Raw genomic sequence first — 576716 nt, forward strand, 5'->3', positions numbered from 1 at the left:
TTTGTCTGTGCATATAAAATGGAGGAGGAAGAAATTAGCTGTCAGACTTAAGTCAAATATCCTTCATGTTCTTCTGGTGCTACTCGTAAAAGTCCTTTCAAAAAGGACTTTTTCCTTTCAAAACAGGGGGGAAGAGAGGATTTCACTAAAACTCTAACAAGCCAAGAAACCCCACAAACCCAATGCTTTAATATTTAAGTTCTTTTAATTGTTACTTATGGGGCAGTCTTAGGTCAAATTGAGTGAATGTTAAAATAAGTAAGTCATTGCCCCGAGAAAGGCACCTGTTTCACCAATGATCCTTTCTTAGGGAGTTTTCAGCCACAAGCTTGAAAGAAAAATCTCATTATAAAGAAAGTGGGTACATAATGTAGCGACAACAACCAAATAAATTCCTGTAGATGGCAATGCAAGTGTTGCAGAGTTAAGGTCCCCTTAGGATTGTGTGTAGCATGACTGAGAGTAATTCTCACTGCTTTCAACAGCAGAAAAACCACAGCGCAAAACACTGCAAGTAATACAGACTGTTGGTACAGTACATTTCATATGCACTGAAGGACAAAGTCTCACCCTTCAAACAGAACAGATACTTGAGGACTGGGAAAAACATTGAATCTCCTGCCTACTCAGTCAAATTCCCAATGACATTACTGATGCCACTGATGTGACTGAGAGCAGCCTGACTTGACTTACAAAATGTGACCTTAGAAATGTTATAACATTAGCATTAGAAATGCTATAGTATCTCAGATTATTCACACATTTCTGATGCTACTACACTTAGTATGTGATACATTTTACACATTCATTCAGCATGATTCAGAATCAGACACAGTTTTAAGCTGCTTTATACATCAAATTTGGATGATCTGAATCATCTTGCCAATGGCGGCATGGACATCTTAGCACAAGGACTGAGGAACACTGACAGTGTTCAGCATCACCATCACATCCATCAGGGACATTTAGAAACTTTAGGAACTAAATAGAGTTGCTGCTTGTATTGTGCCTAAGAGACTTAGGTGGCTCTCAAAAACCCTGACTTCTGCTGCAGACACCTAAAGACTTCCGTGGCATACTGGAAACATCTCCCTAAGGCTTACTACTTTTATATAAATATGCAAGCATGCATACTATGCATCACTATAGCTTAAGTGACATATCCCATGTAAACTGAGATGCAATAATAAAAATGCAATACCCAACAACTTGGGAGAATGACGACCTGAAACAACTGAAGAGCAAGACAGTCTAAAAGCATCTATATTATGAAGACAGAAGAAGGGAGGAAAGAAGCTTGGAATTCTTCTCCCCAAGAGATACTGAAGAATGTGTCTTAACTTTCAACTGAACAAACCTGAAGATGCAAATATTTATTGCCCTTCTTGTCCATTGAAAAGTGATTTTTCAGTATCAAAGATTAGGTATGTTGCTAAATAAGCTACCAGATTCACAGGTCATTGAGATAATTTACTTTCTTTTAGATACTAGTTCTTTGCTCACTTTCACTTTTTTTTCCTGATTTTCTAGTCCAACACATTTTAAAGATGTTCTGAATATCCACTAGTCTTGAAATAAAAAAAAAAAAAAAAAAAAAAAAAAAAAAAAAAAAAAAAGTATATTTTAATTGCCTTATCATGTATGCAACACTTACCTGTTTGAAATTGTAGATTTCTCCATTGTAACACAGCCAGAGGTATGGGAATTTCTTCACCCGGATAGGCTGCATGCCATACAGCTGATCAACAACTGCCAGGCGGTGGAAACCAAAACAACAGTTGGTGAAACCATTGACGTTCTCAAATCGAAATGCATCAGGACCTCTGTGTGCTATCTTCATGGCACTTAGACACTGCACAGAAAGGCACTCATCGCTCCCAAACAGGGCCCAGATACCACACATTGTGAGGCTCTTGCTCTGCCTGCACGTGGAGAACCTGTCCAATAGAGACATGAACACTGTAAGCAAGCGCTGACACTTTGCACTGGGCCTGGCTGAGAGGGAATTCATTCTCCCCTCAGCAGCCCTCACAGTGCTGGGTTTTATTGCTGTTGGTATCACAGCAATATTTTGGCTACTGCCGACCAGTGCTCATACAGCATCAATGCAAGCCAACATTTCTTCCTAACCAGAAGGCTGGGAACAGGCAAGATCCTGGAAGGCAATGTACCCAGGACAGCTGACCTAAATTATCCAAAAGGATTCTCCATATCTGACATCCACCCAGATAAAAAAATGTAAGGGGATAAAGGAGGATAAAGGCAGAGCAACTAGTATGTGTGCTGAAGCCCTGCTCCTCAGGAAGTGGCTGGACATTGCTTGCCGATGGGAATGAGAGAATAACACCTTTGTTTTTTCCTTTTGCTTGTGCATGATCTTCACTCTTCCTTAAAAGTAAACTGCCTTTATCTCAACCCACAATGTTTTTTTATTTTTCATCATATTTTCTTGCCCTTCACTCCATCCTGCTGAAGAGGAATGACAGAGTGCCTGGGTGAGCACCTGACATCTAGCCAAGGTCAACCCACCATTCACCTAAAAAACAGAGATAATAGATGAAGGCAGTTAATGACTTAACTGTCAGGAGGCCTAATATAAAGAATAGCAGACTTCACTTACATGAAGTAAAACCCGGCTTGCTCAAAGTATGATAAGCAAATTTTAGCCAGCAAGAAATTAGGTTTAAGTTTTACCTTTAGATACAGCAAGGCTGTCTATGATTCTTTTTTATATAGAGCACAGATAGAACAAATCATTATTGATAATAGAGTATGATATGTTGAGCACCTGAGCAGAAACGTTAAAGATCCTTTCAGTTTGTTGCCTTTACTTTCAAAGGGGGGTTATAACAAAGAGGGAGACTCTTTAGCAAGACCTGTAGTGACAGGACAAGGGGGAAGTGTTTCGAACCCAAGGAGCACAGATTAGACTGGAGTTCCCCAGCAGCAGGCCCAGAGGCAAAGGTGTGGCGGGAGCAGTGCTGTTGCCATGCTCCCCGCAGCAGCCCCGGTGTCTCCGGAGTGGCACACGGGCCTTGCAGCTCTCTGAACCCCAACCCCAACAGTGCAGAGCCTGAGGACCCCCAGAACAAGTGATGTCGCTGGAGACATCAGCCCAACGCAGCCATTAGGGTTAAGGTTCAGAGAGCCACAAATCCTACAGCTGAGGGGACGCTGGCGATGCAAGAGGCGTGCCAAGGGGAGCAGGGCAGGACAACAACACTGCTCCCCCTCCAACATCTGTCCCAGCTGGACATGCGATGGCGTTGCGGACCTCAGCCCCAGCACATGGAGCCGGGCTTTCCCACCATCTGGAGCGTCCTCCCGGTAACCCGCGGTCCTTGGGCGCCCGCGGGCAGCCGGGGCAGTTCCCTCCGCGCCCCTCGGGCCCTTCCACATGGCCGCCCCTTGCTCCGGCGGCTGCCGCACACCCCGGGGCCGCCGCTCCCTCACCGCCCGGCGGCAGGAGGCCGAGTCCCGCGGCAGCTCCTCCGGCCGACAGCCCCTCCGGCCGACAGCCCCTCCGGCCGGCCCTGCTCGGCCCTGCTCGGCCCTGCCCGGCCCTGCCCGGCTCGGCCCCGGCCGCCGCCGCCCCGCCGCCTTACCCGGTGCCTCACCCGGTGCCGCCGGCGCACGGAAACCCGCCGTCCGCGCCGCGCCGGGGGATGGAGCAGGCCCCGCCCCTGCCGCCGGCTGCTGTTGAAACACGCCGCGAAGTTTCATCATGCGCCTCCCCATCCTGCCCTGCCTTTCCCTGCCTTTCCCTGCCCGCCGGCGGGGCGGCGGAAGGTGTGGACTGGGCCCGCGGCCATAGCCGCATCTCCGTCCGCAGCAGGCGCCGGCTGCCCCGCGGCCGGGCAGGAGCTCGCAGGCCGGGCAGCTCCAGTCCTGCACCTCCCCGCGGCTGGGCAGGAGCTCGCAGGCCGGGCAGGAGCTCGCAGGCCGGGCAGGAGCTCGCAGGCCGGGCAGCTCCAGTCCTGCACCTCCCCGGGCCGCTGTGCGGGAAAGCGAGCTCCGGCAGGCACCGCTGGCCGCGCTGGGTGTCGTGGGCTCAGGCGGGCGATTTGTTACTATCAGAAGTTCAGTCCCTGCAGGTCTGCTCCGAGCCATGCCTTGCGTGGTGTCCGGGGAAAAGAGCTAGAGGCATTGCCCTAAAGCTGCTTTACTTGGTTTGGGAGCCGAGCGCATGCGGAGCTCACACCTTTGGAAGCATTTGCCGAGGACTTACGATTTTTCTGTGCAAAACTAAGTTCTGAAAATCATAGACACGATGGGTAAAACAGGATTTTGGTGCTTACCTGAATAAACTTCGTTACTGGACAGTTATGCCTATTTGTCTTTGAGAGTGCTAAAGTAAATGAAAATCAACTCTGAATATTAGGACGTGAAGTCCTAAATATAAACCCTAATTCTCCAGGAATACTTCAAGAGAGCAGTTAGTAATTCACATGCAGTGTGCTTTCATAGCCAGCTTTAGTTGAGCTACTGTAAAACTACTGTGCATAAAGTTCTTCAGGTCATGCAGTTCGTCAGCAGTAAGTGTGGTCTCAGTGCAGAATTTTAAAAGGACCTTAGGGAAGCCACTAAAAGGATATATTTAGGCTTCAGAAAGAAAAATGTGTTGAAGCATCCTGTGCACGAGAAGTAGACTCCAGTGCTGATTAGAAATAGATGTAGGATGTTTCTGTTCAGCAGAGCTTCACCTGGACACAGGCAGCCTGCATGTGCCATGTGTGCAGTTCCCAGAGCTGTGCACTGCTTGGAAGGGCAGGGTGTAAGTATGGCACATGGAGTCACTGCTCACAGAACAGAAATGGTTGTGGTGAGGAACACCTTATCTCTTGAGGTTTTTTCCAGAGATCTAAATGCACTCTGCATTTTGGAAAGCTACAAGAAATAGTAGACTAACCTAGTACTAGCTTAGGTGGTTTTGGGGGGTTGATTGTTTGTCAGAAGCTTTTGTAGCCTTTTTGTAGCTTTTGTAGCAGCCTTTCTTTACATTTCCTTCCTCCATGCAGAAGAGATTTTTTTGATGGGTCTGTTTATGCTCAAATTGTTGTCTGGGCACTTTAGTGGTTCCTAACTATTGAAGTCCTGGTTGATAACTAGGTCTCATACAGTGCTTTATGATAGTCTCAAACCACTTGGTACAATAAAAGTATTTTAATGGAGAAACTGAGGCAGGGAGACTGAGAAGTGACTTGCAGAAAGTCTTGGTAAGGCTGGATAGGCACAGCCAGGGTAGAACAAAACCTCTCAAGTTCTGATTAAAGCCTGAATTCTTGGGGTGCATTGGGTAATATATCCTACCCTGTACTATCACTTCTGAAAACTAGGGGTAACTGCTGCATTTAACTGTCTCTTGCATGTTTAATGTCCAATTTTAATGAAGCTGATGGTGTTATATATGGGACTATTTGCGGAAATACTACCCACAGTCTCTTTCTTAATATTGGCAATGTTATTGTTTGGTAGTTGTAAAAGCACAAGAAAAAAAATTATACGTCCCTGGCCTTTTCTCTACTATTGTCAAGTAGCCCATTTTTGTCTGTTTCTATCAAGTCTCATTCTTCAATATCCAGTATTTTCTTTCAGCATATCTGCAGACAGCACTGGATGTAATTGCAACTGTTTCTCACCTGTGTTCTTCTCAAGTCACATCTTCCCTCTCAGTTTTCTCATTCCTGCACACATCATGTGTAATAGTTTCTCCAAAGCATTGTCTTCTCCACTCTACTCCTCTAAGGTTGATTTTTCCTTACGTTTTTGTTGAAAGAAATTTATCTTGCTTCTAGCTGGGTCAAGAGAACAGGTTTGCATGTAAATATTGGGTGCCATTAGTAGCTAGGAGACTTTCTGCTTTGTGATATGTACCTGAGAATTAGCGCTTGGCCACTGAATAAAACCATTTAATAATGTCTGAAAACCCCTGTAAGAAAGTTCCTGATTAATTAATTAGGAAGTGCTTGCACTAGTTTTGTTCTAATCAGCTGAGATGAAAGGCTAAGAGGTTTCTCTGAAGGCAAGAGATAAATGAGTGAATAAAAGGTCAAAGTTAACAGTTAAACCAAAGCTAATAGGTAAATGAATACAATGTAGAATGAACTGGTGCAGCTTCATGACTCACTCTAAGCTGATCACTGTTAGCTCAGCTCTCATTTGGGCCTTGCTCATAATTGAGGTCTGTGTTCCTTATTTTGTCCCATTAAAGATGAGTACCTTTGGTGCATCTGTTGCATGTGGTGCCACCAGCATGTTTGGAAGACTGGAAATATCTGAGTTCTGTGAGATTAATGAAATGTGTTTGGACAGGAGAGAGAACTGAGGGGAAGGGGAGAAGTTGAGGCTGTGATTAACAAAGGGAGGTGGTGAAGGCTTTTTGCTTTCACAGCAATGACTAACAAATTAACAATCTGTGGTACAGGGGGTTTTAGAGGGCATAGTCTCCTGAAGATAGCCCTCATGAGAGAGCTTTTTCACAAGAGGACGCATTTCAGCTGATTTTGTGATAATGGCTCTTCCAGCTCTCTAGTCCCATCTTTTACTCTCACTGGAGCTGTGCAAGAAAACAAGATCTGAAATGGAAGACAATGGCAAGACTCTAGTATTAGAGAAGGACTTGCCCTTTTCTGCCAGCATCCAATGCACATTCTCTGGAGTTTCTCAGGCAAGAATTCAACACCCTTTGCTGATGATGAAAGTTGCCACAAGTGGATTCATGGACTGAGTCATTAGTATGGGCAGGACTGCAAAAAACTAGAAATTCTGTTTGTGTGTCTCAGCACAGCCTTACAGCAGCCCTTTACACAGAAATTACTAGGGAAGAGGTATTCTGCACCCTACCAGGCCACCTACATAGTCATGGACTGTTTTAAACACTTCATCACCAACAATTTAAAGAATAATAAAGATAATGCTGGTTTTAAAAAATTGAAGGTTTTGGCTGTCAGAAGGAGAAGTATGTATCTTGTCTATGCTTTCAGGACTCCCTTTGCAACCAGTATCCATTTTTAGCTTGGGCCAACTGCTCTTGATCTGGCCTTGAAAACATTCCAAATTGTAATAGGAAAACTTGTCTTTTCCTTCTCCTAACTTGTGTAGTAATGGAGGTGTGGGAATAGGCAATTCCAAGTTTCCAGATGCCTCAAACTGTCGTTTCCTCAGCATTCAGTGACTAAATGTTTTCTAGGGCAGGGGCTTAGCTTGAAAGCAGAACATTGTTCTTCCTAATGGAGCTACACAGAAAGATCCATACACCATGATGGCATGGCAGCCCATTATACTGAGAGAGATCAGTGGTGGGCAGGGCTCAGGGAAAGGCAGAAATCAGTTCCTCCTCCCCAGTCACACAGGTTGACATGAACAGTGTTTCTCATACCTGGCTATCTTTTAAGTATAGAGGCTTGTTGGATACGGGTACATCCACCCCACAGTAGTTGTAATGACAGGTGTTCTGCTAACACATCTGACATCTGAAATGCATGTTTGTATGTCAAGGATATGCACATGCAAAGAGCAAAGGCCTTTGTCTGTATTGGCTTTCCTTCCCCAAGTGATAGTAACACTGTGTGCTCTTAAAGTCTGAATGCTTGCACTCAAAATCTCAGGCAGAACCATACTTTAATTCCTGAGTAGAGGGAAAAAAAATGAAAAGAGAAACTGTCAAATTCAAAAGCTGTTTGAAGATCCATAGCTTGAAATAAGGTAGGTTCCCATTTGTATTATTTAGTGTGGCTTTTACCCGGAGGGACTGTATCACATGCCAGCAAGCTTGCAGCTTTTAAATAACTTATCAACCTAACAGAACTCTTTGTTCCTGTAATTTTGAATTAATTTATTTTTCTTTCTTTTCTTCTCTGTTTCTTTCCTTTAGAAGACATGTAAAGGACATACAGTCTACTTGTCTCTCCTCCAGACAAAATCTTTTTTCTCATAGTATAAAAAGTAGCTGTCTCTCCCACTGGGAGTTCTTATTGCTATAGTCTCTCTTATTTAATTCTTTTTCTTTTTTTCTGCTTAATTATGTTAAGCTTCAAAACAAATAAGACTTGCTCTGACCTCAGACTTTGAGGTCACAGCACTGCTGAGTTTTGAAAGAAAATCTTCTCTAGAGCCCGGGCATTCAGGACTTCAATAAAGTACTAGGAAGGCATGGCTAGTGCAGCAGCAAGGGAGAACACAAAGTGAGGTGATTTGTTATTGCCTGCACAAAAGACTAAGCATTTTTCACTACTGCTGCATCCTTTTTGTAACATCTCAGCCCTTCCATCATCCCCTGTGTTTCTTAGCACAGACAAGAAAGGGTTGTTGTAAGAGCTGTTGGCCATACAGTGCACATGGCAGGCATGGCATATGGCACACCAATGGCTCTATTGTCCAGGCCAGGACCACAGAGGAATGAAACATTGCTGACTTTAACTCAATAGTGGTCTTGCCTAATGAGAAAGAACCCAGTGTAATTTATTCTCTTCCTGGGGAGGGAGAGACTTGAACAAATCACAAAACCAAAGTGTAATATACATACACACACACACACATATATATATATATATATACACACACTATGTATGTATGTGTACTTTTTTAACCACTTAAAGAATAAGAAAGAAAAAAGTATCTGTCTCATATTGACTGTGCAACATAAACCAGCTTAATTCTCTAGAGTTCATAGAACCATAATGGTAGAACTAATTTAAATTCTGATTCTTTTTCATATAGTAGTAAAGATTAGGTGTCAGCTGAATTAGCATTTAAACTAACTCTTGTAGTCAATACAGGAGGATTAACTGCAAATTACAATCTTCAGTTCACTTTTTCATTGTAATTTGCCTATTGTGAAATTTTGCCCTGTTCAATAGATGTTTTCTTTAATACAAACGAGATTTCTTTTCACCTAGAAAACAGCTAAATTCAGCTGCAAGAGAGATGGTTAGCTGTTATAAAACTGTGGCAGCTAAATTCATACTTGAACATATATAATTGAGTTTTAAAATACACTGATAAATATTTTTCAGCTGCAATAAATGGGCATAATTTTATTAGAAAGTTATGTTGACACTCTCCATTGTGTTGCTTTAGTCTTTTTAAGTGTATTTAATGTTGTGATTTGTTTCTGGAAGACAAAATGCAAGGGCTCAGTAAAATGTGCTAAAAAAGCACAATTATATTCTCCTAAGTACAGTTAAGAACAATGAAGGAAGAATGATAACAATTATTGGAAACTGCATGAGAATTTTTTTTAAAGAAAGTTAGATGGTCTTTGGTTTATAAAAGATTGAGAAACTATTCTAAAATCTATGACTGTAGGAGCTCTTTCTCATCACTAGGTCGAGCTATTACCTCAAAATGAGAAGCCATTGCCATGCTAGTACTATTACCAGAAACAGAGGTGTAGAAAAATACAACAAAGGTCTGCAGTGGAATAATTAGACTGGCTAATGTAACCTTTGCAATGTGGAAAATAAACATTTGCACTGACACATACACTATGTAAAGTATTTCTGTAAAAAAAAAAAAAGTAATAATGAAAGCAATTTCCTCCCATTTTCTCATAAAAGCACACACTAAAATAGAGTTCACAGTTTATCTTACTAATTGTCTTAAATCACCAGCACTGAACTCTTCAGAGGTTATATGGTTATTATATATGGTTATTACTCTCATTTTTTACTAGGAATTGATTCTGAATTCTGTACAGAAGTAAACTTAAGTTGTTGTTACTACTATCATATAAACAGTAAAATCTAGTGTCTCTCCTCCCAGTTCTCCCCTAGCTAGAAACTAACAACAGACTTCATAAAAATAGCTTTGTCTTTTTACATATAAAGAGAAGAAAGAGAAGTCTTCCTGATTCAAAACCAAAGAAAACCAGTTCTAAAGGAACTCAAATGCAGTATCCATTCAAAAGGATTAAAAGAATTAAATAATGAATGACTGCAAAGAAGAGTTAGTTCTGCATTCTAATTCTTACTAAACAATATCTCATCTCTTATTGTGGATGTCAGATAAGAATGCATTTCCTAGTATTAATGCCAACATTGTTATTAAGCTTTTTTCCCAAAGAAACCTGAATCAAGTAAAGTCTTCTGTCAATTCTCATAGAAATACACTTATATAAGAATTTTACTTTATAGCAGTATGACTTTGAATCTTGTTTTAGTTGACAGCAGCCCTTAGAATCTCTGCTTTTGCCAGGTACCAGATGGGCAAATGAAAGGATCTATCTGCAAGAGTTGGCTGCTCCTCAATCTGTCTGAAATTTATCTCTTATTAGAGTTTTTATTATCAGAGAATGTATTATTTTACTTATGTCGTAGGATTTGACAGATAAAATATCTGCACTTGTCCTGGCTAACTTTTAAGTTGTGTGCATATGTAAAATAAATGGAAAAACATTTATCTATACAGAAATATATCAACAACAAGAATAAAGAGAGACTCACATTTTTCTTAAGTGCTTAAAGGTTTACGAGGCTATTTCTACATAGAAATCAGGGCTAGAAAATAAAGTATGGGAGGCTAATTATTAACAAGCTCATTGGCATGACTTATGTCCCTGCCAGGTAGTATTTCCTTGAGAAAATGTCTGGGCATGGTAATAAAGTAATGCTTGCCAAGAGTTATTTCTGAAGACCAATATGGACAAAGCTGAGGTTTGGGTCCATCCAGGGGAATCCCAGCAGACTTCCTAACCAGTCAGTGCTCCCTCATGCCTGGCCTGCCCAGCATGTTCCACGGCACCGAAAATGAGTGTCATTTTCTCAGTTTCATGATATGGACATCATTCTGATGGGCTACAAGACAGCTTTCACTTTACTTCGAACTGAAAAATTGTGAAATATCTCTGTCAAAGGATGGTCCCTGGTGCTGTTTCACCTATAGAAACACAGATGTAGCCCAGAAGTCGGCTTTGGGGCAGGTCAGTAAGCGGGATAGAAACATTGTGACAAGTGCTTTTCTTGCAGAGTCTCCAGAATGAGAGCCCGTTACATTTTGTCTGGTATTTCCAATGAAAATACAAAGATACTTTATTATTGTTATTATTATTATGAAGAATAAATTCCCTTTACTTCAAACTTTTTAGAAGCGTTCTTTTGAATTTCACATTTTTATCAAGATCCAGTGATTAATTCCTTATTCCTCCACTTGAAATGTACAACCTGAGTTTTTGGCACATGCTGAATACTAATCTACACTGAATACTAATCTGGAAGTTCACAATGGCTTGCTTTAAGTCAGTTATTTGTTGCAAGGAGATCTGGTTAGCAGGAACAGAAATGTAGAGATTGTTTAAATGAAGACAGTACTTCTAACTTCACTGATCAGTAATGTGTATTATTCCACTCCTGGTGGTTGTACTATTATTAGTTGTGCAAGAAACACGGTGAGTAAATTTCCGTATCATAACAGGATGTCAGACTTTCAGCCAGCTGGTGTTCTTACTTGTAAAAAGAAGGTGGGGTGATACACTCGTACTTCTTTGTTGTATTAAAATACACTTTATGTCACATAGCAATCTTACCATAGTAAATAATTTACTTTTACAGCTCCATATATGGTTCTGACTGTTCAGGACACCCCAGCACCAAATTAGTGCGTCCTGCCCCAAGTTAAGTGGGCAAAGGTGTGGTGGTAAATTGAAACTCCATTCATTTTTCTATAGGCCTTTGTTCTGTTCTAGGAATTAGGGTTGGTATGTGTAATTCTCAAACTTGATCTGGTTCAGTGTGCTTGCAACTACAATTTGTGTGTTCATAAATGGGCACAGAATGGATAATAGTTTTTTTAGAGAATAATGGCCTTGCTAAATCTGAATGGTCAACTTAGTGAGATCTTTTATAAATAATATTAAACAAGTAGGGCATTCAATTTAATCTGGCTGCCAGAGCAAATAGGAGTGAAAAGAAAACACAAAAGTAGCTTTCAATCAAAAAACATGGAAATTACTTATATAATATATATATATATTCATGGTCTTGCCAATGACCTACAAAAGCAATGGCATAAATGGACTCAATATAAGATCATTTAAAATTAAACAAAATGTGAAGAAGACATCATTCCTTAACAGCCATTAGCTTGCAGAAAGCTATCTACAGAAGACAATCAGTTTCACCCCAGATATTTATTGGATACCAATTACATATTGAAATGATATGTCTGTAATCAGTGACTTGCCAAACTGCAGAGCCTCACAGCTGTTGTTGCATTTTGCCTTCTGCCTTAACTTTGTGTGAGATTTCCTATGTAAAAACCTGTGTTTCCAGACTCCTGCGGATGGAAATGGAGGGACTTGAGAGCAGTAGCTGATCCCTGAATGGGCTTTTATGAAAGATCTGTACTCCAGAGTGCTCTGCAGAGGGTGTAAGCATTGAAATGCCCAGACAATTATCTCACAGAGGCCTCCAAAGTGATGAGCAGAGGGATTAAGGGCTTGCTACTCTGCTTTTGCTCTGCTCAAAACAGTCTTTATGTTGAACATGGCTGGCCCTCCTGGGTAGGGAAAGATCTCATTCTTTGTATTTACCAATATGAAGACCAAAGTGATTGATTCCTTTTTAAATTAAAATACTAGAAATTTAATTTCCCTTTCACATTTGTTCCCAGCCACATGTGCCAGAAGGTAATTGATGTGAACCTCCTTGCCATATTACTGTGATATCACTGTGTCCTCCAACACTGTTGGGCTTTCTCAGCAGCTGAGGAGAATTTCCCATAGTAGTGGTACATCTATATAGAAAGAGACTGTGGTCAAGCTGATCTGCACATTGTGGAAGCAAGACAGAGCACCAGGCTGCTCCCTTTTCTGCCTCTGGCTTTCCCTTGACCACCCACCCAGAGGCAGGGTGTTGAGCAAAGCAGTGCTGCACAGAAGCTGTGGAAGTGTTTGCTACCATTACATATTACTGTGTAGCAGTATCCCTGGAGAGGCCTGTTTCCTTACCCTGAGCTGTAAGAGATTGCTGCTAGAGAGGTGTAAGAGAGATGGCTCGTCTATCCCTGAGTGAAAAAAAGAGAAATAAACCAAAAAACCCTGTTTTTATGTGTAGTATGTAACTATTTCCATAAAATATTAAACAGCCATTACAACATGGCCAAACCAGTCACATTTGTTAAAGCAAACTTTTTGTACCAATATTAATAGGCAAGATGTGGCTTTTGTTAAGTTACAGAACATTCTACCTTCTCTCTGAAATTTCCTTTTCAAACTACTCTAACAGAGTGAAACAGCTCAATGAACATGTCAGTATGAAAAAAAGTGTAGCAGTTCATGCATAAATTTATGGATGTGTAATATACGCGGCCACAGTCCTTGATAGAAGAACTCCTGTGATGCCAGGCCCGGCTTCAAAGTTCACCAGACAAAATTGAAGTCTTGTATTCAATTCAGATGTGCTGCATTATCTATAATATAAAACAGTTTGAAAATTTTATTTAATGTATTCTGGATATTTAAAGCATGCACTGGAACATGGGATAGACAGTAATTCTATCCAAATTTTGTGCGAGTGGAAAAAAGGGAAACAAGAAGATAGACACATATTGTTTTGTTTGGTTTACAGCCTTTGCAATTTCCATTGTCTTTGTTATTGTTTATTGTAGATTTTCTTAATGCAAATCAAACTCCTGCCCCACAAGAAGCCTGATGAAACTCAAGAAGATACTGATGAAAGTTCAAGAAGATACTATTTGCCAAGTTTCTTGTAATCTTCGTTTAAAGAGGGTAGCAGAGTGGGATGGGGCAGAAATGAGAAACTATGGCCCAGAGTAATGTGGGACACAGGGGTTTCCTAAATTGGTACATTCAGCATCTCCTGAATTACTCAAGGCCACACTTCAAGTCCTGTGTCCAGCTGTGGGTCCTTTTACTTCAGGAAAAACATTGAGGTGCTAGAGCATGTCCAGAAAACAGCAACAGAGCTGATGAACAGCCTGGAGAAAATCATATGAGGAGCAGCAGAGAGCTGGGGGTGTTTAGCCTGGAGAAAAAAAGGCTCAGGGGAGACCTTAGCACTCTCTACAGCTGCCTGAAAGGTTGAAGCCAGGGGTGGGCCATGCTCTTCACCCAGGCAACCAGAGATAGGACAAGAGGAAGTGGCCTCAAGCTGCACACGGGGAGGTTGAGATTGCACTTCAGGCAGAATTTCTTCATGGAAAGAGTTGTTAAATATTGGAATGGGCTGCCCAGGGAGGTATGGAGTTACTGTCACTGGAAGTGTTCAAGAAATGACTGAATGTGGCACTTAGTGCCATGGTCTAGTTGACAAGGTGATGTTTGGTCATAGGTCAGACTCAGTGATCTTGGAGGTTTTTTCTAACCAACATAGTTCTGTGATTCTATGTGACCCAATGTCCAGAGAAAAAGAAGTAAAAACAGACATGAAAATGGAAATGAAAGGGCACACCTCTGAGTTAATTGTTTTGGGGAGAGAGGAGACAGAAAGAAAATACACAGATCTATGGCTATGATGAGGGAAATCTATAGTTTGGACTGAACCCAAGGACAGGCTAGAGGAAGGATGGAGAAGGAGAAAAAGAACAGTGTGTGCAGTGACCTCCATTTACAGAAACACTAGTGGCCCTCAGCATGGACCAGCTCTTCTCTGTACGTACGTACCCCCAGTACTTAAAAAAACAACACACATAAAACCTCCCCTTCCCAAACACACCACAACACAAACCCTCTATTAACTGCAGAGCTCCATTATCTACCCAGTGCTAGCAAAATGTTTTTTTCAGATACAGTGTAATGAAAAACACCTTCCAAATCTACAATATCTCATTTAATATGTTTTTTTCCTAAGGAAGTCACCGGCAGATAAACGTCAAGAGCTGTTGGAAAGGTAGGCAGCGTTAGCACGGGGAGATGAGAAGCGATTGCAGAGGGCTCGGTATCCTAGCAACATCCCTTGCCGTTGCCTAATGGTATTTTGGAAGAGCAGCGCTCCAGACCGGCTGAAGTGAGGGAAATGAGGGGCTGGAGCGCAGCGGAGCTCCGCAGCCCGGCCTGAGCTCCCGGCACTGCCGCTTCCCGGCAGGACCAGGCAGGCGAGAGCGAGGTAACGCGGTGGAAGGGCGGGTGGACAGCGCTGCCCGGGGCATTTCCCCGTTAGCCGTGCCCGGGAGGCACCGCCGGAGCGCCGAGCCTCTTACCGACTGCTGGGAGCTCCGGGGAGCTGCCGCTCTGCGCCTCTCAGTCCCTCCCGCGCCCTCCCCTTCCCCCCGGGACATCTTTCCCCCCGAAGTCCGGCCGAGCCACCGCGCGCGGCAGACAGCCCGGCCGCCGCTCTCGCGCTGCGGCTGCGGCCTGGGGCGCCCGCCCTCGCCCACCGCCGCGCGCCGGGAGGCGCGGGCGCCACTCGCGGCCTGGCCCGGCGACGTGGCCGCGCTGCCAGCGGATGGAGAGGAAGGGGCGGGCTCCCGTGACCGCGCAGAGCGGAGCGGAGCGGCGCGGCGCGGCGCGGACGAGAGCGCCGCGCTTCTCCCGCGTCGGGAGCGCAGCGGCCGCGCGCGCTGCCACGCGGCGGAGCCGCCGCCGCGGCGGGAGCAGGGTTAACCCCGCGCGTGCCGGAAGGGCCCCGCCCCCGGGCCGCTCGCCGGCCAATGAGCGGGCGGAGGGGCGGGGCGATGCGGCTCCCGGCCCGCCCGGGGGTGGCGCGCGGCGCGGCGCGGGGCGGCCGCGCGATGGGGCCGGCGGCGGCGCGGGGCGGCGGGGCCGGCGGGGGCCGGGGCCTGCCCTGCGCGCGCCCAGCGGGTGCCCGCGCGCTGTCGCGCGGCTGAGCGCGCGCCGGGGCCCCGCCGGCCCGAGAGGTGAGGGGCGGCCGGGCCGGGGGCGGCGGGCCTCGGGGGGACGGCGGGAGACGGCGCCGACGGTGCCTCCTCTCCGCGGGGACGGGGCCGAAGGAGGCGGCCGGGGCGCTGCGTGTCACCCCGGCGGCGAGAAGGGTGCCCGCGGCTCCAGGGACAGCATGTGCCCGGCTGCACGCCTGGGAAGGAGAGGCGCCGGAGCACGGGGCTCCTTGGAAAAGCGCGAGTCCCTGGGAGCCCAGCGGAGGGAGCAAGGTGCCCGGGGAGCCGGGAGCCGCCGCTCCCGCCCCCGCAGCGGGGACTTCCTGGGCGGACGGCGGCAGCGGGCGCCGGCTGGGGAGAGGGCTGGCGGGCCGCGCTGCTGGCACGGGCACTTGTTGCCCAACCACGGTGTCAGCTTTTGGAATGAGGAAGGAGGAGCCAAATCTCCCTTCCAGCTCACCGGTGCTGTGGATTGTTACACGTCTCGTTTCAGTGCAGTTGTTGGCCTGTACCGAAGTACCTTGCTTTGATGGTTTGTATTTTCTGGTAGAACAAGCAGGAATTATTTTGAAAGAAATGCTTACAGCATTAGATATTTAAAGTGGAAAGATACGATCTGTGCTTAGTCGATAGGAAACTGCAGGCGCTCTCAGAAAACCTAGATGCAGTCCACATTAGCAAATGTGCATATATGCACAACTTGTGCATATAGCTGCATTTCAGAAGCATATAAATATACAGAACAACTAGCAATAAATATGACTTAAGGAGCAGAAGGCCTGTTTGCAGAGATAAGTGCGTTTTTTCTACATTCTGGTCGAATAATTCTGATGTGTTGCTTGACTGTTTAGGACATGGTGGTACAGATCAATTTCATTGCTAATTATGCAGCTCTCAAAGGACATTTACACTGTTTCATCGTGGGGCCTCAGAGCTTCCCCCTTGATTCCTAAGTAAGGGATACAAGAAAGAATCAGCTCTGTATGTGGGTATAACTTAATCGAATCATAAAGTGATTATGCAATGATTGTGGGATAAACATGTTTAAAATTAGAGTTATATTCTGCATTCTGTAAATTTTTAAAATCTAGATTTGATGGTTGCAGGAGGTTTTTTTTGTTTTTGTTGTTGTTATGTTGTTTTGAGGTTGGAGTATTTCTGTTTGCTTGGTATTTTGTTTAATGTGTTTCTGTACATGGTCCAAGTTTGCCCGAGTTTCTGTAAAAGTATTAATTTTAAAAGTGGTTGGGTCATTTTCTTTTGGCAGTGAGGCCAAACTCTTGCCATATATTCGTATTGCATCATTTTTTTCTTAAATTTCCATTGGCTGTGAAGGTGACTTTAAAGTCCTTATTGGAGCAGCAGAGTAAGAGCAGTAATTTAGATTATCACGTTCACACAGAGAATCACAGACAGAATGACTGGATTGGAAGAGACCTTCAAGATTATCGAGTCCAACCTAGCCCTAACACCTCAACTAAACCATGGCACTGAGTGCCACATCCAGGTTTTTTTAAAACATGTCCAGGGATGGTGACTCCACACCACCCCAGGCAGACAATTCCAGTACTGTATGACTGTTTCTGTAGAAAAACCTCTTCCTAATATCCAACCTGTATTTCCCTTGGCACAGGCTGAGAGTGTGTCCTCTCCTTCTGTCAGTTGCTGCCTGGAGAGAGACCAACCCGCACCTAAACACAGCCACCTTCCAGGGAGTCATAGAGAGTGATAAGGTCACCTCTGAGTCTCCTTTTCTCCAGGCTGAACAACCCCAGCTCCCTCAGTCATTCCTCACAGGGCTTGTGTTCCAAGCCCCTCACCAAAAGGGGCTTCAAAGGCTCACCAGCAGGATGCACAGAGGCACAGTCTCATCAGAGGAGTCAGTCTGTCACTGGTTCTGTCACTGGGGAGCCACCAGCCTCATTGCCCAGGTGTGACATGCAGCAAGAGAAGTCTCCAGCAGGGCTGTCTGGAACAGCTCACAAGATCGAGGGAGCTAACTGCCTAGAAAATATGGGTCATATGGGATGCAAGAAAAAAGCATCTTGTGACTGTACAAAATTATGGGGTGCTCCTAGGAGGGACTAAAGGAAGGTGGTTTGAGGAGGAGCAAGTATGAGAAAACAAAAGGATGAGATAAAGGACCTGATCAGCTAGAAACAAGTGGCTGGTCAGTCTGACTGTGTCCTGGGCCAGATTGCTGCCACAGCCTGTCCTCTTTTCTCATTAAGGTGCCTTTCTACCTGTTTTGCTGGGCAAGAGGACTCTGTGCCCTATTCTCATGTGCATACTGAGTGCCAGTGACTGGAGATGCACAGTAAGTTGTAGGGACCTCTGTGTCTGGTGTGCCAGCAGCTGGAGGGACTGGAGTGAGTGAGGGCCTAAATTTTCAGCTGCTGGAGTGAGGCCTGTGAGGTGCAGAGGTTTGCATGTCTGCAGTGCCCATAACTGGGCAGAGTGGAGTGCGTGAGTACAGTCTTGGCAAGGATGCCAGTGTATGGTTGCTCATGAGTATCACACAGGGTTAGCCAGTGAGTAGGATTAAGAGGCTTGGGAGCCAGGCTTTGAGGCAGCTGTAAGTGTGGGACAGGTACTAGTGAGATCAGAGGGTCATCAGTTTGATAGCGGAGCAGGGCTCTGGGGAGTCTGAGGATCCAGGGTTGGCTCCTGGACAGGTGGAGGGTCTGAGACCAGTTACAGGGGGACCCACGTTGTGTGTATGTGTATATTCTCCAGTAGCAGATCCTTGTCCTGGGCAGCTATGGGGAGGAGCAGCATAAAGCCAGGCCGTGTTTGTGTCTGCATGAGCACTTGTTTTTATCTGTGTATGTGCATCTTTGCATGCACTGCTGTAGGAATACATCCTCAGCCTGGCTGGATCTGGGCACATGGAGTTGCAGCAGCCTTGTTGTCAGTGGGCTGCCAGGTTCAGCAGCCCTTAACACAGGAAAATTAATTTTTCTGTTAGCTTGAAGATGTAGAAATTGTTGACTCATGAAACCTAAATTTAGAACCAAATCTTCAATGACTTTTATATTGTGATAGAATTTGAAAACATTTGTTGGTTTGATTGATGTGAATAGGGCTACCTACATGAATATGTTTGAGCTTCCATGATAGAGCAGTGGAGCATAAACTTCAAATCTAGCCTTTCATTGTAGGTGTTTTTTTAAATAGTATGTTTTTAATTCAAGAAGTAAAAATAGAGATGTGAATAAAAGCGGGGATGTTTTAGTGACCTGGTAGGTTTTGTGCTTACCTTTTCCTTGTCTGAATGTCATAGACTTGTAGCATCACAAAATCATTTGAGTTGGAAGGGATCTTTAAAGATCATCCAACCCCTTTTAAAGTCCAACCCCCTGCCATGAGCAGGGACAACTTTCATTAGATCAGGTTGCACAAAGCCTCATACAACCTGGCCTTAAATGTTTTGCGTGTCTTCCCCCTGAATAAATCTGGATGTAGAAAAGAATATCAGCAAGGAGTGGGGATGTTTATCTTCTGACAACTGACCTTCCTTTTAGGCATTTTCTGGTTCTTGCAGTGTAATACTGTAGTGTTCAGTTATTTTTTCTGTCAAGTTAAAAGACTCAATTTATGTTATATCAAGATACCATTAAAAAATGAAAATTTCTATCCTGTTAGTGTTGGAGTGTAGAAACATGTGGATATACAGCCACACATTTATAGTGACCTGTTCTGTTGGTATAAAATTGATAGAACGATAAGCAGATTATTTTAGATTGAAAACTGTAACTAGGGGTATTTTGTATCAAATATGAAGTACAGCAGCTACAACCTGAGAAATCCTCTTTGTGTGTGAAGTACTGCCAAATCAGCTTCTGATTTCCAATGTGACGAATGCACTTTTTTCATTTTCAGCATTTCCAGCACATTTCATTTTTTTTCTATATAATTCAGTTGTATATAGTTTCATAGTTAAATGAGCAGGAATTATTTTCAAGTTATTTTCATTTTTTTCTCTCTAAGCAAGAGTAATTTTAACAGCTGTTAGAGCAGATAACTGAAATTGTATGGTAGAGAGACACCTAATATTGAAAAGTAGAACAGTGGAGACCTTTTCTTCTAGAAGGTGGTGTAGCTACGCTGTGGGCATGCATGGGTTTGTGTATTTCCCCACTTTAAATATACCAAAAGAAAGCATTGTTTTATTTTGGCCATCTCCCTATGTGTATTGCAAGTTTTGAGGAGACTTCTTTGTGATGATAGATGGGGAAAGCAAAAACAAAAAATAATAGTACAGCAGATCCTTTGCATTGTCATAGGCTGCTTTTATGCATGGGCTTTTTGACTAAGATTTAGGGAATTTTGCCTTCTTTTTTTTTTCTTTTTTTTTTTTTTTTTTTTTTTTTTTTTTTTTTTTTCCCCTGGCACTTGATCAAAATACTCGTGTTTTCCTCTCAATTCAGAGATGTAAAAGGCAATAGAAATAAAGGTGGAAACCAATTAATTTTTTCAAGGCCTGGGTCACAAATGATAATATTCTGTTTTTACTTTTTAATGTGATGTCTAATGGTAATCACTTGTCTCTACCAAGATGTAGTAGTGAATTGAGGGAAGACAATGTGCAATTTAAAAAATTATATCATGTGCTTGTTCATATTAAAGAACTACAGCTCCTTATCAACCACAGTTATAATCATTTAAGTTTTATATACCCTTTACATTTCTTGATTTTTATTTTGTGCTTTGAGTTATGTTTTCAATTTTCTTTTCTTTTTCCAGCAGTGTGGAAAGAAAAGCATTACCTCATGTGAGAGATGCTTCACTTTTAAATGGTCTCGATCTACATGTGTACACTAAATCTGGTGGATTTTTGAAAATGCCAACCTTACAACATGCACACATGGGTTCATCCTTTGCTTTCCCTTCAGGGGAGCGTAAGAAGAGACAGAAAGCTGGAATTTGGAGTGTGTGTTGCTGCACAGTGGTTCATGCAGCTTGCCTGGGGACAGCCTGTTTCCAATACACTTCCCAGGCAGTGAGAGGAGGGGGTGCAGGCGTAATGAGTTGTTTTGGTGGCTGCAGCTCTTCCCTGATCGATGGTTTTCATCGATGCTCTGTGCAGTCCATAATTTTCTTTTTTGGGCTCCCTCATGATCTAAATTGGCTTCTGCCCACTGTCATTAATAATGATCCTAATGGAGGGAACATCATTGACTTGTTTGTAAGGCTCTGGCTTGAATTCAGTGTGTATTTAATAGTCAATGTTTTTGTAGTTCAGTCATGAGTTATTAGAAAATAGCTCAACTCTTTCCTAAGATGAAAAACCCTCCACAACCTGAAATTGGTTTTCAAGTGTTTAATAAATTAAAATTCACACTCGGTTTTGATGCATTAAAAAAATCCCTTTATGCAGGCATAGCTGCTGATCTGGTTTAATGAAAATGGTCAGCCAAGTCCTTTAAATTTTGTGGAGCAAGGGTGTGGTTCATATGAAGGGATGTTTTTATTACTGGAATACAAAATTTTTGAAGTGTAGAGGAGGCTTCAAGGCTGATGTCCTTTTTTCTTCTCTTCCTTTGAAAAATGAGTGTTTCTATATGAGAATTCAGATGTTGTCTTACTCTTTCTTCTGAAAGTCAAGCCTCAGTAATTCCTAACAGTGTAAGGACAACTGCCCTACTTTGGGAGTAGATTTGCTTTTAAAACTCTTCCAAATCTGCTTGTGATTGACATATGCTAAGAATTCCTGTAATATACATTTGGCTGGAGTTTTAAGAACATCTTGTGACCATGTTGTGTCTTGACTTGTAGATTGCCACTGATCATCTTTTAGCTTCATTGCAGACTTAGGTATTACATTTTAAAGTGCAGTTTTGTAGGCTGAAAAGAATAAAAAAGTGTACGTCTATTACAGTTTATAAAGCTACTGCAATTCAGTGTGTACATTCTTGTTTAAATGTTGTATAAATATAATTAATAGGGTTTTTTATGCACAGTCACTATCAATGGATGTGCAATTTTATATTGATATTTGCATTGCTCTTGTACTTAAATTTCTGTGCAAGCCTAAGGGAGCTGAAACAGCTAGAAATGAGTTCTACTTTCAGAGATTTAGTCCTTGTTTTTTTACTATCGTTTTGGATTTGATTTCTATGTTTAGTCTAATGTATTTTTCACTTGGTTTTGGCAGTGTCTCATCTTCAGGAGATGGCCTCTTCTAAGTCTTTGATGAACCTTTTAACCTTCACTTTTGGCTCAGCAATAGGATTTTTCGTCTGCTATCTTCTGTTTAGCATTATACTAGAAGAACAGGTTAAGATCCAGCCTCATGTTCTTCACAATGATCCACATGGTCAACACTCAGCAGATACTGACAACAGTCAGCTGCAAGGACAAATGAATTTCAATGCAGATGCTGGACAGCATAAAGGTATTTTGTTACACCTGGCTGATTAGCAAATGTCCTCCCTTTTCAAGCATTGCAAAACATTGCTTCTTCACTGCCAAGAATTTATATGAATAATTTTCATTCAGTTTCCCCATGTTCAGGTTGCATCTAAATAACTTTTTTCTCCTAAGATCTACTGAATGGTGGTTTTCTTTGTATACATTTTTATTACAGTATTGATTACAGTATTGATTTTATTACAGTATTGATTATTGATTTTGTTGCAGTCTTTTTTTTTTTACAGTAGTGATTTTTTTTTTCCTTAGAGTCCAACTGTTTGTCCAACTTCTATATACAGACTTGTTTGGAGCAGGAACTTCTCAAATGAACTATTGACACCAAATGGCAGTTTTGCTAAGCAGATATCTTTGCTAGCATTGTAGATGTGGCTGGATTGCTTTTTAGCCTTAAGAAGCTACTTTTGGACATTAACTTTTGATCTAGCATCTAAGATAAAGCTAAAATAAAATTTTAAAGAAACTGCTTTTTGGTACAATTAGTAAAACACAGAATTGGAGCAGGGGGGCAAAGGGAGTCACTGTGGGCATGATTTGCCAAGCTGATTATGCAGCAGTCCAGGCACAGATTGCTGTTTGCAGTTAAATCCAGAGAAATTCTCTTGCACTCTGATTATTTTTCCAGAGAAGGTAGACACTTCAGATACTTCAGGAATACTTTTATACTCGATATATTTTATTAAATTAGGTAATTTCAAATCCCAAATACAGAAAGTGTTTGAGTAGGGACAGCTTGGATGAGAAAAATTGCGCTGCAATGCATTGGCTGAAGATGTTATTAAGTAATTTGTTATTTAGACATATTTAAACTCCAAACTTAGTAAGATGAATGTGTGTTTCACTTGTAATTGTAGAACATTGTTACAGAAAAATCTAATCTATAATTGCATAAAGTGTAAGCAAGAATATTTTAGTACCGGTTATGCAGATTTCAGTGTCCATGAAACATTCTTTTACATGGGTTAGAATCTTTCTGTATGTATCAAGTGAAAATGTTTCTTTGAGAGCAGTGAATACTTTGGTAGCTTGAAAAACATTGTTTCACACCTCAGATAACTGTCTTTATTCTGCTGGATTGTTGGGAATAAAAACATGTTATCAACAATAACATTTCAACAGTTTCATAGTATCCTAAATTACTTAATTTGTTAAATTATTTCTGGTTTACTATTGGCTTTATCCTTAAAACGTACTTTGCTGTTTAAGAAATACTCGTTAGGTTTTGTTAGCTAACATGAGAACTTACTAGCTTTTATAAGCTTAGCTTTTATATAAAAAAGCTTAGCTTTTTTGCCTTTCTTGTTGTAATGATTTAGTTGTATTCATTGTGAATGGCAAAAAATACTGTTTTTAAATTTTCATTAGTATTCCAGGACCATAAAGAGGTTGGCTCTGAGCAGTTTTTATGTACAAATCAAGGTTTGCTAAAGCCACACTTCCCTGAACAGACATGCATTTTGATGTGACCTTTACACTCTTCTTTATCTTGTGAAATTGAAATAGCTTTAGCAATTTTAATTTTTGAGAGCCCTGTTTGTTTCCTTCCAGAATCTAACATGGCATTTATTAACTGGTACATTTGGAAGCAAAAGCCTTTTCTCTGTCTGCATGTTTTTTCTGATCTAGAAACAGAATATTTGAGGGGGGGAGATTGCTGTTAGTTCGTCTGGTAATCATGTCTAATACAGTTTTCCAACTTTCCTCTTTTTTAGATGAGGATAAAAATATTGCAGAAGGACTCTATCACAAGGTGAAAATACTCTGTTGGGTCATGACTGGACCTCAAAATCTGGAAAAGAAAGCCAAGCATGTTAAGGCCACTTGGGCCCAACGCTGTAATAAAGTACTTTTTATGAGCTCTGAGGAAAATAAAGACTTCCCAACTGTGGGCCTAGAAACCAAAGAAGGCAGGGACCAACTGTACTGGAAGACTATTAAAGCTTTTCAATATGTACATGACCATTATTTTGATGATGCTGATTGGTTTATGAAAGCAGATGATGATACATATGTTATATTGGACAATTTGAGATGGCTTCTTTCAAAATACAGTCCTGAACAACCAATATACTTTGGAAGAAGGTTTAAGCCTTATGTGAAGCAGGGCTACATGAGTGGAGGAGCAGGGTATGTTCTGAGCAAAGAAGCTCTGAAGAGATTTGTTGCTGCATTTAAAACGAACAAATGCACTCACAGTTCCTCTATTGAAGATCTGGCACTAGGAAAATGCATGGAGATCCTCAGTGTGGAAGCAGGAGATTCTAGGGATACAAGTGGTAGGGAAACCTTTCATCCATTTGTTCCAGAACATCACTTAATCAGAGGATACCTACCAAAAACATTCTGGTACTGGAATTACAATTACTATCCTGCTGTTGAGGTAAGTCCTGAGGAACCTGGTATCCATTTTGTCAAGTGCATCTTATGATGTGTGTGAGCATGTGATGTGTAAATTAGCATTAGGCGGAGGAATTCAAGAACAGGATTTGGAATTTTTTTACATATTAAAGCTGAATAAAAGAGTCTGGTTCTTCAGTAGATTTTTTTCATTGTAAAGCAGCAATCTATTTTTATACTTGTATTCAGCAGCTAAAGCATTTCTGAAGCTTAAACCAGCTGTATGATACTGTATTTAGTGTGTCAGGAGGCAGCAGCTTTAGCTAAGGCTGCAGTGCATGTGTGGCTGAGCTGTGGACAGTTCCATCTGTAACCAGTTCATAATGGAAATTGCCTGTGTGATGCTGTCCTGTCATACCTGTGCTTGGATGGAGACTACTTCATTTGGTATCAAAATCAAGCTATATTGATGAAACTGATTAAGTATTGAAAGAACAACAGTTACATAACAATTGTTCTCTTTGGTGCTTTAAATATTTAATCTTAGTTCCAGTTGGATTCGAAATATTAGTAGTTCTGCAATCAAAGCTGCTGAAAAAAGAAACCCCAAAACTATGCTCCAGGAAAGTGTTCTCAAATTTGAGCTATAAAATATAAGTTGTGACCAATGTGTTGACAACGATCCTATAGCTCTTAATAATGTCAATGAAATCAAGACATTTAAAACAAAATTCTGCAATTACTTGTTTCTACTTTTTTATCAGTAGGAAGTTAGATACTGACAATACTGCCAAACTGTATTTGTCAGCACACACAAGTGCAGGTACACACAATTTGCTTATAGATTCTGTCTGGATGCTGACGTAAGTAACAGTCGTGTATTTTTTCGTATATAAATGTAATTCGTTTAGGCCTGCTTTGTGCTTCTTGGTGTTGTTTAAACACCACCATCAAAAATTAAGTATGGAAAAGCAGAAAACCTCTGACATTAATGAGGGTAGCTAGTTCTTCACTGCCTTGATCACAGAAGCAAAAGACTTTGTCAGCTTTATTTTGAAAAGATGCCTTGGCAGATATGTCTGGTACATTTTGCTTGCCTAACATTAACTTTTGAAGTATATGTATGACTGATGGTAGTGAATTTCTTACCATTAAATCGAGTATTTCTTTGAATTATCCCTGGCTTTTTAATCCAGGACATGCTTTGCAATTCTTGCTGATTGTTTTGCTTTGTGTTTCAGGGTCCTGGATGCTGCTCCGATCTAGCAATTTCGTTCCACTATGTTGACTCTGTGACTATGTATCATTTGGAATATTTGATTTATCATCTTCGTCCATATGGATATTTGTATAGGTACAATCCTGATTTGTCAAAGAATCCAGAAGAGCAGAGCAAAAATGAAGCACTGGAGGATAATCAAAGAATAAAGCAAAAAATTTCTGAGAGTTAATTGGGCTTTGGAAAAAAACCCAAAAAGAAGCCAGTACAATGAGTAAGAGTCTCCTCAAACTTGTGCATGAAGCTTGTGGACTGAAATTACTTCTGGAGATTCTTATTTCAAAAATCAAGTTGGCAGCACTTCTTGTCACCCTGTGTACAACAGAGTGGTGCTGCCTCTGACTGCTTGGGATAGTGTGACCTTGCAGCCCTGCTCACGAAGATTTGGGGCCCTAAAGCTGTGAAATTGGAGGTTTGTCTGTCCAGTAGTATCTGGAAGAATTTGTATAAAAACCATAGTGGACAGGTTCACAGATGATCGTACCGTATTTCTTTTCCTTTTTCAGTTCTGTTCCTCTATTTCCTTTCCATTAAGTCAATTCTAATATTAGAAATTGGATGCTGCCCAGTCAAACTCTTCACGATGGCTTTCTGAAATATTGTTAACATCTTGAAGTTACTTTGTGTACCTTGCTCTAAAAGTAAGGTAGAGACACAGAATTAGTGTCTCCAGTCTGCTTTGCCTTAACAACAGAGTGGCAGGATTTCACCCACAAGATTAATCTGAATTGTTTCAGAAACAGAATTCACTGCTATGAATTACTTAGAAAGCTTTAAATTCTGTTGTGCAAAACAATGAAGTTTTTGGGGAGGAATACACTTCTGGAGAGAAACTGAGAAACAGTTACTGTTGTTTAAATTGCTGAGGTGATGCAAGCTGCTTACATATTTGCCTGTGGCTTTTTTTCCCACCCCTTTTATTAACTTATCCTTTTGGTTAAATGGATATAAACATTTGTCTTAGCATTTCTCAGTATAAAGTAGATGCTTTTGAAAACAGAAATCTGTCTTCCATCCCACCTGCCACATAAACCAGGAAAAATAGTATCTTAGTGAAGCATTGTAATAACTTGGTTTCAGCCCCTATTTTAATTAGTTTGTTTCCTTTTTAATTTTTCACTAGAGGTTAAAATTTTCAGATACAGAAATGTCCTATTTTAAAACTGCACCAAAGCCAGTTTATTTAGTTGAAGTAATTAATTTCCCATTTCTGAACTTTTTTTTCCTTCCACTTAAAAAAAAATTCTGTATCTGCTTCTTGTTACCTTTTTCAGTACAAAGTGTTAATTATCCTTTTTTCACTGTTTTTGAAGCTGAAGTACGTAGTTATTCAGGTAAACATGCCTGAATGCAGGAATCTTTCAAAGTGCATTAACTTTCTCCACTACTTCATAAGTATCTCTGCCTTTTAACTGGAAACACTTTCTTGGATGGGACAAAGTAGGTGTTTTAATTACTGGTTTTGTTTTTTTCAGAGGCCAAATGTATGTTTTATAGAGTTAATATAAAACTTTCTGCTTTTCTCCTGTTCAAATTGAGTGAATGGCAGTATGGGGAATGGGATTAAGCGTGACATGTAGTGGTTTTATTCCACACTTGAACAAGAGTTTCTTCATCTTTTTGTTATTTTTCACCTTCATCATATTGATGAATTTGGACATAACCTAATTACCTCCAGTCATTGTTTTGAAAAGGGCATATAGTGGTAGCAGACAGCCTTATTTACTACTGCTGGTCCTTCAGGATTTTCCTGGAAGATGATGTTACCATAAAGTACTGGAATTTTTTTTTTTTTCCAAAGATAGTTCTAGTGAAGATTGGAGTTCTTTCTGTTGTCCAGCAGTAAAGTCATGGCTTTTTTTTCTGACCATTGCTCTGCAGCACAATAGTAATTACTGAAATAGCTCATGATGTTGAAATGCTGCATACATCTTCTCTGCCTGAATGTAGGCTGAGTTCATCTATCAAGTATTGGTTGAATAGTTCCTGCTGGGTTAAATCTCTTGGTCTTTATGAGCAGCATTGCTTCTGAAGTACTGATAGGGACACAAGCTTTATTTTACTTTAATTGTCTTAAGTAGAACATTATAACTGCATTGGTTCAAGAAAGGAAAAAGTCTCCAGTTTGCTGTAGTCAGAGGGATGCTTGTCCAGAGGACAGTGGATGTTAACATGCTGAAAGGTGCTTCCTTCTGTGAGCTAAATATTTATCCCACATGCAGCACAAACCAATCATATTGTGAAATCCATATGGAATTGATAACTCCAATGGCATTATTCAAACAAGCAGTTAAAATATTCAGGAATACTTGAGGAAGTTATAAAATGAAATCGAGATCCCAACCTAATCTCTTCGTAAATTCAGCCCATGCAGAAGATCTGTTGAACTACTGTATGGTTCCTTTATTTCTGCTTTCTTCGATTCATCCATGGGGATTTAAAGATTTTCTACCACAACAGGCAGAACTAATCCTGCATGTTTTCTGCAGATTTGTGTCATATGTTTGCCCTGTGCTGTCCTGTGAAGCAAAATCATTTCGTCTTCATCTTCCTTACTGTCCTGACTATTCTGTCTCTGGCTTTCAGTTTCATCCAGCATAAGTTTCAAGTGGACAGGAGGAAGCAGGATGTTTAAGCTCCACACAGGTTGTTTGCTGGGCTAACAAGGTAAACCAACCACTCCTGAGCTCAGGATGAAGCCTTTTCTCAGCAGCAAGTTCTAGTTCTTATTTGCTGCCCAGCTGAGGCTTGTGGGGTTGGCAGAGTAGGGCAGGAATATCCCTTTTCCACAAAATGTGCAGGACCTCAGAGAGACTGGAAAAGAAAAGGAGCAAGTTCCCTTTCTGAAGGGAATAAGGCTAAGGACATAATACCTTGTGATAAATGGTTGGCCTGTCCAGAGAAATAAGTAGCCTTTTCTTCAAATGTCCATTGTTTGTTTTGAAGTGTCCTTGTGCATAGGCCTCTGAATCTATTTCTTTTGCCTTTATGACAGCACTGCAAAGAAATTTTTTTTCTTTCCAGACAAGCTAGAAAAGTATCAGGTTTTACATTCTGTGATTATAACAGAGACCTGTTGTTCTCTGTTGAATTGTATTGCCATAACCATGAGCTGATACCTCTGGAATAATTAGTTTCTCACTGCCATCAGAAGCCTCAGTGGACGAGGCTGGAATGTGAGTGGTTGGTATAATTTTCATATACAATATTACACTAATATTAGTAGTCTGCTATTTCACTCTCAGGTCTTTGTGCTTTGAGAAAGTATTTATTGAGTTTGAGAACTTTTGCAGCCCAAGGAGACTGCATTTCAGATGCAGAGACTTCCTGAAGCACAGCAACATGGGCATACCTAGGCCGTGCAGATTATTGCTCTGTGGTTTGGTTTCTTAATTTTATAAAACCTAAAAGCTTTCATTGGCACCACAGTGATTTAAATTACCCATATAAAAATTTTGAACTATTTTCTTGAAGTTACTAGGCAGTGGATGTGAGAATGTCCCCATGTGTGACAGAGTAACATTTTAACGTTGTGTTAAGTGGTTTCACATCAGAAAGATTGAGAGTGGCAAGAAGTTACTTTCTGATCACTGGACTTAATCGGCGGAGAGTATTAATCCTTGTTTGCAGAAATAGACCAATTGTAATCTTCTTTCACTCCCAATTCATTTTTGCAGTCTGTATTTGTGTTATTTAAGAGGTTACACACTGGTGATATTTATACCATCTCCCATTTTGTGGAAGCTCTTTTCACAGTACTTTTGCCTTTAAGGACACTTTCTTTGTTTTGCTTTGGTGGGGGTGTATATTAAAAATCACTTTTTCTTCAGCTGTTGCCATTGTTCTGTTGTGCTTGCAGAAGTGTAAATTTCAGTGAGTAGCTGATAGACCTCATAAATGCTGTGTTATGTGAGCAGGATGTTTTGTCTTTGTATGACAGAAAAGTGTGGGTTATTGCTCTGCTGTGCCTGCTACTGATGCTGATAATGCACGCACAGGTAAAAACAGACCCCTCAATACAGGACCACTGGGAAAGGCAGTTTTGTTCTTTTTCTGTCAAGAAATCTGTGGAACTTCGAAAGTGTAATTTGCTTTGTTTTACCATATTGTATTTAAAATACTCCACAAATGTTATTAATAGTCCAAAATAATTGAATATTGCTGCTGGACAGTATGCTCCACTTAAAACCTGTGAATGTTTCACTTTGCAGTTATAGGTAGTTGTGTTCCTCATGGCAGATAAAAGTTGGTGATGTGTCTGGAATGGTCACCATAATGATTTGTTTCTTAAATACCTTCTTTGAAGTGCCTTTGACCAATTTCTAGCATCAAAATTAAGTTGAGAATTGAATAAATAAAATAAGTTATCTCATACACAGTTCATGTCTGTCTTTATTTACCCCTCCTGCACGCTAGTGGTGTTGCATGGCAGCACAGATTAGTCTAATAAAACTCTTCTTACTTTTTCTCCAGGGTGGGTACAGGAAATTCAAAAAGCTTTTCTCATTTGTTTTGATTCTGTGGTTCTATTTTTATGCTATTAACAAAATACCAAGCTATCCAGGAAACAAAGGTAGTAGATTTTTAAAGGGGAAAATAAGTGCTAGTACCAGATTCACATAAGCAGGCAGCTGTTTCTGCATCGTCCTGATTCTTCAGTGTCTCCATGTTATTACAGATTCCTGAGTGAAATGACTATAACTGATACCTCAGAAATAAAGCAAAACTGTGTAAAATTAACAACCTTTTTTTTTTTACAGAATTAATTCTTTCAGTGAACCTCTTATTAATGGGGGAAAAAAAAAAGACCTGTTAGTATTTAAAAATTGTGCTTTCTAACCTAAATGTTTGTGCAGAACAGCATTCAGCAGTGCAAGTGCTGGTGCTTAGGCAGCTGGGAGCTGTCTACATCTGGAACTCTGGTTGTTGGACAAGGTGTTGGCACAAGCACAGTACAGCTGTGTGTTATTACCTTAAGTACTGTAATAGACCCTGCTAATACTATTAACCTGGATTAATTAACTGTTTAATTTCAAAGTACAGGAAATGGGTGGCAACCAGTTTAACTGAGCTCAAAAGCTGAGATATTTAAGGGAACAAGAGCCAACTGAACAGACCATAAAAGCTCCTCTCAAGTTGCAGGCGAAGGTTATGCTTTTATGTGGTAGTGCTGTTGTAACTTTCAAATTGTCAGGATCAGACTACATCCAGCACATGGCAGTGCAACTGCTGGAGCAAAGCAAAAGCTACGCCTGCTACTCCGGAGAAAAGCTGTTTCATAAGTGTGGGTTTGCTTTGCTTGCTTTTTTATGGTCTATCTGTTTTTAAAATATATCACAGACTCACCCATTTGATTACCAGAAGTTGCAGGCACAGTGAAATGTCCATAAATGACGGTAAGCTCTCATTGCCAGCTCACAGAAAGCTTCACTGGCTCAAGGGAATTTTCCTAGAGTTCTTCCCTGTGCACTACAGCCAACAAAAAGTAAGTAAACATTTTACACCCAGGAACTGCTAAGTTTGTCCTAAGCTGCAGGAAAGATAAGCCTCTGTACTGCTCATTTCAGCTCTTCCTCCTGAATGTTTAGAAATGTCTTTCTTCCTTTCTGACAATGTTTCACCTTAATTAAACCCTTCCATAGGTTCCTGAAATTTGGTGGTGAGGAGCTTTTTCTGACAATATGAAAAGTAAGTGAGAAAATCAGAGCTCAGCAGTGAACATTTTCATTGTTCCACATGTAAAGATATTTAAGACAGACTTGGGAAAACAGATGGATCGTGGGATCTCACTTCTAGGTTAGGGTGATATTTGACATTTTTAAAGGGAACATGGTTATTTAATTCAGACATGTAGCCTGAGGTCTTCATTTTTTTCAGCTTATATATAGTCCTTTAAGACTTCTTAAAATGCAAAAAAAAATCCAAAAACCTGTAAAGATGTTATTGTCATTGGTTAGTAAAAAGAATGTTGCAGGGAGGATTAATCATTACTTCATTTAAACTCTGCTTTACTTGAGTAGGTATGTACATTTGCAGTACTGTTCTTCAGTTGTACAACACCAAACTGTGATGTCTGTGAATCCATCACTCTGGCATCATAAAGTCAAAAAGGCTGGTTTGCTTCTTTGATTTTCTAACCTGGCTTCCAGCAACTCCTCAGCACCTTCTCATTCCTTTTGCCTCCTAGGATAAAATTCTAAGTGACTGCAAGGAAAGGAGCTTTGTCAATAGCTTCAATCACCTAAAGAACCATATCAGCCTTCTGGTGCTGCTACTTCCCAGTTCCACCCTGTGCTTTCCAGCTCTCCCCAACAGAGTTGGATCCAGCATGGTTTCAGGGAGTGAAGGTTTTGACTCTTACTCCTCAGTCAAAGAACTGATAAAAAAGGCTTAGGAATTAATGTGCATTAGTACCCTGCACCTTTAAAACCTTGGTTTTAAAGTTATGATTTTTGTTGGATTTTTTTTTTCACTGTCCCACATGAGTTCTTAACCGGAAATCACTCAAATGTTGTGCTATTAAGTGCTGCCTTCCTGCTTCCTGCCTCTGGAGATGGAAAGCATAAGATTTAACATAAATGTTAACTTAAGGCCAAGTGAATACTTGGCAGAAATCAAAACAAATAGATATGTCTCTAATTAATTTTTTAAATGAACATTTTATCTTGTTACTCTAAATGTGGGAGTACTGTTAAATGTCTGTTCTCTGACTATTTCTCAAGTGGAAGATGTGGCTGTAAACTGGAGCCTATATCTTTCCTAGATTTATAATCCAGATGAATACTCGCCAGGGATTAATCCTAAATCAAATGAAAGTCACACCTGAGGGTCTGAAATTTTTCCCTGCACAGGAGAGTGCTTCACCAGCATTTGACCATTTACCATTGAAAACAGCAAGTTTTGCATATTCCACTGTAGGTTCTGTTGAAATCATTGCTGAAATATGGTTAGTTTTTCAAGGACAGGTAGGGTAATCATGTCTAAACCAAATTTTCAAACATAATTTAGAAAAGCAAACTGCTGTTCAGAAGCTGGCAATGCTTCTCTGGGGACAATGAAGCCTTTGTTCCTATTCCTGTTCAATGTTACTCAGGGTTTTTTTGCAGAGAATAGGCGGTGTCTGTTTACCCAGATTAAAACGTCACTCTAATCAACAGCATCCTGCTTTTAAACTATTTTCCTGTCAGCCAGCTTGGGCTCTATGCACTTTTTCTTTGCCAGCTTCCAAAGCTGCATTTCTTATATCTTGTTTAGACTCATTCAAGGAAATATTTCCCAAAAGGCACTGGACATGTCCTGGTTTGGGGTAAGCTTCATGATGTCTAAATGCAGAAAATGTCTTATCAAACATAGAAGTTGTCTTATCAAATGTAGATCTGAATATTCACAAATTCGTACTGTTCCCAGTGGGAGAAGTCTCATGCATCAGCTCTATCTTCTTGCTCTTAAACTATACAAAAGTAGCATTTGAGTCTCATAAGTAATTGTACAACTACTTGTACTTTCTCCAGGAGAATAAGTTTGGAGCCTTGATTATTTCATAAAAAAACTATTATAATTGCACAAAATTCCCAGTTATGCCAGTCCAGTGTCAGCAATAGCAACTTGGAACCAGAGCCTTACAGATGTGTGGTGGCTCTCTCATTTGATCTTATCTTTGCAGGAAACAGTTTCAGTGTTGCTGAATTATTTTCTGCTTATTTGTTTCATTTTGTGAGTCAGACTTGTAGACTTTATGCATATTATAAAAGCAAAAGCTTTCTAAAAGATCCATAGGTACTGGATGGTGAGCTGCCACCCTGAACCTTGTGAGCCTCAAAGAAGTGGAGGGAGCATGAGTTTCTCTTACATGTAGCATCTAGGAATTTTATTCCTCACATCAGGGCAAAATGAGGAAACTATTACAAATGTTTAACATTATGGAAAAAAAATCATGAAAGCATGGTTGGAAAAAATTTGCTGTGTCTTATTAACCATGCATATTTGTGGGCTAGATATCTGGGCCCAGGAGAGACTGAGAAAGCTGTTGCAACGTAAGTGAATCAAAAACATTAGCAGGTTTCCTATGGCTTTTGCAGTTAAACAAAGGTTAATTACACATGTTCAGCTGGACCACCTAGTCTTTTGACTTTTAAATATATAACTGTATGTGGGAGTATTGTTTCCAAGATGAGCATAAGGTAAGAAAACACTGGTATGAGGAATGTACATGTGCCATGCTAGGAAGCAGTCAGTAGTGGAGAGATTCTAAAATGACTGAAGAGAGGACAATCCCTTTTGATTTTACACTTCTACAATGTGCCTGGGTGGCTGAACTCCAAAATGTTTCAGCAGGAACACCTCATCAAGGGAACACCTTCACAGTGGGTTTTCTGTAGAGCTGCAGTGCTTCTTACTTCCTGCTGCCAGTCAGCACATTCTGTATTTAATTCCTGCCTGACCTCTCACCCTGACTGCCCTCAGGAGCTTTGGACTGTTCAAGAGGGTCAGGTTTGACGATGAGACTCTCTTCCCTAGGATATTTGCCTGTATGCAGGAGTACAGAAGCTTGAGTAATGCAACCTGACCTTGTATTTGACTCTCCTTTGAGAGGGAATCCTGAAAGGACTGGATGATTTCTGTGGTCTTTTCCTACCTGAATTATCCTACAATCCTAAAAATGTCTTGTCAGCTTTGCACATGTTTTGCATCTCCCTTAGCTTCCCCATGTCTTCTTGTCTTGTTAGTCCCTGCTGCTGCTTTACATTCAGCTCCCTTCTACAGCCCCCAGAGCCCCTGCCTGACCATCAGCATTGCTGGATCATGCCCATCTCACCCTTTATGAGCCTTCATGTTCTCCCTTTCCTTCCACAGGAACAGTGGTATTGTGAAAGTTCAGCTTACCATTCTGAGTAGCACTACACAAAGCATCTCTTTATTGTCCCACATTATAGAAGTGTGGTTAAACTATCTTTTGTGTCTGTGCCATTTCCATCATGTGGGAAAAGAATGTTTGCATGACTAACTACAGGATGACTTTGCCCTCCTTTCAGTGTTGTGTCCTGGTTAATGCACACTGGGGTTTATGGGTCTAAAGGTCCCTTTCTCTGTCCCTGTACAATCGCCATGCCCATTGCTTGCTGAATGATAAGTTTGCATTTCCTTGGTTAACCCTGGTATTGGCTCAGTCCTTCTTCTGTAACAAAAGCTTCTAATCTGACGGCCAGGAGGTAGCTGCTATTAAAAAAGACGATTATCGGCAATGTGAGAACAGGATCCAAAATGTTTTTTCCTACTTGGAAGTAATAAAGTGGGGCCTGTGTTGCTTGTAACACCTGTGCATAACTTAAGCCCATTTCTTACTAATTACTTGTAATTCTTAAAAAGCACATGCATAAAGAACAGGAAATAAATGCAACAAGGCAGGAAACACTTTCCCTTGATGTTCAGTTCAGCATTATACTGATATTTAGCATTTCACTGCTGTTTCACAAATACATCTGCTCAGTATTAGAGCAGGAAGCAAGCTGGTTAAAGAAAGCACAGTTGAGGAAACACAGCTAGTATCCAAAAGATGTATGTTGAGATCCACAGAAGGAAATGTCTAAACGAATGCTTGCTATCCTGTGGTAACCAGCTGGCAAGTAGAGCGCCTGAGAGAAGGTGAAAATTGTGAATTCATAGAATACCCTGAGTTGGCAGGGATCTACAAGGATCAAAGTCCAACTCCTGATCCTGCACAGAACCAGCTCCAAGAGTCACACCAAGCGCCTGAGAGCATTGTCCAAACACTTCTTGAGCTGTCAGGCTTGGTGCTGTGACACTTACCTGGGGAGCCTGTTCCAGTGCCCAACCCCCTCTGGATGAAGAACCTTTTCCTAATATCAAACGTGAACCTCCCCTGACCAACTTCAGGCCACTGCCTTGAGTCTTGTCACTGCTCATCACAGAGAAGATCAGTGTCTACTGCACCTCATGTAGAAGTTGGAGATCAAGGAATGCTACTAGCATGTCATGAGTGTGAAAAGCCAATATACACCTGAGGGTGAGAATGACCTGATGCGACTGTTTGAATGAATTTTATATCACAAATATTAATGCTGCCCTCTCCCATTGTAGCTATGTGAGAAATTGGCAGTGCTGGAATGGGCTCCCATTACATATAGAACAGGGTGATACAGAAAAAAAGGTCTAAGATAAATAAAAGTAAAAATATTTCCCCGTGCAAAATATACCAATTAAAAAGAAAGAGGAGTTTAGTGAAATGATGTTCTGAATGAAACCTTGTTCTCAGGGCTGTAGGGTCAGAAGGCTTTGCAGAGAATGGGTGTGTTGAGACTTGGCTAGTTTGAGCTGACTGGAGGGGCAGGTTCAGCCTGTGTCCCAGGCTGTATCCAGGACGCTCATGCTGGGTGTATCCAGGCACCATCCAAAAGCAGAGAGGGAAATCTTTACTCCTGTCTCAGACCCCCTTGGACACCAGAGCTCATGAGCTCTGGAGCTCTCCACTTTTTATTTATTTATTGATTGATAGACTTTCTGGATTTGCTAGATTCAGCAGTACCGCAATGCTTATAGGTGAAATGGGGTTCTGCAAGGGGATTCACAGTGTGATTACGGGATATGTTGCTCTTTGGCTTTCATACTATGGTACATAGTGCATACAAGACCTTTTTACAGCTGTGCTCCTGCTTGATGTAAACGCCTTGACCCAGCAATGCTCAGAATCTGGTTTGTGGAACATCCTGTTTACACAATGTTCAGGTTAAGCCGGTTGTATGACAACTTATGAATTTCCCAAAGGGACCAAGGAGCAGCTACAGTGGCCAGTAGAAAATGTAAGCTGTGACATGAATTAAGAGGCAATTTAAGCAGCTTCTGCTGCTGAGCTGAATTTTGGAAGTCATTACTTCGATATTCCTTCTAAAAACCTGTTGATGTCTCACTGTTTGTTTTAAAGAGGCATTTTGTTGTTTTCCTCCTGGTGGCACTGCAGGATAACACTGTGTTCCTTGGGGCCCTGTACTGCAGCTGTATCATTTAAGATGCTGAGATATCTTCCTGTTGACACAATAAATTCTGTTATGCTTGACTTGAGGATGAGTACAACACCCTTACTCCAGGAAAATGTATAATGTATTTGATGAGACCTATGTTGGATGATTTTATCCTCTTAAAAAGGAAAGAGCTTCAACCAGCTTATGAACTGTAAACAGATCAGACACATCACTGAGAGTGTAAAAAAGCTCAAAAAAGCCTGACATGACCGCTAAATTCTCAACAGCTCTGCTCAAAGGATGGTTTTCACTCAGACACGTTCACTTGTGTCCTCTAGAATGTCCAGCAAGTACTGTGAGTTTTGATTGACTGTATTCTATGGTTCATAAAGAAAAAGAATGGAAGATTTCTACTTGGAAACACGATTGTTCCCTTCAGGAAGAACGTAGTGCTGCCTCCAGCACTGCCCTCATCAGTATACTTTCCAGCTATTACAGATACTGTGTATTTTGGCAGCCTTTGCCTCAAGTCACTTATGATCTGTTCCGTTATGCGGATGTGCAGACTAAAAACATCCAGTCATAGTTCTCTGAGGGACCTTGAAATGAAAATACGAATCTTCAAACCCAGATTTTATATGTGAGTCTCATTATGTGTTAATTAATTTGAAAATACTGCCTCTCTGGTCAGCAGAAATATATTTTACCTATTAATTTACAATGTAGTTAAGACTGATAGAAAGTATCCTTTGAGAAAACATGATGCACTAGGGAGTTGCCCTGAATGAAGTAAGAAGTAGCTGAAATTGCCAATTATGTCATGAATGTAATTCAGAAAGAATACTTGCTATTTGCTTTCCATGGAAAAATCTGTCCCCACCCTCAATCTTCACACCCATGTCTGTGTGCTCAGCCAGCCCAAGGCACCCCAAGGGTGGGAGGCAGCAACCAGGTCCCCAAATCCCTGAAATTCTTCTCTGAATTCATGCTCTCCAGTGCTGAGCATCTCTCTCCCCTGCAGCCCCTCTTCCCAACCCCTGCTATTGAAGGCACATCCTGGGGGCCTTTTTGATTTGTTGATCATTTATTTATTGCTGTGGCAGGTTTTTTTGAGTGTCCTGAAAGCTTTAAGCTGCTGAGACAGGAGCACCAGTCAAAATAATTCCAGCAGCATTTGGGATTAGCTGAGATATTTTAAAGCTAATCCAAAACTCTTTGGGAGTTTTACTCACATGCTGAACTTGTGCTTGCCAGATTTATTCTTGTCAAAGCACTTATTGAGCACTCCTTTTATAATAAGAAATGGTTTCTTTGTTTCCCAGGGTTAACCGTGCCAGATGTTGGTGATCCCTTTTGCTAAACCAATAAAATGCAAAGAATCTCCCTTCTCCCTGTCCACATGTAGGGAGATTACAGCTGCTAAAATCAGAGGCAGTGGGACAATGGGTTCTACTACTTTTGTCTTACAAATTGCTCTAAAATAGGTCTTACATTAGAATGCCAAAATAGAAAATCCTTATGGATTATGTTTTAGAGCCTTACCCATTTGGATGAATTTCTACATATTCCTGGTTGGGAAAAAAAAGTCACACTTCAGGAGCATTTGGCTCAAAATTTGAGTTTCACTTATCCCTGAAACATAGAACTGATTTTATCTCATGAAAAGATATAATACTACTCCTGGAAGTAAAGGCCTTATATATAAGGCAGTCTCAAGCAAAAAATCTAGTAACTAAATATAATTTATAATTCATATTTTGTTGTCTATCTACCAAGTATGGTAGCTTAGATGTCTGCTTACATTTGCCTGTGGAATTTCAAAATTGAATTTGATCTGCTGCAGATTGGCTTCAGCAGCACCTGGAAGAGTTCTACAACTGGGAAGATAAAAGGTCAGCCTGGGGAGACAAAAATGAGTCTAAAGAATGGTAAGAAGCAGCAGGAGGAAAAACAGTAATGTCTAAGATCTCAGTGCTGAACCACCAGTTTCTCATATGTCAGCAAAAAAAATTGCTCTACTTGCTGGTGGAGCTGGGGTGTCCCAGGCCACACACCTGCCCAGGAATGCTTTGGGCCTTTCACCGAGGGGTGGAGAAGGAGGAGGAGTTATTTGTTCTTATAATAAAAAAGAATCATCAGGCTACCTGTGAGAACGTGCTTGTAACTCTGTGCAGTGATACCCTTGCAAGTTTGAGAAGGGTGTTCTATATGTACAGATGGTATCAAAAGAGTTCAGGCAGCAATCAAGGAAAAAAAGTGTGAGAAAGTGGCACTAAACCTGGACTGTCCATAAAATGTTTCTTTACAAATGTAGATATTTGTCTTAGCCATGCTATTAATAGCATAATTTTTAATTCATCTTTTTCTTCTTTCTTTTTCTTTTTCTTTCCATTTTTTCCCTCCAAGGAATGTCTTGGATGGCAACTTCCAAATGAGGAAACATCTTAATCAGCTTTCCAAGGATGTTCAAAACTGCACTGCAGGAAATGTTGCATATTTTCAGTCAATTTAGGGTAACAGAGAGGAAATTTGACGATATAAAAGAAACAGAGGAGTGCAGACAGCAGGATGGTCAATGCAGAGGCAGTTTAATCAATGTCTGAATGTCCTAGGGACAGACAGTGAGCGAACTGAGTTAAGGCAACAGATGAATTCTGTTTGATAGTTCTGAACAAGAGACTGGTAGAGCTTCTCAAAGTGAAAAGATGCTGCTGTGCTATGCTGAGCAAATGGAGCACTATTTTCCTATTAATTTTCTGAGTATTTATCTGAACTCAGAAACAAGGATGCCAGAAAAAGAACTTATCGTATAATGATCAGGTCTATAGAAAAGAAAACTCTTAGCTTTTATGGTTGGCCTGGTCTAGCAGAAGATTTAAGGATTAAACTATTATTCCTTTTACAATTTGCCTGTGAAAAAAATAAAGGGTTTGTTTTCCAGTGAAAACTGCAATGCTCTCAGGAATGATCCTGTACGATTTTACACTAGTCAGGAATAAAACAGTGGATGTTTGGCAAGCAGGGCCCTCTCCTGGTTTAGTGCCCCATAACACCCTCGAGAAGGCAGAGCTGGGTGAGGAGGCACGGGAGCCAATGCTTCCTGTCACCGCTGATGCAGATTTAGAGAAGAGTCCTTTCAGGAGAGACTTAAGTGCTTCTCCCTGGTTTACCAAATATTAGAGCAGACATTCAGAGTTTGCAGTCTGGAGATAACAGAAAGATCTGAACAGAAAAGGATGCTCATTTCAGGATAATCTGATTTCAACTGCACACAACTTTTAAGAACCTTTATAGCCTTCACTTTTCCCTTTTAGCTACAAAAGGTTTAGTCAACTCTACACAAAAGTGGAAATAAAGCAGTGGTCTTTTGTACAACACTAGTTTAACTGCATCAAAACGAGTCCCTGTATATGTTACAGAATAACTGCTTGTTTTATAGCCTTGTTAAGTAACAAATGATGTCACTATTTGTACTTACTAAAGCTTGTCAGCTTTACCAGAAATGTTTTCACTAAATATTTATAGGAGATATTGCAAAAACCTACATCTTCATATTTATTCCTAAACTCATTATCCCCAGTATTTCTTAGACAGATGTATCTCTTTGTCTGGAGATCTGGAGCTGAACACACAACTAGTCCCATCCCTGAAGCAACTGTCCAAGCACACAAGTTTAGAGTAGATTCGAAAGATCTTGAAGATTCCTAGTCTCTCTTGCAATTTCAGTGGGCATTGCTGCTGTGAGTTTCCAGGTGCAGCTAAATGTAAAATGTTCCTGGTAAGATTAAGGGGATCTTCAGTACAAGGTAATATCTTTCAGTTTTACTGTTCTGTGTCACACAAAAATTAATTGTGCCCACAGAGGTTTTTCAAATTATCATCATGTTATAATAGAGTATATTATCATCATTTTAGTTCTGAGTGTAAGAACAGGATGTTTTTTGGGGCAGCTCTCAGTTTTTTTTAATTTCTAACTTGAAACTTATTTTAAAAGGCCAGATTTTGGGGGAAAAAATTAAAACCTTTACACTCTACTTAAAGAACAGCTTTCCACAAAATTAGGTGTGCATCCTATTTGCTGCAAACAAGTTCATTTTGCAAAGTACATCCTGTCATTTATTTACAAATTGTGCAAGGAATTGTTTGGACATATGGAGAGTTGTCTATACTGCCTGTGTAGATTCTACTTGTTTGTTTACAAAGAAATAATGATGCTTGACTCTTTATCAGGTATTACTTCCCATTTTAATCATGTTCATAATTTTCAGTTTTAACTATGTGCTCACATAGGTTATGTCTAAAAGTAGAAAGGATATAAGTAAACATTAGTATACATCTTTCAGTGCTTTCCCCCTTTTTAGTTTAGTAGCATATATTAGAGTATTAGAGAGAAATAAGTCTTTTTTTTAAACCAAAGGCCCTGAGAAATTGAAATGTACTGACTGGTCTAAAGGACATGAAGAACCCTGTTTTTAACACAATTCTAAATGAAAGTCCAACCTTTATAACTGAAATTATTATACTGATGTTAATCCAAGTGTGCTTTAATAATGGACAAAACCCCCCTCTCATTACCCCTACCTGTGTTACTGACATTCAAAAGAAGAACTCCAATCAATGGAAATCTTTATGTCTCTAAATGCTGTATTAAGAGTGCTAATTTCAGGAACTACTTACTATTGTTTAATACTAGAGCATATTTTATTCCTCCATGAGACTAACAGACCTTGGTCATTAAAAACTAAGTGTAAGCACTTTTGACATTTTAATCCTAAAAATAGAATCTCATTATTGCCATGTGCAGTACCATCAAGTTACTGTAAATCTGGAGGGGAAAGGTATCTCCCTGTCTTTGTGTATGTGTGATTGCAAGTTATTGCTATGGTGTTGCAGATAACATACATTATAGAGGAATCTGGTTAATGTGCAGACCATAGTGGGGAAAGCAATAAAGCACAGTAGTAATAATTTCAAGCTAACATCATGTTGGATTCTTCTCAACCAGTTCTTCCTCAGTACACATGAACTTCCAGCTTCAAAAGTTCCCATCAGAAGTTAATTTCTAGAATAAATAAGAAGTTGTTTAATTTTCCTGAAAAGTTATGGAAAACACAATCTGCAGTTCAATAAAATTCTCCTGTACTGAACATGAAAATAGAGTATTTAATGCAAGCTTTTTGGGATGAGTATATGCCTTTTGTAAAGGCAGTTAGGCACTACTGATGAGAAACCTCTCTGAAGGCCATGCCTTGCTCACTAAGCATATGGATCTAAGATAGCCAGTATAGTTCAACTGGACTTCCAAATTGTAAGGTCACTCCCCAAAGGAAAGTTGTGCTGATTTGAGAGGGACAGTCTCATAAGTTGTGAAAAGAATAAAACAAAAAAATGGGATAAAGAGTCAGTGGAGAGACGTCACTGAAGGATGGATGCCAAGGTCTGTCCTACTCAAGATAAAAAGTGATCTAGAGAAGGGAGAAAATAGAAAGATGATGAAGTTGGAGTTGGTGACAATATTGTGTTCCTCTAGTAGTTAAGTAGCAGTAGTAAAGAAAAGGACGGAGTGCAAAAAATTGCAGAAGGACTTTGTGATATTAACTGTGTAGTCTGTGAGTTGAAAAGAAAAATTGAATTTTGATTAATGTAAAATAAAACATAAGGGGGAAAAGAGTGAGGACCTGAAGCAGAAAACTTACTTTTTCATCAATCGACACAGGTTTCTCGACATTCTTTTTCTGTTTCAAATCTATTGTTGGTACCATTACAACCTCCATACCAGAACTGGCCACAAGAATTGCCATTCTTGTCATAATACCATCTCATCACGTAGTCCCAACAGTCCCCTGGTTTCATAGGTTCCAAGCACCTTGGATCTGAAAGTGCATCATTAAAGTTAGCTTGGATTCTGGGAATAAGTTATGTTATCTTAGAAGTGCCTCTTTCACTAAGAAAAGCATCCTTTTTTTTTTCTTTCTTGTAGTGCCTGGCCAAGTTCCACTTCCATTAATGAACTATCTGAACAGGCCTAAAAAAATACAGGATCACTTGGAAACAAGACTGCCTAAATCCTGATGCAAGAATCAAGCTGCTATTTAAATAGCTAAGCAAGCAGTTGGTACACAAGGGTATCACCTGAGTCTGAAAATCTGGCTCTGACTGTGTGTGATGCCTGTAGGCAGAGTACCCAGAAATACACAAATTTAGAACATCTAAATTATATTGGAAGAGGGAGTGGGGTTTTCTGCTTTGTTGTGGGGTTTTTTGGGGTTGTTGTTGTTTTTCCACAGACTTGCTACCTGGTATCTGCAGCCAGTATTTATTACTCACTTTTTTTGATTGTTGCTTCCTGTGTTTGCCACACAGCTGGCTGGGGATCTTCAGCAGCAGTTCCACCAAAGAAAGGATTGACAACTGGACTCAGGGGTCTGCTTTCAGACACGTTAGACACTGGGGGAAGTACCGATTCTCTGTGAGCAGAGGTGGTCACTGTGTGGTCCTGAGCAGATGGCAGAGGCTCAGCGTAACTGGATGGTGATGGACTGTGCTGCAAAAGGAGTCAAAATCTTAAAATTCTGTCTGGGCATAGACAGTATGACAAAAAAACTGATAGAATTATGCAGGAAATTTTTGCTAAGAAATGTGTGAAAAAATAGTATTACCAGCTTGTTGGTTACTATGATTACTCAGTATGGAGCCATAATTTTCTGACAATGAGAGCATAATGAAAAGGCAATGTAATGCCTTTGATTTAGCTACTAAGCTGAATTCATTCAATTTAAGCTGAATTCCAGCCATTACTTAGTCTGCAATACAAATAAAAAATGGGAGGAATTTTTGGGTAAATCACTGCTGCTTAACATCCAGTACACTCATTGGTCATGATCTGGCATCTTCAATCTGTCCTTCAATCTGTCCTTCAATCTAGCCTATCTGGCTAATAGCCAGTTGCTAATCATTAAAATTTTAGAATTTACCTTGATAGAAGTGTTAAGCAATCAACCCTGCTCTTCAAATTGCAACTATTATATAAAGATTTGCCTAATATTTTAGTATATTCAAGAAGATTTGCAAGGTCCTTAGTACAGTATAGTACAAATAACTGCCTTCATCAGACATTGATTACCTACTGAGAACAGAAAGGAATTTGACACTATTCAATATCTTCCCATTTACAGGCCACCACTGTCTGAAACTGAAAAAGTCAGTTTAAGAAAACCCCTCAGAGTGATTGGAACTCAGTTTAGGTGAAATGTAAAGGTGTAGACAATTCATCCAGTCCTTTGAATTTTGCATTTCTTCTCTAGGTCTACAAAAAGATAGGGTTTATTTATGATAATAATTCAACAGTTTGAAGATTTAACCATAACAACAGCCAGCCAGAACCAAGTGTGTGAGCATCTAATCCTATCTGATGTATCTAAGAACCTACCTAGGAACCATTTCTGATTCTTATCACATGTTTCATAAAATCAACATCTATCTAGTTTTACATTTTTTTTCTTAATAGTAAAGTATGTCAAAACTGACCCTCAGATCTGTCTAGATGTATTATAAGCCCAAAACTTAAATCAATCACTCCTACCAAATGAGCTCTCATTCTTGGAAATTAACCTAGATTCTGGAAGTGAACTATTTAATTATGAATGATATTATATAAACAATACTACAAAGATTAATAGTGGATAATCCATTGGCTCCTCAACAGTAATTCAGTAATATTTAATTAGCTCTAATCTGTATTAAATTAATATTTGAATACCAGTATAATGTTCTGCTATATTCATTCCATGCAGCTACAGAGGTTTGTACATCATATATTTCAACCAGTTTATCCATCTGGTTATAAGGGCAAGCAAAGCTCATTTTGTAAAGCTCAAAATTTTTATCATTGACCATTTTAGGTAAAGCAATAAAAATGCCCTAAAGAGTTGAGAAATATCCTAATCCGATGCTCCAACAGTGGCTGAACAATACCAGAGACGTAATAAGGGAGCTGAGGAGATACACACCTGCAGGAAATATTATCTATTGCATTAAAGCTCCCCCTGTCCTGTCTATCTGTGCAGCAGCACTGCTTTGGAGGGCAGAACCTCGGTGCAGGTCAGGAGAAATTTAAAGCTGGAGAACAAAGAGTAACAAATAAGGAGTCCTAGAAGTACAGCCCAATGTGGAAAGTGAAACAACAGCAAAGGCTCAATAACTTGGAAGTATGGCTGGGAACAACCTGGAAAGTGCATGACCATGACAAGAAGCATTGTACTAACAATCAGCTTGCACATAAATAAATGTCTTATCCACTATGCACCTGCCACAATAGAAATTTAAGAGTTTTAACTCCCTTCTAAGATGAATAAGACCTACAAAAAGCATGAGGACTATCAGCAGCTATTGCAACCGAGAAGCAGTATTGCCCTATTTCTTTTGTAAATATTTGTTTTCAACAAATAAGTTTACTCTAACTAAATTTTTTTCCAAACACTTTGGTCTAGTTAAATGACATTATTTGCATATTGAAAGGTGAATGGTGACATAAAGAAGGTAAAATATTTGAATTCAAATAAAGACATTTTAAAAACATTTCACAACTGTCAGTTCTTAACTCACTGGGTAGCTAATTCCTCCTGTAGGAAGCATATCAATCTCTGAAGTTGTCATTTTAGGTAATTGGCTATTAGCATCTTTCCTGGCAATTTCAGATTCCAGACTTGAAGATGGAGATGGAGATGGAGATAAAATATTGTATTTTCTGGTATACAGTGCAGACTCCTTCTCACAGATTTTTGTGATCAGTTTATTTTCAAGAGCTGCAAAGATAAATGGAATAATGACATTTTAAGAGGGTAATGAAAAGAAGTCACAATGATTCAGAAAAAGCTTTTAGTGCAGTATTAGCCCTAAACATTTAATCACAGTGACTTGTGAAAGACCATCCTCTGTAATTATGTCAAAATGCAAATGATTAATAATAAAGTAACACAGTCTCTGAATTATTTTATTTTAGTGTCATGTTATTATTTTAAAAAGAAACAGGTAAAAATAACAAGTCCCTCTAGGAAGTAGAAGTCATAGCAGAGAAGAAAAAAACAGTCTAAAAAATGAGGGTGAAGGAAAGAGTTTACATGTATGAAAGAAAAAGAAAAACTGGGGAAGAGTTTTTTTACTTATTTATATAAACAAAAACCACCAGGGACTGGGAATATTTTTATGAATGCTGGAGTCTGAGTCAAAGCCTTAAATTTAATCCCAGTGGGAACCAGACCTTAGCTTGGATTCCCCTTAATGCCTTCGATCCAGACTTAATTTCATTCCCAATCTCACCACAGCAAAATAAGTTTATGCTCAGGAAAAATATAGGCTGGTCTACAGTTAGTCTAGATCAATGTACCTTTTTTTAAATGCATCACTATAGATTTCCTCTGGATTTTCTCCTGATTTTACCCACAGCCACATATTTTTTTCAAGCCACATACTTTGAAATATAGCATCTTTACAATATCTCATTCCCTTGTTTGTGGCTCCAACATTTTTTTCCTGGAATCAGGGTGTAAGCATAAGTTTCCTTATGGTTTTCAGAAAAAAAACCCCAAAAATCCAAAAACAGACCCAACAAAAACAAAAAGATGGAAGAGCGCATGTAAGAGAGAGCAGAAGGATTCCAAGACTGACAAGACCCAAAAGAAAGAGACTTCGAGATGTTATGTCAAAGTGGAAGGAAATTTGCATCTCTCTAGGATCAAACTATATCCAAGCACAAAAGGACTGTGAAGGAAGGCTAATGCAATCTCTCACAAAAAGAGAAGTATCCCAAAGAAGACCTGGGTTAGAAAACTGATGTTCATTGTGGTTCATTGTTTTTGCAAGAGGTAAAAATCTGGCAACGGTTTCATTTGGACAAAGATGATGTGAAAATAGAGCGAGCTTTATCCAAAAGAGAAGTAAATGCTGCCACTCAGCAGGCTGGCTTGCCTGGCCATGGGAGAGGCCAGATTTCCTGACATGCTTATTTCCAGTTTCCTTTTACTGAAATAGTTCCTTTTACCTGAAAGTGTTATGAAGTCATCTATCTGGTAAACATGTTCTTCATCAGGGTCTGTTGCAATGAGCTGCATTTCTTTTAGGAAATCATCAAAATGAGGATTAGTCCTTTTTACAATCCCAATGACAAATATCTCAACATTTGCAGCATGGGCTTCTCTTACTACAGAGTCCAGTTGTACTTCTTCACGAGTGTCCGCCTGTCCATCCGTTATTACAACAGCCACCTTCCTTACTCCTGGGCGTGCTGCCTGGAATAGGCGAATGGCTTCTTGGATAGCAGAAGCTGTGCATGTGCCTTCCCCTAAGTAGGGCATCTTGTCAAGAGCTGACTTCAGGTACTCTTTGCCCATGTATTGCTTCAGAGAAGACACCAGGTCCACTCTGTGGCTGAAGTTGATAATGCCAATGCGGGTTGTAGTGTGGTCGGCCGAAACCTTGTCAATGAATGTTTTCATGAAGGTTTTGATTATATCGAAGTTAACTGGTCCAACACTTTCTGAGCTGTCAATGACGAATACTAGTTCCAGTGGTGTTACTCTACATTTGATACCACAACCTAGAAGAATAACCATTTCAGACATTTTATGAGAAACTACGTTCAAAAAATTAATTGAACTCATACATCAGATTTACAGTCAATTAAAACTCAATTAATTAATTTCTAGTTACTGGTACTGATCACAGAAACAGAGCTGGACTGAATTATTTTGGGTATAGCTCTGGTAACATAGTGAGCATTGTTTTCATATCAGTGTTATACCGACGCAATAACATGCAGGGGAAAAATCCACTCAGTCAATATAAATTCACTGTGTTTTATCAGAACTACTTTTTTTCCATACTAGAATGCTTACCACATATTTCATTGATAAGTCTGATAACATCTTCTCTCTGAAAAAGAGTAGTAATATGCTGTATGTTCTAGTGTTAAGAATGCTGAAATATTTATTTACAAAAATGCAGGCAATGAAATATCTCACCAACAGCCTTGTGTAAGATCATATAACCTTTCAATATTTTCCCCAGATAAACTACTATGGCTTCAAATAATTTATTTACCTACTTACCGAAAGACCAGGTTCACCTTTTCTTCCCCCAGTTCCCTGAAAACACGTAGAGTGAGATAAGTAACAAAAGCCAAATTTTTCTAGTTTCTACTGTGTAAATTTACGTAATATTAAAACGTGTTTTACCTTTGGCCCTGGAGATCCTGGGTCTCCAATCTCTCCTTTGGCACCTTTGGTCCCTGGATCACCTTTATCTCCAGAGTCTCCCTAATTTAAAACAACTGTATTAAATACAGTCATAGCTCCAGTTTTGTTGATTGTCAGAGTTGAAAGTAAGCTTCACTGAGCTTTAAAGATAAATTTTCTGGTTCTTTTGGTTTTTTATTAATGGTTTCTCTTGTATGTATTTTAAGTACAATATCTGAAAGCAAGCTCAGAGGAAGCAAAATAGGCAGTAAAAGCATCTTTAAGAAATTTCTATGAAAAATTACCTTAGCTCCAGTGGGGGAGTAAAGACATCTGTATGCAAATGTCAAGAATATATAATATTTTCTGTTCTTTGATTTTCTTGAACTCTAAAACAATGTTTATACTGGACTTATGGTAATTTAGAATTAAGGAGAACTATAACTGCCTCAGATCAGCCACTGTGCTGAAACTCACATCAGCTCTGCATTAAAGCCAAATGAAAGCCTGTGAGCTTTCAAAGGACAAATGAAGAGGCATGCTTAGTCTGTTAAATTCATTGGAAAATAAGTTTCACATTCAGAAGCAATTTTGCACTTTTCCCTCAACTGACTAGACCTTTTGACTTCCAAAAAGAGAGAGGGTTCAACATTATGAGACAGTTTTCACATAATGCAGGTACAAAACATTTTAAATAAGATTCAGGTTCTAAATGAGACATTTTTTTCAAGAAGATGATTATGCCGGACAGTTTTTTTACTTCTCTCTGGAAATTACTAACCAGCTTACATTTCATTTGAAATTTTAAAGCTTATGAATTTATCTAGATTACTGTCCATTATGATATTATTCCTCCTTATTACCCAGCCAACAGAATCACACAGTCACTTCACTGTGGTGATTGGTGCTACTTTTAAAGAACCCTTTTGACTTCCTCAGTCTGATTCTGATCTTATTCAAACTGGTGTAAATCTGAAAACTGTAAATAGCTCCTCCACAGCATTAAGAATCAGTTTCAACTAAGTAAGGTCTTGGAAGACCTCTTCTTCTATTTCACAAAATCCTAATACCCAGCAAAGGATATTACTTTCCATTACCTGTCCATGAATTGAATCTAACATCATCGAGACTAATGTCAGCATTAAAAATAATGGGAAAGCAAATACAATTTGATGACTGTGGTGGTGTTGCTACTTTCTTACACTTAAATATACTAAAACCTGATCTTTTTGGTACATATACAAAATTCCTGCTAAACTAAACAATTCTTTTTCATGTGTGAGAAGTCTGCTATAGTAATAGCAAACAGAAAAGTGAGTATTTGGAGAGATTTAGATTGGATCACAAATATTAGTCAACATACAAGATGAATATAAAGATCAGTGAAAATATTACTAGTTATTATTATAGTATGTGGCATTTGGAATGTGAGTGACAATAGAACTAGGAGACAGAAATTTGAATCTGTGTCTCAGCTTGATATTCACATAAAAACTCCCAAGCTGTTAGATGTGAATAGCTGAGTGTAGGAAATTCTCACAATTTTTGTAACAACTGAGAAGTTATTCAACTTTGGGCTGGAAAGATTCAACCGTGGGCTTCAATCATCATAGAAAATAACAAGTCAAATAAAACAAATCCCTGAAATTACATTTATCATAAAGAAATTCCTTTCTTGGTCAAAGCCTGGCAAATAAAAGGACATTTTGTAATACCTGAAGAATATAAAAAATAACTGAATACATAGTTTTAATAAGTTAGAATTATTCTCCTGCTAACAGGCATGACCTCATTCTAGATTCTACTTTGTAATCTGATCCTTAATGACCATTAGGATTTTCACAGACTTCAAAGCTGACAATGAGTAGTAAGTACTTACCTTGCTAGCTGTATAATGCAATGTCTTTGACTTCTGTTTCTCTTCAAAGATCTGTCACACCAAATAACCAATAAAGGAAGAAACCCTCCTTTTTCTACTTTGCTGTAAACCTAGGATTTACCTTTTGTCCAGGAAGGCCAGTTCCTACCGATCCCTTTGGTCCAGGAAAACCTTTATTTCCTTTTTCTCCCTGAACAGAATATGAAACTTACATTTAACTGAAAATTAATGTAAAATCTATGCTGTCTCTATTCACTTTAGAACACTCTGCATCACAGAGAAAACCAGATATTTGTACTATGGGATGAAGCACACAATTTTCAAGAAAAAAAATGGTCTGGTGAAATAAGAGATTGGCTATGATTCAGAACATGCATGAGAACCTTATAAAGTATGTTATGAAGAATTTATTCCTGATTAATTAAATGAAAATTGTCTTTCCACTGAAAGAGATAAACAACAAAATAACCTCTCAGAGGCTCAGATAGTTATTCATCCTATCTGCAAGCAGTAAAGTGAGGTCCAACCCAAAATTTCTCTAGAAATACATATTCATGACCTATTCAGGGCAGACTTTTTTTCCCTGATCATAGGTAAATAAGATGACACCTCTACTCTTCACAGTGTGGTAAGCAGAACACCTTTCCACTGATACTTCAAAAGATAGCATCAGTCCACTTACAAAGCTCAAAATTGTTTATAAAGATTGCTACACATGCCCTGCTGGATATATGTACTCAGACTTCAAAAGCACATCCGTGCTACCAGTGTGAGCACACAACACTATAAAGCACAGCTGTTATATAAACACAGAAAATTCTTCATAGCTTCTGGCTTCCAGAAACTTTTTTGCTTTATTTAATAAGGTAACACAAATATTTTTTAAAGATCAACTGTAGTATGTATTTTAAACCCAGCTAGAAGTGATTATATTTCTTGGTACATAAATGCTTTACCAAAATTCACATTACATACAGAATTCACATAACAGTAGTGCCTGATGCAGATACCAAAACCAGCTCCAGAGAATGTCATTGAGATCAGCAGTTATCACGGGTATCAAACCTCACTATGTACAAGTACAGGGTTAGTCAGTTCTATTTTTCAGCCAAGAGCTCTCACTGTCCCACTAAAGCATCTTTTTTTAATGCTTGTATTGGTGCTCACAAATGGGTCTAAAGGGGTCATTTTGCTTATAATGGACAGAAAAATACAAATTTCCAGCTTTATCCAGCCTTCACGTCAGGTGCAGCAGGATTGATCACTGACTAGTCCTCCTGTGCTGGATAGGGGTTTATGGATTTCTGCAGGCAAAGAAACAGCTACACACTGCACACCTAAGCCAACCTTCTCTTCCTTGTACCAAGGGCTCCTGGCTTCCATGAGGTGGGAATTCACCAGGAGTTAGGTAATGAGATGCAGCTCCTCGAAGACACAGTGTACAGGTCATGTCCATGGATGGTTTTGCCCGTCCAAATTCCAGATCTGACTGAGATCCTGCTGAGAGGACAGCTTCTGCTTGCACATGGGTGCAGTGTGGTCGTGCCCTGTGCTAGGGAAAGGTATCCAAAGGCACCCCACTATCCACATCTCCAATGGAGCACTGCTTTCCCAGCCTTGTCCTGTGAATACTTCTTGGTCCACTAGCCCCAGCTTGGGGAATTAAATGCTATCTATCCCTGACCTGGTAACCTGTAGTCTCTTGCCTCTGTAAGCAGAATTTCCTCTCTCCCCAGTTTCTTACAGCAGCAGCAATTCAGACACTATTATGTAGATGCTGGAAACTGAAAAACAGTGGATGTATCAAATTCCATAGCTGATCCACTAGGAGGGGGATTTCCTGTAAATAAGAAATACTCCTAAGCTGATGGGATACACAAGGCAATTTATTTTGCAGTTTTATAGGAGCTCACAGTGGCTATTTAATCTAATTTCCTTTAAGTCACTTTTTAGCTGGATGGTACTTCTTGGGGTCCTCATTTAGGTATTAATGCAAATGGCTTCTAAACACAGTGAAACAGTGTGCTAGTTTGTTTCAAGGCTTGCTGTTCAGCACTGGGATAGACTTTCCTTCCCAATCGGGTCATCACACAGCTTCTGGTTAACACCTCTGCAGACCTGCAGAGCACATACATACAAACCAGAATGAGGACATGCTGTGTATTCCAGTGGTCCTTCACTAGTAATAAATGTCAGACCTAACAAAATGGTAGATTTATTGCTGCCATTTTTTACTGCTCATTTGACATTGTTAGAATGCTGTTCAGGCAATGAAAACTGAATGAGGTTTTTACTATTCTAAGTAAATTCATACCCATATAGCTGACATTTCTCACAAGCACACATGTGAGTTTCATCCTTTAAAACATCAACTGCAGAACCAAATCCTGCTTCCTCTACTTGTGCAATAAGTATCAATCAATATTAGAAGGGTTTATCTAAGATTCCATAACAGTACATTTAGCAAAACCCAAGAAATGTGCTGTATTAATTTAAAAATATTTATGGCTTTGACAGTTCAATCCATGTATGTAATTAAATTCAAACTTGACTACCAGTATTACCAAAATGAACTAAGTGCAGATCTGAGAATGTCTAGACTGTGGTTTTGAAAGGGAACCAAGCACAAAAAAAGGAGATCATGAATTTAGCTATCAACATAAAGTAACTGGAAAACCAACTCATTTTTGGCATTCCATTCTTACCATAGCAGACCAACATCTCTCTCTGTATATAAAAAAAAATATTTGGAGTAATATTGATAGCTCAAATGCAGGAGTAAAGTAGCTTTAATCTGATGAAAAGCGGCCAAAAAGAATGATGTTTGATGTGTGAAGAGATGGAAGGAAAAAAATAGAAGACCAACAAGCATTAGTGGGTGGAAGAAACTGGCACTACCAGAGCAAGTATCAAAAAGTTGCTCAGAAATAAAATGTTCCTAAGAATTATATAAAAATTGTCATAATTTTAGAGAGAAATTTTTAAGGAAAGAAAATAGAAATGGCAAGACCAATCACACCTACACAACTCATGGAATGCTACAGAAACAACAGCAGCTGAGTTTGATCCAACATATCACTATAGTTTTGTTTTCAAACCCAAAGACTTTTCATAACCAGGACACATTACTTTCCAACATCCCTAAATTCCATGCCCTTGCATTAGAAACATGCCTTTGTTTGACAGTGTGCCAGTGAACTGTGTTCTTCCACAGGAAAGCTTCATAATGAAACTGAGTTGTCTACACTAGTAAAACATGCTTTAGATATTTATTCACAGCAATGCCATCATAACATCTAGATATACATCTGTGTGTATCTAAATATATAGTGAGACACAGAGACAAGGGGAGAGAGAGGTGTATATGTGCACACTGAGCATATTTTGGATAACCCTTATCTTCTCACAGGTACAGAAAAATATTGTGAAATCTATATATTTTTTAATGCATCATCAAAAGCATTTGATTGCAGAAATACTTTTGTCCAGAATGGCAATTGTGCTTTTACACATACCCATAGAATTAACAAATATATATCCCAAATATTAGATTCTGAAAACACAGCACGAATTGTTATTAAAGGCAGACAGGAAAGAGTTTTCCTATACCATAAAGTGATACAGAGATGGCAAAAATTTTTCTGGTTTGCACAAGAATAGAGCAAAGATATATGGACATATTTTTATGTACATATTAAACTATGTATTAGCTTTGTGATTACTCATAACAATTAATACAGAGCCAAATTGCAAACAGGTCAGAAACAAAGGTCTAAGCAATCTAGAGACCTCTGTCTAAGAAAGTCTGGGAACAGGATAGGTCAGAATCCATAAAAGGGAGTTATACAATAAGGAAATGAGAAAGAACATAATAAAGTATGTCTTTATGCTATGAAAGACCTCAGTGAAATAAAGGAAAGAGCCATCTGCAGAATAAAACCAGAAATGATGGAACACAAATATAAAAATGGAAGACATTGAAGATGTAATCAAAGTAAATCCTGACCAAAATAAATTCTGAAGGAATCTGTGCTTTTCTGGCAAAGCTTGTATGAAATAATTCCACAATGGACCAAAGAAAGATTTGCCTCTCCATCATTTTGCAAACAACATGCATTTTCATAAATTTGTTTGTTTCAGAATATCACTGTTTTCCAATGAAGACCTTTTTGCCAGTGAATTCCCTGATGGTTTTAGTATCTACAGCTGAAATCATAGTATGGATTTTTCTAACCAACCTAGAACATTGCCCCTTTTACTGAATCACTGGTGGTTGACCATTTAGAGTTGGAGACCTGAGCTCAATACTCTTGATCCTGGGAAATATTCAATCATATGCTCAATTTTAAGTACACTGATTTAAGGAAAACAGGAGAAACTTGGGCTGTTCTCCACCGGAGCTCCTAGTTTTAATACATTTTTCCATGCATATATGACAAGGCAATTTAACAACTGAATGCTCAGAATGCGTTGTCATGTTTGTGTTTCCCCGTTTAAGGGGAGAAGTTGTGGCTGGAACTGGGTGAGTAAAAACCCAGTTAAGAGTATGTGGGAGACTGCCTAATTTCATTTATATTCCTGCATATCTGGTTAACTTGTTTTGCCACAGTAGATCTCTGTTACTTGCCTTTTACAAGTGCAAGGATGAGGCACAAGTGCAAGCCCAGAGGAAACTACAGATCTAAGCAAATCAATAAGATGTGGCAGAGATAAGCCTTTTTTCTCCAGATTAAATGTATTTTTAATGATAAGAACAATAGGAGAGTAATTGTTTGCAAAAATACTGAAACTGCTGCTAATACAGTAAATATTGCATATCTTATGAACATGAAAATTAAGTGTAAAATTAATATTTGCAGTAGTCCACTGATCTAATAGCAAAAAATTGGAAAGAATAAAATTAATCTCTCTAAGAAGCAGTTTTAGAAGAAACTGAACAGATATTACATTACCCTGGATTACCTTGTCTCCTTGTATGCTGATGCCAGGGGGGCCAGGAGGACCAGGCAAGCCTTCACGTCCCATAATACCCTGTAACAGTCAGTGAGGCAAAAAACCAAAGGATTAGAAGGTAAACTTCTGCTAACACTGTGGAAATAATCCCACAGTCACTGCAAGCAAAAAAAGTAAAACCATGTCAAAGACTAGTTCTGACTCTTCTCTAGTTTATGGTTTCTCACTGTGGCTCTTAGTATATTACCCTTGGCAAATTCTCAGGAAAGCAAAGGAACAATTAACCTGAAAATAATTAAAGAATTAAATCTACTCATGACACAGAGTCATGAGAGAGATATTTTCCTCATTTTTCCCCACATAGAAGACAACAGAAACCATGTTTACAGAACAGCTCTGTGCAATTACATAAGGAAGACACAACAGCAGAGGCACAAAGGACCAGAGCCATAAAACCTCGTGTAAGTAAATCTGCCAGGCATTTTTGCTAGTTCTTGGGCACTATGGGCATATGCCAAGCCCCTGTGGCATAGTCTCTAGGAGAACTATCTCTTCAGAAAATCCTAAGTGGGCAAGACGAGAGAAAAGCCAAAGCAGCACATGCTGATTTGTATCGATACAGTCAAACTCAGGTAGAGACTTTGTGTTTGCAGGCAGGCTAATTTAACATTTCAAAGTGACAAAGTGAAGAATATACTTTTGATTACATAAAGACTAAATTATTTTCCTTTTAAAAAATTTATTTTTAATTGAAAAAGTTTTGAAATTTGATCAAGCTTCATAAAAGTTTCTGTTAAGCTCAGGCCGGACTTTCAGTTACTGTCTTAAATAATCCCTGTGCTCAGTACAGTAAGTGGAAATTATTCAGTGGAATGTATATTACCTAGATTTTGTATATGTTGAATATTTAGGCAGAAGTACAAGAAAACTTTGTCATCATGAAATACAAATTTATAGTTCTAAATATTTAACTTTTAGACATTAGTGTTTGAAAAGTCATCATTATCATCTCTGCAGACAAAAAAAAATTTTCACAAGTTTTCACAAAATCTCTTGTGAAAAATATTTTTTATATATATAAATAAAAGGTGGGTCATCTCAACCATAAAGCCTTCTCTTTGCCAGGCTGAACAATCCCAGTTCTCTCAGCCTTTCCTCACAGGAGAGGGACCACATACAGGTCCTCACGCTTGAAAACAAAATATTGTTTCCTCACAGAGAACACATTGTTCAGTCTCAAAGGCTTTGTGGAAAGAGCACAGAGTGTCACACAGTTGTAGGATTTTGACACTCAGTCCAAACTTATTCTTTTCAAACAAGCTGTGTCAGTATGATTTACCAAGGTACTAAAAGTGTTGCAGCTTTCAGAAAGCAAAGTAAAATCAGACACATCCTGAAAAAGTACTCATGCCGTGTTGTTTATTGCATATCTGGAGTTGGTAACAGCAATGTTTCTTCATCGAGATACTAGTTTATACAAAATGGCATTGGAGAGTTCTGCTACTCGCTGCTATTATGCAAAAAAGTTATAAAGATGTATCTATCTTTAAACTAAGGGAAAGTGGAGAAATATACACAATGTTTCTCCTCTTTGACTTTGTAAAATTAATTGATGGATAAACATTTAATAAAGAAATCCAGACAAGTACTGGATTTCTTTTCTTATCAGTATGCCTTTTTTGTAATTATAAATCACTTTAGTGGAGGGAGACAAAATTGCCCAGATGTTGTATGCTGGTTGCTTATAGAATTAACTTTTTTTTTTTTTTCATATTTCTTTCCTAATGGTTTTAATAACAAAATCAAATTGATTTAAGTTGATTGAGCAAAAATTGCAAACATAAAATTCACATTTAATGTATTTTCCAGCACAAAAGAATATCTTGGAAACAGGACAGATACAAGCAGAAGAAATGCATCATTTAACTAATTTACCAGCCTGATAGCTCTGCTCAGTCTCCAGATGTAATCTCATAAATTTTAGCTGCAAATGCAATTTTCATCCCATTAGTATTCTTCCTAATCCAGTTGGTAGAAGTGTATGGTTAGTGACCATGTTTACATGCTTGATTTGTCCTGAAGCTGCACCAATGTAAATCAATAACTGATGAAGATCGTTTGGCATCTGAGAGATCAGGGTCTGGCCCCCACCATCACAAAAGAGCACAAAAAACTTCAACAAGGCATCATACCAACCTTGGGACCCATGCTTCCCCGTCCTCGAAGCCCTGGCAGCCCAGGGGGGCCTGTAATTCCACGGTCTCCCTGAAAATAGCCACAGAAATGCCAGTCATCACCTAGTAAATGTTACATCTTCCATTCACTTACAAAGCAGTCAAACTACTGAGTTTAGAAAACAAACCAAACAAATGCTACATAAATAAACACCTGTTTTATAGATCTGTGTTAAGGGGAAAAAAAAAAAAAAAAAAAAAAAAAAAAAAAAAAGCCCAAAATACAGGCACCCACATCATTTAAGCTCTAGGTGAAGAACATTATTTCCCAAGCAAACATCCATGTAATCAAAATCACCAACAGAGTTAGGACTCTACTTTGCAGGCTTATCAGCTACCAAAAAAGAAAAAAAGAAAAAAGAAAAATAAAATAAAGGCGAACCCATTTGGAAAAAACACCCTTTTCCCATTGCATTTTGCAGGGGTTTACCAGGATGGACAGGGAACTTACTAGTGGAACTGTGATCATGATGCTCTTTACTGGTCCTATGCCTGTTCTGACACTGGAGACACTTAATTTCCAGAATGGTCAAATTTAGGCATTTATGAAAACTAAATAAATTTTAATAGCATGAATGAAAAGAACAGCACCCATTTTTTTAAAAAAGCCTAAAGTACATACATTTACCATGATTTCAGAAGGAAATGAAGCTTAAGCTGTATACTCAGCACAGTATATTGTTGCTTGTTGGTTCTCTTTTTCCTTTCCAGTATATTTTGAACACACCAGTTGATTTCAGCCAAATTTATCAGAAATGTACAGGCTTTGACCATATTAATTTTCAGTTTTGGTGGTAGTTGGAGGTTAGGTAACGGAGAGACATTCCATTTTTACTTTTACTGAAGAACTAAGAAAACCCAGAGGGTACTCATCCCTTAACCACCAGGTGGAGAAAAGGCAGCAACTGTCTGGTCAGGGGAAAATGAGTGTAACAGAGCCTGGTGCTGCCCCTCGTGCTGCAGAGAAACCCAGCAGAGGAGATGGAGTGTCAGGGGATATTACTGATAGAGAAAATGCCCAGGGACAGACGAGGCAGTTTTATTTTCCTCACACCTGATTGTACAAATGAGGGAATAGGCACACAGCACATGATTACTAGAAAAGTCTTTGAAAAGAAAAATTCCATTCCTTGAAAAGAAAAAAGAAGTCTGTAACCGATAAGTTAGAGATGCAGAATATTCTGAATTGTGTTTAGCTTAATATTCTTAAACCTATTCCTGTGCAGGTAAGCATAAATAAAGAAATACATGGAGAAGCTGTTGATCATACAATATGTTAAAAGCAGAGCAGAAAAAAAAAGGTGTTTCTTGACAAAATTAAAAAGAAATCATCATAAAAACTCTTAATTGTGGTTATTTTTGCACTTGGAAGAGCTGTAGAAAGGGCTGTGCCTGCAGAGGGAGCGTTCGATCTAGGAGAGAGGTGCAAAATCACATCATAGATCACAAATGTCACTGAGCTGGGGTAGGTGAAATGAAACAACATATCAAACAGATTAAAAAGAAAAAAACAATCAGAATCTTCTACTGATTTTCTTTACATTCTGGGAAGAATGTGTGCAGTCATTATAGTGACTGCTTTTAGGTGAAATTCCTGAGGTTCCGACATCACTTCAATTTGGGTTTTTTAATCTATGGCTATGATACTCTCATGCTAAGTCCCAACATATGTGTTAGCTATGCAAACATACTAAGGTACAAACTATGCTCAAGTTTGAGGAATTTGGAGAGGTGGGAACTCTGATTGCAAAGGCTAAGGGTTAGTCTAAAGTTTATAATACTCTCCTTCCTGATGTAACATTTATCTTTTGAATTTCATTTCCTGTGTCATCCAAAGCACTGGAGACTGGCCACTTTGAGTCAGGACACAGACATGGTATATGGATGCTCTTAGCCCTAAATTGCTGTCAGGGTGATTGGGTAAAACTAAGTGCCATGTTCAGTCAGCAGGAAATTTTTCCTTTGGATGACCTAAGGCTTTTATATCAGACCTTCCTTGCCAGTGCAGAGCCAAGACATTGGCAATGTATCCATCTTCGTATCTAGTACCTTCTATTATCAAAGGAATATTTATTTGTTCTCAATGTCACAACCCCAATACAATCTTAAGCTGTTTGTAGGGCAACTCTTCATCAGCAGAAGTTGTGCAGAGCAGCCAAACTTCCCCTGCTCAAGCCTCCCTCTGAAATCTGCCAGAGATGCCAGAGTAAAGAGATAGAGATATTGCATTAAAAGACACTTTTTTAATGAGATCCTGGAATTCTGTGGCCTGTGAAACAGCCTGTGAGCTGCTGTGATGGAAACTGAATGGGAGATTACCAAGCATAAGTGATTCCTTATGGCCCAGTACCCAGTACACCTACAACCTGCTCCTGGACCAGCCCTGACCAAAAACAGCCTAAGGGTGACCTGAAGTCATCTGCCTCTTCCTCCCATGGGTAACACAGTGTTCCACTGGGTCGTTGCAGGTGAAAGATTGAATTTTAGCCTCACATGCTTAGTTAATACCAGATGTCTCATTGAAAAGCTCTTTTGTAGAGCTTTATAGTAATCCTCACAGTTTCTGTATTTCTTGGGAAAAGACTTTTATTTTGCTTTATGAGTTGTGAAGTGGAGCAGTTCTTTTTCCTAAGGTGTCACACTAAACTGTCCTTCAGGGAATTCATTTCAAAAACGATTAATACTGTTCTTTGATGAGGTCTAATTTATTTCCTGTATTGTGCTTATAGACAAGCTTGACATGATCAGCAAAACAGTGAACTAGAAAAACACCACTGAAGCAAGAAATAAAAAGCTGAGTCAAGACACAGTAAAGTATGGTGTTTCAATGTCTATTCTGTACCTTTTATTCAAGGAAAAAAAAAAAAAACAAAAAAACAAAAAAAAACAAAAAAAACCAAAAAAACCCCCAAAACATTAAATGACCTAAGGGTCAACTGAAAAGTAAATCTTGGATTTCCCTATATATATACACCTCATTTTCCATGAAGTATGTGTATTTGATACTGAAACATACAGCAGACACTGCAATAATCTCTTTAGTGAGAATTAATGGATATAACAGTATTTGTAAGAACAACATAATATTAAAAAAAGATATTACGCCTCTACTTTCCACATTTTAGTTCAAACAGGCAAGCCCCAAGCTGCAAAAGCTGTTTACATTGCAACTGGATCTGGCCCAAATGTTCGTGCACTAGGGACTGCGCTAAGGATTTTAATAATCTTTCTGCTCTCTAGTTACTTGCTTTATGTCTAGTGCTGTGCTCTTGCTCTTGAATGTCTGTAACTCACCTCCTTGTTGGCAACAGTGCTTTTAAATCAAATTTTTTATTATATTGTGACATTATGTGCTTCTGTTTTAATGCTACAGAAAATAGGGTTCTGCCAGGACTGAATGCATCCCACATGTTCCAATTTTGTTTTCATGTGAATTTGACCTCTGATACATAAAATTCCTGTCTAGCAGTGTGCACATATGTGAGCCATTTCTGAAAGCAGAGAGAACAGAGCTTTGATTCAGATGAGTGGAACATTCCTATATAATGATCCTCAAAGGAATTTCAAATTAACTAGTGTGTAAATTTATGAGCCTCTTTTATCAAATAAATGTTCTTTTTTTATATGCAGAGATCGTCAATGTTCTTACTTTCTTTTGGTGGTGGGGGGAAGGTACAACAGGTAGCCAATGCATTTACATTTCATTTGAAAAAACCAGAATATTTTCCATTTTATTAACTAAGTTCTGGGGGAATTCTTGCAGTTCAAGTAAATTCTTTTTCCTTGTGTCACCTTTACCACCAAGACATTGCGCAAAGATTAAAAAATCAGAATGTAATATGGGCAAACAGAAGAAAAAAAATCAGGGAATGAGAAGAGATGTTTATATATTTAGTTTCTTTTTTTCCAGTGCACTCTTTACTATGTCTGGTGTGGATAAAGAGAAGTAAATCAGACATGTTGTATCTTGTTAGATAATGCTTGCTTTGGTGCACCACTCATACACTGCAAAAGCTACAGCTGCTCACTCTGCATAAAACAACACACATTTCACTCAACATGACTAACACACCAATCTAGGGGCATCATCAAAAAGAAGCCCACCTATTTTAAAGTAAAAAAATACAAATTAAATTTTTATCAGATGTTTTTAACTCTTGCATTTTTTATTACCCTGACAGAGTGTTAGATAAGCATTACTGGGAGAACGCAAGTTTGGTGGGCAATATCACAAAGTAACACAAATAAAACATGTAGATCCATGAACAATTTTCACACAAAATTTGGTGTAAGCATGATTTGCCCTAATTGTGTTGTGTTACTTTCAAAGACAGCTATTCTTCAGGGTTCTGGTTTTCAGCAACTTGGACCTTAGATTCAAACTACCTAATTCTGACAGTTTTTGTGACAATGGAGATGACATGATGGAAATAAGATACTTCTAATCTACATGGCAACCCTGATCTGAGCTGGAATTGTAAGGAAACACAAGAATAGTGAGAACTATTTATCAGTTTGGTTTTGCCTAAGATAAGGATAAGAGAATCTATCCCCAGACATTCCACTGTAGTAGTAGTAATTTTAAATTATAATGAAATTATTAGAACCTCACATCCTGGTCTCAGTTATTTCACCTTGGCTTAGTCAAAGCTGGGTCACAGTAACAGGCATTTTGCCAAATTTATTATTAATTGATAATTTCCACTAACACAACACAGATCATATCCCCTCATAAAAAGATGCTACCAATAAACGCTTTACTAGCACCATGAATATAATTCACACACATTTTGAGGAATGGTGATACTTCTTATGCTGTTCATGCGTGGAGAAGGGACCAATAAACAAGGATTTGATGTCTTTAAAAAAGAATATTAATAACTCTCTTCAACTGGCAGTGATTAACATTACTTAGAGCCAAAAGGGGAAACTCTAAAGTACTACAGAATCATAGAATCACCAAGGCGGGAAGAGATCTTTAAGTTCATCAGGTCTGAATGCCAACCTTTAGTTCTTGCATTACTTTATGTGAAATGCCTTGTATTGATAGGCAGCAATTCAGAATAGAAACATAAAGGCAAGTTCCCCAGATCCCAATGCCATTCTGTGGTAATTCTAAAATCAAGGCATTCTAAGAATTAATGTCCTTCAATTTTTCCTTTATTGTGGATGTTTTTGAGAGGTGATTGAAGTTTATTTTAAACATGAATTCTCCTGTTCAGAGAACTGAAGCTGAAAGTTCTTTCTGTTTGGGAAAAAAAACTTATTTGGGCAATATTTCTTTTGCTTCCTCCTGCAACAGGTCTGTTTCTTATTTGACATATGCAATGAGGAAATAATTAATAAAACCACTCTGGGATATTTTAAAGTGTTTTTTTTTTTTTTTTTTTTTTTTTTTTGTATGATTCTAGTCTTAAATCTCTATTTCTGACTTTTTATAATGTAACAATTACTATGTCACTTTTTAGGTGAGTTACATACTGCTTATAGTTTCATAAGACTTTAGCTATTCTTTGTTTCATGAAAAACCCTGGAAGTGTTTCAGTGTTTCTAATCCCTTTATTAGTTTTTTTTTTTTTTGTTAGTTTGGGGTTTTTTTGTCGGTTTTGCCTCTAAACAAATACTAATTTAAGAAAAAGGTTTATACTCTTCTCTTAGGAATCCAACTTAAAGGTATCTCAGTAGTTCCATGTAACTACTGAACCCATCTCAGTAGTTCCATGTAACCCTTAACTCAATTTTTGTGGTCACCCTCACACTTCTGCCAAAGAAAGGAAGGGCATAATTATTAAGCAATACTGTGCTTGTGTTGGATCCTGACTTCTACCAGCATCTAGAAACATCCTGGGCTTTTTCTGCATGGAAAACCTGCAGATTTGCATCCAGTCTGAGGTTAAAGTGAGATCTAGTCTCTGTCACATCAGCAAAGTCTATCACAAGCTTCTCTCCTAACAGAAATGAAAAGTAGGAGATGACAATGTAGCATTTTGTTACATATTTGCCATTCTTATCCAATATATTTTTGGAAGGCATCTACCTTGCTTACAAGTCAGGTGCATTGGTCTACCATTGGACAAATACCTTTGGTCCAGCATCTCCCACGCCTTTTGCTCCTGGTGGTCCTTGAGGGCCTGCTTGTCCTGGAGGTCCCTGGTACAGCAAAGGAATAAAACATGTCAGTAGTTGTCCTAAAGTACTTGTGTTCTTCAACAAAGAAGAGAACTTCTTCACATTTCTGATGTGTCCTGAGCAACAGCCATCCTCAGGTGGAACCCTCAGTCCCAGGTAGAAGCCTAAAAAGATTCAGATTGGTGGAAAGAAGTACAACTCTTGACTTAAGAACATTGTTCTCAGCTCAGAGAAAACAGTGAGAAAGCAGACATTGCTCCATGCTTCATATGCTGCAAGCATTAGGCAACTGAAATACAAGCACTAACCCATCTAAATTTAGGGGTTAGGTGACCTTAACACACCTGTGTGTATTTGTGCTTGGTAGACTATTCTCCTGAACTCCCTGCTCAATTCATCTGCCCCTTCAGCTGCCTGTCATACTGTCGGAGGCATTCCCAGGCTCCCTCTCAGCATTCCTAGGGCAGATGGCTTTGACCCATCCTGCTACCTACTCAGCCACATAAATCTTGTTATGACATGTCTGACAGTCCTTTATTAAGTTGGTCTTTCCAGCTCATGGGGCATGGAATAGCAGGGGAAAGATGTTACCATGAGACAGCACAACAGAACCTTTGCACATTACACAACATGAAATGTGTCAGGTATATGGCACTACACCAGGAATTCTGAGTGAATGCCCTATGTAATAATTGCATTCCCAAAGGGTCTTCTCAGCATCAGTTTGAATGATAGGAAATTGGAGCTGAGCAGGAATTTGGAAGCACTCAGGTCCCACCTCAGTGCATTTGGGAGTGCTTGCAGGGTTGTAGTATGAAATAAAGCTGCATTAGACGCATAAAGAAAGTATGGCTAGTGGAAATTTGACATGCGGTGGTTGAAGGATGGCAACAGTATTTCCAATTCCCAGTGGACAAGAGGGAGGCTGGTCAAACATGTCTGTGTGGTTTTGGGTGACTGAAATTTAGGACAATATGTCCTTGTAATGGGATATGTCACCAAGAACACTCAGGTATTAATTCCCTCTGAATCCAACCATTAGAACAGCAAGAGGTGAAAAATCTCTAAACAAGAAGATTTAACTGCCCAATATGAAAAACAGCTGAAAATCCAAGGAACTGAACCTACAAAATTTGGTCAAGCAGATGGTATTAGAAAACTTGATCAGAGAAGAGCAAAGAAAAGGGAGGGAGAAAAATAATTCAAAGCAGTGATTATATTTAAACACGTGTGAGCAGCCATAAAGATTTTTACGGAGTTATATGGTATCCCTTTCATGACAATGAAATGAGAACCATTTATATCCAATTCCAACTGCTTGTATAACTGGTGCTGTATCTAAGAAAGTGCTTCAAAATATCCATGAACCATTTGCCTAAGGGTGATTAACTGTACTTAGTTAAGTAACTAAATCTAAGCAACTAAACACTGAGTTACCACATAGTAATTTTTGGTGCTGGTGGTGTGTTTGGTTTTGTGGTTTTGTTTTTTTGTTTGGGGGTCTTTCTGTTGTTGTTGAACACTAAGTACAGAATTAAAATTTTACTTACAGCTTCACCTTTGCCACCTTTGTCACCTTTTGCTCCATGGGGTCCAGGTGGTCCAGGTAGTCCTCGGTCCCCCTAAACACAAAATAGGATGTCAGAAAGCATGCCACTACCTGGACTATCACAGTGTAAAGAATATTAAGAAATACGTAAGGAAGCGATTTAAAACATTTTTGAAAATATAGAACAGCAGTTACCAGCTCTTGATATTTGTTCACTAAATTCAGGAATTTCTGTGCTTTTTTTATTGTGGTTTCAATTGAATTAATTAAGATTTTAGAAGAATAAGAATTCCTATTAGGAAATTGTTAATTTCTGGATTTGTAGTTCCACAGAGAAATCTTCAAAGCCTTGACTTTATATTCAGCCCATACAAAATTATATTTATTTTCAAAAACAAACTTTTATCAGTTTGGGGTATGTTTGAGCAATGAGAACTGAAATTAGACTACTGAAACATCATAAGACATCCTTGAGTTACATGTTGCACATTTTGCACCTCCAGGTAATCACACTGGTTCTCTCATACAGTAAAGCAAAACTTCATTCTACACGGAAAAGTAGGAAAAGAAAGAAATACAACAGTTATAAGAAAAAGATCAGCCTAAAATACCCTTATCAAGAGACAACCTCTCCTTCTGTTGACCATTCCACTGAGTCCCACTAAAGGTGTGTGCATCTGCAAAACCTCAGTGCTTCCTTTCATGGCCAGATGAGAAGCAAATAGCAAACTTCTCCTCTTCCCTCACTCCAGTGAGAGTTTTCCTGACATTTTATGAGAAAATTAACTGAGCTTGCAATGGACTGTTCTCAGAACCCAGAAAGAAAACACACTGCTTTGAGGCATCTCTCAGGGTATGTTGTTGCGCTCTACTGTAGATGCTCACATGACAGGACGGAATGGGAAATCCTCATGGATGAGTGTAGGTCACACATCCACCTCCCTCCCAAGCATGGTATGGATGTTGTGGCTATACAGAGAGAACTGCAAGCCCTTCACTCCGTCCCATGGAGCCAAGAAATGTTAATACACTCTATGAAAGAGTGTAGTAGAGTGCAGTCAACAATTCCTTGAGTGTTGTTAATGTACATAGGTACAACATATCCTCAAGAATAATCACATACAAATACACAAATATTTCCCTGTCAACTCTGGTAAAAGGAAATAACAAGGAAAATGAAACTACAAGGGACAGAAAACTGCTGTTTCACTGTGCATTGTGCCTGTAAATTTCTACAATAATACACTACTTCAAGAAACCAGAAAGAGAGTCCAGTTAGCAGCTCAGACTTCAGCATGTGGTCTGTCTGAATACAATGTCCATGTCTAGAAAACAAATTATCTTGTACTCTAGCTGGATATACAACTAAAACAAACTTTCGGCCAAAATCTCCTGTCCCACGAATATCTCTGCCATAGATAAAAATAATCTATTCTTATAAATCGATTTAGTCCGATCAGAAAAATGGAAGAAATGCTTTGGGTCTCCTAAAGATATACATCATAGGTTTAGGCTAGCAGGTAGGTAAATGAAGAAATACAAGGTAGACTCAATGTTCTGGTTAAGATGAAACCCTGAAATTACTTTAGATGAAATGTGGATAGTGATGCAAGCACGCCTTATGCCTAAGTAAATTTTATATAGTGGGTCATTCCATATGAATTGCATCCATTCTTTAATTCAATGGGACAGTTTCACTGAGAGACTTTAAACAGACCCTGACCACCAGATTCAAACTGTGCCAGCTCTCGAAGATGTCTCTTCATGTCTCCTGATTTTCAAATTGTGGAATTCTGATCCACCTCTGTAAAAATTTAAACAACCAGTATGCTTCTAGATCATAAATAACTTTGTAATGGAAAGTCAATTTTAGCACTTCCTGATTCTTAATACTCATAATTCTTAAACTGTGGATAAAATGAGAAATGTTTAATAACATTTTTATTTACCAAGAAAGGAAAACATGGATTATGGGTCCATATCTGTTTTTACTTCTGATCTTGCTACAGTAAAAACAGCCAAACAGATGTTTTTATTTAATCCTAGCCGAATACATATTACCAAATACATGTTAACATATTCTCTTCTGTGAGAACTGGGATTTTGTCAAGTGTCCGGGTTGCTATTAGCAGCATAACTATAAATGCTATAAATCTACTTAGGTCAAACCTACAGCCAAATCTTATATAAGAAACAGTTCTCTAGTCCAGATTATTTTGTTGGGGCTTTTTAAACAGTCACACAGGACATGGCTCAGGAACAATTCTGAGATTACTGCTTCCCACAGTTTTTTGGTGCCTGGAAGAGAAAATCACAGTGACTCACTCTAAGTCAGTGCACTGGTAAGAAAGCAAATGCCCCTGATGCCAAAGATAGTCTGCTAAATGAATTAATCTGCTTTTCCAGCCTTCCCAGGGCAGTTTCTAAAGTAATTTCGCAAAGCAGTAATACAAAACCAGTTGCTTCTACACACTTGCAAAATGACAACAAAAAAATGTATATAAACAAAAATCTTGCATCCATAATCATTATAAAGAAAATTAAACAGCTGTCATAATCAAAACCTAATTGATTAAAGATACAACTGGACAATTAAGCCATGTTCACCACTTCTTTTTATAAGAATAATAGAGTGAAGTAATTTCTAGATTATAGAAAAAGGAAATTTAGAATTTTCAAAAATCAGAAATAAAAGTTACTGAATAGTTCAATGTGCTATTCAGCATCCTCTGGTAGGGGTACTGGTAGAACTGCGTCATGCCACTACCATTACTGGTGTTCCTAAAATGTTATCATGCAAATGCTATTAAATTTAGTAGCTATATTTTGAGCTACATTGCATTAGGTAAACATAAACTAATTGGTTTCTGAATTTGGGTCTATTGTCTATATTTCCACAAAGTGAAGTGATGGAATTGAGTGGAATATTTTATGTGAAGACATGGTAAAGTGGAAAGAGAGAGAGAAAAAAAAAAAAGTTTCTGAAGAAGTTTACCGATTTCAATCTGGAAAAGAAATCGTAAGAATGGTACATTTTCCTGAAATACTCTCTTATCAGAAGTGGCAGAAGTCTTAAAGAAAGTTGCAACTCACATCACAAGTGACAGATGTACAATATGATGTAAAGTGTGTTAGAGAGGAACAGGTGAATCTGAAGAACTGCCTTTCTAATGAAGACTTCCTATGGGAAGTTTGCAGGGTGAGGTACACTGGACTAGTTATTTACACAATTTTGTGTTTATCTTTGTAAAGATAATAAGTTTATTTTAAAAATAGACATAACCTGGAATGATGGAAAAGTTAAAGAATTGGTGAATTTCTTTACTTAAAAGGTTCAAGTGGTATCTATATTTTCACTGGAGTTTTGCATGTGTCTCATGCTTATTAATTTCTGTCTTTTGTCTAAAAACTCCTACCGTTGGTCCCATTATTGAATTGCCAGGAAGTCCAGCATCTCCTGGGGGTCCCTTGTCTCCTGGTTGCCCCTAGGCAAAAAGAAACAAATTCAGAATAATATTAACTATATTCAGTTTTAACTTAGAAATTTTACAGAACAAATATTCAGTTCTTTCTTACAGCTACAATTTTTGAGCTAGGTAACATGAAATCATTATTCCTAGAGGAAGATTTTACTTTTTGGATTCTGATATCTCTTACACTTCTGCTTCTTCCGAGCCATGTAAAAGAGTTTGTTTCTACTTTGACAAATAACTTGATGGTTTTAGTTTTCGGATAAAGGTTGAATGTCATTATTCACTTTGACAGGTGAGATGCACCTGGGGCTGCTGCCTGCTTTTGCCCATAAGCAGGCTGCAGAGCACATAGAGAACAGCAAGGAAATTCAAAGACAAGTGCTGAGACAGAGTATGTTTAGAAAGCCTGTAGAAGCAATGGCACAGCATTTCAAATTCTCAAGTTCCATAGTCTGAAGTCTCTGGGAGAAACTCGAGTTTTCCATAAATATGACACAGCACAACTCTTTGGTAACAGCTCTGTTGGTGGCTTTCTGGAAAGCAATAAGGCTTAGACTTCATGTTTCTTATGATAACCCTTCACAGAGCAAAATTCGGCTCCTTCTAGTGCTTAAGCTTTGGCAACAGACGTACCATTATGAAAGCATCTTTCATAACAACTTTACATTATGAAATTTAAATCTAAATTTGCAATGAAACATTTTCAGTTTCTCAGGAGGACATGCTGTATTTCAGGAAACATTCACTAGGGAATGCAAATAAATGCTCTATCAAAACCACAGAGCAGCTGTAACTATGATAAAGAAATATTGGAAAAAACAGCTTTCTAACAGCTTTTTCATGTTACTGTCTCCATATTACTAACAGCATAATGATTGTTAAGGGAATAAAACTCCTGTCCCCAAACATGGGTGTAGCTTAAAATAAATAAACTCCCAGTGGACACAACCATGGCTGCCCATCAGCAGAGGACTTAATACCTCTAGCAATCACCCATCACCATCTCAGACACTTAGAGATGTCCCCAAAAGACCTCAGACTCACAGACATCAGTCCAAGCTTTGAGAAACATTCTCTGCATTAGAAATTGATCACATCTGTCTTCTCAACTGCAGACACCAGGATGTTTTAGGAACAAAATTAATACTTAGCATTGTACTTTCCACAGCCAATAGAGAAAACAGACCTGTGTAGCCTGTCACATCATTGATCAACTGCCCAAAACATAGTAGATATTTGTTTAAACAAAGAAGTTATGATGGAGCTTAAGAGAAAAAGTTTGTATATTTTCTAAAAATCAACTTGCATTTTATAATTACCCCAAATAATTGTGGTTTTTTTTTTCATCAGCTACTGCCCATCTAAGCCCTGCTCTAAAATTTAGTAAAAAATTTCAAAAGACTCCTACAGACTTTATTGGGTTTTGGATAACAGCCCATCTGCTATGAAAGTTGTATGAACTGTACTGAACAGAACAAATCATAGTGAAAAAGGCAAGGAAGTCTATGAAGGTATTTTTCAGCATGAATTTATTAATGAACAATCTTGACTCCCTTACCTGTCTATTTAAAAATGTCACAGTAACTACTGTACTTGTGGGGTGGGGCATATATATTTTTAAGGAAGAAGAAAAATGGGGATGACATTGCTTCAGAATGATACGGTACACATTAGTGATTCCCTCACTCTAAAAACTAACAGCAAAGGTGAAAAATGTCAATTAAAGTTGAAGTTACCTGACATATTACAACAAGAATAATTTAAGTAACAGGACTACTTTATTATTTAAATATCATTGAATTTTCAAATGTTTTTAAAACCTCCAAAGTTAGCTTTATTTTTGCTGAATCCACCTCTTTTACTCAGCAGGACAAGTCCCATTTATTTCAGGTACATTTTTCCTGTAGAGAAAATGAGATGGATGTAGCCCTAGCTATCTTATATATGACATTTCATTTCAAGTAGTACCTACAGAGCAGCTGTTCACTTGAAAGTGACATAAAACACTTATCTCTAAAAAAAAATCAGCATATAACACCCTAGAACTATACATAAACATATTCTTGCAGGGGTTTAATGCTATATTTTAAGAAGCAAAGCCATAGTAAATTTGGAAAAAACAATTTCAAACTGATTACTTTCATAGGAAGGATGAAACCAAACCAGAAATCTAATAAATTTTTGGGATTTTTTTTAAACAAATGGCTTCAGGAGGAAGTAACTATGTACCAAGTTTCAGTATGCTATTAAAGGGCCTGGTGTCCAACACTGTCTGTTAATTTTAAAAATTTTTATTCCTTATTTCTGAAATTCAGTAGTTTTGTTCCTACAACAAGGAATTTTAAGTTCTTTAAATCAGTTTATTTTAATTTTGACAGAAATGTAGACTAGACATTTCCAGTCTCTGATCTCTAGGAAATATGTGTCAGACAGATAGTCACCTTTGGTCCAGGAGGTCCCCAAACAGATGATCCAGGTACACCAGGGGGTCCTTTCTCTCCGGGATCACCCTGTTACAAAATTGTATAATGTAGACTGAAACAGACAGTTTGCCTTTCTGAACTAAAAATATCTACAACATAGATCAACCTGCACAACAAGCAGTACTGTGAAAAATACTTAAATCAACACATTGTTCTTACAAAAGTTGGTCTAAGCTTTATGTTTTAAATAACTGTTGCCTGAACTGTGTACTTGATTTTCTTAGCTTTAATTAATTTTTTGTGTGTGGCTTACAATCCAATGGAATAACAAGAACACCTATATTATTTCAATTTCCTTAGAACTTATTCAGAACAACAGTTACAAATATTATAACGGAAAGTTAATGATTTAAAGTAAAAATTTGCAAAATACTCATGGTTAGAATCACTTGAGAACTTTAGTTTAGCATATCAGTGCTCATGCATAACTACAACATACGTAATTATATCTTTAACTATTCTTTTTCTTCTTGACACTTCTATGTCATTTAGGACAGATGATGGAAATATTTCTGCTTTCCTTTTGTTCTGTTAAGTCTCCAAGCATCATATGCTTGAGAAATGTTTACACCGCATAAACTCCATAGATTTTTTAAATAAAATAGAAAGAGCAGGGTTACCATGGATGAGCAAGCTTACTCTTGGTCCAGCTGGGCCTACTGGTCCTCTAGGACCAGTCATTCCTGGGGATCCATTCTGTCCAGGGTCACCCTGAAGAAAACAAACTTTTTTTTTTTCAATCACAGCCAAGATTCATTCACAGCTGCAGCTACACAAATAACCAAAAACACATTAGCAATTATTAACCTATAATTAGAGAGATGTTTAGATGTTTCACTCCAACTGAAATCCTGCTCATTTCTAGAATATGCTCCAAATGTCCTAAATCATATGAAATGGGAGATAAAAGGTGTCTGTCTACTAATACATCTTTCCAGGCTTTTAATATCATATTAAGATATCAACTCTTCTAATTCCTCTTAGCTTCTCTCTCTCTATCAACATACTGAGCTAGTCTGTCACCTCTGAACCTTAATGAAAATTTTGTACTGAATTTTTAGGAAATCTCTGCTGCCCTATTAACTTTAGGTTGTGTTTAGAGTCTGATTTTGCTGCACTTGTTCAGGGTACAGACCACATTGCTCTCTCTCTTAAACCCTTTTAAATCATCAGCTAAAATAGAGTTGATACTTATGATACAATGAATGAAAAAGTAGGTCAAAACCCAAACTCTTATAAAAGTCTGTAGTATTTCCCCAGTGTGCATGTCAAGGCATACCTTTTGACCCATGTCTCCTTTTCCAGGGAGTCCTTTTGGGCCTTCTGGACCTTGATCTCCCTTTTCCCCCTAACAGAGATTAAATGCAACAGAGATTATTGACTTTTCCTGTAGTTAATTTTACTGATAGACTTATGAGAAACAATGCTTGCATAAATACTTTCCCCAAAAATGTCAGCAAATATCTGGTTAATTTTTTTTCCTACAAAAAATAAAGTGTTCTGTCTCTTAAAGCCCTTGCAATCTCCTGCATTCATATTCCTTATATTCACAGACATTTGTAATAGTGCCATTTGTAACTGTATCAATCTTTTGTATGAAGGGTTCCATGTATATACTTATAAGAGGAAGAGAAATGCTTGCAAAGTTATCAGAAAATGTCTTGATGGACCAATTCTGAGAAGCAATTTTAGACAAGTCTGTAGCAAATGGCCAAGCCAGGCTGAAAGTATTTGCCACATTAAATAACTCACAAATAGCCCACACAAAAATATTCTATTAAGGAACATTACCTACAAAATATTTATGCATAATACAAGCTAGATTAGCGTATCAGGATAGCTGTAAGCAATTTAGAGAGTGAAAGAGAGATCAAAATTAGGTCGAAATCCATTTCTGATTTGAACTGTTGATGAAAATGATATTACGGAGAGTAGGTATCAGTCTGGAGCCCACTTTGGTGAGCCATTGTCACACTTGCAGGTAACTGCTGTAATATCACCATGCTACTACTCCCTGCCGCTATTCAGCTGTTTCTTGCACTGCCCTGAATGCCCAGGGTAGCTGCTCAGTATTACTATTTTTACCTTCAATGGGTTACAACAGGGAAGGTGACAGCACAGAATTAATCATCAAAGGAAAGGCAATGTGCAAGAGAAAAAAACAAAAACCCAGAATGACCATCTGTAACTTTAACCCAGCATTTACTCTTAATTCTGATGCACTTCTGATACACTGGAATCTTACTTTCTAAGCAGTGGATGACACAAGTTTTAAAAATATAATTAGGTAGCAACAGAAATGCTACAAATTTTCTCACAGTGGAAGGCTTACTGCCTCAGGCTGCAGTTTATCTGACTGGTATTTGCACTTTTAGGTGACAAAAATGTGAAGTAGTATTCTTAATAGATATTTATTATAGCTATTCAAATATTTTCTGATTTAAAGCCCACAGTCAAAAATGCTGATTTGCTTACTCCAAATTATGTTTAGTTTAGCAATTCTACATGTCAGCCAGCTGCTACTGCCATATAAGAGCTGCATAGTAGTGGTCTGGAGACACCTGGATTCTCAGCAGCAGTTAAAAATCATGCAAAGCACTGGCTTTTGCTTACTCAGCAGCTCATTCATTTTGGAAAGAGAACAATTAAATACCTTCATTTAATTTGCTCTAAATTTTCTGTTTTGGGCTCTCTGCTTTGCGCCCCTCTAAATTACTGCATATCATTTTGAATTTATGCTTCTTCTTCCAAATTTGGTAGAGTTTTTCCTAAACCCTCAGAGTTTCCCCTAAAGAAAAACAGTGCTGAGTCCAGCTGTTTGTGTGGGTTCCTGTCCCACGGCCGACAGGTTTCAAGCACAGTTCACCACCCTGTGAGATGCCCTGAGTTACACTGATGGAACATTACTTCTTGCTGTCAGGAAAGATCTCAACAGGCCTCAAGGAACATGGCTACAGACATGAGCTATCTGCTCTCCAAGAAGATTGTGAAATTTAACACTAGTCATTTGTCCACAAAAGGCAGGACTGCCTGCCCTGCAGCTCAGTTCCCATTCAGATGGCAACCACTGAGTAGAGTTTGCTGGGCACATTTCACCCAGTTCCTTAACCCGGGCAAAAGTATTGGCATATGCTTTCCTCAAGGCTGAACTCCTTACCACTGGAAACCTGCAAATAATCTGTTCTTCCTTCATCACCATTTTTGTACACCTTTTACATGGGGTAAAATACATTTCCTTACCTTTTTCCCTGTCAACCCGTTCTCTCCCTTCACCCCCTTCTCTCCTGCAGGTCCTGGTAGGCCTGTATCTCCCTTAAAGAAGAAAAAATTGTTATGTCTGCATATTTAAATAAATCATTTATTCTGTAGAATGGATCCAACAGTTTGTGAAAATATAAATTAAAGATAAGCAATACTTTTCCTCAAATAAAGGTTGCTATTTCAAGTAAGTTAAATATTCTCTGGAGACAGTAATTTTAACACCCATTAAATAAGTATTTGAAATTTCTCTCCAAGTTCCCCAACCTACATCTTAAATCTTGGACTAGTATTTAAAAAATTATATTTATTCAGTGAATAAAACCGTGACTGAATGCTGTTAGTTATTCTGTGCACAAGAACAATATTACATGAATGTAATGTACTTGCTAAGTCGAACAACTGAGACTTAAAGGATGGTCAGCCAAAAATGTTCAAATGGTGTTATTGACGGGACACTAATCCCTCACCACTTGTACAAACTGACAAAGGCATTACTTTTAACATTTACCAGAAAGAGTTGAGAGAAGGCAGTCCTGCCAAGCACATCCTTCATGATCCAAGAAACAAATCATTAAAAACGAGGTGTCTGTGTCACCTCACCTGATTTTGGGAGCCCTACTTAAGTGATTAAAGATATGGTTTACAATCTTCAAAATGGCAAATCTTCTGAAGCCAAAGCTTTAAGTGCTTAATGTCTCTTCCAACACATCGGCAGTATGACCACCACTGTCACACAGACTGGCTTTTTGTTTCCAATCAGAAAATACAGTGGGACAGAGTCAGCAACCTTTCTAACAAGTCCTGGAAAGACCTCACTAGTTTAGAAAAGATTAAGGAAAAACTTTGTTCCAGTTGTGGTAGTGGCAATGCTTTTATGACTGTCACTGAAATTCCTTCTTATTTTGACCACAGTTAATTTATACCAAAAAATCTTCTATTTGGTTTATCAGCAATTAGTAGAAGAATTAAAAGGCCATGTAAAGAACAGTTAAAAAATAAAAGGAGGCTCACTTTAAGTCCTGGCGAGCTAGTTCCTGGAAGTCCTGGTTCTCCTTTTTGTCCAGTTTCACCTGGTTCACCCTAGCAACAAAAAGTTTTTAGTTTAATAAGAAACACAATTTAGCTTTATTCACTACTTCCACTATTTAATTAGCTGCTTACACATAGAGCTGGATGTGATGCTATTCTACAATTCTATGATCCTAAGTGGTCAAGTTTTCAGATAAGCAGTTTTCAAATGGAAAATTCTGTTCTTTAAAACCCCCTGTAACTTGTAGGGATGCATCTATAATATTTAACCCTGCAAGTGGGCAGAAAATCGAAGTGAATCACTCCAACTTTCTTCCTTATGCTTTAATGCATTTCACTTTTTAATTTACAGGACTATATCAAAACCTCCTTGGTCACTGAATAAAAAGTGAGTCCAAATAAAGAAAAACTAGAAGTCTTGCTTAAGAGAAAGTATCAGCCTTTCTTTCTGTAGTTTTAAAACAGCTAAAGAGATAGGAATTCCATTTTTCAATTTTGCTTCCTCACCCTAAGAGAATTGGCCTATCACATAACATGTTTTACAAGTTCCTATTTTTCTGTACATTAATATTAAATATTGCTGCTATAACTGCTGCTCACACATCAAAGCTATACCTAGAAGGAAATTACTGGTTCTCTTCCTACTTTTGCTACAGTGATTAATATCTTCTCTTCTTAAATCAAGGTGATTACTAAGCACACTTCTGATTTACAGTTCATTCCACTTGCTTTTGGTATATTTCAGCAATTCCTCTTTGCTCCTCTGACAGTGCTCACCTGACACTGTACCACTAGAGGCCTGGGCCTTGACAGCAGTAACTGTTTTCCTCACTTTTGTGCTCTCCTCCTACTTTCCCTCCCTATGTGGTGCAGGATCAGCTAAGTACACTTCAGCTCTTTTTCCTCTCCTAGTGTTTTCATCTTTGGTTTTGGTTCTTTCTCATAGTGACCACCGAAGGCTGAAGGCAGGTGTGGTGGGATTAGCCTGAAGTTTCAAAACTGAACTTAAGCTAAACTGTTTGGTAAAATGATTTACTTGAACACAGCATACATGTGGCACCAAACTCATTGGACACAAAGATGTCTGAGAGGCTCTCTGTTTATAAATATGTGTTCCTTTAGAACCAAAAGTTCACATTCACAAAGATTAAGGGCTGATGCTAAGCAGGCAGAAGCCATATGCTCCATTTGAGGAAGATCTTGATAACATGGATGGCTTTCTCTCTAAGATTCAAAAGGAACTGTTATCTTCAATGAAGTTACATTTTTATCTCATCAAACACACTTTCGAAAAGCCAGGCAAAGACACTTAAAATTTTGTGACAGTGCTTCTTTTAAAAACCAATGTCTGAACCATTACCTTTGGCCCTGGTCGACCAGAACCTTGAGAGCCTTTTCCCCCAGGAATTCCTTGTGGACCCTGTATACCCTACAAAGCCAAATAAATGAGTTTTAGTGCATTAAACTCTTCCACATCTGAAAATCAGCACACATCGATCTTTCAGTTAATAACAATCTTATCTTACCTATTTTATCTATCTCATCTTACCTTATCTTACCTTCATAAGAAATCGTCTTTCCAAAATTAACAGAACCCAGAAGATATTTTGGAATATTTCAGTTTTTCTTTATCCAACTGCTAAAGGGTGTGTTCGAGTTTCAAAGGGCTTGACATTCAGAATTGGTAGGTACTTAGCCTTGTAAAATTCTTGCTTATAATATATCACCATCAAAGCAATGCTATCAGATTTACCTTCTATGAAAATTATTATGCAGATTAGAACAAATTTACATTTGCTTGATTCTAAGACCATTCAAATCAGTCAAAATCAGTTATATTTACAAGCTTTGCTTAAAAACTAGTTGGATACTTTTAAAAATGAAAAATACTATGAGATTTTTCATTTCTTTACAACAAAATCACAGCTCCGATAAAATATAAAATGAAAACAGCATGCAAATGTTCATCACATGTCCAAAATGTAGACTTACCCGGCTTCCTGGATTGCCTATTCCTGGTGGTCCTGGTGGGCCCTGTGGCCCTGGTTGGCCTTGTTCACCCTATAGAAAAAGTATTTCCAAGAACTAAATTGCAACAGTTCATGCTATTTGATTAACATACTTAAACTGAACACAGAGTAGCAATCCTCAAGCTGTATTATCTTGAAATCTGCTGCTTCTATTTGAATTAAATAGAAATCTGGAAATCTGTGTATGACAACAGATCTAATAAAAATAATACCCCTTCTTCCCTACAAACTCTATCTTGTTTATAACATTAGATGATCACAGCTATAATTTTATTATTAGAAGGACCCATAACTCATCTTTACATACTGAGATTAATTTTAAAGATTTTCTTGTACAGACATATACAGTTTCTTGCACAACACTCAGAAGTAAACACAGCAGCTACAGAGTCTACCAAAAACCTAAAAATTTCTGAGTGTTCCTTTGCTTGTTCCAGGTCCATTAGATTAGATGACTTGGAGATTTTTACATTTTAATATTTATTTTAAAATTAAATTATTTTAAATAGAATAGCTAGGAAATTATTTTAGGAGAAAAAAAGTACATTTCTTCCATCATACTCCCAGCTGAACACAGTCCCTAGTGCTCTAAGTTAACATTAACATGCCCAGCTGCTTGTATTGATGAATGCAGCCCATGGAGCTGCATGGAACAGTATAACATAACTCCTCAGATCCAGGTAAAACATACCGTTGTAAAGCTGTGATACAGTGTAAAAAATCAATCCTAATTTAACTGTGAATCCAATTAAGTATAGATACAATTAGAAAAATACTCTGTGCCTCACCTTGTCACCTTTGATTTGTTCGCCTTTCAGTCCAGGAGGACCTGCTACGCCTTCAGAGCCTTTTTCACCCTAGAAATAGACAACAGTTTTGAAACTTCTATTTTTCAAACTTATAAAGAACACCATCTTAGATTAACTTGTCACAATGTGGATAATGTGCAAAAAAAGCATTCCTTCACAAACAAACTACAAAAATAATCAATGGAATTACCAATATTAGAGAAAAGAAAATAAATTGATAACAATTCATAACATACTGCATCTGCATTCATTGTGTTTTTGAACATAAAACTTCAAAAGGAGAAAATTAAGTACTAGGAGGAAGGAAGTTGCATTTTGAAAACATGACAATATGTTCACTAGTTGGAGATATCAGTTCAGAACTGAGTGCAAGGACATGACTGATGCCTTTTCCATAAAAGGGAGAAAAATCTGCTTAATAGTTCAAGCCTCTAGAGAATCCTGAAGCCACTAAAAGAGAAGGATATATTTTGATGGGAAACCCAGTTATCATTTATTCGTAAATTTTTGATTGTTTGTACTATTTTTAAGAAAAGGAAAGTTGACATATATTAATTTAGCAAACGCCCTAAATGACACAATTGTCCACAGAGACTCATCCAACCCATCTTTCAGTTTCCCAAAATGGCAAGGCAAAATGAAAACAGTTGCTGAATATTTTCTTCCAATACAGAACATAAATAGCTTAATAGTTTCTTGGAAGACAATTTATGTCACTAATGATATCGAAATAAGTTATCTTTATTAAACAGATAAATAAGAGAATTGTTAAATTACTACTGATAGAGGGACTGTAATTTTTTTTTTTTTTGTAATTACCTGGTTAGAGTATCTGAAATCAGTGGGATATTCAGAGAGCCTAGTGATTCAGAAATTCAAGATCCATCATCCAGCATTTTATACCAATGGAATTATGAGTGGCCTTAAATAAATTAGACACTACCACAAGTTTGGTCCACAATTTTAAAGAAAGTAATTTCCATGAAGCTACCTTTTGGCCTTGAATGCCCTCTCCTGGCGGACCTCTCTCACCTGGTAAACCATCAAGGCCAGGCAGTCCCTGAAAGAGAAAAAAAATTCAAACTATATCAGCAATTCAATTTTTTATAGAAATTTTGTCTAATTTGCTAGTACAGAATTTTGCAACACTTATGACACTGGTGAGTCAAAATGCTTCCGCAGTATTTGACTGAGCCTAGGCAATGAAAATGAACTGTGGCAACCATTAGTTGGGTCATTTAGAATAGAATAAGCCAATGCTGAATTGATGTGAATTACATAATTAGTGTATAAAGACTGTACTCTTAAAACTCAAGTGAATCTGTAGATTTATTTATAAAAGAATTAGTATTATAGTAAAACAGGTTCCCTATAACTTCATATAATTTCATGATTTTCATAATAAAAATCATCACTTTAACATGTTTTTTATACATAATGTCAGGTTAAATGTGCAACACTAGAGAGTGTTAATTTTGATCACTGACTTACAGGTAATCCTGGCTCACCAATTCCAGGAGGTCCTGGCAATCCAATTTTACCTTCTCGACCTTCAGCACCCTTGCAGAAAAGAAAATTAGAAAGTTCAGTCCTAATCCAACTTGGTACTTTTGACAAGCTTTACATGCAATAAAGCTAAATACATTACAATAAAGATGATTTTACATATAGATGATTTAATGGCATCACCAAAAAGGCTTGAAATCTAATATGCAACTTCTCCTAAAAGAATAAAAAAACCCATGCACGACGTTTTAGAAACATTTGAAAGTACCTTTCAATTAATACTTGAAACACTAGGTTGCATTCCAATCCTCAAGACATAGGGGTAACTGCTTAAAATAGCAACACCTAAGAGATGACAGGGACGAGGGAGTTAACTCAGACTATATTTGGCTGCAGTATCAAAGCAGGAATGCTCAGGTGTGAGGGATGCTCACTGTAGCCTCTATGTAGGTACTGCAAGTGAAGCCTGCTTCAGTGGAGTATGGGATTGCATGGGAACTCCAGGAGCTGTATAGTTTCTCCATCTTCTACTTACAAGGTGCCATAATCTTCACAATTTCTCCAGTTTACTGAGGACTGTGTGCTTCAAGGACAAGGACACAGAGGATTTTTATCTTTCTACAGAGTAGTAAAGAGATGGGGGTGACATTTCTTTTACATAAACTATTTTCCCTTCTGGAAGGACCCAGCATTGCTCCTGTTACATGGCAAAATACTGGTTTTGGAGCTCATAAACCTTCTATGTTCTGCCCCACTGCACAGGAAATATGTGGGAATTCAATGAATGTACAAATTAGAGCACTAAAAGCCAAAAACTGTGTAAATGTATTAGATGGTGGCATCTGGCTCCAAAACACAGGGAAAAGAAGGCATAAAACTACACCAGAGACTTGGCACCAGAACTAGAATGAGGTCTAGTTCTGCCCAATTTACATTTCTTGTCTGACTCTTGAGTTGTAGGTCTCTGACAAAACTCTCATAAACTAAAGAGTCACGTTCCCTATGCAGAAGCTTTCACAGTTTTCTGAAAGGAGATCTGGCTGGCCAGCATAGACAGACATGACTTTTCCAAGACTAGATTCCACCTTCTAGTCTTTTCCAATAAAATGAGATGGAGGAATTAAATGCTGCATGAGAGAATCTTATAATCATTAAGAATATCTGTTCCCTGGTGAATGACAAGGCAAATCTCACACTTTACCATACATCACAGTGGCTGAGATGTATTTCTATCCCTAGAAGTGTGGTTTATTCATTACTGCAAGCTGCTGCTAGAGCTTGAAAATTATCTCATATGCGTAACCCTCATTTAAATGGCATTATTTCTGACTTCTATCAGGAGGATCATCATAAAAATTCAAGAGTTGCTGGAAAAGCAAGTCTTTTATTGCCATCTTATGTGAACACAAAAACCTGTCAATCAATTCTACATTTAGGTGATAAGAGTTTGACTTTGATAAAACTGTAGGTGAGAAATTTCATTCAAAAAAATGACTGCCCACAGCTATCACTTTAACAAACATCTTTCTGAGAGTTACCTTGGGTCCTGGCTCTCCAATGCCAGAGGGTCCTGCAGGACCATAGGGACCTGGAGGGCCTTGTTCTCCCTAAAGAGGAAAAATGGAAAGAAACTATTAATGTGAATAGAAGTTTAACCAAATTCTGACAGTGTCTTTCCAAAGCCTCATTTAGGGCTAGAGAAAGACTTTTTTAAAGTAAAAAACAAATAAACAAAACAAAACAATCTAAACCTGTCTTGAAGAAATATGTTTAGATTAGAAGCAAGGCCAACATCCTGGCCATACAAGATACAATAATTTTATAAAGCCACTCTCGTATGCACCATGAAAGATTAAAAAAATAATTTTCTTGTCCTATCTCTGATCCTGATTTCATCCAATATTTTGGTGCTTCCACAGACTTTTCTTGATAGAAAGATGGGTATTTGGAAATGAAGCAGTGCTTAAGCTTCCAACATTTCACTCAAGGTTCTAGCTGTCACAACAAATGCACACATAGCATTGACTGTTGTTGCTACTGCTGTCTTTAACTGCAGCTCATTACTTTCATCCTCTCTTCTGTATACTGTGTTTCTAACAAAGCCAATACAGACACAGAATTATTAATTTTTTTATCAAAATGCATTTATTTTGTGGGAAGGTGTTAATTTTGGGGGGACTGAAACTTCTATTTACTTAGAAATTTTATATGCCGATTTCTGCAACCTTTCAATGAGAATTTTGCACTTTAGAAGTCAATAGAATTGTAAAAAATTTAATTTCCTCACAAATCAATCAGGTTTTAATCAGCCAAAGAATGAAGCTAAGATGCAGAAATGGGAAGATACAACAGTGGTAAATAAACAGACTATTCTTGAAGCCTAATATCTGATAACTATGCACTTGTAGTGCTACTGCTGCAGCTTTAAATTTAGAATAATATGGAACTTGATGCTCAGACTTAAATTTGTTCCATTACAGAACAGTATAATAATTTGGAAATAGCTATGAAATTTTAAACTTGTTTAAAATACAAGACTTGCAGGCACATCTTCATAATCTAATAAACTAATACAGCACCAGGAGAAGTTATGTCTTAAAAGAAACAAATCAGACAAAACTGCTATCACTCAGCAGAACAGTGTATCTCCACATAGGACACAGACAGGTCATTAACAATATTGCTATTGTGTTAATGTGAATTCTGTGCATGTAACTATTACAAAAAATGCAGAACATCAACCTGTAAGGTTGACTGTCTTCCTAGGCAGAATTTATTGTTTGGGTTTCCTAACAGTATTTTCATGAAACCTTTGGACCAGAGTCATCATTCAGTTTATCTGTACACAGATTATTGTAAACAGCACAATTTTTACTGATACAAAGGAAATTGCAAATTTACCAGTTTTCCTCATACCTGTGTTTTTCCTAAGAAATAGATCAAACAACAACAACAAAAATTCCTCAAACAAACCATCTTCTATGCTTCTGGTGCCCATGAAATTTTGACTTTCAGCCCATAGTCTCCCTTATATCAGCACCAAGTCTGGCTTCAGTACCTTTCCATTTGACAAGCCACATTAACAGGTTTAGCCCCGTGCAGCTTCAGGGCCTGAAGACAGTCTAGGATGGACAGGGATGAATATACCCACTGCAAGAGGTGCCAGAGAGAGAAAGGAACAGGCACAAGCTGGTATAAGGCAAGGCAATACACTAAGTATTAGCTGCTCCAATTCACAATCCTTGTTTCTTTAATAGAGAAGGCAGACTGCAATTTCTGTCACACCTGAATGTATGAGCATGCTCCACAGAATGAATCCAAAAAAACATGCAAAGCTCAAAATATATTTAAAAAAATGTATTAGGTAAAAAAAAATTCAGTTGTATACAGCACCATTATGCCCCAGGCAGGCATAGCAAATGCCACTCAGCACATTGCCTCCAGTGGATAAAACTAAACCTCTGAAATGGTATAGGAACTTGTTGCATGCTGAAAAATGGTATTTGATAAATACAGGCTCATGTCTCAGCTGAAAAAATTAGCCAACCCCCTTATTGTAGTTCGAAAGTACTCTCCAATTTTTTTCTGTCACCCAAATAGACATTGTGATTCCTGTCGATATTGACAGTTCCTGATAGAATTTTCCAAGGACAGTAACTCTGAGGGATGCTTCCTATCACAAATAATTCATCTCACATGATAGAGCCATGCCTTGAATGCAGATGGGAGTCCTGCTGAAGTTAGTATTTTTCTAAAAGCTCTATTTTTTAATTGTGATAAAAACATTACACAGTTTTCCTTCCAATAACTGGTGTCATGCACCTTGCAGGGGCTGTTGCTGCAGGTATTGTACTGGCAGGTGCTGGGGTAAAGACTGTAAGAAGCCCTTGTGATAAAAGTCATGTAGGGTAGTATGAAAATGTTCTCTGAAACACTTTTTTCTAGATAGAAGAGGATGCCTGAATATCAATAGAGAAAGAAACTCAACCTTCTACCAGACAACATACAAAACTAGAAAACTGAAATGATTCAGTTTATTTTAAAGACTGAATGTTTCAAACTTCACATGGCTATTAACAAATCTGGGTTTTATCTTCTGTGGTCTTGGTGCTACAGGTAATGTGGAATTTATGAAAACCATGAAGTTCTGACAATATTATCACGTTGTCTACATGTAAAGAGAAAAGTCTGCTTTTCCAAAAAGCTTTTTGGCAATAACTTTCTTAATTTAACACTTTGATCGCGTTCTTTTTTCTCTCCTTACTGGGATTTTCCTTCAGGTGGCATGTAATACCATCTAGAGCAACGGGAAGGAAAATTACACTTGAGCTGAGCCTAATGTTTTTATGTATTGAAATCGTACCATTTTAAGCCTGGAACACACCTAACAGTCTAACCCAAAGAACCCACCATCTGCCCCCTCCAAATTGTTATTTTTGTTAGGATGAGTTCCAGTTAGTGCCAATATAAATTCTTTCCTTTTCAGAAAGCTCATATATATATATAAGAAACAAAAACACTCTGTATTTCAGTCTATAATGTGATAGTGATTAAATTACAGTAAAAAAAAAGTCTTTCAAATGTAATGATTTTATTTTTAAAGTAAACATTGGCAACAACAATGTAAATAGATTTAGATATTTTAACAGATATTATTGATATTTTTGTATTTCTAAGTAAGTTGAGATATCTAGGAACTAAACTTGTTTATAGGAAAATCAGATTTTTTCAGTCTCCTGGGAAAGTTGTAACTCACCACATGAGTGAGGAAAGAATTCATAAGTCATCAGAGAAGAAGCAGATCCCTTAGCAGTTTGGTTTGGGACATGTATTCAGGAAAATATGCAGCAATAAAATTTTAACAGAATTGTCCCAGGATGACTTTCTGGGAATAACTGCTTTAAATATCCTTATTCAAACTTAACCTTTTCCTTAGGAGTTTGAATACATGTTTGTTAATAGAACTTTAGCCTTTAATTGCAAATCCTACAACACAACTCAAATTTTCCAGAGAGGCTCCTTATTACAGCAGTGGATCTTAAGAACATCATTCTCAGCCTTTCTATGAATATATTGTGATTCCTAGAAATATGCACTTTATATCGAGTAGTTGGTTCAGGAGGTTAAATAAATCCCTGAAATGATAACCGTAAGTACTCCCTGCTCATCACTTTTTTATGAGTGGAACACAGGTCATACCCAGATTTCATGCCTCACTTTTATACTCTGTAACCATATAATTCAGTTTGTAAGCTATTCACTGAAATTTGTGAATAATCACTATCATTGTCGTCACTAAAAACACATTTTCAAAAATTACCTTTAATACACTCTTATGGAACCTTACTGGTGCTATAGCATAGAATGCATTGTTGTTGGTTTGGGTTTTTTAAAATAAATACTAGTTAAGCATATGAAAATAAATTAAAATCAGACAAAATAATGCAAACTAGTCTGAGTAAATCAATAGATATATGCATGCTTAAAATACCTTTTTATCCAACACTAAGAATACTAGGGACCCCAATTTAACTTTGCAAGAGTGCTATATTCATTAGTAGAAGTCTGTTTTCCAGAAAAATCTTGGTGATTCTGTTTCCTTCCTCTCCAGGAAGGAACCAAGATGAACTAAGCCCTTTTGTGTTACAATGTTGGATTTTTCTGGGGTTGTATTGCTACTGAAGGGCAAAGCTGTCTTCTAATGAAAACACAACAACACAGTATGTTGGTAAGTCGAGCAAAAGACATGAAGTAACTAGTTCAGATGCTTTTTAATTGTATTAACCAACTGAGTTCAGAGATATGTAGAACCTAAGTAGGAGAATTAAAGAAATTAGATTACTGGGAAAATCAGACAATAGATGGGATTCTCACTGGATAATGTTTATGGACATTATTGCTTATAGACTATATTACATTTACAGAGCAAAACCAAGTGTGGCTTTTCTCTTTGCCAACTTTCTGTTTCTTGTACTTTTAGTAAAAGTAAAGCAAAATTGTATCATGGGCCACCCTTAAATTCTTAGTGAGACAAGGAACACAAAATCTGAGTTCCTTGCTCCTATAAGCTGCAGTATGACAAGAGTTGAGTGCCTCTACCTTAGACCCAGGGCTATAAATTTGTGTTCTGCAAATTCGATTAATTAAATCTGTGTGATTTTTTCCTATTGGTTTTCTTAGTAATTTTCTTTATGCTTTATGCTGAATGAGGTGCACTTTGATCCAAGTTTTTATTTTATGTTACAATATAGATAGATAATATGTGATGGCTAACGAGGTCAAAGAGTGCCTTAAAGTGAAGCAAGTGTCTAACAAAATAAAAAGCACAGGTGTGAATAGTATTTCTTTTGGTATTTCAAGTTAGTGAAAGAGACAAAACAGCTCATGTACTGTTTTGAAAAACAGTAGAAAAAAATAGAAAAAAATAGTTTTCTTTGAAAAATTTAACACCTTTGCATGAAACTTGTCAATGACTAATAGAAAGTCAGCAAACCAGGAAACAAGCAGAAGAATCTTTGTTCTCTGCTCAGGATTTGCTCTGGAAACAGGAACAAGTTGTCTAGTTCAGAAGGCAGGAGATAACACATTGAAAATTGCCAATTCCCTACTCCTAATTCTGTTTGAGTGAAGTGCCCTGTAACCCTCTAATGTTTTTCTCTTAAAGTCATTATATACTGTGTTGTAAGTTCACTGTTAGAATGTTAACTGTGAACAGTTTAGTATTTGGTTAAATGAAAATATATTTACTCAGGTAAATTAATAATAATAATAACAACAACAATAATAATAATAATAAACATGCTTTATGGCTTTTAAAATAAAAAGGGAGCTAAAATGTCCCATTTTAAATGACTTTGCTTCTTTACAGAGGTTTAAATATATGGTAATTATGTTATTTAGGTGTTTTTGAGATGTTATAACTTCACAGAATTGCAAATAAGAGAAAACATTTAAAAATTTGAATAATGACAAAACCTGGTTCTGGGCAGGATACAGGTTGTTTAACATATTCATACATGGTTTGAAAAGAGGTTGGAAGTAAAGTGATGAAATCTGCTTGTAATGTAAGAGGTTATTAAAGATAAGGACTGATAATGAAGTGCATTAGAAAGACTAAAGTTAAGGATGAGATTCAGCTCCATATGATCACTCCTGAACTTTCATGTCTACATGGAAACAGGTTGGCTGAGCTCCCGTCTGTGGAAGGCTGTTCAGTGCAGGCAGTGCGACTTAGAGAGCTTCAGCTCACTACTGGCAACACAATAAAGCAGTTATCATCAGACAGAAAGAAAGCATTGTGCAATCAGTAAAACTTCACACGGAGAGATTAGCCAGCAGCTTGAGAATAAGAAAATGCCTATGAATAATAAGTAAAGAATGAAAAGTTCCTTTAAGTAATTTCTTGGCTAATATTTCTGGACACCATGGTGCCTTGCTTCAGACAAGTCAAATTGAATTAGCTGAAGGGGCAATGCCACCAAGCCTCTCCTGCTGGTGGCTTCCAGAGCCAGTGGCACCCAGACAACACCCAGATGACGCTGTCCTCACCCGTGTCTGCCAACTGGCACTTCAAAGTGAGAGGATGCATCCGTACCCATAACCTGCATTACAGAGGGGTGGGATGCACTGAGCCAGCTGGATACATGAGTGGACTGTACACTTCACAACTGAGACCCAAACCATCTGTAGGCAGAGCTTGATCTGGAGTTTGTATTTTGAGGAACTGAATCTACTCCTTGAAACCTCAGCATGGCCCAGTAACAAAGAATGAAAGTCCAGCAGTTGTGTTCTGTGTTACGTCACACCAGTACCAATGCCACCAAGATGAAGTGACCAATTCAAAAAGCAGAAAGGATTAGAATGGAAACGCCAAGGAACTGCACTAAGAATAGACTTATTTATTTTATCCAAGGCTATTACAAATAACTACCACTTTTCAGAGATATTGTATTGTGTATCATGAAAACTAATTTTAAAAGAGCAATTTAATAATCCTTCTGTGAGGACAAAAGATTTTGGAAAAACTGCTATGTGTCTGAACCAAAAAAGGCCTTGACCTTTACTAGTTGAATGGCTGTTTATTAATCTGAAAACAACCACTGATTATCTGTACTAATCATTAAAAAATTTTTCACTCATCTCAAATAAGCTCCAAAATGCCAAAGGTTAGCTTTGGCATTAGGCATGGACAAGAGATAACCTTTAAACATACCTATGTTTCTTCTACACTCTTTAAGTATAATTATCTAAGTGTATTAGCTAAATTTGTCTGACTAAATTTTTATTATTATAGATGTTTGAGTATGGAAAAATCTTGACTATAGACTTTAAACAGCAGGCTGGGGAGTTGAAAGCTGATAAAAGAGGGAAGTTTCTTATTCTTACAGAAAATCTGCAGCTAAAGCCCAACAACAGACCATAAACATTGTATCCATGTAGACAGATTCTAAAGAAAGATGTTTGTATTTTACAGCCATGAAAACATGTGAAGAGACTGACAGGAGGACATACAAGATTCAACAAATATGGTTTTGTATATAACAGAAGTATCTGGTTCTACTGTCCTGGAGTCATCAGTGTGAAATGACAGACAAAAAATTACTATCATTTACTGTGCTGAAGTTAAAGAGAGACATGATTTTTCCATCACATGTATGAATAGCTTCTTTCAAACTCATCATCCTATTTCTTTTTCCACTTCTGAAGTACTCTGCAGCAGCTTTCCCAATCAAGCATTTTGTTGAGAAGATGAAGAAATGAGAAGTATGAAAAAGCACTTTTCAGGAGGAGGAAAATCATGATGGATGGCAATATTCAAAACTTTTTATAATAAACCTTTCCCATATCTAAATTTATTTCTGTGAATTTTCTAATTAAATTGTTGCCTGAGAAACAAAACATGAGTGTTTATATAGTGCATCTTTTACAAAGCAGCTTTGTATGAATTTGTCTTGTATAACTTAGATTTTTAGCCAGGCTATCAATGATCCTGCCGTAGAAAGTCTTTGTATCAAACTGAGAAACGAAAGATCCTTCTGTACTGAACACTGATGTTAATAACTCTCCCATGGGGAAGACAACCATATTCACATAAAGCAATTTCAAAGCTTTGCAAATTAGAAGACTTCCTAAATTAGTGACACACTTTATTCAACTGATTTTGCTTGTGAAGGTGTAATCATTAACTCTAAATTATGTATTTTAAATATTACTAAGGCATTAATTGTCATAAAATCTCATACCTCAACCAATTTCAAAGTTGTGGGGACATTATTGCTGTGCAAATAACACCACTAATAAAAAAACTACTGAGAAAAAAGGAAAGTAGAGAGTTCTACAGAGTTTCCGCATCCTCTCTCCCTATATAAATAAAATGAAATATTCAACTACACATGTACAACTACATCTTACCTTTTTTCCTTGAGTGCCTTTCGGGCCTTGCTGACCTGGATCTCCCCTGATACCCTACAAAAAAGTCAAAGCAAAGAATGAGCTGCCTTTGAAGGCATGTATAAATTTTGGGGTTTTGTTTCCCCTGAATGGGGTACAGTAGGACAATTCTATAGGACAATTCTAAGCTCTAAAGGACAAGAGTTTTCTGCCTCATACCCTGTGAAGTGCTCAACACATTTAATATTGTTAGTATTCAAAAACCAATGCCGGCAGAAAAGTGTGACTGTTTTTTCACAGAATTGACAGGTTGTGTACAGAAGAAACTTACAGAATGTAATATTCCTTTTTATTGGGTAGCTTTTAGTTCCCTTACCTGAGGTCCCCGAGGTCCTGTAGGGCCCACAGAGCCCTGCAAACCCTGAGGAAAGATTAGATTCAATTATCAGATTAAAAGGAAATTTCAATCTGCTTTCAAATGCCAAGCACTTAACACATACATGTAATGGCTCAAATCTCTGTTCAAGCACTTTCTAGAGACTATTCTCTCACCAGAGTACTGCTGGTCTCATACTGTATTCAGTAATTACCTGTTACATTTCACCCTCAATATTCAGTTAGAACACTTTTCATATACAACGAGCATAAAGAATGTCTACTTAATATCTTAGATATTTGATAAAGAAGTTTTTATTTGCTACAGGGTTTTAAATTTAATTCCTAGAAGGATATTAGATACAGAATTCTTAATAAAAATGCTGCAGTGTCTATACCAGAATAACTTCAGGTAACTTTGTCTCATTAACTCAAACTGCTGATCAGCAGCCTGACAGAATCACATTAATAGTTCACAAAAGCCATTAAAAATGCATCAAAAAAATTAAAAATGCCATGCTTTTTTATTACACAGGCTGTGATTTCTCCATTTAATGAGTTCTTACCAATCACCACCAGTGCAGATTATTCAAGAATCTTTCTGCTTCACTGTTTTTTGTTTAGTCACCATAATGCATATTCTATAGAATTTCACTTCCACTTGAGTCAATACTAAGTTATAATTTATTTCTAAAGCAAAAGTAGTTTTGAGCAAATTTACTGATTTTTTTTATTTCTCTTACTTCTCTTTTAATTAGTAAAATCTCTACAGACAAAGGCACTGGAAGACTGCTGCATTTTTCAAGATATGTGTAACATTTAGAACTTCTAATAGCCTTGACAAATTTAGCAGTGATACCTATGCAGACATTCCATCAGCTTCCCCCCCTACAGATTCAGAGTCAGAAATTTTAAACAGTTCTCTGCTCCCTGGCATTTGCTCCCAGGCCAAGCATCAGCCACCAGAGAGAGAGAGAGAACTCTACTGAGTTCCAGCCCATTTCCAGCCCAACTACAAAAGCAATGGATGGTAGAAACAGTGATCTGCTGACACAATGATGGCCACTTTTGGTAGCATACAAATGTATGACTTGAGCCATTTCTCATTTTAAAGCCAAGCAGAAACTGTCTGAATTTCAAGCCTGAACAGTATTTGAAAAATCTCTGATATATAGCACCAAAACTACTGGATAAATGCAACATTTTGAAATTGGACTCCTAATCATGCTTCAGTATAGATCACCCCAGTTACATATTGAATATGGAATTTGCTTCTCATACATTTGGCTATATGTGTTCCGTGTCTGATTCTGTCTAGCCTGGAATGCTTTTTTTAAAAAATAAAGCCATAACTTTGTTCTGTCTTCAGGATTTGTGAATGTGAAGGTGGGAATTCTGGAACTGACTGGTCCCCTGTGGAAAACAAAAGTTTTTTTCATCACTGTCCTCAACAGAAATGAAGCAAGCAGATTTCTGGCAGCCGTGGCATGTTTTCTATATCCAGATTTCTCGGCTGCTTTGATTATGTTTTTTTGCCAGCTTTTGAAAAGCTTCCTTTTAGCTTAATAGACATTCACATCACATATGTGATGTTTCAAGCTGTGTTTATGAATATGCTACATGATTTGCTAGTATCTCCGTCAACATGAAACAGTTAAAATAAAAATTATACTTACTATTTCTCCTTTTGTTCCTTGGGGTCCACATTCTCCTCTTTCACCCTTTATAAGAAATCAAAGGGTTCACAGCTAAACAAGATTATTTGATTACACTACATGCATTGATTATTTGATTACACTACATGCATTAAAGAGTCTGCAAGCAGTAGCACAAGAGGTTTAGTTGACTCTGAGGACCTGGAAGTGGCATCATTATATATGGCCTGTAGAAGATAAGATCTGCTCTACTCAAGATCGGTTATTTCTGAAAATGCCTGCAAAATATCTAACTTATATCAGAGGATAATACATTTAATATCAAATAAGTTTTGCCATAGTTTTCCACCTTGCTGCACTGTCTCCAGAGATCCTTTCCATGCCCTGATTTCATTACTGTGATGTCTGAGATTTTCCTGAGTAACATTTGTGAGATTGCACACATGGAATGAAGAAAGAATTAAGTTCCACTGATGATTTAACATCTCAAGAGACACATGAAAATTAGACCTATGAGTCTACTGTTCCCATTTGCATGAAATCTTACTACAAAATTGACTGAAGAATTTTACTAATGAGTACAAAGATTCATAGAGGCACTGCTTTTATTAACAATATAGAGACATAAGTATCAAACCAAGAAAAATCAAAATGGTATTGTCTCTGTTCCATTTCTGACTATGATGATCCACTTTGCAATTTATCTCTAGAATCCTGTAAGTCACTGAAATGCATAGTTTATTTATCTTCTTGGATAGACAATGTTGAAAATTTTCTTGATCAAGCATTAGCCCTTGCAAGTTATAAATAGGTTAAAAGTAAACCTCATTACGGTAAGTTTTTCAAAAGCTAATGATTGCCACATTGTGTTTGTAGTAAACATTTTCTCTTTCTTTCCACTTAACCTTTTATTCAACCCCCAACTTTCTTTTCCTTCCAAAAACTGTATTTCTGGTCATTGACACTTTTCTTTTTTACATTTAGATTACATTCTCTGATTTTGTGCGGTTTTTTGTTTTATTTCCGGCAATCCAGTCAGTAAACATTTACATAAATTTTGAATTTACCTCTAGGGATTGCACTAGGAGCTTTTATGACAAAAAGACAAGGTCTTTTTTCCATTCTTTCACATTCACTGTCAGCAAGTGACAATTTATTTTCAGACTACTTCTATTCTACAAAAAACTTACCTTGTCTCCCTTGTAGCCAGGAGCTCCCTAGTCAAAAATTGAGAAAAGGAAAACATCATAAAAGAGAAAGTGAAGACCTAACATACTGCTAATTAAAGTGGAAAAAGTTCCAACCCTCCCAGTAAAGAACTATGTTTCAGAAGTTTAACTATTCACAACAATACAATATCTTTCTGAAATTGTTTAACATATTGCAAAGCTCTGCAAAGCCAGATGTGTATTTTTTACTCTTATATTAGCTGTGAATATGCCACTCAGTTTGCCAACCTCCTAGTAGATACATGCTGCCATTTAAATGTAACTTTTAGACTGAGTTTCTCTTACACAGTGGGTAGTGTTAATCTTTCTCCAGTTAATCAACAAGAATTCTGAGAATTATCAGTTGTTAGAAGCCACCAAAAGACTATGTAGTGCTTTTATCAGGTCTGTCTTTGGGCTAAGTCTAATGCAAGTCAATTCAAAATCACAGAGCTTCAGAAGTTCCTCTTCTCAGTAGCATCTCATCTCTGTATTTAATCACATGGTTAGACTCAGTATACATGCTCTGTAAACGAGGCCTTAGTGTAGGTGCTTTAAATCATTGAATAAAGTAGACACATAAAAAATGAAAATAGCATTTTTAGTTCAGAAAATGTGAAAATACAGAATTTGAGTTAGCACTGTAGTAGTCACATACCTCTTCACCTTTCTCTCCAGGATCTCCTTTTTGAGCATCACCCTATTGGAAGCAAAGGAATACAACTGGAATGTATAATGCACTTTCATTTATCCCTATTGCACTAAAACCAAGAACACTGTTCTAAAGAACTGTATTTTCCTACTTATTAACATTTACACTTTCTCCTTCAACAATAAAGGATACACACTTCGTGATTATGAACATAGAAAACTCAACTATTGTCATTAGATGACTGAAATCTTAGTTACTAGAGTGAAGCAGTCTGACCAAGGGATTGGTGTATTGTTAGAAAGCTCTGTGGAACCTAAAGATCCTTCAGCTATATTCAGAGACCTCTGCTGCCAGAGAAAAACTGGAATGATAGGCAGTTTCAGCTTGATAGCCATTTAGTTTTAAATTTTTGTCTCACATGTCTAGAGCAGCTAACTATAAACTAGCAACTCTCAACATTTAGAATTTTTTTAACGCACTTTTCCTTTGCTATATTCACATCTATGGTTTCAATAACTAGATAGAAATTTCCTTCATTTCTTTTAAATTCACATCACCTTGTTTCCTTTTGGTCCTGGGTTACCTTTCTCCCCTTTGCTGCCAGCACTGCCCTGAAACAAAGCAGGAAAAAGTCATTATCATTGTGAGGATAAAATTCTCCAGCTTGTCTAAGATTATATTTTAGTCCAAAATCATTCTGGAATATGCTTTGGTAGAAATCCCCACTGATTCAAATATGGTATGTGTGACACAATATTAATTTAGCTAAATTCACTCTGGTATTATAAGGTATCTACAATTTTTTTTAAACAATATTCACTGATAAATAAATTTTCTACAGAGCATCTGAAAAATCTAATCAGGAGGGCATTACAGAAAACAAACACAGTTTTTTCTTCCAATTTCTCAATTAACCTCCACTGTCTCATCTTCTCTGCTTGGAAAAAAACTGCACAGAACAGTTTAAGGTCAATATTCAGCGGCCCTAAGGAAAAAATTACTGCACCATTTTGTATTACTCTTTGGAGGATCATAATGGTGGAGACTAGAAAGTCTAGTGTATGCACATCTGTATAACTGGCTACATCTAATAATTTTGGATAAAATAACTTTAAAATTCTTGGATTCAAAATTTCAAATTGCAAACAGAAGTTCTGGTGCACATTATCCGGATCCACATTATCCACAAGGATTGAATGATAGACCCTGATGTTATAACCTGCTAATGGTATGGTTGACCCATTAGAGTCTAGGGAGAAAGACAAAAACCTCTGAATGTACCTCGCTTGTCTATGGGGGAATTATTAAAGACAGAAAAATGATCAGAGAGGTCACCCACTGTCTGAACTCACACTTTCCTGTTCCTTACTAGAGCCGAGAAATATGTACTGAAGTGTCAGAAGAAAAAAAGAGTGTTGGAGGCAGAGTTTTATGCCTTTGCTCATATATCCGTTACTCTCAGACTTTTGAATCTTTCCCCCTTCGAAAAATAGAAGTCAGTGATGGGTGAAAACCTTTGTCTAATGGCCCTTTCCTTCCCCATTGCAGGATTCAAGAATAACTTTTTTTTATTTGGGCTCCAAAATAATCTATTTATCCACAGTGTTTTATTACCCAATAATAGAAACACAGTTTCAAGATAGTGCCTGACTGTTGATAGATCTTTTTCTGAGCTCTTTTAACAGTGGCTCTTCACCACCATGATATGCCACAATAAATCAATCTTTTTGTAGTACATGCACAGCTAATGTCTTATTTTTTTCACAGCTCACATAGTAACCAATTAAAGTACTGTGCAGTATTGATCTTGATTAAAATTCAAAATCTTGAGCCTACTCAAATAAATGCATACTTACTGAATCACCTTTGTCTCCTTTTACTCCCTTTTCACACTCGCAGGTCTTCCGCACACACTACAAGGTTAATAGAAAGATAAAGGAGAATGTTTTTCAAATATATTATTTTAAATGTTTAAAGGAAAAAAAATTGATTTTGCCTAGCCACAGATTAAATAACATAATAGTGAAATAATATGAAATTAATGATGTTCTATTATTTTTTTCATATAATAAACATTAAACTTCCATACAGAGCAACCAAAATCTGTTACTTGATTTATTTATAACAAAAATAAATGTCTTACCATAGTGACTGCAGTAATCACTGTAAGTAATCACAGTAATAATAAATGTTTAAGATAGCATGTATATAATACACAGTATTGTAAAACCTTACATAAATTTTGAACCATTTAAAAATTGTTATGGTTTTCAAATAAGCCCACAAATGAATTTGCAATTCTTGCATTACACCTATTCCACTCTTGTAGGAAGAATTCTTTACATTAGTGAGTGTTGATTCTACTCATTAATGAATGAGCTAACAGCATAGATTTCTCAGTAGAAAGGACAGAAGAAATGCAGAGAAGTAAAAATAAAAGTAATCGTGCTCAGAATATTTAACCAGAGATGGAAGGTTGATTAATCCTCAAGTACTGTTGCATTATAGAAGAAGCAGACTTTGGGAAGTCTAGTGCCAGTAAGAGTAATCAAACACAAAGCTCAAAAACCATACCTGCTTCTGTAGCAAGGCTTCCTGAAAATAAAACAAAAATATCACTTTCATATAGATATTATTTAATTTAACAGAGTACTAATTTTTTCTCTCTAGTTTATAGAATCTCCAAGGTGAATGGTAGAGATGACAAATACCTTCATCCTTCATTCCTTCCTCAAAAGGAAAGAACCAATCTGTGGAACTACTCATACAGAAATGAGTTCTTGGTAGGAAGAGAGGGCTATTCCACATGATATGAAGTGATCAGACAACACATGAGAATTAATGGGAGAGCTAAACAGACAGTGTTAAGGCATAGTCCTAACAACAGGGACTGTGAAAAGACTTACTAATCAGTAAGCAGGGCCTCCTTTGGAAGGCCCTAGAATCAGAATATATAGGAGAAGACTCAATGATTATGCATGAGATCAAGCTAGCCTCTAAAGTATTTTCATACGTTCAAAGGCACCCTGTGTGCTGGGAAATGTGATCGGTTCAGCTCAACTACTATTATCCAAGCACACAACTCCTTGAAGAGCTACTGGCAGAAGGAGGTTCCATCTGCCCTGACGCCTGCTGTGGCAGAAAAGGCACCACAAAACCCTCTGCACTGTCTTCAGGGCTCACCTAATCAAAATTAAATTAAATCTGCCAAGGATAGACACGTGACAAGATTAACATCAGCATAACTTACCAGTTCCAATGCTGTATCAACTACCAGGTTCTGATCATCCAAGCACAGGATGTGTTTAGAGAACGAATCGCCAGATATCATGCGTAATTTTTTTTCTTGGACTGTTTTTTCAGAAAGGCCAATGGTAATAAAATGTATTCCAAGACTTCTTGCTGTTGAGGCTATACCCTGGACATCAGGGCTGTTTGGATGATCCACACCATCAGTCATCAAAAAAGCCACTTTCACACTTCTCTTACGACTTTCAGTTTTAAACAGCTGAGTGGCATTTGAAACCGCATAATACAAATAAGTGCCATGGCCAATAAAGTCCAGAGAACTGATTGTCTCCTTAAAATTCTGGACATTTTTCCAGGCTGTAAAGGGATGCTCAATGCTGACTGTGCTGCTGAACTGCATACTTGCTAGTTTGACACTATACATGTTAGACTTAACTGGCTTCATCTGGAAAATGCTGTCAGTTATGTTTTGAACAAAATTCTTCTGTAAATCAAACAAACGATTTTTGGCACTTTCTGAACTGTCCAAGATAAAGAGTATATCAATGAGACACGTATCACCTGTAAGGGAACAAGAAAGTTAAATCTATGAATGATGGGAACACCTGCACAACAGATTTCAGATAATTCTCTCCAAAAATAATTTTCCCAACTGTCTTCCCACTGTAAAATTCTAAGGATAAATTTCACTGTAAAAATCCAAGAAATTCTAATGAAAACAGTTGAGTTAGGGTCTTGATGGGATTGTCTTAGTATTTTAGTTGATTTTGTATAGAAAATTTACTGCATGCAATTTCAAACAAAAAATCAGGCTTCTTATACTTTCTCTTAAGAGATATGCATATCGATTAAAATCATTGACCAAACTGGAATCCATGTCTAAGTAGTCAAAAAGTATTTTCCAGACCTCATAATCGAAACAAATCACATTTTACATATTTACATGCAAGTTATTAATTACTAAAAAATTATGCTAAAATGCATGGATCCATGCAACACAGTCAATCAGAAAGTTTAAGAAAATGGTTTTACCTTCATCTTTTGGCATAGGAGTGTAAATATTCTTTCCTTTCCTTCTGTTTTGCCCATATACTATCTGATTTGTTAACATAGACAGAAGTACAAAGCAAAAGAAAAAAAAAATTTTCCTCATAGTGACTTTCATCCCAAAAATAGACTTTTCCTTCCTGTTAAAAGTAAAAAGCCACCTGTGAATACCTCATTAATAGAAGCAAATAAACAAATACAGACACTTTAAATACATATTTATGGGAAGCTTAGTTCTAGAGAAAATATATATTATAAAAAGTCACTGCGTAGGTAATTTAAACACAGTAACCAGCCCTACCTCAGCTGAAGCTCACATGGATAGTAGAACCTGTTTATTACAGAAGAAATATGAGTATAACACTGCCTTTTCTTTCTTAACAAAAAGTCTGGAGCATCAGTATTAACAACTCATTCTTCTAAGAAACAGTGGCTTACTAATGAAATTCAATACATGAATTTATGATTAATATCACATGGATGTTACAGAATATGTGCAGTATTTTTCATAAAGATATTCTATTATAATGACAATATACTGATAAAATGAAAATTAAAATGTTTAAATGAGCTATTCAACATATTTTTAGAGAATACTGAACTAAATTAAATACTGAACTAAAACTGATTTACACAAAAAAGCCTGTGATTTAAAAAGTTAGTTTTAAATATCAATAACAATGAAGACAATATAAATATAAATATAAATATATTGAAATATATTTCAAATATAAAATAATTTCTAAATCTTCTTTTCAAGTCCATCAAGCAATTACATATACAGAAACTGTAAATGCAGTCCTCTAAAGCTAGAGAGGAAATAACAAAGTCCCTTACCTTTGAAGGCATCCAGAAAGCAAACTGTGGATTAAAGAAGTTTTCAGTGTAGAAAATATGTTCTGTAGGTCATAATGGAAAATATGTTTTGCTTACCAAAATAAAGCAATCTACAAATTATTAGCCTATTCACTTGTAAATGGCTCTACCTTGCATATAGATATTTTATCTTTTATTGCTGCTGTTCAGTTGGCCAAAGTTTAAATGAAGACAACTGGGCACTTGGCCAGGGCTGAGCAAGAGACCAAGCCATTTTATTAAAGGGACAGTGTCTGGGAGCACAAGTGTTTTCCCGCTTAAAGTAACTGTATTTTTCCATTAAAAAACTCCACTTTACCCTTTACATCTTTACCCTTCACTCTGCCAATCACATGTCTTCAGCTTGTCTGTGTGAATGTTGTAGCACTGGCTAGATCATAAATGTGAGAACAGTACAACATCACTTGCAGGCTAGAACTGAAGTCTGACCTGATGGTTTGAGAGTCTGCAAGAACTGCAGGACTCAAAGGTGGCAACTGCATTAGCAATTACAATAATAAAAGACAATCTGAAAAAAAAAATTATTCTTGAGCTGGTTTCCTCAGAAATTCTTCCTGCTTTTTAAATTCTCTGAGGGGTCAGACACAGACAGGGTATCTAAAAGGTGGACATGCAGGCAGCTTCCAGAATGTTGAATGGAAATTATATTTGCTCTATCTACCGGTAGACTTCAGAGTAAAATTGTGTTATCACAGTGTTAAGTAAAAAATGGGGTGAGAGAAGCATGCCAGTGATAAGCCTCAAGGAACTGTAACATCCCCTGAGGGAGTTAAGTGCAAATGCTCAGCAGAAGGTAGCAGACATACTCTATACAGGCACTGCCCCTGACATCCCTCAGCATCTTGGTCACAGGGCAGAATCACAGAATATCCTGAGTTGTTGGGGACCCACAAGAATGTAGTCCAACTCCTAGCCCTGCCTAGGCTGACATCGAAAATCAGACCATGTGCTGAAGGAGTTGTCCAAATGTTTCTTAAACTCTTGCTTGGGTGTGACCACTTTCCTGGACACTCTGTTCCAGTGCCTGCTGCTGGCTGCCAGGACACAGTCAACTCATGTTCACCTTGCCATCAACCAGGACCTCTAAGAGCCCTTTCCAGCCTCTTGTTTCCCAGTCTGTCCTTATATCCAAGGTTATCCCGTCCAAGTGCTGAATCTGGGACTTGCCCATGTTAAACTTTATACAAATGGGGATTGCTGAGCCCTCTAATTTGTCAAGGTCTCTCTGCAGAGCCTCAGAGTCAACAGCTCCTCCCAATTTAGTATCATCAGCAAATTTACAGAGTATACCTTATAGACCAGTGTCCCTATAATTTTTGAAAATGTTGAAGAGCACAGGGCCAAAGATAGAGCCTGCATAACCCCATTAGTGACAGGCCACCAGTCTGATGTCAACCCATTCACTATAACCCTGTGACTGACCCCTGAGCCTGCTGTTCACCCATCACATGATGTGTTTATCCAGCTGTGTGATTGGCATTTTTCCAAAAAGATCCTGTGAGAGACAGTATAAAAAACTTTACTGAAATATAAAAAGATAGTATCAACTGGCTTCCGTTGATCAACTAGGTGGGTTACCTTGTCATAAAAGGAAATTACCTTTGACAAGCAAGAGATTTCCCTCATGAAGTCATGCTGGCTGTGCCCAATGAAGACTGTATTGTCCTTCAGGAGTTTTTCACTACTTCCCAGAATAATCTTATCCATAATTTTACAAGGCACTGATGTGAGACTGACAGATCTGTAGTTACCAGTCATCATCTAGCCCTTCTTGAAAATTTGGCCAACAATTTTCCAGACAACATAAACCTCTCCAGATTCCTAGGATCACTGAAAAATCATTGAGTGAGGTCTCACAATGAGTATCCCTTTGAGTATCCTGGGATTAATCCCACCAGGCCCTACAGAATCCAGTTGCAGCAGCAAATACCACACTAGTTCAGGGTTGGCTGGGATATGTTGACTAGGAGCTTCTAAGTGAGCCAAGTACATTAAGCTTTTAAGTAAGTAGAGGACATTTCCTGCTGATTTCATTAAAATGTTGGTGAAAGGGAAAGAATAGGGAGGAAAAGAATAAGGCATAACCGACCAATAAACATAAAGTATCTGTCTTCATTAAGGTCAGTAGAAACATCCTTCATGTAGCCTGGGTGCAAGGTCTCTCTATAGATAGATTAAACACTTCCTCCTAGCACTCACTTTCTGCTTCTCCAAGGTATATCCCTTCATAAAGAACACTGAGCTAGAAATACACCTTTGCAAACACCATTATCTATTTGTGTGTGTTGTGAGCCATGAGTACGATACCATATGTAACTTTAAATAAATTAAAGGGTGAGACAAATACTAAGGAACTCAAAAAGATCTTAGCTCTTAGCAAAGATGGATATAACAGTAAACTGTTTCTGTTGCTGGTTTTGGCTGGGAGTTGATTTTCTACACAGTAGCTGGTATGGGGCTGTTTTGGATTTGTGCTGGAAACAGCACTGATAATTCAGGTATATTTCAGCTGCTGCTGAGTGGTGCTTACACAGGGTCAAGGCCTTTTCTGCTCCTCATCTCACCCCAGCAGGGAGTAGGCTGTGTATGCACAAGGAGTTGGCAGCAGACACAGCCAGGACAGCTGACCCCAGCTGACCCAAGGGATATCTCAGACCACATGCTATCGCTATTAGGATATAAAACTGGAGAAAGCTTGTTTAGGGGGGCCACAGCTCAGGGACAGGCTGGACATAGGCCAGCTGGTGGTGAGCAACTGTTTTAATTTGCAACACTTATTTTTCTTGGGTTTTATTTCTCTTTGCTATTTTACTTTTCACTACAATATTATTGTAGTTGGTTTAAAAAATTAATAGGTTAATTGGTTGAAAAAAATTAATAAACTGTTCTTATCTCAAGCCATGTGTTTTCTTATTTTTACCCTTCCAATTCCGTTCCTCCCATCCTGATGAGGGTGCAGAGTAGGCAAGAGGCTGTGCAGTGCTTAGTTCCTGGCTGGGGTTAAGCCATGACAGTTCGCATATGAGAACTATACCTTTGCCCTACCAGACAGTACCATTCCCACACAGATTTTTCAGTATGTTCATGCTCTGTCAACATGAAATGTATTGAAGGAACATGCTGCTAACAGGAAAAAATCCTACCCACCACCACTGCTCACACTCTTCATCCAGTTCAGGTGAGGAAGGATTTGCTGGCCCAGCAGCTGCAGCCTAATCCTAAAGGACTTCCTTCCTAGAAACCTCTACATCATCTCCTCTCAAATATGTGTCATCTTTATTGAGGCTAATTGTCCTCATTAAATAAATGTTGTCTTCAGTACACACATGGAAAGCAAAGAATTGCAACAGAACACAATATTTTACACTAAATATCTGTTAGTGCTACAAATGATAATTTTTGTTAGCACCCAGCATCTGCTGAATTAGAGACACTGATGATGATCAAACATTTCATTAGCAACAAATTAGTCACACAGATCACTCATACTGTTTACATACTTCTTAGCCTTGTGCATGCTCAGGTCAAGACTGCAAACAGCCTATCAACACCCTATCGCATCAACAGCTATGGGAAAAAAAAGCTTTTTCCAGCAGTTGGCAAGTTTTATCTGCACTATGTGCCAAAACAGAATTGAATGAATGGATTTCCAGATGTGTTCAAATATTTCTCACTTATTTTGAGGATCTGCAAACATTCCTCTCATCTGGCAGAGATTTGAAAATGTTAATACTTATGATTTTTAGACATAACAATTTGACTAGTCAAATATATATGCACCCTGGTAGTTCTTATGCACATGTTGTATTAGGACAGTAATGGGGTCAAGTTCGGTAGTATTTCTCTGACTAGAACATCTGTAAATCTCTTACATGTTGGTCTGTAACTGGTCTCTGGAAACAGCCTAAGCTCTTCTTCACTTCAAGTAAGAATCTTGACAGTTCCACAACAGGATTGTTGATTTACAATTCAGAGCTTTATTTTTCCCCCCTAGTTTTCTTAGTATATATCTTCAAAGCTTTGAATTCACTTAGAAATCAGATTTTGAATGGAAGTAATGACTCCAGATTTACAGCGATGTTTTAACATAAATACTTCCTACAAAGACTTTCAGTGGTCCAATGGCTGCCCTGAACCACATGCTCTGAACCAGTTGCTCAACATATTCAGCTGCAGGACTACTGAATCTGTGTAAATGCACCCATTACATGACCATACTAAAGCTCTAGACTGCAACACAAAGTTTTATCTGTATATCTTATGTTGCTAGTGAATTTCAAGCTAAACAGCCTTTAGTTCCTGCATACATTCTTAGTCATCTCTTTTACTGGAAAAAACAATGTATAGGTTTTGTTCCTAGTACATACCTATTCTCCTTGAATACTTCCTGTTATTCTCATTACTGAAATTTAAAGATGGTAAAGAATAAATAAAAAGAGAGAGTTGACAAAGATGAGAGAGCTTCTGCATGAAGACTGACAAAGTAAATTAAGATTCTGTTCTTGAAAAGTCACAACTGAATGCCAGAGTACATGAATGTAAAATATCAGAGGATTTGAAATATGGCTCGGTTTGTTTAATGGGATCAGTCAAAACTCACTGCCTTAAATTTGTATTTTTTCCCTGGTGTGCTCTTCACTGAATAAGAATGACAATTATTTCTATAAAGAACAGTAGATATTTTGTTCTCTGGCTAGGAGACATCACTAGTAGGAGCAATTTGAAATAAATATTTTAAAATCAGTGTTCCTAGTACTAGATATATCTTGACTCTGTGCTACTGTTGCTCATACACTGTGCAACCTAAGTTGTGACTACATGCCTTCTTAAAACCTGATTGCAGTAAGTGTATGAAAAGGAACACTTAGTTGCTAAATATTTAAGCTATGAAGATATTTATGCTATTTAAATCCTGCCCTCTGGTGTATCTACATGATAATGCATAATGATAGTAATGATAGTACTTCATACTGGGTGACTCATTCAGCATTTAATCATTTATACACACCCGGTAAGGGAGGCAAATGTCTGGGCAAAACATTTGTGCCCTTGTAATAGAAGGTGGAAGCTAAAGACCAAGACACCAAAAGACTAAGATACAACACTTTGAGGAGGGAGGATATGTCCTGGAAGAACCGGGTTTACTCCTTAGCTCCTACCTTGATCCTGAGATTCTAAATACCCATTTCACATATTCCTCTCTTTTAGATACCCAGATTAAGAGCTCCAGTACATCACATGGACCTTCTGAGTACTGCAAAGTTAATGACAGCTTAAAGTGAATGTATTGGCAAAGCAGTATGAACTGTTGAAGTAGAGTTTTAGTTATCAGAGAAGTGAAATTACAGTCTTGTGTCACTTATGTAGCACTGGCCTCAGAAGTGTTTTGCATTAGTAATAAGGCAAAATATCACTTACAAGAAAACAGAGCAGGGATTCACTTTACTTCCTGGCAGTCCCATTCCTGAAATTCCACAGTTTCCATTTGGACCAGGTCACTTTGTTTCCCTAAAAAAGACAAACACATACCCCCCACCCTGCAAAGAGGAAAAAAGAAGAAAAAAAACCCCAAACCAAAAAACAACAATACCTCAACACCAAAACAAAACCCACAAAAACCACAACAGCAGAAAACATACAAAATTCCAATTTAGAATTTTTTGTGTAAATGTTTTACTTCACTAACAGCTTAAAGCAAAGATGGCCAAAAATTTTGCCATTACAGCATCCATTGTGTAGCCATTTTGTGGCTACAAAAAAATTGTCAGTTTGAATGAGGGGTTTGGTCAGGCTGAGCAATGTGGAATATTGTTTAAAACCAGTGTATTTAATTTTCAAATTCTTTAAACAACCCTTTGTAAATTCTCTGTGTTTCTGCTTACAACATACATAGAGATCAAGAGGAATTCTCTCTCTAACAGCCTACAGTGATCAAAACTGAAGAGTTACCTTTTATTTAATGAATTTTCCTAGAAGAATACTAGCTCTAATTTATAAAAAGCCTTGTCCTCTGTCACATATATCCCCTGCTCTACCCTTCTAAAATCAAGGCATTTTCATGGGTTAGCTTTGGACTTTGAACACTCAAACTTTGCGATCCAGGTATTCTCTTAAGGAGCCTGGATACGCTAAGAAGATTAGCTAGGACACTAATTTCTAACCTTCCATGGGTCAGTTTTTCAATCATTAAAATGCAGTAGTATCTTCAAAAGAAAACAAATGTACCTGTGAAATTCTTGCTGTATTTATTTCAATTCCTGTTGCTCACATTTCTAGGCATCCCACTGAATAGTAAGTACAGCAACCACCACAAATGTTAATGGAGTAAGTTTTTCACTCTTATCCAAGCCTATGCAGTTGACAAAGGCCATTCTGCCATCAAAAGAAGAGTCACCTTCCTTACTTAAAAGGCTTTTTTTTGAAATCCTCAATTAATGAATGACCAAGGTGAAAGACCTGGTGGGCCAACTGGACCTATTGGATCCTCTGAACCTTTTTCAGCCTGAAAATATATGGTATTTGAATAAAGTAACTTGCATTATGTTCTTAACATGAAATTGTATAAAATTAAGTGATAATCCCAACATACATAAAGAACAAAAGTATGATCTGTGCAAACAGAAGAATTTTCAGTAGAACACTAAAGCCTGGAGGAAATAGTCTGCAATCCATGCCTACGACTTTGGCAATCATGCTGCTGAATCTGTATAATTTGGAATCTTTTTATAAAGAGATACACATTTTACATAGACTGAGAGGTCTGAATTCCAGCTTCAAACTCCCTGTGCAATGAATACTTTCTTCTCTTAACAAAAATCAGATAAAGCAATACTACCAGGTATGTATCATGGCATGGAGAAGTACAACACTACACCTGAAACAGGCTGCTAGGCTCCATCAAGCTTCTGCAAGTTTAAGTAGTCATAACCCAAACCAGTAGTAATGTTAAAAATAGCAATGACAGAATATATACTTTTTCTTTTTCTGTAAAGGGAGGAGCAGCAGTAGACTTAGGTAACTAAATTAATAATTGACATGTCTTTAAACCCAGTGTTAACATCGCATTGCAATATACAGAGCTCCAGCAGTATTTAGGTGTTTCTGTATTCCTGAAAGGATTTAGCTATTTTCGCTAGTTCCCCTTGGCCAGACAAGCACAACAAATCTCAGAGATTAATATAAACTAAACAAAAAGCCAGCCTTCCAAGAATCAAATATGAAAAAGCATAAGAAAGTTGTAGGGAAAAAAGAGCTTCTAGTAAATATCTTAAAAGATATTAACTAACCTTGGTATACCTTGATCTCTTATGAATTTTAATTTATCTTTTGTTGCAGGCCTCACCAGAGCCATAGCTCTGAAGTCTGTGTACAAGAGAATGCCTTAGTGTGCAGATCTAAAGGTCAGTTTGACCTTGTCATGCTTCATAGAGAAAAACAAGACGATAAATTTTACTTGTATGTGGACAAGAACAAAAGACATAGAACATCTGGAGATGCAAGATCATGAGAAACAGGATGTATGTATACTCGGATATGCTAAATAAATATTGTCCTATCATGAAGTTCCTTACATAAGTAGAGAACTTGTGTATCCAATCAATATGTATGAGACATATATCTTGATCATGTAGAAATGTATAAAAACGATGCTTTTAATAATAAAGTTGAACTAGCCTGCTCGCACTCTGTTCGAGTGTTTGTCAGCTGTTCCTGTTCTCCAGCGTGGGGACTACCTCAATCTTTAAAGAAGAAAATAAGTTCAAAATGGAGCTTTCACTGTATGAAGTCTCCAAATGATTAAAAATTCTTAAAGAACTCATAGATTTGTATGTAGAGCAAACCTGGAATACTCTGCAGAGGAAAGAAAAAATTTATACATCATCCACGAAGAGAAATTGCTGAAAATAGTTTGAGATACAATGACATGAAAGAAATTACTACATGTAAATTTGCATTAGAAATAAGCAGGTCTTACAAAGAATATAACAGGGACTGATCACAGGTGTGGACAATGTCTGAGAGGCAAAAAAAAAGTAGGATTAAAATGAGACTTGATGAAGGTCAAGCTGAATTAGATCCTTAATGATTTGGGGGTTTAAATGTGTAAGTTTATTTAATCAATCTGTTGGGAAAGATGGGACAGGAAGGGCTTATGGATATGATTGTCTGGTAAGAAATACTGGAGATATAGAATCTGTGAGTGAAATAGAGATGAAGGCCAGCTTTGAGATGTAGGCATGTCAGGCAGGAAGATGGTGATTAACTGGAGATAGGTTGAAGGACAGACAACAAAAGGACCCAAGAATGCAGTCCCTCTCCACTCTGCCAAGGCATCAAGGAAAAAGTAGATAAGAAGAGTAGTCTTTAGAGTTTAGAATATAGGGTGATATGATAATTTAGTAGTTCTCATAGGTTGCATGCAAAGTTTGTAGGTTTTTTCATCTTGCATCGGTTGGTCACTGTAAATTAGAACATACAACACAAAAGGAGATATAATGTATTCTAACAAGGTCCTCACTCTCTTACCTCTCCTCTCCTCTCCTCTCCTCTCCTCTCCTCTCCTCTCCTCTCCTCTCCTCTCCTCTCCTCTCCTCTCCTCTCCTCTCCTCTCCTCTCCTCTCCTCTCCTCTCCTCTCCCTGCGCTCTTGCCTCTTCGCTCCTTCTCTTGCCCGCTCTTTCCCTCTGCTTCTTCTACCTCCCTCTCTCCTACCACTCTGACCCCGGCACTCTTCTTACCTCTCTTACCCCTCCTAACTTTTTTACCTCCCTTACCTCATACCCCCCCCTCTCTCTCCCTCTCTCTTTAAGGGCTTCCCTTCAGCCGCGGCAGGTGGCTGAAAGCAGGCCTTCTTTACCCACGACCCTTGCAATAAAACCACGTGTTTCTAGATTATCTCAGGTCTGCAGAGTACCTTGTCCCTGCCGTCCACAGATGTCCCTACACATATCAATTACAAGAAACAATGAAATATAAACCCACTTGCTATGCGATAGTGATTAAGAGATTAATAATCAACTAGGTACCGCTTCAAAACTAAGCAAATATTCTGCATTATTTGTAAATAAAGATGCTGCTATTGGACAAAGATGCAAATATGGAGACAGCTACATGCAAACTGAAAGGGTAAATCAGAGTACGGCAAACAGAAGGAAAGATCCAAAAGTTTAAAAGGTTCAGAAACATTAGAGGAAAGCAGAACCTCACTAATGAAATACTGCTGCAGTATTTTTTTTAAGATCAACATAGGAAATATAATTTCTCTGTGTGTGGTAGAATGCTCAAATATGAAACATCTATGTCCCAACAGTTTGTGTAACACTTCTAGTAAATGTGACACTGTGGTCTCTTGGGTGGCAACATTCTTTTGCACCCTGAACCCCCAAACAGCTCTTATGTTCCTATTTACTTTGTACCTGTCATTGTAGTAACAGCATCTGTTGCTTCAAAATACCATCTTTCATTTTTAAATTTCTCTGAATCTCTCTTGTGCCAAAGACACAGGAAACACCTCTTCTGCAGCTTGTGCATTTGTTAGTACTGTATTTGAACCATCATTAGGACTCCAGAAATAAGTAAGATGTCAGATAGTTAAGGTGCTGATTCCCTGGTACCTGAAAAACTTACTCTTAGAATTGAAGTTAGTTGGTGTGATTATTGTAAGTATTACATACTTTTATAAAAGAAACTCCCATACTTTCCCATGGAAAAATGTTAGGAATACACAAACTGAATTTCATCTTTGTCACAAAAAGAACCACCAGGTGATTATTTGAAACAGATGTTAAAAAGTCACTATGTTGCAATTCAATAGCAGCAGAGGAAATAGAATGATGAAAATGAAACAGATAAGCATGAAAATCCAGGCTGCCAATTTTGCCTTTGATATATGATAGACTAGTTAATCTGAATTATTATTTTTTATTATTCCACATGCTTCGGTCTATTTTATTTATCAAAACTTCTGCTATTAAGGAAAAAAAATCTGGTTTTGTAAGGAAAAATGCTTTTCAAATGAAAGGAATATTACACAAAATCTAAGGCAACTAGTTGTTGCAACACTAAATGACATTTATGGCTTAAATTAATGAACTCTATGAAAATTTAACACACATTCTGCCCTATGCTTAGAGAAAAGAAAAAAGACAACAGACATTAACACAACTGATGTTCAAAGCCACTCCATATACACTTCTAAAACAAAGGCTCTGAATACATGCAGATTATTGAAAAGACAGATTAATGACTTATACATTTTCTTAAAAATATTTTGCTACGTTATATAAACATTGGAGAGGTCATTAAAAATCATGTGCTGTAATTCAAACGAGAAAGTTGGAAAATATTTACTAAGGAAGCCAAAGTATATGCATTTCTTTTCTTTTATGAAAAATGAAGTAAGGGATGCAGTTAAAGTAAGGAACTAATGTTGTGACTCTAACAGGGATGAAGAAAACTTTAAAAATGTAATATTTAAATATTTCCAGGCCAAATACCACTGTTTCTCTATGAAGGAAGTTATTCTGAGAGAATCTGAAATTGTCCAATTAGTACTTCAGTTCATGATTTTTATTACAGGCTATTTTAATGAACATTGAAAACAAAAGGAAAAAGGGAAAAGCCCATATCTTCATGGCATTGCAGAAAAACATGTTGTAAAATCCTAATCACGTAGGAGTGAGGAAATATGTGTATTTTGGTTTCTTTTAGGTAATTTACATGAAAGAAAACTTTCACCATATGCCATCAAAAAATGAGAAAAGTTGCCCAGAGATGGTACGTAGTCCCAAACCCCTGTGATTTGCCTGTTTGAGTAGGTCTCCAGAAAGAGGGGGTAGAGTTAAATTGGATAAGAGGGATAAGTTCTTGACTGAGGGTGGTGAGGCACAGGCACAGGCTGCCCAAAAAAGCTGTGATATCCCATCCCTGGAGGCGTTCAAGGCCAGGCTGGACGGGGCTCTGAGTGACGTGGTACACTGGGAGGTGTCCTTGGCAGGGGTGTTGGAATTGATACCTTAGAATTTTAGCTTTTATATTTTCCATGTATTTGTAATCCTGCAATTCTTTAGTGTATAACTCTAAACTCCATATAGAGTGTGAGCAACAGGTTTACGATTTTGGTCAGACAGAACAATTCATCTCTAGGTCTGGGAATCAAGGACACCTTACTGTTTCAGGCCCTGATAGACGTAAACAAAAGCGAGCTGGGCAGGGGGGAAACAAACTTGGGTAATGACTTCATTACCTGAAGTCGTAATTGGAAGATTAACCCCCAATATGCAAAGGGACCAAACTTAGGAAAGTATGAAAACCCGTGACCCGAGGTACATTTTTGGCGGGGAGGGGGGGGGGGGGCTTCGTCTGCCCTAAATATACTTGAGAGGCCCTTCAAAAAAATATAACCGCTTTTTATTCTGTTAATTTTGTCTGGCCTCTGTTTTCAGGTAGTCCCAAAAGGCATCAGAAGCAGATGCTCTCTGTGGCCACAGGCTGTTTCAGGCTGTAAGGGGCCGCAGTGCCCGGAGCGCACCCTCACAGCTCCCGCCTGTCTCCAGCCCGGGCCTCACCCCGCCCCGCTCGAGGACGCGGAGGCGGCGGGGCGCGCGGGGCGGGGAGGCACGTGACCCCCCACGCGACACGCGCGGGAGGAGCGAGGCCGGGACCGGAAGTGCGCGCGCGGCCTCGCCCGGCGGAAGCGCCCCCCGCGAGCGGTACTTCCGCTTCCCCGGCGGGCCGGAAGCGCCGCCGGAGCCCGGAGCCCTCGTGCGCTTCCCGTTCTCCTGCCCTGGCCGCGGCGCCGCTGGCAGCGGCCGGGCTGGAGCCTCCCGCGGGCTGGGTGAGCGGCTGCCGCGCCCGGGAACGGAGAGAGGGAGGGTGGCGGTCTCCCGGCTCTGGTCGCCTCTTGCGGCCGCCTCCGCGCTCCGCGTCTTCTCCCGGGAACGGGCTGCGGCCGGGAGCCCTGCGTCCCTCCGGAGGCGGGCGGAGGGCGGGGTGACCGGCAGGCAGACGGAGGCGGCCCAGGTGGAATAAATAATGCTGTTTTTTCATACTTCCGGATCTTGCATGTCCTTTTCCTCAGTAATAGCAGAAGTGTATAGGATCTGTGGGGTCTGTTTGCATGTAGACGCGCGTAGTGATTTTAATCATGCACCTACCGAAAGTGTAAAGGGAATTTTGGCAGTAATGTGCCTATTTGAATATTGCTGGACCAGATACGAACGGAGACAAGGTAGCGCTGGGGCAGGTGGTGGGATTAGGAGCGGTACACTAAGATGACAAATCGAATTTCTGTTGAAATCTTCCAAGAGAGGAAGCCTTTATAGCCTGTGGAGCGGGCTTTAGACAAAATTTACAGACGCTAATTTTTGTCACTTAATGCCTTTTAATTAGGTAGAGAAATTCTCTTCTAGGTATTTGAGGGAGTGGCTCTTTCCCAGCGGCACACCCACGTATTCTGCCACAGAGCATCTCGGGTAATGTCTTCTTGCTTAATACTGGTGTGGAGTTTGTAAACACAGCAAATCCTGTTGTCATCACTTTGTAGGTGGCCGTGTTGATTCTGTCTCAGTACATACATACCAGCAGAAACAACATGTGCTGTGAGGAGAATGCTTAATGATTTGGCCCGCAATGTGTTAAACTTTTGGGCTAAAATCATTTGGTTTTGTTTGTTTAATGATGATTTCAGATTGAAAAGGAACTTGGGCTTTGATAATGTTCCTTCAAATTATTTTCTCAACAGTTTCCGTATGCATGGATATCACCTGAATCTTCTTAGCAGAGCTTAAATTTTGTGTCAACCCTAGCCATGAGTGGCTCCAAACCTGATATCCTGTGGGCCCCACACCACGTTGACAGATTTGTTGTGTGCGATTCAGAGCTGAGCCTTTATCACATTGACTCTGCTGTAAGTTCAGAACTCAAGGCAGGGTCCTTGCGGCTGTCGGAGGAAACTACAGCTACACTGCTGTCAATAAACTCGGATACACCGTACATGAAATGTGTGGCTTGGTATCCCAAGTTTGATCCTGAGTGTCTCCTTGCTGTTGGACAGGCCAATGGCCGAGTGGTACTCACCAGCCTCGGGCAAGATCACAACTCAAAATCTAAAGATTTGATCGGCAAAGAGTTTGTTCCCAAACACGCTCGGCAGTGCAATACCCTGGCATGGAACCCACTGGATAGCAATTGGCTTGCTGCTGGGTTGGATAAACATCGGGCTGATTTCTCAGTACTGATCTGGGATATCAGCAGCAAATATGCCCCAGAGACTGCAGTTGCTACAGAGAAAGTAAGGCTTTCAGCAGGAGATGTGGAAGCAGGCCTGGTAGTAACAAAACCACTGTATGAATTAGGACAGAATGATGCTTGTCTCTCTCTCTGTTGGCTTCCGCGGGATCAGAAGCTGCTGTTAGCTGGAATGCATCGAAATCTGGCTATCTTTGATCTTAGGAACACAAGCCAAAAAATATTTGTAAACACCAAGGCTGTCCAAGGAGTGACTGTTGATCCCTATTTCCACGATCGTGTTGCTTCCTTCTATGAAGGTCAGGTTGCCATATGGGATTTAAGAAAGTTTGAAAAGCCTGTTTTGACCCTGACAGAGCAACCAAAACCCTTAACAAAAGTTGCATGGTGTCCAACAAGGACTGGACTGTTAGCTACTTTAACAAGGGATAGTAACATCATTAGGCTGTATGACATGCAGCATACTCCCACCCCTATTGGAGATGAAACTGAGCCGACAATAATTGAAAGAAGTGTCCAACCATGTGAAAATTACATTGCTTCATTTGCCTGGCATCCCACAAGCCAAAATCGAATGGTAGTAGTGACTCCCAACAGGACTATGTCTGACTTCACAGTTTTTGAAAGAATTTCTCTTGCGTGGAGCCCCGTGACATCCTTAATGTGGGCTTGTGGGCGACATTTGTATGAGTGTACAGAAGAAGGAAAGGCTAGTTCCTTGGAAAAAGACATAGCAACCAAAATGCGCCTCAGAGCTCTGTCAAGGTATGGTCTTGATACTGAACAAGTTTGGAGAAATCACCTCCTAGCTGGAAATGAAGATCCTCAGCTGAAATCGCTTTGGTACACTCTGCATTATATCCTTTATTTTATTGCCCTAAGGAAGTAGTATACCTTTATATGACAACCACTTATATAAAATGCATTGAAATATTTAAATACCATGCAACATCCTGTAAATACTTTGTATATGTTAACAGGATGTGACTTTAAATTTTTAAAACCATTTTTTTGGAAAAATTAAGCTTCCTATACATGAAAATACTTATGAAGCAGTATACTGAAGATATGGATCAAAAGCTTACAGGAAACAAAGGTCCCTTAGTTTACGCTGGCATTAAATCAATTGTGAAGTCATCTTTGGGTAAGAATGTTACAACTTTGCTAAGTATTGTTGTAGTATGTTTGCAAAATGATGCACTCATGGATTTGTCTTTGGCAATTGTTCAAAGAGGCTATTTAAAATATCAAAACAAAGTATTTCTGTTTGTGTTTTAATAATGTAAGTTAGCAGTAATTCTCAGAGTTTTCAGCATTCTTGGAAGGTCAGTAATTGTAGAAGCATAGTATCCTCAGAAGTAAATCTTTGAACTATTTCAAACATTTGAATTTTAACTATGGCACTAAGAATTCTTGTTCCCTGCATAACTATTATGTTTTTCAAAGCTCCACATCAGGGTGTACTTCTTAGAAAGGTCACTTTGCTGCAGTCACTGCTAGTATGTTAAGTACATTTGTACAGCTATGTTTAAGCTGACCTGTTCTGAAGTGACGAGTGCTCCTGGTTCATCACATTCTGCCTCTCATGCTCGCTGCAATTTTTCTTAGTATAATTTATTATTTGAATATTTCTTTCTTTCTTCCATATATGTCTTATTAATTACTATGCTTCTTGGAGAAAAAACAAGTCTTCAGTGGTGAGAAACCTTCTAACACTTTGGTGCTGGCTGAAAACTGGTAGAGCAGGTGCTTGTGTATTTTCAATTTGAACAAACTGAGAGCTGTCAAATGTAACAAGTGGTAGAAGAAAGAAAAAGTACTGAGAGTATGTGTCGAGCTTAGGTCTGTAATTTTTAGCAGATCAAAATAATTTTGTGCATGCTGCTCCTTACCTTGGAGTTGTAAGCAATGTTAAAAGACTAAAATGTGATACTCAGCTTTTGTACCCTGCTTAATGATTGAAGTCAAAGCCTTGTGTTGTGATTAAATTAAAACTGTGATTTAAGCATAATTTATTTCCCATTTCTAGGAACAACAGAGAACCTCAGGCAGAGCAGGAGTGGATCTGATAGACAGGCAGATATTATTCAGTATCTGAGTGAGGAGAGATCTTTGGCTTTGCAACTCTGTGGGTGGATAAAGAAGGGAACAGACTTAGATGTGGAACCTTTCCTGAATTCATTGGAACAGGAAGGAGACTGGGAACGAGCTGCTGCTGTAGCACTTTTCAACTTGGACATACGTCGAGCAATACAAATTCTGAATAAAGGGGCTTCCTCAGGAAAAGGTGTGTCTTGTGTTTACTCTTTTATTTTAGCACTGTATCATGTCAGTAGATTTTTTCTGTTAACAGAATTATGGAAGATAGTATGGAAGAGATGCCTGTTGTATTGTAAAATAGTTTCTTGAAACACTTGTGTTGGAGCTTGACGAATCCTGATATTTCAATCATCAGACTGCCATATGCCATACTGTCTATTTAAAATAGACCATATGTTTCAGAATTTCCTACTGATAAAAACCCCAGAAAGACATATGTTCAGAACTAGTGGGATTCTTTTTACTTTAATGGAATTGCTGCGGGAAAGAGTGTCTGTCTGTGCTTTCCACAGGGAGGGTTCAGAGTGAAGATGTCCTATTTTCAAATTCAAGAATAAAATTGAACTTTCTGACAGAATGAATATTTAGATGAAATAGTTTTTGCATTTTTAGGAAACTTCTTAGCTTGAAACTTCTGTATAATATTGTCATCCTCTGGCTAGGTCTGTTAAACAGAAATCCTATCTTCTCAGTACTTGTGGATATGAATTATGATAATGACAATCTTTTATGATAGCTATTTCAAAATGCTACAAGTAATGTGGTCTTTAAAGAGGCTGTCATGCATGTAGGTGCTAACTTACTTGAACAGGTGCATTTAAAGCAAAATCTATTATACATGATAGTGTCTGCACATTAATGTAGGTAGTGTTAATTTCTACTGCATTTTGTGTTGCACCCTGACAAATCATTGTGTTTCAAATGGATACTTTATTTATGGTTTTAACTAGGGTTTTTTTTAAGTCCTTAACTTGAATAATCTTGTTTCACTGGTTGATTTTCATAAACCAGGTGATCTGAACCTGAACGTAGTAGCAATGGCTCTCTCAGGCTACACAGATGAGAAGAACTCACTTTGGAGAGAAATGTGCAGTACTCTAAGACTGCAGTTGAACAATCCCTACCTGTGTGCTATGTTTGCTTTCCTCACGAGTGAGTCTGGTTCATATGATGGTGTTTTGGTGAGTAAATTTCTGTGTTAGGTTAAAATTTCTTTATGCAATAGGAACACATAGACACATGCACATATGTAGAGAGAGTCCTATATACTTCAGGAATTAATAAAATTAAAACCTATTCTTTTATCCTGGTGCTGGCAAAGAGCATTTCTTTCTGCAAAGGAGACATATCAGTGAATGTTATGTTAGTGAATAAGTCATGCATAAACAACCAAAATATCAATTATAGTTAACACCTTCTTTTAGAGGAATTTTATCTTTAGCATGGAGTTATTAAAGCTCTAGAAATCCATTATCAAAATAATGTTTGCAGTGGGAAGAAACGGAAGAGAGATTAATAATGGAATTACAAAAAGCAGACTAAATGCAGGGGAGTTTACAGAACCTTCATCAAGCTACATTTGCATTGAATTGTATTTTATTTTCCCTTGCTTACTTGTTAAAATAATTTCATTTTGTTGAAACAGTAAATAGAATAGTTCCAGGGCTTTTGAAACTGATACAGAAATGCCATTTAAAGGGCAAACTAAATCTTTAATCATGAAATACTTTGAGCCTTTGGAGGAGTTTCTACTTAGAGAACAGTAGAAATACTTGATTCAATAGGAATTCTTTTGCCTAGGAGATGACTCCCATAGTGCAGCAGAGTAAATGATCCAAAGCTGTTGAAAGTGAAGCTGGCATAATTTGATGCTCTTAGGGTAAGGAAAAATAAAAAAGTTCAGAATCCCAGAGGGGAGAAACCTGAATATTTTTTTTTTTTGGTCTGTCTTTGAGAGAGAGTATTGTGGTTCTCTGGGTGTTGGGTAGTAATTTTATAGATTTTTTTATTGATGAACTGGCAACTTGCACATGATAAGGTGCTGTTTGTTTGGTTTTAATTTTAAGTTTTGCTTCAGTGAAACCTGTTGAAGTCTGCATGAAAGGTTTTGCCAAGCACATCTTGTTTTGGCAATGTCAGTCACAGTTTCTAATCTGAGAATATCAGAGGGAAAAATATGGGCACAGCTAAGTATGAGAATTAATATAGAGAAGTGCTTTTTTTTCTTCAAGGTCTTCAATGGTTAAAAAGCAGAAAGTAGGTATAGATACACTGCTGGACCTCAAGTGTTAATACACTTTTGAGAAATTACTTCTGGATGTTTAGTTTTTCTTTGCTTGGGGTGTTTTGTTTGCTTTGTTAACTTTCATTTGCAATTTAAGGAAGGAACGGAGTGGTTAGGCTAGTTATTTTGTAAATACAGTAAACAGAAATAGTTTTTCTTCTGCATATGACTTGGTGGGACTCCTGGCTATGCATGCTGAAAGCCTTAAGTCCTCAACAGCACTTGCAAAGTTTATTTTTGTGGAGTTTCATAAATCATGTAGGATGTGTTGTACCAGGCTTTCCTGGTAGGTTGTTCCCATATCTGCAGTCTTCCTCTGATACCTATATCTGAGTACAAACAAGTAAGCTGATTTTTAGAGTTAGCCTTCTCCACATGTCATATTTTCTTTGTACACAATCAATTTCATTATATCAGTTAGACAGTAGTGCAAGTGTTCTGGATTTTACAAAGTGTTGGAAAAATGGAAATGTGTATCTGATGTTAGTATTCCCATTTTTCTCTCTACAGTATGAAAGTAACGTAGCTGTACGAGACAGAGTGGCATTTGCTTGCAAGTTCCTCAACGATGCTCAGGTAAGTTTGTGGCTGCACATTTAAACAAACTTTTAAACTGGGCTTTATTCAGAGGCAAAAGAAACTCTGGGGTGGAGGAGTGAGCAGTGGAAATGATGAGTCATTAGTGATTTGTTTTTTCTTCTCGTAGTATATAAGGTATGGTATAATTTGTTTTTTAGTTTGTACTTTCAGCTTATTTTTTTATTCAATTTTTGGTTGGTTGGTTTGGGGTATTTATTTGTTTTGTTGTGGTTTTGTAGGTTTTTGTTAGTATTCATCACATGGTAGTTCAAATGCAGTTAACTGTACACCTGTTTTACTGGAGAGTGTTTCTATTTATTCAGTATTTATTTCCAGCTGTTAATGTTTTCTCAAATTATGGTTTGGTCTTGCAGCAGAAATGTTCTATTTTAAATTCACCAAAGTATTCTAAGAATACATAACCTCTCTCCTTTTATTTTCTATCAGGAAGCTTAAAGTTTGTTTGTAAACACTCGATTTCATGCAGTGTCATACTATATAGTAATTTAACTTTTTCTGCATAACATTCAGCAAGCAACACATTCTGTTAGCAGCAGATGCTGGTTTTGCATATATTTATGTATTTCTTCATTTATATTTTTTATAGCTCAACAGGTTTATTGAGAAGCTGACAAATGAAATGAAAGAGGCTGGGAATTTGGAGGGAATACTGTTAACAGGGCTGACAAAAGATGGAGTTGACTTGATGGAAAGTTATGTTGACAGAACTGGAGATGTCCAGACAGCAAGCTATTGCATGCTACAGGTTAGTGTGTCACTCCACAATAAATTTATGGAGGAAAACTAAATGTAGTTTCTTTATCAGGGTAGCATTGAATCTTGTGAACTGAAAAGTACTTTCCGTATTAAATTGGGACAATTAGTTGGTGGGTTTTTTGGTTTTTTTGTGTAATCATCTGAAACTCAGTGTTATTTGGTAATTATGTGTCTTCACACTCCCTGGCTGAGGTAGCTTGAGGAGATAGTAGGGGAAAGAGACTAAAGAAAATCATAGTCCTTTTCGCTAGCTGAACTGGGAATAGCCATTTATCTGTTTATTGCTGGTGTGTTTCTTGACCTTTTTTTTTTTTTTTTTTTTTTTTTTTTTTGTGTGTGTGCTTTCAGGATTTTGGTAGAGAACAAAAGTGAGGGGTTTTGTTTGTTTGTAGGCTTTGGGTTTGGTTTTTTCTAATAATGGACTTATCTTGGCCCTTACACAGTAGCAGCTATTGCCAACGATGTGTTTAACTGCATATGCAATCATGACAGTGATACAGATTGTGATACATGACAGAACTTTCAAATCCTTCATCTCACAGGCATGAGTTCTTAGGAGGACATGGCAGCACAAGTATTTTCAACCAGAGAGGAACTGAAGAAAACATTTATCAAACTCACATTACAATTTAATAGAAATTTCCTCTTCTTCAGGATAAATAACACTGTATTATTTCTTATATCTTATAGTACACTTTGTAAAGCCTTTTGAAAAAGTGATTAATATGTACTGTGTGTCTTTAATGTGTGTCTGACACTTTTTCCTGCCTACTTTAGGGTTCTCCATCAGACGTACTTAAGGATGAAAGGGTTCAGTACTGGATTGAGAACTACAGGAATCTTTTAGATGCTTGGAGGTTTTGGCATAAACGTGCAGAATTCGATATCCATAGGAGTAAGCTGGATCCCAGCTCAAAGCCTTTAGCCCAGGTAAATATAAATCTTATATGAAATATAAACAGTCCAGAAAGAAATGTGGCATGGTAATTTTGTAAAAAAAAACAAAAAAAAACCAACAAAAACCTTGCTGGCCATATCTTGGTTTTCATGAAGATTTATGTGCATAAGAAAGATTTCAACTTAGCCTGCCCTAAAAAACAAAAAAAAGGAGATATCACTTTTTTTTTCAAATAACAGGTCTTTCATAAACTTTAACCTGTCAACAGTTTTCTTCTGGGGAAACTGGAAACTCATATGATTTTTTTTCTCTTACATGCTGAAAAATGAAATCAGAGATGTATCACCTGGCTGAATTCAGTGTCAGGGTGAGAGTGATTCTGAAACAATGGAACTAGTTCAGATTGCTTTTGTTTTAATTGAAAAAAAACCTCAAAGCTATTTTGAAGCCCTTAAACCTGAAACTAAAGTGAACAGCAGCAACTGTCATTATCAGTTCTGAGCATACACTGATCCAAAAACTAGTGCCCTGCCCAAATGCTATCTCCTTAACATCTGGTGGTTGTTTCAGCCAGCATGCTCTTACCATGGCACCTTTTACTCTCTCATCTGCTAAGTATGTTCATTACGAGCTTTAGGGCCTGCCAGCTTTCTCAGGACAACTGGTTTTGAATTCATTTATCAGTCACAGCTATTTAAGCAGAGCTGTTCCAAGTGGGAGGGAATTGAGTTTACTGCTCCTTCCTTATGTCGTTAACATAAATAGCCCCAAAGAATTTAAAATATGTGCTCCTTGGTGTTAAGTCACAACTTGTGACCTGAGGGATGCAGATAAATAATATTAGGATAATCCTTATATTGGGGATTGTAGTGTGAGTCATCTGAGTATAAAGAGGGAAAGATGAGACTTTATATAGTAAGCTGAATAAACCTAATTTCTTCCATTACTGGAGATAAAGCTTTTGTTATCTTAAATAATATCTTCCAAAGTGTTAGTAATTGTGCATGTTTCTCTGTGCTTTGTGCTTTTGAAGTTAGTGAGCATCATTCTCAGGGCTGTATGCCTCATCTGTAAGCCAAGATATTAAGAATTCCTTCACAAGTAGCCCTGGCTTTCCAGGCTACTCTCTAGTGTATCTTCTAAACAAATGTTAATTAGCTGGAGTGGATTCACTCACTGGTGTTGCAAAAGTGGAACAGTACCAAAAAATTAATGGGCATTTGTTCTCTTTAGGTGTTTGTGAGTTGCAATTTCTGTGGAAAATCAATCTCTTACAGCTGCTCAGCTATTCCTCATCAGGGGCGAGGTTTTAGCCAATACGGAGTCAGCGGTTCACCGACCAAGTCAAAAGTTACGAGCTGTCCTGGCTGCCGTAAGCCCCTGCCCCGCTGTGCACTTTGCTTGATAAATATGGGAACACCAGTTTCCAGCTGTCCAGGTATGACACACTGGGTTTTAGTGATTCAGCTACAGTACTAGTTAGAGGCCAAATTAGCAGTTCCTATTGAAAGATCTGCTGTTGCACTTATTTTTTTCTATTTGTGCTTACACTGTAAATATTCATACTCATTATTTCGAAGAGAGAAGAACCATAATTGAGAACTTGCTTACATCCCATCTAATTTTGTGATGAAACCTTTGCTTCAATTCTTAAGGGTCAGACAGTATGCATAGTTGCTTGGTTCCAGCAGTTTTCTGTGAGATTGTCAGTGAAATTCCATGGTTAGACTGATGTAAAGATCCAAGTATTGTGGGGATCAGTATTGTGAGCTTTATGACTGAAAGAAATGGGGAGTGTGTTTTCTTGAGATTAATTTTAAGCATGCTGCACCAGTCTTTGAATGTAAATGAATAAATTTTTAGCTGGAAGAGGAAGAAGGGTGTGGTGTACTTTCTGTTACTAAGTATGAAAGAAAGCATGAGTCATGCTGTCACAGCTAAAGAGGTATTATGACTAGAATCATGGTTCTAAATGCCTTTGGCTTGGCATTATACAATGTCTAAATGAAAAGGATTTCGACCATATTTTTAAGTCAGTTCTATTACAGAGCCATGAGCAGCTGTACAGTTTTCATGTTTATTTACCTCTTCTCATTCTTTCACTGATCTTTTTTATGACTTCTATATTGTACTTGTTCCAATTCATAACTTAGATCTTGTTGAAATTTTTTTTTTTTAAAGCAGAAGATTTCATGTGCAGCAGAACAGGTCCATAATTCCCTGGAATATAAATCAATAAGTCTCCTTGCCACCATTGAAGGAGATTCTGTCTGTAAAACTTGTTTAATAGGCAAGTTCAGGATATTGACAAGATATGAAGCAACAGCTTAGCAGTCGTAATTCTTTTTTGGCATTCTTCCAGGTCTTAATATTTTAAAATCAGGATGCTTTTTCATATAATGTTCTTAATTTCAAAACTATTTTAATAGTGTTGCAGGGACTGAAATACAAATGAAGTGTAATGATTTATAGCCATATTTGTGGGGGTGGGTTTGCCTCTGGACAGGAGGATCCAAGTCAGATGAAAAAGTGGATCTTAGCAAAGACAAGAAGTTAGCCCAGTTCAACAACTGGTTTACTTGGTGTCACAACTGTAGACATGGTGGACATGCTGGTCATATGCTCAGCTGGTTCAGGTAAGTTGATGTTAAAATTTTGTTATTTCACATGTGTGTTCTGCACTGAGTAGAACGTGTCTCCTTCCCTGTATCTATTATTATAAAGTTTAAATAATAAAACTGAACTATGATACTGAGTTTGTCTGAGATACTACACCTCTGCACATAGTTACATGTATAATTGCAAAATTATTTAACCTGTTTTTTCTTTTTTTGGCTGTTGGTATTTAGGGACCATACTGAGTGCCCAGTTTCTGCCTGCTCTTGTAAGTGTATGCAGCTGGATACAACAGGGAATCTTGTTCCAGCGGAGACCGTCCAGGCATAAATACTGTTAGAAAATGTGTAGCTCTCTAATGGATGTCCAAGCAGATATTTTAGACGAAGGTAATTTGTGACTTACTGTGAAAAAATAAATTGCTATCAAAGTAGTAAAATGATGTGTGTATGACTGTGCTGGGTAGAAACAGGTATTCCTGAAGTGAGCCTCTAGGTACAGTGCATGGCCCTTATTCAGAAGACTGAAGAAGAGCACTCCTGGGATTGTGGACTCCTTGGATTTGCTAAAATCCAAAGAAGACCTTTATTTAAAAAGTTTTCAGGATAATGCTAATTAGTCCCAAAGCTGAGTTTATATGCTGTGAAAGCAGACCTTCAAAATAAACACTTGAAAAGAAGATGGCAAAGTGATGCTTTGGATTCCTCTGTTCATTGTATGCAAATGATCATTTGTTTCCTTGTAAGTTTATTCAAAGTGCCACTGCTAACTGTATTGTAGTAATTTTTATTTTGAAGAAAAATCCCTTTCTTTCTGTTCCCAGGTTTTGTTGATAGTAAAGCAATGTCTTTGCAATTCAGGTTCTTACTTCATTAGGCTACATATCTAGCTGATGCAGATTTTAGTGCTAAAGAGTTTGGGGTTTTCTCTCCTAGTGGGGTTTTCTCTCCTAGAAGAGCTCCCCAAGAACTCACGTGACTATTTCCATGCAGAGTGCAGGTAAACTATAGGAGGTTGTGTCTGATCTATTTTTAACTTAGTACTGTGAAGATCTGGAATCTCAAGGACTGGAGATTTGTAAATACGTAAGTTTTAAACTAAGTGCAGAGTTTTGACTACAAAAATATTTGAAGACTTTGAGATAATCATTTCCCTGTACTGAAATATACTGGGAAGTGTGGAATCAACCTGTATAAATCCTGCTTCTGGTCACTAGTGGACACCCATCTGGTTCCAATTTTAAGTAATTGATCAGAGTACTTCTAGATGTGTTACCAGCTGGAATTATTTATTAACTTGAGAGAGCATCAATGATATTTTGCTAATACTGTGCTAGGAGCTAATTGGTATTGTTGTCCTTGACTTTGTAGGCAACAAAATTCACACAAATTAGGGAAAAAAAAACCCAAACCTGTTTTAAGGTATGTGATAATAACATCAGTTTACTTGGTGTGTGTTTATTTACAGTATGTGATTTAATCAACACTTGTGTGCTATGAAATACTAAATGGAATGCTAGCAATAAACTGGTACTGTTTCCAGGACTGTGAAAATTGGTGTTTTAAAGAGAATATATTGTAATATACCACTAGTTCTTTGTGCTCTAGTGTAGTTTCAAGAAGATAAAATGTGGAAATGTTTTCTGTGGATGTACAAGATTACATTCAGGACTTTGGGTTACATTTTCTGAGTTATCATTAATGTTATAATACATTGCTGCATTTATTTTGATCTAAAATTGGCAAAGATCATCTTTTAAGTTAAAAATCTAAGAGGTACTTGATATTTCTAGGCATGGGAGAGCAGTTCCTTTTTTTTTCTTTCTAGAATATTTATTTCTCTTTCTAGTATTTTTGCACACTTCATATTGCTGTTGAAGAGCTTTTCAAAATGCTCTCCATTTATAAGTGTAAATTGGGGCTTACTGTATTATACCCTATTTATATAAATACAGGCAATAAAGGTTTTGGTTTATGTAAATGAGGATTGGTAAGTGTAAAGTGTTTGTTTTTTATTCTTGTGTGGTAACATTTAGTAAATTTTCCTGATAATTTCCATGTTGAGGTGAATGCAACTACCACCATCCAGTGTCTCATTTTCTCATGTAAAGAAAATTCATCTCTTAACATTTTCACCTCAACCATAACTCTGTGTGTAAAATTCTATCACTAAGTTAAATTACATGCTCACTTTAATACTCATATCTTTGCAATGCTGTGGATTATAAATGTGCATATTCTGGCCCTGTGAGTTTTGGCTGTTGCAATTAGTAATCAGACTTTCAGGTCAGTTGTTATACTATTTGCAAAATTTACAAAGCAAGAGCTGTAGGTTTTTTAGTGACTAGATTTTTTTTTTCCTTGTTTTATTTTATTAATTAATAAAACTGTCATTTTGGGGGTGACTTCTTGTTTTCTAACAAAAATTATAGCTAAACCCATTTTATTAGCTGCAGTTATTTTTTGTTTACTATTGCCTGGTAAATCTCAGCTCAACTCTGCTGATGGTCTCCTTGCGTGTTTTGATCCTGTGGCTCACACCGATTACATTTTATTGCTGTCATTTCCTTAGATGCTCCAGCATTGCAGCCCTTCTTTGATTTAACACAAGCACTTTATCAATCACACACACAGGTTCTTTGCTCATGAGCACCACACAGGTTGTGCACAAGTCTATGCCCAAGCCAGGACAGCAGAGCAGGCAGGCAGGGTCAGCAAAAAGGTACCAAGTCTCAAAAGTTAGTCATGAGTCTAATGGCAACAGTCCTGTTCCAAATAGCATGAACTTCTAGAAGCCTGCTCCAATGATGGCATTGACTTCATATTCACCCCTTTTCCTCTCCCAGGTTCCTGCCATTCACCAGTCCTCCCAAAGAAGCCACCAGCTCTTCTTCATGCCTTCCATTGCTGCCTTTGTAGACATTCCCTCTGGTGTTTATGATTCAGTTGCCCTGGTGCCTCCCCTTTGGTCAGTGTCTCACGAAGCCCCTACTTCCCATTTCATTATCTGTGAGGGCTGGCAGTTTGTCACCTTTCCCTCTGTCTGTGGTGCTTGGGTCCTCCCAACCATCAGGCCTAGCAGCAGGCCCTGGCTGTGCCTTTCCCTTGGTATCTGTAATGGCTGGCAGTTTTCTGCATGGTAATGTAGGAAATGATGCTGATAAATGCATATATGACCTGAGTACTGCTCTAGTACCAAGAATGTTTTACAGCTCTTTGTATTGCTGTCTGGTTTGTACAGCTGTGTAGCCAGGGTAGGCCATTTATTCACACAGCCTGATAGTCTGTAGAGAAGCAGACAAATGAAAAGCAGGTAAGGGAATTTTTTACTTGTGTACAGCTTGCCCAGCCACCTTTCACTGCTGGAGGACTACATGAACAAGAAGATCTTGACTGACAAAGGGAAACCGGCATTTCCCACTTAGTGTGTTCAAACCATCCCTCACAAGACCTCGTACTCCAGGCTGGTCTCTGAAGTGCTAAAGCCATCTAGTGGCAGGCTGCTCCACTGGGCCTGGGTGCTCTGTTTAACTGTACATAACATTTTACAGACTATATGTACACACATAAAATACCAATTTCCTAAAGCAGGATAGAACAAAAAGCTTTAAATGCTAGGAAAACATGCATGCAGTTATTAAGAATTACATTTGGTTCTACTGAGCAGTTTATAAGAGTGGTGAATGGGCATGGACCTTGTGTCATTTGTTGTACAAGACTGCTTCCTACTTTAGAATACCTCCTTCCCAGTGAGAGTAACTGTGTCACTGTCTTCTAGGTGGAGAGGGAGAAAGAAACAGATCCTCTGTTAACTTGATCATCCCTCCAGTTTATAATGAGTTCAAAGTGTAAGTTTTTGAAACATTTTCCTTAACTGAAAAAGAGATGTCTATAAATAAGCACAGCAGTCATAATGAGGCACTAAATCTAACCACTAAACTTAAAACCTGTTTGTACAAAAGTTTAATGAACATGGCTACAGTTTATTTTAAATACTGTGAAATACTTTATTAATTCCCAGAGACTATTTTCAAAGTTCAGTTTTACTTTATCTGTGTTACCTCAAGTGATGCAAAAATTTTGCTAAGTGTTATAAGTAACCTGGACAGTAACAAAACTGGGGATTGTTGGAAGTTCCTATGGTCAGTCCCATGACAAGCTGGCTGAATCCTGGTACTGCTGCTTAGACTCCAACCAAGAAAGAAGGCTGTGATGGGACTTCAGCTGTTCTTGAAGTCCCCATACCTAGTAAGATATCTTCCAAGTGTTTCATATCAGTGCAAAGGCCAGAACCTTGTATTCCACTTCATTAAATTTAACTGTCAGGTAAAATAGAACAGGAGTTGCTACCTATCACTGAAAACAGAATTCCAACATTTAATGCTGACACAAATGTTTAAATGCAGAGAATCATTTTTATTTGAGTAGATACCATTTTCTAGATGCAAAATACCATTCAATAAATTTATATCAAAGCAGATTAAATCAAAAATCTTTATATTGAAACCCTACTCAATTTCTTCCGTACAAGTTTCCTGTAATGTATCCTAGAACCTCTACTAACTAGAAAAGGATGCTTACAAAATTTCAGTTTCTGACAAGTCTGATCTTGCAAGAGAACACTCCTCATAGATGCAAAAGGGTTAAATATATACCATGAGTGAGACATTCACATTTGTTCTCCTTGCTGAATAAATACATTTTCAAAGAAAATACTCTTCATAGGCAATACTTAGCACAGGTAACAGTGTCCTTTCAGTGTATTTGTTGAAAATAAATCTAACTGTTACCATGCTATCAGGCAAGAAACCACAGTACCGCTGTTCCCTCTGAAGCTCTAAAGAGATGGTAATAAAAAATCAAGTGTTCATCCCAGTACCAAATGGGAAGTATTCGCGGAATTCATGAATAATTTTTAGTGCTTCATTGTAGAGTTCCAGATCTGCAAAAGGGCAAAGGAAATGGTTATTTTTAAAATGGTTAATTTATTACTGCTTATTTTAAAGCAGTACTGCTGAGTGATCTCAGTCTCCCTCAAGCTCCCATTTTCCCCTGGCAGGAACACTCATTGCTTGTTTTCTGGAGGGTTACTTTTAGGCCTGCTAACTGCACAGCCACAAAAGGTCCAAAAGGTGAGAACCACGTGGTCAGGAGTGGGAGAACAATTAGGCCACAGCAATGATCTAGACTGGCTCCAGCACTGAGTCACTTCCTACAGTTCAACCATAAACCACTATATTTGGTACAGAACTTTGCTCCTGACACTCTTTTTCTACACCATGCTCTGTATCTGGCAGCTTGAAGAAAGACCTTGTCTCTAAACAAAGGTAACTAGGCTTTCCCTTCTCATTTACTGAAGAGAAGTCCAGAACTCAAAATCAATTTGCCATAATGTATATTCTTACTTACCAAATGCACTTTTATCTTCTCTGAACTGGACAAATGAGGCACACATGATGGTTGCCTGATTTGTTACTCTTCCCACCACTTCAATAACTCCTGAAATCTCCTCATCCAACTAGAAAACACACCAAAGATGAAATTACTAACACTGTATTAGCTGCTGTCTCTAGTGCACAGCTAGGAACTCTCCACAACTGATGGTTTGTTCATGACAGATTCTGTTCCACGTCAAAAAATACAGTACTTCTGAACAGCCCTGTCACACCCCCCCACCCCCCGCACAAAAACCTTGATCCACTTGGAAATTTACAGGTTTTGTAATCGCCAATTCAATACCAACAACAACAAAAAAATGAAGACACATCCAAGGAAAGATACTGGTTCATAAGTATACAAAACTGTGTCATTTAATCACTGAACTAATCTAGGACACAGAGAGAGAACAATTCTGATTTTAATGCACTGCGTTCAAAGCTGTGTCCATTATAGAACTCTCTAAGAGTTAAGGAGGTATCACACATTCCAGAGTGCAGTTTCAGTGTTCCACATTCAGGAGGTATATCTGGAAATAATTTCTTAAGTAATCTGTCAGTAAGTGTTCAGAATACAAAATTGTCACTAATAAGCCTTTGGTTGAACAAAGAAAAAAAGGCGAAAAATTATATATTAAGCCAAAATAATACTGCTTGAATGTTTTGTTTTTTAAGATTCAAATTTTAACAGTGCAGTACTATTTTGGTAGTGCTCTTCCAATATCTAAGTCTTACTTTTACTTTCTATTAAATCTTCTAGAATAATTCCCTCCCCATAATTTTGGCGTCCTCTGTTGAAAGAGGGAACTACACATGCACAGTGTAAAAAGTTAGAGAGCATTTTGATTAGCAAATCTATTAGTTTCCTCACTAACACTGAGTAAATTAGAGAGATGAAACAGAAGATAATGCTGAATTGTTATTCCTTCAGTGGTAGGTGATAACAAAGGAAGCAGTATTTTTGTTCAGTAGTTCTAATTACATATGTTATACCCATTGCATTAATTGCTTGGGTTTTTTTTAAGAAAGAATGCTTCAAGCTAACTATGGAGTTTACTGAAACACTGTGACAAGTGTTCTAAGAGGATGTAGCAATATTAACTTAAAAAACTCTTGAAAACGCCATGTTCTTTTTGATCATAGAAGCGATAAGAAAATGAAAGGAAAGACTGAAATAAAAATAAATCTAATAAACGCAGTGGAATATATTAGACTGCGAACAACTAATAGAGTAAGACAAAATAGCCAGACAGGGATGTGTCTGACAAGGAATGGGTTCTGTCTCTTAACACCAGCTGAAAATTGATGAAGACCAAAGCAGCTCATGGGCAAGAAGACTACAGGTTAGCTGAAAGATGCAAGAAAGAGAGATAATGAAATATAAGTGGAAAAACTCCAAACATGGAAGGCAGGTACAGGTTTCAGAAGAGACAAAACCTCCGGAACCCACAAGAGGCGACATCAAGTATTTCCAAACCACTCCGTAACTTACAGGCTCGGTCAGCTCCACAGTCGTATGCTTTCCGAGTCCATCCGTAAGCACGATAAGCTTCCCGCTAGGATGAATCTACAAAAGAACACCTAGGTCTAAAAAAGATATTAGGCCTGTGCGCGCCAAAGGCACCTGGAAGCGCCACAGCTTTGGCCGCCTCAGCCGGTTCTTTCCCGCAATATCCGTCCACCTCCCGCCCCGCTCCCGGGCCGCCTGCAGCTGCCGCAGGGACGGACCAGCCTCTCCACACAGAGAGAGAGCGCCGGGGCGGCCCCATCGCCGCTGCCAGAGCCCGCCGAGCGCCCCGCGGACCTTCTCGACGCGCCCCACGAAGCAGACGGGCTGCCCGATGTGCTGCGCCAGCTGGCCCGTGGCGATGCGCGGCCGCGGCACCTCGTGGATGTCACCCATCGCCGGGCCGCTTCCCGCCTTCCGCCGAGGGAGGGACGGCGGCCCGGGAGCGGCGCGGCCGAGGCGGGACTTCCCCTCCGCCCGAGGCCACCCGGAAGCGGAGGCGGAGGCTGGTGAGAGCGGCGGCGGCGGCGGGAGGGTGGGCGATGGAGGGGCGGCTGTCGCTGGTGCCGCGGCGGGGAAGGCGGCGGGGCCGAGCCCCGGGGAGGTCGGGGGAGCCGGCCGTCAGCTTGTCCTGTCATTTAATCGTTTAAAATCGCTCCGTATTTCCCGCCCCCATGGCGTTTTCCCTCTCGCTTCAGATATTGGTTCCGCTCAGGTGTAATTTGGCAGCGCGCCCTGGCAACCAGGAGGGCAAAAGGCCTCTTGGGGTGCGTCATGCACAGTGCAAACAGAGGTGATTATCCCGCTGTAGCCAGCGCTGGTGTGGCCTCACCTGCAGTATTGTGTCGGTTTGGGCTGTACAGCTACATCCAGAGGAGAGAATCAAAGCTTGTGAAGGCAGTGTCCTGTGAGAAACAGCTAAGGGCTTCGGGTTTGCCTGGTTTGGAGAAAAGGAGGCAGAGGGTTGTCCTCATCCACTCTACGGCTTCCTGAGGAGGGGAGGTGGAGGCGAGATCCTGATCTCCCTGGTATTCAGTGGATATCCCAGGGTACACGGGAATGATTCAAAACTGCACCAGAAGAGTTTTAGACTGAACATTAGGGAGCATTTATTTTCTGAGAGGCTAGTCAAACACTGGAACAGGCTTTCTAGAGAGGTGGTCGAAGCCCCAAGCCTGTCAGCGTTTAAGAGGCATTTGGACAGTGCCCTAAATAATCTGCTTTAGCTTCTGATCCTCTCTGAAGTGGTCAGGCAGTTGGACCAGATGATCATTGTAATTATTTTATTCCACTGTAGATTCCTTCTGAGCTATTCTGTTCTGTTCTATTAACTTTATTTATTTCGTGGTTGAAATTGAGCTGGTGCTTAGTCTCCAGGTTTAGAACAACTGATGGGAGTAAGACAGATACAGCATCTGGATGGACATGGCACTTGCCACGCATCCTGCCTTTTCCCATGTGTTTTCCCAATTGATCCCTGGCATGGAGAGGTTCCTCCCAATTGCTCTTGTGGCAAAGGGAACTCACGTATCTCATTCTGCATTTGACATGGTGTTGCCAGCAGGCTGAGGGAGCTGCTGCTTCCCCTCTACCATGCACTGGTGGGGCGCCTGGAGTGCCGGGTGTGAGGGCACATGTGACATATTGGCGAAGGGCCAAAGAAGGGTCACAGTGATTATGGGACTGGACCATCTTATATATGAGGAAAGACAGGGAGAGCTGCAACAGTTTAGTCTAGAGAAGAGAAAGCTCAGAGTGCTTTTATTAATGGATATAAATACCTGAAGGAAGGATGCAAAGAGGACAGTCAGGCTCTATTCAGACGTGCCCAGTGAAAGGAACAGAGGCAAAAGGTACAAACTGAAACACAGGAGGTTTCTAAGGGAGCATCAGGGAACACTTTTGCCACCATGAGAGTGGCCAAGCACTGGTACAGGTTGCCCGCAGAGGTTCTCCATCCTTGGAGATAGTCAAAAACCACCTGGATACGGTCCTGAACAACCAGGTCTAAGATGTTCTCCTTAAGCAGGGGGTTGGACAAGGTATCCTCTCAAGGATACTGGATTTCCAACTGTGGCCATTCAGTGGCTGTGATTTCCTTTTCCAGGACTGGAGTTTCTGGAAATGCTTGGGAAAATCTAACTCTGCTCTGGCTTAAAAGGGCAATAGCAAAAATGCCCATGTGGCGAGTGTCTCTTCTAACCAGCCACGGGCAAATTCAGCTTGCTAACCAGTACCAAGTGGGGTTTTTTTGTTAGTTGGCTGGGGTAGTAGTGTTATACAGCAGTAGCTTGTGTCAGCTTGCCAAGCAAACAAGCTACTGCCAGAAGCTGTGCAGAACCAGCACGTGACCAGGGAGAGCTCTGGAGTTAAATCTTCCATGAGATTTAGCTGCTTGTCATCCCCTCGGTGTCACTGTGACATTCACCTGGTCAGTATTTTATTTGCAAGAGAATTTCCTCATCTCCATAGCATATCTTCAGAGGTTTGAAAGGAGACTGTACGTCACTGTAGCTGCTGGAGCAAGGTGCAGCAGGCTGCTGCAGTGGCCCTTCCAGGGCTGAAGAGTTTGAAGGGTCAGCGGCTAGAAAAGCACGTTGTACAAGTTCTTACAAATGCGTGTCTGTATCACACTTAGGAGCTGTTGAAGGTTTGCATTCAAAAGAAAATTGTTTGAGGGGAAAACAGTAGGCTTCAGCCTATCGAGTATTGTGTTTCATTAACACCTAGCTTTCTCTTTTTGCATTTTTTGTCTTCAGGGTTTTGAATGTTTACATCAGTTTAAGTGCTGTTATTTCACTCCTGGCTTTGTTTTTGTCACCTGTGCTTTTATTGTCTGACTTGGTTGTGGCTGATGTTTTTAGGATTCAGGCTCTTCAAGTGTTTTTATACTATGGTAATATGGGTTAAATAGTTCTTGTATTTCTGCTTTCCTTAAATTTTATAAAAACATTAAAAATAAACACTAGCATTTTATGTAATACAGAAAAAAAAAACCTTTGTTAATGTTACATTATAAATATATCCGTTTTTTTAGGAATATGGGTTTCTTGGGATACTTTCCATTCTTCTGTTTTCAAGAAATAAAAAACTAAAGAACCATGACTAATGTTAATGCCAGGGAAGAGAAATTATATGCCTTTTTTCTCCTTCTTCATGTAGTAACTTAGACTAGGCCAAAAGCTTTTAAACTGTTCTTTTGGTGTCACAGAGAAATATTTTTAACACGCTTATTCTTGACTCTTAAATTGATTCTTTTCATGATAAGAAGGATTCTTCAGGGCTGTAAACATCTTGCTCTTTTTCTGATTGCTGCTTTATTGGTGAATCACAGCAGATGGTAGTATGGAAGTGAGAATTGCTCTGATGCTCTCTGTTTTCTTTTTCCATAGATTGTATATCTTAAGCTGCTAGTTGTGAAATTATTCCAGTTCTTTCTTTAAGGTCAGTTTTGTGTCTTCTTCTGTCCTCATTTCATCATTTATGTCATTACTGGCAGTGGCCACTACAATTCTGCTTTGCTGTATTACTGGGCATTGTCTCTTCATCTTTTTCTTCATCTTTGGTGTTTTTAACATTAAATTATGATTCTCCTCAAGTATTGTGAAACATTCAGAATAGGCTGAAAAGTAAGGGTAAATATACTAAGATCTTTGTTGTATCGAAGAATTTTATTGGATTTAACATATTGGTTTGGCTCAAAGGTCACCCATAGTTCTTGTCAAAGGAGACTGACAAAATGCAGGAGGAATAAATTAACCCCTTTGTGCAGCTCTGTAACTCATCTTTGTCCAGTGCCACGTATGTTCTCAGAGCCTCACAGAAAGACAAAATATTTTTTGCAGCCTCACAGAATTGCTGTAGCTCAGAGCTTATTATTTGCTAATGACTGAAGCCATGCCAAAAGCATTATTCTTAACTATCAGCGATTGTGTTCACTTTTTTTTTTGTGGGAGAGAAACATGAGGAGGAAGGGAATTGCATATTCCTACCAAGGGAGATTTTTATCTTTAGGCAGTGAATTCAATTTCAGGACTCCTATAGAAATAAAATTAATCCCATCTGGAAGGGAAAAGTGCTGTGTTATATAGGAGAAATGACTGCAGGAATGTGGTACTATCTCTGAATGGTGGATGTATTTTCTGTAATTTTGTGCTGACAGCTTTAAAAAAAAAAACACAACTAAGTGCTTTTTTTCTCAAGTCTGTGTGACCATACATCCAGGTCTCAAACCTTCAAATTTAATTTTCCCTCTAAAATGAAACTTGTATGAAACTGGTTGTTCTGAGCTTTCATTACCTGAAACCTCATCTTATCTACAAGTAGTAAAATTGCAGCCTGATTCTGCAAGTGCTTAAACTGTGTCCTTATCTTCAAGAGCACGAGTGTTTCCATTCAGCTCTGTGTTTCTTTGTTGGAAAGGGGCTTTGTTCTGTTTTTAACATGTGATTCAAGAAATTTAGTGGTTGCTTTTCCCGTTGCTGGGGAGATTTATGTTTACTTTTGAAGTAGCACTGTTGATAGGATTCTTAAAAGAGCATCACAAATGCATTGCCTCTCTACAGTCTTTCCCTTACCCATGCTATACTGTATGTAGCTCTATTTTTTTGTTTCTGTGCCCCCCTCTGTTTTTTTTTTTAGTGATCCTTTGTTTTTTAGTTTATACTTAACAGTGTGTTCAACAAAGCTACCGATATGCTGAAAGTAGTAGTTGTTGAACCCTTCCTTCTGCATACCTTACAAAGACCCAAGATCTGCTAGCACAACTTTTGTTTCTAAGAGGTTCATAGAGAAGGAAACACTAAACATGTTAGTCCTTTTAGTATATGGTTTTTATACCACCTCCCCACATTCACAGTCACAAAATATGGCAAGTACTATTTTCTTAGGGCTAGGCTGGTGATTTTAACACCATAAGGACTTGAGGCCTGAGCTTAGGACGTACTTTTGTTAATTTTGTTTGGTTTTCTGCTTCAAGAAAACCTTTATGTTGGGTTTGATTTTGATTTGGTTTTTTGTTTTGTTTTCTGTTAGAGAAATACTGCTGGCAGTGGAATTAAACTACTTCAAAAACAGAAAATTCCAAAATAAAGATCAACACTTATGTATGTGAATAAGATGAATTCTGTGGGTTTTAAAAAAATATGGGATACTATCAACAAAAGTAAAAAATCTAGTATGTGAAAGTGCTTGCAACATTAATTTAGCTAGACTAAATTGTCCTGATTGCTAATTTACCCTGAATTTAAATGCCTATTGTCTTTTAAGCAGTGAAATTTAGGTATGTTAAGTATGCAGTATTTAAAAAACTAAAAGTGCATGGTTCCCTATACAAGCCTTTTGTGCCATATATATACTGATTAAGATGCTTTTCTTTGTGCAAGAAAGAAGGGAAGGGGGACATTGTGTGATAGAGCTGAAAACTATACAATAATGCAGATCAAAAGAGAAAAAAGTGTGATTGGAGCAACTGCAGCTCTGGTACCTCAAGTGACTGGCTGGAATCTGAGCCTTTACCAAAGCTATCTTTAAGATTTTGCACATCAAGTTGATTTTGCTTCTTGTTGTTGCACACTTAGGATGAAGGTAAAATTGCATTTTAAACTGTTCCACAACTGCCTCTCCTTCATACATCATTGGAGCAGAAACCTGACTCTCGAGCATTACAGCACAGGTTTTTACCACTTGAGCTATGGGACTGACAACCCTAATTGGTAGCAGGAGAAGACTTATTCCCTGAGGGCTGAAAAAGGAATATGCTGCTGGCGCCATGTGTTGAGCCTGGGTGTGGGGGGAGGTAAGGAATAAATGAGATAATTAGGAGTTTCTACTGTGTAATCTCCATGGAACTGAAAATACCAGAATTTCTTTTGCTAAGGTAAGAAAACAAGCAAAAAGGAATGAAGTGCTGTTAAGTAACATTTTTTAAAAATAACTGTATTCCTGGGATTGGATCACAGAATTGTTTGTTCTGTTCTTGTGCACATTAATGTACTTTATTTGGTGGCTAGAAGTTGCACTGTGTCAGCATAAGCAAGCAGTAGCTGGCCAGGCTGTGGGATATTCAGTCTTCAAGTCTCAGGTATCAGGCCACAGTTTGAATAGTTGCTGCTTTTGCCATGGTCTATTTATACACTGTTCCAAGCCAGTGCTTACACTTCATACACAACTTTCTGGAGTGTGTGATCGCTTGTAACAGCAGAAGTTTAGGCAGTTTATATGAATAGTCAATACTGAGTTGCCACAGGTCCCTAGCCAGGGCAAAAGAAAAGTCTTGTTTATTGTATCATGGATATTCAGGTGGGGAATGAAGAATTCCAGCAAATAGTTAATCCAGGATTTTAATTTCTTTTTTAATCTGCACATTTCACAGTAGCACTCTTCACTCTTTCCCACATTCTAAAGATTCTTCATTGTTAAATTTAGTGTAGAATAATGTTACTGAAACTTGACCCTGTATACCTCTTTAATTCTTTACGCTGGAGTCCTTTCCTCTGTTGGAGGTGTATATTAGATGTTGCTTTTGGTTTGTCAGTCCCTTCTCTGTAACATGTTGATGTCTGCAAAATAAATCAGAATTCTGCTCCTCAAACTCTCCTTCAAAGTTGAAATAACATTATTCCACTTTTCTCAATTTTATATGGCTATTTTAGTACAGGAGATATTTGAATGCCTTTATTTAAGCCTTCCTCTTTGTGTCCAGGATAAAATGTGTTTCAGCCAGACCACAGGCTGCTCCATAGGTTGGTGTCCAGGGGTCCAAATTCAGCCTTAGAGGGACCCTCATGGGTCCCTTCACGGGTTTTTAGTATGACTTTGTCCTATTTAAGCTACTCAGAATTGCTTCTATGTGATCTTCCAGTCCTGAGAGAGGGGATAACTGAGCATTTTCTTTTGCAGGCCATGTTTTTATCTCAGTTGTTTCCTTGTTTTGTTCTAGCAGGGGAGTTCTTAGCTATCTTGGAAGATTCTTTCAATGAATTATTGTTGCAAAAAAAATTGCTACAAATGATTTTGCTGCTTTTTCTTTTAGGGAACCGTTAATCAAATACACTCAACCTTTAGGCTGTCTTTAAGATTGGGAGCTGGGAAACTTAAAATAGTTACCATTGTCTTTGATGAGAAAGCCTGTCTAATAACAATACAAATTAGCAGAAAATATGAAAACATGCTGGATAAATGCTGAAAGGAGTTTCCATCTTTAATTTTCATAGAGAAAGTTGAAGTTTTGTCTATTGGTGTTTTTTGTTGTTGGTTTGGTTTTTTATGATTCCACTCCATTCAGAACTTTGTATAAAAGCCTTTTGTACTTCACTCTCCTCTTGCCTGTTGAAGTAAATTTTTACATCAGCAAGGTAATGTCTGACACACAAATGCCTGATATTTCAAATTGGATAATAAAGATTAGGTATGTGGCCTTACTACATACCTATGGTCTGTCATGTGAACTTATTGTAAGTTCTGTTATCATATGTTTATTTGACATGTTTTGTCTTCATTTTAGATAATACCTTAGAAGACGAAAAGAACAGAAAGACGCTATGTTCAGCTTCTTCCGAAAAAGTCAAGATTCAAAGAAGATTACAGCTCCAGAGAGAGAAGCAGATGGATTTGTTATTGTGGGTGAGTGGTGCTTCAGTATAAAGTGATTCTTTCATCTTTGAAATTTTGATCTTGGAGTTTCTTTGAGATGCTTAGACTAAATGAAATGTTAAGAGAAGTCATGATGAAAATTGTTCATTATTCTTACTTTTCCTGACAAAGTTAATTTTCCTAGTCTGCTCATTTGGACTAAATAGCTGAAGTTTTATTTACATAGGTTTGAACTCATATTCAGAGCACTGATAATGTAGTTTCTTGTTTTCCTTTCATGCTGTGAGTGGGAAGAAGTTACACCATTACAACAGGAAAGGTCAAAGTTTAGGCTTCCAGCTTTATGACTGGAGTTGTGGGAAGGGAATATCTTACTCCAGTTGTTAAAGGACTGGCTTTTATTCAGGTTCCTTCCTTTACATTTTACCTCCAGACTTTTTTATATTAGAAGCCAAGAAGTGCCTATGCATTTCCGGTCATAGTGAAAGTAGATGCTCTGTCTCAGAACCTGACTCTTAGTTTGATAAAAATTAAGCAGTTTATGGTTTTCAAAATCTTGTTATTCAAAAGCTAATCTGAAGTATACATGCCTGTGATTGGCTAAATTTGGAGCTTTGATCAAGCTCTTTCACGGTTTTGCAGGTTGGTTTAAGTGTGTGGAAGAGAAAAAAATTATTGCTGTTATGCTGAAACTGATCCTTTTCTTTTTTCTCTTTTGAATTTTTTTTCCTCCCTGTGAATCTGTTATCAACAACATTCAGCTTCTGCTGCTGTGATTTACTGACTTGTCTTTATCAGGAATCTTACAGTGTTTCTCGTTTTAAGTGTTACTTCTTCTTGAACATTTTCAAGTCACAAAAGCCTCTAGAATATGGAAGTTTAGTAGTATGAGAGACTATTGGAATCCTTTCTGAGAGCTTAGGTTTTTGGTGAAAGTTCTCCATGAAAACAAATCTGTTTCACATTTGTGTCTGTGTTGTCATGCTTAATGTCTGCCTTCCACTAGATTTTATTCACCTGCAGCAGTTTTGATGGCTACATGGAGTCACTCCTGCATTTGGACTGTGGAAGGGTCAAAGGAGACATCATCATCATCCCCAAAAAGTCTGGAGACCATTTAGCATTTCAGTTTCTGTAATAGGCAGAATTCTGCACCCAAATGTTGCTATGTCCCACGGTTGCTGGTCCTGATTTTGTATTCAATTTAGCTTCATTCCTTTTCTCTGAAATGCTGTCAGTGACTATTTAAACTTTGTTCACATAAATTCACATAAAATTAATCTGTTAAATATAAACTTAAGAATGATCAATTTTATTTGATTCTTCTCTCTCTCTCTTTTTTTTTTTCTTTCTTTTTTTTTCTTTTTTTTTTTTTCCTGAGAAGTTAATTTTGCTGTCTGCACTGGCACTGGCCAGAAGAGCTGCCATCAGCCTTATCAGTGAAGCATATCGCTGTCTTGCAAGACAAATGTAGCTGCAAAATTATGGGTCAGGACTTAAGTAGATATTTATCTGGAAAGGGTGTTTTTGTCTAGGAGTTGTGGCAATGGAAAAGAAAAAGCCCAAACCATAACACGTAACCATTCTGTTAGTTATTATTTTGTTGCTCAGGTGGAATGTTCTGAAGCTTTTCTAAACTGCTGTAAAATATTCTGGAAATCCAATAGTAAATATCTTTAACACATCTCAGTAGCAGATTTCTAGGATCATTAGTGTGAAAACTACTGTAGGCAGTGAGCACTCTCGGAGGGATTGAAATTTAATTTCTTACATTTTAAGTTGGTTCTTGAAGCCAATCTTTCATTCAGAGCATGAACAAAAAGCCTAGTTCACCAATATCCTGTGGACATGAGGGGAATCTTTTTGTGTTGGTTGATATCTGAAAAGGGAGAGATATTTGAGAAAAAAATTCAGTGCTTTACTGAGAAAGCTCCATCACAGCTATTGCCTGTCAAATCCTGAGGATGATTTTTTCTTTTCTTTTCATAACTTCTCCAAGTCCTGTTATAAATTGTTATGTTTGAAATCTACCTTTCCTTGTAAAGTATCAATGCATTTGAGAATTCAATGTATGACGAGAAAAGTGACTCATAAAAACAGCAGAATCAAGAAAATCAACTTTACAGGTTAGCAGCTGAAAGAAATTCTCTTTTTTAGCTTTTGGGGTAAATATTGTGTGTGTGGGAGTCAAGCAAAAATAACTTGTAATTCCCTCCCTACAAAATAAATATAAAATGTCATTTCCTACCAGAGACTAAAACATTTTTGTGTCTAACTACCGGTTCACTTATATTCTGGATACTGGTCATCTTATCTCTTCATGAAGCTGTAAAAACGGTGCTTTTTCTGTAGCAAGCAGAACTATTACTCTGAAAAGGGAAAAGAGGCTTATGAAATAGGCATAACACATGCAGTTGGTTTTGATTGAGTGAATCAAATGCAGAGACGTGAAGAAACGTTTCAGAGGCTTTCCTGATCATCACAAATTGTTTTTAGTGTTAACATTCTGAAAGCCATATTTAAGAAAACAAGTAATTTTCGGTTAGCTTGGGAATCTTGGAGAGTAGTAGTTCTTTAGGAGTTTTTCATGTTTTGTGGCTTTCATAATATAAAATAAATTCCAACCTACCATTCATTCCTACTGTTGCTAGCCATAGGGAAAAATACAGGTTTAATGCTAGCATTTTGGTTTGGCATGCAGCTAAAAATCTCCCATCAGTCTCAAAGATCCAAGTGTCTTGTAGTCCTAATGTCAGTCTGAAATCAGGAATGGAAAAATTGAGACAGCAATGCTGCTTCTCATGTGTGTTGGGCAAGACAGTCAGGAACTCTGGAAAATCCCCATGGTGCTGATGGTGCAACTGGGGTGGGTGGTGAGTGTTTTTGCTTGAAGCAACTGAAAGATCATGGAATCACAGAATGATTTGGGTTGGAAGGCAGATCATTTAGTCCAACCTGACTCCATGGGCATGAACATCTTTCAATAAATCTTGTTCAAAGCTCTGACTTTGGCAGAGCTCTGACAAAGGCAGCCTGACTTTGAACATGACTTTTCTGGGCAGCCTGTTCCAGTGTCTCATCACCCTCATCATTAAAAAATCATATCAGTATCTAAAATCAATTAGAATATTGTTCTGTATGTCCTCTTTCAAAAGTTAATTTTGTTAATTTAATTTTATTTTCAGGTTTAGTTTAAGAGCCTGATGGTGCAGAGTCTTGTTTGCATTTTCCAGACAAAATTGCAGTAAACCAGAGTGAGGGAGCAGCAATGCTAGTGGTTTCACCAGGCAGGTGAACTTGCAGCTGAGTGAGGGTGCCAAGAGTGCAGGGGCTTGGGCAGAGACCTTGCTGAGGAGCAGTGCAGTCCCACAGTCCCTAAACGGGGACAGCACAGCTCTAGGGACAGTGACCAGGGCCAGCTGAGACCGTGGCTGCTGGACACGCCTGCAGGGATTAGGCATCTGAGGCCAGGCCAGGAAGTCAGGTCGGAGGGTTGTGGTCACCCAGGTTTCCAGGCATCCCTGCAGGGTGCTTTGGGCAAAGACCAAGAAATGAGGCTTCTCCCACAGCTCTTTGCCTGGCCTTGATGGAAGTGCTGAAGCTGCACCATGTCTGTGCTGGCCTTGGGCAGAGAGCCAAAGCCCTGCTGCTGGCAAGGGGCTGCTGAGCCTGGTGGTGTTCTCAGGGCTGGACAACCAGGAGGGTTATGTTGTCTCTCACTGTGTCTGGAGGTAAGACAGTTCTCTGAGGAACTCTTGATCTGATCCTTTGACTATGCCCGAGTTCAAGGCCTTGTTTACTTTTGACTTGGGATTTAAAGGGAAATCTGTTCCATGGATTTAAGAGTTGTTGGGTTTTGTTTGGTTTTCTCTCAGGGATATTTTTATGTTGTGTGTTGGAACGGAGTAAATGGTGTGGAGAAGCAGCTCAGTTGCAGGTGGTGAAAAAGTTGATTTTTAAACATATTAAACTTCTGTTTCTTTCCTGAACTTAGAACAGCTTTCTCTTTCATTTTTAAAGTGTAAATTAACATGGGTTTTCAATACTGGCCAATGGCTGTCATTTCAGAGCTCTACTGTCAGCCTCAGAAGCAGACCTCTTGAGAAGTTACAGGGAGTATTGGTACTTATAGGGAGCACTATAGTGTCACCTGAAGGTTATTTTCTGAGATTCAGCAATTTTGTTATAAAGCTTTTCAACAAGTACGTAAGGAAAAGTGAAGAGGCACAGGATTCTCATCAGAGTAGAGTGGCTGTCACAGCCACAGGGAGGCTGTGGCCATGAAAATAGTTTGGCAGGAATTTTGTACTGAATATACACTTCTGCACTGTGAACCTGCATTCTTCCTACCGTGCTTTCCTAGATCCATCTAGGGAGGCCGTCTAGAATTTATGAGCAAATTTTGGATTAATGCTTTTTTTAAAATACTTATCACTATTGGATTTGCCTATCAAATTTCCTCTCAATAGAAAATAGTCATAGACAAAAGAAATTAAGTGTTTCAAAATCACTTCCAAATAAATAGAAGGATCGGTGGTATTTACATGAGTCTTGGATTTGTTGAATTAACCAGTGTCCCCTCGGCTTCAATGATGATGTCTGAAGAGAAGAAACTCTACAGAGCAAATGTGTTCAGCCTTGCAACAGCATCTAAAACATCACAGAAAAGGAGGTGGGAACTACTGTTTTTCAACCTGTGAGATGAAATATAGTATAAGGCAATTATTTCTTCCTTATTAAAAATAGAGAAAAGTACTAATACCTGTTGACGGGCAGAAATTTGGGAACTTTTTGTGAGAAGTGGGATATTGTTGATGTCATCATTACAACCTGCTGTGACAAAGTCAAGAAAATAATCGGCTGCAAAAAGAATACACAGGGTGGATGATAGCAGATATTATTATCTTAAAATTCTGGTGGGCAGGTATGACTTACTCTTTTATGTTAATCTCAGTGAGGCATTTGAACTTTGGCTTATTTCAAATGAGGTACTTGAACCTTCCTCTGCTGTATTCAGTATCTATATTGTTGAGTTAAATCAGTATTATAGTTCCTTGCGATGGGATCATCCTCATCTGTAGGCAGGAGTATCCTCACTCATCTGTGAAACTGTGAAAAGTACTATTTACATCCAGATGAAAGCTTTCCTTTGTCAACCGCAGTTATACTGCAGAAGATCATCCTTAACAAATGGGAAATCTTCTGTACTGAAGATATAAAAAAGTAACATAACCAACCCAAGTCAGCCTTTAGCTCTGAAAATCTGGACTGTTTTTCCAAAGAACAGTTTTACATATACTTGTTCCTCTCCAAATTGCAGTTTCTGTTTTGCCATGAATTCATTCTGCGTGCAGATAGTTTCTTGGGGTACTTTGGATAAAGTGCATATTTGAATTAAGGGACACTCTCACTGTTACCCAACATGTAAAAAAGCCTTTACAATAGGATCTTTACTGTTTCTATATTGATCTTAGTAGAACAGATCTGCTTGTATTTTTAAGAACTCCTTAAATGTTTGCCTCTGAGAGAAGTATATATACGTATAAATTTTCTGAAGTGAATCTGTTATGAAAGGGAAGTTTAATATACTGATGCTCCTGAAACAAAGGACTACCCCCATACTAGTTCATTATTGCAAATCAAATACTTTTCTGCTTTCTTCCCTCTGTATACATACCTCAAAGATTAAATGCATCAAGAGATTTGTAAAATCTTGGTGTTATTGCTGCTGTTTGTTTTCTAGGAGTTAGTGGTAATGTGTAGTAAGTCCCTGAAAATATCTACATTGCTTTTTCATTAATATTTTAGTGGTGCTTTAGTGGAGCTTTTAGTGGTGCTAGTAAGGAAGGTTGAGCTGCTGCAGTGTTTTAAAATATACTATTACATTAAAGAAATGAACAAGGCATTGTGCCAGTTAGAAAAAAGCAGTGTCTCAATGTCCTTTCATTTTCTGTATCAATGGACTTACATTACCTATTTTTTATATAACAGGAAGTGCTGGTGTAGTTATTTCCAACCTCGCAGTTTTTGAATAACCAAGATACTAGGTTTTTATGGGTTTTGAGGCTAAAATACTTAATACTAACTTTATAGTAATCTGAGATTTGGGGCTATCAATTAATATTTTTATCTGAAGAATATTTTATACATATCAGCCTGTGCCACTCTAAGTGAGCACTTTTGATAGACACTAAGAAGTTACACTATTTAAAGTAACCTCTTTCCTGAAGTGCTGCTTTATGCTTTTTATACTTAAAAACCACGGTAGCTCATCTGGACTTTGAATTTTGCAGCGAGAGTTGATTGAAAAGGGAGGAGGAGGCATTCAGAAGAAAGAGTCCTCTCCTGTTACCGATCCTTAGTTGCATAAGGAGGTGATGTCTCCCCTTCTTTCAGTGATGAAGTCAAACTAATCCTCTTCGGGACTAATTTTGCACAAAAACAACCTGCGGTTTTCAGTGGTGCCGCTAGATGGGGATTTCCCTTGGATTCAGGGCTCGGAGGGCTTTGCTCTCCCCCTTTCACACACAAAAGTGCGGTAGTAGTAATTATCAGTGCACCATTTGATTAGACTGTAGGTTTTCAAGAGATTTATAAAAAGCTTTTTAAAGCCTAATATCAAATCTATAATGACATTCCAACCTAATAAAAACAATGAAGCTTGAAATGTTGACAGCATGTATCTAGATGTTGGCTTGTAATTCGTTCCAAACAGATCTGTTGAGGCCCATGTGGGACCTAAATAACACAAAGAAGTAAATTTGCATATTTTACAGCAGGGGGAAAAAACAGAATGCAAAAAACATGAATAATTAGGAGCACAAGCTTCATGCTATATTAATACTGTTGAAAAGCATGTGTTGATTGTATTCTGAAAGCCAGTAGTGATTTGGTTGAGTGAACTCAGTCAGCATCTCTTATGCAGATTAAAGGATCTGGGTTACAGAACAACTGAAATTCATTGTTTTGCTGTATAAGGAGGTATATTTCTTAAAGGAAATGCTTTTTTTCCCTCTTGGATTCTATATAGCAGAAGGAATCTTTTTCTTTAATGCATTATCAAGGAATGTTTTTGTTGACAAATGACTGTGCATTTATTTCTTCATTTACTTGTACACCTCTAGATTTTAAAAACAGTTCTCTCAGCCACAAATCAGATGTTAGTATATTTAGCACTTTAGTATACATGACCTACTTAGTTTTCATTCCACTAATTTCTCTTCCTTTTGCTTTCTAGGGCTTGAGCCCCTGGAACATACTCATGATGCTTGCCTGCTATGAATTTATTATTTTTAAATTTGCAGAAAATGCACATCTTGAAATATTAGCATACCAACCAGTTTTAAATCTGAATATTGTGAATGGTTGTGTTGGCTTCTGTTGATTGTAACATAAGATGCATAGCATACTGTTTATGAAAGAAAAGGTTATTTACTTAAAAATGGTAAACAGTATCAAAAGTGATTTATTGTTTGCTTTGGCTGTATATTGTCTTGGCCCCTTAACTAACAACCATCTTTAAAAGTTACCTGGTTTTGACCATGGACTCAGGAGAAAAGAAAGAAGATGAAGACTTCTTGTTTAACTTGTTTTAATGCTGGCTAGAAAGAATTATGTGCTTCTGTATCAAACAGCTTTATTTTGGGGCTTTAAGAGACAAAAGCACAGAACTAAACACTTCCATTCTGTCTATTAAGTACATCTTCTTAATTTGCATAATCAAAGGAAGAAAATGGTAAAATGTAGCAGTCTTTTTAGAAGTTGATGTAATTGTAAGAGGTTAAAGAGGCATCTGGCAAAAGGTTGTTTTGAGGTCACACATGCATCTGGCAGTTTGCTGCCAGCCCTCTAAGAAAATATTGGTTGGAGTTGCACTCCTGTTTTTCATATTAACTGCCTTCAGACTTGATGTATAATAGTCACTTTCTACAATCCAGGTCTCCAAAGTGCTCCTCAGAGGTTTGGTCCTACTGATTTTAATTTTTGCAAATACTGATGGAAGTAGAATATGCTTACGTGAGAAAATCGGGGTTTTTTTGCTAGGAATTTTTTCTTAGAAAAAATGAAGATTTTTTTTGGACATGACTGGTCTACAATGATGCCTTTACATAGTTGAGATTGTGTTCTTTAAGCTTTCTTATGGTAGGTTGATCACTTTTGTCACCTGGCTTCTGACAGTTTTGCTCCCATATGTAGAATTCCACTCTCCAGTAGCAGTGCCATAGTCTATTTGCCTATATAGCATTCTTAAAGCAATTTAAAGTTGAAATATACGAAAGGAAAATACCCATTGCTTATTGTAAAACAGAGTAAAACCAGTAAAATACAGTATAAAAGTATGGATTTTCAAATGTTGCTTGTAAACTTTGTTTCCCAGAACATGCTGGTCATTAAATCACTTTTAGAATTAGAAGTTTCTTTGCTTTATGATGCAAAGAAAATATTTCAGGGTATGAGAACATATTTTTAGGCCAAGTCTGATTTGTATACATATAGTGGATTTACAGGTAGAGCTAACTGAAAAACAGGAGGTGAAAAACATGTTACAGGAGCACAAGTTCGTGCTCTGGCAAGTGATAAATTCAGGTTGAAGTCCCTCTTTTAGCAATTTACAGCATAGTTAGATGATCATTCCTTGCAAAGAGAGCCCTCGTCATTAGTACATCCAATCACTGCCTGTCTGGTTGGAGTCATTCAGACTTCTACAGATATTAATCAGTGTTAATTTTCTCGGAAGGAAATGTTAGGTTGAAGTGATTTTACACACACCCCTCGCTATCTCTGATAAATAAATGTTTTTGTTCCTTTTTTTTTTTTCAGTGGAAGAAGAAAAATTACTTCTTCAAAGATACACTGTCTTGTTTATTTTAAATTAAATATTATAAACAAACTCAAGAAGATTTTGTTCTGTTTTACAAGTGCTACAAATCAGTCATGTCATAGGCCTCAATGTGAAGTAGTAACATAAGTGTAAGGCTTTTCCTTTTAAGATGAATGGTGGCTTGTCACCTTGTCCATAAAGACGTGTTTTTCTTTAGCTGCTCCTTCTTCATGTACTAGTTGAGTAGATTTCTGTCAGGACAAAAAAAATTAAAGGGTATAAGGGATTTATCCATTCAGTTGTAGTTACCTATCTACACTACAGGATATAATCCCAGCCTTAATTCTGTATATTCTTTCTTAGGGCAAAAATTTTAATGGACAGAAAATCATTCAGAGGCTTAAGTTGATTTAATTCATAATATTGGTACAATGTCTTTCTCTCTCTTTCCTCTTCCCAGCAGCTGAGATGAATGTAGGACTTCAGATTCATTCAGCAGATGAATACCGTCTCTTCATTTCCTTCTTGGTTTTGCCAGGGTGTCTAGGTGAAGTTAGGTAACATGGATTAGGTGGATATATATTTGGTATTTTGTCTGTAAGAATAAAAGTACAAACTGTAGGGAAATCTCACAATTGGGAGTATTGAGTTGTCAGTGGTGAGTCTCATTTGTTTTGGTGCTTTGGTTTGTTGTGGGTTTTTTTGTGGTTTTTGTTTGTTTTTCTCTTTCAATTACCCCTAGATTAAAGATGAGGTTTTTAGCATGAAACTGTCATGTGCAATATACGGGGTTTTTTTTCAGTTCAGTTGAGCAAGGTTCTTTAAAATGATCCAAAGTTACAGACCTTTCCTGGAATAAAACAAAGCAAACCAGAAAAGATTTATGCTGTTAGACTGTATAATTTAAAATCTCATTTTGCTGAGATCTGTCTGGACCATGACTATACTGTTCAAGATCTAAGCTCATAGTTTTCATACTCCTGGGTGAATAAGGGAGAGCAACAATTTAAAACCCATGAGAATATTCTTTGTCCTTATTGCAGTTAGTATGAAACTTCAGGGTTTTTTAAGAGGGACAGGGTGGAACTTTATGGCTATTTCTTTGCCATTTTATTTTTCAATGGGGACTTGCCTACCTGATTTCTTCTGAATTATTTCATCCATAGGTCTTGCAGAAGGGCAGGCGTAGAGAAGATTCAATTTACAAAAACATTAGAAAAGCTATTGTAGCAGAAAGCAGCCAATATTATCTTTAAAAGATATTAAATAGACATACCAGTGCACCCTTCATTAGGAGGCAAACTTGTGGAGAGGATTTTTTTTTGGTTGGAACTGTTTTCTTTTATTAACCCACAAGTTATGTCAACACATAAAAAAAAGATGCACAATGAGCTCTCATTAGGTCTAAATACTGACTCCAGTTGAATATAAACTTCAGTTGAATATACCAGCTCTTATGAAAATATACTTCTACTTTACCACTGAGTAACTCAAAGGTGAGACGCAGTAAAGAACAAGTAGTAGTTTTCAACTCATGTATTGTGTTTTTAAAAAATAGGAAAGAGCGAACCAAGAAATAGAATTAAGCATCTCTGAAATTTAGTTTACAAAATCTGTTTAGAACATATTTGTCCAAAATGGCCAACTGGAAAAAGGCAGAGACCAGCAATAAGCTTGAATTCTTGGTGTGCTCTGGAGCTGAAGTGTCTGAATCAAAGCACCATACCTCAAGCACATCTGTCCACTTGATTCAAAACTAAAAGCTGAAGTTACACCATGTTCTTCTTGAAATACGTTTGGTGTGTATTTGTGCTTATTCAAGCATTCATCTGAGAAGCAGGAGACCTCAACTCGAGTTCTGCATAGCCTTAGTGCTGTCAGATGCACATCTTCCAGCATCAAAGTGTAAAAGTCCAGTGAGAGGACTCCCAGTGTTTATACTGGGTGCACAGTGGTTCTACTTCAATAATGCAAGACACAGGAGCTTCTCTGATACTGCATGAGTCATTGAACTTCAGTGGCCTGTGAGTAAGAAAATTGGAATACTGATCTCTGCTCCCTGGCCCATGTGCGTGGTGGATTTGTGCTTTTTTATTTCTTAAGATGAAATTACTAAAGCTTTTAAAAAACGAAACAGTACTAAGAGACAGAATGTGTTGCCATCTTCTAGGTATCAGGCTCAGACTTGTTCTGATTTGTTTTAATTCTGTCCCAGGCAACCTTTCCTTTTTGGGTGAAGCGGGTCCAGCTTCAAAAAGGAAGGGGAGAAAGGTTCCCAAGCAAAGTGTTGCTGGCAGAGAGAGCTCCCTGTGGGAGCCAGGAATCTGAATATTGTCAGACTACAGGGACCAGATTTCAGATCCATTGTTTCTTGAATGGGCTGGTTTAAAGAGTGAGGGTAAAAGCAGGATCTGCTCTCCTTTTCCCTGGAAATTAAAACAAGGGGAATGTGCCCATTATGCCTGAAACATGCAGTGGGAAATGTGAGGGGAGACACGAGTTAAGCTGCTTCTCAATCAGATCCAGGACAGTGGTGCAGAAGTGACAGCTAATGAATTTAGATTCCTAATGCATTTTGTGGATTCTAGGACAGCTGCTTTCTCAGATTATTGTTTCAAGTATTCCTTTGTAGGCTCCTACCAATTATAATATTGTTGATAGCAAAATATGCATACTGTGTGAAGATAATGAGTCGTGCTTTGTTATAATACACTTTTCATTTAAAGTAGCATAAACAGCAGTCAAATTCTATACTTGCAGATCCTTGCTATTGCACTAAAGTTCCTTTTTAGGAGCATTAAGAAACTTTTAAAACCAAGAAGGGAGCAAAATAATTGAGCATTGTACTTTTAGGTGATACTCAACTTGTCATGGCCATGAATACATTCATTAGCTGTCAAAATCCGATTTTAAAAAGCCCTACTTTGTTGCTGGATAGTGTGGCAGGCACAGCTGTTTGGCGGAAGAGGGTGCGTTTTGTTAGTGCATATTCCTTCTGCCGGCTTTGTGATCCCGTGGGCAGGGGCTCCTGGCCCTCCCGGGGGGCTGACAGTGCTGGCTGGTAGAAGAAATGGAATCTTGTTCTGTGTAAAACAATAGTATCACAGATAGGCTGAGTTGGAAGAGAGCCTCAGAGATCAACTCCAACTCCTGGTCCTGCACAGAGTTGCACCGTGTGCCTGAGAGCGTTGTCCAAACACTTCTTGAACTCTATAAGCCGTGGTACTGTGACCACTTCCCTGGGGAGCCTGTTCCAGAGCCCAGCTACCCTGTGGGTGAAGAATCTTTGTCTAATATCCAACCTAAACCTCCTCTGACTAGTTCAGGCCATTCCCTCCAGTTCTGGCACTGGTCACCCAAAGAAGAGATTAGTATCTGCCCCTTCTTTTCCCCTCATGATGAAGTTGTAACTGCAGTGAGGTCTCCCCTCAGTCTCCTCCAGGCTGAACAGACCAAGTGACCTCAGGCACTCCTCACACAGCTTCCCCTCCAGGCCCTTCACCCTCTTTGTTGCTCTCCTTTGCACATTCTCTAACAGTTTAATGTCTTTTCTATATTGTGGCACCCAAACCTGCACACACCATTCAATGTGAGGCCGCCCCAGTGCAGAGCAGAGCAGGACAATCCCCTCCCTTGCCCAGCTGGCCATGCTGTGCCTGATGTCCCCAGGACATGGCTGGCCCTCCTGGCTGCCAGGGCACTGCTGACTCATTTTTAACTTTCTGTCAACCAGGACCCCCCAGGTGCCTTTCTGTGGCACTGCATTTCAGCCTCTCATTCCCCAGTCTGTCTGTACATCCAGAGTTGCCCCACCCCAGGTGCAGAATCTGACACTTTTCCTTGTTAAATTTCATGCAGTTGGTGATTGCCCTTTTGTGTAATTTATTGAAGTCTTTCTGCAGGGCCTCCCTGCCTTCAAGGGGTCAACAGTTACTCCCAGTTTCGTATCATCTGTGAACTTGCTTACTATCCTTTCAAGTCTTGTGTCCATGTCTGTAATAAAGATGTTGAAGAGCACAGGGCCGAGGATGGAGCCTGCAGAATCCCACCAGTGCCAGGTCACCAGTCTGTTGTCACTATGTTCACTGTCACCCTTTGTGCCTGGTCACTGAGCCAGCTGCTCACACATTTCATGATATGTTTTTCCAGCTTATGCTGGACATTTTCTCCAGAAGGACCCTCTGAAAGACAGTATTAAAAGCTTTTCTGAAATCGAGAAAGATTACATCAACTGGCTTCCCTTGATCAACTAGGTAAAGTAAAACTTTATAGGAAAAAAGTAAAACTTTATAGTATGGTAAAAGCTGTCCAGGACATTCTGATTTCAAGTTTGATTATAAGAAGTTATTAAGAACTTCAGATTAAATGTTCTTAAAATTTTATTTACCTGCATCTCGCTTTTTTTAAAAACCTGTACTCAGTACTGATGTGGAAGTTGCTTTGAATTTGTTCAGGGCCATAGTACAATAGTGTTTGTCTTGTCTTTATCCTTACACTCCTGAGCTAATTTGTCTTGCAATATTTGGGGGTTTTTGCAGCCTTCTGTTAAACAGTCTTCTGTTAAAAAAGTCTTTTTTAAAGACTCCCATCCCTCCCCCAGTTTTTCATTATATCTTTTACTGGTTGAGCAGTACAGGCTCATACCTGCTTAATGTCAGCAAGTATCTTTAAGCTGCACATCTTGCATACTGACCTTTGTAACAGATACTCTTGAGCAAGAAATGCTTTCTATTTGATGAATCAGATGTAAATCGAAGGATGTCTGTGTTATTCTTTTGTGTTCTTATTTCAGAAGGTGTGATATCTCTAAGTGGTCTTGTCCACTGCTTCCTTTCTCTCTTTTATCCTACCCTTTCCCTTGGGTCTGATGAAACTTCTGAATCCTCTGGGTTTATATTTCTTTAAGTCTTCAGCACATTCCTGGCAGCATAAGCCATCTGTTTACTTACATTCTGTAGCTAAAGTCAATGAACTTCTTGTGCAGGGAATGAATTATGAAGTTAAGACATTTCTGGTGAGAACATGTCTAGGCACTTTTGATCTTGACTCTGGAGATCCGGCTTAACACGGGGTACAAATGAACAAACTGTAAGAGGCTCTTGTTTTAAACCTTCTATTTCCATTTTATTCCTCCTAATTCTATACTACTACTGATGACTTTCTTCTTGTAGACCCTCTGTTACCTTTGCCAACTGGACAGTGACCAACACTTAATTTTGTTATCTATCTGTGTGACTTTAAGTGGCGTAAGTGCTCTGATGTGATACCTGCAGTGTTAAGGACCAGCTCGTTGATGTAGTGCTTCAGGAGTTCTGTCTATTCTGCCCTTTTGAGAGGACTGAACCATGTACTACCCTGACATGCTGCAAGCAGATGGTGATAGCTGATGTAGTGTGGGGATATTCTTTGACTTTTGCTTTTGCTTTTACTTTATGCCTGGTAGGCTTTTTATTACCATGAAATCACCCAAAAGAACAGAGCCAGTGTTGAAAAAAGCTGACATTTTCTGAGGTCAGGATTTTAAGTGTACTATTTAAGATAACTAAATAGATAAATGCTATATAAATTGCCTCCAGAAATAATTTGAAGGTCAAAACAAAATGTTACAGGATCTTTGTCCTTCATTCTTTCCTTCAAAACAACAGCTTCCAACTAGAACTCATATTCTGAATTATAAATTAAATGATGTGTATGAAACCTAGTTATGAAGTACAACGTGCAGGTAAACAGGATAAGTAATGTGACCTCACTTGCTTTAGAAACATGCTGAAATGCTAGTCAAGCAGAAGCAGAAATACCCTGAAGTGTATTTACTTTGGCCATTTGTTAAAATCCTGTCTACCTTTAGATATTCCTTCCTTCTGACATGCTTACTATCAAATGACAGAAGAGTTTCAGCTTGTACACTTGATGGACAAAGAGGTATCCAAAAGCTTTCTCTATTTTTACACGCCCCATATTCTAGTAAAAAATTATTTTAGTTCTTGAATGAAAATGTCTTATTTGTACACATTACTACATACCCTGAAGATAACCAGGAGTGCTGGAGTCTTTCTAAGAGATGTAGTGAAGCAGCTTAGGAACAGTTTGTAGATTCCCATTAAACTTTTAGGATGAGTTTATTTGGAGCTGTGTCTGGGGCCTTCCTACTTTTACAAGGTGGATTTATGTACAGTTATTTTTGTTGCTAAACCTGAAGTTCTCTTGCTAGTGAGCATAATTCATGCTACAGTTAGGGTGGAAGTGTTTGGATGTTTTAGATGTAAATTTTGTAGATAGATCAAATTAATACAGTATGAAGGAACAGCATTGCAGATGGAGGGGGCTTTGTTATATTTCACTTTGTTGTAAGCTGAATGTCTGGTTACCATTTTTTCCCTTATAAGTTCCATCTATATTTTAGCATGGGAGGGTCATCTATTGGCTTTTTCTTCTCTGCTTACACAATGAAGCATAAACACTAGGCAGTGAAATTGATTTTTATGGAACACTACTAAAACTTTACTGCATGTACACCACTTGCTTCTGAACAAAATATTTCTAGTAATCCATATTTATATTCTTTTCTGTTGCAAATTAATTGCTTTCTAAACAGTGAACTGAAAGAATAGATTCAATTAAAATAAGTGCTTGCAGTGGAAATAAATTCAGTGTAATATTAAAGTGGAAAATATTCAAACATAAATGTGGATTTAATAAATGGAGCAGAGCTCCACAGTTCTTGACTTTCTCCTGTGATATCTTCTGGGTGGAGGATTCTCAACCAGTCAAATAACAGGAAAATGGTGAAAAAAAGACTGAAAAACTGGTTTGGTCTCATAGCACCATTTAGCTCTTGTATCCTGTTGCTCTTCTTCAGTGGGAGAATACCAAGATAGAGTCAAGTGTGTCAGCATCTTCCATGATCATGCTCTCTTGACAGAGGGGAAGTGCAGTATGTTAAACATAGCATATGATGGAACCATTGCAACTAAATCTGCTGTTAATGGCTTAGAACATGAGAGGAAATGGGAGAGGCACCAAATATGTCTTTGATTTACCTTTGGGCTAACTGATTTCAGGTGGCCTGTCTAGTAGGTTCGTTTGTTCATGTAAATTAGAGTGCCCTTTTGGCCCCAGAGGTAACAAATTTTAAAATGAAGAGGTAGATACATAGAAAAAGTCTATCTTATCAAGACAGGGTAGAAAGTATTAGCTATCCCTGTTCAAAATTCAACTTCTGTTGTTCATAAGAGTTACATCTCATGGAAACCAATAGCTTTTGGCCAGATTCCAGACACGTGGGAGAAACTTCAGGTTATAATTATGCTTTACTGCTTCTTTTAATTAAAAAAAATTAGAAGCAACTTGATGTTGACCACAATTTACTTGTGTCTAAGCGTTTTCATGAAAACAAATATTGTACCAATGTGAAAATTTAGTTCTTAAAGTGAGCCTAATCTTTAGGAGTTCTTTTATGTGAATGCATTTCACAGAGATATATGATTATCTGTTCAAATTCTTGATTTCGAGATTTGACCACAGTAAAGTTTTCTTTCTGTGTTTAAACTGAAAGCAATGATAGTCTGCTTAGGAGTATGTTTACCTGTTTTTTTTTTTTCATTGGATGAAAGCTGAAAGTTGATGACATGTATTTTATATGCAGCTGTCTGTGCATTTTCTATATAGGAGGAAATACAATCAGTTCAGCATGACTGGATTACTATAAATAGTTCTAGAAAATACTTTCATTTCCTCTCCACATTTATTTTTGTCATATGCCTTACTGACTGTAACACATGATATAACCAAAAGTGGAGTGTTATGTTTTTATTTTTAAAATGCAACATTAAAACACTGAGTGATGTCTGTATTTGAGAAACAGAACTGTAAAATAGAGCCTACCTTAGGAAAATATTTTGGGTATGTTTTGCTCTTTTGTTTTAGGGAGGTAAGGAATTTAATAATTGCAGATAACAGTGATGAAAGCAAGAATGCAATCTATTTTTGTGCTAAAACCATAAAAAGTTATTTTGGGAACTAAGCAGTAGATTTCTGCATTAATAGGAAAAAAAAAAGATTTCAGTCCTCATTTTTGTCCTTCTAGTGGAAGCTAAGTAGGTAGAAATTATTTTACAGTAGTTCTAACTTAATATTCTTTTTTTTGGGTGAAAAGTGGAAGCTTTAAATAGTGTGGTTATGCTTTCTATGTATCATCATCTGCTAAACTAGTGTGATTTTCTCTCTTCTAACTAGGTATGAAAATGATGCATTTTATTAGTCAGATAAGCACAGGCTGCAGTAACACACCATGCATAACATGTCTGAAAGGAAAAGCACCTTCCAAAAGTACTCGTTCTATTATGAGCAAACCTCACAGAGCCTGCTCTCCCATGGCTTTACTGCTCACTAGCCTTAGACCTTACCTCCTTCAGTCCCATCCCTTTTCTCACAAATCTCTCCTTTCATGGTTTGGCAAGGAATGGCATTTCCAGGACTAGCTGGTCTGCTGGTCCACCCCTAGATAAACCTAATGCAGCACTTGGCTCTGGCTCTGATGGATAGCAGCTGACTCCAGAGGCTGCTCACAGCCCTCTAACCCTTGGTTGAGCTGATCTGGCTTAGTTAGCAGCTCTGGTTTAGGAACCTGGTTGAAGCTTAATTGGCACAGGCCAGTGATCACAAAAGTTATTAATGGATATCAAAGGGAAACACATAGGCCATCTAACCAAAAAGCCTTCTAAAAAAAAAAAAATTTTAGTTGTGTACTGCTTGGTTTTATTAAGAGTAGTCAAGTCTATAATTGTGTCTGTGTTTCTAAGAAAGTAACTTTCAGGAGAGCTGCGAAAAGGTTATTTTTCTGGAAAACATTAGCAGTGATTGTTCCCAGGGACTTGATTCTCGGTGTTCTACATGGCAAGTAAGTTTTCCATCATTTGTGCTTGTGCCAGGGGAAGATGACAAGCCATCTAGCCATAAAAAAGCTGCATGTTAAGGGGTGTGCCTTCCTGTTGTGAAGCTTGCTGCAATCCTGAAATTCAGAGTAGATGAGAATGTGTGCAAGACATTGAGAACAATGGAACAAGAGGGTAGGCACTGAAATAAATATGCTGGAATGTAGATTGATCAGGTTGACTTTCTGCTGAAGTAAAGCTGGGAACTTTGCTGTCACTAAAACACGTTATTAGGTGAGTTCAAAGCCTGTCACAAGTGAGCTTACTACTTGAGTAGAAACAATATAGTAGACCTGATTGAGAGCAACCATATTCCAGAGGCTGATCTATGAGTATGATGAACCAATGATGTTTCATGAATACATCTTTCCATAAAAAACAAACCAAACACAAAACCAAACCAAAACAAAAACAACAACAAAACCCCCACAAAACTAAGAAAAACCCCAAACCCACGCACCCAAAACAAAGACAAAACAAAGCAAAAAAACCCACCACACACAGGAAATCTAAAAAAAAAAAAAAAAAAAAAAAAGTTTGCTTTTGTAAATATTTATGCTACCTAGATACCTGAATGGTTTGATAGCTCAAATGGAGTCCTTTCAACAGGAGGAAAGGCAAGTATACAAGATAAACATTTTTTAAAAATCTCAAAACTAAACCAAAAAGAATGGTTTTTAAAAAATCCTGTAAATTATGAGGAGGATGTCACTGCATTGTTCCCGAGAACAGAAGTTCCCACCTAGGACTGTAGTGAAGGTGTTTGAGAATGGATGGATGAAGTGCAATACATAGAAGAAAGAAGTCATAACTGCAGAGGTATTGTTTCATAGCTTCATAGCCATCAAACTTTAAAGCTAAGTGTTATCTAAAGAAAGTAGATCCCATAGTTCATGGGCATTGTTGGAGAAAATACTGACATGATGCCTTTAAATATAAAGATGCATTTTTCCACAGTTAATTTAGTACTGCATCTCGCAGTGAATTCAGGTTGGGGGAAGTTGGAAAACTTACTCCAGTGCTAGCATGAAAAATGTCTGGTTATCAGATGACTCAGGTGAAGTTAGAATGCTTTTTAAGTCTACAAAAAAACCCCATTAGTCTCCAAAAAGAGCAGTCATCATCTCTAGTCCTACTCCATGACTCCGCAGACTCATCTTTTTTCTACCTCTTCCCTGTTGAACAAGATAGCTTTCACTAAGGCTTGCAAAGTCTCAATATGATTAAATGGTTTTTAGAATGTGAAACAATTTCGTATACTTGACACATTGAGATAAGCTGGTTAGTATTTTCAATACACAGTACCTTCAAATTTATTTTTAGTAAAATGTAAGTATTTAAAAATTTCCAAGTGGTGAACAAAGCAGTTGTCACCCTGAATTTTTACAGTGGCAAGTTTTAGCTTGTACAAACTGACTGGTAAGAAGACCTTCCTTTCAGTTTCTGTTCATAAGAGTGACTTGTGAGAATGAAACAGTGTAGTTAGTAGAACTGGTTTGATATTGAAATAGTTAATCCATATACTTTGTCTATATTGCTGTATTTCTTTTACTGTGTGTACTGTGCTAAATTTGCGAGGACTTAGAAAATAATAGAATAGAATAGTTGAGTAAGGGCAGACCAGATGCCGGACAATTGCCCATTTCCTGAAATCTTTGTACAGGATTTGGAAGCAGAGCAATTCAAGGAAATGCTCAGTAAAAAATGAGGGAGCTGCAATAATTCATGAGATGGATTGTGTTGAGTAGGTGTAGAAGGTTGAGTGTAGGTCTAGCATTGACAGTTTCTGTTGGCTCTGCTGACTGAAGCTTAATTTTAGTGTCAGCTGAGAAAAGGTTGATTGACTTGTCTTTCCCTTTGGTTTTGCACTTCAGTTGATTTGGACAATGGTGATAGTATGGTGTTTGGCATCTTTCAAGAATGTAAGAAAGTCTCTTGGGCATTCTGGGTCTCTACACTCTCATGTGTTATGGAGCTGGATTGCACATTATAGGTCTCTAATAATTACAGATAGTCTTTCATCCCATTTCATTTCTCGAAATGTTCCATTTCACCCTGTCTGAGTACAAAATGAACTCCCATTCTGTTTTCTATTGCACAGCGGGTAAGTAGAAGACATCTGTATCTATAGAGTAAAATAATTGGGGTTTTTTAAGTGTTCAGCAACTTGCAGAGCAAGAAAGTGACACTTTGCTGTTTGGCACATGCTGCCACACTGGTGTCTCGGAACCCACTCTTAGCCATCATGCTGGTTTTGCCTGCTGGTGCATCTCAGGTGAGGATGTCCTTATAACTGGAAGGCAAATGGAGTTGTGTTGGTATCCTAGAGGGTGTAGTTCTGGGTGGAGCTATTCTAGGTGGAGCAGTTTCCCTTCTGTGTATACAGTCCACCAGAGGGAGATGAACACCAGAGTTTGCAGGAAGAGGAGCGGTTTGTGCCAGCAGAGGTTTGCTTAGGCCAGCCTTTTGCACCTAGAGAATACAACCTTGTGTCAACACCTTTGTGTGTCAGAATCAAGACTGAAGTGGTGGGTGGTTTCTTGTACTCCTGAGTGGAGATCAAGGCCATCACTGTATTTTTAACTTTCTGCTGCTATACCACTGTCTTAGTAAAACCTTGTAGGAAAAGCTATGGTAGTGATATTCCTATGGGTTTTCTTAAACTTTTCTGCCTGGCTAGCCTTTGGACTTTGCAATTGATTTAACTTTAGGTATATCCTCAGTTTGGATATACCTCAGTGGTCTGTATGTGTGAGTTCAGACAAATTCCTGGTTCATTTTGCCTGAATTTGATAGGCTGTCTGGACTTGGGACTTTTGTACTTTTTAACATGCAACAGTGTTGAGCTATGCCTGAGCTGCTGAGCGAGCTGAGAGGAAAGGTCTGGTTGCCTTGATGTGAGTGACACGGTAATGGAGCTTCATTGTCTGGGCTGGAGCTGCCACGACTCCTGCCAGTGCACAAGGATTGGCACAGGAGTTTGTTTGTCAGCACGGAGCTATATCAGCACATCCTCAGTCTCAAGGGCAAGTGTGTTACTCATTCCTGTCTGGAAACTGATTGATTTAAAAGACTCTTGAGATGAGGTGGTTCTTTAGGTTCAAGAGCCAAATGGAAGTGAAAAAAAATATTTTTGAGTAGTGTCTGCTGCAGATATTGTACTGTAATTTTCTTTACAGTGTCAGTCCAGTAAAATGTAACACAGAGAGGCTGTATTTCAACTAAGATCATATGTCTTAAGTCCTTTGAGCATGTTCATGAAAAGGAAGTCTTATTAAATGTCTTTTTGGGCATTGATCTTGTTCTAAACCTGTTAGCTTAGTAAGTTCTCTTAAATCTCTTATCCATTGGTAAAATTTTCACAAAAATTATAACTTTTAGTCAATCCTTTTTATTGAAATTGGGAGTTTTCCTTAAAGTTTAGGATCTAATTCAAACAATTTTAAGAGTTCATCTTTCTTAAGTGGTGCATGTCATGACAAACTTCCTTTCTTCAGTTATGTGTTCCATCTTTAGAATCTGAAAGCCGAGTTGTGCTTTTTGAGCGGTTTTTAAATTATTTTATTGCACCTTATAATTAATCAAATGACTAGAACACAGAATTTAAGTTTTAGAATTTACCATTTCTTCCTATACATTAATAAACAGAAGGAATGGAAAAAAACTACCTAGATGTAGACTCCAGCTCATTATAGATCTCTGTTTTTAATGGCAGATCCTGCTCATTATCCAGGCACACCACAGTGTCTTGAACCGCAGAGTATCTATGTGTCTTTCCCCATTTTTATTCATTTACCTGGAATCTTCTAGTTTTATATTAACAGTGTCAACAGTTCTGGCCCAGTCTTTGTCCAGAAAAGGACAGAAATTAACATCTGATGATGTACAGACTTCTCAGTGAAATAAATTGTTGATTTTTCTTTGAGGATATGTTCAGCACTTCCTTAAAAAAAAAAAAAAGAAAAGAAAAAAATCACAGGTTTTTATAGCTGAATATACTGGATATGGAGACTGCCTTGACTGAGAGAATTGGAAAAGACTGGGCTTCTCCTGCTGTATGATTCTGATACCAGGGTACACCTATGTTCAATTTAGACAGATGTGACCATGGTGTTCAAAATAGGAATATTTTGCCATAGATGCCATGTCATGTTCTCTAACATTTATTTTACACTGTTAACATTAAGACAAAGTAATTTCCATTTTATCTTGGTCTAAAGATGTTTAATATTAATAACTAACAGGAAAAGATCCTGTTTAACATGATTGTGTTTTACATAGCACAGCAAAATTAGCCAGGTTGGCAGGGTTTGATGAAGAAGTCTTATGAGAAGTTTTCCATTAACTGGAAAGTCCTATGGATACCAACTTTAAGGGTAAAATAATTAGGTTGTATACAACATGTTGTAAATAGTTGTCAGGTGTATTTACATTTGATTTTTGCCATAGCATTTCTGGTCAGCTGCTGACCTTAGGAGAACCACTAAAATTGCAGATGTGGAGTATTTTGAAAGACTTATTTGGGGTTTGAATTTTTTTCTTAGTTTGCCCAAGAAATATGTTCTTTAACAAATAGCATGGATCTGCTCTAGTTTTATCTGTAATTGTGAAACTTGGGTGTGCTAAATATCTTGATTCTTTACTATTTATTTGATATCAAGGACCACATTTATTAGTTTGGAAGGTATTGGGGAATCCAGGCTCTCACCATTGTATCTCTCTTAGACTTATATCCCAATTAGTGAGTTTTATGTTTGGGTGTTTTTTTTTTTAAATTATAAATTTATATGGTAAACCACATTAGTTTTTATATCTTGTGATAAGTACATTTAGCTAGCAAAGATCCTCATCCTAGATCTTTCTCTTTCGCTTTTGTGTTCAGCTGCTCCTGAATAACACACTAAAAATAAACTAACTTTACTGAGGTTGTCTGTTGACATTTACATGCAATGAGTCACTGTAGTGTGTTGCTATATGATTAGGATCTATTTTGGCTTTTAATCATACATCCATGTGGTATACTCTTGAAAACAAGTAATTGAATGTTGAAAATTCTGATTTCTTTTATAGCAATTTAATGAAGTCCAAATCTCTGTAAAATACTAAACTCAGTATCTGTCTGTTGTCTGAAGATATCAGGAGTCATCTACAGTGCATTTTTATTGCAGTAGGAGTTCAACGCTTATATTAGCAATAACACAGATAGCTTAAGTGACCCAATACAGACTCTGTAGTAGCCTAAATAGGAATTTTCACTGTTGTGTGGTAATAAGGGATGCTTTAGGTACTTTATGAGAATAGGGCATCTCGAATCTAGACTTCAGCTAATTAACTACAAATGAAGCAAATGAGACACCTGTCATAAGATGTGTCAGGTTAAATCAGTGAGGAGGTAGAGATTTCAGAAGTTGTAGTAGGTGCAAAATTCTGTCCTGGCATGGGTTAAGGCAAATATGAACCCTGGTTTCTTACTAAGGAACATATTTTAAGCAGCTGCAAAATTCTTGGTAGGAAACCAGAAGTTTTTCTTCCGTAAAAAAATCATACCAACTGAAATGTCCAGAGTCGTTAATTTATGATTCACTTTGCCAATTTATGGATGCTTAAGTAATGATGTTTTTCCTGCAGTATCTTTTCTTGGGTGTTTTTTTTCCCTCTGTGTGTGTGTGTATGTGGGTTTTGTTTGTTTCTGTTGTTTTTGGTTTGGTTTTTAAATCTTTCTTTAGTGTTGCAGTGAGGTATCACCAAACTGGGTAAAGATTAGTACATTCTTGTCCTTCAGAACTGTTTTTCTTCCTATGCTGGTTAACTGTGAAGATTTCAAGCAGTTACATAGAACAGTTTAGAACAAGGCCAATACTGCCTCATGGTAAGTCTTGCAAAATTAAGGATATATGTGTATATATATATATACACACACACATTATATATGTATGTATGTATATATATGTAGGAAGGCCCTAATTAAAACTACCTGCTTGCTTACACCATGCTTCAGTGGTGTACAGCATATTTCAAGGTAATCAAACATAGTGCAGGTATAGCATTTATGTACACTTCCCTGTCTGCATGCAGGAGGGTCATCCCCATCTCAACTGTAAGAGCTGCTGCTCTGTGGTACTAGTGGAGTGATTGAATTGTTTTTTTAATTTTCTACTTTTAAAATTCACTGCATTAAATCACATTTGTGCACATTTCTTAATCATGTATTTGTGCTTCTCAGCTTTGTTTAGTATCACAAAAGTGGAGTAGATTCTTAAATGTCAATGAATATGTATGTACTGATACACTTGTTATATGCATGTTAGTATATATTTGTTTACAGTGACAGTAGGGACGTTTTGAAGACTGTAAAATAAATATTTTAGGATTTTTTTAAACTGAAAAATACTGTCTCACTTATCTAGTTAGTTGATTGCAACTTCCTGCTAAATGGCAGATTGTTTCCAAATCTGTTTTTACCAAAAAGTTCTTTTAACACAACAAAAATAATTTAGTCCTTAAAACTGAAAAAAGCAGATTTTTTTCCTAGCTATTTGACATATATAGAATGTAGAGTTTTAATATAACAATGTAAAGATTTAGGCTTTGATCTAGCCTAACATATGAAATGTCAGCATTCACAAAGCTCTGATCAGAGTGCAGGGGACTAGGTGCATGGCAGATAGCATTTCTCACTTGTCACTGCTCACCAACCTAAAGAAACCATGCAGATATGGAGACTGTAATTTTAATCTTGTGCAGACATGCCTTTAAAAACTGTACCAGTTTGTCAAGAATGAAATTTCACTTCAAGAAATACATGTACATTAGACGTCTCTAGCTACTTTCAAGCAGTGTTCAAGTACCAAATGAAGGAAACTGCAGAACGGAAGAAAAATCACCTCCACTTTACTGGGTAAACAATGTTCTCATAGAGCATTGCTCAAGTCATAAATCTTTGTATTTACCAAACTTTCTTGTAGTAGAAATAGATGTCCAGCTGATAAGAGTTTGTTTTTTATAGCTCCATTTATGGCCCTATCACTATCCACAGGACTTGGAATGTAATAAATGACTCCCAGAAGTAGATCAACTAAATTACAGTTTAATGCAATATTGCTGGTTATAGTGGAGGAGTGATTACACCGTGCCTGAGCACTCCTGGCTAGTCATCAGAGGAAGGGACATTGGATTATTTTTTGTGCATCTAGTTTTGAAGTCCCTGCTGAAGCAAAATGCTTTTTTTTTTTTTAGGTGGGAGGGGGATGAGGGTTTGCACAGGGACTAAAACTAAAGCTTGAAAAGAAACATTCCATTACAGGGAAATACAAGGCAATAAACTGGCGTAATTCCTCCTTTAGACATGAACATGTTGAAGGCCAAAGCAAGACATTTTTCACTTTAGGAATGAAATAAAATTAGTTGTACATGGCCTTCAGAAAATTGCAGCTGCAGTTACTTAATCTTCTTTTTCATCCCATGCCTTTAGTCTTTGTAATAAAATTTCACCTCTGATTTAAACAATATCATTGCACAGTAGTAATTCCTGTTTGGTAGTAACTTTATTTTGTCAGGTAGCCAACTTTACGATGAAGTCATTATGGAAAGTGTCCCTGTGCCAATATTTGTCATCTGACAAGTTAAGAATTGCACAAATCAAGAAAAATACTAAAGATTTTGGAGGCTTTTTCTTTTCTAAAAATAAAATTTGTGTGATTGTTGCCAAATGGCAGCCTGGCATACATGTTCCAGAGAGCAGAATTATGGGAATTGCCTTGAAAATCCTAAAGAATTTTTTAATAATTTTTTTCCCCACACATGACTAATTATTACTAATTTTCCTGCAAGTCATAGTCACAGTATTTTCTAGTGCAAATAGGCATAACTTTTTGCTTTGAAAGGAGATGCACATCAGTAGGGTCTCTTCTGCTGGCTCTTCCTTAGGGTTGATGACCAGCAGAAGTAGGGAAAATGTGCTGGTGTCACATACCCTTACTGCAATAATATGCAGGAGTCTATTTGAGGTTTTGACCAGATGGTGTCAGTTATGGAAATACCTCAAGAAATACAGAAGTTAAAGCCTGATTACACTGTGCTAACTGTTTATCCATACACATTGTATTAACAGCTGTAATTAATGACAACAGCCTTTTTTAAAATAGGAATGTCCAAGATGTGACTGTACTTTCTTTTCTGTGCTTAAAAATTATCTTTGCCTTATGCTATGGATTCTTTGCTTAAATGTCTTTGAACTTTAAATTGCAGAAATTTAATTGAATTTGCCTAGTGTTTCAAAAGCAGAATAGTCTTTGAATTTTTAGTTCAGATTTCTGTTGCTAAACAGCATATGAGAACATACATATTATATTGAAAGCTTCTGTATTCTTTCTCTGCTTCTCAAAGGAAATGTTGTAACTCTGAAGTAATTTGATCTTAGTAATTGGTATAGAGTTTGTCTTTCAGAATTTTTTTATTTTATTCATATATGTTTTGTTTTATGTACTTTGTATGCCTGTTTGGTAAAATGCCTTTAGGCAGAACAACTTTTATAGGCAGAGGTAATACATCCTACTAAACATGAGTATCATTAGACAAACTAGACTATTCTGGTACTTATCTGACAATATACTGGGAATATTAAGAAGGCACCTTGGCTATTTCCTCCTTTACTCTTTCCTAATCACCATTTTACATTTAACACAATCTACTATTTGGGTTCTCCAGCAAGTTAGGCTCCTTATTTTTGTGAGATAAATAGAAATAATTGTTATTATCCTGAAGATGGGTCCATTGTAGTACTGGCTCCAAAGCAAAACGTGCCCTTACGCTGGCAAGTTGAGCTTATTTAAAGTGCCAGCCCAATTTAACTTTTCTTGCACTCACAGTAAATGCAGCACTTGTATTTCTGTGTTGCTTCCAGGCCAATTATTTGCATACGTTTAAAAAGCAATCAGATCTGGTCTGTTAGGTCAAGATAATATGAACATAAATGCACATTCTTACAAATAAGCTGCCCTAAAATATAAAGTGGAAAAACAAATGTAGTGTGAAATGCTAGGGAAAATGCAGGCAAGGCATAATTAGCAAAGGACAGTAGAAATGCTGTTTTGTTAGGACTTGAATAGTAACAGTCAATTAAGTTCTCACAACAGGAAACAGCAAAGCATTTAACAAAGAAACATCATCTCTCTCTCTACAGCATAAACTCTCTACAAAGAATCACAAAACTGAGGCAATTAATAGATCAAAGGTCGTAAGTTAAAGAACCAGAGGGGACTGACTTTGTATTTATTTGCAAAGAAATCTACCTCTCTATATTTCAATAATTAATAGACCTAATTTTTTATATAGAATATCAATGATGATATTTTATATAAAACAAGCACATATGCAAAGCATGGCTGAGGATGTATTTTGTGGTAAATAATATGTTGGATGTAACTGTAGGCTTGATAACTGAGGCATAGCCAGCATTACTCAAACTAAGTGTAAAAAACTCAGATTATCAGTTCAAAGTTAGCTAGTAAGGATATGATTAATGTTTCTTCCCTTCCTTTTCCTCAGTACCAGAATAATGGAAGTGATCTAAGATGGATAAACAGAGAGGCACAGCAGCATTGTGTTAGATGAAAAGAGAAAGTAGATATAAGCAAATCAAGAGCTCAAACTCCTGTAATAACATTGAAACTTATACTGAAAAATTTAGCATTTCTACTTAAATACCTTGAATTGCCCCCAGAAAGCTTTGGTGACCATGTGAATGCACCAGGCTCCAGTTCAGGTCCTTGCACTGAATTTCTTGTATTACATCATGTGGATGTCTGTAATAAGCTGATTTTCAGTATATAAACAGTAGAAGCTTTCTCCTCCTATAGTAGGATCTTGCATACGAAAGGTAATTACTTCTCTTAGGACCAGAATCAAGCCCCGTGAGAGGATGCAAGGATATTTCAAGGGTAACACAATTAAGGGAAGAAATAACATTATCTGGAAATGTTCTGTTATCTGGAATTTCTGGCTTACTTCTCTGAAGCTTTTCCAAACATCACGTGTCAGGGCAGTTGAGAAAGGTATAATTTTTCATTTGGTTCCCCAGAGCATGCAGGGATCTGCTTAGCAATTTTTTGAATTGGGGTTATTTTGAGATGCCAAATAGATATCCAGTAGATTTTTTAATAGCTGTGGTAAGTTGGCTTTGATGCCATGGGTTTTGATTGTGCTGCTTTTACTCTCTTGTTTACTTAGTATTTTGAATGCCTTGTTGCAAAGCATATGTAACCTGGTATCTCTCCCCTGCTTATTTGGAAAAAAACCCTCAATTCCTTCCCTCTACTCTCTTCTCACCCACCAAAAAAAAAAAAAAAAAAAAAAAAAGAAAAACCGGGGAGGGAAGGAAGGAAAATATTTAACCTCATTTGAAACAGAGAGAAGAAGGCTAATGTAAATCAATTCCAGAAACAGTGGATAAGGAGGGAACAGGGAGAGGGGGAACACAACTTGACTCTGCTTTGCCTCTTTTACCCACAGAGGAATGTTGCCAACAGGAATATGGACTTGTTGGAAAACAAATAAAGTGATCCTACTCAGAGCACAAAAAAAGTAAAATAAATCTGTCTGAGTAGGTGTTTTTTTGTTCAATGGTTTTTATATTTGCTTCTGGGTCAGTGCAGCAACACAGTGTTCATTTGACACAGCAATGCAGTCCAGCAGTCATACACAGAGGGTAATGTGCTTGATGTGGTGCTACTGCAGCCCAATACGTGCATACAGATGTTGTCCAACAGTTAATGTTTAACTTCACTGCTTTGCCTTTGGTTTGCATGTTTCCGAGTGTTTGTTCTTCTACAGTGTTCTAAGACGTTTGTCCACTGTAGGAGTACTTTAAATGTAATAAAGAGAAGCAGTGGCAATATCTTGGAAATTGTGAATGCCCCAAAACACTTGGTAATAAAAGGCTGAAAAGCACTGGTATCTTGAGACACTATAGAGTCAAAGGCAAATGAAAGTTAGGGTGTACACAATGTGACATTTTGTACTAAATTGCAGACTGCAATTTGGAAAAGTAATTTGGATTCCATTGGACATGAATAAAGTGTTTGGATTTTTTTTTAAATTTCCCTACTTTCAGCAGAGCTCTAATAGTTGGGGTTTTTGTTTTTGTTTTCTTACTCTGCCATGGCAGCTTTAAAATGCCAATAGATTCTACTGCAGGGAATTTTAAAGAAACACTCTACCTGTGGATAATTTCAAAACCAGAGGAAAAATTTTAAAGCAAACCTTCATATATGCCCCTGGAGATAACCATCACAAATATTTAATATAGAATAGCTGACTTCAACTGCCAAAGATATGGTGCTTCTTGATTGGTATGTTTGCATATTAAAACTTAGGCAATAAACAGTACTGCATTCTGTGTGATAAGTGATGAAATTTTAGAGCTCAGTGAATTGCTGATTTTTAGCTGATCTGCAATAAATGTCCATCAGTGTTCACACACCCCCGCCCTGAGGCACAGTCTAGGACTGGCTTGAAGGGCCATTCTTATAAGAGCCTTCTGTTTAAAAGAAACCAGGAGAGTTAATTTATGTTTAATAGGAGAATAATCTCATGGGGCTTTGCCCAAGAGGCTTCCACTTAAGGTGCAGATAGGACTGACAAGTTCATTTAACATATCGCTGCCACTGCAAGGGGCTGGCTGCTTCTCTCCTGCACCTGACTCAGTCTAGCCATTTGCCTGATTTCTTGGTGACTTGATTCATTTTGCTAAGCTGGTGAAAAACAAGTCACCCACCCACACATGTGCTTTGGGGTTTCCTGCCTGCTTAATAATCTGAACTGTCTCACTGAAGTGTCAAATGAACAGCACAGGCAGTTTGAAGGACCAGCTCCCTTAGTGAAATGTGGCATAGCTGTCTTAAAACTACAGGCTACAAATGACTGCATGGTACATAATTTATAAGAAACTGAATTATGTTACTTCAGGTATATACTCTGTAAAACCAGCTGGAGATACTATTCAGACATCATATGCGTTGAGTTGCAGTAAAAACACCAAGATTTTCTACTGCTGTTGAACAAATATTTGAGCAAAGATGGAAAGTACTAATGAGAGCGCAAAAGAGAAATGGCATAACTGGAAAAATGCATAGAAGGGATCAGTTAAGAGCAAAAGAAGACAGAAGGCATTGAATGAAAGGGTGGCTTTTTTTTGGTCATACTAAAAATAGCCATCAAAGACAAATATTATCATCAAGAGAAGACAAATATTATCATCAAGCCTGTTTAGGCTGTATCTCGTAATCCAAAGGAACATGGTCTTCCCAAATGTTGATTCCCGTTGGCCTGACCTTTTTTATGTGACCAAGCAGAAATATTGTACATTCTTCTGCTGTACCATAAATATAGAAGCATTTTTAAAAAGCATTTAGCCTTTTCAAATATGTCAGCCAAATTTGCACTACCTCATTTGACTAGGGAGACTTAAAACATAAATTGATCACTGAGCAAATGTTTTATTAGTTCAATGGGAGCTTGCAGGCAGTACTTTGCTGATTCTATGGACTAGTTACTTCACTTCTCTGATCTTTAAAACATATGTGTGGTAAGACCAGCCCTTGCCAGTTCTGTGAAATGCTGCAGATTTTGTGACAAATACAAATGAAAGTGTGCAGAAGCCACTTGGCCACCAATCTAATGCTTGAGAAGGGAGGTGACTGTGCAAACCAGGTGATGAGTGTCTGTGAAATTTGGAAGTGAAAACCTGTCCAGGATGGTGACTCACATAACACAGATGAAGTCTTCACATGCAAGCTGTCTTGCAAAGGCACTATGCTTTTGCTTTCCTCTGCTTCCCTGGTATGTCAGTGAGTACAGCCTCTCAGCCTTGTTTTCCAGCTCTTTAGTTTGCCACTTGCAGGGCATATTTCTAGACTTACTCACCTATTCAGAACAAATGTGTGTAAATACTGTGTGGAAAAAAACCACCCAACTCTATCATCTTACCATTAAGCAATGTGGAAAATGTTCCATTGCAATAAGAAGAAACTGGTGATCCTTTGTTACGTATATCCACTCATTGATAATATTAGTGTTATACTACTGAAGCTTATCTAGTGCCTCTTGAAATTACCTCTCTCTTTCCGTTGTCCACACTGAAAAAGGCTTTTTTGTAAGAAGTTTGTAATGGAAAACCATGTTGTAGCCTTTGAATCTGGTGGGATTATACTCTTTCAAATATCAGTATCAGTGCTGCCACTTTCAAATTAATGGAAGTGTAGATGACTGAGAACAAAGGGCTCATGTGATTTCAGAGGTTTTAATCCTGGATTATTCAGTCAGAACTAGACCTTAAAATATAGTAATACCAAGTCGGAGGAAAATGCTTGGAATTTTACTGCATTTCATAGTAAATGATAATGTATCTAACTTTTAAAAAATGTTTATCTAGATTTACTTCTTAACTAAGGTTATGATAGTATCCAGTTGATTCTATTAATACCAGGGTATTTTATCAAAATGGAATTTGGATCCAGATATTTCTATTTACCTCTGGAAATACTGTTTGCCTCTTGAGATACTGCTAAGACTGTATTTCTGATCTTATTTTTGATTCAGACTTTGCAGGTTCTGCCTTGCACTTTGTCACAAAATCCCTGTCAATCCTGAATAGTTGAGATTTCAAAGCAGGTATTTTATCTCCTTGTGCTGCCCAGTACAACCTTTCAGACTTGCTAAATGCCTAACAATGACTGCTGTATGTGGAGAATGCATTTTGATGTTTCTGAAGGTATATTGACTGAGATTAGTTTTTATTTTGCACATCTAAATGTCTATGTTTGCTTCCTTTTAAGCAACTATTATGAAGAATATATATTTGACAATGTTGCTTCAAAAGGGTTTTGAGGTTTCACTGATTTTTTACTTTAGTTTACAAGCTCCCAACTAGCTTTCTTTTGAGCTCTTAAAGAATGTCACCTGATCTATCTTACTAACATTGCTGCAGTAGCAAGTCTTCCATATGAAGAGTTTTTCATTAAAAATTTGTAATGGTTTACTCCCCCACAGTCTTTTTCCTGGTGAATTAATGTGAGTCTTTTTCATGCCCACACAAGGTCTAGGCCCTTACTTGATTGAAAAAAGGGATTCAAAACAGGGGAACAGCCAGCAAATAAGTAACTTTGTCTCTGTAAAATTACTGGAGGGCTTGGAGGAGGCAAAGATCCTAGAACTTTTTCAAGTAGGCATTATTAAGAGATGTAATGCAGTAAGAAATTATTAAGAAACTTAAAAAAATATATAGGCTCAATATATTCCCTCCTTACACCCCTCTGTTTCCTTGGATGTTAGTTGTTCTTAAAAATGGACACACATAAAAGTTACTGAGAGTAGGAACTACCCAGCTGTTTCTGAGAGGGCTAGAATTATTGTAGCCCTGACTCCTAGGAACTTTTCTTACAATTTATTGCAAAATCTGGCTGAAAGTTTTTCTTTAGTCAGCCCATTAATTCTTGTCAGCACCATTGCCTTGTTCATGAGGTCTGTGAAGATGTAATAATATTTCAGACTTCTATCCTTGTATCGTTTGTTGGTTGCTCTTCTTAGAAGACCACCCTGAAAGAGGGGCTGTTGTGTATTGAACCTGGTTTGGTTCACTTTTCTCATTCTTAATCTGGCCTGTAAATTGCAGGAAACTGAGAGAAGTTCTAAATACTATCTCTTAACTGGGCTAGTGTTTAAAGAAGTGCATATAACTACAAACACCTGAATTCCAGAAACATTTTCATGTTGGAATAAGGACTGGGCAGCACCAGTGCATCACATCCATTGACCTGGATTTGATGGGTGCAGTAAAAAATTGCAGACTTTTCCTTGTTATTTTGTGGGTCTTTCAGACAGCCTGTGACTTCTCTGTTCTTAAGTAGCAAAATTGAAAGCTGGAAGCACGGCAAAAATCAAATGTAGATTCAAGCTGTGAACTTTTGCTCCTAGAAGTATGAATTTTCAATACTTATGCTGTCTTATATGCAATCTTACCAAAGGTAACATAACCTGGTCAGGTACTAAGGAGTAATCTACAAAATGAAACAAATCGTTTTGCTTCAAGAAGCTGGAAAGTTGTGCTGAATTCAACTGCCTCGAAGACTTGAAAAAAAGGAAACAAAACAAACCCAAAAGCCAAACAGCTTGGAAGCAACACAATAACTTTGTGAGAGGAACCAGGCCTTGTCTCAAGAAAAACAAAACAAAACCAAATAAACAAAACAAGCAAACCCACAAACAATCAAAAAAGCCCCAAACAAATCGTTCTGTACTGTGAAGTATAAGGTTTTGAAAGTGAAAGTAGTATTCCCATTAAAATCAGTAGCTATAATTTGCAGATAAAAAAATTACTTGGTCTCGTCTTTAAGGGTGCCTTTTTTTTGTTTGTTTGTTTACAGAACCAACTTAAAAAAAACCCTGTAAAAATAATTTACAAATCTGTTAAGCATTTCATATAGAGTGTCTTGACTTGTAAAGTCAAATCTATGAGGTTCTTAAAATGCTGAGATATTTTTAAAGATATACTCAAAAGTTATTCAGTCTTGTTAGATAGTTACTCTGAGTTACTACTTTCAGACTTCATTAAAAAAATCCAACAAATGTGTAAAATTTACTTGCAATCATTCTAAAAATGTTGCAGTGATATGTGTAGCATAAAACACTCATTACCTTAAAGCTCTCATTAGTTTGCAACACAAAATCAAATCTTTTCCAGCTTCTAGAAGTAGAATGAATAGATAGACTAAGTTTTGGGGTTTTATTCTTTTTATATGCTAAAAATTGTAATATAGTGAAGCCTTGAGTATTTTCTGGTGTGTCCTTAGCCTGGTGTTTCTAATCTGGCTCAAGTACAATATGGATAAAGGCAAAATAAATGAAATAGTCATAGGAAAGCAATGGACAATATTTTAAAGAAAAATTCTTAAAGCAACTCAGATTTTTTTCCATTACTGGGAAATGAGTGAATTTAAACAATTTGAAGGAGTTGGTTCTCATTTTTGCAACAGTCAGTCAACATTAGCTTGAGGAAAACTACCAAATATTTTCATTTTAATAAAATGGGAGCTCTTTTTAGCTACATCAAATTTATTTCTGGCCAGGACATCAAATAACTTTAATGCGGCCAAGTAACTAAACTCCTAAAAATCTGACTAAACATTCACTATCCCTGAAGTATAAAATTTAACTCAAGTGCAAAATGTTTCCTGGCCTTACCACCAAGAAAGTGTTATTAGGAAATTGTAGAAAACATATGTAATGGTTTTGGTTCTGATATTTTCAATGGAGTGGTTTCAATACAGAAGAAAAAAAATCTATTTCAGCATATGTGTAAATATGTTTTGGGTGTCTTATTGGTTTTTTTGTTATCAACACTTATATTTTGTTGTGGTTACCTAAGAAATGAGGTGACACATACCGAGGTTGTGCATCATAAGTTATACTAAACATGGCTTTTATTCAAAAGACATATTGCAACTTCATTTGCTGCACCTTCACTGGAATAAGATTGGTTTATTTCATATTTTGTAGAGAATATATATTCTTGGAGAGGAAGTGATCAGGAGTTGATGGATACTTTGTCTTGATGAAAGAAATTACAATTTTTTATAATTGTGGTAATGTGTATCAAACATAATCATTGTTGTTGTTGTTATTATTGTTACTATTATTTCTATTCCTTATCCTATCACTGAATATGATATTTTACAGCATGAGCAGCATGAGTAGTGATCAATCAGTGAGCAGTAACTTGGGTTGTTGGGGGCTTTTTGAAGTTAAGCATTGCAATTTCTATTTAATACATCTGCAGACTTGCTGTAGATGGTCATTAAAAGCATCTCCAGGAAGCCGTTTGCTGTGTGCATGCCTGGGGGAGGGGTTGGCTTTAGTTTTGGTTTTTTATTCTTAGACGAACATTGATGTAGAAATCAAAAGCTCTAAGTAAAAAGAAAACACTTGTTTCCAGAATAGTGAAGACTTTTTTTTTTTTTTTTTTCCCCTCCAGTCTTTTAAAATTTGGAAGTAGTGTGGTTTGTTTTTATTGTGAAAACTCTCAGGAAGAACAATTCAGAGTCGGTGCCATTCTTCCCAGCTGAATGGCGCCTGGTTTGTGAAATGGAGCAGCTGCGGTAGTTTTAGCTTGGCTCACAAAACCATTTGCTTTTTAATCAAGAACTTCAGATTCTGTGGTGGTTGTTCATGATGGAGATGGCCAGCTCTCTCTGCCCTGAGAGACAGCTGTAGTATAATTGAGACAGACTATGTGAAGCAAATATAAATGCTGGATGGATGTCTTAAAAGCAGCATATTCACTAAACTGTAACTGAATTTTTAGAAGGAGGAGAAGCTTTTATACAGGCCAGAATTTACTACACGATGAAACATTTTATGTGTAGTGATATTCTTGCATATGTTGCATAAACCGGGGTTTAAATCTTCAGCATTAGCATTCAAGTTATACACTACAGTAATCCAAGTTTTGGTGAAGTGTGTATATAACTGCATAATGAGAAATGCCACAATTTTCCAAAAACATCATTGCAAATGTAGTTGAGGTCTTTTTCTTAAATTTGTCTAGGACGTGGTTTTTTTGTCAGAATGCAGCTATGCATATGACGCATTCATACAGATGCTTATTATAATAAGAAATAAAGACGCTTGTATTTTATCAACTGGAATGGGAGGCCACTGGAGGCACAGAAAGGAGTCATTAATCTTAGGTGGCAGTTACACATTTAGAAAAACTTGTTCAAGCAGGTAAATATTGTGAAAATAAGTGTTCCATCTTGTATAATGTAAAACCTCAGACAGACTGTTTTAAGAGGGATTTTTCTAAACAGCAGTTTGATTAAGTCAAAAATATCTTGTTTAGCATCACATATCTAAAAGTGCTGTCCATATGTTAAAAAAAAAGTTTTAACATTTTGTAGTAATTTTATAGTCACAGTTAATAACTGTTTTGAACTTGGAGCGGGTAGTTGTATGTTTCATGCTGAATTACACACTTTTCATTTACATGAGAAGTTTGTTATGGATTTATTATACATATCAGAATGTTTCACTTTCTTCAGACAGGCTATTTCATTTCCTTGCTGCTTTTAAAATAAAGCTTAGCTTAACTTTTAAAAAAGACCCTATTCCCAAGTAATATGAAAATGAGAGGCCTTGAGGCAGAATATGATGTTACTCCTAGATGTTCTCCTTTGTTTTCAAACACTTTGTCCTATTTTATGTTTCCAGTGTGTGCAGTCTCAGACCTCTTTGATGCTGACTAATTGGGGGGGGTGGGAAGACAATGTAAAAGGGTTAATCCGTTACACTGGTATTAATGAGTCAGCTGGATCCCTGCCATTCTCTCATTTCTGGTTCACTTAGCACCGATTAGCACAAATGACACTTAGTTTTGTGGGAAGCAAGCTATAAGGATTGTAGGTAATGCAGACCCTCAGAGAAGAACAGCCTGGTCTCAGGTTAGTACAGGTAGATAAATCCATGCCATGTGGGCTGAGATCAGAAATAATCCTGTTTTCCTACTGGACCCCTGAGAACACTGGAGAGCAGTGGTAAGGATGTTTTAAGCTCACATGTGATAGATCAAAAGGTGGTCAGGTTTTCTGAACACCATTCTCTGGTGTGCTGCTGGGGATTTGAGCTTTGGATATACTCACCTGACACCCAAGCATTAGAACTGAGATGGTGAAAGAAAGTAATTACAGGCATGTCTTTGCAACTGAGAGCCCCTTTCTTAAATGCCAGAACTCTTGTGACAAAGTTTTGAAAAGGTTTGATTGACTATTTATACAGTGGTAATGTTTACGTGGTCTGTCCTGAGCTTTTAATTTGGCATTCTGGGACAGTAATGATACACTAATTCAAAGATGTATTGTATTTTCATTACTTTTCATTATAACAGCATCTATAAATTGATTATAGAAGCAGGTAGGGAAAAGGATATTATCCTTCAGGATACACTTGTAGTCCAGTTACTTTTTACAATGTTTTTTATTAATTTAGAAACAAATTCCAGCAAGGCAAACTCAGAATACTTCTCTTAGACCTTCTTTCAACAGGTGCCAGAGCTTTTTCTTCCTTCCGAAATCTCTGCAGTTGCTGGAGTGATCTTAGGGGCATGCTCACATCCCATATCTGAAACTTCGTATTGTAGCAGAGCTTTGCTTCTGATGGCAACCTTTCAGAACAGCTGCCTAGGTCTAGTGTACCCTTTATGTTGGAGGATGGTGTAGAAATCATAGATTAGGTTGTTTATAGGAGTGTTTGACTTCAAATGTCTTCATCTGAGAGCAATTTTTCCAATTTACTCACTGGATGGAAAGATGCTTCCCTGCATACAAAGCAGGTGTTTAACGTAGGTGCCTCCTGGGCACGCACCTTTTGGAAAAGCCTGTTAGCAATACCTTTGTGGGGAACCTGATCTCCTAAATTAGAGATCTACATTGCAGCTATTCCCCTTTCACAGTAAGTTATCCCCAAAACATTCTCCACATTTGTACGCTACACCTGCATTTTGACAAACAACAGACAGTCTTTTAACTTCCAAGTTGCTTAGAAAGTTTGAGACTGGTTGTTTTTCAGGCCTTTGTTCCTATTTAATCCCTTTGGGGCAGAACAGTAATGCAAAGGAGTTTTTTCTAACTATGAAGTTTTAAAGGTATGAAGTGTGGGATATCTCAAAGGCAAAAATCCTGTATACTGTCTTCTCCCATTTCTGATCTTACTCATTTAAGAGTTTTTTGGCCAGTAGTGGTTTTGCAAGTGAGGATAATCTAGATTTTATCAGCTCACCACCACCCAAAAGCGAAGGTGCTACTTTCCTCCACTTCTGTGAATCTTACTTTGCTCCAGCTCTGGTGTTTGCTGAACTTTGTCAATTGGCTCAATTTCACAGAAGAAGATGGGTTAATAAGCTGAAAGTTCATGTTTTTTGTCAGAATCAGTGCAAGGGAAGTGCACTCCTTTGAGTGAGGGGAACAGAAATTCCCTTTCTTAGCAGTGGTGAGTGATTAGATGAGCTCTCGTGGTCTCGCTCAACACCACCTTTATTCAGGCACAATTAAACGTGACTGATCATATTGCATGCAAAAATAGTTGCTCTGTTGAGAAAATCACTCTGTCTTAGGCTAGCTCTGTATGTAGCTGGGCTGATCTTTTGTCACCCTGAAGGAGGGCCATTCCCCTTGTCCTGCTTCAGACTCTACTCTTTTGCTGTTTAATTTTCCTGCATTTTTGTGAACTTTTTTCTAGGTTAGTGGTATGCTGTTCTAGTAAGGTGAATTGGTTTGAAGGGCTTCAGTGATGGAGCAGGTATGCCAAGAGGGAAGACAGAAATGGGAGGTATGAATGGAAATGCATCCTTGGTCATTGGTGCTCCTCAGTTGGCTCTGAGCATATCGTCTCCAGATACATGATAGGGAGCCGGGTCTAGAACCAGGACTAAGGTTCCAGCAAATTCAACCAGCAAATTCAACCAGAAGCTATGGTTCTTGTGGTTTAGAGAGAGGAATGGACACACTAAGGAACCAGATTACCTGCAGAATGGATGAGGGGAACAGCAGGAGCAAACAGCTCAGAGTGGAGAGGAAAGACAGATCACAAGTTTTGAAAGCATCTGGCATCCATATACATTTTCTGCCCTGCTGCAATGTTTGTGTGTGTAAAACTCCAGGCACTAAATCTGTTGTCCTCACCTTAAAGGAGGCATGAAGGAGATAGGAAAGCAGATATGAAATCAGTTGTCTTCCAGACAGGAGCTGTGTCTTTGGGGAAGAAAAGGGTGCCATGTTGTTTATAGCCCTGGATTTTTTTTTTCCTTCTAGTTTTTTCTACATATCAGGCTGCATGATGATTGTGGGCAAATTACAGTGTGATCTGAATATAGGAATGTTCCTGAGTAGAGCACACATAAAGCCATAACTGCATAATGGAAACTTAATTCTCTCTTGTTTTGCGAAAAATCATTAATGTACCATAGCGGCTGCCTGTCAGATACAGGAGCACAGGTCTTTGTGACCTAGAATTTCATGTGCCAATTTGCAGCCAGTTGAATCAGTGTGTGGTAACATAGCCCTTTGTGCATAGGATGGGTTGGTTCATTGGCTTGTTTTGTAGGGCGACATCAGGGTGACATTGTTGGTCTGTGGTTTTCTCTAACTACTGAGTTCAAGCAGGAGATAATAAGGAGCATGTCTAGGAATGGGAAAGAACATCAGTGTGACTGTTTCAGGTCTCATCTTCACAAAATTCCTTGTGTTCAGGGTTCAGGTCGGTGCATCTTAAACAGAATTTGCAAAAATTGTATGACCATACCTACATTTTAATACCTGCAAGGAATTAAAATATTTGGATGGATTCTTTGCATTGACCAAGCCAGATTTTAGATTTTTGATAAAATTACTGGATCCATGGTATTTTTTCGAGCCAGTCTATGGAAATCCCAGAAGACCTGTCATCCGCACTAATGCTGTCTGCATCCACAGAGGACTCCTTCAACACAGCAGTGCAGCACTGTATAGCAGGTGCTTACTTGTCTGATTTCCTCAGGCTGATGGAATGAAAATGAATGCAACCTTCTCATGAGGAAAAAGCAAAAGACAGAAAGTTGCACTGTTGAACCCTTAGGAAGAAAAGAAGGAAAACTAGGAATATGCATGAATAGTGAGTTTCCTAGAGCCTACTGGTAATAACAAAAATGAGCATTTCCTAGTGTAATAACTTGTTTGGTTGGGGTTTTTGTCTACGTTTAAGAACTTCATGTTTTTGATGCGTGAGGTCTAGCACACCTTTGAAACTTTCCATGATGATTTGTCTCATGTCTGGAGAGAAGAGTACATTTAGATCTGAAATATTACCTCTTGCTTTTCCATGATGGAGAGCAAGCCCGACTGTACAATAGGGTATGGCTCTGCAGAACAGCTTAACTGTCTGGAGGAAGGGTCACCGTGCTTCTTGCTCATGGAAGCAGGATCTTTCCATCACCTGTGTGCCAGCTCTGCCAGCTCATTTGGCATCTCTGAGTTAGCTCACAAAACTAGCAGAAAACTAACCCAGCAACATAGGCAGTATGTATTTATCTTCTTGTTAGCCAGTTCAGTGAGCTCAGGTGGCTCACAAGCACTTGGGAGAATTTGGGAGCCAGCACAAAGGAAAGAGCAGGAGCACCCATGCTGAGAGGAGAGGCAGGACTGCTCCTTTTGGCAGCACCGAGTTGTTAGCCTGACTCAGCCATGTTGTGAAAGCTCACCCTTAGGTAATAATGTTCTCACTACAGTTTGACTGACAGTTCTTCAAATAGTAGCCAGAAGGGAGTTACCAGCTGTACGCAGTTTGTTTTTGTAGGGTGGCCTTGTCTGTTTTCAGTGTGCTGTGTTTTGAAACAGATACTTATTCTATTCTAATCGTGTTATTGCATGAAAAAGTTCTGCAGAAAAATTTTATGTGCAGGGCGGACCTGTCTGGGAACTTGATGTTGAGCAAGTGGATAAGGAGCCACAGAACCTGGAAAGCTTTGTACTTGAGTTTCTGGCCTGTTGCATTTGGAGGGACTCAGAAACCCTTGTGCTTCTAAGTCTGTTATGGAGTGTTACAAGCTTGAAAGCTGGAGCCAAAGTGTGGACCTTCATCTCTGAACACTGTGAAGTTTTAATCAGAAGATCTGGTAGCTCGTGTTAATGTAGTTTACACATCACCATGGGTCTTAAGTACCCCTAAGCCTGGAGTTCCACTTGGCTTCAGAGTTTGAAATCCACGGTGGCTCACCCCTTCAGCTCCTCAGGGCCTCTGCAGAAGTGGGTGGGTGCTTGCTGTCTCAGGAGAAAAGAAACGCTCTTTTTTGAAAACTGCCCATCTCCCTTTGAGCTCTTGAAGCTGGCATGAGGCTATATGGGTTTTAACTTTTCATTTTTTTACAAATTGAAATGTTTAATATTCAGCTGGAAAATTCCATTTCAATGCAGGGTTTAGGGAAGGCACTGATTTACAGTGTAGGCATAACAACGTAAGCGTTTGTAGCCCCCAGTTTCCTACTATGAACAGCTAATGATAAAACTTACAGCTGCTCTGACCTTCCTTCATTTTCTCCACAAGTAAAAAGAATATGGTACAAAGTCCTGGCAGATTTTTCTTTAAAATGAATTATTCAAGTACTGCACAATTATGTTTTTTTCTCTTCTCTTTGAGGGCAGTGTTAATGTCCTTTTTTGGTGTACATGCAAACATTTGGGCATTTCACTGAATGATACAGCCAAAAACTTATCAGCTGGACTTTTACATCTGTTGCTCTTGTATCTTTGTAAATGGATATTTTAATGTGGTGGGGCTTTTTTAGACTTTGTAAAGCAAATTCCTCTGTTCAGGAATTTTTATTCATCTCTGCTTCTCCTCCCCAAAATGACTTCCGCCCTGCTCTTTGGATGCTTTTAAAGAAGTATTCTAGCTCTTTTTTATGCTGATAATTAATTTTTTTCTAACAGATCTATACTACTGTGTTTGTGTAATGCAAAAATGCAGTTGAATAGTTAGAAACGTTTTTAAGTAATGAAGCCAGACATGCTAAAAATCTGTGAATATTTAATACTATTTATGTTGTGTCATTTAAAACCAAGGAATCTACTGGTAGTATGTTGAAATGAACATTTCCATTTTGTTTACACACGAGTCAGAGTAATCCAGAAGTTCCGTGGTGTAGTTTCTTCTGCAAAGCTGGCTTTAGAATAAAGTTCCTGGAAATACTAAACCCGCTTAAAGCACAAAAATAATCAGAAAATAACACTTTAATCCTAGTTAATCCACATTATTGACCCATGTGCTCTAAATAAATAAAATTAGGTAGTCCTTTAATCATCAATGTGGAGCCGGTTATTCATGACAGAGGTATGATCCAAAATTCAGCTTCCACGCAGGTTTTTGTCTTTTCTGAGGACACGTTCAATGGATTTATGTTTTGGTTTGTGAGGAGACTTTGTTGATTAGTTTTAGATCCCTTTGTAAGTCTGAGATCAGAAGATAGTACTAATATAATGGAATTAACAGTGTAAGTCAAAAGGGGTTTTTCAAGGAGTTATAGAAGCAGAGATAGTTTGTTATTGAATAATTTGTTGAGATTGCTTTTGGATGTAGGTTTTCCTTTAAAAAAATACTCAAAGCCTCTTTGTACCAATTTTAGGTATGTTTATAAAGTTATGCTTGTCACTCGAAAGAATACAGTGAATTTATACTTTTTAGAGAAAAAAAACCCCATGCTGTTCAGAAATAGTCTGCAAGCATGTTTCAGAAATGCAGAAGCAGCAGTGAATATACCGTAAGGTTTCCGGCTCAAAATTGATATTGTATAGTCAGTGACATAAGATTTCCAGGCTGCTGCCAAAAAAAAATAACTTAAAAAAAAAAAAAAGTAGGGAGGGAATATTTTTTGAGCCACAGTATTTGTAAGCCTTCTAATGGAATCTTAGGTGCTGTGATTTAACTTTCTGCATCAGTTGTATTGTGTCTGTATGCCATGCAGACATAAGTGTGTTTCAGTGTGTCTGTATAACTTTGTGTGTGGTCTTTATGTTTTAAATTAATTCTGCTTAACTTTGTTTCAGAAGTAGTGGGATTTCCATGCCTCTCAGAGGATAGTAGCACTTGGGTATGAAATGATTATTACTTTGGAGATTTCTCATAACAATGCTACATAAAAGTTACCTTAAATGAGTGTTCTGTTATATTATCAATTCTTCTCCCACAAAGTATTAACTTAGCTTTTTGGTGCTTTCAGGGTTTGTAGAAGACATGACAAAAAGTTCATAACTAACATGAGTGTTGTAAGCAGCTGCTCACTTGAAGGCTGGTTATTGGGATGAGGCTGTATGTGATCATGGATTCATCTCAGTGGGACAAAGATATCAGTGGCCCTAATATGAGCCGACTGAATGATCAATTTGCAAATTTTTAGGTGGGATTTTTCCCCTCTTCCTCTTTATGAAAAAAGTATTTCTTGTTTCAAATACCTGAAATGTTATCAAGAGAATAAAACACAGAGTTCCCTGGAATAGTTTATCAAGGATCACTTTGAGGATTTTCTAGTCCTTCTACCCTGCTAGAACAGCCCTGAGCATTTCCCTGCATTAGTGCAGTGGCCTGCCTTGTCTTCCCTTCATTCCCAGTGACCAACTACAGCAGTATTTACCAATTGAACAAGCAGGTCAAGGATAATAACAGAGCAATGGGCTTTTCCTTCAGCTGGGGTGTTGCTCCTAGTCTCTTTTTACTACCCAGCTGCAAATGGTTATATTCTGTAAATTCTAAATATCTCCAAATCTTCTATGTCTGTGCCAGTTTCAAACACATTTGACAACATTTTCCTATGTTATCAAGGACAGAAGATTGGTCATGTAAATCTAATCCAATAGGAAACCATCTTAAATTTGCATTGTTTGTTTTCTAACATAATTTGCATTTATGTAGCAAGCTTTATATGCAAATATCAGGCAATCAGCACCTCAGTTTTTGACAGGCAAATAATTTTAATGCATGTTGAACCTACTGAAATGCAAGTTGCACAGTAACCAAGACACTGAACAGGCAGACCATGCAGCAGGTTTTTAAGTGCTAGGAAAATCTCTGTCCTCATCAAAATATGCTCCAGTGTGTGCTGTTTGCTTTCTGGACAGGATTGCCTTTGGAACCACATCATGAATGAAACAGGAGGAAGGGAGTTCTAATGTCCTAGTTAAGTGAGGATACTGAAATAATGTTAATTTCATAGTGGAAAGTGGAATATTATAATATATATTTACCTTTGAAAAACAACTGAATAATCTGAGATAGGTTTTATAGGTTGGATTAAGTAATGACAAGGAAATGATGCTGCTAAAACATGTTAAAGGGGAGGTTGCTTGCCACACTACTCTGTGTGAGCTGTACTGTTGTCTTCCTCTGAGTTTGTTTTTATTACTGATGTTTCCCCAGAACCTTTTACTCTTCATCAGGAATTGAAGAGATAAAGACTTTTATTGTTTTGAGATTAAACCTTTTATCGTGCTCACAAGCAAAATAAGAAAACTCAGGAAGGATTGTGAAGATCGTGACTGTCACATTCTCTCACAGGTAAACAAGAGAAAGTTAGGCAAGAGAAACAGAACAAATAAAGGAAAACAATGCTGTTTTTATCTCCCTCCCTTGGAAAAGCAAATAGGATGTAGTGGGAGATCGTAATCCTGGAAGAAAATTAAGCTTGCAAACTGAGGCTTCTTTTGCACTTGTTGCATACCAGCCTATTGATACAGCAGAGTTGGATTATATGAAGTGTAGACATCTTCCACTTCCAGGAGGCAGAGCAAAGTAGGGATTATATTAATTAACATTAAACTGTTCTAAGTATCTAAAAATTTAAGGGACTTTCTGATTTATTCCTAGTCTTAGAAGAACGTATTTGTACTGTGGGTTGATTGAGCTGGTCTAGATGACTGCGACAATCCGGTATCACTGAGTGATTATGTCTAAAATAAAAACAGAGCAAATCAATTTATAAAACTTTTTTTTTCAAGAAGGTAGATTAAACGGTTTGCTTTCCCAGAAAATTGGGATTCACTTGGCCTTGGAAGGTTACATTTGTTTTGGTGTGAAGAGGAGTAGATTAACTAACAGATGAACTGGATAGCAGGAAAATTTAGAGGTTCTCTAGGAATGTCAAAAACCATGACTGAAGCATGAAGAGACTGGCCTGTGGCATCTGATCTATGCCTTCTAGGCAGATTTGCTGAATTTTTTTTAGGGCCAATGTTCATGATAAATACCAAGATACAGTAGATATGCTGGGGGCTTATCCACACAGTATCAGTTGAACATCGGAAGAGCAGTGAATAGTTTGGAGCTTTCCCTGAGGCACTGGCACACACACACACAGATAAGCACAAACCTTGGGTCAGAAGACTTAGAGGATATACATTGCTCGTTTAGCTTTTAGCTTTTTCTTTCAACTTTTTCCTTATAAAATGACTGAACATGTCATAAATCCTTACTTGGATCTATATTGTTGAATATAGATCAGTCCTAAGGTTGTGTTGAATAGCTGTTAAGTCACATCACTTGCTCACTCTGATAACATAACTTGATAAGGAAGGTGTGGCAGCATCTAATGAACTCTAGAACAGAATTTCCAAATAGCAAAATGGAAAAATGAGATCTCTGGAAAGATATGCTGTGGTAGGGAGTTCAGTGTTGTGGTGGACTACTGAGAAAGGCTGGCATGCACATAAAAGAGATGAAAAGTATTGCATGGATGCATCTCATGAGAAATTCAGAGTGAGATTAATTCAATTCCTGGCATTTCTTTATGCTTGACATGAAAGTCTCATAACTTAAAATCAAAGTAAAATAACATTTCATCATGGGGATTTTGGCTCATGGACACATTCATTCTACAGCTTGCTTTGAATGTGACTGTGAACCTGGAGGTAACAAGCAGTAGAAAGATAGATATAACTTAGAGATGAGAGATGCTGAGGAATCTCCTTCTTTGGAGCCTCAAAATTCAGCTGAACAACCTGAGGTACACAGAAGTTAGCGCTGTGCTTAACTGGAGGTTGACTGGGGTGATCTCTAGGATTCCTTCCAAGCAAAATCTTGCTACGAAACTTTGACTTGGATTTATCAGCTTTCTAAAAGAGTTGGACACCTCTTAAAAGAAAGCTTTTTCAGTGGAGGTCAGAGGAATTGAAATGATTTAACATCCATGAAGTGGCTGGAGATTGAGTTAGATCTAAATTCTAAGGGTCCTCTGTTTTAGCATTCAGGGAAGCTTTGAAAGAAGTGAAACTTTTAAGAAATTGGACATACAGAAAAGCACAGAAATAAAGCACTTTTTGCAAACTTAAAAATATGTAGATCTGAGATGTGGAAACTCTACAGGACCCTCTAATCCTCTCATATTGTTTTCCTATGGCTATCTTCTGAAAAGTTTTTGTTTTGGGAAACAAAGTTTTCATAGGGAAGTTTTTAATCTATGGTTTCACTGTGATCTTGATAGTGGGATGCAGGCTGAGAAGATCCTGACAAAATTATTAAGGAAAATGGAAACTCTACATTAAGGTTGCCTGCAGAAGGATGGGATACCAAAATTTGACTGAGAGGCAACATGGAGTGCCGCTCCCATAATCTTCAATGGCATGTGCTGTAGCTGGATTTGCTATTCTTCTTAATTGGGAAAGGGCTGAACCTTGTTGCTTCATGTCTGCAAATGCAAAACCATTCAGGGTAATGTTTACTGCCTTTTACAAGTGTGAAGAAATCAGTTTCAGGATTCTCATTGTGGGGTTTCTGTAGATTTTTCTCATGGTTCATCAGGAGAATTAGAAAAGATACTGTTTTAAGTTCTACTCCCAATCAAAGATCTATTTGTAGGACCTCTTAATACACTATTGAAACTCAATGTAAGGTTGCCAGACACTTACCAGACCTCTGTCTTAGCATGGACTTACACAGACTTCCTTCTCACTCACCCTTTATGCAGCATAAACTCTTAAACTCTTGTTTTGCTAGAAGTTGCAGCTATGGAGAATCTTTCTGCTGATATATTGGGTTTTTTAGGGGATATTATTAGCTTGTTGAAATGAAACTGCTGTTGATATGAAAAGCTTTAATATGAAACCAGGATGAGGTGATCTGAAACTAGAATGACTTCATTGTTTTGCCAACTATAGATATTCTTATAAGGCTATTATGTCTTGGCCATGTACATGTGGAAGATAATGAAGATTAATATGTAGTTTTATGGCACTAATACTAGACAGAGTGATAGTCCCACTTTTCAGAAAATGGAGGAACCAGCTATTTATGCATTAATTCATTATTCATCTGTGCCATTGAAGAGGACAGAACTGGTCAGTGCCTTACTTGATTTAGATGGATCACTGAGTGATCTATTGATCACCAGTGGAAACAGTTAAATTACTTACAGTTTATTGTGTACAATCCATTCAGGGCATGTGGAATAGAAGATTTTTAAAGTTCCTTTGCAGCCCAAACCATTCAGTTTGCTTCTATGCTCATTAGCAAAAATTTCTAAGGGTCTTCCCTCGGTCTTCTCTGTCTTCTATTAGTTGCCTTGGTGCCATAAAATCAGCACAATTCTGTGTTTGGGGTACTGCCATCAACGTTCCCTGGGACCGCCCCAGTGCAGTCCCCAGCTCACTCACTGGGTAGAAACTAGCTGGTAAGTGGAAGCTGTGAGACCCTTGAAGTGAGTGCTGGAGAAGCAAGCAGGGCTGGAAGAGACTGAGCAGAAACACATTTCATCCCTGCTGAAAGACTTGGAGGCTGAGAGGAGAGCAGGACTTGAAAAAGTGGTGCTATCAAACCCCTTTGCCTGGAAGTGCGATCACAGGAACTCCCAAGATGCAGATGTTCAGAGGGAATTCCAACACTTCTCAAATACCTCCTGAGATTGAAAACACTGTCAGTATTGATGGACTGAAGCCTGAAGTTCTGCTAGTTCATCCTGGAGCAGGGTAACTTAAAATTGCTGTGTCTGACCTTTCTTCCTTATCTCAGGGAGAGAGGGGAAGATTTATGAGTAAGAAAGAGGGAAAAGAAACTGTATTAAAACCTTGATGCTTTCACAGAGTCAATCTCTCCTGTTTTCAGATCTTACTAATCCTCTCTTAAAACTGTTTGTCTTCTTGCTGCCAAGTAGAAGCCAGAATATTCTTTGTTCTAGCCATCTCTGTGCAGGATATAGAAAATAATCATAGGTGACAAAGAGTTAAGAAACTAACTAAAGTATAATGGAAAATAGCTGTCTTCCTTTTGAAGCTGAAGGTGACATTTGAAAATCCATGTATCCAGTAGCTAGTTACTGCTTGCTGTGTTGTTCGTGCTTCAGCGTCTCACAGGAATTTTTCACAGACCAGGACAAATGGCAGTCTACATTATAGAAGACTCTAAAATACATTTACAGTTGACTTTAATTTATTAAACTGAGGGTGGGCTAGGCTTTTAAATGCTGTCTGTTGATCAAGAGACTACACAGCTTGAGGTTAACAAAATGCTGGAAGAGGAAAGAGTATAAATAGAAACACCACTTCCTTGTTGAGTAGAAGCCAGACTTGTGGGTGAACCTTTCTATATGAGAGTTCGCTGAGGTCCAGATAGGCAGCTGAATGCAGATTCCTGAATACATCAAAAACTCTGAGTTCTGAGGGAGGATATAGATAGTACATACTGAGGACTGGACTAGGTATTTCTTTCCTGTGGAACACCTGGCTGCAGTTCTTGGAAAAAGATACCAGTGGAACTTGGAGAATGTTGGTGTAAATCCAGCATCAGCTTAGTGAAAGGAGAAATGTATGTCTGACCTTTCCGTGCAACACCGATTATTTGGGCCTGGAAAAGGCTTAATATAACTTAAAAACAACCTCCCAAGACTAAGGATCTGAAATACAAGCTTATCTGGACAGTAGTATAAATATACCTACTACTTCCTATTCAAACTTTAAATATTTTTCCATTGGTAAAGAAGGTAATATTTTTCAGCAATGAGCATGATTATTTTTTTCCTGATAAATTTTCCCAGTAATATACTGCATATTACAGATTATGCTGCTGATATTTAAACCATATTACATTGCATAAAGTGTCCTTCTTTTCTAATTCTTATAGACTTTAAACAGTATACGTCATCTTTTTGATATATGACTCAGATTTATTTTTAGGAGGAGTTTTATGACTGAAATTTGCACAGTACTTAAACCAAGTAATATATAAGCCAGAATCTAAGTGTTTTTTTTAAATAAATAATTTTGTCTTTTATCTCCTGATTAAAATACAGCTTTAAAGTTGTTTTAGTTCAAACAAATTAATTCAAGAAATCTTATGGCCTATATTTTTACAGGAGTTTAGGCTAGGTGATTGCCATTGTCCTGCCTTCATCTATGAACATATTTGCAGTTCTGATGAGTTTCAATTCTGATGAAAGACTTTATGGGAGCCCTTTCCACTAAGGTTATGTATTGGTGATCTTTCTTCAGAGCCAGATTTCAGTTGCTTAGTTTGGCAAAAATATGACTGTTTGCCTATTTACATCAAGATTGTGTAAGAGAACTTGTTTGGGTTTGTTTGGGGTCTTTTCTCCTAGTGTTTGGAGGGGAAGGGTGGTTTGGTTATTTGGGTTTTTTCCTCAGTCAAAAGCTATCAACCAGAATGTTTGAAGTATTCAAAAGAACCCACACAGTTCCTGCACCCAAAAGTCTGTGCTCTCATGTCTATTTGGTGTTTGGCATCATCCCCCTTCCTCACATGGTGGTTGATGGGTAAGAAGAGAAGATCACAGAGTTGCAGAGAAGAAGAGAACCCAGACCAGAGGGAAGCATTTTAAAGGCTGAGCCTGAAGAGGAAAGACAAACTATGACTTCCAGTTAAGAAAAGAGATTGGACTGTAGGTCAATGGGAAACCAAGGCAAGCTGAAAAGAAAAAAAAAAAATTGAGAGTGGCTAAATATGGTAAGTCAGCTGTGGCAAGCCAGATAGGGTTTGGAATTGATAGAGCTGAGGACGTATGTCACAATTAATTATTTGGGCTAGTAGAAATAAGGATGACTAATCTGTTTGAATATTTGAGATAGGAACCAGTGGAAAAGTACACTGAAATTACCAATTTATGTGGAAAACTATTCCATCCTGCTGGATGTCTTAGACAGTTTGGTGTCTTTGGCAGCTGCCTATCACTGTTTTAACTCCATTAACTCAAATCATAAAAGTCTATACAAAGGGTCATGGCTTATCCGTGCAGGACCATATGCCTGAAAATTTGGCAAGATGTTGAGGTTTCTTAATTTTTAATTTTTTTTTAACAAATAAAAATTCTGCATTGAAGTGCAGTTTCACAAAGGCAATTTGAATTGTGAAACAGTACAGGTATTCCTATATTTGGGTTCCTTAAGAACTTGTAAATTTTGGGAGCTGGATGACAAAGTTCTAAGTAAAAAATTTAATTTCTCTCTAAATGAGTTATTCTTATTCTTCCTTTCTTGTGATCATTTTTGACATTTTGGTCCTGATTACAAACCAAGACTCTTTTCATCTTAAGGAAAACTAATCACAGGGGAAAAGTATATTCTAGATAGCATTGACACACATGAATTTTGTTTTCTTAGGTTTTTTTTTTCATATAAAAACTTCTGAATGCTTTCTCAGGAATAATTTGTAAAGACAACGAGTGGAACATTGGTTCCTGTCTTTATTGAATCCCTGCTGTAACTTTTTCAGTATGTTTATGCAAACGTTCAACTTCACCCAGTGTTGTCCTGTTGGTACGAACTGCCCACACAGCTCTGCCCTTACACACTTGGTGAGTCATTTTCCAACTCACTGCAATCTCCTAGCACCTTCACAAGTCCTCATCAGACAGCTAAGCTCCCTGATGTTGGGAAAGGGTATCCTGCACTGATCATGGAATGTAGGACTAGAGCGGAACACAAAAAGGTCATTCATCTTCCTTGACTTGGCATGATTGAAACCATTCACAACAGATGTTTCTTTAGCCTATCTCTGAAGTCCTTTGGAGATTAACCACTGTTAAGAGAAACCACTTTATTCGATTGTTCAAAGTGCTTTAGTAGCCTTACTCCTGGAGAAACTGCTCTGGCCTAAAGTTGGTACAATTTAAATCTGTTTGAAGTCTCATCCACAGCTAGTGTACCAATAATATGCCTTAGTGCCCTCTTCTTGTATCTGTTAGCCATTTTTACACCTCCCTGAGGCAGGATGCATTTACAAGACTTTTAATAATTTTTGTTTGCAGGCCTCTACTTCATTACAAATGTAAACTAATCATTTAACATCCATGATTTTCATGACATTATATACCTCGTTATCTTATAGGTGCTTACAAATTGTGTGTTTCAAGGTATTGGGAGTGAAATGGAAGATTAATTGAATCTCCATTTCCTTTGTTCTCCCACACACTTTTTTTTTAATGCTCTTGTGAATACAAGTGCTTTGGAGTATTTTATGTAGATAATTACTGGTTTACTGAGAAGCATCTTTCAACTCCAGAAAATATCTTGGAAAGTGTAGACATTAATGAAATTAATAGGCATCAAAGACCTGTGACAAAGATGATGATTCTCTGCATACAATGTTAGGAAGAATACTTGGGTATTAAAAACAGACACAAACCCTAGATATTAGTGCGTGTTTTCATTAAAAAACTTTACCAGATATTGCATTGTACTTGAGGGATCTGACCAGTCAGATCTGAGGGGCCATGACCGTATGGAGCAAACATGCATGGACCTGGATGCCATTGGCTTTTCAGCCTAACTGGGCACAGGCAGAAGCTGGCCACTGTTTCCAAAGGCTTCTGCCTGGTGCACTGGCTCTAAGAAAACCTCTGGAGAAAATGGAACAGGGAGCCAGAAACACTGGTTTAGCAAAGAAGTTAAACTACTGTAACTTGAACGCTTTCATTTTGAATTGTTGCTGCAGGACTTTCTAAAGATGCGGACTTCCAAAATATGCCATTACAGAAAACAATATTAATTCAAATAAAAATAAAACCAAAATTATGTAACTAAATCTTTAATCTTTTTCAGTTTTCTGCTCTTACAAACTATTTACTGACTAACAGGAGAAGGTGATAGTCTGCAAAATCTTTACAACTTTTGGTACAGTTTTCCCTTGACAAAGATGATTGGAGAAGACAGGATAGGTGGATATTTGTTTTGCAACATCTGAGAAACAAATTCAGATTTCGGGGGATTTTTTTACTACTTCTACCTTTTTAATAAAATTGCTAATGTACCTTCTTAAAAATAAATGTGAAAATAATCTTGTCTCTTAGTTTATTGCTGTGATCTGCCCATCTTTGGATAAGTACCAGCAGCAGCTTTTGGGATAAGCTGAATTGTATCTTCTCAGTAAAATCCTGGGCAGAGGTAGCCCCGTGTATGTAATGAGAGGAGATTAGTGCCCAGCCTGCCAAGCAGCCTTTGTCCTCATACAGTCAAAACCAGGCCATTTCTCAGAATGCTTTGTCTCTCTTTCTGCACTCATGCACAGATACCAACTGTGTGGAAATGAGGCTACGAATGAGGATAGAGTAACAGTGCTTCTAGCCTGACACTGGATTGGGATGGATGTGCACCTGGTATCTCCTTTGCATACACAGTCATACTGCTATGTACCCCTGCTAATTATTAGTACTTAATGGTCCCAAAGTATGCAAAAATAGGGGCCCTGCTTTTTTCTTTTCTTCCCTTTTTCCCCAAGAATTTTTTTTTGTTAAATAACTGATACAGATTTGGTCCTGGGTTTTGCAGATCACTTCTCAACATTTTTCTCTCTATATTAAAAATTTCTCAGTTCTCTCATTTCCTGTTATATTCAAAATTGTAAATATAAATGTGGCAATAGAATCCCCCTTTCTCAGGGTATAATTTAATTTTAGGAAAACTGAAGAGATTTTCTTACGTGATTTAAAAGGTTGTTTTTTTTTTTTTTTACTCTGGTAGGTGATACAGCTGATGATCAAAGTAGAAACTCAAAGGATAAAACTTCATTTCCAGAGACCAGACCGATGTACAGTCAACCTCCACAGGTAGGAGACTTTATGCACACATGATGAAACTTCCATAGCAGCTCATTTAAGAAGCGTGAATGTCCTGCGGAAGATGGTTTCACCACATTCACATCTTCCATTGGCTGTATGACTCTCAGCCTTCCTTGTCATCTATCATAAAAGCAGCCCTGCTATTAATTAGACGGCAATAATACCAAGCCCATTGCTGTGGATTTGAAAAGGAAATAGTAGAAGGCTGGGCTATATGGTATTGCATAATATCCTATTTTTATACTTGAGTTTTGCAAGCATGAAACTGTAGGTAGAATGTTAATGAATTGCATAGAAGCATTGGTGTGGTGAGTAGTGACGGCAAATGTCACACATTTACATAAGTCATCTGTTTCCACAGCTACCATTATGGGTAACATGTAAATGTGTGAGTATAATAGATTGTATTTATTGTATGTTCCCTTTCTGTTTCTCTACTGCGGGGCTGTAAATCTGAACAACTTCCTCTTTTGTTTATTTGATACTTAATACATGTTTAAGGTGAGGGATTTTCAGAATATTTCTGCATATGATGTACATATATCATCTTCTCCACATACTCTGAAAATGTTTCTGTACCAAGTATGAGCCTATTTTCCATTGCCATATAGTTTTAGACATTTGCAAGGTGACTGAAGATGTTTGGCTTGGAGTTTTTATGCTTCTGTGGTGGTTAGTTTTTTTTGCTTATCCTATCCTGTCTCTTTTTCCCATATGTCACCTTGGTACTAACAGTGTCTGTCCCTCTGTCTCTTTTCAATGCCATTTCATTATTTATTATTGCTAAGTCCCTTGGTATAGTAGAGTTGTGTGTGGCAATTTTTCCATCTCTAAGAGTGGTCTGTGTGTATGTGTGGCCTGTAGTCTTCTTTTTTAATTTAAAATTTAGATTTTCAAACTGTGTCCTATACAGAAATCTCTAATTCATCGTAAGTAATGAGTAGTTTACCTTCTGATAATGTGAAAGTATGAATTAGTTCCAACCAGTTGCCAAGTTTTATTCTGACTTTTAGATCCATGCACATCTGAGCCAGGGTGTTTTGCAACTGAAGCCCTGCATATCTGGGCAGTATCGAATTGATGTTGTAGTTACCTACCGAACAAAATTAGTTTCCCTTAATGTGATGTTCTTGCTGGGGATGGTGAACTGCCAGTTACTGCAGCTTCAGTGGTTTGTTCCATTTTGTGGAATTTCAGGAAAAGAGGAACTTGTATAGATCTTAAGTTTTATGAGTTTGAGAGAAGCACCAAACTTTTCAAAATAAAATAGCAGATATTACCGTGAAAATGAAACAAATATTTTCACCCTTCTATTAAAATAGTTATATGTCACAAAAATACTCCTATGAACTGGGTTGTGACAGAATCAGTTAAATTAAGATCCAGCACTAGGTAGTATTTAGGCAATTCATTCCAGTCTGGATTTTAGTATTTGGACTTCACATTTACTCAGAGGAATTCTCAGGTTCTCAAATGAAGTAAAATAATTGTGAGTCATGGAAATGAAATGGATAATTCTGGCCATTAAGAAAGTAGTATTCCTCCTTGCAGTGGTGAGTGTATTTTTGTAAATTTGTGAGAGAACTTTACCAATTTAGAGAAACTGGAAAAGCATTGTATTACATATTCAATATGTCACAGAGACATAAAAAATCAATTGAAATAATGAACTTGATAGTATAAAAACACAAATTCTTGATAAACATAGAACAGTATGCTAAAATACAGTTGTTACTGGAAAGTGGCATCTGATATTTGTCATGCAGAACTGAACAAAAGAGCATTTAGTTCATCCACCAGTTCATCATTTCAGTTACTGGAAATGTGCTTTTCTTTTTAAATATAAACTTTTTCACTACTTATTAGATATCAACCTTGCGGAACATGAAAAGTGCTTTTGAAAACGTGGTTTAAAGAAGAACGAAGTAATACTTTGTTCATGGGTTTTCAAAGGGGAAATGAAGTTGAGTTTGATTTTTTGAAGAAATTATCTTCTGGGGTACTTTTTCGTAATGGCCATCATCTGTGGAATTTCCTATTTTCTTAGGTACTATTGGATTGGTTTGCTGTACAACCACTGAATTGTCAAGTGTGTATATTTGTATAATCTTGTATAAATTATTTAAACTAATACACAAATAAAAGTTTACATCAAGATCATCTTGCTATAGCCAGGAACGTGTAACAGAACCTCCTTCAACCCCTGCCACGCCTCAGTCGATGTTGTTTTCAGCTGTTTGGATATTGCATGCACGGTAGGGGAATTGCAGGTAATTACTCAAAGGTTGACTTAAGCCCAAACATTTTGTCTTCTGCTTCAGACAGAAGCTCCTGCTTTGAACAATCTCATATGGAGTGTCCTCTCCATCTCCACGAGTATGGACAGTGGTTTGGGAGGGTCATCTCCTGATGCTGGTCAGTCCTAGGGGGACGTGTTGTCCAGCAGGGATTATGAGTGCTCTGGGCCTAATCAGGCATGTCTGATCCCTCTGAAGTTGCTTCAGGCTCATGAACTAAAAGTCACACACACACATTTAAGTGCTTTTCTGGATTGGGTCCAAAATGGTTAGTGCTCTGCAGGGCTGAGAACTTAGATTAGTCTTATTAGTGACTAAATTAGTAAATTAGTGACCATGAAATACAAAGCTAATTTTAACTGCAACACAATCATAACAGAAAGAGACACTGTGGTTTTATTTTTTTATGCTTGTGATTTTTCCATTATTACCGTACAATTTCCAGATAATTCAATTTTTATCTGCTTTCATTGGGAATTTGAGGTTATAGAAAATAGCAGAATGGAAAGGTTAGTTTTGATATATGAAGAGTGCTAGAAACCCCAGTAATGTGTTGGGGGTATTTTTGATAATGAGCTATTCCATTGGTAAAGCAAATTAGTACAACCATGTATTTTTGCCCTACTGTGAGAGCAATTATGTAGCATATCTATTAGGAGACATAAAAAATATTTTTGACAGATGGTATGGCTTTGAATTAGGATTTATGAAGATTATTGTATGTCTGGTGTCCAGGACACCTGGGATTATTACATTGACGTAAGAAACAACAACAAAAAAATTACATTTCTGGTAATCATTGCAGTGTTTTGTATCTCCCTACTGTCACCTTAAGAAGCAGTTCGTGTTTATTTGATCTTGCACTTCTGGATAATCTGACATGCGCTCTTTAGCCAACAGATGTCAGCAGATTTAATGGGGGAAAACTCGATCAGTAAGTGTATTAAAATAAGCTACCAAAAATGAAAGCCATCTTTAGATTTCAAATTAGGATTTTTATCTTGCTGTGTCTTCTTTTTTTTTGTTTTTTCTTATAGTCCTACTTTTCCCTCAAACACTTAATAGTTATTGCCTTCTATCTAAGGAGCTTGTTATACGTTTTCTAGGGCAAGAGAGAATCCCCCAAGGGATTGCTTAATCCATAATTATCTAATTTATATGTTGTTGTTACAGCCACTCTAATTATATACCTTGCTGTGATTCTTATCATCTTCGGACTTAGTTTCCTTCATGAATTGTAATAGTTCTGCTATGATTCTTGTGCCCTTTCTTTTCATAATTTGCTGTTAAAATCTAAGAACACAGCAGATAGAAAGCTCATGGTTCCTGAATTAAATTTTAGATTATCTATGATTTTATGCATATAGAAAGAGGTATGCATCATTTTAGGCAAGTACCTAAATAAATTAGGAAAAAAATTTTTATGTCTGAATTGGCATTAACTCATTAAAGTCATGCTTTATACAGCTTCTATGTAAGGATTCTGAATGGATGTAAATAACAGTTTCCTAGACATCTGGTATGGGGACATATGAGTCAATTGAAAAGACAGAAATACTATGAGGTATAAAGTATCAAGGAAGAGATAATGAGAGTTAAGAATCCACAGAATAGGGAGAAAATAATGTAATTTTTTACCCTTCTAGTGAAATTAACAAATATTGCTGAAGTTGATAGACTTTTAGGATATCCTGTAGAGCAGGTCAGCTGATATAATTCCAAGGCATGAATGATATTACTGTTACCTTGTTTTCCTTTTAACAAACATTATTTGCTTCTATCAGACCTATTATTGGCTGGTTGTTTTTTTTTGTTGTTTTTGGTTTTGTCTTTGTTTTTTCTTTGTTTTTTTTGTTTTTTTGTGGTTTTTGTTTTGTTTTTTTTTGTTTTTGTTTTTGTTTTTGTTTTTTTTGTTGTTGTTGTTTTGTTTTGTTTTTTGTTTTGTTTTGTTTTGTTTCCCTTAAGTTTGTCTGGATTATTTTTACAAGTTACTGTAAAAGGAGTTTCTAGTCTGATCATGTCTCTGTTTACTTATTGACTTATCGCCTCTTGGTTCAGAGGGTCCCATATTTAAAATCTCAGGGTGTTCTGGGCTAGATTTGTTGCATCAATTTAAATTCCCTACATTTACTTTAGAGAAAGTGGTTTAAATCTCAAAATTATTGTGATCACATTATTTGTGATTAGTTTGCTATCTTTTGACAAAATCCAGTATCTATTGTTGCTTAAAATGTCATTGCTTAGCTTGGTGCTTTTTTGCCTTTTTTTTTTAAGCTCTCATAAGGCAGAATTCTAGTTATGGCCTGGTTAGACTAATTGCTTGTCATATGTCATATTAACTCTAAGATCTTCTTTTTCATATATAAAAACCTTAAAGCAAGTTGGTCCTTATTTTCTCTCTTCTTAATTGCGTATGTCGGCAATAATCACTTAATGAAATTATCCACTCTTAGAAGGGACTGGAGTAAGACTGTCTGCAGCAAGTCATCAAGCATGTACCATCAGAAGAAAGATCTTATGTTTTACTCAAGTATAAGAAGCTGTAGGAAGTGAAGTTTTAACATTACCTTTAAATAAGAATGACCCATGTTCAGCCTTGGCAGCTGCAATGGACATCACCTTTCTTAGCTTCCTTCATCCTCTGTGTGTAGTAAATAGCTGGGACTTCATTGGGGAATCCATGTGCAGCCACAGATGGAAAGTACATATGAAGTAGAGCTGGCATATGATAAGAAAGGCACAGTATATGCTTGTGATCTTACTGAGCACAGAGGTAAATAGCCCATTCAGCTAAAAAAAAATCAAACAGTGGGTATTACATCTATTACATGTTATAACTATTATGTGTTACAACTATTACATGTTACAGCTGTTAGTTTGCAATAACATATTTACTTTGTAAAGCATCTGTTTATCTAATCTATCTGTTAGATAGTTTACCAAAATATTTAGGAGGTCTTTTCATTCTAGGAAGATCTCCAGAACATGTAGATGAGTTGGCTTCTATCTGCCCTTGCTGGACAACAATGGGACAACTCAGGGGAGGGTTTATATACATGTTATGTATAAATGTATTAGGTATATATATGTATGGGAAAATCTGCTTCTCATGTCATAAAGGATTAGTTGTAGTGGCTTCACAAACAACATTTAATAAACTGCAGTTTGTGCAAGCTGTTGACCCAGGGTCAACCAGTAAGACCCAGGGTGTCTTGCAAGACTATCACCTTGTAGGGCTTTTCTCAATTCTAAAGTGAATAGCTGGACTTGTTTGTGTAACATGATACACAGCTGGGGTTATTCAGATACTTAATAATCACAGTAGCATCATTAATACTATGTCCATTGTCTTTTTTTAAAAGGAAAGGATTATATTTTTAGGTACAGGGAACTTGAGTGGGAATTGGGAGATGCGAATTGACGTGGTTGTCACCAACTTCCCCTCTGAACTTAAAAAACAGTTCATTTAAAAAAAACGTAATGCAGTGTTGTCTTACACTTTTCTATAGCACTTTACAAGTGTGAAATACTGTTAAACCCTTTGTGTAATTTCAGCTGAGATTTCAGTATAAGAACTGAGGAAGCCTTACAGCCTTCCAAGGTGGGACATGAATGTTCTGTCTGGCCAGCAAATACATGTAAACACAACAAATGGGTTGGAGCAGCCTCCTCTCCCACAGCCCTGCCTCTGGAGTCAGTGCTGCAGTCAGATTGCACAATTTGTGGTGTTTGAGCAACAGAAGACAAAATGACATCCTGTAGGGAAAGAATGACACACAGGCATGGTATATTTTCATAATTCTGTGCCTATAGATAGCTAAGTATGTACCCACATGTAAAAAGTTCATAAAATAGTGTATTTCACCTGATTTTCAGCCTCTTCACTTTAAGAATGAGGCATTACTGAAAGCAATGCACCAAATGGTGATCTCGGCACATGTATACAGAAGCACACTTTGCATACCTCCCTATGTAGTTTGGGCAAAGACTCACTGTATGTTTAATTGCTTGCTTATTCAGCTATATTGATTGGTTATTTGTAGCAAGAGATGCTCAAATTAGGTGCTCAGATGTTCCCATCACGTTTTCAGCCTTTCTCTAATTTTGGGATCTTCTGACTAGCTTAATCCCAGATAAAACTACTGATTATCCTATATCTCTTGCCTAAATACATGTGGTTTGACTAAAAGCCAGTAATACTGGTTCACTTAGCTGCTGTCAACAAATTGATCATTTAGTCATCCTGCCTCTCAGAGCAAACCTTCTGGGCTTTCCCAATATTAAAATTGATCTAAAATGCAATGTAGATCATACATCACTTGATGAGACTGTGCATGAATGTGGTACAGTGATATTTACAACATGATGCAGTAGCACAAAATGGTGGGTGAACGAAGTCCTGTAGCACAGGGCAGCTTGTTAACAATTACTCTAAACAGCAAGTAAGGAAAAAAACAATGTCTTTACTTAGTTGCACTGCTACTTTCAGAGGGAAAAAAATAACATAAAACTCAACCCTCAACCAACTCAATGGCAGGGGCCATTTTAATGGAAAGATAACATGACATGAAAATTGTCCCTTTTCAGCCCAGAATGCTAGTATTAGTAAGACAGGAATATGTTTCTCTGTACCTTCCATCATTGTTGTTTGATTCTTTTGCTGCAATGTACTTCTGCTGTAATTTTTGCCTTAAAACAAACCAGAACTTCACAGCTCCTGTCCTTCTTGTGAGAGATTGTGCACTGGGAAGCATATACTGAAATTTTGTTCTAAAGCACTTTATAAAAATACAGAATGAAATGTAAGTTACTTGCTTACAATTTTCTTCTCTTTGCTTCCATAGTACCACTGATTTTAAGAATGTGTTTCTACTGTTTTAATGTGACTAGCAGTACTGCTAGATAAAAACAGATCTTAAAAAAAATGTACCCATATTCCTTTTCATTGCACTCCAGTTATTTTCCATCCATAAAGAGCAAGGAGGGTCAAAGAGGCTACCTTTTTTAAAAGAAGTGGACCAGTATTCGTTCCTTTTTATTTAAATAATTAATTATTCTTCCTTTTGCTGCTTTAAGAGTCATGACACTTTTATTCCTGAATCTCAAAAGCCTGATCAATACGTGCTGAGGACAACTCAGTCTTGTTGCTGTTTGTAGAGTGAAGCTTTTACAAACTCTGGCTCCTGGTAACCTGTTTACTGAAGGTGGTGTTGACAAGTGCTCCAGTTACAGACTGTTTATGGAGGAAATTAAAGTCAAATACCCATCCTTCCTTTCTCTGACTGGCCCAAATCTCTATGGAGAGAGAAGTGGAAAGTTGTGTGAGAAGATACTTGCTTAGTTCTTTTTTTTTTTTTTTTTTTTGGCATTAAAATATTTTAAGTTGTTAAACAGGACATATTGCCAGTCTTGCCACATGCTTGGAATTTAGGCAGCATGATAAAATCCTCAGAACATAGCACTTAGTACAGCAATTTTTATTCATGCATCTGTGTGAGAATCCTTTTAAGATCCAGGGCTTTAGTTACTTAACAAAACTCTTGAGAGCGCGGCTGGGGATGTTGTTCCTAGGTATTGCTGGAGGAAGGCTGACCTGAGTTCAGGCTAGTAATTCTTTTCTGTTCTCTCTACTTATCTTCTTTTCTGAAAACCAAATCCAAGATAATTTTCTTTTCCTTTCCTCTGATAGAAATTGTTACCCCTCTGTCTTTTTTCTCTCATTGATATTGACATTCTAAGGAGATATTTCATTGATGTTGCTGACTTCCTTAGTTACTCCAGGAGAGATTTCCTTTTCTTCTTAAAAAAAAACCCAAACCAGCAACAAAACAACCTTCTGATCTACACTTTCCACAGTTGCTCTGATTTGCTGGAAAATGTACTGGCTTTATTTTTGTATGCAGCTATGTTTGCTAAATGTTTTCTTACTGTTTTTTATGTTTGATTGTCAGAGTTCCTTTGTTTTTGGTAGACAGTTTTTTTTGCATTCAAATCCTTGGATTTTCACACACAGTAATGAGAGAATGAAATATTAGCCCTCATTTCAGAGGTTCTGCTCCATGGGCATCTACCATCTCAGAGGAGTTGTCATCTTCTTCCTACCACAGCAGGTTACCCTGTTGGAACTTCTACAGTAGCAGGGGCTGGGAACAAGAGGTAGAGAGACATGAATGCAGAGACCCAGTTAGTCTAAGCTTCTGCTATTCAGCAGGTCAACCTCCCAAAAGTCTTTATGATATTTTTTTGCTTGAAGCAGTAGAGAAAATACATCTTGTTGTGACTAAGTACAGATTATTACTGCTAGATTAAAACAGATTATTTAAGTACCGTTTTTAATTTTTAAATTTTTTAAAAATATGCTGGTAAACTTTTATATTAAATTAATGTCTTAGTATATTCCCAGCTATGTTTAAAGTCAGTTACCTGAGTTTTGAATTACATCATGAATGAAGGTAACGTCAAAATAAATGTAAAGGCTTTGTGCTTCCAGATGATACTGAAGTTACAAAACAAATCCATTATCAGCATTTATCAGACTTGCCTGTTCATTTTGCAATATATTGACTTGTCCTTCACTTCTGATTTGTGGTTGTGGAATGCAGTGCTGGATGTCTAGAGCTGTGTGCATTTTCAGTTACAGTTCTGGCTTGCAGTTCACTTGCTATAGTAATTTTTATTAATTTTTTAATCTTCTAGCATACGTGCTACAGAAAAAAAGGGGAAAAAAAAACCTGGCCTAGTTAGTACCATTTCCTGGCAGTGGCAGAAGCACAATATGTTAAATATTGTTCATGTTGCTTTTATTTTGAGATCTTTGCTATGAATAGCTTGCATAGTACTTTGAAGGAACAGAGGATCTATATAAACTGTTCCTTGTTGAGCCCACACCCCTGTCATTCTTCTAAGATAATTTTTATTACAATAATCATGTTGCAGAGGGGAACTGCACTGTAAAGATGGTGCCCTAAAACTCAGGAGCCTCCAGAGAGGAATGGGGAGGCAGCAAGGAAAGGAATCCTGCTATTGAGGGGGCATAAGTGTTGATACAGGTCTTCAATTAGCAGACCCAAGAGTGGTGAAATTGGTTGGGACTGAAGGAAAGATAAGAACATAATTACTTTACTTAATGGTGGAAAATTAAGCCTTATAATTTTTAATAAAACTTTAGAACATTTTCTGCTTCCTTCTTATTTCTCCTTTCATTTAGGTTTGCAGTCTTCTTTTCATGTTGTATGTTATCCCTGTTGGTTCACAATTTCATAGTTTCTCATTGTAGATGCCCACATTTGCACTGTTTTGGTTCTCTGTCTTCAAACAATCGCTAAATGAAATAAATAACAGGAGGTAGGAATAAAGGAATAAAAGTAGGAATTAGAAATAAAAATATCATTATACAATTTTAGTTATATTAAATTCAATATATTTGATACATTTATCACTAATCACCTCAAAAGATTTCCCATGATGTATTATGGGGGATTGAGTGAAAACAGAACCTTCATCTTGTACTGGTTTGAGTTTGCAAAATTGGTAACAAAGAATTTTTTTTTTCTTCTAGGTTGACAAAACATGCTAGTTGGTTTAGACGCTAGATTTGAAATCTTTTGTGGTACTTTAGAATACTTTTCAAGGTAGAATTACATTCTATAAGTATCTCAGAAATAAAACTCACAGGCATCTCTAGTATTTACTAGGATAATTAAGAAAAATAGGTCTGTTTCTGGAAAAAAGTCCTCTTTTTTACAGAAAGTTTTTTTTTTTTTTTAAAATTAACACACTTTAACCGTGGAACATTCAGAGTATCCAGAGTTCAAATGGCAAACTCGGAGTTCTCCCCCTCTGCAGAGATTATCACTTTTATGGCTGTTTAAGAGGACAAGAATGGCATCTAATTACAGCAAGTTTATTCTGCATTTACCCTATGGAATTGTTCTAGTAATTATAATTTTCCAGTTGTTTTAATGCCTGTAAGGATTCAGAAATGTACATCACTATTGATACTGAAAGTGTGGTTTAGCAAAGATTTCCCTGCTGTTCTTTGCAGACCAAGATACTCCGTGAGGAGCTTTGCAGTAATAAAGAAAAACTATATTTCAGAACCTCTTTTCATTGTTTCTTTAGGATTTTTTCTTTAAGATTTCAGTAGCATTAACCTGACCTTGATTCCATTCTAGTTTAGAAACGGCTGAAAAGCATGCTTTAGAGGAGAAACAAAAATGCCTAAAATGTATGTAAAAAATATTTAAAATGTTCTTAAACTCTTATTTTAAAAAATTGGTTCTATTTTACTCTGAATAGCAATATAGATAAACTTGTACCGGTAGCAGGAGCTCTGTAAGAAAGACAAATTACTGCCGTATTACAAAATTAAAGTCATAAGAAGCTTGGAAACAAGAGCCCAAAGCAAACGGGAAAGCTGATTTCCACTGAGAACCATTCTTGCTTTTAAAAGCCTCCCCAAGGACTCAGTGTTAACCCAAACCTTTCAGCCTGTAGGTCTGCCCTACTGCAACCCCTGAGAACATCAATCCTTGGTCACTGCTACAGTCCCAGACACTGCATTTCTGCTAAGAAAGCACGCAAGCAACCAGAAGAAATTTGGATATAGCAAGAAGCTACTGCAGGGTCTCCAGCACTTCTTATATCTAATTTTGCTCTCCCAGAAAATTGCCTCTATCAGACCTATTATTGGTCTTATTTTGAGTGAACCTTGAAAGAATAGCAGCTCTGATTATTCACATGTGGTTTTCTGAGACTACAGGGCATCTGTATTGTGCTTGTCCAGGTGGGTTCGTTCCTTTCTTATAGTTTTGCAAGGATGCAGGTCACATACTTACTGCTATGTTGGGGTGATTGCTTGTTAATGTTTTGTTATACTTGAAAATTATCACGTTGTGCACTTTCCCCACTGCCGGCAAGGTTCTACTGATCCTGTTTGGAATCAGAAGAAATTTTGGGCATCAAAAGGAATTTCTTCACAGAAAGGGTTGTTAAAATTGGAATGGACTGCACAGGGAGTCACGATCCCTGGAGGTGTTTAAGGAAAGCCTGGACATGGCACTCCATGCCATGGTGCAGTTGATATGGTGGTGTTTGGCCATAGGTTGGACTCACTGATCCCAAAGGTCTTTTCCAAGCTAATTGATTCTGTGATTCTCTCCTCCTAGGTTAAAATTCTGAATGCAAACCTTTTTCTTTCCTCCTCTGTTCATCTTTGTGGTTGCCATTTTTATTTGAAAAGTTAATTGTTGTTATCAATGGAGATACTCATTCTAGAATTCCTACAAATTTTCTAAGGAGGTCCAGTGAGTACCCTAAAGCATCAACCAAAACATATTGGAGGAACATTCCCATATGATAATTTCCATTTCTAGATACATCAGTAACTACTGCATAGTGCTAAATAAATTCTAGATACATTATGATTCACTGTTTCCTGTAATACCACAAAGTTGCCTGAAATAAAGATAATTCTTTACCAGCAGTCACATAGCAGGTGTCTGTTATAAGTATTATATTGCTGGATATTTACTAAATATTCTGGAAGACTGAAGATCCTGTTTGTTTCTCAAGTCTGTTTTTAAAAGAAAAATAGGTCTGTTTCTGGAAAAAAAAAAACCCTCTTTTTTACAGAAAGTGTAAAATTTTTTAAATGAATCACTTTTGATAGAAAACCTTGTTTAAGGGTTTGACGATAATAATGCTGGCACTAATCTTTGGTTCTCCTTCAGAGCACTGTAAATCCAGCTTCTGCACATTGTAAAATGTGCATTTTTCTTCCTTATGAGACTCTTGGCAAACTTTATGGTTAACACAAAGACATGCAGCAAGTAAGATGTTTTTTAAAAACTTTATGGTTAACTTTATGGTTAACACAAAGACATGCAGCAAGTAAGATGTTTTTTAAAACAGCTGAGAAACATCTTTTAACAAAGTGAGAAAAGGAATAATTTACTTTATAGGCTAGTTTTATAATTTGTTAGTCTCAAAATAAGATATTGTTTTCAGAGCACAATAAGTATCTGGTGGCCAGCTAATATATATATTTACATAGTGTTTCTTCTATTCTTTTGGATTGCAAACCAAGAATACAGAAGACACCTTGCTTATTTGAATTAAATTTTATTTCCATACCTTATGTAAGTTTTACTAATTTTTTGACTCCTTGGTGCATGGTGAAATGTAAATCAGTTATCTTTTCGATCCATTCAATTAATATTTCTCATAACAGGATTGTGTGTCATAGCATTTGGCAGTGCTTAGTTTAGCTAATGTCCAAATAATATGCTCTGAATGGATTGTATTCTGGCTAAGTAAGTTAGGCATTTAAGTAGAAACCAGTGTGACTAATGTGCAATATCAAATTCTCTAGGACTTGCAGTTCTATATATGCTTGAAGAATGCATGCATAAAGCAGAAGCCATTTCATAACCTTGACCTCAGTGGCATCACATCATTTTGTGCTGAGGTTTGCACTGGAAACAGTGCTGGTGACCTCAGCACTGATGGGTGATGGATGTTCTCTACCAGAGTGTCCAGTTCTTCATCACACTACCTGAAAGCCTGCTGGGGAGGTTGCCTTCAGCAAGGCCTTTTCACTCATGTGGGTTCTCCAGCATAGGAATGAAATACATCTTGGCCCATTTAGAGGATATCTTCATGTTTTGGAAGCACAGAAACATGTCTCATTTGAAAGGGACTTGCACAGAAGGCCAATATCTAAATATCACTACAGGACTGCTCAGAAACAGCTCTGCATAGCAAAGGGCAATGAGTGCCTGTGATGACTGCTCTAGGCAGAACTGAAAAATTTCTTGTTACCTGAATTCTTCAGGACAGGAACTTTTTCTTCATCTAGATAAGCAATATAAAATATGACATTTTATAAACAGAAAAGTGAATGCGAACCTTTAAATATAATTAAAAATAACTGCTTTCATGGGAGGAACAGTAGTGGATTAAATGTGAAACTGAAATACAAAATCTAAGACTCCTTTTACGTTTTTGTTGTGAACTCATCTTGTCATATTAGGCCCAAGACCTTCTCCTGAGGGGTTGAGTAAACTGAGATCCAAAGACCACTGGAATTAATATAAGATCATGGCATTTGTTAAACTGACCTGACACTTTCCTTTGTTTCTGACCCACCAGTGCTGTGTTTATGTCAGCCATTTCAGGCTTTCTTTATGCTACTGTTTTGACTAGTCAAATAATATCATAACCTATTAAGACTATTAAGAACCTCACTGACGGTATGCAGAGATTGAGTTTGGTATAATGATGCTTTCACAGTAAAATAATTCTAAAGTAAGTCATCCTTCCTTTCTGGAGTCTTGCTTTCAACTATAGAGTAGGACTTCAGAGTTAGCAAAGCTGGTCCTTGCTCCATCACTGTCATGGTATCTGCTGTGTACAGAAAGGGTTTTAATGTGGGTCTGCCCATTTAGCACCATTCTAACAAATGTAAGGTTTATGGAGGAAAAAAAAAAGATCCAAGATGCTTTGTTCTTGCTCTGACTTTTTTCCCTTCTTTGAAGTTAGTTTTGCCACATGATGGTCTAATTTGTGTTGTAAATTGTGTTCACCCAGCTTGGGGAACAATTAAGATATAAACAGGTGTTCATAAAACTGTAATTTGCCAATCAAAATAAACATTAGACTGTAGGGATTTCTGATTATCATCTGAATGGTGGGAATAGGACAGCAAGTGAGGGATCATTTTTCCCTGAAATGTGGGAGGGGAGAGAGGAGAAAGGTCTTTGAAGATCTAGTTTAATTGATTCCTAGATGTAACCTAGTTTTGCAGCTGGGGCTTTCTGGCTTCTCTTCAGAATATGGGCGTGATGAAAGACAGCCAAATACCAGCACCTCAATAAATGATCCGCAAGTTCTTTCTTTCAAGAGGGAATGTAATAAATTCATGCAGAGTAGAAATTAAGATAAGTTTTTAAGTTTACAGTGTCAAGAAATGTAAGGACACACCTGAAGTGTTGTGGGGTGTTCTTTCAGATAAATAGTAACATAAATTAATGTTCTGTCTGTTTGGCAGTGTTCTTAGCAAGAAAATATGTCTGTACCAGAAGATGTTTATGACTTTTGTTCTGATGCATACCTTGGGCCCTGGCAAGGAGGACTTCTCTCAAAGTGTTAGCAATGAACAGCCATAGAAGCTAATACCTCTTCAAGTGAGAGCTGATGGTCTTCATCTTGGAGATAACTATGCTGATTAAAAAAGAAAAATACAAGATGTTTTAGTTTTCCTGAACTTACAGATTTACAGTACTATTGCCCATGGTTTTTTGCTCCCAGCTTGGAAAGCTGGAATAGGAGAACTACACAGGCTATCTTCCTGACTTCTCTGCTAGCTTTCCTATTTTCTCTGTCCTCTAAAGGTACCAGAATCAGTAAGAAAAGCCAAAAAATCTTCTCTATCAGCTCTTGCCTTTGCTGTTGCATGTAGCTTTTGAAGAGCTGTTAACTACATCTAAAGATGGAGAACTAAGAAAAGGAAATAAAGAAATATCTGTAAACTGTAGCTGTAGGGATTCTGTAGTAACAGACATACCACTGTCACAGTAGCACGGAGAACATTGCTCCTCTTGTGTATAGGATCATAACCAGTAAGGTTAATAGCTGTATACATCAGTCATTCCTTTTAATAAACTTAATCTTCAGAAATTTTACATTATTATCCAGTGATATGATAGTAACACATCTTGGGAAGTTTGTCTTAAGCCTTAGCTTTCAAATCATTGTGAGTACAAAGCTTCCAAGTGAGGATCCCTTTCAGAGCATGCAGCACCACTAACCCTTGTGTCCCAGCAGGCCGTGGAGGAGCACGTGTCCTTTGCCACCCAAGACAAGTGCTGGCTGTGACACAGACTGGCGGGATTATTTGTGTCCTTTTTGACTCATTGTTGGCAGGTTTATAGAAGGTTTAGCGTTGGTTTGTCTGTCCTACCAGATGCAATGTTGGGTTGTGTAAGGAATAACTAGTGCTCAGGTTGCACTTGTTGTTCAAGGCAAAGCCAGTCCTTCCCAAAGAGAAAAAGATGGAGTATCTTTTTCCTGGCTAAATTCTCTGGGCAAGAAAACAAAGCCCTCACCACCACCCCATCACTCAAACTGTTCTGTCAGACAGCAAGACCCTCAGATTGTCTGGAACAGCCATGGTCTGTGATTTTCAGCTTCAGCACAGGTATGATCTTGAGCAGCACAACACCCCTGAAAATCACGGATGCAAGCAACCTCCCATTTCACTCCTAGGATGAGGTGAATACCAAATTAGTGTTTAAAGCTTTCAACGCTTTTCCTTCCCTAATAGCTGTGTAAGCTTTGGAGTTTTCTAGCTGCGTGTTGAATATAGGAGATTAAAAGGAAGAAGTCAGGACTTCATTGAAGTCAGAAATTCCTGTCTGTGTTCATGGCTCTGACATGACTTATTAAGCACTTTCCAACACGTTACTGAATGTGTCTATGTGTGCTGATACAAAATAGCAATCCTTACAACTAACATCTCTTTCCTAGAGATTGCAGAATCATTGAGTGGTTTGGGTTGGAAGGAATCTTAAAGGTCTCGTTCCAACTTCCTTGCCATTGCCAGGGACACATTCCACTAGGCCAGGTTGCTCATAGCCTGTTATCAGAAACATCATTATGGGTGCCTAATGAGAGGTATCACTTGGTATAGGATTTTATTGCTATAAATAGTAAAATTAATTAATTTGATTTCTAGAGGCAGAGTAAATAGTATTTTCTTTGTTCTTAAAATGGCAAAAGTGTCAGGATAAATTCTTAGTTAGGTCATATTGGTAGGTCAGGATCAAAGCTTGCAAATTGATTGGGTTCGACATTATTCTCTAAATTATGTTGACTACTTCTGTATGGCAAGTTTTTTATTTCCTTGTTGGTTTTGGTTCTTGGGTTGTTGGTGGGTTTTTTAAGTTTTAACTGTGTTTTTCTATAAAGAACATATTTGGTACTGCATATATTTCCCTATATAATAGAACTTATCAGCAGTCATGCAATTCTATTTCACACCAGGAAGCAACATCATCAATCCTTTGAAATAACAGGGATAGAACAGTTCTTTAAGATGAAAGTGAAGCTTTTCTTGGACAACTTCTGGAAAGGCACAGGGGAACAAAAGATGGAGCTTCATCAGTTTATGAAACAAATTGTATGAAGTAATTTCCCCTAAAACAAGACTGAACATAATGACAAAAAGTCCCACAAGCATTATGGGTTTCATCAATGTAGAGTAATGTTGGGTAGCTTGTCTGAGTTCAAGACATGTTTGGACAACACTCTCAGGCACATGGTGTGACTCTTGGGGTGTTCTGTGCAGGGCCAAGAGTTGGACTCGATGATCCTAATTTCCCTTCCAACTCAGCATATTCTGTGTTTATGTGATCTCAGTAATCATTACAAAGAGTCTTATTTTTGTTTTAGCCTTAATTCTGGTTGACCTAAGCCAAAGAATTATATCATGAAAATTATATCATTATATCAAAGAATTAACATGTATTAAGAACTGCTATTTTAGATCTACCTAAATTGAACTCTGAAACTGCTTTTATTTATTGGTTTGGGTTTTTTTGTTTCCCTTTATTAGTAGGTCCTTGTTGTTCTAAGTACAAAGCCATAGCTGCCTGATTTGTAGTGTGTAAATTTCTGTTCTGTTCTCTTTAGGTAAATGCAGGGCACCGGTCACAGCTGACTGTATCAAGCACAGAGATGGGAAATCAAAGGAGTCAGACTTTGGAAAGCAGCCCTTTCATGTCAGACCTCCTGAGCGACGTCCCCTTTGCCCTCGCACCACATGTGTTAGCAGTGCAGGGCACGCACAGTGACGTTCCTGACCGACTGCTCACCTACGACATCAGCGATAATTTATCAAGATTTTGGTATGACTTTACTCTTGAGAACTCAGTACTTTGTGATCCATAATGTTCTCTTTACTTTTTCTGCCTCTGTCAAGGAACAAGTCTTAAAGTGAAGATAAAGACTTAGTTTAATTGACTTAATATTTTGGGGGCCTGCCGCTGGTATATCAAATGGATAATTATTCACAACTGTGATACATTTCTTAGCTTTAAGTGAACTCTAACTTAGTATGTTAAATGTTCCATTTATTTCCAAAGAAATCAAGCAAAAGTGTTTCAGCCTCAGTAGGAGACTGGCTGCTGGTATCTACTTCCAGTAGGTAGGATGCAGACACAAACATTTCATGACTTTAAGAGGAACTCTATGTCTCAACTGTTTTGTTATTTCAATTAGTTACAAAACACATAGATCCTGTTACACATATTAAGATCACCTCTTGATTTTGTGCAGATAGAAACCAATATTAATGCTAAAGCAATGCTGCTCTGCGCTACTTGACAGAGAGCTTTTCAGTGAAACCAAGTTTTAAAACTCAGAGTTAATTACAAGCCCTTAAGTAATCATTAAGACTTAATAGAATTGGTTAAACTTACCAATTTCAAAGTGAAAATCAGTTGTTTTCTTCCCTTTTCCAGTAGATGGTATGTTGTCTGTCTCATTTTGTGCCTGCCTGGAGAAGTTGTCCCCGCCTGCCTGTTGGCTGCTGTTTGTTCTCATTACCACATGTGTTCCTGATTTATATACAGATCAGCTTTTCCATTTTAACCTCTTTGCCCCCTGAAGAAGGAAATCTCAGGACACGTACTTTTAATGGTCACACCCTTCTTTTTTTAATTTGTGTGCCAGAGGTACAGATGGCAATGTTTAACAACAGGAAAACATTACATTGTTTCTTATCCAACTAAATTAAACTGCTAAATACCTAAACATGCATTCTCACAGACCACTGTGTCCCTACTCACAAGCTTTGAGCATGTTTTTGCCAACTAAGACCAGAGCTGCTGTTCCATCAGCAACAGCTTTCTGATGTCACATCACATTTGTGATGAATAATGATCTGTGGCACACACTTGTTTTCTCTCTTGGGGTGCAATATATATATTGTGCTAAATGTTGGTGGGTATTTTCCTATATTTTTTTATGCTCTTACACTCTTGTGGTAGCTTAAGGTACATAAATTTTCAGACTTGGATCCTTTTACAGTATTTGAGATAAATACTGTAAAATTATGAAGAAATTACATTGTGAATATGTCTTAGGTTGTTAAATACTCATAGCTTAGATAATTTTAAATGTGCATATTTAGTATTTTTGACAGCTATGTTCTTAAATGTTTTGAAGTTATTGTTTCAAGGGGTGTATCTGTGCTGCACTCCAATAAAAAGAAGCCAAGTAATAATGAGTTATTTTTTATATGTGAGAGTTACTATGTGGTTTCACCTATATTGTTTACTACAGCTCTGACCATTCAGCTTTCATGGGAACTTGAAAATTCAATTTTAAAATATTTTCAGTGTCATTTAAAAATTAGTGTCCTTCTAATAAAATATATCAAACTCTCATCTGACGGATTCCGTGTTCTGTGTTGGTGACTTGCAGTGGTTTAGGTGGCATCCATGACACTGCTTGGAGAATAGTGTGGCTGAGAACTGGGAAGTACTCAGGCCTCCTAGAAGGAAGAATTAATTTTATGAAGTTGTTCTGAACTGTTTTGTTTTCAGAGTTTTTTAGTTAATGGGTACACAAAGCACTAAAATAATTTTCATGATTATTTTATATCTAGCAGTTAAAAACGTGATCATTCTACAAATAACATGTTTCCATTCAAGCTGTCCATTTTCAATCTGAAATGTTTCTGCAGTTCAGCTGGTCTAGAAGCAGAGCTGTAAAGCACAGTTGAAGACCAAACAAACTCACAATACTGGTTCTTCCTTTGCTAGCTGACTTGGTATGTAATTTTTTGCAATAATCTTCTGCCTAAAGTTAGACAATTTATCTAAAATAATTACATCTTGTCAGAACTGAGCTCTGTTTCACTCACAGGTGTCCTTTCAAAAGGAAAGGAGCAGCAAAGGAGAGAAGGGAAGAGGTTGTATTCACCATGATGAGAAATGTGGACAGTAGGTTTAAACATTTGATCTTCATCTTTAATTGTCTCCCTGTGAAGGGTAAAATTTACACCCAGCAAAGTACCACTAATGAGCAAAGGTACTGGCAATGTGTCTTCTGACTGCCCTCCCTTTAGCAAAAGCTGGGGCTCAAACCTCTCCCTTGCTTGAGATTATCCCTAAAATTGGATTGATGCCTTATGGCACATGTTCAAAGGTAAATCAAAGAACTACTGCCTCCAAAGCAGCCTGACAGAAGGCTGACTGGGAGATGGTCCCTAGAGACAACTCCCTGATGACAGAGTCTGAAATGGAACCAAACAGTGTTGTGTCCAGCAGGTCAATCAAGGTAGTGGTTAAAGATCCAGTTTCTGCTGTTTCTGTAAAGTGTGATCCAAACCCTGATATGCCAGTCAGCAAGTATACACTTGTGTGGTCACAGAGGAGAGGGTTTCACTCTAAAGCACCTAAAGGAGGTATTCAAAGAGCATGTTCACCACAGCAATTACAGTATCTCAAAATAACACAGTTTATTGCATATTTAGCTGGAGAACGTGTTATGTTCACAAAAGCACTAAAGCAGCCTCCTGGGCAAGATGAGCGGGTTGTTCTGAACAATAGCTTAAAACTGGAGCTTGAGAAACTGCCCTCCTCCCCATAACCACCCTTTTGTTATGACATGACAATTCGTCTTGCTTTGGGTTTTCTCTGCTCAGCCTAGTGACTAGGGAGGGGAACCAGAAGTGCAACTCTTAGGGATAACTTCTTCCCTTCCTGTGTAACTGCAACTTTTCTACTGATGACAGGGCAATTCCAGATTTACCAGATTTCTTATTGAAGCCAGAGACTGTAAAACAACAAAGAGGCAGAATATCCTCCTTAAATTCCAAAGGTAGACTCCTGTTTGGTGCTGTAGGAAGACGAAGGTTTTGTAAGCCAAGCTGAGTTCATTCAGCCTACCCTGCTGTGCTGCAGCTTTTCATCAACATTAAACCTGGCTTTCTGTAACAAGCTCACGAAATTAGAAAGCATGTGTGTTAGGCCTGACTTATTCCCATCAATATGTCAAATTTCTTAAACTAAGAAAAAAAAAATTGTATCCTCCTTGTATCCTCCATTGAAACCGTGTTCTTTCTTTACCAGTAGATATTGATGTACTTTGAGTCTCATAGAGAACTACTACCTCTTCTTTTCAATGTCCTTCTGAAAGATGAGTTCCCACAGACCCTTTTTTAGCTGTCCTGCCTGAATCACAGCCATGGAAACTGAATGAAGTGCAGATAGTAAGAATATGATGACACTATCATACTGGTGATCTGAATCAGGGCGTAAGTCAGTATCATGTTCCATAGTCCTTTTTGTGTACATGTAGAAGACAGCACAATAGTGCCTAATGCCTTTGTACATTAGCATAAGTAGTGGGAGATTAACAGTGGATCACATACCCCCATTTGAGCATTTTGGAACAGATACTTCTTTTTAATCCGCAGCCTTCCATGCAGTATTCTTTTAAATTGTGTTTTACTCCAAAAAGCACTCAGTGAATACTCAAAGTTTGCTTTCTGATGAAGTATCAGAGTAGCTCAAAGAGCTTTGTTGTATTACAGCTCAGTGTTTTCTCCCTTCTACAGAAGCAGAAGTCTGGCTGTATGGTTCATAAAATGAACCAGAAGTTGTAAAGCTTTCAGCAGGTTATGATAAGATGTTGGAGAAGCCTTTTGTTAATTCTGTAGCAAAAGAGAGTATCTAGTGATGGAAGTGGAAGTTATGGTGACCCTAGAAGGATGCAGCAGCTGTAGACCAGAGACAAGAGAGGGCTTAGTTCTGCTAGCCAATTCAATTCACTTTTCCTTGCTGCAAAGATAAAATAAACTCTTGAGATCAAAGATCTAATTTACAAGGCTGTCTTCTCAAGTCAGTTGACACATGTACTTCAATAACAGAACATGAAAGAAACTGCTCACAAGCAAACAAAAAGAAAAAGATGAGCCTTGATTATAAACATCCTTCATCCAACTCTTTGTGGCTATCAGCATTATGGTTAGAGTAGCCTCTCACGTCCAAATGTTCATGTAAGTGTTCTGGGAGGTCAGCTTTGAGTATCCATCTCAATCTCACTGGAAAAGAAGCAGATGGGCTCAGAAAACAAAGCCCCAGGTGAAATAGCCCATGACAGAGAGATGGGAATTACTTACTTAAAGCAACTGATGCTAGTAGAACTTTAGTCTGACCTTGTGTCAGCCTTTTTATGAAGAGTTCTGCTATTTGTCTGTTTTCCTTAAGAAAATGAAGCAACATGTGACGTGAGCTGTAGTATAATTTCATTTTTCAGCTGTTTTTAAAAACTACTGGTGCATCTGCTTGGCTTTTTCTACTCTTAAAGATGTTTTTAGATCCATTTTGTTCCTTTAGATTCCTCTGAGTTTGTCTATGTTATGTTTAAATAGGGCTTATGTGGAAGACTTAATATTTGTCTTATTAATTTATTCAAAGGATCTTTTTGTTGTTATTATTTGACTTTTATTTCTTCTGCAGTTTGGCTAGTTCTCCTTCAGTTGTCTCTCAAATAAATAACATTTACACTTCTCTCTCTATTTGTCAGGGTGGAATAGAACATAGGCATTAAATTTATCCCAGAAAGGACTGCCAAATTTTATTTCAAGTAATAGTACAGTACTTGCAGGTATTACATATTAATCATAGTATAATTGTGGCTAAAAGTGGACACATGGGGTTAATATTCTCTATCTTTTAATGTAGTTCAATTCATGTTGTAATTTAACTTCTGTTTTGGGGGCAAAGTAGGAAGGTGTTGTAATGGCAATTGATACTGGTTTAATAGAGGAATTTAAACTTCCTTTTTACCAGATGTAGTTTGCAGTGCATGCACCTACCCAATGATCAAGTTAAAACAACTGCTTCAAAACTAGAAGTTGCCATCCTGTTGTTAAATGGCATCAATTAAGAGGCTGTTGATTGAGAAATGGAAATGTAGTGTTTTGCTGTAGATTTCTCAAATGCTTTACAGTACAAGTCAGCATTATATATATATATATATAAAGATTTATCTTTAATCTTAATATCATACATTGAAGACAAATTTTAATCCTAGGACAGCTGTAAAAAGTAGAGTGAGTGAATGAACAAAGATGGCTGGCATATTTTTGTTTACTTAGAGGCTAGATAGCTAAATTATTTAATGTTGCAGTTATTTCCATAAGAATTATGTGTAACACTGTTGTTATAGCTATTGATTTGTACAAATCTGAGAGAAACTGTAGGAATAAAGCCATTTTCCAGGTTTTGTTAAAAACTGTGTTCACCTTCATTTTTAAGACTTCTGAGTCTTCTCAAACTCAGAGACTTCACCACCAGCTCCGATAGCTGTCTCTTCTTCCGAAGAAAGCTACACCCTATTTTAGAAACATCAGGACCTGGGAGATACTCTTCTCCATCCAGCTGGGACTGACAGATGATTTCCAGCATGAGGCATATCCTGGTGGACAGACATCTTCAGGATGGTAGTCCTTAAAGATAAGGATGTTGTACATAGATACCCTGCGGGTAAAAGCAATGCAGACCCAACCAACTTCCACTCCTGTCTCCTACATGACCAGCCACATGATCACAGATACCTAACACAGCTCCTCTAAGCATGAGAGGTGCTGCTGAAGTCAAACTCTGTCTTCTTGGAAAACAATTTGCCTTTTTTTAAACCGAGCAAATTCATCTTCTGGTGATCTGCCAGTCTTAGCAGTTTGCCTGTGCCATTTCACCCTGCCTACACCAGAAGGGGAGATTTCAGACATGATGCTAAAGGCTATCTGATAGAATAGCAAGTCATCCCAAGACTGATCTGTTCACCACAGATATCAAAAAGAAGTCAGATAAGACTTGCTCTGCAAGGATCTCATGCAGCATTGAAAGTGTCTGGCTGTTTATAAGACTACATGCACAGAGTCTCAAAACATTACTTTCTGCTGTTAGATTGGGTTTTATAGTCTTCGTGGCACAGAGCAAGAAAAGTGTTCCCAGTGTGTCCTTGGCAACAGCAGCTTAGCTGTACGAAGATTATTTTCTTCTGTATAGTTAGGAAGAATAAAAATTACCTACTACACCCTTCTTAAACATATGAGGTAACTCAACTGAAGGATAAAATCTTACTTGGAAATTTGCAAATGGGTCATTCTGTTTTTAGATAAATTGCAATTAACCGAACAAGGCCTTTCTGGCACCTTCTGCCTCATCTTGCTTCAAAGAGTTATTCTGGCTTGTGCACAAACTAATATTCTGCTGCCCCAAAGAAATGAGGAAGATAACATGAAAAAGTTCTGCTTTGAAACATCATCCATTTCTGATATATCACTGTAGCCTGGAGATCACTTCTGATAATATCACTGTAGTCTGGAGATCATGACCCAGTAATTTGTCTCTTTTAGGATTTACACTGAAATTGATATCAAAACAGGTAATGCATGCACAACAATCTCAGCAGACTGGATCAGTGTGGGCATTGCCAGAGCAACACAAGAGGAGAGGAGGCATCTCCACAGTGAGATTTAGTGTAGAGCACTGGTGACATTGGAAATTAGAATATCCTAAGCTTTTGATCAGGGAGAAAAAAAAAATAAAATAATTTAGCAGTCTGCTTTTATATTTAAAAGTATCAAGGGTCTACTTTGCAATAGCTGACAGAAATGCTTTTGAGAACACAGTAACCAAGCAATGCTTGGCCCGCTCTATTTCCCTTTTCCCCTTGAATGTGTCTATTGATCATAAAACTCCTCTGGCCTAGAGAAAGCCTCTTTCACAGTGTTTATTACATTATTAAGATGATGAAATTTGAGGTGAACAAAGAAGAGGAATGATTCTTATCTGAGGATTTCCTCCCTTGAGCCTTTTCTCCCAGATACATCCAACATGACCTTAGAGGTGCCTTTCCTAAGTGCCTGATGCTGTGCTGGCTCAGGCCAGGCCAGAAAGTCTGAGCAGGGAATTTCTCAGACACAAATCTTCTCTCTTCTCTGCTTCCTCCATGCTGATGTGCTTAATTACAATCCCAGTCATCCTAGTTTCCATCTGCTGAGAGGAGGGATGGGAAAGAGGAGCTCTTTGTCCACAATTAAGATGAGAATAACCCTCTGGCTTGTCCTCTCTTCCTTTGGCTGTCTATGCAGGGAGCCAGCTGCTGCCAGAGACAGCTCCAGCAGCATGCCTGGAACAGGACAAAGTTATCTATCTCAGCTTTTTTGTCCTTCTTCTCTCCCTATGAATTATGTCTGCAGAGATCAGAACTGTCACTAGCAGTGGAAGGCTGTATTATAAATGGGAATTAATTCACTTTTAAATAAGTATTTTGATTTGTTCAAAGTGTTTAAGACCTGATGATGTGGTCTAGGGAGGATTCAGTGGGCTGTTTCTCTGCTCCAAATATAATGAAAGAGCTGGTCTGTTGCCAGCCATGGAGGAGGGAGGAGGAGGAAATCAGAATATGCAGCATTTAAGGAAAAAGTCAGATAAAAGTAAAACTTAATTCTGTAGATACAGTTTTACTCATGAATTGAACTGCAGTTCAGAGGAAGGAGATGTAGAGGAAGTTAATTTATAATGACCACATCCTAAAATGGATTGAGGTGGATTTCAGAACATACTGCTTAGTTGTAGGCCAGCAGTCAGAGTTTTTCAATCTGCTGCTTCCTCCAAATGTGTGAAAAAACAGCCTTGTGGGTTCACATAACTGCTCAGTTGCCAGTTGGTGCCTACATCTTGCCCTCAGCACAGTGATATTTTATGCACAGACAAAAAAAGCAGTTCTAGAAGGGAAAAGAGATTTTTATATGAACTAGTATTTCAGCAAAGTTATATTTTACACCGTCATGACTAAGAACGGGATTTGTCCTAAAGATCTTAGCAAAAGTAATGTAAAGGGTACATATATATACAGAGAATGTAGATATATGTTATGTATTTGTCTATATATGTAGGTATGGATAGATGAACACGGTGATTGTTCACAAAGAGTGAATTCCATATTGAGTAAGACTAAGTTTCTCCAGAAAACTTTTTGTATGTACTTTAATTCAGATGTCAGAGGACTCATATGGCTCTACTGGCCGAAAACCTGTGTTGTTTTGCCATATCTTCTGTTAATAACAGTTATCAGACAGTCCACATGAAAAAAATACAAGACTTTTTTTTTTTTTTTTTTTTTTAATGCCACCTAAAAAATAGTACTTGAAATTTTCCCAGTTGTAATTTCTGTGAAGGGGCAAATGGACTATTTACACAGACAAAGCTGCAGTTTCCAGACCTGAATATTTGCTCATTCTATGTGAACTGTGTACCTTTAAGAACTGCTCTCTATCCTCATAATTCCTTATTATAGGAAATTGCAGTTGGCAGCAATCAGGTTAAGTATTTAAATATTTTATATTCAATTGAGGGAATTAAATTCACATCTCCAATTTAAAATATTTTACCAACTTAACTACAAAACCTGGTTGTATGTTTTAAAGCTTTTAAAAAATGTCAATACTGACCTAATGTGAAAACACATTGCTATCTTTTTTTTTGTCATTTAAAGACAAACTCATTCTCTAGCAGGCACCAAATATAATGTATTATTTTGCTGCCTTCTCTTCACCCCCCTTCTCTATCCCTTTCCCCATGGTTGACTTTAAGTGTCATATGTGGAGAAAATCCTCATAAGGAAATTGCTGGCAGAATCTGGTCAAGAACAGTGATCCTCTTGGTAGAGGATCACGTCCAGCTCTTTTTTTGTAGTCTACATTTTCCTTTTTTTTTTTTAGTCTAAATTACTTAGATATTTCCAAGTAAAAGGCTTGGGGGAAAGGAATTGTGCTGACCTCTTCTTTGAAGTAAGATGAAAAAAAGGACAGGGAGAAAGTCTATTAAAACGTGGCTGCCTTCCATGCTTTTTAAAAAATGTGCTGTTTGTGTGTGCAATGCCTGCCAAGGAGTCTGTCTGCATCTTGTGTGTTCCAGTCAACAGTGCATGCCCTTCAATTGCATCTCATCTCCATTTTCGGGCAACTACATCTCACCTTTTCTCTGCTCTTAGCAAATATCTGAATTTCATCAGCACAGTCATCTGTGCCTTTTTCATTCTGGTTCAACTCTCAGGCTGCTGGGACAGCTGAACCCCCATGCTGTTGATAGCCCAGGTGGGGTGACACTTGCAGCCAATGGGATGGATTTTGGGGCAAGAGCTGGATTCATGTTGTCCTGAGCTTGGCTTTCTTTTTCAAATCCAGACCATTAAAGCCATTTCATTCTAATCTAAAAGATCTTGAATATTGCAATGCTGAGCATAGCATGGGACTTCTGCTGCTCTGTGGGGGAATATTCTCCATGTGGAGTATTTCCAGAAGCTCAGCAAAGTGGCTGTTACCTGGGGTTCCTAAAAGGCAGCCAGTGCAGGAGCTGTGCTTTGTAGGCCAGCACATTCTGCTAATTGCCAGCTTCACTGCCACAGATTGGAGCCTGCAGCCCCTTGCTGGGTTCACCTGCTGATCCTGCAGACAGAGTGATCATTGATCTCAGTGGAAGCAAGGAGATCAATTGGGAACCAGGAAGTTTTTTTGATTACTAAGGCAAAATTTTGCTCCCATGACTGTGTCCCATTTCCAAGCTCCTGCTGGATCTGAACTCTGCTTTTCATGGACAGACTCCTACCTCACAATTGCTAGTAATTATGCATCTAATTCAGGGGCAGAAAGCATTACTTCTTTCATGAGACACACACACCCAAATTGTATCCTGGGTGCACATCAAGACAAGGCTGTGGCGTCTGCTGTTTTTTCCCCTACTTTGCCTTCATTTGGAAGGAGTGTGTGCAGCTAGAGGAGGAGCTGTTCTGCATTTTGTCAAATCCTCACCTGAACCATCAGAGGTCCAGGCTTAGGACACAGCTTCCTGCATCCCAGAGCATCCCTTCCCAAAGTTCACACTCAATGGCAGTCTGATGGCTTTCAGTGAGGGGCCCTTCATCCTCAGGGTTAAATCCTCACCTTTCTTGTCTCGTTAAATAGACAGATATGTATTCAACCTTTATATAACTGATTATAAAAAAATGAAGGGTTTAAGAAAACAACCTGAGAAAGATCATTTGAGTACAGTCTATTCACAGCTAAATACCATTAGAAAACAAATGTTTCGAGGTGTTGCTTGCTGTGAAGGATGAAGTAAGCCTGATGGCATGGGCAAACAAGTTCTACACGCTTGGGTTCACCACAGCAACCCCGTGGCTCCCTCCGTGCCTCAGGCAGACCAGAGCAATCTCCACGTGGTGTGGAAGTGCCGCTCCTGGGCCAGAGGAGCTTGGCAAACATTCACATCCCACCAGTACCAGTGCCTTTGGGTACTTGGATAGCTAGCAGAGCAAACTTCAGCTCAATCTTCTGCTCAGTAGGGGAACTTGTAAGCTGTCTCTGGATGGATGTGGTGTAATGACACTCTTAACCTGTGGAGCAAGGATGCAGTGGGAGCAGCAACTAATGGAGTAGCTGGCTTTGAAATTCATACAGGAGGGTTGCATCCTTGGATAATTTCAGAAAATTTGGAGCCCTATCCATCCTCTTAAGTAGAGGTCATTTTAGGATGACAATCAGGTTACCACACTTTGCAGTTATTTAGAGTAATAATGCTTCTCACCAGCCATGTCCATGTTACAGCAAGTAATGCTGCCCAAGGGGAGTGGATCTGTACAGTAAAAAACCCAAGGCTGAAGGCTGAACACCCACTCTTACACATATTTCTAGTTTAGACTGCTGTTGCTCCTGCCCTGCAAGCTGATTGTCCTCTGGATTCCACATCACGTATTTTGGTTCAGTTCCACCCAAAGGGAAACCAGCTTTCCTGCTCTAGATGACTTAGTGATGGAAATAGAAACATGGTGAGTTGGAATTTTCTGGAGATGAAGTCCCAAGCTGAAATGCTGACATTTACACATCCCTTATGTCTAAACAGGACTTCCCTGCAAGAGCTCAGTAAGCTCAGACTTCGAGCTCAAGAGATGCTGAAGTTGTTCTTGTGAAATCATAAGCCAGGGATTTATTATGGCAATAACATAATAATTATGTAATTGCTACAAAAGTGGAATTTGTCATAAAATCAGTTATTCTCTTAGCTTCTCGATGCAGATCAGATAGCAATAATTTTATTCAAGAATATTATCTAGTTTCCTGCATTAATTTGTTCTCTGCATATAGTGAAACACTACAACAAATTATTCTGAAATTGGTCTTATTTCTCCATACTTTGCCTTTTATACATGTAAATGTAAATGTTGTGGAGACAGATGTTGCATTTTTGGACAATTTTTTAAAATTACTATTCCAAATAGAATGGAAACAAACTCAACATGGAGTGAAACATGAAACAGGTCACTTCTGGGTTTATATTACTTAAAACTGTAAAATAATGTAACATGTCTCTTCCACTTGTAATACTGGTTTTTGGCAAAGTAATTTTGAAACAAAACCAAAACATTTTAAGTTATTTTTAATGACAAACTACTCTTTTCCTTACAAGTTGAAAGCTACCAGAATAGTACAGCACGTGAAGAGTTTAAATTTTGATGATTATTGACTTTCCAGTGGAAAATATTCTCAGTAAAACTGACTAGTTGCTTCTTTAAAAACAAGGAGGAAGATAAACAATATTTTGTTGGAAAATTTCTTAGCTATCCAAAAGGAAAAGCAGCTACAAACTTTTAAAGCCTCTTCCAGGTTCTTCACCATCACTATCTGAGATAACCTTCTGACTGCCACCATTTGGGAGCTTTGTGATGGGGATTTTTTAACTGAAAAAAGAATTAGAATGTAAATTGTGGTTTGTGTATGATACACATGTTTTTATAACTTTTTCCTAATCACACTGTGAAATGTAACACAGCCTGGTAGTGCCTACTAAAGGTTTTGGTCCAAAGAAGAAGCAATTTTCACTATACAGCCTTCAAATGTATCTTTTTTGGACTCCTATATTAATATATGCAGCTTTATATGACTCCCATATTTATATGGCTTCTATATTGAGGAACTTTATATTTGTCCTGTAAACAGTCATCTCCCCTAATCCCTACTAGGGGAGATGGAACAGTATACACTGTATGGAACAGTTTGAAAATAACATTTTTAACAGGAAGGTAGTCACTCAAAGAAAGTATAATCACATTTGATTTTAGAAAATAAAAATAAACTAAGCATGTTGCTGGGATCTCACTTGCCTAGTTCCCTTTTACAGAAGGATATTTAGGCTATGGATATAAACAAATAGTATTATATTATTGATCCCTAATCTCCATGGTTACTGAAATCCTCCAGTTGCATGTGTAAAGCAGCATGAGCCAGAGTAGGATGGAAATGTGGGAATCATTATAAAAGACAAAGAGGATTGTTATCCTTTATTTTACACACTGGCATAAATGGCAAAGCTTTTTTGTCTTTACATGAGGAGTTGGTGAGAGAAAAGCAATGTTGTATTCAAACACCATAAACCAGGTTCTTGCAAGTAGGAGTGCACTGAAGTTCATGGTGTGCTGGTCAGATTTCGATCCTGATCTTTGTCCATGGTGTTGTTATAGACCTTTCTGGAACTTTCTACTTGTTGTCATACTGGGAGCTGTGAGAATACCACCAGCTCGAGGGTCACTCTCTTATAATGTCACTTTAAAGTACTGGTAAGTACTCAGCCTTGTACAGTTAAGTTTTTAATTTTTTTTTTTCTGTATGAAAGACCAAGACTACCTACAGGAGTGTTATTGTTATTATAATTATTTAAAAAATTAAGCATAAAAATACATACACATATAATACTAAGTACCCTAAAATCCAGCTTTCCCACACCACTACCTCTGTTTTTCAGTTACAGTAATCTCAGACAGTTCTTGGAGCAACAGTATGGGAAATTTTAAAGCAAACTTGAGTGAAGTTTACTTTTTTAACAAACATGTTTTTAATACCCTTCTATGTCACCTTTGAACCAACAGAAGCAGGTTAGTCCTCTTCTAGATACCTTGAGTCCAAGCTGTCTAATTACTTTAAAATGTAAATAGACACTAGTGGAGGAATGTTTTGCCTCTTTAGTGAAATAACTTTGAAGAAAAAACCTCTATTAGTCTCCACACACTGACTATTCTTTGACTTTTTCTTATCAGGTTCTTTTCCATTTGCTTTTAGTTTTCCTGTTTCTGAATTCAATTTCCCCATGTCTCATCTTTGTGGAATATTTATCCTGCCACAAGCTATTCCCCAAGGCTGTGGATATCTACTTTCCAATCTAGCTGCAGAGGTAACTTCCCTGAAGGACGTGGTCACCTTTTCCATGGCAGCTACCAGAGGGCTCACTGACTTCTCCTTTTCCTTGCATTCCTGCATATTTTTTAAACAGTAAGGTACTGCCTGTTAGCCTAGTCAATATTTTAATACTCTCTGGCCACTCTCCTCTCCATTTATTAAAAGGCACTTTTAAGATTCTTTCCCAAATAAAGCATGTTAATGATTTTTTTATTCTTTTTCCACTGTAAGTTTACTCCCAAATATGGTATTTTTGGCATGTGTCATATCTCTCAAGGCTCCTAGTGGAGTGGATACTTACAACTAGGAGTAGATAATAAAAACAAAAATGGGATTTACAAAGAATGTTTTTCCACATAATGTATTTCAGAAAAAGTAGCAGAAATGAAAGCATTTAAATACACGAGAGCCATAAAGTTGTTAAACCAAGATTCTTAGGTACTACTGTAGCCACAGAAGGACCATAAGCAATGAAAAGATTCACCTTTAGAACACAAAGTTCTATACAAGACTATAGAAAAAAAAATCATTCAGCTTATGGAAAGAGGATTTGTGAATGTTTCTGGCTACAGGAAATCTCAAAAGTTGACTACAGGAGTAATTCCAGAACTGCCATTAAATGACACTTCCATAAAAACAGTAAAGCAACAATATACTTCTATCTATGTTTCTGCATAATTGCATCATTCCTTGCCCCAGATGTCTAATTCCCTGAAAACAATCCATCTTCAGAAGGAAAACAGTGGCCAAGAATCAAGCTGAAATGAGCCCACTAGTGAGAACTGAAAATTTGGGTTTGCAACGTCAGGTCTTGAGAAAATTACCACATGATGTATATCTTAAAAATGATAAAAAATGGCTCCAGAAATCAGAAAGACTAGTTTTGTCTTCACTCCTTCCTAAATAAGAATAATAAATTGCAAAATATGCAAGGCTAGATCACATTAGAGAATTCTCATAAATTATATATTACATAGTTGGACATTAAACTGTTAATCCAGGAAAGCTTCAGAGTATGGGTTTCCAATTTCCACTTTATGAATTTTTGTCAGCACAGCTTCCTGTGGTCAGATGACGTATCCTGTCAGTGCCAGGCTTTTTTCCCAAAATACTTAATTGAATTTTAATGACGTGCAGAATCTCACACACCAGTGCTTTGTTGAAAGGCAGTGGTAGAGACCATTCCAGTTTTTTTGTTCCTGATTGTACCTCCGTGATTTCTTACTATATTAATTCTTGTAAGCATATCTAATTTTCTCACCAAAGACTTAACCACGTGAGCCTTAATTAAACACATTAGTAGTCATGGAACAATTAACGTAAGTCTTCCACAGAAAGAATTGGTCTGCAGGGAAGAGGAGCTGAACAGTGAGTGTACTGTGTGCTAGCACTTTATTTACAGAGGCCACACTGAGAAAGCCCAAAATCAAATCAGTATCAGTTTGCTTAAAGAAAAAAACTATCATGCTTCATGGACTGAGACACTAAAGTCTTCTTCTCGCCAATTATTCTTAATACATGGTCGCTGTCCTGGAGCTTAATCAGAATTCATGGAGCTGCTGAAGTCGAGAAAGATTATTGATCTTATTAAAGATGTAACAGCACCAGACTGAGAAGATGGAGCCTCCAGAGGAAGGAGAGGATGGGAGCCTCTGGGAGAAGCTGAAGCAGCTACACTTCACTCTGTGTTTAGCTCACACTCACACGAGAAACCAGAGGCATTTTTCTTTCTCAGAGCAAGAGCTTTAAAGCCAGGGCACTACTGACCCATGTTGAGCACTTACATCTCTCCACCTACAGCTGCAAAGTATGCCTTCCTGGTCATCATCAACTATGTTTTAATTAACTTTAGAGGCTTAATTCCTTCTTCAGTTAATCCCATCTAATGCTACTGGAAACAAAGGAGTGGCATAGGTGTAGCTGGATGGGAATTTAGAAATTGTAGGTTACAAGGATGTTACAGATGGCCTAACTTGACTGACACAGCTGGTAATAAACCAAAGAGAAATCATCTAGGTATACTTTTGTATCCTAGGGTTTTTTCTGTACTAACTCTAGGGTGGAAATTAATTGCTATTAACTAAGGGATATTTTGTTTAGACTGACCCAAAATATTTTTTCTTTTTTATTTTCATGAGGAACATAAAACCTGCAGAAGTTCAATTCAAATAAGTTGTTACTTTTGACAGGAAATCACTTGTTTTATTCAGAAATAAGTAGAACAAGAGGAATCAAAGCACCCAGTTCATAGAAATTTGGAGTTGGGTACCCCCTGCTGAACACCTGCATGGGTTGTGCTGCTTCACTCACTGAGATGTTTGAAACTGGGTTAAATTTGGAGGGATTCTTCAGCCTCAAGGACCAGAATATTTGGAGCTGAATCTCCCTCAGTGTCTCCTGCTACTACTCTTCCATCCTCCCTCTATATGAAATGCATAATAAATATTAGGTTAGTCAGAGCCCATCCCTTAAGACAAAAACTCCTTACTTCTGGATCTCATAATTTTTTTCTCCACTGCCAACGGATCAAAGGGATGGAAAGAATGATGGCAGAGAAGGAGAGGCACTGTTCTTGCCTCCCTTCCCATCTGAGGAGGACAGAGGAGCATGCAGCTGGACACTTTCAGAGTGATGACCTTGAGCTCCTCCTCCCCCTTCCTGTGCCCTGCCTTTAGAGGTGCTGCTCCACTCTCATGTTTACTCACATGCACAAAAAATACACCAGTATCAGTAGCAGGGACTGGGGACCCCACCTCAGAAAGGAACATAACATGGTAATTAAAGGACTAATTTAGGTAGGAAATTAAAAAGTTCAATTCAAATAATCTCATGAAGAAAAAGGTCTTGGCCATACAGCTCCCAAGTTCTGTATTATTCAAGTACCAGGTATTGCATCAAAGGAGGCACAAGTCCTTTCTTTTCCTCCTCCAGCTTTATTTATCTAGGTAAAAAAGTCAGCTGAAACTATTTGGCAATTCTGATGAAGATTAAAGTGGGGGGAAAACTAAACCCAGTACTTTTGATAATTACTGTAGTCATCTAAAACATTCACCCAGCTGAACACCACAGTGGTATTCTTACAGCACACCTGTGCAGGCAGGATTGTCAAGCTAAACTGGAATTCATTTTATCTCTCCACTGCAGGTGAAAATTAAAACTTAAAACCAGAAAGAAGTACACATGTCTTCTGGCTAGCACCCCCTTTCTTGATAACAGGTGACATGCAGCTGCTCTTATCAGGGTAAAAGCTGCTGCCAGAGAGGTAAGAAAGAAATTTTAGATTCATTTCCGTTGCAAAAGTGCTGCATCAGCTGGATGAGCTGTGTTGCTCTGAGGAATACTTTCTGACTCCCTACCCTTCCCAGAAATGGGGATTTCTATGGTGGTGTGTCCTTCCATGCCAGCCCAGACCATTCTTTCAGGAGGGGGAACCCCGTCCTCCAGTGGGGAGAGAGAAGCCCAAGCTCTTGCTCCCTGTGCTTGTCCTCCAGGAATACATCACAATGCTGGAGCTGGGAGCTGGACCACAGCTGGGATGTGTGAGGGTCTCGTGCTGTGCTTGAATTTCATGTCCGTGATATATTTCCCAAACACCACGGAGCAGGTTAATCCTTCAGTTCTGCTATGTTGTTCAGGTAGTGTCATAGATAATTTTTTCACTTAAAATGTATAGATTCTGTATTTTTGATCTATCCAACTTATTTGAGAGTTAATTGTGAAAAAGAGACAAAATTTTCTTTTTCATCACGAAAATCATTCGAAAAAGGCCATCTCAGTATTAACAAGTGTTTATGGATTATGCCCCATTGCAAAGATGAATTTTATTCTGATTTTCCTACATTAGAAAAGCAAACTTTTGCCTCTTGCAACACTCCTCTGAAATCAACTTTGATAGCTTCTGTGGAGTGAGATCTAACCTTATCTTGCAGCTGTGGATCCACGTGTGTCAACCCACATATGTCATGTAGTTTTAAGCAAATAATTTCATGCAAATTGTTTTATTTCAAGACTGAAACATTGTTCCAGAACAGGTAGTATAGATGTGAGGCCAGGTGGGTGGACCTTTGAAGGATTTTTTCCAAGGCAAGGAACGGACCATGATAAAGCTCTCTCTGATCTAGATGTGATTGTAAAAAGATCAAGGAAGAGAGAGATTACTTACTTTAAGATACAGCAAACACTCTGTTCCTATTGATAATCCATGCTAGCCCACTGTCTGTAGAGCAGTATTTGTCTTGCACAAAAAGTGTAAAATAATCTCAATATATTGTGTGAAAGACAGGAAATACCTGTTCAGGAAAAAAAAAAAAAAAAAAAAAAAAGGCACTGGGACTGCTATAGAGTATGTACTATCAGTAATAAGTATACTCAAAAATAAACACTTCAATAGGGCAGAATTGCCTTAGGTGGGACCTCCTTGTCTTTTCAGAGTAAACATGCCAGTACCACTATAACATCATATATAAGAAATCATATATATTTTGAACCATTTAGAATTGATTTGGGAAACATGAAAAAACATCTCATAGAAAATCCATTGCCATGTTTTATTGGTGTGAATAGCTACACGTTTTCTCTTTGTATGTCACACACTCAGTAACTCAAGAAGAAAATAAGATAAGTGCATATCAAAATTAACTCATAATTCTGACTCTCATTATCCAATTAATTTCTTGTAGAAGGTTGTTTCTCAAATAAGCCAGAGACTACACCAGAATTTTGATGTACCATTATTATTTGTAGGATAGCAGTAGATTGAAATCAAGGTTTCTCTTTCCAAAGATACATATGCTGATGCTATATACAACAGAATTTGGCACATCAACTAACTTTGTGTTTCTTAAAAACCTGTCCTGTAATTTCAATAAGCAAGTCCTTTTGTCTCCTGAATCTGTATGAATTCATAATAGCGTCCTTATATAACCAATGTTTTTCTCCTAAAGATTCAGGTTTCCTTGAATGGTAGAATACTTTGTTTGGCAGAATACTTTTAATTAAGGCACACCCATAAACACTGGAATGTTGGAGGATGATGTTTTTTGGAGCTGCTGCTGCATGCTTGTGAGTATGCTACACATCTTGAAAGAAAATGGTGGTTCCAAGATAAACCTAAATGTCTCATAACAGCTTTTTCTGTACTTTTAATTTATGCTACTTTTCAACATGTTAAATTTTAGTTTATATGTAGGTTCAGCCCAGTACTTTTCTACCAAGTGTGAAGGGGAGTGATGCACTACAGGCTGTAATTTAGGGGCAGGTTGGAACTGCCTGAAATACGTGTATCTTCATAATTTATTCCTAAAATGCTATTATTACCTGAACTCTCTGTAGTTTCAGCACTAAATATCCTTTCCTTCCCTCTGCACTGGGGTGGAAAGGCGGTGGGAGGGAAGCAAAGTTATTTTTACCTCTGTGGCTGCCAAGCTGCGTGCCAGAGGCTCCATGAGCCCACGCAAGCTGGGGGATCGAGCTGGGCTGCCAAGGGCTGTGCTAGCTGTGGGCAAAGCAGGGATTTTCCAAACACTAAGACATCCTCAGAGAGATGGCGTTGGACTATGGGCACACTCAAAGCCAATACACAAATACTAAAAGCCTGCCTGCCTTATGTAAACATTTAAAAGTGAGGAGTGTGTATTTATGTGGTACTCAGATGTCACAGCAATGTTCATTCCATGCATGGAAACCAATGCCTGTATCAAAGGACCAAAGTGCTCCCACCCCTGTATGTATTACTGTTTGTAACTACATTACCATTGCAAAAGCCCAGCCAGTGGGATCTTTGCTCTCATAAACTTTATCGTTATTTTCACATAGTGGCAAGTCCCTCCTGTACAGCTATTTAAGTTCTTGAGAGTGTCTATGAGACTAATGCCAATTAAATTTTTTTTATTTGCCTTTAATAAAGTGGGATATTTAGTGTTGTTTAGCATAGTTGGCTTATATATATGGCAAACAGCAACAAAATAAACAAATATTAATGTAATGAACTGTTTGAGGGGAATTTGTTAATGAGAATTCTTCCTTGGAAAGCTTGCTGCTTGAAAGAAGGAAAGCTGTTTTATCTGGGAACTTAAACTTCCACTGGATGATATGTTCCAGATTTTGAGACTATTGAATGGACAAGGTAAGCTTCTAAATCTTCCCTATTCCATGTGTTTGATCATGCCACTGCTAAAATTAGGCAGCAAGAAGCTTAATTTGTAGTAATGTAAGAATGATAAGAAGATAATGACATTTACACACCAGTTATGGCTGTTTATCCACAAGGATTCCACATTGTTTATCCATATTGAGGGAATGGGGAAATGCCTGGGAGCTGGCAAAACACTAACAGCAAAAGTGGACTTCCACTTGCATAAAGCACAGGAATAGGACTTCTGATTTTATTTTCAAAATCTCTCTGTGTAATCAATTTTTACTATTGACAGAGAGCAACAATTTTGAAAATGTCATCTTGTTTTTATCTACACAGACACACATTTCCTGAGTGGCAGAAGACAAAAACTGGCTTTATAAAAGTTGCTTGAAAACTAATCAGTTTCTACACAAATCCAAGATAGTATATAGATTTTTTGTCACTGTCCAACGATCTGAGTATTATTTGGACGTGTGACTGGAAATAGTTTCAAAATTTTTACATATTTTTCACAATGATTCAAATTACATAATAAATCTTTACATATCTGTCATATTGATTCAAATTATGTAATAGCTTCTACATGTTTAAAACCTAAAACTATGTATAATTTATAAATACAAACATTTTAAATTAAATAATGCTATCCTGAAATCAGCTTCACACACCTCTGCCTCTTCTTATCCATTTTATCAGTTCTTTCTTTTTCAAGAGAAGATCTAATTAACAAATCCATGTTCTTTCCCCTTTCATTCACTCTCCCACTCTCTTCTCTCACTCTCAGTCCCTTTTCCTGGCAATTAGTATCAGATTTTCATTTTATCCCTCCCCCTTTACCAGTAACCCTGTAATTTTCTATTTGTAGGGTTTCTTTTCCTTGTTCTTTGTGTCTTGTAACTCTTCACAAACATCCCAGTGTACAAGGAATGATATCTGTCTTATCCATATTTTTTAAATCCTACATTTGACCTAATTTTCCTCTCATATTTCTGCTGAGTTTTCCTCCTGTCTGTAAGTTTTAAAATAAAATAATGCATTGCCTGAAACTATGACCTCAGATGGCTTTCTGCCAATTTCACCTTTTCCCAAGCTGTCTTTAATTTCAGCTGTGTACACTACACCCCATTCAGCTCTTTTGAGGTTATTATTAGTGATGTGACCAAATCTCAGGACTCCTTCCACCTCCACGGCCTGTGATGTTATTGATCATACTGTGACTCAGAAATACGGTCCTCTCTTGACTCACCATTGAAAAGATAGAAAAGTTTTTCTTTTCCTTTTCTTGTTTTCTTTTTCAAATTATTGCCAATTCCTTAGCCTTTTTTTCAGCTGTGGGAGATCTCCATCCTGAATTTCAACAGATACCTCACCAGGCTCTTTTTTTACCTCTTATTATTCTACTTGTATGTTTTTCTAGATGATTTCTTCTAATTTCATCAGTGCAACTGTAATATCTAGAATGCAACTTCTACACTTTTCATTACCCATACCTGATTTCCCCTTGAGCCTAAAACACTGAAGTCAAGACACCTTTCTCAAATGTTCTCTCTGATTTTATCTGCCTCTCTCTGTATCCTTTCCTGGTACTTATTCTCCTTCAGTGCCATTTTGAATAGAAGTTAGGAGCATCCATTGGGCACTCATCTATAATCTTATCTCATATCTTACTGTGCAGTTTATTTTTCCAAGCTGACAATGCCTGTCAATTTTCAGTTGCCCTTTTTATCTCTGTCTCTCAGAAGTTCTTTCATATATATATTTCAGACTTTCTTCTAGAAAACTATGCCCAAAATAGGCTTTAAAAAAGACTTTGAGGCTTTCCTTCAAAGTTACCTCAAATCACACTACCTTCATGATCCAATCAGGAAACAGAATTGATATCAAGCTGTGGCATTTTCAGTGCAGAGTGCTTGTTTTAATTTATTTGCAGATTTTTGAAAATACTGTGTGCTACATTTTACAGTATAAATACCTTGACTACACTAAATGCATACTCTTCCTCTCTTGCTCCCATCTTGTGGGCTTTTTTCTTCGGTTTCTTTTATAAGTATTACAAGCTTTTTTTGCTTTAAGAAGCGCTTTCTGGGCAGGCACAGTAACCAGTACAATATCCCATGACATGACAAATAATATTAACTTCATTTTTTTAGTTCTACTCACATGACACTGATGAGATTTCAAAAAGCACTTACTCTGCCCAGACACCTGTAGTAGCATATGCACAACAATAAGACTCAGTGCTAAATTATGTGATGGCAAAAAAGTAATTAGTTCAAAGATGTCAGATGCTTTGATACAGTAATATTGTCAACTCATTTCATAGCACTGAAATACTTTAAAAATGTAGCTTGAAAAACAAATTTTTGTCGTATTGCACACTTCTATAAATATCTTCTCACAATCAGGATTTCACCCCTATTTTTAGTGATGTAGATAGGGATTCACTTTGCTGCCAGTCAGAACTGTCTATATCAGGACAGAAAAAGGGGATAGAGAAGTATTTATTTTCTCTGTATATACAATGCCAGACATAATAGGATCACAAGTAAATAATACGTAACAAAACAGTTGAAATAGAGTTGGTTACCAAATATTTTGAATTTAATTTCTTAAAGGTATAAGAATCTCAGACCATTTCTTATCAGCATATTCTAATTTTACATAAACCAAAAAATTACCGAATACACAAAGCTCAAGCCCACTGGATTGCATAACTTATAAATCACTTCAAGAGAGTTAAGTGTGAAAGGTGATATGAAAGTGCGAGTTGTTAACCACTGTCACAGATGACTGAGCATTTTGTTTATTCTCTAACCAGATTCTGCTTTGGGAGTCTGTACCACAGCTAATTAACTGTAATGCTTTATAATTGTATAAACAGAATATATAACAGATCTTTATGATATATAATTAATTCTGCCCGTAAGGAAAGCTTTTATAAGTCAAACCATGTGCTGTTGGAGAACTGCCTCTTTATGTTCTCCCTTGCAAGGCAGGTATATTTCCCTGCCAGCAGAGCTCTTGGAACATTCTAGAAAATAATGTTCGTTAAGGCCAGCCAGGTGTTTTCTCGCAGACTGACTACTGGGAGCTCCATCTCTCAAGCTGAGATGGTTGCAGCTGCCTCTGCTCCTTCCTTTATGCAGAATGCAGTGAGGAAAGGCATTTGGGTACAGAAAATTTTCTGGTTTTAAAGATCAAACCCACTTGCTGTTGTCATGCATTAGTTATTTGTTTAATCCTGAGTTTTGTCCGCCTTGTTTTTCTGTATTTTTTTTGTGTATTAAATTCCAAGCTGAACTCAGTCATTGCTGCAAGACCAGAACAAGAACCCAGACAAACACAAGTAATTTGTTTCTGGGTTATGACCCATGAATAAGCACCACTCAATATGGTTAGAGGATGGTCATTCTCCCATCTGCCGTTCGATGTGCTTGTCCTTCCTGTGGAAAAAAAAAAAAAAAAAAAAAAAAAAAAAAAAAAAAAAAAAAAAAAGAAAACAAACCAACAACAGATGGACACAAGTTCAGGAGACCTGGGAGATCAGACACCTGATTTCACTGTATGAAGACTTTCTTTCCTGAAGTGACAGAAAAGACAGCATCCATCTCTAAGACCTGTTCAATCAAAGGGGTGAGTCACCCTTACATCGGGCCTGGAGCTTTGTGTGTCTCAGGCTAGTAGCAAAACCTTGCAACGTCAGGCTTAGGAGAGCTGAAAGTACAGTGAAAGACTCCACTAGACTGCAGAGTTTATCTTCGTAAAATGCTAATCCGAGCCAGCAAATTTCCAAGCATCCCACTACGAGAAACTCATCCAGCTATTATTCTGCTGATGGTCAAGTAGGAGATCCATTTCTAAGGACCACTGTGCTTTGGGACAGCTGCTCACTCTTTGGACATCTTAAGTGTACATAAAAAAAAAGAAGTTAACATGAAGATAAGTTGTTTGCTGGAAAAAAAAAACAAAAAACAAAAAACAAAAAACAAAAAACAAACAAAAAAAACCAACCCAAAAGAAAAACCAAAAGAAAGAGTGAGGGAAGAGCAGAAGAGTCCTTGATCCAGCCATCACTTGGCTGAATGGGCGGCACAGGTTCACATTACACTCCTTTGGAATGATAATCACAGCCTTCTTTGAGGCTGACACACCACTGGGAGGATTATCTTTGCAGGGCAGCCCAGATCCTTCTCACTGATAAAGCTGCTGTATCTGAAAAGTATTTGGCAGAACTGTCACCATACACACAAACAGAGGAGCTGACTCTCCTAACCTCAGAGGCTTGGTATGGGGAGGAGTCTGCATCAGCTCCTGTGCCCTCCAGATCAACTCTACAGATCACCTATGTAACTTGCAGAAGAAAACAGTTTCCTTGGGGAGCTTTGAGGTGGTTTTACTAATGGCTTTCCAAACCTCTTCAGGTTATGTTTTCAAGATAACAAGCTTTTTCTTGACCCATTGCTTTCCCACCTACATCCACTTCTGAATCTACAGCTTTTTTTCTGTCTCCTTGTGAGCTGAGAAGTCACCAAAAAATTCTTTTTTCTCTTTTCTTTCCAAAATCAAGAGATACTGCTTCTTCTACCCTTGCATGATCAACTGCACTTATTACTCCCTTCTTTTAGACTCCTTATGAGTTATGTCACATCATCATCATTTTCCCAGATACATTTCTGTTTAACATTCCTGTCTATTTGTAGAGCCAAAGCCATAACTCAGTACTATAGGGAAAGGTCTTCCCCTTGAGACCTTTGATCATGGGCTTATAATAACATAGCAATTACATCAAAGAGTTCAGTTTCTGCATGATGACGCTGATTCCCACTGTTAATTGGAATGTCCTATCTCCACCAATAGTGGTTACATTGTATCTCAAGCATCAGGGAAATAATACATGTCTACATCTACTTGGCTGGCAAGTAAAAGTTTGAATTTCTTCAAGTAACATGGGTGCTTTTTGTCATTTAAGACTAAAAAGAATCTGAATAAATTATCAAATAGATGTGCTTCATTGGAACTGCTCTGTTCTCTCAGAGAAAGAACTCTCTTTATGGCCAAATAATGCTTATAGATAGATTTGCCAAACAATGCTTTTCTTTCCAAGGACCCATAAATCTCAGAGTACTTTTGAGAGTAATAAATGTTGCAATAATGCTGTTCTTGATTACAGGCAAGACTATAACAGCTCTGACTGGTAGTGATTCCTTAATTATATTTGATTACAGACAGGCTCTGTGCAATGCAAGGGGTTATTTGTTGCCTTCTATCAGTCCTGGATTCCACTGGAGACCAAGAGCAGGCCATGCCAGCATACACAGCTTACTCAGCTGCCTTCCTCAGAGCTTTGTCACTAAAGCATAGCATTTAATGGCAGGACCTGTGATAGTCGGGTGTGCAAAACCTTTAATGGAACTGTAATTTACCCACTGTGTAACTACATCAGTGAGGGCCACTGCCTAAGAGGATCCTGAATTTCAGCAGCTCTTGAGGACTTGATCTTGCATACTTCATAGTGTGCAGGGGCTAAAGTTACTCGTGCCTTTATTACAATGACAGTAAAGACCAAAGTGACAATGAGAAATAAACTGTAACATTGTCCACGCTTTCTACTACTAAAGGATTTTAAAAAAGGAAAAGCTCCATTAAGTCAAATAGCCCTCCCTCTGTCAATGAACAAGAAAAAGAAAATCATGCCTTACAATTTATTCTCCAGTGCTTTGTTTATTCGGTATTAAATGACTCATGGAATAAGGTTTCCACCTCTCCCCGTGGGAGATTATTCCAGTTGCTGAGGACCTACTATCAGCTCCCTTTCTTTTTTCTCTTTTAATGATGCTGAAGTTTTGCATTCTATTTTCTTTTGGAATGTAAAGGAGACAAGGGAAATTCACATCTCCAAACTTGCTTTAAAATGCAATTAAAGCTGTTGACATGGACTCAGAAATCCAAGAAAACATGCAGTTAAAACAGAAATGCATCATATTTTTCACTTAAATACCATTCCACCACAAAGCAACAGTTTTAAGCTGACTGCACACTTCCTTGTTTCTACAGGTTTGTTCCTAACTGTTATGTAAATCCACTTTTGTTGTATGTAAATTAGCATTAGGCAAACTCTTAAAGCCTGTTTTATAGCTGCCACACCAACAAACCACATTTACAAATAAATATTTGTTTCTTCAGGCGAGTATATTACCTACTTGAAAATACTATTTCCAGCATTTTGACTCAGTTCTGTGACTCTGCTCTGGCCCCACAACCTGTTATATGCACAGAATGGAACATTCTTACAAAGAATACTTTGCTTATAGAGTAGCATACCCTAACATTTTTAAAATGTGTCTCTCTAATACATTTTATTGTTATTATTCTTACCAGGCTGGAATTTCTATTTAAAAAAGAGAATATTTACCTGCTTTGAAGATTCATAGCGTGTTTACCTCCCAGCAGTAGTTGTGGAGTGCACCATGTCACTCAACAGAATCCCATTTGGCTGGTAAAGGAACAGTGATGATAAGTTCCAAATAAAATTTAGTGCTGTTTGTTGTGCCTGGAAAGAAATGTCATGGTGAACAAGGCCCTATTTGTCAGAAACTGTGAACTAGAGGGGTAGAAGCAACCCAGAAAAGGACTCTCTGAAATGAAGGTCAAAGTTCCCTAACCCTCAGATCTGCCTTTTAAACCAGTATTGTCAAAATACCCTTATTAACACCAGCACAAATCTGACAGCTAGGGGACTAGTGTGGTAGGGGCATTCATGCTTAATGCAGTTCAAAAAAAAAAAAAAACAACACAAAACCAGATACAGACCAAATCAAGAAATCTTAATAGAAAGATGTCAGGGACTGTACTATCAGACACTTATTACTGTTTTAATGGATCATAATGGCTTCAAATCTACCTTGTTAAGGGGATGCTGCTCATTTAAAAAGTTAAATGTCATATAAATCATATACAGTACATTTGTGCTTTCCTAATATCCTTAGCGAGGTAACTGCTCACATGAAATGGTGTTTCTCCTTTCTTTTATTTTAGTGGTGTAAGTGGCAATAGATATAACAATATCATTATATTAAAATTGCTGCTGGCATTTGCTTACTGATTCTACCTTTTCCATTAAAGATACTATTGTTGTGCATAATATACACTACCTAAGTACTCTGAAAACATTTTTTTCTCACAGATGGTTTTATGATGTAGCATGAAGCTTTTTTAAGGAATAATTACTTTTATTATGTCAACATGAAATGTTGCATTATTTTGCTATTATTATTGATATCTTTTAGATAAGAGACTGGCAAGAGAAATTATAGTAAAGAACTACTAGTAGTGTCCATTATGTTTGACATGGCAGGTTATCAAAATACCAGCCATTTTACCTGTGTTTCAATCACTTTCACTTTGGAGAATATCAACCACACATACTTGTCCAAAAGTGTCCTCATACCAAATGCCTAAAAATGGAAAAGAGGGAAAATAAACCTGCAAAATCCCCCGGTTCTCATTTGAAAGAACTTGGGCTTAGTCCTGGCTGTGCAAATCAGACTTTTTTTCCAGATGATGAACTGGGGAGGGGAGATGGAGATGGCAGTTGAGTCAAGTAACCAAAATTCAGAATAGTAATGTAGGGCAGGATTGCTGCCTGGAGAAAACTCAGCTTCCCATGGGATATGGTCTGACATGGATAACTTGCTAGCTAAAGGAAAGTGTTGAATGGAATTACCTGTACCAATGAATAGATAAAAAACCCCTTCAGACTAAATGCAGAGCTGGAAGGAAGGTTTGATGATTTTAGCTGTGTTGAATGTTCGCCTTTATGTTAAAGCAGATGCCTAAGGAATACATAATTCAGAAGTCCAAAGTGGTTGGCCTATTTTCCTGAAGAAGAGAAGAGAACGTAGCAGTAGGTTTGATTCCAGATGAGATAAGACTTTGTTATAACAAAGGTAATGTTAATGGGCAGGTTCTGGTTTAAGTGAGTTATTCAGTATCACAAAAAGACTTGTGACAGATAGGAAAAAAAAAAGACAATTATCCAAAACGGTATTCAATTTTCTTAAAGGAAAATCTTACAGCTGGCTCTTATTCTGTAGTTTCCTGGTTTGTTCATTATGCAGTCCTCATTCCTAGTGACAATCCTTTGCACTGAATGAAATAATGTTAACAATAGCATTTGACTAAAAAGAAAGTACTGTAATACCTTCTGGCTGAAATTTGATTGTAAACTAGATTCTGAAATTTTCCAGTTTGTGAGTATTCAGAATTACCAAATTTGACCTGGTATAAATACTGTTGGACCATAGGTCTAATAGCCCTTTGCTTAATGGATTTTCCCCATATCCAGGAAAAAAAGACATGAGAAAAAGAAATCTAACACTTGACCACATGCCTGACCCTAAATTGGATGATCAACAGTGTTAAGGTAAGTCCTCAGTAGTGGGTTTCCTTTTGTTGTTGGAAGATAACTTGAGCATGGAGAGACTTGAAAGTGATCATAAGTTGGAAGTCTCTTCCCTGACTAGTGTCAGCAAAGCCAGCAGTAGGGATAACGATGTATCAGCAGCCCTGGAGAATCCAAGGGCTCAAATGCAAGGTAAGTCCCAAGAGGCTTGGGGGTAGAGAGTGCTTGGCTGATCTGAGGAGATCACATCTATGCCACTGAACATTTGGGAGCGGTGAGAAGATGGGGTGTAGTTGATGAAGGCAGTGTCTGTTTGTCAAAAATCCTTGTAGTAAAAATAATTCCATATATATATTTTTCCCCATTACTGTCTTTTTCTAGCTAGAACTCTGTTTGAAGGCAAAACAGGCCAAAACCTAAATGAGCATCTCCACAGCTTGAGACAGATATTTTCTAGGAAAATGGGCCACTGCTGATTCAGCAGAGCTGCTCAGCTCCAGATGGCAGTTTTATTTCACATGGGGGCCCTTACTACAGGTGATGTTCCCATTCCTGCCTAGATGATCCTAGATGCTCCAAGTCCACAGAGGCAAGCCTATTTTAGCCTCAGTTTTGTCATTTGAGAGCTGCAGTTTGGGTCATTAGGGGGGGTTCTAGTTTTAGGCCACAGATAATGCTTTTTGGTCATCATCTCTTTCGGAGCATTACTGTGATGTAAGTACTTCTTGTTATTTCTCTCTTCCCAAATGTAATATTCCCAACTGTATATTCATTACAAATAAGTGAAACACAGGGAATGGACCCAAACATACATGAAGACCAATGCACCCTTTCTCATTACTGTATTGTGTTAGATGCTGTGTGAATACCTCAGAGACAGTCACAAAGGACTTGATTCTAAGTGGAATGGGGAAAGGGCAGCAAAGAAAACATAGACAGAGGGAGATAAGAGAGACATAAAAATAATGAGACAAGCAGGTAGATACACTGGGAGCAGAGTATTGATGGCCTTATGCCCTAGTAAGAGCCTAGAAACAAAAGGTATGTCCAGATTTTAAGAGTTTGCTCTCTTTAAAACCTTCAGGCAGGAACAAAATAAGGATTAGGATTGCATAGTGTCTAATGGCTGCTTAAAAATTCTCAGTTTTCATGGCTCACGGCACTCATGTAAATCTATTTCTGACCTCAAGAAATGAATCTATTATCAATTGATAATAGTAGGAGAGATGTAACTTTGCTTCACTCTTGCCTGTCACCGTCTCATTCCTTGTGTTCACACCCTTGCTGTGATATATAATTTCCACTGCTCTCAGGATGCCTCTCGCAGAAGCTGTGTTAAGGATGTCCTTGTCTCCCAGAAGGATTTAAGAGTCAGAAATACCTGTTACCTCCAGTATAAACTCCCTTAAGCACATGCCAGCTGACAAGGTAGTTCCTTAAAGTGGAATAGAGAAGCGAGAAATGCCTTTAATGTGACTTTTGAAAAGTTGGAAAGGGAATTTAAGGCAAACATGGGTTTTTGAAAGATATGAAGATTCTGATAGGAGCTTAGCTTTTACTTCGCTTTCCCTGTAATATCTTCTTGATATTTTAGAGCAATGGTATTCCCTGATGGAACTACTTTGGAACCTAGATGAAAAACAGTGAAAAACTCATCAGTTGGTATCCCACTTTAAAATCCAGAAGAATACTCTCTTCACCTTTTCTGAAATTACTGTTTTCTAGGTGCATGGCATGGTGTTGTAATATGTATGTAAACTCTAGTTTAGAAGGAATTAGGATGGAAATAACTTTTGGGGAGCAAAGTCACCCCAGTACAGCTGTTGATGTGCCCGGTAACAGTTTGGCTGCAAGCAATCCCAGTGGATCTTTCCTTCTCTGGTTGCTGCGAAGGGGAGTGAAGTGGTGGTTCAGTTCGGACTGTTAAGGCTGTGGCGTGGTCCTCAGCTTGTTTGGAAAGGAAGACTTGCTACTGATATTTTACACTGACATGCCCTGTGGTTTGGGGTGCGTGTGGGTATTCTTGTTTTGGGGGCTGGTAGGATTTTCTTTGTCAGACATTTACCTTGTCTTTACAAATCTGTTCTTCATGTCCAAATACTTTGCTTGTTTGATGTGCAAGGACATGGAAATTGTAAAATTCAGCCATTGTAAAATAGTATCAATACAGACAAATTCAAGAGTTATACTAGTTCATCCTTATTTTAGTCTGACATAACCCTTAGCATTGGCAATAGCTGGAATGTATCAACTATTGTTAGTCAAAGGTGTACTTTCTTTCTCAGCTGACACCAGATGATTTTTGGTCTGTAAGACACTACTGTATCAGCAATGTTATGTGACAAAGGTACATATATAGGAAAACGTGCTTACTGTTTAAAACACTACTGATATTACTGTTTGGCAGATGGCTACTACAGGTGAATACTTTCCAGTCATTTTGAGCCCAATGGAGTGAAGCAGAAAAAAATAAACTAGATGGACTTCATATCTGTGATTAAGCTCAGTGCAAAACCCTTGGGGGAAAAAGTCTCTACAGCCCATTTTTACCAAAAAAAAAAAAAAAAGGCTTATGGAAGCAGAAAACAAAAAGACTGGACTAATGGAAAAATACATGGGGGCTGATTTTTCTTAAAATTAATTAATATGAGTGGCTTTGTTGAACCCGAGCACATGTTCACGTGGATGTGTGGTGTATTATTCCAACTCTTTCTGTAACATAACCACGGTGACTGTGTCACATGGTGCTAGTGCAAACAAAGTCTCACTAACAGTCCATGAATAGAAGCATTTTGTGAGAATAGGGTTTCTCATTGGGACTATCAACTGGTTCCCGTGCTACCAAGGGATAAGGATAGCTCTGGACAGCTTTAGAAGTACGTAACTGCAGTAATTGGAAGTGTGCAAAACCAAAATGAGCGTTTGTTACATAATCAAAAAAATGGTACAAGGGATATAGTTAATTCTGTGACACTTTTAATTGATTACTCATCGGCAGGCAGTATCTAAAACAAGAGAGTGTATCCTGTTAAACATTCTACTTCTATGTATATACCATGTTCTTTTTGTTCTAATATTTGAATCTGAGAGGCCATCACTGAGCTGACTTCCTCCACATAGCAAGACTCCCTGCATTTTCCCTTCTCCATTAGCATCATATTTGCATCAGATCCAAAATAAGCACAGTTTTCTTGATGGACTCAGCTCAACTTATCTTTCTGATCTTACAGCCATTTATTTTCTTAGCTATTAAGCTACTCATCCTAACCTTCATTTTGTTTCTCATTGTCTCAGGTTATCAATTCGTCTCATGGAAGCTCTTTTTCCTAGAACAAAAGCACTTTCTAAAAATATCACTGTAAAACTTTTCATTTTCCTCTTGACATTCTCTGAGAAGTGTTTTTGGATGTACATTAGGAAAAAAATATCTTCTATATACACTTATAGGAAATGATGAAACCAGACTCATTTAGACTCTGGAGAACATCTTGATTTTTTTAATGAAAGTAAAAATATTGTCAAGCTTTGATGGACGTGAATATTTTGTTGCGAGAAAATCTGGCTGTTTCTGAGCCTTCCCTGCATGGAAGTGGAGTAAACGGGAAGAGGCCGACAGTCCTCTGAGAATAGGGATAGCGCAGGATTTGATCCAGAACACCGGGTCTCTGAAGTCACTGTTAAGTCGGCACCCGGTAGAGTCCAGTTTGAACTCAGGAGCGCACCGTGTCCCCTCAGCCAGCGCCCCCCGGGCCGCTCTCCCCCCAGGGCCGCCGCCTCCCAGCGCCGCCGTGCCCGCCCCTCCCGCCGCCGCCACATCCCACTTCCCCCGGCCCGCCTCTCCGCCGCCGGCCACGCCCCCGCCGCGCCGCCCGCTCCCATTGCCTGAGAGCGATGAGAGACAGGGCCCCCGGCCAATGGAGACCGCGCTGGTGCCGCGGTGGCGCCCAATGGGCTCACGCGCTCACCACCCCTGCCCGTCGCGGCCGGGTGCCGGGGCTGCGCGGTGCCATTCGGAGGGCGGGCGGCGCGGGGAGCGGATGGTGCTGGCAGTGGCTCCCGGGCGCCGGCGGGGGCAGGGGCTGGAGCAAGAGCTGGCTGCGAGCGCCTTCCCCCCTCCCCATCCTTCCCGCTCCGGCTGCGTGTCCCCTCGTCGTCCCCTGCCGCCGACCACCCTGAGCCGGCAGCGCTGTACGATGTGAGCGGTCGCTGGGCTCGGCAGCGCCCCCGGTGCTCTCGACGCTGGGGCGGGCAGCGATGGCCAGAGCCTGGCGTGGAAGCAGCAGCCGCCGTCGCCGATAGGAAGCGCCGGGGGCAGCTGGGCAGGCGGTGCGGAGACTCCCTAGGGCCGTGCAGCGCTTGTCCCGCCCCGCCCCCTCCCTCCATCCCTCCCCCCTCCTCCTCCTCCTCCTCTCCCCGCGGCCGGTGCATGCGGGGCGCGGGGGGCCGAGTTCGGGTCCCCCGCAGCCGCCGGAGCGAGTGACCCGCGGGGGTCTTGCGCGTCCTCGCCATGTCCTCGTCCAGCTCCTCGCAAACCCCCCCGTCCCACCACCAGCCCCCGCCGCAGAGGATGAGGCGCGGCGCCGCCGGGTCCCCCACCGCCGGCACGGCCGGGGGCCCCGGGAACGGCGCCGGGGGAGGCTCGGTGGGGACCAGCCGGCTGCTCCAGCCTATCCGAGCAACCGTCCCGTACCAGCTCCTGCGGGGCAACCAGCACAGCCCGACCCGGTCCCCCTCCGCCTCGGTGGGCAGCAACACGGGCCCGGGCAGCGGCGGCGGGGGTCGCGGCGGAGGTAGTCCCCCACCGCCGCCCAGCGCGACGCCGCCGCTGGCGGCGGGCGGCGGAGCGGAGCCGGGCAGGGTGAAGGGCAGGCAGCGGCGGTCGCCGGAGAGCGGCGGCAGCAGGAGGAGCAGCTCACCTGAGAGACGGAGCCCCAGCTCCCCGGTGTACAGAGGTAAAGCACCGGGAGAAAGCCGGTTTCGCTTCCCTGCCCCGCGGAGGTGCTGGCCGGGCCGGGGCCGCCCAGCCAGCGGGCACCCTGGGCTCTGCTTTCCGCCGTCGGGCTGTGCTCTGCCTTCCCCTCTGGCCAGCGGGGGTGGGACGCCGGGGGGACTCCCGGCCCGACGAGAGGAGCCTCGCCGGATCCTTAGGGAGCGGGTCGGGGGGGCGAGGATGAGCCGTAAATCCCCCACCCCTGGGGCAGGTGTCGTGCCCCGGGTTTGCCCTGCCAGGAGGCGGAAGGAAAAGCACCTCGTCCCTCCGCCCTCCCTCGGGATGGGGGGAGGCGACCCCTAAAATGTCACCCTCTTTCTCGGGCAAGGTGAGAATCCTGCTTAGGAAAAACTCCCCCGCGCCGGCCTGGGCAGGAGCGGAGCGGGGGCGGCCGGCGGGTCCCGCCCCGAGGGGAGAAGCAGTCGGGGGCTCCGGCCGCGGGGCTCTTAATGCTCCTGCCCTCGGCTCGGGCTGTGGCAGCGGAGGTGTGTAATAGGGAAACGAGCCTAAAATTAACCCGCTTCCCGGTCTCCAGCTGTAACTGTCTCGTAGGGGTGATAATGAGTTAGATTTATATCTGAGGTGTCACAACCGAGTTCTGAAGTGTGTGTTAAAACCAAGCCTCAAATGCTCTTCTTTTCTGCAGGGCTCGGTTTCTTAAAAGACTTGCGTTTTTGTTAGATCATAGGTTAAAAGATGTGATGTTTCCAAGCACAGGATCCAAAACAAGGAAATTCCTATGTTGAGGTGCTTAAAAACAAGTCTGTCTCCTTGTGATATTTAGTACTGAATCCTTGAGACTGCAAAAAGCTCAACCAAAGAAAACCCACTACAAACCAACCCCCAGTGTAGCCGAACTAGGCCTGTAAAGTTTGAAATGTAAAATTGATTCCCAGCAAGTCCAACTTAACCTGCGTCAGGTTGTCTGTTAAATTATTGAGTGTGTTAAAGTGGCAGTGGCCATCTTACCTCCCCCACTCCCTTCTGCCTTCCCCCATCACTTGGGCAATTGAATGAATTGGACTAAATGCACTTTTTATGTTGTGCTGCTGTAGCTATCAGGTATCGGACATCATCTCTTTCTGGGAATGCTTTCTGTGGTTCGATACCGCTTGCTTTTTCTGTCTCTCCCATAAGTCTTACTGTGTGTGATTTCTGTGGCAAATTATGGTCTGTGTTGGGTGCCAGCATGTGTTGTAGCACTGGAATATTACCTTCTTAGCTCTTCAGTTTTTATGTGTAGTGAAACCTTACTGTCTGTAGTATTTGTAACTTGGGCATATCTGTCATCTGAATCGTCCTAGGTCAGGGGCAGCATTTTATAAATGAGAAAAATGTCATTGCCAGTTACAAATGGAGTTAATTTGCCTTAATGCATCTGCTTATGCAGATGACCTAATTGATTGTGTTATAATCTGACCAGACATACTTTGTAATGTATTTTTCAAAAAGACACTCTGTTTCTGCAGACAGTTTTGCATGCTTGAAAATGGAACTTGAGCTTCTGTGGTTTTGATTCATTCAAGTTCTAGTTAAAATTTTAAAGATCATGTTTTTCTGACTGTGCAGCACTAAGTGTAGATTTCCCTTTTGCCTCTTAAATCTTTGGAAAATGCTAATGGGAAATTAGGAAAAACCAAAATAGCTGTGCATATAAGTAGTGGTGGTGCTGACGATGAGCAGTAAATTATTTAATTATGGGAACCCGGAGGAAAACATTGTAGTGGTGCAGTGTATAAAGCCTACGCTTAAGGTGTATTGAAGAGGGAGGAATATGGACAGTTACCTGCAAGGCAGAAAAATTCTGCAAAGCTGTGAAGTACTTCATTAATGTGTATGAATTTTTTGTTGGAGGGGAAATTTTAATTTTAGAAAGTGATTTCAGTCTTCTTCATCTGTGGGCTATTTTAGCCTTAATAAATCAGACTGTAAATTAGTACTGAATGACTTTTCTGTCATTAAACTTGTTTGAGCTTGCCTCCTGGTGAACTGCGTCAGCAGCACACAGAGCTTGATTTGGTTTAATGAGTGCAGTGTATAAAATCATAAATGGTCCGTCGAGAAATGCACCCTGTAATCTGTATGCACTGCAAAGAATTCGTTCCCCCTCCTCCAGGTCAAGCCAGCTGCTGCTGCAGAAGCTGACATCCTTTAGCAAATCCTGAATGAATGAATGAAAACAACGTGATCGCCCTAATAATGACCACAATTGCACACGTCAACAGCTTTATTTTACTGAAATACAGGCACCATTTTCTAGGGCGAGAGTAATAAGATACTCTATTTCTTCAGTCTTGCAAATGAAAAAAGGTTACCAAACCTCCCCTTCGTCTGCCCCCCCACTCCACCCCCCCAAAACTAGAGCTGTTTTTACACAATTTGGAATACAGTTCCATGCCAGTGGGCAGTATTTTGTCTTTGTTTCCCTGCTTGTTCTCAGCATTTTAGTGCATGATGTGTGGACACTAAAAATGTGTTTGTAGTCTGTATAATGATAATAGTATATAGAAATTTGCTGAACTGGAGGACTACTGCAGTAATAATGGAGGACTTGAAAAAAATTTTAAATGTTCCATTTTCAGACATGGACCATTTTGCTGTGGCTTGTTAAACAATGCTACTCCAGCTATTTATAGTTGTTATCAGTATGCAAGTCTTGGGGAAGTGGCTTGATTAAGTTTTTTTGTCAGTTTTTCAAAGCCATTTCCCACTGCTGTAAAATGTGAGCTTAGGCTCTAGATTTAATCCTGTTGTTTTTCTCACCAGTGCAGGAGATGTGTTTGGCTCTGCAGTCTGACTTGGATTGTTTCACAAATACGCTTGTTCTGGAGACTGCTTATGATTCTGACGGATAGATGTTATTCTCTTAAGGCACCTGTCCCTTCCTCACCTCCTTTCAGCCTTCTTCAGTATAGATGCCTTGAACTGGCTATCCTACTAAGCCATTTTGTGTGGATATTGTAATGATTTGCTAGACATTCTTTTATGAAGGAGATTTCTGTGAAAACACTTCTGCTTTGAGCCTCTACAGGTCAGAGCAACTACCATTGCAGGCACTGACATCACTACTACATGAATGAAAACAGCATGGTCTGTTTTTTCTCCCATCATCATGTTTTATAACCCTTCTTTCTAGTATACTGTAAAGGTTTTTGTTCTGTAGCAACACCCTGTGTTTTTAGGACTGAGACTTTGGATTATATGATATTTTCTTGTAAGCAAATTTGGGGATTTTTAGTTGTTAGGAAACCATCAATGCCACTAGCAGTATTTGGTTAGTACTGTTACTGAAATGGTGAGAAATTGTGAATGTTACATCTATATTTTTAAGGTGCTAAAAAAAGAGGGAAAAAACCTTCTGATATCATAGGATAAATCTGCAGTGTGCAAGTCTGCATCTTTCCTCTTTCTTGAAATGTGTTTATTGCTTACTAGTAGATATTTTTTATAGTGTATGTTCATGTTTTGAAGAGCTGGCAGTGGAAAAAGTGTCTGGCTGAATGCAACAACATGTGGTTTTCTTAGAGGGAATATATCTGTTAGATCTCTGAGTGCATAAAAGTAATGTCAACAGAATCTGAAGCTGTGTGGTTTATGACAAAGGATATTCCAGTGATAATCCAAAAAAGCCAAACCCTTGGACATGTCAAATGAAACTTGCTACTTGCCTGTGGACACATCTTTTAAAGAAAGAAAGCAAGTTCTTTTCCTCCTTGCCTTACCTGGATAAAATCAGAAGTTTCTGATTGTAACTGTTATGTAAAGTAGCTTGTTATAAATATGAGAGTGGGTTTCCTGTTTAGTTTCTTTTTTCATGATACATTAATATTTTGTATACAAGGAAGGTGTAAATGACTATTCTATGATTCAAACTCAGCACTGTTCTCACCAAACACTTTGATTTGTTTACTGTTAACTCTGGTGGTACTGTAATGTTATGCTTCATATTTTTCTAGCTTTCACTTACACATTTTATAGCACAAACTTTTTTCCATTCCATTTCTAAATTTTAAAGACAAATGTTAGTTTTAAGGACGTATGAAAATACTGTAATCAGTTTGGCTGTTAAAGGTTCCCAGTGTCTTTTACTTCCCAAAATAACTCCTGAAGATTTGCCAGCGGGAGTGAGAGGAGTTAGAAAAGATGCAAAACAACTGCAGAACCCAGTACAGTGTAAGAAGTATATATATTTGGTTTTAGGATAGTGGAATAAGGAGTGGAATAAAACAAACAATATTGTTGATCTCTACTCTTGTAAGGGATATCAATATTAAAAAAACACACTCAAAATTTGTACTTCAAAAGTTAGAACTGTTTTAATATCCTGGATTCAAACCATCCAATATTTGGGCATCAGAAGCATTTATACGAGAGATCAAGAAGATCTTTCCTTTATTTCTAGCAAATGTAGGTAAGGAAGTAATTTTTGTGATGCTTCCTATTTCCTGATCTCTGAATAATAGCAGTATTCTCATAATTGTGTGGCCAAAACAGTTTTTGCTCCAGCTTTGTCCCTCTCTCTTCCCAAAATAGCTTTCATTGGAATATAATATGATGACATAAAAGACCCTGGCTAAATTTGATCCAGTTGTCCTGAACTCAGAGCTTTTTTAGTTACTTGTTTTAACAGGACTGTAAATGAGAATGGTGTGCTAGATGTCTTTAATAAATAATGCTTTATGAAACAAATTAATTGAGCTTTTATCAGGTGTTAAACTATAGGAAGGAAAAATAGGAAGGTGTTTTCTCTGTTGAACTTGAGTAATACTGTAGCAAGGCATTAGCTTTGAAGACAGAACCCTCCCCATTTCATGGGAAAAAACTGACTTAAGTAGTATATGGTTATACCTGTTTCAAATTATTACTTGACCCTTAATTCTTATTCTTTGGACATAAGCAAGTATTCACGTGTTACATATGGCCAAACTGAAGTTACTTTCCAACATCTGTACATAGTAAAACAGTGACAAATACTGAAATTTGGTTTCTGAAGTTCATGGTTTCTGGTGTTTTGTTGTTTTCTTTCCCATGGTGGTGGGGTGAATGGAAGTTCTTAAAATGTATTTTAAAATGCAGGGAGGGTAGATCAATGGAGTGTATCTTAGAATCTTACAAAAAAGGCAGTGTTCACTAAGTCTAGACTGCTATATTGCAAAAATTCAAAGTGGAAAGCCAGTTATGTTTAAAATGGGTTTTGTACTACTACTCTATATCATTATATTAAAAAAAACCCTGATGCAGTAATTCTGAAGTTAAGTCTAGACATGAAAGCTGTAGTTGTAACAGTGCAAAAGCATATTGGAAATAGAGTACATGCTCCTCGGTGTTTCAGTTTAAGTGAATATCTGAAATACATTTTAAAAGGGGCTTCACCAGTTGATTAATTATCTTCATCTGAAGAAAGTAAATTTTTTAACCTGCAGTGAAAAAATGCAAGTTCTTGTTTAAATCAGTTGACAGTTACTTCAGTAGAGAAGTGTTGCCAGCACTTGACAAAACCGGTAGCTCTTCATGGATTTCACATACGTCTTGAGAAGTTGTTAAAATAAGAGTTTAAAAACATCAACTAGCGTTTTTTAATAAGTATTTTTTATTGGTGAAGAATATGACCCTGTATTAAACTGGAAAATTTCTCTCAAGAATTTAACTGTTAATGATCATCATCTTGTTTTAGTGTTACAGCATTTAAATGCATGTTTATGTTAGTCATTCAGTGCTGCCTCCTATGTAAATCTGTAGTGCTTAAACAATGGCTTAAGGCATTTTCAGGCAAGTAAAGTATTAGTAACATTTCATCATTAGAAGGGATGCATCACTGCAATTTGTCAGCCTGAGATCATACCCTTTTTTCCTTTGTGTCACCATTTTTAAGGTTTGGGTAATTGCAAAATGAGGAGCATTGGAGATCAGGGTGAAGGAAAATGGGTGTTTGTACTTAATAATGTAATTTGGAGTAACAATTTTGAATGCGTATTCATTGCCCCAAAATTAGATAATCCTTCAGTTCTGCTTTATTTTTTTCCCATCTGATTTGACTCTGAAACTCAGCACTACTATACAACTAGTTTTGAATTGGAGATGAAATGCTAAAGTGTAGAAATAGTACTGAAAGTGATCAGTGGCTTCTGCAGTATGGATACCACACAGAGTATCATGACACAGTGTGTAATAGCAATCCTTTGGAATGGCAACTCAGGCTCTCTGGTTCTTACCTTTCTGAAGCTGAGATCACTGATGGATCACTCGTGGTCTGTGGAAGCCCTCATCCATGGCTGAAACTGAAAAACGTGCACTTTCAGGAACTCTTTCCCACTCTCCCAGCTGTGTGAATCTGGGCTTAGGCCCAGAGCTGTTCTGTTACATGGCCCCCTTGGGTTGTCTGGTCATAACTGCTCAGACAAAGTCTCCTGTTAGTAGGACAGAGGAGGGCATGTAGCTTCTGGAAGTCTGTCTTGAAAGGAAACACTGCCAGGCCAAGTGTGGTTGTGTTGGGCAGTGCCCTCAGCCTGCTGTCTAAGGCCTTGTAACACTCTCTCTGCCCTGGCAGAGAGTTCATTTCACTTCTCCACCTTTGGTTTATGCACTTCCTAGCTGCTGCTGCTGATTCCTGCCAGACTGTTCACTCTGTTAGATTAGTTGTCTCTGACAGGGAGAAAAACCACCCAGAAGGTGTGAGTGTCTACACTCAAGGAATAACAGTTTTCTGCACAAAACATTTGTAAATGGGGGATTAACCTAAACAGTTGGTGTTAGGTCAGTGAAGATGGCTGTGATGGAAGATTTTCTTTTTTTGTAGTATTAGATCTCTTAATTAGCTTTCCATATTAGAAATTTCCATATTAGCTTTTTGATATTTCCATGTTGTTGCTTTGCAGATTGTATATACTTCCCAGTAGGTCATAAAATGTTATGAGCTTGAGTTTTGAGACTTTAATGCAAGGTTCTGTATGGGTTGACCTCCTTATTTAGTGTTGCATATGCCCCAATGATAAATGGTGCCACTGATGTTGGTGTTTTAAGGGCTGTTCTTCCACTGTTGCTGGTGTTAAATTGAAGAGTAGCTGTTTGCAATGGCTATTGTTCACAAATACAAATTGGTTCTTACCAATTGGTTCTTACATGCCATTTATTTTGCACAATTTGAAACTAGTTTTACCCAAACTACTCAAAGTGTCTTGAAATTTGCTCATAAGAGCAGCAGGTAGTAGTTCTGTCATGGTTTTTGAATAGTCTAATATCCTCTCTAAAATATTCTCTCAATCTGCTGTGAGGTTGTCTAAACAAGAGTAATATTTTAGGTGTCTCATTCCTTGAACAGTGCAAGTCACCTGTTTGAAGAAGACTACTTTCAGCCTTCTTTCCTATGCTCTTACCACTAGGCATTATGCAGTGTTGTAAACACACTTCTGGATTTCAGGAATTAACACTTATTTCTGACTGTCAGGTCATTGTAAGATGACTGGCATTCATACTTGAATCTGAAACTAATTTCTGTAGCTAAATTAATTTTGATATTATATAAAGTATAAATCTGTCTTTTAGAAATGTTTTATGTAGCAGTAATTACTCAGTTGCAAACTGATTAAATGTATGGCTGTGTGGGTATTGTTATATGCCTTTTAATCTCAAGTGTTTTGGTGTACAGTGCCTATTTTGGAGTTCTGAAAGAAGTAATTAGTAAAGGTTGGCTAGCTGGATTACCTGGGTATCTACATTTTTAAAAAGTCTTCAAGGTTAGAAAACAACTCCAAACATTTTAATGTAGGTGCTTAGGCTGCAGTGCCAAAAAAAAATTCATCATTTGTCACATTTGGAGAACAAGCTATCATTTGGAAATAATGTGTTCTTACCAAGAAACAAGTTTTGGTTATTCACTGCTCAATTACTAGCTAATTCAAGTAATTGTAGTCTGCAGAAATTACCCTGTAAATACAAACCCCACTTCAAATTATGTCGTGCAGTCAGAAGTTGGCTATTAAGGAGCAGATTACCTAAGTGCAGATATAAAATCTCAGATTTGTGAACATGTAGCTCTCAGGGATAACAGTACAGTTGCATTTCTCAGATGAAGTCCTGTACCCATGCTGGGTCAGAAATGTTGCTGGATAAACCTTGAAAATTTAGCACTGTGTTCCCATAACTCAGGCTACAGAGAGCCAGCGTGGAGGAGCCAGCTCTACAAGAGCTATGGATTTCTGTAGTTATTTAACATGATCTCAGTACCACTTCTGCATGCTGTGGCAGAGCTCTCTAACACAGTAGGGCTAGAAGGTGCATCGTAGGTATCAGAGTGGTGCTGCCTGTTCTCTGGAAAGGTTTGGTGAGTCCCGTGCTCACACATGGAGGCAAATTCAGTGCTGAGTGTCAGCTAGTCATTCTTTCTGGAATCTGGAGCCCTGGAAAGTACATTATAAAAACCAAGTGGCTTTGCAGCATTGACTCTATGAGCCAGGTGTTACACGTCCATGTTCAGCATATATTATTCTAAATCTTCGTTATATGTGATGTCTTAACTTTCTGCTTTTCAAAGCAATGAATATTTGAGCTGCTCACTGAGAGTTAAACCCAGATTTACGCTGAGTGTCCCAGAACAGACTTTGACCAGTGTGACTCTAAAAATACCAGCTAACTGCTGAAGAATGCAGAATGAGACTTAGGTTTACACAGTAGTTGGGAAGCTGCCAGGTTAAAGGAGAAGCTGTCTTCACAGAAGTAAATTTCTGTTCAAGGTCTTAAAATCTTCTTTCTTAATTGATAGCTGTGTTTGCTTAATTGTGGCAATTGATAGTGGAATACCACACTTCCTTTCTCTCATACTCTGATTCCTCTGCTCTTTCCCCTTCAGTGGCTCCTTTGTTATACCTGATGTCCTGCCTGGAATAATCATATTTGCAATATTTTCTTTACCCACAAAGAAAACATAAAATACATTTGAAATACTTGCTGTTCTTTTCAAAGGGAACAAGAAAAAGGCCTAACCTGGAAGAGAAAAAATTCTCGTGGGCAAAAATGTAATTAACTCACGCTTGTTTAAAATAATGTGTATTTGAGAAATGTCCATACAAGGAAGAGGCTGGAGATGCATACTCAGTATAGGATATAGTCCACATGGAAGATCCAAATAAACTTTGGTGTTGCTGTAGAAGGAGAGGCTCATTCTTTCAAAACAAGTTGTTTAGCAAAGTGTGCAGTCCATATATTATTTAAAATATTTTGTAGAACTGCTGTATATATCTACCTTAATGTCTTCCAAAGAAGGTACTAGGCTATTCAGATGATTGAAGACTCATGATTTTGTTTAGTAGTGTGTATAGCCTTTAATATGAAGTTGAAGGCTATAGGGACATCTTTTGACTGCAAGATTTATAGTAGAACTGAGACTGACCACACTGAAGATAGGAATTACCAACTGTAACAACTAAAAATTCAGGAGAGACAGAAGAAACGGGTGTGCTGACACTGCGTAAAATAAGTGTTAGATCTAGCCTTTGTTTAGTCATGCAAATTTGCGTGCGTATACAGCAAAAGAAAATCCTACACAGAGGTTTGTTTAAAATTCATTAATCTGGAGTAAAGTTTCGATTTCAGAAGGAAGTAGTTTGAAAATTTGTCTAAACGGGATTGCTCTGCCTTGAATACAAAGAGAATCTGTTTTAATGGAAAATGTTAATACCATTGGAGTCTTTCAGACATCAGAAAAGTTCAAGGATGTGATCTGATTGCATGGACACTTACCTCAAAAAGGCTACTAGGAATAAGCAGAGGGCCTGCAAGAAACAGCAGGAAGAACTGAGGAAAGAATGTCATGTTACCAACAAAAAGGTGAACCTTAGCTGAGAATTGTTAAAACACGAACAGGCTTGGACTTTGTGTGCTTTAAGAGAGATAATAGAAACATGCTGGTTGAAAAATGAGGCAAAAGTTGTAACCATTTGGTGTGAAGAAAAAGAGATCTGAGAATGATCTGAGATTGATGTGCTAAAATGTATGGTTTCAAAGTCTGCTCCAAGGAATAGTAGCTACAATCCCAGAGGAAATAGCGCAGATGTTTATTCAATGCTTTGTGCTCACCAGAAAAAAGTCTTAAGAAATCACTTTCTATAAGGACAATGATTTTTAACCCAGAAAGATTAAAAAAACACCCCAAATTGTAAGAGACAAGGATAATTTGGAATTAGGAATTATCAAGACTGTGATACAGATTGCATATTTCAGTAAAGGCAATTCAGAGATCTCAATTGTAGGATTTGGGAAAAGCCTACTCAGAAATTGACACCTTCACATTTCTGAGGTGATCTTGTCAGTAGGAGCAACATCATTTGAGCATAGATACCTGCTGAGTATAGCAGGTGCATCATTTACAAATGTGAAAAATGTTGTGCCTAGTTCTAAAGTATAGAGAACTATTGGTGAAACTTCAAGAGAAATTTGAAGGGATGGTGGAAACTAGGGAGAAATGTTAAACTGCAAAATTATCTTTCCAAGTGGTGTCATGCTAACCTGGTCTTTTTGATAAGAAAACTCATCTTCTAGATGTGAAGTAGATCTCATCTGGTTAGGCAAATTTTGAAATTAGGGTGATGAAACTGTTGATGAATATTCAGAAGTTTAATTAGTACACAGGCAGATTATGCAAGAAGAGTTTAAGAACCATGGGAATTGAAGTAGTAAGTTTAAAAAATTAGATTTGAAAGTAAAAAGTGGAAGTTAATGTATGTGGGATTGTACTTGATCAGAGTATCTTTTCCTCAAAGGAGGAACATCTGATTTGAAAATTCTAGAGGGTGGAGTTGGGTGATGGTAAGATCTCTAAACTGCCAACATGAAGTAACTGGAAAACTTCTGGGCACAGGTCCGGTCTTATATGAAGAGCAGTTGGCCACGCAGGGGCTGCTGGGGCATTAAATGGAATGCTGTGCACCCTTTTGGTGCTCCACAGTTTAAGAAAGGTAAAGTCAAATTGGAGCTGACTCAGAGAAGGATTCACAGGTCAGGAGTGTAACTGTGTGATGCTAAAGAAAATCTCAATAAAAATCCAGTTGTTTCATCAGAATCCAGGTGAGCAAGGAAGGGAATGAGTGAGCGGATTGATTTGACGATGCAAATATTTATATATTAAACTGTAAGAAGGTCTGAAAAAAAGTTCCTAGGTCATTTTTCCTGTGGGAATTGTGAGGACAAACAGCTGCTGTAAGACTGACTGTACTCTGTTTTGAAGTGATATGTGTTTTGTCAGAGATGGCTGTGAACTGGGCTTCAGATTTGGGAAGTTGTTTCTAGTCCTTTGTTTCTATGTCTTAACTGATAATGAAAAGATAATTTATTTAATCATCAAAGTTGAGCATTCTCATTGAAGCAATCAATTTTAATCTGGTTTCACGTTTCTATTTTTTCAAAATTTTTTTTCAGAAAAATATATTATTCTTGTTTAGTATAATTTGCTCTAGCTAGGAGAATGCTTTCTTATCTAGTAATTGGTGATCATTATGATGGCATTTTATAGCCTCTGTGCATTGATTACAGTTCTTTGTGTATTTTCATTATGAAAGTGGTGAGTTGTGCCTTCTGATTTGTTTTATTCATTATTATGTCCACCTGCATTTTAATGGAAAGAAGAATTAGATTAAAGGTTTACAAAACCTTCACTTTCTACATCTTGTTAAATTTTAAGTATTGTCATTACAACAAACAACACAAAATCCCTTCAGAGTCATCAAGTTTGAAAAGAGTGTTCAGTTACTGAATCAACTATGTGTGCTTATAGCAACCTTCAATATTTTAATTATTAAAATACTGGAAGAAAAAATAACACCCCAAGCTTTAGTGCTGTTTTTGGTTCCTAATTTGGTTCTCAATATTTGAGATATAGAATAGATGATTCAGCAGATCTAAATTAATGAACTAAAAGGAAGGCAGTTATCTGTATTTGCTAAAGTGCCCAGCAGTTAATGGATGGTTGTTTCAGTGTGCTTTTTCCCAAGTACTTAGCTGCTGAGCTCAAATCAAATTTGTCTCAACTTTACAATGGGAACACTTTTTAGATACTTTATTAAACAATACTAAGTTTAGGTATTTGTGTAGTATTTAAATTTGAAATAATAATCTTACAAAGAAAAATATATTCTAAAAATGTGAAATACATAAAAATACGTGTTTTTTACTTACATGTCATCCTGTTAGAAGAGTGCAAGTGTGTAGGTTACATCTGTTGAACAAAGCAGTCTTTTGTGACATGAAATCCTTCAGGTCCTATACATGCCAGCAGTAATCCTTGTTAGAAGAATAGTTTAGCTTTAGTGGACTGAAACTTTCTGCCATATGGTTTGTTTACTTTTCTTACAGAGATTAGAGTGTTCTTTCTGTGTTTGATCTGTAAGGATAATGTTGATTTTAAACAGGGGAGTTTTGCTGTGAACAAAATCTGAGTTCTGAAAGGTATTCATAGAGACATTTTACTTGTTCTGTGGTTGGGGGGAATAAGGGACATGAGGCAGCAATCTTGCTTCAACATGCATGCATAGGTAACCAGGATTTTCAGTCAGCTGGAGTGAAATATGCCTATAAATTGATCCATGTGTTCTACTTCCTCTGTTATCCATACCAGCCCCGCCACTGTGTCTTCCTGTGCAGTTGGGTGAGCAGAGCTCTACATCCTTGAGGGTCATGCATGAAATCTGTTAGGAAAGGAAATGCTGTGACCTATGGGTTGGATTCAGTGATTAATCAGAAGATCTTTTCCCTTTTTAGATGACTTAGTCATAGCTATAAAAGATAACTTCATATAGCTGGTTCCTAAATCCTGTACTGTGGGTCAGTGTGTGTACAATTTTCCTTTGAAGGGACAAGTTGGTGTTGGTTTATGTTGTTTTCCCAGTACAGGTGATGTCCTGTCTTGATAGACTTCTGTTTCTTGAAGTTCAGTCTGAATTCTCATAAGCCTTGTCACGTACAAAACTAAATCAGTCCCGACTACCAGACTGTAAAATGATCTGTGTGGAAGACCGCCTCCCCTCTTTTTTTCCCTCTGAAGAATTCTGGATGGAGAAAGCACATAAGCACATAATTCATGGACTTGGATCTCTGAAAAGATCTGTTCACTGAAGAAGTAGGCTGCTTTCTGCTTGTTCGGTTTTGGTTGTTGGAGCCTTTTTGGATTATGATGCTGTTCTGTGCTGCGTTGTTTTTCCCCTTCAGTTAGGATAATGAGAGGAAATTAGAGTGGATTGTGTCTGTCTCTTTAGAGTAGTAACTTCAGAATGTCATCTCTTCATTTTTAGTCATTCTTTCTCTTGATTTCTAAAGATAGAACCCGGGGAATAATTTCTGAAGTTGATACAACTGAACTAAAACCACTGTGGTGCATATAAGGAAAACATGTTTTAAGGAGCTGAATGTAAAGTACTTCGGAGATGTATTGAAGGTAACTTAAAAACTCTCTTCGTAGATTATCTTAGAATTATAATTTTGGTAGCAAAACACTGTACTGCCTTTTAAATGTTTGAAAACACTAGTATTTTGTTTTGTTTTAAGCCATTAAAGAGATTAGGCTATTTAATTTGAAATTATGAAGGAAGAGTGCAGTAATTTCATGTTTTTTCTTTTCAATTACATAAAACGGTGCTGTGAGGTTTTTTTAAGATCCTACTTAAAATCCTATTTTTTGTTATTTTGTATGAGCAGTACATGGCAAACAGCATGCTCTTTGTTGCTCTGCACCTTTCTGAACTGTTAATGCAGTCATGCAGCCAGTTAGCAGATTGGGTCAGAAACAAGTCCGTCAGTCACTGGCAACTGGGAAATGTCTTTTGAGCCAATAGATCTCTTTACTCCTCTGAAGTAAAACTTCAGGGGACCCCAAATCCCTTGTTAATCTTTTTCATGAGAGATTTTGGCTCCAATTACAAGAGAAAAGCCTTCTTGAGAATAAAGATTGAAATATTTTTTTAGAGTGGCCTCTAAATCCCCATTATTCAATCTTTTTCCTGGCAAAGTCATAGAGACAAGTTCCACAAATTAAACATGCACCAGTTTGACCATCTACCTACATAATCAGAGCAGGAAAGACCAATCAGATAGGCATTCAGATATCAGTACAATGTCACTATTACTTGCTTAAAAAGCAAACAAAAAAGAAAAAAAACCTCCACTGACCAGACTCTTCAGAGACACAATGCTCTTGAATCCAGAAATCTGCTTTTATGGTACTCAGGGAATCACTGTCCAAAGTAAGCAAGAACAAAGGTTATATCTTTTTATCCCTATCCACTTTCACAAGGTGTAACAGGAGAGGTAACTTTTAACTAGAGGTAGGACAGTCATCAGTAGCTGCTGTGGGAGATATGACTTAAGTGATGTCAGGCCATTGTTCTTACAGATCATTGTGGGTCACCATTCCTTAATATTCAGCTTTCCATTTCAATTTTTTGATCCTACATTGCATTCCCATATAATTGATTATTTAAGAAGCGTTCACATAGGCAGTTCTGCATCTCATTGAGTTGGTAGATTGTTGTAAAAATTGCTGTCATATCTGGTAGGAATGTCCTAGAAATATCTGATACTATTTTGTGGTGGTATACCCAGACTGTGAATATCCTTTGGGCCAGACTATTTGAACTCTGACTTTGTGGTTCTTGGAAGGAATCTTAAGCAGACTAGGATACCCATCATAGTGAGTCTTCCAAAGAGTATTTCTGGAGAAAATTACTTTGAAGTTAGTATTTATTTCCTATATAAAATCTGAAAATCTTCAGGGATAGATGAGTCCTAAGATTGGGACTCATTTCACTAGCTTGTGATCAGAAGGTTGTGCAGGGTGTTAGCAACTATACTGAAGAGAAATGACATCTCATGAAAATTTATTGTGGAATTTAGTACTGATATTTCATGGTGTCTTTGGTTAATAGTTTAAATTAGAGAAGAACTTTCAAGAAAAGAAATTAAGAAATTACCAACAATGTTGTCCAACCTTTTTGGCAGGACAGTGTCACAATTCACTGACATCGACAGTGAGATGATAATATTAATGGTCCTAGTTTTGGAGAACAATGCATTTTATTTGTATTTCTTGTTTTTTTCACTCAGTTCGAGAGGGATGTGTGTTATCTGAGAGTCTCAGGATTGTATTTATGCAAGTATGTGAGTGGAAAAGTTCTGGCCAAATTTGAACTGGATTTGCTAACTGAAAGAAACATGGGAAGGAAAGATGTTTACAGATGAGCTCTGGTGGATTGAACTGAACCAGCTTTTTTGTGTTACCAATGCTAGCTGTCAGTCTTACTCTTCTGTTGCAGGTGATTTTCCTCATTGCACATGTGGCACAGAGCTATTTAAGCTGAAAATGGTCTGTGAACATGACTGTCAGATTATATGCAGGTTAGCTGCTTCTATCCTAGATGGGAAGGCAAGCTCTTCATTTTAGAGCTGCAGCAGATGGTTTTATTTGAGCCCCAAGTCCTTTTCAAAAGAGCTGTCGTGTTAGGCGCTTACTGAATTACATTTTGCTGTCAGAGAAATAGAAACCTTTTTTCAGTCAGTCTAGGTAGTATAACTAGAATTCTCTTTGCTCTCAATGCAGCATACAGAATCATGATTTCATGCAGGTTATTTAAGTTGTTTCCTGCTGGGAGGAAGTATTTTGCCTGCTGTAGTATTCAGGTGGACCCTTGTGTCATTTTGTGTAACATTCATGACTAGAATGGTGTAGCAATTTGCCCTAAATACATGTCATTAAAATTTGTGGTATATTTAAAATAACACATGGAATCACAGAATATTTGGGGTTGGAAGGGATCACAAGGATCGAGTCCCACTTTCAAGAGAACAGCCAATACAGGGATCAAACCCACAACCTGGGCATTATTATCATCACGCTCTAATCAACCGAACTAATCTCAGAGCTCATGAGGTATTTTGCCTTGCTGCGAGTGTATGTCTTGCTTTTCTAATTTCTAGGTAAATTCCTCAGGTAAGGTTACACTGCTTAAATGCATGTTTAAGTTTGCTTCTTCTGGAGGTAGAGCTGAATTTCATATGAGATGTCTCACTTGTCATTGACTAAAACAACAGAATCTTTTGACTTACTGCTGCAATAAAATCCGTTTGTATGCTCAGGATATTGTCAGATGAGTTTTAGTCTGAAGCTTGGATAAAATCAGTCTGTAATTCTAGAGATTTCTTAATACTGTTGAAGCCTTTCTGAATGCTGAGGTCTGTTTGCTATCTTCAGGAGCTGTTGAAACACTTCAGCTGTTTTTATTCTCCGAGAAAACTGGAGCAGAGGTTTCCAACCAGGGAAAGTGGTTTGGGCTGGAGAAGGATATTCATGATAGTAGCATCAACATTCCACTGATAATGAGAATTTGGGAAGAAGTGTTACATAGTAGCTCCCAAAAGTAGTGGGAACCCAGACACAGGGTGTCGTGAGAAAAACGAGATTAAGAAATAAGCCCTGGGAGCAGTTCTAATATTTGGAAAACTGCTTTAGCTGATTTGATCTGCCACTGTTGGGGTCCATGCTCTCCAGGGCATCCAATCATGTCTGAGTACATTACTGTACAAGACACTTTGTCAAATGCTAATTTGCGAAAGTTCCTTTAAATACCATGCTTATAGATGCCTTCTCCTTTATTTTTTGAGATCTAATGATGCATCATAAAAGATGAGGAGCCAAAACTGTTCTTGAGCAGACCACAGGGCTGCTGCTGTTCTAGCTCTCCTGGTGGTTTCTGCCCATTATGTTGTGCCAACTCTGCTGTAGTGGGGAAGACACTGTGGTTATGACTTTAGGCGGATGCACTTCAGTTTTCATTAGGTTTAACTCAGTGAATTGTTTTGCCAGGTGGATTCATACATCTCTGCGTGCCATCTCAAAGGAGACGCAAGGAGCAAAGAGAGTGGTGGAATAGGGATGGTATTGAATCCATCTCAGAAGAGATGGAAGGAGCACAGGCAATGGTGAGATAGGGATGACATTAAATTAGTGTTAACTTGAATTGGTTTATGTACTTGAGAAGTGGTTTGTTTCCTGTAATTCAGAGAAACATTGATGAATAGTAGGGAATTTGGAAATCACAACTTGAACTTTTTTTCTCAGCTTTAAGGCTTGACAGTGTCTTGCAGTCCACTCCCAAAGTGCCTGTGGAAAAACAAAACTAGTAATTTTTGGTGGTGTTCAGTTTTAATGTCATTATTTGAGTTAGTAATGTTGGTATTTCTGTTGTCTTTTCTCTGGGTGTAGAATAAGTTACAAACCTTAGCTAATTGTCTAGTTGTATATATTTTGTTGTGTCTTTTGGGCTTGTGTTTTCTTGGGTATAGTCCTTACTTCCTCATCTTCAAACATTATCTTGTGCATTGTTTCTGACTTATTTTAAAAGGTGTTTTTTGAGAAATTTCAATATTTGGGCTGAGAGAGTAGCATAGTGCCATAGCATGACAGGGAAGGTTGTAAGAATTCTTTGTAGCTATCTACCCATTAAATGCACTTGTATTGCAGTGCAAATGTAAACACTAGTTTAATTTTTAAAATTTGTCATATCTATCTTGGATTTCAGACTTCTTTACTTTTAATAGTTCAAGGATTTTTCTTAAAATGCAGATTTGTCACGATTGGAATCCTATAAGGATAGATCTGTTTGAAATGATAGGGATTTGATTTATAGATAAGGCAGTCAAAATAATTATAGTATAAAAGGCAGCATGATATATTATGTCATGTCCAATTCACAGCATTATTTAGAACTCTTCACCTAAAATGAGTAGCTAATGCAGTGTTTAAGCAGGTCTATATTTGTCTAAAATGGTCTGTTTTAACATTGTCTTCATATATCATACTGTAATGATGCTGTATTAGTGCAAGCTATACCGTGATTGTGCTGAACACTATATATCACATTGATGATGGACTCTGCCTTCTGAGATCCATCAGTTTTAGGTGATACACGAATAGGAAATACTTGTGAAAGCCAGTGGCCACGTTTGGACTCAGACGTGTGCCGGCAGGTCTGCTCTCACATTCTGAGCAGTGAATTGCCTTTTGGTGGGTCAGATCAGTGCATAGCAAGTGACCAGCTTGGAAGTTACCTCACTTGTGAATTTCTTGTAGTAGGGATGAGCAAAACATCCCTCATGCCATGTAGGCCTTAGGTGGGCTAATGTGAAGTCTAGAAAATGAGTATATGAAGTAATGTTACCTAAAGGACAAAGCAGACAAAGACAATCCAGGGAGTATGCTGTAAAACTTTGTTCTTTCCCCCATCAATCTTGTGAATCACCCTGCACTTTGCTCTCCAAATGAAATGCCAGAAAAAGTGTTCCATGGTCTGGGTGTATGGGGAGAGAAGTACAGGGAAAAGATGAGGACTGCTGGCACAATAATGAGTGAAGACAAACAAAGCAGCTGCTCTGGCTGGCCCTCTGTCAGAGGGAAAGACTGGGGCACACTCTCAGCTTGCAGTGGGATCTTGTAAATAATATGGAATTTATTTAAATTATCAAATAATATGGAAAAGAGAATAAATTGGATATGCATCCTCTTAACAACCACAATTTTTCTCATTATTTGTATTTTAGTGTTTAGAAAGCTAAGCAAGCTGGCTTAAAAAAAGCTATCCTGTATTTTCTATTTCTGAATGTCTGGCTTTCCTGAGTTGCATCATCACTGTATTTAAATTGGCTTGCTGTTTTTTCTGAAGAAAATACTTAGCATAAGTAGCAGTACTTTGCAGATATGAACACCCTAAGCATTGGGGGTTTTGTTAAGTTTTCCCTTTTCTATTTGTTTTTCTCCTTTGTCTGATGTGTTTACTTGGATGTGATGGCATTCTTTTCAGCTTGGCATTTAGACCAAGGTTTCTGGTATGTCCTTGCCATTTTGTGTCATAGCTAGCTTTTAACATTTCATGTCAAATTTAGCCTGACTTTTTTGTTGATTTTGTTCTGGTTTTCTACAGTGGACAGGCCAAAATCCCAGCAAATCAGAACTTCTGGTACCATAAGGCGAACTTCTTCTTTGGACACAATAACAGGACCTTACCTCACAGGACAGTGGCCACGTGATCCCCATGTACACTACCCTTCATGTATGAAAGATAAATCAACTCAGGTAAAAGCTGTAAAACAAGACAACAGAGATGTTTCGTATAATTGATGTCTACTCAATTTAATTCTGAAGAAATGTGGATTCAGTTAATTTTATTATAAATATGAAACCCTAAAATAAATTACAGTAGTCTTATTTTTAATCAGTGCTAATGCAGTAACATGGTATGCAATGATAATATTTTTATGCTTTTAGAAAACAGTTGTTAAAAATAATTTTCTCAATGTGGGCAGATCTGTTTAGCAGATATCAACCTCAGGCTTGTATTGGTTTATTTTGATGCTGCTATATGCAAAATTGTGCTGAGTGCTATTTAAGAAAAAGTGTCCGTATAGCAGTGACTGACAAACAAGATTTTACTAAATCATGGTAATAAATCTGTAGTCTCAAAAATTGTGTGTGTGTGTGGGGCTGAGGGAAGGCCACTGAGGTTATTCATGGCCTGATACTCTTATGATAGCCTTGAATTCTCTTCAGGGCTCTGTCCTCAATAGTCAGGTATAATGCTGGGGCATTCTACTGCTCCAGTGCTCTTTGACTAGAAAGGTGAATGTTCTTTCTTGCCTGCTTCCTCCTTGTGATGGAGCTTGTTGCTGGTGAAGATGATCACTGTCAAACAGATAAATATTACGTAATTCTTGCCCCCTCTCCCCAGTTATTATTAAAAGAGCTGCATTATTGGTTTTTTCAGCAGTGCTTTTGGGGTTTGGAGGAAGCCATCTGAGTTTGTCTTCCAAACAAAATTGGAAACTAGAAGAAATTAGCTCTCTTCAGTTGCATTTTCAATCTAACAGGCCATGTAGGTTTGGTAGTTAAATCAGTTGTTTATCTCTTGTGCCTTAGTTCTGATCCATAGTTATCATAGGTCTTGAAATAGATTTTATGATTCTAGTCTTTTGTGTAATACTGTGTTTCTCAGGACAAGTTAGAATGTGTATAGATGTTTCTTCATCTTTAAAATATGGTGTCATGCAACACAGGAAGCCCTTTGATGAGGTAAAGATAAGCACAGAGTGCTTAGAAAAGAAAAAAAATAGGTCTGTATGTTTTAGAAACCTTACTTAATTAATTTGAGAAAATGATGATTAAAATGTTCCAAGAAAATTTGTAGAAACTGTAAAGAGGACCCTTTGGAAAAGACAGCCTTTGGAAAAGGCTGTCTTCATGTCCTGCTTCTTTTGAAATGAAGCAGTCAGTTTTAGCCAAAAACCAGCAGTCATATTTACTGTCACAAAAGATCTATCTAACAAGCCCTTAATCCTGGATTTATTTTCAAGTTACCTTCCTTTCACAATACTATGACTTTAAAGTCTTTCTGTTTTGGAAGCATAATTTCCATTCAGGAGATTTTCCGTAGCATGTTTGTTAGTTACTGTATTTCTCAACCCTTCTCTTAAAATGTATATCCATATCAATCTTTACAAATAACCTTATGAATGCAAAATTTAGAATATTTAAACATACACAAACAAATCATTTAACTAGTTACACAAAAAATAAACAAACTGTTCTATAAATATTTGAGCTCCAAGTATTCGGCAGTGAAATTGCTTTCCTGGTGAGGTCAAGTAAGCGTTCAGGTTATGTGAATGTTTGGCTATCCCTTTGCCTCATTCAGAAACTAAAAATGAAGTTTTATCTTTTCAGCATAATCAAGTATAAAAGAGAGGAAAAGCATACTGTTGTCATTACAAAATGAAGTAATATGAGAGATCTCAAGGTTTGCATTTGTGGATGTCTTCCAGCAAGGAGTTATATTAGTTGTCTTTTTATTCAAATTGTGCCAGACTCAAGCATTTTTCAGTGCTTAAGTTGAGTCACTACTTGTGACTATGAATATGTAAAATGGAATGAGCATATTGATATGCATAGTGATTTCCAGTTGGAGGGCTTTTTTTGTTTGATGGTTTTTGTTTTCTTTTTCCAAATAAAATGCTCACTAGGGAGGCTTGAAGATTATCATAAAACATTGTCTTATGTTTTGGTGTGTGTCTGGGTTTTTGTTGTTTGAGCTGTGTTTAGTTTGAAGTATATCTAATTTCAAGAACTAAGGGTGAGTTCCAAGTTGTTGATAGGATGCATGCATATCAAATTAAGTTAAATAAAAAGAAGCTAATGAAAATCAATAAACCATTTTTCTGTATGAGCCTGTTTCATTGGAGAATAAATTATCTTTTATTTTACTTCTAAATTCATGAGCAATGCTGTCAGTATAACTTACATTTGTAGGTGAAATAATTATTTCTCTTTCAAGGGTATGTTTTGTTCCTAATTAAATGTTAATCTAAAATCCAAATTTTGTGCGGTTTTGTTAAGGTGGTGATTATGGCTGTTCCAAGTTTCTTAGAATTCTTGTTTTTAAAAAAAGAGAGACAGTTTGTGGTCTTCATGGTGATCAGATGAACTTTTAATGAGCTTTATTCCAAGTCCTTGTTTCCACTTAAATTCTTTCAACTTGTATACTCATGAATAAAATGTTTCTTCATAATAATAGAAGGGCGGAAGCAGAAATTTTGTTTGATTTAGTTTCTGTCATATCTTGGAGAATAGGAACTACAATTCGTATTTCTGTATCCCTCCTACTTGCCTCAAGTGTTTCGACTAAAAATACAGAAGAGAAGTGAGGTGGTTGTTTGCTTTTAGAAAAATACACTGTAACACTGCATTGTGGTATTTGTACAATTCAGTATTTCTCAGAATTCTGTCTGTATGTTTGTGTGTGTATGTGTGCATATGCAGACAACTAGCTGATCTTTAAGGAGCAGCATGTTTTGGATAATCACAGGTATGCAGTTGTATTTAGTAGTGTTTTAAGTATTTCAGAAATGCAGGTAGACTTCCTATTATATGAAGTTACTTGTGTTGATACACTTTGTGATCCCCTGTCTGAATTCCTCCATTGTCCTACTTTCCTCTCCTTTTGAAAAACTGAACTTTTGATTAAGGCCATTTAAAACTCAGTATAACTTCTTTCCCCATTTTTTCTGTCTCTCTTGGGAGTGCTGATGGAACAGTTTTGTACACCACTTCTTTATGCTTCATCATTTAATTATGTCTCCCTTCAAAGTATAAAGAACAACTCAATGTTGAAATGGCTGTGTCTAACCTTGGAATCTTCAGAAACATTTGGATAATTGTCAGAGTTGATAAATATAATTATTCGGCAGTAGCTAAGTAACTAAAAAGGGATTTATAAAATTAAAAAGGAGTGATTAAAAAGAAACATGATGTTGATATAGTAACAAAAATATTGTCAGTTAAAGTTTGTCACGTGGTCTTTCTCAAGCTAAATAATACAAAGAAACAAATAGCTTAGTGGCATTTTTATTATCCATTGATTTCCTGTCAATGACGTAGGCATATCCAGCAGTATTGGAATCCAGTTTTTCTCATTGTATTTGGAAATAGGTATGGAACAAATGAAACTGAAGAAAGTTTACAAAATACCTTTAAGAATTTTTGCTTATCTCTAACCTAAAGAATAGTGCAGAGTTTCTAGGCTAAAATAAGCTTTTCTTGTGGGTATGTCAAGGCTTTAAAGTAGCTAGCTCTCATTAGACACTTTTTTTCCTTCTGAGTAGATTTTTTTTTTTGGCTGTAAAACTAACAGTTACAAACAAAGAGGATCAATTCCATGAAGCTTTTTTATTGATGTATTATTATAATTGATTCTATGGGGTATTTTAATGATGTATCTTGGCAGAAAGGACAGGGAATAAGGTATGTGTCATTGAGCTGTGAATTTGTCATTCTAACTTTACTTAACCTGATGTTTAAGGGTCATAATCTATAGTCAAATTGACTTCTAACTCCTTAGGCAATTTCTCTGTAAAGTTTCCAGATGGCCTTTGAATACTTTAGAAATAACTTGGAAACCCATCAGTTTTTATCTTCTAGTGCTGCCCTTGGGTTTCTTTTGAACGTGGAAGTCCTTCAAAAACATATTCCCCTGTAAAGCATAGACATATGTAGATATTCCAGAATGCAGGCTGCATGTAGTAATTGGAGTGAAGGGCTGGCAACAGATGTGAGATATTTAAGGTAATGCAGTCTTATTTTAGGTTTAGGTAGGTTGGTATGCTATGCAGTCATTCTGATCTAAGTGGAAAGAATGTAGGTGTGTGTCCTTGGCATGGATGGGAAAGTAAGGCAGGATTATCAAATGTGTTGGAGAAAGTGCTGATATCCACAAGGCTGGGTGAGATAGAGCTATGGTAGTTGTGCTTTACATGAAGACTGAAGAGAGCAAACAGATGTGGCATTCTGAGCAGGTCCTATTCCATGTGTCAGATGAAATGGACTACAAACGTTAACACCTTGAAAACAAGGGGTCTGTGTCTTGCAGGTGCAACATGCATTACCTAATGTTTTCAAGATCCCTTCCTAAAATATTCATTTCTTAATATGGCCTTGCAGGACTAATCCTCCTTCATGAAGTTCAGTGCGTCACTTCTGTGATGCTCTGAATTGTTACCAGTTTCAGGGATAGTCTCTTGCTGTGAGAGGTACTCTTACTCTCTGACTTGAAGTGCAGCAACTGTGGTTTTGTTTGTGATTCAGAAATTTTTCTTCTAATGTGATTCTGGATTGCGTTCTGGCTTTAATTTTTTTTTATATGTTTAACAGTTCAAAAGTACACTTGTAGCTTCAAATGAAGGCTTCCATTGATAAGCTTGTTTTACGGAAGTTGTAAATAAGATGAGAAAACTATTTCCATGAAATGTGACAGATTGTGGGTGCTACACACCCCCATCTTATTCGTGATCTAAGTGACACCATTTAAGTGAGATATGAGGTGTTCATACATCAGCTAAACTTAAAAAAGAATTTTTGTTTGAATGCATCAAGTCTGGGATGCTTCTGTTTGTTTTTTAAAAGCTTTTGCTTGAATACAAGGATTTGGTGTTATAACCCCAAAATTATTTTTCATATAATGTGGATTACAACATATTGCAGGCAGCAGTTTCCAGGGTTTGAAGAAGACTACCTTGCAGTAATATTCTAGTAACTCTTTATGTTGTATTATTTTTGTAAAGCTTTTCCTTATTTAAATTTCCCTCTAAGTAGCACATAAATATAACATTGTCTGACTTCAGTACTGTGCTAGGAACATCATACAATGTTTGTAATTTGACACTGCAGGTAAAACTGGGGGTCACAAATAGTCTGCCCCCTGTATACAGTGTATATATATACTTTGCAGAGTTGTATCTTGACTCAGTTTACCAGGGGCTGAAAGCATCCATGTAGTCCTTGTCTCAAGGGAGATGCTATTTGAGTGGAAGAGAATGTCAAAGCATTCTTGAACAAGTACAAATTAAGTATTAAGTGAATACGTTTTCTGATATTTATTTTTGGTTTCTGAGTAAATCCTCACCACTATAAGGATTCCCACCTCTCTCTCCTAACAGTCAGTGATGTTGTTGATGAAGGTCTCTAGGGGTTGATCTTAGTTTGTGGTTTGTCCTTGCTATCTGGATCAATATCTGTGTTTATTAAAAATCCAGTCAGACTTGTGTGTTCTGCATATTTGTTTTGTTTTTAGACAGCGTACTTCTATTTATTGGGAAAGTCACTTTGGCTTTTTAGATTCTTGGCATCTTTTCAGTTCTTACTGAATTGTAGTTGAAAGGGTATGAGTGTATAGTGATCCCTGGTACACCCTTCTGCACTACAAGTAAGTATTTGAGCCTCCAAACTGCCTGGTTCTACTTCATCCTGGTGTTCTCCAAGTTGTGAAGCAGTGCTGTATTCAGAAGACACTCTGTAGAGGATAAATTTTCTTGGAATTCCCTTTGCATTGCTGTTGTTGTGTGAGGGTATGTTTCCAGCTGTACTTGGGATATAGTAAAATACTGTAAGAGCAGTTTAAATTGCAAAGTAAATTGTAACAGATTGTGAAAGCTATGATTTTGAAAAAGTAAAAAATTTCCCTGTTTTCAGTAGTTAGTGGCGCAAGCCACTTCAGTGTTTTAAAAAAACACAGCATTTAAACCCAACAGAATGTCTTCCACACAAATTTCAGGGAGATGGTAAGTACCCAATCTGCAAAACCAGGTAGTTATTTAGAAGGTGACTGTTAAAATGCAGAGCAAGCAGATGCACACACACAGGTAGCACATGCATGTGGCAGAGCTTCTGCTTTGGGTCAAGAGAGTTAAGTCCTGCCTGGCTGAGGGACTGCCTTGGCTTTCACATAGTTTTAAGTAGCTGTTTTAACTTCTCATATTTGATTTTATTCTGTTTTCATAACCATGTTATCTTCTGGTTTCTTCTCCAGACCCAAGCAGAAGGGGATATTACATGAGAGAGTCATGTAATAAATACACAGAGCTCTTAACTTTTCACATAGGGACTTATTTTTTCTTTTCTGGGAATATGCAGAAAAAACTTCAAGACTGACTTTTTTCCATTTTGCTTTCTAGTCACCCACACAGCCTGCTGGGCCTTTGGTTGAAGTATTACTGGTGGTGTAAAAATAACAGAGAAAAAGCCCCATCAAAACCATGGAAAGTGCAGGGCTGGCAGGAAACACAAGAGGTTTATGTAGGCCTGTGCACACAGAGACTGAGTATTTTAAATATTAGCACTGATGAGTTAGGTGCTGGGCTGTAGGCTGTACAATACCACAGCAGTGTGGTGATTATGAAGGTGCAACTCATGCTCTGAAGTTACAGTTCTGAGCTTGATCAGTACCGTGGCTAGCCTGGAGTGGCCTGGCCCTGGGGCTGCTCCCAGCTCCCTTTGCAGGGCAGTGAGGAGCTGTGGGTGTTGGTTTGATGGTGTTCTCCAGAGTGGTGCCCAGCCTCCTTCCTGAGCTGAGTATCCATTATTCATGTGGGTACTACACAAGCTTCTAGATTCTAGATAGAAAGCACAAGAGTAAGGAAAGCTGTGGAGAAGCAGGGTTTCCATGCATGAGGAAGGTCCCACAGGCATGTGGATCTCAGATCCTGTTTGTCCTGTGGGCTGGAGTTTTGTCTCCCTAGAAGTGTCAGCAGTGGTCCCTCCTCTCCCTTAAAAAAACCCCATGGACAAATCGTTGTTTTCAGGGGTACACTTTCATTTGTTGTGTACTTGCTGTGAAAGATTCAGCTAATACTAGTAGGAATTGTTGGGGAGGGGAAAGCCCCAACATAAACAGAAATGTATGTGCCTGTAGCAGTGAGTTTTATACAGTTCATATCCCAAACTCTTCCTGAATTTTAGATGCTTGCATTGTTCCTGTGACTCTTGTTCAGGAATTCTGGTAGATAACCTCAATTTTCATAATAATAGCCTTGTGGCAAATAAACATAGTGGCTGAGAGTTTGGGCTCTCTGATGCTTCTCAGTCTTTGGGGTTTAATTCTAGCTCTTGTATCTAAGGACAGTCCCCAGACTTCTAAGCTTTGAGATATGGCTGGAAAAGTCCTGCCTGTCACTGTGTTACTTGTGTAAGTTGGTGCCAAAAATAATAAAAGGTGCATCAAACTCTTGTCAAGTCAGAGTTAGCAAGAAGGGATTGGTTCTGTGGTCCAGTGGTTGAGGAAGACAGGTGAAAGAAGTGAATCCTGGCTTGACTTGAGTTTGTTTTACAGTTTTTTTATTTGTGTAGTTTTTTGAATTGTCTACTGAGTGAAATATAGACACGGATGCCAAAGCACAGGTGGGAGCAGCCAGGTAAGATTTTTTTGTCAGGCCTCTGATTCCTTCTTCAGTAATATGCATTGTTCTCATCCTTTGTAAGTGCAAGTTTACAAAGCTTTGTTTTCTATATTGCTTTTTATTTAATGAGATTATTAGTGCTGCATATCGGATTCTGAAATTATTCACATAACTCTTACACCACCTAAAGAGTAAAGCAGTAATTTGTTCCAAAAAGATTTTTTTTACCTGGAGAACTCAATGTAGTGTATTTTTTGGTTTTTTCCCTTCTAGACACCCAGCTGTTGGGCTGAAGAGGGAGCAGAAAAGAGATCACATCAGCGCTCGGCATCGTGGGGAAGTGCTGATCAGCTGAAAGAGGTGAGAAGTTTTGCACAGTTGAGCCTTTAAAGGTTTGATAAGCCCAAGACATTTTTTAAACCCTATCTAGAGTTCAGGAAACTGCACCCTTTCCCTCTCCTCTTTTGCTTTTGAAACAGATTTTACCCCCAGTCTGAGAGTTGTTTGAAGAGTGATTGTTATTTTATGCTTGTTGGACTTCCTCTCTGCATACTATGAAGTATTGGTTGTGAAAGACTGGCCAGAGTGAATATTGAGGAACCAGCTTCTCGTTGCTTGCTTTCTGTTCAGTGTTACTTTAGTTAGCTTTCTGACCTTTAATGCTGCTCTCCTGGAAGAGGCAAAGTGTCAGGTGCCATGTTCGCATATTCTTGCGTAGAAATTTTGTTCAAATTTTAGGTTGGAGATGGAGAGGACACCGCTTCCACAAAGAAGTGTTGATTCAGTAATGGTATGAGTACTTGAAATGCTCATCAATCATAAGTATTTTGCTGCAGACTACAAGTGCAGCTAGAAAGAACCTACAAAAAGTGGATTTGCATCATGAGGAAGTAGATACAGTAGAACGGTCTCTGCTTAGCTAAAATGAGAGTGTCTCAGTTTTTGTCCCAGTAACCTCCATTTTTTCCAGAGTTTGAGTAACTAAGTCTGTCCAGAACCAAATAGGCTACATTCAGCCTCACACCCCTGTCAGGAAGAGGGTGTATTCTCCCTTCAAGAACTGCACTTTTATTTTCAAAAAATGAATCTTCCAGCATGTTCCCATGAGCTGGAATGTTTCACTCATACTCTGGGGTTTTTGCATGTTCTTTCCTGACTCGCTGTTGAATAGGGCATTCAAAAATGAGGAGGAATGTATAGGTTATCTAAGGAAAAGATGTTAAAAGGCAGTATATATTCTTCTTCTGGATAGCCTTGATAGAATAATTGTCAGAAGGAGTGATCCAAGTTTACTTACTCAAATTTTGAAATCACATTTGACAAATACAGAATAATCCTGCAATCCATTGGTGGCAATAGCCTCATTTTTACAGATGAGGTCCTAAGCCAAAGGGAGGTTGATCAAAAGAGGGCTTTCTGTTCTCAACTCACCAAGTACATCTTACGAAGCATTGATGTATTGGTGCATGGACCTTCAGTTGCCTAGATGACTTCATCTGCAGCTGTGAGGAAGCATTCAGAATGGTTGCTGTGATTAAGTGACCAGAAATTAGTGTAGAAGGAGTTTTGTGTCTGAGGAGTTTTGGTTTAAACTTTACCTACCAGCACAAAGAAATTCTAATACAGACAGCAGTAGTATATGTTTTTCTAGGAGAATGTTTCCTTGCTTTTACTGAGAGACTATCCTTCATACTCTGGCAATTTCCTATCAACTTGTGCAACAAGCTGCTCTTCTTCACCACAGGCCTGTGGCTGTCAGTGATAGGGAACTCTTCAGCATGTAAGCAAGTCTCTGCCATTTGATAACAGCGATCCATTGTGCTGGGTTGCCACCCTCTTGATGTACTGACCACAAGAGGAAGATAAGAAATGTGTGGCCAATGTGTTTCACAGTTCCTTTTTTTGATAGAATGTCTTAGTGGACAAAATAGGTTCTGTGGAAGAGAGTTTTTTCTCTCCAAACTTTGAATGGTTGTTCACCCCAAAACCTATCCTTGTCTTTTTCAGCATACCATTCTTCCTCTTCCTCTGTTTAGCTTTCTTCAGCTACTCTGGCCAGTTTTCTTACCTTTTCTAATTCCTTGGGTTCATAACCCATGTAATTCTGCATGTATCATCCAGGCACTATTTATTTACCCTATTTGAACTCTTACTCTGTTAACTTCTATTCTAGCTCCTTGTCAATTCTGGCTCTCTCCACTGTTTGGCTTCTATTTTATCCCTTTCTTCTTTCTTTCCCTCACATGTCAGTCTGTTTGGTGGGTGTTAAGTGTTTGTTAATACCAACAGTATCTGTGCACTCATTTCTTTGTGCCACAGTAATCGGAAGTTCCTAGAAGAAGAAATTCTCTGGGGTGGTTCTCTTCAAGCTGCAAAGACTACAAGAGACAGAATTGTTAACAAATGTAGCTGCCAGTTCCAGATATCTTTCTTAAACATGTGCAAACTGAAATTTTTGCTAAAGCTTCACCAAATGTAAAGATTCTCCCAGGGGCCTAGAGGAGCACATTTGCAGCATAAAGGACCCTCAGGCAAATGTTTGGCCTTTTTATCCAAAACAGTGGAATACAGAACTATGCAGGTAAAAAGCTTAAAGTAATGTTCTCTGGCACATAAAATGGTGAAATCTCTTCCACCCCCTTTTCATTTTAAATCACAGTCTTAAACAACCCTAACACTTTCACTGAAGTCTTTGATAGAAAGGAGACAGAAGAGAAAAATGTTGCATGGTAGACATTTGACAAAGCTATGGGCAGCTGGAAGCAAGAGCTTAAGTAATGGAAATAAAAATACCACCTTCTCCTGGGCAGCTGCATTTGTTATGTGTAGTGTAGGTAACATTGTTCTGCTCAGAAGTTTGAATTGTCTCCCACAGCATTAGACAGTAAACAAGTAGATAGCTCTTTGCAGTTTCCTTGACTTGTTTTAGCAAATTGGATTCATGTTTTCTTGCTTTAGAAATTAATGGAATGATTTCTAGCATTTTTTTTTCTTGGTACTGTAAACTAGCTAACATTTGTGTGATAGTTAATGGTTTGGATAAAATAAGATTGTGCATTTAAGTTTGAAAAGTTTTATTTTTCTTGGTTAATCTAAGTACTATTAAAATTAAATAAATTTATTTAATACAGCTGGTAGCTCTTTTTTAAAGATCTACATCGTAAAATCTAAAAGTAAGTGTACCGGTTTAACATCCCAAGCAAGGAAATGAATTCAGAACTGCCACTTACTTACAAAAAGGATTTCACTTTGCATAGTGAAACTTACTTTGCCCTTAATTGAAATAGGTGTGCGTCAGGATTAAATGTGTCTAGCACTAAAATAGATGTATTTGCTTTCTCATAGTTAGTCAATTAGAAATTTAGAAGTCCCTAGCTCTCAATATAAACTTTATTAATTTCCTAACGGAATCTACTTTTAAAGAATTTGTTTATTTTGAAGGGCTCTGCTACTTGATTTTAAGAAGTCTTAAGTGTAACTTGTCTAAGATACTGCCACTCTGCTCTAACATTATTTCAAAAGATACATATCTTAACTGGGTGATAAAGATTGCTATCAGTCTTCTTACTGGACACTGGTATGTTTTCCCTTTTGAACCTGAATAATTAGTTTAAAATTCTGTTGTTGTTCAGGGACAATTTTAGTAATAGCTTACCCTGAACTGGAATTTACCCAGAACTGGGAAAACCCCTCTATTTCAAACAAGTAGTTTTTGCTTTGTATAGTTTTTTAAAGATACATCTCACACTGCTGATTTTTCACTTCCTTTAAGCAGCTCTCTGTGCTGTATCTGTTATATAGCAGCAGCCCCCCCCCCCCCCCCCCCCCCCATTGGAGGGTCCCTCTTGCTCTAACAGAGTACTTGAAAAGGACTTAGAAATAAAAGAAAATTGAATATGAGATCTTGCATGCCTAATGTGCTTTCATATACCAACTGAAAGCTTGTATTCAAAGGTTTAGAGTGAATTTCTAATGCGTGTTTTGCTCTTTGACCTACTGGTTAACTCGTTTATTAATAAACATTTTATGAATGAGGTGGAGTTCACTCATTAGCAAGGAGTTTGTGGCTTGATCTGCAATAGGCTGAGCAGGCTTTGTAGGCTGAGCTCTAGAAATACAGCCTATTGACTGGTAAATATTAGTGAGCAATTGGAGAGGTACAGTGGGATATGTCAGGTTCCTTCGTACCAGTCTGCATCTAGGTTCCTTCAAAAGGGAAAAATTACCAGGATATTCAGATTACTCCAGTGTTGTAAAGAACTGACCTAATTTGGTTATTTCTCAGTTTTGTGCCATTAGTTATATTAGACTGCATGCATATCACAAGTGGCATAGACAAGATTCATATTACTGATTGTATAACTTTGAGCTATAGAAATACTTGGCAAGCATAAAATATATTAAATACTTAGCAAGCATACAAAAAATATATTTATAGTGGGTTTTCGTGACTTGGTTGTTTAATAATCCTGGATGGTCATCTTACCCTTGGCTGACAGTAAACCATTAAGACCAACACTGTGCCCTGAATCACTGTAATCAGTTTGTCTAGGTTTCTGATGTGCTGCTCTTTGTGTTTTTTTTCAGTTTTTGGTTGGTTTTGTTGGTGGTGGTGGTGTTGTGAGGTTTGTGTTGTGGTGGTTTTTGTTGTTGTTGTTTTGTTTTATTGGTTTTTTTTTTTTTGGGGGGGGGTGTATTTTTTATAAATTACTTTAAAGTAGGTGAAGAAAAGACTCTTTCCACTGCATCAGCAACATTTTAGAAAACAGTCACTGGAAGAGCAAAGGCTAAAATTTTCTTAATTTTTTTTTTGAGTTGTGCACAGATCTGTGCTGTTTCTCCCCTCTATGCAGTCGCATGAGAGTACTTGCCAAATGTGAATTAAAATACATTGTTTGAAATTTACTATCATATATGTTTACACATTGAAATGTAGCAAAATAGTTTTAAATAACAAATGGCATTCAAACGTTGGAAGTAGTGTTCAAATGGAGTTCACTCCTTGATGAATCCCTTGGGGGTTTTTTTTGTTTTTTTTTTTTTTTTCTTCTTCTTTAAGATATGTTTCACTTTCAGCTGTATCCTCTAAGAAAATAGCTCTATTTTCTAATGAGTATGTTCTTCCCATCTTCAAGGTAGGCGGGCAGGGAGAGCATTTGAATTGGTATACAAAAATAATTAATGTGTTATGGACCTAAGTGCACATATGTGCAAGGCTAAGGCTTAAATGTCTTCAACACGTGGGTGCTTTAGGATACAGATTAGATCTTTTTGTGATGATTTACATATGTTCCTTAATATGACTGTGCATACCCCAGTCACATTCTTGCTCGGTACCTGGGCATGTGAGGGAAGTGATGTCCCAAACCCTTCCTGTTCTTAGTTGCCCAGTGAAAATGGGAGTGTTTTGTTGCTGTTCTTTGGTTTCCATAGTGTAGAACATTGTTCATTTCCTGCCACTTCCTTAGCATCATTTTCTTTGCACAGCAGACTCCCTAGCTCATATTTGCTGTGTCAGTTGGGTGCCCAAGAGACAGGATCTGCTACTTCTTTGAGAGAATTGGTAAAACAAGTACCATCAAGGCTTATGATTCACACTCTTTCCTTGCTCCATGAATTATATTTGTTTTCAAGAATTTGTGTAGCTCATACTCGTCTGTAGATCATTCTGCTTTTATTTGGTGCTCAGGTGGTGCTTCTCTGCTGCCTGAGAAGAAGGTGTAGATAAACTTTGAGGAAGCTAGTGCATTTGTCTGTTCCTGTTAGTAGTGGTGGCTTTATTTCAGCTAGAGATAGAGAATAATTGGTAATTAAAAGATAATATTGTAGAGGAAGAAAAGCTGTTGCAACTTCAGGATACGCAAGTGGTAGAATCACTGTGGACTCCCCTTGGTGAGGAAGGAGGTAGAGCATCGCTCAGTTCAGCAAATTTCCTGTCCTCATTGACACTGCCAGCTGCTGGTTGTCGGTACCAGCAAGCCTCTGTCTCCCACGTCTGCAGGATAAATAGGAAATGGTGGATTCCTTTTCATATGCCCGTTGTTACTTTCTTGTTTTCTTGTCCAAAGGTAACTACCACATCATGGACAGCTAAGGGTCCTGCAAGTTCAGGGCTAACGACATATGATCTAAGAAGGCACATCTGTTCTTCACTGCATTACTTGTTTGGCTTAAAGGGATTATATCAGCTTCAGATACACAGTCAAACCAACAATTTTCCATCTTCTGTTTCTCCTCAGTGACCCAAGCACTCTTTTCTTTGTTAGTGTTAAGAACTTAATGACTGCCAAAATACACATACTCTTGAGGTGGCTGAGAGAAACTTAAATTCCAGGGATCCATTGATTCCTTTCAAAATACCAGAGCTTCAAGGTTTTTTGGCTAACCTAGAGACATAACAGCCTATCAACACTCTCCCATTTAGAGCTTTCACTATCCAAATTTTACAGTGAGAGCCTGTGTCCTCAAAGATTTGCTAGCTTATTTGTGACAGAAATCAGTCAGCCAGATCTGAGGTGGTATTGTGTAGGTATTTTCTTTCTGTAGTGTGCCCCTGAGGAAAGCTCAGAAACTGTATTTCATTTAAACTAAACAAAACAGTGTATTTAACTTTTTGACTTAGGAGGAAGTGCACAGAATCAAGGAGAGGCAGTAGAAATGAAAGATTTATATACAGCACTCTCCTTGCTTTCTGATTATTCTTGTAGCCAGCCACCTTTGTCCACAGCTGTCTTTTGATGTGGACATCATTTTTCTCCTCTGTTTTTAAAGGGGAAGATGAAGATTATTTCCCAGTTCTCCCCATTCTTTAGCATTCCAGTGTAAGACGCAAATAATTATAATGTGTGTATATTTACCAGAGTAGTTGCCTGCGTGTTTTTTCATCTACAGAGTTAGATTTCCTAATTGCTTTTGCTCCTACAAGGAAAAGGGTAATTTTATAGAAAAATGGATTTATTTTTAGTTGAGAGGAAGTACCTCTTCAGACTCCAAAGTTTCTATCATCATGGTGCTCGAGTTGCACCTTTGAGCAAGAGTTTAGTGTTGCAGTTTCCTAAATGTAGCTCATCTGTGTAAGTACTGCAGTTGTATTAGGGCTCTGTTCTTCTGGATATATTCAACACAGAGACCCTTTTGGAAGTCTTGAACTGTTTGTCTGCTTTTTAAAGATCAAAGTATTCAGCCATTTCTGAGTAGCAGTTCTCTAAATATGGGTAATGAGCTGTGGCAAAACTTGATATGAAGTCTTAAAGATAGATTGTTCTTCTGTGAGTGCTACCAGAGACAGCACAAAGAAGAGTTCACAGCCTGCAGCAAGAGTTCCATCCAAGCCTCTTCACCAAGCACTGTCATCTCTGACACTGTGAAGAGCGATGTGAAGTGATTCTCTGCTGTGGAGTTGCTGTGCAAGAGTACCAGTGATATATTTAACTACTTGGAAATAACCACAGAGTGCATGTACTTGTAAGTTGTCACTCAGAAAGAGAGGTTAGTTTCCAGCTGATATATGAATTCCATGTGCATTCATTCGCCTTACTTGCCCTTCAGGTTTTTAAAAATTGTATCTCTAGCTGAGTTAAAAATGAAATGGGGCCATCCATGGCCTTATATTCCAGTGTGCTGAGTGTGGGGAACAATGAGATTTGAGCCTAAGGGAACAAATTATCAAGTTTTAAGGAAGTGTCTGTACCTGTTGTGTGAATTTGCAGAGAGTCTAAACTTCTGACACAACGTTTATAGAGGTAAGTACTCTCTTTCATGTAGAAGTTTCCCAGGAGGAATAAATAAGTAGAGGAATCCCAAAATGAAATTCTTTGGTTTCTTTTTAAGGAGCAGGTCAAATAGATAATGGCTTTAGTTGCATTTGACATTCAAAATATGTAACTTTTGGTTAGACATCTTTGCAGTAGACAGCAGGAAAGATAATTCCATCTGCTTGAAGGAATCTGTGATAATCTGTGATAATTTTGCCTGCAGGGAAGGACTATTAAATGTATTAAATAAGTGCTCCAAGATGAGCCGTGCATTTTGAGTGCCAGTTGTTTGTGAAAGTTCTTTACTTTTATGATGAATTATCACTAAAAAGTTTTGTTTTGGTTTAAGATCAAACAAATTAAACTGTAGGCTTCAAAGTCCCCAGTTTAAACCAGTTATAGGTGAGATGCTACAAATTGTCATTCTGACTACTTTAATTTGCATCAGATATTACAGTGCTTGTGTGTGAATGAGGAAATTCAGTAAATAAACCAAACCTGTTGTCACATTCAGGCTGACAAATAGGGCAGATAATTTGGAGTAAGTATCTGATAAGCAGAAAGAAGCCTTAATGCTCATACTTCAAGGAAAAGCAATCCCATATGCCTGTAAAATCCTCCAAAGAGGATTAAAATGTCCATGATTCACTTTATATGTGAATATTTGAGCAGTTGTGATAACTCATTCTCACTTCACCTGAACTTCTCTCCAGCAGATTGCCAAACTGAGGCAGCAGCTTCAGCGCAGCAAGCAGAGCAGTCGTCACAGCAAAGAGAAGGAACGTCAGTCACCTCTCCATGGCAACCATATAGCAATCAGTCAGGTAAGTGGGTAGTTCCTTATATTAACAGCCTCCCACCTTATCAGGGGTGGCTGAATAGCCTGCTGAGCGTTCCCATCTGTCTTGTGTTTGTTCTCTTGTGTGGTACACTGAAATGCTTAACAGTCTGATTCTCCTGTACCTTCACTGGAGTTTATCTGATGGTCATCAAATAATAAAAAAGGGTTGCACCAGGAGAGCAACTGAAATATATTACAGTGCTGTAAAAGTTGTGGGCATGGCCAGATAAGGCTGCACTTCCAGGGGTGAATACTTGCTTCCAAGGCTGGTGGTGGTTTTTTGGGTGGTGGTTTTTTTTTTTTTTTTTGGTGTTTTTTTTGGTGTTGGTTTTTTTTTTGTTTGTTTTTTTTTTGTTTTGTTTTTTTTTGTGCTAAACTTTCGGAGCTCCTCTGGAAGGTATTTGCTTATTAGTTTTGCAACCCAGTTCCATCTGGGCTAGTTAAAAAATAGAAAATAAAGTAAAAGAAAGTACCAAAGCAGAGTGCAGTGGAGGATACCTAAACCAGTCATGATCTAGTCATTACACCTGTCAGCACAATTTAAACCAAATTACAGTTCTAAAGCTCAGGTGAGGTTCAGCCAATATCTACATAAATCTTAAGGCACTTGCAGAAAGCCTTTAACCTTGGTTTATTTGGGAGTGCAGATACTTGAGTCCTGATTAAATTTCTCCCATAGTAGTAGATCCTTAACTTGGACTCCTGTTACTAGCAGGCCATTCCTGGTATTTCCTGAGTACCTTTTTAACTACCTGGTGTTCTATAGCAGCTAGTTAAAGCAGCTGGTTGAGCTGTGATGGCTGATTCTTTACATTCCTTCTGTGGGGATAAAATCTTGTGGTCAAAACCTAATGCATGAAGACAATAGGAATTTGATGCTCTTCCTGAATCTGTTAGCCTTTATAACAAAGGATCCTACTGCATTTTGCATAGAAAGGGGTTTTACTTTACATCTCAGAATAAGCTGTTGCAAGTACCTGCACCATTATAGTCACATAGCAAACAATTTTTGACTGAAACCCACCTAGGACATGAGCTGTGAGGAAACATTCTTTAGTAGTTGGAGCTCACTTTGTCATTGCTCACGTGACGTATTGGTTTCTCAGGAAGGTGTTCTCTGATAAAGCCATTTTGCAGGCAGTAGGTTTTGGCAGTCAGAGAATGCTTGCAGGCAAATTATTTGCACCTTGGGATCTGCACATTGTGTAAGATTCACTTGGTGGTAAGAACTAAAAAAAAGTTAACTTTTTGTCTTCAGCATCCTATGATTCTGTGAGCAGGAGGAAAACACACTGATTGACATGTGAGCGCTGTTCATGGTGATCAGTTGTAGCAGCTGCCAAGATGAAACTTTTAAGGTTGTTTGTGCTAGACCTGTGTGCACTCTTGTGAATGTTTCCTGTTGGTAACAGAGCTCCACTCAACAGGGGTTTCTGAAAATCATATTTGTACTTACTTACACGCTTGTTTCTTAAACTCAAGATGAATTTCTCTTAAGACCTTTGACAAAGTTCTGAAAAGCTATAATCTAGTGAAATACAAGGTTCAGAATGAATTGTTTTCATTCACTAAAACCAAGCAAAAGAGAGTAAAAGTTGCATTAAGTGAATATTTCAGTTGAGTCATTAGGCTTTAGGAATGTTATGAAATGCCTTTTGGATCCCAGTTAAAACATTAGCATCAGGGCCCCATGCATTCCCCATCCCTCTATGGAGTGAAGCCTACTCTGTGCCTCTGGGAAGTACATACACCGGTCTACTTACTACCAAGTGAAGTCATAGAGTGCTTTGATTGTACAGCTTGTCTTTGAGTTAAGTAGAGATGATTTTATTGGTTTTGATTCATGCAGGATTTTGTTTTTATTTAAATTGACCAAGGTCAATTTAAATGGTGGTCTTCTAGATGGCAAAACCAATATGCAGCTTCTTACTTAGTAACGTTTTTAGTTTTGGTCTCAGACTTCTGCCTTTATTCTGTTTTCTGTCTTTAAATCATGTTGGTGTCTACCTTCTAGGCTTGTATTTCCAGATCTGTCCCTATGCCACTGTCAAACATTTCAGTGCCAAAATCAACTGCTTCACGTGTGCCGTGTAATGTAGAAGGAATAAGCCCTGAACTGGAAAAAGTATTCATTAAGGAGAACAGTGGAAAAGAAGAAGTATCCAAGGTAAGATTATAGTAACATGTTTATGGTTGTTATCTCTTTGTAATCTATAAACACAGGGAAAACCTTCCTCTTGAGGAACCTTCCTTGTGGCTGAAATTACAAATGATTTTCTTCAAAGGACTGTTTGTGTGAAAACTTTGTTTCAGTGTTTTAGCATGGTGGGGATGGTTTTTTTTATTTTTCTTTTTTTATTTTTAAAGGGCTTGCAGCCAGACCTACTTTGTTTAGAATTTTTCTGTAGAGAACTTGAAAGTTTTTTTGAGAAATATGAGTGTTAGATCATTCAGACACTTCATGCTCCAGTAATAAGTAATTAAAGATCAGGGGAATGTTGTACCTGCTTCATTTTGCACTCTTTTTCTTGACCAAGATGTAAGTTTCCAGTGCTATGGTCTCCTTTTTGGTTTTAATGCTTTTTTTTTTCCATAAACTGAATGTGGACCATTTTGCTGCCATGAAACCTCTGTGATCTGTCATTGGAGATCTGAGTATAGGAAATACTTACAAATGGGGCAGCTTTGCTTTGGAGCACTGGATTTTTCATTGACGAGTTTAATGCTTAGATGACACGTAAAATGTGGAATACTTGGTTTACAGCCACTGTTTCCTAAATAGCCAGTAAAATTTTTCTGCTGTGGAATAAAGTACTCTGTGTTTTTTTTCCTGATCTTCTCCAAGGTGTAGGTGCTTTTCTCATGACTGGTCATGTAATAACAATTCAGTGTACAAGTCAAGCTATAAAAGTTTCATCAGAGGTTTAAGATTCTGAAACGTTGTATTTGCAGTTCTTCTGCAAATATCAGTAGCAAACTTAAAAAGTTTTGGAATAGTCTTGGCTTCTCCAAACACCTAGTTGTGTGGACAAAGCAGTCCTAAGAATGAGATACTGTAGCTGCACTTCTATACTAAGCTTTCTTTCCTAAGCCTGTCTTACCCCTTTGGAAGAGGTGTGTATTGTACCAGGGGAATTAGGAAAAAAAACCCATGCAAACTGAAAGCCCAGCTCAATAAGCCTTGTTGCAGCATCTCCAAAGAGAGTGCAAAAAAGTGTGGATTGTTGTGCCACCACTGATGTTGCTATGGCTAGAGTTGTAATCTCATGTAGTTAGAGGATATTTCATTTATCTATCAGACAAGTCATCCTTGTAAACGTTGTCCTTGGGTTTTAACAGCTTATTGCTTGGGATGCAGAGCTCTCCTGTGTTACTGAGTGTACTGACTCTGATCCAGCAAAACAGTTAAGCACATACTTAAGTGCATTGTTGGATTTGGGCCAGAGGTGCTCGTCAGTTTATGCAGCCAAGGCAATAGTGAACCCTTCCTCCAAACATTCAGCTGGCGAGAGCTTCAGACACAAAAGAAAGTCATAAATCAGACATTGCCCTTGAAGTCAAGTCCATCTTTGTGGGCAGAGGGTTGTTTCCTGCTATGTAACTGTTAATTTCTGTGAAGTCTGGTCTTGTGGGACCTAGACTGGGACTCCTAGCACTGTCTTTGAGATTACAAGACCTCAGTTTGCCTATGGAAGATCATAACAAGATCATAATTTACTCAATCTTACTGCTGGTGAACTTTCTCCTAATACAACAGTTTAGCTGTGTTTTAGCCTGGGGGAGTGGGGGCAGCTAGGTTAAAGGTTAGGAATTACTGAGCAAAAGATAAACCATAGGAAACCAAACTTCACTGGTTTCACTGCTAGTGAACCTGTTTGTTTTTCTTTCAGTTTTCTGCCACTCTTTCTTGCTGTAACATCTTGTGTTTTTAGAAACTATTTTAAAAGCACAGTTAAAGATAGTTTGTTGCTTTGGAAGATGTCTTCTGTCTTTACTCATGCTGATTTAGTTCAGTAACTTCTTTGAAACTTTTTGAAATTTTGTTTTAGCATCTTAATGAAGATTAAAATTGTAATCATAAAAGAGAAAAACACAAACCACTCTTGTATTGTCTTGTTATTTTTGTGTTTTGTACAGATAATTGAGGATTAGTAATTTGTCTCTTTGTGTCATTATCTTTTAAAAAATCCAGTTGACTGTGAAGTTGAGAGATTGCATAGTGGTCAAAATATTCAAAAAATTTCATTCTTTGCAGTTTAGCCATAGCTGTATTTTTTTCACATAATTCATCTTTCTTAGTTAGCTGAAGGTGTTTTTTTTTTTTTTTTTTTTTTTTTTTGCTTTCAGAAAACTAAGTTGTCCTTTTTGAGTCACTTCTTAATCACCCCTTTCTCCACAAATTTATTAATAAACTTTTAATTCATGTTGTAATGCATTTATTCAAAATTTTTGGATGTATTTTCCATCCTTCTTTTATAGCTTGCTGATTAACTCTGACAAGGTGTGATGGTGTGTGTCTGTTCTCACCATAACTTGTAAGATGGAATCAGCTTTTTGTGAAGTTGTTGCAGGCTTTTGTTCTTTGTCCCATTGTGATTCCACAACAACATCATTGGAACCGAGGTACAATAAGATGCTGGACTTTTTGTAGGGATTAGAGGATAAGAGGTGTTCCCTCCTATGTAATAAAACAGCATTGAAAATCATGAAAAGTGCCCTGTAGCATTGATAGGTCTCCTGTTAGGAAAAACATTCTACCAGACCTATCAAGTATAGAGAAGTAAATAAAAATAAAGAAATTCTGATAGACTATTATACAATGTAAGTAAACTGATTACTGTGTTCCTTGTTTGATTTTTGTTTCTGGAAGGAGGTGACAAGGTGGTTTTATGTACCTGTCTGAAAACTGTGTCCTGTTATAAAATTACTTCCTTTATTTTGCACAGATGCAGAGGATCTTTACTTAAATCTTCATAGCCTTCATCTGAAAACTTTTTTTTCCCAAGTGTTCCTTCCTAAGATACATTATGGTTTTTGCATTTGCAAAAATGCAAAGTCTAATGCACTGATGGCTTCACTGATGCCAGCAGGAGGAAGCACTTCCCTGTGCTGGCCCTTGTGTTCCAGTCTAGATGAAAGTTTTTAGATCAATAGCATTGAATGCTTTGCTCTCAAAAAGTTGCCTCCCAAATAGATGTACAACTTGTGAGGAGACTCCCATTGGTAATATTATTACAGACTGGTAGCATTCCTGATTCTTCTAAGTAGACTGTTGTTGAGATTTTTTTCCAGCAAAAAGATCGATGCTGAAAACAAATTTGTAAGTATTGTGTATTGAAAAATGCATGCTTGTTGTCAAGTGGAGCATTTTCATACCTTTGCTGAGAGATGAGAGCTGTGTGTAGCTGTTTCCAAGAACACACATCCAGTAGGGATGGACAGGTGTCCTGTCAGAATGCATTTGGCATAATGTTCATTACATGACTGGACATACTTGAAAAAAAAAAAAAAAACGCTCAAGAAATAGCATATAGAATGCAGTAATTTCTAGTTGTTTTCCACGCATTGGGCAATATGGAAAGTAATAGAAGCTGTACCAAATTAGTTACCCTCTTTCTTATCTTGTAAGGTTGTGAGAACTTCAGTTTTAGAATACTTAGGGCATGACTCATTGAAAGTAACTTCAAAAGTGTTTTTTATGTTGATGAATTTTGATACATAAAGTTTTTAACAAGTGAAATACTTCTAGTTGATAATTTCATGGAGTCTTTTGCACTTGTCAGCATTGAGGGAAAGATAAATGCAAAAGCACAGTAATCTGAGATATTAACTGGCACTTTCTATGTCTGAAATGTTACTGTACTTGGAAAGAATTATAAATATTTAGCTTTTTCTGCTTGTGTATGTATTTAGATATGTGCCTAAAAATATGGTTTATTTCTGTACCTCAGGCTTTGGTTCAGGGGAGATTGAAATATGTGATGTGGGATATACTTCCTGACTGCCTGAGATTACATTGTTCCTCCATGTGTGGAAGAACATCTGTGTTATCCTGAAGTCTTTAATTTATGGGATCACTTACTTTTTTTTTTTCCCCTCTCTGGAATCTTTGTTTTACCTGTTATGTAGACCATAGTGTATACCCTTAATAAGCAGCTGTTTGTTTTTTTCTTTTCTCCTCCTTTGATTTGTGTCCTCATGCTTAATGTTACACCTTGCTTTGAAGTCAGAAATCTGAAGGTTTTCCTGAGATTCTTGCTTCTTTTATAATGAGAGTGTGTCTGAAATTTTGTTCACTTTACATCACGGTTATGTGAGAAGAAAGGTGATATTTACACGTTATGGGTGGGGAAATGCAAATCCATCAGGGTTCTATAGTGTGTTTCTTCAGGTAACTCAGGATGTTGCATTCTATTTTAGGAGTTTAGAATGCAGCTCCTGTAGTCTCCTTCTGTATCTGTTAATGCAGGGGACTTTTACAAATCAAACCTATGTTAACTGGGTATCCTGAAGAGATACTGTGAAAAACAGAGGTTGATTCAGTTGATTCCCTGACATCTCACAGAATTTTTGTGGCAGAGAGAGAAATAAAAATGCTATTTTGCATGGCAGTTTTTTTGTTTGTTGAGGTTTTTGGTTTTTTTCCTTTGTTAGTTTGGTTATGATAATTATGATACTGCTTTCTTTCTACAGCTTCAGTCTTGTTTTCTCTCTTTTGTCTGTGTAGCAAATACTACAATGCTGCAGGTCTGTCTTGTGCGTTCAATGAGTCAGGGCCTGTTGGGGGTGATGGGAATAGAGCACCAAGTCGTGTTGTAACACATATGCAATATGAAATGAGCTGTTGGAGCAGACCACACAGCTGTGCCCAAACCTTACAGCATTTGATGGAGCAACTGAAATGTTCTCTTTATAGTGTGTTTCTTTGCTCTTGAAGTATGAAATTATTAACTGGTATTAACTGGAAGGCTCATAAGAAGAAAATTACCTTCCTGCTCTGCTATGTCTGCCTCTTTGTATAACATTTGGTGGTTTTCTGGATAGACTGTTGCTGAAAATGGGAGAATGTGATACTCAGCCAGTAGGTGTCATGTCCTCTAGCAAAAGTGTTGGGTTGAATTTTAGGCTCTGGAACAAGCCGTTACAGTTTTGGAATATATGTGGAAGAGAGGCAGTAAAATAAAAATGTTCACTTGAAGTGAGAAGGAAAAAGACATTAATTTTTTGTAGGTAGAACATTTAAGTAGTTCTCTATGGTTTGGACACAGTTCTCATTGATGCGAGAATAAAAATTGTTTAAATCTTGCAGACATTTTTCCCCCTTCATTTCTAAGCAAGAGTCTAGTTCTCACCTGATTTCTTACATTTAAAGCAGCACTGTCTTTATTAAAAAAAAACAACTAGCTTTCCATTGGGAAGGGCAAGTAAGTAGAGCATGCCAGTCTACTGCTGTGAACATGTCTATGCAACATGTTGCAGAATGGGATGCAGGATCACACTGCCCAGTGCCAGCTAGGCTGATAGGGGCAGGCAGAGCTTACCAGCTTTGGCTGAAGACTGTGAGCCTTGTTACAAGCCTGTGTGGGCATCATCTATAGAAGAATGGAATGTAGGGGTGTGCTGGAGAGTTACAACTTACTAGCAAAACTTGGATGGTTTCCTTTTATAATTGTAATTTAGTTGGTTGTTATGGCAATAGTATGCCATTCATTGTATTTGACATTTTCTGCTTTCCCTTTTATCCACATGTGAACTCTGTTGGGGTACTTGTTTTTGTTTTATAATAGCAGTGACCTTTATTGAAAATTGCAGTACTAAATAGAATTAGTGAGGGAGGTTTGCATTTTTAAAACTATAGTAAAACCCATAAAAACATAAGCTGGCATGTGTTGAAGTGCAGATGTTAACGTCTGCACATTGCCCCATTACTCCGTGTAATGAATATATGTTGTGTCCATTGTACACTGCATTATTTTCTCATGTGAGATCCTGTTCTTTCAAAAGTGCCATGTTTGTTCTTAACTTATGAGTGCTACAGGCTGACATTGCTTGTGAGTTTGATCTTTTCTCTGTAACATGAATTGCTTGTTTCCCCTGCAGCCTTTGGATATCCCTGACGGTCGAAGGGCGCCGTTACCTGCTCACTATCGTAGCAGTAGTACCCGCAGCATTGACACCCAGACTCCGTCAGTCCAGGAGCGCAGCAGCAGCTGCAGCAGTCACTCACCATGTGTCTCTCCCTTTTGCCCTCCTGAATCTCAGGATGGGAGTCCCTGTTCAACAGAAGATTTGCTCTATGACCGTGATAAAGGTGAGAGTAGAATGGCCTGCCTTTACCTATGGGAGGCATGTGATGTCATGCTTTTACAGCTACCTTCATTTTACTCATTACATCAGTTTTTGTTTTTGTTTGATGGTTGTGAAGGGATTGAGGATTTATCTGAAAATTGCTTTTGTTTGTTTACATATCTTTTTCCCTCTTGTTTGTGGAACTTCACAAACATCTTCCATAAATACGTCAGAGGAGCACAGCAAACAGTTAACTATTTATGAAGATTCTGATGTGAAGAATTCAGACTGTAACACGTTTACCTTTAAGAAAGGTTTCAGGAAGGTTTGCAGTAGACTATATATTTATCATAGGTGAGTTGCTTGCTGTTCAAAATGGTGATGAACTTTTAGACTGCTTTTAAAAGAACTCTGCTTCTGAACTCTTGCATTCCTTTGAAGCTATTTGGTGAGAAGCTTAGATGCCTGTGTGAACAACCTGGTGGAGAGTAATTACTTCTCTGTATGCTGCAGAACAGCTCAAAAGTTCTGAATAATTCCTGCATTTATCAATATCCTGTGGTTTTTTTCAAAGTCCGTACAACTGGAGTTTCAGTAATTAAGAGATACTGACAGACTATGGAGTATGAGAATATAGGCACCAGTGTAAAAAAGACTGGTTTTTTTTGACAGCTGTTTACTAATAAAATTACCCTTGTGCTTCTGGTCAGCTAGCTGAAACATGGACTTCAGTATGGAGGATGTAGGATTTGGGTAAATCATGCAAGCTAAGAGGAGTAAGTTTCACAGAGGAAATGAAAACTTCTAAGATTTAGCATATATTTACCAATGAGATAAAGATAGCAGTGTTTTGAGGTTGTAAGGAAGGTTAAGGGGTTTTTTGTAAATACTGTCTGTTTATTAATAGTTAAGGTAATTTGGGAATAGGATTGGGGAAGTCAGCAGGAGAAACACTAGTTTTTCTTGATTTCTGAAAAGTTTTTTTTCCCCTTCTTGAATTTAAAAGGAAATAGTGGAAAACAAATTCATCTGCCCAGAATCCTGAACTGGCGTGTGTGTGTGCAACTGTGTAAATTAAGCACATTAGAGTAAAAGTGTTAGCTCGACATGATAGCTGCTGTGCTCCAACAATAAGGGGCATTAGCTTGCCCCCCACCATAGTCCTCTTTCTTATACTATGCATGTGAATTTTAATATGTTGTCAAGACTGAATCACTATAGAAACATGTACTAAAGTATTAGCACACAAAAAACCATCTTGACAGGTAAATTGGTTCATATATGTCCTGATAACAAATATAAGTTGAAAAGCAAGGAAATGAATAATTCCTTCTGCAGTCAGTACTCCTTTATCACAGAAATGGGAATTTTCAGTGGTACATTTATAGGCAGCAGCAAGTGAAGACAGTTTGAAATAGTGCATCTAGCCTTTTTAATGCTTTTCAAGGCTTTTTATCTCCTGTCTTGGATTTTTTTGAACAGCTGACTGGAGTGAAATTTATGAGTAGATACTTATTTGTGGATTTTGGTTTTAAGACTTGCTTTAATGCTAGGCTTGTATCAAAAGTCTTCTTCAGGAGAAGTGTGGAGGTGATGATTATAAACAGCCAGTGTTTTAAGTCATCATAATGGCATTTTAAAATGAGTTTAAGTAAGGTATGTAATACTGTGCATATGAAAGATAAAAGCTTGAACTTCTCATCACGATTCTCTAAGGGCAAGGTAAAACTTAGGAAAATATGTACCAGTTTTCCAAGAGAAAGTACTTTGTTCAGAGGCTATAAAAGTATAGTCAGAAAGGGGCTTTTTTTCTCTCGGATCATCCAGATACTACAGGGCAGTTGTTCTGAACATTACTTCAAAGTCATTAAATTATAGATAAATTAAGGATATGGGTAGAAGTTACAACAGAGTAGCTAATTTGAGGGACAGTTTATTACTTTTGTTATGGCTGTCAATTGCTCTGTACAATAAAAACTTGATAAAGTTTTCACACCTTTGTTTTAAAGGCTTTTGTGAGCTAGAGTAAAACCATTGTTTTTTTGTGAAGCCTTTAAGTTTGGAAAAATGCATTGTCAAACCAAATGCAGATGTTTTGATGATGTTTTCTTGTTACTTTTCTAAAGATTTAGTTTTCCTCTTGATGGAAATGACTTGGCTTTACCATTTAGAAGTGGAGTTATCAGCGTTATTAATGGTTGAGGGGTGTGTTGCTGAATAGGAAAGAAAGGTTAATTTGACTGAGAGACATAAGCAGTGAGAGGAGCCAATGCTCTGTACAGACACAGCACTGCTTTACATTCCTAAAGCATCTTCTACTTGCTGTGCAAAGCTGTGCTTTGGCCTGAGGCCCTCCCAGCTGCCCTTTGGACTCTATCAACTGTTGGGTTTACCTTTCTGCAAGAAGCTGTTAAATAATTGAATTTTTCAAAAGCAAGTGAAAGCTAATTTTCAGCGAAGGCTGACAATATTGTTGTGAACACAGCAGTGCTACTACACAGTATTGATTAAAGCAGAAAAAGAAGGGTTGGGAAAGAATGTATTTTCATGGCACCTTTATGATTTTGTGTTAAAACTACTGTTTTCACTGGATTTGCTTTGTGATACTCTGGTCCATGAAACTGTAATTCAGATCCCTACATACCATCCTCAGCAGCTGTGAAATTCAAAGGCATCTGAAGGTACAAGCAGATGAAATCTGGAGGGTTGTTTTTGTACAAATACAGATTGTATACCCTGTTTTTTAGGGATTTTGATTTAGGTGCCTTTACACAGCGTTTAGTAGTCTCACTGTTGTTTAGCAGGCTCTTAAGAGTAACATGTTTGTGAAAATGCTTATTAAATTCTGGGCATCTGACTCAGTTCTTTAAAGAAAAGTTGTTAGTAAAGTCTTTGGATAGTCTTATTAGTTATTTTTGAGCCTATTGAAAGAAATCCCAAGGCTCACTGGCAAAGTTTCTTGTTTAAGTATAGTCACTCAAAAAACTGTTTCACAGATTGCTTTTTTAGTTATGTTTTTTGTTCTAATTTGTGCAAGCTATAATTTCTGGTATTAAGGTTAAACAAGTATTTTTAATGTTTTAATGAAACTCAAACTGTTTTCTAGTTAACAGAATATTTGCGCTTTAAATGTATGTCCAGAAATTCCATGTGACAAGGCTCCATATTGTCTGCTGTGTGTTTGTGGCAGCGAAACTCCCTTTAAAGATTCCATGATCAGTCACTGTCAGCAGGGCGGAATGGGCTGGAGTGGGCCAGAATTGGGATGGAGCAGGATGGAGTGGGGCAGAATTGGGATGGAGCAGGATGGAGTGGGCCAGAATTGGGATGGAGCAGGATGGAGTGGGCCAGAATTGGGATGGAGCAGGATGGAGTGGGCCAGAATTGGGATGGAGCAGGATGGAGTGGGCCAGAATTGGGATGGAGCAGGATGGAGTGGGCCAGGATTGGGATGGAGCAGGATGGAGTGGGGCAGGATTGGGATGGAGCAGGATGGAGTGGGGCAGGATTGGGATGGAGCAGGATGGAGTGGGGCAGGATTGGGATGGAGCAGGATGGAGTGGGGCAGGATTGGGATGGAGCAGGATGGAGTGGGCCAGAATTGGGATGGAGCAGGATGGAGTGGGGCAGAATTGGGATGGAGCAGGATGGAGTGGGGCAGAATTGGGATGGAGCAGGATGGAGTGGGCCAGAATTGGGATGGAGCAGGATGGAGTGGGGCAGAATTGGGATGGGGCAGAATTGGGATGGGGCAGGATGGAGTGGGGCAGAATTGGGATGGGGCAGAATTGGGATGGGGCAGGATTGGGATGGGGCAGGATTGGGATGGGGCAGGATGGAGTGGGGCAGGATTGGGATGGGGCAGGATGGAGTGGGGCAGGATTGGGATGGGGCAGGATTGGGATGGGGCAGGATTGGGATGGGGCAGGATTGGGATGGGGCAGGATTGGGATGGGGCAGGATGGAGTGGGGCAGGATGGAGTGGGGCAGGATTGGGATGGGGCAGGATTGGGATGGAGCAGGATGGAGTGGGCCAGAATTGGGATGGAGCAGGATGGAGTGGGGCAGAATTGGGATGGAGCAGGATGGAGTGGGCCAGAATTGGGATGGAGCAGGATGGAGTGGGGCAGAATTGGGATGGGTGGGCTGGGACATGCCGGCAGGGCGCCCCCTGCTGGTGGGACCTGAGGGCTCGGCCTCGGGGCCTCAGCGCAGCAAACACTCAGAAAACACACATGGAGTTGCTGTGTCTTCAGGGATTAGTGCGGGACAGTTTAGCACTGCAGAGTTTACAGGATACACAAGTGGAGACTGGCTTAAGCTGTGAATTCCATCTCTTGTCACTTTAACTCGTGGCCTGTGTTCCCAGTCCCTTCTGATCTTGCCCAACACCCGGCTTGTACGTGCGAGTCTCCCCACAGCCGCGCGTGTTCTTCAAATAGTGCGTGCTGTGCATTTGGTCAGAATGAAAGTCTAACGACTTTGTAAGCTTTAAAAGCAGGGAGGGTTAAGAGAGATACTTGTTTAGCAGCTGTCTTACGTAGAAAATTTCAGCTAGGCCGGGCTAACTAAACCAAAAACTTGATTGAAAGCTGAACTGGCTAGTAGACAAGACTCTTAAATCTTCCAAGAACTGACTTAACTTTGAATTCTGTTTGATTCTTCCCTTGGATGTACTGCCATGGTTTTCCACTATTCAGTGGAATGAACAGTAGTACATTTTATGTCTCTAATTTTTTAAATAGAAACTTGGATCTTCAATTTTAAATATTAGAAGGAGGAAACAAACTGTCTGGGTTCTGTTAATGATTTCTGTGTTTGGAATGAGTGGTGTGTGCCAGCAGTGGAAAGATGCCAAGAGGACCATCATGCTCTCAACTTGGCAAATATCTGTATCGTCTCTAAGCATTTTCTGCCTTCCTAGTTAACACCAAAAATCCTGTAAATAGAAGTTCTGTATTCACTCTACAGCAGCAAAGAGCTGAATAATCAATGTGCTGCTGAGGTTCACTTCAACATTTTTCAAATTTCATGTCTTTCATAATCAGCCTTTTGAAGGGAAGTGTGACACTTGAGTTGATTTGTTTCTTTTTGTAAGAGGAAGCAGAAATGTTTCAAAACATCTAATGATTAGGCTTTGTATTTGAGTCATGATAATATAATAGTTTGTGTAGTTACTCTTTGTGAGCTGTTAAAGACAAATCTGTCCACTTCGGCGAAGTTAGATCATAGCACTTGAAGCTTGGATAGCTGAAAAGGCAACACACGTGCACAACAGGAAAGTATAAACTTGAGTTAAAAATAATGTACTTCACATTAGTGAAAAGACTCCAAAAGAATTAAAGCAAGACCAGCTATTTCTCTCCAATTAAGGTGTATTTGTAAGATGGTGCGTCCTTGTTAATTTTGCTGTTTCATTTTTTAATTGTAATCCTAAACAGAGACTAGGGAACCAATAATACTACCCTGGGAGAGTTGTTGTTTTTTGTAAGGGTAGAAGCCACTGAAGAAAGCCAATTTTCTGTGGATAACTATTTCTGTACCTACTTTGTTTCCTTAATGCATTTACTATCAATTTGTCAGCATGAGTTTTTGAAGGGAACGCTTTCATAGGTCTTAATATTTCGAACTTCTGTGCTTCTGTCATTACCAGACTTGAGCCTTCTCTCACACTTTCTGGGAGGTACCAATAAATCTGCTCGTTGCCCTTTGTCCTAGATCTTGACACCTTTAATTCAAAGTGTATCTGGTTAAAATACACACACAGCTGGAGTTACAAAGAATACCTGCATCATATAGCCAGTAATGATGAGAGAATTAAACTGGGGTAGTTTTATTCTAGATACTAAAGCAACTTCACAACTGTGAAGCAAGTAAAATAAGACATTGTAATGATGAGGTAGCAGTACCTGTATTACAAATGTGTTTTGTTTCATTGCAACTTCTGAGCTGTTCATGAGACGAATGAGGTCAATATTCCAGTGAAGAATTATGTTTTAAAATAAGATACAAGCTGTATACACACATCTTTAATAACACTGATTATACAGTGACAAGGTGTTTTATCATTACCACTCATAATTCTTCTGCGTGTATTATGCATATTACCTTGTTTATTTATGGTTTTTGAACTATGTAATAAAGATTGTATTTGTTTCCAGGATCACAGCTCTGCGTTGTTCCGGTTGCAGTGTTCTGGATAAAAAAATACCCTCCTGTTACGTGTTGTTATACAATAGATTGCTGCTGCACCAAAGCTGATACTCAGAAGAAGTGTGCTGTACAAGGGTGTTAGAAGTAACCTGCAATAGAGGAAGCATTGTGGTAGAAGCAAACCAGCATAGTGGCTAAATTGTGAAAAAAGGCATCTTATTTGGAAATCGAATTTAATTAAAAAGCACTCTCAATCTCTAGTAATATAACTGCTTTAAATTTTCAGACAGTGGGAGTAGCTCACCGTTGCCCAAGTATGCCTCATCTCCCAAACCAAACAACAGCTACATGTTCAAACGAGAGCCCCCAGAGGGATGTGAGCGAGTGAAGGTCTTTGAGGAAATGTCGTAAGTAATGCCTTTTATATCAGCTGGTATCTGCAAAGCAGTAAACCCGTTTACTGAGCCTATTCAACTGCAGATGAATAAACTATTCCAGCTGATGGGTTTTTCAGGAGCAAACTATTATTATAGTTTGTGCAGAAGAGAAGTTCAAGTGTTTACATTGGTGTGAAGAGAAAATGGAGTCTTTTTACCTCTTTGTGTGCATTTATAAAAGGCAACAGAAATCCAAGCAGGAAAGATAAGGTACATTAATCTCTTAAGCATTTACATAGACCTCTTTCCATATATTTTTTTTAACATTTTAAGTTTTCATGGCTAAAGCAAAAACTTCCCTTGTCATAGTTATCAGTTTCAAGCATAGGTTGCACTTTGTGTATAAAACGTAGAAAATGGAATGAAACATGTAAAGTGTTTGTAGATGGTAGTATGCTTATGGCATAGACTTTGCTCAATATTTTTTGCTGAGCAAGAAATTGGAGATTAAACTCATGGACATCATGTCTTTTTCCCCTAGACCCAGCAGTATTTGAGCACAGCACATGCTGTTGAGGTTGCATGCTAAGCTCCTGTGGATGAAAGAATTTAGGAGGGGATGTTCTTGCTCTAACAGCATTCGTTGCCTGCTGGGTGGTCAAGGGAGCAATGTTGGTTGTGGAAAAAGCCTCCAGACAAATTATGGAATATGGGAAATGAGAGGTCTGTTTTATGGAGGTCCTCAAAGGAATTTAAAATGACTAAATAAATTGTTGCTGCATCGCTTATCGAAGAAGAATTTGTGCCATTCTAAATTAACCATGGCATTTTTTCATGTGCATATGTACTGCAGATTTTTCGTGCTGGAAGTTGCATGTTTGTCCAGTAATTACCAAGTCATTTTTTGTGATGGTACTATTTTTAATGCTGTGGATCAGTTAGCTGACTACCAATATGGAAGATGTTTGCCCCTCTGTCCAATTAATCCCATTCCTCGTCATTCACATTTTAGCAACGTATAGAACCACAAAGTTCATAATGTGAAAAACATCTCAGCTGGCCAGATATATAATCTTTTTTCTCATTGTAGGTCTCGTCAGCCTGTCTCAGCCCCTCTCTTTTCATGTCCTGACAAAAACAAGGTTAATTTCATCCCAACCGGATCAGCTTTCTGTCCTGTAAAACTTCTGGGCCCCCTCCTTCCCGCTTCAGACCTGACGCTGAAGAACTCTCCAAACTCTGGTCAAAGCACAGGTCTGAGCACCCTGACTGTTGAGCAGCTTTCGTCTCGGGTCTCTTTCTCATCTCTGTCAGATGACACCAGCACAATGGACTCGCCAGAGATCCCGGCACAGCAACCGTCCCAGCAGCAGCAGCCGCTTTTGCAAGAAATTCAGACTGAAGACCATTCCTCTCCTCAGAGCTACGTGTTAATCTAGAGCAAGGTGGAGCAGGCCTCTGCCCCGAGATGAGGAGGGAGGAGATCCTAGTTCAGATACATCTGCATGAGGTGGCAACTTTTCAGAACACCACGGAATACTTAGCAGCATTCAAAAAAATACTCAACACTGTTCTTGGCAGGGACAGAATCCATATTCAGCTTTTTTTTTGTGAGAAAGCAGTAATGCCTGCAGAATCCATATTACATTAAGCGTTTTAAGTGGAGACTATGCATTTCATAGTACGTTTGACCAGATTAGTACTGTGTCCTGTGTTCTGTTTCAGATTCTACAGTATAAATAAGCTCTCTCTATATATAAAAAAATGTTGCCTGTCTGAATAGAAAATGTCTTGCTGTGTTGTGTCCTATGGAAAATACTGTACTTCAGGATTATGTTTACAATTGATCCAGGTGTTTATGTTTCTAACTTCTGTAATACACACAATGCAAAAAAAAAAAAAAAAAAAAATGGCCACAGCAGTTGCACAGTGCCCACCCTATGGCCTAGCTTCAGGTACTTCTCTTGAAGTGTAAACTCAGGTAACTTGGAATGTATATCATATTGGAATATAAGATATTTTACAGCTACAAAGCTAAAGAGGGAACATCACTCTTTTGCCTTTCCTTGTTTTATGCATTATATTTCCTCATTACATTCCACTTTCTTGGAATAAGTGCATTCAGATCCAGGTGAATGATGACCCTGGGCATGGGTGAACATGAGGAGAACCAGCAAATCTGTGATGTACATCACTTCGTCATGTGCTTACAAGTAAAACAACTGTTGCATTTACTGTCATTTCAATAGGTGTAAAATTGTGGCATTTAAAGGTTTCAGGTGTTGCTCAGTTAATGACTGTTAAACTGTTGCAAATAAAGTGTTCAGTACTAGGCTGTACATGAGAAACATTCCACTATGTGTGTGAGAGGATTTTGAAAGACAAGAATGTTTTTGTTAAAGGACAGAAATTCTTTCAGGTTTCACGGGATGGGGGGGGTGGGGGGGGGGAGATTGGGGATTTCCTCTCATGGTTTTTGTTGGCAGTTAAGGATGTGAAATGCTACTGTTACCGTCTAAAAGTCAAATTAATGTTTAGTTTCTCTTTGGGAAATGTTCATTCATTTGCTGGTTGGAAATAGGTTTTCAGATTTTGTTGAGCAGTGTTAGATGAGCAGTGTTTTATTTATGTAGTGAGTAATTGTGTTTGGATGAAAGTCCAGAAGTAGCAAGTGGGTGTTTTAAGAGGGGTGGGGAAAACAATAGTTTTAAGTTCATGTTACTTAAAGCTTCTCCCATAATTTTCAGTTACTTAAGCTGTGTGTGTAAAAGTGTGCTTTCCCCCCTCCTTAAGTGTGAATAAAAGAAAACTCCATGTAAAATAATCCTGGTCTTGCAGGCTGGACACTTTCTCAAATAGTATATGGCAAGATTGGATTTGTGCTCTTTGGGTGCTTTTCTATTGTACTAGAAAAAGGGCAGCATTGCTTTCAGAGATAATTTCCTGTGATACAAAGAGGACCCCAAAGGCAAAGTAAACTTGATGTTCTTGCTCCATTGCATTCAGGTTGGTGGAACTACATTTATGCTGTCTGCTCCTAAGAGAATAAGGTTCACCTTTTCCAGGAATTGATTAGTAGCCTGCAGCTAGTAGGAGCATTTAAACATGCTCTTTTATGGGTTTTTTTCTGCTTTTGAAGATGAGATTGGAGGGGGATGAGAGTGAGCCACCAGTAACTACTCACTAGACATGTGCTTTTTCTGGAGATAAAGCATTGCTTCCTTTTTATTACTGAGTTTTTGTTAACGCTGTCTTACAAGGTGGAATTTGCAGCCTATAAAACATCCACTGTTTTTTTACTCCCCTTGCAGAAAATGTAGAAGGAGAGAGGTCTGTCTCTAACCATTTTCATGTGAAAAAGCTTCTTAAAACACAACAGCCATTTTTAACCCTACTAATCTCAGGCTTAGGTGAAAACATTATATATTTTATAGACTGAAGATAAAGGGGAGAAAATACTCGTGATGTAAGTATCGATTCCTTTTGATATTTTTCTTTCTAGACTAACATTGCAGTATGATGACCTTTTTATGCTCTGGTTATGTCTAGGTAAGAAATTGTAGTCTCAGTTATTGGTGTTAGGTTACCAGGGGATATGATGAGTGGTTTTTAGAACAGTGCTGAACTCTGTACAATATTTGCAATGCCATTACATGTTCTTTATATTTTTTTCCATGAGAAACTAAATATTAATTAAAATGCACATTTGTTCTTAGCAGAATTGAAGGTTTTGAACCAAATGTGTTAAAGCTAATGCTTTGCCATGTAAATTTCCCAGCAGTTGTTTATCTCAATTGTATTCTACATCCAGCTGTAGAAATTTGTCAAATACTGTTTAAAGTTTTGTACATAGTTGTACTGTTATTTCTAGCCACTGTGCTGAACAGTATTCAAGTTATCACACAATATTGCTTTACACAAGGAAATGTGTGGCTTTTGTTTTGTATTTTTTTCGATATAGAAGTTCCTGTGTCTTATTTAAATAAAAATTATAGTTAAAAAAAAAAAAAAAGTGGTGGGGACAACACACGAAAGCAGTGGTTCATTTATTTGTTTTGGAAACTGTGCATGAAACACCACAGACAGAGATTAAATTTTAATACTGTTCCAAATTTACATCTAGAGTAATGTCAACCATGTATGACTAGTGTGCTGCGTCTTCTAGAACAAGATAATCTCTTATCTATTGATTTTTGCATAATGCTGTACTCAGAAGCGGGGAAAAACCCTAAAAATAGCAGAATGTTTAAATATATTTTAAATGGCATACTCTATTTCTACATAGCACAGGAAAAAAAATCAGTTAAGGGTTATTTGAAACTGTGTATCTGCTGCTTTGTTTGTGGTGTGGCTAATTTCAGGTTATCTGTTGAAAATTATGAAAGCCATTAGATGTTTCACTGTGTGAAACTAAACTAAACTCCTAAAGGATGTGGTATAAATCTACTGACAGTCTTGGTTTCATGTTGTTTTGTATGACTCAAATGATTGTCATTTGACTTGCAGAATAATTCTTTCCAGATGGGGGTGAAGGAGAAGGAAGAAGAAAGAAGGATAATATTTAAATACATGTAAATCCTCCAAAGTCCGTGTTTGCTGAAGAGCACTGTGGCAATAACCATCAAAAATGGATTAATGCTTATTGTCGTCAGGCAGTTGAAATTTTAAGTTTTCAGCATCCCAAAGATTACAAGGTTTTGATGTGACTGTGTTAAAAACATTAACTGGAACTTAACTGAAAGTCCTGTGCAGGGCGAGAAGTTGGACTTCAATGACTCTTGTGGGTCTCTTCCAACATGTAGGATGTTCTGTGGTCCCACCCACCTATGAGCATGCTTGGTGTCCTTCAGTCAGAAATGGCTTCATTTCAGCCATTTCATCATCAGCTTCAAGGGGTTCCTAGGAGTAGCTTCGTGACTGTCCTGTCCCCTACATGGATTTGGTTGCAGCAGTTTCAGGCTGTCCCTGAGTGGGAGGGTGTTTTCTCAGGAAGTACTTTGACAAAAGCATGTAGCTTGCCCTGCAGAGCTGCAATGCAGTTTGTGTCACAAGGAGCTTTTAAGCATCCCCATGAACCTAGGCCTTGCCTGGTTCGTCTATTTTGGATTTTTTTTCCACAAGCCACGCTTTGTGTGCTGTGTGTAGCTCACTGCCTTTGTTTTCCTCAAAAGCCAAAACAAGGAGTCTGAATAGCCCTGAGAGTTGAGAGCTAATGAAATAATTTTGCCTTGAAGTCCCTGTTTTGTGAATAAAAGACCATAGCTTGAACATACATTTCCTAGTCATTTGTGGCTCTGGAAGTGAATGCTTCAGAGACTGGAGGTCTGTGTAAGGAGAGCCCTTGGCTATGTATGCTGGGGTACAGGATAACAAATATTGACTGCTTCTTTTAGGAAACAGGGTGCTGTCTGGCTTCCTGACAAACTAGCTCTTGGGAAGGGCCAGATACTGGCACAAGGATAGAGTCACAGTATCTTCACAGTATATGAAGTCTAAGGAGTGACATGAACAAGAGAAATTGTGATGTCAGCCAACATCTCTATTCAGTTGCAAGCAAACACCATCGAGGCTTAGCAAACCAGATCCTCCTATCCTGGCCTTCCTCCAGGGTAGTGGATTGGGACCTTCAGATGTTACTTTAGGTATGAGCCAAGCAGTTTGGAGATAACAGATAACCAGTAGAAGTTTACAGCAGTTACTGTTGTAAAACAGCCTGCCTTGCTGTGCAAAATACAGCCATGAAGACACAGATTTGAAGCAACTCAGCTGGGAGGAAATAACCAAAGTTCCTACTGTGTTTGTCCAGAACCTAAATGTAAGGAAAAAGTGAATTAAACTGGGAAAGTACATGCATTACACGTACAGTCATCCATACTTTGTACTTGGCTGAAGGAAGTAGTTTGATCAAAGATTGACATGCAGTTAAAATGTGTGTATCTTTTTTCTGTTTGCATTAGTGTAACCAATCCTGGAAAAGTCTAGTTTGGGAGAGACTGTAAAAGGCTCAGGGGGAACTATAGAAATAAAGTACTGGAAAAACCAGAAGGTGGCTGTGTAGGAGCTCAGCATGATTGATGAGTTGAAGAGTGACTTGATGGTTGAAGAGTGACTTAATTTCAGTTAGTAAATACCTGCACATAGGAAACACTTACTAATGAGCTTTAAGTTTAGCAGACATGGAATATTAAGCAGTAAGGAAATTAGGGTAGATAAATCCATACAAAAAAAGTGGATTTGTTTTAGCACTGAGTATAATTACTGGCCAACATGCAAGGAAAGATTTTTTCAAGTATTGATATATTTAAAATGAGATGATTTTACAAAGGATGTGCTTGAATATGGTCTTTATAAGCCTTACTAACTTGAGATGATTTGAGGCATTTTACATTTCAGTTGATGGTAAAAGGTGGAATTTTTAAACTACCCTAAGAATTCTTGCCACACTAAAGAAGCACATGGTGCAATATTTTCAACTGGGGTGTTAGCACATCTTTTAAACTGTCTGGAATAGGTTTTTGAGGGTAACTTTTGGCTTCTGGAAAATTTTGGTTTGTCAAACATGAATGAGGTCTCCAGAAGATAGAGGTAGTTGAGTAGCTTCACTAGTTTTTTCAGTTTTGGCACCTCTATAGTGCCATAATTATGGAGAGGTGGTAAGAAACTGGAGTAGGAGTTGTCTTTTTGGAATGCAACAGGTCACAGAAAGAAATAATGTGTTACTCAAGTGGGGCTGAGAGGAGGTAGGGAGTTTCCTCAGTAAAGGAGGAAACTCATGTTCACGTGAGTGAACATGTTAAGTTAAGCTGCAAATTCAGTTGATGACAAAGAAGAGCAATTAGATGAACCTGGATAGAGAGGTGATCCCATTTTTAAGAGTTGTTGAAATTTTACCTCAGGTTGTAAGATGTTCTGATGGGAAATATTTTGGCTGCCTTGATCTGTCCCCTGGAAAGCTCAGAAGCAGAGGAGCTGGAAGCCTGGGAGAAGAGAAGGCCATTTAATCTCTTCCCCCTGTTGAATTAGAGACTGAGCTTCATAACAAAGCACAATTAGGCTAACAACTGCTTATAGAAAAGTAAGGCATGTTACTTTACAGATTATTTTTGTGGATGTACACAGTGAAGTGTGGTTAAATTTTTCAGTAATTTATGCAGCTGTTGGTTGAAAATAGGGTTTGTTCAGGGCAGTAGTAATACGCATGGTAATCTATTTATTGTACCTTTGTTTTTAACTTCTCCAAATAAGTACAAAGTGAATGGTATCATCCAAATCCCAGCCTGCCAGGCATTACTCATGTTAACTAAAACCAGGTGTCCACCTGATTTCTGCAGGTGAGATCTGATTGCTCTTAAGATTTTACGGACAGAGATTTTTTTTTCTCCGAGGAGGAGGAAGCTGAAAGAAACTAGAAAGAAGCTTCTTGTTGAAGTTTGCTTCCAAATAGCTGAATGATGCAATTACTCCCTTTCTGAGTTTTATTTGGATAAGAATTTCTAGTTGTGCCTTCTATCTCTGTGATAGATTTCTCAGAGAGTGGATAGCAGCGTCCTTTTCCATAAGGTTGGTGCTATCCTTGGGCTTGTTACCTAGGGAATTAGGAACTCATGAAAGATTTAAAAAGGGTATTGCCTTTGGAAACTAAATACTGTTACTAGGAAATGGGAAGTGGGAGGAGAGAAGTGCCTAAATCTGCTTTTGTGATTCCTTTGGATTCTAATTCATTGTACATCCTGAGAATGCTGAGCACCATTCATTTTGATGTCCATTGCTGAAATGACAGGAAGCTTCAGATGTAGCTTTCCATCTCTGTGACAGTAGAGAGATGGTCCCATACTACCTACTTTCACTGCATGGTTGTATTTTGGATGGGGCCTGTAGGTGTATTTTAAGTATTGTCAATTCATTCAGGGGTTCTTGTTCATGAAATGAGTTTGGGTACAGTGTTGGATCTGGTTTTGGTTCTAGTGGAGAAATCCAAGGAGATGGTTTGAACACTTTCTGAATTGAGTATGTAAGAAATCTGTTTTCTTACAGGGAGGATTTTCTGGTTTTCCTCTTCTCCAGGGGAATACTAAATCTTTGGGAGTAGGGGAGTGATGAAGATGGAAGCAGTAGGTCTTGCACTTTCTTAACAATGGGAAAGCAAAAGCCCCTGGTTCGGAGAGTAACCTTGTATGTCTCTGTTGGTACATACAGGATGTTCCTGGGGTTAGGAACACAGCAGATGCCTTAATACTCCAGAGGAGTATTAGCTTGGATAAATGTCATTTGTTCTCTAAATCAGGCCATCTGTAGATTGCAATCTGTCCCTTTGGTTGCATCCTGGCTGAAAGGCTGTGAATGCTGCTCTGTATCATATATTGACTTTGTATTCAGTAAGTGGGAAAATGTACCTCCAGACTGGACAGCAAATTGGTACCTCTGTCTGGCCCAGGGGCTTCATGGCTCTGTCCTGTGGGTGCAGGTCTGCCAGAGCAGGAGCTGTTGTTCATCTGTCAGCCTTCACCATCGTGGAAGTTTCCATTTCCCACCACAGTACATACAGGCTCTGCTGGCCCCTCCTGTGTGGGAGTCTCATTTCCACCATCTCTGATGCGTAGATGTTGTCTCCTTGTTGCAAGTGGGGAAGAATCTGCAAACTTAGGCTCCTGCAGCTGTTGGGAGTTCTGCCAACAGAACTGTGGTGGTGATGTACCCTGGGGCAGGAACATCATTACCTGAGTCATGGTAAGACTGGCCCCAAGCTACTTGATGCTGTCCTGGGTCAGGTGTTCAGAGATTTTTTTTCTGATAGGCACTGGTGCAGGAACTTAAACACCTTGATTGAGATTTTGAGATTGCTGATGGTGTATATATTGTATTAATCTTCCCTGAAGAAAGGCACTTACTTCATTTTGGTAATTGGCCCTTGCAAGAAGGAACTTGGTTTGTACTCATGCTGCTACACAACAGGACTTAAAATTTAAGGCCATAAAAGTATCTTTTTGTATCTTGAAACACTTTCCTTTTTTCAATTCCATAACAACCATTGAAGAAAACAACATGATACACCTCAACCTCAGTTAAGTCCTGCATTAAATATTCTCATGTTTATGGGGAACAGAGAGGGGAACCTAAACCACTTATAGACAAGCTGCACTGTTCATTAGAAACCACCCCAGGAGAGACAGTTCAATCTACTCCTCCAAATCTCAAGTATGAAAATGACCATTATGGATTTCTAGTGATTTTCAATTGCATTTAATACTTGCTAACAGGATGGGCTGATAAAATGGATGAGGACAAGGGAGGGGCAGTAAAGCAGTGTCAATGCAGCCTTTCTTCCTGAATGCCTGTTTGCTTTTTAATCTTATTTCCTTTTATACTTTATTTTGGCAACATTCCCATGGCTTAGACTGCAAGCAGTGAGATGGACCTGCACACTCTGAGGTCGATCCAGGCTTTGAAGCACAGCACTAGTAACTTATGAACATTGCAAAGGCTGGTGAAGCCAAGAGGTCTCCTGACCCAGGTCACTTGCCTTAGAAATGAAAGCAAAAGCTACAAAGTGCTCAGTGCTGCAGGGTGGGAAGCAAGGTTAAGAATTAACAAAAGGAAGATTTTGTTCAAGTAAGGCGTCTTGTAATCATTTCCCTGCGTGAGGAGCAGCAGTGGCTGTGAGAGTCTTGCATGAGAGCTTGGCTGTGGTTTGGTGACAGGGAGAGGTGACCACAGGTCTTGCCTGAGGGCTGTGGTAGTGCTCCCTGCTGCACAGCTTCACACCCCTCTGTGGCCTCTGCTGCCTCAAACTTTTTTTTTTTTTTTTTTGGGGGTGGGGGTGGTGGCAGGGAATGAAGGTGGCAAGTTTTCAGCCAGATCAGTGCCATTGCAGGCTCTCCTCCAGCTGGAAATTACCTGCTAGGAGAGTGCTCCATTTTCAGAGGGGTTTGGGATGCTCACAGCCCTGGGCAGGCTTCTGTGACTTCAGAGCACAGACTGGCATTCTGGGGGAAGAGCCTTGAGTTGCTCCTGTGCCTCTGGCTCTTACAACCATGGGCTGCTGACTCCAAATGCAGGGAAAAACTTGCAGAAAAGGCTGGATCAGCCCAGGGGCCAGCTGAACCACAGATCAGGAAAGCCACCCATGGGGCTTTTCTCATTCTTTGTGTTGTCTTCTAAAAATCTTCCTGAAAATCAAACTCCTGCCACAGTGACGGCTGCTCTCTGCTGTCAGGGTTTGGTGTTCTGAAGCTCTGTTCCTCAAGTTCAAGGCAAAGACAATTATGGGAGCACCACACAGACTGTCAGACAGTCCAGAAAAATAAGCAGCTGTAAGTGCAAAGTGGCTTATGATTTCAATTCCTATATTTTATATGTCAAGGGTTTATTCTGAGGATTGTATTTGGAATAACAGGAGCTTGGGCTTTTTCCTTGGCCGCATCCTGCTCCTGTTACATTCAGCATGCCTGTTTCCTGCAGCCAGCTTTTATCCACCCACCTAGATGGAGACAAGGTTGGATGATTTAATTGAGTAGCACTTTAAAAGTTGTTTTTTACCTTGCTCCAGTCTGTTGATGAAGCAAGCATATGGCTTCCAGCACCTGTCCTCGGGCCTTTCCTGCTGCCATTATAGCTGTAGAAATCCAAAATAAAAGGAACACGCTGCAGAGTAATGCTCTGGGATAGATGAAAAACTTCAGTTTAAAGAGAAGACTGGCTGTAACTTCTTTAACAGCTTAGGTAGGTCTGCTCTCTGTTCTAAAATTGCATATATTTTTTAAAATTTTTTTGAGTATTCTCTATCCCAAAAAGGATTCCAACAGCACCAGTGTAAATAGCTGGCAGGTAGTGTCGGACAGGCTTTCACCTCCAAGCTGCAGCATGCTTCTCTCAATTTAGATTTTGTAATTATTTGCAAGCAGCCAAAACTTTCAACCCACTAGGGATTAATTACAAGGCTTGGCCCATCAAGCTTTTGCAATGGTAGAACAGAGTTAAAAGTTGATGCAGCTGCTGGGAGCTGAACACTGCTGTCTGGCAAGCAGCAGCCTCCTCACTTGGTCATGGACTCACAGAATGGTTTGGATTGGCAAAGACCTTTAAAGGTCTTCTAGTCCAACCCCTCTGCCATGAACATTTTTTAAAGAGATGAGGGTCTTCATAGTCCCATTGAAACAGACCTTGAACATCTGCAGGTCTGGGGCATCTGTCACTTCCCTGGCCAAACAGTTCCAATGACTCGCCACAAAAAAATTCTTACATGCAATCTAAACGCTACAGTCTTTCAGCTAAAAACCTGCCTCTTGTCCTTAGGTCTTGAATAAAGTCTGTCTCAGTTTTTCTTACAAACTGTATATAGTGAAAAGAAAGCCACACAGTAAAGTCTTCCCCCAGAGACTTCTTGACCCAGGCTGAACAACCCCAGCTCTCTCAGCCTTTCTTCATAGGACAGCTGCTCCAGCCCTGCTGACTGGTTCTGTGGCCCTCCTGTGGACCCACTCCAGCAGGGAGAGCTCCTATTCTGGCAAATACCTTGTCTGACTTTAAAGGGAGGTCTGTACTGGTTTGTAATTAGTCAGTGAGGGGAAAAGTCAATTTTAGCCTTGGGAGAGCACTGTTAATGAATGGCCAGGTAATGGTCTGACTACAAGGCCAGTGTGCCTCGGTGCTGGAGGCTGGCTGGTTACCAGGGTCAGACTTGCTGGACCTGCAGGGCCTGTTTGGCCATGGTGCCCTTGTTTACTGTCCCAGGAGAGGCTCTGTGTGTGCCCTCTGTGTGTGTGCACTGTGCTGGGCTAAGCACCCGCAGAGGGAGGATGGCACTCCGCAGCTCTGTCGTGCTTGGTTGGCCAATGAGGTGCCAGACCATCTCAGCATTTCTGCTGCTCAGCTGAGGCAAAGCCTCTGCTGCTTGGCTGTTGGCAAGCCTGGTGGTTGCTCTGCTTCCTGCCTCCCCCATATGGTGGATTGTTTAAAAGTAAGACATTTACAAGGAGCAGAAGTTGTAAAAGTAGGCTAACCAGCTGGGAATTTGCATTAAGTGCATGGAAGGAAGCTTGAAGAAGTGAGGAGGGACCCAGTACTGGCAGCTGCACCTATACCACGTTCATTCTTGCTGCTGCTCTGACATCTGATCTTTGATCTCAACTGCACTGAGAGAAGACTTGATCTTCCAGCTGCCCTTCCTGTGCTCTGGGGCTACTCAACCCCACACACACTCAACAGCCAAACTGGACAGTGCACCCAGCACTCATTCCTGGCTGTGCTCATCCAGTATCCCCTGGCACTCACAGTGGGATGTGATGGAAGGATGCACATAGCAGGTGACCAGAGGCCCCAAGGAAAAGCAGCATCATGCCAGCACCTGGCTGCTGCTTCCTCACACCAGCCACCTCCTATGCTGAGCCTTTCCAGGCTCAGATCCTGTCAGGGCTTGTAGGCCATGACATTTCCTGTATTCCCACTTGAAGCAAAGCTGCTTGCTGGTCATGTTGTTGCTCAGGTGCTCTCACTTTTTTCTAGCACATGCAGTCCCTAATGTTTGAAGGGAATTTAAGAGGATATTTGGGGAAGGCAAGGTGGCTGCTTGTGGCCAAGTGGTCCTGCTTCAAAGTACATCAGTGTTATGCCCATGAAATGTTGGATATGGAAACAGCAGAAAGGATCAAGGTAAGTCCTATTCTACTTGGTTGAAATAAATTATAGTCATTTCAGAAGGCCAGAAAAATTATTTTAAAAAGTTACTTGTTAGTTTTCTCTATGAGCTGTTCAATTGCCAAGGCTCGCAGTCCAATTCCGCTGAAGCAGCTGCTCTGAGATTTGTAGAAACCTTGAATCATCAGAATCAATTACATCAAATTTAATGAACTTCATAATAAAGACAGCTAATCAATTGCCACTGTTTTCATCTGCCATGGGGGTTCTGCAGCTGTTTTTATTTTAAAACAATCCACTACTGAACCAGAATATGCAACTGGAATGAAGCATATTAAATCAAGACTAACATTGTAGAGAAACCAATCCATAATTTTGCCAGGATGATGAAGTGCCCTGTTGTCCCAAGCCTGAAAGCACAGCACAGACAATCCTCTCAGTGGCACTGGCCTGGGAGTGACTCCACAGCTCAGGCTGCTGCTGAGCATGTGCCAGACACTTCTTTAGTAGTAGGGAAGTATTGTTTGTAACTCTGTACTTTGCATTAACAATGTCTATTTGCAGAATGATAGCTTTCCTGCTCTTGTTTACAACTTCCCTAATTTTTTTATGATGCTAATGCATTGTACACAGGGATTTCAATTGCTTTTCTTTAAGCAAAATCAATTACATTTTAAATACCTCTGGCTTGGTTGTTGTTTTTTTTTTTTTTTTCTTTTTTTTAATTTGGAAGTGTGAAAAAAATTGCACTGCAAATGATTCAAAGCTTAAGTAATTTCAAAAATTACATATTACAAGAAATTAATGCTAAATATGAACTATTTGGTAGTGCAGTTTGTGTGAGGAGGAGGGAAAGGAAAAAACCCTGCAGATGTGGTTTGCCTTGTGTGAAAGGGATGATAATTCTGACGCTTTCCTACCCCAAAACAGGATAAGGACATTTAGAACATAATTAGTTGAACCTCTGCAATGTCCTTAATTGTCCTAAAATAGTCAAGAGAGGAGTTTGGGTTTTTGTGCCTTGTTTTGATTGTTTTGGCTTTTTTTTTTTTTATTATTTTTTTTAAATCCTGGAAGTCTAGAATCTGTGGCCTAAACAATTTTTTGAGACTTCAAGAACAGTTAATTGGCTGTTTTGAACTCAATACAGCCTCCTCTCTGCTTTTCACCTAACTGCTTCAGCTACTAAAAAATGCTGGAGTAGATTGTCCACAAGTGTTTTAGAAACTATCGAGACAAATATAATCCACAGCAAATTTAGCAACCTCAGACTTGCTTAAAGTTGCAAGAATCTGTTTAATGATTTTGTGGTAACCCAGCTGGGCTTGAAGAGCAGCCTGGCTCTTCCTTGATTGCCTGACACTAACATTTTTGGCATTGCAGATAATTACAGCTTGGGATGAAGAGGATTTCAGGCAAACAGTCTCTGAGTACAAACTAGCACTCCTAAGTGTAACTGCAGCCCCATGTAAACTGTAGGTATTTCCCAGTTACCCTCCTTTGTAGATGTCTTATTTACTGCCAGAACTGCAGCCCAAAGTTGTGAATTTAGCCCCCTCTTAGTGCTCAAGGAAGTTACAGAGTGCAGAAAAAGCAGCTCACTGAGTAAGGAGCTGCCAGTACCGAAGGGTAACAAATACTGTGGAAGGCACCAAATTTTACCTTTAGAAAGAGTATGGCATTGAAAACAGATTCTAGGTCTTACACACCTCAGGCCTCCAGCTGGGCTGAGGACTGTGCAAAGAGAAGAAAATCCACTGCTAAGCATCTGAAGAACCTCTCTGGCAACAACTGAAGTACTTTGACACTTCCAGGTTATGGGATGGGATAATGAACATGACAGTTTGAACAGGGATGTTGAAAGCTTGCTGAAAGTTGAGCCTGATGACCTCTGGTCTGTCCAACCTCACAGCCACTGCTAGCATGTGGCTTTATAGATACGAGGCACGAAATCCACATAACTGCTGCTCAGTGCACACATCCAATGGTGTTCTGCTGCACTCAAGAAGTTGGCCAATTCAGGGAACTTGTACATTTATATAGTTATTTCCAAGTACTTAGTTACCTATTAGACCATGAAGCAGGGATTAACTGTGTGTACAGATAACTGGTTGTGAAACACTTCACCAATGTAAATGGAAAATCAAGCAAATTTTAAAAGGCTGAATATAAATTGTAAAGCAGGTCCTATACAGTACATAGAGCTTGTGATCTTAACTGGCTATAGACACATCCTCAGGGTGCAGCTGGAGATGTCCAGGTTGGACATCTGGAAGAATTTCTCCACTGAAGGGGTGGTCAGGCATTGGAATAGGCTACTCAGGGAAGTGGTGGAGTCACCATGCCTGGAAGTGTTCGAAAGACAACCAGACATGGCACTGAGTGCTGTGGTTTAGTTGGCAGGGGAACTGTTTGTTCCAGGGTTGGACTGAATAGTCTTGGAGGCCATTTCCAGCCTTTATGATTCTATGAGCCTTTTCCCCTTCTTTTGCAAGGAAGCAAAGGGACACCACATTGAGTTCAAATTTTCTCAACTGTCCTTCCTACTGGATTGCTATTCAGAAACAAAGGGTTCAGTACTGTCTACAAACTGGTCATGTTTATCTTCAGATGCTTTTAACGTATCAATTCAACAGCACAACAGCATTCCAGTGGGAATAAAGTTGTGGTTTTTGTCAAAATCATTTTATTAAAGAGTTCATGTCACAACAAGCTTAAAATAACACATGCTTCAGAAATAAACTGGATGAAAAATTCTCAGAACAGAAACAGAAATGGATTGAAGGCATGGTAAAGCATCAGTTCCAAGAAACTTCTGCAAACAGGTGCAAATTCTGTTGGTGCAATGGAGAAAAAACTCAGAAAAAGAAGCCTCCTGGGTATGACACCTCTTTACATAGTGCAGTTTGTTAAATAAGTTAGATTGGAAAGGGCACAATTTCAGTGGCTGCACAGACTCAAATTTACTTCTTCAATAATTAGCTCCAGCACAGGTTTTTCAACTGTGACTACTAACAAAACAAATTTAGTTGACATTTTAACATAGCAGTAATAGATATATTATATACATGATAGATGTTTGACTCATGCAGCCTCTTCAGTTACATGATTTTTTTAAATTTGCTCAAGAAACATTATAAAAAAATAGGTTTGCAATTTGTATTTCACTCTGGTGTTAGCTCTACATCACCCCAGGCAAAGACAGTGTTTCAGCAGACAATCTAATTTGGCAAGAAATCTGCCCTAATTCTTAACCTCATTTTTGTAAGTCCACATAGAAAATAAATGCGAACTCTTTATACAAAACAAGAGCAAGTAACTGTACCTATAGAAAAGGGGATTAATTCCCTTTAGTTTTATTATCATGGCACATACTTTATAGTTTCACAACAGCATACTAATTTTCATTTAGTTTTTTTAAACTCCAAAATAGTGTTGATGAAGGGAAGAATGTGAGTTACCAGAGGCAGCTGACTCATGCATTAAGCAATTCATGTTCTTTATCAGTTTTCCCAACAGCATCAGGATTGGATAATGGGTCAAGGTCAGCAAAGAGACTGAACCAAGCAGTCAAGTCTTTAGGAGTCTTTGTAGATTCTGAAAAAAAAAAAAAAAAAAAAAAGAAAAAAGAAATGCACAGACTTGTCAGCTATTTTAAAACAAAACTGACTGAATGTTTGACTGAGGTAAAACAAATGCCATGCTATTGTTTAATTTATTACCAAAGGCACTTCTGGCAAGAAATTCAGAACAAGTGATTGCATTTTAAAACACTGTCAGAATATAGAACTTTAGTAAGAATGAGTGCTTTACACGTCTGCTATGTATTTTATATGGCTCTGACATGATAAGTATAGGAACACTTTAACTAGAAATAGAAACAATCTCATTCTGTCTAGCTTTGTTTCATGAAAGGTATCTGAGTGTGCCCCTGCATGCCTGCAAACAAGGAAAAGGAAAGTGAAGGCAAATTTTACTTTCAACCTCTCTTACAGGAGTAAATTCCTTTGCCTAAATCCAATTCATGTGACTGTTCTGCCTCCCCTGTATGCAACCAACAAGGTTATTTCTCATCTGGAATGAAGTTTTAGTGGGAAGGCTGGAGAGAGAAACGAGAGAGGTTTTAACCGATAGGCAGTCCCCAGTACAGCTTCTAGTTTAATTCTGATGGATTATAGATGAAATGTGAATAAGGAATATATCCAATAGCTGCTGGACTGTTGCACCTCTGCGTCCACCTTGATATCTCTAGTTCACAGATGTCTCCTGCCTGCTTTTATTCCAGCTGGGCAGATGTTCAGGTGAAAGCAGTAGCAACTTTGGCTGCTATGAAGAGGGTACGTCTTCACTTGCTTTGTTTTTGTGGCCCCATGCCCAACATGCATTATACTGATAGTGAAATAAGATATGCTCTTCTCTCTGAGACATAATGGTAGATGAAGGCTTTCTTTGGAACACTTTGGAAAAGAACTTTGGAAAAGAATTTACAGACAAAATAGGCTCTGCCTGGCATGGTACCTGACATGGTACTCCTCTTGGTACCTGACACTTTCAGAACCACAGATATACAAATAGCTGAAGGCCATTCCTTTTGTTGGTGCCAGGCCTGTGGCTGCATAATCACATTGATTTCCAAAACAGTTTCCAGAACACCTTAACCCTCTTTTCGTTTTTTTTTTTTCTACTGAGCTGAAAAATCTCAGAAGGAATACATGTCACGCCTTTCTTCTGTATCATCAAATGTGAATGCACAGAATTGTGTACAAACTAGCAATGGAATTCAGGGCAATTCTGATTCAGTTCTCCAGAAAATCCTAGTCAAAAATCAGCAGACCTTTTTCTCAGTAGATGGCAGGACTATGCACTCTTGGCTCAGCTGCAACAACTGAATTTTTAGACAGATAATTACTGATATCATGTATGTTTATCAAAAAAATTTGCAATTAGGGCTCTTATGCCTTATCAGCAGCCTGTATTTTAGCCACAATGCTAAATCTTAGAACTTAAAAACATTGTTTAGCTCAGACAAAGTGCATGCAGATGTTATTCTGTGCAAGTCAAAATTGGAGTACGTAAAAGAAACTGTAGCTTCAACTTCTATATAGTAAATTACTCTTTTGACATGCTATTAGCAGTAAGCCTACAAAAAATATGTATACACACACATATCATACACCTAATCAAGGTGAAACAGAATAATCAGGGAGCACAAGATTGAGCTGCAGCTACTACAAAAATAAGTTCTGCTACCACAGTAACTGAGAAGACAGGAGACACCATACAAGATACAACAGCTAAAATGGAAAAGCCAAGTTACTGGAAAAAATACATGACTGTTACCTTTCACAGGTGTCTTGTCATCATTCACATTCAGGCTGTGTGGTTTCTGTGCTGGCTGTGGTATTGATGGTGGGCTCACACTGCTGGCTGCCCATCCTAGAATTCAGTAATACAGCAGCATTAGCATGAGGAGTTACTTTGTTAACTCCAACACGCCAGTGTCTGGCAGCATCAGAAAGAGGAGCAGAGTATTGCCAGTATACCAGTTTATTACCAGTGTGGCCAGTTTATGGCCATTCATATCTGCCCTTGTACACACAAAGTCAGCAGTTAGACCTGCACAGGAGCAACACCTTTTACAAGAGAGGATCTGTAGAACACTTTCATCATCTCCAGCTTCAGGCAACTATACTCTTCTCAAACCTTTCACCTGGCTAGAAAAGGTTTTTGTTTCACTTACTGAATCACGGTTAATCTCATGAACAGAAAGGCCAGTTCAGTAATCAAGTTGAACACAGCTGTAGGCAAAAGAACCACTTACATCTGGGTGGAAATACCACACAAAATAAACATTTTTTCCAAGTCCAAAAACTTCCATTTCATCCATTGTTCCAGACAAAATTTTATTTAGAGACCCTAGATTTTTTAGTTAATTTTGAAGAAATTCTGTAAAAAAAGATAATTCATTGCAAAACACTGAAGAATTAAATTCAAGATAAATTACCTCAAGTTAATTTAAAGCTACATTTTAATGCAGTATTTCTTTTTGCTCTATATTTGAAAGGAGATTCTCAGCAACTATGTTGCAACTATGCAGGAAAAAGTGAAGTAATTTTTTTTCTTACATGCATCTTCTATATCAATAAAAGAGTAATGATAAATACAGTTAATGAGGTCAGATGAACAGGCTGGCAAAATGAACTAGGAGTAGTATAATGCAGAAACAAATTAGGAAAAAACCAAAACAATATTTGTCCCTTGCTTAAGATATTTAAATTCATGTCCCTTATTACATTTAGAGGACTGGAGATAGTATTTCTAATTTAATTAATATATCCTGTAAGTTTGGCCTGGTCAATTATCTGTCTATTTTGGCCGTATCATAAACAGGATGCTCATCTATGCACCCAGTTACCATTTCCTTATTCAGCCTCTTTTTTCAACAAATTCATGCTTTCACATCCTTTTTTTACTCTTTTTGTCCTTCCTCCCCTTACTTTCTGCTCTTTTGGGAACCTCATCAGATATTGGCACCCAGCATCCTGACAGGTAATGCAACAACCACATCAGTCACATCTACCCTTTTCTCTCAGTAGATTATTCTCATCACTCTCTGTTCTTACCTTGACTATAAAAGGTCTAAAGCTCAAGCTGTGTTAGAAAAACAGGTAAGAAGAGTTTTTCTATAAAATCACATGAATTAGGAAGGAAATTTAAAGCCACAAACATCCTCTGTATCTCTATAACTAACCAAAAACTTCTTCAAAATCTGGATGCAGAGTGCTCACATGTATTTGCTCTAGATAAAGGTGATGAAGGCTTTTGAGCCAGCCTGTGCCCTCTGAAAGTGATGGTTTAGAGTTTAATCTTTCAAATAAGCAAATCTGAATGATAAATAATGGAAAGCATGGCATTACCCCTTCGGAATGACATACTTTTCCAGGCATTTTCTCTGCTTGTGTTACAAACAAGAACGACAGAGGACATTATACACAACTACAGTAGACAGCAATGCTTTTGTGTGCTTGGACAGGCATTGTGAGAAAGTGTTTGATATGGCAATGAATTACAACAGGTAAATTCAGCTGCTTAAACAAAGAGGGCCAAATCCTAATCTGATAGAAATGAATGGGAGCTCTGCCAGAAACTTTCTGTGCAAGCCCCAGTGGCTTCAGAAAGATCAGGATCTGGCTCCCTGTGACATCACTGATGTTCTTTTACACTGGTGTGCTTAGCAGGTCAGGGACCAAAACACTTCAGATCTGTGAACTCCTTTGGAGCCCTCCTTCTTTTTGAGTTCCTGGACTAAGGCCTGGTGGGGCAGCACATCTGTGACCACAGGCTGTGGCCTGGCTGTCATTTAATGGAGCACAGGTAGCACTCAGAAAACAAGAGGAACCTAACAACAGCAACAAAAAATCCAACCAAATACAGTCCCAAAAATACGTAATGCTTTCATAATGAAATTAGTGATCTAGTCAGAAAGACTGACACGGAATTTTTATTAAATACTTTCATGAATTATATTTTTAGTGAGCTACAGAGAACAACTTTGCCTTTCAAAACCAAACCGCAGCCTATCAGTCTGAAAGCAGTTGTTGGCCCTAAGCCTATTTTGGTTTGCCTTTTCACAGGATGGCTTTGTTACGTGACCAGACAAAAAGGTTATTGTTAAGACAGCAAGGAAACCAAACATCTTGCTGTTCAGCAAGCATCTTCACCATCACTGCAATGATTGAATTTAGAAACGGAAATGGTGAGCTGTGCATTTTCATACCAACTACAATATACGCACATGTAGGGAAGATAAAGAGGAGCCCTTAATGGTACGAATGAGTAAATAAATGAGGCCATAAACGTCACAAAAAGAGAAAGCCAAAGCTCCCTCTGAACCTCTGAAAAAGTAGAAAGGTAATTGAACTACAGAGCTGTATCTGGAGGAGAATCTAAAAGATACATTGGGAAAACGCTTTGTTTATATTACATATAGATACACACACACATTTATATGTATTTTAAACCAGCACCTGGTAGCCCCATAGCAATTCAGAGGCCCATTGTGCTGGATCCTGCCTATAAATACAGCCAGAGAAAACTCTGAGCTGGGAATTCCTGACCGTAACAGTTTATAACCTGCATAGCATTGTGCCTGTTTTACAGATTAAGATCTGAGGCAGAGAGAAAACAAAGCCCCAAAGATTTATGAGTGTGCTTAACGTAAAATAAGTAAGTAATCCCACTGAAGTTAATAGAAAAGTTAATGTGCTTAAAGTTAAGCATGTGAGTTTTAAGAATCTTTATGGTCTTAAGGCCAAATTCACACAGGAAGTATGCAACATTGAGGTTACAGTGTAGCACCTCACACTGAATAATTATTAAGTAATCCTACCAGCTAGGGAAAAAAATGCAGGAGATGTATCACAAGTCCTCAGTAAAAATATAATTCATATATTCTAATATTTCCAGCTTGTATGTCTCAATATGCTTATACTCCTGTTAGCATTAAAAAAAAAGTCTCTATTCCCATATTTAATGATAAGGTCCAATTGTAAAGAAAAGGAGTGAAGTGAAATGAAATGTAGTTTAAGATTAAAGCTGAGTTTTTACAAGATATAAAACGGACCAAATTTCATCTTCTGTTAAAAAATAGGAAACTAAAACCTTGTAAGTGTTTAGAAAGATAAAACAAGAAACAAAACACTTAGAAAGATTATTTTCAGATAAAATCACTCAGCTGATTATGCCACAATTACATAAATTACCACAACCTTCTGCCAAAATCTTGGAAACTCATTTGAAAACATCCACATATTTTATTTTATTTTATTTATTTATTTATTTATTTTTTTACTCAAGAAGATTTGGGGATACCATGTTGACTGGAACAGATTTCCATTTCTAGTATTCCTTGAATGCAACATTACTGAATTTTGATTTTGAAGTTTCTAACACTGCAGCCAGTGCCAGTGCAAATGAAAGCTAGCAGCCACCTCAGAAAGGACACACAACTCTGCTTGCGCTTTATACCTAAAAAATACTTGTCCTTTGAAAACACATATACATTTAAAAATGGAAATTACACTGAAATGTATATTTTAAAATATGTAAAACTGGGGAAAAAATCAATCTCATTATATTTCTGTTGCTATTCTTAGTGATTTGTCTAAAAATCATGTACCTTATAAAATACATCCAAACCTGTGCATCATTACAAATTTCATTCTCCCATTTTTTATCTAAGTGCTGAAGCCAATGAACCGAGGTATCTTGCTCTAGGGGTGCTGGTAGTAACTGTATTAATTATAAAATAAATCTGACTTTCTTATTCCTGCCAAAATGTCACAGATCATTTTACATCATGTATGACTCTTCCAGTTGCATGGGTTCCAATAAATAGTCTCCAGGATAGGATCAGCCTGCTACACTTTCCTATATTGCTTTTCCCCAAGTGAGATTTAAATGACTTGGGACAGAGCCCAAAAAGGCAAGGTCCCCTCCAGCTTGCAAAGCCCTAGAGAAGATCCAGCCAGACTGCAAGGAGGACAAAGGTAGGTGCTGCTGGCTGTTTATCACCAGCCTGCCTTCCTCAAGGCCAAAGCAGCAGCAGGAAAGCTCTGCCCTAGTTCCCCCCTTTTCTTTCCACCAGCAGTAGCTTGGAAAAGCCAAGAGAATTAACTGCACAGAGGAGAGAAAGAGTTGCATCAGTAACCAGCCTGCAAGAGAAATCCACTTATATGGTTGCTAGGATGGGACAACCCATTCTACCTGACCCATATTCCTACATGCAATGGTTTAGGATGCTTTGGAGGAAAACAAAAGAAAACAAAAACACAAAACACCCAAACAAAACAACAACCAAAAAAACCCCCAAAACACAAAAAACAACCAACCCCGCAAAAAACACAAGAAACCCCAAAAAAACCCAACCAACCAAACAAAAAAACCCCCTGATTTTCACTACATGGTTTAGAAACAGTACCCCCACACAAAATACAGTAATCATTTTTGGTTCCTTGGCCCCTTAGAGAGACAGCAGTTATGATTAAATCGCTAAAATCCACTCAAACATATTTTCTATTTCAGAAAAAAAAATAGATCTCCAAGTTTTACAGAACATTTCAAGAAATTCAATGAAAACATTCAAGATAGTAATCTTGACTTTAGGTTTTGGGTACTTCATTCAAACACTGAATGAGAAGGGCTAGAAAAACAAGGTACTCATGTGTTTTTTCTCCAGGCTATACTCAGCTTTAATTTCATGGCACAATTTAATAGTTTCACTTTCACTACACTTCTACATACCATAAAACCATAGCATAAACCCTAACCCCAGCATACTGACAGAACAAGATGAGCTCTCACCATGTAAGGATGACTGCAAGTCATTCATGTTTTGGTCTAGCAGCTGTGAGGGCAAGTAGCCTGATGGTGCTGGTACTGCAGATGATGAAGTGTTCTCCCCATCTCTAGCTGAAGAGTTAATGGTGAGATCAGCAGCCTGTCCAAAAACAGCTGTCCACTCTTTGCTGAATTCCCCCTCATCCAGGGAGGAGGCGTTGAGGATCTCATTTAGTAATACCATGTCGTCCTTATCACCAGGTTCTGGCTCCAAAGATCTCACAAACTTTTCCTTTGAAGCTGTCTCAGAACAAGAGAGTCAAGATAAATTTTTTTTGGACGAAGTAAAGAAGGAACTTTTTAACACATAGCCTATCTAGGCTACGTATGTTAAGTGAGATGGAATACTTTTGCATGAGTATTTGTTTTCCTTTTTAGACTCAATTCTCTTGGACATCTGGGTTTATACCTTATGCAACAAATAATTCCTTCATTATCTTAGATAACCTCACTGCTATTAAGACTCAGTTCTTGTTAAAAATAATACTAAAAGTAGGATTAAAAATCTATTAAACACACCAAAATAATTACACAGTCTAATATTTCAATTACTGGAAAATACTAGTTTTATGTTGCTTCTTGAAACATTATATGAAAGTCTCAAAAAAAACCCCAGAATGGTATAAATGAAAAAAAAGAGTAAGACTTGGGGATTTAAGATCTCCCCTATGACATTCTGATCAATGCTTTAATTATTGGGGTATTTCCCCATAAAAAATGTTAAGTCTATTGCAGAGTTGGATTTCTACACTGATCAATGCTGTAGTATTTTTTTTTCTTCTCATAAGATGCTGAAGAAGTTCTTAGATCACTTGAGCCACTGCTCTTTAAAAATGATTTTTTCTTATTTAAGAGATGTTAAATAGCTATCTCAAATACATGGAACTGGTAACCAGGATTATTATCCTTTTCCAAAATATTTTGAGAGTTAAAGAACTATCAAGGAGCCCCAAGTGTTATTATACTTGGAAGCATTTGGAGCTCCATTTGGAAGTCTGCAGATCACAAAAATTATGGTTAACAAGGCCGACAATGTTGTGTTCCTGAAATCCAGATCAGTTTATCATAATTATGCTTGTTTCAAACTTGTGGTAAGGCACAGAAGCAACTTAAGTTTTCCAAAGTTTGAGTAATTCAAAGCTGAATGCTCCAATTTGCATTCAACTTACAAAATGCTTTTAACCCTTCTGTGTTGGGATAAAAGATTGACAGTAGGTAAGTGTTTGCAACAGGCCATTTTACTGAAACTCAGCAGCCTTCTCAGAAAAGTTTCCTGGTAACAGCTGTAATAATTTATAATAAAATAGTTGAAGTTGAGTCAGAGGAGGGAAAAAAAGCACAAAACCGAGTTCTAAAATAGGCTCATGCGTCAGCACACACACCTACATGCTAAGAAACAAATAAATCAACACATAATAAAATTATTTTATTCATTACTCTAGTCAGCTGTGAGATTCAACTCCTTTCTAACTCACATTTTGATATACCTCTGTACCCCCTGACAGGGCCTAAAAATTAGAAATAAAAACACTAGAAACACGTCAATTCTCCTGATGTTCCCCCTAGACTATAACTAAAATACCACAGAAAACAATTTGTTCTTATGAATTTTCAGGTTATTTTGCCATCTTCAGATAAAGAGCAAAGAATGTTAACATTGTCCAAGTACCTCCAATTACCCCAAGTTATTCAGCAGGTAAGACAGAGGGCAAATCCTCCCACAGGGGAAACACACCTGCTATTTCAAAGGTCCTTAAGAGCTCTGAGCTCTGTGTGGCATCACCACCTCAAAGCTGCCCCCAGGAAGCCCCTTCATGAACTTGCAGGGAAAGATGCAAAGGGAGCAGCAATTGTAGCAGATCTGCTACAACACAGCACCAACACCACATGTAACCACAAGTGCCCTGAACAGAACAAATGCAGCAGCACAGCTCACAGCCAAGCTCTGCCTCATCTGGGGAATCACTGCAGGAGCTCCACCTTGACTTTAGGAGCAAGTACAACATAAAGCTTTATATGTGAAGAGCAGTCAGGTCTTGCTGCAGAGTGTTTGACCACCAGGAATCTGAGGAGTGACACATTTTGGGTCAGCAATCTTCCTGATCTTCCTGTGGGGACTGTGCACCCGTGGCAGGGCAGGATAGGGTGTGCCCAGGCTCAGGCTGCCCTGAGTAAAGCAGCAGCAGCAGCAAGTTTTACTCTTGCTTGCAATAAAGGTTATCCAGAAACCAGTCTTGCTTACCAAGATATTACTCATGTGGTATCTCTGCTAGATTACTAGAATGACAGGGACTTTCTCACTTTACCCGTAAATCTTCTATTACTTTTTTCCCTGTTTCTGTTTTCACTGCCCATTTTCAGTCAAAATCCTTTTTTCTGTCTGCACATGTTGCCTCAACCTTATAAATGCCCATGAAAAAATCCAAACCTTCCAATAAAACACTGAAAGAACAATGCAACTATATTCTTTTTGTAGTTGTTTGAGCAAGCCTCTAGCAATGCTCACAATTCCTTTGCAAACATACCTCATTCTGCTGCTATAAAAAAAAAAAAAGAGAAGAGAAACTAAAAATATTTACAACAGTACATGATTGGCAACACATGATAAAGAAAGACTTCCTTCTGAAACACACATGAAAGTGTACCTCTACCTATACTGCTTCACTTATAATAGTATAATATTCACTAGCCTAAAGCTAGTTAATGTGCAAAATTAGGGCAAATGGCTGATATTTTAACAGTGCCATAGCCACCCTTGACCAATTCAGACAGCCCACAGCAGTTTTTGTATTAATTTAACTGTTTAAGTTAAGAAAAAAGTGTTTTAAGTGACAGAGCTAAGCTTGTATGAAATAATTATATGTATTATCTGTGTCTCCACTAGAAAGGTCCAACAAGGAATGGAATCGAGTAAAAAGAAAACCAAAAGAAAAAAAATTCCACTACCAGACATGCACCAATCTTTTTTATCAACCACAGAAAAGAAGTCATTGTTACCATATCCATTTACAGATTAAGGCTGTTTCTGCAGACAGCTGAGGAACTTTCCTGGTGCCTGCCTTCATGGGTGATTCCTCACATGGACAATTTCCCCCCAGTGCAAGACAGTGCCCATGGCGAATCCAAAGTCAAAGTGTTTGTGAATGTTCTTACCAACCATGAAGGCAGTGTTTTAAATAAACACTAATAAACAGCACAAAGGGACTTGTTTCCTTTGCTTCATTTGCTTTTTGAGTTGCCACAATTGTTTTGGTTGTTGAAGTTTTTTTTAATCTTCTTCTGAGATATACGAGTGAAAAGTAATTGCAAAATTATAGACAACACTGACTTATAAACTTCAACCCAGATATTTCATATGTTATCTGCTAAAACAGCATATCCCCTCGAGCTGTCAGGGATCTCACAGAAGTGTAAGGATAGCACAGTGTATTTAATTAACACAGTCTGAAAGAAGTCACCAGTTCTTACATGGTTTTAAGAAGACTATATTATTTGTTTCTGATATGTACATTTTTAACACAAAATCTTGTGGTTACTAGTGTATTGCCAAGAGTTGTAGCACAACAACTAAGAAACCAAAATAAAATATTTGTGAAATGTTATAGGAGGGGTAAGGTTTACAATGGAACCTATTTCAGTTGGGCAAATAGGATATAGTCCAGTCTACCTAATCTTGAATTACCTGGTACAAACATTTTTTCCCCAATAAGGTTTACTTCACATTGTAATATCAGTAATAGTGCCTCTGCTGAGTTTCCTTTAACATTATTTAAATACTGCAGCTGAATAATTTCATTCCACCTTTCAGACTGTGAAAGAAATTAAGATCTAGATTTAAAACTACACTTGGCTATTATGATTGAAAAGCAAATGAAAGAGATGAAACAGACATGCGCAATCGTATCATACCATTTTCTTCAGGCTGCAGGTCTAGTAACTCGTCTATAGCACCTAAAAAAAAAAGAACAAATAAAGAAAAATTAAAAGGCACAAAGGAAGATCTGCAGTACACTGACAATTAATATGTTAACATGTAAAGACAGTTTTCTTAAGTGTAATCACCTGAGTTCTGCTTGTGGTTACAATGTCCTTGTAACGTGGAGATGACATCCTTGCCATCATCAGCTGTAATTGAGATCCATAAACATGTCAAATTGCACTTGGCAGGAGACCATGCTTATAAACAAGGCCGCTATAAGATCAACATGCAATGGTTGCTGGGATTCATGTTTTAAATGAGTCATGTTTAAAATGAACCTGGTCACAACGAATGAAAGATCCAAGGTACAAGCATTTCAAGGTGAGGCAAATTTCTGAGTAACAACCTAAAGCAGATCTTCCTTTGAGTCCTTGCCTGCTACACTACTCTCTCCAGGCTGAAGGCACCCAACTAAGGCAACTGAAACAAGCAGTCCTCCAGAAGCAGTGAAATTTCTTTTAGAAGACTGTACTTATGCCAGGAGAGTGCAAAAAACATGCCGGGACCTTGTCACTCTCTAAAATGCCTTCCTTACAATGTGTTCCTCCTCATGACACAAACTCTGGGAACAGGGAGGAGGCTTCACCCAAGGTACCCTAAGCCACGATATAAGTAACAGCATCTCCTCTGCAGAGAAATAAATGGACTAAGACCAACAGGGAGTAAAATGTAGAGCTGAGAGTTACAGGCTATTAGAGGTAACAAAACATGGCTTAAATTCTCAGCAAGCTTCTTAGATGAGACATGGAATCAAAACAATCATCTAGATTCTGTTCATTAGTGAAGAGAAAGATACCTCCCTCAGGTGATTAACCCCATTTAAGACATGTAGCAAAACATGAGGGACGAATTATTGCTGAATATGCCTTTTTCTCCCTTATTAACTGTTGAAGAAATCTAGCTCCTAGACAATTAAGTCTGTAGGTCTAAAAGCAAAGGAAAGGTTTGGCCACAATACTGGAGAACTGGAACGCCCATCTGCTGGAAGCCTCACACAAGAGGCTAGAAAGGTGAAACAGAATTCTCTATTGTGAAATAAAAACTGAATCCCAATCCCTTCAAGAGAATTGCCAATCTCTTCCAAGAGAAACTTTAAGGTGTGTTCAGAACTAAAGGAAACAGAACACCTTGCAGTTTGTATCATTATCTTCATAAGGCTTTGCTAGGACAGGAATGTGCTCCTAGCACAAGAATCAGCTGGTCATTTAAGAATCCATGAGCACAGATGATTACACTCTACACAGACATAAATATAGGCATGAGAGGGATAAACACACATGAACAAATATACATGATGCTTTCATAAAAGCACAGTGCACAAAGCTAAAGGGGAAAATCCCAACCCTAAACTGTCTGGCAGAGGGGAAAAGAAAATCAGAGAGAGAAGTTCATGACAGGTGGGATATGGATGGCCACAATTCTGTAATAAAAAAAGTACAAGTGCTGCACAAAGCCTGCCTTAGTTGAGTGGTAAACATGATGGAGCCAATCTTAAAAGCATCTGAATTATAGTAAGGGAAAATGCAAAGCAAACTATAAAATACAGAAATTATGAAACAGAAGCAGTTGTTGAGGGAAACTAAGAAGCAACATAGCTCCCTCACTAGATGTACTTATCTGTATGACTTTAGAATATACAGGGTAATCTAAGAAAAAAACTCTTAGCAATGGCACAGACCTGCTGGTGTATGAAGACAGAAAAATTTAGAAGACCTGTTAGAAATATTTCAAAACACTTCAGTTCCTTTTAGGGGTGATGAAGAAAGAGATAGAAGGAGGTATTTATATTATGGTGAAATATTTTACAGTCTGTAAGTAACTGAGACTCTAGAAAACATCTAAGAAAATGCAAGTCAGATTTTGTACCCATATACATTAAAATATCTTGTCAAAGATACATCTAATTAATTGCAAAATGGGTGAAATGTCAAAACATTGGAAAAGTCCTAATATTGTATCTTTATTACAAAAAACCTCCCAAACAACAACCACAATTAAAAAGAGTGATTCAAGTAACTTGTGTGTTACTACAGGCTGGTAGATCACTGTTACTCCCAGTTAAAAAATTAACAGAATGCCATTCAGTATGACATCCAGCAAAAGAATGTGAGCATAATAAATGCTTCTCTAATAATTTACTGTTGATTTTATGGAAAGCAGGCCTAGTTGAAAAAAGCCAGCTAATTTAGTTCTTTGATAAAACGATGAGCTTTTTTCAATAAAGGTATTTGTTTAGAAACAACTTGACTTTGCACTGCACAGCCTTCCAGCTCAAAAGTTAGCACTGTGTAACATCTATAACGAACATATTGAATGGATTAGGAATGTGACAACTAACAGATGTCAAAAACATGTTGTTAGGAGAAATAATTGCACAGCAGAAGTGTTTCTAGTCTAGATCTACAAGGCTTACTGTTTTATCCATTGCTAGTCAATGGCTTTAGCAGTCATTGGAAGTAAACACAAAATCACTCCTGAAAAAGAATCTGCAAACAACTAACAGACTATTAGAGGTGGTCAGTCAATGCACTCATTCAGTTTCTGTAGTCAGAGCTGGGAGAATTTATGCCACCAACTTGTAAGTTACATCTCCAGGACTAAGGATTATAAACCATGCTGTAGAAAGGATGAATGGATCCTGGAAAGCTATGACTAAAAGGAACTGACTCTTGGTAAATAATGCATCCAGAAACGAGCTTCAAACATGATGTTGCAGCAAAATGGGATGCTCATCTTAGATAAAGAAACAAGAATGTGATTTTACCTTCTAGAAACATGACAGGTGAGAACAACATCAGAAATCTCTTGTCCAGCTATGCATTTCATATTTGAAAAGGGATGTTGTAAAATGAAATGGAAACAAAAACTTCAAAAATAAAGATGAGATGATGGGTTCAAGACATCAATACAATTAACCCACTGAAATAAAGATTTGAGAGTAGTCTTGATTTTCATGTAGTACCTTTTAAGTACCTTAATGAAGGATAAAACATATTAAAATTATTCTCAATTAATTAAGTTAGATCATCTTGAAGAATTCCATGGATGAAGATTCCACTTCTTACTTCACCACCCTCACTGCAAGCACTTGCTTCTTATTATGTACTCAGAATTTCCCTTTCTGTCACTTGTATCTATTTCCTCCTTTCTTCCTCAGTGCACTTCCAATTGGAGCCTGGCTGTGTCACCGGGTAATAACAACACATAAGGTCATTGGCAGCAGCCGAGTATGATCTTGCCTGGCTTTTGGGGAGAAGATCCACTGAATTCATCAAGTTTTTGACAGACTGCAGTTTAATGACTGGAAAAAACTAGTGAGCTAAGTGGCACACTTCCCTTGTCTCACCTACCAACCTACAGATCCCTTTCTTGAAGGGTACAGGTCCCACGTAAGAATTAGGATTTGGAATACAAGCTATTTGACTTGTTTGAGAATGACTGAATGAAATGCAGTGGGATGTAACATGCAAGAGATTAACAGATTCTCCTGGCCTTTGGTTTTATGCATTTGTAGGGATTTGCTGGGTGAAGCTGACACAGGAAATAAACCAAACCGAACAAAAAAACCCCCGAAGTGTTACAACACTTAAGGGGTTATGATAACATGATGTATAATACCTGAATAGTTTGATTCCTTGGTATGGCTCTCCTCGTCTAATGAAATCAACCTTAATTTGAAAGAAAAAGAAAAAAAAATTTGGAAAAATACTTCTAAGACTCTAAAATAACAATACATTCTCTTCTTTTTGGTCAAATCATCACAGATTCATATCATTAACAAATAAACAGTAATAACAGATGGCCTCTTGCATTTGCATTTGTTGGTCTCTTGTTACCTTTTATTGTTTCGTTGGCAGGTCTGTTGAAAATGAAAATTAGATTGAACTAGCAAATCCTATCAGCTTCCACTTTCAGTCTGACTCAATCTCTACTGAAAAGTATTGTGTATTCTGTGTTTCCACATTTGGTCTTTCATAGCTATTATGAAGCACCGACAACTGTTCCCCAGCCTCCTCCCCCTTTTTCCCCAAAAATCGCAACCAACCACCTTGCGCTTCTCTTTTTAACACCAACTAATTAAAAACCAACAGTCAGGACAGTTTTGCCCCATGTCAGCAGATTTCTAAAATAACAGATCAGCAGCATTGATGAAAAAGCTCTCAACAGGGTAAAAAGAAAAAGGTGTAGTTTACATACAACTCTTATACAAAGGTGATCTCTTCAGTGAGGAATATGTACTTTCAAACTGCTATTACTTTGTGTAAAGCCATTCAAGGAGTAGGGACTGAAGCAGCCATGACACTTAGTCATTAGCTAATGTGGTGGGCAAAAGGACTGTGTTGGCACATTCCTCCTATCCTCTAGTGACAGGACAGAAAAAGACATCTCCTCTGCTCTTGGGGTTAGGCCTGTGGCAGAGGAAAATTAGCTTCAGGCCAAATTCTAGTATAATGAGTGTTTACTGTGAATGGAAAGTTCATGAGTATTTAAAAAGCTTTGTCTCGTGTAATTCTTCTGGAATCTTAGATGTTTGTTTATGGTTTTAGACGGCAAAAATGGTGACTTTTTTTCCTCACTTTTATGCCAGACAAGGACAAAGATTATGCATAATCTTTGCAAAGATTATGCATATAAACACAAATACAACCACAACATGGCATCTGATGCATTTCCTAGTAGGTGCCAATGCACACATCTTGCATATATCACACATTCACTCTAGAACTTTATATTCAACACTGAGGAGAGAACTATTTATTAAGCTCTATTACTGTTACATGAGATGCAACAGATGGAAGTAAGTGCTGTGGAGACAACCACCTGCAAATGGTACTTGGTCAAGTCCTTTCCAATATCAACAGCACCAAATCTGACCAATTTAAAGTGGTATTGGTCAGTGGTTCTGAATTTGAACCAGAAAAATGACTGAAAATCTGAACTCCTTAAAAATTTATTATTATAAAAAGCCAAGCAAAATACACTAATCAGTCAAGCTGTTCTCTGCTTTTTGACAAGTGATCCTTTGCTGGGTGCTTCATTTAAGCAGGGATAGTCAAAACAACAGGTGGCAGCAGGATTATATCAACACTGCATCTCCTGGCAACCGAATCCTGACAGTCAGGTAGGGGAGGGATCACATCTCTTTCTCCTGTTCTCTCCCCACAGCAGTCCATTCATAAGTCTCTCTCAGCTCAGACCTACAGGTAACTCAAAACTTGACAGCATCAGTTCACTTGGATGTACTTTATACTAAGTACCTACTGCTTCATTGGATTACTAACTGATGCTGTATACATTACAAAAACTAATTGCTGCTCGGAGCAATCAGTAATCTATATCCGATTTCCAGGTGAAAACAGATGCTGCTGAAAGAAGAAATGCAGTGCTCATATATCTTCTCCTATGTATAGTTGTTTACCATTTCTTTTAATAAAGAAGGAATGAAGCAAGAGCTGAAAAAAATAAAAAGAAGACTAGGAAAGATGAAATAAACTAAGGGGTTTAGGGCCTTTTTAAAGCTCTTAATTTCACCATAAAGTTTATTAGTTTTCATGTACACACTACATTTCAGGAATTATTGTATCAAGGTAACAAGTAGAATAAGACTAGCTGTGCCCGCATCTCTACTTATGGTTGGTGACTTTAGCATCCAGGAAGCAGATTATAGACAAAAATACTTATTATTTTGATTTACAGAATATGTGACTTACTGACTCTGCTGATCTTCCACTGAATTGGTGCTCTCAGTCTGCTGGTCCTCCTTTTCAGCTTTTTCTGTTAGTTTATTCACGGGATCTTGCAAACTCTAGATCATAACCATAATATAAATGTAAATAAGAAAACCAGTTAGGATCAGGCAAGCTAAAGTGTGTCATTTGAGACCAAACCTGACTCTAGAACCAACAAAAATCAAGCAAGAATGGTTCTACACTACATCAAAACTGTATCTGACTCAAACAAGCAGTACTAAAAGTATTAGGAGATACTCATTCAAACTGAGTCTGTGAACACACTTTATATAAGAAGGCAACACATGGCAACTTCTGAACTCATGTTCTGTTTCTAATATTTCTAAATTATTATTTCTAGGCAAATATTTCCACTATTTCTAAGTAAATTTACCTAAACCATGTGCAAAGTAGGCACAGATGGCATGTTTCTTTGCTGTTTTGGGGATTTGCTTATTTTTTCCCCCTTTCTTTTCCTTTTTTAAGATGAGAAAAATGAATTCTTTACATGTTTGTTCATCATATACTGCTTCCTTTCTTATCTATTATATTTTTTTTTCCTTACACAATTATTCAAACAAACTTGGCAATTGTGGTGGTAGTGGGAAGATACTGCTTTGTATCCTAAATCTGAAAACAAGGGTTAAAATCTTGGATGACAGTTTGATAAAGGCCAGGTGTGGTATTATGAAGCCCTACTGTCCCTTTGCAGTCTGAAAAGGCTGTGCTACAAGATAACAATGTGCAGTTTCATGGTCAGCATTTTAACCAAAATTTGGATATGAGAATAAGCCAACACAAGCATTACAGACTGACTCTGAATTGATAAATATACTACTGGTTGTCACTTTTATGCATCAATTAGAATTTCTGCCTAAAAAATTAAATAAAGGAGCACAGCAATTCAGTAAAGCAGATGTTAACAATGTAAATATTTCTATCAAATGGTTTTGCTGTGAGGGTGAAAAAAATTTCCTCTTTCTAAAGTTCAACTCAGTTTCTGAAAAACTAAACCATGTTACATCTGAATAGTCTTGACCATCTGTAATTAAATTTATTAATGTTACCCTCATAGTCATAGTAGTGCATCTCAACCCATCTTCTCCTCATGTTGTCCCCCATCCCTCAAAAAAAAAGCTAAGGGTAAAACAGAGAAGTCACCTTCCATACAAAGCTTAAAACCCACAAAAATGCAGTGGTTTTCCATCTGGAATTTGAACAAAACATGAATGTGTTTCATGAGAAAAGCAAAACAAAAAAAACATGGCCTAATTGACTGAATAAAAGTTAGGGTGCCCAGCCCATCTGTCACATCAAAAGCAATCCCAGACATTGCAGGTCTTGTTTGCACTGCCCTGTTAACCAGGACAGAGGAGTCCCCAGAAAGAGCATTCCAGTTTCTGCTTGGTTCAGTCTGTCTGTATGAGGAATCTACACTTCAGCATTTTAGAAACTAAACTTCTACATTTGTCATGTACTGCAGTTGTTGGGGTTTTTTTGGCTTGTTGTTTTTTTTGTTCCCTCTCAGTAAGTTAATTCTACACAGAACTGCTGATTAATTTGTCATAAGCAGCCTCAGCACTGCAGACATGGTCAAATATGAAGGTCACAAAAACAGCAATAATAAAAAAAAGCCTTAAAGAAATGAGCCTTGTTCTGTGGTTGCCATTTTTTTATTAGACACTGTTGTTAACCAATGTAAGTGTACTTCTTGAATGCTGAATAAGAACACTAGCCAGCTCAGGTAATAACCTATGTATGAATATCACCCTTTACCTGAATTTGTACTGGGTACTGATTGGACTGCACTTCTTGAACTGTTAAAATTGATGGGAATTATTCCACTGAATCCAAGAAGTCTTGGACTAGAGTTCAAGAACATACAAATATCAACCATACTTGAACAAAAGTGCAGTGTACAGAAAGAAAGCAGCTCTGCATTACGGGGACTGTGCTGCTTTGGGCACTTGAACCACCCTGGACATTTTCACACCAGAACACACAGTCCACTGAATCAGGAGATGATGGTGAAACAGTTGTGGTGCTCTGCCTGCCACCAAGTATTGCACCTTAGAGCTTGCTCCAAAAGGGTTGTAAAGGTTTTGGACAAAAAACAGAACTACTTTAACCACTGCCTAGCTATACAAGTTAAGGAAAATTATTAGTAGTAAAGTCTGCATATTCACCAAAAAACCCCATGGAAATAAGGATCCTTCTTTAAGGACCTATATTTTAAGGAGCTTCCTTTGTCAGTGTTTCAGGAAATCCATAATTAAAGGGCTGTGATCAAACCACGGAAACAGCATATAGAAATGGAGTTCACAAGTACCTTGGGAAGGAAACAGCATGATAATAATGGTAGTTACTGTTTCCTGTATTAGAAAAATAAACATAGCTCTGAAATACAGCTTTGGTTTCAATGGCAATTATGATAAATTTGTTAAAAAACAGAAGCTATATTTTGACGCAATAATTCCATTTAACAATTTTATTCAGACACAAAATCAAATACCAAACAATGAAATTATTTTCCTCACCCCTGCCTGCCTCTAACTCTGCATTTTGAGGTTCACTACAAACTGAGGTATCTTTTAAAAATGATTTTAAAAAGCTAGAGAACGAGTATGAAATGAAACTAAATGTTAAAAAAGCCACAGTCAACAATTTTCTAAACAGTAATGTGACCACTACTGTCAGCAGGCATAGAAATGAAACCATAATATTCTCTTCATTGTTTCAGGTTACATGAGAAGAAAGGGAAGAGGCCTCAACATCTATAAAGTGATTAAACAGAGTTGTGACAGGAGTTCAGACCAAAGTGAGCACATTTCAGCTGGATGTACCCCTGACTTGGCTGCTCAGAACATACATATGTGTAACTTCACAGCACTCTTCTGGCTGCTCATATGGACTAGAACGGATTTGGTTGTGAGCTACACCACATATGCAGCCTAAAGTAGGATCCTTGCATATTGAGAAACCTATCTTCCCAGCTTCCTAAATCTCTCTTTTACTACAAAAATCAGACCTTACACACTGGCAGAGCAAGTTCACACTCATTCATGCTGCCTGATGTGTCCATCTCTAACACCAAAAGTCACCCAGTGATATTTCACCTGCTCCCAGTAGTCAGATTCAGTATCCAAGCTAACAAGGGATTCCTCCACTCTAGAGTTAACTCTGCTTCCAGATCAGGCTCGATTTCTGACTGCTACTCACTCACTGAATTCCTTCACCTGCATCTGGGCTGCTTCCAAGTAAGGCCAAGGTCATCTGGATTGGACATAAAACCTGCCCTCCACAGTTAAATCACCAGTGTTGACACTGCACTCAGCTCACCCACAGCTCCTCCCAAGTGCCTTGGACAACTAATGCACTTCTAGACAGAAAAAGAATCAAAGCAACACAGCTAAGGGCAGTTTCAGGAGCCAGGCGTACATTCCAAAATGTCACAACATTTATGAAAAAGTGCAACAGCACTGAGGAGACAAAAACTTAAATATATTTCTTTTGGTGGGACAGCTGAAGAGGAAAAGCAGGTTGTTTCAGAATTTCCTCCCAGACGTTCATCAAGAAAAGAAATACCACACCTCCCCAAAACCCTTAGAGATGCAAAATCATAGGCAATCTTGTCAATGAGTAAAGTCAAGTCATGGTGGGACAAACAGAATCAAGAGAGGATACCAGACTACAGCAGAGGTCAGCAGAAGGCAGCAGTATTGTAATACTTGCTTGGACAGAATACTCTAAGGGAGTACTCCATGTAAGGAGCGCAGGCAGCACTATTCCACTTCACACAGAAATAAAGAGATGCACTGAAATTTATGCCTTTTGACTCCCATACCTGGGCTACTAGTATCTCTAAATTCATGCAAACTCTTCAGGAAGTTGGGTATTCCAGCATTTAAATTTAAAAAATGCAACTAAATATTAACTGGTTAACTAAGGCAAATAAACGGTAACAGAAACTAGAAAAAAAAATATTATTCATGAAAAGTAGCCCCTGAAATAAACTTGAATTTATTCGATACATGTTCATTTTAAGACGATGAAATTTTAATGGCTTTACCAAAACAGCAGCCCATCATCTGTAATATTAAAGCAATGGATACAGTAACAGATACTTTTACATCACAATACATATAATTGTTAGCACATTAATAATCATCTTTCATCAAGCATAGAACTCAAGAGTTAGGAAATACAGCTGCAATAGCACAATTATACTGTTCTCTGCACATACCCTGAAGCTAAGAAAACAAATGGGCTGCTTTTCATTAAGGGAGTTTGGCAAACATCTCTAAATATAGTGTTTTCTTTCCAGAAACAATCCTGAGAGGCATTTCAGAGTTTGTTTCCTGAGGTAAACCTGGTACACAAATATATATTTATACTACAAAATACAGTTTTCTAGTACACAGCATCTCTTAATTTTTCAGTAAAACAATCTACATCTAAGTCAAATATTAACTGCTATTAATTTATTCTTTTAAAGTAAATCATTAATCCTGCATTCACATATGCCTAGTTTAATTCAGTTTAAGTTGTATGAGCAAGACCTAGTCTTTTATGGAATCATAAAGAAAAAAATTATTTGCAAGCATCAAATTCAAAATATTCATTTAAGAAAGACCCCTTTTATGGTATCAGGCAGGGAAAAATGGTATAAAAGAAGTAACTTTCAACTAAATGTAGAAATAGGCACACTGAAATATTTTATGTACATTTTATTCCAGTATATATTCTGATTTTATATTTTAATGCACATAGTCAAGAACAGACATGGCATCTCCACTGGATAAATTTTTAGACCAAAAGTCATATGATATGACTAGTAGGGATCAGTTCCCTAACCATAATCGCCTATTGTTATTCCACACCCAGGTGCAGCAGAGGTGAGATGGGACTCACCACACCCTTCAGAAGTGACAGGCAGAGCTCACCTACCCTAGAAATGCAACTGAAGTAGCAGCAGACATCTATTCTCTTAGGCAACACAATGTCACCTGATGCGATCACCAGATTTTGATTTAATCACCTTAGCAACCATTTAATGTAAACAACCAGAAACGAATAGCTGGGGACAAGAGATTGTGGAAAAGACTTTGGTATTGAAAATAACCCCACGCTCTTGAGACCAAAAGAAAAAAACTCTGATACTAAAATCCAGTAACGCAGTCTTACTCCCAAGCAGCTGTTTTCTGAAAGCACAGAATTACATGAAATCCTATAGTTTTAAATTATCTCCTGATTAGCATAATTTATTAGCATACCTATCAGTGCAAAACCAGGAAATTTCATCTTCTCAGTGCAGGAGGTAAGCAATACAATTGGTTAAGAGTTTCATAACAAAGGCTGCATCCTCAACACACTACAATGTTCCCAACCATTCTTATAGTTACTTTTTGGTTCAAGGGAGTGCTTGTTACATGTGTGGCTTCAATATAGATGGTATTTCCTTATCATAAATTCCCAATCTAATTTCAAATTTAAATCATGGTGAAATGCTTCATAGGAGGAAGTTCAGAAGGTACAAAGCATTCCCAAATGTCTCTCATCCTCCATCACAGGGGTACACACCAAAGTAGGTGCACTTTCTTTCCAAGTTCCTCGCCAAGGTGTCCAAATGCTATTATTCATGTTGAAACATCCCTTGTGTTGTTCAAATATTCAAATTTTTAGATACAAAAGGACATGAAGAATAAATCCCCAGCAACAATAAAGGCTACTTACACAAATTAGAGTGAAATTGTTTTGGATAAAAGCAAAGATAAAAACATCCTCAGAAACCTTTTAACATCAGGAAGGTAAGGGAATAACCCACCAGCACAGCTGGTCAGAAGGACATTAAACAGAAAACCTTTATTTAAAGGAAAAGACAAAACAGGAATAAAAGTGTCAGAAAATATATGGAAAAAATATCAACATGTGCTTTCTACATCCCTGTATGATCTCTTACTGGTTATCACTGGGCAAACATATATATCTGTATATTCCTTACCTTTAACATAGTGAATTCATATGGCTGATAACCTTTGAAACTTTCATGGATGGCTGCCATCGTGTGTGAAGTTTTTTCCCAAAAATGAAGCAATGTTGTCTGTAAGGCAGGGTAAAATTTCAGTGCCAATATTAAAACAAATTGGTTTTCAATGCAAATTTCACATCTTCCCTCCAACACTAGCTACATATTGTTACAATTGAATGTTGCCATGGTAACATCTTAAAAAGCCACATTAACAGGAAAACATTATTTCAGAGGTCAACATAGTCTTTGGATACCTGGTATGTTGTTAACACATGAGAAAGGAGGTTGCATCTGCTTGCTCCCAGAAGATCCACTTTTTGACAGACATCAGTCTTCAGTTTGTCAAAGTTGAGTTTTGCATGCCGCACTTGTGCTTGAACCTTCACACAAAGGGACAATTGTTTAGGTAGTCATTTTTTTCTCCATTTTTAATGAAAGAGCAAACTAATACAACCTCTAGGGAAATCAGACAACTGAACAGACTCAATTACAGTTTTATTTTCATCAATCCCACTGAAATTAAGATAAACTAGCTGATAAATGGTACTCTTACTATCTTCTCCGTTATTGCTTTTTGTAATATATTCAGTGAAGAATTTTTGCTTTCTAACCTCTGTTTTGTATGATGGATACTAATATAAAACGTACACTGAGAACAATTGGAAAAGATACTCACATTGGTATCGCTTTCAAGAAAGACAAACTCAAAGCCCAACCAACAAATTTGGACCAAGAAGTTTACTACATAATATACAGGTGCACAGTGAGAGACATTTTTGTGTACCTATAGTAAGAGACAAATCACACTGACAAAGCTTAAAGTCTGCCTGCAATGATACAGCACTTCAGTATCTTTGGATCGCTACAAAAATTTCACTCATTAAAGTTCTCCTTCTAGAACAGGAGTGCCTTTTGTGTTTACTGCTATCAGAAAAATATCAAGTCCCCTTTTCCTGGGAACTAACAATTTCTGTTTCAATGGGTTTTAGCTTTTCAAACTATTTTTCTATCACCTTTTAAGTACATACACATGTACATTAAGTACGTATACAACATCCTGTTCCACAAACTGCACATGCTTGACAATAACACTGACGTGACTTGATATCAGGGTAGAAGGTTGATGTAGGCATTTAGTATCCAGGATTTTCCATTTTTATAACAGCTTTGCACAGTACCCAGACACTATATTAATGAAAGATATTTGTTTAAATTCTGTAAATAGATTTTGTTAGAGTTTTCTTCCAATGGAATGGGAAACAATCAAGCCACAAAACATAAATGAATCTCCGATAACTCTTTCATAGTTAAAATATTTACTCAACAAAATAAAATGTTTCACCATGAAAACAAACTACTGCAGCAAATGAAACGTTTCTTTCCTTTTCTGGCCTAACTTGGAGAGTAAACCCATTTTGTCCAGAAGACACAAACTCACTCAAAGATTTGTCAAACTTGTACACTCCTGATCTTCAGAGGTGAATCTGGAAATCTGCAGCAAGTGCCTTGTGCAGTAAGAACAAATACATACATCTCATAATGTAATCTGAAATGTTATGGCTAATGTACTTCTGCTCTTATCTTCCCAAACTCAGATTATACAAGACCTCCAACCAGGCAGAAAAGCAGAAAAAGATCTGCATCACAAATTCATCCAATGACCTACTCATACAAATCATGGGACTCCTGGATTGCTGGACATGGCAACTTTGTTTCACTGATTAGATCAGTTAGTTCTGCTTCTGCAATATGGCAAACCAGCCTAATCTGTTCGTAAGGAAGAAACAATCACAATTCCAAATATGTCATAAAGGCATAATCTTACAGGTGAGATTTAGAAAAGGATGATGTCAAAGGAAAAAAAAAATCCACTCTTTCTTTTTTTAGTAAAGAGCAGTGCTACTCTACAAAATAGCTCTCTGGTTACTGCATTCATCCTGAGGTCTTCCAGGATAACTCCACCAAACAATCAGTGAACAAATCTTGAATTCTGGCAATAACAATGACAAATAGCCGACTGGACCCAGTGCTCGAACCACATGGGTAAAACATCTTATTCATCTTACTGATGACTTGGCTTGTTGTCTTGGCACTTTGAAGAGTTAAAAACAACCAACCAACCAACCAACCAACCCCCCTCCAAAAACCAAAAAACCAACAAACAAGACCACCCCCAAACCAAAAACAAAACAGGTGTCTCCAGAAGATGGAAGACTTCTTAGGTAACAATGAGGTAGAGAGAGACTTGAATTTCCTCAGTGAAAGAGGAAAAGGCTCCAGTGAATTCCACGTCTTAGGCCAGCATGATAAATGCTAAGCTATGATATAAAAAGCAAGGAGCAGCTATTGCCAAGATATCTACTATAAAGTATGGAATTTCATTAAAAGCCCTACCCAGTCAGACTTACACAGGCATGAGCTGACGCTGCTTCTTAGTTTGGGATCCCCAAGGATTGCTACACTTCTAGCTTGTGCCTAACAGAAGCCCAAGCAAGGCACCATGCTATCCATGCCAGGAGTGCCATCCCAGGCACAGCTGTCTAGTCAAAACAGCACATGGGTAAAGAGCTTATGGACCTCTGAAATTAAGCAGCAACAGAGGAAGATAGAAGCAGTGGCAGGAGAAGTGTGGAAGCTTTATCCAGTGTTGGATAAAGACATTTGTCTTGTGTTAGGTCCTCAGATCCTCTATTTGCTTTAACTGCCAGTGCCTGAGATCAGAGTTACAACCTCAGTGTAAAAAAGAGAGTTGTGAAGAAAATCATGGGCCTGTGCAAAAAGGAACTTCTAACTGAAATCCAAATACAGGATTACGTGCATTTTTTGCCATAAAGAATTGCTGCAATGGGCAGATATTTAAGTAAGAGATTTTGTAGGGCCTTGAAAAAACTAATCTCAGTTACAGTCATGAAACCCCAGAGAAATTCAACTCATGTAAATGGAAATGTGCCACATATATAACTGTATTTTACCATGGTTAGCTGAGAACAAAATCCCTTTCCTACTCGGTATATCACAGCACTGGTGAAAGCACAGTAAGAACAGCTGTGGCTTTGTAGACTGAAAGTCCAAGTAAACAAAGAATGTTAGTTCTGGGGACTATACTCTGCCAAAGATGGTGAGCCACAATTTAAAAAATAAAAAGTACTACTATATGTAATTATGAATTCCTACTTCAACTCCTTAAGAAAGGAGAAAAAAGTCCATAAAACAAAAGCACCTGTAAAGTTTTAGCTGCAGTCTTTCTTCAGGGACATTTAGCAAAGAACAAGATCAGCATTTATCTTAAATGAACATGTAATTAGTGTCTCTTTTAAAAACTAAAGCATTCATAAAGAGGTGATCCACAACACGTGTAATACAAACCCTTAAGTTTATCACGTTTATACAGATGATTCAAGATACTTAATGCAGCGTTATCAAATGCTACACATTTCTCTTGCCAACCAGGAAAGATGTGATATTATGACAACTATTAAATTAAGGATGCTTTTAGGTTCGTTGATATACTGGGAGTTTATTGTGTTTATTGACCACACACTATATCAGCACGATCTTTTGCTTTTTATCTGTGCCAATAGATGCATTTTCAATTGAAATTATTATTAGACATCTTTTAAGATTACTTGTTGGCTTGAGGAATTAGGGATAAAGCCTTAGTGCTTACAAAGCATAATCTACTTAATACCACACAAGTTATCAGAATGAACCTTTGGTTCTCTACTCGAGGGAAAGCTGATATAATACACACTAATCTTCTTCTCCTTTCTCCGCAATTACTCTCTAAGACATGAGAAACAGGACCTCATTGTGGTCTCAGTATGGCAAATTTTTATTCATAGATTTAAGTTTATTAAAGCTGAACACACAAAATTTCTTGAAAATCCTGGTCCGAAAACTGTCAAGATTTTACTGACCCTAGGAGAACCACCTTGATCCAAACACAACCTGAACATTTTATGATGAACAAGCTTCTAAGCATCTGAAACTAGAGGTGCTAGATGTGAGATTTATATTATACAAGAAAATCTTAAAGTACTCTTGACAGAAAAAATATTATTACTCTTTGTCTTTTTCTAAGCAGCAACCTGGAGCAACCTGCTTTAATTTCCTAATGCAAACACCTAAGTACCATATTCATAAAGAGCATACAAGAAAACATAATTTTGAAAAGCAATATCTTATTCAATCAACAGCTTGATAAACTCTAAGATGCCAGACAAACCTGAAATAATTTCAAAGGACTGAAATGCTACAGTCCTAAATCCTGGGGGCTCAAAAGTCAGATTCTAGAATGCTTTACTGTAAGGGCAAATACGGGATAACACGTTTCCTAAACAGTATCACCAAATGGGTTAGGTTGGAAGGGACCACAGTGGATGCTTTGGTTCAACCTCCCTGCTCAAACAAGGCCATCCCAGAGCACATGACAGAGGACTGTGTCCAGACAGCTCTTGATTATCTTCAGTGATGGAGACTCCACAGCTTTTCTGGGCAATCTGTCCCAGTGCATGGTCACCTGCACAGTAAAGAAGTTCCTCTTCATGTTCTGGTGGAATTTCCTGTGCCTCTTGTCCTACTGCTTGGCACCACTGAGAAAAGCCTGGACCATCCTCTCAGCACTCTCCCTTCAGATATTTAGAAACATTGACAAGGTCCTTTCTCAGTCACCTCTTTCAGAGTCTGAACAGGACCAGCTCCTTCAGCTTTTTCCTCATAACAGTGATGTCCAGTCTCTAAATCAACTTTGTCACCCTGCACTGACCCAGTCCAGGAGCTCCATGTCTCTTTTTCAATGAGCAGCCCAGAACTGGACACAGCACTCCAGGTATGGCCTCACTAGGGCACAGTAGAGGGGCAGGACCACCTTCGTCGACCTGCTGGCGATGCTTTTCCTAGTGAACTCCAGGATACCATTTGCCTTCTTGTTCACAAGGGCATTGCTGGCACATGGATAGCTTGTTATCCATCAGTACCCCCAGGCCCTCCTCCACAGAGCTGCTTACTAGCAGGTATGCTGGAAATCTTTATTTGAACATAAAAATTCTAATACTCTAACATGCTAACATAAAAAAAATAATCCTCAGACCCAGTTAAAAAACTCTATTCAATATTTCAGCTACTGAAACACAGATTTGACATGCACTTTCTAGGAGCCTTTATGTTGTCTACAGTACATCTCTGTCACTACTTTCTTTCCTATAAAATGCAAAATGTATTTTCAGTAGTAGCCTAATTTCAGGGACAATTCAACTAGTGAAGCATCATCTCCAAAATTATGTTGGATAAATGTACTAACTCACTTTACATAGAGTATATTTTTATCTCAGCATTTCCAGCATACAAGGAGAAACAGATGCTTTTAGTCTAATTTGTCACCCAACCTCTCACTTACTCGATCTGAAAAGCATGCACAGTGTGTGTATAGGCTGGAAGGAGGGGGATAAGTAAATCAAGGGGGAAAAATGCCTGGAATATAGCAAACCTTCCTGTCTGGGGCTCTGGGTAAACTCTACCAGCAGATGGAATCAGTGCAAATCTTTGCATTAAATAAGTATAGCACCTTCTGGCATACCTGATCATTGTAAAGACTACATGAAAATGAAATCAAACTGTGGTTTGAAGACCAAGTATTTACCACAGAGCACAACTTAGAGCATTCCTGCATATGGCACAGAAAACATAAGGAACTAGACTCTCAGTTTCCACAAACTCTAGTAATCTCACAGTTTGAGTGGTGCTTTGATAAGGAGCACCCACTACACTTTTGCATGAGCATAACTAAGTAATTTTAATGGTTTATTTTTCCCTTTCTTTTTAATTCAAGATCGACGATGAGCAGTCAGAGAGCAGAAAAGGTAATGTTTTATACAAAATAATGCCTGTAACAAAACTTTTCCACAAGGTACAGACTTTCAACACATTTCACAACCTGATTTCTGTGTGCTTTGGTATACTCTACATTTTGCAGACTTTACTTTGAATCAACTGTTCTCTTGGGTTGGAATAATATTTATTGTATTCATTAATCTCTGCTCCACAATTTTTAAAGAATAACACATTAAAAATTGTTAAAGAAGAGTGAGCATACTTCTGTTCGTCTGCTTCAATCCTGGTTATTAAAATGTTCATTTATGATCTGATGGGAAACACTGACAGAAATTAACTTTAGGAGATGAAATTACTTAAGTGAGCCACGTCTAGCTAAAAGGGAAAACTAATTGAGAGTGTAAACAGATCTAAATGGTATCTTTAAGTCTGAAGCTGAGCAAAACATCTGTTCAAGAATTGAAACTATTCTTGAAATCTGAATTAAGATAATTTTAGTGCAGAACAAGTTCCAGTAATACATTTCTTAAATTTGCCATTTTGGACTTAAAGATGATTGCCTGTGTATGTGCAAAAGCTGTATGCCAACTGAAATAACCGCAAATACCTACTAGAACATTACCTGCCATAATTACCCAGAGATTTTAGATTTAATTGTTCATGACAGCCCTGGAAGCCAGTGTAAGCAATAGAAGAGGAATGCTAAAGTACATAAAAGAAAATTCAGACAAAAAAAATAAAAAAGGGAGAAGCAATGCTATATTGCTGCATAACAGAATACAGACAAATGCATCTTAACATGAATTAGTGTAACAGTAGCTGCATCTCCCTGTATTTACTAGGACCAGATCATGTTTCTCTGCCCAAAAACTCAATACGAAACATCAACTCTCTACAAACAGAACAACCATAAAGTCAAAAAGTGTATCATATTTTCTCCAAATTTTTTGATTTTCAAATGTCCTATTAGAAGATGGTCTACAGCAGCTCTTGAGGAGAGTCATTATCGACTCTTCAAAACTGTCATCACTATTTTAGCTCAGTTTTTACCACAATTTGTCCCTGTGCACTCACCTATCCCCTTGGTGATTCATACCTAAGCCAGCTTTGGAAAGCTTCACAGGTTTTCTAGAAAAGCCTGGCTAGACACCTGCTGTGTGTTTCATCAGAGAGGTTAAAGGCAGTACAAATCAGCAATGAAAACCACAAAATGCTACTCTTGCACTTACCCTCAGGCATGCCTTCCACTCACAGAAGTATGCTAGGTGTGCCTAACTCAGACCTTGACATCCACCTTTTTACTTTGTGGTCTGTGTTAGTGGATGGAGATCTAGCAAACACAAACAACTGACACTAGAATCCACTTCGTATTACCCTGTTTCTCTCCACTGGACTATAAAAGCGAACTCTCATTGATCAATTTAGGTGTAGACATCTACAAAGCCCATGTCTGAAGTTATGTTTAATAAATTCTAACCTAAATGACATCTGGAAAATTATTTCCTTTATTGCTAATAATAACCACAAGTATTTGAATGTGTGCCTCATCTACCCTTTTAATTAATCTGGTATAAGCTTCCAAGCCATGATTCTTGATAAACTCCTGATGAAAAGACTGTGGCGTCTCAACACGTATTGTGGTCTAACCAACTTGTCATCTTGTCCTTGTTAAATGAGACAGATTGACTTAGAAACACCTCATGTTAAGTAGCTTCCCCTAGTCCCTGTATTACATCTTACACATTTTGATACTCTCCTTTCCAGGTTTTCAATCCAGAGATGTGGACTGTGATCTGTGCTTGCTCAAACTGCACCAAGACACACCACTGGCTTACAGCAAAGCTACATCTTTACATAAGGTATTCACAAAAACTTTTACAAAAAAGCTTTCAACTGTAGCTGTAGAGCTGCAATTAGCAGTTTGCTGCTGGGAGAAAAGAATTAAATATACAAAAGAGACAAAATTGTGATTAAAAACACAAAAGAACTCTTTAATCTACAACTTCAAAGATAAACTGTTTTGTTGTGTGTATCTCCAGTCACTGAAGATGAGGCCATTTTGCTCAGGATACAAATATATCACAGATGATGTACAACTACCCTTCTCTGTTCTTTTCTTTGACCATAGAGCCTCATGTTTTTATTTTCTCTTGCCTATGTAGCCTTGCCCTAATTTCTAGCTCTGTTAATATCCTCTTATTATTTTGGGTCAGAGGCATGTCTTTTTTTTCCTATTTGAAATTCATGTCTATGGTCTGGGTCAAGGAGAATGCCATGCTAAAGAGCAGCATTGCTTAATGAACTAGGGTGCAATTTTTACTTTAACAGCAATAGAAAAACCCCTAAGGTAGGAAAATATGTTGTTAAGTACACTGAATTAACGACTATTATTTTTAAATCTCAACAAAGGATTTTTTTCCCCTAAAAGATATACAAATATCTACTAAAGCACAAGACCATGGATATATACCAGGACTTCTCTGTAGATTTTTTTTTCAGTAGTATATGAAATTTGGTCTTTCTGTCACATTTATGCCACATTTCCCTCTTCAGTTTCTCAGTATTTGGCCTGTAAAAATTTTACTGCCTTCAGCCTGTTGGCTCACACACCATGCAACTCCAGCCTGGCAGTAATGAGTAAACCATGGCCAGAACTGCTTACTTCACAACCACTGACAGTCAGCAGATGTCAGCAATTCTCGGAACCCTGTGAGGATATAAGGTTATGGCTGGCTTGAATATTCTTCCTTCTTTCCCCTCCAAAAAACAAATGTTGGTTGTACCATCCTCTGATATATTCAATGATGGCTATCACAGAAATTGAACAGCTCTTCCTCTCTCCTTTATGCAAACAAATAGACGTTTATCTTACTTCTTTCTCTCTTTTTTTTCCAACTGCCTCACTTCCTTCCCAGCCGTGCGTTTATTCCTGCTGTTTTATTATGTACCTTTTTCCATTCTCTCGTGTCTCTTTAAGGATGGGGGAAAATGAGAACCTCCTCACACTTTATGTGGAATCACAAATACTATACAGGGACATGACTTTTCACTCTGTATTTTTCTTCAACCGAAAACCAAGTTGGATATGCAGACACAGATCAGGTCAGTCTTAGGAAATAGGACAAAAAGGCAGGCAACAACAAAATATCTGTCCAAATATGCAAATTAGTTTCTGTAAAAAGAATGACAGATAAGGGTTTGCCAGGCCAGAAAAAAAATAGTAAGGAGGAGTATGATAGAAGGCCATCACACCACACATACCAAACCTGTGAAGGATGAGACTTCAGCCAACACAGGAACCAGAGGGCATTATACTCAACAAGCCATTTGAACACAACATGAGGTGAGGGGATCTTTACACAACATCTGTGTCTGCAGAGCAGGTCTTTGATCCCAGCCAGGCATTGGGTATGGCCAGAATCTGTATTGGCTCAAAAGGCAACTGGATAATTCTACAGGAGAACAAACCCTGTGTCCTGTGATATCTCCACTGGTCACAGCACTAAAAGAAAACACCACTGTGTATTTGCTCTATGCAACTCCCCAGCTACTACCATTGGACACCAGTGAAGAAAGATGATGCACAGACAGTGGATTTTTGTCTGAAGTATAAAGTAGCCCTGAGGCACAATCGCAGGTTAAGGGGACTTTGAGAGTTTGCTCTGCTAGATTCAGACCAGCACAGCATCTTCTAATGCCAGAAGAGCTCTGTTCTGTGATCTAAGGTAGCACAGATACTTTAAATGAGCTTTTTCAATGTAACACCTGTGTAACTGCAGATTTTCCACTACAAAGATTCAAAATTATGAGTTACACGACTTTATAACTGTTAGAGGTGCCAGAGCACATTCAAGCACTGCTTATGCCCAAATATGCTTATGTAACAGAAATCACATGGAAATGCTTCACATATTATAACAGTATGACAGAATGTAAGCTTTACATTCACACAGATTCACCTGGAGGAGGGGTGGGGGCAATTTTGAGGTGGTCCAACATTTCTACAATTAGAACTGCAGCACGGAGAGAAGATCAGATCTCAGACTTTTCAAAGAATTTTGTACCTCCTTGTAAAAGTCTACATATACATTATAACTTGAGCTTTGAATTTTGGAAATCAATTGCCAAAAACTACAGGATTTACCTGGACAGGCCTAGCTTATCTTTCAGCATCCATCACAAATCTCCTCTCTTCTTTCAAATCCCAGAGGGTTGTCTGCCCAGTCAAATGTTTACTCATGGTATTTAGGTAGGGGCTGGAATACTGAACATATTGTCTACATGAAACATGTGGGAAAATGTCTATCTAACTAATTTTTCCCTCTATTTTTAGAGGGTAGTTTGCTAATAATAAATACTGTTGAAACAGCCCTGTTTCTGGGTTAGGCATTTCATCAGAACAGGCCCATCAACTACATATACCCTAAATTCACATGAAAAAAGTTGTTCTGCTATTCAATCAACAAGATGCTCTAATTTTAGATGTCTTAAGAGAATGTGTTTTTTGCCTTGTCTGTTTTAACCTTTTTTGATGCACATTTGACATATTTTCTTCCCTACTGTCAGTACTATAGTACTGCAAAGACATGGATCCAAACACCTCTTAGCAGCAGCAAAGTCTTGCTACATCAAAATTAAATTTCTCTGAGCCATGAAAACTATTTGTGGCAAGTAATACAGCGCACTGTACTAAATAACAACATTCTGAACAGCTGCCCTGAAGCAATAGAAATATACTTCCTCCTCCATTATTAAAAAATAAAATAGTCCCTTCATAGGGAAAAAAAAACCAAACACCACAGGTTGAAAGGTACAGCCCAACAGCAACAGAAAACCTCTAAAGTTTTTTTTTCTAAGGAATTACCAGGAATTAAGGTGGTATTTTCCTTCTCCTTCCTGATTTTCACCCCTCTAGCATGGCCAAGTGGAGGCAGACACACTGTGTGTGTCATCTGGGGAGAGCAACGCCTCTGCAGAATCCTTTCCACTTATCCAGCAGCTGGACACAGCCCTGATCAAAATTACATCCACAGTCCAGAAAGTTCCTCCAGCCAAAAACCAAAGTCTTTAGCTTAAAGTATCACAACAGCTTTCTCAAACAGAACACACAGTGCAGACCCAGAATGTGAATCCAATTTGTCAAAACAAAACAATTACAACAAAATATACCAAAAAATATTGACAGAAAATGCATCAGCTTAAAAAAACCAATTCTATCAAATACAGCATGCAACTGACTCTCGAATACATGGGGTGCACCACTTCTGTAATTTCAACCACTATTTACTGTAAAATGAAGGAAAGTCTATTAAATTTAAGAAGATGAAAGCAACAACAGTCTTCAATTTTTCAGAACCGCACTCAGCCATTATAGAAATTATGATCACATCACAACATAAAAATTCAGACAAAGCAAAAAACCATTCTTGAGTCACCCCATTTTAAAACATTTAAGAGCTTTTGAGCTCACAGCCCAAGAAATGGAGATATGTTACTTTTCTGCAGGTTAGCTAAGCTGCTTTAACAAAAATCTTGAATTAAACAGATACTAAGTGTCTTTACACAAGACTTATTTCAAATTAGGAGTGGCTTATTTGAATTTAAGTTTGGGAATATAATTTTTAAGCTAAAGAGACAGATGCTATACTCAAAACACAGTGAGTGTCTATACAGAGTTCTGTACCAATTCAGCTCCCTTTTCTAAAGGCATCACCTTTTAGAAAAGCAGCATCTCTGTGTAGGCATACATCTTCCCCAGAAAACAGGTCATACGTACTCCTGGCCTTTTCTTTCTAAAAATCTTCTGCATCCCTTCAAATACATAGCCCCACACTCCTTACACATTGCCTAGCAACTTCCCAATTTCCTGCCTGTGCAGAAATAAATCAACTCCAAATAAATGTGTCTGCACTTAACGCAGGATAGAACCTGGCCTCAGCAGCTTTGATCCAAAAAGCTCTAGCCTGTGTTCCCTAGAAAGGTTCAGAGGGAAATAAAGGGATACAGTCAGCAGCACCATCCTAGCTGACACTACTACTGGCTGAATGAGGCCTCTCCTCCTATTTTATCCCATATGAAGACAAACTACTTATGGTCAATAAGTTTAACTTCAAACTGTATCAAAGACGGGAGTTTCAATGCAGTGAGATATAAGACAGCTGAGAGCTGGACTGCACACAGCCTCTCCTCCCAACTCATTCGCACAGGGTCATTACAGGCATGAACTGTGTATGAAAGCAGCTCCACCTCTCAGAGCTTATACCTCCTGGTTACTCTCAGATTATCAGTGAGCAGAGAATACATCATACTCCTGAAACTATTAATATGGACAGTTTCCTCACAGCCATTGTATTCCTTTCTACAGCTTGGATCAATGTGCAAATTTTTTTAAAAGGGAACATGTAATGACAATTTAAATGAAAGGAAGCTAGCAAATATATAACTTCTAGCATTGTTAAAACATCTGCTTTTTTTTTCTATTTTAAGAAGCCTTTTAAATGCATGCTTCAGCTTTCCGTTGTTAACAGGTTTCCTTACTAGTCCAGTCCGGAATGTGTGGTTTAATAGGCTGAAAGGAAAAAAAAAAGACGAAAAAACACTTGTTGGCACTAATGGAGACCTTGAAGCAAGGACACAGAAAGAAAATATTCATGATCAGCAGACTCTTAAATTGAATACAGAATTACATTCATCTGAACAGCATTATTTCAGAATTCAGGGGTAAATTTTTATATTATGAGCCCCAAACGCAGTTCCAGTAGGGCACACACATCTGTCAGTCTGCAGACAGGAGTCATTACCACCACAGTGTGCTTGGGCACACCCTTCCACTCTGCAAACAGGTGCATATCTTCATTCATGGACACACATCCTCTTTAGGGAAGAATATGGTCCCAAAAACTTAGAACTACTCAACTCTTCTGTCCTGAAATTACTACAAGGGAGTTGATAAAAACCCAACAATTCTTTGCATAGATGCAAATAACTATGTATAGTCTGAAAACCAAGAGTCATGTTTTATTAGTATGATCTAAGTCTCTAAGTTGCTAAAACTTATTGCAAAGATTTGTAGCAAGATGCAGGTCAACCAAGATAAATGGCAAAAATGAAGAAATAATATGATCTTTCAGGTTTGAAAGACCACATACAGCTCTAAAGCATGCATAGCCTGGACTTAGTGTTAGAAGTGCTGAGTATTGCCAAGCCTATCATAACTCAATTGTGTTAATCGTGTTAGACAACCTGAGAGCAAAGGATGGCTGTCACACATGGTACAGAGGGGAATGCTGGCAAGTGGAGAGCAATTAAACAGTCAGCCCCTGCAGGAAACCGAGACATGTAATTACTGCTTTTGAACAATGAAGAACAGAGGTGATGGAACATCGTACTATAGCATAAAACAAACATGTCTGTTAGGCCCATGATCGTAGTCATCTAGTAATTATACAGTTCAGTTTATCTCAGATAATGCAGATAATTTGGAGGTCATATTGATTCCTTTAGGTACAGTTCTCCTTTAAGTTCCCTCACAGGGAAAAATATAATTCATATTTTTAATTTCTTTGCATCCAAATTAAATTCTTCAAGAAGAATTTTTGAAGCAAGATTGTTACTTGAATCTGTGTCTCCTCTGAGCAGGCAGATGGGAGAAGTAAATTAGTTGGAAATAGGTAAAGGGAATTGAAAGGCTCAAATTTAGGTGCAGTAACAGTACCCTCATTGAAAGCTCTCTGTAAAACAGTGAGCTGGCCCATATGATTCCCTTAGCCATTGCAAAGGGCAGTGGGATAAACACATGTACAAACTGACAGGGAATTGCACTGACACATGTTGCAAATCCTAGCTAGATGTGATGCCAACACTTTAAGATACTTTTAACAAAATCAACATGATTATCAAGTTCCTTTAATATTCAGTCCCCAGAGAGTCTCACAGTCCTGAGTGCAAAGCCATTCTGTTTACAGTGCTAATGCAGGACTAGAAGTCCTGTAAGTTCAGGTTTTGTGTTTCATTTTCTATCTAACCTTTCAGCACAGAATATAAAATGGCACCCACTAGTAATAATGATTCATTTTTAACACAAAGTCTGTTGTAAATAATCCCATGCACTGTTATTGCTATTCCTGGTTGGCATTTAACATACCTATAAGCATGTCTTCTTTCCATCAAAACAATTTAATTATATTTTGTCAAGATGCAAACTCTGAAAGAGTACAAATTTATAAAAAAGACCCAAATCTTTTTGTGGTGCTCTTCAAACTTCACAGTGTGCTATTACAGACAAAATAACATTTGAAATCTAAGCCGGGTCCAGGCAGAACCCTGAATCAGGGATGGTGGTATATTTGCCATTTTTTTTGTTAGAACAGTACTTTTTGTTTGTTGGGTTTTTTTTAATCCTATCTAATTTGGCTTCATTATGTGAAGGAGAAAAACCAAACATAGCATCTTTTTAATCATTCAGAGCATATGCAACATACAAGTGAACAGCAAAGGCCTTATGAAGTAAAAGCAGATGGACTACATTATGCATGTGCCCAAGCATTTTAGGAAAGTATAAGAAAAATTCCTGGGCAGTGGCGAACATAGGAAAACTTGGTTCTCTTGTGTAAACAGTGTTTTCCCCAACAGCTGTATTCCCCTTCCTGTTTATTCTTCACTTCTGCAGATTTCTCTCAGTTCAGCCACATCTGTATTTCATTTGTTTTTAAAAAATATTTCTTTAGCTATCCTCCTAGCCTTTTCAGATTATTAAGGCTGAGGGAATTTTCCAAATCTCATTTCTCTTTTCACAGCCTACTCTGGTCATATTTTTTACACTTCATTTAGGTTCTGAATTCACAAAATGATCCACATGGGTAACAGGCTTTGCCCACATAGACCATCTAGCAGGGTTTGAGTTTTCATATAAGCAATAGAAATTGTTTAGGCAATCATATTTTCTTTCCCATTTTCAGAATATTTCAGAAAATAGTGTTCAGTTGTTACTAGTTTTTTTTAAAAAAAATCCAGTATCATATTTAATAATTACACATTTCTATAATTATTAGATGTGAGAAAATTCCTGGAGCCTAATTTTTATCACACCATGTTTAAGAGAGTCTTTTTTAATACCGGGACCAAACCCAATTATTACATAGAAGTTAAGACTATTGATTTAAATCACTGATTTATTTTTTTAGAATATTTGTTGTACTCTGTTGAAACATTTTATATTTTGCTATTTAGGTGAACAGAAATTTTTAGGACTTGTCTGATGTGTCTGCCTACCTTTTCTCCAAATAAATAAAAGTCTGAAAATGTACAAATAACCCAAACCTATCTTTTTTGATTTCAGCAAGGTTACATGAAACAAAGTTGTTAAAAAACTATACTGTATCTGTAGTCTAGCAGACTAATTTTATTTTACTTTAAAGCCATTTTTCAGTGTCTCACCTCAAACTCTTTTCTCGCAAAATTAACTGAACAGATGATGGACCACTTCTCAAGGGTAAGCATTAATCCCTCTGGATGCAACCATATTCTACAAGCAATACCTCTAAAGATGATGTAATCTGTTCCAAGAAGTCCGTTTCTATTTTTAAGTGGCATACTCTTATTATGCTTTTAAAAGGGCATCTCTACCACACATTGTTACTCTGCTTTTAACTCAGTAACAATCATCAGTGACATTTAATATACATGAAATGGCTTCAGAAAATAATTGATTTTGTATCATTACATACTCTGAGTCTTACAAATGGTACTTGAAATGGTAATTTAAAGTTGTAAGAGTATAAAATGCTTTTACTGTGAAGAACATTTCTCCTAAAGGTTACATTTTCCAAAGAGGAACATCTTTCCTAACTGCCTTAATATGCTTGAGCATTTTGTATGTGAGATATCTTGTAATGTTTTGGTTTCTCCACTTAATGTTACTAAATAGGATACTGGAAAAGCCAGAATGAACATTATAGCAGAAACTCCTCAAAGAAAACATGCTCAGCACTGAAACTCCATCTGCTTTTACAGGGAGAGGCAATAACCACAAAGCAAAAACTACAATTTTGATTGAAGAGCACTTTTTTACGTGCTTGGTTTTTCACTATCCCAATTTCTAGGTAAATCACTAAATCTAGCATTTCCAACACCATATACTTTCAGATTAAAAAACCTGACTTCAAACTCCATACTCTAATTGCTATTCCCTACCAGAATGACACCAAACCTAGTCTCGATGGCAGAGGCATGTCACAAGAAGTGATGTGTGTAGGTGTTGCTTATCATATTGTAACAGCGGGCCGTTATCTCTAGCTCTGCTATCACATTGCTACACTAAGATGTGGATCTCAGAATGCAGTTTGACACCATCTTGCTAATTTTAGAGGAGCTACAGCTACCTTGCAGAGAGTATAATTTCATCTCCTGGAAGTTCACCTATTCTTCTAGCAAGCAGCAGCAGCAATCCAAATCACCAAAGAGAATAGGTGGGGGCTTTCTTTTAAAGGAGGATTTTGAACAAAGACTGAGAAAAATCATATTTATCAATGTGACAGACTTTACTACCCCAGATTCCTAGCCGATATTATGAAAACCACCATTCTGTTTTGATATTACAGTGCCACACATCTCATATCCAACATATGGTCTACTAAAACAACTCAGATATTTCTGACACCTCCAGAACACAAACACCAACATGGGCTCCTTCACATGCAGGGGCCTCTATTATTGTCACCTCAAGATAAATGTGTGATAAGTTTTCCAGATGAAGTTGAAATTAACTGGGAAAGTATCACCAAAAATCAAACAGAGACAACTAATGTCTAAAACTTTTTTTAGAATTGTTTTTGCTACTTTTTAAAACCCAAGGCTGGTCAACAGTGACTACCCTAGCTGGCTCTAAACATCCATCAATTACACTGCTATTTGTAACTATGACAACTTGCACTCTTTTATTTATGCCATTGTGACTGTCATGGCCAAAGACATTTTTCTTTAAGATGCTGATGTACTTTGCTGTTGGAAAACCAAAAGACTTTCCAGCTTAATATCATCTGCAGATGTAAACAGCATTAGTGTATTTTCTCTTGGTTGGCTTTTAATAATTGAACTACAACATGACCAACAGACACCACCACAAAACTTCGAAGAGGGTCACCCTCACATGAATTGTTTTATTAGATATAGAAAAACACTTGGAAAATATATTACAGATATACAGATTTTGTTCTGGCAGGAAGAGAGTTTAGCTGATCTTTAAGTTGTTTTCCATCCTCAAATTCTACGATCCTCTGAAACTTTGTTTAGTGTTCCTTGGCCAATACTCTCAAATCTCAGCTCCTGAGAGCTCTTATTTTTCTAGTAAAGTTAAATTCACTTTTCCAGTAATCACTCATAAGGAACTACAACAATAAAGATTTGCAGTTTGTTTTCCACTAAATGAACAATTTGGCTAAAAATGCAAAAATATAAAAAATCCAACATGTAGTGTTATTTATAAACCTGTGTTTTTACTTGCTCTTCAGTTTGCTAGCTTCTAAATGCCTACAGATTTCCATTTCACTTTATTTTTACCAGAAACTGAAAATTAGTTTCCAATGCTGTCAACTGCCAAGTCTGTTCTTATTTCAGAGATCAGCTTTGTATTTGTTTTTTCTCCTTTCCTAGGCTTTTTGCATTTTCTCAACTCTCCAAGAGTTTTCAAAAGTAACAGGGAATTAGAAAATTAAAACAATACTCCAGCACATTTCCACAGTGTCTTTAGCTTTGCTGGGCTGTTTGCAGTGGATATTAATGGATATGGGAGCAGCAGATGATGCTGTAACGTGGTACAGCACCTTTATCATCACACAAGCCAGAATGCCCTGGTGCCAGAAGTGATAACAGGCAAGAGGACAGCAGGGGAACAGAGTTGTAGGTCCTGAGCCTTCCTGACAGGCTGCTGATGTATCTTAGCCATACTTGCTGCGACTTTTACAATGAACACATACACATACAGCCAGTGTTTCCCTCCTGACCTTTTAATCAAAGGATTTATTTATATCTTCATTATTTCCCATCTATCCACAGAAGCTTTGAGAATGAAAAGGTATTCGAGGAAAGCTTGCACATGGAACTTCCTCTGCCACTCCCTATATTGGTACATTTATAACAACAGCAGTTTAAGTTATTGTTTTGTCATTATGAGTTCTTCTTGTTGAACTTTCCTTCTTCCCACTTTCCTTCTCTCATGACAGATTTATCTTTAAAATGACATTAAAGGGCATTCATTTTGTTTCAAGTATATAAAGGGCTACAACTAGAAAAGATTGGAGATAAACTGTATCCAAACAATTCAGCTGCAAGCTTGCAAGTTCTCAATATCTGCATGCAAACCAAGAGCTGGGCACTAAGGTGCCATGCAGCCTGTCTCAGGGAGCCCAGCACAGCTCCTGGGTATTTACAAAGATACTCCAGCTTTGGTTCAAGTCTCAGAATGAAGGGGAAGCAGAGGAGTATGAGCACGAAGGAAGCAAAAAACAAATACCGAAAGGATTCATCAGCTTTATCAATGTAGCATGATAAACAACCTATCATGGCACAGATGTAATTTTCTCATTGTTAGCCTAAAGGCCAGCATGACAATTTTTTTCATCTCTTACTTTTTACTTGTTAGGGATGGCACTGAAATGTACAGGTTTGATGAGAAAGTCTATACTGAATTACACGTACATGCATCTGAGAGAGCACGGCCAAGTAAAATTGAATAGCACACCTTCCTGTGCTCCTGCAGGCTGCATGTGGAAGGCTGCTGCCTGGTCTCATAATTTATCACTACACACTGTTGCATTCCTGCTCAGAAAATGCATGGAAAAGCTTAACCTTTTCATAGCTAGAAGAAGGACACCAGCACTTTCGGGGCATTTGGTCTGTATTTTTATAACATCCCAGCACAGTTCGTGTTATAGTGTACAGACAGAGAGAGAGACCAGATTTAAGAACTTTAAAAACCTGCTCAGCGTGGACAATTGGGTAAAAGGATATTAGCTCATTAAAATTCTTCTCTATATCACAGCACTGTTTAGATGCTCTCAAGGAACACTTCAAAGTCTGAACTTGGGATGGAAGACCTCTATAACCAGGACAGCATTGGACTGTTTATAAAAACTGCTAATAGGAAAAAAAGTTACATAGCATTTATAGAACTCTGCAGGGAAAAGTAAATACCTATTTCCTTAGTTTGACTCGAGTAGCTACAATTACATCGATATCTTCAAACAACAATGTAAAAAGGCTGCTCTGCAGTGTTCTGAGACACTCTGAAAGGGGTAGTGTTGCTGAGTCTTGCATACTCAGACTGACGCCTTAAGAACAGCATTAGAAAATTCTTTCAAGTACCTCACTGTTTTGAAAGAGACCTACAAAAATGTCAGTGTTTTAACTCAGATTTTATCAGCTCTGAAAATCCTGACTCAACTATTGATCTTTTAGCCTGAGTTATTCTGAGGGAAGGTATGAAAGGCCCATCTGGATTGATTTAGCTTTGGTCTCCAAAAACAAGTACCATATCTGTATACATAATGATACATTAAGGATTAAATTATAAAAGGCTACATACTTGAAAAACAGTCTTTTAGTTAAATGATATAAATACTGCTGATGCACTAGGTGCATTAAAGATCATTAAATCAGCACTGTTTACTAGAAATAGTAAAAAGAAGTTTACTGAAGTAATACTTTGGATTTTTACAATCAGAAGACTGAGGAAAACTTTCTTTCAAGTACTCTGACAGGATCAGCTTCACTAACTACTTGGTGGTGTATCACTCAATACGCAGCTCCGGCTCCAAACGCTTCTCTCTGGCAATGGTATATTTAAGAACAAAAACCTTTACATGAGTATTTATAACACCTTTCTCAACACAAAACTAGCATGACTTCTTAAATTTTTACAGATCCAAAATAAGCTGTAAAACCTCAGCATTACACTGCCACACTATGGCACAATTAAGATCTGCAAGCGAAAATAGAAAAAAAAGACAATAAAAACTCCTCTACTTTAATTATTTAATTACTTAGGACTACAGTATCCACCATTAATTTTTGTAAAGCACTAAAGCCAAATTTAGATCTTGCTCAGCAACAGCTAACACCTAGCTAGGAACATTATGCTTGAGTATTTTCAGTATTTTGTCCCTGATTAAAAAAGAAAAGGTTTACTTTCTGCAAGTATTAAATCTTCAAAGACTGGCTTGATATGCCTGTTGCACAGATGGGATATGTGGGGAAGTGGATACCAGGGGCATTTCTTTACTTTGTTGGCTACAAAATGTAGAGCTTTTTGTTCTCTGCATTACCATGTGAACTGAAAGGTTTTCAGTTGACAGCCAGTTGGAGAACAGAAATGTTCAAAAGACTTTCAAGTTTGGGGTTTTTTTAACTATTTGAGGTCATGTTACAGAATTTTAGAATCTACTTTTATTTTTTTATGTCAGAATGTAATTTATTTCAGACCTAGAAATATTTTTAAAAACTTAGTATTTCCACATTTTTGCTACTAAGTTTTGTAAGAACTTAAAAAAAGAATTCTTTTTCCTTCTGATCTTGAAGTACAGCAATCCAAGATGTCTGAAATTTCACATCTAAGTTTTTATATTCAGCAGCTAACTGACCAAACCACGTTATTTTAATTACTTTTCCATTTACATAATTTATGCTTTCCACAGCATTTGTTTTGTAAGAAAGCTATAAATCCGTTTTCTATGACCATTACCAGTATTGCTTTATTCATTCTAACATTCCATTTTTAAGTGTTTTCCTAATAAATCAGACATTATACATAAGCAGTCAGCTGAGGCCAAGACCATACCGACTATTTTACCTGCAAGAACTTGCATTACAAACAATTCCCATAGGGCATAATAAAACACATGTCTGGTGCCCCAAGACTTACAGGAATATCCTCTACTGAAGCATTAAATAAAGACTGGATGACTAACTGGGGTACTATTTGTTCCATCTCTTTCTTAATTGCTATTGTCATCACTTTAGTTTACAAAAATGGCACACTTAGATGCCAGTTCTTTCCTGTTAGGATGGTTTATTTAAGCTTTTAAAATCCCCAATTATATATCATCTTCAGACACTTTCAGTTACAGACTGCTTAAGCCATCTATTAACAGGGTTTTCTCTTTTACATATTATCAATCTCTCAGTCATATACATAAATACATGTACACTTTAATACAATTTCTGTTATTAGACCTCCCCTTTCAATTTATGACACAATTTCTGTAAATTTTTTTACTGCCTTTACTCGAAGCATGAGTCACTCAGTTATTCCTAAGATCCTAAGTCTTCCTGATAGCCAGCATCTGTAAACAGCCAACTTGGAACATTACAGACTTTTAAATGTGAAGGTATCATGTGTGTTCCTGAATTGTGACAGGACCAGCCTAAATAAACTCTATACTCTCACCTGGTAGCAAAATTGCAGCCTACCCCCTAAGACTTGTGATTTTGCAAGTCTTTTGAGAGGGGAGGAGTTTAGCATTGAGTGACACTGAATTAAGACTATTTATGGAGACTGCCTCCTTAGCAGTTTTAGTGTTTAGCAGTTGCCAAAGAATCACACTGAACCACATAATGAACCTAAAAATAAATTCCAAATTTGCAACTTCTCCCCAAAACCAAACAATAGCGTATTTCAAAAATGTTGGTCTTTAACTGCCCTCAAAATTTAGCAGCAGATAGTAGAGCACTTCAGTTATTCTTTTTTAGTTCCAAAAATCAACATTTCCATCCCCCTCTGACAGCAGACATATCTTCTTCTATTAGTCATTCAGGCATCACCACTAAGTATTCAAAATTAGATAACCTTCTTCAAAAATATACATTATTTAAATTATAAAGATGTATGCTGAGGTTGAATATACTACTAAAAATGCCTTTCCTTACAGCCCACAAAGAAGAGATTAGTTAGCATAAATGGCATCCTTACTGCTTCTCAATTACACCCTCCTTGGAAGAATCAAAACCATGCTTCATTGTCATTCATTAGGCAATCCCTTCTAGGAAAGTAGAGGAAACTTCATACCTTCCTGAACTTTTCCATCTGCTTATAAAGATCTGGATCCAGCTCCTGAGACACATCTTTCATCCAGAGTAGAGCTCCTCTGTATTCAGTCCGATACTGCTCCATTCTGTTCACTGTCAGCCACGTGTCTGAGATGGCCCTGTATCTGAAAGTCTCCACTTCTTGATACAATCTACTGAGGGGAGCACGGAGTGCTAATCTGAGGGAAGGCATTAAATAAAGAGAGGAAGGAGAGCAATATGTTAAACATGTTGTTCCACAAAGGGTTAGTACAACTACTGACAGTTTACTAGCACTCAAAAAAATACATACACAGCCTATACAGCTCATTTAAGTGCTAGTGTATGTTTAGATGATTCTACCACATGGTTGGAGGTACACATGAAACATATTAATTTTGAATGAATATTGTGTTTGTGATCCTTCTGTTCAAATACCAACTTTTCAATTACATGTGTGAGTGGAAAAGAAACCTCTTCTACTGTGCCCATGTATTTTAGTTTGACAAGCCACTTGTATGTTATTACCATTCCTCTTCACCAGTTAAATAACTGTAAAAATATACCAAAGGTAATTTATTACTGGAAAAGTATCACAGATGTAGTATCAGGAATGTCATGCTAAACATCACAAAATGCACTTCCATTAGCCTTTCAGTCTTCAAATGTAAATGTAAATAAATAAGTCATCTGCCAGGTAGATAATTATCTGAGATTTTTCTTTGTATTTTTTTATTAATAGCTGGAAAAATTCCTTTGAATGACATTTACCTTCTGGAATATGTAGATATTTATCTAAATGTTTCTTCTGGCAACCACACTTTGGAAAGGCAGTAGGGGACACTGCTGTCCTACCTATGCCATCACTTCAGCTCCTAATGGGATCTCAACACTAGGTGGGATTACTCCTTTGGCTTTGCTTCCTCCTGCTGCTTCTGCTTTTCTCTTGGTTTCCAGCAGCATCTTACTGGAATGTCTTCAATCAGTTCCACATCAGCAGAGAGATAGTTTAATGTGCTGTAGGAAGTCCCCTGGCATAAAAGACTTTCTAATTTTGGCTCCAGTAGCCCAAGAAGTGTCTTCTCAATCTCCAGCTACTGAGCTAGCTATGACCATGAAACATAAATAAAACCAGTCCCAACTTCAATAAGAGTTTGAGGATAACTCAAAAGAAGAAAGACAAATGGTTTTATTTTTATGTGAATTTATTTTAAAAGATGCCTTAAAAATGTACTGAGCAAGAGCTATAATAATATGTGAATTTACTGTGACTTGATTTTTTCCAATAAGTTTTTTCTCATTCCACAAATTCTTACCCAGATATCCACAAGAAAGTTTAGTTCATGTAGATATGCACTGAGATTTCTATTAACAGCTAAGCTTCATAAAGAAGCAAGTCATCACCACTTTTGCTCAAAGGTGCCTTACATGTGTCTTAAAGATCCCAGCCATGACTATTACTGGAGGTGCTAATGACCAAACTCTAGCTCAAGGTAAATACTTGAAATTCTCACAGCTCTGTATGCTATGCTTTATTTTGAGCCAAACAGGTGTACTGTTAAGATAAAGCCAGAAAGTATCACAGTAGTTAAAAGTCTTCTCAAAATCCTGTAAAACATAATGGAATAGAATTTTCCTTTGTGAGTGTTGATGAATTTCAAACTTTCATAGTCTTAATGCTGTGAAAAAGAGCATCATAACATAATAATGCCATCAGGTAATGTTACTTTTAAACTTCTAGAGCAAACAGTGGGTCAGTGACACATTAAGGACTCTGGTTAACTGCAGGTGTTAGTGGGCTTGTGTGTCCATCTGGATTCCTTACCTTTTACTTGCCCCTATACAACCTACATGAGCTCTGTAGGGATCTAAAATTTTCTCTCAGGGGGGCTTTACACTAAAGTTCGAGCAGAAGACGGCATTCAGACTCTTCCTTTCTCCTCTGTCTAGTCGAGGTATGAGACTTGATGGCCCAGAAAAAAGTATTCCCTTACTCATTTCCTCCCTCACAGGACCCAGACACTTCCACAGTGAGCCTGCTGCAGCATTTCTCTGCAGAGTGAGAACTGCCACCAAACAGGAGAGAGACCTCATATCAGTCAGTTCTTTTAAAACCCTACTGCTGAAGAGGCCATGGAGATGCTGCAGCACAGCTTTAGAGCTACTGAGCTGAACAAGCACAGGCAGGGGACTGGAAGATACAGACATAGCAGGTCCATAAGACAAAAAGCCAGCATCAGGCAAAATTCAAGAAGCCACTAATATTGCCAATACTACAGCAGATATTGTCAATAATTTCCTTATCAATTGGTTCCTCAAACATTTCCAACAGCCAAATGAATTATGACATTGGTGTATCAACTTCCATTATCACAAGTATATGCAAATCATACAGCAATGTTGTTCCATATACCTTTGCTGAGAAGAAAAGCAGAGGGCCTTTCCCGTAGCTTGCATCATTTTTCCTGCTCTTGTTTTATCCTGAGAACCCTGTGATCGAAGAAATTTCCCCAATTCATTTTCTTCCTGAGACAGAACTAACAAAAAATAAATGAGTTGTCAAATATGTTATTTAATTGGTTTCTAACAGCTTTAAAACTGGCCTAACATCAAACAGTTTAAGTCACTTCAAGTCAAAGTAGCAAAGCAAAAATAAATAATTTCACAGAATTCCTGCACTTAGTAAACAGAAGACCGCATTAATTTGAGATATTTGCTGATATACTTAACAAGAATCACAAATATCCATCAGCACCAAAGACAACAGGAAAAATGTGCTATTTCTTTCTTAAAAAGAAAAAGTTATGTTGGTTATATTACAAAAAAGGCCACCTTGATTGCAGTAACTTTCAGTGTTCGGTTTTTTGGGTTCTGTCTGGTTTGGTAGGTTGGTTTTTAGTTCTTTTTCACCTCTTGGACTGCCTCAGCTGATAGCATATTTTTATTGAAGCTAATTCCAAGTTGTACTAACCAAAACTCATTAACTTGCTTTTCTCTTGCTCACCATTTTTCATGCTTGACTACATAAAATTTCGCATGAAAAACCTAGTACTTCATTTTAAAGAACATTTACTTTCAAATTACTTGGCAAAATAACTTGACAACTTTAACATTTTGTAATTGAAACACTGTATTTCAACTATCTGAAACACATCCACCTCAAAGTAACTGATCATTTTTTAAACAGGAAGATGAAGTGGTTTTACTCTGAATTTTTGACTGCTCCTAAACTGGGACCATAGACCTCAAAGAACCTCACAAAAACATTTCATGATGCCCTCACCTCTTTGGTACTATAGGAGATAGCCACTTTAAAAGACAATGTCAACTGACTACCAAGGAGGAGAATGTCTTAAAACAATGAAAGAAGGTCTCTTGAAGTCCTCTTGCCATTTTTCAAAATGGCAACAGTCAGCTCCAATCAGACTCAGCACTCTTTCGTAGAAGATACACATCTGCATCTGATACAAATCTTTCCATCAGATTTTGCCTGCCACTTCATTAACTTGATACACTACTATTCTGTATTTCAATTTTACCTCCTGACTCTGAAACATTCTCTCTGATTTTCTTTGGATAAAGGAAAATGAAAGGCTTGAGAAAATATGGGTAACATTCAACAAAAGACAGTTCATTGGAAGATGATTTCATGGCTGGAGTCCCTCCTTCAGGCCAGAAATCAAATGATATGGACTGCAGAGAACATTTAGAGGACACTTAATAGAACTTGCTGTTTGAAACTTCCCAGATCAAGTCCCCATCTCTCACTAATGACTGTCACTAATTACTGTATGGTTTTTACAATCAAGTCAGCATTATCAAATTCATCATAATAGCATGGATTACTTAATTATAAAACTAGTAATAAGCCAAAAATTCATCAGCAATCCTAATTTAAAAAAAAAACAAAAAAACAAAAAAACAAAAAAACAACAAAACACCAAACCAAACCAAAAAACACAACAACAACAACAAAACACTAAAACAGTTTAGAAAAGAGTTACGATTCCCAGACAAGATACTTCTGAATTTAAACAAGCCAATCAAGTCATGGGGAAAAAAAATTTAAAGAAAGCTTTCACCAGTCATTACTGCTATCACTGCATTATATCAAAATATAAAACTTCAGAACCGGGAAATATTCAAACAAATAAGCAAATCTGTATTCAGCTATCTGCAAGGAACATTATCTTTAATTTTGAATGGGATGAAACTAATAGTTCCCCACTTTCATTTTTACCTTTTCACTTGTTCAATGATTCCATAATGCAGACCTTCTTATCATTTTAACTACTGTGTTTGATCATACTTACAACAAATCCTTTTTTGATACAGTTCAATTGCTTTCAGCAACTCCATACATGTTCTCTGGATAGAATGGAACAGCTGATATTGAAAGAACATACAAAAAATTTGTCATGTGTATGCAAGAAACACTGAGGAATAAAATACAAGACGGAACTTAATTTTTTTTAGAAATCATTAGGGAACATTCTTTTCTTCTTGAACAATGAGCTACATTTCTGGTATTTGCCTTATCAAATGTGCTCTTCTTTCAATTAAGTTATTCACTGAAACTAAAGACTGACTAATCATAACTTTACAGAAAGAAAATAAAGAAAAAATAGCTTTGGAAACAGATCTATAATAAACCGTTGATAGTTAACCAAACCACTTGTGTTGGGTTTGGAGATTTTTTTAGGTGGTATCTTTGTATAGGTAGAAAGATATACAAATCTGCTTCTAAAAACCTCATGGTAGAACAGTTATCAAAATATCTATCAATTATTCACACATGTGGGAATATGCATACTGAATTTTTCATAGACACTGTGAAGTCTAGCAAAACAAACTTGCATAGGTATGGCCAACACAGAAAGTTGCTGATTTAAACTGGAAGTTTTATTGGCATAAGCAAATTTCTAAAGCAGCATCTCGCAAAGGAAGTAGAGGTAAAAAAAAAAAAAGAAAAAGAAAAAGAAAAAGAAAAAGAAAAATAAAGTCAGTCATGACTATATTTGGAGATTGTTTCTAGGAAACAGAAAAATTACTACTCTTTCTGTTTGTCCATCTAAAATCTCCAGTCTGCAACTTAAACCTAAACTCTACCACATCAGGCATTACACATATCAGGCATAAGTAAAATGGTACAGTTAGTGCCTTCTTTCAACACGGCTTGACTACAAATTTACACAGGTCTTGTCTTTTAAATTCAGAGTATGACTTGCAGGTAAGAATTTGTCCAAAACATGCTCATTTCACTTCTGTGAACACAAGTTTCCCTATTTCCAATCCCACCTGAGCCTACAGAGCATCCTTCCTGATGAGTCTGCAGCACAGCAGACATGGTAAAAACTCAGGTATGTATTTATAAAATACTGTTCTATACTTCCAGCTTGTTTTACATAATTTCTCTTGATTTATAACCCACTGTGAAGACTCCATGGGTAGAACCACCGAGTGGTAAGTTATTGGTATTCTTGTGTTTGCTGTATTACAGCCTCCAGTATTTCAGCTAAAACCTAAACAAACTGAGAATCCTAAGTCAATATTTTAAGAAACTGCAAGAGAGCCAGTAAAGCAAAACATTTACCTTCACAGAAGAAAACAATACACACAAAACTTACATGGGCATTAATTGGGTTATTATTACTACACTTCTGTAGCATATCCTCCATTTTTTGCTTTGCCTCAAAGACATTCTAGGTCTTCATTTTGTAGAACTTTAACCTATTTTTTCCTTGGTGGGGTTGAGGATACTGACAGTAGGACTGTATTTGTCACACAGCAGGATTCCTTCTCCTGGTTTTATTTTAAAGACTTTCAGAAGCTTCTTTTGCCATGTCAGAACTCACTAATCTGGTTGAAACTTCTACAGTAAAATGCACAGTGCACCTTGCTCTTGGGTATACTGCAGGTTTTACTGGTATATGTGGTATTTTACACTTGTCTAAAAAATGTAATTTGTACACTCAATAAAATACTGTTAGGAAAAAAACACCAAAACAAATCATCTTAAACTAACACAGGCAAAGGAGAAGGATGATCTCCTGACTCCCCTGCTAACAAAAGGAGAAAAATTTGTCCCTAAAACACGAAAATAAATATGAGATATGTTAAGTTCCAAAAAAAGTTAGAGGGACATGGGGGGTTTTGTTACAAAATTCCTCTATATTCCCTGAATTTACATAGATACTTTTGTCAGAATTTGGAAGACATATCACATCAAAATTATTAAAATGTATGTATGTTATTATATCCTATCTGCACACATATTTAAGGTTTGGTGGAGATGAAAACACTTTAAAATTAACAGAGAACACATATTATGTAAACATTACAAACCTCTAGTTTTGCATCCAGATCTGCATCTGAAGCCACAACATGCTCATCCTCCTTTTTTCCTGTAACTTTTATAAGGGTTTGTTTTGTTTTCCAGTATTTCTGTTGCATTTTATTGACCACAGATTTTTCTTGGCTTTGAGCATATTGATCATAAAATTCTCTTGGATAGTTGCTAGAATATTAACAAACAAAATTTAAAACTTTGATTGGATGCTTTAAAAACAAACCTAATACACTCAATTAATGCATTTTTATCAAGAATATTGCATTTGCATGCTGACACATATATTCTAACATGTAGCTCCTCATTATGCATTAATAACAAAGCAACTAAAGTACTGTATTTCCCATCCTACTCTCAAAAATAATTCACTGATTTCAACTTCAATATCTTAACCATGCAGTACTGCCTAATAAACAGCTTCAAAGAATTCCTCCCAATGCATTATGAAAGGCTTTATAGCCCAAAGAACTAACTTTTAATTTTGTATAATTAATAGGAGAGTTTCAAGTGAACTAGCAGAGTTAGTTAAGCAGGTAGCAATTTTCATGCCATTTCAGCACTGTTGGAATTTGACACAACTCATTTTATGAACGGGATTAGACTATTTCTTGCTCTCCTTTTTTTGTAATTGAATAAAAAAAGAACTAGAAGAACACTCATCTCTTTTGAGCAAGCTATGTGAAAGACTGATATCTCACATCTCTCTTTATGCAATTGACTACATGACAACTGTGTAGGTATAACAGAAAACCTTTTCTTTCAAAGATTAGTTTTCACTGATAATTCTGAATTCCTGTAGCAGACCTAATAAAGAGTGCAATATATAAATTCCATATTCCACAATATTTAAGGCATACCCATACAGCTTAATAGAAAATACAGCCTTACAATGAAATCTTGGTGTCTTTCAGGAGTGTCATTCCATTATTCATTAGTGCAAAACTACAGGCATTTTCTCCTATGTGTATATATAAAAAGCTGTGGCTATCTTTTGGCTTTTTAGAAGTACATGGTTGCTAAAAATTGCTATATTGAATACATCACAAAACTTTAACAGGTTTTTATTTTGAGAAGATACCTTCCACCTGGGGAGTGACAGTTAGTGAGATGCTGACCTCTAGTTCTGTTTACAACATACAGACTGCTCAGAGATACTACCCCAAGAGGTCCTCAGACCCAACACACACGCCAAGTCGAGACATGCGCCAATACCCATGGCAGGGAGGTTAGAACCAGATCATCTGTAAGGCCCCTTCCAACCCAGGTCATTCAATCATCCTATGATCCTCTGATTATATGTATCTATATTGATGTATTTGCTGTGAAGTAACACAGCCACTCTGAAAAAACAAGCCATTGGTACACGTTCCCCAAAAGGGTAGCACATCTACCCTACATAGTTACTAGTGACACAGTTTAACCTGAAAAGGAATTTTTTTTTCTTACAGGGTTATATTACTTGCTTTAGTTACTTTTAATCAGCAAGTTCAGCGACAGTGCCTTAATCACCAAAGAGATGGTAAGAAATTAAACTGGTAGTGAGCAGGGACATAATTTAAAAAAGCACTTATATAGAGCACTTCATGGCTTCTCCACCAAACTTGAAAAGGAAAGATATTTACCCATTTAATTCTAAATAAATATTAGTTCCAAGAGTTTAATTTATTAATTAAAATTAAAATAAAGGTCTTTTGGTGCTATAGCAGAAAATAAAAAATATGTACAAAACATGCCACATTTTATATGGAACTCTGTACAAACAAGCCATTACACACACTGACAACAGACAGCCTATGAAGTTGGGTGAAGATTATATTGACCTGAAACATGCTGCACCTTTAAAATAAAAAATTTACAGTCTCTAATGAATAAAAAAATCCTCCTGCATTATGAGGAAACATAATATGAGAGTTTAATAAAAATAGCATTACCTTAATAATAATTAAAAATACCCATCAAGGTTCTTAGAGTGTATTATAAAGGGGTTAGCTGCCTGCCTAGTTGTGTTCCTTGACTTCTGCTACAGCAGTGAAAATAACTGAGATCTCATTTCAGTAGTCAAGTGAAGAAAATACTGTAATTCGTCTGATGTTAATCAGCCTTGAGAGCTACCTCAGCTGTGGTCACAACACATTCTGGGGGCATGGTGCAAGGACTAAAAATTAGCTGCTAATGTAAGGTCACAAAAATATTAGAAAAACTGCTGGGATTAATACTGATTCCTGAATTATGAGACTGATAAAACTGAACAAATCAACATACCAAACACTATTAGCTCTTTAGAATAAAAAAAAAAATTCCAAGATACTTACTATTTATGACCTTCCATGATTCTTTTTTTTCTTCAGACACCTAAATAAGAAATTACCAATTAATACTAGTATCTGTAATTTTTAAGGTAAACACTAGAAACATCTTTTCCCTCAGAAAATTACTATGCTGCAGCATCTTGTTTACCATATTACAAAAGAAAACTTTTCTATCTGTGAGCCAAGTGCCTTCCTTTTGCAACACACAATTGTCACAAAAATCCATCACAAATGGATTTAAGTGCTGCCATTAGTAATGCCAATCCTTCTATGTTAGCAAGTTTTTCAAGCAAAAGCAAATTTACCTGGCATAAATTCAGTGAATTTTAATGGGGCATGTCAAAGTTGTCCATGCCAGGCATCACTCTCAGTCAAGTTTCTTCCTCCAAGTTTTCATCACAACAAAAATCAATTACCTTTTTTTTTTTTACTATATCCCACTGATCTGTTATTTAAAAACAATAGCTACATCATTTCTTGAGTCAGAGATGTGAAATTCAATGATCAGATGGTTTTCCTATGAGGGACACTGCAGTCCCTGAGGATAGAATATGATTTGTATGCATTAGAACTTTAGATTTTTATAAGTTACTATCTCCAGCTTGGATACTCAAGTTTCCCACTATACTTTGAGCTGGCCAGATGGCATGCACATCACTTCCCACTAGCTCCTGAGCACACTCCTTCCAGGCCAAATTTAACAGCCAAGCCAGATACTCATAAACACAAGCACCTGGCTCCTCCTCTGCTGCTTTCAGAGAGGACTGTTCCTCAGAACATGCTTAACATGGGAAGGGAAGCACTGCAGCAGGATAAGACCAAAATGAAGCTGGTGAGATGGATTGTGCTGCTGGTGAATGGACTTTAGCAAGTAGAGGCACAGAAGAAACACACCACCAGGCTTCACTAAGGTATGCAGCTGACTGACTGAGAAAACAGTAATGGAAAAAGCAGCTAGGGAGGTACCAGCTGAAACTGGACTTTGGCACTAATCCAAGTAAGAAAGAAAAGGGGCTACAAAGCGGAGTCATGGTGTTGGAAACGTATGTGGCACAGTACTGCATACAGACAGTGTGGTTAGCACTGGAGAGGCAAAGGGACTGGAACAGATTGCAGGAACCCAAACAAGGGAATGCAAACAACTTGAATGCCTCCTGCAAGCATGAAGCACATGCATATCCATTTGGAGCTGAATGATGCCAAATCCCAGATTTCTGAGTCTAACCTCTCTGCTGTCAGTACCTGTGAAATTTCTGACAAAGTTCCATGAGATACTGCAAGATTATATCAGAGCAGAAAATTTTGCCTGAATTGGAATTTTTGTGAAATGTTCTTAAGCACTGCAGGAAAGACCATGAGAAAATTCATGACCCTGTCTTCACACCAGAGTTTAAATGTAAGGCTCAACAGCTGAAGGAGGAAGAAAGAATCTTTTCAGACTGTTGTGTTACAAAACCATTGATTCAGACAAGATACAGAATGGACTTCTTTGCTGTTCTTTCCAGAGCCATAGGCACAGGCACTATTAACTCATTTTCTAATACCTTTATATCCTTGACTTCACTGTTTTCACACTGGTCCTCCTTAAGTCAGCTGTGGGGGTGTGTGAGTGAAATAAGACCCCAGGATTTAGCTTGTAAACACATCCATGACTCAGTTACTCAGCAGCACACTTGGTTTGACAGGAAGCAAAGAACCTATCTAGCTGGAATAACATGCACATTACTTGGAACGAAGTACAAGCAACCAGTATGGGGAAAAAGTGTAAGGCACTGACCTTATTCACTGTACACCTTCACCTGCTTCTCCTGGAAACCAACGTCCCTACAAAAGATCAATAGGGTCATGGTGAAACAGTTGTCATTGGCAAGTACAGCTCATGCTCTTTCTTCCTAAACATCTGACCTTACCTTATGACTCTGAAATCTTCTTAGTTATACTATTCCAGGGCCTACATAGCACCCTTATGCCCTGAAGATATTCTTTGTGGGATTTTTTCCATTCAATATCTTCACGGTATGAAAATGACGGCATGTATTCTCTGTTCTGCTGTGTGACAGGATGGCATTTGAGGTGCTTGATGGTATAAGACCTGTTGGGATGGTGTCCTACAGCCAATCAGAGTGGAAGGAAATAGAAGTAGAGCCTTACCTACACTGCCTGCTGGAAATGGCTCCTGGCATGTGATATCACCCAAAACATGCCAAGAGCGAAAAAGGTCCCAGAGAGTTCTAGATAGTATAGATAAAAACCATGCCAGGGAGATTGCTTATGTAATTAAGCAGTGCCAACAAGCAGCAGCCCAGGACACAAACTCAGTCCCTGGGTCCATTTTATTTCCAGCATGGAGCTAACTTTCAGTCCTAAATGAGAATTCAGTTTGCAATGACAGCTTAGTAAGTACTAGCATTGAAAAAATAGAAAGGTAGTTGCTAAAAAATAATGTCCAGCAAATTGTCTCTGCAGTAATTTAACAGCACCCTAATTTATTTATATAATCTCTTACTTCATGTGCTGTCAGTGTCCCAAGTCCAGGAACCAAAAAAGGTTCTGGTTCAGTTCTAACAAAGGACACTATTAAAACTATATGACTCAGCTGAAGTGAGATTTTTTAAAAGAAATACCAAAATCTAAGTCTAGTCTCAAAAAGTGAAAGATACTAAAATGAAGGGACTGGAAACAGCCCAGGAAAGTATCCAAGAATTGAAAGGAACATTTCACAGCCATGTAAAGAATCCCTACAGTCACAAAATGCTGGCCCTGAGGCTGCAGAGAGAGACCAAGAATGAGGACATAACCTCTCACTATTTTCAGTTTTGAACTCTCTTATGCTTTCGAAGTACAAGACAAATGTAAGACAGAAGTAACAAGCCAGTTGGTCTTTGCCAAAACTGACTACAATAGAAGCACATGACACTAACTTGAATCTACCCATACTATCTTCAAAAATCGCAGTCATATTTAAAATTAACCCATACAGTTATCGATATAAAAACAAGCTTTATTTGCCACAAGGAGATGATGGTAAGGGATTTGTTTTGTTTTTCTTCTCAGTGTATTAAAATGAAAAAAGAAAGAGAAAAGTTTCAATATATAGTATTATACTGACAACTAAACTATACTGACTAACAAAAGAAAAAATAATCACCACCCTATAGGAAAGCATTTGTATTGGGAAGTTTCCATATTTGACAATAAAAAGTTGCACAACACTTGTGATCTCCATGACAGACTTTATCTTGACAAACAAAAGGGAGGGATACTCTAGATAAGGGGGTGGGTGTCAGAAGCAAGCACACCTGTATTTTTCACACCAGAGAAAGCAGTGCCACATTCCAGATGACTGTATACACAACCCACATTTAATACCGCATAGTAATGGATCTGAGGCTTCCTGAAAAAGTCAACTCATGCCTCCAGTAATTTTGCAAGTGCTTCTCAGTGTTTTGAGAGAGACGAATGCTACCTCAGTTTAAGCAATAAACTGAGCTGGCCCTATTCATAACAAGTCTGCTTGGAACACAAGTGACCACAGAGCTGAAATACCTATTCCCATACAGAACCAACTAGGGTCACAAGCCCTGCTAAAACAATGAAAATCTCTAGCAGGTGTTTTTGAGGCACCACGATGAAGCCTCAGCATCATTTTCCTGTGATCACAAACCATCCTGTTTGCAGACTGATGCCTGAGAAGATAGGCACAGCCTGGACACTGAAATACATTAGAGCTGCTTCTAGACTCAGTCTGGCTTCAGGTGTAATACAGCTGAATTCAGGCAGTGCTCTGCCACAGACAACAAGAAATGCTGAAACCAAGACGGTCCTACCAACAGCCAGCTACGGCAGTTTCTCTGGGTGGTAGACCATTCACCCACAAATTGTTATGGCTTCCACAGGAAGCCATAACAGCTGGAATGCACACTGAACTTCATGCTGTTCCTGCCATATTCATCATCCTACTGAGAAATTGTATTAGCTGTGACACTGGAAGGAAACTTGATGGAGGACACTCATCATTAGCAAGTGGCATTTCTATTCCTATGGAAAAACCTTCTGATTCTCGATATTCTCTAAGACCACTTGAATAAACATGTAAATTTTTCTGTGCAAATAGGAAAATGCTTTCATGGTGTTTCTTGTGATTTGAACTGCAGTATACCCTAGGATTACCCTCCAATTTATGCTTTGTGTAACATTTGTACAAGTTTGCTTTTCTTTTTTAGTTTTAGTATATTTTGATGCACCATAAGTTATCTGGTTCTCCAAGAGCTGAACAGCTTTATGAATAATCTTTAGATTGTACTTGTCTAAGAAAAAGATGGTATGAGTGCCTTCTCTCCAACAGCTACACTGATATTAAACAAGTCTGTATATCAGTGTCACTCACATTACTTCTCTTTTTCAGAGAGCCTAAATGTAGGCAGTTTCATATGACATGGTAAAGTTCCGATCTTAATACTCGCCTAGGTTAGGAGAAAATCAGTTTAAAACCCAACCCAATAAACAAAAGCTTTACCCCAATTCAAGTATCTCTTCTTGTCTGAGCATAGCTCTTACTGTGCTCTTATTTTAGACACGAGATCACATAGAAAAATGGACACAACGAGAGGCAACAACCAGGAATCTTCTCAATTCTGAATGATTAGTTACGTAGATTGAACAACATTATTTGGAGATACATCCAGAAATAAGGAAAGGGAACTAAACAAACAGCATAGCAGAATTCAGCAACCCTTACGTAAAGGAAATATTCAGCAAACACACAGAAGTGTTTGCACTTTGACTGACCTCTGAAGCTACTGTTCTTTCAAAGCAGATAATGTGTTCTGTGACTCCTCAAATCCCAACACTCTCCATATCCTAAAATCCTTGCAACTTATGACTTCAAATATGGCAGAATCATGCGTTACAGCTGACTCACTTATGTCAACAGTTTTATTAAAACAAATAATCTTCAAAAAAACTATTACTACAGTAATAGTACAGTTGTTCTAGGTAACAAAAAAATTTAAGGAATTCTATATATAAAATTTAAGAGTGATACTTTCATTTATTTAAAATACTTTGAAAGAAAGAAAATGTGCCTAGGTGAGGGAATCAAGGCCATCTGTGCCTCCAACAGCTCTTGGCTGACAACCTATCTCCTCCACTCTGCTCCCTGGAAGCTGTGATTAAACTGAACCAAGTAAGTGGGTCTGCAGAACAAGAAGCAGTCTCACTGCAAGATGAAGACTAGACAGGGTGCTGTTTTATCTTCTGTGGTGTATCTATAAACACACAGACCAGGAACTTCTAATGGTGTTTGACTTTGCCTTTCCCAAGCAAAAGAGAATATAATAGCCTGTAGATCTGAGTTATCTATGTTGTCAGTGCAGGAAAAGAATCAAAGCTGAAGTCTGGGTCTTTCAGCATCAAGATTACACACAGACTTAGAAGTATTCCTACTCTTGAAAAGAAGAATAGCTATCACTCTATTTCAGCTAAAATTAATCTAGAGTTCAAACTATATCTATGACAAATGACAAGACTTCATTTTTCCTCTAAAGCTCTTAATTCTCAATATTGATGCTCTAATCCTGCAGAATTGTCCATGCTTAGCATTAAATCCAGGAGTCTTTTCATTCTGTTAGACTACTCACTGATGCACTTGTTTATTAATTCAAAAAGTTTGCAAAGTGGTCTGTCAGTGCTGCATTAGCAGCTCCTTCCATTCATTACAATTTTTTTGTCTAATCCTTTGTCTCCAACTGATCCACAGCTTTGCTACTTATCCTGGAAAGTGTCTTATCTTGGAGATTACCCACATGTTCTCAGGAGAAGAAATACAAGATTGCAGTATCAACAAAATTACTCTTTCAATCTATTTCAGGAGTTGACACCTAGAAAGGAATTTCATACATCCTTAAAAGAAGCACAGGATAAATGGCATCTGTTACACAGCGAAGGCTCCTGCTATATTCATACACCTGGGAGGTGCTGAGAGGGGAAAAAAAAATCTTCCTGTTGGACTGCAATTATCTAACTTTAATGCCTAAATTACCATACAAGTCTCTCAAGACTAAGTCCCTGTACAGACAGTGAATAGAACCTCCAAAGAGGAACACTGAGCACCTCAACCAGAGTCTCACCACTGTGCTCTGTGCACAGAGATTGTGCTTTTTGCACCTGAACTACAAAGATAAATCATGCTGTGAGAGCAGTGCTCTATTCCCCTTCTTTTAGAACTAGGATTTCATGGTGGTCTGTTGAATTACTATGAGAAAGAAAAAAACAAAACAAAACAAAACAACAAACAACAACCCCACAAAGAAAAAAAGCAGCATGCTGAGTAACACTATCACTGGGACATGGCCACATCCCGCTAAGTCCCCTGGAACTAATTTTCACTTTCACTGCAAACACTCCTGGAACTAACATTTCTATACACAGTTTTTGCCATTTCCTTCTCCTCTCTACCCAGGCCTATGAGACAACCCAGAAAGCTACTCATTTATTCCATTTCATTTATTCATTTGTCTTGATCCTTCAAAGAATTAAAAAAACCCCAAAGAATTAACTTACTCTTACCATGCCCCTCACCCCAGCCAAATCTGATGTGTAGAAAAATTCCAAGCACATACTTAAAAGAATAGATGTATCAGAGAAATTGGAGTTTGTTCTCCAAGGAGAAGCATTTTAACCCAATACAATACACCATTCTTTTTCAAGCTAGCAAACTGCATGGAGAACAAACCACAGTAATACCAGCAGGTATCTTAAATAACTAAGATTGTGTGATTAGAAACTTGCACTGTAAGAAACCCACTACATGGCGTGAAGAAATCTGAATGTTTTGGGTCTTCTTTCCATCATTTTGTAGCACTACCTCGGCACCTGTCTGCACGCAGTACATCCAACCAAATAAGTATCAGTACTATTGACACCTGTCTTGCACTTGGTTTTATGCTGATTCTATTTAATACTCAGTGTAAGGCATATATAAGTCACATCTATTGCAGAGAGTACTGTCAAGAGTAACTTTCTTCCAAAACACAATTGCCATACTCCTAATTTTCAAATACACAATTAATATGGGAAATTATTCTATGTAAATTCCTGGCGTTCTTGTACTATCATTTAGTCTTTATTTTTCTATGCCCAACTCTGATGCATACAAGTTAATAGAAGTGGCAGACAAACTGCAAATTTACACTTTGAGAGTTTATTGGTCACTTATATCAACAACTAAAGAGTATCAATCCATCTGAACCACTCTGGTTTTCAGTACTTGAGTGGTTACAAGTAATTTTTAGCCAACATTAAAAAGCACAATTTTGTCACCATCAACATGTTTTTTAGAACTTGTTTTTGCCCCCACGAAGTGCAAGAACCAACTCACCAGTTAGCATTCCTCTCTAAAAAATTAATTTTATGTCTATTTGGTACTATACATCTGTGTATACATCTATGCAATCTATACAAACTATCAGGTCAAATTTACAGGCATAAGTGATCTCCTTTCTAGAGCATAAAATGCATTGAAATGATACTTGGAGCTGGGTTGGGGTTTTTTTTGGTTGTTTTTCTAACAGTTGAATGAAAAATTCCTAAACCCAGTGGATTATCTCAAAACCACTAATAAGAATGGCACATGAAATCACAATGCATACTGTCTCAGAGCAAAATATTTCAAATAAATGTTGGTAGACTGCAAGGCTGATGAGCAAACAATAGCACTTTCTAGATCAGCTCAATCGCACACAAAACTTTATCATTTGCACAGAGATATTTAATCACACGAAAAACTAATTTTAAATTCCTTTCTCAGATTATACTGATTTTTAATCTGCTTACTGTGCAATAATGTAGAGACAATACACAGTATCAGTTTCCCCTCAGGTAACATCTTTTGCTTCATTAGTGAAGTATGCCACTTTTATTTGTGGAGAACAGGGAGACAACCAGGTAAGCATTGCAAGTACTCCATGCATTTCACAGAAGAATAATGTAAGTCACTGAATGGCAGGTCTAGGCTCACTGCAAATGAGCAAAACTGGGGATATTTACTATGCAGCATTTAATCTTTTCCTAAATGCAGACTTGCTATTTCTTAAAAATTACTATCAAATTGTTTTGTAATACACATTTGTTCTCTTAGTTTAAGAACCACGATTTGTAAACGTAATAGTTGAATACTATTAAACAAAACATCATATGGAACATACACTGTACATAGATTATAAGAGACAAGATCTTTTTTCTGATGCACTCAACCTGTAATCAGTCTAGAGTCTGATTATTGGGAAACCTTCCTTTTGTGAAGCTGGGAAAAATAGTGAATTAACAAGAACAAAAAAATGAAACTCTTTTTGCATGTATAGTTTATTACATACAAACATATAAGGCCTTAGAACTTCAAAACTAATGGCTCTCTTATTCAGATACCCTATTTACTGGCACAGTCAACCCTCTCACATTTCTGTCTCCCTTCTGCCTTTTCATCCATTCAGAAGCCAGAAGGCAATGCCATTTATACTCAAGGGGAAACAATGCAGGAGGAAGGGACACGAGAAAATAATTTTCTCCAGATTCCCTTGGAAATTATTTCACATCTATGGATAAGAGATTTGATTAACAAAACAGCCTTAGCATGCACAGCAACAACAATACAGGGTGATCTTGCACCGCCCTTTGAGTAAATATCATCAGTACAGGCTATATATTCTCAGCAGACACACAGTCCACTCAACTTTCATATTACTGCTCTCAGTAATATCCTGGCACATCAGCTCCTAGAGCAGTGGTGATCCCTGTGAAGCTACTTCCAAGATGGATCCAAGTACTGTTTCAGTGACTTGGTACAGACAGTTCTCAAGGTTGACGTAAGCAATTGCATAACTGGTCAAAATGCCCCTCAGTTTGCCATGGCTAACAATAGCCACAGGAAAAAGTACTGTGAGACTGTGATTACTAGCAACAGTTAAAATGTCAAATGCTTTCTACTGTTCTTGGCTGTTTGGTTCTTTCTCTAACAAACTTCACTCTCTGGGCTTTTGTATTTTTAATGCTTCTGCATCACATGGTGTAATTTCATCTCCAGACTGATTTTATGGTTGGGAAGCAGCAAAACATCTTGGAGAATAAACTCCAGAGCAGTACTCTTGGAGGTGATTTTGGAAAAACAAAATATTAAAAAGGCTTTGATAACATTTTTTGTCTTCTTGTTTAGATGAGATATAAGCACATTTTTTTTTTCTGCCAACTTGTACCAACGGCTTTCAACACTAGTTGAAGACTGAAAAGAGCTGCTATTATTACCTTCTTCAAGAAAAGATTACATGAGAATTCATCAGATCAATTTAACAACCATGTAAAGGACAGATAAAAGAGAAGAATTGGCAAGATGGGTTTGAAAGTCTAAGCCAGGACTAACCCTGTAGCAGAGTTCAACAGAAACTTTACTTTGCAATAAGTGAGCCCCTTCACCCCCCACTAATATAAACTTCCCCCTTCCATAAAGTCATAATTGAGCTTCTCGAATCTGCAAATCAGCAATAACATTTATATTTGTATCTCAACTCCAACAAACACAACAGAAGAAAACGCCATTACCTAAAATGAATTTAATTTTTTTTTCTCAACTGAAAAGGAAGCAAATTCCACTGACCGGCATCTAGAGTCTTGAATAAGGCGCTGGAACCTTTCTGGAAACAACGATGTTTCATGCATGAAGTTCTGACAGTGAAGAAACTTTAGAAACTCACTTAGACTGAGGTTTGACAGCATTGAACCGCTGCATTATCTCCCAGTAGAGTCTATCATGTGCAAAACATGACTGGTTATACCAGTTATAGCAGTTCACTACTGAAAAGATCTCTGGGGCTTGACACTAAATTCCTCCTTCAGTAGTATTGACATTAATCTTAAACCATTACGTTACTAAGTTTAAATCAATAGGCTGCTCAAACAGCAGTTAAAAAAATTGCTGAAGTCTAACTGAGGTGTTGCTGGTCATCACACTACATACCAGTAAGAACTGCAACTTCTAGATCTGTGCCAGACAGCACTGTCAAGGGGTTCTTCTCTCCCCCTCTGAGAACACTGGATAGACGATCTGGAAAGAGTGGGTTATCAGAAAAATCAGATAAAAGACCATAACCAAATGCCACCTGCACTGCAGACACCAAAATCCACCCCACTATTTTCTCAGTCCAACACTTTGGAAAAGTGATCAAACACTTTTGTCCTTCCAAGAGTCTTGCTAGAGCAAAACACAAGAATAGCTTATTTCCAAGAAGTTTATTCTGAAACAAGAGTCACAGCTGCTGAGACCCAAATGCAAAAAAACACAAACTATTCAGAAACCAAAAGAAAGATGGTAACATAATTAAACACAGAGAGAGCAAAAGCCAACAAACAGGTGCTTCAGGGAAATAAAAGGTCATCTTGGTTTAAAGCAAGGCTTGTAGGCAGAGAGAAAATATCAGAAACAACCAAACAGAAGAACAACTCGGATGCCAAACTTCCAAAATACTACCACAACGGCTTGGCGGTAGGGAGTTAAAGGATGCAGCCCTGAGACTACCAAAGTCAATTTCACATTTACACCTCTGGACTAAGGCTGAATTACTGCTTTAGGAGGGATCCTTGAGGCTATCAGCCTTATCCAAAACAGCATGGAACAGGAGACTTATTTACATATGGTACTGAACATGAACATAATGATATCGGCAAATAAAGGAGCACAGCGCCCTTCACCCCTTACTGCTACTAAAAACCGACCTGATGTTTCAAATAATATCCGATTTTCCTTCTTTCTTCCAAAGGACTAGAACAGCTTTCATGGGTCAGGTGGATGGATGTAAAATAAATCTGATTACCAAGATGAACCTTTCACAAATTATAAGCTTTAAATCATAAATGGGGGACTCCTGAATTGCCATTTCACCAGCTGTTACTGCCTCGGTGCTGGTTCGACATCTGACATTACCTGAGCAGAGGATGCCCTGCCACCCTTCTCCACCCGGCTGGCCCCGGGAAGGTTGGGAGCGCAGCCGGGCAGCCAAGGCGGAAACCGCCGAGGAGAAGCGGCCGTTTCCCTCTCCGCTTCCAGCGGGCAGAGCGCCAGGGAGGATGTACGGCAGGCACAAACGGATAAATGCAATAATCATGGCGAGACAACCGCACGGCGGGAGGTGGAACACAAGGCAAAAAGAGGGACAGATGCCATCTTGCGCCTCGGAAATTTTGCTCTGAACAGGTCCGCCCGTGGGTACAGCGCTGACGGGCACCAGGTCCGCAGGCCCGGCGGCCGCGCCGCCTCCCTCGCCCCGAGCGAGCTGCCCGCGGGGGAGGCGGCGCCCACCCGGGGCCGGTACCCTCGGCACCAGCTCTCCCCGCCCGGCCCCAGCACGGCGACCAGCGAGTTCCCCCTTCACGCACTCACCTTGCGGAGGGAAGGGGAGGGAAGGGCCGAGCCGCAGGCGCCGCCGCCCCTCCAGGTGTTCCAGCGCCGCCGGCGTCAGCGCGGCCAGCGGAGCCGCCTGTGCCGGCGCGGGCGCCCCCGCAGCGGGGCGGAGCCGCCGCCCGGCCCGGCCCAGCCCGGCCCCCGCCCGGGAGGGCGCGACCGCCGGGGCCGCGGGGCTGGGGCCGGCCGCTGCCCGGTCTTGGGCAGGGCAGGGTTTCCTCCTGCAGTTCCTGCGGCGCTGTGAGGGAAGCGGCCGGAGAGTCGGCCAGGTTGAGGCCCTTCTAGGGCTCTGATCACCGCCTCTGAGCACCGTGCCTCAGCCCCAGACTACTGGGGACGGCAGGTGTCCCGCGAGGAGCAGCAAGGAAATACTAAAATGTTTTGGTTGTCATAAATATTTGCCATTGAGGTAGTGGAAACTTGGAGGGAGAGGCCCTTTAACGTAAGAGGCAGGTGGCAGTGTGTGTATGTGGGGAGTCAGGAGAGCGTTGGTTTTGAGCTCTTGTTGGAATTGGGTCACTGGGGCTGTGTGGGAGCTTTTTGAGTAAAGATGGTGGATTTGAAGCTGATTTCAGAGCTTGAAATGAGGAGAAGAGTTCACAGGTGGCATTTGAAAATTAAATAAAAGGAGAAACGAAGATCAGCAAGATCGGGTGAAAAATGATCCCGCTTAAATGGGGCAGTGTTAACTTACCGGTGTGAAGGGAGCAGAGGTGTTAGCACAACGCATGGCACGAAAGCAGGAATGGAGAAGAGGAGGCTGGGTGGATAGGGCCCCAGAAAAGGGCTGAATAAGAGTGAACAAGGGAGGAGGAAGCTATAGAAGATGAAGAGAAGAGAAGAGTGGTAGTGAGGCATCATTTTCTGAACCTCACAGAGGTCCCAAGCACTCATGTCAGTGTCTCCATGTTTCTGTGAGGCAGAGCTGAGCTACTTCCCTGGAAGTCACAGATCTAAGAGTAAAAATGCAACAGGGACTGTGACTGTGAAGAAGACTTAGGATCCAAATGAATAGAGAGCTAGGCATGTACTCCCTGAGCCCTGAAGAAATGAACAGGGATAATTTAACACTGTATGTAGGCGAATCCGCGGACGGCTGGGACAAGGAATTCTGCCAGCCTGTATATTCTAGAACATGTGATTTTATTGCAAGGGTCGTGGGTAAAAAGGCCTTGCCTTCAGCCACCAGCCTCAGCTGAAGAGAAGTCCTAAAGAGAGAGGGAGAAAGAACAGGAGGGTGAGAGCTAAGAGGGAAGGGAGCGAGAGAGCAAGGTGGCAGGGGGAAGAGAGCAAGAGTAGGGGGAAGAGAAAGGGTAAGAGTTAAGAGGAGAGGTAAGAGTTAAGAGAGTTAAGAGAGTGAGGTCTTTGTTACAATACATTATATTTCCTTTTGTGATGAATATTCTAATTTACAGTGACCAACCAATACAAGACACAAAATCCTATAGAATCTACAGCCTATAAGAACTACTGTATTACCATACTGTGTTATATTTTAAACTCTAAAACCTACTCTTTAGACTTCTGTTTTGCTATATTGACCTTTGAATCCCTTAGCCAGCAGAAAGGTATTGTTCAATCAAAAGAGATTCTCCTTCAGCTAGCTAGACCATTGTTTTCAGGTTATATAGTAACTCAGACTCAGTATCCTACAACTCAAACTTTCATTTCTATTTCGATTATAGGTTTCATATTTTCAGAATCTTTGCTAAGCAATCATATTTATAGGGTTTCCCTGATTCATCTTCCCCAACAACTGTATAATGTGAGGAATTTCAGGTGTGATTTGAGAGTTTGCTTACAATCCCTGTCTGGCATTGGTGTGACCACTAACCCAGGTCATACCCCCAAGCATGGTGTACGTAGCACAGACGTGAATCGACAAGAATGGTTTTACGGCAAGAAATACAGGATTGTTTCCCAGAAATACAGAAACTCTAATAAGATAGGTTTTGTATTTAAAGCAAAGTAACAGCAAGAAAATATTTTCATGGGAGACAAATCTCCTAATGGAGTCCTTAGTCTTGCAGAAAAAGGTATAACACAGCAGCTGAAAGCTTGGAATGCAGGAAACCTGGTGTGAAATATCTCATTTACTTTTGGATGTTGTTCTGTAAACACCCTCCAACTGTCTTGGTATTCTAGAGCTCTCTTTAGAGCAAATATAAAAAGATGCATTTTAGGGTGTGGTTATCTGGTTTATTTTAGTTTCCAGTGGGATTAATCATTCCCTGGACAGGGGCACTTGTGACTGAAAGAGTAACAGGCTGAAGTGTGAATGCTTGCATTAGACATATTGCCCCATTAGTCAAATAAATTCCAGGTATTACTGGTTTTGAGAGAAAAAATGTTCATGAAGTTTTTACCTTGTCAAAGGGAAGTGGTGCTCATAAGTGACAAAAGCTTTCTCTGCAGTGAATGAGGATCTGAGATCTCTTCAGCCACCTCTGGCATTGAGTTTTGGTAGCTTTTATTTTCTCAGTGTATATGAAGAATCTGTTGTGTCTTTTAATGGTATTTATATCAATATTTTTTATAAATTATCAAATTTATATATAAATTTATCTTTATATATTTATCTTTATATAGTTATCTTTTTATATTTTTATCTTTATAAATAAAATTAAGACATTTATATATAAATCTCCTAGAGGAAGGTGAAAAAAGAAAGTTGCACAGGATGTAAGGACTTACTTTAACCATTACAGGAGCAGAAGGAGGACAAAAATTTTTTTTTTTTTGTAGACTTGCAAGTATTATTTTTCTTAGTTGCTCCATGGTAAGGTAGGAGGGGAAATAGTCCTAAATAAACCTTGATTCTGCAGAACACTGTACTTTTGTAATCATGGAACTATTTCTATGCCAATATTTATGTATGTGTGTGAATATACCAAAAATGAGGACTTAGGCTAGCTCATTACTCATGTACTTTAGGACTACATCCTGCAAATTACAGACAGCTTTTTGAATTGTCCATCTTGATGTGCCAAACCATTATCTGAGGTTACTATATAACCTCAAAAATTAGTTTTAAAGCTTTATTCCTCACTGAAGTGCCGGCATTTCTTAATATTTTATCATATTTCATGTAGTTTATCACCAGATGTAAATGTTATAAATAAAAGCAAGTGCCATCTGGTTGTTCTAGCACCTCTCTTATCTCCCATGGAGATATTCTTAGGGCAGCAGAAATACAGAAATGTAACTAAAGCAGTTATTTTAAGTGATATTTGAAATAAGGTGTACTTTCTACTTTTCAGAAGCTTAGTTCTTTGCTAAAGCTGACTGGATGTATGAAGCACCTTGAAGCATGATGCTTCATACTTTCTGCTACTGACAATTTTTCCCCATTTGAACATTAAAGTACTCTTAAGTTACTTAAATTAACTAAGCAGTTGGTTCCCTGACCTTAAAAAAGTTCATTTCTGCTGTTTGTAGAACACCCCATCCTCTTGCAAACTGAGAATTTTTGGATGACATCATTAAAGTTGCCATAAGATGCATGTAAAGATGAAGTACAGCCCTCTGAGGTGGAGCTACTGATCATGTCACAGTTGTAAACATCACTTTTTATGGTAGAGAAATGCCTTTCCAAGCCCTCAATCACACAAGCCTAGAGCTTTTGAAAGACTGAGCCAACAATTTGTCTTAGCCCTCATCTTGTAAGCTCTTTTCTGCATCTGAGATTTGTGTTGCACTTTGCTCCAGGTGCATTTAATTTTTAAAAAGACAAATAAAGATTGGCATCCCATGTTGACTCAGTGAGACTCGCCATCTAGTTGTGTTTACTGTACCACGTGGCTACTTTAGCATACTATGGGATATTCTGCCCTTGTCACTTGAATTGATAGAGTCTTATGTGTTCTGTGCTGTCTTTATAAAATGATCCTAAAAAATGTGTGCAATGTTTTTAGTTTATTATATTCCTTAAGTAATAAAATTGAATTTCAAATAGGAAAATGGAAACCATCCATTGGCAAGAGAGACTAAACCAGAAATTCAAGCATTTTGGAAGCCCAGTAGTATTGCCCTGTTTTTCAGTTGAAGCAGTAGAAATTATATTTTTCCCATTTGTATATATTATTTTCTTAAGGTTTCTTAATGTGCTGTTATTCTGTCCCCCATTTATATGTATCTGGGAATTAGTAGCTTCAGAAACTTCTATAGCATTAGGTATCCTAGAAACAATATTGAAGGTTTCTCATCTTCCCTGGACAGTAACATTGTAATGGTTATTATTATTAGTTAAACTTTCACATATTAAGATGGTTTTTAATCCTCTCATGTCACTAGCCCTCTGTTTCTTGTCTACATAAGGAAGTACAAACATTTAATGTTTTGTTTTATGGACACAGTCACTGCCTGCTTGAGTTTCTGCTCAAAATTTAGAAATCAAGGTGAGGTAAATGATGCTTCCCTTAAATTTGCTTAAGTCCCTCATATTAATATTTTCAGTCTCTTTTGTCCTCTCTTGTCTGGCTGCTGTTCTTTTACTTTTCCTGCCACACTGCTGTTTGTTTTAAAATTTTGTAGCAAAAAATCTGTCTAGTATAAAGGTGTTTGTGTTCTGTCTTGTATGTATTTTTATAGTTCCTATAACTTAGCTCTATAAGGCATGTAGTTGGTATTGTTTGTGTTATTGTGTTATTGTTTGTGTATTCCAGCTTAGTGATCTGCTGAAAACTTTTAGCCTATTGTCAGCTTCAGAGATTTACCTAATTAGTCATTTATTTCTCCTTTCATAAACTGTAAAATACAGAATTATGGCATGATTTGGGTTGAGATTGGAAGAGATTTCTGAGATTATCTGGTCCAGCCCCCCATGCTAAAGCAGACTCATCTAGAGCATGTTGCACAGGATTGTGTCCAAGTGGATTTTGAGTATCTGCAAGATGGAGGCTCCAGAACCTCTCCACTCAGCCTATCCTGTTGCTCAGTCGCCCTCAAAGTAAAGTTTTACCTCCTGTTCATAAGGAGCTTCCAGTGTCTCAGTTTGTGCCTGCTGCTCCTGATATCTTCTATGACAGCAGAGCCCCTGAAATGACAGCCAAGTGTAGAATTAGAGGGCTCCAGGTTGAAGTGATGCCAGCATCTCTGACCATCAAGGTAGGACTGAAACTGCCAAATAGGACTCATCCTGTAATTGTGGCTTTCATGAAGTTTAATCACCATTGCTTTCCTGTGGTTCTTAAGGCTTAAAATGAAAACAGTCTTGAGCAGAAGAGCTTGCCTGGGTTTTTCTTCATGCAAGTTTGTGTTCACTTTTAGATACTGTCTGAAGTCTAAACTTAATATTGTTGTCCAAGTGCTGGTTCATATATTCTTTTTGTCAAGTCCTGATCAGTGAGCGGTGCAATACTTTTCTTTCCTCTTGTCTGGTTTGCACTGACCGCTGTTCTACATTCTTTCACTATCCTCCCCTATTTGTGTCCTTTATTGTCATTATCCAGCTCCCTGGATGCTCTTGCAAACAGCACACAGGGTACTCTTTCGAGCCAAATAGTTTTCATTTGAATTTCATTTGAATGACAGGGATGGAGAGTGTGGAGTGACTATCTATTTTTCGTACCTGACATTTTGAATCAAAAGATCTGTGTTAGTTAATTGTTGTTTAGATGGAGCTGGTATTTGCAGAATTCATCAGAGAATTAGCAAGACATTCAAGAACCAGGTTTATTCTTAACAAAGGCAAGTAGACAATAGGGAGAGGAGAATGGGCACAGTAGCATTTTGCACTGATTTTGATCTGAGAACAATGGTATTAAAAGAAAAAATCTTCTTCTCAAGTATTTACTTGAAAATATTAATTTGAGCACACAGAACCTGCAGTAATTCGTTGTATTCTGAAATGCATATCTACTTGAACTGAGGTTATCTTCATCTACCGTAGATTTGGATAAGCAATCCAATCCCTGCAGCAAACTATGAATTTATTTTATTGTAGTCTGCACCAGTATTAATGAATAATCCCCAAACTTCTTTCCCAAAGAGGCTTACAATCTGAAAGAAAAGGCAAAATGGGAGAGAGACAGCAAGAATCATTGTTTTGTAAATGAGAAATTGAGACACAAACAGATAAAATGATTTGTCAGCAAAAACCTATGACAGAACTGGCCAAGGGTTCTTATGCTGATTTACCACTGCCTTTAACCATCCCATCTTCCAGTGTTTTCAAAGGCTAGAGATTCATAAGATCTTGCTTTTTCCACAGGTTTGGGAATGAGAAAGGAGCAGAATACTGACAAAAACTGTGTTTAATAAATACAGCTTCTTTGGAGGATGATGTATCAATAAAATAGCTCTTTGTTGAATAGATTTTCACAGTGGCAATGTGAATGCATTTCCTAATAAGTTAATTTTTTTAGAAGACAATAATACAGTAAATACAGGCTGATGCTCCCAGATGTTACCATATTCTCTTTGAGGCATTCATGAGAGTTGTTCCATATAAAGACAAACATTTTGAAACAGTCATTAAAATATTCTGGCCCATTAAGAATATGAGTCACCTAATTTTTAAAGCATTTCTGGAGATGTTTCATGTGTTAGGAGTCTAAGTCTACTAAAAAAGAATCTGGCTGTTCTGTGTACAACAGGAATTACTGAGATAATTCTCAAATGTGTGAGGAGAATTCTACTACATCAGAAAATAAATTTACAGCACAATAACTATTGCAAGCAACTACAGAGGTTGATTTACTTTCAACCCCTCATGTATCACATAAACACTTTAATCATAAAATTTATACTTACTGTAGGTATTATTTTTAATAGTTTGCAAGCAATACCAAGGCTTGGTATCTCCAGTTCCTACTGAACATTCTGAACCATCCATCTGCATATAATTTAAAGTACTATATTTTTCCCCCAAAACATGTTAATATTTGGGTTTATAATTTTTTTTTTACATTTGCTTGAAAAAAAACTATAATGAAGCCATTGTGCTCAGTAAACCTTTGTAACATATGCCAGAGTTGTTAGTGATAAGATGGATAAAATTTGGTGTCATGAAAATTTGGCATAATTTAAATAATCTCTGAGATTCCAATAGCTTGAATCAGATCTTCCAGTGCTGTATAATCTCTTTGCCCTTCAAGGCAGTATGAACTGGCTGTCCCAAGATAATCGTCTCGAGATAGAAGATACTTTTCAGTTTCTTATGACACATGGGCTTTATGTTATTTTTGCTGTTTAATAGAAAAAAAAAATATGGTATTGCTTGAAAAACACAACATTGGTGGAGTTTCATCTTCTAATATGCAGAATTCTTTTCTCTGACAAAAATACTGTTACCAAATGAGATGTTTTTTTTCAGCTGTGCCAGCAAGAATCATGAAGGCTACTATTCTGAAAATATGCCTTGGTCCAACTTCAGTACATCTTTGCATTGAAAACCAAGCCACCTCATTTTCTGAAGTACACTTCTTTAAAGTGATGGAAAATACCAATTGTTACTGAAAAATTGATTTCCAACCCTTTTCATAGTATACTTTTGAAAAGATGCCTCGTCCTAAATTAAATTATTGAGCTGTACAGAGAAAGAAAATACGGAAATATTGTTTTAAATAGAAAAGATATTAATCAAAATATTGCTGCATCTCTCATTCAGCAATGAGTTTTTTCATTTCTTTTTTGTGAACAGCATTTGTCCCAGGAGACAAGCTATGTTCTCACTGAGATTCAATGTTTTTTGTTTCTGCTGTTCTTTTTCCCCATCCTATATATTCCACAGAACTAAAAATATGTTTATACTTCCTGCATGTTGCCATGAGATTGTTTTCAGTCTGGTTCTACAAGAAGTGTTCTGATAATTACAGAACATTTAACAAAGGTAAAGCTGTTGTGGGAAATCAAACCAGTTTGCTCACTAGGTTGACGTGCTCAGCTCATTCCTGTCGAAGAGACATAAACATTTACTTGGAATATACACTAAAATGAAGATCTTGAGGTTCAACTTTTCTCTAAGGCAAGGTTTGAAAAAGACTCTCAAACTCCACAGATAGTGTTAGTATGAATGCTTAAAATATTTTGTAATTTTTGAGAAATCATATTTTGTTTCTTGTGAAAGCACAGTAGATAATTTGTCTTTTTGAGTTATTGACAACATGGATTATCTTAATAGTTTTAGAAATAAGCCCTGCTAAAATTTGCTGTTTTCTCATGATTAGTGTGTGATTTGTACCACAGTAGATTTCTGTCCTGTGCTGCTTTAGTGAAAGATCTGTCAGCTTTTCCATTATCACATCCTTTTTTTGGAGAGAATCCTAATTCATTCATTTCAATTCTCACCAGGATAAAATCTGGCTTATAATACATATTATTGGTAGTTTTCAATGCATTAGCATTTGGAAATGCAAAATATGTTGTTTTCTCACAGCTCTACTTCTAATCTGTTCCCTCTACAGCCAAAGAATTCATTAGACTGAATTCTAGAAAATAAAATATTCGGGGCTAGACTGTTCCTTTCAGCACAGCCTTGATCCATGAATGGTGTGCAATCTGTGCAGCTTGAGGACATTGTGCCTTTGAGACGCTCTCCTCTGGTGTAGTACAGTCTTGCTTCCCACTGGTCTACACCAGCTTATTTTAACTTCCTTTATGAAAGGTGGATCCTATGCAGTGTAAGGAAGAGAAAACTCAATGTATTCCCTTTCCCAATGAACCTGTGCAGTGAAAAGTATTGTATTTGCTACTTCTGTGTATTAGAATACAAGATTTAAGTAACTTGTTCATTAGTACAAAGGCAAACCTTTTAACACCTAGCCGCTCTAATAGAGGTACACAATGTTATATTTCCTTTTTGAAAATGCAATTTAAAATTTTTTAGCTAGCTAGCTATCTTTTTATTTTTGATGATATGTGTTATAGGAATGAACAAGTAATAACAGTGCAAAATTTCACTGAGTGTATTTGTTGTGGGTAAGAAAAAAATTAGCATTTGAGTCCCTTAAACTATGAGTTCAATAAAGTCTTGATGACTTCAATGACTGCTGGTTCAAGTTCTTGTACTCCTTCTCTTTATGGGGTTTAGAATTTCAGTCCATTGAGCTCAGTTCTGTTCTTGAGCTATATTTTTTTTTCAAGAGCTCCTTAAAACTGAAATAAATTCAATATAAACAGTCTAAAACAAACAGTAATATTCTTTGACCTAATCAAGATGCATTTATGATGTCTGTACCATCATCTCCCAAATTTAGATGTCTCTTTCGAACCAGTAAAAACGCATCACCAAATATTTAGTTTGACTAAAGCTGAAGATATTAAGCTATTCAGCCATAGCAAACACTCACTACCAGTTAGGAAAAAAAAAAAAGCAATTAAAAATCTTTTTCTTTCCTATTAAAAATCTTTTTCTTTTGTATTGGTTTTTATATGTACCTTTATAAAGCTTATTTGTGAGCTACAGAAGAATGTGTAAAACCGTAAGTGTCTGTTGGTAATTGCTGGCAAAATCGGTTTGCAGGCCTCCCAAGTACCTGTTCTTTGTGGTAGAATCACAGTGAAAGAAGTGCTATCCATGCTGGAGAAGAGCTGGGTTAAGGACCATTTAGGCATGGTGAACATACACCAGTTCATTGGACAGGCTGGGATGCTGGCTGTGTCATGGAAGGGGTGCAATCTCTTTTCCTGAAGAGGCTGTGATGGCTAGGGGATATTTCTGATGTCTGGGAAAAAGCAAACATTATGCCTGTGTTTATGAAGGGCCGCCCAGGGAGGTGTAGCGTGCTCTGCCTGTCCTCAGTCTCTAGGATGATTGTGGAGCAAATCCTTCTGGAGGTCATTTCCATGCTCTTATAGGCAAATAATGGAATTAGGAGCAACCAGTATGGATTTGCCAGGGATAAGTCATCCCTGAGCAATTTGATAGTTCTCTATGATTAAATAGCTGTCCCTGTTAGTAACTGAGATAGAATAAGGGACGTTGTATGCTTTTACTTTAATAGGCTTATGTTAAAGTCTGCCATAGCATCCTTATAAACCAAATTACATATGGATGGATTACAAGGTGGCTGGAAAACTGGTTTAATCGCTAGGCTCAAACAGTCACTGGTTTGAAGTTCAGGTAGCCGCTGGTGTAGCTCTTCTGCAGCTGATCACGGACTAACTTGTTTAATGTCCATTAATAACCTGGATGATGGGATGGAACACCCTCAGCAAGTTCATGGCTGCCACTAAACTGGAGAAAACAGCTGTTCATTTGAGGGCAAAGCTGCTGCATAGGGATATCTTGAAAAACTGAAGAAGTTGATGTGCTGCTTAATATATGTGTCTTAAGTGGTAGATGCCTAGGTTTACCTCAGGACAGATATTATACAGGAAAGGTCTATTATATCTTCTGCAATATGACTTAATTATGATGAAGTACTTTAAGTATTGGAACATTATTCCTGTTTAATAGAACTATTAATCAGTGGCATGGTTCAAATCTCTGAACAACAATATGCCCTGTCTGGCACTCAAGATACGAAGCAGAACACCTACCACATAATGCATCCTAAAATGAAAAAAGCCCAGAACAAGCTTTAGCATACAATACATATATTTCAGAGTTGTACAAGTGTGTAAACACTGCTGCTTGCTCCCTCTTTCATCACATCAATGCAAAATTCTTCCACTGTGTTACTACAAATGTGAAGTGAATGGACTTCTTTGTTTCAGGTGTATGTTTCTAACTGAAGTCAGAATTTGGCCCATGAAGCTAGAATAATCAAACTCCAAAATACTTGAAAAACATTAATTTATCTTTAATCTCTTGAGCAAATGTGACTGTTTTGTGGAGAATCACAATAAGAGCAGTAGGTCTTTCTTTTATAAAGCTTATACTGAATTCAGTAGGAATAGATTGAAAAAGTCCTGATATTTGGCATGGATGGGAGGTAAGATTAGGCACTATGTTGTGGCAGTGCAACCACAACAAGTATGCTTACCCTTGTAACATGAATTTTAATTTTTTTTTAAATTAGCTTCTGTGACTGAGGAAGGGCGTTGTTGCCAAGAAGAAATAGTACTGCTTTGGGGTGAGGAAATAATTTTGTATGTCTAGTTCTCTCCACCTCTCTGAAAAAAAGAAATGGTTTGTTTAATTGCAGCATGTAGAAGTGCACTTTTCTATTTCAGCATAGAAATAAGAGCTTACTGTTATCACCATTTTTTACTTATTATCTTGTATACTTTTCCAGAAAGGTACCATTCTCTAGCCCTATCCCTAGAAAGCACTAATATATCAGTGTGAGAGAATTCTTCGATTCTCTGAATATTGTCTTTTTGAACAAAACTAAGCTTTGAGTATTTGGCATGAACATAGACTTACATTGTAGTAAACCTTTATCTATAATGACAAACATCTCATCTTAGGTGTTTTCAACTGAGATTTAATCAATTAGAGCCATTTTTCCCCTGGGGTTGGTATTCATTAGTGCAGCTCATAATTTCTAAACTCCGGTCTGCTGAAAATAATGACATTAGATCAATAGAGTTGTGTTTAATGGCTTGTGTTATACAGCTCATCTGAAAGGGCTCTAAATGTACATTTTCATAAGGTCTGCATTACTCAACTCATTGACCAGAGTGTGATGATGAGCTAATGCTGTTATTTTTAGTTCCTGCAGGTTTTATCCAAGGCATTTTGGAGATAAAGGGCTGGAAGGAATGACTACACTGAACAGGGAAGCAGAATGCATTATGAATGATTTTTAAGTTCTGTTTTTGAGGAATGAAAGTTACAAAGTTAGTTGAGTAGTGTTGCAACTGCAATTTCCTTATTTTATTGACTCCAGTTTATAGGCTTGGTAGTGTGCCCATTTTCATGTTCTCATGGACTGTGTCCATTGGCTAAAAGAGCAAAGAAGTTGCACTGCTGTGTGCAGTCCTGTGTGGAACTGCAGCCAGCACTAGGAGAAGATGCAAAGAGCTGTACAGAGGCTAGTTGCAGGTCACTTACAGATCTCAGCCTAATCCCTAATCCCTGAATTTAAGATCATAACCAGGGAGTTTTCTTACTTCTGTCTGTTTGTCACTCATATTGACCATTACAACCCTGATATCACTAGTACAATAGATGTGGTAAAGATTACTAAGAGGTAGGACTGAAGTGCCTTTGCTGTATCTCCTTTCTTTTCTGAGAAAATCAATATCAGTGTTTTAAGTCTCCCTTTGTAAAACTCCTTCACCCTTTTCTTGCTTCCATTCTTCTCTGAATCCCCTGTAATTCTGTAGCGGATTCCTTGAGAGGCTGTGTGTGAGCAGATGCACACCCAATGCAGTGAGGGCTATTTCTGTGGCTTGTATAACAGCCTCATGTTTTTGGTGACTTCCCCAAGCCCTATCCTCGCACCACCTGCCAATTTGTCTGGTTTCTGGGAGAAGAGGTGCACATTAAGGTTATAAAATGAATTATCCTTGTTCCATTTCTGGTTGGATTTTTTTTTTTTTAATTCAGAGGAGATTGTGACTGATACAAAGGAAATCTGGTTTCTTAACACATTTTTTTTCTCGCTGGCCACATGTTTATAAAGATGTTAGAAATTTACATGAAGAACCTGGTTGAGTGCCTCTTAATGAACCTTACTGGCTCTGTTCCAAACTGTTTTAAATAATTAGAAAAGTAAATATGGGGCCCCACAAGATATTTTCAAAGGCACAAAGGACAGTTAGGTAACTAGCTCAGTGAACAGATCTAAGGCTTTCTCCAACTAAGCCACTAAAAAAAGCCCTTTTCCTATGTAACTTTACACAAGCTGAAAAACATAGTCCATAGATATTGGCATATTTCTGCAAACTGAATCTCAAAAAAATTTAATTACAAAGAAAAAAAAAAGAGTGATAAGAGATCTGGAACAGTAGATTGTGTTGAGATATATGATTCATAATTACAGATAGGAAATGGCAGCAGATTATTAAGGGTCTCTGGCCTGAAATGATGAAGCAGAAACCTGTAAGGAGCTGCTTAAAGAGGCCTATCAGCAAGTACCTGAATTTCACCAAGCCTTCTGTGTTCACTTATGTTGAACATTTTCAGCTGAAAAGAACCAACAAGTATGAGATGGAAACTTTGATTTTACTTCCGATAAACAGTAGGAAGTGCTAGTAATTGTCAGCTTGTATTGGTTAAGCTGATACTCCATGACATCAGCTCAGCAAAACCATTTTCTTTGAATATGTATGGAAAACAGAATGGAGCTTACTAGAAATGCCCAGTTTCGTGCTTCTGTGCAATGTTTGTATGATGCACCAAGCTGAGAGGTATTTGGTGATATCTGACAGTACTGTCATGCTGTGGGCATGGCCTTGCTTCCAAGCTAATAAAAGACAAGACAGAGGCAGCATCTTGATACTGTTCTGATTCCCTTGAACTTAGCTATGCTGCTCTCTTTGTGTTTAGTGTCTTCAGATTGCAGGTGAAAATATGCCCAAAGAGCAATTAGAATTTGCACATTTGTCCTCTAATCCATTAGTATGAATGCCAACATGACAGCAATTCACCAAAATTGCTTATTTGTTTTGATACAACTTCTTTAATTCTTATCTTACATCATGTACAAATCCAAATCAAGTTACATATGTTTGTAATAACCCACATAATAAAAAATGCACAAATGTTTTATTGTCATTGAATTCAACATCTTTCACTTCAAATGTCCAGAAATTTAGACGTGGTGAATCTGCATTGATGTTAAAATAAGACAATTGATTAACTCCTTTGTTGCTTTCTAATGTACAAATAGGAATTACCTGCATGAAATCCCATTGGGATTAGATTTTGAAGTGGTTTTTGTTTGTTTTGTTTGTTTTTTTTTTTGTTTGTTTTTGTTTTTTTTTTTTTTTTTACAAATTAAACACATTCTATACCAGATTCTTTCAGTACACAAAAGGAACTGAAAAGGAAACTTGGACAAAAGTCTGATTTTAGGAAATGTTTAATGTAACAGTGTGAAAAAAAAATTAAAATATCAATAAATCATATGATGGGTGGCCTTGCTTATGTGACCAGAATTGTAAAGCTATTTTCAGTGAGTTGACATTTGCGAGGGCATCTATGATTTATTAATAATGTTGTTTAATTCAGGATAACTGCATTCCTGGAGCACTCAGACATCCTGACAATATGTAGTCTCTGCTATGTAATCACTGCAATCACTGTAATCTCTGCTATGTAAATAAAATGGAAAGCAATTTTTGTCTCTAAATAATCCTAACAGGGATTATAGAAAAATGACAGCAGAAAAAAGAAGTTTTGGTGAGAGGAAATACATAAGTGAAAAGGATAAAACCAGAAGGCAAGTCTTATGAGCCTTAGACATCTAAGTCTCCATCCAGTGACTTGCTTGTTAGTCTAGTCTGTCTCTCACATACCTTTGGATCTCACCTAACTGCAATAGCCAGCAAATGAAATTTCACAGATCAGTTTTAAAGGCTATTTGTTATACTTGTGGTTGCACAGAAAGCCTTCCATATTCTCACAACTAAGATAATAAGGAGGCACTGATACAAAGCCTCAAAGAAAGCTACATTTTTCGGAAGTCATATGCTGGCACTGATTTGCTAATGGAAGTATCGAACTTCATGTTGAGAATAAGCTTACTATGAACTTTCACTTTGACCATATCCTGTGTGACACAGGGTTTTGCTCTGCTTGATGGTGGTGCTGTTTGGCTAACTTCAGAAGTATTGTTTGGTATGTATTACTACATTATCTCTGCTTTTTTCTAAATGAGGAAGCCATGGAATTTCCCTCATTCTAATAATAAACATAGCAGTAGAAGCTAGTGTTAGGCTGGACAAGGCCCAAGTAGATTTTTATCTGGGCAGCTGAAAGGACTTGCCTCAAAAATGACCACAAATTCAGGGACTGATGCATCAGCTTGGTGTCTGACCAAGGATAAATACGAATTAAAAAGTAAAAATAACTAGAGAAAAAAGGGAACTGTGAATGTAGTCCTGGCTAAAAGTCCTATGAGAGAGATGGAAGCCTATTTTGAGCATATGATCACGTGGAAATCCAGATTTGAAATTTATTAGTGGGAAAACGTTCATGTCAGCTTCTGAGAAATTTGTGCATATTCTTTGTATGAGATTTTTATAAAAAAGTAGGAGATTTTGGAAATAATAGAAGTAATGTGTTAAATTTCTTTTTCAAATGGAAACAAGATGGCTTTGGTATCAAGTAGCGTTTGGAGGTTTTTGTGGTTGAAGCAGATTAAAATGTTTAAAGTATGAGATCCAAAGGATCTGAGGAGGATACACCAAAGAAATGATTTGGGGATCTCAGAAGAAAAGACTACAAGTCTCTACATCGAATTATGGCACAACTTTAAGCAGATAAGAAACTGGAGAGTCAGGACTCTTCCACAGGCAGATTTTTGCGCTCTTCATTAGAGGTGCTTCCTGCGGGTTTCACTGTAATGGGGTGGGGGACTGAGTTTATAAGATCAGAAATAACCAGCGTTGGGTGCTGCACCCATCAGAATGCCTGACAGCAGCCCTGGGAATTCAGAGTGCTGTGGAAATTGCACTGTAGTTGGAGATAAGAAGCCTTTCAGAATCTGAATTGCACAAGGATTGAGCTTTTTTGCCCTTAGCCTACAGAACTTTTTATTTATAAAATTTTAGATTACAAGCAATATTATATGCATTTTTAATAAAGGAAACACTATTTTGTTTGCATGTTGTTATACAGCAGAGTGATCACCAGCATTACAAAACACTCCCTGTGTGATGTGTGTATTGTGTGAAAGCCCCACATCATTTCAGGAGTTAGAATTTTGTATAAAGGAAATAAATGTGTTTCGGGCCTTGAAAACAGGCATAGATACAAATGTGAGGGAAGAATAAAAGTATTATGGTCATCATTTCCTTTGGGGGAAAAAAATCACATGTGAAATGTGACTGCAAACTCAGACAAATTGCTGTTTGGCTTCTGCATACAAACACTGACATATTAATTGAATTTCTCATCAGGAAGTTGTTCCAGTCTCCTCGTTCACCTGGTTATAATCTATCTGATGCAGCAGCTGCTATGGCAACAGCTGTTTCAACATTTTAACCTATATAAATATCGCTCAATATAGAATTCTGTGATAACACAGTTAACCTGTGTAACTATTACTCCTGAGAAGAAAATTACGGTCAAAAATCAGAGCAAACAAATTTGCAAGAATTTGCTACTGAGCCAGGGAGAGGCTGGTTGGATAAAGCAAGGCTGACACCTGCTGGCTTCTTTCACTCAGACACAAATGGATTTTCTGCATTCGAGACACGTCCAGCTTTATTTAAAATAGCCTTAAAATAGCCTAATTCCTTCTCCATTAGGAGAGTTTTGGTTTTCTAGTATCATCATCTATTTCTTATTTTATCCTTTTCTTTCTAAAGGTTGTGAACAATTTTATATAGCGCTTGCAGCTTACATTACAGACTGTAAGCATGTCCTTAGTAAAAACAAGCTTCCAATTCTTACTACCCAGATTGCTTATTCATAAAGTTTGACTTTTAGTACAAATTCACTGCTAATTGGATAGTTAGGCATGCTGATGGACTTGGTGTTTTGAGAGTGAATAAGTATTTTTATATGATTTCTAAAATGCTCCATGTGATTTTTTGAGGCAGAGAATAAAGAAATATGTAACAAATTATCTCTTCCAGGCAGAGCTAGTGTCTTACTAAGCACCATGCATGTGACCAGTGCTTAAAAATCCATGAATAAATCTGGAAATAGGACATGCATAAATACTGTATGATGTCTATTCTCCTGACACTACCAAGGGCACAGCAAAATCATGGGGGAACTGCAGGTGCACTGCAGCGCTGGTAATTCCTGAAAGCGTTGCGCCTGTCAGCTCTCAAGGGCAGGCAGAAAGTCTCAGTGTCATGGGAAGGATTTCTTCAATGACAAGTAGTTTGTACGTCTCCTTTGTGGGGGTATAGCATAAACTCCCTCTGTTTAGTTTGGTAGCTAATGTGAGAGAAAGAGAGCAGAGCTTTAACTACCCTCCCTTCTGCTCCACTTTCCTTTGAAAAGTGTTCTGCTGCTGGCATTATTAACTCTGAAACTCCCTATACAGCTGTGGACTGCAAGGACTGGCTCTCCTATGCAACTGTGGAAGAGGCACAAAGGTTTCCTTGTGACCACTCATTCTTTTTGTGTCCCCACAAAAGGCCAGTCACAATGTAGTATGCTGTTAATAGCTGAAGCACAAGATGTGGTAATGTTAATGAAGCCTGAGCAGCTGACGCTAAGGTTTGGGGAAACTGGGGCCTAAATGATTGTGCTTTATCTTTCTTATTGAGTCAGTGCCACATGACTCTTTTAGCTTAATCCCTTCACAGCATTTTATGCAGAGGCACTACATTCAGATGTTTAAACACAAATTCATTATATGCCATGTATGCTCTGATGTCCTTGTATGTGAATGTGACTTTGTTATTACTCTGTCCTCAAGTATATTTTTCACCTGCCCGTGTGACATACTGAGGTATTTTGGCAAAGTGCTTCATTGTGGAGCTGTACTTCCCACTCCTTGAGCTGACATTATGCTCTTCTCATTAGCATGTATGAAAACGTACTTTTTGGTTTAATAAGGAGCCATTAAGAATCTGAAATATCAGTGTGGAAGCAAAGAAACTGAGCATCATTGAAACTAGAGATGCAGTAGAGATGCAAAGAGCTCTGTCTTTTCAAAGAGAGGAAAAGAGGGAGGGGGGAGTCTGAGGGTGTGCATGCCGTGAATGTCCCTTCTGTTTTTTAGCTCTACAGCAGAGTCGAAGAAGCTCCTCTCTGTGACAGGCAGACCTGACAGACATTGTTTTTTCTGTTTTTATTTCTGACTCATCTTCTATTTGGCATTCTTAGATCCCACTGTCAGGACAGTGTGGTACTTATTAAATAGTGTCACAAGTCCTGCTCTTCTAGGGCTCAGAAGTCCACGATGCAGCTACTTACAGGTAATTCATATTTTCCTGTTGGGAACTCTGAGATGAAAGTCAAAGGTGAGATTTTTTTTTTCTAGGATTCAAGCAAGCCAGTGTGAATATTTCTAGATGTAAAATATGTGGCCCTTCATATAGTTCCTTATTTGTGTACTTTTCTGTGACAGCTTGCAAAGTTGAGGGAATGGAAGGGGTAGTGATTGATACTATAGATACTGTGAAAAAAGCTAAGGAGAAGGTCAGTTCTTCTGGTGCTGTGCAAAATCCCAATAGATAATAATCCTACTAATCATCTGGCATTACAGAACTGTATCATTTTAGGAAACCCAAAAACCTGGCCATGTTGATTATTATTTCCTGGCAAAGAATTTCTGTTTGCTACCTGATACATGCTGTGAGCCTCTGTGTCTGTGTCTCCTGAAATGGAGAGCTACTCTAAAGCATCTGAAGTGGCAAGAACCACAGCAGATTATTGTTTTTACAGAATTGTATAGTCTGTGAGGCTAATGTGGTGTCACATCACTGAAGTTCTAGTTCTCATTGCAAAGAAACACACAGCAAGGAATAAATATGGTGGGAAGCATGTCCATCACCAGCCAGAGAAAAGGATGCCCCAGTTCTCACTTTCTAGTGTAAGTAAGTTTCCTAAATCTCTGAGATGCCCTTGAAAACCTCAGCCCCAACTCATCCCCATGCCCACACCTCAGTGAAAAGCATCTCTTGAGGCCAATTTCCTGAGAAAGTCTGTATGTAACTAGGCATAAAACTGGGGCATCACTAGAGACAGAGGACCATATGGAGGTTCTCTAGTTCCAAGTTTCTGCAGCATTTCTTCCACTCAGGGACCCTTAAGAATCATGCTAGAACAGGCAGAAATACTAACTTGGAAGAAATTAATCCAGCACTGTGTTCTGCATTTGCACATTCATGTTAGCACATTCTGCCTTTCTTCAGGGAAGGAAAATATTTTGAGGCAAGCGTCACAGATGCTGATAACTTTCAACTACTCGCAGTGACATAGCCGTCAAGTTATTGTCTAAAAGGATTCCTGCCCTCAGAGTGGCTGAATTTGTGAGGAAGCTCTCTCTTGTCCAAGTCACTATTCAGAGCAAGGTCAGCTGGAGCAGGTTGCTAAGGCTGTGTCCAGTTGGATTTTGAGTATCTTCAAGGATGGAGACTTCACAACCTCTCTATTCCAATGTTCAAGGGTTCTTAACATTAAAAAAAAAAGTTTTGCTTGTGTAAAAGTGCAATGTCTTGTATTTCAATTTGCTCTTATCCTGTTGCTGGGTACTACACAGAAGAATTTTCTTTACTAATTTCTATCAGGTACGGTGATAACATCCCAGTGAGCTGTCTCTTCTCCAGGCTAGGCAGCCCCTATGCTAAAGAACAGACTGAGAACTCATGGCATCTGAAACAGTTCTGAAACTGACAACTTTGAGCAAATCACAGTAAAATTCTGAGTCCTGTCCCTAGAGTAGAAGCACAGAAATCGTGACCCAGTAGGAAGAGAGGCGAAAGTAGCTTCAAGATACTTCTGAGCTCCTTTAACCTTGAATTGCCCTGGGGTCTGGTGAAAGCTCTAGTGTAATCTGTTCAGTTCAAACTGTGCTTCCTCTTCAGTGTCCTGTGGGAATGTGAAATAGGATTGCATGAAATAGAAATGTCATGGGTGGAATATCCGTAATACTGTTTCTTTTGTCCCCACTCCAAGCTGTAGCATGATCCTTTCACCAGACCTTGAGAAAGGATGTTAGGAACAAAGCTAAAAAACAAAGCTGGGTTCTTTCATAGTGCCTCTTCTAAAGAAAACTTACTCGCTGTGAAGGGTTTTTAGGGTCCCTTTAGGCCTCCACATTGCTTTTACATGGAAAAGAGTGATGATGAGGATTTTGTGTTTAATCTTTCTACGTCTTAGTTTAAGATGCCTGAGATTTGTCCCTAAATTGTAATCTCTTTGTGTCAGGGTTGGATTTTGAGTTGGGTTTGGACTTTATTCCATGCTTTTGGCCTAGCAGAAAGGGTGACTCTGCAATAGGTAATTTTGCTTCTTGGGAGTGGGAAGGTCAGTGGGCAGCAGATGACTCCTATTTGCTAGGGTGGCTTTTAGTTGTGAGGACACCTTCCAGAAAGGTTACCACAATGACAGTCTAAGTCCAGACTTCTGGAAAATTCTTTTTAGGAGTTCTTGACAGGTTGGTAATGCTTCCCTCCTCACACTCCTCATATCAAGCCAGAGATATCAGCTCATTGACCTGGTAATTTTGATGGAGGTCATCTTGGCAGCTGCTGAGTTAAAGGGTGGTAAGAGGTAACTTCCTCTTGTTGGGAGAATTTTTGGTCTTTTTACCAACTGACTATTCCTTAAGTTGACTTATTTTAAACAGAACAACCCAATATCAAAGGTCTTTCAAACTTTTGTAAAGTGATACACTTTAGTACCTGAAGTTTGCTTGTAAGAGAACTAATTAAAGATCAGTATACAGGTGGTGTGAAAACTGAGCCTTGTCCTTGACCTGGTGATATGTCTTCACTTTTTGACAGTGATATATCTACCACACTAAATATTACACTTTAACACAGCTACTCAATATTTGTCAATATTCTCATTGTTATTCAAATTGTATGTCCTACTCATGTATTCCTGCAGTAGTTAAAATCGTGATTGCTGGATTATAGCAGCCTCGATCATCATAACTTAATTTTGTACCTTTATTTAATTCAAAAACCTTTATGTTCCACTAATGTACAGTACATTGGATACAAGACAGATGATGAGATTTAAGTGAGCTTGTGTCTCTTGATCGTTTCATCTCTATGCATATGCATAGGAAAAAAAAATGTCTTGAGGCTGACAAAAATTGGAAAGATAACAGAGAGTAAGAGAAAATTTGAAACAATTTTCATTTGAATATTGTGGAAAGAAAATATTTATAAACAAAAGTATTAGAGAAATACCATGTTGTCAAAAAACCAATAAACATTGGTAGCAAAAGAGAAATAACTGGTAGTACATCAGTTTGGGAGTTCAGATTGTGGTCTTGCAACAAAAAAATTCATTAATTTCCAGTTAAATCAGAAGAAATAACTTTCTTAAGTGAGATTGCAGATGTGTTGGTTCTCCATCTCCGAATGAATTCTCTGTTTTTCCATAAGAAAAGAGAAAAATCAAGAGTTATTTAGTATCTATGTGAACTATGACCATTTTGGATTTTACTTTTCTTTTTAAGCCTAAAAAGTCTTGGTCAGCATGTGAGAATCTGTAAATACAGGAAGAAATATTTTAGCTCTACAAATCAGAGATGACAAGTGCTGTCTCATTTCTCCATGATGATTATCAGCTACACCAAAAATTATCAAACTGCAATTATGTTACCTGTCTGAAAAATTATCAGAATTATCATACAGGAAAATAAAAACATTTTGCATTTTTCCTCACTTAAAGCTTTCACTAGACTGTAATGATTTGGAAGGTGAGCTTTATTCCTGTTTTTTCTCCTTTATCAAATCATATCTTCTAGCTTTTGTACCTTTAACTCTTGGTGTGAAATCAAGTGACCCTTCTGCACCTTGACAAAGTCCTTGTCTCCACTGGACAGTGGACTAGCCAGAATGTAATGTCTAGATCACTTCTAATCCAAGGTAATTTAGCAGTTAGAGGAAAAGGTTTTAAAATAAGTCACTTAGTATCCCTGAAATAATGCTTTGTTTTTCTAAAAGCAGGCAGGCCAACCTTCTTCAACCCCACTTGCTTAAACATACCTCCAAATTTCTACCTGCCTTTTCCTTTCCTTGCTTTATCTCCTACATTCACGGAGGAAAATGTGTGGGCTGACTGGCAGGCTGAGAGAGCCTCCTCCTGTTGTCCAAGTGTGTACAAAGAGATGCCTTGTCCTCTCACTGACTGTCTGCCTTGCTCATTGTTGCATGTTGTTGCAATACTCCTCCCCATCACAGTGGAAGTGTCTTCTGTCAAATGCCAAATTAAATATATACAAATCAGGGCAGTTTTAACAATTTATTGCAGTGCATTGTCAATTTGATCAATACAAGTCATTCAGATAAACCAGATTTTTCTAAAAGATCTGGCTTTGCCCCCTCTGCAGTCTACTGATTTTTTTTCAAATCATACCCTAAGAATCTGTTTTAAAATTCAAGGAGTGGAGATGACTCCTCATTTAATTTGTCCTCTCCCAGTGAGCTGGTGTATAGTAGACAGCTGGCAGACCTGTAAGGAATTGCTTCAGTGCTCTCATTCTGATTTTTTTTGGCTTTTCTCAGAGATACTAGGACAGTCTTCATTTCCAGTTTATTCTTTTGGGGTTTTGTATTGAGCTCATGACCAAAGCACCAGAGTGACATGCAGAGCAGCATGAAGAACAGCTGGTGTATGTTTATGCTCTCACCCTCTCCTCAGGGGGACGAGTGTGCTCAGCTGAATATTTTCCTTTGGAATTACTTTAAATACTGTGCTAATAAGAGAGAATCGAGGGTAAAAGAAATGTGCTTGTTGTTCAGTGTATAAACAGTGAGTCTTGTTATGTCCCTATTTCCTTGCCTATCCCAAGCACTTAGCAAGATTTCAGAACCTGTTTCACAGACAGGCTTTACTCTTTGTAGAGATTGTATTATGGACATTTCTCTTTCTGCTGCTTTTGGAAGAAAAGCTGTTGTTTGTTTGGGGGTTTGTTTTACTAGAGTAATATGAAGGAAAGCTCAAAGAAATTGAATTTCTCTGTCTCCAGATCCATAGGTGTCTGTTTTTCCAAGGTAAGTGGATGCTCCTAAATACAGAGAAATAGCACTGCTATTTCAGTGAAGCCAATGACAATTAGGCTTATCTATTGTACTACCTCTGTGTCTGGAACAAGATGAAAATTTGGCACCAGTGAGAATTATCCTTTTGGAAATGAATGCTGGAGCCATTATGAATTGTCTATGGCATCCTGTTTAGAGCAATAGAAATGAACCAGAATGACATTACTTTAATTTTATTCTCAGGTACTTCTTTCTGTCAAAGGATATTTTTTAAACTAAACCTTGTCTTTAATCAAGGAAAATTTTATTCTATTTTCCTTATATTGTATTGCTATGGTAACACAACATGAAATGGCATTCTGAGCTGGCTATCATAAAACTGCTTCCCCCCTTGTGTCCAGTGAGCAGCCTCCGTTAAGGGCTGTGCACTCCCCTGAGTGCAGGGTCTGGTGCCTCCTGTTCCCTCGAGCAATGCTAGCTTAGTTCTGTGGAGGAGTCTGTGATGAGTCAGAATAACACTGTGGACATTTTGACATGTTTATACTTCCAAAGGTACTGGGGCACATCAAGGACCTGTTAAGTCTACAGTAGCAGCATGCAAGACAGAGCAAATCATCTCCAGGAGAGGTGTCACCCCTCACACATGAAGGCTTCTGGCTCTCAGGGGCCAGGTGTTACACTGGCCAGTTTGAGTATGAACAACAATCCCCCTGCGACAGCTGAGGCTTCACAGCTCAGCACTTACCTAGCTCTAGGCAAGGCAGTGCACTCTGATGGAAGCTGTTCTGCTGCAGACATGGTGCTGTCGTTGCCAGTGATGGGCAGGTTATGCCTACCTGAGCTGCCGTTGTGCCTCTGTGTTGACTTACCCATCAAGACTTCTGTTTTTCCAATGTCCCCTCTTTCCAGAGGAGGCCTGTTGTGCAGCACTGAGCCAACACAACCTGGCCTAATTTTACTTACTTCTCAGTGAATATTCTAGTAACCTGATGTTTCTATTCTAGAAGGGTTATAATGATTCTTTCTGGAGTGAAATTTTACCTGTAGCAGAATAATTACAGTGAATTATCTGGGGTTACGGTTCCAAGACAGCAGTTCCCAGGCGCTTGCTTTGAAGAATGTTCCTCTGCAAATGTGAGAAGGACAATTTCTGACAATCTGCTATTGATTACAGAAAATAGTTTAGTTCTAGTTTCACCCTCAAACATTTGTCTCTCTGCTGCCTTGTTTAGGAAGATGAAGCTTCTCAGAAACTGAACAGTAGGTCTTATTGATATCAGCTCTATTTTACCTAACAGCTCATTTACCTCTTTCCTCTCTCCCTGCCTCCCTCCCTTTCCTTTCCATGCTGCTGCTGGCAAGCTAATTAGGCTGCTCCCTCAAGAAAAATTCATCCAAGGCCGTAATAGCCATATCAGATGGAAACTAGGATAAAACTCTCTGCAGTGTAGCCTTCTAAGTGCCTCTCAGCTTCCCACAATGTTTCCCTGCCTGCTTTTGCTTTGTAGGGAGAATTCTCTCATCATGTGTTCTATGGAACTATTAGGTAAATTATTAAAAGAAATTATGATGTGTGTTTCCTGAAATATCCTCCTTGATTTCCTTTTATTACACTTATTTATACATTTTAGGTGCTGAATCTCAAGCTTTGTCCAAAAAGCCCACATTGTATATTTCACTATCTTTACTTTGTAAATCCTTAACCTTCTGTTAGACTAGTATATTAAAATTCTTCAGACATGGAGTAGCAATGTTCACAATCTCCAGTTCATTATCTTAATTAGATCTGTCTTATATTATCCGACAGTTTATTCTTGTTACTTTAAAGGTGATCAGCCTTAGAAGGGAATGTGAGCAGAATTTAGTGAATTCTATTGTGGCAACATTTCTCTGATCTGGCTTTGAATCTTTCAGGTGTAATAATGATAATGCTGCCAGTGCTGTTAATTAAAAATTGCATTTGAATGGTATGAATATTCATTTTGGAGAATGAACACAGAATTAACTCAGGGGGGTGAAATGTCTTTAATGGCCCAAGGATGTGAAGTGAACATAGCTCCCCATTAAAACACAAATGAATCACCAAAAATGATGGAAATTCAAAATCCTCCCACCCTGCAAACTAATAGTAAACTGTTGCCCAGGTCAAGCCTGTCTTCTTAAGGTGGCAACAGAAATTAATGTTCATCCTTCAGTAACAAATTATACGACATATACTTGACATACAGCTCTGTCCAGGAGCTAATACCTGATGCTAAATCTCTATTAAATAATTTAGAAGGGCTATTGCTTATTTAAAATTCTCAGGTTAAAGTGCTGTATCTGTAAGATCCAGGTTACTTTTAATAGCTTTCTGTGGAAGATCAAAATTGCTTTCCCAGAAAATGATTGTGACATCCAAGATGCTGTTGGGGAAGATACAGACAAGAAGAAGTGCTGAGACCTTTGATAATGAAGCTCTCTTTATTAAATCAAAATATCTCTCTAGCAAAATGCAGGACTTTAATTCTGGGCATGAAAGTTAAAAAATGTATCTTCGTCATGTGAATAGTACCACTGAAAATATTAAAGTGGTGTCTGTTTTTTTTTTTTTTCTGAAGTTATTTGTTGTCATTTTTATCTGAACAAAAGAAACATCAAATAATGAATACCTTTTTTAAAAGCTTATCTGGTACTGCAGGATGTTTAAAAAAATGAGACCACAAACTAGAGAGAAAGCCTCTATGGTGTAGGAACGTTATGTGAAGTTTAATGGGTTTAATTTGGCAGGGAATATTTTGCTGGCTGTTAGCTAGTTGCCAAGGGGATTCACAGGATGCATATTCTAGAATAAAATGCTCTGTGAATAAACTGGGGTCAGTTAAGGTAATTTGCATGGTGCTTTTGACTGGAGCACTAGGGTCTGGACTTGCTCTGCAGTCAGATATAAGTGCACTGATGAGTGTCCTCTCATTTCTTTCTCTGCATCTAAGTCCTTCTTATACCAGACACTTCTCAGTTGAGGTCTGCACTAGATATCTGCTTGGGAAAGCCCAAATCAGCTCTTCATGTATCCCATGTGAAACAGAATTTGGCATTCCCGTGTGCAAGAGGGAAACAGAAATGTGTCTTAGGGATTCAGGCTGTATAATGAAATTAAAGGAAGGAGGTTTCACAGTGAGAACCCCTTCCTCCTATACTTCTAAATGAGAATAGATAAAGGCCAAAGTATTCTGCTGATCCCTGTGTTTTCTTGCTTGTGGTGAAGAGGAGATATGGTAAGCTTTTCTCTGGGGAGGATGTAACAGGGATGTGGAGAATATGTGATCAAGATTCTTCATACAGTAGGGATCTCCCTATTAAGCTGTTCCTCTTTGACCCACTGGTAATAGATGGGAAGCCTGTCCTTGGCCTTGCAGTTGTTTGTGGTCAAGAGGGCATCTTTTTGCTAGTCCTATGTGGACCCTTTGGAACAGAACTGTAATTTGCAAATAAAATCATAGGAATAAATAAAGGAAATAGTAAAAAGCAACGAACAGCTATTACCAATATTTAATCTGATTTTTAATAGCAGTGTTATTTTCTGTATATTAGGCTGAAGAATTGTGATAAATAATTCAGAGTAATTGTGTCTGGATACAGCACACATAATAGCCAAAAATCTCCTTGTTTGGTTTGTGGTGCACATTTAAGGTACTTAACTATTGATTTCTTGTATCACTGAAGATTGATAGGTCAGATATGGGGACCTTAGTAGATCTACTGCCTCCAGAACTACAGCTAGTTCATTCACTCTGCACTGTCTTTGACATTTTAGGCCTTATACAGAGAATCTACCTGTGTGTCAAGACCTTAGCCCTTTCCGAAATCAGGTTCCTCAACATCTAAATAGTAGCAGAGAGTCACTTAAGAAAATCTCTACTACAGCAGAGCAAATGTTGCGAACTCTATTGAACAGAATAACGTGAAGGCTTAATTTGGGCTGCTAATTAGACTTGGGAAGGAAACTGTGGCTGGACAGCAGCTGTGAGAGGAAGGAATTAACAAACTTGGAGTTTTGTTTCATCTGATCATGTTTTTCAGCCTTGTTTAACTATCTGGCACTTATTGTGCATATGCTTGTGTTATTCTGTAAAATTTATCCTGCAAGTGAGAAACTGCAGATAATGAGAAACTGATGTTTCTTTCGTCCACGATGGTTTTATCCCACTGTGAAGGCCAGGCTTAAGGTGATGGAGTACCTGGCCTTGCATTAGTGCCAGATGTTTTCCTTGGTATTTATTTGGAGGTATAATCACATTAATTTATTCATGGAATGTCATAGTGCTCAGTTTTGAGGAGGAGCACGTGCTTGCCTTTTGTACCCTGCTTCTGCTTTGTATATTTTTGTGGAGTGTGTCTAGTGCCTGATAGCTAATCCCAGGGCTAGTATGATTTAATAAGAGGAAAGAATGATATTGCTGCATCCTGCCCATTATGCCCTTAGGAAAGAGATTTTTATTTGCTGTCAGATGTCACTGATGGTGCATTTGGCTTCCTTTCATCAAGTGACAATTGTAGTCTTAAGAGTATAGTACAGAGAGCCACTTTAAAGCCAAACATCTCAATTCACAAGTAAGGGAAGGAAAAAAAGTTGTGCAGCTGGAGGATGCTATTTCTTCTCGGCAGCTGTCATTGAAAAGGCATGTGAATGCTCTAGATGTCAGGTGTCATAAATGCTCCATCCAGAGTTTGTCATGTGCTTGGAAATATCATATGAAGTTTCTGAACATATTAGAAGTCTATAGCCAAGCATGCCTTGGAATTTGTTATATTGAAATTTTAGAGAATGAGGAATTAATATAAGTGAGATCTACAGCAAAATTTCCATGTTTTACCATAGTCACAGATCCTTTTTATGTTACTCAGATCAAAATATTTGACTTCGGAAGGAAAAATGTTCATGACATTCTCTGCCCTTTCCTTCATTCTCCGAGTCTTTAGATGTACCCACAAGGGGATGTCTGTACATTTTTAGGACAGATGCACACACACAGCGGTGGTCACAAGGAAAAAGCACTATTCCAATATAAGAAGGGGCTTGGCATTAGGAAAATATTATATAGTGTGCCCACTGTATACTCTATTAGCAGCTCTCAAGACTTTTTTCTTTTATGCCTTTCTCTTTTCTTCCCCTTCTTCACTGGGAGCAGATGTCGTTCACTGGGATAGAAGAAAAGAAAAACAGTTGAAACTATGAAGAATTATCTGGGTCTTTTCACTTGATTCACCCTCCTGTCTTCTAACAGGTCCTTGTTTGTAGGAGAGAAATGCTTGAGAAAGTGATGTGTGTAGATTGGCTAGGCGCTTTGGCTATGTGCAGGATTCAAAGTCCCCATTATGTGGTGCATTAGGTACCCAAGATTGCCTGTGGAGTTGTTCTCAAGTTATAGTTTGGTCTCCAGAAACTACATGGGTTCTGAGTTGTAGTCATTTTGCCCCTTTCTTTCTACAATGTATTCAGTGTGATCTGTGCTTGACAGCAGCTGCACTACCTATGTATAGGGACACTTAGTATGAGTCACTCTAAAAACCATGAATTTGAGAATTGTTTAGGTCTGATGCCTGGTGACAGCTGGGGCAAGAAAGGGGTGAGGTTTGAATCTGCTCTCTTTGGCCTTGGACTCTGGTGTTAACATACAGGTTTTTCTGTAACGTCCTGTTCCTTTTCAGTTGTCACTGGCTGGCTTTCTGTGCGTATCATTTCTGTCAACTACTGAAATCAGTGTGTCTCTTCCTATTCCAGCTGGCAGTTGCCAAAGATATGTGAAACAGAACTGGATATACAGAAGAGCACTTTCATTTGTTTTTATGTCAGGTGAAGATGTAACACTAGAAACCTAGGGGTGTTTATTGATGCAGGGGACACCAGGCACTGAGTGCTGGAATTCTGCTCAAAGGAAGCAAGACAGATGAGAAGAGGAAAAAATATCTGCACCTGTCAAGTGTCACATCATCCCAGGTGAGTGTAAAGAATAAAAGTAGCATCTTCTTCCAGTATGTTAGTATCTCCGCACAAGAAATCCTTTGAAAACACAAGCCTGTTGTTGATTTATATGATTTTTAAATGAAGATTATGAAAAAGTTGCATACAGTGTGCCTCATTGCACTGAGTTAATACCAGATTTCATGAGGTAAGGAGCACTGGACCCCACTACACTAATCTCACTTCTGTACTTGTGACCGTAGGAGATTGAAAGACTAAGATCAAGGCCACCAAGGAGAGTGGAACTACCCACAACATCTTACTCATTTTGCACTGCAGTTGTCAAGTAAGTCCATGAATATTGTGGATTCCTGGAGCAATCATCTGTGCAGTAGTCTAAGGAAAACTTGTGATTTCACTTCATGTATCACCAGATGATGACTGGTTCATGATTGCACACAGAGACTTCCTTTTCATATTCCCAAGTGCTGTTCTATATGCCATAAATCTTAATATATTTGTAATGATTGAAAAATATTGCATATAAATTCAAGCATAAGATTTGCTTCCCAATTTGTATGAATTGCTAAGAAATACTCCGACCGCTTGACTGCATGTCTGGTCTTAAAATTTTCTGTGACACATTTGTATTGTGTGTTGAGCAAAATGTGACTTTTAAGATGAAAGCGTGGTTTGATTTTTAAAAGAGAAACAATGATAGGAAGAAAGGGATACACTGTTTTCTATCTTTAGAATATAATGAGAACAGGCTACATTTGTATTATTTCCTGGGTTTAAATTTCATTAGAATTATTTTTCCAAGGAATACATTGCATAGTATGCTATTTCCTCTTTTCATTACCATATTTTTCATGCAAAGGCAGTTACAGAATCTTAATGATTCTGTTATTTAAACCTTTTTGATAATCTTGTGTTTTGAATGACCTCTCTTTCACCTCTTCCCTAAGGTTGCTGAAGTTGAGAATACGAGTTTCTTTCAAATCAAATTACTCACCAAAGAGAAGGGCGAGGTAGTTAAGATAGTAATTGACACAATCACAGATATTATAAAAAGGATGAGGAAAAAAAAATAAAAAAAAAGGAAAAGAAGTCTGAAACTGTATCGGTTTTCCACCACAAAGCAGGGAAAATAATAATTATTTTATGTGACTGATTCAAAGTTCGCTGAAAAATAGGGATCCCTACATACGAGATCATCCAGGTTTCAGACACTGTCAAATCGGGGTTAGTTCTGGATTTAGGGTAAAAAAATCACTGTCTAAAGCATTGGTAATCACTTACATTGTGCTCTTTAAAAGTTTTGTCATCTTGAAAAAAAGTATGAATGTGGTTGGTCATGTGCATTTGAAATATTTCAGGAATGTTTATTTATAAGACTTCTTTGTATTCAAGGAGAGGAAAAGAATAGATCTTCCACATTAGGATTCAAGGTGCTGGCTGATGATATGGATTGAAATGGTCTACACACTGCTTGGGCTCCATAGTCTCTGTGGGAAAATTGGGGTGTGGAAAGTACTTAGAAAAACCAAAATATTTGTATCCAGAAGCAAAGTATGTTACCACACAGTTTGACTGAACAGACTCTGCCAGCCAAACAACTCTCACCATTTAAAGATGTGACTGAATAGTCTGTAATGCTTCACAGACATCTGAGATAGTCAACCAAGATCATTAAATGATAAAAGTCAAGATTAAGGATTGAGTACTTCCAGTATCATTAAGACTTATATGTGTGCACTGACCATTCTAAATGGTAAATTCTCTTTCTTCACATGCCCTGTACTTTCTCTAAAGGTTGTTTTCCTACAGTGGACAGGGAAATTGCATGAGAGACTCATAGAAAGTGCACAAAGAGCAAATATAGGCAAAGGATTTACCTGCAAAGAAACTGTAGAGAGCAGGGTTGCTATATTTTCTCACACTTTCCAATCTTCATCCAAATAAAGGGTGTCATGGGGCATGCTGCAATACTGATAATGAGTTTTACATTCATTCAGCCTAAGAAGCTTCAACAGATATGGTTGGCTGTCAAATGGATTTAGAATTGTATTGTCTCTGCCTTGCTTTCTGCACTGATTGCTTTTGTATTGCAGCTCCATGCCTCAACAGACACTTTGATTGTCTATATCTGTCACTTCGTTCACAGGAGTCTTCCCATAATCTGTAATATGAAACTTTGTTTTAATACGAAAACTCAACAAGTGCTTCTATGAAGATTGCTAACTTAGGGATATGGTAGCCAAAATTATATTTTGCTTTCTTTCCTCAGTTTTGGGTTTTTTTTCCTGTGTACCTTGCATGATAGGCAACAATCCACTTAGCTGAAGATCTCAGCTCGGTGATGGAACCATTTCAGAAGAGATGTTTTGGGTACAGCTGCAGAGATTTCCACGGGTTTGATTACCATGCTGCACACAGGTATAATAATAGGGCTTGGCTACCCTTGGCTTAGCTTTTATTTTAAATTCATAAGATCTGAATCCTCACTTTCATCACAGAGTATGACTACAATTTAACAAGTCTTTTAAGCATGTATTCCATCTCAAATACATTACCTTAAGAATGAATGATTTAATCCTGACACAATGATTGGTATATAGACTACCAAAGCATTGTGTATTGTTAAAAAAAGTCCACATCTTTGGAGAACACTGCTCTGAGGAAGCTCACTTGGGTACCAAAAGCATCACAATCATTCTAGTAAAATGGTCTTTCTCAGATTAAATTACCTTCAGCAAGTGAGTTGAAACTGTTGTAAATATTATAGATATATTCTCAGTGAGGGTGAGGATTATCAGTCTGACTCCAGTATTTATACCTTAGCTATATACCTTAATATGTACCTTAGGTGACACTCTGGACTTTTTCCATTTTTTAAAAGGCCAAATTTCACTTTTAATGTATCAGAATAGTTTATTGTGCTAAGCCCTGGATGTGGGCTTTTAAATATATGCAATGTAAGAAACCTAACAGAATCTTATCTCCTTCTTTAAAGAAAGTGGTATGTAAATAAAGAATACCATACACTGAAATGGAAGCATAAACTAGAAACCACATATTTCACATTTTAATAATTTTTGGATGTGCTAGCACCACAATAACATAATACAAACTTTAACACTTATTACAGCATATTGTTTATTTGTAGGCAGAGAATTACAGTTCATGTTTCTCTTCGAGGGCACTAGGTCTCCTGACTTCCATATGCTTCTGAGCATCCTCTGAGCATCTACTGAATCATCAGAGAATTAAGTTAGTATCAGGCAAACACATTAATATCCAGTAAAGCAAAATTTTTTAATATTCAGTAAAGCATTAGATGTCTTTATTAGTTCCTTTACAAGGGGAGCTTTAAAAATTACTAAGAAGAAGATTAGAAAACAAGAAGGATATAAAAAAATAACTTGGAAGAAAAATTTTCTTTTCCAAATTCATGTAAGGGAGTAGCGCTTATAACTGTTAATCCTTTATTTTTCTTCCACCTAACTAAATTCAGTCATCGATTTAACTCAAACTTTAGGATTTGCATTTGAGCTTGATGGCAATAAAAATAAGCGAGATAAATCAAATTAATACCCTTGCAGATACAGTTAGTTTAATAACTTTGTCATTTCCATTCCCTTTTTATCTGCATTATCACAATTCGATAACATACTACAGTAAACCAATGCCTCAATGAACTTTTTTCTATGCCCAGCATGGAGAGATTAGAATTTCTAATTTTATTGCTCAGATTGTCATATCTTGCCTTACATGGCACCTTTTATTGCAAAAGGAAGCCAGACACTATGATCTAAAGAGAAATGAATCTTTTCAGAGTTTGCATGTATGCACTCCTGGGGTGAAACAGAGACCTTTCTCAAAGCAACCAGCAATATCACACAACTATTAAAACAGAATGCCCAAAGAAACTGGATCAGTGTGTAATAGTTTTCCTGGATCTTGGGGCTTTCAGAGCAGACAGAACATGTACTCAAATATGGGGACATCAATACTTGTCTCTATTCAGGGGGTTTTCATACTTGCCCTCACTGAGAGCTGCTCTGCTTTTATAATCTCAGTATTTGGGCTTTAGGAGGATGGAATATGAATGGTATGCAGAAGACAAACCTGCTTTTTAACCTAGGGCAGCTGAGCAGGGCTGTGAAGCTCCTGTTGCTGCCATTGCCAATGAACGGCAGCCTCTCTGCATTCTCCTTGCTGGAATTACTGGATTCAAGTAAGGGCAAGTGGCACACTTGCCAAGATGGTCTTCTCTATTAGGTTTCATGAAGAGCTTTTCTGTGGTATTTTTTATATCTCCCAGTGTGAACCAAGCCCCATTTTATACATATATATATAGAGAGGGAAGCACTCCCAACTAGGACGTCCTTCCCAGCACAAAGGACAGATATCTGAGGGAGTTGTGCAGTAGTAATTGTGCTGGGTCAGCAATCTCTTAACACTAGCAGTTTAGGCCACTGTGTCCATAATTGTCCTCTGTGTGTTTACACAAAAGATTAATATATATGCTTACAAACCTTTCAAGCCCATGTGTGGGCTGGTTAATAGTTTACCAAGTGTTATCATCTACCTTGGTCCTCCCACTTATCCTTGTTCCTGCTGCCAAGTGTGCCTGGAGCAATTTTTAATGGAAGGGCTATTCATTATATGAATAGCTAGTGCTTTTGTTTTCAGTGCTGTTCCAGGTGCACTAGAAGGGAGCAAGCCATTTGAAGGAAAGGGTTTCAATCCCTCATGCCATCCCAGGCTTCAACATGACCTTGGTCAAATATATCTAGCTTTGCATATATGGTTGGGTTCAGTTCTGAAACTGAATTGGTTCTGGGAATGGAGTTGACAAATCTGACTTAGATGCCTAATGTATGGGGAAATTTAAGACCCTGAGAAAGGGACTCTTTTTTCTTTATGCCTCCGTGTCAACTCATTAGAACAGATGATTACATCATTTGCTTCTTTAAAGGTACAGAGAAAGGCTGGGGAGAACAATAGTGCCCATCTTTTGTGTAGTGGTTGGGAGATGAAAGTGTTCCATCAGAGAACAGAAGACCTGGGTAAACAGATTATATGGGTGTTTATACATTTTTGTCTTGATAAAGCAGACCAAAGACACAAGTCAGAAAGTAAAATTCATGTAGGAGACTGAACATGCTGTAGCTTTTTGTTATTAATTTCAGTAGTTTTATTCAATGAATGCAATGTCACAATTTATTACTTTTGATGTAAATAGGCTTTTTTATTCAGCAGTAAGAGGGAGGTGGCACACAAAACCTAGACACAAAAGCAATACTTTTATACTAATGTGACTCCAGAAACATTAGAATGTTACTGTGCTCACATGCTCTCAGCTGAAATAGTTTTGGTTTCATCAAGGCCCTCCTGAGGTAGCTCTGACAGGCTATTTAACTCTACAGAGCTCTGTGACAGCTGAAGCTAAACACATTCAGCCTTTGTAAAAGACTTTAAGCATACCAATAATGGAAGAAATGGAAAACAAAGAATTGTAGATGTAAAAACAATAGAAACACACCCTTTAGGATTTTCTAAAGGATCGTTAATATCGTGGTTAAGGTTTCTTAAGAATTTCGGGGGCTTTTTCTGCCATATCTTTATGCATATTTTAGGATTTGGTGGTTTTTGTTGTTGTTTTTTGGGGTTTTTTGGTTTTTTTGCCACTTTTATTAGAATACTACTTGTAAAGTCCATTTTTAAATATCTCCTCCTACCTTTCATCTGTGTTGTTTCCTTTCTCCATCGCTTCTTTATTTTGAGGCTTAAAATTGTTATGAGCTAATGTCTCAGGCAGTGACTTCCATTGTTTTCCTGGGGAGAAGACATACATGGCCCCAAAACTAATTTCTATCTCACAAGCAATATCTCTTTTCCATAAATTTATTCCATGTTGAAAATAACTCAAAAATAGAGTTCATAAATTAATGGGAATTCCTAAGTCTACTTAAAAATATTCTCCAGGCCATCGCACAAGATCAAATATTAAAATATGAGGATGTTTCAAAACTCTGTGTAATTTGGTGATTGACCCTAGGACACCAGGAAACTCTATTCTCTTCATGGCCAAATACCACACACACTTGTATTCATAGAAAATATGTTCTATGTATACATCTTGACTTCCCATGTGTTTCAAAACTTTAAAATTTTATTTCTCAAAACTTTTAAAATAAACTTTAAATCAAAATATTTGACCTCTAGATTAAAAATAATGTAGCAGAATTACATTTAACGCTGAATTTCTCTTATCCTAGCAGTGTGTGGCTTAGACAAGCTACACTGGCCCCAAAAGGTAATTACTTAATAAATATCCACTGCTTCACAATTTGTGATCAGTCAAGGTAATACAAGTTCACAGAATGAGGAATAGCTTGATTGGTAGCTCAAATTTTTCCTGAAGAGATTGAAAACCACATGCTCATCTCGTTTGACCCCATATGAACCTATTGATTTATATAAAGCCTTCTCTGAACCTCAGTGGTGTGAGAACATCAAGGGGGCTAATACAAAATGTATTTTGATTTGGATGATGCTCTTTGGGGACTTAGCTGAATGAATTTCCTATGTATTTGATATGGCCTGAAAGGATGGATATTTAGACACTTATTGTGGATCATCTAGAGTTAGGTAACTGCTTATATGTTGTAACTTGATTGTAGACCTGAGCTTTTTGATTTGGAAACAATCAGAGATCTCACTGAAATTCCTGGGCATGACAATCACTCTCTTTTAGGATAAATGAGAACAGTAAAGTGATAGTAGGTGTTAAGAATCAACTGGCACAGTGGAATTGCTACTATGAACACTGACAGCAGATCCCAGCAGCCCCAAATTTCTCCAAAGCAGTCTCAGAGCCTAAGGATCTAATAAATAGAGCAGAGAATCAGCAGCCATGGGAAAAACAAAAGAAAACAACACCAACAAAAAAACAACACAGAAAGGAGCAGAAAAACAGGTAACAGATAAAAACAGCTTTTTGGGCAGAATGGTTGTTAAAAAGACAGATTTAGAATGTTTAAAGACAAAAAAAAAAAAAAAAAAAAAAGACATTCTGTTGCTCTTCCTGCTGTATCAAGGATTTATGCTTGTTCCTTGTAAAGAAAATGGGTTGTACCAGAGCAATCAGAGGCTCTCTCATTAGTTTATCCCCCTAATGAAACAATTGAGAAAACCCCAAATATCTGCTTAGCTCCTTGAATAAGAAGAATAAGGATATAAAAGAGAGAACAATATTTCCAGCTGTGGAATTTGCTAGATATACAGTGAAGTGTGTTGTTCAGCTGAGTTTTGCATAAGAAATACATTTATGTTGCATTTCTAATGCAAATTGCACGTATTTTACATGGACAGAATGCATTCTTGCTGGCTGGATCTTCAGCTTTTCAAATCAATAGAAAGACTCTAATGTATTTTCAATAGACTTTGGAGCAGTCCCTTCCTCCCATGCACTCAAAATGATTTACAATCAATTTATGGCAAGAATCCACTTCAGAAAGCCTGAAAACTACGAATATGCAGTTTCATGGGGAAGCTAGCATCAGTGGCCTAAAAATAGACTCAATTTCAATATACTGATCCAGATGCCTGCCTGTGAAGAATTTAGTCCCTGTGCATATGCTATCTATCTTTTAGTGGCTTGAACAAAAGAGGCAGAAGACTATGTTTAAGGAAGTGATGACAAGTGCCTCTTTATATCAAATGTTCTGTGCACCAAAATGGAAATACTCAAGGAGCTTATTTTAATGCCATGTTATTTCTGACCTCCCAGTAACTTGTCACGTGACTGACACCAGAATTGTTAAAGCTAAATGGATCAATCACTTACATTTATAGCGAAGGATCTGTAAAGAACTGTTTTGTATGGCCTGTTCTAAATGCAGTGGGGCGTTTTCTTTTTCCCCCTGACTCCATCTGTACCTTAAGATTTGGGATTTTGCAGCTTCTGGCTATGGAGGCACACACCAGTAGTGTCCCTCCTTCTTGCTGAGGTAAAAATGAGGAGCAAGACCTCCCCTTTTTCAAAAATCTATTCCCATGGGCTGACTGAAAGGAGGGACACGGTTTACACCAAGAGGTCCACCAGTTTGAACAGGCAGGGAATGAGAAGATGTTTCACAGGCTTCACATCCCCAATAATGCAAATATAGACTCATAGCAATATGTAGGGGTATGCATATCCCTTATGCATGCTACAACCCTCAGTATTTCTGGTATTTACAAAGAAGGGAGGACCAGAAAGAGTCAATGAACAGGAAAAACAAGAAGATGGGCTGGCAAATCCCCAAAGGCATAGAATATTTTGACATTAAAAACTAGGGTGAGGAAAGATGATTAGGAAAGGAGATGATGTATTGCTCTGAGCAGGCAGATGGGGGAGTAGAGAAAGAACAATGGGCAGTTCAGAGTAGAAAACTGTGTGGAACCATTTGTGAGTAGAAGAGGAGGAAATGGGTGAGAATGACAGATTAGTATTCTGGTTTAGGAGCTGATAACTTACTGTTGTGCGTCTGACTCCTTGCAATGTGAAATAGGGACTTTGGGGAGTCCTAATTGGGATTGAGAAAAGTTGTGGGAAAAAAATGTTTTTCTTTGTTGTATCACCTAAAGTATGTGATAGCAAATCCATACTATCAATAACCAGATGGGACTGCAGGAAAGTTGGTAGAGATACTGTTTAAAAGGTCCTTGGCAGATTTAACTATTCCATATTTAGCATTGGAAGAAAATAGCAATCTATTTCATAACACTTTGCAAAAATCACAGCTCAGGGACGAACAGACAAAAAGAACAAAAAACTCTTGTAAGTACACTACTAACAAGATGTGTTAATCAGACAGTTAATTCTAAATCAGTCTTGAGACCAAGAAATACTGGGAATCCTAACCCTGCCAAAGCAAATAGCAAAATGCAGATCAGAGTCACCATGACTGTTAGAAAGAATGGTGAATTTCATTGTGAAAGGCCTGCCACCAGGACTTGGCATCACAAGTACTTGACCAGATTCCTTAAGATTTGTTCTCTAGGAGGCAACTTTGTTCAGCAAAAAGCATGTCCAGAATGATGATGAGAGAACTATGAATGTGCCATACACTCCCTTGGGTATGTGACACTGCAGCCAAAGAGAAAGCTGCACTCTGGAAGCTGATGCAGAGACTGCTTTATCCCTTACACATTACAGGATGTAATCCTGTTTTGTGGATTGTCATCTCTCCTTTTGTTTTGTTGATAGAAACCAAGATTTCTTAAAAGTGTCAACCCAACAAAAATAATGCTGAAATATACCCAGACATTTATATATCAATGAAAATCTGCCAGTGTCCTGCTGCTACAATCAGTGGAGAACAGAGCCAGCACCTGGTGTGAATGCACCTGCCAGCAAGGGCTGCCTAGGATGACTTCCATCCTCTTCTCACCCTCTGCCTCAATTTTTAAAACACTCATCTCCACCAAGTGCTGCTAAATAATTTTCACTCTTTACATCCTCATCCCTCCAGACTGTAGGAGACGTCCACAAGACAGCTGCTGCCAACTGACAGACAAGGCTTCTTGGCATTTGTAAACTCCTGTTGTACATTTGCAACCCAGAAAGGATAGAACATGCTGCACTGGGCTGGGGTTTTAGTAGAATTGCATAAAACTGGCAGCTTGGTCTGCTGCCAGAGACAGATAGATAAAAAAAATGTTGAGGAAATAACTATGCATTTGTACAAAATGAAAATTATTCTGAGTATCCTTTCTCTCATAACAGTAGAAGAATTTAAATAGTTCTGGCTTTAAGTCATCAAGATTGTAGTTCCTAGACAAGAAATACATTGAACAAGGAATTTTCTTCCTATTATTTTTGCTATTGTTTTTGCATCCCGATTCATCCTCAAAGCTTTTGCTTCTTGGTGTTGAATCCTGACATACAGTTCCCAACAAATGCATACTTTGATGGTGATGGTTCAGCTCTGGACTCCTCTTTTCCTCCAGACCAGATGTTTGACTTCTCCCTGCTAATAGTTAACATGGTGCTACCTCATTATACACCTCTCTCTGGAAATTATGCCAGTGCTGCTTCAGCGTCAGCCAAGAGCTGTGCAGAATCAATGAGACAGCTGGCGTCCTCCATGGGGATGGACTACTTTACCTTTTGGATTCAGGCAGTCACTGTGAGCCGAGATCCAGGATGCTGTGAATGATTTTTCATAGGCAGGTGAGAACAAAAGAGCTTTGAAAACCTACTTCAATAGAATCTGCAGACATGGAGCTCTCTTGATTAAAAAAAAGAAATTATACGTACACAGTCCAGTTGCATTTTCATCTTAATTGATTTTTGTATGAGATGGAAAAGTGAATTCTGTCTAACAACTGTTTGTGGAAATCTTTTCTTTACATAACATTAAGTAGATTTTTTCATGCACAACAGCTGTGTTGTGTTTGCAAAAATAAAATAATTCCCTTATAAAGCTCACAAACGTAAGTTGATTGCTTTGATCTTGTCCAGAACATATGCTAATCCTCAAATATCCATGGAAGAAGGGGATGAGATAATGCAAACAAAATAAACACCTGGTTAAGATAAAATACTTGTAGAGTTTGAAGCCAACATGTAGTTAGTGTATTTGCTGTTGGAAAAAAAAAATAAAAAGGAAAATTAGTTAAGAATTTAAAAGGAGGGTTTTAACAGGAGGAATTTTGTGTTGTTCTTTGCGGTCTCTCTAAGATGCAAGTTGGAAAATTCTCCTGAAAATAAATGAGAAGAGACTGCACCTAATTTTCTTCCTACAGTGTGTATGCCTACTTTCACAGAAGGTACTTGATAAAACTCATCAAGAATGAAACAGACAGTTTCTACAAGCACTGTATGACTAAAATAGACTGGAGGATTCTCAAGGTCATCCCTACTTATAAGACTGCCTGGTTGATTTACAGTTCACACCATCCAAAGGAGCACTCTGTACATTTTTACTATTTCCCCTTTACCTCTGACACTGAATTTAGTTTCAGACTATAAGGTTAAGGACTGATCTTTGTTGGTACTTGAAAGTCTCTCAGTCATGCTGCTGAAAACAAGGATTAATAATAGCTGTTATCCTTCCAAGGTGGATGATCCTCCAGTGTAATAACTACAGATGTTTCTGATGTCTCCCTCTGCCAGGACTGCATGGAATAACATCTAACCATGCCTTGTCTTTGCCAAATTTCTTAAAAACAATTTTAACACCCGATTTTAATCCCATCTCCCTGTTTCACTTCAAGGGCTTAATGTTTCTTGCATGTGAAGTCTCCAGATCTGCAACACTCAGTGAAATAGGGATGAAAGTGCAAGGTACCAATGTAACCTAGGCATCAGCCATCATTTTCGTCAGGAATTGCGCTCACTGTGTGACTGCTGACAGAGATTTCTCTGTGTCGCTTTTTTCCTAATCCTTTGGTATTCAAAGCAAGCACTAGTTTTGCCAAATAGAAAGAAATACAGCTGAGTCACATGCCTTCAAAGTGGCTGCAGGAAAAGACCTGAAAATGCATTAATATGACAGCCATCCTTCACAATAGTTTTTATACATCCTGTAGAGATCATGCCTGGCAGAGAGAACTATTTCCTTTAAAGAAAAGCACTGTGGTTGGTTTTTCTTTCCTGTCTGGGTTACCTTTCAATTGCTTTTATTTTGATTTCTCATCTCAAAAAATGATTAAGGAAACTGAAATCTCAGAAAATTATGATCCTAATTGCATTCAATATTTGTCAATTCCTTGTCAATATGCAGGTCATCTGTGTACTCATGGTGTTTTTTATGTCAATCCTCTTCCAAAAAAAGAAAAAAAAAAAAAAAAGAAAAGGCTTAGACTTCAAAACGTTCCTGTGAGGCAGGTAAATCTTTTCATAAAAGATTATTTCACCTTTTACTGAGATACAGGCACCTCCGGGGTGAAACACTGGTTTTTTTATCTGCCTGTAGCCACACAACAGAAGAAGTGAGGGGACAGGAAATGAAAACCATCCTATCCAATTTAATTTTAAGGAGAAAAGAGATAGGAGAAATGTAAAGTTCACAGCTGGGATTTCACCAGAGTAGAGGAAGTAATACACCTTAAACAAAAGTGTCATAGTGTCTTAAGTGACTGCAGATATCAGACTTTCATTTTTATGTCTTACCTGGAAGACAAAATCCTCTGCAGGTCAGTGCTCTTTACATTGTCTTGCAATAACAATCTGAGAATTCATGTTAGAGGGTAAAATACAAGCTACCAAATTAACATTTTCCTTTCCTGAGGAATCTAGATATTCCTTAGATTTTTGCAATGCAAATACCACCTGGCCATCACTGATAAGTTATGACAATATTGCAGTAAAAGGTGGAAGGATGCAGCAGATGTTTGAAAGTGCCAGTGCAGAAAAACATCAGAGGAAAGGTTATCTTCCAAAAATGTTCATTCCTGTTCCCTAGAATACCTCAACCCATATCTGCTTGCTTATCCATAGTTCTGTAGTGACTAGAAATGTTTAGATATTTGGACATTTTTCTCTCTCTGGGAATGAGCTTATGTACTCGAGGTAGCAGTTGAGAATGAAGAAATGAAGATTGCACTTTACAGCCCTGAAGTAGCTTGAGGGTGTAAGCAACAGGAAAAGCACCAGCAATGGGGACAAAAATGCGTAGTTGTAACTGACATGGAGGAAACAGGATGCAAAGGAGGGAGGGAGGAGGGAAGGAGGGAAGGAAGGAAGGAAAGGAAGGAAGGAAGGAAGGAGAGGACAAAGAGTGATGCTGTATTTGTGTTGCACTTGTCTTTTTGAGAGCCCCTGTGAAGCTGTGGTCACTGAGCCAAAATTTAGTGTGGTTATAGGAAGAAATAGCTGCAGACATAAGCAGACCCTTTCTGATGAAGAGGGCCAGACTGGTGGCAATGGAGTATGACCCAAAGAAACCCTGCCCCTCTAACAGCCATATATGTTTGATTGCAAAAAAATCAGGTTTGCACTCTAGAGATATTTTTGTGAAGGGGAAAAGAGGCGCTAGTGTATTTTATTCTGATTTGTATAGTTGTATCATTTTTTCCACTGGATTTGTGAATGACTTCTTTAGCTTTGGATAGCGTAGTCCTTCAGTAAGTGGCTAAAGCAATGTTTTGCATGCATAAAAAAAAGGATGAAAACCACATGAAACTCTCTCTTGTACCTTTTGTTTGCATTTGAAAGGAAATCAAATGTCTTTTTCTGTATACAATTCATCAGGAACCAGAGCACCCATGTTCAGAGCTTGAACAACCTCTTCTTCACACTTCTTGCATAAACCATGCATTTATTTCTGGCTTTCCTGGTAAGCCTGAGTGTGACCCTGATTTTTTCAGCCTTCTAATGTTTACATTTCTGTATGGGAGTTCTCATGCATTGTAACATAAACAAAAAGTGATGTTTTGAAAACTATGTATTCTTTTCCTGGAGGAAAGACGGATTGATAAACATTTAGTTTGACCAGTGGGGTCGGAGAAGTAGCAATCTCATCCTCCAATCTCTGATCAAACTCCAAAAACCATATAAATCAAAATCCCAAATAAACTTCCCTCTTTTTCACTTTAACTTTGACTGTGTAAGTGTCCTTCTTTTCATGTCCTTTAGCAACACCCGAGTAAAGTGCTGTGCTTTTTAACAGGTGACTTTCATGCCTCCTGTGCCAAGTTACAGCTCCCAAGATATTTCCAAACCTCCCTAGGATGTTTGTCATGGGTTAGAAAGTCTGTGGGGCTGCAGAGGACTATGGTGGGAAAGTGTGTGTTGTATCACAAGTGGTTTCTACACATTCCCAACAAGAGGAAATTATTTTGAGCAGCATAGTCTGCCTTGCTTTGTGTTGCTAGGGCATAAAGCTGTCAAATGTTCTTCAGTTTAAAGAAGACAACAACACTGACAACTGCTGAGATTTCAAATAGGTACTGGTCTCTCAGTTATGTAAAGAAGAGCCAGTATTATTAATTTCTTGGTCAAAAAGAGTGGGAACTGAGATATCTTTTGGCTGGTGAAAACCACTGGGATCCAGGCACAAAGGTGTCGACCAAGTCACTCTGTGCTGTGGAGAAACATTCATTCAGCTGGAAGCTACGGCAGCAGCAGTCAGAGCTGAGCTGTCCACGCCCTAACCCACGGTCTGTCCTGCAGCAACAGAAAGTGGGGAGATCCGACCCCATTTGAGCAAAGCAGTAGAGCTGGGAGAAGCAATGGCCAACTTGCCTTTCAGTGGTCAGCAGCGAAGGCCTTCTCCTTAACTACAAAGGGAGAAGCAGATAGAGATGTGCTAGGAGGGGAAGAAAAAGAATGCTTCTGTTAATCTCTGCAAAGATTCTGCCCCTGGGACAGGGTGGCCTTGTTTGTGTATATAAACTAGGGAATGAGAGGCTGGAGTTTCAGAAAGGCACCTGGGGGTCATGGTTGAGAGAAAGCTGAAAATGAGTCAGCAGCGCCCTGGCAGCCAGGAGGGCCAGCCATGTCCTGGGGAGCATCAGACACAGCATGGCCAGCTGGGCAAGGGAGGGGATTGTCCTGCTCTGCTCTGTGCTGGCGTGGCCTCACCTCCAGAGTTGGGGGCAGTTTTGGGGCCTGCAATATAAAATATATATATAAGACTGTTAAAGAGTGTCCAAAGGAGGGCAACAAAGATGGTGAAGGGGAAGCTGTATGAGGAGTGCCTGAGGTCAATTGGTCTGTTCAGTTTGGAGAAGAGGAGACTGAGGGGAGACCTCACTGGAGTTACAACTTCCTTGTGAGGGGAAGAGGAGAGACAGGCACTGATCTCTTCTCTGTGGTGACCAGGGACAGGACTCCAGGAAATGGCATGAGGCTGAGCTAGGGCAGTGGTGAGGGTGAGGTGTGGGCGTGTTTAGGTTAAATATCAAGAGAATTTTCTTCATGCAGAGGATGGTGGGTGGGGCACGGGATCAGGCTGCCCAGGGAAGCGATCTCAGCACCAAGCCTGACAGAGTTCATGAAGCATTTAGACAACACTCAGGACATGGTGTGACTCTTGGTGATGTCCTGTGCAGGACCAGGACCTAGACTTGATGATCCTGATGGGTCCCTTCTGACTCAGCATATTTTATGATTCTCTGGAGGGAAGGAACAGAGATGTGTCCTTGAAGCAGAGACATTACCATGTTTAAAATGGTAGACAATCCAAGACATACAGTTTTCTCAGGACTGCCAATAGCTGGAAGTTAAAGATGTGGAAGATTATGTGTTACCCAAAATTCAATTTGATTATTATATACTGGAAATTAGTGATAATACCATAGCCATGGAAAGGTCTCTAGCAACTGGCAGTGCAAAAAAATCCCCCCAAAACTAACAAAACTTGACTGTCTTTCCTTTTATTTCATAAATGTCAAGGTCTATTGTACAGTTCTCTAATGCTTGTTTTGCGTCCATGTTCAAATAGTCAGGGGGAACACTTGAAATCCAGCAGCTGAGACAGAGAGAAAGGGATCAGATAACACGAAAAAGCTAAAATTATTTCAGTGGAGTTTTGCAGAAGAGATCAAGCTGGTGTCTCTTAAAGATCGGTCAAGTGATGCCTGGACCCAGTGTGAATCAAATCTACTGATGATTTCTTTGATGTATGGTCACATCTCCTTCCCTGCTTTCCTACTATGTGAGCTTTTTTATCTTCTCCTCTGTCTGGCACTTTGTTTGCTTTCTCTTTAGAGACAGATGAAAATGGTCTGAGGACTCATTACTATATCCCCAAGGCAGCATTGGAATGAAGACAAGGGACATTATTGCTGAAAGACAGTAAAATGATGAGGTGTAATGAGAAATACACTCAGGGAATGCTAGCTAATGCTCACAACCCTCTCAAGGTAGTTTTAGCAAAGAGAATCTTGAATTTGTCACAACCAATCATCCTGAAATCATTATGGTGCTTAACAAATGAAGAGTTTATAGCCATGCATATTTTGTTATATGCTCAATGAAGAATGAAGAAAGGAGTGCTGCAAAGGCAAAAGAAATTTCTGTTTAAGATTAATAAAAAATTAATACAGTTAAAGTAGGACTATAGATTATCTGAGATGTCATTTCAAGTGAGTGTCATCTACATGAGATAACTAGGACTCTCTTCTAAAACAAGTCTTTGGAAGCATATCGAACAAATATTAGCTTATTTAGGAGTTTTATAGGTCACTTGTTGCTACTTAGTTGTTCCCAGGCAATCACACACCAGCTCAGGGAAGCCAAACAGATGCCATTATCAGAAGGTGTAACATGGAGAGATACTGTGATGTGGTAGTCTGGGCCCAAAGGGAAAAGACTCAACAGAGGCACAGTCAGTGTTTTCAGGAGAGAACATCTTACCCCTGTACAAATATAACCAAGGGTATTTCACTTAATTTCTGGATCAGAAGCACCATGGTAAGCTAAGAGATCATTTCACCATCCTTTCAGTGCAGCACAGAAGTACCTGGATGGCACAATTAATACATTTTCTATAAGGTGAAAACACTAGTGACACTTCTGTATTTTCTTCCTATTATTATTCAGAGCCACACTACCCAGCAGCTGCAGCTTCCAGAGAGTCCAGCTGAGGCTCAGCATTATGAACTAATCTCACTGTACCTTCAGGCATTGTTTTAGCACACATCTCTTGTTCCTGTAGCTTAGCTAGGACAGAAGACTGTCACTGAAGTCTGACTCTCCTGTTTTATGTGAGCAGGCAACCTTAGACTCGGGAAGAGCTACAAGACTAAGTGACAGGACCAACAGGATGTGTGCATGTTGAAACACTTGCCATTCTAGCAGCCCCTCCTGTGGCATGAAAAAGGAGAGGGGCTTGTTTCATTCAGAATTTGCAGGTCTGTTGTACGAGCAGGGGGAGGCAACAGGGCAATCTGCAGACTTCCCTAGACAGTCTGGGTATTCTCTCCCCCACTCAGCATTTTGCTGGCTGGAAGTTCCTCTCCTGTGTTCCTTCCTCACTCACCTACTCACACTGCTGCTTACCTACCAGTGCTTTATGTTTTTACCACTGAGCTATTCAGGAGTCAATACTGCCATTTGCACAGCTCTGCTTATTCGGAAGTTATTTGCAATCTTTTTCTCTGACTAAGCACTACTCTTTTCTATTATTTCTTACTTTCTTACTCTTACTCTCCTATTGCTCACTACTCTTTCTCTTCTCTTTGTTTAGAAATGAAGTGAAATTTGGGTAGACACTAGAGTAGAAATCCCTGTAAAAAGATTTTGGATTACATCTACACCCATGAAATTACCTGCAAGTTCCACGAGTCTTTCTTCAGTAGCCTTCAGCACCTTCTTTCTGTGGTTTTGCAGAATGACTGACCCCAAACCAGCTTCTCACTGCCTGCATCTCTGGGGGCATACTGCACACTCAGCCACATCTTTTGTTAAGCCACAAATACCTCCTCACAGGCTGGCCTATTAGTAGTGGTAAGAACATTGTACAAGCATTTGCCATATGTTTTCTGGCAGTTCTTGATTTCCTGCAGCACTTTCTTGATGGCTGCTTTTGCAGTGGGCTCTGATGGACAGATGTAACACTTTTATAAGGACATACAGTCACAAACACTTTCCTACCACTCACTAGTTCTTTAAGCAGTTTAGCAGAAATTCCATACATTCATGAATCTTTTCATTCACTCTTTTTTCCTGTTTCTCCTTGAATAGTGTCACTTTTGTTGCAGTCACTAGCACCTCATCTAGCATCAGCAGATACACAGTTACACACTATTTCCATTTTCAAGAACCTGTTTCTATAAATAATAGGAATCCTTTCATCATACAACATTCTCTTTCATCTTTGTCAGTCACTGATTCCAGTCCAGTGACCTTTTCACTTCCCTTTACAATGAGCTTGTTTACAAACATGAACCATTTCTTGCTTTCATCTCACTTGCCTTGTCCATCTCCATTCTCTTCCCTTGCAAGGGCAGTGTCGCATCACATCTCACTGCTGAGTTGTTATCTCTTTATTTAGACCTGGGCTTATGCCTCTTTTTTCTTTTCCTTCCACCCCTTCACAGAGGTACCTACAGTAGGATCATAGAAAAACAGAATCATAGAATGGTTTGGGTTACAAGGAACCTTAAAGTTCATCTAGTTCCAACTCTCTTGCCATGAGCAAGATGCTTTCCTCTAGACCAGGTTGCTCAGACCTCTATCCAGCCTGGCCTTGAACAATTCCATGGATAGGGCATCCACATCTTCTCTGGGCAACTTGTTCCGGTGCCTCATCATCAATGAGGCTTTACCTCACAGTAAAGAATTTCTTCCATATATCTAATCTGAACCTGCCCTCTTTCAGTTTGCAGCCATGACCCCTTGTGCTGTCACTACCCCTTGAAAAGTGCTGAAAAGTCCCACTCTGTCTGATTGCTCCAACCCAATTACAGGACCTTGCACTTGACCTTGTTGAACTTTGTGAGGTTTTCACAGACCCTCTTCCCAAGCCTGTCATCCCTTCCCTCCAGCATGTCAACCTCCCCACACAGGTTCGTGTTGTTGGCAGATTTCCTAACTGGGAAATTCAGAATTTTGACATTTCTCCCTGTGGAAGAAAGCACAAAGTTGGGACAAGCGAACCTCAGCCAACATCATGCTACTGCTGCAGATTATAATTATGTTGTTTGATCCTGTGAGATTCTTTCAAATTATTTTGCAATGGTCTCTGAAACATCAAGTTCAATTTCATTTAAGTGTTAAATACAGCTGTGACTTCTTTTCCTTTGTTGTAAGCTGTATGTCACACATTTTTTTATGGCAAAAAGGAGATTTCTGATTGAAGAGCAGCTCAGCATGTTCCTGTAATTAATACAGGAGAAGACTCAAATCTTAGTTCAGAAATGCTCGAATACCTTCAAACACAGAAATGTTCTGACAGCTGAGCATCCAGTGGGAATTCTGGATAAGAAATAGATACAAATGAAGTAATTTTTCTTCAGGCTTTTGCTAATGAGTACAATGGATGAGTGAAGCAGGTGGCATATAACTCAGCCAAATGGTACATAGGTCACAGGTCACGCAGCTTGCTTATTGGCAGCAGTAAAATAATAGAATCACAGAATATCCTGAGTTAGAAAGGACCCATAAGGATCATGGAGTCCAGTTCTTAGCCCTGCACAGGACCATCCCCAAGAGTCACACCAAGTGCCTGAGAGTCCTGTCCAAACACTTCTTGAACACTGTCAGTACTGTGACCACTTCCCTGGGGAGCTGTTCCTGTGCCCAACCTCTTGCTGGATGAAAAATACTTTTGTGATATCCAGTCTAAACCTCCCCTGACACAGGCTCATTCTGTTTTCTTGAGTCCTGTCATGATTTATGAGAGTGAAGAAATCAGTACATGTCCCTCCTATTTTTCAGGTAAGGATGTTGACTTGTAAGAAAGATTACCAGGAGAGCTACATAGGGAATATTAATCTATTAATATTTTGGTCTATTCCTCTTCTGGAAGAGGCCAAATGCTACATAAGTTTGAGTTGTTGCTCCACCACGCTGATTTTTTGCCATATTCAGACTGCTTGTCATGACATCTATTTATTTTTATGTCTGTTAGGGCATCTCAGTCTAAGAGAGAGATGAAGGACCCAAGGCAGAAATCCCAAAGCCGGGGACTTCCAGGTGCTGGTTTGTGGCAGAGTCCAAGGTGGCATCTAGAGTAGATATAAAACTAGGCTATTCATCCAATTAAGTTTATTGTGTTAAACACTGAATGGGAAAATGTTTTGCCTATAATTAGGATGGCAAAGGTGCCCTGAAGTCTTTGTGCATTGTATTATTCATTTATTTTTGACTGGATGGCTGAGGCGGACTTCTCAGCAGAATAGATAACTACAGAGTTTATATAAAAGCTGTTTGTTTGCATAAAGCAGCATGTGAGTAATTTCCCTGCTGAAAGCACCTTGGCTCTGTTTGAAAATAGCTGCTTGTCCCTGACAGTCAAGGTTTCTGGCTAGCTTGTATCTATATGTGGTGATATGACACAGATGCCTGTGTCTGAGCAAGAGCTTTGCATTATTTCTTAACTGATGACTGCTTAACATTCATATTAGAGAAAAATAAAAGGCTTTGCAGTGTAACCTTTGAAGTAATTTCAAATTGGTTTCAGGCTTATTATTATTATTATTATTATTATATATATGACAGCTTCTGCTTTTGACAATTAAATAATTTGGACTTTAGGGTTAGGATTTTAGTGTCTGGATGATGTGTCTGGAAGCATTCAGGCAAGGGGTTGCCTACATACCATAGTTTATAAACCATAATTAATGATTCCAGCAAGGTAGAAGATGTAGGAAGTGTGTTTAATTCTCTCTAGTTTTAGTTGTCTGAAAGCCAGGGTCTAATGTATTTTGTCTCCCCTTCTTCAGTCAATGAAGAAATATGGCCTCTTGAAAACAAAATATACTCTGACTAAAGCAAGTGTCTAATTGGTGTCAAAATGATAAATCAAATGTCAAAGTGCTCTAAAGCTTCATGTTTGAGTAATGCAAGATGAAAACTCTGAAGCTCTTGGTCTTTTGACAGTGAAACTTAGCTATCTAAGTGTGCTGATGGTTGCACTGAACGTGTTGAATCTGTACCAGAAATGATAACTGTGAAAATGCTGCCTAAACCACGTCTGTTTGGTATGTTTGGCTCTCTGTACTGCTAACACCGTTTAGGAGTGAGGGATCAACTGAACAGTCCTTCCTGGTTTCTGCTCAGACGAATGTAGAGAATATGAAGCATTTTGCTTTGTATCACAAGCTCAACAAATTGGAAATTTCACCCCTAGCAGCATCTGTTGGCATAATGGTGCACCAAATTAGTTATTTTCAATGAGTACAAACCACAGTTAACCTTAAGGCTGGAGCCAAGTTTAGCTTTATGTTGAATAAACTACAGTTTGTTTTTCTGTTGAGATTAGAATACATTTAAGACCTTAAATCTTCCAACTTCAATTCCCTTGCATAGCCAGACTTCTCTACTCCAGTTATTGTTGTGAGAATGAATTGTTTAATTTTTAAAATCTCTTTGCGTGGTAAATATTGAAACATATGAACATATCACACAATCAGAATGAAGCACTGTGCATGATATGGGTGTCTATTTCAGGTCTGTTAAAGTATTGTCTTATAACAGTGCAAATATGCTGAAATTTACAGTAACAAATTTATAAAAATTTATAGATATAATAATTTATAACAAATACACTGAAAACTGTCTGTTGTGTCTGCAGCTACATTCTGAAGGTTATGTTTTCTAGCAAATTATTTCTGCAGAAGATTTTGTGTTTTCCATAAATAAGGAAATAAATTTAAAAGGACATGAAATGCTCCAGATGGTGTATATTTAATACAAAATGTAGATAGGCTTTTGTTCATAGCACATTTCACCAGTCAGTAGGATTCTAGGATGACCAGCCTCTTTTGGTGAGAAGACATCAGAAACAATCTGAGATGTGAAAGATTCCCACTTGGGCTTACAGAATGGTCTATGCCGTGTCATTTAGAGATGAAGACATTTGCCAGAGATACTCTATCAGCTGGGTAGACAAAACAGTGCGAAATTGATTTTGATTTGGAATCTTATGTTTTACATCACCTCAAGAAAAGAAGATGTAATTTATCTGGACATGGGCTTTTTGTAGCAAAGAGTTCTGCCAACACATAATTTCATTTCCCAGTCATCTAACTGCTGCCTTTCTTCCAACCTGGAAAGAAACTTGAGATAATTTTAGTAAGGAGGTAATACAGAAGAGGATCTTTATTTGAAGGCCTTCAGGAGCAGTTATGGAAAGATGTCCACAAAAGCCCACCCCTCCCAGGTGGAGGGTTTTTTTATAGGTTTTAGGAAATAAGCATAATTGATAAAAAGCACCAATTAGAGGACAAGTGGTGGTGTAATTCCCCCCGAGGTCAAGCCCCTTCTCTGGAGCCCTCCCTGGGCACTAGTTGTATTTTGTCCATGAGAATGTGTCTTGAAGGGTTGCTCTCAGCCTTGGTTCCCAGGAAGAACCAGGATGGTACGGGGGGTTTTTACCTCCTGGGGCTTGGGGCTCTGGAACTTAGGGAAAGGCCATGGAACTTGTACTGGGAAAAGTGCTACTAATACAGTAGATGACAGTTACAAATGTATGTGTGAAGAATATAGAAAACATATAAAAGAAAAAAGCAAAACCCAAATGGCATCATTACATACTTGTACATGACTATATCTGCCAGACACAGCTGGTCACATATCTGCAGGTATACAAGCTATAACTCTGAAAACATTTAAATGTGTGTCTGATGTAAATAGTCCTAATACTACCACTGACGCATGTTACTTCCCAAGTGGGCAGAATTAAAGTAGGTGCCTAAAGGCCATAGATTACACAGGATCTAAGAAACTTACCTCTTCACACAGAGTTACACTGGAGAATTTCATGTCCTGAGTGAGTCTGTAAGAACACCCCTGAAGTGCCCACCAGCATTGCATGCAGGGTCACAAAAAACACCACAGGGACAGGGAGCTGCTTTTAGCTAGAAATCATTAAAACCGAAGTACTACTATCAAACTGTCTCCTCAAATGAATTACCACTAAATTTAAAATAAATCATATAACTTTCCCAGCTCTCCATAAGATGGAAAGATACAGTTTTAGTTCTGTGGAGCTGAGTTGATTTTCAGCTGTGTGCATTACTGAAGACTAAATACTGCATACAAATTAATAACACAATTAAACTTTGAATGTAGTAGTAAAAGGATTAGTTTGGGTTCTTTTTTTTCTGTTTTGGAAAGCTGTTTAATTTTCATAGTGCTCTCCTCTGCTCACATATTTCTTATTTTTTTCTTTGCAAGAGTGGCTTTTCGGATGAAGCTTGAATCCTGCTGTAGTGGATCTTCTCTTATACACTTTGCATTAGCAATTTCCTGCTTCACTGCTCCTCCACTATGAGACAAGGTTTAAGATTTAGTGATCTTATAGCGGAGTTGAATAACAGCACTTCCATTTCCTTTTACAAAAATTGGCATCTCTCTTGCCCTAGTCACTTAAATGCACCTAAACAAAATTTGCAGCGGAGAAAGGAAAAAGTAGCATCACACTTTTTAGCAGTGGCTCTCAGGCATCTGTATTTTTTGGAATATAAGAACAAACAAGTTGATGCATTTGAAGGGGATTTTTTTCCTTTTTCACATCATTTTATTCCTTTGCCATCGGTTTTACTAGCAGAAAAGTGGTTTGTAGAGGCTTTCCTTATGTAGAAGCTGTAACGCAGGGCTGATCTTATCTTTCTCTGCAGCTTTTCTACTTCAGTTAAAGCCATTTGCTGATAGAGGAATAGACCTGTGCACAGTCAATGATGGGGATGTAGTAACCATTTGTGAGCAACGTACTTCTTGTACTCCTGTTTTCTGACTTCTTTGCTCTTTTTTTTTTTTTTTTTTCTTTTTTTGAATTAAAAACTTAAGATCTGTTTTTCTTCAAGATTCCTACGGACTGTTAACCTGAACTTTCCACACATCTCTTTCATGAGCGGGAAAAAACTATTTAGAGCACATATTTAAAGGGTCTACCTTTTAATTTACTGACATTGAACTTCATTTTACATTTTGTTGCCACTCTACATGCAAGCTACTAGTAAATGAGGTCCCTTTGCAACTTTTCACCACCATCTTAAGTTTTTTCCAGTCCTGAATAATTTTACATCATCATGATGTGCCGGTCTTGGCACATCAGTGTAATGTTTCTTCCAGACCATTTGAAGATCTGTTGAACACCAAAAATGCCTATATGGATCCCTATGAGCCCCTTGGCTCAATCTCCCCATTGTGAAAATTTTTAATTTGCAGCAAGACCTCCACCTTCCTCCAAGGGAGCAGAGTGTTTTTAAAGCTTTTATGGAGAAAATTTGACCAAACGTTTTACAAAATTCTCATATTGCTACTACACTGCAGTATCCTTGTTTACATATTCATTGACACTTCAAAGAAATGTAGTAGATTTATGAAGCATGACTTTTCACCATGAAAGTCATACTGACCCTTCTCCAGCCTATCATGTTTATTTCTGAGTCTGTATATGCTGTTCTTTAATGCAGTTTCTACAAATTTACCCCAGATGGAAAACAGATTTACTAGGTCCATGTCAACAACTATTTAAAAAATTGGCACCAAACTTCACATTTCTGGTACCAATACTGGGGTGTGTTTTAAGATATGAAATAGAGTTGGCTCTTTAGCAATTTCACACATGGATTGTTTAGGTGTCCCAAGTGAACATTTTTTTAGCTCTGGGACCTGATTTGTTACAACTTTTTTTGTCATTTTTTCTGTACTGTTTTCTTCTAACATTTCAGTTTGAGACAGATCATCATATTCTTATCCCATATAAAGTGCTCTGTTGCCTGAGCCTCCCTCAGATCCTCCACCATGAACAGTAGTGGAAAAATTCATTAAACATTTTCAACCTTATCTTCCAGGAGCATTCCTTTTACATCTTCATCATATATCTGCCTGACTAACTAGCTGGCATCTTTCCTACTTCTGATGTGTTTAAAGGGAAGGGTTTTTTAATGAAACATTTTTTATGTCTTCAGCAAGCTGCTCCTGAAAATATTTTGGGTTTCCTTGTGGTTTTCTGTAAACTTTCCAGTTTTTATGATTCCTTTTCCCCACTTGGATGAAAATACTCTTTTAATTCTTTTTTACTTTTGAAATCTTTCTTCACCCTGTTGTTAACTCTAACTGACTTGTGATTTTGCTCCTTTTAAAGTTTTGTGATAGTACTTACTGGCTTACCTAGAACCAACCTCTAATAGACATCTTAAAACAATTTCCACACCATGCAAAAAGTTTTTGCCCTTTTGCCTCTTTCCTAGCTTTCTCTTTTTTAGGGAGTTCTCTTATTTGAAGTCAAATACTTTTCACCTTAACTCTTTCAACTCTTTTGCTCCTACCAGCATAGTCACTGTACCTGTAATATAAGGTTATATTATATCTCCTTTGCAGCCAGTTTGGAGTAGGCCACTGCTTGGACCTGAGTCAATAATAGCTTTCTCTGGTGGGGACTCTCCAAGCTGTTATGTCATGCGATGGCTCCAGTCCTCAACCCTGAGAAGGGGAGACAGCAGGTACCTCTGCCACCCTTCAGCACAACAGCAATTCCTGGGACTCTTGAACCTCTAGGAAGGTTTCTTCAGACTGTTAATAGCTCACTGATCTCACTGGTCTGCTTTGTCATGCATATTACATGATCCCATCCTGCCACTGTGAAGAAAGGGTCCTGCTTGATTTATCCACCAGTATCTTGCAGCAGAAGGAGAGAATGTCTGAACTAAACGAAGATTCAGAAGCAGAAGTCTTTCCCTGGGATATTTAGTCCAAGAAGAAGGAAGTTGTTATCTAATGCCAAACATTTATTCCTTGTGACTCTTTGCTAAGAAAGAATCTTTGTTTTTCATTTCCCTAGCTATGACTGTGAACAAAGAACAGACTCTCTCTGTTAGTCCTCAAGATCATGGTGCTTTCAGGCTGTGTTTGTCAAGAGCATCCCAAAGCTTTGAATTCTCCAGTGTCCAACCCATCCTAGGGTACTTTCTCAGGAAACCAGACACTGTTCTCAGCTGCCAATTTTGGAGCTGAGTCTCGTGTCATGAACAGGGGTATCTACTGCCTGTAAAAGGACTAGGAAATTACACGTGGTCTGGGTGTTTGAATCACCTTGGATTATCATCATGGAGGTCAGGCAACTCTGTTTCCAGGGGCTGTCATGCATATAGCCCTTTCTTAATGAGAATTTATGAGTCCCCTAGGGACAGAGGGGAGACATCCTCCCTTCAAACAGTGTGGAAGTCAGATACCACACACAGGGATAAGCTCCAGAGCCTTGACAGAGCTGTGGACTTGGTGAAGAGGTATGCCATTTGTTCGGATGGAAAGAGAGAGAGGTATAACACTACAGAGTTGGAAAGAGTATGTACCTTTTTTACAGGTATTGGCTTTCCTTCACTTTTAAAAAAAATTAAAACTTCTGTTTCAATTAATCAGTGAAATGGTTCTAGTTTGCTTTTTCCTTTCTCCCCTCCTACATAGATTTCAGCTATTCCAAAGAGTTCCAAAATTAACCTTTTTGCCTTTACTGCTTTCTTAACCTTGCTTTTCAAATGTGTATTTTCTCTGTCTCTATGACAGTTTCAGAGTACACTTCCTAGCCAAAGAGACTGTTTTCTTTCTTTGATATTGATAATGTCATGGTCCAAGAACTACCACATCCTCTTCTTGTATAAGAATGTTGTATAAGAAACTTTCTAGAAGCCTTCAGATGTCCAGTGCTATTACATGTGGCCTACAAAACACAGCCAGGTTTCCATGGCTTTGGAAACTGGATTATCTGTGTATCTGGCAATTGAATCTTTCTGTAATTTATGGGTTTTTTTGCAGTGAAAGTTTGATTCCTTGTCCACTGAGTGATATCCTTGGTGAAAAAAAATACATGGACATCCTCTGTTAAGGGAACCCATGTGCTGGAGAAATTTTCTCCTTTTCAGATGAGTGGTGCCCTGATGTAAGTTTATTAGCACAGGTGCTGTAGCCCCCAGCAGGGACTGTGCTGTCTCCACGTGTGGTGGTGGTGCTCTTCTGCCTCCCCAAGTTCTTTCCATTTGTCACATTTGCCAGGGCAGGAGCTTGGTTGCTGTGAGCACACCCCATCTGCTCAGTGGGCAGATAATTGTACAGATGATACCTGGGCATTAAGTGAATCAAGTAGCTTCCGCTCTCCTTCTGGTCTCATTAGATAGTTTGCTCCAAGCTCCTACAAAGGAGATACTTAATTAAGGGTAATTAATCTACTGTTGTGGTGCCCAGCACTCAAATGGAAACCAAACAGCAACCTATTTATCACTCTTTCAGAACAGCTTTATACTGAATCCAGTTTATATTGTTAAAGCTGTGGATTTAATTCAAACTAAGAATTTGAACTACCATGCTCAAAGATTTGCTAAATTTTAATCAGTGGTGCTGAAATTGAACAAATTCTAAAACTGTATGTCTGTTTTGTCTAAGTACACTGTACCATGCTGGCAAAGTTTTAGATTAGCTGAACTTAAAATCTAATTGAGTTACACAATTCCCAACCTGTCTCAAATTTAAATGTAATTCTCCCTTAAGACTAGCTGATCTGTGGAATCCAAATTAACTGAATTTATTTTACTGTAGTGTTTGAAACTTGTCAGGTCAGAAAAGCAGATTTTATCCTAAACAATCTGTTCTTATTGCTGAATATATATTTTATACTATATATCTAAATCTTCAATTTGAAAGAAAATAGTACATCCATGTTCAGATTTGTACATAGATGCCTATGTAGTTAGAATGTGCTTGGCTTAGAAGAGTGTTGTCCTTCATCTTAAAACTGTCCTCCTCTGTAAAGACAAAAATGAGATCTGCAAGCTTCAATTTACCTGGGGACCTGGGGTGATCATGGCCACCTTGCTAGATTTAAACTCCATCGCTGTTTAAATCAGGCGTCTGTCAGCATCTGATAGTCTCCTTAAATCTATGTGTAGAAATAAAACCATGGACACATCTTATGTCCTCAAGAGGAAGATGAATGTTCTGAAAATGTGCTTCTTACAATTATATTTTATGATCCTATTACCTTATGAGTGGTACACTGCATAAGCTCAGCACCTTTGAAAATAACATAATATATACTATCGACAGATGACAAGAAACAAAAGTCTGTCAGCACAGATCTCTAAGAAGTACAGGATGAAAAGCAAAAGTGGGTTCTATTAGTAGGGTAATTGGTTGACTTCCCAAAACAGGAATCCCATTTTAAAGCCTGCTTGCTGTATGATGCTTGCCTGGCACTGCATGATCATCTGAGGCATAACTATCCAGGACTGATATTGATCTTATTAGTAAATTCTGCCTTAGCATCCTGCAGATTATTTTAATTCATGTGTCATTTGTGAGTTTCATGGGTTTTCGCACTCATGGAAATGGAGCCACTTGGTTCCCCTTAGTTTAATTTTTTTATATTCTCCAAATGTCCTTGCTGTCACTGCAAATTGTGTATAGCTGAGAAGAGTGGTTTCACAGTAGGATGTGAGGTTAACCAGCTTGGGGAACTGGACTGCCCACCCTCCCAAATCACAGTTCACAGGACCAGTCTGAGTATGAGCTGATCTGCAGCTCTTGCCAGTGTACTGCCACTGCTGCTGACATCCTTGTGCCTTGTACAATTTTCCTTTTCAAAGATATCCCTTCCCTGTGTATAACTGTTATGTCCTCTGGGGATATGTGTTGATGAAATCAACCAGTTTTATTTCAGGTGATTGATATCTCTTAAATCCCAGCTTTAAGAAGTCCACTCATCTGTTGGTGGAAAGCACTTACCACCAAGGTACTCTGTGTGTGTGTGCAAGGAATTCTTGTAGCAACATGGAAGAGCTCTGCTCAGGAGCTGTGATTCTAATGCTGTGGGTGTGATGTGATAACACAGCCTCAGGCTGCAGCAAAACAAATCCTGGTAAGCTTAGAGAAACAATCTTCACAGGGAGAGTAGTCAAGGCTGGAATAGATGTCCACATATTTGCTCATGTTGGTACATTCCATTACATTGTAAAATAAGAATGGTGGTTTAAACAAAATATATATATATATCCTTGGTGTTAAATTACATGGTGTAACACAGAGCAGTGCTTATGGTACTAATACACGGCCTATTGCAAAGCCTCCCTGGAGATCTTTCTGCACACTGCTTTGATGAACATCCTTTGAGTAACAGCCAAATATCAGCATTAGGTGTGATGGATGCTACTCTACCAGCAAAAGCTGACATTTTCTTGTGGCAGGGGCAGAAGTTAGTTTAATATCTAAGGTAAAAACTCTCTTCCACCTCTCAATTTGTTATGTTTATGGACTGCTGCATGGATAACTGGCTGCTTTTGCTTAGTGAGAATGTTAGATACCTTTTGCGGTATTATACTGCACCACAAGGTGGCACTGGAAGATTGCTATAATCCAGCGTAATTAACACCATCATCCTGCAGTCTTTGAGAGAGAGTACACGAAAATTTGTATTAAATGATGTAAACCATGGGAAGTGGTTGTTTTTCTTTCTTTTGGTTTTTGGATCCACTAAAAAATTTTAGTGACGTTTTCTCAAGAGTGAAAGGGAAATGTGTGTGTGTGCAGTATAGCTATTGCAAAAGCACGACAAACTAACTCAACAAATCAACATCCCTTTGTTTTTCAACATGTATTAGTTAATACCGGCAATCCTAACAGCTGTCTCTGTTTTTGTAGCGAAATGTTCATACCTCAGCAGCAACTGCAATGCAAAAGTGAGAATTTCATATCTTCTGTAATTTCTTTGATAAGTTGTCTGAAGCTTTCTCTTCCCTTATAAAGTTGAAAATCTGTTTCAGGTTTTCCTCAGATGTAAAAGTTCTCTCAAGGTTTGTCTACTTTGAATGGATTTCACAATATTCTAGTCCAAAATATCTCACTTGGTTTTAATACTGGATGTAGGCTTGGGCAAACGAAAGCAGTTAATTACTGTGTTGCTATTACAGGTGAAATGTGACATATTTTTGCATGGTTTTTCAAAGTATATAGCTCCTTCCCATATTGCTCCTTCCCACATTTCTTTCTGATCCTCTAAATACTGAAATTATCGAAGCTGGTTCAGCTGGTTATTAGTTTAGTAAAGTAACAAGATGCTGTTCACTTGGGTGGACTATTGTCTAACTAAAGACTGTCTTTTACACGTATGACTAAGAGAATGCCCTCTAGCTAACAAAGAAAATAAACTATGTTGGTGTCTTTTTAGTCCTAAATACTATAGCTGACATGAAAAATCTTGATCATGAAGTGTAAACAGCCTTGAATAGTTTAAAAAATATTCCTTGCTGGTCTCAAGACCTGATCACATGAAATAATTTACTTGATTGGAGACTTGGAAAAAAATTGTCTTTAAAAATTCTTGTTGCTGCAAGACATATCCAAAGGAGATTTCTCACGAAACTCAACTCTACCTTGTTCAAAGGAATGATTTGATTTATCTGACGCTGAACAGAATAGTCACTCAAATTTACAGGTCTAAAACATGAAAGACAAAATTTTTATGAATAGTTTCCTGATAGCTTATTTTACCTTGTAGATAAAACAATATTAAGTTATTCATTATGAAAGGTAAAAAATCCCCCTCAAGTTCTGCTACTCACTGAGCTCGAGGCAGAATCAGTGTCATCAGTAATTTACAAACCCACCATGAAGCAAAAGCAATGTGAAAGGGTGCAGAGCTCCACAAAACACTGAACACTCACTCAGAAACTGTTTTCTTCCTAGCTATAGCCAGTGGCAGCTGTATTTGACATGCAGGGTCCAGTGTCTGAGCTCAGGCTCATCTATCTGAGATAATTTATCCTTTTATCAGATGCTTCCTTAAAAGAGAATAAGGTTCCTTTTGGACACAGCCATTCCAGTCCTGTACTTCCCTTCCTGAGGTCAACAGAGCTTTTTACTACAGCCTGTAAAAGCTGTAGCCCCAGCCTGGCTCCCTGTGAGCAGGTGAGTGTAGAGCAGCAGGCCCAGCACCCGCTGCCTGGCAGCCTGGCACCAGTGTCCTTGCCACAGACCCCAAGGGCTGGAAGACTGGGTGGGAGGAGCTGCCCCCAGAGCCTTCAGTGTGATGGCTCCAGCATTAAGAAGAGCCTGACTGGGCATGCAGCCTGATGTCCTTCCCTGCCTGGCTGCTGCTGCAGCCACTCCATAAGAGTGACAAATAAATTCTGGCTTCAGAACAGCACTGCTGTTGGGTGCATCCACTCAATACAGGATGAAGGGGAAAAAAAAAAAAAACAAACAAAAGGCAGAGGGAACGATGCTATGGAGATCTACCTTCAGTGACCTTAACACTGCATCAGAGGGTTTATTCCTGCATATAATACAGTGAATGGAATATAGTTGATTGTTACTTCTCAAGGTGTGGCTTCAGTGTTGTTTTGGCACATACAGTGTGGAGCCAGTTCTATCCTGGCAGGCTTTGGGGGTGAAGTTTTGCCATTCTTCCTCATTCTCTGTGGAGTGTCCTTCTGCCTTGAATGCTCAAGGTTTATGCAGTTCTCTGACTCAAGCCTTGAAAAGCAAGCTGCTCCCAGGAGCCAAGGGCAGCTGCTTTGACGGTGCCCTGGGCTGCAAGCATCCCTCCTTCCTTCAGCTCAGCAGGCAGCCCAAGAGGCCTTCAGGGACATCCCTGCTCTCTTCCTTGCCATCACACTGAAAGAAAGAAAACTGGCTTTGCAGACTCTCCCTTACATCAGTTTCTTCTTCAAGATAATTTAACTCTCCTATTTTAGCTCACTTGTATAAAGCTTTCCCAGCTGACATGATATACATTGTGTTATTTTGCAATTAAAACCCATACTCGTAGACATAGAAATTTTAATAAAAGTTTTGTTATCAAGTTTTATTATTCCAACAAGTGTTGCTGTCAGTTAATAATCCCTAGAGTGGTCATCATGAAATATTCTAATAATTAGATTTTAATTAAGCAATTCACTTAGTCCTACACTATTTTTGAAATCTAATTATGTCTTCAGGAAACTCACCCAAGTTGTGGTATTTTCTGGACAATATACAGACAAAGTACAGACTCCTTTCTTATTTTATATTATTTTTCTCTACTTCTTATAGTTATTTTTAAACTTTTCTATTTCCTGTGTTGCCACTGTAGAAACTTTTCTAGATGTAATGGATGAAATAAAAGTGGAATACAAATAAAAATCACTATTATAAATATTATGTTAGAAAAGAAGCTCCCTGTGCAATGGAAGTTAGAAAGATTTCTTGCTTATTATATTCACGATTTCCCCTCCTCCTTGAATTTAAAGGCATCATTAATGAGAAAATCCTGCAGATAAACTTGGCTGTAAGTTTTGTTCATATAGATTATAATTTATGTTTTACCTAATCTCAAGTATTTTTTGGTAAAATCCTGAGTATATATGTGCACACTGAATGTCACCTGCAATAAGTCTCATGAAGCCTGTAGGCTTGCTCATGTTTATATCACAGAAGCATTGAGTGGTCCAGACACAGCTGTTTGTACATTACCTTTTAGTCTTCTTTGATGCTGAATGTTACATCTCACTCCAGCGTGGTGTGAATGCTCATGATATAGTGTCAGGAGAAATAGTTAAAATCATCATGAATACAAGGCACTTCTCTTGAAGTGGTTGGAGTATTCCTGTATTTTTCCATATGGGATACAGAGAAACACCACTTTGTGATGTCTTTGACTGTAAGTAAGCACAAATCAGTGTAATAAAACTAAAAGTTTCACAGAGATATTTTTATATTTAGAAATAGGAATGGCACATATAGTCATATTCTGACCTTGAAGAAATGGAAATAAAATGTGACAAGGGACTCTGTTTGTAGTATTTATACCAGCCATAAAAATACCCTGTTCAAACATGAAGATTTCCTTGAAACAAAAGAAATCTATTTAAAATGTGAAGAGGGGAAGGGATAAGAAGAGAAGGTCTGATGAGTTAATGGCTGGCAATATGAAGAACATTTCAATAAGATTATTTACATGAGTGATATGAGGCATCTGGCCCACACACTGAAATATAGAAAATGCAAATATAGAAAAGCTGTGGAGGCCATAATCTGTCATTGTAATGCATATGCAGCTCCAGTTGAATTCAGTAGTACTTCAACTTGCATATAGATATGATAGTGGAGTTGCACATGCACTACATATGTACTATACAGTTTACAGGCTGGACACTTCATATCACTCATGTAAATAATCCTACTGAAATATTCTTTGTATTGCCAAACACTGATTCATCAGACTTTCTCTTCTTATTCCTTCACTTCTTCACATTTTAAATAGAATTCATTGTTCTCTGGACTACCTTTGCCTTCTTTGCTTTGCTTTTTTTTTTCCCAAGCAGTTTATTTTGAAAATAAGAAATGTGGTCTCTATGAATAGGATTCCATGGGATTCAGCTCTATTTACTATTTCATAAATTACTGTCCATGTTTAGACAGGTTAGCTGTATTGTGCTGTAAGTTTAGCACAATCATTCGATATTTATCATTACAGCATTGTATTTTCTTCTAGTGCCTTAAGCAATTAAACCATGTGCCCATCTTCCATTGGAACCTGTAGCAGTTATTAATCACTTGCCATTGTCTTTGGATTCTGTGCTTGTGACCCTTTCAGTTCTGCAAGCCAGGACGCTATCTTTGCAGAAACAGGGAAGATATCTAAAGGTTACAATGCATTTCCAAGCTTTAAAAGTAGTCCAATTACATTCTAAAGTCTAATTGGTCTTTTCTCGAAGTCAATTTCTAAGCCCAGAACTTGTGATTCTTTAAAGCCTACTAGCTGATGCTGCTTTGAGGAGGACCTTATTGTTCAAATTGCAAACAGCATCCAAATGGTTGAAATTAAAATTCACTTGTTCACTGTAAAACATTCAATATTCCACTTAAGCTGCTGCACCAATATTACAGAATCAGATGAAAGTCAAATGACTGTGTCTAAAAATCTTAAATGTCAAATTTTAATATACATTTTATCATTTTATTCCCTTTGAAACAGTATCACATGTTCACAGGTGGAATACTTTGGAGTTGGCTTTTTTTCCTTTAATAATAAAATTGCTTAATCCAGACTCCTGTATACTCCTTACTCCTTTCATCTGGATGGCCATAAAGAAAAGGAGCAATCCAAACAGCCTTTCAGAAGGAAATCTCAGTCCCATTGTAGTTAGGAAGTTTGTCCCAGTGGCCTATGGTTGAGGAGGTCAGCTGAAGGGCAAAGAAAGGAGCCCTCAGTTAAGCCAGTGAGACCTTGGATCAGTCTGAACCTTAATAAACATCCATCCTTAAGAACTTTGCCTAGGGAGCCTGCCTAACAATTCAAATAGATGCCACACAGATCAGGCCTTGCTGAATTCACAGGAAGACATTTCAATGGCATGAAGTAAAGAGGAGCCATGCTTGTGGTTCCAGTGGAGCCATGAGCTCCTCCACAGTGCTCCCCTAGACAAGGTATAAGGATCTGGATGAGAAAAACTGGGAGGACCTTCTTCTATTTGATCAGCTGAAGGAATAATTATTCTCCTAGGACTAATTCCTTGTCACTCTAGTATGAAGGCAGTGATTGGAACTCGGGTAAATTGAATCAAGTTATACGTAGAGTTGAATTGCTCTTTCCTGAAGAAATTACATCTTCTCCAGGAGCATGGCCTACCAAAACGTGGCAGATTTTGCTTTTTCTGCTCCATACTAACCTGGCAATTTCATATCTAAGATAAGAGTAACGGTGCTGAGCCTAAACAGCAAGTTATCGCAATGATCAGCAATGTGCGCCACACAGTCTATGGCAAGTTTGTTCTATGCAAAGAGAGCAATATCTATCTAGCAATCTCCTTCTCTCTCTCATGTCTCTCTAGATTGTTTATGAGGTGTGGTTCCAGCCCTAGACTTATGGAGGAGTGAGAGTGGGAGAGATAGGAAGGAAGGAGTTGCAAGGGAAAAGTCAGCTGCAATTTTTTGTTATCCTTTTGAAACAAGAAGTCCCTAGGCAGCTTTAGCATGCACTGCAACACAGAAGCTGTCTGGAGGGGCAGGCTGACAGTGATTCCTCGCAGGCTGCACGCTTCTGTTCAAAGCTGTGACATGAGCATTCTGCATGTCTAGCAGAGTGATGGTGCTGGAAGCATATGGAGGTGTCCATCTTCCAGATGTTTGAGCAGAAATGGCTATGCGGGAGGGCTCTGGTGCAGCTATTTCAAATAGTAGACATTACTTTCCCCATTTCCCTATTCTTTCCCTGCTCCCCTTTTATCCTAGTGTTCCAAACTCAGATCCCCAAATTAAAACAGTATTTTACAGCTTGATGCGGAAGCCTCAATCAGAGATATTAGTTACCCCTATCTGCTCTGAGAGAAGCAAGGATTTGACAGGACAGCTGAAGTCTTCCTTTTGTTTCTCATTTCCCTCTCTGTACAGCTTACTGGCATGCTTCTTGCTTTGGCTTTGGGAAGTGATAAAATCTGAGGTTTGCTATTGAGTTTGGGATCCTGGTAAGGCTTCTCTGTGCTACTGGTATCCTCCCCTTCACCCTGTCTCCATGTCACACTATTAATGATACCATCTAGGGAGGAAGAGTGTATGAAAAACATCCATAAAATTCTTCGTAAAGTAGAAGGAAAACCACTGTGAGACCTTTCCATTTGTATGACAGCTGGCAGGATAAGCCACAGCACCCGACAGGGGCGAGCTTTCCAGCTTCACTCCGAGGGTCTGTCCAGCTACAGGTTCCTGCAAGCGAGGGAAAAGCAACCCTTCCATCCTGGAGCCTGGCTCCCGCAGCCGTCCCCCATCGGGGCTCCGCGATCCTGCCTCCTCCGTGCCTGACTGGCGGGCGCCCGCTACTTCCCAGGCGGAGCAGCGCTGTCGGTGCGCGGGACACCGCTGAGGGAGGTAGAAAAACTAAAATGAAAGGGAAGAAAGAGAAAGCAGGCGCTCTCCCACGCTCCTTTAAGGCAGACAGCCGGCTCCCGCGGGCAGGCAGAGAGGGAAAGGGCTGTGCCCAGGCAGCAGTGCGGGCAGCAGGGAGGCCAGGGAGGGCAGCGCCCGCTCCCGGGCAAAGGCAGGCGGCAGGGCGGATAGGACAGGCGGCAGAGACAGGGTAGGACACACGGCCAGCAGCAGGGACAGGGCAGGCAGCAGGGACAGGGCAGGACACACGGCAGGCAGCAGCGCGGGTAGGGTGGGCAGGGCGGGCAGCGCAAGGCAGCTCGCACCGCCCGGGGAGGGCTCTAATTCATCACCCCGTTCAGCGGAGAGGATGGGACGCCGCTAAACTCCCCTTCCTCCCTCCTCCCTTCCCCCCTCGCCAAGCAAGCTCCCCCCTTCCCCCCCCACCCCCCCTCCGCTGCTCTTTCTCTTTCCCCAAGCAGTGAGCCTCGGACAGTGCTCGGCTCCAGCGCTTTATTTTAAGATGATCGGCCAAGGTCTTTGCAGATAGATTTTATCTGAAGTTAAATAGCAGGCGCTCGTCGCTCACTCGCCAATAAGTCATTTTTAATAGAGACAAATCGCTCTGGACGCCCCGGAGCGCCGGTGCCGCCGCTCCTGCCCGCGCCCCCCGCCGAAGGCGAGCGGGCAGCCCGGGCAGCTCCCTCCTCCCGTAAGTGTCCTGCTCGGCGGATCCAGAGCGCGGCCGTGTGCGGAGAAGGGGAGGCAAGGGGGGGAGAGCCTGCCAGCCGCCCCGCCGCCCTGACAGTGCCTGCGCTGGATGCACAGCGGCCGCGGGACACCTCGGCGCGGAGCGCGGCGAGGAGATGCGCAGGGGTGGTGGGCTGCGCCGCGGCACTCAGCCCCGCTAGGCTCGCCCATGGAGCGTCCCGCGGAGCCCCGTCCGCCGTCGGATCCCCCACGCCGTACGTATCCCCACCGCGGCCCCCCCGCGGCGGCGGGGCTGTCTGCGGGCCGCGGGGGCGGAGAAGGGCTGGGGCCGGGGATGGGGGTCCTCGCCCGTCGGGGCGCCCCGGGGCGCGGTCCCGGCCCGGGGCAAGGCACGGCGCGCCTTTAGGAGAGGCAGAGGGAGGTGGGCGCTTGCAGGGGTAAGCAGAGCCTGCTCGGGCGTCCCGAAGGCAAAGCTCTCTGCCTTGGCTTTAAGCGCCCAGAATCATCCGGAGCCACGATCCCAGCCTCTGCTGTCTCCCCTCTCCGGCGCCACTCCGCTCCCTAGCTCGCTGCCGAGGCTCCGCTGCCAACTGGCGGGCGGCTGCCGCCCTGTCCCCGCCGAGGGCACACAGACAGGCAGGGCTGGCAGTGGCACCCCCGGGCCGTCCCAGCTCACAACACGGGGCTCTTCTGCCCAGTAAAAGGACTGAGCGCCGGGGAGCGCTGCTATAGGCGGTCTGCCGCCACCTCGGACCGTGCGACCACTTTGCTTTGACGCTGGATTAACTAGATTTTAAAAGGGTTTTTTTTTTGTTTCCCCCACCCCCATTCACACACCCCATCTCCTCCTTCTCACCCGCCGCGCCCCCCCCCCCCCCCTTTTCCCTACACACCTCTCTTCCCCCCTTATGCTAAGCCTAACCTTGTCTTGTGGTCATGGGATCTGTAATTTCGTTTTTGTCTAGGCTGGTGAGAGCTCTGCTTGTTCTGTAAAGTGGATGTCAGGTGGATCTATGTTCTGGAAGGAACAAAGAGGCAGCGAAAGCAGCACGGGGGAAGTTTGAGCGGCGAGGATGCAGGCTGTGTACTGGTACGCGGTCCTTCTGCTGCAGCCCACTCTCTACCTGGTGAGTGTCCCCGACCCTTCTCACGGGCCGGGCATTGGGAAGCTCGCTGGGGAGGAGGGCGCCAGCCTGGCGGAGACCGAACAAACTCACGGCAACTACTTACACCCACAGCCAGCTCTGCCCCGTCCTCCCGGGGCCGGGCCGGGGAGGTGCGGGTCCCGGCCGGGAAATCTCGGCGGGGCGCAGACCTGCAACTTCTCCGCGGGGAAGGAGGGCTCCGCTGGGCCGGAGCAGGGTCAGGGTCTCCCGGGCCGCGTCTCCGGGTGCTACCTCCTGGACTGGGTCCCTGGGTCCCTGCGTGGGCACCAGAGCACCGTCGCGGAGGCGCCCGGCCAGGCTGTGGGATGGAGGCAACTTCCTGCCATCTGCTCCCTCCTGAGGGTGGGAGCTCCTCCGGCAGAGAACCCCCTCGGTGTGCCACTCCGGGCGGTGCGGCACAGGCGGGCAGGCACTCGGCGGCGAGCACGGCTAGTATTTTCCGCGATAAGTGTCATTGACTTTCGTAGCGAATCTCCTTTAAGATTACCGCGGGAACACGAGTAAACATCGGCGTTATCTCCTTTCACACACACACACACACATACACACGCACTTTATTCCCGCTACGATTGCAAGGAACAAAAACCAGGCTGACTGGCCCTTTGCAGTCCGCATCCTCTCTCCCTTGTGATACGTTAAGCAGGCAAACGCTTGGCGGCAGCTCATCCCCGTGGCTACAGGGGAGGGAAAAGACCTTTTTCCAGCAGGGTTGCCGAGAGAAGCACGCCGGCGCCCGTGCTGGGCGTGGTGACGGCGGCGGCCCGGCTCCGGTTCGGGCTCCGGCTCCGGCTCCGGTTCGGGCTCCGGCTCCGGCTCGGGCTCCCCGGGCTCCGGGCGCTGCCCGCGCTGCCGCTCCCTGCGCTGCGGCGGCCGCGCCACACGGGGGCGCTGCGGGGCAGCGCGCGCGGCCCCGCGCGGGGCAGCCAATCGGGCGCGGGCCCGGCGCGGGGGGGCGGGGCCGCGCGCGCTCCTCCCGTGCCCGCGCAGCGCCCGCCGCGCCCGGCGCTTCCCGCGCCCGCCCGACGTGCCGCCCTCATCGGGGTCCTGCCTCATCGGGGCCCTGCCCTCATCGGGGCCCTGCCCTCATCGGGGCCCTGCCCTCATCGGGGCCCTGCCCTCATCGGGGCCCTGCCCTCGCCGGGCGATGCCACGTCTGCCGCGGGCGTCTCTCCTCCCTGAGAATTTTATAGCCGGGGTGGGGGTGGAGAGGTGGGGGGAAACGGGGAGAAAAGTGCGTGGCAAATAATCCATCAAAAAGCCGGAGCGAGATCGATACGTCGTGTTAAATTTTAAATGTGTTTGCTGGCAGTTAAACTGCTCTCGACTCATTACAACAACAGTGCTGGATTTATTCTAATGCGCTGCAGTCTGAACAACAAGCGCATTAATTCTCCTTTAATTGTAAACTGGGAGCATTTGAAAACCATTCAGTGTGCAAATTATGCTGATTCAATTACCGTTTAGTTACAGACTTCATTACCTGAATACTTTTTTTTTTTTTTTTTTTTTTTTTTTTTTTTTTTTCTGAGGGCTTGGCATTGCAGAGTGAAGGAGACGATTTTCAAGTTTCCCTCAAAACAATGCAAAATATGATTAAAAAAAAAAAAAGAGAATAAAAGACAAGCTAGGCGGAGGGAATGCGCCCTTCAGCTGGTCCGTGTCTTCTGCCAAAACACTCGGGGAGGATCCAAAGTATTTCCCTAGCATGATTCTTCTTTCTAACTTGATACTTCCACGTTTATGCCAATGTCTCTCTATTCTTTGTATTTCAGGAGTGACTCTGAAAGTTTGCATTAGGCCATCGCATGATAACAAGCTGTTTATTAGCACCGAAGCATGAAGTTTTGATTAAAGCTTTAATGCAGCACCACAAAGCAGCAAGGTGCAGCACTTTGTTGTGCCTATCTGTACGTGCATGTCGCTCTGCGTGGACAAAAGCAGTTTCAATTAGGAATTAAATGCTCAGACTGTTAGGAAGGGTAAATGAAATGGCAGCACAAACAGCTTCCTATCGCGTTTGTTAAAAAAACCCTTTTTGAGAGGGGTTAATAATATAGGTGAGAGGGAAAATAGCCTGTTTCCCCTTCTCCTGAATTAGGTGTTCATGGAGAGTGAACAGCTGCAGTCAGGCTGAGCTGCCGTGAAGTCTTGAAGTCGCTCATTTACAGACACTGTCTGCCTTGTAATTTCTCTTCATGCAGCAAACCGCTGCTCTTTTTTTTTTTTTTTTTTTTCTCCCCCCCCCAATCTCTTTGTAATGAAATCTTAAAAAAAAAAATAGTGCTTCTGCTTTTCTTTCCCTTTTAATAGAGCCATATGCTATCAGCCTTATTACCTGGAATTTATAGGGATCACAGCCGATCTGAATGAGGAGGAATTTTGCTGGGGTAGAGATGGTTCACCATATTATGTTTATTGAAAAGTACATTAGTTGTGCTTTGCGAGGTATATTGTACTTTTTCTCCTTGTTTCGAGCTGTGAAGTGTATTGAAAATGTTATATTTGATTTGCAGTGGTAGTGCATTTCCTTTGGCCTAAATGGGTAACTTGGCACTTATTTGTCAGAATTAGGAGTTAACCGTTAAAGTCCTGCAGTTCTTTTCTTTCTCTATTTATAGAAAGCTGCAGAAAGTGTTCAAACACCTGCACTAGGTCTTATTTACCGCGACACTCCACATCACCGCTGTTCTTTCAAAAGCATCTTAGTCTGATTCTAATGGATGATGTTTCCTTAACTAACAGTGCTGAGCTGAGCTCGAAATCGTCAGTGAAGAAGCACGTAAAGAGTAAAGAAAAAAAACAACACCCGGAGATCGCAGACTCTCATAGAATTGAGTTCTGTTTATAAGAACGCTGGGATTTTACACCATTCCTTTAATGGAAACCTTCTAGTTGTACCTCCGCCTAGTTGCCGGTGAACTTCCAGCCCGACACCACAGGACAATAAAAGGGCAGGCTGTTTCTTTCCATTTCCTCCTTACTTTTTTTATTTTTTCCCCTGTGTGGAAGCAGCAAGCTGTAGAAGTGACTACAGAACGCGCGGGCTGTTAGGAAGGACGGCAAGGATCTTAAGTATTATTTCTCAGAGGGACAGGTCAAGCAGGCCCTCGAAGGAGGAGGCAGATCGTTTCCGTGCCGGCAGCTGCGGAGCCGCTCCGTGCGGCGGGGCCCGGCGGGCTGTGGCCGACAGCTCCCGGCGGCGGTGGGCACTCCCCTCGTCCCGTCCCGTCCCGTCCCGTCCCGTCCCGTCCCGTCCCGTCCCGTCCCGTCCCGTCCCGCCCCGGCCGCCACCCGGGCCCTGCGCATCGTCTGCGGGCGCCGGGCGGCAAAGGGATCGCACACGGCGGGATTTGTTTCACCCCCGCCACGGGCACAGGCTGTACCCCCGCTCGCTCCGGGGAGACCTTCCCGCGCCCTACAAGCATAGAGTGGGTACATGCATCTCCTTTGCTGGGATCATCCCGGCTCCAAGAGACTTCGGCTCATTATTTAGGTGCTCTTTAGCCAGAGTAGCGAGTACGGAACTAAAATCAGTGGGAATTTTGCGTGGCATGCTGCTAGGGTAAGGATCCCTCCCCCCTTTCATCCCCCGCCCGGCTTGTCATCTCCCAGCAAAGTGTTTATTCACCGGTGGGTTTAATTAGGATACGCACCGGAGCCGGGCAGCAGAGTGCTTCAACTCTGTGCAGAACTTAAGCAGCGCAAGAGCAGAAGGAGGGGTGTTTTTTCACCCCGCGGTGAAGGCTGTTCCGCGGCGGGAGCTTTCCTGCGCGGCGCTTTGCCAGAGGAGTGGAACCACGGGACTCACGGGGCACGGTGTTAAACAGGGCGATGGCTTTGGCAGAGGGGCTCTGGAAACAGCCTGCTAACCTTCTCCCTGTGCCGGGCTGGGATTTTAAGGTCTGTTTCACACCGTCACTGTAGCTTGGAGGCCTTCTGACAGCCGAGAGGAGCTTTCCTGCAAAATTGTTGTGAATAATAGAGGTTTAAAATTGTCCTCAGCGGTGGCACACTTGGTACAGTATTTGCTGAGGGGGTAAACAGGGGGTTAGCGGCTCCAGAGTTTGTGTACATTTAATTTCGCTGTGTGTCGCACTGTTTGCGGTCATTTCACCCCGGTTAATGAAAGCTGTGGTGAACGTGAGGAAATATCACGTGCCGGCGAAGAGAAGTTTGTTTTTTTTGCTTCTTTCTTTTTAAAGATTGTTGCTGATTGTGTCCTACTTTGTCATGGAAGAAAATAAACCCAACAAACAAACCCACACCTCTATAGGCAGAAAACAAAAGGAAGAGGAGGCATTGTCCTATCGTAATCACCACCCACAGTATTTTCTCAGAGGCATTTGGTGGTGAATGCATTCGGGTATTGCCTTTTTCCTCCCAAATAGGGATTTCTTTCAATTTTCAAATTGACGTCGAAGGCATGGAGGGCGGGAGAGAGTGCTTGGCGAGCAGGGACAGTAGTGGCTTTTTGTGGGGTGGAGTTTACGTGGCCTTGAGATGCTCCTTCTCCCTCTTTCTAAACGAGTTTGAGAGGCGCTGTAGCGGTGGTGTAAGGGGGAAAAAAACCCCACCCTTTCGGAAGGTAAGACACGGGAATAATAACAGGACCCCGATCTCGTGTAGGTAAAACGAACTTATCTGCGCTCTTGATTTTTTTTTTTTTTTAGGCGGAGCATAGTGTATTCTTTTCCAGGCTTTCTTGCTTCCTAACCTCCAGGGACCTGTGCTAGTTTAAGAAGGGGTTTCCCCGCACTGAAATGTCTTTTTCCTGTTGCTTAGTACACACTATTTTAATTTAGTATATAGTTGGAGAAAGCAATCTGGAATAGATTTACCCTTCTGGAGAGGCACCTGAATATAATCCAATATCCCTGCCTCTCTTCGACTAGCCAAATCTTCCAAGTCGGTACCTAGAGGTATCCATTTTAGCCTCTTTAATATTTCCCTGCATCTCTAAACCGCCATTTTAATTAACAAAAAGCCAATTTCCTAATCGTCTTGGAAAGTGCGGTGAAGCAGGCTAAGAAACCAATTGCTCGGAATAGCCAGCACTTGGAGAAAATGAATATGTAAGCCATCCTACCCTCTCTAGGATTGGCTTCTGTTCTCCCGACTGGGTTTGGGTGAGGTTCTGCTGTGATTTAGCAGATAGTTTAACACCCAGATCGCTCTTCTTGTAAGTCAGCATTAAACCACCTCCTGTGTGCTCTGTAAATACAGCTTTAGCATTTTTTTCATGCAGCAGATTGACATGTTGACGATTCTGCTTTAAGGAATGTGACAATAAAGTGGAAAACCAAAGGCTGGCAAGCACTTCATCAAGGATAAAAAGGTTCTGCTGTAAGGATGTCACTCAATTTATTGTGAAAGTCGAATGAATTACGTTTAATGAAAGTGCTCCCCAGATGAATATTACCAGCAATTTCCTGAGTTGGCTCTGTCAGATTGATATGAGGAAATGCCAACCCATATCAAAAAAGATCTCCAATCTCAATTACTATGCAAGCTTTCGAAGAGCTCCTTTTTATTGATATGATATATATTGGCGGGTTCTCAATGCTGTGCAAACTACTCTCTGTTCAACAGGACAGCACATTTCCCAGTTTATTGTTTAACCCTTCGTTTTTCTGCCTGTTGTGTAAACTTCTGCGAGTGCCCTTTCGGAGGGGAAGTTGCCTCTCACCCTCTTTCCCTTTCTGTGACCCAGAGAGATCAAAGTTGTTTGACTGGCCGACAGCGAGGGCGACGCTCGTTGCAGGAAGTTTGTTCAGCCTGGATGGACAAAGCCGAAGGTCAAGACAAACAGCTCGGCTGAGACAATGGCATCGGATCCTCTCATTTTCAGTGTATTTCTAGGCAACAATCCAGATCACGGTAGTATTTGTTACTGACTAGCAATCCCAATATTCCCGCCCTTTCTTCCTCATTCCTCTAGGACTTCTACGGGCAAATTAGGAATTCACTAAGCCCTCGAAGGGAGAGAAAAGCTCTTATGTCACCTCATCTACATACGAATTGACTTTTCGAGAGGCTTTTCTGTTCTGTTTTAACTACTGTGATGCCGGTCGTTACTCAAGACCACAGCTTCTTTTCCCATAATCCGTCTTGCTGGGCTTGTTGGTGATTGATTCAATCAGATTTGTTCTATCGCTTCCCCACACTCTTTCAATTTTTTTTATCAAAGCAGAGAGACAGTATTGAAGGACAACAGGGTGACTCTCGAAACTCTGCAGCAGGACGGGGTCGTGGTTAATTTCGCACGTGGGGTTGCACTCCTCGCATGAAGCATTAATGAGGAAGCAGAAAGAGCTTGTTCTTTAGTACATGTCGAGTTAGTCTGGCTTCCCATTTTGCCGTTCGTTGCTGGATCTGCACCTTAAACTTACTTCAGAGTACAATTAAGTCTACTTGTTATTTATTTATTTGCTTGTTTGTTTATCTGTTTTTCTAAAGTGTGTTTTTCCCTCCTCTGTCGGAGATGCTGAGTGTTTCGAGCCGCGGACTGCGAGTGCAAGCGCTGCAGGGAAAGCGGGCAAGCTCTGGCAGTGGGGCCGACAGAGGGCCGGCGCTGAGTGTCCCGGTCTCACGGGGTCAGGGCTGGCGCTGGGTGTCCCGGTCTCACGGGGTCAGGGCTGGCGCTGGGTGTCCCGGTCTCACCGGGCCGGGGCCGGCGCTGAGTGTCCCGGTCTCACCGGGCCGGGGCCGGCGCTGAGTGTCCCGGTCTCACCGGGCCGGGGCCGGCGCTGAGTGTCCCGGTCTTACCGGGCCGGGGCTGGCGCTGAGTGTCCCGGTCTCACGGGGTCGGGGCTGGCGCTGAGTGTCGCGGTCTCACCGGGTCAGGGCTGGCGCTGGGTGTCCCGGTCTCACCGGGGCAAGGCTGGCGCTGAGTGTCCCGGTCTTACCGGGCCGGGGCCGGCGCTGAGTGTCCCGGTCTCACGGGGTCGGGGCTGGCGCTGAGTGTCGCGGTCTCACCGGGTCAGGGCTGGCGCTGGGTGTCCCGCTCGGCCGGGCCGGCAGCGCCGTGCAGCAGCACCCTGGAGAGCGCCCGGGGCGGGGCAGCACCGCGGACAGCGCCCGGCCCCGGTCCGCACGGCCGACTGCTCCTCGACAGGCGCCCCGTCCCGGGCTAGGCAAGGGTTCGGGCTGTTGCTGCTTAGGCCTCGTCCTCAACACGCTCTGGACTTAGGGCTTGGCGCTCTGTGTCAGTTTTCCTGAAGGGAGAAGGAGACGAGTGGACCAGCAGATCTGTGTATTTGTTTACTGTTGCTGTTGACTGGCTTTCTCTCAATGGTGAAATCGTAGCTTTATTTTCTGAGGAAAAGCTGGTCAGAGGGACAATACATAAGTATGGGGTAGAACAAGGGTGGTAGAACGAATCTGAGGATAGGAAAGCTGTTCTGAGATGCTCAGGTTTGTCTCATTTTATCCCAGGTCCCGATATTGGAGAGAGACCAGAGATATCCAAAAGCATTGGAGTAAAAAATGAGGTCTGAGGCATGGCTGACACTGAGACATGAGAACAGGGAGTTATTAATTAACAATGACACTTTTTATCCCGTGGGTTGAAGCAGGAGTGTTTCTTAGACACTGTTGATGTAATTTTTGGGGTAGTCACACTCTGAGGCATCTGTGAGGGGCAGCCAGATCTTGCTACCTTCAATTGATTGCGTATGTCCTGGCAGACAGTGCTCAGGGTATCTCCCAGCTCTGCCCTTGCTTTCACGAGGAGATAATCACAGGCAACCACCTCCACCCCTGTAAATCCCCTCTTACTATCGACAGAGCTATCCTCAAGAGCTCTGCTGCCTGAAAAGCACTTGTCAATGAAACAGTGACTTTTGGCAAGGCAGGTATAAGTGAATGACTGATGAAGAGTCCTTCAATAAAGGAATGTGATGGGAATTGACTGGGCTGAGAGGTAAAATAACCCACAATCTCCACCAGCCTTCCAGACAAAACCATAAGCCATTTATTCCTGATCCATATTCTCCCATGAATATCAGTAGTTATTGTGATGCTTTTGCTGGATGTGAACGTTCTCCAGTCGCTTTTGATTACACCACATCCCTGTGTGTGGTGTCTCAAAACTGCATTGTCTGCTGCAGAGATACTGCTTTTATCTCCCAAATGCCACCCTCATTAATGTCAATGTCTCACTGTCCAGCTAGTGACAAATGTCTCAGGGATGCTCATCTGCCTTGCACACTGCGCCATCTCTCCTGCTGCACTGTCTTTTCCTCTCCGAGGAGAGATTAAATAATACTTTCTTCCTTGCCCCCCCTGTGTCTGCTCAAAAAAGTTTTGTCCACTAGTTGGTCTCTGTTCTGTCCATTCAGAAGTCAGTTTTGCCAGTGTCCTCTGGACTATCACCTCTCCTGCTAATCTGTTTGATCACTTTGATGACAGGTTGACTACAGCATGCAAAGATGATCTGCTCTTTCCAAATCTACAGTAATTGTTGAAGGGGGAGAAATTAGGCCTACCAAATGATTATGATATTAGTGCCCTCTTTTCCTCAAATTTCATCTTCTAACCCAGACCTGACACAAAAACCAAAAGAACAAAGAGCTTGGTTGTTTCTTTGTGTGTGTAACCTGGTTATTGTGTGCACAGGAGCACTTGTGAATGCTCTTATTTTGCTGGGCTTTTGAAAACTGTTAACTCAAATATGTTTATGTTATTTCTTAGTGTATTTACTTAAAATTTGGCAATAGCTGTGCGGTAGACTTGTTTTAGAGCAGAGCTGACAGCCAATATAATGCTAGGAAAGAAGTGATCTAATAACCTTAGTTCTTGGAAAGGCATGGAGTTAAATTATATACTATATACATATGCAAATATATTAATTAAGTATTATTCTTATAGTAATATATGAGACATTAGAATTATATTTGTTTATTTAGAAAGAAAATTAAATCTAACCAGTACAGTATCCTCAGCTGAAAAATAAAAGATGCTACTTAGCTTCCTGGTTGGAACATGCTTTGAAATAACAGAAGTAACATTACCAATGATTAGTGACCAGTGTGTTTTATGATCCTCTTTCCCCTTCCCCTGCCCTATGTCAGCCTTGTAATATGTGTGAGTTAACTTTCAGCTGGCACAGTATTTCCTGCACTTGTTTTAGAAGTGCATGTGAGGTACTGAGGAATAGTAAAAAAAGAAGAGGAGAAACATTCTGGCCGTGTATTAAGAACACTGTGGAAAAACAAAGACTCCTCTGCAGCAGATCCTATGCCCTGATCCTGCAGTGTAATACAAGACAGGATTCCATGTAAATCAATGGTTTGTTTACTTGTGTGAGGAGGACAGATTCTGTTTATATTGAAGATTAAGTAGACCATCTCTGCTTGTCACTATTCAGAACCCAGTTAAAATTGAAACTGTAATTGGTAGCTCTTAAAAAATTTTAGCTAATGGAATTTCTGTTATGGGTAGTTCAGACCACCTGTACCATAATATTTATCTGCACAGTCATTTTTATAAGCTATTCTTGATTGAACTTTAGAAAAATAGTCCTTCTGCTAGGCTATTTTGTAAAGAAATGTTGTCATAGGCCTTCAGGTATATAAAACTGCTTGTATAAATTTAATGGACTGCTTTTTATATTTACAACCTCATCCATAGCATTTGAGGTCTTGCAAAATAAGAGATACACGTAAAATAAAAATAATGTTAAGACTGTGTCCTCATGCTTATTGAGGACAATTACTGTCAATAACAGTATTGTAAAATATTGGTGTGCTTAAAATCAGATTGTTAGTTTGTAATTTAACTTTAATTTAGAGTAATTTCTGCTGTCACTTACTGCAACTATTCCGTATTACATACAGAGATTTTTCTTAACATTTATGTGGGGAATGCTTTACACCTTGAGAAGATTTTGTAAGAAATATTGATAGGTAAAACATAGCACTAATGTATAGCACTAATGTAGCTCTGTGGAGGACAACTGCTGAGTGGACAGATCTTTAAGGATCAGGAAGATAAGAAAGACTACAGAGATGTGACATAAAAGATATGCATAATAAATAGTACATGAAAGCCTTCACTGTTTAAAAAGATGGGCTCCATCCTGCTGCCTTCATCTGCAATGATTATTACTTGACAATGTCCACATTTTATATTCCTACTTGTTTCTTCTCCCTGCCTCCACAAACCATGACATTTGCTTAGCTGACTTGCCTGTAGCAGGTGGCAGTGTAGTACGTGTTGCAAGCAGAGGGTAGTGCACCGATACCTTCAGTGGAATCACGTCTGTGAGCGGTCACTTGGAGTGGGTAAAAAATGGCATTATCTGGTCCTTGACAAGGCTGTGGTATGTGTGTATCATCATCTTTTCTTTAGCTTTGTCTGTGCTGACTCAGTGGGACCTCTTGCTGCTTGTCTCCTTCCTCTGTGAACAGCTCTGTGCTCTCTGCTAGCACAAGCCATTGCTATAAGGTACCAAACCACAGACTTGTAAATGTATGGGAATATAGCTTGTGTTTGCATCCTAAATGCACTGAATATTTGATAGCTAGAGCAGACTGTGAGTCTTGGAAAAGTTACTGTGTGGATTAGCAGATTGTAATGATATGGTTCAGTCTTCCAGTGTAATGCAACACAAATGAATATGGAAATGTATGACTAAGTACATTAGAGGAGGTGCTGTTTTTGTTCTCCACAATTTATAGATTATTCTGAAATTGCAGTGTTGTAGCAGACGCTTCAGAGTGAAGGCCAATAGCTTGCAACTACTTTTTAGATGCAAAACACAATCTCGGCTGAAGTCAGGACACTTGCTCACATATGCTTCAGCACTTTACTGAGCTAGGAGAAAGAGAATGCAGTATGGTTTTTGCATTTCTTTTTTTTTTTGGGATATAGAACTTCTTCCATGGAGGAAAAGATAGCATATTCATGTCTTCAAAAATATTGCAGAGTAATGTTTTTGCCAAGAATCTGCTTAATTTACCTCTAGACTAGTTAGAATCCATTACAGCGTTTTTCTATAATCAAGCATTATACTTTTTTACTGCTCCTTATTGTAAAAATATTGTCTTTATTATTTTTGGATAATAATTAATTAAATGGTCAAAATTCCTAAAATTATGGGATAATAATTATTTTTTGGATTGATTTTGAATTTTTTGAGTCATGATTTGTGACTCATTCTGACTTAAGAAGCTCCAGCTTCTGAAGAAATAGTCTAAAAATATAACTTTAAGTATGAAATTAAACTAAGGTTAGAATTTTCAAAGAGATAATTCATGTGTCTTTTTTTTCCTCCTGTAAATGTGTTTTTGAAGTATTCAGAAAGCACCCTTACTACTGTTTAGAATTACAAAGAGATGCAAATGGTGGCATATCTCAGAAAGTCATGTGTGGCCATTTTGCAGAACTATATTTGAGGTCTAAAGTTGAAGTCTAACTGCACTATTGACGTACATTTTTTGCAGACTGCTGCAGATTCTTTTTTTTTTTCTTTCAGAAGAAAAATGTACTGGAATAATGACCATGTAAAGCAAAAAATATAGCCTTATTTATTCTTCCACAAGAAACTTGCATGTTGATTCAAGACCATTCAGGCTCACAAGAACTTTGCCATTGATTTCTTTGGCTGTAAAACGGGGCTTGATAAATATTTCCATTTTTATAAGGTGGTTGAGAATGACATTTCTTTATATTTTAGCTTGATTTTCTTTGTAAAAACTGGCTATGGATACCTAACACAGGAAAAAAGTAGTAAACATTTCTGGTGAACATGAATGTATGCCTATGTGGTATTCATAGCCTGTGGTCTGAGCAACTTAGTCTTTTGTGAAATTAAAAAGAGCTGAGCAGGCTCTACACAATTTTATTTCTAGTATTTTTTTATTCTTTAGTAAATTTACCCAGAAGAATGTCATCCTGTCTTTGGCCTACCATGAGATCCTTCCTGTAGATCCGAGTCCTTTTGTTCTCTGGCAGAATGGCTCCATGGCTGCAGTACTCCTTCACCTAAAGACTGCATGGTTTGTCCCTAAACTTTGATGTTTTAGTTTATCCAAGCAGCACAGTGTTAGTCATCCATGTCTGGCACAAAAACAAACCTGTGCTGCCAGTTGCTACAGGTGGAGGATTTGCTTTAGCTCAACAGGTGGAGCTGTGACTTCATTAGCCTCTTGATTCAAGCTAAAATTAATCTCCCTGAGCAGGTCCCTGACTCAATTTTGCTCAGGTGTTTTACACTCTCTAGCTTTGTACCTACATTTCCACTGCTGATGGAAAGTTTTTAACCTCTTGACCTATAAAACATTTCAGGTAATGAGAAGCATATATGCTTATGTATTCATCAAGAACAGTTAGTTTGTGGGAATGTGGTGGTTCTAGGGAGATTCTATGGGAGTTTCTTTTTTTTTTTTTTTTTTTTTTTACCTCAGCTTCATATATTAATGGAGAAATTAGATGGGGTCTAAATGATATTTCCACTTAGTCCTCTTTGAGCAAGGTCCAGCTTGCATGGTTGATTTTTTGTGACCTATCTTTTTGTTAGATTCTCAAAGATTGTAGAGGTGTTTGGAATAATTCTGTCTTCAGGGTGTTTAAAGGAAACTAGTTCCATTGGAGTTATACAAATAAGATTTATAAAAACAGCAAACATTTTGCTCATATATGCTAAAATTCTCAGAATGAATGAAAGATCATTCTGTGTTGGGAAAATATATCATAGGACAACAAGGGAGTGGCTTGAAATAAGTTGGGATAATAGTGTGAGGATCCATCTATTAAACTTCTTGCTTCTCCAAAGATTTCAATTTTCTGTATTCTCATTTTTTTAAATTCATTTTTACATACATCTGTGTAAACTTGTTTTGTCTGATGAATGTTTAGAGAAAGGTTGTTTTCCTATGGATTTGTGCATTCCTGGGTAAGTCAGTGCTTCAGATGTGACACTAGATGTTCACTATTCGTGTCAGAAGTGTTCCTGATACTGCACTTACAGTGGCAAAGTCAATTAGGGGAACAAAGACAATACTAACTGAAGATTTCAAGTCACAGCATCTCCTGCAAAGAAATATTTATTGTGATTAGATGAAGCAAAGAGCTTCCAAACAAACTCCAGACTAAAATATGCTGAAAACATTCACTGTATGCTTATGAATAAAATAAGCAGAAATCAAAATGGGAGAGGCTTTTTAATGAACAGAAGTATAGGATAAATTAATCAAATAAATTGTTTGCTATTAATAATGTGACCAGCTACAGTAAGATTCCAATAAATATGCCCAATGGGGATGGAAAATCTACAAAACTGAAATTACACTGATGAATTTCTCCTAGTTTCCAATGCCTTCTGAGTATGTATTTAGGAAAAAAAAAGCTGTTGCTATCATAAAGATAGCCTGACAGAAAATGGACTCATCTGTGTTTGGTTTTTTTTTTTTTTTTTTTTTTTTTTAATGGAGATATTTTTCTTTGACAGTGGAAGTAATTTCAAGTTTCTTAAGGACATTAAATGTGTCACTGCTTAGGCAGAGAATTCTTAGCAGAAATATCAGCATAAAAGTGACCTCTACTTTTGCTAGAAGACTCATTGGGAATGGAAGGGAATGCATGTCATTACCTCTCATGCCTGAAAAAACAGGAGGTTAGTCTTTAATGGAATACTGTTGGTTCTAAAATATGAATGAGTCACTGTAGTTGCATAGAAATAACTACAGTAATCAAAAGGCAATCCCAACACAAATTTCTTCTTAGAATTCAAAACAAAATCTCAAAAAACCTAGAATCTGAATAGAGATTCATCCTGTCCCAATTACTTAGCTTTGATGTGTTTTACAACAGTCTGTCTCCATCTCTGAGCCTGGACCTCTATTTCATTCTTGACTACTTACTTCTTGCTTTGTTGGTGTCTCAGTCAATGTTACCCACAAACCTGAAACTCTGAGTTCAGTCACAGGCTTGGTTCAAGGCTAAAGTCCTTACCTGGGATTTTTTTTTCTCATACAATTTTACTGCCATTGAACACAGGAAAAAACCCTCTCAAATGTCCAACAAAATGACTGCAGAAAGTTACTCTTATATGCAATAATTTTTATTTTTCATCTCTTGTATCAAAAATTCTAGCTTTGATTGTTTAAATACTTTATATTACTCCATAATTAATTCACATCAACCATACACTCAAGCTTTGTCTCATGACAGTCTGAATATATTATTTGGACATTTTTCAGTGTGCATGTCCTCACTGAAGAGTACCTTTTCCATGGTTGGTATAAGTCAGACCTGAGCATCCCAGGCTCAGCTGTCAGCTGCATTCACACTTTCAGGCATCCTCTTAGTCAGTTGTAAGAGACTAACAACATATAGCAAAGCTTTGCTCCCAAAGAAAGGACTGCACCTCACATTCAGCTATCACAACAGAATTAGTGTCACCTGTGATAGACTGATGAGTTATATGCCACTACTTCAGCCTAAAATACCGTAACTTTGCTAGTATGCATTCTGTTGACTCACATAGACACACGAAAACAAAAAAATCCAAACCAAGAAAATCCACCAGAACCCGCAAAACCAAAAAGCCAAATAAGGGATGCTGACTCTCAGGAAGCAATTCGAGCTGGGAGTGTAACACCCTAGGCTTATGAAAGATTTGGTAGGGTCGCAGGACTTTTCTGCTCTCCTCTTCTCTGTTTCTTGTTCGTATTTTTCTCATCAGCCCAGTGACTGAAGCTTTTGATAGGGATTTAAGAGATTCAGTTTCTTTACTTCTTCGGGAAATATGAATCCAAACCTTACAATTTGAGGTAATTGCTTTAACCACTGCCTGGTGGAATAATCTGTGGAATTTTCTTGATTTAGCTGGTTCATTTTATTCTGCTTGTTTAATGCAGTCAGGGACTGCTTTAATCTGAAACAGGATCTCATTGTAGGTAAATTCTGAGACATCTGTGTAATTAAGTCTCTCTCTCTCTCTTGCTCTTTGGCCTTATGTATTTGAGTTCATTCATAATGGAAGCACTTCAGATTTTGAGAGCCCTATATCAGAAAAAAGCTTTATTATCATGTGTAAGAAATTCTTGAACCAGAAAGTTGAAAATATGTTGCCTTGCCAATTCTATTCATTGGACATAGTAACAACAGCAAAATAAGGTACATAATTTTAGGAGAATTTATTCTTCAGAAATCTCAGAAAATGTTTAAGTTATTTCATTTTCTTTCTCTGTTTTCTTAGTTTAGACAGTTGTGAATTATGCTTTCAGGAAACATTTCTTAACAGAAATATGTGAGCAGCTAATTCCAGGTTATGAACTTTAACAGGTCCTTTGGACAAAGAGAGTAAGCCTTTCACTGTAGTAATTACAGGCACCTTCTGGATCAAGCCTGAAGGATCTTCCGAGGTTGCTAACAGTAGAGCAGAAGCAGTCCTGATTTTAATCTGCTTGCTGAACATCCATTATCTTCACAGCTACATACAAGTGCAGTTCTTGTCTTACATTTTAAGAAACCCTGTCAATCTGTCAAAGCACAGTAACTAATTAGTAACTAATTGCTTCTAGAAAGCTGTTTATGCGCCCAAGATCCTCAAAGCTTTATTATTTTCCTGAAGAGCAATAGTCATGGTTAGCTGTGGATTCATATTGCTAGCTTGCAACAGGTTGCCAATTTGCAAACCACTACCCTCACTCCCCATTCATTATTTTTAAGCTTATTTTTTCCTTTGTTTGATGAGTTGTATCTATGATCTATGCATAAAAAAACTATAATAAATTACTGGATTGCAAGCTCTCTTTATGTCTAGCTGCTTTTTCATTCTCTGTGCACCTGTGGGAACTGTCAGGAAAAGATAGGAGAACTTGGCTCTGGCATCTTATTTTGTTGTCTAAGATATATAGAGCAAGGATTGAAGGTGTGTTCTTGCTTGGTGCAACTAGATCTATAGGCTGAAGAGAGCAAACTCTGTTTTCCAGAGCTGAAACATGTATAGATAATTCTGGGAAAACAGCCCTGAGTGTTAAAACATGTAAAAATAATAATGATTTTTAGCTGTGGAAATTGAGGTGATTTTGGGAAGTAGCTGAGGCTTATTATTGAAAACACCCAACAAACTAGCCTGTCTTTGAATGGGCATTCCAGGAATCATTAGAATTATATGCCTGATAAAAAAGCCGTGCCCTAATACATTTTAAAGGTTTTTCCTTCTCCAGACATGCAACATTAGGACTTCTCAAAGAAAAACTGGTTTGGATTTTTTTTCCAAAGCCAGGGATATTTTCCTGGTGTCATGTTCTTTAAACCATTTTGTGTTAATCTTACCACAAAGACTAAAGAAATACTCAGGTAGATACATTGCAGGGAAAAATTTTGCTCCAAGCAGTTGGAGTTCAGTAAACTTATAAGCAACTGAAAAAAAGGGTCTTGTTACATGAACTTTCAGACGGCCTTAATCATAGCCATTGCTACCAGAACCATCTATATTTCATTGACATATGTATCCTCCTAGGTGTTCTGTATGACAGTACTTTGCAATATGGTGTTGTTCTGTGAATAACTGTTGCCCTTTTTTTAATGTTGTACTTTGGAGTAGCTCCATGGTTAAACAGAATAGTTAGAAGAATGCAGTTGTTGTTGGTATTTATAATTTCTTTATTACACTACCCACTGCATTTTGCTGACAAACAAAAGGTATTTTAATAATACCTTTTCATCATGAGGTTCTTAAAAAGTGCAGAGGGAATACTGTGATGTAATGGATAGATTTTTAAATATATATATTTTTTAAAATGGAATGTGACAGGCACATTTGGTATACTAGGAAAATAAGCTGTTCTTTAAGTGTTTTAATGCACAGATTGTATCCAATTATGCATAGTTTAATTATTTCCTAAGTACTCTGTTCTGAAAGTATAGACATTATAGTGCTGTTGGCCCAGGAGGATGTGATATATTTCTTTTTGAATAAGGCTTTTTCAACCTGCCATTTCTTCATGGGTAGACCTTTTTATCTGTACAAATGAAACTAGCTTGTTATAGCAGCTCAAACATAATTAATGATCTGTTTGTACAGAACAGTTAAGGGACAAAGAAACAGTCTCTCATTCCTATTTCTCCATCTTAAAATTAGAAGATTTTTCAACTAACAAACAAAAATACATCACCAGTACTGCGAGGTCTGGGTGAAATGTACTGGTAGCAGGATTAAGAAAGTCTTGCTTCCTTTCAGACTATATGTGACTTTGAGGGGGATCTCAGTTATGCCTTGGGGCAAAAAAATTAATGTTTCATTTTGTAGTGGTACATCTTTCACCTTTATGTGGATTTAAAAATGTAAATAAAATTGCTTTCTGTCAATGGGCTACGTGAAGGTCAAAGTCGTATTCACTACAAGAATTCAAAGGGACATTTGACCCATCATTGGCTCAGTAGATAACAGTGCATTCCATTCCTTTCCAGTAATCTAATTTGTAAGCACTTTATAGCCCAACATTTAATGCCTAGTTGCTAAAAAGTAAGAAATAAACCTTTAAGAACTTCATTGCAGATTTATTTACAGAATGTCTGTGTATCAAATGAGAAGATTTTAGAGTGCCAGGACATCTTGTATTGCAGTCTTGTAACAAGATTGGGTGTTATAAAAGATAGTAGGAATGCCTAGCAAAGGAGTTCAAGGGCTCTGTGATAGATTTACTTTAAACTTTTATGTACTTATCTCACACAATTTTCTCAGATCATCTTTGCAGCAGCTTTGGCATAAACTGCATTCTCCTAAAATTGAAAACAAAAGCTACTGTGCATGGTGTTTAGAGGTGGACATGGATAAAAACACAGTTTTAATTAAATGGGATTTTTCTAACTTTGACAATGTGAGAGCTGGGATAAATGTGGAGTTTGTTTGCCACAATGCAGACTTCCCAAGTGCCCGCAGACTTCTTTCCGGATATCTGGAACATTTCTTGGCCAGAGCTTCAGCCAGTATTAAGTCTGGATGGTTCACCTGATCTGGCCATATGTGATTATGCATTCCTTCTGTTATTGCTTCCTCTCTTGGCTAGCAGACAATTGTTCTGAAAGTGTGTAAACTGTTCAGCCTTGAAACAGAAACAAACCCTTTAATGCCTAATGCTGGTATGAGACTTTCCTACATGCAGCTAAATCTGCATTTGCTTAGTAGAAACAATAGATTTTTTTCTCCAGAATGTGATCAATATATTTTTCTTAAATATCAATGTGCTGCTTTATTTCTAGCTTCATTAGAAACACCTGATATTGGCCATAGGTAGGATCAGGACATAGATTAACTGAAGTGATTTGGCCATAACTTCATTTCTGTATCCTGTGGAACACACTGAATACACAACCATGAGATTATCTCAACTGATTTGAGAGGAACTGGTAAAAACTAAGCACTATTAGACTCTGCAAACACTACAGCTACAGAATTTAATAGAACACGCTTCCCAGACTCCCCCTAGATATATCCATGGGTCTCTGAATGATCTGACTTGCAGTATTAAGCAAAGATACTGTAGATTAAATTTTAAACAAATATATTCTTAGTTTTCTGTGATAGGATTTCATACAGGTTCTTATGTTAGGAACAGAAGGAGTTGTCCCAATGGCTGGTAGTGGGGAACTCAGTACCTTTCATGAAGTAGATGTCTGTAAAGGGTTATTGTAGAGAACATACTTGGGGCTCTTTCTTAAAACATAACTGCAGAGCCAGATGCAGACAATTTAGGTGTTTGGCTAGGCTGTCTTTTGAGCTACAGGCGCAGGAAGTATCCCTAATCCTGAACATATGCAGCTCAGTTAGGAAATCAAAGTGTTTGAGAAAAGAAAGAGCACCTTCCTCTTAGGTGAACTGTCAGCATGGGTGTGTAGCTGTGCACAAACGTAGTTGTCTTCATCTTGGAAATTACTCACATACTGGCAAAGAAAATCTCTGTGTTTGACCATAGAGATGCACTGGATTCTGAATTGTGTCCTGAACCTCAGTATAAATGAACAAGATGAATATTACAGCTCAGGCACAGGAGTAAAGATCTATCTTCCAGAAATTGCCTCGTTCTTCCTCCTGTTGACTACTTTACTTAACCTTTGATTGCAAAGGTATTTCAGGCTAAATAAGAGATATGAGGTCAGTGTTTATTGGTAATATTCACGGCAAAACTCAGCTTGAAGTGAAAGCAAGCCTGGGAGTCTAAAGGAAATGGTTCTTTTGTTTGTTAACCAAGAGGGAATATTTTTCAGAACGGATGCGTTTAAAAGAAGCCTCCTGTTAAGCTCAATGAGATCTAAGAATATGTGCTGACTATAACCAAGATTACTACATGTTTTGGAGAAGTAAAGCTTGAGGGTTTTATGTTGATTTATTTTTCCTTTTACCTTTTTATGCCATCTTTTTTGTGTAAAAGTACAAGCAGGAGAGAGCTCTAGGGGTTATAAAAATGTACTCTCAGTATATTATAAAAAGCAGCAAATGTGTGAAGAAAAGTGTAATATTTGCCTATAGTATTTGCTATGTAGTCTCATCTAAAGCCCGTCAAGGAAATACCTGGACATTTTTCTGCACTACCTCTAGACAGGTTTAGTGAAGTTTTCCACAAAGAAGATTTCAGAGCTTTGTAAAAAAACCAGAAACTCTACAAACAAACATTTCAATTCATCCCCCTGCCCCCCCAAAAAAAAAAAAAAAACCCAACAAAAAAACTCCCAATAAACTTCACAACAAAGATAAATCAGAAGTGCAGAGGAGTGAAAGGTGCTACCTATCTCGGGCTGGTTTTAGATGTTCATTTCCAAACAGCTACATCACTTGTCTGTCCAACCAGGCATGAGGACATGGGTGGGGAGGTTGGAGGTGCAGAGCTGTTCCCTGCAAGTCAGACTAACCACACACACTCACCAGTACCAGTGGTGCTGGATACTCAGTGGGACATCACACTACAGCTACAGTGTCTCTGTGGGAGGCAATTGTCCTGTCTGTCATAAACAAGGACATTCCTATATAACCAGGAACAATTCACCAGTTCAGAACAATTAATGGTATAATAACTCAACACATTTAATCTTTAATTGAAGTTGCAGACCTTATGAAATAATAAAACTGGAAGGCAGAAATAGTATAAAATATATTGATTTGTCAGTAATTGATTAAAAAAAATCAAAAAACACTCCATGAATCCTGCTCTCATTATGCCATCTCAGATTGATGATTTGGGATATTATGTGCTTTTGCAACTAATTCATCTGTAATAAAAGGACGTGAGCAGAGAAATATGACTCAGAAAAGGATTTAAAAGCACCAAATATATCCAATACTTCAGAAATGTATTCATAGCTCTATGTCAATGAGAGAGGCCTTGCAGAAGAATGGTAAACAGTCTCTTTTCTTGGTATTAGCAGAGCTGTGCAACAATCTTTAGAGGACAAAATGTTTTGCTGTGTTTGATCTAAGGTGAATAGCTGGGCTGAGCTCCCTGCAAGTTTTTACACATTACTTCTGGGCTTTCTATATTATTTTGAAGATAATAGCAATAAACCAAAGGATATTTGCACTTGTCCATTGTATTGTTGCAAATAAGTCCAGGCAGAGTTTTAGTGTTAGCAAATTTTTCACCTCTATGATGAAAGGGGAATTACTTGATGTCCCTTTTTTTTCTGATACGGAAACTCTGTTAGTGCCAGTCAAGTGAAAAAACAAAACACATTCTAAACTCTGAATATGTAACACAGGTTGCAGTGAGACTCCTCACATATATAAACATTTACTTCCATCCTCTGCTGAATAGAGGCATATCATAGAATGACAGAATATGCTGAGTTGAAAGGGACCCACAAGGATCATTGAGTCCAACTCCTGTCCCTGCACTGGACCATCCCCCAAGAATGCCCAAGAGCATGGTCCAAATGCTTCTTGAACTCTCTCAGGCTACATGCTGTGACCCTGGGGAGCCTGTTCCAGTGCTCAACCACCTTCTGGTGAAAACCCTTTTTTCTAATATCCAACCTAAACCTCTCCTAACACAACACAACACAATGAGGCCATTCCCTCACTGGTCCAGTCATCACAGAGAAGACATCAGTGCCTGCTCCTCCTCTTCCCCTCATGATGAAGTTGTAACTGCAGTGAGGTCTCCCCTCAGTCTCCTCCAGGCTGAACAGACCAAGTGACCTCAGGCACTCCTCACATGGCTTCCCCTCCAGGCCCTTCACCATCTTTGTTGCCCTCCTTTGCCCATTCTCTAACAGTTTAATGTCTTTTCTATATTGTGGCAGCCAAAGCTGCACACACCATTCAAGGTGAGGCCGCCCCAGCGCAGAGCAGAGCAGGACAGTCCTCTCCCTTGTCTGGCTGTCAATGCTGTGCCTGATGTCCCCCAGGACATGGCTGGCCCTCCTGGCTGCCAGGGCACTGCTGACTCATTTTTAACTTTCTGTCAACCAGGACCCCCCAGGTGCCTTTCTGTGGCACTGCATTTCAGCCTCTCATTCTCCAGTCTGTCTGTACATCCAGCGTTGCCCCACCCCAGGTGCAGAATCTGACACTTTCCCTTTTTAAATTTCATACACTTGGTGATTGCCCTGTTCTGTAATTTGTAGAGGTCTCTGCAAGGCCTCCCTGCCTTCGAGGGGTCAACAACTCTTCCCAGTTTTGTGTTGTCTGTGAGCTTGGTATTGCTTCCAGTCCTGTGCCTAAGTCTTTATGAAATGTTGAAGAGCACTGGGCAGAGGATGAAGCCCTGTGTAATCCCACAACCATTACACATTGGTAAGAGTTTAACTTACTGTTAAACCTTCTTTTTGGTCAGAATTTTGTTTAGCTATTAATTTCCTAATGTAAACTCTGGTGTGTGTTGCAAAATGACCCAGCTCAATGCTGGTAAAAAGATGATCGTCCACTACTTGGAAGGAGATAATGAGAAGTGATCTTGGTTACACCATCCAGAGTCTCATCTGAGACTCTCCTCTGGTGCAGCCAGGCCTACCTTATCCCTACGGTTGTACAAGTTGTGGCTGGGGTTCTTGGTTAGGACAGAAAACAGGTCTGTCGTTAGATGGACACGAAAGAAGGACACTTACAGAGTCAGCATCAGGGCAAAAAAGAAGGAAGTTTATTTTGAGATTCTGACTTATATAGTTTCTGGAGTTTAGTCAGGGATTGGGGGACGAGGTTGACACTTCTTTGACTCTACTGGTCAACTTAGAAGTTTATTACAAGGAGGAATGCAAAAACAATTTACTTTGTTTATGTTACAGTGCGTGAGAAAGTTCCAGTCCAAGAATGTAAGCATCAGAAGGCTGAAAAATCAGGGCGACACAGGTCTTTCTGCTTTACATGCTTTTGCTGGTAATAGTAGCCCAAGTGTTGAGAAAAATGTAGCCCAGGTTTGCCTATCAGTTCCTGGACACCCTTGACACCTGACATTTACAGCAACGTGCATAAGCATGAATGGCGTTACTTTGACTTCCCCCTTTTGTGGCTGTTTCAGCTTGGTCCTGCCTCTTCTTACCTTGCATATCAACCAGTGGAACAAGTTCTAGCTTCATATATGCAGGTACCATGTGCTGTTCATTGCCAGTCTGTGCCCATGCTTAAGCAAAATTCAATCAGGAGTTCAGCTGGTACCCTCCTGCTGTGAAGCCTACCCAGTTCCCTCCACATGGTTCCTCTGCTCTTTTCCAAGGGCTTTCAGGAATGCATGTACAAAGTGGTTTTATTTGTTACAGTAGAAGATGTGTGGGGATTGAATACATTCTATGTACGCATATCTGTACAAATTCCTATGTTATTCTGTTTGCTTTAGCATAAATCTTCATGCAGAAGACAAAACGAGAGCGACACCTGGAAGAATATGTGGCATACCTGGTCTAGCCCTTAAGTTTTCCTGTTTTATCAAGAAAGTTCATTGTGATGATGGCTGCCATATCTCTCTTCTGTGGTTATTTCAGTCTCAGTTACTGCTTCACATTCTCTGAATCAGTATAATGGGTTATGGCCATTCATCTGGCATCTGACATGACTAAAAAATCAAGATAGTAATTTGTGAAAGATTACTGGGTATGCACATATTTGGTTTGGCCTTGATTCTGTCTTGCTTGGGGTTCTGCTCTCTCGCCCTTTCTCTTGCTTGCTCTTCCTGGAGAACCATCTGTTACTACTCCATGGAGCTATATGTAGGTGCTTTGTGACACCTTAGATTTATCTTCTCTTTCACTGATATGTGAAGGAGGAGAAACCCTGTTTACAACTTAAGCCAAGAGAATCCTACCAAATCAAGTGATTGCTATCCTGGGAACAGGTGTGTGAGTACAGGATTGTCTGTTAAAGTGTTTCAAGCACAGGGCGAGCCCTGAAGTGGCTCACGTGTTGAGTGTTGGAAGAACGTGGTGGGTGAGTGCAAAGGCTGGTAAGGAAGGCTGTATAGCTTAAGGAATGTTTCTTCATGTGCTGTTTTTTATAGAAAGTGGACTGCCTTGTACTTTTTTTAATCCAGGTTACTGTGCAGAATTACTTGGACAGGTGATAATGAGTTTTGGTTCAGTGATCTGCCAGGAAGGACAGAGCATAGGCTCCTGTGAGTAAAGATCAATATTTCTTTGGATCAAAATTAAGTATAGAGGACATACATGAACACATATTGATAGATATAAATATATGTATGTGTATATGACAATTAACTTGGCCTGCTTTCATGGAAGTCCATACTAGCAGAGGATTCTTAGGATTACCTGTCTCTGATGGAGCTTTCGGCTTAGGGCTTGGACAGCTGAGGTGTGGCTCCTCATCAAACTCAACTGCTACAAAACACTACAGGGTAATGCTGAAGACAGGGTCCTTTGTGAAAAGGGATGTACTTGCCTTCCAGATAAACCAAGAACACAGAAAAGCACTCGGGGTGCTGTTCCTTGAAGCAGGGCTGTCAGAATTCATTCTTCAGGAAGTGAGTAAAATGTGGATTGAGGTGAATGAAAGTCTTTTTTCTTGAATAGCAACAAAGATTTTGGGAGGATTAAAAATAGTGACTTGTTGACATGCAACTGATCTGCTACCTGTATGACTTGGGAGGAGAACCTTTGCTTTGGTTCTGTTCTCCCACTACCTCCCTACATCTTCATGTGAGCCCAGAATGTTGCATCCAATGCTGTGTGTTCTGTCCTGTGTGCTGTATTTCTAAATCTTGGTGACCTCTGATGACTTGGGATCTTCTCCGTAGGGAAAGAATTCTCCAGTACATGGCATCATGAGTTATATCTAGGAAAATGATTTAAGCAGGACATAATACCTCTGGAGTGCTCTGGCCTGGCTCCTTGGCAAAGCAGGTACTTTTTTCATACACAGCCCTTTTGGGCTGCCAGACACCATGTGCACATATACCCGGTGAAAGGCTGATAGACAAGTCCAGTTTTTGGTGTCCTTTTCCTTTGGCTATAAAATAATTAAAGACTCAGACTCAGGCAGGGCCAGTTAAATTGCGATTGGTCTCAGGATGCAATTGTCAAAGATGTGGAGAATCCTGGGAGGACAGCGGAAGGCCTGAGATCATGTCAGGAGGTGGAGCTTGAGCTCATACAGTGTGGTCAGGAATGTGGATCGTTGCCACAAGGCTGCAGTATGGGTATCCCTTGGTGGGTTAAACCTAAATGGGTGATGAAAATGGCATGGTGAGGTTCTGAGGCTTAATTGTTTTACAGCCAGGGTGTTACTACAGAACATAGAGGTAATTATATTAAAGTAATTCACTTGCATGTGGTCCCATTGACTGGAGATGTTTAATACCCATTGGAAAGTGCATCTTATTATAATTCTTTTGACAAAACCCACGTAAATACACTAACCCTTATCTGTGAAATATATCTGTGGGTTTTGCCCAGGATTTGACCTTAGGCTCATGGAAGTCCAATTCATTAGATAGAGATTTTTTGGTTGTTGTTATTTACTGTTTTTCAATAATCATCATTTCACAATGTCACCACTAAGCAGAACTTGTATTTTACTTTTCTACATTTTTTTAATGTTGAAAGAGCCCCATCTCTCTTTTGAAAGTCAAAGGGAGATTGCCACTATGCAGTAAGCATGATAGGTGCATAAATTTCAGTTTCATCCATTTTCTATCTGTTCCACTTTTCTCTGCTATTTAAAAAGTAAATGAACAGGGCAATCAGAGCTCTAAAGGAGTTAACACACCAGTCTTGGGTAAAGCTTTATCTGCCTACCAAGCTGCCATGGCTCACAATGAAATGAATCTTCTTCTGTGCAAACAATTTTAAAAATTTGAAAGCCTTTGTAGGCCAAGAATTACAGGAGTGCCGGTATTGCCAGGCACAAATCTTAATTTCAATCATATGCAAGACCTACAGTGTTAACATTCATAAGGAGTTTATGAATAGGAATCCAGAGGAAATTACCTACCTCTTATCAATAGTTACTATTTCCTCTGTCTGCATAGAGGCTTGGAGGAGAATAGTTGCTTCTTTATTATTAAAACGTCAAGTTATTTCTTTTGTAGATTTTTGAAGTGCATATGTTGTGTTACAGCACAAAGAGCACATGTTCTCTGTGCACAGGGAGCACCATGTCTATTACAGTTTTTAATACTCCCATTATGTGGAACAAAATAACCAGCATTCTTGGTTTTCTTCACACAGAGGGATTGCTTAGCTGTTCCTAGTCTTGTGAAGGAGAATCAGAGATTGGAGTAAAAGGTTTCCAAAGGAGAGCTTTGTAGGAACCCTCTGCTTACCTAGCCATAAATGCTGGCAATTCTATAATGGAAAAAAGAGAGGGTTCACTGAGACACGTTTGTAGCTGGGCCTGATTTGCCTTTAGTAGTAATTTTAGAAGGGTACAACATGCGTAGAGTAACTGATGGCTTACACCAGTGGAAAGGAAAGACGGTTTTTAGGACTAAAATGAGCCTTTTTTTGTTTGGTTAGGTTGGTGGCTTTTTTTTTTTTTTTTTTTTTTTTTTTTTGTTTTGTTTTGTTTTGTTTTGTTTTGTGAAATACACATAACTTTTGGTTTTCTGGACCTTAAATTGCTTGAGGTGGGGTTGTGGGTGGTAATTTCCAGAAAAAATATGTTGCGTCTTGGGGAGCTCTCTGAGACACAAACAATTAGATGCTGCAAGGGTAATATGGGAAAACATCATTACAGACTTACATTGTTCTTGTACTCTACATTAAGAACCTTTTGTTAACTGGTGTTGAAAACAGACCTTTGGTCTCACCTGTGTGCTTGTTTTTCTGCGCTTCTGTGGGTGGTGGGGAACTTGCCTCACATGGTATCAGTTTTCTCTGAGTGGTAGAGGAAGGAAAAGGTTTTTTTCCGTGCCACACCCTGGGATTGAGTGCAGCAACTGAGTCTGAATGTTCTGATGGCTGAATCCACCCCTTGAAGCAGAAATGTGTATCTAAACTGCTGCAAGCTAACTGTAATCAACTCTTTGCAGACAATTCTCTTTTCTGCAGCTAAAATACTGTCATGCAAGTGGATAATCTAATGCAAGTTGAATATACTCTCCAAATTAAAGGGAACAGGTGTGTTATCTAAGAAACATCTGCCTCTACTCCTGAGATTAAATATTCTGGTTCAGCTGATAAAAAATAAAGTTGGCAAACTCTAAAAAAATTAACATTTTTCTATGACAAACTTGAGATTGGCCACCTGAAAAATGAGAAGCTCACTGGGACTTAATTTTAATTTACTTTGTTCTTTTGCTGTTCAGGCAGCTTCTTTTCATTAAAAATATTTATAAAATATGTATTGCTAAATATTCCCTGACATAAAGTTATGTACTCTGTTTTCATACCATTTCTAGTTCTGGTATGATGTGTTGTATCATATCAGATCTACATATCTGATTTACATATCAGATTGTAAATACCATGCAGATACCAGATCTGTATGGGTTTACCATACAGATATATACAGATTTGGTAGACCAAATCTCTGTGGGTTTCTAAATCACTGTGTGTATTCTCAAGTGTACAAAGTTAATTTCAATTTTTTGAAGTTTTTGTATTTTATAGAATGGTATCTCTGTATTTCAAACCTTTAATTGAGGTTTCAGTCAGTTTTGTCTGTGTAGAAGTTTTGGTATGTAACTGTACCTGTGACTCTTTACATTTTCATGTTCAGAGTATGACATATCTTAGAGGAAATGGTACAAAATAGAAAATATACCCACATAATGAAAGAATTCAAATTATTTTTCTCCACACAGTGTGTTACAGGTTTATTTGAAGTGTGGTTTTAATTACATTTAAATAGATGGATCTCATTTTCAGCCATTCACATCAATGCTGACATACCCATTTGTTGACCAGGAAAATGATTAGAAAAACACTAGAGTATTACAGTTACTTTCTGTGAGCATAAATGACTATCTGAAGCCCAGAATGACAGATCAAGGTCAGTGCTTATCTTCCAGATAGAAGACTAAGGAGCAGCTGGTCACCATGATTGAACCTAAAATGAGATTCTTCAGTCTGTGTTTTAACAGTTCAAGTTGTAAGAGATAGTGAAAATCCAGTATTTTCTGTTTTGTAAAACAGATACTTATAAGTGTTTAGTGCTTTTGAAATGACAATCATTTCTCTAAGTATCTTTTAATATCTAGGCCTCTCTAGGGATGTCTAACTTCATAGTCTATTTTGGTATTTTAGCATTCCCTGCAAATAAAAAATAGCTGTAATGTTTTATTTTAAAAAGAAAAGCATACTGTGTTGCTTTCAGAGTGTGGAATTCTAAATGCAGCATATATTTGCATTTCTCTGCATTTATAGAGTACTGGAAATGATGTCGAAAATAATACAGAAATGGCCTACAACCACTCTAAAAGTGAACAGAATAACATCTTTGGATGTGATGATTTTTGCAGCATACACCATTTGTGAACATAAGTATCAGTTGGAGCTATATGATCCATTTTTGCTTCCTTCACTTCTAATTATTAAAGGGAACTTTAAAAACATGAAGAGTGTGTATGTAAAAATGCACAAGGCTTGATATCAGGATGTGTTGATATCAGGGCATGTTGAGTGATCACAATATTTATGTGTGGGAGTACAGAGGTGAAAACAGAACTATGCTAATATGTGTGGGAAACTGATGCAGTAAATTCACTACATGTTGTAGAATTTACAAATTTTTGGTGTTGGTTCCCTCAATTCCCTGGATTCATTTTCCCAGGTGAAGAAGCTGAATCAGAAAACCTTTCTTCGCTCTCTCTCTCTCTCTCTCTCTCTCTCTCCGTCTTTTTATATGTAAATGAAAAGATATGGGAAGTGAAATATTGATTTGTAAAATAATGTGTGCAAATTTTATTTTCACAAATTAAAGTACAAACACTTCATGAAAATTATTGAAGATGTGACAAACTTATTTATACTTCATTAATTTAACTCTGTTAGGGATAATCACAGATCTTGAGTAGTAAAATGCAGAATTACCTAGATTGTTCAATAGTGTAAGTACGTCTTTATGCTCAGTGACCAAAAAAATCCCAGCTCTGGCACTTTCATAGGGTCCTAAAAAGAGATGTGAATTTTGGGGCCAAATTTAGCAATTTCTTTTTGTCCAAGGTGAGAAGGAGACCAATTCTTGTTGCAGCAATGGAGACAGGCAGAGTGAGATGTCATTTCAGATGATCAAAGGGCTTTTGAATGAACTTGTTTATAGTGAGGAAGAGCTGTGTAAAAGAAGAGCTAGAGATTTTTTTCTTTAAATCTGTGGCTTCAACTGCATCTACTAGACACCTACAGTGAATGTGACAGACTGATTTGAATTATGGTGGGCATTGAATCAGAGACCTTCCTTTTACATATCTTTGTGCTGACCTGATTGGGAGAATTGATACAAGGATCTGCCAAGGAGCAGCAGCAAAAGACAAAATTATTCAGTGAACAAGGCCAAATGGTCTGAAACATTCATGGAAATGTATATCATGATTTACTACTTTGTATAGTCTGTATCAAATCTTCAAAACCTAAGAATTGCTCCCCAGCTTCTGGATTTGTGTGTGTCACCTGTGCATTTCCTGATTTTTTTTTCATGTTTTATTCCTCCTCTCTATTCTTATGCTTTCACTTTCCTAGAAGAAAGGGTCACATGAGCTTTGGGGGAGCTTCAATCAGCTTTGGGTAGATCTCCAACAGAGTAGTTGTGAACAGGGACTGTACTCTGCGTCGCAGAGAGCATTCATTGCAGTCTGTGTATAGTCTGTGGGAGGAAGCCCTTGCTTTTCAGCTGTGTCACTGGGATGAGCAGCACAACTCTGAGAGAAAAGGGAGTGGTTTCAAAGAACTAATCTCCTGTAGTTTTGGAGATTGCGAGTTCCTTTGACTTCCCTATCCATGGACAAAAGCCATTGGTTTGTTGTTTAGTTAAGGGATGACCCTCTATCCTGGTGTTTTTCCCACGCATTTCTTTTATCTAGGCTATGAGGATAGGCAAGGTGCTTTCCTTTGTGTTTCTTGAAGTTCCCCACTTTTCGTAGTTGCCGCAGGAGAAGGCTGTGTTGTCTTTAGGCTTTCTTTGCACTGATGGTGTGGCAAATGCTGTTCCAGTACAGCTAAGGATCGGGGCCATATGCTGACTGTCAGACATGATTATTTTTCAGAACTATACTCATAGAACTGAGTCCTTTGATCATATCCCAAAGGCAAGAGCAAGAGGTTCTCTCTGGTCATATTAATGTCATGCTGGTTTTCATTTATTTTCAACTATGTTTTTCCTTACTATGGTGAAATCCTCATAAATAATCATGGAGCATTAAATGACTCAGTATGCACTTGCTTTCAAAAGTATTGCCTTTTAATTTAAGATGCTTTAACAACTTATTTTAGGTGACTGTGCTGGTATTATATCAAGTGTTCAGCGTCCAACAGCTGTGCATTTTTGCTAGTTGCTTGCTCTGATGAGGAGGTGCCTGAAACTACCTTCTTGGAATATTAATTTCTGTAGAGAAGGTTGTTTACTCCTGAATACCTTCTTTTAGGCCATGGTGTAACTCATCAGTAGATCAGAGGGGGAGAACTTGTACTTTAGCTACCTGAAGTGCTGTTGACACAAAGATAGATGGTGTCTAAGACTGTAAGAGCCCCATGACTGAGAAGTTTCCACTTCAGAAGTTTCTTTTCTGACAGATATAGAAGGTCAATTCTTTAATCAGGGAACTCATGGTGTCATATTCAACATTAACACATGTCCTGTGATAACTCCAATGTCAACATCACTAACAATTTTGATTAAAATTATAATTTTATCAGTAATATATACCCAGTCAACATGCTGTCTTGATGTCAAATCTGGAATTATGGGAAAACCGTCCTCTACTATCAAAAATTCTTTTCTCTCCTGTGTAAAGAAAAGATAAATATACAGTCTGAAGGTAGTCATGAGTAAACATTACTCTTATGCAGCTGCTAAGCAAAATAAGGTCTTGGTGCCTGTATTTTGAAATGTCTGCCAGCAAGTTAGATGAAATGGGTTCAAAATCTATATGCAGATGACGCTGTGTGTTGTGACTGTCTACCTAACATTGGATAAATACAGCTGGATGAAATGTTTTCCATATAATTTAAATTTTTGTGTCACCAAGAAGGCTTCCAGGATTCTGGGGTAGAATGTGTGTGTCACAGCAATGTAAGATGGATCACAGGTGTCGATTTTTTTCCTGCTCAATAAGAAACTATTAGAACATTTCACATCAACAGAAATGGTTCTTCCACATGAATATGGCCCATTAAATACGGGAGAGATTGAAACACTGGTCCTGCAAATATCTACAACTACCTGCACATGCAGAAGTGGTATCAAAATTAATGACATAGTATATAGAATGTGTATACTCACGAATTTCTGTGAAATCAAATATGATAGATAGCATGAGACTCTTACAGATTAGAAATTAGTAAAACAACAATATTTTACTGTTATTAGGTTTTTTCTTCCTTTTTTTAACCCATTTTCATTTGGAATTTCACTAGTATATCTAGGGAATTTTACCTGTGTTTTATATTATAAAATAATATAAATTTATGTAATTTCTTTCTTCTCCAATCTCATTTTATTCCTCTAGAACTCTATTCCAAGACTTTTTCTCCTTATTTAAATTTTTTTGGTACTATTTCTCTGTTCAAGGTTTATTTTTGCGCTTTTTTTGTAGTGTTCCTATTACACATCTATGTATTTTTCTTGGTTTCTGTCACTATTTAACCCTTTCCCATCTATTTTACTCCCAGCTTCTCACTGATGCCATTGTATCCTCTATGACTTTTGTCTCAGATTTCATTAAAGCTGTATAGGAAATTACAGAAAAGAAATGTGTAGTAATCACTGAAGACACAATTAAACACATTTTTTTATGAGTAACACATATTTTAAGAGTACAAATAATAGATTTCTTATATTACAGTGATGAGAAAAGGGAAACAGATAGATACAATGTGGAATTTTTATACTGTTTAACAAAGTATTTTTTTTTGCAATATACATCTCTTAATCCTTAGAAAGTGTAGTAATTTTGTATTAAAGCCTCTAATAAATAGCATTAGTTTGAGCCAATTGTTTAGGTCTACAAATAGCATCAACATAAAAGAGAGTGAAAGTTTGTCAAGACTGGGGAAGAATTGCTGATGAAAGCTCTTTAATGAGATTTGAAATATACCTTCTTCTGACTTGCTTTGCTCTCTTGCATTTTTTGTAAGGCTGGTTAGGTGTGAACTGCATCATTAGTCTTTAAGAAATGGTCAATTACTGGGAACTGCAAATTAGCTCTATCTGTCAGTGCCTCCAAGGGGAAAGCTTTCCTCATCTGCAATATGGGAAAGAAGAGGGGAACTGAATGTCATGGGAATCTCTAAATCAGCTGTGACAACAAGCAAATCTATCTTCAAAGAAAATCAAGACAATAGCCCTTCCTGCCAGAGTGGAATTTAAAAGGAAAAATGGACAAGTTCAGAAGCAGCACTGTAGAGTAAGACTTTATTATTATCAACAGATCAAAGGAAATGGACTGATAGAAAATAGATGAACTAGACAAACTTGGAGAACAGCCTGCATCATAAACCTAAGCTGAACCACAGGTTGTATTCCTAAACTTATATTTCTATCTTTTCACTAGCCACTTCCCCAAACATTCTTCAAGGTTTATTGCCTTTGTCTTTCCTACACTGTTGCAGAGTGGCCCGTGCAATACAGGGGCTCTATGTTGTATCTGGTATCTGGAGGCAGGGGTAGGAAGCAGTAGGAAAATCTTACACTCTTCTGTCATTTTGGCAACCTAAAATATTCTTACAACAGAACATTATAGGAGCATGGAGTAGGAAATATATGTCTGTCTTCTAGAGTTTTGGCTAAAGCAACTAGGCTTACCCAAATAATTTTATGTATATTTCAGTTTAGGGAAAATTTCTTGAGGCTCCAATGATCCTGTAGGCTAAATCTCTGTCAGCCACGACGCAACCTTAAATGCTGGTTCATGTGCACAGACCTATGTCTAGACACTTAAATTTAGGTCAGTATTATCCTCATTAGGAAAGATTCATGTGAGCATTTCTCATGCCACTTAATTTTGTCATTGCTTGTATGGAAGGAATGCTTTTCTTGTTTTGTTGCCGTCTGACGATTTTATCTAGACTGTAAGGCAAGGTGAACAACTGGGGAACTTTGTCTTGAGTGTGATGTCACACCAGAACAAGTGATGCAATATTTCATGTCCACCTTGCTACTGAAGCAGGGAAAATCAGATAAGTTCAGTTTTCCAGCTGAAGTACACTTACTATAGCATGACTTAATCAGGTCTAATTAACTAAGTACTTCATGCTTGCTGAGGAAAAGACAAAGAAGAAAAGTAAGATTCTCAGAAATTCTAATTGTTCCAGAATTTTTAAGAATTGGGATATGTTCTGGAATATGTTCAGCCTATAGGCTGGAATAAATTTTCTCTTAGGAATCCTGAATTTTCTTGCTGGAAGCATGCTGGAGTAGCAGAGGCTTGTTTATTTTCTTTGTCATTGAGACCAAGGCATTTTTTTGTGACTGTGCCTAAGGAGAAACTGTTACTTTGAAACGTTTCTGGCATTACTCAAATATTCAGCAAATGTTCCATACTTGCAAATTATGCTGAAGAATATAATGGAGAGTTTGCAATGTATGACTGAAAATAGGATGTGACTTTTGTGGGGCTTCCCAAAAACCATGGGGATGTTTCACTTTTCTGCTGGATATTGTTGGGATGGAAATAATTTTCTTCAAAGCAGCCTGTATGGTGCTGAATTTTGGATTTGTCATGAAAACATGGTTGATAACACACCAGTGTTTTAACTATTCCTGAACAGTGCCTGCACAGTGTCATATAAAGTCATGTTCAGCAATGAAATTGAAGGGCAGGTTTTCCAAATTAGACATTGTTCAAACTAGTTGGAGATTGGTCTGGTTGTGGGAAGTGTTGAGCAATTGCCTTTGCATCACTTAGCTTTTTTTTTTTTTTTTTTTTTTTTTTTTTTTTTTTTTTTTTTTTTTTTTTTTTCTCTCTTAACAAAGTCTTTATTGTGAACCATAAGGTTTTCTTGCTTTAGCCCTTCTGATTATGGCCTTTGTCCTTCTGGGGAGAGAGTGAGCAACTGACTGAGTGGAATCTTCTGCATGGGGCCATCCCATCACAATTTCTAATTAAGCTAGGATTGCTGGAAAATATTGAATAAGATGTGAGCAATATTATCTGAATATTCTTATTGTTAGGTTCTACTTTTTAGTTTAGGTATTTTGCAACAGATCACTTCCTCAACCACATGTAATGCTGAAGAGAGAGACTAGGAACCTCTGCTGCTGGAAAAAGAAGATTCTCAGCTATAAGATTTTCATTTGCCTAAGAGAGGTGTCCAGAAGGACCTCATTGTAGAATGGTTCAGGAAATGGACCACAGCATAAGCCTAACTGTGTGCTGGAGAAATGCTGAAGTTGTATGCAGCAAACTGTGAGTGAGTGTGGAATGTAGCTAATGGTATCTTTTATGAAAAGCCCCATACTTCTGCCTTTCCCTTTACCATTTTGATCACTAGAATTTGCAGAGATCACCGTTATAAAGGTAATGGTAGTAGCCACTAATTTGTAGTTGTTTCTGGAAGCTAGTTTGATATCTCAGTAGAACTGAAAAGAGAAGGTATGTGAGGACTTTCTTGTAGTCTCTTTTTGCTTACAGAGTGAGGCTAGTCTTGGATTCAACAGGCAAATGAACATAAGTCTCTAAAAACACAGGATGGGACATAAAAAGATCAATATACTCAATAGTATTCTGCTTCCTTAAGAGTGAGTCTGGGAAGTTCCCTAAACAGTTCCTCCATGTGAGAATGAGTTTTATGTAGGAATATTGAGAAGTTGTTTCTTTACAGTTGCTTCTCATTAAGCATTTCTGAAGTGTTGGATATCTTTTAGCTCATAATTATCAAACACCATTTTTACAGGAATTCCATGGCTTCTAACTTCCTGTGGGGGAGGAGGAGCTAACTATCATTTGTAACATCGATAGATATAGATAATGAGGCTAGAAAACTAAATGTCATGGCCAAGGTCAAACAGAAAAGAATGGTAGGCTTGGGATTTAAAACCCACTTTTCTCCCAGGTGTCTTAACACAGAACTAATCTTCCATTCTTTGTCTTAAAGGTAATTTATTTTGTAAGTCAAATTCTTGGTATATTACTCCTAAGAAGTAGCATGGTAATAAAGATAATTAAGCAGATGTTCGAATCACTAAATGAGTGTCATTTTTTGTTTGAAGGCTATCCCAACATGAACTCAGATTTTAGTCTCTTGTGAAAATATCTGACATAATGCTGAGTTTTAATAGAGTACCGGAGAGAAGAATATTTAGCTACCTTCAATGTATGCAGCTATTTGATTAATTGAAGGGCTCAGCAGTCAGCGGACATCTCATTAACCAATTCACGCAGACATGCTGTGACTATTTTGGATCACATATCCACAATTCAAATTGATGGTAAAAGTCCAATTAAAAAATAAATGTATTTTCATACATTGTAGCCGCGGTGTTGTCATGTAGCTTGGGTTTTTCCTTTTATTTAATTTCCAATTACTCATGTTAATGATGTGTTCCAGCATGTGAGAAACTAATGCTCTTATTTTGAGCTCTGAGAAATTGTCAGACAACCTTTCCCATACTGTTCTGCTCAGCTGCTGCAAAGTTGTGTACTTTGACTACATGTGCAGAGGTTATTGTGCCAGATGGTGTGGTTGTTTCTAGGATGTGAAAAACCACTGAGAGACCCCTGAAATATATCCCTTATGTCATAAAACACCACTTTTACTGGCTTTTCAGAGATGAGACTTACAGGTAAATTAAGGTGCAGAGAGCCAAACTATATCTAACACTGAATATCAAAAGGTCAGCTGATACATTTCTGAAGACATTCAATTTAATCTTCGGTATTAGACTACTTTTTAGCAGTGTTCTTTACTGAAATTAATTTCCTGCTTTAGTCTATTGTTTAAAAGACAGAATGTTAATTTATCCATCAAAGTCATGGTCAGAGTCTCTAAATTTATTTTGCTATTCATTATGCATAGAGATTATAGAATGTATTTGCTAGTACTTCAAACTAGATAAGATTATACAGCTCTACTGAAGTGATGCAAAGCTTCCACAAATATAGGTTTACTCTGAATTACATCAGGCCAAAGAATAAGGAAGTTGTGTCTGGTTTCCTATCTACTCTCTCTCCCATTCTTCAAGAAAACAACTTAAAGAGAAATTTTTCTAATGGTTTAGCTCCATACGCAGTCTTTGATTTATATGAAGCAAATCCCAGTGCTGGAACAAGGGAGTGGGCAGGAGAGGGGACTCTTTCACATGTAACCATCAGTTCTGTTGGCTGAAATATTTTATGAGTCTGAAAGTCCCCCACACCCTCAGTAAGAACAAGCAGAGGAAGTACAGCAAACTTCCATTGCCAGTGAACTCTGCTAGCTGGTGTAGGTTGGAGAAATTTAGGATTCTACAAGTCTGTTTCTGTATAATTCAGGGACAGCATTTGACCTCACTGACCTGCAGGTGAGTTCTTGGTTATTGTGAAAGGGCTTTGTAAGCCATACTTGAGATCCTTTTCTCCCTGGGTTCTTGTGTTCTACCATGCAGCAGCTGAGCTTCAGTAAACCAGTAAATTCAATTTTGTGTAGGAGCCCCTCTTGCTCCAGCTGACCACAAACCATGTCTGTGAATATGTATATTCTGCATTATTTTATATATATATATATATATATATATATATATATACATTTCCTTTCCACCAAAGGCTCTTTGAACACCACATAGACATGCTTGTGTACTTGGCTCTGAAAAGATCAACAACATAGAATGTCAGGCAAGTCAGCAATGAATCTTAGTGGGCTGTCACAGACCTTTGTAGCATAAAAATTTGTTTTATCTCAGTGAAAAGCCACTTATATCTGATGTAAACTTCAGATCCCAGAAACTACTGCAGATCTTTATTTAATCTACTCACTCATTGTGTGAAACTGAGCATTCACTTCAGCCTGTGCATTGTATGGGGAGAGAAGAAGGACCAGGAAAGGATTGCCATGACTGTAGACCTACATTTGCAAGCTTTTCCCAATCTGTTCTGGAATTCAAGCTTTTTTTCCCTCTGATGGTTTGTAAGTGTGTATAATTCAAGATCCTTACATTTAGATCTTGGCAACATGGTTCCTACTTCAAGGTTTTTGATGTTTCATGGTCAGCTTCTTTCATCTTTAGCATACTTCAATTAGTGAGAAAGCCAGCACATAAGTGCTTTGAGAAGAAGCATTTCATTTGTAAATCCCCACACAATGAGGAGAAGAACATGGATACTGTGAACAGAGTTTAATGAGAAGCAGCAGACTGATCCATTCACATTGGCACAGACTTCTGAAGTTCATCATTCAGTGTCTAAAACTAGCATTTTGATAACTTGCTATATAGATTAAATGAAAAGGTTATTTTGATTAATATTTGTCATTTGCCATTTTGTCAGGTGAACTGAGAAAACACCATTTTAATTCTACAGATGTTTATCTTTATTAACATCACAAAAATTACCAGAAGGTTATTTTATTTTTCTATTCCACATAAAAATACCTTGTTGTTTTGAGAACACTGACTAGTCAGTCATTTGTGTCTACCCCGTATTCATTTAAGAATGATTTATTCATTGTGATTAGTAATCAGATCTGGGTAAGAGACATAAAAAAAATGTAAAAATATTCCTCTGTCTCTGAATTATTTCTTGCTTTTATGGCAGAGGAAAAGTAAAACAGGTCATCAAGAAATTAGATACATAAAGATGAGAGGTGAGATAATGAGCTCATTTGCATTGCATTCAGGGTTTGTTTTGAACTTCAAAACATGAGATCATAAACCAGTCAACATTTAAATACTGCCAGCTGTATGAAAGGCTAAATCAAAACTGGGCTTTTTTTTTTTTTTTTTATCTTCTAACAATTATTCTCTCTGAATGTTTTCTGTCTTTCATTTGATGATCTCTGAATGTGAACTTCTGTCATCTATTCTTTATTTCTTTTTTAAAAACAAACCAACAAACCAAACTCCATAAATAAATTCTGCAGTTTACTGTAAATAGTGTTTAGTGGAGAGTAGAAGAATAGAAGGTGTATTAGAAGTGCAGGTGTTGGGTTATTCAAAGGTCTCCTTTAAAAATGCTTTGCTGCTGGTACAGTTCAGAGCCTGACTTTGGACAAATGAAACTTGTTCTACATAATAGATAAACAGAGCTAAGGTAATGGACCTCAAATACAGTTTCCCCATGCTTTAAAAAATATTTTATAGACCTTTCACAGTAGTGTATATATCTAATTTGACATATGCTATTCAGACTTCTGTGAAGGCAGAAGGAAAAAGAAGGTTTTCTTTTCTATATTGGGGCTTTAAAATCAGTCACAGAGTGGTGGAGAATAGACAGGACAGCTGTACTTGCCCTATCCCAGGAGTAAGCCAAAGGACAATCTAAGCTTGCCCTTAAGATGGTGGAGTGTACGTTGGCATGTGTGTTAAGGTGTTGGCAGAAAGATTTCCATCTTTATCCTTCTAGTCCTTCCCCATTTAATTTCTTTGTGGAGGATAAGTTGCTTCTCCATGTTTCACTGATTAGATTACTTCTCATATCCTTGGTAAGTCTGGACATGGGTTGTACATCTCCTAATTCCCCTTTTCCAATTACTTGGATGATGCCCTCTTGCTCTTCTCACAGCAGAGAAATTCATATTCTGAGCAGAACCAGGCAAGAACTTACGGTCTCATTGTGAGTTTCCTTTCCTCTCTTTCCCGGAACAGTCAGAAAAGGCTGTGACAATTTTAGCCTGCTGTGATAAATGATAGCTCAACTGGCTCATTGTTATAGTGGAGGAGGGAGCTTAAAGACACAAGAGGATAACTTTTCAGGGATGCACAAATTTGCTCAAATAAATAACATCGGGAAAGAGAACCATGTTTTTCCTTATTTTTTTTCCCAATGTCTGAAACTAACCTATGCCCTAGCTACCACAGTGCTGTAGAGTCATTTGGTTTTCCATTATCTAGATTATCTGTTCAAATTCAGTGCAAGATGTCACTTGGCCCAAACTTCTGTAAATTAGACGTGCTTGACTGGGAGTGCTGTCATATACTCAGCAACCATGAGTGGAAAAACAAGCTTTGCCAGTGTAAAAATGGAGACAGAGACAAAAACCAAAGTGATGTGAGTAAAATGCAGTTCAGGTGATTTTTTGCAGAAAGCCTCCTGGAGTCTCTCTAGTCAGCCTCACTGATATAGCTGCTATTCCAGCTTGCAATCTATTTTCCACTGAATATAATCAGCAAAACAAACAGGAAATAATCTTGTTAGTTGCAGACTGCTGTGTTGGCACCTGAACAGCACCTAATGTGCCAGCTGCTGCTTTGTTTTGTTTTGTTTGTTTGTTTGTTTCTTGCTGTATTAATGGATTTTACACCACTTTTATTATCCAGAGAAAATATGAAAAAGACCATTCAGGTTGTGTGGATGCCAAGGTGGTTTTGTGAGGAAATTTGGCTGCACAGCATCCATTTTTGGAATTGGTGATCATTGTATATTTTCAGTTGATTACACCTATACAAAATATGTGGCCTATTAACTGCACTGAGTGGTCATGAGGGATCCACTCTGGATTTTGTAAGGGCACCTGTACACTGTACATTGCATCACTTTAGAGTGATGAATTGCTGCCATCACCCTGATCATTCTATGCCTCTCTTAATCTTATCTTCCTTTCTCCAAGAAGGACTGGTTTCAAGCATACAAAACTTTTTCTGTGCTAAGATGAAAGAAAGAGAACAGTATGAGATTTTTATTTGCATCAGCATTTCAGATAATTTTTTTGTTTGCTTTTACCTTCTCAATGGGATTTCTCAGATCTTTCATTCCTGGACACTGAAAGTAGTGTGAGCAAATAAAATATTAGATTATTTTGACCCCTAAGAGACTAATCAGAAAAAAATACTCATAATTGTGAAAGCCAAGATAGTAAGGGTTCTGTTAAATTTAGTTGGACAGGCTTAGTTTTCAGATTGTATGCTTTCCCAGGTGAAATTAGTGGTAATTTCTGAAGCAAGTAAGGGATGAGTTTTAGGACTTGGAAGAATTTTTAATAGCTGTGGAGGAGTAAATCTCAGATAGCTAAGGACTAGTTACAGCCTTTGTGCACAAAATTACTGCTGCTTATCAAATAATTCTCATAACTCTCACATATATAATAAGCATAGATTTTCACACACCTTTTAGCATTTACAATGTCTGTGGGGGTTTTAAAAATCATAGCCTAGTAATTTAGATGGGAAAATCTGATTTATTTTTATTTTGTATATTGTCCAGAGGCCTTCCCTCAAGCAATAATCAATTTCATATTTCTGATAAAAGCTTCATACAGTATTTATGGACTTTTAAAGGGTTTTAGATGGAGACTGTTTATGAAATACTTTGGAAAAATCCTTGTTTAGAAATGCTGGGATAACAGTTGTCCATTAAACCAATAACAGTATTAAAACAACTGCATATATTAATACTGTTTTTATGTCTTCCAGCCGAAGTGGTAAAACTTAACCAAAGCAATCCCAGCCAGCCTCTCATTCTCCACTTTTTTGTGTGTGTGTGTGTGTGTGTGTGCGTGTGTGTGAAATACATTTCAGGAATAAAATAAACAAGTGGTTTATGGCATGTGTTTAAACATGATCAGTAACATAAATAAGTATATAAGGAGCACAAAAATATAGACAAAGCTATGTCAGCAGAGACAGATAGGCTTTTGGGTGCATACACATATATGGCTTTTTGATATAACAGGACACGGAGCTTTTATAATCATTAGTACCCATGTTTACCACTTGCTTGCTTTCCAGTCTGCATGGTTTATTGCATATTATAATTTGAAAAGATTATGTTACCAGGGTAATGAACAACAAAAAAAATTGCAATTCATCCTAATAAGCTTGAATGGTAACCCACATGCCTTGGACATTTCTAGCCAGGCATAATTTATCCACATCTTTGGCTGTGAAACAGTGTGGATCTTCTTAACTGAGTCCCTGACAGATGGTTTAAGCTTTTTCAGGACTACATTTCCAATCACTTTGCCCATATTGCAAAATTGGCCTTGTAAAAGGGTAAAGAGTTGTTATGCTGCATTAACATCTCTTCTGAATTACTTGCTGTGAAGGACATGAAAAAGAAGGAAATCAGAAAAGCAGTATTTTAAAAATACACTTTTGAAAGTTACAAACGTTGGATAGGATGATGATCTTAATTTAGGTGCCTCACCTCAATTAGAATGTGAATGTGGTCACATTATGTGTGATAATGGAAACACAACCTGTTACCTTGTTTCATAAATGATTCAGAATGCCATTCATGGCATAGGAAGTGTTAAAATGCTGTAATTAGAAAGACTTCCTATAGTTTTAAACCCTGCTGATGGATAGCACAATTGACTGCTATTAGATGAACTGAGATTTCTGTGGCACTCAAGATTTTTGCTGCTCTGAGTGGAAAAGCTCAAATATCTGCATTCATTTCTGCATGAAACATGGATTGATCGCACGTACGTTGCCAAATTTTCATTTTCTTTTGCAGCTTCAGCTGACTGACTTCTTCATATAAACTGCTGTTCTTTTCTTCTTGTCGCCTTTTAGTTTATGATAAAAATCAATGAAAGCTGAAACCTTCCACAGTCATCTATAAAATGCAATTACTGTATACAACACACAGTAAAGCTCCTGTGGTGTATATGTTGAGACATAATTTATGCCACTTACCTCCAGAGAGGTATTGATCCTACTCTGTGAATATCTTACAAAAGGGCTGTTGAATGTAGGCTCAAGGAAATATGTGGTTATTGGGACTGATCTGTAATTTGATTAATAATGACCTAATTCATGAACTCTGTTCCTTACTGCACTGTTTTCTGTGACTGAAACTTTTATTCTTGAGTATTGCCCCTGCTGATCCCCTCCAGAGGCCCACCCTTCCCTGCTATCCCTCGGAAGCACTGTGGTCTCTGTGATCCACACCAAAGGAGCCACAGGAGGAAGCTGAAGGGACCAGGCAGATTTGGTTTTTATTTTTTTAAATGGCTTGCAATCTGTTCTAACTTGGAAAGTGGTGGTTGTCCAGCACAGCCTCCACCCATTCTATGATGGGATCCAGTTCTTAGTTTCCTGCTATGTATAGGAAGGAAAAGCAATTCTGAACAAATAGTGCAGCAGGGATTCTCCAAGATAGTAAAAACTCAATAATTTAATTTTATTTAACTCAGGGTTTTGAGACCTGCAATCTAACATATAAATTATGGAATTCTGGAATCATTTAGGTTAGAAAAGACCTTTAAGATCATCACATCCAGCCATTACCTTAACTCTGCCAAGTCCACTACTAAAACATATCTTAAATGCCACTTCTCTGTCTTTTAAATACCCCCAGGGGTGGTGAAATAGCCACTTCCTTAGGCAGTCTGTTCCAGTGCTTGACGACCCTTTCAGTGGAGAAGTTTTTCCTAAAATCCTGCAGAAACCTCCCCTGACACAACCTAAGGCCATTTTCTCTTGTTCTATCTGTCATTATTTGGGAGACCAACCTCCACCTGGCTACACCTTTCTTTCAGGTAGTTAGTGATAAGGTTTCCCCTGGGCCTTCTCCTCTCCAGACTAAACTCCACCAGCTCCCTTAGTTGCCTCTCATCATACTTATGTTCCAGATGCTTCACAGCTCTGTTGCCCTTCTCTGGACATGTTCCAGCACCTCAGTGTTTTTCTTGTAGTGCAGGGTCCAAAACTGCACATGAGTTTTGAGGTGCAGCCTCACCAGTGCCAGGTACAGGATGATCACTGCCTTGGTGCTGCTGGCCACACCAATTCTCCTACAAGCCAGGATGAAGCCAGGTTGCCTTTGGCCTTCTTGGCCACCTGTGCATCCTGCTGGCTCATGTTGAACTGGCGGTAGACCAAGTCCTCAGGCATCTTTTCAGCCACTCTGCCTGCAGCCTGTAGTGCTCTGTGGGGTTGTTGTGACCCAAGCACAGGACCTGAAACTGTTCCTTGTTGAATGTCATACCATTAGTCCTTGACACATCAACCCAGCCTGTCCTGATCACTTTGCAGGGCCTTCCAGCAGATCAACATTCCTGCCCAGCTTGATGTCACGTGCAAACTGTCTGGAGGCAAACTCGATCCCCTTGCCCAGCTCTTTGATAAATATGTTAAATAGGACTGGCCCCAACACTGAGTCCTGGGTAACATCACTAGTGGCTGGCTGCCATCTAGATTTAACTCCATTCATCACCACTCTTTGGGCTGAGCCTCTTTTTTACACAGTGAACAGTGCATCCATACAAGTAATGAAACAACACAAAACCCCTTCAACAATGATATTAAGGAGAAAGTGGGGGGAATTTATGTAAACCTTTCAGTGTTATGGTGTTGGGTAATATTTGCATAGCAAAATAATGAGAAAAAAAACCTCTTCTGAAAGAATAAACCTCTGTTACTCAGTGTCTCAGCCCCTTATCTCTGGTAAATTCCTCAAATAAAGAGTTGTTGAGTGATGAATGAGAAACTGACATGACAGTTTCCATTTCAAAGTTCACATGTCTCGAGATGCTATAAGAATGTTAGCAATTTGCTGTATGATATGTAAAAACCATGTGTATTCATAGAATGAGAATTCAGGAGAGTTAAATTCACTTTGGGCAGAGACCAGGATAGGAGGTAAGCTTCTCTATTATATGATTACAGTGAATAGTTCGACCTTGTTCTGACACAGATGTCCTGGTTTGGGATTTGACAGAAGTTAATTGTCTATTGTGATTGCATTGTAGTCATTGAGTATTACAGTGGAACATGACAAAATAATATTTATTGAAAATGAGAGAAATTGCCTGTTAAGGAATGATAAAAATATATTTCTGACCCAGGTTGACCTAAACTAAGTCAAAGTAAAAATACACATGATAAGGGGCATTTTTCTTTTCATCTATTTATTGGTGAGGTTTTCAACAAAGCAGAAGCTTGTATCATCAACTCTGGAAAATTTGAAGTGGTGCTTGAGTAGCAACAGAATGAAAAGTAAATTAAACCACAAATAGCCTCATTACATATACAGAAAAAAAATCCAAACCACCAAAACTCAGACTAAGAAATCAAAACCAGAAACTATATTTCTTTTTACCGTGCTTTTTATTTTACCAATCATATTATTATGAAAACCAAGTCTCTGTGAAGCAAATGCTGGCGTCTCAGTGTGTTTCTCCAAGCAAGAGTTACAGATGTGAGTTGTGCAGCCAGCAGTGTTACCTGCATGGGCAAAATCTCATCATGGCTTTCTGCATTGGTTTCCCCATCTATGAGATGCTTTGTGTCTTTTCTTAAAGATAAAAAAGAAAATTACTTTGACTATGAAGCTTGACTGTGTATTTAATAAGAGATAAAAGAGCCATCACTACAGTGAGAAGCAATTCAACTCTTCTAATTTCTTTGCTGACTCAGGTTGCTTTTCTTGCAATTTATTTTGTCCAGTTTTATCCACTCTGGTAAAAAAAAAAAAAAAAGTGCTTTTGACATTAAGATTAAGTGAATAAGGAGTAAAATGCCTGACACAGAGTGGTAGTCCAGCCCAGATATGGAATGGAAGTCCTATCCATACAGTCGAATCCAACTGGAAAGTTCTTACAGTGTGGGTGAGCTTGACTTTCCGTTTGAAAAACAGAGAGGAAGAATAGTGAAGTGAACATCTTTAGAACTCAGTCACTGCATCTAGGAATTTGTAAAAGGAACTTACTTGGTAAGCCAGAGAAATCAAAATTTGGAAATTACTAAGAAAATAAGGAAACTTGGTTGAATCAAATGATCACAGATTGACCAACATGTCCCAATATCATTTAGCCATGAAAAAGATCAAATGTTCCATAGGCAAGTCAGGTAAGGTACTTCTAGTGAGATGGAACATTATATTATTGGTATTTTATCTGGAAAATTATGTGCAATTCTAGTAACTCTTATTCAAGGAAGAAATAAATGACTCTGAGAAATGCCAGGCTATATTTCTTTTTTTGAGAGGAGACTAAAAGATGGCTTGTTAGGCCCAGGAGAAAGGGGTTATGTCTTAGGCCTAGGAGAAAGGGGTTACCTCCCGGAGTAAGTGCAAAGGAAGAAAAAACCCTTCCTTCAGCTGAACAAAAATGTTGCCATAAGAATCAATGTGTTGTGATTGCCCATACCCAAATTCAGGCTGGAAATCATCTAGCAATCAGAGAACTGGATTCTGGAGCATCTGACCAGTTGGGAGAGCTAAATGAAGACCTGAATTAGCATTAATACAGATTTTGGTCAGTTCTGAAAGACCTGATGGGAATGTGGTGCCTGTAGTAGCTTATCAGACTCCTTCTTTGGCAACTATGCCTTTTAATTCATATGAACTAAATCCACCTGTTGAAAAGGATGTGATGCTGCTGACTTCAGTTTGATTGCAGAACTGTATTAAGTGTAGCAATACTTTTCATTTAAAATGCAGATGATACTTTGTAGAGAGTACAGGAGATTTTAAAATATCCTAATTACAACCATGGGTAGTAGATTTATATGAACTCTCATGGGTGAAGGCCTAAGAGAGAGGTCGGGGATCTGTGATTTTTCTGAAGCCAGAAATTCAGCTAGAATAGCTTAAAGCTAAATTCTCTTGAGAACATTATATGAACCAGAGTGTGACAAAATGAAGCCGTTTTGCAACTTTTTCCTTGCTGCATACACTGCCCAAAGACTGTAAGAGAGGGCAGAATGGAGGAGAGTATGTAGTGATATCCTGTTTGGAAATTTCCTATTTAATGGAAGAATTATTAGGTGCCTGGTTGCCTCTGCCATCTTTTCAGCTTCTGTAATGAAACCAAATTTCCTGTACTTGCCCATGTAAATTCTCTTTTGCTAAGCAAAAGACTGTTATTGCACAGTAAATGCTGAACACATTTTATATACCTGAGAAATTTACTCTGTAGCTTTTCATTCATTTGTATCTGAGTTCAGTAGAAATCAGCTGTGGCCAGTGTTGCTGTGATTGCAAACCAAAGTTTGGTTTAGCTTGAATGTTCCAGAATGGATCAGACAATGCAAATGTTGCGTGTCCTCAGTTTGATCAACAGCTTATCAGACTCTGCCTGGTCACTGGCACACTGTCTTGTCTACAGCTGAGGTTCAGTGTGTTGCTACAGGAATTCAATGTGATCTACAGGGCCATGGCACTCAGGGAATGAACCTTCACATCTGACCAGTGCCTGGTCAATGAGGGGTCTTGAGCAGATAAATACAATTCCTGACTGGGAAATTGAATTTCACAGGAAGTAATACTTTACCTACAGCCTATCAAATCTTCACAGAAACAGGGGATAGACACACAGTAGTTTTTGTCTGTCGTTGTTCCTCTACTTTCCCTGCTTCTTGACTATTATATTGCATTCTGGCAAGGAATGAGCTGGGAGCTGTCCCAGGAGACAAAGCAGCAGCCTCTGCAAGTCTGCTGTCTGAGATGATTCTTTCCTGTGCAGAGTAGCTCTGTAGTCAGTGGGGAGTTCTTGGGAGGCTTTGGATGAACTGTACATCTTAAACTTACCTCAAAAAAAAAAAAAAAAAAAAAAAAAAATTAACCCTATATTTGCATGTGAAAAGTTATATCAAGATGAAATGGACAAATGGACATAGGGCACACACTGCCTGCTTCACTGGTTGCAAGTCCTACTATGTTTCCCTCATAGATGTTTTGGAAGTTAGATTTCTGCTATAAAAAAATACTAAGGCCAATTAATTTGAAATCTTCATCTCAGATGGGACTTAGCTTAGTGATATAAGAAGCACCTGGAACCTGCTTTGAGCATTTATTTTTAAAATTCCATAGGCTGCACATTTGATGTAAAATTTAGTCCTTTTCAAGATTTCTTGGGCTTTCATGATCTTCATCTCCCAAATCCTTATTCATACTAATTTATGTCCTAGCCATTTCCATCTCCTATTTCAAGTGCAGACTCGACTTAGAGAGTTTTCTAGTGCTTTATAAAAATGTGTGCTGCCTTCTTATGTTACATTGGTTCATCCAGGCTTAGGGTACTGACATAGTCTGTTAGTTGTTATGCATCTGCTGATAATGAAATTTTATTGCTTTCAATTGTGTGACTGTATACAAGAAATCTTCTGTGAAAACTGGATCAGAAAATAAGGCAAGTATAAAATCTCTAATTTGTTTATGAAGAAAAAGCTCAAGCACAAGTGTTTTGCACCTCTTTTAGCCACACTGTGGCAACAACAAATGTCCAAGTGTGTTTAGAATAGTATTAGGCCTATGGTTGTCTTGAATACAAGATGCAGCCTGTTGAGTTTTTTAGCAAGTGTGGCAGCTACTATGAAGCATATTTTCTATTTTCAAGTGGGCTCAAAGGAGAGCAGCCACCAGGATGTGAAGGGATTCCAGCAGCAGACTGGTCCTGCAGCAACCTGAGGCTGTGGTGCTGCTGGGAACAAAGCCAGGGCAGAGGCCAGAGGAAGGGCTGGTCACTGCTGCAGATGCCAGTGTTCAAGAAATATAATCTGGAAGTTAACATCAGCCAAACTGGCCCTCAGAGCAGACAAGCTAGTTGGCTTTTTTTGGAAGAGATGACAGAAAGTGGCCAAAGGGACCAGTAGTGGCAGTTCTCCAACTGCAGGACTAAAACAAAGCCAAATGAATACTGTGATTGTACTAGTGTTTTTAGAATAAAAGGCAAAGTCAGCAGAATCTCAATTCAGACATTTTCTTTTGTTGCATCTATGTCCTAGAGGAACTGCAATCAAATAGATAAAATGTATGAGTAAAATGGAAGCTCCCCCCCACTTTTCTGATTCCATCGCAGTCCAGAGCAATGGTGAAATTAAAAATAGACACTGCAGCCCCTTCTCCAAATGTCATGATCCATGAGAGAAAAATGCTTTTCAAATTAGTAACTCTGCTTAGTTTGTAAGTCAGTGGGGCACTGGCTGGATGGGTCACCCCCTTTAACAGAGGGCCCACTTGGGTTTGCACAGCCTGAGGTATGAGTTGTTCAGAAGCAAATGAGATGGAGTTCATATGAAGCACTGCTAGCTCTTGCTAAGCTCCCTTTGGTCTGCTGCTGTGCCCAGTGCCCACAGCTGACCTGGCAGCCTTCCAATCTGTGGCTGCAGAGCAAACTGCCTCACCTCTAGCACAAGAGGCCAAGGGCAGAGGTCCTCAGTCTGATCATCTCTGCTAGAACGCCTAGCTAATAACAACCCTGAATTGTGTTGTGGTCCCAAGGAGAATACTGATTCTGCCACCTAAACAAGCTATCCTTTCTCAGGATTAGTCAGGTCTCTCTAAAAGCTCGTGACACAGTTAAGGGTATGACCTCATGCTAGCAATGAGGGCAAAAAGAGATGGAAAGAGAGAGAGACATTTGAAGCTAAAGACATGTTTTTGAAGTAAGGAAGAAAACCTCTTGGAAGCAGACCAGGAGAAAGGTTTCATATTTGTGAAACAAATCTAGTGTGAAAGGTGATTGATTTCTGGGGGAAAGGCAATATGAAAGCTGTTACTAGAATTGACTTTTATTCTAGCACGTCTGGAGAGATCCTTTTCACTTTATAGATGCAAGATGGACCATGTGGTAAATGATAGAATCACATGAGAGCAGAAGAGATTATATTCCTATGGCCATCTTCCTCTGTCATACAGGCTTTGTCAGGCAGTTCATCTTCTTACAACTGAGCTATCATCTTAACATGCTAAAATGTAGAAGGGGAATGTTTCCTGTTTCTGCTCCTAAATACAGAATTTACTCCATAGTAACCTCAGCCACGTACTGAGAATGGCCAAGTCACACCCAAACTTTTCTATATGCAAATATGTAGCTTCAAAGTATTTTATTTCAGATCCTGGATTACAAAGAGAAAGTACTTTATTTCAAAACCTGGGTTGGAAAGCTCAGATTCCTAACTGGTGCATCCACTTCCAGCTTGGGAAACAATGAAATATAGCTTATGTTGTATACCCTAGGAGGCCAGGTAATTCACTGCCTAAACATACCTGCTTCCTTTCATTGACTGGGGAAAGCACTATGATGAGTTGTTACAGTTGTTTACTTTATAGGCATCTGTAGGATGATCAGGTGACTCAGTCTCGATGGAGTCATTATAGCTTGATAGGACCTTGGAGCTGAGACCCCAAATTATCACCACAATCCTTTTTTAGGGCATGCCTACAACTCAGTAAGCAGGAGACTTAACTACTTCGAGACATTTTTCTCATTGTCTGAAAAAGTGGAGTGCAAATTTTTTCTGTCTTTATATTTTACTTAGAGAGTAGCTGCACCCTGGGGTTCTTTGTTATAAAACACAGAAGACAGACATAAGGTGTTATTACAAATGTTATCACAGAATCTGATAAAACATGTCTGGAACCTATTCTTAAAAAATCCAATGATATGGATTTTACAGTCTTTCCAGGCAATCTGTTCCGATGCTTTGCTCTCATCAAGTTAGAAAGGTTTTCTAATGCCTAGTCTAAAGTTTCTACATTCCATTATTTCTTGTTTTAATCCCTGTGGACATGGAGGACAATTGATTCCGATTCCTCAGCAGGGTACTGTTCAGGTCTGTTATGACATTTCCTCTTAAGTGTTTCACTCTCCAAACTGAACAACTCTGGTTTTGTTCAATCTTTACCTGCAGATCATTTTTTTCTAGTCCTCTAATCCACCTTGTTTCTCTCCCTGGACTTATGCAAGAAGTTCACATCTCCTTTAAAGCAGAGTGCCTAAAGGTGCATACAGTACATTTAGCTGCTTACTGATTCTGGAGTAACCACAGGCAAATCTTACACATGATACTGCCCAGATAAACTCTGCAATAGCTTTTGCAGGGAGGTGAGACTGTTTATTTCTGTTCAGCTTGTGACCTCCCACAGGCCAAAAACTGTTTCCTACAGACTCATTTTTCACCTTCTATTTGTACAGTTGATTACTCTACATAACTGTAGCACTTTCAATTGTCCTTACAGAATTGCAGCCTATTGATTTCAAACCACTTCTTCAAATCACCAAGTTCATTTTTAATAGAGAAAAATGAGGTCTCCTACCTCAGAGCCTCTCTGTGTTCAGTATGGTAACACAGGAAAGGATCACAGATTTTCCTCTGCTTGTATTCTTATGGGGTGGCAAGGCACAATGGCCCCAACTCTGCAGAAATGAGTCTATACTTTGGGATAAGAAGTAGTAAACATCCTTTGTTACAGTGGAGCCTGAAGATAAGAAAATTTTATCCTACTGTTAGCAAGTGTTTTCCAATACTTCACACAAAGTTCCTTATTCCATCACATGTATTACAAAAGAAGAGGGAGAAAAATATACTCTTATTCCTCAGCAGGAGGACCTTTGTTTTAGGTACTGTATTCATGTGAATCAGTAAATGATTCCTGCTCTGCTAACTTTGTAACCTAAACACAAGAAACTAGAAACAGAGGCAAGGGCTTTAGCAGAGAATGGAAAGGTTTGTTTATGTCAGTGGAAGTGTATGTTCATTTTTGGCAGTTTCTAGGAAAGGTTTTAGTCATGTTGATGAGAGAAATGGAATGCAAAAATATAGGGGAAACGTACACTGAGGTGAGGCTAAATGAAGGGGGCTGAGCATGCTAAGGGCAATGCAGTGGGAATGAAGCTAAAAGGAGAAGATTCTGGGAGGAGACTGTAGAAAAGAGTCAAAGACAAGCCAAGAAATTCCAAACTAAACCATATAGCATAGTCTGTCTGCCAAGAGGTCTCCATTTTGTCCTGTCAAGTGACATGTCTCTAGCTGAACAAGTGTTAGAATTTGTCTTTAAAGACATAGAGCAGGAAAGGAGCATTCAGAGGAATGGAAAGGAATGTTTTGTCAAGATTCTCTGTGTGGATAGAAGGGCATATGTCTCAAGCACAGTTCAGGGAAGGGCTGAGAGAAGAGGTGGCACTTTTGAAGCTACATTCCACCCAGAGTGACATGTCTGTCATTTGTACAGCAGAAAGAAATGCATCCTGTAGACTGGAAGAGGATGATGACACAACTGTATTTTTTACCTGCTCCAAGGACACTGCCTTCAGGAACACTTGCTGTGTTGCTCTACCATGCTGAGTTCAAAACATACTCCTTCTGTGCACCTTAAAACCCTGCACTTCAGAAAATTGCAGTCTATTTTCAGTTGCTGACTGGTTCACTGTGAATTAAAATGGGGCGTTCAGAAGGGTGAAATCAGAACAATTTATAATCCAAATTCGTTCTTTGTTTTTTCGTTTCTTTTTCCTCCTCTCTCTCCTCCCTGACATAATTGGGGCACATTAGCTTCACTGTCTCAGTTCATTAGGTCATTTCTGAAAATCGAAATTCACAGTTTTGTGTTTATTGGTGTCTTTTTATTTGTAGGAAATCATTTGCAGTGAAACTACTTCTAAATTTCCTACTGTGTAGAAGACTCCAGAGCTGTTTGCTTGTACTTCATCAGAAGAACTGCTGGAAATAATAGCTCTGAGTTAGGAAATTATGTTGCCGAAGGACTCTAGCTCTGATAATTAAAAATGCCATCCCTTATGATGCTGAAAACCCTCAGTTCTTGTGGACTGCAGAGGGTCCTCAGCTCTTTGCCACCTCACGACCTAATTCCAAAGTAATGGTGTAAGCTCTTCAGAACGTGCATAGGGCAAGTTTATCTCTGCTGCAGTATGAAAAACCAGTGCAAGAGCAGATGAATGGCATCTATGGGCTATCCAAGGGTAGTTTCTTTTAACTATATTTAACTGATGATGTTGCTTTAGCCTATGATATTTGTAATAGCTGGTCTTTTTCAATTTACAACAAACAGAAATTGAAAAGATTCAGAAACTGAAAATGTGAAAAGATGACCTGTAAAGAAAACAACTTTCAGTTTACATAAGGGCTGTTTTTATTGAATCTTTACATTGCCTTTACAAAGGAGGGAAAAATTCAGGATTATCTCTACAGGAGAGAAACAGTCCAGTGATTTATATTTCAGAAGATTACTGTAAATGGGAAATCTCTTCATTTTGCCTTTCACAGTCTTTTTGTCTCAGTGTCACTTTACTCTTTTCTGTCTTTTTCATTTCCGTTCACCCTTTTTCCTGTCAATAATATCCCTTCCCTTATTTTTCCAAATTACAATTTAAAATGTCAGCCTAACCTATGGCAATAGTAAGTCAGTTCATTCTGTCTTTAATGGTGCCTTTGAGTCCAGAAGAACTTTTCTTGCCCATTTTTCCTGCTTGTTTAAAGATATTCCCAAGCAGTCACCGTGACTGCACATGAGAGGCAGTAAGATGCTGGCAAGCCTTTAACTAGGGCTTGCAACTGGAGAAACTACTCTGAAGCTTCACTGTGCAGAACACTTTTGCAAAATACTTGCTTTATATTCTAAAGTTAGCCCTTGGCTTACTTGTAAGACAGGCTACAGCCTGAGTGGGAACTGTGTTTGATTGTTAAATATGACTTTGAAAGTAAACACTTTCATTAGGACTTCTGTAATGGACTTGGAAATCTTTTAATCCAAAGTTTTGTTCCTGGAACGATTAGCTGCCTGTGCTCTAGCCTGAGGGAACCTGCCACAAGGGAAAATGATATGAAAAATGGATGTCAATGGAGGACTGTGCCACTACCACTTAAAATTCAGTTCCTTGTCTGTGATGTTTTCTGAGAATAAAAAATTATTTCTATACTAAAAAAAAAGAAAAAAAAGATAGTGCAAAACTTGCCAGTGATAATATATTGCAACTTCCTAAAAGAAAGACTTTGGAAAAATAATTTACACATTTTGTTTGTTCATTCATTGTAATTTCTTTTCTGTGGAAATATTCAATGATGTCAGCAGTTCAGGCAAGAACTGGTGGTAATATTGTTACTCTAACACCAGGAGGTGGAGTTGTCAGTGGGGAATTCAGTTATTAGTCTGAATCAGTCTTTTACTGGTTAGGTGATGGTTGGGAAGGTATGTGCAGGTGTGAAGAAGGATTGTTTCCTGGGATATCAATAAAGTTCTGGCAAGACCTGAGAGACCCTTTTGTCCACATTCTGAACTTTTACCTATGAATTTGACAGTGGGAAGAGAAATGAGTCTTTTACAAATCAAAATTGAATTAACAGGAGAAAAGATGCCCTTCTAAGCAACAGTTTTATGAGGTGTACCCCAACTTACCAACATGTGCAGCACAGGATAAGTACTCAAAATATCAGAGCTGTAGGAGGAAAACACAAGTAAAGACAGGGAATTTAAATATGCTTAGAAATGTAGGAAGCTTTGCAGAAAAAGGTCCTCTGCAGAAAATGATTCTTCCTTTTTCTAGCAGGGCAAAACTGCCACCCCAGAGAACTGACAATATTTAGGGAAATTATATAAAGCAAGAGCAGGGGAAGGCTGACAGGTGCTAAAGAGCATTCAGGTCAGACAAAGACATCTGCCAAAGACATCAGTCATACAAGATAAGGAAAATTACAATTGAGCTGCGGGAGGAAAAGGAGTATCCTGAAACCTTAATGGCATATCAGAACACAAAGCTAAATAAAAAAGCCAAATATTAAATAAAACTTATATGTCTTAGTGAAAGGCTAAAAAGGCTAGGAAGGTGAACTTGATTACTTGGTAATGTGGCAAAAAGCCTTCTATAACTTGGAGGAATGAAAGATAGAAATAAAATGTTTAAAAAATGGATTTAACTATTCATAATGAGTAGATTTAAGTCATTGAATGATTGAGTAGTGCTACACCTAAATGAATTTATATTCTTAAAAGAGGTACACTTTCTTAATACATGGAAATGCCTATAGAAATACTGTATGTGTTACACACATTATGGCATTTATTTAATTACCAGTGTCCTGATCAAATTATTTTCCATTAAAAACCCAAAGGAGATCAATAAGATATAAGATATCAACTGGTTAAAGACTCCAAATGGGGTCACTTTGAGTATCTGGCTCTAAGCTACAGTGAATAAATGATACTCTTTTTGTAACATACGAGACAGTCCAATTGGAAACAGCTGAAATGCCAGATGTGACACTGATATAATTAAGCCCTTTCTATTAAGTGACTGTGGAGTTGGAAGTACAGTATTGGAGGCTACTTTGGACAGCTCACTATAAATCTCTGCAGTAATCTGCAAAGAGCAATAGTGTAACACAGAAAAAATGGAATGATATAGCACCATCACTTTATTAACTCTATACTTCAACTGAAGCCATATACATATAAATGAGAAGAGGCCAACAGGTACATGGCAAAAACATAGAGACATAAGGCAATTCTGATCTGAAGAAAGAGATGAAGTAATGAATTTTTGAAAAGAAAAAAAAACACAATGAAGGTGTACAAGATAGTGAATATTAATAAGAAGCTGAATCTGAAGCTTCTATTTACTTTCTGAAGATTTCATCAAAAGAGGACTTTGGTTTGAAATAGAAAGCCTCTGCAATTAAAACTGGTAAAAGGAAATACATCTAAAGATAATACTTAATTAAACTGTGGCGTTTATGTAGACAATGCGAATATCCTCAGGACATTAAATAGGAAACAACAAACAAAAAAATAATCAGTAACTTAAGCCCTCAGATCTCAGCATGTTTGCCAACTTGGAAAAAAAGTGTCTGTGAGCAGGTTATTTTAAAAAATGCCACTTGTTAATTTGGTTTGTCACTTTCTCTCATGCACTGGATACTGTGTAGGTTACCAGAGCATCTGTGTGTCATTTGTTTCGGAAAAGAGGTGGAAGGATAGATGTAAAAATACCCATTGCAAAAGTGGCAGTAAATTCTTTGACTTCCCAGCTGCTGTCTGAAATCTCAGATTTCAAACCTTGTAGATTTTAAAGCCCTTCTAAAATATTATGGGAGAATTAACATATATTTTTGTATAATTTTCTTTATGTAGAAAAAGGAAATAATTGTCTGTCCCAAAGTAAGGAACTGTAACAATAGGTAGTAGTATGTTTGTATCTATTTTCATCATTTGTATATGTGGGTGAAGGATGGAATGAAAACAGAAATCCTGTATGTATTTTGTTATTTATTTGGGAAATGAGCCAACATGACAAAGAAATGATGTCATGGCCCTGAACCATCTTCCCTAAATTTGAGCATTGTGTGAGGTTTTGAAGCTGCAGCTCCTGATTAGGATGGCTTGCTGGGCTGGTGTGGTTGAAGCATACCAATAAGAGGCAGGAAGGTGATGTGATTAGTATCTTATCTGTCTGTCCTTGAATCCCCCATGCTTGTGACCTTGTCTGCTTTCATATAGACTTGCTGGGAAAGTGTGTGATTACAGCAGAAGTCCATCAGAAAGTGGACTCATTTCGAGTGCAACATCAGGACACTAACTACTCTGCTTTTGGGCTCCATGATGAATTCCCTAGTAATCTCTTTTCAGGTTACCTGCTGGCAGTGGCTTATTTGCATATCTCTTAAGGACATTTAGGGTTAAGATTGCATTTTTAATAAGTATTTCTATAAGACTATGTTAATTTTCCACATCCAAAACCAGATTGCCTTTTTCATGGATATATATATATATATAACAATTCTTTCAGGTTATGTTCACACCCTGAAAACTTCAGAGATCACACATAATGCCTTTTAAAATCAAATCAATGTAGGTCATCATTTAGCTCTGTGAGGGTGTACTCAGAGGAAGAGGAAAGTAGAGGAGCTCATGCGCACCTCAGGTATTGTGGAGTGGCAGGCACTGGGGTCTACTACTTGGGTATGAGCTATCTGGAGGTGGGGAAGCCTTTAGCTGTTCTTCGGATAGAACCAGTCTACAAACAGTAACTGACAGGGGATGTGTGTGGGGAGGGAGCAAAGGGGAGAAAGTAGTCTGCATATGCTGAAAACTGTCATCCCTGAGATGGAAAAGGGCTTAGAAAGGGAGTTGTGACTCTTTCCACTGTAGTGGAAAGAAAGTAGCCAATATTTTCCCATCCACTAACAATGAGAGGAAATTCCTAGTTATTTCTTAGCAGAGAGAGCATTTTTCTTATGAAAACCTTTTTTTCAGTGCATTCTCTGCATGCTTTCAATGCTCTAAACAGCTAATGATTTACTTTCACACAGGGTGCTCTAAGAGGGACAACGAAAGTGTGGGATGGGGAGCATCAGGGCACTAAGGCTAGGGAGATTATGCAGGAGATGATATGGGCACAGCATGGAGAAGGGCTTATGTTGCATTTGCATCCATTTTATGACTGCTCCATGTTGCTAAGCTAACATAAAGAGCCCTCATGTAAATGAGTCAAACCTCCAGGGGTAAGAGATTGAATGGATTTTAGTGGACACACATTCTTGTAGCAGTCATGGTAGAGTGGTTTTAAACAGTGGCTGGAATGTGAAATGATATTGGCATTGACTGCCTGGCTTGATGTTGGCATGGGAGGCCTGGTTGCCAAAGGGATTCACCTGAACATGTTTGAGCCTATCACAGCAATTCACAACCAGTGATCCTCCAAGATGGCTGATGCCTGCTCCAGAGCCATTAGTCTCACGATGTTTCTGTTACCTTGGATGTTTTGTGGGAAAAAAGCAGCAGAAGTCTGCTGTGTGGAAATCGACATTTTTCCATATTTCCAAAACATCTGTTGACATTATATATGCCGAATAATCTCATTTCAAAATTGTCATATTTTTCAACACAGGACATCTGTGCTGGTAGGCAGTATCTATAAAGTGCAAACAAAGATGGAATTAGTTGTACAATAAATATGCTCAGACAAATACTACTTTTCAGTAGAGAAGCAAACATGCAGTGTAACACTTTTATCAGCTATTCTCTTTTGTCAGGGAATGCTCTTTCTCCATTCAACAGTCTAGCAAGAGACCAATATATAGGTTACATGCCTCAAGCAATTCTGAGACTGTGAAAGTTTTCTATCCATGTAAACAAGTCTGTTACCAAGTCCTAGCCTCTAAATTCCCTTGGTACTTGACTTTTGCTGAGCAAGTTGAATTCATAACGCTGAAGTTCTCCACACACACAAGGTGAGGCAGGTTTGGTACGCAGTCTGGGAGTCCCAAAAGCTCAGGGGGAAAAGTTACTCAGTATGTTAGCCCCTAAAAAGGGAGAGTTACAAGCTATACTCCTGTATCAAGCCAGGAATCAGAGCTTGGAATTGCTGTGGGTCTTTGTGAGGCAAGATGTTGACCTCTCATTTTCAGGATGGTACCTTATAAGTTGTACAGTGTTCCTATGCTGTTATGGAGTCATGAGAGCTCTCACTTGCATTATCTTAGTGGGTTTTGCATTCTAGGCAGTGCCTTCAACACCAACTTTTTGGATCAAAGTACTCTATGACCCTTTTGTTGAAGCTGGGCTCCTGTTTTTGAGGCAAGTGCTTCAAACACTCAGCTGTGATGTAAGAAGTGGGTGCCATTCATACCTGCCACAGTTTTTCACACAAAGCAGTCTGAGTTAAGTTTGGTCAGAGAATGGCTAGAAATCTAGCCGCCTCTGAGGTCTCAGACATCAGTGCATGTTTCCGAATTGTTAATGAATGGCGATTTATCTAGGCAGCCAGCTCGGTAAAGAGAAAGTTGCAGGAGAATTTCCTCTGTAGTACATCTATAATTATCAGGGAGACATATTCCTGACACCTAAGTGGGTTAGATGGGGTTTTCTTCAATTGCTTTCCTGATTGGAGTTACTCAGATTTTAACCATGTTCTATTTTGAGTTTGAAGAAGATGTGCCCATGCTCCATGTTCCAGCTATCACATAGTGTCTTGGGAAAGACACATGACAAAGGAGTGTGAATTCAGAGTTATGAGAGACTGAGGCAGATTTTTTTGCATCCGTCTTGGTGCTCTGGCTCTGTCCCACTGTTGTGCAAGAATGAGGGGAAGAGTGGATTATGGAGAAGGGCCAGAGCATGAGGCAGGTTGCACTACACAGAGATTGTAGAGTTACAGAGAGCTTGGTTTGTCAGTCTTGCTGTCACAAACAATTACTGAGTTGGTGGAGCCTCTTCCACCAACCACGAATATTCCCTGATGCATTCCCACTTGTCCTTCAGCAGCATCTTGCATTTCCAGGGCTTTGCTGTCAAAAAAAGTAAATAGATAGGTAATGACCAGTTTTATGTCATAGGGATTGTCCATTTCTAATGGAAATTTCAGGAAATTTCATCACAGGTTTGGGGTCTTTTTTGGTATTTATTTGAATTACTACAGTAATTTTGAAAATTGGTATCCTTATATGCATTGAGAGAGTTCACTAGGTCACTTGTCTTGTGCCTCTTAAATCAACATTTCTCTTTCTTTCTCTTCCCTCAAATTTTCACTAAATCTCAGAGATGACTCCCCAGTCTCTAAGGCAATTAAAGCTGCTTTCAGATCTAAATATTTGAGCCCTAAATGAAAATTCACTAAATTAGTATTTTGCTAAATACAAAACTCATACCCACAATTGGCATTAATTTTTCTATTTTGCCTGAAAGACTGTCAGATCCTTCAAAACAAGGTCCTCATAGATTCATTCACTGTCTATGGAACTTACCAAGACCATGCAAGTCTGCAGTTCACAGCTTTGTTTACTGTTATTTCTCAAACATGCACCTTCACCTCTTCACAAAGTTCCTTTGGCCTGTGGAAGAGCAGCCAGAAAGTAGGCAGATATTCAGCCTCACAGTTATTTCCTCTTGAAATGTTAGGTCTTGAAACATTTCTCCCATGAAACAGCTTTTGTTTCCCTTGTTTTCTTTTTTTTTTTTTTTTAATTGTCACTAGCCTATTTCTCTGCTGTAAATACAATTGCCCTCTGGAAGCAGGGGGAAACAGCTGAGAAAATTTAACAGGATCTTATAACATGAAGTGTTTTACAACTTCTCAGGAGAGGGAGGCATGGTGACTTAGATGTGGTATGAATAGCTTAGAGAAGTGGTGTTTCTTATCTGAAGTACCTGTACAGCTACAAGTGTTCTGTTAACTTGGGCTATAAAGAAACCTTGTCACTTGTAGTCAGAGAAAGTTTGGCAAAAGTTATATCTACCTTGTCTAGAGAGTATAAATGTCATAGAGTGGGCTTTAAGTTTGCTGTTGCCACTGCATAAAAACATCCACATTCAAGATGTATTCTACTACCTGTAGTTAGGCTCATGCTTGAAAATATATGTTAGCATAGCTCTGTGGTGTGCTGTTTGTCAGGTTTATTAATGATGAAAAAAATGCCCTTGATATAGCATTTGTTCCAATTTGCTTAGGTATCAAATCAGTTTGGAACTTTATGTTTCAGATTTGACATAAATAAATCTGCTGATATTATAGGAAACGATCCTGAAATTATAGTTCCCAGGAGTTGTTTGTAAGGCAGCCTATTCTCAAACAAACTCTGGCTAAGAAGCAAAATTTATTTGATATAGCAAAGACTTCCATGCGTCTTTCACTATGTTATGCTATTCATTGATAGTGTGAAATGTATTATTGATTGCTACAAGGTATTCTCGTAGAGTTCTGTGCAAGTATTGAAGCTTACAGATTCATTATATTACTGTGCAGTAGATTTATTCTTGGCATAATTTCTACTAATCGTATATTATTTGGAAGAGAAACATTAGTTTATGAGTGTGAAACAAGATATTGCTTTAGAAGAATGCATATAAATCTTTATATGGAATATATTAGGTACTGGCATAAAAAAGGATCTCTTTTCATGCATTCCAGAGAAATTATGTTTATCGAGGATTATTAAAGCTGAAAAATCAACCCTTCAGACTGGTAGGAAATACCAGATTGTGCATATGCTCTCAAAGACCTTCAATCTTTGTAATATATTTCAATAAATTGTGGTAGAATATGGTGATACATTGTAAATGGTCTTCAGTTTGGAATTTCATTACTGAGATAGCAAAATGAGACATGCTTAAAGAAAAATGATAATTCAAATTTTAAAACTCACCACATATAAAAATATCCTGGATTGACCTTCAGAGTCGTTTCAGTGGTTACAAAAGCTATCTGTGGGTTTGGAGACCATGTCAAAATTAATGATAATCAATCTTAAAAGTTTCATTTCTAAACCACTTTTTTTAATACATTCACTTTATTCTTCAGTAGGGAAAAAGTGAACCGTTCAGTGTAGAAAGAGGAAACTTGCTTTCTTAGCTCCACTGGAAATCTACTGGAAGGAACAGGCCAGTATTGAAGACTGCTGTTGAAGAACTAAGTTTGCTAACACTGTAATCCAAAACAATTACACTAAAACTCTTGGCAAACTGACTATCTTTACAGGTGTGCTTTTTCGCTTGTCATGACACATTGAAACTTAGAAATATCATTTTCAGTAATGGATGAGTCAAATTTGATCTCAATAAAAGAAAAGATTTTTTTAGACATAAGAAGTATTCTTGAGAAAATAATTTCAGATGTATAAAAACTGATTAAAAAATGGAGACCAGAATTCCTTCTGCACATGAGAAGCTTTACTGCCCACCAGAATAATGAGCAAAAGAACTTTGGGTGCTGAAGATCTTATAATACTCTCTATCGAAATAGTGATTTATAGGTAAAGTAGTAAACAAATTTCATATATACAACAAGGTGATTTCCTGTTGTGAAATTTCATGGTAAGCTGGAAACTGACTTTTGCAATTATATGCTCATGAAGACCACAGCACTTTCATGCAAATATAAACCCTTCAGGTAACTAAAATAGTAAAACTTGCTGTCTAATACTTTTAAGATTTAGCATTAAGCATTTTGAAGTTTCAGCATATTATTACTAGAAACTATTTTTGGCTTCACAAGTTATTCCTTAAAGCTTGTAAAAATCCTCTTTCCCTCCATGTCTAAAAATAAACATAGGTAAACTCAAATTTTCTGGAGGTTGTGATGGATGAGTGAAATCCTCATAAAATCAGGGTTGGTTATAAGAAATCTCAGACTTGATACAATTTTTTGGCACAAGGATTGCTATGAATTTCAAATGCCAAAGGCATTCAGGGCTTAGCTGCATTTCCTTACGCTACACGAATAGTAGTGTTTATTCTTTATAAAGTGAAATTATTGTGCTTTGTCCAGTGGGCTTTGCTCTGACAGTAACTGTTATAAAGAGGACCCAGGCATTTCCATCCCCTCAGGAAGCATACAGTGCCTGGATAATAGCAAAACGTATATGGCTTTGCTGCATGTAGTGGTTAGGGAACAGTCAACAGAAATCTCCTGCAGAGTTGGAAGTGAGGGTCATGTGTGCTTAGAGTGGGGATGGTAGGGTTTCTGTTTATTGTGGCAGGGGGAATGAGGGCTTTAGAGCCAGGGGGGAAATGTGGCAGGCAAATAAAGATTTGCCAGTTAACCTGCTGACAGTGAGGGAGTATATTTGGAGCAGTTGCTACGCAGGGCTTAATCATAAGCATCCAAAAGAGTGTAGCAGACATGCTGAAAGCAGGCTGAAATGTTTGGAAGGATTCACAGTCTAAAAAAGGTGGTTAGAAATGATTATGGAAAGGAAAACACCTGAAATGTCTGTCTTGTTCAGTGACTTACTGAATCTATAGATAATGATGTGGCCATACATGCTGTTTACTGCATTCCTGATAAGTTTTTGGTCATGTATCAGAAGTAAGATAATCTGTAATATCACAACACATTGCTTGCGTACTTGAGTCAAAATTAAACACCTCTCTTGGCAAAGTCAGGATGAAAAAGTGTAAGAGGCAAGACACTTTGGCAAGTCTGATCCAGGTTGTGGCAAAACCTACATTATAATAAACATCATAAAGTCTACATATATAAACAAGCTGAGAAAAATTCAATTTTAGAAAGGTTTAAATATCTGAATAATAATTTTGACAGAATAAGTATGTGCAAGGTGCCAGTTATTATTGGATTGTGTAAAAATATATATGTACATATATTTGTAATGCATAAAAATGTGAAGTGCACACATTTGGGTGCATACATCCCAGTTTAATCAATGCCCTTGATTAAGCATCAAATACTGTGTTGTAGGAAAAGATTGTGATCTTCGTGATATCAATGGCTGCAAGCTTTAGCCTCAAACACAAGACCATCTGTCTGTATGGGCAAACTGACTTGGAAAGAAAGTTTAAAATTTTCCAAGTTTCTAAAGAACAACCCTATGGGCAAAACTCTCCTTGATCACTCTGGTGTCCAGAGTGCAGACGAGATTTCTAGGAAGTGAAATTTTATGTTGCAGATTTCTCTGTATTTGATCAAAAGTAGCAGAAATTATAGGTGGTTGAAAGATAACAAAACACAGGTAAAAAATAATTTGGACATGACATGTTACCTTTGTAAAAAAAAGACAACAAGGAGCTTAAGCAGTGCTAGGGAGAAAGGAGTCAGCAATTGATGAAGAATATTTTCAAGTCGCATATGAAAATAATCTGGTAGGGAATGAAAACTAATCTGGAATACTAGATATGAACCATATACTGCTCTGGGATGTTGTTCCCAATTGTGATTGTGTTTCTCAGTGCACATAAAAAAATTAAGTGAAAATGGGGGGAAAAAAAGAGGATTGGGTAAGACATAGTTTGGAAAACTTTCTCATGTTATTTCATTTCACAGGGTTCAGGTGTTGCTGCTTGAGAAATTCTGAAAGTTCTAGGAATCCTGTAAAGTACATTTTGGCATCTGTTCTAAAATGATTCTTTTTGGAGCAGCTGACAAATTAAGAGCAATTTTAAGCTTCTGCTCAGTAGTAACGTCTTTTATGTTGCTGCAGAATATAGCGCCAGAAAAAAATTAGTGGATTTCCTAGACTTGTTTTTGATGTGTCCACCTGTTATTGGTACCAGCTATTTGTGTTGTCCAGGACTCCTTGAAGTACTGGAGAAGGAGCAGCAAGGGATTACACACATGTCCCCTCAGGGAATATAAAGCAGTTGATGTATTAGACACTCAGAAACAAACATAGTTCCCCAGAGAAAACTGACAATTAACATTTATTTATACCTGAATGGATGTATGTAAAATTAGCGTCTGTGTAGACATGATGAATAAAAATTTTCACAGTGGAATATTATTGAGCATTAGATTCTGTCTGCGCAGCAGAAAGAATATCTATTCTTTATGTCCAAGATGTATCGAGAGCCCTGAAGGTATTAATATGTCTAGTGTTCATGATGAAAGAAAGGGATACTAAAATGACTTGTGAAATGCTGAGATACTTGGAAATAAATTTAACTAAATTTCCAGAACCAATAACCTGTGTGGCAATGCAAAAAGTAAAGGAAATCCATTTCACTAAATATTGGTACTGTCAAGATTGCTTTTAAAGTGCTTTTTGTAAACACCGTGCAGAAGAGAAAGGCACATCAACAGCTCTTTTGGAAAGGTTCATTTCTATTAAGGAATAAGCAGAATAGAAAAATTCCTTTGCAGATACTTGATTTGGTGTACATGGACTGTGCAGTTAATTCCCTAAGCGGCTGAGCAAGATACTGTGAGGGAAGGAGGAGGAGTAGTAGAAGTATCTCTTTGATGTTTATGTCTTAATCCAGAATTGGTTTTGATTTGATGCTTAGAGTGGCAAGACTAAGCCCATGATTTGCAGAAATGTAAAATCTAATTCTTACTGGACTGTAATAGAAAAAGTAACCAAACAGGTGGATATGCTCTCAGTGGAGAGCTTTGCACATCAAAATAATTCAATTTACATTTTGTGCTGTTTCTGATTCAAACTTGTGAGGGTTACGGGGAAACTGGGGAAACTGTGAGGGAAACAGGGAAACTTCTCTAGAAGAGAATTTGTTATTGGACACCATTTTTGGATTTAGTTCCAGATCAGACACATAAAAACAAGGGTCTACATATCATCTGGGAGTTTAAATTTGTAGTCTAACAGCAGGGCTTGATTCAGTTGCTTAAGCATAGTTTTCTGGTGCCATTTGAAACTCAGACTTTCCTGCTTCAAGCAGTTGATCCAGAAGAGCTCGTATTTCCCATGTCTGATGTCACATGTACAACATTTGTGTATAGTAATAGCTGAAAGGACCAGTTTTAGGCGACTGAATTGAATCTGCAGTAAATAGAGTTACTGGACCCTAAGATATGTTGAGCAGATTGGTCAAAAGTCTCTTGTCTCCACCACCTTTTTTTCCTAGCTCTCCATTGCTTATAGTAGGAGCTAGGATGCCTACTTTGTATGTAGACACCTAAAATATCTTTTAATTCCATGCTGAATTCTACCCTATGTGGCTGGAGCAGTACTTAGGGACTCAGTTCATTGCCCACACCAAGATGTCCCCTCCCACTGGAGACACTGTAAGTGTCTGTGATAGTGATGTGGCTTGGACAGGTGGCACAGGACCTACAGTGGATGTAGCAGAATTTCTTCGAGACTGGGGAGATGACTTATATTTGGAGTGAGGTTTGAGCAATTCCAGAACTGAGCCCTTTGGCCTGTAAGGCCTGTGGGCCTCTTGGGCCTGCAGGACCTGTAGGCCTCTGTGGCGCAGAAGAAATTCTCAGTTATGGTGCAGCAAGAATTTACTTTTCACATCAAGGTGTCTTGGGAAATTATAGGGTTTGATATGTAGAATTGTAGCCTCTTGATCTTAGCCACCTTAAGGCAAGGATTGTTTACATACTTTGTGTAACCTGTACTGTCAACTATGTTGTTAAGGTATAAAAGTTGTTGTGATAAGCAATAAAGAGGAGAATGATATGATAACTGCACCAGTTCAGATGTGTCGTTGCTCGGTTCCGACCTCCCATTTTTTAAGGACCCCTTTTTTCAATAAGTGTACCCTTGCCCTTCTGGATGCAAGGCAGGCAATCCTAGGCTGTCCCAATGGCAGTAAATAGCTGTTTCTAGGCAAATAAATATTGTTTTATCTGCAAAGATCAGTATAAAAGGTTAGCAAGAACATAAAAAAATTCCAGAACAGAGCCAGGTTATTAGATGCTCCAATTCTCCTTTTAAAAATAATCAGTTTTGTTAAAAGATTTAACTAACTTGCAGATCTATTTTTAAAGAAAGAAAATTAATGTACTATTATGATTACCTTATAAAGATGCAGTTTTTAAGTTCGTACAAAAAAGGACTCTGAAAAAAAATCACTCTAACAGGATTTTAATCCAGGTCTGTAACCAGAAGGGCATGGGTTCAGTTGCTATTGGGGTTACAGCTGGATTTGGATCAGCAGCACCCATCCACTGCAAGGGATTTAGAATCAGAGTTTTTTAAATGGTGGAATCACTGAGAAGACAATTGTTTTTATGTGATTTTCTATTCCCCAGTGCTTAAATTGTGGAAAAGCATGATTTTACTGCAAAGAGGTCCTAAACAGAAGGATTGCCTTAGGACCCTGGAGTGGGTTCAGATTTAGACATTCAAACCTAGTTACCCTATAATGCACTGGAATGTGGACAAATTAAAATTCTGCAGCTGGCCAACTCCTAATATTCTTTTATAACCAGTACTTGTTAACTTTATTTTTAACAATAAAAGATATTGCTGACTTTCTCTGATGGATGTTGCTGATACTGAACTTGTAGCTTGTGATTATGAAATCATTATATTCAAAAGTCAAACTTTGGTTTGTGTGTGGTATAAATAGACAAGTCTGAAACTGTGTTTTTGTCACTGCCTTAATGTGGTCTCATGATTATTTTGTACATGTGGTAAAATTTGGTATCTTGCCCCAGATCATCCAAGCACCAAGGCATATGCTGAGATAAGCATTAGTATCATGTTACCCAAAATAATACAAAAAGATCAAAATTGGATAGTTTTAACCTTGCATGTATTAAACCCCACAGTGCTACATTTGCAATGAAGTTTCTACTGATGCCAAGATACAATATTTTAATGTTATCACGATTGAGGTATGTGCAAAGTACATCCTCTTATCTCTCATTGCTAGGAGAAATGACACTGCTCTAAGATCTCGGAAGGTGATTGCAGGATATCAAGTATGCAAAGACAGGCCAAGTTGAAAAGTCTTCAGAGGTCCCTGCTCTCAGTATGCAACTTCCAGATAAAGTTGAGAGAAATTAAATCCAGTGCTTTCTGTGGATATAAATCCAAATTTCATCTGATGGCAAGTTTCCCTTATTGAGTGTTTTTAGCAGCTTTCAGACCTTGGTTCAAGGAGAACTGAAATAATCTGTAAATTATGCTGTAGCTATTATGGCTATTTATTCATACGGTAAAAAGGCAACATTATTCTGTCAGTAGATCTCAGCATCCTAGAAGACACAGAGAAGACCTTGAAAAAAGGAATGCATTTTCAGGAGGATTATTTATCTCACTCTCCCAAATAATCAATAGGTTAATTAATTGCCTATTTCAAAAAGTACAAAGATTCTATACTATTGATGCTTTTCATAATTGAAACAAAGGAAATTCTAAATATCAACAATTTTAGTGCAAATGGCTTCATTAACATGCAGCAGAGAGCACACGCCTACATCGTTGATACCATTTTTCTTGTTTAATCTATGGCAGCTAGGCAAACTGGCAGCACTTAACATGATTATGTCAAGATCTCACACAAGTTAGCTCACAGCCAAGGGCTGACATCTAGAGTCAATATGCCAGGGCTAATTACGTTGATGTCAAAAGTTACTTTTCTTTATGCATGTTAAATGTTTCACATAGATTAAAACATGTTTGTGTACTGTGAATTTTACCCAAAAGATTGCACCAAAAGGTCAGCAAGCTTTGATGCGATTTAATTACAATATTGTTGATTATGTGTGCCTTGTAATCTGATATTATGATCAAAGTCAAGTGTGGGATTTGGGAAAAAAGTATGTATTATGACTTTTAATTATAATTTTTGCTGGATGATTATGCCTGAGAGGACTAATACAGTCTGCATGTTAACCTTTGAAAGGAATGTTTCTATTCTATCCATTGCACGTTATTTTCAGTAGTTCAGAATGGAAGATATTAACATATAGTTTTCTGTGAGATTTTGTGTGATGTGTGGCATGCACATGTCAAGAGGAATAGGCACATGTAAAGAGAAACAGAGCTCCCAGAAATCATCTTCCAGTCTCCAGGTTCAGACTTTTAACTTTTTTTTTTTTTTTTTTAAGAAAAGAAATGTTCAGGGCTTTCAGCTCTCTGTTCAGATTTCAAAGTGTTCCCTTACTACTAATGAAATCATATTGATTATTTTCCAGTACTTGGAATCCTCTCTTATCTTCTTCTGTTCAAAATTTTAAATGGACACAATTACTTGGTGCTGCAGGTGTATGGCTTAGCTTCTGGGACAAGCATGGATATAAGTCCACCAAAGGATAAACCCCTCCCTCCTTTACCTGATTTTCTTCAACCTTCCTCAAAATTGTGCAACTTTTTGGCTTACCTTTCCAAAGGGACCATCTCTGGGCAAGGTAATCCATAACTTTCCCCTCCTCTATTACCAATATGTTTGATAGTTTATGAAAATTATAATCATAAGTAGAATTGGTAAGAAAAGACATCACATGTCCCAAAAGTAACCTTCAACTTTTGCTTGATCATATTTTCATTGTGAAGTGGAAATGTAATTTCTGTAGGTTTAAATAGTGTAAGATTGCTCATTTGTCCCCTTTTTCTTGCTCTCTACTGCTAGTGAAGTCACCATACTAATTTCTTCTAGGAAAATACCTGCCAGAGTTTGGTGACATGCATGTTGCTCATGCCTTCTGCTTGTATTTTTTTGTATACATGGTGGAAAGAGGTACATATAACTGCCAGCTGTCATGCATACCTTGAATGTATGCAAGATAACTGGTATGCAGGAAATAGAAATGGCTCTTTTTCCAGTGTAAGATTGATTATCAAACCAAATTAATGAACTATTTTTTTTTTCACGACTGAGAAATCAACTTCTTATCCTCTTTTGATGGATAAATATGTTGTGGCACAGCTGAATTCTTTAATCCCTTTTCCATTACTCTCTCTCCAAGTACATTTCTTCAGTAATGACAGTTCACAGAAAAACTCTCCAGAGGGATATAACATCCTGGCATAAGTATTTCTTTTTGGAAGCAAGCATTCTAAAGAGCTCTCCTTGTTGCCTAATGAACCAAACCCCAAACCTTGTATTTCATTATGGTTATGATTCCTTAACCCACTAGAGTCCCTCATCAAAATGTGGTCTCATTAAGTGAAAGAGACACTGTGCATCACTCCATTAAAATGTGCTAAGCTAATTTGTTGTCTGACGTGAGATGAAATGAAATATAATTATTTCAGATCTGTTCCTAGTGGACTGTAGCATACATCATAAGCTGGAAAAATATGTAAGACACTTTGGTATTCCTAGTTCTGGGGGCCCAAATTTGAATGAGTCTGTAAAGCAATGAGTCTAGAGATGCATTGTCTTAGTGTGAGGAGAATGGGTACTTTGTGTTGTGGTCCAGATTGAGACTGGACATCTGTAGCTTTGAAAGGTACTTGCTGCAGCTTGTATTATGCCTGATATTTGCACATATATCCAGGAGGTGAGGGAGCAAGGAGACTTTCTTGAAATACAGACTGTGGGCATGAGGGCAGGCTCTAACCTCTTCCTTGTGAGGGTCTGTTTTTTGCACTGTCAGCTGAGAGATCTACAGAATGATTCTTGTACTTTTGCAAATACAAGCAGGTGAGCTGCAACATACTTTGATATAGTAAGCAATGTATTTGCCCTAAGGAGTCTGTGATAAAAGTTAAAGATTGGGAATAGTAAGAAAATACTTGCAACAGAGTGGTGAAGGTGCTTTGGGAATCTTTTATAGAGGGAAAATTCAATAAAAATCAGATTTACAAACAGAAATCATGGCTTTGAGTACGCAATTAAGTATCTAATTTAAACACAGAATATCTGTAACTGGGGCATGTAAACTTAACTCATAGGTGGATGTTCAGCTTGCTGTCTACATATAAGCTATCTAAACATGTATTAGTACTTTCTGCATATGCATATATAACTTACTGTTGTAGACCCCTATTTCACTCCAAGCAAGTACAGCTTTGTATTTCTGTAAAGTGCTAAAATTTAAAATATTCTTAAATTATTTCTTTGAATGGTATTCTGAAAACACACATTGTAAGTTACTTTGTGCGTTTCTAAAGGCACTAATGATAGTCATTGAAAGGGTAAAAAAGGGTGAGATCTTTATACTGAACTTCTTTCCTTCCCCATCTGGGAAGGTGATATCCAAGCACCTCACCCAACTGTTAGCATTTTCAGTTGAAGGCTTCCGCTCTTGTGAATCAGTAAGTTGGTTCTGTTGTCCTGTGTTACGTCTCGTACTATCTCTATGATTGGGAAGATGGCAAGACAGAATATGAAGGGAAAAGATAATGGAGAATTAACATGGTATGTGGACAGCCATTTCCTAGGGACTGTGCCATGCCAGGAGTCAGGAAAACACACGGGACCTCTGCAAAGAATCTGTAAAGATGTTGACCTAAGCATCATATGGGCCACTCAAAACTTGAATTCTTGAATATTTCAGCCCATTTAATTCCTCAAATGCCACTTTAAAAGTTATGTGTGTGGTTGATACAACTACATAGTGAGTTTCCTTGGGTTTTCTGCTCACTCTGAGAATTAATTTGACTCTTCCTGTGACTGGGTGACTGGGAACAGTATTCCTGTTTGGCTTAAACTCAGAGATTTGCAGGAAAAGAGAAAACAAGAGAAAAGTTTGTATAAAGCTACAAGAGCTCTGAGACCCAAATCCAAAAGTGGCATTGCTTACAATTACATAAATAGTGTTCCCATGCATTTATCCCAGCTATAACCAATAGCTAATCACAAATTATGGAGGCCCAATGTGATTTATGCACAGAGGTTTCTATACAGGATTCTGTGTGAATAAAAATTACTATTATTTCCTTTTCTATCCAAAGAAATGAAACAATCGAATTCTTGTGGAGAATGTAATTTTCTTCCATTTGGTTTTAAATGGCATTAGCACAGCAATCAGATTTTGAGATGAAAGATAAATACTTCTGGACTTGGTCTGTAAATGTACAAAACACTAAACAATAAACAGAACAACTCCCTCACCTTTGCATTTCAAAGGGCATTAGCATTTTGCTGTATAGGCGGGTAGCTTCTCAAGCTGTTTTGCCTGCAAGTGACCTATTCCATTATTTTTAAACTGTGTTAAGTAACCTCTGAATGTTAAAAAAACCCCTAAAATTTCTCTCAAATAATTAAGATTATTTAGAAGACGCTTTGATATCACAGTATATTAACACTGTTAATTGATGATCACTTCTGGTGGTGCTGAACCTTCCACAGATGAAATGTAAGAGATTATTGTAAATGTATAACAGTAGGGAGAAATCAGTCTAGCTCTGCCAGAAGAAGAGGATATGTTATAGTATTAATCCTTAAACTGCATTTGAAAATACACACGAAAGCCAGTGTCATGTAATTATAAAAGGCAGCAGTAAAGATGTGACAAAGACAACCTCATGTGGTCATCTCCGGGGATTAGAAAGAAGGGAACCAAATAAATGAGGGCAACAATTCAGTTCTCAGCAGTGGAGGAAAGGTCTGCCTGTGTAGGGAGGCAGGGGAGGCAGCACCAATGGGCAGGACAGGTAGCAAAGGGTGAGGGTGGGATACAAGGGACAGGATGGGAAAGCCTCGGCCCAGGGGTTGTCTTCAGCTGCCTCACACTGCACCACTGTAACTTTTGGAGTCTGGATGCTGCATTGTAGACTTCATCTGTCTCAGTTTGTAGACATGAGAAAGATTTCCTTATTAATCAGAGCATGCTGCAGAAATCCCAGAGGAGATTATTGCTTCTAGTTCATGCTTTTTATTTTCTAACAAAGAAGGCTATCTTGTTACTTTCTCATACTGGGTCAGAGCACGTATACAACATCTCACATGTCAAATGGCTTTAATACCCTTCTAAAAGAGAGTGATTAGAAATAAAACAAGTAGTGTTAAATCTTTGGACTATTACTGAGGTTTTCCTGGACTTTCATTGGATAGAGTATTTTGACTGCAGTGAGAATTTGCCTGAGTAAAAAATGAAAAGAGCCTTTGGTTATAGCTTTAATTACTGAATCGAGCTACAGGAGAAATCAATGTCACATTCATTTAAATTTGCCATACTGGAGCCTGCTCTAGGCCTCATGAAACCACTGCCTGCCTTTGTTATCTGTGCACATCTCAGATGCCGATTTTTTTTTCACTGTTTCCTTACAGGTGGATTGCTACAGTTCCAAGTAACTGCAAGATGTGTCAGCAGCTGCTGCTGTTATTGATAAATTGTGCAGCCACTTTGACTAGGGCACACTGAGGTGCCTTTGAGGTAGCGAAATAAGAGGATTTAAAGGCAAAGCCCTAGATAGAGTGATGTATGAAGTGCTCAACCTGCCTGGGTGTGAATGGTTGTGTTAGGTTGATAGCTGTGCTATAATGTGTTCACAGTAATGTCTTACTGAAGGCACCACTATGTAGTTTGAAAGGTCTGGGTAAACACTGTATGGCTGCACCCCTCCTCAAACAGACCTGGGGCAGTGTCTCACCTGCTTCCCTCCCTTTTGGGGAGAGGAGGATTTTATTTTTTTTTTTTTTTTATTTGTCAGGGGACAGTTTGCTCCCAGTGATGTGCCTGATTTTGTCTGTTCTTCCTTCTCTCTGGTTCTTAATTTCCTAGGAAGACCTGAGTTTGCTATCCTTTCTTTTTCTTCTACAGCTAGAGTTAAATACAAGGAAGGTTCCCTCTCCTATTTATTGCCCTGCATGCACAGAGCTGAATCATCTTACTAGGATCCTTCCTTCAACTTTTAGATTTTGTCTTTTGCTTCCCTTTTCCTTTTCTGTCACTTGCAAGGGGACATTTTTTCCTCTGTTTTTATGTTTGGATCTGAGGGTAAAAAGTTCAATAAACATCAACATAAAGACACAGCAAAAGCAAAGAAGGACCCACACGTAGAATGTGTGCTCCTTAAAAAGCCCTTACATTTCTGTGCAAGAGATTGCTTTTGAAGGTATATTCAGGGATATTCACAGAAATGCTTTGTGAATATCAGTGGATGAAGACTTAGATTTAAAGTAGTCAATGACAGAAAAAAATTAACACAGAGAAACAACTTTTCAGTTACATGAGTTACAAAAATGCAGTACAGTATGAAAATGTACTGTCACTGTCTGATTCAGAGGGTAAGCAAGGAGGAAGCATCTAGTCACATTGAAAAGGCAAGCATTAAGATTAAAAGATAGAAAAGAAGATGGTGCTATTTTCTCGAATACCAACAGGCTGGTTTGCACTTGGTAAAGCAAAACATTTTGCTGGTATTGTCACATTGTTTTTAGCTGACATTCGGAAGTATGCATCTGTGATAAACATATAGGAGAAATAACCTGTATTGAGATGACAGGAGATATGATTAGATCATGAGCAATCCAGATCCCTCAGCAGAGAAACGATATTCACACCAGAATGAGATGAAACTAGACAGGTTGTGAAGAGATTAAGGTTTGCATGACACAAAGCTGGGAGCTGGTCTCACAGCATGATACAGGCTTATAAAACAGGCTTTCCTCTGTCCATACAGGAACCTTCAAATCAGTCACCCTGAAAGGAGATGATTGCTGAGAATTTAGGCAGGGTGCCTGGCATGCCTATGAGCTTGTGGCTGACAAGTGGCAAAGCTGGTTATAGCACTGATGTTGTAGCACGTGTGGTAGAGTGGGATCTGGTGGGCTGGAGGTTACAAGGGACTGCCTAAAATGCATAAATACTCAGGATATTCTATTCTGCAGGTAGAAGTCGATCTGGCTTGTAGACTAATCTAGAGAGAGTTTGTCTTGGAGGCAGGCATGACAAAATGTTCTCAATTCTGCCTGTTTGGTGGACATAACATTGATGCTCTGCTGAGTTGATAACATGTCTTCAGCATGACCCATGATGCAAAGTATCAAAATATTTGTTGCCAGTACTTCTTTGTCATCCTGAATTTAAACATCATCTAAGATCTCCCAGCTTTGTTTCTTTTAATTATGTGGCATTGACTGTTTGTAGAAGAGATTTTAAATAATCAGATAGTCTTTCTTTGCAGAAAAACCCAAGGATTCTACAGTTTGTAGTTTTGTACACCATTTCTACTTGGCTGTAATTTCAAACTGATGTCAAATTTTTGCAGAAGCAGTTTGGTAAAGACTTGGGATTTTCATTTACTTGTTTCTTAACTGGTAGAGTTGTTTTCAACAAAAAAAGTCCGTGTTTTCATCTTTTTAATCTTTCATCACAATTTAATTCTTTTTACTCAAATCCCAAATAACTGCAAGAGAAAAGATATTGCATTCAGTAGAATTACACATCAGATAGAGAGCAGATTATCAGATGTTTATAATATATGTTTATAATCATAGCAACCTTTTCTTTCTGCAACTGTAAGGTCAATTGGCTTTTTAAATTTAGGGTCCTTTGTTATATTTTGGTTGTCATGCCTCCTTACTCCCATCTCCAGATGTCTCAATAATTGGAAATAGAGTAGGGATTGCACATCATTCCTATAGGGGACACAGATGAAAGGATCAAGGCTGAAGGGATAACACATGAAAAGAAGCAGAAGGAATTATTATTGCCAAGTCCAACAAGCTTTCAGAGCAGGGTGTCAGAATGGATTGACTTCAATAAAAAAAAATTGCCCTAGTAACAACTGTGTTAAATGTATGAGTAAGAACCTCAGGAACTGGACTATTGTTTGATATTTTCACATTCTCTTTGCATGTCAGTCAGTATTAGTGACTGTCTGAGGACACTGTCTGAAGTAGATCGGTTGTTAAATATTGGCAATGATTATCCTTGTTCTGGAGGACCATTTGGGGTGTAGATTACTGTCTTTATCTTTGGCTTATTGACTGCTACGTTCTACTATATCTCATACTTGCTGTAATCCATTTTAAGGCATGCTTTGAATATGAATACTTTGTGGTAGTGTCACCTTCCCTACCAGCTCTTCAGTATACTTTGTCCTCATGCATATCTTACATAATGATGAATGGAAAACATCAGTACTATTGGATGTAGCCTGTGAATATAATTTGTAGGTCTAACAGCATGTTTGGACTTCTACTGGAACTGATAGAGCCTGAAATTATTGAAAACTCACTCTTCTATTTTATGTTTCTTAACCCAAGTCAATTATTATTGAGCTGCGCTCCAGGAGCAGGCAAATCAGTAGGTGGCATGGAAAATTTTTGTTTTTATCAGTGTGAATACATAACCATAGGGTCACTAGTCTAGTGCAATTGTGTCCTGATAAGTGACAATGCAAAAATACTTCTTTTATAAGCTTGTTCCCACTCTGCAGGAGCTATAGATTTATTTATAATGATGACATTAAAGGGAGATGTTTCCTAAAGGCCAAAGACAAAGCTTGAAATAGGACAAATGATATATATTTCCCTGGCACTGGGATTTCCCTAGGCTGGAACAAGTTTGCCAAAGTGATGCCTTGGGAAGGTTGACCTGGAACAGAGACTAGACAGAGATATGAGAATAAAGTAGGTATTTATTAAGAGGTCTTTTAGGATACACCTTGTGCAGTACAAGAGCCTGGCCAGGGCTACACCCAAGATGGACTCAAAGTAGTCACAAAATGGATGACCCGTCATGAGGTCTCACACTTTTATAAGTTTTGGTCCATTTGCATATTGGGGTTAATTGTCCAGCCACAGCTTCAGGTTATGAAGTCCCATCTTCTTGTTTTCTCTCTTCAGTCCACTGTTGTTTATACTTTTGGGCCTGAAAATTTGTAACTGCTGTCCCTGGTCACAAGCTGGAAAAGGGTTGTTTTGTCTACCTACTCTGTGAAAAGAGTTTACTAACACTTAATTTGAGGCTCAGAACTACACACCTAGGCAGCACAGAATCTGAAAAACATGAAAGCTAAAACTTTAGGCATCAAAAGTGTCAGCAAATTACTAAGTTGAGCCCTGACTGCCTATAGTTTCAATCTGTTTCTCTCTCCAGCACTGCGGCAACCTTTCCTTAAATCAGAGACCGCACGGAAGCTTGCCTTCCCAACCTGCTCTGGCTCAAGAGCTGGAGTCAGGGTGTAGAGTTGTAACCATGTTACCACTCTGTTACCCTCTCTAGCCAAGAGAAGGGATGTAAAAGGATGAGGCCCAGGCCTCAAATGGGTATTACAACCTGTGGTTTAACCTGGTGATGGTGAGGAGAGTTAGAGCAAGAGCAGACCTTTCACTTCAGGCTTCTAGATCAAAGAGCTGCAAAAGGAATTTAGCTGCAATTTTGTTGTATCACAATTTTTCATGGATCTCATCATGATGGAGCACTTAAGATGCTGTCACAAAACAGAGTAGTGTCAGTAAACCCCAGTAAGTGCATTACCTGAGGGAACAAGAGAGCTTTGCTGCCAAAGATCATTGCTTGAACTTTAGAGAAGCAACAAGCAATCCAGAGCCCAGCCACCTAGCAATTTAACTCTGAATTGTAGGTATATCTGTCAGCAGTTGATTTCTATAACTGGCAGGAATCAAGAAAAAATAAAAACACTGCCCATCATCAAAATACACTCTTCAGTAGACCTTTTTGTGAATCCAGCCATAAGCACCATTCCTTCCCTAACTGCTGGCTTAATTACGTGGGACAAAAGGTATAGTTGGATAATTAGGCAGACCATAAAATGAAGTCTTGTGTGTGGCTTCCTGTTCTTGTTTTCATGCCAGGTAGGTCAGTTCACAGACATGAAATGTCTTTTCAGAAGTCACTTATAATCTGTTTTCTTTCTTTTTGTAGGCATCATCACATTCATGCTTTAATTGATAGTATTTGAACTATAGATGGATGTTAATTAGGCAAGGATTCAAAACCCAAAGGATTTACATGCCCAAATAATAACCAGTATCACAGAGGATGTGTGCTCCTAGGTGGAGTTATCATGCCATGCTCGTGTTTCACTAGTGCATTGAAGAATATTTTCTGGCTAACCAGTAGATGGGGAAAGGAGAGAATGACAAACTGGAGTTTTGGAAAATATGTCCAAGGAAATGTTTTTCTGGAGAAAGGTTTAGGGAAAAAAGCATAAATTATACCTGCTATGATTCAGATTATATAGGCACTCAGACATGCAAGTAAGCCAGCTTTGACAGAAAAGAAGAGAAATTGTAATTTGTTTTATACAGGAACTTTATTTCAAACATAGGTCTGATTCATTATTTAAGAATCAAACACCTTGACACTCTGCCTCACATCCTTTCTTTTACAGTAGTGTCATATTTTTTCTGCTGATATTGCAACAGTTGCACTGAATTTCTTAGCTCTTCAACACAATTTGAAAAAGAGCTTGCAAAAATACTGAAAGAGACCCAACTGGTTTTCCTCTTTATCTGCCTCTCTCTTCCACTAACCCCTTTTAATATTTTAATATAATTGAAAGCCTCATGTCCTAGCCATGTCTTATGTGTTGCATCCACATGGGTCAGAAAAGTTCTTACCTTTTCAAATTGTGCTTGAAAGATTCCTGTACTATTTCAGACATAGTCAGATATCACTTTGGTTTAGCTCACATAAAAGGTAGAATCCCAGCAAGGCTGTAACTTTTGATGTGATTGGAGGAGACAAAATTTCAACAGATTTCAATAACTTCTTGGTAGTTTGTGTCTTTACCAGTTCTATCTGCTTGTCAAGTACAGTGAAAAAAAACAGTATGGATTTTGGCATGAGGAAAACATCCTTTACTTTTGTTGAAAGCCCAGACAAAATCGGAGATGAGTGTCATTGAAGAAAACAGATATGAGAGCTAAGAGAAAGCTTAGTGGGCAAATGGTGTGGAATATGATTTTCTAATTTTCTTGGCATTTCAAAATACTTCCGAATGAGTGGGGATGGACCTAGGATCTCAGGATCACATTATGGAGATGCTTTAGCAAACGGAGGACTCCAAAACACTCAGCTTTCAGTATATTATCTCCTTCCTTTCCCAAATAAATCTTTCACTGTTATGGAAGTCACATACCTACATTTAAGATGTTATTCTAGTGTTACATGTTATATCACAGCAAATGAACTCTACTTTCATCCTTCAATGTGCCAAATATAGCTTAGAGATTTTAAATTGGTATGAAGAGTGACTGTGTTTTCACTGATAAGTTATGGTGCAGATTTGAGAGGTAGCAAAAAGGTAGAAAAAACATAGTATAAAATAAGTATGCCTTTAGTAGTTATTATTTTTATAGTACAGGATAGTGGATGGTATATGTGAAGACGTGGCTTTCATTTTGTAAAATCTAAAACCTCGGTAATTTGCTACAGTTTTAGGTAGTGTCTGAGACCAATTCTGTCTGGAGCATACCAAGTGAACTGGAGTATTTACAGAGTGGAGTTGCTCTGAGAACATGCTGCAAGGCGAGCTTTACACATATATCACAGAAAACCACAATTCAGAACATGTGATTGCTGCTTAAATATGATGGGAGAGTAAAATGAACAACAAAAAGTAAAAAAGAAAGAGAATGTGAGTTTGAAAAGCATTATTTCAGGCTGATGGCTTGCAGCCTCTGAGGAAAGGGGTGCACAGGAGGTTCCTACTCCAAGGGAAGCCAGGCTGGAAGGAAAGGCTGGACAGAACCCAAGTAACATGTGAGCTTTGTTTTCTATGTGAGCAAACAGCTCTGGAGAAAGGATGGGGTGATGAGGTATCCTGCAGTGAGCGCTGCAGGACAGTGGGCAGCTGGCCTCTTCAGTGCCTCCCCTGGGGTGGCCCACCCTCTGTGAGAAACTTGGCTGAAAGGGCTGAAATGAGGTCAGTCTCTCATTTTTCTGCATTCCTTGGTTCTACCTGGGAATTTACTAGGTTATTTTAACTGCAGCTCCTACAGAGAGGGAGGATACTCTCTCATTGCTTGGACATGGGAGGTAAGAAAGGGGCTGGACGCCTCTTCCTTCCATAACACTCTTCACTCCATAACTTTTCTTAACCCCACAAGACCTGCTTTATTTCACCAACCCGTGTGCCACAGACCTATGTGTTAGTGGGGAGTGACAGCCCTCTCTCAATCTGCAACTGCATTCACTGCTGCTCTGATAAGCAGATTGGATCTCAAATGAACTTGAAACACAAGATGACAGTTTGGGAAATGTAAAATTGAAATATGAATGGGTTATGTGCTACTGCATTTGTGGGGGAGGAAAACGTGATAACTGAGCAGTTTAAATAGCAGGGTTCCCCTCTGTTTCTTTTCTTCCTAGTGCTTGTGGTAAATTACGGGCTTAGTACTCAGACTCCAGTGCATATTTTACCACCTTGTTTCATAAGTCTGAATACAGCATTTAGTGGGAGGACAGCCTGTAATTATGTTGTAAGTTATCAAACAAACTGCAGATGTATAAATGTGAGGGTAGGCTTAACTACTTTGTTTTGAAAGGGAACTTTAATATTAAACAAATGTGTACTTATTGGAAATGGCAGTGTTGAAAGCCTGCATTGTGAATCTGACTTAATAAACCTAATCTTCCCCTAAAGCTCTGTATATTATGGTGAAGTAATAAGATATCTCGACTAACTAAAATATTTTTCCTTCATCTTTGAAAAAGAACCCTACTTCTAAAAGTAATTAATTGTTTGATTTAAAGTATCTCATGTACATGACCAGATTTTTAATATTACCTGTACAGATATGATAAATTGCAATAATGAGGCAAGTACGTGAACAGCGTGTAGTTAGAACACATAATTTAAATGTCTGTGGGCATTTAGAGAGATGAAAAGTAATATATATTTGCATCTATTTTTAGAAATCCTTCCTGTAAGAATCAAGCTTTGACAAACAGAGCTAGATATGAACCTCTACCAAAAATTGCATCAGAACCTAGGGAAAATATTTAATATTTCTCAGGAGCTATGCTTTGTATTGCTTCACTTGTTACTGCCTTTTTTTTTTTTTTTTTTTTTTCTTTCTTTCACCCGGGACAGACCAGGAATATCACAAGGAATACACAATTTTTAAAATAAGACTAATTCATCTTAAAGATGTGACCTGAACATTATTCAGGGCAAACAAACATTCAGTCCTCTTTTATAGGTACAGTAGGTTTGGATTATTCATTCATACATTCATACACAGATGAATGTGGGTATAATGGGCATTTCTGTTAGACAATATGAACTACTTTCAAACCTTTTCAAAGTTTTCCTGCTTTTTACTCCTAAACAGGAAAAAGCTGCTGGTGTTGGTACTGTATGAGATATGTGCTACAGAGATAAAGATTTTGTCAGTCGTCCCCCAAAGGTGTTAATTTAAGTGAGCAGTTTAAAAACTTGATCTCTTCTGATTATCTGAATAATGATAACAGAAAGTCCAGATATTAAAATCTTATTTGGTGTGGAGAAATTTGCAGTTATTGTCAGCTGGGAGAAACAGGAATCAGCATGAACTGGTGATCTGGTTTCGAAGCCCAAGTCATTACTGTTCCGGTGGATTTGTTAATAATTGGCTATGTCTAAGGAGCAAGGAAGCAGAAGGCACTCGTGAAGATAAGTAGCAAAGGAGCAGTGTGCTGCTCACAGTACTGAGGAACAGAAGAAAGGAACGAGAGAGGAAAGAAGTGTAGCAGGGAAATGGGAGCCTTGTAATTCACATGACTCAGTGGGAAGAGTGTCTAGAGACCAGAGGTGGTGACAGATGGACACAGGGAGTCCATTCAGTACTTGTACTTGAGATACTTGCTTTCTGTTGCAGTTTGACCTTTCATCTGAATATGTCAACTCACCTGCTGTGGAACCAGCATCCAGAGCTTGCATGGTCCATAAGGATATGAATATTTTTTGCTGTATCAGGCTCTTCGTACACCATCTAATACCTAAGGCATAAAAATTGTCATTACAGCCATCTGCAATTTTTAGCAAAGGTTAATGCCTTGAAAGGAATTTTCTTTTTTTGATTAATCCATCCTACAGCAAATAATGTGACTAAAATTTCTTGATGGAATATTTCCAATGCTGTTAAAGGGAGATAATAAACCACAAGAAAGTGCTCTCATATTTTCTTCTTTTTCTATTAGAGAACAGAGATTAACAATGAACCTGGTTAAGTAGAGCATTAATGAATGACTATTAATTGTTTACAAGAGCGAAGAGCTAAGCACTTGCTGCAACAGGAAAAACAAGTTATAGGGAGAAGAATTTCATCGCTTAACACTTTGAAAAATATCTCCATAAAGTGGCCCTTTCTCAAGAGACCAAACAACTGCTCTCAGGAGATCAAGTAACTACTTTTTTCATGCTGAATTCAGCAAAAAATGTGTTTTAATAGACATGCCTGACTGCTTTCATGGTTAGATCAAGTTTTACCTTCAGTGCCTGCAGCTATGGGAGTACACATTAGGTTTTCCAACAACACCTAAAAAATTTTGTATGAAGGTCTCAAACCTTCTCAAAAACCTTCAAAAATCCCTTTTCCAGTGGGTGAATGTGATAGCTCGGAGAACCTACTTGAAGGATGCTATGATGGAGAAGAAAGAGTACCTATGCCTGTGCTGTGTGAATGTTAAAGACAGATTGATAACACAAAAGGATGCAGGAATCTCAACATGTAAGATCCAATCTCGATGTAATTTGGAGTTATATGCACACTATAACTCTTTTGGGTCTTAGGTTGAATTTGAGTGTCTGAAGGGTTCAGAGACAATAAAATTACATTTCTGTAAATAAATTCAGCTGCTATTGCTTTCAATGTAGAAAAAAAAAAGGGAAAAATATTTTTATTTTAAAAACTAGGCCATGTTAATTTTGAGCTTAATTATGCTTATTCAGTTAGCGCCTATGTAATTTAATAGCAAAGCTTCAACAGTTATATTCAGGAACTGTATTGGGTCCTGGGGACCTGGTCCTGATGCTATATGCTTTATTAATCAAAAGTTATAAAAGTAATTTGATCAACAGGCACAAGTGTATATGTCTTTAATCTAGTCCAGTTGCAAGACAATGGAATTTGTATTAAGACTCAAAGGAAAGCCTAAGCTAAGTGTCATTGTATTGGATTTGAGGTAGTCTTAGGGTGTGCACATTGAGTGTTATGATAATGTGAGTGATAGTTGTTAACTTAGTAAATAAAGTTTTTGTCGATTTTGGATCAGAACCCTTTGCTTCAGTGAGTTTTTGTAATTGACTCAAAGGTAGATATAAAGCTTGTCTAGAGTCCCATGTAAGAGCAGGTAGATCAGTTTGTTGCTTTTGAAAAAGTGTCACTACTAAGAAGGTATGCTGTGCATTATTATTTGTATTTTGACTGAAAGCAGAAACCTCAGCTCTGAATCACAGAATATGCTGAGTTGGATGAGACCCACATGCATCATCGAGTCCATCTGGCCCTGCAGAGGACCATCCCCAAGGGTCACACCATGTACCTGAGAGCATTGTCCAGACTCTTCTTTGTTTGGACAGTGTTGACAGAGGCAAACTCTGTCAGGCTTGGTGCAGAGAACACTTTCCTGGGGAGCCTGTTTCAGTGCACAATCACCCTCTGAAAAACCTTTTTCTAATATCCAACCTAAACCTTCCCTGACACAACTTCAGGCCATTCCCTCAGGTCATGTCACTGTTCAGCAGAGAGAAGATCCTTTCTGTGCCCCTCCTCTTCCCCTCATGAGGAATTTGTAGATTGCAGTGAGGTCTCCCCTCAGTCTCCTCCAGGCTGAACAGAACAAGTGACTTCGGGCACTCCTCACACGGCTTCCCTTCCAGGCCCTTCACCATCTTTGTTGCTCTCCTTTGCACATTCTCTAACAGTTTAATGTCTTTTCTATATTGTGGCACCCAAACCTGCACACACCATTCAAGGTGAGGCCGCCCCAGTGCAGAGCAGAGCAGGACAATCCCCTCCCTTGCCCAGCTGGCCATGCTGTGCCTGATGTCCCCAGGACATGGCTGGCCCTCCTGGCTGCCAGGGCACTGCTGACTCATTTTTAACTTTCTGTTGACCATGACCCCCAGGTGCCTTTCCATAATGCTGCTTTCCAGCATCTCATTCTCCAGTCTGTTTCTACATCCAGGGTTGCCCCATCCCAGGTTCAGAATCTGACACTGTCCCTTGTTGAAATTCATAATAATTGGTGATTTGTGCTGTTCTATAATTAGTCAACATCTCTCTTTGTGCAAAGTGCTGTTCATGAATGTGACATGACACAAATATTTTTTCAAGTTACCTTCTGATCAAAACCCCTGGTTTAGTATGAAAACTCTTCAATACTTTTAAGAGATGGTATAAAATCACATATACTGCAAATTTTCATGACGGAGAACATTTAAATACTTTTTTTTAGCATAAGAAAAATGAAAATGATGGTCCATTTATTATGCCTCTTATTTCAGTGGTATCTGCACAATAATTTGGAAGAAGTTGAAACTAGTACTGTATCCTTTGTCTCACTAATAGCATTAATTTATTGTGCTTTTATGCTTGTATTTATGAAGATTTGGTGAAATAAGGAGCAGAACTACAGAAAGTAGGAATTATTTTTTTTTGCCCAGAGTACAAATTATGGACCAAAATGTATTACAAATATGAATTCATCAGTGACAATCTAATTGAATCAGGATGTCTCTGAATGCTTGAGACTGGTGACAGCTGCTCCATTAAGGTATATTTCTAGCTGTGTGGATACTGAGACACAAAAGAGGAAATTTACAATCCATGAATCCCTCAATGGAAACAACAAAATTGCATTGATACTTTTAACCTCTTTCCCAGTAATCGTGGAGATATTTCCCATATGGCTAACTTTCAGTATGAAACTTCTAGTAGTGAAATGCTTCCACACATGCCCTCAATCTCTATAGGTAATAGGCCAATAACATGCAGAAGCAATCACCGCCCCCAAGAGAGACAAGCTCTACTACTAGTAACACAAAGAAGCAGCAAACTTGATGAAGTAAAATATTCCTTCCTACAAGAAAAGGAAAAACAAAGAAGGCTGAGCGAGTGAGGAGTTTTGGTGAAGTATTTGCGCTACTGTATTAAGAGACAGTATTTATTACTAATCTGTGCCACAATAACTGTAAGTAGCATGGAAATGAGCTGTAAGTGTGAAAGTCCAATGGAGTCTGTACATTGTAGCATTCACCACCATAGTTGTTCTTGAAGTGGCAGGGAGAGACAATATTGCAGAAATTATAATTGGAGAATCTGCCTCTGTGGGCCAGGACAGTCTAATTCCACTCAGAGGTCTGCAGGGCACAGCAACCAGTGTATTGAAAACTGCTACTGATGCACCAAATAAGCATTTTTTAATGTCAAAAGTGTGTCAGTCATTCTGATGACTCGGCAGCCACCCAACAGGCAGTAGCTAGAAATGATCAGCATTTGAAAGAAGTTTATGAAAAGAAGTTTTATTAGCTCTTCAGAGAAATTCATCATGCCACAATATTTTTCTTATTTACTTTTCTTGAGAAACTATGTTTTATAATATCCAAGAAGAAATTGAGCCCACAATCTTCCTTAGCTGAATGAGAGTGGCTTTGAAAGTCATAATGTTCCTCAGATACAGTACTGGTCCTGTTGTAACTAGTTACTAGAAACAGCTTTCTAGTGAGAGAAACACAGTATCACTCCACAAAGACAGATTGTGAAGTAAACAGACCTCGTTTTTTATTAATGTAAAATTAATTGATTTGATTGGAAATTTGATCTTGCTTCTACCTCTCTGAAACCATGGAAAGGTTGCTATCCTTTTAGTTCCTTCAGGTGCCAGAGATTTTAGTGTGAATTAATTACACCATTTGTATGTGCAATTCCTGAAAGGAGCTTCTAGCAGCTTTATGAAAATCTGGTAGAAGAAACCTAAGATTCGCCTGAGTTTTTGCAGTTATGCAGTTCAAATTTATATATTACAAAGTTCTCCAGTTTCAAAGGAATTCTAGTAAAGGTCTGGTGAAGCAGAGGCAGTAAGCGTTGGAAAATTGTCCAACCTATTGCTTTCTGTGTACAGTCAACGATAGAGCCATAGAATGATTTGAACTGGAAAGAACCTCAAAGGTCATCTAGTTACAGCCCCACTAACATGGGCTGGGATGCCACCTACTAGATCAGGTTGCTCAGAGCCATGTCCAATCTGGTCTTATGTTCTTTTTTCTCCAAGTCTGCAAGAAGTTTGAAAGTTTGTAAATAGTTCACAATTAGTAATTACTTGAACTTAGTGAACATATTTTTCTATTTATAAAATGTTCAATATAATGCTGTCCCATGCTTATCTCCCTTTCATATCCTAGAATAATCAATTAAAAATGTAATCTTTACGTTCTGGAAAATCCTGTGTAGAAGTTGGATATTGGCTGTGAGACTGTTACATCTGACCTATTAGTCAATTAAAATTGATTTGGAAATTGGCATGCTGCACACATTTTTGCCTGTACAACTTCTCTTCATGATGACTTACAGAGGAAAAGCACAAAAAAAAAGATGCAAAATTATGTAAAAAATCAAAAGGAAGTAATTTTGTTATATGTGTTAGCATCCATCCAAATGGTTCTTTGAGAAATGGAGCAAAATTTCAGGTTTTCAAAAATCTAAGGAGGGTGTCGCAAAACCAGGGAGAATCATGTACCATGTGCTGTTACTCAGATTGTGTGCGTCCTGAGGTTTGAATTTTCTGTGGGCATAGAAAGGTCACAGAACTTAATGCTTGATCAAAAACTTGATCAAATACTAATCCCCTATTTGTTTTTAGTTTTGTCTATCAACTTTACATGATTTTTACTGACATTTGCTTTTCTGACTCCTTTGGCTTTTTAAAAATTCAACCTTGCACATATTTTGCATGTTAACTTGTCCTGTGGATCCGATTCTGTAGAGTGCTCTCAAACAAAACAAAGCTCATATGATCCCCAGCACCATTCCTGAAACCATCAGCACATTGTTGTATGAGGTGCTTGTGGTCTGTCAGGCAAGTTGTGTTTTAAAAGAAAAGAAAAACGCCTCATAAAAACACACACATTTGATCTTTACAACTATTTTTAGTTTGTGTCAATCCTCTATGGCCCTGGGCAACAGAGGCAAAATGCCAACCTTGGCAATCTTTTCAGACACTCTAATATGCCGAGTTCTGGCAGCAGCACATTTTTATCAGAATTGTTTTCCAGCCTCAGTAAACTGCTTCAAATACTGGTGTGCCTGTTATGGATATGACATCCATGGAGACCACAATGATTGCAATCAAAAAGTAGCAGAGAAAATAGAGAGAGTTAGTGTCAGTTCTGATTCTCACTATCCCTTTCATCATGACAATAAATTAATGCAACTCAGCTTCTGCTCTGGTAAGCCTTTTCCATAAGAACAAGGTATTAGAATCCTAGTGCTTAATATTCACAGTGAAATATTCTGGTGTTACAAATGTTGTGGAAGTGTGGTATGAAATGCAAAAATCTGTGTCTGTGCAATGTCAGGATAAGAATGTACATGCACAGAAGAGTCAAGAAATCTGAAGTGATGATTCTCACAGGAATTTTAACTTGGTCCTTTTCTACCTTGCAGAGAGTTTTCTATCACTTTCTTTGCCAGCTATTTCTAGGTCTATGTGGATGTTTTGTTTGTCCTGGAAATCAAAACTTTGATTTGTTTGACATTTTGATGAGTGTGAATTTCTCAATTTAATGTCACAAAAATGTTATTTAAAAGGATGGCTTTTTTTCCTTTCTAAGAGTGAGTGCCTTCCATCCTTTAAAAATGTAGACATGTAAAAAGAAGAAATAGTAAATTGTGATATGTAGTATGGTAAAGAAAATAGCATGGTGTTGAAGTTTTTTGACAACTAGTTGACCGTGTAATCAGTAGCCTAACAATATCTGTGTTTGCATAATGGCAACATATGATCAGAAGTGCTGAACAGACAAGGAAATTGTTTTGATTATGTTATATGCATTTGAGCACTTCTCAGGATGCATTTTCTAAATGTTTAATATCCAATGCAAAACCCAAAGTCTCCTTTTTGACTTTACAGAGCTGGATCAAGTACCTGAAGCCTTGACCTTATAGTACCTTGAAACATACTTGTAATCTATTTGGATTGGAGCATCGAGTCAGGATTGTTATAAATATCCTTCTCTACAAAGGCCAATAGATGTTCTGGAATGTGTTGTTTTCTATGTGTTAATGCATTTGTTTCTTATCTGCTACTTCCAAACTCAGTCAAGTATGAAATCTTCCCCTTTGACTATATACATACAGCATTTGAAACTTGCCAAATAACTCTTTTCTGGACTAAGCAGTATGCAAAAAATGACAAGGACATTTTCTTTAAAGTACAAAAGGCAGTTTTTAATGAAAAATAGCCACATTTTACTTTATTCATCATGAAAGGTGGTAAACTGCAGACTGAGCACAAAAATGAAAAATATCAGTTCAGACGATATTTTTGCTTCTGAAAAACAAAAAAGAAGCTCTCAAAATAGGATTTGGCACAAAATTGCCTCTATGCTTATATTTGCTCTTCAGTTTGCTATAAAAATATGACCTTTTCAATATTTTCTCCTTGGGAGGAGGCTCTTATCTCGAGTCTCCTTTCCAGAGGAGATTAGTGCATTATTACTAATGCATCCTCTCCCTAAAAGAAGCCAACAGCAGGACCAAACATGATTTCTTTCTCGACTAAACAGTATGGTACCATGCCATCACCTGGACTCAGAGAAAAACAAGTCTATTCTTTGCTCTCTGAGACAACAGTCTGAAATAAAGAACACAGAATTTTACTACAGAGCCTACACTGATACACTGCAAGGTATAATTGTTTAATTTCTCAAGTGAGGGTCAGCCACCACATTTTTTTGACTTGTTTCTCTAGGGATCATTAGAGAAGACATAGTGTAAAGACATTCTTTACTCATAGTTCCAAATATCAGTTTTTGTTGGACACTCTTGTTTCTGGGGGAACTTCAACATGCAAGATTAAAAGGATGTTCAGTGATATTCTGCTTTGATGAGCTGGCTCTCCTACCCTGAAGGAGAACAACCTGATGCTGTGCAGTCATGCAAAGTACATCTGTAACAATTAAATACAGGGTAGTAAACCCATGCATGTTTCTGCCCCTCTACCCTCCACCTCTATCTCCTATCACTCTGTATGAAACCAAAAAGAGATAGTGAAATACTAATGCACGGTGATGTAACTCCTAAGCTGCTGAAGGGCACATGAAGATGAGAAAGGTTCCTGTTTTCATAAATTGTGTGGAGGGAGTATAGCAAATCATCTTTGTTAGTCTTTGCTGGCAATCTTCTGTATAGTCTCAGATGTTGCTGACTAGTAGGTGACCTAACTGATGGTAACACATTTGTGACAACATTGTTGAAACTGGTATGTCCACTGGTATATTTGCTATCTACCCTGGAAAGCTAACACTTGAGTAAATTAGTGAAAACAGCTGAAATGTTCTGTGGAAAGGTGTTTTCTTTTGGCTTTGCAGTTAGAACTGGAATCTTTTGGTATTTCTCAAATCTGTTTTTAAGATGCAGATATGACTCTTGTAGTCATAATCCTTTGTCAGATATATCAACTTCAAAAATTCTGTTTGACCCTAAAGACAGAATTAGGACTTGATTAATATTCTGTGTATGCTTTTCTTTTCACATTTACAAAACTAGGAATGTATGAAAATCTTGAAATAGAGTTTTCATAAGAAAATCTTCCAAGCAAATAAAAACAGATCATAAAAGGAATTGATGTTTTGACTGTCAGAATCTTCTCATTTATAAAATACCTTTGAAGTCAACTCATGGTGAGCAGAAATAAAAATAAGTGTCAGTTATCCTAATGTAAAATACAAGAAAGCAAGCTTTATGGAGAAATTCTCTGTAGCACTTCAGTCTGGGGACGCAGGACAGCCTTCCTCTTTGTCTTGGTTTAACCAAGCCCCACACAACCACTTGCTCACACCCCTTCCTGTGGTGGGATGGGCAGAGAATTGGAATGGCAAACCTCATGGGTTAAGGTAGAGACAGCTTAATAGGTAAGGCAAAATCTACACACACAAGCAGAGCAAGACAGGGATTTAGTTCACCACTTCACTTTTTGGACAGGCAGGTTTTCAGCTATGTTCAGGAAAGCAGGGCTCCATCATGCATCTTCACTCTCCAACAATTTACAGCTCAAGGACTGCCTGTGGCTGAGGATGCAGAATGATACTGGTATGATACACGGACAGAGGCAGGACAAGCTAGGGGGTTTAATCTTCCTGATGGATAATAGGAATGATGACCAATTGAACAAAAATCTGACTTCAAAGATATTGATTTCATATGCAATGAGATATAATATAATGAAAAATCTGGAATTCCCATTGTCACTGTTATATATGCTAAAGATAAATAGGCTAACAACAATTACAGAGACCTTCCTTAAGCAATCAGTTTTTGAAAAGAAGAGAAGCACAATAATTTTATATTTAACCAACAGAACACTCCAAAATTAATTGCTTTTATTTCTTTCTATTGGTTGTCTTTTTAGCATATCAAGCTGACTGTCCTTTTGTATTCTATGTTGATGATAGTTCTGCAGTTAAGCTGTCCTCCTGCCAACACAGCTCACAGTTAGGAGAAATCTGGAACGTAGAAATGTCAGCTGCTGGCTTGGCTATTAAATGTAATTACTCTCTGGTAAAACTTAACTGTTGCAGAATGCTTTGTAGACTAAAATCAACACCTTCTCTGTGTAATACTCCATTTAAATATTAATTAATGTCCACCTTTATAAAAATTCTCATCTGAGATGATACTGATAAGTGTTATAATGCAAACTTATCAAGTTTCTGGGAAATAAAATTTCTAAAACCTCGGCACCTGAAAGGGTCTTTGCTGAAGGGTACCTTTGAAGAATTAGCCTACATGTCAAAGAAAAAAGAGCTAAACAAATGAGAAACAAGTAAATATTTGGAAAAAGAGAAAGCACAAAATATTGTCGAACTTATTTTATTATTCTATCTTTTAATTACTAGGATAATTAAGGGAGAGAAACATTTTCGTGTTCTTCTGTGAGTAGAAGGAAAGTTTGGTTGGGAAGATGCTGATTTTTTGCATAAATGAGAAAATCCCAACATCAATGCACTGAAAGCTTCCTTGACAACGGCTTGGTAGTGTTCAAGTGTGTGCAGACATTCACTGATTTTATATATTGTGTTTAATTTCTTCCCTTAGTACCAACAATGTTTTCCATAATCAAGACTTGGGAATTTGCCATCTTCAGCGAAACATGAAAAGATCTAATTGTTTGCCACAGCTGTGATATTTACTTTCCTTGAAGCTCTGCAATATTACATGGAGAATCAGTCTGTAGCTGTGTGAAAAGGTAGAAAGCCTTATGTTGAACCAAGGTATATATCTGCCCATTGCAGAGCTGACACATTTTCCCCTGCCAGAAAGTGCAATAGTCTCTATCTTACAGAATGCTTTTTATTGCTCTGAATGTTGTTACTGCAGGCTGTCTAAGTTTTTTCTGAGGTAGCACTGACTGCTGAAACATCATCAAACCTTTACATGCAATCCATTAGCATCTTTTGTCAGAGCCATCTGCAAGCAGAAAATTGCTAATATTCAAGAGCCGACAGGAGAAGTTATATTTTTCTGGGGAAAGAAGAGCTGTTATTCTGATGGAAGAACCCATATTTGAACCTCTTTCTGAAGTTTTGAGACCCTTTTGGGCTCCCCAGCACCTGTCTGATCTGGGCATTTGGCAGCAGCTCAGTTCCTGGAGGTTGGGGAATGGCAATCAGTTTTAATTATTGGCTGATGCTGTAAATATGTTCTTGGTCCTGGAGGATCTGAGCTCATGCCAGAAATTATGAGCATTTAGTAGTCCCCTGGCTAGTGTAGACACTTGCAGCTACTAATTAGCAGTAGATTTTTGCTTTCCTGCTCTGTGGAGAATGGAACTGCTGCTAAATATCAGTCCTCCTAAGGTAGTTGTGCTATGTTAAGATTATGCTAGCTCATGGCCAGCATGAAGAAAAGGTTGGTCCTTCCCTTTACCCCAGTTTTGCCTGCTTGTTTATCCTGGCAATTTTTTATAGTGTGATGCCTTGCACCAAAACTAACCCTCCAGAAATCAAATATCAGTAAACTGATGTGACTCTTTTCATGGCTCCATGTAGTGTCAGAGCTGATGAAAAGGAGGAAATTGCAATCTGAGGCCATGGGAAAGAGGATCCTTCTTTTTGACAGCAGGGAAACCTTGGATTGGCTTAAACCATCATGAAATGAGCCAATGAGCCCTTCAGACATTTTGATCCCTTACGAACAATTTCTAAGCTCCCAAAAGATAAAAGACTCACAGTTCTAGAACACAGTTGGGGAAGAGAAAGGAACGAATGTGATGTGATGAAAACAAACAATGCAAGAGTAGTTCAGCATGCATTGATGTTTTAAGCCCTCTTTAGCCTGTAGACTCAGTGTGAACCTGAGACTACTTTGACTTCTGCAAACTAACTCCCAGCACCCTTTTAAACTAAGCTGATGGATCAGCTACATGCGTTTCTCACTCTTGCCAGCCACTTTCCAGTGGTGCCATATCTCTTATTCTTGAATACATTCCTCCTCAACCAAATGGTGATTTGTATTAAAGAATTACTACAGGATCTGTTGCTGGTACAAAGCAACCTGATTTGCACTCTATTTGTGTCAAGAGTGCATGCTTACAGCAGTTTGGCAGAGCAAAATGGACTATTCCAACAGCAGGAGATTTTTTTTTCTAGTGGAGTATTTCATTAAACATGGAATTTTGGCTTGATATTTTTTCAGTCATTACTGGAAAGAGTTAAAGTGTTTTATCTCTTTCATTTGTCTGCAACGTCTGACTTTGTATAGAACATCTGTCATTTGGTTAGTCTTTATTACCATTCATGTTGAAGCAATGATGAATTGCTGTTTCAATGTCTTCATCAGATTGCACAGATATGTTCTCTGAGCATCTACTCATTTATCCTCAAAGGACTATCTGGATGGCTTAATTGATTGAATATAACACAATGGCATGTGTCAATCTACTAGCCAGCCGTTTCTTAATATCTCACTCCTTTTAATGTGGCTTTAGAGAATGCTACATAATGAATGAGTAATAACTACCATATCTCCTGATGTATTGATTGAATCACTGTCTGTCTATTAGAGACTCTGGATCTTTCACAGGGTTAAGAAAGCAACATGCTCCTCTTTTTAAAAATATTTAAAACATTTTTTAGCATTTACCAAAAACTTCCAGATGATTTTTGCAGCTGTTGCTTCAGGGATGTCTGGTTTTGAATGAATTTCACTGGATTTGTGCTTATATACTTTTCAGGGGTATTTTGTGTCACATAGTCCTACTGCATGGCATATGTGCTGGATGTAACTTCTTTTACAAGCTTTTGCTTAACATTTAGCATATGGGAATTGCAGTAATTCTTTTTGATAGAAGCTTAGTTTCAGTTTCAGAAAGTAATAGTTAAGTCATAATTTAATCTTTTCTCTGTTTTAAAAAATGGTTTTGGTATGAAATAAGAAACTTATATTTCAGTATCACATCAGAATGAGGGGCTGGATGTCAATCAGGCTCAGCTAACAGGAACTATTTTGTGTTCTTCAGAAAGTCTGTATATGTAAGAAGGGATTAGTCTTATAGCCAGTAGCCAGCAGAGAGTTGAAACTAACACTAAGCTGAATTTTGTATATATGTTTATGCAGTACTCCTGAAAACATAAAATATGTGTCTCTTTAGCACAGCAGTATAAATAGCCTCTTTTTTCCCCATGTATTCCCCAGACAGACTTCCCTCTAGTTGGCTTCTCTTATCTTCCTTGTAGCTTCTATCACATTTCCTCTTCACCTAACATGCTCTCTGTACTTAGGGCTGTGGATGATATAGATTAGTGTGTTTCCACATGATACAAAGGCTTTTGTCTCCAGGTTATTCCCAGATGGTTGCAGATATAGTGAACTGTAAACCAGCTTCATAGTCTAATGAAACTATTAGACTTTTTGTCTACTCCAGTTCTTTGCATTTTGACTCCAGAGATGGCTAAATAGTCTGGATTTATAATTTTCTCTAATTTGGTCCAATTTTGTGTCCTTGAAAATCACAGCAGATTGCCCATTGCACATTTACAGGGCCATTTCTCCAATCTTTCTGCTCCCATGCTCTAGTGGAGATCTCAGTGAAGGTTCTCAATACAGCTGTGCTTCTATCACTGAAGATGGCCTGTAGCATTATTTTGCTTGGCAGCATTTTGAATAGTCCATGGTTTTGGATTTGAATATTTAGAATTTGTGTGCAGATTTATAGGATTTATTTTTACACTATGGTACAAAAGCAACTACAAAAACCTAACTAAGACAACCTTGACAAACGTTACACTAAAATGGTCTTATTTTAGCAGAGTGACCTCTAATTCTTCATCCTCAATTTTGAATCAAGAAGTAACTGTGGCTGGAATTTTTAATCTGCAAATAATTGCAGCTACATTTTACAGCACTTAGCCTGATTACAGTTCCCACAGAGCTATGGTGAAATGTGACTTGCATGTAGCTCTGTTTCTATTACAGGGTCTGACTTTATCTTGCATTTTTTTCTGATCCAGTGGATTCTGAAGCCTTACACTGTTCAGGCATATTTTGATGAAATGGTATGTCTTAAAAATATACCAGTTTACTTAAACCAAAATATTTCACAGTAATGTAAGCATTTCAGTAAGCCTAACTGAAAAGATTTCTATCTTCTAAGGATTGAACTTCTGATTAAAAAGAGTGAGATAGGCCAAGAGAGAGCTGAAACCCAAGACAGCTGCTATCTCTTAGTGCATTAATGTGGGGTGAGTATGAAAAAAACCAAATATGAGTCTTCACCATATTGGTGGCTGATCACTTTACTCCTCAATATATCAACTCTTCTGGATGCTCTGTACTCACTCATTTTTATTTAGAACTTCTCTGACAGAGGAATCACCTTCTGTAATTTGGAAAATCATGTGTTCCAAAAACGGTGGGGCTGAAATAAGCAAGTTGCTCTCTCCCATCCTCTCCACCTTTAATCTATTTCAAAAATGAAAAAAATTAGGTAATGATAGTATGGAAAATACTAGTGAAATGTACAGATGTATTGGCAAGCTGAGAAGGAACTGGGAGGAAAATCAAAAATTCTGGCCATGGTTCCACATGTTTAAATGCATCTTTCCTCTATTAGTCAGTTTATGTAATTTAAGAGCTTAAGGTTATAAAGATGACATGAGAGTCACCTAGTGTCTTGAATTAAGCAAACTTAATTAGATTTACTGAAACTGATTTTTGTTGCTCTAAATCTCTTTGCTCTCATGCTGCTACATCAGCAATCTCCAGAAACTGGAACAGCAGTTACAGTTCATTGTAGCACTGATAGTAAGCCTTGGTTTGTGTCTGAAAGGGCAATACTAAGTGTTTAATGATTAGACTGGTTGCCAAAGTACCATGCTAGTAGGTTCTTGATAAAGCTGTGAATTCTAAGCTACTACAGTTTTATTTTAATGCCAACAACTCTGATTAGATGAATATGGAACTGGAAGTAGCTTGTTCATACCAGCTGCATTTTCTGTACTGCAGTCTGTCTGGAGATTAAAAAATTTTGTTTGTTCTTCTTAATTTTTTTTTTTGTTGTTGTTGTTGTAGGTAGTACTTTTTTGCTATACGTATAAATGACTCACATGAATCTTCAGAACTGAGAATAGCTTTAGCTATTAAAAAATTTGTAAGAACCTCCTTCACAGTTGATTGTGTTCATTCTTCAGTGAAATTCACTATTGAGACACTCTTACTTCCTTGTCTTCCTTGGCTGAAGACAATAGATTGAGATGGTTTCCTCTATTCAATTTGTTTCCATGGGCTGGAGAATGAAACCATAGTGTCAGAACTTTTCCAAAATAATAACCTCTGAACAAAAATGTAATGGAGATGGTACATTCCAGGCATAAAAGTATGAAGGGTATGATTAGTGTGAATGCTCCCTAAGAACTTTCCGTCTTCATATAACAGTCTTTATTTTTAGATTTACATTCCTAGTCAACACAATGAATCCTCACAGAGTTTTTGGTGTTGCTATATCTACTATAGGTCTTTTGCACTGACTGATTTCCTGTTGAAATTATTCAGTGCATTGCTTTATCTTGACCTTTTTTTCTCCAGCTAATGGTGACATGCTGTCTTTGAAGTAGTCACAGTTAAAATCTAGCATTTTCAGCAAGTAGCATGTGAATTTTACAAGTCATATTAGTCATCTGAGATGTAGCAAGTGAGAATGCAACCATGAGGATTTTGCTTAGAATGGTCTCTTGTAGGTCTCTTGGGCAAGTATATATTGTTAATGATGATGCAGTCTCATGACTGATGAACTCTCTCAACTCAGGGAATTTGTGACATCTTATATCTTATATATGTGTCTTATATCTTATATATGTGACTACTTATATCCATTTTTATTTTTGAAGGACTTGAGTCTTCAGAAAGCAAGAGAAAGTTTTATGGCCTAAAGCCTGGACAGTAATTTCTGGCATGCATCTGCTAGGACACTTGCAAGGCTTTGTTGTACATGACAACAAACTCTGTCAGGAGAGCTCTGTGTATATATTAATTGTTCTCTAGGGTATTATGTAAGTGCCTTATATTCCCTTCCACCTAAGACTCTTTATGGGTGCTGATTGCAAAGCAAAAAATCTATTTGGATCCGGGTTTGACACTACCAGACCTTAACATATGCTTAAGACAGTTGTATTAGCTTCTTAAGCATGCATTTCTTGCAACGGGGAATCTGAGCTGCAGTCCCTGCCTCTCCACACCAGCGTATTTGGGTGCCTGTGCTTGAACTACACTTCTTGTATCTGACCTTTTTTATTGGTGATTGCAGCCTCTATGAACAGTGCTTTGTGGGATTCTGTGGGACATGTGTAAACAAAAGAGCAATACAAATGTATACAAATGTACTATGGTGACACTGCTGATGTTGTGTCGATTTTGGCATAACAGCATGCCAGTTGGGGGAAGCCAGAGGCTAATATTCCACAGATGGCAAAGTCCTAAACCCTATAATAATGGCTGCAGTTATTTTCATTGCTGTCATTTGATGACACATACAATAGTGGGGAAAGACTTGAACTGGGTAATCGCAGGAAATATACTCTGAAGGACCAGATGCACTTCAAACTCCTAAAATGGTGATGGATGTTCAGGCTGAATGCCACTGTTGTCCATACTCCAGGTGTATCTATTGCTGGGGACTGGAAGTCACACTGTTTGCTGTCACATGCAAGGCTAGCATTTTCCCTTCTGTAGTAACCAGGAACAAAACATAAAAATTGGCATTTTTTGTATGAAGGGAAATTATTCTATATTGCTGATACATTTGTATATTATTATCACATATATGATGATAACTTTTTTCAAAATTTTCAATATGAAGATCAGAGCATAAAAACCCAGAAAAGGTCTGCTGTGGAAGCCTAAAGAATTAATAAAACCACAAGCTTATCTGATTAGTCCTGATAAAAATCATACCAATTTATGTGAATATTAGATGATTATACCTTGAAGTTTTACAAGGTTAAAGGTATTTTTCTTCCTCCAGCTTCAGAAACCTATGAACTGTTTGTTATTATCCTATGCATAGGGAACTTCCATATAATTTGAAGGTTTTAAAAATTATTTAGAATTTTATGATTTTTCTTTCTCGAATTTGAAGGATAAGATTATGATAATCTATGTTCTGGCAGAAAAAAGACTGTTTTTTAGAAAATTAATTAGACAATATTTGAATATTCATAGAACTATTTTGCATTTGGGAAAAAAATAGTTCTTTTTGGTTTCCAAGAGATTTAAGAGTGATCTACTCTGACCCAATTTTAAAAAAGTCCAGCAAAGCAGATCTTTTTCTGAGCTACTTATTACAGCATCTATAGCCATGATATATTCACCTGCTCAATTTATATTAACAGTTTCATGCAGTGATTCCTTCCTGTTATTTTTTCTAAAAAAAGAAAAAGAAAGTAAAATCACATTTCTTTATTTAGCAATTCTGTACAAGCCTTCTCACACTACAACAAAGCAAGAATATTTCACACCTACCATCAGTGATCTAATACTTAATATTAAGACAGCTCCTACTGTGACATATTTCTTCCCTCTGCTGGGCTAACAACATAATAGGGATCAGGAAAACAGTTCTGAACATGGCATTGCTAAAATCTCTGAAAAAAATTCTAGGTTAAGCTTTCTTTCTGACCCTACCTCCTATAATTGGTGCAAAGCAGATTGAGAGAACCTGGAGCAAAAAAATCTTATTAAATCAGTCTGATGCTTTGTCAGCTGATGTTGAGCTACTTATTTGAGGTCCTTGTTGCAAATCCTGATGTATTCATGGCTTCTATAAAATGGAGCATTGAAAAAGCCATAAACAAGGGGGGGAAATCCATAAATCAACCTGACTGAGAAATTGAAATTATAACAAGACTTTTACAAATGTCCTAATAAAATGAGAGAGGTTTTTTTTTTTTTTTTTTTTTTTTTTTTAACCAAAAAAAAAAAAACTCTGCACCCTTGAAAGGCATTGAAAGGATTTCCTTATATTTTTGCAGGCAGGCTGTATTTGCATACTTGATCTGCAATGTCGAGGCCACTGATATCTTTAGGAAATCACTCCCAGTGTTTGCAGTGCATCTTAGATCAGATTCCTTTAATTTTGAGCTGCCTGAAGAATTAAACTGGACATCATCTGACACCAGCCTTTCAAACTTTACAGCCGATCAGGAAAGATAATGTCATTGCCCAAGGAACAGGATTGGGACTCAAGGGTTTAGGCTTTGCTTCTGTGATGTTTCTTGTACACTGGGAAAATTAATTTTGTTCTAGATTATAATTTTAAGCACCAACCCAGGATGAGATTCTGTGTATTGGCAGCACAGACTAGCGTCTCACAGTGCCTGCCCAGTACCCTGTCTCCTTCAGGGGTGGACAGAGAAATATATTGCTAATGGGAAAATTTGTATACCTGTTGCAGAACAGAGGTGCAAAGACCCAAGTTGACCAGGTCTAAAGGGGTTTTAGTGAGTGGCCTTCATCTGCTTACTCAAAGTAGTTCATTCATTCAAAGTTATGAGGGAGGTTCTTTCTTCCCTTAAAATACTGTAGAAATCTATATTCCAAATTTTAATCTAATAATCTGGATGCAATTTTGCCACCTTTACTCAGTCTGGGTGGTCCCAATGATGACGCTCTGTGATCCTGCACTCAGTGGCAATAATTAATTGTAAGTCTGTACCAAAAACAAGTTAGAATTGAGTTGTGACTGCCTCTGTCCTCTAGCTGTGCAACAGCATAAATGACACTCCATAATTTTAAAATGTTCTGAGGACAAATGATTACAAACTGCTTAACTACTAAGGGACTGTGGTGTGTGTTAAATAAAGAGCCCTCCTGACAACCAACCTGACACAGCGCAATCACAAAAACACCAGCCAGCCATTCAAACAAACACCACCCCCAACATAAAGGATTAGGTTTGAACCTCAAAAGTGTTGCGGGCAAAGGTTATGTACAAATTCCATCTAAAATATATTTATTTTCTGGACTTAATGAGTACCTTTGAGCATTGCAGTCGAGAACACATTCCGTCTGGTGACAGCGTTTTTACAAATCAGAGAAAAGGACATTTTAAGCAAACTTCTTGCTCAAATGTTAGGGGTTATTTTTGTGGTTTTTTTTTTTATCTGTTTGTTTATTTCATACTCTGCTAGTCTTGCATGATGTTAGAAACATAGTTTTATACTGTACAGGCCTAAAATAAATGAAAAATAATCATTAAGTTTCCAAGAATCTAACTATTAGTAGCAGTTACTGTTGAAAAACTGAATGGTTTTGTGCTACTTGGAAAAATATATAAGAATTTTATATCTATACAAACTTTAATATTACTATTATTATGGAAAACTTGCTGACCTTTGGTTCTAATTTTTAATAGATCAGCATGATTGCAGGTTACTCTAATAGTAGGCACAAAATTACAAGCACAAGTAATTGTGCTGATACTGGAAAACAGTGGCTGAAAGTGAAAATCTGTCTCTGTTCTTTTAATTTGTATTTTTGAATAGGATAAAATTAAATTTATCTTCACAGTGAGTATGTGGGAGCCACACTAAACTCATAGAGAGGAATCAGCTTAGAATCTCGGAGGTGATTAAAAGGTCCAAGTCCTGGTTTGATGCTTGCAGGCTCTCCATAATCAACAGGCATTCAGGAGATTGGAGCACCGTTGTGGAACTGGTTAATTTGATGCAATTTGATTTTGAGCTTATTTCAGAAACTTATCAGCAGAAAGCAAACTAATACTGCGGCTGTGCATAAGAACAGCATCTCCCTAAGGCATGATTAAAGTGCAGAAGCCTGGGCTGTCAGATATCTCATGAAGCCAAAGAAAGTCTTGCATGAGCAGTATTGTAGCCCTGCTATTTTGTGGTGGTGTTTAAACTCATTTATCAATAAAAATCTTGCTTCCTCCTTCCAGAGCCCATAGTTCTGGACAGTGAAAGATCTCCACTGCTTGGTCTCTCCAATCTTCATGTTGAGTGTCTTTCTTTCTCCAGTTTCTTTTTTCTTCCTTTAATCTTTTTCATGTGTGTATCGGTGATGAGAAAAAGTTGTGACTGAACCAGATTCTTTAACCCAGGGGTTGAATGATGTTTAAACATATTTTTGGGGTTTTACCTCCTTATGGACTCGAGAAGCAAATGAGGTCCCGAGGTCTGTGTGTGTATATGTCTCTGGAGGTATTGTCAGCTGCTTTGATGGAGCTTCTGATTCTGTTTTTAGTTTTAGAAGTACCCAGGGATTTTGAATGAGGTTGAGGCCATCTTGTACTAGGAGCTGCGTACATAAATAGTAAGAGACTGTACCTGTCATACAAAGCTTGAAGCTTAAACAGTATAGACGCAAAAGGGAAAAGTCAGTCACACAATGAAATGAGGAAGGTTATACACCTCAGAGTAGCCAAATTTGAATTAGCCCTCTAATTCTTGAAATGCAGTTCACTGCTAGACTGTGCCTTGAACATGAGGATACTCTTATATGGGATGAATGGATATAGCTTTAGGGACCATCAGTTGCTTGGTAGTCTAGGGGCTGAAACAATCAGTGAAACCACATATCTTATCACCTGACCCATGGCTCACGCTCACCACAGTATATCTCATGTAAGGGTTTTTTTTAATCTCCTGTCACTAGATAAGTATCCAGTTTTGCTCCCTGAGACTAATGATACCTGTGGAATAGGGTACATGAGGAACCACTTAATTTATCTTATCAATATCTTTCTCTTTTTAGCATCCTCTCTAGATTGATCTGGTTTACCATCTGGGACCGTAATAGAGTTCTCTTTTAAAGGTAGATAAAATCCTAAAATGCCACCTAGAATTATCATTAGCCTTTTTTATAGTAAGGCTGTTCCTTAAACCTTTATCCTGAAAAAATTTAGGAAAATGAGCCAAAATTTTCATTCCAGTTACAACAGGGAAACCAGCAGCTTAATGTCAACTCAAATTGTTGCATATAGATAGAATGGGATTTCAAACCTCCACAAAATTAATTAAAGAAATGAAAATTATTCATTAAAATAAAAGAATATTATTTACAGCATTTATTTTTCAGTTATATCATATCACATTACATTTGTTGAGCTGAAACTTAAGATGGGTTTCTGTGGTTATATTTAGATGCATTCCATATTTGACATACATAGATAAAATATAAACAATTTTTTCCCTGTTCTACTAGAAAGGAGATTTTCTAATTTTTAATTTCTAATTTTCCCTGAAATTCATGGAAATATATCCAGTAATAACTAGAAGAAGCCCTTTCTAAATAGCAGAAATAAACAATCTCTAAGTACACAAACCTTCCATGCAGGATGTCAAACTTTTGAAATTTCTGTCTCTTTCTTAAGAGTGGACTGTGAGGTCTCATTTAATTATGAAAAGAAGTCTTTGAATACTTGAATTTGAGCTCTGAAACTGCTCCATTTGAAAGAAATCGCTACTCCTGAAAATGTGCCCACCACAGGTGTAGTTAGGCCATATGATCTACTTCTATAAGATAGTCTGGATAGAAATGGATTACTTAGAATTATTATAGTATAATCACAAAGCTAATAAATAGAAAAATGATACTTTTAATATATAATTATCAAATCAGATGGTTATGCAGTCATCTCCCACATAGTTCAGCTCTTCTATTAACTACTTATGCACTCGTACGTAGTTAGAATGCAAATTTTGCATGTACACAGTTTCTTTTTCTTTGGAAATAGAAATTATCTCTTTGCATCTTTCCGTTGTACAGAATATGAACCTGCTCAATACTGGTTTAGTTCACACTATTTAGAGAGTTTAGAGTTGTCCCACAGGGAAGCAAACAATTTGCATAAAGTGATAGGAAAGAAATAAGAACAAATTATTTATCTGAATAGATAGATTTTAAATCCATTGTTCAAAAAGCTCTTTTGTCATCAGCAGAGTGATGGATTATTTCTTTAAGGGAAAGTGGCAGTAATTAGTTTAAATACCTGAGAGAGCTCAATAAATATTTGCTAAATTAAGATTACTTATTATTTGTATTCTAGGAGCATCTAGATGATTCCTGTGAGATCAGACCCGCATTACTCAAGGAACTGTGTAAGAACAGCTGCTGTCCTGAACAACATGCAGTTCAAAATAGATGACAGGGATGACAGGAAAACCCCAGAATCTCAAAGAAACGAAATTAATTGCCTGAGGGCATAAAGTTAGCAGCAGAGTTAGGTCTGTGATCAGGTAGGTCTCTTCAAAGCCACCCTGGAGCTTTACCTGGAGCAAGTATCTTCCCTTCTTATCTGACCCTTTTGACTTCCAACCCACCTCTCAGTACATCAACCAACCTCCGACACCCACCATCAAGCCCTTACACTCTTCCTCTGTGTAAGATGTGACAGCAGTCTTCATTTCCTATGAGATGGTCCCTCTAGCCACACTCAGAAAGCACTGTTATATAGGACAGTCAGTTTGCTTTAGATTTCCTGATATTTCTCACTTATTTTGATTATTTTTTATATCTTCCCTCTTCTACTGAATTTGCCATTGTATCTTGCTGTCACCCTGGTTTTCCATGTCCTGTCACCCAGACTGTTATCATTGCCCATCTACCCAGCTGTTCTTGATACTGTATAAGTACATGGGGAATAGTGAGTCAGATAAATTTGGTATTTGTTGGCATTTTCCAGAAAATACATTGTAGATAATCCAGTAGAAAAATAAGCTATATTGTCTTTTTTCTTTGTTTTGTTTGTTTGTTTGTTTGCTTGTTTTTGTAGTTGTTGCTGATCTTTAGTTTCTGATCAGAACAGGACATGACATTAACAGCTAGCAAGTTAATACACCTAAGAAGGAGACAAATCCATGTATTGGATAATGTATTCAGCAGCCTGTTTCTTATGTATGTTCCAAACTCAAAAGGCATTTTACAAATTACTGCTACAGGCATCTGAACTAATGAAGTGCTTTAGGGCAAAAGCAAGTGGGTGCAGAAAGCCTGCATGGGGAAACTCAAGTCTACCCAGGTGAAAGAAGTGCTCTGCATGGAGTCCCTTCTCCTTGGGCCAGTGTCACTCAGCTGTAAAATGTGGTGGGGGGAGAAGAATTCTGGGGAGAGTGGCTCTGCCATAACACGAATCTTCTGCATTTCCTCCGTCATTTCCTCTTAGTTTATGCATTGATGTGAAATTTCAATCTATCTTTACTCCAGTTATTGCAATAACAATAGGCCTTTCCTTTCACATAGGCCTCAATTTTAAAACCTGAGACTCTTCAGTTCAGGTACCACCTTTGTTTAGGTCATCCCAGATCCAAGGTAGGCTATGCTAGTGGGGAATTCTTTCTGGGACCTGCCATGGACCAAGATTTTTTCTAATCTAGACAGCAATTCAAACACCTTCTCGTTGTTCCAGAAAAGAGTAATAGGTCTGTGGGGGTTACTAAAAGCCATGCACCGAGTTATGCAGAAGATACCTTCAAGCCTTCCTGTGTTGTGTGTTCAGGGTGAGTTAAAAAACAAAGTGATGACAGCATTAATCCCAAGGTTAGAGCCTTTTGTTTATATTACGCTTGTGCACTGTCTCTGTGAAAACCCAAACATTCCCAGGGAATGTGATGAAAACCTACAGCTGACCTCTTGGGGAAAGTGGCTAGCATACACTTCTAGGGTTCACTTCAGGTTCAACACACTGCTGTGATTTACCTTTAGCTGTTATATGTTCCACTCTGGAGTTTGATCTTGCTATCATCTAGAGAAAACCTTTTGAGTTCATAACATAAATACATTATTGGTAGATATATATTCAGACGTTACTAGTAACCCTTTTATTTATTTTTTTTTTTTTTTTTACCTTAAGTGGTTTCTACCAGATAAAGTGTGTAGTTGCAAGATGGAAGTTGAAGTATGCTGCTGTCTGGTGCCACAAACTGATAGAAATCTATTTATAATTGATTAAAAATTGAGGCAGAATCCAGGAGATTATAAAATGACCAGATCAACCAGATCGTGGGGATAAATGGAGACTGTTGTGTTGGTAGTCACCCTGAGAAAGATTCTTCTTTCTAAAATTTGGTTTTATACAGATTACCTTAGGTTATCTGGTAATTGGGATAACTTAGTGTATCTAAAATTGCACTAGATGGCTATGTTTAAACACATAATGTAGATTTGATGCTTTTTTAGTGTTTCAGATACATTTAGAAACCTTCAGTAAGTTCTGAATCTCTGGTTAAAAAGTTCCTGAGTGAACATGCCTTTGTGTTGCAAACTTATCTCAGAAAAAGAAAAACAACTAGTCATGCAAGATATCCCATATTGTATCTTTTGCTTAGTAGTCATTTCCTTCCATGAAGTTTTGAACAAATGACTTAGAATAAAAGCACATAGGCTTTCATGTGCTTAGTGATATGGGTAAGTACAGCAGGATTATCAGATGTATAGGTGCCTATTTTCTTTCCTTCTGAATTCATGTCTTTGTTGTACCTTAGTGAACAGATACTTTTGAAAAGTTCTGAGGAGCTAGAACCTACCTCTTTAGACATCTCAATAGCCTCAACAACTTGTCCCTTCATTCCCAGCTATAAATGCACAGAGGGTTTTGGGTTTGCTGCACTGTGCAGAGGGACACCTACATTAGAATAGTGGAGTTTAGTTGCAATCACAACATTGCATGTTGTGTGAATAACTTCACACATGTGATGTGCTGCAGATTTAACGTCTATATCAGGACTTCCATATCAGGTTCAGAAGTAGAACAGTGTTGTGCCCTGATAGACCACTGCATAGCAAAGCGCCTTTGGAGCCTTTCCAAAGCAGGTGACCCTTTCCCAATTTCTCAGTCTCCCTAAAATGCAGAGCCTGTTACATGTGGTAACCAAACCAGTGATATTATTTCTTCTTGGGTGTATGTGTTTGACACTAGGTACAATATTTCTTACCGAATTATAGTCTTCATTATACTTTCTTCATTTGGTCTGCATATGCATAGGTATGTGTACATAGTTATGCAAGTGTATTAATGAGATATCTTCTCTGTCTTTGGGAAGTCATAATTTCAGGTGATCTGATCTTAAGATGTAGAAATATGAGTAAAAAAATAAGTATCAATAAAGAATACAGACAACCAACTAAGAGAGTCAGAAGCTTACTGTGAAGCATATTGGAGGATCTTAAAAATTAAACTCTGACAGACAAGTGGTTACTCTTCACAGTTCAGGTAGAATTGTTACTAGGTACAACTAGAGGTACTACTAAATATTTGTCAACATAGTGAAATTACAAAGCTACATCATCAACCAAAAGAAGGTGCTGTCATAAAAGTACATGTAAAAATTATACATATAATATTGCTATGGTTTGCTTTTTTAAATTTAAGTAGTCAGTGCCAGATGTTGTGAAAATTAGGTAATCTTTCCTAAAACTCAGATTAGGCTAATAGTGCAGTGATCATGTTATTTGTTTAGGTGATCTAACAGTACATCTGCATAATTTATATTGTGTTTGTGTATAAATTTGGATCACATAATTGAATTTTCAAGATTCGGGTGGAAAGAAAATTTTAGTTTCTAAATTGAAACAAAACAAATGTTTGGATGAACTGAGGAATTTTGTTTCAAGCTTTAAATGCCTTCTGTCTTAGCATCATTACTATATGCTGGGTGTTTGAATAAATACCCCCAAAATCATAGTTTCATTCAGAAATAGCTAATTTAAATGGAAAATCCTGTTGCCTCTGGGTTGATTTTTGCAAGAAATACATTTAATCTTTGTACATAAATGACCCTCTTCATTTGCTGTTAGTATGTTTTTGTCAATGTAACATAATTTAGGTTTTTAGACGTAAATTTAAAACAAAATTTCTGAAAGTATATAGTTTTAAAAGAAGAGATTTAATTGAATGGTTTCTGATTTGAATGCTGAAGGATTAGAAAAAACTTATTGGCAACACAATTGGATTCTGATTTTATTTCTTCATTTTGGCCCAATAAAAACGATTTGTTGAATTTTATTGCATTCTGTAAGTTGATCTATACATTCAGTATTAGTTTTAAGAAAGAACTAGAAGAAGGTGAGTTTTATTCTGTTATTTCAAAAGATACATAAATTTTTTTCCTCAGCAGTAATAGTCAGTTGTAATTTCCATAAACCAGTAGCCAGACATTAAAGTAGACAGAAATAACACTTAAGTAATAGAACTTTTGGGGAGATCTTTTGGTTTTGACACTCTATTCAGGAGACATTTATAAATATCATTGTATGGTTCTAGCTAAATGACACCATCTTCAGCTCATTTTTCTTGATTAAAAAGCTATTAATGATCTGTGAAAGGAGAGCAGGGGCAAACTTTGCCTCTTGACTAAAATCTCATAATGATGAAATGCTACATGATAGCCCTGAATTCTGCATGTGATTCTTTTCCAAGGTCAATGACCTATTCATCCTTTTTTTGGCTCAGCGATGCCAATATGCAGCTTTATTCCCATTAGAAATTGTATATAAAAAGGGGACAAGGATAAGATGGATTCTGTAGCAAGATATGCTAATGTCCAATAAGATATAAGGTCATTCTTCTGCTGATGCTTTTGAAAAACAATGTGAATCTTCAAATCAAACCTAGTAATGAACTCACTCTAACTAGATCTAGCAGTTGCCTCGAGTGATAATGACTAGATAAAGAAGAAGGGCATGAAATGGTCATTGAAAGCAAAAGGGAGAGCAGAAATGATTGAGGTAGGTAACTTTTATTAAATTAAAACAAAATAGGGACAAAATACTGTTGTATCTTGCATTTGATTATTAAAACTGGGCATCAGGAAAATTTTAATGTAACAGTATCAAGTCAAGTTGAACAATAATTCAGAAACTTACCTTCAACAAGTTATGGTCAAGGACAGGCCATAAATACCCACTATAACAAAGGAAGCTCTTGCGCAATGAATAAACACAACTCACTACTGAGTTTATACTCATCCTGAGTGTCTCTTGAAGTTGTACTCACGAAATTTCAACTTCAGTGAAGAAGGTGAACTGTTACGTCACTGATGAACAAAGTTCCCATACTAATTTCTTCTTTTTCATCACCTTGACATTACAGATTCTTAGTAATGTTTGCCATATTTTTCTGCCTTCTCCTTGGTCAGCATTTTATGTCTTTATCCAGTAGTGGTATAAGAACAGTATATTGAAATTTTTAGCTGGAATATTTTCCCAGAATTCTGACTTTATGATCTGCTAGTGAATTTTCTTGACACCTAATTTTTTTCTACTCTATATTATAATCTTCCTAGAGGTTCGTGACAGATTTTTTCCCCACACTGTTTTGCCTTTCATTATACTATGTCTTTGACAAATTACATAGGAATTTCCTATGCCACAGTCTAAATTTCAGTCATGTAAAGACAACTGGGCAATCCTAATTATTTTATTAGGCATCTCTTTCACTGCCATACAAAGACCATGTTGGAGAATGTTATCACGCAGACCTTAAAATCTATTTAAATATGTATGCTGATCATACTACAATTTTTCTTTGCTGCTGAAGCATTGAAAATGTCTGATACATAGAGATGAGGTTTATGAAATGTTAAATATGCCTGGAAACACTTGTATTTTCCTATTGTTTGCTGCCTCTCAGGGCAAAATCTATATAAAAGTGTTAAAGCTAGGATTCCATGAATCATAATAAGTAGAGAAAGCAGACTGTCTCTTTACATTTTGTGTTCCTTTTAGAAATTAGAAATATGCCTGCTTTCTTCAGTTCCCTTAGCTTTTTCACAGACCTCCATATATTTAAAAAAAAAAAAAAAAAAAAGATAAGGTGTCTAATATTACAGCTTCTTGTTTTTAACATTTTAGCAGCAACACTGTTGACACCTGGTGCTTGTTATTCCTAAGGGTTCTGATTGCCTCTTGATTCTCTTTAAAATTTGGCTCAGCTGCCTGGAAGGTGGCCATTTGTTGTTAGCCTTTTCATTTTCTTTACTGGGCTTGCCTAAGCACTCCTACCATGTTTGTCTACTTTCACTCCTTGTAGTAACATTATTTTAATTTTTATATTTTATCAGACTTTCTTATTATTGCTATTCTTTTCTTCATGCATTGATACCCCTGTAAAATTTTTGAACCATCTTAAACTTCCTAAACTCAGTCATCAGAAGCAAATTCTCTACAAGCTATGATCCTCTAAAAAGGTCCATTCTCGCCTGAGGAACTAATGTACAACTTGCCAATACCCCCCCATTACACTGTAATAAGTATCTCCTCCAAAGGAATCACTGAAAACTATGAATTTTGTATTTGAATTTCCCAGAATATAATGTATTTCACCTAACAGGCTCAAAGCCCTTAGAGAAACTGGGCATACGAACTGTTATATTTAAAAAACAAATTCACACTAGAATGAACCCCTATAAAAAACCAACAATGGCTATAAAAATAATTTTCCATCGAGGGACTGCTTTTCACAAAATATTCCTTCCATCTCTGAACTTTCAGCCCTTATGCAGTAAAGGTATGAAATAGCTTTAAAAGAAAAGCTGGGAAAGCAAAATTTCTTATGCCACTGGATACTAAAAGTCTAGGCCTTGTAGCTACAGACTTCAGGGAACAGTAATGGTCAGTCTTCTTATGCCAACCTCCTTGAATTTCTTTGCTAATAATTGGCAAATAATTACCTCTGCCTCTCAACTTTTCACCTAAAGTCTTGTTAAAATTCTCCTGCTTCTCACTGTCAATTAACTCTTCTTTCTCAGATTTTGGAATTCATTTTTCAATATTGCTTTTTGAATTTTGTTACTAATTTTGATCTGAGGGAGGGCTTACATAAACCAGTTCTGTATTTTGTTTTTGCCTTCTGGAAATAATTTACCTCAATGTGTTCCTCATAGCAGAGCTAAGTGTCAAGGTAATCAGATTGATGAGGGCTGTGTTTAGTCCAGTGTTGTAAATAAACGTGTTATACAAACAACTCAAACAACTCTCAAACAACTGCTACCATGTTTGATCACACTCATGTTCTCACAATATTCAACAGAAATTTTTCTTTATTTCTTGTTTTCATACAAAATTTCCTAGAAAAGCCTGTCTCCATCTTCTCTATATCTCCCTTTTAGATAGTAGAAATCTGACAATAAGGTCCTTCCTTACACACTTTTCTAGACTGAACCCAGTTTCTTTAGTTGCATATATCACCTGCTTTTGCACCTTAGACCTTTCCATGGCACTCCAGAGGATTGCCCCCAGTTGGTTGGACCCTGTACTGAGGATCCAAGAGTGAACACGGTATTGTTTGTGCAGTTAAATGTGTCCTGAAATCATGAAGGATAGTCATGTTTTTAGTAAATTTATTCAGATTCATTCTTTCATTGAAGTTTTGTATTGTTTTTGTAGACTTGCTGTTTCTTCTTCAGCCTTTTCACGTTCTGTAGTTTCTGATTATCTCAATTACACTAGCATGCTGGCCATGTTACATATTATGTCAAAATTGTTCATTTACATTTGGATGTATTTCTGGGAGCTCTGCTTTTCTGCTGTCCTTTGTTTTCCTAATGGCTTCCTTTTTGCTATCAACACATCTGAAATTTAATATAGCAGACTCCAGAATTTTTTTCCTGAATCAATACTTCCCATTTGTGGGCATAACTTGAGTTGTGTAAAGACAGTGTCTTCTATATGTGCTCATACCTCTGTATTTTCTCTACTACGTAAATTTTTTTCTTATGACTCTCCTACAAGACAGCCATATGAGTAACTCTTACCTCCCTCTAGATTTTTGATTCCAAGAGGCAAAGATTTCTGTCTTGACACAGTAAGTGCTTGATCCGTCCAGCTAACAGTAACTCCATCTGTGCTCTTTGCCAATGCTGGTGAGTAGTTGTAGCAGAAAATGCAGTACTCTGTAAAGGCACTTTAAAAATCTGTTCAAAGTAATCTAGTTTCAACATCACAAAGAGTTTATATTATTTCCAGTTTGTTTTTAACTTCTTCCTTTCTTGTACTAAAACTGTAGAAAATGTGAGCCGTCTTACAGCTGTTGAAAATATTCAGTGCATTCATCATCTAATAATCTTTATTTTTCTTCAGTGAAAGTAGATACATTGCTGAAGTCAATAGTGAGCTATCTCCTTTTAATCTTAATTGAATGTTTGTCCACTAATGGCTTCAGAAGTATTTCTGTTGATAATGTATTTTAACTGTTCCCATTTCATGTCTTATAGTCTTTCTTTCATTGTGAATGTAGATCCTTCTCTATTTCAATGTATCATCTTGTATCTAAGAAGTCTGTGATGTGTGCACAATTCTGCTTTGCTTGTGCTGTAAGAGTTTGGGGAACTTTTGGCCTATGTAAGATCAGATGCCTCACATTTCTAATTCCTAATTTTTTCCAAAGCTGATGGCTTTTATTAATGTTGTTATTCTTGGGTTTTTTTTAAGTTTTGGGGATAACTCCTTTAAATTGTTATTTGCTGTAGATCAAAGAAGCCATTATAAATTTCTGTTTCCTGTATACATTCTTTTAAGCTGTAGATGAAATCATTCCTTAATCTTCTGTAAAAGTATTGAGCTCTTGGATTATTTAGCTATGAGCAGATCTTCTGATCTGCTAAGCATGCTGAAGGTTCTTCTGTCAACGGAGTACAATTTATCAGCATTTCTCTTGAAATTGTAGACAGTGTGTTCTTGCAGTCCTTAGGCCATTGTCAAATATACAAAATAACATTTTACTGTATTTTTGTGTATTTCCATGCAATTTGCCTTCTACTAAAAATTTCTAAAGATGCCAAGGTGATGGGAACTTTCAGCTGACTCAGTCTCTTCTTTATCCAGTGCTTTCAGGTGGTGTAGATCATGGGGTGGTGTAAGATTTTGACAATTCCTTGTTCATAAAATTTTAGGAGGCTTTAAAAAATACCTTCTGATGCTTTTGCTCAACTTACTAAAATGTCCTGTTGGATCTGTACTGTCTAATTATCTATAGGTTTGCTAGCTAATACTTCCTGTGAAATCTAAGTGATCAAAATCTAAGTGATTTACTGGTGATCATTTGTGTTACCTTGCAGATCAGTAAAAGATGTTGGTAAGACATGTGGGACTGCAAAACCTGCAAATTGCATGTCTCAGCTTCAGCATAAATATATTTTCTTGGGAAGTTTCTCTAAATGGTTACATTTTTCCTTATCCTTTTCATCCTTTATTTCTATTGCAGCAAAACTCAATAAAACCATCAAAGGTAATGAGCATTTATTTTAAGTTAGGGTACATCAGGCAGTTTGACATTTTATACCTATTTTACTTTTCCTCAACTAAATGAGCACTGTGTGCTGGAACAGGTCATGTCCCTTTCTGTCACAGTCCACCTTGTTTTGTGATTGTGCACCCTTGGATGCATAATGGAGATATGGGTACTTGTGCATAAAGAAACATGGCTTAAATGAACTGTAAAGCTCTGTGCTTTATTGGACAGCACTTTTTGAACTTTTTTCCCCCTGGGTGAATTATTCAGAAGATCTTTGTAAATGGTGCATAACTTCAAATTGGATCCATAGACTGTAGATCAGGTAATTGATTCTCCCCCTTAATTTCATTTGTTACATGATCACATTATTGCTTTTCCATTTTGATTAAGTTTTTTTTATTATTATTATTCATAGCATTACACAAATAATCTAAACCAGGTTCTAATATCTTAATCTCTTGTTAATTAAAATTTCCTCAGCTCACTTCAATTGCCCATCATGCTGTCTTGCAAGGTCATTTCTTGCTAAATCAGAGCACAATTTCAGGTAAAGATGTCTTCTTGAAGTTGGAGACAGATTGAAGTTGATGTTGGTATGAGATGTGTTGGAGGTGATATTAGAAAAGTGATGAAAACCCACTGAAGGAAATCAGAAAAATGTAGAGAAATTCTGGAAGCTTATGTACTTAGTTTTTGTTGTTGTTGTGTTGTTTTTTTTTTTTTTTTTCCGGTTTTTTGTTGGTTTGGTTTTTTTAGATTTCTTTTCCCGAGAAATATTTGAGTTTCTTCTTAAAGCAATTCAGCATTTTAAGATTAAACTGTTTGCTTTGGGTAGCTTTCTCTTGTGCTAAAATAAGAAGTCTGCTAGTCATGTTCATGCGGAAGAAAAAGCCCTTACACTGTGAGTTCTCAAAGCTGAGCTTCTGCTGTGTTTATTACAAGCAAACCTATTTGTTGCATGGAGAGAAAGTCCATTCTTTTGTGTCCATTGGAGTTGTGTCGCTGCTAGTAAGGCACTAGCAGTGCGAACAATACAAAACAGAGTTTCCTGTTCAGCTGCATTTTTTATTATTTTTTTTCCGATAGGTTTCTGATGTGAACGTTGTAAAGAGTTGAATTTCTCTTGAGATAAGAAATTACAATTAAATGGAGACTGGTTGATCAGCCATGACACAATGTTGTCAACATGAAATCAAAGGGGGGACAGTACATTTGCATTTGCTGCCTTTGTAGAGTGAGATTATGCTAACAGCATGGAGCTGTCTCACTCCCTTAGGAGCACAAAGAAACTCCACAGCTGAAATTCTGAAATGATTCCTGAAGAGGTGAAGATTACACCTGCTCCATGCTGTCTCCAAACTGTTCCTGTGCTCGAATAGCCTCTGGCTCTGCCCATAACTTGCACTGCCGCTCCATGCTTATCTCCTGTGGATGTGCTGTGGGATTAATGAACTCTATGACTGATTAAATTTTTATAATGAAATCATTTTCCCATAACTCAGACTGAATAAAAGGATATGATGCAGAGTCGTGTCATTCAGAAACATAACAGATATAATTTCATAGCTTACACTGTTGGTGGTTTTTGTTAACAAAATGGAAACACAGATAAAATTTAGTATCAAGCTTTTGCTAAGTCATTGGAGCAATACAAACCCCATGATTTTGTATGATTTGTCTGTATAGAATATACAGATGTCAAAATTTACTGCTTACATCTCAAAATCAGCAATTGCTGTATGATTTACTGATGTCTGTGGGAAATTTGGTCAGTGTATAAATTTATTTATTATTTTTTGCCTGTGTATCTCTTGTTAGAAAGGTGCTAAAGTTCTCCAGCTGATAGATATCTGGTGAGCACATTAATGAATTGTATCTGTCTAAACCAATTTCTACACCTCTGTACAGTATTTGCAATGATAATGTGTCAGACCAGGGAAATAACGCCTTGTGAACAGGGGGTCAATTCTAAGAGTGTTATATTAATCTAGTAAAAAGGACAAGAAGAGACAAGATGCAAAGGGAAAAAATCAGTGGCTAAGGACATAGGATACATAGGATATGCATAGAGAACTTTAAAGCCAAAGTGGAAACATCAGCCGTCACTGTAACTCTGAGGTCAATGCAGAGGAGGCTCAGTTCTTGGGAAGAGCTGCCTTTGGTGCATGTATTAGGGAAGATTACAAATAACTTTACGATCTGAGAATGGAAATAATGCTGAACTGAGAGACTGTGAAATATGTGATGAGAAAAACACTCACTTTTCATTCTGTTCTCCATTATCTGTGGTAAAATAATTCTTTCCCATCCTGAAGGAAAATCCTTTCCATGAGAAGTGCCAGAGCAGGAGTCTGTGTCTTCAAAAGCGGCATGACTTGGGCTATACCAGCAAACAATGGCAGTCAGGGAAGGAAGAAAGAAAATTGCTAATCCCCAGGAAAGTCCTCATCCTTCCCTTGAAGTGAATCCTTTTTGTACTGTTCTAAGGGGAAGGAACAAGACAGAGAGAAAATCAGGTTGAACTTTTCTATCCTCTATGGAAAAAAGTGTGCTGAAACACTAGCTTTTTCCTCTTACCCATAGTTCCCCTTTTCAAAAAATTTTTTATTGAATAGAGAATGAATTAGTCCTTCAGTTGGGTGTTCCCCCCTGAAAAGGGAGAGAGGGCTTTCAGATTATATTAGGGGTGCTTTTCATAATTACATGTTAGAAACTAACACAAAAGAGAAGTGTGAACATGTTTGCAGGAGCTAGTAAAATATAATGAGGGGAAAAGCCTTTTCTTCTGATTCTTATTTATATTATCAGCACCAAAAAGCTCCAAGTCATAAACCAGGACCACATGGAGAGGTTATGATTCAAATGTAAGAGACAACACATGTATTGAGACAGCTGAAGGAGCACAAGGAAACAATGAGGCAATGTTGGTCAGTATGAGAGACAGCGTCTCAGTACATTATTAGCGAAACATTTTCTCATGTTTTTTTGTAGGCATCACAGCAAGAGAGTTTTAATGAGGGATTTGAAGGAAGATAATGAGATTGTGTGGCAGATGCTTGGAAAAAATCACAGAGGAGCTTGTTTAAAAATATCTGACAAATGGGTAATGGAAGCCAACATTATGGTCTAACTGGAGACAGAGCGCATTGGAGATGATAGGTAGGATGAAAATGAGGAAGAATTTGAAGATGAAGGCTTGAAGATGAATAGCTTATATCTGATTATTTAGAAAATCATAAACAGGCGTTGGTCAAAAAGGCAGCCACTGTGGTTCTATTAGATTTTGTGTGAGGGGATCAGAGTTAAATAGAGGAACAGATGTTATGATAGTTGAGATTTGAAGTGGGTTATGACAGCATGGACAAAAACCTTTGTGGGTGAACAGCAATGGGCATTCATCAAAGGTGCTATGCAGAAATAACCCAAAAGATATAGGCTCAAGAATATTGCATTGGACATTGACTTGTTTACAAAGCAGATAATGTGATCTAACTTTCTAGAGGAACATGTGACAAGTTATATATTTAAAAGGGAAGCCCTGTGTGGTGTTGAAAGAAAGTTGTGTCAGTGTGTAGATTTTTCTCCTCTTTTCTAGTATGGAAAGCTAAAAATCTTTTGTCTGAATGAGGGCAACAAAGAAAGTTTAAAAATAAATACATACAAAAATACAGCATCAACAGTCACAGCAACAGAGACTTCTGTTTGATTTTCTTGGAGATATACCATCCCCTTACTTTTTTTCAAACACTTCAGGTCTGGTTGCTTTGATTTTTAATATAATCCTTACAATTAAAAGTTCAGTTTCAGCAGTGATTATATTAAAATGCTTTCAGAAAAAAAGGTTATGTTCTGTGAAAATCAGGGGTTTAATACAGATGATCAAAGCAATTAGTACATGCCACAGTTGAGTCCAGGTAGTTAATGGGTAATTTGAAAAAAAACCTAGTGCACACAATAGATTTCTATTTTAGCTTTTATAGAAGAGGAAAGCAAATACATATTCTTTGTGGGAAGCCTAATCCTATAGAAAAGTCAACATGAGAAAAGACATGCTGAGCTGTTTTGTGAAGGAATTTTTAAGTACTTTGCATAGGAAGTCCATAAAGGTAGCTGGAGTAAGAAGCTAATATAATTAATGGACAGAACTTCTAAACATTAAATTAATGATTTGCCTTAACATTCACAAGTGAGTGGGTGACAGATGCTGGAAATATCTATAAATTTCCTACGAAAGGAAGAAGAAATACTGAGGGAAATCAAGACTGCACCTGAACAGATGATCAGGATATTAGAATGTCTAAAGATTAGCAAAACTCCGGGGGCAGATGGAGTCTGTCCCTGAGATGAAAAACCCAAGAACCTATGCAAGTAGAGGTGACATCATGTTATAATAGAAAACATTGGTAGACTTGAAAGTGGCGAGTAGAAACTGAGAGACAGGAAATTAATGACATTTAGGGATCACTTCTGTTCTTGAGGAAAGTGACAGCTAAGTATTCATTTTCAGAGAGATATTTGTTTACAGGCAGAACTCAGAAAGGGAAGACATTTAAGACTACTTAAAGCAATTAAGTAGTGGTCTCATTAAAAGTTATGTAGGGAGAGGGAGAGAAGAATGTAAGTGCTGATGATTTTAAGAAGCTTTGTCTATAGCACGGTCAAAAAGACAGGCCAGATTTTCAAAAGCTTTTCTAGTCAGCCAGCATCTCTTTGCATGTATATATTCCTGGGACTCTGTTTTCAGAGCTGGTGGTTCCTTGCAGTGTTCTGAGGGTTCAGGGGTACCAAGAAGGCTCTGCCTGCATCAGATCCACAGCAGCACTGGTGCCAGTTTGGGTTAAATATTGGTCAGGGGCAGCTGCAACAATCACTGAGATTGGATAAGGGAAGGTCGTTATCTTTGGGAGATGAAAGAGTTCTGGAGTTGTCAGGTAATAAAAAACACAAAAATGAAAGCAAGTTACTTCAGCCATTTTGTGAGGATTAGCATAATGCTAATTTTCACTTACTAGAGTGACACTAATGGGGAGCATAAGTGGGTAAAACAGCGAAAAGTAGAATTTGTGTAGAATTTGGCATTTTGATACAAGCAAGCAAAGTATTTCCTCCTGACTTAGGATGGCACAGGAAGCAAGTTCAGTGAACTCGTTTGTACATACTGGGTGAAAAAATGTAAGAGAATTTTAGGAGGAATAAGAAAGAGAAAATACCCCAAAGTAGCATGCAAATTAACATTAATCAGGAGGATGATCTAGATGAAGGAATTATAAGCATATAACTATTTTTTACATAATTATTTATTTATGTAATAACAGCAAAAATCTCGAGGAACCTTAAAGTTCAGTAAATATTGCATTGAATATAAATTTTTTTAGCCTACTAAAAAAAAATCACAATAGCTATGATACCAAAATTTCTATTATCTGTGGAATTTTAAATCTTCTAGTTGTATCTTGATATACAGAGAATATTCATATAAAAATATATGGGCTAATAATTCTGGAAAGGAAAACATAGAAATCTGTGTTTATTTTAGCCAGGGCACTTATTTTTAAAATGGAAATAAAATAATGAAAATAAAAAAATGAAAATAAAAATGTGTATTCCACCAGCTATGGCAACAATCAGTCATAAAACTTAGTGATGAACAAAATGTCATTAGTTCCATATTTAATTTGTCATTGACCTACTCTATTTAAGTATAAAGCTGGTTATTATAATCTAGCAACTGTGGTATGGCTGTGAGTACATCCCTTGAGTTTTTCTTGTCTAGTGGAAATGTCAAGATTGTATTTTTTCTCTCTGTTTTTCCAGTACAAAACCTCTTACAAGATCCACGAGTTCTTAGCAGTGCTGATTGATGACCTAAGACCAAAGTCTATCAAAGTTAATTGTAAGACTTCATTGTCCTTCTGATCAATCCCTCTGGACCCTGGTATTTTGGACTCGTGGCTTTTCCTTCAGTAAGAAATGGTTTCTGTTGCTTCCTCTTTACAGAACAAGAGATCTACTTTTAATCAGACCTCAACAGCAAAGAATTTGTTTCTCAGGAGAGAAAAAACACAGTTTTCAGAGTCAAAGAAGATTTTGAGAAGTCTAGGGGTGAACGAGGAAAGAACTTGCTAGAGGCCTCAGAGAATTTGTGAGAACAAGCTCAGAGATCTTATTATGTTTCATGGTTCTGCAGTTTGAAGGTCTAAACTGGGAGGCTAGAGACTACCAAAGAGGATGGTTCAAATCTCACGGACCCAATGAACCATTGGGGAGATTACTTTTTATTGTTGGTTAGTAACGAAAACAGGCTGCAAATGATGAGGTGGGTTGGAGGTGAGAGTGCAGATAGTCTCCCCTTTTACTAAGAAACACATTCTGCCTAGAGAAAATGATGGCAAAAGTCTGGTACACTATTATCCCTTAGTGTTTCAGTTGTAAATAGTTGCAGTAGCCTCCTAGACTAAGCAGATTCTTTTTGCCATCCCATTGTCATTGCAGGCATCAACTGATCACAGATGCCAGATCTGCAGCCTTTAAATCTTCCAAGTCAGACCTGCTTAGTTTGCTGACAAAAAGAAATTTCCCAATTCAGTACTGTGGAGTCAATAAAAATGTAGCTGTGGCAGAGCAAGGTGCATTCTCTTCTCCCTGATGTACCATAATCATCAAATTGTAAGCTAAGATACAATTCCAGAAATAACGTTGCACATAATAGATGATGTATGAAGCGGAAAGAACATAGTTAATTTGCAGAGGTGAATTTGAGCTTTCATGTCCATCAGACAGGAAAATCTGGTTTTGACTGCAGACTGAGAACACTTTAAATGGAAACCTCTGATGGAAATATATATGGAATGCAAAGGAGTGTTTATACGGTCAATTTTCTATCCAGATGAACCTTCTTATTTCTTCCTGTCAGTTTTACTGGGACTTTGTATTAAATTTCCTTGCAGTTTATCCTTGTATATTTTTCTAGCTGTAAATTTTTTCATGGTTTCTTGTTTTTACAGAGATATTCTATGTCTTGCTGCGTAAGAAACTTTAATGACTTAATATAGGGGTTACAATCCAAAAGACATAAGTATGTAACTTTTATTGCAATATGAAATTTCTAGTTCTTACTCTAGTCAGTGTTACTTTACTGGTCGTTTCACATAGAAACAGTGATTCGGGACAACATTTAACCTTAAATTTAGTCTTTAAGATATTTTCAGGGACTGCATCTTTAAGTGTATTCTTCCAGGCCAGGTAATATCATATTTAGATGTAGGAAGATTATTGGAATAAAATTTAAAATATAAACTTGAGTTTAATAAAAAAAAAATAAATCTACACTCTTATTTTTTTCCTGTGATAACTTTTTTGTTGTTGTTTATTCCCAAGTGGTCTTGAACTGCCTTGAATTTCATGGTAAGGATAGGTGTGTGGGCTCTAACTGTGAAACAGCTGACATAGAGTGCCTGAATTTTTTATGATTACTTGTTCAGGTATCAATGTCATCACAGTAGATACCCAGTTAGCTGGGAGCGCAATTTACATATGGCCACATCTTTTTCCCATTTGGATGTCTCTACCAAGATGTGCCGTGGTATCCTTGGCTGGTATTTCACTCTTAGTAGATGGCAGGACAGAGCTGTGCATAATTAGCTTGGATATCTTGATAACGGTGTACAATTTTTCAGAAAAGCCTATTCTTGGAGGTTAAAGAGGATTTTTTAAAATGCTGTCCAGCAGTTGCAGATTTCAGAAAGGAGTAGGCTGAGACTTTCCTTACAAAGCTCTTTTTATGAAGACTGAAGGTATTGACAAGAAATGGCTTGATGAATTTGACTTTCAAATTCTTAAACATATTTGTTTGGTTCAGAAGGAGCTCCTTTACCGCCAAGGAATAAAAGAGGAAAATTTCTGGGTGCAGAGCAAGTGAGGTGGTAGTATGCCCATCTCCATTTACACAGTTGGTTATTTTTTGTTCTTCCAGTACAAATCTACTTAAATGTTGGCCATAAACCTTGGCTGCATTTTAATATTGGCTGTGTACTTGTGATCTTTCTCTACTGATGCTTAAAAAGGGCATTGACTCTTCCTTTTATTTGATTTCTGTCTGGAGCTATAAAATTAATCTCCCAGTGTCATGCTGCAATGAGCTGTGTCAGTGGAAGAGAGATAAGTTTCATTTTTTTGCCTTAAAACTTCTTCCAAAGTTACAAAGAGTTGAGCACATTTACTTTCTCTTTTCAATTTTAACAAAGCCCTTGTCTTTTTTCCTGCATTTCTATTTTATCCGTGTCATTTTGGTTCTTTTGTTTTATACTTCACATTTTTTCCAGACTCTTTTTTTCCCCTTCAAGCCTAGTTTATAGTCTCTGACAGGATTCTTTCTATGCTATCTGCCAAAACATCTGTTCCTTTTCTGAATAAAAAGCTTGCTTCTCCAGAAAGTGTCACATGGGTCCACACCAAGTATAAACCTTCATTCCTCTCTGTGACTTTGCCAGTGATGGACTAGCATTGGGAAGCTTTATATTCTGGTCTGTGTTGTCTCATTTTTCATTTCACCAAATTCAGTAGTGTAGTGGGGCAAAAAAGTAATTTGTATTTAAATGTACACATTTCCTTTCAAAATATGCTAGTACTTATATGTACTTTCTATTTTTAATCCTGCAATTACTTCCTGAATTTCTAATCGAAGCAGATACTTATTAACTTCAAATTGCTTCTACTTAAAAAATTCTATTGACTGTTCTTTTCTGCCAGGACCACATTTGAATTACTACTCTCACTGAAAATCCAACACAACTGTCCTTGGTTCTTCTTGGATTCATTTTGGCAATTCTACAGTTTCACAGTCAAAACAACATTCAGAAAAATTTTGGGTTGCCACGACAAAATGATATAACCATCAGTACTTTGATAATTCTGATGTAGTTGACAGCTTGCTTCTATTGTAAATTTCTTAGACAACTTTATGAAAAGGTCAGTATTCAAAAGAATATTATTTTTATATTATGTTCCCACAGATAATAAGATTCGCGTAATTAAGTTTTGCAACATTTTATAAATGGTCAATACTAGCACTGAGTAACTTATATATTTTTCTCAAGTATGGATATTTATTGTTCTCTATGTTGTGAAGTAAAGGAAAAAAGTGATTTTTGTATGTATTTGTCTGTGTTATGATTTGCTGTTGATTTGCTGCCAAGATCTTTGACTTTGGACTATATTAGAATTAAGAAGAAGAATACTAAGTTTGAGGTGAATAATTTTAAGTTCCTGCAAACTTTTGGGCTTTAGTGTGGTAAATAACATGAGTCAACAATGGACAGAGACTTCCCTCTAGACTGCGTCTGATTCACTAATTCAGCCCCCTGAAGTTTTAATTAATTTTCACAGAAATTAATGAGTACTTTTTGCTATTTTTTTTTCTTTACCAGAAATTTCTTTGTTCTTTGAAGGAAAAATGAGTATTTCCATTGTAATATTTGTAGTAGTTACTTAGGGGTTTCCAATGTCAATCTGGTATGGAGATGGGGAAAACACATTCTGTTTCATTGTTCCTTCTCTCTGCCAGACATAAAGAGAGTTTCTCCAGGTGGCAGAGATTTGATAAATGCTGGGAAGCTGTGTAAAGAGAATTGCTAAGGAAATTGAATTCAACCCTTCTCCATGGCTTGATCCCCCCTAGAACAGGTGGCCTGGCACACTGGCCACAAGTTCCTGTTGACTGCAGCCATCCAATACCTCAGTACCCTTGTGCTGGGGATTTGTTTGTGGAAGCTGGCAAGCTGCCTTCCTGGAAGAGCTGCAACAACAGAAAGAGGGCTGGGAATGGTTCAAAAGTCCTGAGTCTTTTCATGGCTCTTGTGTTTTGCTGGTTCACTAAAATGCTTAGAGGAAGTTAATGTGTGATTTGTTAAATGAAAGTTTGTAAATTCTTAGTCAAAGAAATATTTTTGACACAACACACTTTTTCAGTCAGCTTTCTGTGAGGACTTGTATGTATCTTTTGCCAAGACCTTAGGGCAGAGGGAGTTTTTTAATTTTTGGCTTAAACTGCCTAAAATATTTATTTAAAAATAATTTTTGTTACCTGTGTAGGCCTGTCTTAGTATGATCAAGACAGCAGAAAATGTGAAGTGTTCTCAATCCTGAAAAATATCAATGACTCATTTCATAAGTTGCTATTGACTGGGCTATTCAGTAACTGTGTGGAACAGATTAGAATTTCTGTTTATGACGGCGTAGTTCAGGAGTAACTCCCGTAAAGTGCAGTCAGTGATTCTATTTTTATACTAGAAAACCAGCACTCTCTTTTCATCCCTTGAGATGCAACCCAAGTGGCTGTTAGGCCATCAAACTGAGAAATACCTTTAATGTGCTCCTCTGTGAAGACTGAACTCCGTTTACATGGGAAATGACTCCCTCCAATGCAGTACTATGACAATGACTACTTACTCCAATGTAGTAAACAACTACAGTGATTTTTTTTTACTTTGAAAGATCTACATTTTTCAGTGGTAAATAATGAAGAGAATAGGGCTCTGACATTACAAAAAATTCAGCGCAGTCCTCTGTGCAAGATGTTTTCTGAACCAGTAACCACAGAGCTGCACAGTGCCCCACTTAAGGTCTACTAATAGGTGGATTTAATTAGCTGTTACACAACTTCGTGTCCACACCATTTGTCTGCTTTGAGGGACCTTGCTAGTATTTCTGAGATATTAGTCAGTACAATCTCAGGGTAGTAGACACTGTGTTTCAGTTTGCAATGGCAATGTGCTCCAAGTATTACAGAAAAGTAAATGTAATGCTGAAATCTTCAACAGTTGGGTTTAAAACAGAAATGTGCTTCTAATCTTAGTTACAAACATGACCCTAAATCTTGTAAAAAACCAATATATATTGACAAACATATGTAAGAACCATGAAACAGTGAGAAACTGTAACAGTATTAGGCACTGGCATTTACAGGAAAATTATCAGTTTAATGTGATATTAATCTGGGAGAAAATGTGCAGGTAGAAGCTTATGTTCTTCTGATTTTAAGCTTTGCAATGATAGGCCATACTGCCTCTATGTTTCTCCTCTCTCAGTTTGCAAATGTTAGTCTGAAATATAAATGAATGTGGGTTTGAAAATAATCAAGGAGAAAGTTTAGATTTGGAGATATAGAATTTAGAATAACCTAATGCTATTCCGAAGAATGATTCAAAGAAAATGTTTTCCATATTCTAAATGAAGTTTGAGGAGGGGAAAAGCTTTTGTTCATCTTTTTATCTGCACGATCCTTTTTTTAGAATGAAATTCAAACACAAAGTGAATCTCAGCTGGTTTGGAATTATATTACCATCTGGGGGAAGATTTTGAAACAAGCCAAAACTAACAGATTTTCTCCAGCCTCTTAAGAATTCTAATTGCCAGGAGTTGGGCATTTCTGAGGAGCAAATTGACAGTGCAGTAGTGTGAGTCTGCAAGATTTGTCTTGGCTGCAAGGTCTTCTTGGCTGGAGAGACTTTTTTTTTGATTCATGTAGAATCACCTAGAGCTCAGCAGATATTTTTAATGTTTCTAGTTAGACAGTTTCTTCTACTTCATCTGGAAACTATGGCCAAAGTTGCAATTAACATTGTCAAATCTGAGTATATTCTTGATGATGTTGTTGGTTAAAACCAGTGTTGAACTGAGAGGGTCAACCTGCATGCCTCGGGGGCTCTATAGTGTACTTCAGAGTCCCTCAGTAAGGATTAGCAATTAAATTACTAGTTTGAGTCCAGGAAAGGTCAAGAGTGATTAACAATCTTTGTTCCATTGGTTAGTGGGAAACAGATGTAAAATGAAGTGATGATCAAAATCCAATTCCTAGTAGATATTTTACATCATAGACACCAAACTCCTAATGATCCCTTGTTAGCTATCTGATTAGAATGGACAGTAATTGAACAGGCACTGAGAATTGCCATGCAGCTTCTACTGCCATTCCCCGTAACCAAAATTACTGCAATTTTCGGTCTCAAGGACAAGCTAAAAGTTTCAATCTTTCTGTCTGAGATTTTTCTATTCTGATTGGAAATCTTCCACCCTGAGTAATATCAAATCATACTTTGGGCCTATAATAAAGCTGAAAATTATTTGAAAGTCTCTGAATGCAGAATCAGCTGCATTTTAACTCTGTAATGCTTTATTTGATAATTTTAAATATATGTGGTTGATCCATAACTGGATTAATCTGACATGGATCTGCTGAAAAATTAATTAAGTAGTTGTCAGTGAACTTGGAACAAGATCTGATTCTGCATTACTCAAAGTACACAATTGTATTTAAGGTGCACAAGTAGTTTTGAAGAAAGTATAGTGAAATTATGTATACTATATTTACAAGGCCTGCCCTTCTTTTTCTTGCCATCAACCAGTTTAGGATTAGGTGAGAGGTTGTATGTTAGGGGCTTAGAATGAGTAAGGGTTTGGGGCTGGGGGCTTAGGATTCAGGCATTCACCTAGGTTATCACGGTGGGCCATGATCTGGCAAACCTTTAAATTCCAAAGCTTTGTATTCTCATACTCCTGTGACTCATGCGTGATAGAATGACTTTCTTGTAAATATATTTTAGACCAAATCTGTGTACATGCTGTTTTCCATGGAAAAGCTGAAAAAAGTTCTGAAATTACCTAGAAATCTATTCTATTAAGTCATCTGGGAATACTGCTGGATTACACTAGATGAAAATTCTTCCATGCTTTAGCAATAAAATCCATAAGATAAGTTTACAAAAAATTTCAATGGATGAATAAAATGCTTAAAGTATCTTGTAAGAAGTACCAGCTGGCCTTTTCTTGCTGTTCTATAGTCTCTTGTCTTAGTTATCTATAGAGCAAACTAAGAGAAGAAACACTCTGAAGAGCTAATAACTTGAATAAGGTAAGATTCTTCTGGTTTCCTCTAAGTTTATACAAATTAAATCATTAGACTTCTATATAGTAAATTTGAAACAATGGGAAAATATTCTTATATTCACTAGGTAGCTTATGTACTACCCAGAGTTGGTGTTGACTGACTGCTGAAAGATAAAGGGGGACCAGAGGGATTCACATTTTGAAAGACATTTATAATGTCTTCCAAACTGTGAATCCAATTTTATTTCTCTTTGTTGTTGTTTTACAATGATATTGCACCACAGTCTTCATACTAGACCTGAGTATGTTTATTTTCACTATCATTCTTTGGCAGAGGAACAAATCAAATATTTCTTATTAACAAGGAAAGTTTTGCCTCCTCCTTTAGAAAACTGGGACCACCTAATGGTCTACAAATGGTTTTCAGACTTGTTGTTTACACAATTCGCTTCTAAGCTGACTTTGTTTCCTTGAGCTCACATCCTTTTTAAAGCAGCTAGTGGCATTATGCATAAGTAATTATTGGAATTGACCTTTTTATCAGTACATACTGGATGTAACATGGGAAAAAGAAGTACAGAGATTTGTACTAAGTCTTAGCTCTGCAATCGAGTTAGGACATCACTAATATTTCTTCTTTTAGCTTAGCCTTTGTCAAATCTGTTTCTGTGAGAAATCTTTCTAGGTCAGTGACTATATATGTTTAGCTTCTAGTACACCTTAACCCTGACTACAGGGAGGTCTGTGAGCATTGCAGTAATAGTAATAATATATAACACTTACCATAGGTTATGAAAGGATGTCTATTTTGAAAATACATTTAAGAGAAACACAAGCAGGACTGTAATTTACTCCCTGAAAAATGCAACTACTAAGCATTTAAATTTAAATTAAATGCTTTTATGAGTTCACTGAATGTTATTTAGCAAGTATATTATAGCAAAGATATGTTACCTTCTGTCTTAGAATGAGGATATTATTTCTTTTTCATATTTATCTTTTGTATCAGCATTTGGCACATAACAAATGAAATTTGCTTGCTAATGTTAAATTGTTTTGTACTGCTGCTCAGCCACAAAGATATAGAAGGATGAGACAATGGAAAAAAAGTGATTTGCTTTTTCTGGGCAGGCAGATGAATGTAACAGTGATCTTGACCCGCCCTTGATGAAATGTTTATTCTATGAAAGGCAAAGCACTTAATTCCTGTCTGAATCACTCCACTGAAATCTTGTTCATGCAGAAGGCTACATGAGTGGAAATGTAGATAGAATTGGCTCAAATATTTCAGTGTGGTCCAGGTGGTGATATTTAGAACTGTCTGAGGTCAAAGCAGAGTGGACTCCGTGTATCAGTCAAAAAAATGAAGGCTTTCTAAAACTTGGCGTGGAAAGTTTGTATTTGTCTATCCATTTTTTAATGCCACCTCATTTCCTAACTTGAGCAGATTTAGGCAAATAATATCTAATTGTCCCTGAAACCTGAATTTTTTCTACTCTAAGAATATGAAAATAGGATCTTGAGTAAGTAACAAAGCCCAAACTTCTAAGGATTCCAGCTTAATTTTCCAGACTCCAGTGTTCTCTTTAAATTTAGAAAAAGCCTTCTGGCAACCAAGATTTGCAGGTTTCACTGCAGTCTAAACCTGTTTTCATAGATGAATTGAATTTTTTTTACATATCTGAGAAGTTTTTGGGATACAAGGCCAGAGTAATAAATGCTATGTTTTTATTCTTTATGTAGGATAAATTATATAATTACCTCACTACTTTGTTACTCTGCAGTCATTTCGTTACTATGCAATTTAAAGTATTTTCGCCATCAGCATTTGGAGAAAGCTCATAGGTGTGTAGCAGTATATTATAATCTGCCTGTAAGACTTCATTTCTTCTAGTCACTCCCTAGAAATGCAGTGATAGATCAAGTCACTGGAACTAGTTTCGAGGTGAGCTGGTAAGCTGAGAATGCACTGTATTTGCACTAGAATAGCCAGTGCTGCAGTATTTATCTTTATGAGCTGAGTTAATATTTCTTGCTAATTGGAAATGTCTGGACCTTTTATGAAAACTGAAGGCAGGGAAAGTCTCTGAAAGGTTTATGAAGCTGGTACTCAAGTCTCGTTTGAAAAATAGAACTCTTTCTGTTATTTGAAGGTGTTTAGCAAAAGTCGGCAGGCATAAAATAATCCCAAACATATCAGTTTGCTAGACCTTGAACTGTCTTGTATTTAACTTGCTTCAGTACATCTTAATAAGAATTTAAAGTAATGTATCAGAACCACTCAGAAGACTCATGGCCCCCATAGACAAGTTCACAGTGGTGCTTGTCCTAGAAGCTGGCACACTGGAGCAATATTCACGTATTCTCTTCCTAAGTTTTTTGTTACAGTGTGAAAAACTTAGCAATGAATAACCTCCTTCAACTTATGTGTCAATGCCCAAAGGACTCTTAACTCATCTCAATTTAAATTAATGACCTTAGTGATAGTATTAGCAATTGGACCATGGCTCTCATGAGCCAGCTATTTGCATATGGAATTTGATTAATCCTGCTGGCGATCAATTTTCACTTTTAATTAGGTGTGATACTATTGCAGGAGAAAATACAAGACTACTATCAAAGAGTGACAATGTTGATTTTCTATTGAGTATTCTATTCTGTTTTGTTGGCTGTGGTAATTTTCCTGACAACATCTGTTTGGATTGGCTCAGAAAGGCACCACAGACCTTAAAACAGGTCTGTGCAAGCTCAGTGATAGTCAGCACAAAGAAGTACCATATAGATGGCATATTAATAGTTTATATGATGTAGAGAAATTGGTTTATGGTATCCCCTTCAGGTATTCAGTATGGTATCCACTTCCTCTTAATGGCATAAAAAGTCTCTTGTAATGCAGTGTCCAGTCAGATAAAGACCAGCTCTGTAGGCAAGTGTGGCTAGAACTTTTACTGAGACTACTTGGTTTCCCTGCATCCTGACTGAACAAATGTACACTGATAATAGAGTTCTGCTCAGATTTGGATCAAGACTAAATTTTGCCTGGATCTTGTAAATGTAACATGTGGTGTCTCCTGATTTCCAACAGGCCAATCCATATTTCTTTGACATCTTTGCACTTTGGGAACGTTGCAACATATTTGTGTATGTCATAGCCAGGAAAACAATGTTCAGCACTTGGCTTGCCTAGCAGAACTGGTGCCCACATGCTGCTTACCGCTGAGCATACCCCTGTAAGAATTAGCAGACCTTGACAAAGCCATCAAAAAAATCTCAATAAAAATTAATTGAATACACTTGCAATATGTATGCAATAAGCTGCTCAATGCTTTCCTTCCTTACCAGAACAACTTCAAAGAAATGCGCCTCTTTCCTCAGAAATAAGTTTTAATAGATGTTGATATCCACTGACCAAAAAAATGAATGGTCAATTCCTATTAAACACAGTTAGAAAGGCAGAATATTGCTGTATCTGCTTAAAATTCAAAGAGAAAAAAACCTTCTTCTTTGAGATCACAAAAGACTTCTGAGAAATTAGTATGTGCATCAAGCAATTGCATAAGGTGAAGATGAAGGCATAAAAGTTAGCAGGCGTGTGCCAAACTGTGAACATTGGAACAGCTTCCTCTATGTTTTTAAAATGTCTCTCCTGAAGTATTCAGCTGTTTGTAATACTGATCTTCATGGTAAAGAACAGGAAATTCTAGTGAAAGAAAATTTATATTTTTGCCATAGAATTTCTTGTACTTGTGGGAGCCCTTTTTTTCCCCCAGAAGCATCTCATAGAGATATAAAATTCCTTTGTGTGGCAATGTGCACTCTGCCAACATCAGTGGGAGTTAAATCTCCTCAAAAGGCATCTTTGTTCAAATTCAGATTTCTAGGATGCACCCATGAATGTCTATATGGAAAGTGACTCAGCTGTACCAACATTGTAATGCTTTTCTCTGGAAAAAAATATAGCATCAAACACAGGAGAAATAAACTATTTGGGTGGATTTAATTTTATTTAAATTTTACATTAACAGTCGATGATTGGAAACATAATGTAGAAAATTATTGCTATTAATAGAGTATGTTAATATTGTACAGTGGCCTTGTCCATTATATAGTACCAAGATATGTCAGGTTACAGTGTTTTTCACTTTCTTCAGAAGATATGGCTACTCATATGACAATGGATATTTTCTTCAGTGTGTTACACAAAAAGCAAATTATAGTGCAAATTTTGATTAAAATGTTGCTCTGTGGCCTTTCATATAAAATCTAATTTTATTTAATATTGCTTTCTACATGTATGCAGAAAATGGCAAGCTAATATTAATAAAAGAAGACTTACAGGAATGTGGAACAAGAACAATAGATCCTTGTCAAAATTTATTTACCTAGCTAGACTTTCATTTCAAAGTTAGCAGCACTCTGTGATACTGGCATAATATAGAAGTCTTAAAACTCTGTTAGACATTTTTAACCCACTTTAATTTATTACATCGTAGTTTAATCCCCTGCTGAATGGGGGTGGGGTGAATTTTCTAAAGTCATAATCCACTGAAGTAAAAAATCTGTAATGACAACATAGACAGCGGGCTTCAAGAGTTTAGCTTAAATTATTTCCAAAAATGTAAAACTTAGGGCAAGAGTTAATAGGATATTTCATACTGTTATATTTCAATCCTTTTCCAAATCTTTATGCATTCACTTGCATCTCTGCCATCAGAAATACTTGGGCTTGATTTCTGTTCTTTTAGGGCAAAAACCAGAAAGCTGTAAAGTTCTAATGCAAAGGTTTTCACAGGGTATTGTAACTCATTTGGTCCTTCAGTTCACAGACTTTTAGATGTGATAGCATACTGTTTTCTAAACTGATAACTGGGGATGAAAATGAAATTAAGATGCATAATACCACAGTATCTTCATCCTTCTGCTCCTCTAGGATTTTTACAGTTGACCTTATTCGTGGGTGAAAATTTGGCCCACGATTTGATTGGGAAAAATTCATGCACTTCGTATGTACTTGAAATTTACAGTTTTACACTCTTGCTTGACTATACCTTCGGAGCTGCCTAGTTCTGGAAGTGGCTGTAACTCAGACAAGACCTTATTTTCATTAACCAGGAAGCTCTTCTAGTGCCAGCCGTAGACTTTTACAGCTTTGCCTGCCCTCAGCATCCAAGCACCTAACTTCTGCCTGAACCCCACAGGAAAAATGCTGCCTCCTTGCTAGGTTTTGTTGTGTCATGCTGGACCACATTTTAGGTGGCATCAGATAAAGCTGGCAGGTGACTTGTTCAAAACAACAGGATGAGAGAGTTCTGAGAGTCTGAACGAGAGATGAAGTGGTAGGGTGTTTCACATGGTAGAACATTCATACAGAAACAGACAAGTGCTTGTAAGCGATATTTATTGAAAATCAATAAATTCATAGCCACACACTTAAGAAGTCTTTGATCTGCAAAGATTTGAAAATGAAAAAGATTTTCTGGTACAAAAAGTATATTCTTCCACTCATTTTGCATTCCTTGATAAAATCAACATTTAGCCATTGTTGAATGGATGGTGCAGGACCATATGGACTTCCATATTGACTTGCTAATTCTTTCATACTCTTAAATTGTTGGCAATTATTCCAATGTCAATAATTTTTTTTCCCTCTCCCTCTAAAAGCTACATGTTTGGAGAAAAAACAATGAGTTTTCTTCTTTGAAAAACAACAGTGACAGCAGGGCCTGTCTTCTCTCCTGCTTTCCAGGAAAAGGATGGAACAAATTGTAGGGCTGGCTTTTCACTTCCTGATGTGGTTCTGTGGTTTTGGTTCTTGGTTCAAAGGTCCCAGTGTTATCCAGGCAGACAGAGGAGCATGGATATTAATTCTGAGTCTGATTTCCACTCTGATAGTTTGTGAAAGAATAAAGGAAAACTTTCTATAGATCTGACTGTCACAGGGGAGAAGGCAGCACTGGCAGAATGAAGCAAAGAAAAAAAAAAAGGAGGAAGAGAAAAATATCCATTAGGGCACTGCTACTAGAAGAAATGTCTCTGTAATTACAGTCTTAAGTCTGATTGATTTAAAGTACCAATCTGTCTTAGATGACTAAACACTTTTTAAAAGCCCGCTTACTAAACAATTCTTTTAGTCACTAGTGAACAGAACAGGATCAAGAAGACTAATTTTTCAGATTCTGAATACTTGTGAAAATTTTTCATGTGATTAAATCAAACTCAAAAGATAACTATTAGTACAAATCTGCACTGTTCCTTACAGGAAACCTCCAGATGGGGAATTTCCTATATCTAAAAGGAGAAGCAATACTAGCAAGCGTGCCTGCCTTGCTGTATGAGAATATCACATCACTTCATCATCTTCAGCATGCTTGCAGATGTATAGGGAGAAATGCACTACAGCAGGACTAGAGATTTTCAGAAGGCATTTATATAGAGCATTCATTGCCCTGCTTCCAGCCTACAGCCTATGGGTTCTCTCCATCGAATTGTCTCCAAGGGCAAGCTATTCACCATAGGTCAGATGATTCTTGGTTACTGTTGGGTGACGAGATGAAGAGCATTTATTCAATTTAGAAAGTTCATCAGTAATTCATGGTAGTAGAGGAGGCAATACATTCTGTTCCTCTCTTGGTCATGGAATAGGCCTAGAATTCCAGGTGAATGAATGAATCTGTCAATCCCACCAAGACCATGGACTGGCTGGCAAAGAGTATCATTCAGGACCTAGCAGGTGGCAGGCCACCAGCTTCTTTTCATCAGTCTGTTACCCATTCACAGGGCTTGTGGCAGTGTCACAGCTTAGCCCACAGTACAGGAATGCAAGAGAGAGGAAATGAAACTCTAATTTTTGAGGATTTTTATTGGGACCAAGCACTTAAGGTGCTTTACCATCTTTGCATTTCCTGAAAATTGTTTGAGACTATCTAATTTTCAGATTTATTTATAACAGGCAACTTACATTGTGTAGAAAGCACTGTAAAAGTGTAATTTTTGCTAACTTGTTTCTTTTGCAGAACAGCCATTCCAATATCTTAAAATTTTATGAAAACAACTGGTAAGAATTATAACGTACCTAAACAAAGCTGTGCTGATAGTCTTTGATTAGTACCCTCCTCTTTCTGTGGGTACAAATTTCCTACTAAGTCTTTGATTCTTAGTCAGATCTCAAAGAGATGTCAACTGATACAGGCACTGTAATTCTAGTGATGTTAAATTTCCCTGAATTTATATCAGCTGTTGTCAGCTGAATTTATATCAGCTTCTTGTCTTGCATAACTGCTGTTGTGTAAATGATGAAAAAGGCTCAGGTAGCCACATTTTTGTTTTAACAGGGGCCATTTGAAGCAAGAATGATAGCTCAGATTAAAACCAGAAAAATGCAGAATTTAAAGCTGAGCTGAGCACAGTTAATAGAAGTAGCCTGAATTTTGTCTCTCCTAAGGATGTTCTGTACAAAATTTCCAGTAACAGTGCATGTTAAGTTCAATTTCTTAACCTAAATATATTAAAAACAATTACATTCCCTCTGTTTTCTCTGTGACAAAAAATTATAATTTTTTTTAATGCTTAAATTAATGATCCTAAGTGATTACTTTAGAAAATACTATTGAAAACTTCAGCTGCTTCTTTTATATGGTAAATAATCAATTCAGTTCTCTTTAATTACCAAAACCAAATAAAATATTATGAATTAGAAGATAAAAAGGACTGAACAAATAATGGAAGGCCATATTTGCCATCACAGAGGACAATGGTTCTGCTGTATCTTGAATACCGTGTACCTTTTGGGTCTCCCCATTTTAAAGATAGAACTGGGAGTGGAGAAGGACAAAAAGGAAATTCAAAGGTATAGGTATAGAATAACTTATGTACGAGGATTATTTCCATGATTTGGCAGGCTGTTAGGGCTGGAAAAGAGATCAATATCTGTTTACTATTATGAATGGATATAGTTGAGGCATGTACTAGTGAGCTAGAAAGAGGCTTCCTCATGCAGCTAGGAATCATCAAATTTTCCACTTAATGGTATTTGTAGAAAAAATACTTAAAGCATGGCAGCAAAGAAAAGTAAAGAGGAGCATGGGAAATTTGGATAGAGACAGAATTTTCCATCTGAAGGGTTCTCCAAAGAAGGTGTCAGAAACCACGTGTAAAACAAACCATAAGAGGAAACAGAGCTGTGGAACTCATTGCTGAAGTATCTTGTGAATGTTAAAAGTTTACAAAGGCTCATGCACAGATTAGTCTGTTTAGAGTTACTGGAACATAAAACTTATTTGATCCTTCCGTTCACAAACTTTTATAAATGATAGCATAATATCTTAAAATTGAAAGAGAAATTATGAAGCAGAAAACATATGCATATACAATATCTAGCAGAGGAAACTAGAATTATTGGACAGCTGGGAAGAAATTAGGGGTTTATAATATACTTGCCATGTTCTTGCTCATCTGCAAGCATCTCTTGTAATTGCTATTGGAGACAAGATAATTTTTCTAAATGAGTCTTTGGTTTGACCCTGGATAGCCACTTTTGAGTTCTCATTTTCTCATTTGACATAGTAGATCATGAATTACTCACACTCATCTGAGTTTGCAGATTTTTTTGAATGACCAACACACATTCTTAATCTTTTCATGTTATGCAGCAAAAATCTTCATTGGTTAAAGCCAGAGAGACCTGTTTCTATGAAATATCCATGTATGTGGTTTTCTGTGTTTGTCCTCCCTTTCCAAAGTGTCCATTTTAACAGGTACAAGTCCTTCAGTGTGTTTTACTCTCTCCTATTAAAACCATATCTCCATTATTTTCCATTCCCAACTTCTTTGTTATCAAATACCTGTAGAATATTGACTTTGACTTTTCTGGAAATTATTCACTGAATAAAGTTTTTCCGTGCCACTGGTAACTTCATACGATGTGTAGACAGCTGCAGGAAGAAAAATGGATCTAAATGGAAGAGTAAACTCAGTCCTGTTTTCCCTCCACCCATTGCATAAACAGGATGAATATAAGAACACTGGATTCAGTGACAATTTTCTGTGCCCTGCCCTGCCTTGATAACGGTCCAGCTCGTTGTAATGTCCATCAGTATTCTCCAACCTATGTTGTATCTGAGATGTCTTACCGAGGAAAGAAAATTCTGAATTCTTTTATAAAGAGAATTTGCAAACAAAGTGCTGCCAAATTCTTACAGTGCTATGCCAATAAAAACAGTCTTTATTTCTGATTAGTTATTTACCTGAAGAGAGAGATTTTCCATCTTGAGTGTAAGATTGTTTCTGTTTTCATTGGTTCTCAAGTAGTCATATATTCAGAGGAATAAATGCATAATTTCTAAACTAATACAATAGCTGTAGGTAAGGAACTGTAGTAGAGCTAGAATAAAAGGAAAAGAGTGAGAAATCAAGATGCATCCTTTTTGAATAAGTATTTTTTAAAATCTCAAATTGGTCAGTCTTAAATTAATGTTAATATACCTATGGTTGATTTTACACTGAGAAGAGGACCTAGATCACCACTTGAGGCTTTCATGGTTTCCTGAAATTCCTTTTTAGCTTCATTTTCTCTGCTCCAAATGTTAATGTTGTTAATGTTGACTTGGCAAAGCATTCATGACTCAGCGAATTGAAATTTCAGTGTCTTGAAAGAGAACTCCAAAATTTCTGAGACAAATAAGCTGCCTATCCTTTAGGAAGTTCTAAAAGAACTACATATATTAATTAAAATATGCTTAATGAAGTTAAACATATGCTTAATAAAGTTTCTTCTTCAAAGAAGAAGTAGAAGAAATGGAAGAACAATTTGTCAGTATTTGTTGGAAAAGAGTTGCCAGGCAGTAGTAAAAGCTCCTGGTGCCTTTTCATTATCAGTAGACTTTACTAAGAAGTACAAATCCATACTTTCTAGTAAAAGTACAAGACCAAAACCAAGTATCAGTCTGCCATGCTTAATATGTCCTTTTCCAATGGCACTTGTAGCACTAGATAAGCACTCCTCTCTATTTTTCTATACCAACATTTCTGCCATCATCGTTCAGAATCACTTCTGGCTGTGCAGTCATGAAGGAAATCCCCCTACTCGGCCCTTTTGTAACACTGATTTATTGCACTGCAGTGGTGTTTTGGGTTAACACTGGTGAACAGCTAAGCACCTCACAGTTCTTTGCTTACTTCCCCCTTTCCCCAGTGGGATGGGGAAGAGGAATGGAAGAATAAAAGTATGAAAACTTGGGAGTCAAGATAAAGAGAAGTTTAATAACTGAAGGATAAATAGTAGAAGAATGAAGAAAACAAACCAGAACAAGTGATGCAAAGGCACCACTCAACACGCAATCAACTTCAGTGGGTACAATGATGACCAACCAGTTCTTTAATAAAAGATGGCTACCCCCTCTATACCCCCTACTCTTCCTTTTAATTGCTAAGCATGATGCTACATCTTATGGAATATCTCTGGCGAATTCAGGTTCTCTGCTTAGTCATGTCCATTCCCAGTACATTGTGCACTGCCCCAGTCTATTCACTTGAGGGGCTGAGAGAGAAGCAGAGAGGGCCTTAGTGCTGTACACTGTTCAGCCAGAGCTAGAGTATTAGTGTGTTACCAGCATTTGGGTCAAGAGTCTAAACCACAGTACCATATGATCTGCTATGAAGAAAATGGACTCCATCCTAGACAGAGACATTAAAACTGGGCCGAACATTTTAATGTTTCATCTAGGAGTGACACTTGGCTATGGGAAAGAAGGCAAAATTATTGAGCTAATTGATAAAGTAGAATATACAAGTTTCTGAATTATATGTAGATATCCTTAAGGAAGAGGACAAAAAAAAAAAACCACCATAGAATTTAGGCTGCTCCATGTTTTCTTATCCACTTGAAACTGCCTCTTTTTCCATGCATCCTTAAAATAGGTCTATGTTTCAGTTTCACAATAAAACAAAACCTGATGCTTTTGCATGCTCTTTCTTGCATTATTGCAACCTTGTGTTTGTGAAGAAGAGAGATTGAGGAAAACTGAAGTTTGGTTAATGTGAAAGAGCTGCTGCTTTTGCAGAAACTCTATTACACAGCAATGCTCTGTGTTATTGGGTGTGTGAGTCTGAGAATACTTTCTATAGCAGACAGTATACTAGCAGTGTATGAAAAAGCAGTTGGATGGAAAGTGTTAGTGAAGCACAATGAATTCTAGAGCTTTTTTATTAATGCTTGTGGACTGTTTTTTTCATGCTCACACAGACTCTTGAGTTGGAAGGGCAGGTTCAGGCCTTTACTCATTAATGCAACCAGTTACCCACACCGATAATCACAAACAGAAGTCTCAAGGCTAACTGCACAACCAGAAATCTTTCAGGTATTACAAAATCGATGACAGTAACAATCAGTTGTATCTGTTAGATTGGATATGAAGCAGTATAGAATGCGTGTAGCCTAAATCATCCATTTCCATGAAATACTCTGGCTTTGAAAAAACTGCATATTGGATCAGTCATCAATCATTTCAGAAAATAACTCCTCCCTTTCCTGAGTCTTCAGTTTCACATATCTGAATAAAGGAGAGACCTATTTTAAGGGTTTTTATACTCTTATATATTGTTACATTGGAACTAGAAGTCTAATCCTATGAAAGGTAAATCATTAGATGAAGAAAGGAAAACAAAGGAAAAGCAAACAGCAAACAAAGAAAATGAGAGTGGTAAGCAGTCTGTATCCTACCTACAGATTGCTGGTTTACTAGCTCTGGTAGCTAACTGCTAAGATTCATTGTAGGTTGGCAGATACATTCTAGACAGGCACATTTTTCCTTTTAACCACATTTCTTTCTTATTTTGCCCTCCTTCCCCATATGCCATAGCAAAAAAAAATATACATATATTCTGAGTCTCTTTCACTCTCCCTGTGACACCTTCATTGCTGCTTCATTAACCAGTGCACCATCAGTGCATTTTATTACAACTTCTCTCCTGGCCTACTGTGTTATTGCTAAGATGCAGCTATGAACTGGCTATCAAAATGCTAGTCTGTGTTTTAATCCTTCTGTCCCTTCAAAAGACAAGGAAGTTGTCTCTGGTAAAATCCTGAATTAAATCCACATTTTATCTATTACCCTTACTGGCCCCACATGAAATGGATTGGGGCGGTATAGTGTGGGATGTGACAGATTTATTTACCTATTTATTTGCTGTAAAAGCCTGGGGGCATATCTCCTGTCTGATCAGTGTATTAAGACAATTTAGACTGATTTTATGTATGTGCCTTCAAATGACCTTGAAAACCTACTGAAGTTAATGAAAGTGTGTTTCAATTTCATGATTGTTAAGAAATGAAAAGGCCATGCTGTGATAGATATCCTCTGTGACATATACCTCTAGTTGTACCAGTAGGGAGGGGACATGATTTAAATACTATCTGGTTTCCAATGGGTTTCCTGGGTATGGAATGCACTTAATGCATTTTTAAGTGAAGAGAAAGACATAACTGCAAGTATGATAGAAGCACATAAATCAGTGCCAGAACACAGAGGAATAAAAGAGACATATTTGGAATCTCATATGTAGCCATGAGAAGGGAAATGAGAAACTTGATGGCCTCTTCAGAGCAGTGCAAATATTAAAAAATTGGGCAGTGTGTGTGTGGTGCAAATTTTAGGGGGAATAGGACTACATGTATTGTCAGTCCCTTTCCATCCACCCTGCATGAATTCCAGCCCTCCCAGGTACACTCTGTCAGAGGTCTCTGCCTGTGCTGCATGTTAGACAGCTGTGAGCCTGCATCTGTTCTCTGTTTTCTGCTCAATTAAAGCAAAGAGAAAAAATAAAAACAAGACAAATTGCTCTGACAGTAAATTTTGTGAAAAACTATGTCTAAAATATATGATTTTGAATGAACTTGGTGCAAGATTTTCTTTTCTTTTAAAATGTGATTATACAGGATTTATTACTGCTTTTAAATTGGTGTCTCTTTTGTTTTTTTCATAAAAATACAAAAGGCTTCCTGTTATACACAGATTACTATTTAATTTGGGGAGGAAATGGTGAAAAAAGAAGTGAAGCGAGGAAGGAGAAACACTTGTCATACTAGATACAGACAAAGCAAATCAATAGTCAGGTCTATAAGGGATTAATAGAAAAGGCTGTGACTCCTCCTGCATTACCTGACGTGGAGTACACTGTATGTACAGCTGTCTCCTCAAAACTCATTAAAATTTTCATTATTCTGTTATTTATATTGTAGTTGTGACTGAAGGTCCCAATCAAGAACATAGACCAATGAGTATTCATAAAAGGAGTAGGGAAATGATATTATTGTTATTAGATTCATAATGACATGGACTCCAGGCGTGGTCAGGCTGGCACCACCAAGACAGCACCCTGACAGTGGACGCCAGGGGCAGCAGAAATAAATGAATGTGTTTCTGATGGTGGAAGACACAGCAGCTTTGCAGAGTGAGCATTCAACCAAGAACACTTCACTCTGAGATGCCACATACAGCCTGAAGGATGACAGGACTGTGTACCTCAGTTTTTGTAGTAACTCATTACACAGTCATTGTTCACAGACATCATAACAGAAGAATAATGTGAATGTCTGTGATTAAATCTGAAGGCCAATTAAAAAAGCTGCAAAGGAGAATCAAGTAACAACTACTTAGAAAGTGGAGCAAAACAGACATTTCTCTTTTGGTTTACAGAGTAGAGAAGTAAAATTTAATGTCTCAAATATTTCTCTATGATTAGGAAATCTGGTCATTTTGGTATTAGGTGGAAATGATGGGGTTTATATTGCATATCTCAACATATTGTTTTTCTTCTTCCCTTCTTTTTAAGGTTACCTGTGCAAATTTAACAAATGGAGGAAAAACAGAACTTCTAAAATCAGGAAGCTCCAAATCCACACTAAAGCACATATGGACAGAAAGTAGCAAAGACTTGTCCATCAGCCGACTGCTGTCACAGACTTTTCGTGGAAAGGAAAATGATACAGATTTGGACCTGCGATATGATGCCCCAGAAACTTATTCTGAGCAAGATCTCTGGGACTGGCTGAGGAACTCCACAGATCTGCAAGAGCCTCGGCCCAGAGCAAAGAGACGGCCCATCGTCAAGACTGGGAAATTTAAAAAAATGTTTGGCTGGGGAGATTTTCATTCCAACATCAAGACTGTGAAGCTAAATCTGTTAATAACAGGGAAAATCGTTGACCATGGCAATGGGACGTTTAGTGTTTACTTCAGGCATAACTCCACTGGTCAAGGGAATGTATCTGTGAGCCTAGTGCCCCCTACAAAAATAGTGGAATTTGACTTGGCACAACAGACAGTGATTGATGCCAAAGATTCCAAGTCCTTTAACTGTCGAATCGAGTATGAAAAGGTTGACAAGGCTACCAAGAATACACTCTGCAACTATGACCCTTCAAAAACCTGTTATCAGGAGCAAACCCAGAGCCACGTGTCATGGCTCTGCTCCAAGCCCTTTAAAGTAATCTGTATTTACATTTCCTTTTATAGTACAGATTATAAACTAGTACAGAAGGTGTGTCCTGATTACAACTACCACAGTGACACACCCTACTTCCCTTCAGGGTGAGGACAAACTTGTGTCTGAGACTGAAGCCTGGGGAATAACAGAGGTCGAATGACAGGGCTGTAACCTCAAGGAGGAAGGCCACATTTATTGCCTGGAATGTGTCTACCTGCGCTGCTGCTGATGTCAAATGGCTGCAAATATGTTAGTGGAAACCAATCTAATGTAATTTTTGCCCAGTCAGCTCCATGTATCAATCTAGGTGTAAATCACTATGGATTTGAGATAAAACCATACACATTCACAGAGACACATGCACACTTTTCAGCGCACATTATTGAGATTCCTGTTAAGAAATCTTTCATTGTCTGATATCTAAGGATTCAGCATAACCTATCATCAAGCAAAATGGATTAACTAGACAGTACAAGGTTTCTAACTCAGACTGTTATGGAAATCTCCTTGAAAGTCCTTTGAGTACATACCGATCAATAATCCCCACTCATGCATTCTACTGCTTGGAATAGCTGTACTGGTAAATAATACTGTAGGAATAAATACTTGTTAAAATGGGAAAAAAGTGTGTTTAGAGTTCAGTATTCCATATTATATGAACACAGCAAAGTGTCATGACTTTTCCCAGCACACAGTAGGCACATTCAAGGTGGTGTTGGTGGCTCTTTTTCCATGGAGCAAGCCTGTTTCTAGTAAAGATGGGCAAACATTTGGAATTTACATGTGAGCAGACATTCTGGTTTCATGTTTCTCTGACTCTTTAAGCTCTGATTCTTTAAACTTGTTTGAGTTTAGGCGAGTTAAACTACTTAAAAACTGGAATTGATCTCTAAGAAGGAAAATGCCTGGTGGAGAACATGTAAGTTATAAGTGGCTGTCTTATCTTTATTACAAAATATTGTAACAAATTCAATAGCCTAGTCTTCATTTGTATGAATGGTTTGTATTGTACATAATTTAACCAGTGTTATTTGAGCTGCTTATTAATATTAACTTGTAATTGTCTCTCTGCTTGTTATTGGTTAAAACAATCAAGGAAATGAGGAACTCATTTTATCAATGTAGCTGTAAACTCCATTAAAAGACAGAACTATGTACAAAGCATTTATTCAGCTAAAGTATTGTTGAAAGCTATACATATACAACATTACAGTTTGTCTGTATTTAGATATTTTATTTCCAGAGGAAAAAAATGAACTGTACATAAAAATAAAAAATCTTAAAGTTGAATTTCAATATGTACTGTGTAGATAGTAGCTTAAATAGTTCTGGCAAGTGGGTAGTACTCCAAGTCTAATATGATTTTCAATATTGTCTCTTTGCGTATGTACATATATAGACATCTATTTATGAATTTGTGTGTGCGTATATTTGTGTGTGTATTAGTACATGTGTGTGTGAGTGTGTGCAAATACATACATGTGTTGAATACATAAAACTCTCTTAAGCCCTTCTCCTAGCAAACAGATCTTATTACTGAAGGTCTTGCTAGTTCAAGCAGAAGCCCCCACTCCGATAAGAAATTAAAGGGGCAAGGCTTTGTTTAAAATGAGTCATAATTTAGAAGTGGGAAAACATAGAGCCACTCTCTGTGTACAAAGGCCTGTCTTTGCCTTAATTCTAGCCTCCTGTGAGGTACTGATCTCTATGGAATGAAGAGATCCCTTTTTATGGTACTAAGGAATTTTCTTCCTGTAAGAAAAAGCTCATAGCTTTTATATATATTTATATTTTGTGGAAAGTGGCATACTTTATCCCCAACATCCAGAAAACCAGCAACTGTAAGAAGTTCATGCCTAAAAGAAGGCTGTCCAAAGAAGAACTCAGTATTTCTCATCACGTCTTTCAGAATTATCATTCCTGGAAATATTTTCTTTCCCTTTCCACCCTTGCCCCCATGTTTTGTGCTCTTGGGTCACAGCTGCGAATGCAAATATGGGTCAGCTTTCAACTTATGTGCAGCACTATGAACAGCTTCTCCAAAATCTCAATAAACACTCCACTAGTATTTCAAGAACTGAAAAGTTCAAAACAACCACCAGTTGAGGACTCGTCTTGCTGAAATGTGCAGAGCCTAAATGAGAATGGAACAAAGCAAATGGATAACATTATTGAAAGTAAATGTTTTCCCACTGATGTACCAGCAGGAGATAATATTTTTTTTTTTTTATTTTCATAATATTATTGCTTTGGCTTCTTTGAATAGATATACTTGTGGAAATTTCCTCATTATGAATGATATTTCCCACAACAAAATTGTGACCCCAGACCATGTGTAGATTTCGAGAAAGAAATTTGCCAAGCCATGTAGTTCCTATTCTGATCTCATTCAGGAATATGGTGACACACAATTTCTTTCCCCTTTGACAGGGATTATGATTAAACTAGTAGTGTTTATCACTTGGTGCTCTATGAAAAGTAATTGTTATGAATATAGAACATAAAGTAATTTGTGTTGTTGCCAATAGTTAGATCTTGGGTCTATTAAATCAATGGAAACTTTGCTACTGATTTCAATATAAATCTAATAGTATGTAGAATTCCAGTGTTTAATATGATTAACAATCTTAGCCATCAGTATTACAACTGAGCATTTTATGGTTTGATCATATTCCTGGAAAATGGATGTGAAATACTATTGCTGGTACAGTTTCATTATTTTCTATATTTTTAAAAACTTCACATAAATAGATGAAATATATACATTCTGTTCATATATAAATATTTGTCCACTTTTCAGGTAACATCTATACAAAAAGTAACTATTCATCATGCAATGGTTTTGATCCTATTAGTTGTGGTTGTTGGTATTTTATCTGCCTCTGTCACAGTCATTCATACTTCTTATTAGTCTTAAGCCTTTGAAGAATTTGTTATTCTTCATAAGCATTGTTGAGTTTGAACTTGAAAGAGCTCTCTTGGTGATTGAGTTGTGAAACAGTGATCTAATATCAGAATAGATAATGTATTACTTAGGTGCTAGTTCATTGCATTCCATTCAATCTATTTGGGAAATATTTTGTGTTTGCTAACTTTGTTAAAGAATGTTTTTGGTTCTGTCATTTGAAAAAGGATTTTAATGAATATGAATGTGTTAAGTCAGTTAAACAATGTATGTATGAGTCTCTGGGTCTTGCACATGAACTATGCCTTAATGGAGTGCTAGGCCAGGCAAATGTTGCCACACGATAACTCACTAATTCTAGACGTAATAAAGATGTATATCTCTAAAGGTATATTTTTAGGATTAAAGAAGATTAAGATACTTATTCTTAAGAAGTGAAAAGACTGTTTCTGTTCACCTTTTTTTTTTTAACTTTTAAATCATGCTTTGGCTCTTATTTTCACTTCATAGAGAAATCACAAATAGAGATATTTTAATGGAACCAATTATTTTTTGGAGGAAAAATACATGAATTGTGCACTTGAGCAATTATCGGTATCAATATTAAAAATGCCTTGCATGGATCAGTGATATTATTTATGTGTCAGTTCCTGTGCTTTTGCAAAAAGGAATCCAAGATATAGGAAATGGGCAGCTTACAAAAAACCCTGCAAAAATCACTGATCAAAATTCTAAAGAGTGGAGGAAACCTGTAAGGCTTTCAATTGTTAATTTTATCAAAATATTTCAGCATGGTGCAGAAAATATACTATCTTCTCTCCTTACGAAATCACTCGTAAAATTTTATCCCTTTCTCCCTTTTTCCTCTTATGCTGATTGGAAGTGAACGAAAAGATTCAGCTTTACACAGACGTTTTTCAAAGTTTGCCCTTGAAAAGTAATGATGTCAGAAACCATTGAAAATTACTGTAATAACTTATAGTAACTTAGAATATTCAAACTCCATTTATAGGAGACCAGAATGAAAGTCTTGTACTATTCTGATACATGCTAGCACAGAAATTTAAATACTATTCAAGTAATTTGGTCAGAGGGTAGTTTTACCATGATTTAATCATGACATCCTCATGGGTTCTGAATGCTGTGTTGTAAACAGCAATTCTAGTAGAATATCATAAACTACTCTGAAAATTATGTGTTAGCTAATTGTCTAAGAAAATAGATTAAAAAATATCTTCTAAGTTTACAGTAAAACCAGCCTAAAGTGTAGACAACTGATCTGAAGAGTTATTCTTCAACAGAAGACAATGAACCTCAGTCTTGGCATCTTCTGGATCCTTCTATGTCCTTCTGTGGCAGAGTTAATAAAATTGTATCTGACTGCATCTAGTAAAGGAAGAAAGGCTTTTCTCTAGTGATTTGTATTTAGCTGCATGTCTAAGGACTGCCAGAGACCTCAAATGGCTGCACCAAATATCTGTTGTGCTAGGAGCTGCACAATGTATAATGTATCCAGTACCTATTTGGGAATGGTTTTGATGCCAAAACCTCCTAATTTTCAAGACAGTGTAGAGTTCTTGTGAACCATGTACTTATAATTCTGAGCATACTGGTTATAATTTTTTGTGTTGTTAAATATACACAGTTCCCAAAAAAGAAGTATTTTTAAAATCTCATACATACGTCAACGAAATACAAGCACTCTTGGCCCTTCTGATTAGTTACAGTTACTTCTTTAATTTATAAATACAAATACTATTTCCCAAAATATTTTGACAGTAGGAGAACAGCATATTTTATAAAAAAAATAAAACCCATTTTATTTAATGGTCAAAATCTTACTAAAATTATGATAAAATTGGCAGATTAAATAAATTTCTGGATCAGTTAGACAAAATAAGTATCTTTTTTGCTGATTGGGACAGGAACAGTCATTAAAAATGAACTGCCATTTGTAAAGACACAATAAATTGTGGAACTGTGGGAATATTGTATTTCCTTGAGTACACACCTCAATATGATCTAATATGATCATATGATCTAATACTTGTAGCATGATTTCTCCAAGAACATTGATGCATCTTACAGCTAAAAATTAAATTTTATCATTGTTTCCTGTATTCTGTGCAAATTAGTTAATGTACCCAAACTAGCAAGCAGATTGCTTTGTTTTGTATAGATTTCTCATTGGAATATATCTATACAATTTTTTAAATTCTGTTTGAGGGGCATAGCTGGTGAATCTCTGCTTGAGCTTGGACAGATGTCCTGTGTAAGATATACATAATTTTGAATCCTTTATCTTAGTTGGCCTTTGGGATAAAGAAAGAAATAAATGTAGTTTTGTAGGTGCTTAAGATCAGGAGCTAGCCAATGACTCACTTGTACTTTAATTCTAAAAGAGTTATAGTCCCATTGTCAAAGAAGGAATTCGAGAAGACAGAGCATGTTTGGGATTCATTCCTAGTTCAAACTCTACCTCAGTCATGTATCAAGCAGGGATATTGCTATGAGGGAAGGCTGAAGTGGTGTGTGAAATTAACTTCTGCTTGTTGTTAATAAGAAATTAGAGGCACCAAAAAAAAGTATAAGTTCAAAGCAGATGATACATATCAGTGAGGATGTGGCAATTAGCCATTTTAAAAAGTAAATCACTGTTTTATGAAAGAGTAACTGAGTTTCTGGGAAAAGCCCAATGCATTTGCAGATCTGCTCATCACAGAAAATAAGTAAAACCAGATTTGGCAAAGGCATAAATAACATGAGATATTTAGTTCCTCATCTGGGTCACAGAAAATCTAGAATGAGATGCAAAAGCCTACTTAGAAACAGGTAACCTAAG

General features: G+C 38.3%; 9 protein-coding genes across 23 annotated transcripts in view; 5 read left to right on the forward strand and 4 right to left on the reverse strand.

The window, feature by feature from the left end:
• The window catches only part of ASNS (asparagine synthetase (glutamine-hydrolyzing)), a 15412-nt gene extending 13480 nt beyond the window's left edge, over window positions 1-1932 (reverse strand). The window contains exon 1 of the mRNA XM_066317815.1: window positions 1655-1932. Coding sequence (XP_066173912.1) covers window positions 1655-1903 — 249 coding nt within the window. The 5' untranslated portion in view covers window positions 1904-1932. The remainder of the gene's footprint in view (window positions 1-1654) is intronic.
• Window positions 1933-15736: 13804 nt separating this feature from the next.
• Window positions 15737-254215, forward strand: C1GALT1 (core 1 synthase, glycoprotein-N-acetylgalactosamine 3-beta-galactosyltransferase 1). Of its 4 annotated transcripts, XR_010743474.1 has the most exons (5): window positions 17370-18106; window positions 21947-22186; window positions 23934-24601; window positions 25800-28912; window positions 254190-254215. XR_010743474.1 is itself a non-coding variant. In XM_066317935.1 (4 exons), the coding sequence occupies exons 2-4, from the start codon at window positions 21964-21966 to the stop codon at window positions 26007-26009; spliced, it is 1101 nt and encodes a 366-aa protein (XP_066174032.1). In that variant the 5' UTR covers window positions 15737-15810; window positions 21947-21963; the 3' UTR covers window positions 26010-30211. The 4 variants fall into 4 exon arrangements, 3 of the variants coding, with proteins under 3 accessions (XP_066174032.1, XP_066174041.1, XP_066174020.1); XM_066317935.1 differs by lacking the exons at window positions 17370-18106; window positions 254190-254215 and adding an exon at window positions 15737-15810 and having other exon boundaries at window positions 25800-30211; XM_066317944.1 differs by lacking the exons at window positions 17370-18106; window positions 254190-254215 and adding an exon at window positions 16165-16321 and having other exon boundaries at window positions 25800-30211.
• On the reverse strand, window positions 42504-97073 carry COL28A1 (collagen type XXVIII alpha 1 chain). Its single transcript, XM_066318029.1, has 34 exons — window positions 96941-97073; window positions 95910-96469; window positions 95234-95254; window positions 94516-94572; window positions 93217-93270; window positions 92666-92707; window positions 91990-92016; window positions 90821-90865; window positions 89146-89190; window positions 88791-88844; window positions 80918-80986; window positions 79365-79433; window positions 78865-78933; window positions 77853-77921; window positions 77027-77095; window positions 76395-76463; window positions 75017-75085; window positions 73985-74056; window positions 72024-72092; window positions 71384-71455; window positions 70703-70771; window positions 68205-68273; window positions 64790-64861; window positions 63192-63260; window positions 57073-57141; window positions 54886-54954; window positions 50045-50113; window positions 48045-48125; window positions 47919-47954; window positions 47706-47742; window positions 46853-47407; window positions 45418-45617; window positions 43141-43357; window positions 42504-42686 (listed from the first exon to the last, which is right to left on the reverse strand). Exons 1-34 carry the CDS (start codon window positions 97071-97073, stop codon window positions 42517-42519), a joined length of 3516 nt encoding a protein of 1171 aa, XP_066174126.1. The 3' UTR covers window positions 42504-42516.
• MIOS (meiosis regulator for oocyte development) lies at window positions 109519-122315 on the forward strand. 4 transcript variants are annotated; one of them, XM_066317846.1, is made up of 12 exons: window positions 109519-109665; window positions 110240-110302; window positions 110572-111934; window positions 112123-112221; window positions 113107-113364; window positions 114189-114358; window positions 115972-116037; window positions 116648-116806; window positions 117595-117747; window positions 118949-119153; window positions 120222-120351; window positions 120565-122315. In XM_066317846.1, exons 3-12 carry the CDS (start codon window positions 110638-110640, stop codon window positions 120659-120661), a joined length of 2634 nt encoding a protein of 877 aa, XP_066173943.1. In that variant the 5' UTR covers window positions 109519-109665; window positions 110240-110302; window positions 110572-110637; the 3' UTR covers window positions 120662-122315. The 4 variants fall into 4 exon arrangements, with proteins under 4 accessions (XP_066173943.1, XP_066173960.1, XP_066173935.1 ...); XM_066317838.1 differs by having other exon boundaries at window positions 109526-109850; XM_066317863.1 differs by lacking the exon at window positions 110240-110302 and having other exon boundaries at window positions 109524-109665.
• RPA3 (replication protein A3) lies at window positions 122142-127703 on the reverse strand. Its single transcript, XM_066318016.1, has 4 exons — window positions 127570-127703; window positions 127258-127332; window positions 125740-125848; window positions 122142-125272 (listed from the first exon to the last, which is right to left on the reverse strand). The coding sequence occupies exons 1-4, from the start codon at window positions 127666-127668 to the stop codon at window positions 125190-125192; spliced, it is 366 nt and encodes a 121-aa protein (XP_066174113.1). The 5' UTR covers window positions 127669-127703; the 3' UTR covers window positions 122142-125189.
• Window positions 127667-205988, forward strand: UMAD1 (UBAP1-MVB12-associated (UMA) domain containing 1). 5 transcript variants are annotated; one of them, XM_066317967.1, is made up of 6 exons: window positions 127667-127781; window positions 134777-134895; window positions 158402-158488; window positions 187146-187231; window positions 204232-204446; window positions 205062-205988. In XM_066317967.1, the coding sequence occupies exons 2-6, from the start codon at window positions 134814-134816 to the stop codon at window positions 205159-205161; spliced, it is 570 nt and encodes a 189-aa protein (XP_066174064.1). In that variant the 5' UTR covers window positions 127667-127781; window positions 134777-134813; the 3' UTR covers window positions 205162-205988. The 5 variants fall into 5 exon arrangements, with proteins under 5 accessions (XP_066174064.1, XP_066174081.1, XP_066174100.1 ...); XM_066317976.1 differs by having other exon boundaries at window positions 127755-127807; XM_066317984.1 differs by lacking the exon at window positions 158402-158488.
• Window positions 236888-291572, forward strand: GLCCI1 (glucocorticoid induced 1). 5 transcript variants are annotated; one of them, XM_066317875.1, is made up of 8 exons: window positions 236888-237338; window positions 256330-256481; window positions 264398-264484; window positions 272592-272702; window positions 274734-274886; window positions 280820-281030; window positions 287448-287568; window positions 288629-291572. In XM_066317875.1, exons 1-8 carry the CDS (start codon window positions 236894-236896, stop codon window positions 288975-288977), a joined length of 1629 nt encoding a protein of 542 aa, XP_066173972.1. In that variant the 5' UTR covers window positions 236888-236893; the 3' UTR covers window positions 288978-291572. The 5 variants fall into 5 exon arrangements, with proteins under 5 accessions (XP_066173972.1, XP_066173981.1, XP_066173998.1 ...); XM_066317884.1 differs by having other exon boundaries at window positions 272595-272702; XM_066317901.1 differs by lacking the exon at window positions 287448-287568 and having other exon boundaries at window positions 288629-288867.
• Window positions 291573-302834: 11262 nt separating this feature from the next.
• Window positions 302835-357271, reverse strand: ICA1 (islet cell autoantigen 1). The gene is made up of 14 exons (XM_066317827.1): window positions 356852-357271; window positions 354536-354707; window positions 352504-352576; window positions 350604-350727; window positions 348192-348390; window positions 326560-326685; window positions 326279-326377; window positions 320260-320354; window positions 318167-318216; window positions 314632-314694; window positions 314479-314520; window positions 310534-310809; window positions 305512-305607; window positions 302835-303768 (listed from the first exon to the last, which is right to left on the reverse strand). Exons 1-14 carry the CDS (start codon window positions 356866-356868, stop codon window positions 303647-303649), a joined length of 1554 nt encoding a protein of 517 aa, XP_066173924.1. The 5' UTR covers window positions 356869-357271; the 3' UTR covers window positions 302835-303646.
• Window positions 357272-434115: 76844 nt separating this feature from the next.
• Window positions 434116-572354, forward strand: NXPH1 (neurexophilin 1). The gene is made up of 2 exons (XM_066317957.1): window positions 434116-434262; window positions 570316-572354. The coding sequence occupies exons 1-2, from the start codon at window positions 434209-434211 to the stop codon at window positions 571075-571077; spliced, it is 816 nt and encodes a 271-aa protein (XP_066174054.1). The 5' UTR covers window positions 434116-434208; the 3' UTR covers window positions 571078-572354.
• Window positions 572355-576716: the final 4362 nt, after the last annotated feature.

Source organism: Sylvia atricapilla, chromosome 1 (assembly GCF_009819655.1).
Source record: "Sylvia atricapilla isolate bSylAtr1 chromosome 1, bSylAtr1.pri, whole genome shotgun sequence".
In the NCBI taxonomy this organism is placed as follows: domain Eukaryota; kingdom Metazoa; phylum Chordata; class Aves; order Passeriformes; family Sylviidae; genus Sylvia; species Sylvia atricapilla.

Coding starts and splice junctions, on each gene's coding strand:
- C1GALT1 (XM_066317944.1), top strand. CDS start 16,213: ATGAGGAAGGAGGAGCCAAATCTCCCTTCCAGCTCACCGGTGCTGTGG. Junction 22,187..23,933: donor AGATGCTGGACAGCATAAAG/GTATTTTGTTAC, acceptor CCTCTTTTTTAG/ATGAGGATAAAAATATTGCA. Junction 24,602..25,799: donor ATTACTATCCTGCTGTTGAG/GTAAGTCCTGAG, acceptor TTTGTGTTTCAG/GGTCCTGGATGCTGCTCCGA.
- COL28A1 (XM_066318029.1), bottom strand. CDS start 97,073: ATGAAAGTCACTATGAGGAAAATTTTTTTTTTCTTTTGCTTTGTACTT. Junction 95,255..95,909: donor TTGATACAGCATTGGAACTG/GTAAGTTATGCT, acceptor TTTTATTTTCAG/GAAGCCTTGCTACAGAAGCA. Junction 42,687..43,140: donor GGAAGCAACAATCAAAAAAA/GTGAGTAATAAA, acceptor ATGCACTTTCAG/ATCCAAGGTGCTTGGAACCT.
- MIOS (XM_066317846.1), top strand. CDS start 110,638: ATGAGTGGCTCCAAACCTGATATCCTGTGGGCCCCACACCACGTTGAC. Junction 117,748..118,948: donor GCTCAAAGCCTTTAGCCCAG/GTAAATATAAAT, acceptor TGTTCTCTTTAG/GTGTTTGTGAGTTGCAATTT. Junction 120,352..120,564: donor CATATGCTCAGCTGGTTCAG/GTAAGTTGATGT, acceptor GTTGGTATTTAG/GGACCATACTGAGTGCCCAG.
- RPA3 (XM_066318016.1), bottom strand. CDS start 127,668: ATGGGTGACATCCACGAGGTGCCGCGGCCGCGCATCGCCACGGGCCAG. Junction 127,333..127,569: donor TCGTGGGGCGCGTCGAGAAG/GTCCGCGGGGCG, acceptor GTTCTTTTGTAG/ATTCATCCTAGCGGGAAGCT. Junction 125,273..125,739: donor AGAAGATAAAAGTGCATTTG/GTAAGTAAGAAT, acceptor GCCCTTTTGCAG/ATCTGGAACTCTACAATGAA.
- UMAD1 (XM_066317967.1), top strand. CDS start 134,814: ATGTTCAGCTTCTTCCGAAAAAGTCAAGATTCAAAGAAGATTACAGCT. Junction 134,896..158,401: donor AGATGGATTTGTTATTGTGG/GTGAGTGGTGCT, acceptor CTTGTCCTTCAG/AACTGTTTTTCTTCCTATGC. Junction 158,489..187,145: donor AAGGCCAATACTGCCTCATG/GTAAGTCTTGCA, acceptor TTACTCTGGTAG/GTGATACAGCTGATGATCAA.
- GLCCI1 (XM_066317875.1), top strand. CDS start 236,894: ATGTCCTCGTCCAGCTCCTCGCAAACCCCCCCGTCCCACCACCAGCCC. Junction 237,339..256,329: donor CAGCTCCCCGGTGTACAGAG/GTAAAGCACCGG, acceptor GGTTTTCTACAG/TGGACAGGCCAAAATCCCAG. Junction 287,569..288,628: donor AAGGTCTTTGAGGAAATGTC/GTAAGTAATGCC, acceptor TTCTCATTGTAG/GTCTCGTCAGCCTGTCTCAG.
- ICA1 (XM_066317827.1), bottom strand. Junction 352,577..354,535: donor ATCTGGATGCAAAACTAGAG/GTTTGTAATGTT, acceptor TTTCAATATCAG/CTGTTCCATTCTATCCAGAG. Junction 310,810..314,478: donor CCTGCAGCCTGAAGAAAATG/GTATGATACGAT, acceptor GTTCTGAGACAG/CTTCAAAGGAAAAGTTTGTG.
- NXPH1 (XM_066317957.1), top strand. CDS start 434,209: ATGCAGGCTGTGTACTGGTACGCGGTCCTTCTGCTGCAGCCCACTCTC. Junction 434,263..570,315: donor TGCAGCCCACTCTCTACCTG/GTGAGTGTCCCC, acceptor CTTCTTTTTAAG/GTTACCTGTGCAAATTTAAC.